Source organism: Cheilinus undulatus, linkage group 2 (genome assembly GCF_018320785.1).
Source record: "Cheilinus undulatus linkage group 2, ASM1832078v1, whole genome shotgun sequence".
NCBI classification, from domain to species: domain Eukaryota; kingdom Metazoa; phylum Chordata; class Actinopteri; order Labriformes; family Labridae; genus Cheilinus; species Cheilinus undulatus.
The window spans coordinates 21,333,001-21,883,830 of record NC_054866.1 but is presented as its reverse complement, the minus strand read 5'-3'; the positions used below and the strand labels follow the sequence as shown (position 1 = coordinate 21,883,830).

Here is a 550,830-nt window from a genome sequence, read left to right as displayed (position 1 = left end):
TCCAGGTTTCAATTGGTGGATTTCAGCTGGTTTACTCACCACTTTAGTCCAAATTGAAATGTCTCAACACCTCCCGATGGACTGAATGGATGTGTTTTTGATCCACAGCAGACTATTTTTTTGCAGTGTCCTTGCAGTGACATTTAGCTTTAGTGAATTATCTCCACTGTTTTTTGAAGACTGATCAAATATGGTTCAGAAATTTATGTAGTATTATCAAGGATTTCCAGGGTTTTTGAGCCTTTACATTAAGTTTGCCAACTAGTTACTTCTAATTTGTTGGGATGGGAAGTTGAGTCCTTATTGATACCTCTGTAGATGTTTTTCCCTAACATGACATGCCAGATGGATTTGTTTCACACACACATTTGTTTCACACATCCATCTGGAAAACCTCTCATACACAGCATTTGGGAAAGGGCAGAGCCTTTGACAGAAAAAAAGCCTGGAGGGTGATAGGATGAACATTCTGTCTGTCACACCTTTACGGTCCAATCAGAGCAACAAAACACATGACGTCATAGTCCCAAACTAAAGTGCGCTGCTACCTAGAGTATAACTCCATGGAGAGCTGCATAATGCGAAACATGGGGACTTTAGACATGTCAGTGTTTTTGAAAAGAAAACAAATCACTGCTGTTCTTTGTTCTTCTTTAAATGAAGAAATGTCATCAAGTTCTGGTAAAAACTGGTGCTTTAGCAGCATCCATGCGAATGTCTCCTGCCATAATTGCGCCGGCCTCTTCTCACTGCTTGCCTATGTCATGACTCTGCTGTGCCCAAAAGTACTTCCCCTTGGCGCTGATTGGTCCTGTCACTTTCTAACCAGGCCCAAATGGTTCAGATGGGAAATTTGCAAGATGGATTTGCCAGTAAGAAACATGGAAACGGGCGGATCCATCTGCTTTGCCAGGTTAGCGTTTCTCTTGATAGGCTAAAGTAAAGTTATTTACTGCCTGTTGATATGCCAGGTCTGATTTTGTATTTTTTTTACACATTTGTCACACTTTATTGTGTGTGACAAAAAGACATACCAGCTCTGTTAAAAATAGAGCTAGTGCATTGCTTATCAAATGTATTCACCCCCTTTAATAAATTTATAAATCAATCAGGGCCAATATAACTTGGCTTTTTTTTTAAGATAAAAAAAAACCTTTTTAATGTTATAGTGAGCACAGATTTCTACAGAGTCATATCAATTAAATAAAACATGTAATGTAAAATAAGTGACTGCATAAATATTCACAACCTTTAAAGTGACTGACATGACTCAACAGGGGTCCAGCCAACTGGTACTAGCAGTACCACAATTAGTGACACCATAAAGACAAGAGAACACTTCAACTTAGAGAAAAGGTTAATGAAAGGTGTGAGTCAGGGAATGGATACTTAAACAAATTTACTGAGCTCCAACATCAAGAAAGGTAAAGAATATGACACGTTGCCCAGGTTCTTCTTCAGTCAAAGCTTTATGGGAGAGTGGCAAAGAGAAAGTCCCTGTTAAAGAAAACTCATATTAAATCAAGAGTTTGTGAAAAGGCATGTGGTAGACTCCATGGTCAGGTAGAAGAATTGACATTACAAATGCTAATGCCATATTGAAAATGTAGAGTTAAACCTACGAATGCCTATGGTATGGTTTTTAAGAGTGACTCTGAATGTGTCTGGCTTTTGTAGTTGCAACAGATGCAAAACAGGACGAGTCCTCTTTGTGTTATTTTGGCTTCATGGTGTAATGGTAGCCAGGAATACTGATGAACCATTAACTAGACCTTCCAGAGACAGGTGTCTTTATACTACAGTCAAATGAAACACATCCACTGCACTCAGGTGATCCCTATTTCACTAATTATGAGACTACCCGCTTTAATTGGTTGGACTTATTTCACATTACATATTTTTATTTAATTGGCTATACCTTGTAGAATCTTTCACTTTGACAATGAAGAGGGTTTCTTTGGTCTTTTTTTCTCAGAAAGATGAAGTACATTGGCCAGTATTCACCAATTATATATTGATGAATACTTGAATGGGCACTGTAATGAACAGTAAGTAAAGGACAGTCCATGGAACACAATGAATCCTATTCCAAAGCCTGCCACGTGTCACTGAACCTCAAATCTTTATTTTCAGTCTTGCACAAACAACCCAGGATTGTGTGTGTGTGTGTGTGTGTGTGTGTGTGTGTGTGGGGGGGGGGTGTGTGGGTGTGTGTGTGTGTGTGTGTGTTGACATTATTAAGTACTCAAAATGTCCTTGAAGGAGATGTTATCCTCCGTCACTGATCAATATTCAATCTCATATTTTGATATGTGCTCTGTATTTTGTCCTTCAGGGACTTCAGGGACCAGAAACTCCTTCATGTTGTTTCATCAGATTTGTTTTCTATGGATCAACAGGACTTAATCAGAAATGTAAACTAGAATACTTAATTCACTTTTTTGGCACATAGGCATGCGTGAGTAACTCTTTCACATCTAAACTTTCCGAATGAATAAAATTCAGTTAAAATGTTTTTGGATTCCAAATGTCTTAAAGATAATTCAAATGAAGTCATCAAGCACTAGGTTCAGATTTGCATCTGTTTTGGTTTCTTCCCTGCTTGATTCTGGTAAACAGTCACTGATCATTGTTGGAGTAAAAATAATGAATCATGACTTTTTGATGCAAACACACTTTAAACTTCCATTTTGGTGGGTGAAAAGTTGTGCATTACTTGAGCTGTTAAAGCATTAAAAACCTCTCACAGGTACCTTTTTCACTCTTCTTCATTACCTGACTTCCAGTTTAATGGAGACCCACGGTAAACTCTGTGGTCATACAGCTCCTCTCAAACATTTTATTTTCTGTTAAATGCGTGGATGCTGGGATGTCGCTCTCATGCAGTTTTTTCTCTTCATGGGTCAAATACATTTGGCTTTTCATGTCCCCCCCCTCACCAGGTGGCGGTCTCACTGACAAGCAAAAAACCAGCGACCTGTGGGGAGGTCACATCCTATGAGGAGCCATTAAGTGAAAGTGAACCCTCCCTGACTGTGGCCATGCTGCAGGGGAGCGTTCACACTCAGAAACTGATGCTGCTCACACTCTTATGTCAAAAGTTTCTGTGCAGCCTCATCACTTTTTGTAGAGAAAGCAGCAGGCACTTCTCATGGGAGTAAATATCCTTTTATACCACATGTTTTAAACAGAGCTGTTTTAATAAGCTGGGATCGTAAGAAATCATCCAACACCCACTCCTCATCACGGGATAATGGAGTAAAATGTATGGATACATGTTCTCTTAAGGCCTCTGTCAGACCTGCCCCTGCCTATGTGCAGACTACACATAGTGTTTAGGGCCTCATAACGGTGGGGGCCTTAATTTGAGTGTTTTTTTTTCTTCTCTCTCTCTACACGTCAGTCCAGAATTTTGATCCTGAATGTTACTGATATTTAGACACTGTACATTAGTTTTAGCAGTTTCCGGTAATTAAAAGCAAGAAATTACTCAGTACCGGGGTTCTTGTTTTATTGCACATTTTATCTGGTTTTAACTAGTGTAAAACATTGGTATTATAGCAGCCTTGTACCTTAAATACTCTCTCCTATCAGGAATGAAATAATAAACACCTCTCCTTAAACAGCATCAGCCTCTTGGTTTAAAATGAGATGATTCCTCTTTTCTCCCTCCTCTTTCTTCTCCATGTTTTCCCAGAAATCCCTGTCTGACTGAGGTGAGATTGCAGATTTCTGTCTGCAACCTTTTTACCTTTTTAATCAAAACTACTCGAGGATGTTCAGTATTCATGAGCTGAACGATGGAAATTGGCCTTTCAGACACTGTAGCTCCTCTCTGTGGGGGAGAGAGGCAGAGAGGGGGACAGGAGAGGAGGGGTGAGGACAGACAGACGGGGATGATGGAGAGAAAGAGAGCACCTTTCCCCAGAGACAGACACCAACAAGCAGACGCAGGGAAAACATGCGATGCCTCACTGTTTCCTCCTCACTCAGAGCTCATTAGCCTTCCAAATCCTGCCGCTCGTCCCTCCCACACATACCCACACACAACCGGGCTCTTCAGCTGACAATTGGTCGTGTTTTTTGGCTAACCCGCAGTCCTTGTCTCTGACCTGGAGTCAAACAGCTGGCAGCTCCTCTGAACTGTCATCTGTTAAAAGGGTGAGACACTTGGAAGAGGTCTCTGCTAAACAAGAACGGGGGGGTCCAAAGCCAAGAGAGATAATCAAAATATTATTCAGTAGCCCAAAACATTGACAACAGAAGGCATGGAAGCACTCTCTGTGACCCCATGGTTTCTAAAGAAGCATCTTGAAGCTGAATGATTGTTGTCATCATATTGGAAATGTTGACTCAATATTTCATGCAAAAAGCAAAAAGCAAAAAAATAGAGCTGACAAAAGATCCCAATCTCCTAGCAAAAAGCTCACACAACTGTCAGTAAACGCAGACACACACCTAATTACAGATAACTATTAGCCTGAGAGGAGCTGGCCCTTCATCTCTGATGGCTTCTCTCACAGACTGTTCATCTGAGACACCATATATCTCTGAGAAGAAAGTCCCATAATGTACTGGTGCAATGTATTTCCTGTTCAAGATTTTTTTTTTTCAAGTCAACTTTATTCATAACTAGAATTTGGCAGTTACATTCACAAAACAACAATATGAACATTACAGACTAAACAGCATTTTATAAATAAAACTGAGAAAATTCGGAAGTCTAATCTGGGATTAAATTGTGCATAGAACCATTTTAGGTGTAGATACAAAAATGGTGACTTGCCTGAGCTTTGTAAGCTAAAGTTAATACAGCTATGCTAGCAATGTAATTTACCACATAAGCTGGTAGAGCTAAGTTAGCTTTAGGAATTTGAGCTTTTGTAAACATAGCTGAGTTGATAATGTACCTACATAGCTTAAATACTGCTTTGTGAGCTTAGCTTTAGCTACGTAGCTTTATTGTCTACTTCCCTTACACAGCTTATGGAGCTATGTAAGCTACACTGGGTGTGTTAGAATGTTCACATGCAGGATGATTTTTTTTCTTTGAAGCAGACTGTTTACTCAACTGTAGTAAACATTTTGTAATCAGGTTTTTGCACATCAGGTTTTTGCCTTTTACTTTGGTATTCTGTTACCTAAGCCCTATCCTTAACCCCAAATGGAAGTCTAATCCGGTTTTATTTTGAAAGTTTAAGTGTGTATATCTGTTCTGAGATATACGGCATCTCAGAAGAACAGTCTGAAAGAGCGGCCGTCAGAAATGAACGGTCTGCAGCCAGACTGTCTTGATTAGCCTCAATCAATCAATATGGATACCTAAAAAAACCCACTGTAAAGTGTAAAAAAAGTGTTTGGATTAAGATGGGTTATTGATTTTAGGATATTTTCCTGTACCAGACTGGTACAGGAAACATGGAAACACTCAAGGAACTTCAACTTTTTTTGCCCGTTCCCAATGGCTTCATTTTCAAACAATGGAGCTCAAATTTCAACTGTTTATATACTACACATACACACACACATATATATGATATTTTTAATGCTAAAATATAATTATTATTGTTATCCATGAATTTTCAAATTTACTGATTTACAAAAAACTGAAAAAATAGTAAAGCACATTATCATTTCTTAATTTAATTAATTAATTGATTAATTAATCAATAACTTGATTAATATGTCAAATTAAAGTGATTTACTTGCATTCCTGAACAGAAAAATTAGTTTTAGTGGTTGAATGTTATGCTTGATTAATATCTGACTTCTCAGAGAAGCCCAGTGAGCCGGCTCAAATTTGGGTATAAAAAGGTGAATTCAGTTTGAAATTCCTCATTCCTGTTCAAAATGGTAAAACGTGGAGAGCTCACTGAAAATGAAAGAGCCGCATTAAAGCTCCTCATGATGCTGGATGGTCTCTGAGACAAATAGAGAAAGACATAAAGTGTTCTCACTGTGTGGTCAAGTATGCTTTGGAGTCAACTGCCGAGACTGGTACTTACAAAATGCGCCAAGGAAGAGGCAGGAAACCAAATTTAACTGAAGCAGATGTCAGACACCTCAAGATGTGAAGTACTAGAGACAGAAGGAAGACCACTGCTGATCTTCAGGCAGAGATGAATGCTTCTAGATCAGAGTCTGAGAAAGTCTCCAGAATGACCATAAGCAGATAACTGACGGAACAAAGCTTAAAGGCAAGAATAGCTGCCAAGAAGCCATTATTGAGGCCTGCAAACATCCAGAAATGCCTCAGATTTGCCAGGGAGCACAAACACTGGACTGTTGATGACTGGAAGAAGGTACTCTGGACAGACGAGTCCAAGTTTGAACTCTTCGGTCAGCATGATCGTGTTTATGTCCGCAGAAAAGGTGGAGAACGTTTTGATGCCAGATGCATTACACCCACAGTGAAACACGGTGGAGATTCCATTATGGTATGGGGTAACATTTGTGGATACGGCGTGGGCAAATGAGTGAAAATGGACGGTATCATGAACAAGAACGTCTACCACAACATCTTAGTGCATCATTGAATCCCTTCTGGACTGAATCTGATTGGTCGTGGGTTCATATACCAACAAGACAATAACCCCAAGCATACTTCAAAGCTGTGCAGAGACTATTTGTGACCGAAGCCAGATAAAGTTCCTGCAAGTCGGCATTCCGCTGGTTGAGAAAAATGGATACAAAGTCGTTTTCTTCAAAATTATCATTTTTCGTTTTTTCTCATTTTATGAAAGTCCGACATTTAAACTACTCATTCGATGAAAAAGGTAACACAAATGTGATATTTAAAAGCGTTAATTTTGTGTTTTAAAATGCCCTATTCTATTCCCAGTTGCTGCAAGGATATTGAGGGGAGGGGAAAGCGAAACTGCAGGGTGATAATTGGCTGCTCAGTCTGCCATTGTTCCCAGTTTCGCCCATTGAGATGGACAATAACAAACACCGCATGGCTCAAACGCCACCCCCCTCGGCACGTATACAGCTGTTTCTAGTTATCACCTTTAACAACAAGCCTCAAGATGAACCCTGCAGCGAAGAAAAGTAGAAGAGACGATGAAGAAGCAGCAAGAATTATCAACAGACTTCGGACAACTTCAACATCACTCGACAGGGCAAGTTTGATGACGGCGGATTTCCTGTGGGAACATTTTGATGAGCGTCACCAGTCCGATTCAGAAGCTTGGTTTGGGTGGACTTTATGTAAATGTGGCCATATTGTTCACGCCCATCACCCGGCCTGCCTGAAGGTAGGAGAAGTCCTGAAACTTTGAGCCTGTTTTTCTCAGAACAAACAGGAACTAGAAGTTAACATTCAAATGAGCATATCTTTGTAAAATATGATCAGATTAAGGTGTATGATACACCATTTGAAAGCTTGGAATCTATGCTTTCATAATGTGTAAAAAACTCAAAAATGGGCTTTGGTCACATTTGACCAGGAAAAAGGAATCTGGAGTACTGGAACTGATGGACTGGCCAAGTCAAAGTTTGGATTTGAATCCTATTGAACAAATTTGGGATTTAGTAGATTCAAAGATTGATGCCACAAAAGTTTCATCTAAAGCAAGTCTGTGGGAACAGCTAGAAACTATTTGGAACTCAATAACAAAAGAGACTGTGGAAAAGTACATAAAAACAATGGCAGCAAGAATGCAAGCTGTTACCAAGGCCAAAGGAGGCCATACAAAATATGAAGTTTTCTGGTGATTATGTGTGAAAAAGGAATGTTTAGTTGTTTCAGTTTGTTATTTGCCAAATAAATTACAATAACATTTTTAGTTTTAAACAGGTTTTTGAAAGATTTCTGAATTATTTATGTTTTCTCGTTTTATGACAGGTGGTCTAATAAATTTGTTAAGCACTGTATACATATATATATATACAGTCATGGACAAAAGTATTGGCACCCCTGGAATTCTTCCAGAAAATACACTATTTCTCCCAGAAACTGTTGCAATTACAAATGTTTTTGTTATACACATGTTTATTTCCTTTATGTGCATTGGAACAACACAAAAAAAACTGAAGAAAAAAGCCATATTTACATAACTTTACACAAAACTCAAAAATGTGCCTTTAGTTTGATTGTTCTGGTCTGAATCGTGGAGTACTGTGTTACCTTGTTACATATTTATTTGAATTCTTGTCTGTATTCTCAGGGATATTTACAATTGGACCAAAATGTCAATGCACAAGAAAAATCTCTGTAACAGTGGTGATGGATGTCAGCTCACATGCACTAAATCACGTAGAGCACAAGACCATTGAGAACAATTTGTGTTTACACTGTATGGTCCGATATTCATGCATGACTTGAGTACTAGAGGCTGAAGTGAAATCTGTTGTCTAGTTTTCATGCTTTAAATAGCTACAAACAGTAACAGAATCACTCTCATCTTCTCACAAATAGCATTGTTAGCAAACACAACAAGCAGCCAAATAATCACAAATATCCTGTCAGTTGGAGGTCTGCATGTAGGCCTATTTCCTCCTTATTTATTGTGCTCTTGCAAAGAGACTGGTTTGATTACTTTAATGCAACTTTTAAAATCCAACTTAAAATTATTAACAGCTTTAAAAAGAAAAACAAAACTACATCTAAAATGCACAGCGTAAGATGTACATTTTAGAGAGTACTTCTTAAATATTGAGACATGTTGACTTCACTAGATTAGCACTAATGACTTTTACAGATGTATGTGGTACCAAAAAAAAATTACTAGATTTCTACGTTTTAAGGAAAATCGAGAAATAGATTTACATGTAGGTTTCTCTTTCTGTGCAAAAGTTATGGTATCTTAAACATTTTTTTCAACATCTGAAACACAAAAATCAAGCAGCCATCAGAAACCTGACATTATATTCAATGTTTGCATGTTTATTGTTCAGTTGTTATCATATAAACCATTTCAGTGCTGCTCTTGGAACTCTGCTCCCCTATCTTTCATGTGTTGATAACCATGTGTTGAGCCGTGTCCTGATGGACCTGCTTTTGCCCCTGGGGCTCAGCTGGAGGTCTGTAGTATGGAGGTCTGGGTCAGCGGCGTACACACATGCTGGACAGGTGAGGAGGAGCCTGCAGGGCTGGTGTAGGCTGACCTCATGTCACGACTCGTCTCTAGGGTTGTGTAGGAGTATTTGGAAAAGGCTTGAGAGCTACAGCTGTGCCCTCTGAAGGTCACTGCACTACATCAGCCCAAGAACGTTTTCACACATGTTAACACACAGCAGTGTGTGTGCATATTTACTGCATATTTACAGCTCTGCCTGCAGCATCCTGACAGGATTTTTAACATGAGATATTAAACCTAGGCTTATCATGTTACTGTTGACTGACTACTGTTGGATCTGATCTAACTATTCATACACAATAGGAGACAATAGTTAATCAAACTCATCAACCAAAGCATGTGTAGATCTACAACTCCTGTGTTAGATTTGGTGTTCAGGTAGGGTGACCTGATCTGAGGCTTGTTGCAACAGGTTATTTGTCCAAATGATCCTTAAGTGTGTGGTGTTAATGTGATTCTTTTACTGCTCCCAATCAAGTCTGAGCCTCATGATCTGGAACTGTTAATATTAAACATGTTAGATGTCTACAATTCCAGGTTTGGCTGCTTATGTTGGAATACCAGCCAATGAGAGTGACGTGACCAGTAAATGTCTCCAAATGGATTTTGCAAAAAAATTTTTTGCAAACTTAAAAACATAAAAAAAAAACTGAGCCGTTATCTATTCTTGTTGAAAATAATTTGAAACTAGGGGTCTAATGGTTCACAGAGGTCCTGATTCAGATTGTCCCTTAGTTTTGGGGTGACAATTTCATACAGGTTCGAGGTTTGGTTCAACTTAAAAAAAGTCAAGGATCCATATTTCCAGGTTTCTCTTATTTTAAAATGACAGTAATGCAAATTACAGTTTGTTTCCTAAGCTGTTAATTAGAACTACTGTGATAGATTTTACAGACTGTATATGTTCAACAAACTGTTTAAGTTTATGTTGCAGTCTATAATCTACCTAAACTTCTTTATTTTCTTTCAAAATAAAAGCAGGTTTTCATCCAAACAGAAAGTCAATTAACCTTGGTTTAAGACAGTACAAAAAACTGATGAAACCGTGTTAAAAGGAACCCTACATGATCAGACAGGTACATCTTGTTGGATAGATATTTCTACAGTATTTGTCATATGTATATTGAACTAAAAAAAACTCACTACATATCTGCATTTTGAGTAATTTGAGTTTATAAACTCACCAGGAGGCCGACATGTTTTGGTCTGCGCTGGCGCTGTGACGTCACAGTGCTGCAGCGCTCCTTGTTGTTCCTGTGCAGTATCCGCTGTTTCAGATCGGCAGCCCATGAGGGCTGCATCTCAGAGATGCTGCACATCTCGAACACAGATGATTTAAAAATGTAAGGTCTCATCTATTTGTTCTTTTCACCATGAGTGGTTATTAGTCAAACTAGAGAGGAAAAGGATAAACACAGAGCCATATTTACCTTGTTGTAGCAAATATTTACATCCACATCGGCAGATTATGTTTTAAATCTGTTTCTTGATGAATCAGATGAACGCCACGAGCTAAAATGCATCTTTTTAATAAAGTTCTTTGCCAAACTTCCACTATTTATGAAGCTTTCTGTTTCCACACTGTGCAAAGTGTAGCAGGTAAAGATAAACGCAGTACGAAAACACTTCCGGTTTGAGCTCTTCAAAGTAAAAGCTCACTGAAGCATTTCTTTGGAGAAACTCCCTTCATATGTACATAATGCTTTTATTCTGAAAAGCCCCCAGCATGCTTCCACTATACACTGAATCCAGTCACTTGTAGGGAGATTTGTTGCGGTAAAACTTAGGACAAATGACAGCTTTGACAGAAAAAAGACAAAGCCAACATGCAGCAAACTCGTGTCTGGTACGAAAGCTGTTATGGCACCAACAGCTGCAAGCAGAAAAAAGGTCTGAAAAACGGTTGCTGCATACGGCACTGTGACGTCACACTACCAGCATGAACCAAAACATGGCGGCCTCCTGGGGAGCTAATGAGTTCAAATGTACTCAAAATGCAGACATCTGGGATATCTAGTGAGTTTTTTGTTCAATACATATGAGAGATACAAATATCTGTCCAAAACAATTAGATTACAATTGAGATTATCATAGCATTATTGAGTGCCACTTTAGGCTCATCTGTTATTGGTCCAACTATCAGTATGTTGGTTTCTCAAGCCAACCTCTTGGGATTGACAAATCCAAGTGATTCTGTGTGATATTGATCAGCATGCATCTGAAGAAAAAAACCACCATGAACGTAAAGTTTCTCAGTAAAACAAACTAAAGATGCTTGTGGACTACTGAAGAAGTTCAGTGTAAGGAAGACTGTTTGATACTCACTCATTAGTCACTACTTGTTTATATCTCTCACTTCAGTACCAAGCTAATCAGATTCTGCATCAACCTCGTTTGGCCAATCATCATGCAGCTGTGGTATTTTAAATATGTCATCCTCTCTTCTGCTAACCTGGCATCCATCTGGTAAACTTCTCATACACAGCATTTGGGGAAGAGCAGAGCCTTTGAAAAAAAAAAAAAAACTCAGAGGATGATTGGATGAATGTTCAGTCTGTCACATCTTTACAGGCCAATCAGAGCAACATAACACGTGACGTAGCCGCTATCGAGGAGTAAACTCCATACAGAACTGCATAACACAAACCATGGCGACTATAGTCATGTCAGTACACGACTTTTGACGTTTTTGAAGAGACAACAACTTAATGCTGTTCTTTGTTCTGCTTTTAATGAAGAAATATCATCAAGTTCTGATAAATCTTGTGCTTTAGCAGCATCCACACTAATGTCTTCCGCCATATCTGCACTGGCCTCTTGTTGCTGCTTGCTTAGGTCACACTCTGCCTCGCCCAAAAGTACTGCCCCTCGGCGCTGATTGGTCCTGTCACTTTCTAACCAGGCCCAAACAGTTCAGACAGAAGCTTTGCAAGATGGATTTACCAGTGAGAAACATGGAAACGGGCGTATCCCTCTGCTTTGCAAGGTTACTCCTCTGCAGTCAGCCTATCATTTCAGTGTGGATGCTGCAACCCTCCTCCACCCCAGCCACCTCAATTCCAGTTCATTAGCATCTAGTCCAGACCCTCACAGGTCTTCTCATGTCATCCTGCATACCTCTGTCTCCTCTGCCAAGCCATCTCATGGATGTCCTGGTCCAGATCCTTAGAAGTCTACTCTTTATCTGATCTTGCATCTGCCATCTACACCACCACGAGTGTCTAGACTCCATGGGGGGATATCCTATCCTGCCGTTGGCCCCTTCAAGAAAAGGAAGTCATCAGGATTGAGTCTAATCACCAAGGACACTGCACATTTCTTTGATCAAAATTTGTAAAATTAAGAATTGTTCACTTGTTTTTAAGTCTCTCCTGATTGAACTACATTTGCCATGCACTTCTTCATGAGTTTTGTTGTGTCTTTTTTCATTTGTTGTTAGCAGACAGCTACAAGCACTACTGCCACCTGGATTAGGGTATGGCTGCTGCCATGTATGACTACTCTTTTCTCCTCTCAGATGTATTCTTACTGTGACTGCATGCATCAAACTGTAATGTCCGAACTATAACGGTTTAAAAAACCTTGTTTAGAGAGCCTTGGTTAATTTGTTTGAGTTCTGCAGCTTCACTGGAGGTGATTTGTGGTCTTGCTGTGTGCAGCTGAGCCGATGATATTTGGTGTAAAGGTTACCACAGATCAGAGGTGTTTGACAGACTTAAAAATGAATTGTCTTTTTTCTTTGTGTCTGAGCTTTACCCCTAAAATTCATAAACTATCAAAGCTCATAATCACATTCTTAAGTTACTTCCATTGTAACCAGCCTTTGTTTTTCAGAGTGCTTTAACTTACAAACAGCTGCAGTACTTCATCAGAGCAGAGTCCCATGACACTCAGGTATGGTTTTAACCTTTTCATACAAACATGGCCTTCTTGTGCTAACACATTTAAGAGTGCTCAGGGAGCTAAGCTAACTGTTGTGCAATGCATCACTGTAAATACACAGTGTGTGTGTTTGTGTGTTTCCCCTCACAGTGACCGCTGACAGCAGCTGTGTCGTCGAACTCCTCTGGGTCAGATTCAGAGAAACCTTCAGGCCACTGCTCGGCCTGTAAATATTCATCGCTGCTTCCACACTGGTTGCATTCTGGGAAAATGTCACTTATGATCTTAGGCTCATGTTTGCCTGAAACCTTCATGACAGCAGTGACAGAGAGAGAAAGGGAGAGGGAGAGATCCTGTAAACTCTGCAGAGTGGAAAACACTTCTGCTGTCATTTTTAGTCTTGCCGTGTTTTTCTTTTCTTTTCCATCATTTCATGGTGACAGCAGCGGTTTCGGAGCCGGGTCTAACTGTTGGTTTCAGCCCTCTGGGACAGACTGGTGCTCCTATTTAGCTCTTCTTTATTCTGTTGTGATATTCCAGACAGAGAATGGCTTGTATTGCAGCTGCAGAAGCTTAAATTTTAGCCTCAGAATGACACAAACTTTATGGAAAATCCATAGATACTGAAAATATTTTTTAAAATAACCACTGTCTTCACTCTGAGGAGGCAGCACGTAACATAAAGATCAACATGAATGTGGCGTACGAAACAACTGATTCTGCAGTGTGATGCTATACTGAGGAATACTTGCCTTGTTATCAATGCTCAAAACAATCTCAATATCAACAAAAAAGAACCGGTGAACAGGAAAAATAATAGAGCAGTTTCATTACATGCACTGAGATCACATACACTCTTACTCACTAGTGTGGTTTTTTACTGAATATTTCAGCATTAACACATCTGCTCACCCTGACTTTGCACAGAAAATGTACTGGGAATGATCTGGGTCTCTAACCTTGCAAAGCAGATGGACGCGCCAGTTTCCGTGTTTCTCACTGGCGAATCCATCTTGCAAAGCTCCTATCTGAACTGTCTGGGCCCAGTTAGAAAGCGACAGGGCCAATCAGCAACCAGGGGCAGTACTTTCCAGCGCAGCGGAGTCGTGATGTAAGCAAGCAGCAACAAGAGGACGGCGCAATTATGGTGGAAGACATTAGCGTGGATGCTGCTAAAGCGCCAATTTTATCAGAACTCGACAACATTTCTTTGTTAAAAGAAGAACAAAGAACAGCAGTGAGTTGTTTTCTTTTCAAAAACGTCAAAAGTCGTGTACTGACATGTCTGCAGTCGCCATGGTTCGTATTATCCAGCTCCAATGGAGTTTACTCATTCAGTAGGGGTGCAGCTCGCTGACTGCTGGTTAGCGGTTCTAATCGTTTGTTGGTGTTTTCTCTGGAGGCGTTATTTGGCGTTTGTATGGTAGTAGCTAACACGCTGTGTTTATGTGTTCAACACAGCAGTGTTTATGTTGTAACAGACTATGTATGTATGAAACAGCTGATCACATTTGTCATGTTTGTTGAACATTGAGATGGATAAAATAATAAATTTTAATAGTCATTTTCATGGTCTGATCATGTGTAATCTGTGTAAACAGGCAGGCTGTAACAGGGAAAGAACAGCTCAGGTTTACTATCAGGCTCAGTTTTTATGGTCTGTGTCTCAGTTAGAAATATGTGAACCATGGGAACAAAAACAACATTGCTCTTCTGCAGCAGAGTAACTTAAGATGTGATTACATTTTAAGCTAATGTTGAGTAGCTTTTAATATACATGTGTTAACGTTAGCACTAAACTAAATGGCTGCCGCTCTTCATGTGGTCTCAGTCTTCCACACTTTCTTATATCTCACATCTCTCTTCTTGAACGTCCCATAAGCTCACCACTTTGGTACACTAGTATCTGCTGAAAGCTTGTCAGGCCTCCTGTGCAAAGTTATGGTTGCTAACCTAGGATTGGACAGTGGCCATTTTAGGGAGGGGCTTAGTAGAGGGTCAGTTAAGGATGTTTTTTTTTTTGCACTTTGAATGCTTGGCATAGTTGCAAACCACTCAAAACATGACTCTTTATTTCAGAAATCACTTCTTGCCCCCCTTCTTGCATCATCTGCAAAGAACCACTACTTCATATGTTTTGTTGCTCTGGTTGGCCTGTAACAAATATGACAGAAAATTTGTATGATCACCCACAGATAGTTTTGAAAGTTTCTGACCTCCCCAAACAGACTATGGGCAGTTACCCACATGAATGTGAAACAGTCATATGGTTATGTAAAACAGCATTTTCCCCAAAGGATTACACTACAGCCAGGTACAGTAAATACAGTTGCAATTAAAACTTTTACCTTTAATTGTTTTGACAAAAAAGAAGAAACTATGCCCTAATTCATAGTGGTTTCATCTCTGCACTTTCAAACCAATAATATTGCACATAGTTATTAACTCCTCCATTATTTATTTTCAATGACTGTTCAATCTGAATCCAAACCAGTCCACATTATTTTCAGTAACACAATGTGCAATACTGACACTAGGGTGTAAAACTCTAAAATATCTCTTCTGTATATAGCTTACTTATCCAATTTCTTCATAATCTGCACTTCCTACACTATTGATATTTATATTTTTATAACTATAGTTGTACTGTGATATTGTGTAAGAGCAACTGTAATGACAAAATTTCATCCAGTGTATTGTTGAATATGAAATATTTCTATAAAATATAGATGCAGCTATAAAGCAGCTTTAATGAGTTGTTTTTTGGTTTGTTTTTTGGCCAGAGCAACTAGCTGGCCTCGTTTTGTTTTGTTTATTATTCCATGACAATCAGATGATCTACTTGATATTTTTTCTAACTGGAATACTTCATCTAGCTGCTGATATATAGTATGAACTTTAGGCTTGCCATAATTATTATAGTATGAAGGGAACAACTTTACACCTCAGAGAGCTCCAGTCAGGTGTCTAATGTTTGTAATGTTTATACAGTATTGTTCCTGTGCAGCTTTCTTTGAAGTTGTGGGGTTATAGATACAAAAATATTTCAGAGAGGTGTTCTATTCATGCACTCAATGATCATTGGCGGCTGAATATTTGCATTTGCATGTTTAATGTTCTTCTAATTCTTGCTATTTGCATAATGGCCCTTTGCTATCCGTCTGAAGCCACTTAGAGGCGAGGGAGCAAATGGCTGGCTGATCTCTGTCGCCTCGCTGCATAATTTTCTCATTCCCCGCTGATGGTCTTGCTCAGTATCTATTGTAATAGGTTGTCTGATTAGTGATTAAAATGTTTACCGGGACACGGAGAAATAGATCCAGGCAATAGGCCGCCTCTGAAGCCAGAGCACGCAGCTGGCCTCACACAGAAACAAACAACTTGCATCTGATGTCTTTTTAACCATGTACTTAGTGGGCAAAATGGGGAATGCTGGGAGATTTAGTGATGCATGAAATCATACAAGCCAATAAGATAATGACTTTTTTTTAATTACCATTTGCCACAGATGGACAGGTTTACAAGTGTACAACAATGCTGGGGTGTCAGAGTTGGTGCTGTGATCATGTACAAGGTAGGATATGTTTGTTTTTGATTCAACCAGACCTCTTTTTCTAGCGGTTGTTTATTCTCTTATTTATTCTTAGGCAAATCTATTGAATGTAAAGCTGAAAATGTTAGGTTAGATATTAAGCAGGGTGAACTGCAAAGATGCTAGGCAGACTAAAAGCTATATTCATGTCATCATATTTACAAAGATTTTAAAGTAATGATAGGAAATACTTTGTATGTCGCATCAAAGCTTTTTAAACTAATTGTTACATTTGAATTGATGTATTTGACAGAAAAATTCGAAATTCCAGGTTCTGCTGGAAAATATGTACCAAGTGGAAACAACGTTAGAAGATGCAAGATGATTGAAATAGTAGAGTATTGTTTGGGTGTGCAGTGCAATTTGTGAATGAAAATATGTTTGGGATGGAACTACAACAATTTTTAAATCCTTTTCAAATTAGATTTGACTTTATTAAAACATTATTTTCTTGCTTTTTACCCTTGTTGGATAGGACAGCTTAAAATTGATAGAAAATATGAGGAGAGGAGGACTGTACAAACAGCACCAGGATCAAAATTCAAACCATGGGCCACTGCAACAAAGACTGTAGCCTCTGTATGTGTGCACCTGCTCTACCAGCTGATTTAATCCAGCAACAATAACTATTTAAGTTTTTAGGATTTATTTAGTTTATTACAAGTTTTCTATGATTTGTGACAAAACAGCATGTCAGGTAACAGAATTTACCTTCAAAATATTAATGCAAAATTAGGAAATGTGAGAGAACCTCTTTCCTGAAAATCTTCATTTTGAAGTAGTGATTTGTCTTTAGTGAAAAAGTAGCTCCTTTAAGAAAACAAGTGAGAAAAACGTTAAATCCAGTTAATATTCAATTCAATTCAAAAAACTTTATTTGTCCCTGGGGGGCAATTAAAGTCACATAGAGCAACAACTAAACAATGTAAACACTGTAACAACTGTAAACAAAGGACAAAAAACAGCACAGAAATTCATCAGTAATTGCACATATAAGGATAATTAAAATGCTAAAATACTACATCCAGGAAAATAGGCAATACTACCAAAAAACAACAATGAAATAAAAAGGAAGGATTAAAAACACTAACTGCTGAAATACTAAATTCTAAAACTTCTGAGTACTGGGGACCAGCATCATGGGTGCAAATTGGCATGAGGAAAGTGCATTATAGATTAAGTGCAAGTAAGCATGAGGTAGGTATATTACCTGTGCAAATGGCATTCAGACATAAAAAGGCATTGCTGAGAGCATTATGAATTTTCTGAATTTAGGAGCAGCACGGCTTTGGGCACAAAGGTGGCCTTTCTACTCTGAGTTCTGCAGGCGGGGCAGCGAAGCCAGTGGCCTGATGGGAGCTACTCAAACTTTGGGAACTGAGTGTGTGAGGGGTCTTGAGTAATGTGGCCTGCTAGCCTGCGTGTGAGATGTTCATACACATATGCACTTTAACATGCCTGTAACAGGTTGGGAAATAGGGCTAGGGAAGCTTCATCACATCATATTGCCAGGAGTAGAAACTACTCTACATTTATTCAAAGTACTATAATTGAGTAGTTTTTTTAAGTTTTTGTACTTATTGGAAATCAGTACTTTTACTTCTACTTAAGTTTTAATCAGATTAACTGTACTTTTACTTCAGCCCAATACTTTTGTTCTTTTTCAACTTCTGTGGAAGACTTCAGCACGTAGCGAGAGCTTCCACACCACATCCCAAAACAGCTGTTGGACATGGCTAAACCGGAGTGTTGATATTTCAGAGTTGATTTAACTCACAAAGTGTAATTCTAACTCCATTCTTAATGAAATAGTCTTCAGTGTTGATGTTATTTGACAGTGTTGATTCACCAGTGTTAGTTCGATCTGTATAATCAATTAATCTACGCACTGCCCACTGTCATTTCAAATCTGGGGGAATGTGTGGGTAGAGTTTCCCATCATGCCTTTGGGCAGAGTGTTAGGATGTATTTACCGTATGTCTTTAGTTGTGTTTGGGTGGTGCCTGTTGAACAGTGATCTCTGCAGGGATTCCTTTGCTCATGTTTCTAGTGGATTGTTGTTTTTGCTGAGACACATTTGCAGCATTAGTGAAGTTATCCACTGAGTTAGAGTTTCCACCTGTGGTTTTAGATGCTCCTAAAGGTGCTGTTCTTCATCTGTATGCATCTCCTTGCTATGAATCTGACTCTCTGCTCTTGCAACAGTAATATTGAGTACAATTGTAGTGCACTTTCTCCATGTCCATTGCATTGCATGGAGCGCCATCATGTTAGTTGTAACGGTAATGAACAGAGACAGTGTTTGGAAAAGATTTATGCAGTGCTCAGAATAGTAGCCTTGTTAGGCAGGAGATGCATCTTTTTGTTTTAATGCCTCTCACCTGTGGAACAAGCTTCCTGAATACTTGAGAGCTGCTACAACCCTGAGCTCATACATTTAATTTTAAAACATTTGTTTATTTTGGCCTTTGAGAAAGTTTGTCGGTAAGTTAGTATAATTCAGTTATCTTGCCTCTTTTATTGTTTTGATGTACTTGCAGATTAGTTTTAACATTAATAACTTGTCACCTTTTTGATTGTATTTTGTTTACTTTTTCTTTCAAATGCTTATTCTATTAACCTCTTAGACTGGTGTTGTCTATAACAAAAAGAGACACGTGTTATTCAAAGGAAAATAACCTTTGAACCATAACAGCTACTTATTTCATTTTCTTCTAAAAGCCCTCTGTTCCACCCTTCTAATGATGCTATCCATGCTTTCGTCACTCCAATTACAGAAGCTTTTCTAGTGAGACTGGAACTTGGGTGACTTACCGGGGGTCTCTCAGTCGCCTAGATATTAGTGTATTAGAGGAATATGGTACATTCACCACTTACTACAAACAGAATATGTATATCAATAAACACACAAATCTTATAGTGTGTGATATTTTTAATAAGTATCTTCATATCAAACATAATATAAAACTATTGTACTTAAGACATTTTAAGACTTCATTTAAAAATAATTATATTTGCACACATACCAATTAAAGGTTAAACATTCATAGATTTGACATCAATTACATTCAGAATTTGTACTATAAGGAGAAATGTGTGGGAGAAGAAATGGCTGACCTCATCAAAATTAATCGAACAGTGGAAGAAGGTTGTCAAGCTTTGAAGTACTTCATTATTTTTTAATATATTACAATATCCATTTTCATGTTATTTTATTATTGTACAAAAAAAAACAGCTTAAAAAGTATCTCTGCAGTCAGAAGTTTAACCAAAAGCTGTCACGAGCGACAGTAAGAGAGCACTATAAAATCTGTGGACAAATACCTTGGTCAAACATATGATTTCAGCAGTGAATAGGAGATAGTCTGCAATTTTTGACAATGAAACACAAGAAATACCAAATATCAGCAGCCCAAGATGTTTTTTTTGTGTCTTTGATGTTCAAAAAGCGTACATTGCTTGATATTCTCTTGAATCATATCAAAGTAAAACAACTGACCATCTTAAAAACCCTACACTTAAAAGAGCTGAAAATTAAAGTTTTTACTGTAATTACACAAGTAGTGGATAAAGTTTGTTCCATGTCAGCACAATGAAAGATTTGGTAAGTTCACTGAGAAAACATCGAATGAAGCAGAAAAAACAAGGTTTGAATTACAATGACAAATCATACTAGTATCAGATTTAAGACTTTTGAAGATCTTCAGATGCCGCAGCATTCATGTCCTGGATCTATAAAGCTGATTTAGTGTTTCCATGGAAGCGCCTGATCCTGAAAGGTGTAAGGTCATACGAGGGCACCTCTCCCTGGCTGAGTTCACTCAGGAGTTTGCCAATAATTGGTCCAAACTTGAAGCCGTGACCTGCAGAGGAGAGGTCAAGATAGTGAGCACAATAGGAACATAGTCATCAGAGAATGTTAGATGCATGTTCTAATGGGAGCCAGTTAATGCTCTGCACCATGTACTGTGTCTATGATTTTAATGAATGGGGTTTTGAAACGTGCAGTATGTCAATCTGCTGCCCTTAAAACAGTAAAAAAAGATACTGTCAAGAGTAGCAGGGAAGCATGAGAGTGATTTTTGCTTTAAAACAATGTAAAGTCAATCAGATCAGACAGTGTAGAGACACTTAGGGGGGAGCTGGCAGTACTGCCCAATCCTGTGCTAAACTGGACTTCACTGTGAAAAGCACATTAGGTGTAATCAAAATGTGGTTGTCTTCCATGTGACTTATTCTACTGATGTGGAAATAGAAAGCTCCAGAGAACAACTTTAATAGACTGATGCATTTCTCCTTGTGGCCTTCGTCAGGGTCAAAAAGAAACACATGGCAAAAACGTTCTACGAATGCAGACATACATTAAATATCTGCTAAAACAAAGTACATACAGGTGCATATCAAAAAATTTGAATATCATGGAAAAGATCAGTATTTTTTGTCATTCTTTTTCTGAAAGTGAAACCCACATATTATATAGACTTGTTACACATAGAGTGAAATATTTCAAGCCTTTATTTCTTGAAATGTTGATGATTATGGCTTACAGAAATGAAAACCCAAAATTCAGTGTCTCAAAAAATTAGAATATTACATAAGATCAATACAAAAAGGATGTTTTAAACAGAAATGTCAGGCTTCTGAAAAGTATGTTGATTTTTATGCACTCATTACTCGGTTGGGCCTCCTTTTGCATGAATTACTATGTCAATGCGGCGTGGCATGGAGGCGATCAGCCTGTGGCACTGCTTAGGTGTAATGGAAGCCCAGGTTGCTTTGATAGCGGCCTTCAGGTCATCTGCATTGTTGGGTCTGGTGTCTCTCATCTTCCTCTTGACAATAACCCATAGATTCTCTTCTAGGTCTCAGAGTCTGGAGGAGGAGGAGTGGAGAGGCACAGAATCCATGTTGCTTGAAGTCCAGTGTGAAGTTTCCACAGTCAGTGATGATTTTGACTGCCATGGCATCTGCTGGTGTTGGTCCACTGTGTTTTCTGAAGTCCACAGTCAACACAGCCATCTACCACTAAATTTTAGAGCACTTCATGCTTCCTTCTGCTGACAAGCTTTATGGAGATGCTGATTTCATTTTCCAGCAGGACTTGGCACCTGCTCAAACTGCCAAAGGTACCAAAAGCTTTCAATGACCATGGTGTTACTGTGCTTGATTGGCCAGCAAATTAGCCTGACCTGAACCCCATAGAGAATCTATGGGGTATTGTCAAGAAAGAGATGACAGACACCAGACCCAACAACGCAGATGACCTGAAGGCTGCTATCAAAGCAACCTGGGCTTCCATTACACCTAAGCAGTGCCACAGGCTGATCGCCTCCATGCCACGCTGCATTGATGCAGTAATTCATGCAAAAGGAGGCCCAACCGAGTACTGAAGGCATGGAAATCAACATACTTTTCAGAAGCCTGACATTTCTGTTTAAAACATCCTTTTTTAACTGATCTTGTAATATTCTAATTTTCTGAGACACTGAATTTTGGGTTTTCATTATCTGTAAGCCATAATCATCAACATTTCAAGAAATAAAGTCTTGAAATATTTCACTCTATGTGTAACAAGTCTATATAATATGTGGGTTTCACTTTCAGAAAAAGAATGACAAAAAATACTGATCTTTTTCATGATATTCAAATTTTTTGATATGCACCTGTATAGTACATGGTATCCCTATATTAAGTAGAGAAAGTTAATAAAGAATTTCATGACTAGTTCACAATACTTATATCCTTGACTGGGGCTTAAGTTTAGTTAAGTAATTTCATTAAAGTAAACCTGTGTATGTTGGGTTCACTTTATAGAATATCCTTTTGGCTAGTTAGCCAATTTACTCAAATTGTGATGCACTGAAATATTTGTGGCACCCCGTGTACAAGGGTCAAGATTGTTGTTGGCTTATAACAGAGTACAGGAGCTGTAGTGATGAGAAAATTGAATGTTTTGAGTTACCTAATTGGTGCAATGCACTGTTGCTTTCCTTACTAACTGGTTATGATCCACAAGCTTTGTAAGCATCTTTAATCTTATATGTTTAAAGATTATAGCCACCTACAACAAAAAGAATCTCATTTACTGAGAAACACTATAATCAGCTACCCTACTGAATTTTCTACTGACCCTGAGTCTGGTATTTTCTGCCTTCAAAAAACAACATGGTGGCAGCAAAGATTTCACACCTGAGTTTTATTTGGGCAGCTAACAAGCCAAACATCATTACTAGAGCCAAGAAAAATTAAGCTCTTGTAAAGATCTCTCATTTTTACTGAACTGGGATCAAATGTTAAATTCTGTGAAATTTGTCCTTTCTGTCTGGCTTCATGTGCTCAGGCCCAGCAGTGACATAAAGCCAGAGTATATTTTTGAATTGCTGCAGGCTTATTGTCCTTGTTGCTGAGGTCTGAGAGGCAAACTCTGAATGTCAACATTGCTGGAGGAATGCAGCACGTTGCCATCTGACAAAGGTCTCGGAGCTCCCGCGGATCCTGCCTGCCTTTGAAGTCATAAAAGATCAGCTGTGACAGTTTGGCCACGTGAATTTTTCCCTCTCACTGGAGATGAAGAATAAAAAACCTCAATAGATGGCCAAACCCACGGGGTGACTTTGTAGCCATAGCAACCTCCACGTACTTGCTTTAAAGCACTTGTGTTGGGCTTTGATGACAAGTGCACGCAGTGAAGGACGGGGAAGGGGGCAACACGATTATTTCCTGTTGTACAAAAGGCCCAGTAAACTTTTTCAACATGGCCCTGAGCTTCAGGTTGTAGATTTTATATATTTTATGATCACAAATATTTTTAAATATTTATTTCTGTGAAGGTTTTTTTTGTTGATTACATTAATGTTTTGACTTAAGTTCTTGGGACTCTTCTCAGTTAAGCCAATACAACATGGGAGGTGACCCTCTTCTGTAAGAAGATAAAAAAGCATGTGAAATGGGAAAAAAGGCCTTTAAATAACACATGTCCTCTTTTAAAAAAGCAAATAAAACTTAATATTTTCTAGCTTTAATAATCAAGACAAGCCATTGGTTACTGATGTTCAACCTGGGGGAAAAATAATGTCAGTCTGAAAAGTGGTCAGATATTTCGATCCAAGCCATACTGATGGTGTTAACTGTTTTCACACCTTATCTGTTTGGTTTGGTTAGAAAGACCTCAAGTCTGTTTTTTTAAATTAGTGTGATTATTTGTGCTTGAAGTCAAAGTAGTCAATAGAGTCATGGTGCAGACCAAACAACCTTAAGAGACCACTTGTAAAAGTGGGTCTCAACATAACATTGTAACATTGAATGTGTGTCAAAGGGATATTCTGGTATTTTTAAATTTGGGTTGTATAGGGTGCTTGACAATAGTACTGGCATTAGCCTCCAGTGATTTCAGTGAGTGTTGCTCCTTTAAGAAGCTTCACTAGTTGTTCTGGCAGGGAAGCGCCACAGATGATAACTCATGCCGAGGCCGGCTAGAAGAAGAGCAAAAACATCTTCCCTGCCAAAAGAACTTTCCAGTGTGACTCTTTGCTTTTGTTTTAATAAAGAAATGTGACCCAGTTCTGTGACTGCTGCTGTACATGGCTACCATGGCATCCATGACTATTGTCAAGTCATGATGAAGCAGGTTGGCAGAAGAGCAGAAACATCTCTTCTGTCATGAGGAGCTTTCAGTGCTGTTCTTTGCTCTTTATTTAACAAATAAATGTGGTCCAGTTCTGATAAAACTACTGCTATTTTATAGCTACGGCCAAGCTAAATGCTACACTGGTGGCAACTATCGCTATCTGCTTCCAGTACAATTAAACCCTGCTTGTAGCTACTGCCTCTTTCTCCTCAAATGACACTGATAGGTCAGGTCCGTTCTCAAAGCTGGCAGAATCATTTCAGATTGGAGATTTGCAAGATGGATTTTCCTGATGACAGGCATGGAATCTAGCCAATCCATCTGCTTTGCAAGATTAAAACATATCTATTAAATAATTAAAAACAGAATATGCATGTCCTAAGATTGTTTAACAGAGCCTTTTGGGCTGAACACAAAAAGTAACCTGTCACAACCATGGCTACACTTAGCATAGAGTTCAAGATGAAGTAAATTGAACACCTGTTTTGATGTATAAGTTGAAATTTTAGAAATTAAAGACATGAAAAGGTATCCTGATAATCTTACATATTGTCCAGAGCTGCAGCATATGGAGAGTATAGCATACCCTTTGAATAATAGTATACCCTCCCAATGGTATCTACAGAGTCTTACAAAAGCACTGAAACCTCCCATGTATTCTAAGGACAAAGATGGTTAACTTTTAATGAGATGTTCATGCTCATTGTAAGGGTGACAGCGTCTCTGCTTTGGGTCTCCACTCGTGTTCTTCTTCTAATTAACATGGCTGAATCTCCCAGAAGGCTGACTGTGCTCCACCTCTCCTCTCCTTCAGTTACCTTCAGTGTCTCCTGGCACTTTTCCATCTCCTCCTGCACTCCTGTCCTTCACCTAATTATATCTGTAATTAATATCCCACTCACAATGCTCTGCCTCCAGTGAAGCTGGCCAGCATAAAGAAACTCAATGTTTAAACACCCACTTTGTTAAAACGTTTTACAAATGAACTGCAAAATAGGTTAGCCTGATGAATACTGAAGCTAAAAATGTTTGTGACCCTGATTTCACACCAAAGGCACAGGTTCAACATTGTGTAACCAAAGCCATGTTTTATAATGGAGGATTCAGCAGATCTGCATGTCTTCAGTGATGCTTGGCTAAGAGAATAATATCAGATTTATGTGTGTACATCCAGTTCAGAGGTCAGGAACTGGTTTTGGTGTATTTCAGTAAAAACATAAAAAAAGGCATGTCTCTACAACTTTCTCACAAGTTAGTCAACAAGTGACTAAAGTGGGCAAACTTCAGATGAAATACAGAGCTCAGCAATGTTAACAGCACTGAGAATGATACATTAGGTACTTAACTGCAGTAATTTTCTACCAGTCAAAACTTTGGCAAATATATAATGTGCATGTGATAATAAAATATGTGAGTTGTTGGAAGATTCATTTTGCAGTTTCTTGCCTGTGGAGTTTTTGTAATTATTTGCCTATTACATCCAATAATGTCTGTTCTGAACATGAAATGAGGCTGAAATATCCTCTAAGGACATGTAATATCTGTCTTGTTGTGTGGCTTATTGTACCAGTAGACCATAGTAGTAAAATGTGTTTGCCATACCAAACTTTTCAGCTTGTTCAAGGTTTGTAATACATTGATTTAGATGGCTGTAGTGCCCCATGCTTTGGAGTCAGGATTGTAAATAATTTGTTGGCTCTCCTACCAAAAATATGGATGAGTAGCAATGAGAAGGTTATATTACACTAACTATATTAAAAGCTTATGTCTGCAAACAATGCAAACAGAGTCTCCAAGAAGCTGTAGTTAAGAGTAGTCAGAAAAAAGACTTACTGTAAAGCAGAAACCATGAAAACCTAGCCATTAATTAACCCTCAGAATCCCCAAAAAGGAAGGAGTATCAAAATCTGGGAAAACCATGTTACTAGGGATGCACGATAATTATCGGCACCAATAAATTATCGGCTGTTAACGCATATATTTTACATATTTTATTTTTGCAAATAATAAAATATTAACCCATAAAATCCACCGATAATAAAGACGTTGGTTTTCTTTCTCACGAGACTACACATTCCGAAACAGTAGGTGGCGCCACAGTACACGACCCACTGTTAACCACCAGAGAAGAAGAGAAACGGCCTCTTTGCTAAGAGCTAACAACACGGCGAAGTTCTTCAGTATTTACTGGAAGATAACATGACAGTGTGTGTGGAATTTGCCCCGCAAAGGTCCTGAAGAGTGGAAAGAAGTCTTCAACTGGTCTTTAAAGTCACTTAAAGTCATCATCCTAACGACATTAAAAAGAAGCGGCAGTAGCCGCTAGCGTTAGCCGTGGGCATTAGGACCTAGACAAAGGTTAAGACGAGGAAGAGTGCTGATTGAGCAGACATTGGAAACTGCAGAAAGTTCGTCAGAGCCAAAAGGCAATGCTAATAATGACAAATCATTCTGACAGTCTCCTGATCCACCGCTGCTTTCATAGACGTATATCTGCCTGCTCTATTTGATGTGCTTTCATTCAGTCTGATCGACGTTAGGAACAGAAGTTACAGACCACGGTGGACTTTACATTCTAAACCTATCTCTGATATGACTTATGTCAGTGTATATTTTAAATCTTTATGTAAAACATCAGCTCTATTTCTGATTTATGCAGCAAAAACAAAAAGACACCTAAAAATCTCCATTTGTCAAGCATGACAGCCTGTTATCATTTGTTTTTGTCTGATTTGACATTAGTCAGCTGAATCCTTGTTTAGTTTATTGAAGTGTCAGATTTGATCACTTGTCAAGAATTTATTCCAAGGGAAAAGAGGATAATGTCGGTTCACATCTTTGTTCACTGCATATTAACCCCTTCTTACCCCCAGATGTGCATAAATACATGGAATGAACTTGTTTTTTTAAAATCACACAATCAAAAAAAATTATCGGTTATCGGCCATCAGGAGTAGGAAATTATCGGTTATCAGTATCAATTCAAAAAAATACTTTTCGTGCATCACTACATGGTACCAGTGCCAACACATCCAATAGCCACTTTACTGAATTACAACACAGATTTTGGTGCTTCATTTCAGTACCTAGCTACCCCACTACTTCAGAGAAAAGGCACGAAGTTATTAAACGTGTTTCTATCATATATGCTCCATTGGCATCTCATTTCTGAATCATTTATGACTCAGAGGCAGCTTTGATTCAGCCACTAACTTTGAAACCTCTTTTTTTCTCTTGAAATTATTGATTCAGGCACTGTTTGGAGACCAGCACCTTTTAAAAAAACATCAATTTAGCACAGAAAACCCACAACAATACCCAACCCTAATCTAAAGTATAACTGTCTTTTCCAAAAATAGGCAATTCTGGCACCAGCAATAAAGCAGCGGCCAAAAATACTTGTTTCATGGATTAAAAAGGGTTTCATTGGGTATACAAAATTTAAAATATGCAGATGATGCTATAATATTTCTTAATAGCTATTTTCACAGAAGCCTCGCTGAAAATTGTGAACCCCCCCCCCCCCCGAAAAAGGAGAAAACTCTGATAACTAGGTGAAATTATACGAGTAATAACATGCAAATTCATGGTTGAAGCCAGATGAAAGAGCAGTGAGGAGGATGTATAAACTAGTTGAAGCATGGACAAAAGAGGAGACTGTGTGGACTTTTTCTGAGCATGTTCAGAAAAATGTTTAATTTTTCTCCAAAGTGGATTAGAATCAGTGAGCTAAGCATTGCCTCGGCTGCCGATTCAGGGTTGGCAAGCCAGTTTTATGTGCCATAGGGGAGTGAGGACCTCTTAGAAATCCTGGAGATGAATGAAAATGAACTTGGTATGAACTTACCATGGCCCAGAGGCGTACAAAAACTGTGGGGTGCCTCTCGCTCCTTTGTCCCAAAAAGGAATGTAGAATAAAGCTGAGGTAAGCAGTTGTTGAACTAGCTGATTCAAGACAATGGAGGAGGTTCAACAGATCTTTAGGTCTGAGGACCTAAATGAACATTGAGAGACTATTATATGAGGATCCAAAGGAGATGTTTATTTCAAAAAGAGGAGTTTGTTGAGCTATTTGGGATTGATGGTGGAAAACTGTATGAAAGTGTATGCACAGAGAACAGAAATTTAGTGTGCTTTGTCAAAAGTCACTTGAGTTTATGCTGTATGCAACTAGAATGCTGAATGAACTCTTTTGCACAAGATTCTGCCTTTTTTTTAAATCTTTTTTTTAAGAATCACACAAGGTGTTTTTAGAAGCTGACTTCTAAACCTTCTAGAAGATCAGATCCTGATTCAAGCCAACACATTTTCATTCTTCACTGACTGGAAAATTTCCAAAGCTGTTATCCACATGCCGTACATTACAGAGTTTTCCCTGTAAGCCAGGAACACACTAAAATATTACTCCATACTCCATGCATGGCCAAAACAATGACAGATTCAACCATTTTATTCTCAGTGTGTGGTGTGCAATAAGATGAACCACACAGCCCACCTCACACTTTTTGTGTGACAACAACAAGACTCTCGATTCTCAGAATTCAAAATGTCACACAGTCAAATGCAAGTTTAGAGTAAACAAACTAAATGTTAGTTGTTATGCACCTGCTACATCCACTCCATGGTAGCAATTTCAGTCTAGGTCCCTCCCTTGTTAGTTTGATTGCGTTATGTTTTAAAGGACAGATTGTATAAATACTTGTGCTGTTGCCACAAATCAACATCTTGATCCTCCATCTCTAGTGTCAGTTTACCTTTATGCTCTTACTATCATTGCCATGGCTGGGTTTGTTGTGCTTCCTCCTTGGGTTAGCTTGCTCCCTGATTGGCTATTGTTCCATTCCATGTAACAACCCTGCTCATACCTGCCTGAAAGTTATCATGATCCCCCCACACATCAGGATTTCAGATCGGAAATAATGAACGTGTTAAATATTTACAATCAAAGTCAGAGCAGATTGATTGTCTTCCGAGTAGATCAGAGAGGGAAAGCTCACTCTCAATACACCACACACCATAGGAAAACCTGAGAAGACAATCTTCAAGACTTTGATCAGAAGAGGTATTCAGGCAGAAAAATTGCATGATTATCCTGTATTGTGTGCCAGGATTAACACAGAGGGGGCGTTGTCTGAGGAGGTGGGACATGACCTAAAAGGAGGATGCAGTGGTAATAGTTGCAAGATATCCAAGACAGTGACACAGCAAAGTTTAATACTGCTGACTGGGCAAAATTAATCATCACCCCTGCCTGCTTACTTGCAGCCAATTCTACTTTTACCTGTGTTTACACATCAGCTCACATTTACTTCTGCTGAAGATATTATGGGGACCTGGTTGGAAGAAATTTGTTGAAAAATCCCTACTTCCATTCAAACATGCAGCTTATCCATATGCTAGGAACACATCTGTCACCTGCCTCCAGACCAGCCAATAGAAAAAATCTGTTGCAGTAGCCAGGTATGAACCTGTAGAGGGCAGTCCCTTTACATTTCTAACACAATATGTTGAATTCCAATTTGATGTCAAGATTTTGGACCTGAATTGATCAACAGCAGTACTTTTCAGTCAAATGATAAAAGCTGTGTCCCGTTCACAATAAGTCTACCTGAAGGCAAACAGCCAAATGAAATTAAAAGTAATCTTGTTTCCAGGTCGTTACAGATTAATTTAAAACATAAGACGATACATTTATAAGTAAGACCTCTCAAATTGAATCCTGTATGCTACCGATGCATACAGCTACTACTCTGTGCTTCTTTTTTTCATCCCTGTCTATAACACAGACTCTTCATATGCTCTGATCTTGCTCTTGTAAGCCACAGTCAACACTTGAGCCCTCAATGTGTGAGCCTCACTTGACTGCTCAGCCCTCTGCTCCTCCTGGTGAGGAGCAAATGAGTGATGCTGATTCATTCAGCTGCTGCTGCTGCTGTTTTGGTGCTGGCTCTCATCAGCACACATCTGTCGTACAAGGTGCCAGATCTACTCCTCTCTGCTCTTTGTCTTCTCGAGCTGTTGGCATTTTCATTTAGACATCAACGTTTTCTACTCTAATGCCTTCAAAACACAGACACTGTGTTTTTTATCTAGACTATCCTGATAGTATTTTACTTTCTAATAAATGATTGTTAGAGAAGAGACACATACGGAACAGGTGCTCTTAGTAGTCCTGGAACTGGCAATACAGAATACCTGCAATACTTGGTTTTTTTTTTTCATTTCACTAAATCTGAGGGTTTCAGGGTCTCAGTTTTTACTGCTTATTTTTAAAGCAATTCTGGTATTTCTAAGACCTCATTTTTTCCACATGCTCTGAGGTCTAAATGACTAATTGGTGCCAAAAGGGTTGCTCCAGCACATTTCTTCAGCTGTCAGCCATGAAGTTGTAATGAATTCAGTATTATCCTGGGGGCAAATAAGCTCATCAAAGTATCCTCTAAAAGGCTCAGATGGTTATACGAAATGCCTGACGACACAACAGAGAGTTTCTCTACAGAGATAGACCTTTTTGTTAAAGAGAAAGGTATTTTTAACTGCAGTCATTACATCACTCTCTACGACAACATGAAACTACGCTGACAAAAAGAGAAATTTAAGATCGCAGAACACAGGAATTCCTTGTTCACAACTTTTTTACTCATCATTGCCTGATTTTGGTGTTTGAAATTATTACAGTATAATATAAATATAATCACAATAGTGTAAAAGCCCTGGTCATTTTTCTATGTTTACTTAGTATATCCAACAGAGTCCACAACTTGTTGTTTCTGTGCAGCTTTGTAGTTTTTTTGTACATCTGTCTACACCAAACATCTCTCAGCCTACAGTGATGTTAATAGTTGTGAAGGACAAACCCACAGCCCGTGGGTCGCTCTGCCCACCAGTCCTGAAGTGAGGAGTCTTTTTGATCAAACATCACTCCACAAAGTTTATTTACTTAACAGTATATTACTATTTTCTTTAAATGCCCTAAAGAGGGAGAAAAGATAGTGACACCACCAACCTGGTCAGCTTCCCTTTGCATCACTGAATGTTTCCCGCAGAAACGCAGCAGCTGGCAATACAAACATATGGAGTACAATTTTTGCCAGCATCATAAAGGTTAAATACAGTGTGTGATGATGGTGGCTACACTTTTGATAATGATGCCACATATCTCAGTGTTTTTTACTGGTATATTTTCACAGTAGTGTACACAGGGTTTCCTCCAGTATTTTATGAAACAGTGGGGAAGCCCCCCCCCCAAAAAAAACATTAGGGTCCATTGAACATAAATAATAATGTTAGAGTCTAAATATATATTTTCTTAAAACTTAAAGAAAGCTACTTTTTTTTTAGTTCTGTTACATTCTATAGCTTGAACATGCAACAGGATAAACATGCACAGATTTTTTTTTTTCCAAAAAATGAAAATTATTTTTTATGCTTTTACTTTGCCTCCCCCCCTACAAACATACATGAACACTTTACCATACTAATAACTACAGCCTGGGGATATGATTTGAATGAAAGACTCTTATAGCGGCATTCTGCTTTTATTGCGTCCTCTTGCAATTACTTAATCCCAGAGGAGGCACAGGTTAGCCTCAGCCTCTTAAAGTTATTAATTTTATAACTTATAAACATTTATCACTCACTTACTTGTGGTTGACCTGTACTCATGGACGGACACACAAACTATCCCTCCTCTTTGTCACACATACACACACACACACACATGCACAACTGCCCCTGCCCCGTGACTGTGAAGCTTGCGCTTTTCCTTCCTCTCTCCATGAGGCAAATATCATGGATTAGATGACGCCTGACAGTCAATTGCTATTGTTTTTGTCCAGTCTTGTAACAGAAATGGTACTAAAGTTCTGCTGGAGTTTTTACGACAACAAGCTATTTTTAGATCGCTAGCGTCTCATCTCCTTAATGAGACACGGTTGATGATGAATGTAACTACTCTGGTTTACTGCTAACCATTGAATTATAATCAGGGAAGTACTAAACTAAGCAAAATTCATACAGTATAATTTACATTTTTAACATCTGATAAAAAAAAGATTATAATTCTGAAGGCATGGTGGCTTTTATTTTGGCGTGGCGGTATGCCATGATCAATTAAATGTAGCGGAAACCCTGGTACAGAACACGGCCAACCATTTAGATCTTACACATCAGGTTTTACAGTAGTCTGAATTCAAAACATCTATACCATTACAATCTAAATGGTTAGGGTAGAAGTAGATCAGCAACTCCTGTTTTTATGTCATTGAAGTCTGGTGGCATTTATACAGCAACCAGGTCAAATATTGTATTTGCTGCTTAATTATATCCAAAAATTAAATGACTGCTGACTTGCAGTTGCTAAACTTCACACTATACAACTTCATAGCATGCAGAATTTGCTGTTCTAAAGCCAGGTGAAAGGCCAAGATGAAAGAAACGCCAATGAGCTTGACCTTGGCTGTTGAGCAACACACTTGTGTCACCATGTGTCAAGCTTGACTGAACGACGAATGGCTACAGATGTCTATAAATATTTTTGTGGATAATAATTTCATTTCTGCAAGTATGTATTGTATTATAAACTGTTTTTGCACCTTAAAATAACTCAAAAACATGAACGAACCTAAAGCACAAAAAATCTTTTAAATGGGGTTCAAATACCAGCCTGTTAAATTCACATTTGAGTATCTTCCATTATGCCTGTTTGATACAAGTGTATGCATCTGCCTCTTAATTATCATTCTCAATATATCTTACAAAGGAGTTTTGATTTCAGATGTGATGAGGTTACTGCTTTTGTCCCATACAACATTAGCTAACTAGTTTTACATCACCCAAAAAGAAGGGAATATAGGAGCTAGCTTTGGTTTGCTGGCAAGTATCAGGTCAGGTTGAGACAAGTCTGGATTCACTTTGTTTATTATGTTATACATTGTTGTTTTGTGTTGTATAAAGTTTTATTACCTGAGAATCCTGCTCCAATAACGATGTTGCTGTAAGCAGGATGTTGGTCCAGCACAAAGTGCCGATCAGGTGTTAGCTGAAAATAAAATTGAATAAAGTTAGAAAAACTTCTAATAATAAACACACTGAAAAATGAAATGCCAGAGGGTAGATTCTTGCTAAAACTGAACTGAAACCAAGCACTGAGTTTCAAACTTTTAAAATAAGCATACATAATTTACTGTTTCATGACAGATCATTTTAAGATTTAATCAACAATGGTAGAAGTAATTAAAGTAATGATCATACTGCTTTATAAAGACTAGTTATACACCACATTCCACATGATTAAGCAAATGACATTTTTCTCATATTTTCCTAAACATTAATGCAAATGACAGAATATTTTTCAAGTCATCAGCCGTTAGAGCATAATTCAAATGATTTTGAACAAAGGAATTTATAGGTTTTAAAGAACTGAAAATGGTTATTCATTGAATTTGCAGCATTAGGAGGTCATATTTACTGAAATCAAAGCTATTTCAATCAAAACATCTTAACAGGCCAAGTTCCATGTTAACATAGGACACATACGTTGATATCACCTTCACTATTCTTGCATCCATTGAACTTGTGAGATTTTGAAAAGTTTCTGTTTGAATTTCTTTGCAAGATGTCAGAATATCCTCCCAGAGCTGCAGTTTTGATGTGAACTGCCTCCCACCCTCATAGATCTTTAGCTTGAAGATGCTCCAAAGGTTCTCAATAGGGTTGAGGTCAGGGGAGGATGGGGGCCACACCATGAGTTTCTCTCCTTTTATGCCCATAGCAGCCAATGACACAGAGGGATTCTTTGCAGCACAAGATGGTGCATTGTCATGCATGAAGATAATTTTGCTACAGAAGGCACTGCTCTTCTTTTTGTACCATGGAAGAAAGTGGTCAGTCAGAAACCCTATATACTTTGCTGAGATCATTTTCACACCTTCAGGGACCCTAAAGGGGCCTACCAGCTCTCTTTTCATGAATCCGGCCCAAAACATGACTCCGCCACATCCTTGCTAATGTGGGACATGGTGGCCATCCACCAACCATCCACTACTCCTCCATCTGGACCATCAAGGGTTGCACGGCACTCATCAGTCAACAAGACTGTTTGAAAATGAGTCTTCATGTATTTCTGGGCCAACCGCAACCGTTCCTGTGTCACCCCTCCGTGAATTAACATTTTCCTGACCCATTTACAAATAAAAACTAAGATTACATTAAAACAACATACAGTGGCTGCTTTACTGCAAAACTGCGTGTCTCAGAAATTAATCATATTCTGGGTTATGTTTATATTTACTCATTTTGGCCGTCTATAACCAAGACTGAAGTAAATCTGTGCTATCAAATTTCATAAGACCAGGCTACTAGTGTAAAGCTACAGGTTTTGGAACTCTGCTTTTGAGCATTGGATAGGGTGGCCGAATAGCCTCTGGAGGGTCCTACACCTTGAGGTTGGTGGGACTCCAGAGGCACCAGCAGCTTCAAATACCCGTTTGCTGCTTTGTAATGGCATTTTAGCAACTGATCTCTTAATCTGATGAATTTGTCCATCAGAAAACTTCCTCATTATGCCTTTATCTGCATGAACCCGTCTGTGCTCTGAATCAGCCACAAATGTCTTCACAGTACAATGATGACGAGTACTTTTTTATGAATTATCAATGTTTTCATTCCTTCTCCAAGGCATTGCACTATTTGAGGCTTTTTGGCAGCGGAGAGATCCTTTTTCTTTCCCATATTGCTTGAAACCTGTGGCCTGCTTAATAAGGTGGAACAGTGCATTTTGAGGTTTTTATTTTTAAAAATAATGGTTATCATGATGAAGTTTGTTCAAAAACATCTGAATTATGCTCTAACAGCTGATGACTTGAAAATATTCTGACTGTCATTTGCATTAATATTCAGGAAAAATAAGAGAAAAATGTAATTTGCTTAATAATGTGGAAAGCGGCGTAATGTTAAGCAAATATATCCATTATCTAATTGTGTTCAGTAGTTATTCTAATTATAGACTTCACTTAAGTGTTGTTTGCATGTATTTAATTGAGTCTTTTCTCTTACACAACTGCCTGGATGAAAGTGTACAAAAGTACAGACAGATTTCTGCATATTTAATGACAGATTAAATAATGCAAAAAACAAATGCATTTTGATGTGTGGGAAATACACTTCCATTCCTTCAAAGCACTTCAAGTCAGCCATACTGAATCAATGTTAAAACGTTGACCATTGAGCTTACAATAAATGCTTCAGCTTCAAGTGCACAGCTGAGCTGTGAATACTGGGCCTGATGCTCCTATTAAAGCACATTTTTGCATAGAGTTGTGTCAGTTTTCTATCTCTCCATCCCTCTGTATAGAGGTATGAATAGAGAACAGAATAACTGCAGATTGTCCTGGGAACATTTGACAAGGTCACACATAAACCCTCCACATGGCATTGTGGCCTCAGAGTGGCTCCACTCAAAGTCTTTGTGTAAAATGTGTTTAAAAATGTGTTTAACTGGATTAAAGAGCCTATCAAGGAGTTACATAATGACCTCAGACAGAAGGCGAATATTTTTACCAAACCACAGAGACGTGTGTAATTTCACTCAGCGTCCTCTTTAAAAGATCTGTGTTAATGGAACAAAACAGACACTGTGATGTGAGAAAAGAGCGTGACTGTCAGGATTTCAGGGGCATTGGACAAGGTCACAGAAATTATGCCTTCCTACAGCCGCAGCGTGTGATGCTGGTAAAAGCTGCTTGCTGTGGTGCTGGAGGGCAGAGTAGTTGCACAACCACACAACACAGAAATAAATAGACACACACAAACACAGCCTAAACACAGTCTAACACCTGAGAGTAAAATCCAGCAGTAAATGAAATACAAACAGCTCAACACCTGCTGGTAATAAACAAATTATCAGCTTCTTTGTGGATGATGTATTGTTTTAACTGGCTAAAGTTAACCCCTTAATGCTACAACTGCAAACAATGATATTCTGTTTTTTTGTAATGTTTTTTCCTCTGTTTTCAGGTTGTCACCATACCAGACTCTTAAAATTAAACATAATTGATGATGCATTTTACTTTCCTCAGCTTGTGTGAAAACATTTGAATCTGATGCAGTTTTGCTGGCTCTCCCACTTCCCAACGCAGCAGTGATTTATAGCTGGAAATAAAACTGAAACTTAAGACTTAACTCCTTATGAAGATTTATAACTGGCCTATAAGAAGCTGTGTTGTGGTTTTCAAAACCATCAGTGTACAAAAACTATTTATTTGCATGATCTGCACAAAGTTTTACATGACGTGTTTTATGTGACGAGGTCAAAAGTTAGCGTCCTTAGTGGGCCGCCAAGTTTCGAACAGGGGAGAGATTCATAACCCAGTCAGTGGAGGAAAAAGAGGCAGACATAGATACTGCTGTTTCAACTGTTACAGCCAACATTGTTTTGCTTTCCATTGTTTTCCTGGGTCATTTACAAGCCTTTTCAACTGACAGGTAAAAGTCAGAATAACGGATTCACAAGTGAACTTAATATCAGAATCTTTTTTACAGAGGGAGGTGGCAATATCTGCAAGGTCCGGACATTGATTGCAATTTTAAAATGTTTGAAACAGCATTATCATTGATATTTATGCTTTTCTACAGCCCACATGTTGCTGCTACATGATTTCAGCCTACACCTCCCTCCTCTCCCTGTCATTGTGAACAGCAGCAGGTGTGTGTGACATAGCCTGTATCACCGCTCCGTGACTTAACGTTTTCCTGACCCATTTATAAAAAAAAAAACTAAGATTACATTCAAACAACATACAATGGCTGCTTTACTGCAAAACTGCGTGTCTCAGAAATTAATCATATTCTGGGTTATGTTTATATTTACTTATTTTGGCAGTCTATAAACAAGTCTGAAGTACATCTGTGCTATCAAATTTCATAAGCCCAGGCTACTAGTGTAAAGCTACAGGTTTTGGAACTCTGTTTATAGTCCACATGCATTAAAACTAAAATCTCAGTGTTAAAATGTGCATTAGAAACACTTTAATAGATTTAAAAAACACAAAAGGGGACACACATATTTTAATTTTTAAGTGGTGCAGAAAATGCAGAAATTGGTTCCATAAAATAGATAAAAATGTAGGCAAATAAACATTTGGTCGTTAAATATTCTGGGAGAAGACCTTCACTCTCCCTTACTTAATGGTGCCATCCATGAAATGGCAAATTTTAAAAATATCTGAGGCACTGACCAACAGGTTGTTGCAGAAAAAAAAAGAAAAAAACCTGACATGTAAACACAGTATATGTGCATTTTAAAAAAATATATGGATATAAGGTTGGTTCTTCTCATCATCAACCTACAAATTTGTCTTAAGAATATGATGAAGACTGTTATCTGGCCATTAAAAAAAACATGCGATATATTTTTCCATGCCCCCCCACCCTATTTGGATAGAAATCATCATTTCCATTGAATAAATGCTTCATAGCCCATTAGTTCTGCTGTTGATTAAAATTCTTTAAAGAAAAAAATCTGTAACATCCGTACTATGCAGACCAAACCAAGTCAGACCAGAAAAGAAAAAGAAATTCAAAAGGATAATGACCCAAGTTATTATTTCTGGCACATCTCTGTTTTTTTTCATTTTATGTAAATAAAAGAAGGATATGCAAACACAAATCTACTGAGGTAAGATCAAGGCATACAGTGTGTTTTAAATAAAGACATCCCAAAGAATATGTAAAAATGAAGAATATGTTATAAATGTGAAAGACCGAAACTCTCAGTTGCAAAAGACTGCATCTGTCTGGGTTGGCCTTTTTATCCAGCTGGAACAAAATATACAGTTGTCAGCAGCACTTAAAACATGATGGCAGGTTAAGGCTTCAACTTTCTTCTGCTGAAGTATTTTGCAATATTAGTTTTTCTTTTAGTTAATTCAAATAAGATTACAGCAAGATTGTTTTGGATGGAACCAGCAGCATAATGATAATTCTCTATAACAGAGGACTTAAATTAATGTAAATGTCACAGCAATTTGCTCATATTATTTGAAAATCCCTTGAGTAAAGTGTGGAAGATTTGCATAACATTTAAATGTCAAGCTCCCTTGAGAAGAGCTAAGAATAATAAGATAAACATGATTTTGATTTCATACTAGAGAGACAAAAGTATAAATCATTGTACCCAACATATCTGTTCAAAAATACTGCTCAACATATTATTTTTACTTTTCCCTCACAGCTTAAAAGGCCATTAGGTCCTGTTTTAATTGTCATGCCTTTTTACAAAAGGGATGCAAGTGTTAATTTTGGCAGCTATTTTGAATGTAGTCTTAGCCTTTAGATTACAATGTATTTTAGTTTTAATCTCATTTTAGTCATTTTCACTATCAAAAGTTTTGAAGTGAGTGGCTGAAGTCATCTCCAGTGCAGTGGCCAGCAACAAGCACATTGACATCCACAGCCAGAGAATAATCTACTTTGAGAGGGCTGGACAGAAGCCACATTCAAAGCCAGCATCATCAGCTAGCCTGCTCACTTCAGCCTCAAATTCCCAGACTACATAACTTCAACTTCCTTGAGGCCACATATGGTGCTAACATCTGCCTCTCCTGAACAGGTTCTCTTAAGCCCGGCTCAGAATACACAAATTCAGCCAGATTAAGCCTGACTGCAACGCCACAGCTCATTGTCAAAAATTGGGCCCGATTTAGAGAGCCGGGAACGACAAAGGGTCTTGTAGTGTGACATTGTTTTGCCTGGATCTGGTGACAAATTATACTTGTTAGACGAAAACTTAATTTCATTTTAGTGTCATTTGTCCTCTTGACTAAAACTAATCTTACTTATCATCAGGATTTTTTGTCAAAGATACATTTTTAGCTAGTCTTGGTAGTGGAAAAAAAAGGTAGTCACCGAACAGTTGTGGTCATACTTTTAGTCAATGAAATTAACACAAGGGGCAAATGACCAATTTTTTTTTAATCATTTGATTGAATAAAGAAAAATATTTTAGAAACATACTCCTTTTTTCCTGAAGCCTAAAACTGAAACTTAGTTGCATTAGTTAACACTAACGGTGACACTGTGATGTGTTAGAACTTACTGTGTACAGGCAGCTCTCCACCACGGCAGGTTTAGGCTCCAGGCCGGGCAAACAACGAGCGACGTAGTGCTGCAGGATGTCAATGTCAGACCTGTCTGTCTGCTGGTCTCTGTTGTCTGGGTCAGCTTCACTGCCCATATGGTAGCAGATCTGCACAAACACACAAAAATGTAATTTTATCTCTGTATGAAACAGTTTTGCCAACCCAGCATCCTTTCCATGAGTGTTTTCTGGTTTTCCTTTTATGTATTACAATAGTCTTGATGTGTAAAGCTGCTGATGCATTCATTCTGCATTTATTCATGTTATGTATGTTATATTTAGTATTCCAGCATATTTGAATAATTTCCACTGTGATGGTTTTTGCCACCCTCTCCATCATTTTAATGAAAATAGCCATAAACAGACCAAGGTGTCCCTGCAGACCGACTCCTGGTGAAAGGAGCAGCTGCACCATAAGCTCTATTTACCTTTCAGCTCCTCCTCTCTGTTAGTCTCAGATTATGTTACAGGGGGGAAAAAAACCCAAATCATTACATGAACAGCAATCTTATAACCTATATTCAAACATTTCTAAAATTTTCTTCTTCTTCTATTAAAATAGGTGATAAGCATCTGGACAGGAAAGCAGACATTGCAGGGCTCTAAATGTACCCATCAGATATTCAGTGCACATATTCACAAACATTATAAGAATCCTCACAGAGTGATTCTAACTTGGCTTAAAAAATCCTAGCAAGGAGTCGAAGAGTGAATTGGGAATATTCTCAGAGCAACTTTCAGCAAGGAAGAGACTTAACTTTTACGTTAGCGAGGAGGTGTGACTGTCCTTGTTGCTATGTATAGCACATTTTTTCATAGGTTGTTGTTGGTTGATCAAAAATAAAGAGAAAAAAGTTCTTTGTAAGTGATAATGGGCATAAGAGGACTGTTAAAAGGAAATCCAAAATGGACTGAAACACATTACACTACATTAATATTTTTGTCTGTTCAGAAAAACATAATTCAACTAGAAAAGCACTCGGAGAGTGCAGACCTACGCTATCAGCCCTATCTCCCAATAGTGAAGAATCCTTGAAAAAATTCCTGGATCTGTCCCCATGTGCCCCCAACCATTGCATTCGCCGATTACTCCCACCCCAGTGGGGTGGAAACATGGTGAGGCAAAGCATTGGCTTCGCTACGGGTGGACTGTCATGGTGGAAGCGCTGCCTGCCGGTGCCAACAGATGCACTGACAGTCTCACCTATGGTCTCACCGGACGACTGGAAGTCATGGTAGAGGGTGAATATTCCTCTACTCCTCCCAGCATTGTGATTATTCTCGCTACAATTCACTGTCTTTCTCTCTGTTACGCTCCGACTCGTCTCCTCAAGTGGGCGTGCGTCTTTCAAACTCTATAAAATCCAAAACTTTGAATAGAAACACACCCAAAATGCTGCTGGGATTGAAGTTACTCATATCTGCCATCTCCTGGTGTAAAGTGGTAACAGCACAGGCCTCCGCCATTCACCCTATCTCCCAATAGTACTGAATCCTTAAAAAAATTCCTGAATCCAGACAGTGATCTGGATCATTCCCAAAATCTGATCAGTTCTTCCTTATAACATTTCTGACATTTCCTGAAAATTTCATCAAAATCCATCCATAACTTTTTGAGTTATGTTCAAACGAGTTATGTTGAGTTATGTTGCTAACAAACAAACAACAAACTAACGAATAAACCCACCCTATCACATAACCTTCTTGGCAGAGGTAATAAGAATACTTGATTTAGTGTCTGAGGACATTTCTCCATATTCTGCTCTACTTGAGAAACTCTTAATCCTCTAAAACAGTGGTTCTCAACTGGTGGGTCGGGACCCAAAAGCAGTTTTCAGTGGGTTGCGACTAATCGGGACTAGGTGTCTGAAAATAAAAATGGTGGCAAAAGTCCTGAAGTCCTTAATGGACATGCATCGATATGTTTCTTTTTAACCCTGTTTTACTGTGAAATTGGGTAAATTTATAACCTGACACACCATTTATGAGTGGAAAACCACTCATAAACAGTGTTTGGGAAGGGGCGGAGCCTTTAAAAAAACCTCTGAGGGTGACTGGATGAACATTCTGTCTGTCACATCTTTACGGGCCAATCAGAGCAACAAAACATGTGACGTAGCCGCTACCGAGCTGCGCCCCTGCCGAAGAAGTAAACTTAGAGTGACTGTAGACATGTCAATACACGACTTTTGTCGTTTTTGAAAAGAAAACAACTCTGCTGTTCTTTGTTCTTCTTTTAATGAAGAAATGTTGTCAAGTTCTACAAAACTGGTGCCTTAGCAGCATCCACACTAATGTCTTCCGCCATAATTGCACCAGCTTCTTGTTGCTGCTTGCTTATGTCACGACTCCGCCGTACCCACTCCACTATTCAACAATATTACACAAAATGCTTTTTACTCATGCCACGCAGGCCAAAGAAAATGAACAGTCAAAAAATATAAAAATCATGATCTTATGACAGGGCTGCACGGCGGCGCAAGAGTTAGTGCTGTTTCTTCATAGCAGCAAGGTGTCTGGTTTGCTCCTTGGTCAGGGCCTTTCTGTGCAAGATATCTGAGCATGAGGACAAAAGTGACAGTCTTTCATCACTTCGTCCTTTGGGTCTTACTATACTCTTGTGAGGCCTCGATGTTGACTGATGGCCAGAGGTGTCGACTGGACTTTTCTTAGGCACATCTTTTGGTATCATTGACAAGACTGTGTGTCTAATGCTGACGTGCTCAGTAGATCCTGGATGGGAAGGGTCAGCTGCCTGATACAGGATCAGCAGCCGTGCTTTTACGGGCACCTGGTACGCTTTTTGGGGCCTTATCCAGCCCACTGCATACTGGGTGCCCAGGACCAAGTGGACTAGTCCAGATGACGAGGGCGAGAATAGTCATCAGCAGGCCAGAGACCAAGGTTGCAAAGTGCCAAACTGGTACATGCTCTTATACCTGACCTGACCTGACCTGAATACTGCTTTTTATTTTTTCTGTATGGATCAATCCAACACTAAAGAGAGAAGAGAGGACAAGTACAAAATGAGACTAACACATATGGTTCACTGGAATTTCAAGCAGTTTCTCAGATTCTGTGAGTGTGAGAGGACAATCCTTGTGTTTTATAGAGAGGAGCAGAAACCACACCTATCTTCCTGTCATGCTTTGGCCTTGACTTAATGAATGATCTGTTCTGTAATCCCTACACAGCCTAAAACAATCCTTGAACTTTGAATGACACACATCAGAGTTGAGGCCCACAAGCGGTTTATCAAAGTTATAATTAAGTACAGCAGTAAGAATGTAAATGTTTAATGGTAATGAGAAGAGAAAACAGATATAACTCAGAGTCATTACAAATGTTGTATATGGCTGATTATTGGTGCTGTTTTAATGGTTCTTGAGTTGGTTGTTTATAATTCATGTTTGCTATATGGTTTTTGGTATATCTCATCCATTCATGGTTTATTTTAGTGATAGCAATTTTGGATCAAACTGGTTCTGAGCTGAGCTGCATGAAGCTGCTGTAAAGATTCATCATCTGATTTTAGACAGAGGAACAAAGACTTAAGAACCTAGTTAACAAGTTACTGAACTGAACCCTATTAATTCAGATAAAGTGACTGCATTTGCATCTTTATCATTCTGTGGAGAAGAAACTGTTTGATAATACTCCAAAGTTCCTGTTTTATCTCTAAGGCCTTTGAAATAAGCCTTGGCATTTGAACTAAAAGTTGATTTAAAAATTAACAAATTGCAATTTAGTTCACACAGGGATCAGATGTTTGGGACATTCCTAGTATTTTGTGTAACCTGACAAAATATTTAACTTCTAGTCATATTGATTAGAGGGGTCTTGCTGCAGACCATACACCTCTGAAGGCCCTTCTTGCTGTAGCGATTAAAAACACGGTATTAGTAGATCCAAAGTAAGGCTTTTAGTTATTGATCAACAAAAATTATCCCCTGTAGTCAGGCCTGCACACATAATTGGCTGAGCCCCTGAAAAACTGAGATAACGGACCCTTGCCAGTTGTGATTTAATGATGATGTCCATGCTTTGTGTTGGATCAGCAGCACTGGTGCTAGCGTCTGTGCTAACAGTTACTTCAATTTGGAGCTCAAAAGTTAGTTAAACTACAACTCGGTTTGGAATTAATTAATTATTATATTATAATTTTGCAACTTTTTGTTGCCACTTTTAAGCCATGTTTGCCACTGTTTTGCCACTTTGTAGCCATTATTACTACTTTTGCCCATTTGTGCCACTTCTTTCTGCTACTTTTAACCCATTTTGGGCCATTCCTGCCCTTTTTTACCACTTCTGCAGCTTTCTGAACATTTTTAACACTTTTTTGCCATTTTAAACCCATTTCCGTAGCTTTTCAACCATTTTTACCTTTTTTTGCCCCTTGAAATCTCTTTAAACAACTTTGTATCCATATTTGCCACTTCTTTATACCTTTACTGCCACTTTGTATCCATTTGTGCCACTTCCTTTAGCCACTGTTTTTGGCCAATTTTCAACCATTTTTTGCAACTTTTTGTCCACATTTACCAATTCTGTTAGCCAGTTTTAACCTATTTTTGCCACTTTTTGCCAGCATTGACCAATTTTTGCTTCTTTTCACAATTATGTAATTGTTTTTCATCAAAGCTGTCTCAGTTTTTTTCTGTTTTATTTCAAGGCATCCTGACATTTGTGCACATCATGGCTTAGCTTTGAAGTCTGGCATTTCTTTCGAAATGTTTTAGCCCAATGTGCCCATCCATACTGATAAAATTACCAGTATTAAAAATGTAATTCTGTTTCAAGAAATGGGGTTTGCATTTTAAAAAAGGCTATACTGTACTACATCATAACTGAATAAATTACATTGATTTAATAAGAGTGGTTATTATTCAGTTTAAAAGAAATATATGGTTATAAAAGCTTAACTTTAAATTAGACCATGACTTTTCTGACCTCCATGGGCCCCCAATTTGGCTAAATGCCATAAAGCTCTCCCCTTTGTTTCAGTTTATGGGCGGCCTTGCCTGTAGTAATACAATGTAGTGATGTGTGAATACAACAATTAAGTGAATTGCTGACCAACTAGAATTCATAAGCAATGGGAATGAAATTCAATTGAAATGCAGCTTCTCTGACTGTCACCCTGCCATAGTAAAACCTCTGAAACTCCGTATTAGCGCCGTTTGTTAGAAATGTTTTCATCTGTGTTGAAACTGGCAGAAAATTATTCCTAATGGGTGAAGGTAAATAAAATGTCCTCATGATGTGGTAGCTTCAAGAAAAGAACATTTTAGATTTGGTGAAAAACTTGAATAAATACAGTTGTCTGGAGGTTAACTTTCTGCCATATAAATTATTTCATTATGTAACTGAGTTAATGTTCTGACTTAATACCTTTCATTTACTTTTTAGCCCACTAAGTAGGGTCAATAGTTTTTTGGCTGTTACTGAATAGTTCATTAATTCACATACATTAACACATAAAATGAATGCATCATTGCATTGTGTATTTTAGTTGCCTTACCGAAGGGTGCTTCTTACATTGCTCCAAGGGAGCTTTTTGTTCTTCTCTGTTAACCCAAGTAAATGCATGCTGTTGACTGAACAAAGATCACTTGTGTGCTCTTTTGATCAGGTTACACTGCCATCTGTAGGATTTCCTGGTACATTACAATGCTATGTAGACTGTCCAACCACTGAACCAGTTGCTGCAACAAAACAAGATATGACCAACATTGGCAGGTGATCAGCAGATCTCAATCACAGATGATTGGTATCTGCAGAAAAGGAAAAGATCAGGGCATTTATATACATGTTCACACATTTCAATAATTGGGCAGATGAAGCTGCGTAACTTTTAAGAGCAATGTCCAATTCTCAACTCTTACTGCAGACTGAACCAGTACCTCTTTTCTGAACTTAATGTTGTTTATCAGGAAATAAGATAAATTTCTGGTAAAGCTACAGAAAAAAGGGAAATTTTTGTAATGTCAGTGTGACTTATTTAGGCTGCAGTTTGAAGGGTAAAGGACTAAAGAAGTGGAGTGACTGTCAAACACACACATTTTACTTCTAAAACTGCTTTTGTGTTGTGCCGTTGTCAGCCACTCTGACACAAACAGACTCACAGCACAGCAAGGCAGCTGACAGATTAAAGCACTGCTCTTTTTATTTTCTTTTGTTAAAATGTGCTACCATAGAAAACTTTCTGACAGGTCCATGCCGTTTCAAATTAAACCAAACAAACAAAAAGAGACTAATTATAATGTTCCTGTTTTAACAGTATTGTTTAATGGTCTTAGTATTCCACATACAGTATCTGTGGTGTCTGAGAAAGAATAATGGGACGTGTCACTGCCATCTGTCCCCCCCTCTCTTCTGTGCATGGGGTCTGCTATTAGGCTGTGAGCTCCTGCTGCTCCACCATAATGCCCAGAATAGAGACGTGCCATCTCATGACATCAAACACTGCACAACTCACACATCCAGCACAGAAGAACTCACACTCTGAATCACATTTAACAGTTAATTTTGAAACAGTGTTTCTATTACCGAGTATCCTGTGGCATTGTGTTTTGTCACCACAGGAAAATACCTCTAATTTGACTTCTTTTACAGTTCATAATCATGGATTACACATGTGGCCTAAACTAAAATAAGCCACATCAGTGTGTAACCAGTAGGGTAGTGTGTTTCTTAATTTGATAAATGCTGCCTGCTCCATTGCTCACACAGCATTAGTTCACAGTCTGATTTTCATTAATGAACCCAATAAAGCATCATTATCAAAGTCTGCTCTGTTCTGTTGTTATGATGTGAGGAATTTGTTCTGGTGTTTCTCCTCTCTGAGTCAAACACTGGGTTGCATCATTACTGACGAGCTGTTTCATCAGCTGAGACAGTCCAAATGGAGGCAGAGGTTACACCTTAAATCCCACACCTAACTCTTAAGTGTTACATTCTCAGTAAATGCAGCTGTCAGGGTGTTTAGTAGTGGTGTCTAGTATCAGTGTTTTTTTTTGTGACAGCTCACATCCCTCAGAAATGTATAAGTTTGTCTTCATCTGCTTAAGTTTTCTATGAGCGGTGATAATTCAATCTGTTCAACAATAGAGAACTGTAAAGTTACCTTATCTTTTTTGGCTCAAGGTAAATACTAGTAAAAGGGTAGTAAAAAACATTCTGAGGGCTGGGCCTGGCTCCTTCTAATTTACATGGCTTAGTGCGGAGATGGCAACCGACATCAAACCTGGTGACAAGCCTGTTTCCAGTGAACTCTACGTCAGAACTTCAGACACTATTCACACAGAGTTAATGCACAGGATGCTGCAGTGATACACACCTTCACCATGCCCGGGTACTCGTTTGAAGGGAGACCGTAGATGTGCTCTTTAGACTCCTCACTCTCAGTCTGAATGAAGCAGGGAAATCTCTTCTTGATGTCGTATGAGCCAGGAACTTTTTCCTTCCAATAGCACACGTTGATCTTTGCTACCTGTAGAAAAAATAGAGAACTAAGAAGATGAAGCAACCAACCTGACATCATCCATTGGTTTACAAATCCAAACAAGAGGAGAGACAAAAATAGCATCCTCTCCCAAAAACAGCCTATTTGCATAATAGCAAAATACTACATGTCCTTTGTGTTGGATATTTGCCTTTTACTGATTTTATTCCTTATTCCAAATAACAAATATGGTAGGTTTAAAGAGGATCTGATTTACTGACAACCTCCCTTTCTGTTACAAACAGCCAGAGTTCCCCAGACATTGCTAGGGTAGTAGGAATAGGGCTTAATCAAGAAAATAATAATTAAAATGAAACAGTCATAATACAAGTAAAATGCAGCCACAATTATCTCATGAAAGAAATATGTTATGAGTTAAAAAAAAAAAGAATTTAATTGTGAATTTAAGAAATCTTTCTGCTTCATGAATAAGAATTTTAATTGTTGTGAACTCATGAGATAGAACAGGAAGTGACCATATTTAGAGAACTGGGGGGATGTACAGTGTTGTATCCTTGGTGGCATGTCACTGGGGACTGTCATTTCCAGGTAGATTGGTCTACTTTTTTAGCACCTTAAAGCAACAGCAGAGTATCTAACAGCATTAGTTTCACTGGATTTTCTTTCTCAGAAAGGATTCTGTAGAAGTACAGTGTTGGCTTTTCTCCTGGTTTGTTAGAGTATCAAATAAACAACAACTGTCTGTTGTTTTTATAATAAAGAATAAAACTACTTTAAACCTTAGGTGTCATCCAAGACTAATAACCTCTATATGAAATATGGCGGTAGAAAGTCCTTCATGCCTGCCAGGTAAGCGTTTCTGTAAGTGTGTGACGACACATTAAAGATATAAACAGTCACTATTGTTCAGATATGTGCTGTAAATGCCTCATGTTACGTAGCATGATTCCATGATCCACTATGGGGTTATCAATGCAATTTTATGAGACAACACATGCTTTATTTATCACATACATCCATAATGTGTAACAGTTGCAGAAGTTGTTTAATGTAAGGATCTACAGATATGACAGGTTTTACTTTTTAACTCCTCACATTTTTACACAACTTATTATCAAGTGTTTGGGCCTATCCCTGACCAGGCTAAGAGTACTACTTTTAACCTGTAATGAAGCAGACACTGACAAAAAGAACTTCAGTAAAATATTACTTTTAATTTGACAAAACTCTTAATTTGGGTTTTATACTGTACAATTAAAGAACATGTCAGGTAAAACTTTGGTTAAGTCTGTTACCTATCTAATGAAGTCTGGTGTTATGTAACAAATAAAATGCTCCCCTTGCTGCTTAACAAAACAAAGTTTGAAAAACGACAAATCCTAAATCTCTTGCATCTGTTTCTGTTTAAATGTTCTTATGCTAATCTTTGCTGATGTTATTTTTTCTTTCCAGGAATAAAACCTACCTAACACCACCTCCTCCATCCTCCTTGTCACTTTTTTTCTGTCTAATAGAAATGCGATTACAAAAGCAGCTCAACGGTGTTGAAATGAGAATGAGGATTTAATGAAATGTACACATGGTTGTAGAAACGACGTCCATCTGAGGGAGCTGATAATAGGGACACATTGTTCAGGAGCTTTCAGTGTAATGAACTAACTGTCCGTGCACTCATTCCCAGGGACCATAAAAATTCAGGCAGAGCACAGAGCCTTGGATTTTCCACTGGTTTACTCAGGCATGGCATTCTTTTAGCCCCCCAGCCTGCTACAACCTGAAAAATGCAACTGTAATATCATCTCCAATCCTCCACGCTAACAGCAGTCTGCTTGTTTCTGCATCACCTTCTCTTTCCAGGCTCTATGGCATATTGTGAGAAGGAAAAGACTGCTTTGCTGACTAAGGCTTTTGAGCCTTTCAGGTATAAAGGAGTGACGCATTTTGGGTCTCTGGCATCTTTGTGTGTAATATTTTAAGCATTCTGCAGGTTTAAATCCCAGTGGTGACCAAAAAGAGGAACTTGATAACAGAGAAAGGAGTTTAAGCTGAAACCAGTTAGTCAAAGCAGAGGCAGACCAGCAACTCCTATGTTTGTGAGGTAAAATCACTATTCTTTGACATGCAGTCAAGCGGTCATAGCTCAGTTAGGCTATTCAACTAGATTTAAACCAGTTTATATCATGGTTCGTGATGAATACTTGATTCTGATTGGCTCTGGAAGTTCCATTGGTGGCCATTAACTTCTGATATATGGACAGAAGGGGGTATTATTCTGTTTATACAAACAGAGCTGGTCTGCTAAAACCAAGCTTTCTATCAGATGACTGTCCATGTTAACGTACAGGTTTATAGTCTGATCACAGATGACTCTCCGTCTCCCTAGTCTTCAGGCCTTTTCATTGATAAATCCGTTAAATAAGTGCGCTGAGCGAACTAGTTTGTTTGTCCTGTTGTGACTTCATGTCTATGGCCTGGCCTACTTACTGGAGTACTGAACAATGTTGACATTCCCAAAGAACGTTATGGGATTGGAATGGCTATTCCAGTTGTTAGTCAAGCCCTCAGGCATTGCTAAGAAAAAGGAATTGTTGCTTTAGTAAAACTTTGTATTTTGACTGCAAAATGTATGAATTGATAAATTAGTAGTTTTATTAATTATTTTCCTTGACAAGTGACCATAGTATGAGCGGGTTAATGACCTTCGAAGTATCCGATTATCAGGGATTAATGGACTTTGTGGAGGCAACTGTCCTCTTGAAAGGTATGCAAGATAAAATTCCCCTTTTCAGCGATTTACCACTGGACCTTCTTCCTACTAACCTTTCTTAGAAATGAACAAAAGGTAAACTGATAAACGTGTTGAACAAAGTCATAGGCTACTTTACATACTCTATGCTTTACTTCAGGTACAAATATGATGCATGTGTCCGGGAGGTCACACTGGGCACTCACTGAGTGTCCAGAGCCTTTTTAAGCACTTCAACTACTTTTCAGTGCGATTCTCTCTGCATTTCAACTTGTCTGAGATTGAACTTTGTAGGTGCCATTGCCCAGCCTTTTTGGTTTCTCTTTAAAAGGAACCTTGCATTTTTTGACAAGTTTGACTTTATCAGATCTACACTGTTTTTTCTATATGTGTGTTGTATAAAGAAACACACTAGGTACCTTTGATTTCAGATTAAAAAAAGATTAGTCTGTAGGCTGCCATTCTTGTGCAATATATCCTAGGTATTGATGCTACCTGGTTGCATTGTTCTTCTTTTCACATCTCTTCAATTGTTATCACCTCAATCCACTGTACGGTTGCCTCTTTGACATCTTCTTTGTTAAAACTGCACTTGGTTTTACATTTATATTTTATTATTGTATGTAGTTCCAGCAGCAGTTCTTGCACTGATTAACATTGTTCTGACTAACTTTGTGAAATTGTGAATCAGAGGCCTGTTGATGACAGTAGCTGGAGGTTATTAGGTGCTAAACTCAAATAGACAAAAGAATGAAGGCTTACCTAGTTCAGGTTCATAGATGATAAAAATAGAACAATAAATTAGTATTTTACACCTGTTTTCAGGCGTTTTCAAACTGGAGACTCCAAAAGGACCCTTGTAACCATGGTAAACATGGTTATATACTTAAATTTTATTTTTATTTATTTTTTTATTTATTTTCGGACATACACAACAACAAAAAATTAAAATAAAATAAAAACAAAAAAGAAAAAACAAAAACAATCGAACGAATCATAGTTGATCATAGTTCATCTCATAAGTCTGAAAAAGGAGTAGGAAGAAGCAGAAGCTTTTCAAGTCCTACCCCCCTTACTCTACCTTAATACTGTCCACATATCAGTCCAATGGAAATGCTGCTGCTACTTCTGAAAGCTTCTACGTACAGACATCATCATGGTCTCTATGAAATGTGACACAAAAGTAATCCCATTCATAGTCTAGAATCAGTGTCAGTATTACTGGTGCAGAAATAAATGAATTATTGTGCATTTTTGCAACTTTTTGCATAAGTATTTATCAAATGTTGTGGTAAAGAAATAGAAAAATTCATTTTAATTCAAATACCACCCTGCTCTCATATTTACATTACTAGAGACATTATTCCAAATTTTACTGTTTACATCTCACTAGCAGCATATGCCAGTCCTTATATGGCTGGGGCTGGTGACAAAACAAGAGAGGCAGCACCATACTTCCTTGGCTATTGTAGGGTCTAGACAGCGTTAGGAAGGTCCCAACTGGTCAAATATAACCTGACACACCAGACAGACTGTATCATATTCCAACTGTATGGATATTTCACATTCATCTGGGAAACCTCCCATAGAAAGCATTTAGGAAAGGCAGGACTTTAAAAAAACTCAGTGATTGATCATGATAAGCTTTAAATTATTATGGTGGTCCAGTTCTGGTATAATTACGCTACACTATAGTAGCCATCCTGCCAATAGCCACCACCTTGTTCTCCTTAAACATTGCTGATTGGTTTGAACCAAACACTGTTTGGCACGTTGTAGATTGGAGCTTTTCGAGATGGATTTGCCTGATTACAGAAATGGAGGCTTGCAAATCCATCTGCTTTCCAAGTTTAGGTCAAATGAGGTGTCAATTAAAAGGTTGAGAGACATTTTTACATGTATCATTGCTAATGATTGCCTTGAAAAAAAAAAACAGTCTTTTAGCAAATACAGGGGACTATTAAGACAACAATGGCAAATTTGAAATTATACAAAACCAGTCCATGGATCATGATGAAAGTATTCTGTTTTTGGATCAAATATCTGACTGGATTGCAATTGTAGGGACTCTTTCTGATGCAGACCCGCTGGCAGGTCAGCAGACTTTTTAGGGGTTTAAACATCTTCACTTTTCTTAGACTTCTCCTCTGCAGCACCATGGTGAAAACAGATGTCCCTCTCTCAGTAATGTCTTTCAATGCTTTACATTTAGATACCATTATATATAAAAAGAATTGAGACTGTATGGTCTAAACTTGTAGAATTAATAAATGTCTGGACTTGTGGAAATTTCTGCAGTACTTTCTTAAAGGAACAGTAGTGCATCTTCACACAGGAACATCAACATCATTGCAGCAATAGTTTGATTACCTCTAGTGGAAGCTCCAAGCCGGTGTAAGCCAGCAGTCTGTTAGCCCAAGGTCCAGCAGTGATCACCAAACTCATGGCTTTATACACTCCTGAAGAGGTTACCACGGTTACCACAGGACCAGGTTTGATGTCTGTCACCATCTCTTTATCTCTTATTACCCCACCCAACTTCTGAAACTGCCCCTGAAAAAGAAAGAGAAAAGAATCCATCAGATATATGAGCATTGTAACAGGACCCAGGACTGACTAACTACAGTACAGTCCCAATGATGAAAGAATGAATCTGAGTCTAAACTCTTCCTTTAATCTACAGAAATAAAACCTATACGACTCTTGAAAACTTAAATGTCAAAAAGATCTATCTATTAAAAAGTTTAAGTCTTCGTTGTTATATAATTTAATTGCCAATATGTTTGCAAGACAATAACACAAAAATAAAGCTATGAATATAAAGTGGGCAATATTTTAAAGATTTTTTTTACCTTAATAAATGGTTTTGATAAATATCAAACAACATAGCTAACAGTTGCCAAAGTTAAAAAAATATGAGTCCTAAAGTTCTGTGTATCATTAAGTGTTTTTCTGAATTTAGAAACACACATATGTAAGTCAATAGTCCAAGACAAAACCCTTTGCTTAGTCTAAAGAGCACTGAGGACACAAAGTGTTGATAACTACAAGGTATAGATCATTGGTCTTCACTATTTAACCTTCATGAAGAGGATTTATATCATTTTAAAGCTGTGCCATTTTCCACGATTGGATCGCTAGGCAGAGTCTGTCATCTATCAAAGGGGAAGATCGAGGGTTCTATCCTAAATCCTGCAGTCATACACTGATGTGTCCATGGGCAAGACAAATGTTTCCTCTGCTGTGTATGGATGCATATGAATGGGATCAGTTGATACTGAAGACTACAATTAGCAGTCTTCATCATCTATGTATTGATTCTGGTCAAAATGAGAGTCAATGAGTAAGAGTCACCTGTGTTGTAAAAAGTGCTCTGAGAAATTAGACAAGGAAAGAGTATACAAGCTCAAGCTCAAGTCCAATTACATAACAATAAGCAGTGGGCACACTAGCAAGGTGCGTGTGATTCTTGTGCAGAAATGGGTCAAATTAAATATCAGAATTAAATACATTATGTGATCTTTCTTTTTCTTTAATATGGGAATAAATAGGCTGAACAAACCACTTTTGTTTACTGTGTAAAAATGACAAATGTTTTTTATGTTCCCATTTTGGATACTCAGTTGAATAATGAAGTTCAAACTATACATATAAGAAACCCAAAGATGGGTAATATATTGTTTTTAATTTCCAAAAACTACAGGCAAACTTGTGCATCCTGCATAGAGATCTTTATAATACCAAGATTCAGAACCAAACTGATGTGATGTTGTGGTTCTGTGAAAGGAATGTTTATGTAACAATCTTGACGGACAAATCAAAGAGTCCAAGTCACATATTATTTTTAAAAGAGATATATAGGCTAGTATGTTGAGAAAGTACAAGTAAACAAGGTATTTTTTTATTTTGGGTTGTGAAGACATGACACTGATTTTGTCATTTGGTTGACATGAATTCTAACTTATGAGCTGATATCTAGAGCTGAATCGCTGTTTGGCCGTCAGCCTACTTATTTGATTCTAAATCTTTTATTATGTATGTATATATGTTGTCCATTAATGTTTAGTGAATAAAGAGCAGATATTATAAGATTATTCTTCCTTCTGCTCCTTTTCATTCAAAGTAGAAGATTTTACATTGGAAAAAAATACACACACACACACACACATATATATATATATATATATATATATATATATATATATATATATATATATAAGTGTGTGTGTACAATGCTTAACAAATTTATTAGACCACCACCCAAATTAAGGTTTATGCCCCAGCTGCCCCAAATTAACAGCATTGGTAATTACCAAAATCATTTTTTATGTTTCTGCATAAAAATGATAAAAAAATATATATTTTTAATGCTAAAATATAATCATTATTGTTATTCATGAATTTTCAAATTTACTGATTTACAAAAAAAACTGAAAAAATAGTAAAGCACATTATTATTTCTTGATTAATATGTCAAATTATAGTTATTTACTTGCATTCCTAAACAGAAAAAAGAGTTTTAGTGGTTGAATGTTATGCTTGATAAATTTCTGACTTCTCAGAGAAGCCCAGCGAGCCGGCTCAAATTTGGGTATAAAAAGGTGAATTCAGTTTGAAATTCCTCATTCCTGTTCAAAATGGTAAAACGTGGAGAGCTCACTGAAAATGAAAGAGTCCACATTAAAGCACTTCATGATGCTGGATGGTCTCTGAGACAAACAGGGAAAGACATAAAGTGTTCTCACTGTGTGGTCAAGTATGCTTTGGAGTCAATTGCTGAGACTGGTACTTACAAAATGCACCAAGGAAGAGGCATGAAACCAAAGTTAACTGAAGCAGATGTCAGACACCTCAAGATTTAAGGTACTAGAGACAGAAGGAAGACCACTGCTGATCTTCAGGCAGAGATGAATGCTTCTAGATCAGGGTCTGAGAAAGTCTCCAGAATGACCATAAGCAGATGACTGACGGAACAAGGCTTACAGGGAAGAATAGCTGCCAAGAAGCCATTATTGAGGCCTGCAAACATCCAGAAATGCCTCAGATTTGCCAGGGAGCACAAACACTGAACTGTTGACGACAGGAAAAAGGTACTCTGGACAGACGAGTCCAAGTTTGAACTCTTCGGTCAGCATCGTCGTGTTTATGTCCGCAGAAAAGCTGGAGAATGTTTTGATGCCAGATGCATTACACCCACAGTGAAACACGGTGGAGATTCCATTATGGTACGGGGTTCCATTTGTGGATATGGTGTGGACAAATGAGTGAAAATGGACGGTATCATGAACAAGAACGTCTACCACAACCAGGCCTGCGCGATAAGGCCTAAAAATCATATCACTGTATTTTTCTTGCCTTTACAAAATTAAAAAGAGAGAATGCTTTTTTAATCCAAATTCAAGTGCAATTAACCCCCTTCTGCCCTTAAAACAAACCTTTGATGGCATACTCAATTTATCTCTAAGTATAGGAAAAAAGAAAACATGTTTTATTTTTTTCAAGTCTCTCCAGTTTAACTTCTGTCTAACTGCACTCCAAGTTTCGCATTTTATCTCTAACCTGATGAGGGGTATTAAGCTGCTAATGACTTGAACACGTTTCCTAGTGAAGGCGTTCACAATAAAAGTGTTTCAGAAAAATAACAGCCGTGGACTTTTATTTTGAAGAGCTTGACGTAAGTATTGTGTTTAGCATTGAGTTAGCTTAGCTTAGGCTGCCATACTGGGGAATACGGCTAGTTTACAGCAGCTTTTCTGACCTCATTTAACATCGAAGCCTGGATCTTTGACTCACTGTGGACTTAGAAAAGAAAGCCATAAGTTAAAATAGGCTTTTAAGCGGTTGTTTATGCCGTTGTAAGAGGAAGAGCTGCAGCGCTGGCCTCTGCGACCAGCCAAAGCAGCACTTAGCTTGTGTTACAACCCCAGGCAGGTTGACAGAGACAGCACACTGACTTAGTTGCGGTACAGCCGTCAGACTCCGAGAGAAAAAAAACTGTGTTTTTGCCTGCTAACTCACACTGAGGCAGATACAATGACATCATTAACAAGCGTTATCGCGATTGGTCGGTAGAGTCCAAATCTCTACCGTAGACCAAATTTATATCATTTATACCGTCTACCGCATATACCACACGCCCCTAACCACAACATCTTAGTGCATCATGGAATCCCTTCTGGACTGAATCTGATTGGCCGTGGGCTCATATACCAACAAGACAATGTCCCCAAGCATACTTCAAAGCTGTGCAGAGAAGATTTGACCAAGAAAAAGGAATCTGGAGTACTGGAACTGATGGACTGGCCAAGTCAAAGTCCGGATTTGAATCCTACTGAAAAAATTTGGGATTTAGTGGATTCAAAGATTGATGCCACAAAAGTTTCACCCAAAGCAAGTCTGTGGAAACAGCTAGAAACTATTTGGAACTCAATAACAAAAGAGACTGTGGAAAAGTACATAAAAACAATGGCAGCAAGAATGCAAGCTGTTATCAAGGCCAAAGGAGGCCATACAAATATTAAGTTTTTTGGTTATTATGTGTGAAAAGGACTATTTAGTTGTTTTAGTTTGTTATTTGCCAAATAAATAACAATAACATTTTTAGTTTCAAACAAGTTTTTGAAGGATTTCTAAAATATTGATGTTTTCTTGTTTTTATGACAGGTGGTCTTACAAATTTGTTAAGCACTGTATATATATATTTTTTCTTTATTATATGAAATAAACGTATAAATAAATAAATTGCACGAAATAATGGTAAATGTTTTTTGTACAATACACACTATATGATTGCCTGTTATTTTTGATCGGCTCATTCTTCCCATACAGACCTTTCTTTATGGAACAGATGTATTCTGATCATTAAGATAAAAAAGCGTGGCATTTTAAAATGTGTGGTACTGGAGAATTTAAGGCAAAACTTTGACAACATTAATCTAAATCTTTGAATGGGTAATTTTTCATTATGGAAATGTGGTTATGGTTATGGTTGTCTGGGGGATGTTGTAGAGGGGAGCAGAAATCCTTGAGATGCTCTTACTGTCTATGTGAAAAAAAAAGAAAAAAAAAGCCATAGTTGAAGAGGTTCCCTTGTATACATGCACACTTTAGGTCTTGGAATATAAATATAAACTCACCTGATCAAAACACCAATATCCAAATGCAACATGTGTTTATAGGAATAACAACAATGATGGATTTTTGAGGCCAAAGAAAATAAGCTGTTTGTTTTCATAGAGGGAAAAATAAGACATTAAGTGCCTTGCCACTCTTGGATAATTCAACGAGACAGATTAATCGCAACACATATTAAGACATAAATTTATAGGCACAAGGCTTTTAAAGAGCTGTGGCATAAAATGCACAAAGCTATAATGTCCCGATCTCTTCTACATCTATCACTTCAAGCTTTAATTTGTAATTGACTGCTGTTTTACAAAGAGGTGGACGAACAATCAGTCCAGTCGATTGAGAATGGCACCACCCTGAAATAACAGAGCGGTGTTTTGTGCTTGACCTGGCAGCCGTGGAGAAGTCTGTTCTCCTCCAGTGCTTCCTCTCACAGCTGACACAGTCTCCTAATGTGAATTTATTGCTCAAAGATATTCCTGGCATGAGCTATTATTAGATTAAAACAATGGGCATGAAATATGTTCAATTATCCACATCTTAGTATTATTCAGGCAAATTCTCCGCCCAGTTTTTGTTCTTGGCATCAGAAAATGTTTTATTTTTTAGCTGGACCAATACCTACAGGCTTGTTTCAAACATAATTTTTAAAATAATACAGATTTATTCAATCAATTATGTCTAAGTAAAATATATATTAAAGACCATACTAGCCACATGGCTATTACTGCACCAAATTGCACATTTTGTACTTAAAGACACCTACTAGCATGTGAGGGATTTCCACACTGGGACTCCATTCATTATAGAAAGGGAGAGATAAACCTTTGACATATTTTTAACATTCGACCATGTTTGGTGAGTTAGCCATTTAGCCCTTGATAAAAGCCCTACTAGGGCCTGAAGCCTTACTTGGTTTGGGAAGCCATCTAGAACCCTAATCTCACCGAGATAGGACCAAGAACTACTCTAACCCTGCCATGGCAATGACCCCTACTAGGGTACACTTGCCGTACAAGGTTCTGAAAACCTTATCTTACACAACCAGGGTTAAGAACTCACCTGTAGAACAAGAACCCTAAACTCACCAAAATAGAGCTGGGAACCCATCTCTAACCCTTCAAGGATACTGAGCCCTCCTAGGGTCAGAAAACCTACTCTTGCCCTAGCAGAGCTGGAAAACCTTATCTTAAACTACTAGGATCAAGAACCATAATCTGCCACTGTAATCTTACTAGTTACTCACTCACTTACTACTCATAACCTACCCTACAAGGGTTGGAAAATCTTTTCTTACCCTACTAGAATAAGAACATGGTTTATTTTTCCCCTGAAGTGTGCTGAATCAGTCCAGTCCTTTATCTGTGTTTACGTGATGTCTCCTTCCTGGAATACTCTTTCGCCACACCCTGCCACAACACTGAAGCTCACACACTTCTGCTATTTTATGGGTGTTTGTGTCTTACCTGTGCGGTCTTTAATGCTCGGTCGGCATACAGAATTCCAGCAGGGACTTCCACCACCGCTCCATGGCCCTCACCCAGCTTGACATGGGGGATGTGCTGGTTGAAGTTGTCCCTGGTCAGGGCCACCATGGGAACCTTGTTCCTTTGTAGGGTGGCCTTCACCATCTCATAGTACTGACTGCCCTCTGGTCCCATCACCAGGAGTCCTGTTTGTCTGAGAGGGGAGAGCTTTGGTTTAAAAATGTAGAAACTTATGCAGGCATCATGGAGTAATTTTCTTTCATTACTGTAAACAGTCCATTTCTCCTCAAGTGAGAGCAAAAAATGACTACAAAAGAACTATGAACAAAAGTCTTGTCAAAACCAATTGGCAACCTCTGCTATTGAAATATGAAGCCTAAGGATTAGTGCAAAACTGCAGTTCTTCAGGTTTCCACTTGAGGCCATGTGCAAACACCCAGAAATCCCCATTAAGTACAATACTAAAATGCAAATTTTCCTGCAGAACTCAGTATTATTTTCAGCCTGGTACAATACAAGTCTTTTGGTCTTATTATTACAGAGGTGTTATTTGTCTAACCTTTTTACATTGAGAGTAACAGTTTTGCATACATTTGCATAATTTGGGGTAAAGCTGAGCTGACTGACAGCTACAGGTGTTGTAGCCATTTTAAGGAGGCTTAGGGCCCATCTCAGATAGTTCAAAAGTTTTCAACATGGTGACCACCATTGCTGGCCATCAGAACACCTCTTTAGAAACCAATGGGGACATCACTGAAACTATATCCATGTTTTATACAGCCACAGTTAAAATAAATCCCTATGAGGAAAGGCAGCCCTGGGTTCAAATGAAAGGGCCAAAGTACTGATAGAGATGATTATCAGATCTATGAAAATCAGAGATAAGTTTGCACATTAGCAGGAATCGCTAAGTCAGATTTAAAAATCTTATTGTAACTTCGCATGTAGCGCTTATGAATGTTTTCAAATAGCTGTTCATTTAAATGCTTTGCTTAACTAATTAACTTATATCTTATTATTTAGTCCTAAGTGATTGAAAAGGTTATGCCAGGTACCATACTGAGTCCTTTATACTTTTTTTCTGTGCATCAACAGCTGTCCCAAAATGCGTAAAACTCAACGGTACGCTGATGACACTGAGCTTTCTTTATAATTAGATCATAATGACATTAAATCTGAGTTTTCTTTAGACTTTGAGCCAGTCATCAAAGGGTATTCAAATGCTAGGAACTATGTAGACTATGGTCTTCATCAGGTTAAAAGTTCATGGTAAGTATGAAAGAAAAACCTTGGGATTTGAATGCAATCACAGGTCTTTAAACTATAATTTTAGAAATTAAACTTTTTCTGTTTCCTGACTACCTTGTTTTTTCCCCTTTAAAATTTTGAAAGACATTTTTCTATCAACCTTATAGTGGGGCCACGGATGATTTTCTCATTACTTTGGCTACAAGGATGTCCCTGCAGCTGCTGAAAACAGAATAAACATGGAGCTGTTGCTTATTTTTACCTTCATGCAGCTGAAGGCTCAGGGTCATCAAAACCAAGACACTTCCTCAAAAACTCCCCATCCCCTTTTTTCCCATGCACCCTTGAAAAAACTATTAAACTTCACAAAGGACAGCTAGCCACCTGTGTAGTGGAGAAAAACAGCTCCTGTCCACAGAGACAGCAGCTCAAATATTCAGGTAGAGTTATGAAGGTTCAAGTTCAAAGTGTGAATCACATACTTCATGTCTTACTGTCACTTTGAAAGTATGGCAGTTTATTTTTTGAGGATATCTCAACTATAATTTTTCATTATGTGTAATTTGGTATTTAATGAGGACTCAACCTGTACATCTGCAGGAAAGGAGGGAAATGTAATGGTATGGTGTATGTTGTAATGGTACTGTTTACAACAAGTATGTCAAAAATCTAATTTTATTAGGAAAAAAATCTCTTTCATGGACTGAAACCTGGAATTTGAACTACTTTCTGTGCCAACAGAATTATGCAGGTCCAAAATTATCGCTATTAGCAGGTTAATGTGATTTTATTGTATAAAGCTACTTTTGCATGAATAATTTTCAGAATTTAAAGCATATTTATAATAAAGGATGTCTTTTCCTTTACCTGAGGTGGTAGAAAGACTGCTAAATTTTCTCACAATCATCAATGTCTGACAAAACACTGATAAATTTAAGAAATTATCTAACTAGCCCCACTTATAATGAATAAAGTTTGATGTGAATGCTCAGTAAGTTATCCTGGTAGATGTAATCAAACAAATCAGAACATTTGTCAGTTTGTGCTATTGTGCAGAGAAAACCTACTTAATAGTTGTATTGCATTGTGTTGTGTCCAGATGCATCACAATGTGATTTGGAATTATTAGAGATGCTCGGATTGATCTGAATGTATACATATTATTTCATGAGTACATCATAACTCATATTTTATGTATATATATATATATATATATATATATATATATATATATATACACACACACACACAGTATATACACTTGTGATGCTATTTCCTGTTGTTTACACTCTACTGACCCTCTCAATATCAATATCTGATCAATATCCACATACCTTTGCTGAATATGGTTAATTATTGTGTTGGTTGAGTAATTATAGGTTTAACCTGACACAGCCTACATTCAACTTAATATCTAATCTCTAGATCAAAACATGGCAACATGACAGTAGGAATTAACTGAAGCTAAAAGGCCTACTAGTGGCAGGTGGCTGCAGTATAGACAGCTTTTGACAAGTATTGCAGGCCTAAATTTCTTTGAAAAATTAATAATTAGTTTAACCTATCAGTGATGCTGGTTCCTACTACTAAGAGATCAAACTTTAAGTCAACTAATTTTGAATATCACATATCTTAATGTATATAAAGATAAAGTTAGTCATCATCTATCCTTTAGATTAATTGGTGCCAATTTGATGGAGAAAAAGTGCTGTTTCTAGTGTGGGAACTGTAGTTTGTTTGACTTACGTTGCAGTGTTGGCTAACTGAAAGAAAACAAAACAAAAAAAATGGCTGCCAAATGTGGTCAAGATGCAGTGCTTCTGTATATTTTCCAATGAAAAAAATCCAGCCACTACCATTTCCACCCACTCCTCTTTACTTTTTTCCCAATTCCATCTCAATCACATGATGGATCTTGGAATGACTCCCATCCTACAGGAATCCTGCAAGAATCCTGTGACCTGTGGGAATTCTGAAGAAATGTCAAAACACGGTGCTAGCATCAGGTTATGGTATGCTGCAAAAGCAACATCAGGCACAATAAAAAACCATGAATGGTTTTAGAAAATGTTTAAACCTATCTTAACTGCCATTTATATGAAATTCAGATAAAGTTATTTGGACCTCGTTATTTTAGGCGCTGATTATTCAATAAAATTTGGTTGAGTGGAACTCGCCATTGATGCGCAACATAGAAATACAAACTATATATCAGTATTTAATATTATAATATTTAATGTTTATCCATATTTTTTAAAATTTTAAACATCCCCAGATCCTCTGATAATAGTTATGGATTATTATTTCTCATACTTCCTCTGAAGGGAAGGGATGGAAGAGGGAGGAAAAGAGAGCACATATGTGCCATTGAAGGAGAGCAAATATAGAGAGAAACTTCATGTAACTCAGCTTTTCTGTGAAGTGTGAAAACAAAGCTTTAACTGTAAATCACCTCCAGCACTTTTGTAAAAATTCCCTTGGTTAGGTTAGATTACGTTTTGAAGCAGAAGCATTTTGTGAAAGGAATAAATGAAGCTGCAACAGAGGTGTGCATTCTGCTCACTTTGCTTGCACATGCACACTGGCAAGCACCTATAAAATGTGGTTTTTAAACACCAGGTGATAACACCGTATACCCCTAAAATTTAGAGAAGGTTTAAGGTTATTTTTAAAAAAACAAAAGTTGCCCATTCCTATCTCAGAATCACTTCATATTCTTATCTCTGTATTGAAAAATCTGATTGTGTATCACACATTTTTCATGTTTCATACAGACTGATAAGATTCAAGCTGACACAGTCTGTACTTCCTGTAAAACTGATTTTAAAGCCTCAGAGCTGCAGCCCAGAGACATAACAGCATCTGTTACAAAGGTTCAGGTGATTTTACACAGAAAGCTTCTCTTGCACCAGTAGAGATAAGGCTGCAATCAGCAAAATTTCCCTTTAATCTAAGAAGTGGTTAAAAAAAAAGATTTGGCCAGACCTCATATGACCAGTGGACAGTAATACATCAGACCACAGCAGCTCCTGTATGAAGTTATGGAGTGTCAGAGTGAGAGGTTGTGAAACACAGGGTCTGAATCAGTAATCTGTCTGATAGATGTTCGACTCGCCCTTTGCCAGCAGTGTTTTCTAAAGGCTGCTCTGACAACTGTCAGCAGCCGTGAGGCACAGACAACCCCAGCTAAAGGCTGTGGCCATTCATCACCACACTTTATGACTGTGTCTGCTGTGAGCTCGACTGTTTACGAGTGTGTGACGCAGGAAGGAAAAACCGTACGGGTGTATGTCGGGTCATAAATATGAAACCTCATCTAGTCATACCTGTCAAAGAGGGTGATTGGTAGCACTAGTTCAGCGGGTGGCTGTGCACACATGTTGACATGTATGTGGGGAAAATAAAAAGGTTTGTGGGCACGTTTTAGTTGCTCATGCCCTTTTTCGATGGCTCCATTAGTCCCAGAAGTAGCGGCAGCAGGAACTGGAGGCTTTGCTCTGGCCTATTTCTCATTAGGATGCAGACATTTTTTTACAGGCCCAAGGGCACAGGTGGCCTTCGACGTGGACACATCCGTCATGAGCTGTGGACAGGTGCAGAGGCGATGGGGAGGTGTGCTGTGTTTCTAGGGGAACATATTGTGGGTGTGGCTTTGTTTCATGAACTATCACCCTGAGATATGATTAATGAAGCCATGCAGGTGAAGTGAGGAAGTGAGAGGGCTCCTTGCCTTGAAATTCTGAGTAGATAAAATTATGTTGCCTGTTTTCTGCTGTATTTATGTGCACTTAAAATGGGGAAAATGTTTCTATTACACAAGAAATACATCATTTAGGAATAAAATGATAAATACATTAATTTAAAAAAAATTACATTCTTTGCTAAAACACTCACTGTTGGGCATGAAGATGATAAAGTACATGCATAAAGATTAATTCAGTCCTGCAGAGGTCATGTGATATAATTGCAGTTTTCCTGACCGCGACAGTTCTCTTTATTTTGGTATTAGTCAGGCTTCTATACACCACTTACAACTTGTCCAAAATACTGCATTCTAAGGAACAATATGGCAGATAGCATAACAATAAATGATCCAAAATGGAATTTAAAAAATAAATAGAAAGAAATTCAACATCCGATCTATCGGTGTAGATTTAAAGTTTAAAGTCCTTGAAAACCCCCCCTTAGTTCCAGGCTCAAGAGAAAAGCTCCCGTATAGGCTACAAAAGCATGGAAAGCAACGATGGAATGGCACAATGGCTAGCTTCAACAAATAAGACGCTTAATTTGTAGTTCAAAAGTTATCTAACTTTTAATAAACAGTTTCATTTCTTTCTGGAAGAGTTTTTAACAAATACATACAGAGAATAATGAATGCATCCAAACTTTTCTGCAGAATTGATTTCCAGTTTATAACACTTAAAAATAGCACAGCTAAATTAAGCAAAATATAGAGTTGAACAAAACTGTATCATATCTGTGCATAAACACATGCACTCACAAATATCAATACCCCCGTTTTCAGCAGTATCAGATGTGTTTCTAATACTGGTATCGGAATCTAAACAACTAATCTGCAGCTAACTTTTTTACTTCTGTATGATGGTGACATCACTACTTCTCATACCCACTTCCCTGCTATTGGCAAATGTGCAGATAGGTGAGCATGAGGGCACATAAGGAACACAAGTGAATCCTGGATAAAATAACATGACAGTGCCCTCAAAGTCATTGCCAGTGCAGTGTGCACTTTTTGTTAACTGACAATACTTTAAAATCACCTCTTTCCAGTTGTTATAGAAAGAGATATGTGAAAAAGTTATGCAAACTTGGCATTTTATACTCAAAACATTGTTTTAACTGTCATAGATATATTTCAGCATCTCAGGTCAACCAATTTTACCTTGTAAGATACAAATGTAAGCTAATGTTTTTGTGCAGAGCCAACTAAAGATAGAATATAAGTATTGCTACTACTACTATCATTAGTACTACTAACAATGATACTAATTATTATACATAATAATAATGATTCTGAAATTAATATCGTTGTTATAAATGAAAACATCTTGGTTATCGCTAGCTATTTTGGCCATGATGCGTGTTGGTGAATGGGTTAAATTAGGGGTCAAATGTTCAGCTTTTTGCTTTTAAACCTGTAGCTCATATCCATTACACTAAGACATTTTTCATGATTTTTATGGGAAACCCCAAATTGTAATCAATATACAATGATGGCAAATAGCTGAAATGAAACATCATAATTTGGACATTTAGCTCCTTAGATCTAGTCTGAATCTGTCCATCAGTTTGGGTTATTTAGATCATATTTAATCGTATCTAACTAAAAGATGGGAACAAATATTATTTGATTTGCATAAAAACAAAATCTGGAATGCTAAATCTGATTCACAGCATAGCATTATTTGTTTCTTTTAGAAAGCACATTTTCAAGATATTAACTAATCTTTTTAGGGCTGAAACATTCATCGAATTATCCTGATAATTCGATTCAAAAAATTCCTCGAGGAAAATTATCTGCCTCGAGGCTTCGCTTAAGTCAGTCCTGTATCCGTATACGGCCATGCTGTAGCCTGGACATCGCGCCGTGTGTTGCGTGGCGTGCTGTGTTTTGCACGGACGGCTATTTGGGTGGCACAATGCCCTTGTTTTCGCTGTTACTGTAACGTAACATGCATGATACAAGGCGTGAAAATTACAAGGGAAGAGAAAGAGATGCAGGGATGTTTACAGGCACTCGTCCTGCGTTATTACGCATCCACTGGCTGCGGCTTCATGGCAGATACGGCACTATGCCTTCATCTGTAAACCTACACAGGTCTCTGAGTTTATGCGCTGACTACTTGACTTGCAGCGCTCATTTTGTGTCTGCAGACTTCAGGGAATTTCATAAACTTCTCTGATTCACCCGACAGTTTTACAGAACACTGTCAGGCTTCACGATTCAGGTCCTGTTTTGGTGCTTCCCCCCTCTCCCTCGCTCGTTCTCTCTCTCTCTCTCTCCGTGTGCACACGTTATACATTGAATTAGAAATTATCTAAAATTCAGCGCACTGACGTCTTGATTGCAGCGTATTTTTCAAAATGTTTAGCATCCTGAATAATTTGAGAAGACTTACATTGATAATGAATTGACACCAATTAAATAGAAACACCTCATTGCCACAGACGTGACAGAGACTGAGTAGGTTAAAGTTCATCATCATACAGTTAGGATTCAACAGGTCACAGAAGCAGCTTTATCCCTTAAAATGTGTTCTCCATGTCAGTGGATGGTCTTAAAATGTAATATTTTTATTCTATGGTGGATGAACTCACAAAAAAATATGTAAAAATTAAAAGTGAACACCCTTTTGAAAAATAGACCAAATTCCTGTAATCTAAAGGTTCACCGTTCAGACATCGTCAGACCTCTGTGTTAATGATGGAGCTGTATTCTTGCTATAATGTGAAATATTACATTCATGCATAAAATAGAGGATTTTTAAATGATTAAGTGCCCCTTTACTTTAATGACAACTTGGAGGATAGAAATAAACTACAATGAAAGAAATAAAGTGTTGGCACCAAACAATTCCTGGTAAAGGATCCCTAAAACCCCAAATATGTCATAATCTAATGTCATTATTTAACTTCCTGTCCGTGTAACTTTAGAAATGTAAACTGTCATCAGAACTTAATTGCTCTTTGTAAAATATATTTTCTTTAGATAATTTGTTACCAATTTTTGATATAAAAATAGCTCATTTAAGGGACCCAGCTTCTTTTCTCATTTGTCTAGTACTACTTCTCTTGAAAAAGCAAAAGTGACAGATTAAAAAAATGCAATAATTCTCATTAGAGTACTTGATTAATCGTCAGAAGAATCGATAGAATACTCGACTACAAAAAGAATCTATTACTGCAGCCCTAAATCTTTTAACTTTTAAATAAACTGGGAAAAACTGGGACATCACAAAAGAAGTAGTCCTCTGCAGGCCCAAAGTAAATTCAGGTGTTTCAGACAGAAATATTTGAATACCAAAAGTGTTCTCTCTGGACATCCTACTGGTGTATGGATGTTGTTGGTGGTATATCCCTTTCTTCCCTCAAGACTCTGTGCCCTTGAAGCTGTGTTCTTCATTTCTCTGCTGCTGAAACAAACAGGGCGTCTCAGACAGAGCAGGAACGTTAAAATGCTGCTGCAAGGTTGCTCGCAGTTTGATGCCGCTGTCATATTTATAAACACACAAATTCCTCCCTACTCTGCGAAGGAAAATCAAAGGTTCAGTGAGATGAAAAAAAGCCCCCCACTCCACATCCAAAGGCACGGGAGGTGTCACCGGGTGATTCAGTGACGCTGGAGGTAATGAGAAAGTCATGCATTTATGGTTCTGCAGATTGAGCCGCTGCTCGTGTGTGCTCGTAGCACCTTGAATGTGACAAATCTGCGTGTTCTGGCTGAGGTTTTGTTATATTCTGTTTAATGGGTTTTCTCTCACTCTCTGTGTGTTTTGTGCTGAGCGTACCTGTAGAGTCTGACACCTGCCTCCTTCTCCAGCTGAGCCCAGAGTTTGTAGCACTCTTCCAACATGATGGCATAGTAGTCCTGGTCATAGGCCTTGCGGATGATTCGGGTCTGGCCATGGGAGCTGCCTCGGGTGTGGGGCAGCACAAACTAAAGAAATAAAAATTATATGACTGAGTTTAAATGAAATCTCCCCCTACGTCTGGGAGGAAAAAGTTTGCCAACAGTTTTATAAAGTTGTCATCATACTGGGATTTTAAACTTTGACATGAGGCCAATAAAAATCTATTTAAATCAATGAAATGTTTGACACCAGCAACAAAAACTGTTCAGTAGGAACACACTCATCATACATTTAACCATTTTATTGCATAACTGGTACATAGCTTTACTTGGAGAAGGATCTGCTCAAAAGATGCTCCCTTGGTTAGTCAAGCAGCATGCTTTGACTTTCCAGAGAGCACATGGCCAGAAACCCCCATATGGACTAATACATTAATGACAATGTGTACTGAATACAGTAAAATTTGCTCAAAAGCAATTAATCCATAGTGCAGAATCTGAATATGAGGGTGCAACAAGCTTTATGCTATCAAGGAGAAGGCTGGGGTGGAGGCTTACTTTCACTTACTTTTCCAACTTCATTCATTGAAACTTCTGCAACTTTCTGTCTGAGTCAATTGCTCCATCGGCATTTGGAGTCTCCAGTAACATGGACCAATTATACAGTTGGAGTCCAGGTCACCTCCATTGTGGCTTTATGTTGTTGTGTTGTGGCTTTTGCAATTTTGTTGTGGCTTAATGTCATTGTGTTGTGGCGTTTGTAATTGTTGTGACCTCTCTTGGTCACTGTAATGAACTAATGCTAGGCTTCATAAGTCTTAGGCACACAGTGTTGGATAATATCTTGATGTCAGTTATCAAAAATTGCAGGCAAACTCCAGCACACCTTCTACATTGCATTAAAAAACTGGCAACATAGCAGTGCTAAAACACTGCCAATACATTTATGTGATTTAGACTGTGTTAGCTGCACTATTAGCTGCTGTCCAAAAAGCACAAATAATTGGCAACTTTACAGTACTGAAAAACTGTCTGTTTTTTGGAACAATTTACAGTGTGTACTAGCTGTTTACCTGTAACTTTTAATGGATCCATCCCTTTCCTATGAATCTGTCTTATTAAAAAAATATATATATATATATGTTTCTTGTACTTTTCAATACTACAACTCATTAATCCTGCTAAAAGTTTCTTAAATACAGACTGTCTATTAGAAAGTGAAAATAGCCTCTGGTTTCCAAAGCCAGCACAAAGGTGTCAGTTTAGTTGTGCTCTTTTCAATGAAATTTCTAATTTTATAATAAATTTACATTTTCATCTTATTATTATTGTACTTTGCAAATAATTGTGGCTGCATTTATCGTCACTATAGTGTCATCCCATTTATCAATTCTTCCATTTCTTAATTACTTAATTACCACGCAAACCTGCCATGTTTGTAGTCTGCAAATAAAAAAAAGGCTGCAAGCAACCCTCTATTGAACAGACCTACAGACATCAGACATCCATGAGCTCATGTGCACTTGGACATCCACAACCTACGGCCTCACTGAACACATTTAAGTGATGATGTACAATTGGTGAGCCTATGGGGCATTGTGCTCCACCCACGTCTATTGGCTGCTAGCTTTTTGAATTAATATGTCTTCTTACTAAAAACTGAACAAAGTGGAGGTACTGAACAATAAACCACCATTTAATTTTCATGGAAGAATCTCACGTTTAAAGAGAGAAAAGCTGTTTTCAAAGTGCCAATGTGTTTCAGCTTGTGCTTTTGGTGGACAGGAGCCAAAAGGGCAGAATACATTAACAATTTTAAATATCTTTTCTCTCTCAATATGATAAATTTATCCATGAAAAATAAAATGTTGGTTTACTGTATGGTTTATACATAGTAGGATACAGGCGTCAAATCACCGCATGGATGAATTCAGTTAGGCAGTAATAAGTGTGCCTGCATTTATGGATGTCTGCAGCCAGGCTCTCTTAAACCATTTTCACCCTCAGTCCCAAAAAGGTCATTTTCCATATTGTGTTAACAACAAAAGGTTTAAAGAACATCACAGAAGACACATTTTTCCTTTTATGTGAGTTTAGGTGCACTTAAAAGGATGATTAAATAAAGAAAATCAGCCAAATGTTTATAGAAGTTTGGAAGAATATTGGTCTTGAACTGACAAGAACTATCTTCTTTTTTTTTCAGCAAATAGAGACAAATTGACAAATCAGAGCAAGCTCAGGTCAATCAGAGGAGGGAAATCTGAAAACATAATCTATATAAGGAAAGAAAGTGAAGAACATTTTAAGTTTTACAGCTACAAAACATTATGTGTTTATTGACTGATTATTTTCAGCTTTAGTAACTGACCGAAAGGATCTAAGCTTGTCTTAGCATCCTTACGTTTAATCTTTCTTCATGTAATCGAGAGAATAAAAAAGTAGTGTGTATATGTGAGTGATACAATCAACTAACAAAAAAAAAAAAAAAAAAAAAAGATTTTTACAAAATTTTAAAGATTCTTCATTTCTGTATTGGAGTTTGACTGCTTAGGTGCAAGTGTCTGAAAAAAAGACATGTTTTTGCAAAGTGATGAAAACAGCAGGGTTTTGGATATCTTTGAACAGCTGGAATGTAGTTGGGACATTTTTAGAGCCACATAACCATGCAGCCACATTTCGTGAAGACTGTAAGTTTGTGAGGTTGACCGCTGCAATGTTGGGAGTAATCACATCCATCTCTCTGAGGTTATGAACCAGGTTGAGTTATGGACACTGAGCTAAATTCAACCATGGAGAACTGATAAATAAACTCCTTTTTATGCACTGACATCTTGAATCAGGAAAGACCACACAGAATCTCTTAAGTATTTCTGCATGTTGCAGCTCAATTTAAACTTAAGCCACTGTCACCCTGCAAATACTGACACAGAACAGAAGTGTAAAAACGGTAAAAACGAAAATGCTCTTACAGTAAATGATTTTTAATTTTCACAAAGCGTTGTGCTATGTAGTTTTCCAGACCTGACTTAACCACAAATCAGGAATCACACCTCTCCTCCGTTTGGCTTCACTACTTAGTGGAGCAATAACTAGGTCAGTAGACCCCCATGCCAAGTTGTGGGGCTTTGGGGGTCAAAACCCTACGATTCTGTGTTTGAGCTGTGTGCATCACACTGATTCAATAAGCTTGAATTAAAAAACAGTTCAAGTAATTGATCTCTCAGTACACTTTTTGCAGTAGGGTGCAAGGACGTTTGCAAGGATGCACACAAATTAAAATTATTAAGAAGATAATAAAGAAGCGCAAACAACTGAACCCCTCATCTTTCTTGTCATGTACCAAAGCTAAGAAGTAAAAATACGTTAGGTAACACAGCAAGGAGCTGCCAAGAAACCAAAGAATGCGAAATTCTGCTGCCTGCAGCGCACAAACTCTTGGGTCTCTTTTTATGTCCCACACGAAACATTTCTTTTAAAAAAGTACCTCTGAGTCTGATAGAGGGCCTAACTTGCAGACCCCTTCCTCAGACAGTGCGTGACACTCACCTGCTCCAGCAGCAGGGTCTTCTTGTTCTTCTTAGCCAAATGATAGGCCGTGAACGAGCCCTGCACTCCAGCCCCAATCACTATACAGTCATACACCAGCTCCTGCGACATTTTCACTATATTTAGCTCCAAGTTCAATGTGCACTTTCATTTCACTACATGCCAATAAGGAAGAAACGCCCACAAGCTGTGCCGGAGCACTGGAGCACTGTGTGCTTTAGTGTCCTGAGTTTTGTCTGTTAGGAGCGCAGAATATGCACCACCATGACTAAAATGTATTACTTTTCAAGATGAATTCAGATTTAAACCAATCTAAAAGCCTTTGTATTATCTAAGTAAGGATTTAAAAAGTTTTACAGATAAATGAAGCATGTGAGGGCATGGCGGGACACTGTGCCTGACAAATTAAATGGAGGGCATAAACCAAAATCATATTCCGCTCACGTCTTGAAAATGGCCTCAAATCATCTAAAAGAAGCTGCTTATTCTAACTTTTATATTTCTTCACATTTTATATGTTTACTTCACTCACAAGTTCTCGCAAAATTAACATAGGAAATAAAATGTGAAACATACAATTTTACGAATTGACTACAGGAAAAGTCAATGAAACTCCAAACAAAAATAGCAGAGTTAAATGAATCAAAACTTTGAAAAAAGTAAAGTAGAATAACTGATAGTCAGGACATTTTTTATTCTTGATATATTATTATATTATTATTATTAATATATATTAATATAATAATATTTAATGACGAATTATTTATTTTAATGCTATTGACAGCACAGAATGGTTACATTATTCAGGAAACTGTAAAAACACATTTGAAAAGTTATTTTGATTTGAGAGAAATGTTATTCTTTCTTCACACCTCCTTATTTCTATAATTTGTTTTATTTACTGTGAATGTAACCAGACCTGCCCACAACACCTGTGTAGAACCAGTAGCATTGGTGCTAGCCTCCTGGCTAGCATTCAACTCTCTTTGGATCTAAAAAGTATGCTAACAAATTATTGTTGGGTCCAATTGTTCCCTCAAAAATCAAGAGTACCAAGACTGCCTTCTTTCCTGGCATCCAGACTTTCCTGTAGTTTATGGCGTAGCTATGAAGTCTTACATTATAAGCAAAATGATTTAGTTTTATATTGCTAGCATCACAAAATAGAAAGTCTTATTCTCTTTTTAGAAAAGGGGGTTTACATTTCAAAAAGGCTGCATGTAACTTAAGTCACCATAAATAAAAGTTACATATTTGTTGCTTTGATAAGGATGGTTGGTATTTAGGTAGTAAGACAGGTTATTATAACTTAAACTCACAATGGGTCATGTTTTTGCTGACCTTTGTGCCCCCATGCAGCTTGGCACAATAAATTTGACCCCTTTCCTGGCCTTTCATGTATATGATAATTCTACAGCTTTCTTCCTTATATCTCAGATTTACTCATGAATGAGTAACAAGGAATTGACAGCTAGTTAGCGCTATCTGCTAGCATCATCTACATGTAAGCCATTAGTTAACATGTATGGTATGTAACTCATTATATTAAGAGGAATGGGGTAAATGGGTTAATGAGAAAACCTCCTCAGTAAATTTAATAAAGAACTTACTTTGTGTCAGTGGCGTTTCCTCCCTAAAGCCAAGGGAAGTCAGGCTTGCCCATTTTTAGGCTGTGAATCTTAACCTTATTTGACAGGTCAAGTGATTTTATTCCCAGCTTTTGCTTTTGTCTTGTGTCTTCCCCTGTTTTTATTTCCCCATACATGTGAAACAGCTGCCCTTTCTTGTACAGTGACCTTTAACTATTTGATTCTTTTCACAACTCCGAGGAAGCCGGTCAAAGTTGGCATTCCTTTGTAGAAAAAAATTCAATGAAAAAAAAGGCAATGAAATGAGACAGGACTCTCTAGTTGTCCGTGGCTTGCCTCTAGCTTCACACCATCAAATAACTGCATGGCCTTCACGTGACTCAAAGGAATAATGGAAGACCAAACTATAGGCCGCTGCTAACAACATAAGCATGGAGGTGGAAGATTTTATTAAAAGTTTTTATTAAAAGAACAGCTTTACTAAATTGCCCTACACCAGCAAAATAAAATTACACATGAAGATGGGATGAATCAAGTATTAGTTCAGGCGGGCCACAGAGTCCAGTGCTGCCATATAATGGAGATCAGCTGATGGGCGGCTCTAAGCTTTTGGCGCTCGTGGAGTCGTATTACTTAAACCTCTCCAGCCTGGCTACACTTCGCTGCACCCTCTCCACCCCAGCTCCTCCTTTATTCCACCGCTGACTTAATCACTGTCATTCTGTTGTCGTTGATGCCTGTTCTGATCTGTTTTTTGTTTTTTCTGCTCCTCTCCCTGCCTCAGAATTTTCTTGTAGGAAAGGCAGCAACATGCTGTTTTTGCTTGATGCTTTCCAGGCAGGCTGTGGTTGTAATTGTTACAGCTCTTTTAAGTCTTGCCATTTTTTAGTGGTAATATTCTGCCTGGTATTGAGTATGGGAAATATTTGAGCATGTTGAGCAGTGCACTGAAACAGTGTTTGTGTAGTTGATTGTTTACATAGAACATGCTGAGAAAGAGAGTGACAGAGTGTTGGCATTTCAGGTGTTATCTAGTGTCTGCAAGATCTGCAAGCATCAAACCCTCCCTACAGAAAGGCACTTAAGCTTGTGCTTCCACAAATATTTTCCAATTGCCACACCACTATTTTCAGCCTATCATTACACTGAGTCACTGTAGCTGAATAATTACTTAATGTTTACCTGTTCAACAGTAACTCATTTTGTGTCCTATATTATGAAGTGAAACATCACATTGGGTATTAACTCAGTATTTAATCATTAATCCTCACCTATAATTATGCTGTTGCTTATGCTAATTCTGCCTTTGATTTGCCTTTATATATGACAACTGACAAACTCATCAGCACTTCTGCTCACTCTCAAACCAAATTAATATACAAGTTTTGTGTCATAAGGGAGAATGCTGACTGTGATTTTATAAAAGAAAGAAAGATACAGTATAAGTCACTTTTTAAGATTGCAACCACATTTTTTCAAGCAGGCATGATGTGGGTCATGCTATATTCAGGTTTGCCTATTGACATTCAGGGTCACCTGTGGTAATGTTGCTTCCAGTTACATCCGGCCTGTTCCAGAAAGTCATCACTGCTTTCTTAAGAGACCAAAGTGCAACTGTTCCACTTATGTAACCGTGACAAGCAGTAAGTTAGGGGTCACTTCTGCGCAGCCTCACCAACCTGCGTGGATATAAATATCAGGTATTAATGTCTCTCTTTAAAGGTTTCCTGCAAACAGATGGTTTGTAAAACTCTATATGACTTCATTATTGACATAAGCTCCCAGTTTAAAACACTGCATATGAACTAAACATGCAAACACCTGGGCCTCCACTGCTCCATTGTGAGCTTTTTCTTTTGATGTGTGGGGGTTGAAAGAAGTTTAACAGGAAACAAAAGGGCTAAATATCCAGGAATTCTATTGAGACCTCCACATTTTTGCACTATAAAGAAGTAAAAACAAGCTTTTTGCAATTTGCTCACTCGTCAGCCAACAGATGGCCTTTTTGTGTAAAAAAAAAAAAAAACTCTTTCTTTCATGCTAATTTAAGCCAAAACTGATTTCTTCCCATCAAGAACAAGACTTTTTCCTTTGATGGGAGCTGAAAGATTCAAGCATTCGTTCATTGATTTTTTTTCTCCTCTCATTCTGTGGACAGCTGGAGCCTCAGTCTGAACAGTTCTCATTTGCAATCGATCAGCGCAGAGATAGCTCATCCCCATCGACCTCTGCAGCACGCCAGCACAGAGGTGAGAATGAATCTCCTCTAAACACACAAGTTGACCCAAACTCTTTCCAACATATGCTCTCCTCTCACTCTGCTCTTTGAGCATATGTAAAACATGCTTTCCTCAGCTTAGTCAGGTTGGATTGAGGACCATTGGTGAACAACCATTATAGGCCTCTCCAGAGATGCTTGATAGGGTTCAAGTCAGGGCTCTGGCTGGGCCTCTCTCAGAGTTGTCCCTAAGCCCACTCATGTGTTGCCTTGGCTGTGTGCTTTACGTCACTGTCATGTTTGAAGGTGTCAGTCTGAGATCCTGAGCACTGCAGAACAAGTTTTCACTGAGGATATCACTGTACTTTGCAGCATTCAGCTTTCCCTCAACCCTGACCAGTCTCCCAGTCCCTGCTGCAGAAAAACACCCCCACAGCATGATGCTGCCACCGCTATGCTTCACTGTTCAGATGGTATTGGGCAAGTGATGAACAGTGCCTGGTTTCCTTCAGGCTTATTTAGAATTGAGGCCAAACAATTCAGTCTTGATTTCATCAAACAAGAGAATCTTTTTTCTTTCGGTATAAGAGTGCTTCAGGTGAATTTTGTAAATTCCAAGTGGGCTTTCATGTGTTTTGCACTGGGGAGAAGCTTCTGTCAAGCTACTCTGCCATAAAAACCCACATCAGTGGAGGGCTGCACTGATGGTTATCCTTCTGGAACTTTTTCCCATCTCCATACAGGATCTCTGGAGCTCAGTCAGTGACCAATGGGTTTTTGGTCACCTCTCTTACTAAGACTCCTCTCTTTGGCCAGAAAACCAGTTCTTGGAAGAGTCCTGATGGTGCCAAACCTGAGAATCATGGAGGCCACTGTGGTCTTGGGAACCTTCAGCGCAGCAGATTTTTTTGTAGTCTTCCCCAGATCTGTGCCTGTCAACAATCCTGTCTCTGATTCTGCAGGCAGTTCCTTTGAGCTCAAGGCTGGGTTTTTGCTCTGATATACATCTTCAGCTGTAAGGCCTTCTATTGAGAGGTGCCTTTCCAAATGATATTTCAAGTTTTTTGTTCCATAAATTTGCAAAAAAAAATCTAAAAATCTGTTTTCACTTTGCCTTTATGGGGTACTGAGTGCAGATTAATGAGAGAAAAAAGTGAATCTAAACAACAGTATTATCAGGCTGCAACATAAGACTGAAAAAGTGAAGAGGGTCCATACTCTCTGACGCACTGCAACTGTGCTAGTGTCATTGTTTACAATGTACAAGGGGAATCAAGACCCTCGCAGATGGAGTTTGAAGTCAGATCTACTATATATTTCAGTTGTCTCATATGCATGGCTCATATAAAAACACACTCATGCTCTCACAACTGCAAGCTAACGAGCAACTAAAACAGTACAAATCTCCTTTGCAGCTGGAGGTTTGCCAGGATTTCCAGCCATTTCTCTTGTTCAGAGGTCTAACAGCCTGTTTCCATGGGTAATTCAGATGCTGTCTGACAGTTTGCTCAGGTGCAATTGGATTAAAAAAAAACACCTTAAATTGGGTAGTTGGCTCAAGACTCTACAGTTGTATTACCAAAAGCTCAAACATGCTGGAAAGTCATCCAACCGGTCAGGAGCAGCTGATCAGACCATGATCATCCGTTGTACCCCGCTTGTACACGGCATGACGAACAGAGCAAGACTGAGCTGAAATTTGGCCCAACTTCAGAATCAGTCATGCACCTCAAATTGTGTCTAAATCCGCATTTAATTTTATAATGTTAAAAGTATTAAATCAAACTTTACAGAGCTGTACCAGAGTTCACTTTTTCCCATTAATGTAATACCTGGAGCATGTCATGTGGAAATGCATTGTGGGTAAACAGCAGGCTCGTGGCAGAGTGGCTCTGCTCCTTCCTTAGGGGTGTGACGAGGACAGCCGGCTAAACAGATGGACGTTGAGGTTGGACAGACCTGCAGAGGGTCAGCTGGTCAAACACCCCACTGTTCCTGCATGTCACACACAGAGTGTGACCTCCAGCCACCGCAACCACACAGCCTCCGTCCTGCTTCATCATGCCACACAACATTAACTTCACACAACATCACCATCCCTCTGTGTGCTGTTCTACCTTATTATCTGTAATGATCACATGTTTCAGCACATTTATTTCAAACTGCAAGCTTCTGAACCAAAAACAGTTTCTAAAACATGCTGCAGTGTTGGGATTCGGTAAAATACCATCCAAACATTAAATCAGATTTATCAGGTTAACACAATTCAAAACAAATTTGTTCAGTATATGTACACCAGTGATTAAATTGTGAATAATTGTGGTGTTAACTTGGATTGGATACGAGCAGTCCCAACTATTGCTGCAATACCAATTATTTGTCATTGTTTTATCTTGATATTTTAAAATTACATTCAAAAAACAAGAAGGAAAAGAAACAAAATAACCAGGTACCCCAGAAATAACATTTTGAATATTTTATTTAAGAAACCATGTAGCTAGCACAGATTTTTTTGATATATGACTAAGATATTAGAAATACTTTTATTCAAACTTTGATGATATTTTCCTGTACAATTCTTTCTGTGACTGAAAATAAAGGTATGCTAAAGGCAACTTTGATGGTTTATTTTAAAAAGTACTGATGATGAATATCTTTATTTATTTTTTAAAATGGCAGCAATATTTGAACTCTTCTGAATGTATAAAAATTTGAATGTATACAATCAGGTCATTGTTTCCATGTATAGATGGTCTCTTTTAGAACAGGTACAGAGATCTGTCACAAAGTAAGGAAGAATGGTTATTTGTAGTATTACCTCTATTATAGAACAAAAAAATCCAAGATGCTCGATACTAACAGTATGATATCATGATATTGGCTTAAAAAGTAAACATATGAAAATTTCTGCAGATATTAAAGACTGATATTTTGGCAGCTGGACCAACAGACCTACATCAGGTCTTTTTTCTTATTCATCAATATTCCTTACACTTTACCATATTTAAAGGACTAAAATGTGTCAATTCATTCATCCTCAGTTTTGACATTATGTGTTTTAAGGTCTGTTTTAAGTTAATCTGAAGTTTTAGGTCTGAACTACGTTTTATTATTGGTGTTGGCTAGGATTAATATGTAAATACTGGCATATCGGATATCAGCAAATATCCAATACATCCATCCTTCTCTTCACTGTACAGTGTCTTTGAGTTTTTATGAAAAGTGCTTTATAAATAAAATGTATTATATTATTATTATTATTATTATTATTATTATCCCTAAAACATATCCAATAACTCAATCTGGTGCATTTTTGCACATACCAAATGTCTGAGTACAACTACCCAGTCATAAAAAAAATTGCATTACAGTTACCTCCAATTTCCGCAATTTTGGCTGCTCTGTAAATCTTACTGCAGAGCAAATCACTCCCTCTCAAGTCAATTGGAACAGTTCCACTGCCCTCCAGTCTGGCACCTGCATGTCCTAGAAGTGCCACTCCACTGCGTTGGATATAGAATGCAGGTCTATTTTCAGTGCTGGCCAGCGCTGCCAAATCATGTCAAACCACGTAGATCAGAATGATCCAAACATCTGGAAAAACGTGCTAAGTATCTGGTCAACCTTAAATACAACACAATATGCACGGACTCCAAATCATGAATCATCCTGCAGAGAGAGCAAAGGTCATTAGGAGATCAGTGGGTCACAGAGCTACAGTGGCACCATTGATGAGGAAATGTTCATTTTTGAGGTAAAAGGCCACAGAAATTTACATGAAACCCCATAAAGTTTTAAGCAAACATAAAACTTTTAACTTTTAACTTTATTTTACCCATGGTGGAAGCAATAAAACAATGGAATCATGTCAGAATGAATGACAAATCAACCCCAAAAAGGCAAATAATCTGCTGTTGACAAATTATTCCTGTCAATTCTCCTGTGATCTCTGCCCTCTTGTCTCAACCTTGCTTCATTGCACAGCACTCTAGGCATGCTTCCAGTCTGCAAGGTTGCTTGCCTTCAGTTGGAGCAAAACCTTGGTGCTGTGAAGCACAGCACAGCAGTTGTAAAGTGGAAATTGCATGTTATAATATGACTCTGCTAGTGTCTACAGCGTTGCTGTTTGCAAACTTTTAGCATGTGGTGTATATGTATGTTTATTCAATGTGCCAGGTCCATAGTTCATGGCAAATGCCTATAGTGAAGAAGGTAATGCACATGCCAGTTCAGATAGGTCTGGGCTGTTCCAAACTTACAAAGCTAGTTTAAAGGTAGTCACAGAATGAGACAATTTTTTGACAGAAGATGTTTTTATTGATTTCATTTGTATGCAAGCCTGAAACATAACTTGGGTTAGATGTCTGCACTCAGTAAAGCTGCTGACCATGAAACAATGATGGCATTGATGACACAGTCTAATATTATGTCACAAACTGTTCTCAATAATATCTGCAGAGATGTAGTCCAGATCAATTGCTGATTCCTATCTGGCTTCTCTAAGTCACCCCCTCTTTTCTTTTAAGGGTCATCTTTCATCATCTCTATCTTAGTCTCAGCCATTGTAACTAACAATTCAAAGCAGGCAAACAGACATCTTTTTAAGGCTGCTATGTGAACTAGTGTCGTAAAGCTGTATGACAACTTCAGTGAGACTTGTACCTGCTGCTAAAGTTATACAGTGCTGAAAGCAGGTGATCGTAGCACATGGAAATGAGGTAGACACTGTTTCCACTGTTGAAGTTAGTATGGGGTGATCAATTTTTAAGGCGCGATTCTTTTATTTTGGTACCTTAAAGTAAAAAAACAAAACAATTGCTTTATTTATGCATGAAAGGCTTCAAAGTTTTACACTTTAAGTGAACTGCCTTAGAAGCTGCTAAGATTTTGAAAACAGTTCACAAGTTCTATGAACAGATCAAGTATTAATCAAATTTCTGTTGACAAAGTATCCTACCTTTTCCTTTTATGATGTTTATGAGCATTGTTTTAAAGCTATGAAAGTATGTGTGTTCAACTCTTTAATCTTTTAAGATTAAAAGGAATTTAATCTGACGTCTATCTGATGCTCATAAACTTTAATGACATTAAAGAGCCTTGTTTTGAAGCTATAAAAGTATGTATGTTCAGCTCTGTAATAGAGATATTATTCATACATGAGTTATTTTTTAGCTATCAGTTTTCTGCTGTGTTTGCATCTTCAAGTGTGAGGGTGTGACTCCCTGCAGTCCACACTGATTTGTCCTGTCTGCTTCCATCAAATCAAAGTTCTCATAAAACAGCACACAGACAAACAAGAGGCTCATTTAAATGGAACTGTCCATCTAACTTTGATCTTTCCTCCCTCAGACTCTTGAAGGGCTCATTAATGTACCCCCAGACAGCAATGTGTGCTCAATCTCCTACACCATTGTGTTTGTTGACTGAGTCAAAGTTTGTGTGTCCTTTAAAGGATTAGCAATGTTCGGATCAAAATACCTAATCCCTAAAGCAACATGCATCTGACAAAGACAAAAACACTTTTCTTACATGCACTTTGTGTGTAATGGGTTAACTAATTCAATACATTAATGGTTCAAACTGATTTTAATGGTTCATTTTTATTTAATTAGTAGAAATGAGTCAGGCCTTTTCAGAGTGTCAACAGAGCTGCACAGAGATAAAATGAGACGTCAGAGTTGTGTTTATGATCTAGGAGTCCTACTGGGACACTGAAATCCCCATCTGCTGGTAGTGAAAGTTTATTCCCTGTGTGCACACGGCACAGGCTGGCTGCTGAGGTTGGCTGCTGAGGCCCCAGCGGCCCCCGTCCCTCAGCTGTGTGTACTATGATGAACGGCAAGCTGCTAAAACACCATTCTGCTCTGCAGCGGGGAAGAAACTGCAGCGTCAGGGCATTTTCACTAAGCACTGCCACTGTCCCTGACATCAGGGATCCTGGAAGCAGTCTGACAAAATTATGTTTCTCCACTAGAAAAATGCCCCCATCACCCTGTGTTAGGCTGACTTTGACAATTTCTAAAACAAGGCCACGTGCACTTTTTCTGTGTTTAAGGCAGATTCTGTGGTTACAGGAGCATGTTGACCTAAAATCTGCAAAATGTTTTCCATTTATTTTCATATATTGACTAAAATCAGAATCGTTACACAGAGTATTGTCCAGTTTTCTCTTCAGTGTGCTCAGTGACTCATAGGTATAAACATTCTTTAAATTGCAGATTGCTTCAGTCTGCAGCTCTTAAATTGGCTGTAAAGGCTGCAACATAATCTTTTAGAGAAAAATTGCATGAACAAAGTATGTCCATTAAATTGTTATTTTCTGCACTGACAGGCTAAAATTGTTATTCTAAGTGTCTGACAACATTATATAAAGGATCCCCACAGAGACAGACCTTTTTGGTTAAGGAGCTAGATTTTATTCCCCTCAAACAGATGCTTTTTCCTACAAAACAACAAGATTTTCATAAAATAACAAACACCAAAATGTCAAAATGAGTCAGTGAGCTAGTTCAGGCAGACAACACTGTGCTGATTTCATGAGAGGGGTCTGGCTGCAGACTGTACATCTCTGACAGCCACTCTCACAGACTGTTCATCTTGGACAGCATATATCTCAGAAAGGAGGTGCTGTAATTTTGTATTTCCAGTTCTATTTTTTATTTTATTTTATTTTTATTTTCTGCAAGCATACGGTCTATAACCTTGCAAAGCAGATGGATATGCCATTTACTTGTTTTTCACTGGCAAATCCATCTTGCAAAGCTCCCATCTGAACCGTTTGGGCCTGGTTAGAAAGTGACAGGACCAATCAGCACTTTCAGGTGCAGCAGAGTCGTGATGTTAACAATCAGCAGCAAGAGCTGGTGCAGTTATGGAGGAAGAGATTAGTGTGGATGCTGCTAAAGTGCCAGTTTTATCAGAACTTGAAAACATTTCTTTGTTAAAAGAAAAACAAAGAACAGCAGTGAGTTGTTTTCTTTTCAAAAATGACAAAAGTTGAGTACTTACATGTCTATAGTCACCATGTTGCGTGTTATTCCTCACTAGCTGCGCACGCGCAGCTCGATAGTGGCTACATCATGTGTTGTGTTTCTCTGATTGGCCCGTAGAGATGTGACAGACAGAACGTTCATCCAATCACACTCCGAGTTTTTTTCAAAGCCTCTGCCTTTTCTCAAACATTTCCTATTGAAGCTTTTCCAGATGGATGTGTGAAACACATCCATCTGGCGTGTCAGGGTAGACTGTCTGCTCAGCTTTATTAAATGGTTTTTGATTAGGTTTTGCAGATCAGGTTTTGGACTTTTATCTTTTCGTATTCAACCTCACCTTAATAATTACACTTACCCTAAATGGAATACAATATAATCAAATTTTATTTCACAAATTTTAGCGTGTATATATCTGTTATGAAAAGTATGGTGTTTCAGATGAACAGTCTAGGATTTCATTCCCAATATGCATTATTATAGCAAATCGACACTTTGCCAAGCCCTGCACCCTTGGTTATTGTTGCTACCCATCATAGAGTTTTTGACTACATCAGTAATGAGTATTACGAAGGACAATATCATATTTCAAGAAAAAAAGATGTCATGAATATCAAAGAGAGGTAGACAGAGCAGCTACACTCTACTTGTGAAAGCTATAGTTAGGATGTCATTTGTTGATGGACTTTACATTAGCCGGTACCTTTCTGTGGTTTACACACACAACACAGCACATGACTAATTAAGATGGCAAATATTTGTAGGATCAAGGCTGAGGACTTCATGCAAAATTAATTTTAGGTGCAGTTTAAAACTACTGAAAACTGCAGGAAAATTGATGGTGTGAAAAATTTTAAATTAATCTTCAATGCATAAAAAAGTCAAGACAGCTTAGCATTGCAAACACAAAGCAGTAGTCGGCTGGGACATGAGCATATGTAGAAAGTTGCAATGGCCTCTGAAGACAGGTATAATGTAATTATCGCCAGTTCTCAGAAGTGGAACCATATTCAACACAGAATCATTTCTCCCTGAAGCTATGTGTACTTGCTCGGTGCTTTATAGCTATTCCAGCACAAAGAAGCAGCCTTAAACAAAACTTCAGCTGTGAGAGGAATCAACGATAAGAGGACAGCGCCAACCAATCCACAGTGGACTTCACTACAGCATAGCAGCTGCAGCTGTACAGCCAGCTAAACTCTTCTTTGCAAAAGATAACTTGAGGTGTAGCTAGCATTATGTTTTTTCATTACTATGGCTCTTAACATCGTCAAATTGACATATGTATCTAAGCATACAAAACAAACTTCAAAATAAAAGACCTCTTTTCAGAATAAAAGTAGACTTTGATAAAGCCAATTAGATGTCACAGACATTTTTCTCTCTGGCTACTCAAAGTAAACTGTGATGGAGGGATTTTAATGTTTTAAATTAACAGTAGTTCCAGCTAAGTTTATTATTTTATAAGGCCTAACACTAGAAGGAGTGAAGGAACTAAAGAAATCATCTTCACTAATGACTTTCCATTTATTGCATTCTCTATCAGATAACGGATTCAAATAATGCATTAAAACCAAACCAAACCATTAAAAACCACTCTGTTTAAAGACCTGTTATGTCTTTGGATTCTTTGACTGCTATAGATCTGTTTCACACTTCATCAACAGTTTTTCACAAATACCTGTATAGGGATGGGTACCAAATTCGGTACTTTTATAGGCATCGACCGAATTCCATTGGTACTACCGAGTACCGATTCATGTAAAATCAAATGGTACCATGTTTCGGTACCTAAATGCATCCTTGGGACTGCAAGAGAGTGGAAGAGTAGTCAATTTTCCATGCTGGACATGAATGCAGCATTGCACGCACTCAAGTAATGACGTCGGTACAGTAGCAGCTAACTGAATCAACAAAACAAGCACGGCTGATCGGCTCCTGCTGTTCCCAGCTTGTTCGCCTCCCTCCCTCTCGCTCTCTCGTAGCGAATCATCACTTTAAACACCGTGATTTGTCCATTTATCATGTGGATATCAACCATGGAAATATACTAAATAAAGGGATATGCTCAGTCACCTAACAGACACTGAATTAAGGCATGGTGTGGATTGCCTAGTGTGACTGTTTCCTAAAAGTTGCTCTTCATCTCTCTAACTTGGCGCAGCTGCTTATTTCAGAATGAATCGCCACACTGTTAACTTTTTATGGTATACAAATATAACGTAATGGTCCCTGTGCGTGACGTTTATGCTTCTGCGTGGACGGTAACATGATTGTTTGATTAGTGAGGAGCAGACTCTGCTCTTACCAGGGAAAGATGACATCTTAGTTTTGTTGGAAAAAACTGCATGAGGAAAGAAGATGTGCAGTACATGTAGTTCACGGAAGAGGAAGTAGTTTGTTTACTTTCATTTGTAATATTTAAATCAGTAAAATTTTATACCTTTTATTTATTTATTTTTTAGTTATTTTGACTCCATACTCTATTGTTCATTTGTTTTAAACTTATTCTCCCTCCATGGACCCATCACACAGTGGGCTGGGTTTTAATTTGTGCAATATAAAGAAAAGAACACTGGGTAGTTACAGTAGTTTAGGTTTTCCATGTTGGAGTAATTTTTTAAAAACACTTTTTTAAACACTTATATTTGATAGTGTTTTGATATTGAAAATTCAGAAGTTTTGAAGTTATATACCATTTATTATTGCATATTATTCACACTCAAAAGTACCGAAAATGCATACCGTCGTGTACTGGTATCAGTTCACAGGTACCAGGAATCGGTACCTGCCGGTTCAAATGCAAAAAGTACCCATCTATGCACCTGTACCTAGTACTTCAACTCTGTGAATAGTTGAATTGTCAGACTGGGTTATGGGGTTTACTGTATTATATTTTAGTGTTAACAAATTTTCTAAAGCTAGGCTTTCAAACATGGTCTGTGCGTTCTGAGCACAACTACTTGTGTGAAATTCTTGTGCCAAGTTGAACTGTGCATGAGCAAATCTCAGCAAAGACAGGAAATGAGTGAGATGGCTGTTTCCATCAGCTATTTTCAGACACACGCTTTTTTTTTTTTTTTTTTTTTTTTTTTAATATCCTGGGTTATGAGTGGTAGTTGGTTTGGGCCTCCAGACGGCTGGATTTTACCCAGGGGCTGTCAACTGAATAGCCAAGGTTCCTTAAATATATCTTTCTAATGTTATTCTATAACTGGGATATGGTAACTGTGCATGAGCAAATCTCAGCAAAGACAGGAAATGAATGAGATGGCTGTTTCCATAAGCTATTTTCATACACACGCTTTTTTTTTTTTTTTTTTTTTTAATATCCTGGGTTATGAGTGGTAGTTGGTTTGGGCCTCCAGACAGCTAGATTTTACCCAGGGGCTGTCAACTGAATAGCCAAGGTTCCTTAAATATATCTTTCTAATATTATCCTATAACTGGGATCATGAGAAATGTACGCAGTCCCCATTCTTTGCAAAAAATATCTAAAAGTCAACGTGAAGCTCCATCAGTCTGAGTTTGACAAATCAAGTGAATGTCTTCCAGAGTTTCTCTTTGTGTTTCTCTCCCTTCACAGCATGGACACCCTGTCTGGAAACTACAAAGAGGGAAATTTACACCATAAAGAGTGTTAACTTATGAAGATCCCCATCTGATTTGTCCAACTTGGACCACTGAAGCCTTTTATAGGCTTCAGATGAACTATTTTAAACTCAGGGAGAGATCTTTGAAACTTTCCCCCCATCTCTTACCTTTGAATAGAATCAGGAAGAAACATTTTCACAGAGGAGAGGAATAATTTTAGCAAGAAATAGGTCTGCTAATGCACTTCTGGGTAAGATGTATTTAAATGTATTCACTCTGGTTTTTCAGCTAAAAATAAAGTGAGTTTTGGATAAAAAATGCTTGCATTAGAAAACAATGAAAATAGTCTTAAGGCAGGAAGCAACACAGTGAAAATGTACTTCTTTGACCTGCCTTAATCTAGGCTAATCACAACACTTCCATCATAAAAGGGTGGAGTGGGAGAAATGTTAGAAAATTCTGGTAAACAACTATTAAAGATTATGAATCTGCAAAACATTCACAGATTTATTTATATAGACCCTTTTGAAAAAATGGTACAACCTAGATGTGTTAAAAGGCAGCAAAGAAGTAGACAACACCTCCTTAACTGTGCTGCAGAGTGGAGGGTGAGGTTTATTGGAGATTCCCACAGGTTGCAGAATTCCCATAAAATCTCAGAAAAAATTGATTGGAGGGGGAATTATTATATGGAGTTTTATCTGCACACAGAGTTGTAATATCAATAAAAGCTACCATTTCTTCCACAGTGGTTTCTGTTTGCTGGTTTTTGCAGGCAGACATACTTCCTGAGGTTCCTCAACCTGGATCCAAGTACACTTGAGCCCAAAGTCAGGTTCATTTATTTTTTTTAATGTGAATGCAAACGTACTGCACTTGGGCGGAGAAGATGTGTTGTGCTTCTCTTGCAGTGACGTGTCCCCTCCTCGCACAAAACTGCACAGAATAAAGGGAGGATATTTCCTCCTCACCATTCTGCCAACATTAGCGCTATTGTTGACTAGACATCTCTGTGTTGTGGCCACAAGTTTCTGTGTAGCCAATCAGATGCGATAAAAGTAAAACAGGAGGGAAGTGGGGATGATGTTGCTCAGGGCTCCGTGTACCTCCGTGTACCATTGTGTACTAATGTAGCTGTATAAAATTAAGTAACCAGTAACAATAACTTCTGTATAAATAAGGATGGTACCACATTGTGTAACATTATGTAAAGTGGAGCCATTCTTTCAGTTTTATGATTTATTTAAAAAAAACGCTTAATTTTTTAAATTTCAAAGCCAAAGTGGGATTAAATGAAGAGCCATTTGGGAGCCAAAAGAGCCGGATGTCCTTGCTGAACTGAACCATATAATCTGCATCTCTAAAAAGAACAGGAATTGGGATCTTTCAATCCTCAACCCACAAAAATAAGGGCCAGCACAATTACACACCTCTATAAAAAGTCAGAATACACGATTTATTCAGGCATTTAACCAGGCATCCTAGATAGATGCGGTCAGCCATATGCTAGGTTTTAACCTAGACTGTGTCCGAAACCACACACTCATTCCCTACTCCCTATCCACTATATAGTGAGCAGCATATAGTGGACTATACAGTGGATGCAACTGCAAAACACAGATATCATTTTGGACACAACTGGATGCAAGAAATGACGTCAGCACTGTCTCACAATTCAAATGTTTAGCAACAACGGCTCGTAGATTTCCACAACAACGGCTGAGGATCGAAATTAACGGTAGAATTTCACTGTAAACTGATACTGAACGTACATATTTTTACAAAAATTAAAATACTAATAGATAAAGTTTTTTGTCTTTTGTGGTAAAATAACAGAGGTGGGAGAAGGTCATTGTTTTGCAAGTCTCAAGTAAGTCTCAAGTCTTTAATCCCAAGTCTCGAATCAAGTCTTAAGTAAAGACGTGCAAGTCCAAGTCAAGTCTCAAGTAAAGACAAGACAAGTCCGAGTCAAGTCCGAAGTCATAGGCTTGAAATTTTTGAGTCCATACAAGTCATAAGCACTGTTTACCAAATAAAATGCCATTTTAACAGTGTAAAAATCTATAAAATTTGACAAATACAATGAATGCATTTTGAATTGTTTTAGTGTTTTACTAAAATAAGACCAGTGTGACAGAACTTAATCACACAGAAAAAGAGTGCTGACATAGCATTCAGGATATAATCAGTGCTAAGCGGTACAACAACAAATGAACTTCTGAAGACCTTGTACAGTCATTTTAACTCATCTAATGTGAGTGTGTGTGTCTGTGTGGTGAGTTGGTGTATATGTATAGGTGTGTGAGTGGATATATAGGGTTTGTGTGTGTTTGTAAGTGAACATGTTTGACTGGTCAGCATTAGGTTTAAGGTGTTATAACCAGTTCTTAACCTCAAGCTATGTGTTATGTGTTAAGTTATAAGACCTCAAGTTATGTGAACACAATGACTGCCTCCTAGTGAACAAACCAGAAAAAAGAGCTGATGAATCATGGGTGTCTGTTTGGGTATTTATATGTAATATTTTGACATTTACTCTATACTTCACTCTATGTGTAACAAGTCTATATAATATATGGATTTCACTTTATGAAAGGAGTGACAAGAAAAATTGAACTTTTTTATGATATTCTAATTTTCTGAGATGCATTAGTAGTGCACTCTATCGTGAATAGAGAGTGATTTCAGACACAGTCCTAGTTTTGTTTAGTTTGTGGTCTGTTTTGATCATGTTGTTCCTCTCCAAACTTTTTGGAAGCAAAACTACAGTATTTATGCCAATATGCGTGGACTTTAATACATTTCCATCAGCTGGTAAGATTTAATCTCTTAGTTTGAGCCATGTTTAGGGTTGATGGCTTGTCACAAATGCATAATGTAATATAAAACATTGGTTATCTGTGAACACAAGGCCGTATTTAAAGTTTTGACATACTTTAATGTCACACTGTGTGACTGCCAGCTCTCTCCCAGCCTGAATAGATTATTTGGCCGAAAATCCAACCCTGTGACATAAGCTTCATTTGAGAAAAGGTCATGCTAAAAAGACAGCTCTCCCAAAGACCCAAGTGCTACTCTGCTGCTGTTTACCTGGCATTTACTGCTGCCAATGTATTCCAAGTCATGTTTAAATATCAAGCACCTCTTGTAAATATTCATGACTATTTCCCGTACCAACAGGACAAGAGTATTCTCAGGAACATCTAATGAATAACTGAGGCCTCATGAATAATGAACAGTGCTTCTTCAGTTTCAGAGACTGCAGGTAGACAGTAGTGTTGTTGCATTGATGATTTGTACCTTTAGATACAAGCACCTCTGACCTGAAGAATAGTCTCCCCTCTTTGCTTCTGTTGTGTTAATGGCTGTTTGACCGCTCGCTCCTGTGCATGAATCGCTGCAGGATTAGCTTCTTCGCTCTCCCTCCGTGGCCCCGATTGCTGCCAATTTTAATGGCTGCTCTTTCCTGGTCAGATGGATGTGAGCTCAGTGAGGGGGAACAGGATTACCTCTGCTTCAGGAGGGTGTTTATGGATAAAAGCTCAGACTGCTCACTTTACTCTCTTTATCTCTGTGTACAGTAGGAACATTCATCAGTCTACTCTCAACAGCTACCTGGCAATCCTTTTTTACGTGTATGCAAACAATCAAATCTGGACTCAAGGCTTGTTAAATATGCTTTTCAACCCACAATAGCCACAAATTCTGAGCCATTTGATCAGTTTTCCTACAAATAAGAAGAAAAGAGTTGCCAGGAAAAGCTCTCTGGATACTGTGGCGTATTTAGACTTTAGTCTCAGTTGGGGGATGGTGAGACAGCTGTCGATATCCCTCCCTATGGAGTGTGCAGACAGGCAGAGTCTCTCTAATGAAAAAGACATGGCTGCTATCCCATCAGCCTGCAAATGGCTGTGTTAGAGACAGATAGTGATATGAACAGCAGCTTTGCACAGTTTGCAAGTCAGAAAATCCACTTTAACTCCTTTAATGACCCAATTTACTTTAAAAGAGATTAAACCTTTATAAATACCTCATAGTAGGTCCTTACTGATCATTATCAAGGTTTTGAGAAAATAGTTTTATGTCAATTTATCAAAGAAAAAAAAAAGATGGATCAGTTCTAAAGTACCGTAACACTGTAGTCCAACAGTGTTAATTTTGTTGACTAATTATTTTTGCTATAGTTTTCGTTAATAGGCTTTTTTCCTCTGATGAAAACTAGCCAATTACTAATAAAAACAAGTGCACATGGACAAAAACTAAAACGAAATTGACATTTTAGTCAACAAATAAAAACAAGACGAAAATGTTTGACAGAGACTATATCCAATCAGACCTAATTTTGTCATGTAGAAAGTAGGGGCAAGTTGGGCATATATCCAATCACAGCTACTTTGGCTGTGTGGAAAGGTGGGATGAGATACGGGGGAGATCCACTCACAACTGCTTTTGCTGCGTGGTGGCGGGATAAGATGGGGAGAGATCCAATCAGTCGACTAAATGTACTTTAAATTTCGTCGACTAAAATGTTGGGAAGTTTCGTCAACTAAAACTAAAACAATTTAGTTGACTAAATTATGACTAAAACTAAAAGATATTTTTGGCAAAAGACTGCAACTTAAACTAAATTAAATTGTGTTGTCAAAATTAACACTGTAGTCCATGAGTCCTGGCTTCTTCACAGACTTCATTAAAAAATGTTCACAGCCTGGCAAAAAAAAAAAAAAAAAAAAAAAAAAGTTTGGTATTTAAAGATCATTTCTCTTCATGACAGCTGTACAAGCTGAATATACTCTCACCATTTTAATTACTTCCTTAGTCCTACAGTTTATGGACAACATTCCTAAATGTTTAATTGCAAAGAATTTAGAGGTTTCACCATCTGCTATCCATAAAATCATTAAAAGATTCAGAGAATCAAAAGAAATTTAATTATACAAATAGGAAAGGCTGAAAGTCTGCATTGTCAGTTAGAACTCTACTATGCAAACAAAAGCCATTTATCAACAGCATACAGGGGTGTGGCAGACTTTTCTAGTGCTGAGCTCATCTGGGATGGACTGACAAAAGTAGAACATAAGCTGTGGTCTTACAAGTCCATATTATGAATTGTTTTTGAAAATAATTGCAGTCAACACCCCTGGGGCTAAAGAAGACAGAGAACCTCCAGATTCCATCATGTGTGAAGGTGTGGAAGTGTTTTACCCATAGTGTGGGTAACTTGCACATCTGTGAAGACACCATTAGTACTGAGAGTTACATGTTTTGGAGCAGCATATCTGTCCATCCAGGTGTAGAGTGGCATCTTAGAGTGACTTGTGGAAGCTGCTAGCTGGCTGGTAAGTCTTTGTTGCCAGTTGACTCTATGCTCAGCCTTGCCCCCTTGGTTATTGTTGCTATGTCTGATAAGCTTTCACACCCACTGTACTGAATAAGGAGTTTTCCACTGCATAAGTCAGGGGCATTCAGAAGAAATACAATCAGTTTGTTCAAAAATATTAAAGGGGTAGACAGAATGTCTACAATATGCTTGTGAAAGCTACATTCACGATATAATTAGCTGACAGAGTAGTGGGAGAAGATATGTTAGCCCTAGGCATGATGTGCAAATATTCATGTAATTAAGACTGAGATGTTTAAAACTACTGAAAACTGCAGGATAATGACTGTATAGAAGGATTTAGAAACCTGAGGAAAGCAGACAGCAACATAAACATGAAGCAGCCATGAGCACAGCTTCAACCACAGCCAATCCATCAACTAGAGGACAGCACCGAACCATCCACAGTGGATGTTTTTCCCTCCCACAACTTCAAATAAACCCCCATGGTTGGATTTGATGGTCTTAAGTGAGCCACCGAGTTGAGTTCATCAGCCTATGAGGAATTATGTCATGCTAAACATGATCAGACTGCTGTTAACTTTTTGTTGTAATGGTTTGTTGGTGTTTTCTGTGAAGGATATTGTTTGGCTGTTTGGTGGTAGCTAATGGGCTTACATATCTTACACACAGATGAAAATAAATGACTTTTCATGCCATTTTCATGGTCCGATTATGTGCAATCTGTATAAACAATCAAGCTGTAATGGGGAAACGACAGCCCAGGTTTACTGTTGGGCTCAGTTTTGTGCTGTCTTGGACTCATTTCCATCACAGCACCACAATACTGACAGCTGCAAGTGATCCTGATAAGATCATTAAGTAATTGACATATCTAATGATGGCTTATTTACACCCACCTGTAATTTGATTATGAAAAATTTCTTACCCAGCAGCATTATTGACCAAAACCCATTGTAAATGCCTTAAACTGTCTGTACTTTAGTAGACCTTTATCCTGGCAGTGGTGTAAGGAGAAGGATTTGTTTACATATTGGTGCCTAAAATCACTGAGGTTAAGTTCTTGCTTGGACTTTTTTTATTTTAAGAGATTTAAGGATCATAATAAGACATTCTGTGATTATAGTTATCTTTTAAGACAATTATGATAAATCCTGGTATCAGGTTTGCTGAAGAACATAAACGTCCTTCAGAGATAGTCAGCAGAATTAATTCACAACAATTTGGACTCAGTTTAACTTCTGATCATTACTGAACTATTAATTACTGTTGGTGTTGTGTCTGTGGCAAATTAACATCCTTTCCTTTTCTGTTGAACCTATGTTTTAACCTTTGTTTCTTCTAATCTTATTCACAATGTACGAGCCACAGTGAGGAGTCATGAAGTGGTGACTAAGTGCAGGGAGACTTAGTCAGGGCAGGGAGATCTGTTCATTTCAACTAAAATGTTGATATTTGGCACCAGTTTGGTAACAGTCTAACAAAAATCAGTACATTTATTGCCTTATTGATGTTTTCCCAACCCCATTCTGTTATTCCTGCATGTTATCAGGAGACAATGGTTGATCCGGCCTTTACAGATAATACAGCACCAGACTTTATAATTCTTGGTCCAGATTTCAGCTTTAAATAATAAAGATATATTTTTATTGCAGCTGAATGCATTTGTAAAGTAGTACATTTTAGTATTCCTCCTTTGCTGTTTTCCCTTTACATCTCTCTGTAATCCTCTCTGTGAGCTCGGCTCAGAGCGAACAGGTGAATTTAGCCCTTCTAACTCTTGATATAGAACTGAAACATGGAGATAAGATTATCTATTGTCAGCTCTGTGCTGCATGACTCTGTGATAAAGTCATTTGACAAATGTAAGGATGATTGTATAATGTATACACTGTGAGTGTGATAACTGCTCCATATCAAAGCACTGGGAGCTATGATATGCATTAAAAATATAAAAGCTTTCTTTTTTTATCCCAGAGTTTATTCCAGTTTATCCTGCTCTGTGTGGATTACTATAAATATTTACAGATCTGTATGGTTCTTAGGTATAAATTCAGATGGATTTGTGGGAGTTCGGGCGTTATGAAGGATGAATTAGGATGCATTTTGGTTTAAACAACATATATTGTCAGGTTTTTCTATTTTGTGTCATCAATTTACGTAGTTTTGTTTGTGATTTAGCCTGAAAAATATATTTTTTGGCACTGATAAAAAAGGCATTGAGAGTTCTGTCTTTTGCTCTTGTGTTGTTAAATTCAGATGCCTTAACGTTGCCCTGGTAGTGCTGTTGGGCATTTTGCTTTCTGTTTCCCTTTTTATTATTGAGTGGGGCTGCTATTCCTGCATTTTTCCTACATTTTTGTAATCACCTTGTCAGGACCTTGTGTTTGATTCCATTTTCGTAGTGCGACTGTGTCTCAAATAAATTCAGTTGCTTAGAAGGAAAATTTGTTTTCTTATCCATTGTAAATGCATAATAGAGATGGAATCATGACCTTTTCAAATTCTTTACGACGTTTCCACTCGGCTTTTACTGTTTAAAATGTATTGTTTTTGATTTCCACCTAATAGGATTGTATTGATGGCGGTATTGATAAGGACTGAGGGCATACTTAAATCAGCTGCCCTGTGCTGTACGGACACACAAATGCCCCCCCTTCCTCATGCCCCACTGGCCTGCACTCACATTGCTCCAGCCCAAATCGAAGCCCATGTCTTCCATCTGTGCCAGAGCCAAGGAAGTGAAGCGTACTTGAGCGCGGTATGGATTGCCTCTAAGTGGCCCCCTCGAATTAAAGGTATCATCATAACCAAAAATTAACCATTCAAACCCTTACTGATGGTTTTTTTTTTCATAATAAACTAGGGCTTTTGTCTCTTTTCTAAATTGCAAATTGTTTTCAGTGAAGAAAGGGATGTTTTGGTCTGTGGCTCTAAAGAAAATATTTTTTCACAGTGGCTCCTGAGTAGGGACAGTTTGACACCCAAATGTCTGATTATATTCTGTATCTATACTTTGATAATTCACTTTATACAAATGCAGATTTTAGTTTGGTGCAGCTGGCAGAACTTCTTGTTGCTGCGTGTTAAAATTAAACATTTTTTCATGATATGGTTATCAAGCACTTAAAGTTATTCACGGTTCCTAGAGTGAACTCTCTGGACTTTGATGACTACAGCCTTACAGTATGTTGGTGTGACCTTTACGCTATCAAAAATTAAAAACCAGTTTGCAACTCATTACACATCAGTGATATTGTCCGACATTACAGAGCCAACTAAATGTCAGCCCACCTTTTCCCATCAGGGGCCACATAAAGAAATATATAAGGATGGTGGGGCCACGTTCATACATCTCACATTGATATTAAGGTAAATAAAACCAATTTAATGTAGGTTATCTAGGTGATGCCTGACAAGGCAAAAGCCAATCAATTTCAAGAATTTTGGGGAGGCCAATCACATATCAGGGGAGCCTGGTGGGCTGTGGATACCACTAGCTCCGCCCCTGGAACATCATTGGTGCTGCTATTTGCTGCTGTAATCCATTAGGTTGTCATTAATCAAGATATCTTTATTCTTTTGGTTTCCAGTGTTTAAAATGTATAGTTTTGTCTCAATTCAATCCTCAAAAACAGCATAAAAACTTGTCAAAATGTTTGTTTACAGTGTTAGTATGGTAGCACTGCCTTGTGCTGAAACTAAGAAGAATAATTAAGTCTAGCACAAGCTTCATGTTCTGTTGAGGGCCATATTTTATTTGATTAGAATAATTTTTTGGGGGCCAATTAAAAATGGGTGGTGGGCCACAAGTGGACCCCGACCCATTATCTGTTACTCTGTTACCTAACAGAATAAAAAACCTGCCAAACATTAGAGCTTGTTAATATGCTCACATGTCCACTGCCAGCCATTTTCAGGTCCCTGCATGTTTGATGGCTGAGCCACTCTAGGAAATACACAGTTATCTCTTAGCCACTCCTAAGTTGTCTTGCGGTGCTTAGGGTCATTGTCATATTGAAAGGTGAACCTTAAGCCCAGTCTGAGGTCCTGAATGCTACAAAACAGGTTTTCATCGAGGATATTTCCGTACTTTTTGTTCGGCTTTCCCTCAAGTCAGCAGCCTCCCAGTCCCTGCTGCAGAAAAACACCCCCACATTATGATGCTGCCACCATTATACTTCTCAGTTGGGATAGTATTGGGCAGGTGATGACCAGTACCTGGTTTCCTCCAGGCTTAAATTTTAGAACTAAGGCCAAACAGTTCAGTCCTGGTTTCATCAGAGCAGAGAATTTTGTTTTTCAGTCTGAGAGTCCTTCAGGTGATTTTATGCAAACTCCAAGTGGGCTTTCATGTTTTGCACCAAGGAGAGGCTTCCATTCAGCCAGGGCTGGACTGATTTGTTGTCCTTTTAGACCTTTGTCCCATCTTCACACAGGTTCTCTGGAGCTAAAGGGTGACCTTTGTCTTTTTTGTCACCTCTCTTACTAAGGCCCTTCTTCCCTGACTGCTCATGACTGAAGACGTCAAATGCAGTTTTTGTAAAATGTGGGAGTTTGGTTTCACTCCCCTCCTACACATCTAACTTTGAAATGATGTGTGAAGTGTTTTTTTTTTAATTTCAAATTCCATGCAAAAATATTTTTGCTTTTGTCTGGTAGTAAAGTGAAACTTGCCATGTTTGTATTAGATGTGAAGCAGCATCTCTTTAACCCCAGCATTATAAATACAGGATTTAGATTTGACTACTTTGGTGCAGAATGTGAATAAATCCCTGCCCTCTTCATGCATCATTATGCAGGTCACACTGATCGCACACATCAGATCTGCTTCACATGGAGGAAAAACAACAGCTTCACTGGGGCATGTTTCTGCACAGGGTGAACACGGCCAGAGAGACACTCGACGATGCAGGTCACACCTGGTCGTGGCTCAGAGAGGAGAATTAGCTGACCTGTCTTTACAGAGCAGCAGCACAAAGCATGAGGATGCATACTGAACAAGTGGTGAATGTTAAAATAACTCTTTGCACCTGCAGGGCTGGGCATAAGAGGATGTCAGTAGGGGAACACTGAGGATGTACATCAATGTGCCATAAACCTGAGTCACTCCTACTTAATATGAAAACATAAAACAGCCTATCAGACAGCAGAAATCAAGAGAACAGCAAAAAAGTGCAGTATGAAAATCGAAAGGACCAAAAATTGTATGGGCTGCTGTTGGAAAAGCTGAAAACAGAGAAGAGCGAGTAGAAAATGAGTGGTTTAAAGATGCTGATAAAAGTATTCCTCCAAAATGAGGAAATAATACATTGGTTTTAGGTCATTGAACACAATGTATATGAAAAAAAGAAATAATTTAAGTGCTGCTATTTTATTGATTTTGACTGGTTTTATTTGGGTGGGGTGCATATTAAAACAACAGAATCACTGAGGAGGCGAAAGATTTCAAAATAGGACAGCAGAAGGAAGATTGGATCAAGAAAGGTTATCAAAAAGGCCATGTTTTGAGGTGTTTACAACTATGCCAAGCATTCAAAGTGTGAAAATATAAACAATCTTAATTCTTAAGCTACTTGGACCTCCTGGATCACGTGATTGTGACCTGTAGTTCTCCTGCAACATTGGAGATTAACCATGTGATTAAAGTAAACCAACTTATTTTACCTCCCTGCAATTATTTTCTGTTAATTTTATGTTGTTTGGAGTTTTTCTCTTTTATATAATCGAAAACAGGCTGTGCTCTGCAAAATGTTTTTTCATGTTGATGTGAAGGGGTCTCTTAATTCAAAATGTTCACTCCACATTTACTTTGATTTATAGCATATAGGTATTTAAAGTAACTTATATAGATATTCAAAATCAAGACACATGAGAGCCTGATTCTGATAAATATGTTTATTTTCCACTGGATATTGCCCAAATACAACATTGAGTTGAGTAAAATTCTGACCAAACAGAGTGTACAACATCAGAATGATGTATTATGGTAAATACTGATTATGATTTTATCCTTTTTTTTTTTTTTTTTTTTTTTTTTTACCATTTTGCCCTAAATGCAACATTTGTATCACTGCTTTAAAATCACTTGGTTAACTGAACATAAAATCTTCCCCTTAAAACTTTGATTACATGTTGATCAATTAAAGCCAAACAGAAAAGAGTTGTGAAGAATTGATATGTATACATGTAAGGATGATCAAATTTTTTTGATAGTGCCTGTTATACGATCATGCAGTCTGTATTATTTCAATGCTTGTTTTATCAAAAAGTAACAACGCTTTAAGAATAAAAAGATCTTCAGTGAGATGTTTTAACACAAATTGGGAGATCACTGTCTGCACACTATCTAAATTGCACAAATAAATTAGCAGTGTTTCAATACCACTGTGTAGACAGTGTGCAGGTGTTTATCTGCTATTTTTGATAAGGAAAAACAGAAGTTTCAAATATTCATCGGTCTTCTACTTTTGTTGCCATGGTATTGAAAAATAGTTCTAAGTTTGTTAGATTTTTTTTTTAGTATTATATTAATTCTGAACCCGACAACCCTATTAACATGTGCTAACTTTAGTTGCAGCCCTCTGTTTCAGAAAATCATCCTCAGTGAGGCAGAACAGAAGTAAACTAGCACTGTGGTTACTATTAATACCCAGAGCATACAGTGAAAAATAAACCTAGATTAGATGTTTTTCCCTAATTCCCCATCCTGCAGACAGGTCTGCACATCCAGAATAACTTGAGGAGGAGCCACCAGGGCAATCTTTCCTCCACTCTGAGGGGAAATACATTCAAGCTGACTGCATGTCTAATAGAAGCAGCCTCCACACTATTTCTTATTAAGACAAATAAGCCCCAGTACCAGAGAAGAGGTGCAGAGGAGCCTTAATGTGATGCTGTTATTAGGAGACTCCTCTCCACACCACATCCAATAAAGCTGCTTCACTCTGATCTGAAGGGAACAGATAGATTTGTTGCGTGCTGCTTGTTCTAAATCCTGCTAATTACTGTGTCACACATTTCTGGCTGCATGGAAACAGGAGGAAACAAAACAACTTTTCTAAAGTGAGGCTGTAGTTTGTCTTCAGTCCTGAGGGTGCTCTGGAGCTGTGCATGCAGTCTTTAAGTTAGTAAAGCAACTACATCTTGACCAACAGTATTACATCTGCAAACTAAGTACCCTCTGCATCAAGTTCTCATATTAATGTCCAGACTGTTGACCCATAAGAAACTATCTGAAAAGCGCTACATTTAGAAGAAGTGGTCTCTCATCATTCCAGCCTCATGGGGAATAGCCAACAACAATACTCAGTCTCATACAGACTCTACAAATAAATAAATGTATGACGAAAACTGAAAGAGCTAACAATGCAGTTATAGTTATCATAGACCCAGGTAGCTGCTGATCAGTGCTACATATACAGAATAAAGTTAAAGTTTGAAAGGTTGTAAAAACTAGAGCTCAGACATTTGATTGTCTGTTAAATGATAAATCACACAGCAAGACTGATTCTTTTTCTGAACTTTTCGTAAAAAGTTTCTTAAAGGCCTGAATTCTACATCACTTTTAGTTGGTAGTTAAAGTACTGCTGTTTGACCTTGTGTTTAGGTACATCCTGGCTGCAGCTTCTTGTAAATATACTTACCTGTCCACGACATGTGCCACTGAGGATACTTCTAGAGGGTACACACGAGAGCTGAGGCTGTATGTCGGTACCTGATGTGTGGGATGTAAACTACAAACACGGTGACACTTGCTAAGGTTACTTTAAAGTAAATTCACATCAGGAGAGACTTAATATAATTTAACAATTTATTCTGAAAGTTTGGAAATGTGAAATGTCTTTGGCAAATAGACACTATCGTGATGTTTCTGTGTACTTGAAGAGAAGCCAGGCTGACAGCAGGCTAGGATTTCCCCTTTATAGAGTTTAGAAACTGATGGTGGTGGTTAAAGGGGTGGGACAAGATAAGGACTGGACTTCTGAGGAGCTTGACCCAGACAATGGTTAGATGACTTGGAGGTGGTGATGAAAGGATGCAAGATGCCATAGAAGCAGGGGTCATCAACTACATGTGTACAAGGGCCAGCGTTTTTCTTAGAAGAAATGCCGAAAGGGCCAGACATCACAAAATCTTGAATTAAATAAGTAAAATAAATTTTGTTTAATTCTTTTTTTCCACTTTCAAAAATGTAAATAACTTTTTGCTTTTGGCAATGAGATCAGTCCGGATCCTTTAAACTGCAACTGCCACTAGGGGGCGACTGAGATGTTATGGCTACATATTTCTGGGGCTGGCATGTTATCCATATCTGGGTTTGATGCTAAAATGCTGTGATGTGATTGGTTGGAACAACGGGCAGGACACTGGTCTATTGTTGTGATTCTCAGGCAGCAAAAATTGAACTGTCAGAGTGTCTGAAGTGGAAAGTTGACAGGGTAAATTTCAGCTCTAATCAAGAAGGGGCTAATGACTGTGTTTATTATGCGTCATATTCACTAATAATGACTGACAGATGGATTTCTGTAAAATGGATCAAACATTAAGCCAGTGTTTAGGAGCTATATGGATTTTTAAAATAACAAACCCAATTTACCGTAACATGGTTTTCTTCAGCACTTCTTCTGATTTTTATTACATCTTATGGGGGCCAGATAGGAAGCTGCAGCGGGCCTGATGTGGCCCCCGGGCCACCAGTTGATGATCACTGCCATAGCGGAACTGGACACCTATATGATGTAGTGGAGGTGGCTGGGGTGGAGGAGAGTTGCAGTGGTCACACTGAAACAACACACCTACTGTAAAGTAGAGGAGAACAGATTTTAAAATATGACAGCTTCAGGATGATTGGATTGAGAGAAGTTGGGGCAGAATAGGATTGGCTCAGAACTTAATTAAGTCAACACCCATACCAGCTGATTACCAGAGCAGGAAAAACAGAGCAGGGACAGAAAGTCACCTGAATGAGTAATTGAAATGAAACAATCTTCCTGCTGGAACTTATGCTTAGCTTCATTAATCAGCAGTACAATCAGACCAGCTCAGACTAATGACCAGTGGTCAGAGCTAGTGCTGCACAAGTAATCTAACTGCAGTCATAAAGTCAGGCTGTGCAATTACAATCATACAGAAGGCTGCAATTATTTTTGTATTAGGTAGTATTTGAAAGGTTTACAGAAATGCCTGCAGCAAGGCCTTTAAGGTCACAATAGTACCACCATTGCACTTTATTATTATCTTCAAAAAAGGAAAAAAAACTTATTGGAAAATATTATTTTGAAAGCAGACTTAGCCACGCAAGTAGACCCATGATACCATTTATGTTTTGTGTTGTGATGGCGATTGCAGATCTTTTTATTGTCCAGTTTAATTGCAATGGCACATCATTACCAAATGGTGCAGCACTAGCCAGAACACAGCTTTTGCAATCTTTTTCTTCATCACTTTCTAGGAGCACTGACAGAATGGTCACAGTGTTTTTGTTTAACAAGCTACCACATTAACTGATGACATTCAGCAGACTGCAGTCATAGCTGTCTTCATCACAGCAGATTTTAAAAATAAAGACTGTTCAAGTGAATACTTAGTGTGCTGTTTCCAGTAGTTTAACTAGTATTTTCTATTTAAAACATGTTTATGACAAGACTAGATCATTTCAGAGAGAAGCACAATCTACTGAGTGGATTCAGGTCTAATAGATCAACATCTCTGGCACTCATTGAATTGATAGAAGAGATTGCGAATTGTACTAACCATATGAAGTTTGACATTGCAGTGATTGTTCTTTAAAAAGCATGTGACACTGTGTATCACAACATAGTACTCAAAAAACTGGAAAAGTATGGTATTAGAATTAGCATACATAGAAAATGTGAGGAATGTGAGTTCCTCAAGGGTCAATATAGGGATCAGAATTGTTCATACTTTACAGAAATGATATTTTTAGGGTATCAAAAATAGTGCAGTTCATTTGGTTTGCAGATGATACAAATTTACTTTGCAGCAGTTTCTGGAATTGATCACAGCAGAAATGACTAAATTAAAGCTGTGGTGAGACCTGAACAAGTTATCATTAAATTGAATAAAAAAAAAAAAAAGGTTATGTTGTTTGGAATACCAAAAACAAACAGACATTCAATAATTGTTGATAAAATTGTAATTAAAAGAGTGAATGAAAATACATTTCTGGGTGTGATATTAGACCACATAATCTGCTGGAAAACCCATGTATGATACATTTGAAGCAAGGTTTTTGGAAACATCGCGGACCACAAAGCTCCACATACCTTGTACTGTTCAATGATTATGCCTTATTTGAATGACTGTGTCAGGTCTGGGGTAACACCTACACCTAAAAGCACCCTACAATAATTGTGCATATTACAAAACGAGTAATAAGCACAGTAAATGATGTTTGATACCTATATCATACCTACCCCTTGTTCTTAAAATTAGGTTTTAAAATTGAACTCATCACAAATTATGTATAATTTAAGAGATGAATTACTTCCAAGCGACATCCAGAAACAGAGCAATTGTTAATTTAGGGGGAAACTTTAACCTAGAGAAACTTTATGCTCAAACAAAATTGAAAAGTGAGTGTTTAACTGTCTGTGGGCTGGATTTGTGGAACACTTTGGAAAATTAACTCAAAGTATAAACTTAATTCAGTGCATGTAGTTGCATAAAAAGATTTTCAGTCTATAAAGGAGAGATCACTGCAATGTGTTACACATACTGTTTTATTTGTGCTCACTTCTCTTTGTCAGTAACAGCCACACAGTATGGTTTTATCAATAACAGCGGAGAACATGAGCTGTGCTATAATACAATTTAAAAAAAAAGTACGAACTGAACACTCACCATGAAAAACTTTCATTTGGCTCTTCTGGTGTTTCAATATAAATGGGGAAATTGTGAAGAAGGATGAATCATCAATGTTCTCAGCAGCAGGAAGCTCTGAATGGTGAGTGCTGCAGACTGCAGGTGTCCGTACTGTAAACCTCAGGGACAAATCATCTGAATAGTTCTCAAGGTTTATAGACATGAGCTCACAGGGCCTCATATTTACAGATATCATCATAAGATTTTTCTTAAATCAGTTCTTAAGAGAAACCTTCATGAGATTCACGACATGCTGTTAAACTGCTGAATTGTTTAGACCTGTGTTCTTCAGTTGATGAACGCCAGGTGCTCTTCAGATCCTAATTAGCAGAGATAAACATCCTTTTTATGCCCATATAAGGACATGTAAGGGCCATTTGCAAAGACAAGGATGGATTCTAGATGAGAAATAATTTGGACATGGGTAGGGTTTGATTAAAACGTACATTTTTACTAAAAGCAGAGGCTTTGAATTGGTGAAAGAACATACAGTATTTTTAACACTTTGAATGCCTGTGTGGTAAGAAGTTTTTGTCGTTAAACTGTCTATACTTTATATATTAAAAAATACAAAACGTGCTAAATTTATGTTCAAAATTTTAAATTTGTAGCTAAAATTTAACACTAGAGATGTAAGACCTGTTTCAAAGGTAAGACGCTAGTCTTACCTGTGACTAGCGTCTTACCTGTTTGTATTTTCAAATAACTCATTCGTTATTTGTTTATTTATCCTCAAAAAACCCGATTAAGTGCTTTCAAATGTTTCTTCTTCGTTGTGTTTGTTACTCTAGGTTGGACTGTTGGCCGCAGCGCTCAACACTGCCCCATGATTGGTGGCAGTGTTACAACATTTGATTCATATCCGCAGGTTGAGGGAACGGACGACAAACGGACAAAATGAACACAGAGTAAGAACTGAAAGGTTTCTGAAACATATGGAGGAGTGACCCCTCCCCCTGAACTATCAACAGTTGGAGATAATGGCTGAAGATGTAATACTTGTCTCTTTCAGAGGAGCATGTTCATCCTTGGTCCAACATCAAGACTCTTTGCCTTTCAAAGGACGAGGAACAACAGCCACATAACGCGCTGCCTACTGTGTCTACCTGAAACGGTGGAAATCTCAAGCTTGAAAAACAGCGCGTCAAATCTAAGAAAGCACGTTATGGTAAGTAAGCTAAACAAGCTAACGACGGCACTGCTAGTTAGCTAAACGTATAAGTTCAAATCTCTGTTTTAACAAACAGACTGCAAAGACACAGTTGTGTCAGTGATAAATGAAGATTAGCAGACACATGAAGATACATCTTACCATACTTGATAGCTAAATGTGATAATAGTATGTAAATGCATTTTAAAATGATGTTAGGCAATGGTAATTTCTTTTATGCAAAAATCAGTCTTTCTATTAGACTAATTTGCAAGTTTTTATTCATGAATACTTTAAGGGTAAAGACGAGGACAGGCTGGCATGGGCACATTTTAAAATACAGCCAAAAGTTAAGTTATTTATTTAGCCTTTGATCTATAGGTTTTATTTTTGAATTATTTCCCATGGACATTAAAGAGTCCTAGAGTTATTTGAACTGCAACCTTTTTGAACCTCTCCCATTCACATCAGTGTCTCTGTCAGTACTGTCAGATATTATGAACTGTTCCTAATACAGAAAGAATGAAATTAAACTTCTGATTAAGTTTAAGATCTACAAAAAGACATTTAATGAACTGATTAAACATTTGACTCTGCTTTTGCTTTGAATGAGACCCCTCATGTGCTAAAGCCTCAATAAACTTTAATAAAAAATGTTATTGTATTTATGTTCCATATCGTTTTATCGTTATATATCATATGAAAATAAGCTCAGTGTCAGTCTTTTTCCTTTCTCTCCAACAGCTATATGAGGGTATATTTCCCTGGGATATGAAGAGCAGCTGTATTAAAGAGCGGAGATAGTAAGTGCCTCTCTGACTGACAGACTCTAGCAGGGAGGAAATGAAGCAGGAGGAAGGGTAGGTGGGTTTAAACTTAGACTCTTTGAAGAAGTGAACCCTGAAGCCCTAGTTACTTTTTCCACTGACCCACACACTGAAAAATGGAAATTTGAGCTCCTGAAACACTAAGTTTGGTTTGCTGGTTAGGAGCTGCCTCTGTGAAATTATATATTAAAGCCTGGGGCTTCTTTTAGATTTTTTGGAGGTCTAAATAACAAACATGTAAAACACGCAGCTGTGAAACAGTCTTTAAAATTATAAGTGTTGCAAATATTTAAAGTCATTTTTGTCACTGACTGACTCAAATTATTATTTTAAGCTTCTAACATCATTACCGAAGGGATACCTAGCATTGTCTGTCTAGAAAAACTGATGAAATCTGAGTGACATCACCTGTTTGGTTATTGAAGTGGACTTTGAAAGCCAGTTAATGGTGGTTCAGGTACAAGAATGCGTAACATTTATTTACCCCAAACTGATATGGACAAAAGTTTTTGTCCACATCTGCCAATTCAGATTTCAATCAGACCCGTTGCCACGGTTGCATGAAATCGACACCTAGCCATGCAGTCTCCATTTGCAAACATTTGTGATACAAAATGTGTCATTCAGGAGAGCTCAGTGACTTCAGGCGTTGTACTGTGATTGGTTACCACCTTTGCATTAGGGTTTTTTGTAAATTTTTATCCCTCCTGGATATTCCACTGTCAACTGTAAGTGATATTATTAGCAAGTGGAACCATTTAGAACAACAGCAAGTTAGTCATGTGTTCATATGATGATATTCTGACCATTTAATCAGTCCATTCCTGTGGGACACATTGGCTTCTTGCAGCTGTATTCACCCAAATTTTTTGGAATACTACATTTGTTATTGAATACACCAAGGAGACAGACCCTTGGATGTAGGGACAACATGTAGCTAAGGGCAATCTAAATGCTTTAGCATACCAAGACATTTTGGACAATGCTTTGCTTCCAACTTTGTGGCAGCAGTTTGGGGAAGGCCCTTTACTATTCCAACATGACAGTACCCCAGTACACAAAGCAAGGACTGTAAAGACATGGTTTGATGAGTTCAGTTTGAAGGGAACTTGACTGGCCCTTACAGAGCCCTGATCTCGACCCTATCAAGCAGCCTGGTGGAAAGACTTCCAAGAAAAGTGATACCTGCAAAAAGGGGGTCAACTCCATATCAAAGTACATGTATTAGGATACAATGTCATTACACTCCCCATTGGTGAAATGGTCAGGCGGCTGAGTGCTTTTGTCCATTTTGTGCATGTATGCATATGTATACATATTTGTATCTTTAGTGAAATAATCAGTGCAGCAGCAGACAAGCAATTTCTGTGCTTGTGGAGCTAAAATTGCTACTTTTTTGAGTCTGGAAATGAGTGTGGTTAAAAGAAGATCTTATTTAAAAAAAAATTCTTTAACCGTCCCCTCAGTAATGTTGTTAGTCACTTAGAATAACAATTTGAACCTGCCAGAGCCAAAAATTAACACTTTTATCACACTCTGTTTATTTTCCCCTAAGGTTTACTATGCAGCCATTACAGTCTGCTTTAGTGCTGCGTGGCTGTAGGACTATAATATGCATTTCAGAAAATGTTTTATTTAAAGCCCAAAAATATGTTAAAATCCTGCCCAAGATTAGGGATTACAAGAATGCCCCTTAAGCAATCAGATGACTCGATGTGACTCAAAGTGCTTTCAGAAAAAATTGGTCTAACAAGATTTTTTAAATATTTGTTGCAATGTTTGAATATTTATAAGTGGCAGTGAATGTATTCAGAGGTTTCAAATATATACAGATTTTATCACCGACAGCAGCTCCCCAGTTTTGTGCACAGACCTCCTCTGAATGTGGTCTAACAGGCTGCAGACTGGGCATCTAATGAGATGAGTAATGCCTCTGCATGACTTGCCTTTTACATACAGAGTGTGGAATCTATGAATAGCTTCTCTGCCGTAAGGCAAAGGTGCGTAAATCACAGCAAATAAGTCGGGGAGATTCAGCACCGTGTTTCTGTGCAGGAGACATTTCTGCATTGATGTACTGAGTCATCTCTCTCTCTGTGAGCCCAGCTGCAGCTGAAGGCTGGACGCACATCGGAGGAAGTGGAGCACCTTGGCTGCAAAAGCTTCAGTACTCAGAGATCAGCCTCCAGAGGCCTTCATGGGGATTTAAGTAGCCAGAGGTGCAGCAGCAGAATGACTCAAAACCAATAGATGTAAAAAGACGGTGCAGATAGAGGGCTGCTGACATATCTCGTATTAAACCCGTGTTATCTGAGTCAAGACATGGAGGAAAAAACAGGAGGTGTAGAGTTCCTAAAGGAAGCTGCAAAGATGAGACACTTAGTTCACATTACCGTCCAGACACATAGCTCAGCAATGCACTTAACACACCCGCATTAATCCTCAAAAGGTTACCGTCTATGCTTTATTATGCAGACTTAGCTTTTTCCAGACAGCAAACATGTTGATGAGTAGGTCATTGTATGGCTAATCTCAGAAAAAGTCTGATTTAAGCACTTCATTTCCATTCTGCTGGCTACAATGTTTCCCAGTTGACAGGAATTCAAGCCAGCACAGAGTGAATATGCAAATGCAGAGATAATATACTAAGTGTGTATGATGTTTTAATGACCTCTTAACAATAAAAATGATTAAATCTAGTTAAAAAAAAATACCCACTGTTGGTCTTAACTTATCAGATTACTCTCTCATTAGAGCCTAAAATACAGCAGTCATCCGATTCAGTAGAATCAGTAATTAACAATTTAATGAAGAAATACAACTTGATTTTAATATAAAAAGATATGTATTTACAACATCTTGCCTGTCAAACCAGTGTTAACGTTTATTAACATCTTCAAATTCACATTGACTACTTAACCTGTCAGTTTCCTGTTTGCCAATTTTAGAAGCAAAACTCTATTAATCAGCGTTTCATTCAGACACGTCATCACAGGTGTAGAAAATCAACCACCTAGTCATGCAGTCTCCATTTACAAACATTTGTGCTAAAAAATGGGTCGCTCTGAAGAGCTCAGCGACTGCAGGCGAAGTACTGTCAACTGTGAGTGATGTTAATAGAAAGTGGAAGAGTTTAGGAACAGCAGCAACTCAGCCATGAAACAGAGGGCCACCTAAAGTGGGGTCAACGACTGCTAAGGTGCAGGGTGCATAAAAGTCACCAACATCTGTTGAGTCCATAACTGAAGAGTTCTGACCTTCCACTGGCATTAAAGTAAACACAAAAACTGTGCATCAGGAACTTCATGAAATCCATGGCTGAGCAGTTGCATGCACATCCTTAGATCACCAAGTCCAATGCCAAGCTTAGGATAGAGCTGTTGGTGTAGTGGTCAGGCCAAATACTTTTGTCCACATAGAATATGTTTTATTCATAGAGTAAAGCTGCAACTGTCAGAGAAGATCAAGATGTCAATTTAGGAGTGTAACAAGTTGAAATTCTTTGACCATCCATCAGAGGTTTTTGTCTTGCAATCAGGCACATTTTAAATTGGCTTTACAGTGTACAGGATTTTCTCCTCACTGTCAACTGTTTAGTTTTCTAAAGCAAAACAATTAAAGACATTTTATGACTCAATTTTCAGACTGATTATAGTGAATCATCTAAAAGGTTTTGAAATTATTTTAAACAATGGTCTAATGCTGTGGGCTATGAGGTGAATGAGATGATCAGCTCATCGCTGATGTAGATCAGACTGACTCTGGGAAGAGAAGGATTTCTCATTCGTTAAGGTGTGCCTCCTTTGTCCTCTTGCACATCCTCCTCCTCACATCTCTCTCAATTCCTTGCTGGGTGGAGCTGAGATGCGAGAAAAGACGGGAACAGAGGAAGGAAGGATATCAAGATAACAAATGAGAAGGACCTAGAGTGCTATGGCAGCCTGCCCTCTGGCCTATATGGGTTTGGTTGGTTTGGTGTCCTGGTTCAGCAGCAAATAGGCAGACTTGGGAAGGACATCAGTGAATTGAGCAGTAAATTAAGCACAACTGAGTTAATCAGCTTCTGAAGTAGCTTCCACTCTAAGGGTACAGCCCCACTGAATCTATCTATGTGACGGGTCGAAGGGGCCTCATGGATGAATTTCATCATTTAAAGGAGAAAATATGTTTTAAAGTGCCTCCGTCTTACGTCCTTGTGTTCCATCGAGTTCCCAAAATGCTTTGCACTGGGCTTCTGTTTGCAGGAAGCTTTATTGGGAATACATAAGCACTTTTAATGCAGTCTTTATCTCTCAATATGTGAAACTGAGCCACAAAAATGAAACTTTGGTTTAGTGTATAGTACCTACACCTTATAGATTACAGTTTTTATTGATAGATCCAATGGGGCTGTACCTTGACACCTCTCTCCTTCTCAGGCTCTACTAGCTGTACCACACACATTCATCATTGCAAACGCCAATGATTTACAGATTACTGTTTCTTTATTTCAGGTTATTTACTGTAAATTTTCAGTACGTTATTGCTTAAATCTCTTAGAAACTGTGTGGTCTTCCTCTTTGTCCAGCTCGCTGAGCCTGGGCAGTGACAGTACCCACAATAGCGTAGTCCTTCATGGTATAGCTACATTTTAAAGTTGACACAGAAGTATAAATCAGGCTTGATGCTATATGGGAGTCTGACAAAGTTTGGGATACCCTTGCTTAAATAACAGGCTTTTGTACTTTGTTGAGGACTTTGGACACCTTCAAAAGATGGCCATGAGAGTGCAGGGTACATACAGTAAGGGTTCACCAAATCAGACAGGTATGATGGTATGATGTTTTCACTATTTTATAAGTTAGCTACAGCAGAAACGTAAAGTGTGCTCCAATCTGCATGGGAACTAAAAGGAATAGAGACCAGCGCTGGACTAATGTGTTCATGTTTACTTGCTCTTGTCAGATCACAAGCTGTTGGACTCTGTACCATCTGCAGGCCTTAAAAAACTCTTTTTGGCAAACCTGAAAGAAGGACATCACAGTAATACAACTTAGATGAGACAAAAGCATGAGTAAAAATTTTGGTGTCCTTATATCGCAGGATGGATTTAATCTTGGCAATATTGTTGAGGGGGAAAGGGCTTTTTTAGTCACCTCTTTTATACCACAGTCAAACGAAGGGTCTGATGTGAAAAACAAAGAGTCTTTAATGATCATCCAAATAAAATGTGCATTAGAATAAAATGTGCTTTAGAATCCCTCTTCCTGACATGGGACAAGTGAGAAGCTTTTTATTGCTTTAAATATTTGTTTGATTTGAAAATGAGGTTTGAAATGTGATAAAATATGTCGCTTTTAGATTAATGTTATCAACTTTTACAAATAATTAATTCTACATATTTGTTTTCCAAATATAAAATCCTTCAAGAATTCATGCTCTTAAATCACTGCATCACAGTGTTTCAGTTGTTTGCTGTATTCCTGAACCGTCTCATACTGGAACACCTAGATTTGGTAATGTGTTATACTGTATGTACATATGGCATGCTGAACCATGTCCCAGAATACCTGGAGGTGTCTATGTATTTTCACCTCATTTATATCAATTAAGGCTGGCTTAATGAGGCTAATTAATAGAAACTCCCTCTCAGTACTGCAGCACAGACTACAGCCTCCTTTAACCAACACATCATCTTTATAGTTCCATTACATGAAATGAGAATCAATAATATACTGTAAAACTTCAGTTAACAGCCCTGTCAATAAAAGACAGGTCTTCAATTAATATTTTTTTTTTGAGATTTATTTTTGGGCATTTTTGTGCCTTTATTAGATGGAAGAGGACAGTGGATAGAGTCAGAAACAGGGTCAAGAGTGGGGGAGAGACATGCGGTAAAGGGCCTCAGGCCGGATTCAAACCCGGGCCATCCACGTACATGGGGAGCGCCTTTAACCACTAGGCCACCTGCTCCCTGTCTTCAGTTAATTTTGATGAAAAGTCTTGCCCAGTAAAAATATAGCAATTTAACACCAGAAAAAAATTAGATATCAGCAAGAAAATGAAATAAAAATCCTCAATTTGATCCTGTTATATAGAAATACCCATCTCTGCCAACCTGCTGCACTGTGGGGGAGATAGAGACCCCTGTCAACATGATCACTAATGAGAGATGTGCAGGTCTGTGGGGCCATGTAAACAAGTCAGAATGTCAGAGTTGTTAAAGCAGATGTTATAATGTTGAAATTTTACATCATCAATGAAAAAATGCTTCATTATATGAAAATGTATCACTGTCACTAACACAAATTTGCGTCCCCAGCTGATCTGTAACCTCCCTAGCATAGGAGCATTAATGTCTTTCTAGGGCAAATGTCGAAGTTGATTTTTTTTATATTTGTGTCTAGCTGCTTTTTTTTTTTTTTTTTTAGATTATTTGTGGGGCATTTTGTCTGCATTACATTGGACAGAATAGGACTGAAAGGAGACAGAAAATATGTGGAGAAGAGTTGGTAAAGACAGTGACCAAACAGTGTTAGGAGCAAGCATGCAACAACACCAGGCTAGTAAAAAGGACTGGGCCTTAAATTCAGATGGGCTTTTATTTAGATCAAGGCACTTGGATCAGGCTCAGCCCTTTGTGTTGGTCAGCATTAATGCCCTTAATGTGGTGGTTTTCTTAGTTCTTGTTTTATTCTGGCATTTCCGGTTCCTGTTTGGTGGTGATTGTGGCTAACTTCACTATGTGTCCTCTGAGGCAGCTCCCTTGCCTCCCTGTGGCGCTGAGGAAGATTGGACACACCTGTCTCTGCCTTGTAATCAAGCGCCCTTGAAGAAGCCTGCAGAGACTCCCCTCAGCGCCAGAGAATTGCCAGCTACTCCTCGTGGTAACATTGGTCCTCGGCTCTCTATACTATCAGTGATCTTCTTGTGTGTAAACATTCTCCAGTGTTTTTGACCTGGCCTATAATCCTGCCTTTCTTCTCTTCCAGTGCCTCACTGGATTGCCTCACCACAGCCCAGCCTCAGCACTCTCACTCTGGAACCCTCACTATTCCCCCCTCACTGGATTCCCCCCTCCTCACTTTTGATAAGATTCTGGTCTACAATAAATCTGTTAAAACTTCGTCAGTCTGGTTCTGCCTTTTGGGTCCTACACTTAAGTCATAATAGCTTCCCATGTTAGCTGATAAGGAGATACACTGGAGGGACAGAAGTGTTTGGTATCCTGACCATTCAACCAACAGAGTCTAACGACACTGTAATATGGAGTTGGTCACCCTTTTGCAGCTATAACAGCCTAAACTCTACTTGGAAGGTTTTCCACAAGATTTTGGAGTGTTTTTGTGGGAATTTGTGCACATTCATTCTGTAGAGCATTTATGAGGTCAGGCACTGTTATTGGATGAGAAGGCCTGTCTCGCCTCAGTTCCAGTTCATTCCGAAGGGGCTTGATGGGGTTGATGTGTTGGTTTCCAGCTTTGTGGCTGAGTTGCTGTTGTTCCTAAATGCTTCCCCTTTCTAATAATATCACTTACAGTCGACTGTGGAATATCCAGCAGGGATGAAATTTCTCCAACTGTCATATTGCAAAGGTGGCATCCATTAGAGAACCACGCTTGAAGTCACTGAGCTCTTACGAATGACTCATTCTGTATCACAGATGTTTGCAAATGGAGACTGCATGACTAGATGTGTCTATACATCATTAGACACCTTTGACAATGGGCCTGATTGAACCACCTTAACTGAATAGTTAATACATGTGGCCAAATACTTTTTTTCAAATTGTGTATTTCATCAGGGAGGAGATGTTCATACCATTACGTCATTCATGAATTAGTCGAGCTTGTTCTATTACATTTCTGAAAAAGTGTATATTTGATCTGTTCTTATGTGCAAATGTTTCCTATTCCAACCTTTAAGTCTGGTTATAATCAAAGATTTACAATACCATGTTGACAGGTACTGGTCTGTCTTCAGAAGGGCTGAGAAATTACATCTAAAAACACATTTTATGTGAGTGGAATCCACTGCAGTCATAGTGACATGAAAGTTTAACAGACAGAACATATATTTACTAAAAATCAATTAATATGAAAAATAAATGAAACTCAAATTAATAGTAAACACTTGGTGAAAAAGGATTAACTAAAGAACGGTTGGATAAATTTGACCTAAAATGCTTAAATCTCTAAATGAATAATAGAAGGGGGTATTATGGATGTGAAGCAATTTGCCTTAGATATTTTAAGGCAGGCTTAGTTGTTGAGCACCCCTCAGAAACAAAGCAATTAAACAACAACAACAACAACAAAAAATGTAAATTGCATTTTGAGGACAAGAAAAATACAGTCAAACCCATACTGTACTTGTATTCATACAGTATTATGACACTTTTTGTTTATAATGATAATTTATCTATTCATCCATTTGTGCATTTATTCATTCAGGGATGTGTTTTCAATCCCGGCTAGACTTTTCTCCTCACATCAGATCTGCTGTGTCAATAATGTGTTAGTTTGAAGTTTGCAATTCACTATTTTTTGTCCATCAGTTTGTTTTTGTGATTAAGACTGCTTTTTGTGTTAATGAGACAGTTTGAATTTAATCAATACTGAATAACCCCTCAAAAATAAAGGATTTTATCTGCCTGAAAATGTAACCATTAATGCTCTGTTGTTCACATTAGACAATGTAAACAATAATTTTGTCCTACAGTTTAGATAATCAGGTGTCAGGCTAGACCAGGATCTGTCCTTTTGATCACTTATTTCATGCTCAGCTGTAAAAATATAATGTCTCAGTGGTTGTCTGATGACGAACAACTCCTACCTAACAGTGGGAGTGGATAAAGATCGACCAAGTAACAATACTGCCAATTTTGGATTTGAGGAGACACTCTTCACACTTTCGACTACTTCTATCACCTGTGTATCACGGTGCTTCTTTGCTTTATGAGAGTTGACAGATTGCAGACTCATCATTGTTACCTGTTCTGCTCTGTAGGCTGGAAGAAACGAAAGCAGCGCAGTACTATGTTTATTTACAGAGCGCTTACTGCTAAACTCCCTCCTTACATAACTTGTCCTTTTCATAAACATTTCAAGCTGTGTAAACCAGATCTCAAAACTGGATCACTTAAATTATACCTAAGTGGGGAAAGACTTCTTTAGTGTTGCTGCCTCCGTTATATGGAACAATTTCAAAACAACAGCTAAGCCAGCCTCTCATGGTGTTTATTTAGAGCTAGTGTCTAAACTGCTAAAGAAACTGAAACTGATTAAAACATGAAAACACTAAAATTGGACAATGATTTAGATTAACTGTAGCTTTTGAGTGTGAATGTAATTATTTTAACTTTTTGTATGTGCTCTGTTGTTACTTGTATTATAGTGGTGCGCTGCTGGGAGGGAGACCTTAGTCTCAGTACGTCCTACCAGCTAAACTAAGCGATCAGTATTTGAAAATGAAGATGTAACTCAACAGAGCCTTTCAGAGAGAAATTAAGTTGTTTGAATCTAAAACATTTTATTCAGCCTTCAGAATTCCATCTTCCATCACTGGAGGAAGAAACAGCATTCAATGATTGAATAAAAAGTCAGAACTAAAAGGGTTTAAGGGATTTTAACCCTTTCACACATACTGGTCTTGACAGAGCACGGCTATTCAAAAGCTGTTTTCAACCAAATAAATGGAGTTTAAGGGAGTACCTACAGTGCTTTTTCATTCTACACTATTAAGTCATATAATCCAACACCCCCTATATTAATAACCTCCTTATTACTGCATATTGATAGATAATAAGGGAGTTTTATCACATCTACTATGATCTTAATATGCTTTGCTTAATATAGCCCTTATAAGGTAGTAATACCACATGAATAGTTCTTCTCCATTAATTACTCTGAATAAATCATAATCAGCGTGAAACATCTTCCTAATTTGCTATTCATATGCAGTAATACTGAGGTTATTCGGGGAAACTCTTAGTTAACGGCCTATTAGCCATCGATTATGATCTTGTAGAATAAGGTATTAAAAAATGTGTAATATTGGCTAAAAAGCAGTTAGTATGCTGTTAACTGGCATACTACTAAGCAGCTAATAAATGGTTAGAACTGTACCCTAAACTAAAGTTTAACTGTGTACATTAAAGGGATATTTCAGGGTTTGGGTTGTATGAGGTACTAGATAGTAGTGGCCGATGCTCATATTATCTTTGTTCTAGCTTGGTGTGGTGTTATTATCCCTGTAGAAGCCCGCGGACCCACACAGCTGATCAGAGGATCAGTGCACTGTGAAAGAGACGTGCGTACAGGTGAGCCAACATTTTATTGGCCCATTTTTATGTAAAACTCGTTAAACTACGCGGATAAAATGTTCCCATCTACAGCCACTATGCCTCAGCTCTCTCTGAGCTTGTAATAACAACTTTCAACTAATAACTTTCACAGAAATCACTGAAGGCTAATGCCACTACTATAGCCAAACACTTCATACAACCCGCCTTAAAAAATCCCAAAATATCCCTTTAACTAACATTCTAATATTCTATTATGTATTCAGTAAATGTTAAAAATGAAATGAGGAGTTTCTCTCCACTGAATGTTCACCCTCATCTGGTGTAAAAGAAAATTTTAGACTAGGGGTGTGTGTGACATGAAATGGACACATGCATGAATAAAAACAAAAATGATAAACAACAAGTTGGATTTTATGCATTAGTGCACCTGTAGGAAACCAGAAAATAAGCATACAATTTCCCATCATGCCAAATATGGGAAAATTGCTAATATTTGGTGATGAAAAGGAAAAACTGCAAATTGGAAGCAATGACCCCAAAATGAAAGCTTAAAATCATAAAATGCTGGGGTTTTTTATACGGTGATGGCTGGAGGTCAAAAATTGTGGTTTTAACCAACACCTGGAGTGTATACAAAAGTGCACCAAGCTTATTGTTGATTGTTACAGGTTCTGGTATTAAAAAATTCAAAATTCTATTGATAAAAATGTACCCTCCAAAATACATGCTGTTAGCATTAACACAGTGAAAATAACCAAAACAGAAAGAAAACAAACAAACAAACAAAAAAAGCCACAAAATGGCTTCAACACCCTTTATTCCCTTCAACCCCAATTGATTTAATGAATGAAAAGGTCAGGGGTCAAGCTCCAGCTCCTACAGTCACATGTTGATTTGTCCTTGGGCAAGACCCCAAACCCCAAACTGCTCCCACTGCTTCATCAGCTGTGTTTGAATGTGTATAGATGTGTATTAGTTAATACTAAAGGCCACTTAACATAGCAGTTTTTACCATCAGTGTGTGAATGTGTCATGACTGGTGAGTGTGACCCTTGGTGAAAGAAGTGCTTTGAGTTATTACCAGATAACTTGAAAAGTGCAATGCAACCCCATTTATTATTTCATGTGGAGGAGTGACTCACATCTACGTGCTGATAATCTTCCTCATTCATTTCTAGAGAGTTACTCATTCAGCTCCTGGTTCAGTTAACTAGCAGCTAGGTACTCATCACTGCCGGCAGGCCATAACCTCCATAACCTCAAAAACATGCCTTTAAGGGAAAAACATGTTTTATTTTTCAAACATTTTAACAATGGATGGTCATAGTGAACATCTCTTTGACAATCTTTTATTGTTTTAGAATTTGTAAAATCCAATTATGGATGTAAAGGGTGGCCAATAGCACTGATTTGTTAAAAAAAACAATTAAAATCATGGAAAATAGAGATACAAGGTTACAGCCTGATGCCATTGCATTCATTTCCCGATTAATTCGCAGTAACTTACTCATTCACCGCTAAACTGTTAGTTACTCCTTTGTTTTCTAGTGACTATCAATTTTTTTATGCACCTAAATGTAAAGTGTTACCTCTGTAGGATCCTTCAAGTTATTATTACTAAAAGAAAGACAAAATTAAATCGCTTTGCATAATCTTAACAGTAAAAACATAGCCTATTAAAAAAAAAAAAAAAAAAAGTCCTCAGCCTCTCCCAAACTTTAATATTCTGCCGCCCATTCTGAGACCTAAAAATCTTGTGGGTTCCACCAGAAACCTTGTGCAACCATAACATGGGACTCAAACATCTGCTTCCATTTTTTTGCATAAACAAAACATGTCAGTGGGAACATGTCACTCATATTTATCTCTGTAATTGTTCTTTGTGGCCTGGCAAACTCTTCCCAAGAACAATGATGTCTCCAAAAGGGCTGAAAAATTCTCAGAAATCAAGATGCAAGTGGCATTAGTGGAATGTCAAACAGGTTAACAGAGTGTCACCAGTTAATCCAGCACCAGTCAAACCAGGACACCGGTTGTATACATCAGACAAGATACATGATCAAACGGTGACATGAGTTTAAACTTTTGACAGTGTCTTGTTTCTCCTGAGACCTAGAACAGTAACATGTTATCGAGCATTTATTCATTTTAAATGTGATTTACATTCTTATTATTTTTTGTTATGGTCCATCCATAGTATTTTGGGCCCTTGCTCACACTTTGGGACGCTGAACCAATATATGGCAGCATTGCTGTAATGCTAGTTTAATCATACTTTTTAAAAGCGCTCTGAATGCTTCGAAGTGTCAAATATAATCAGGCATCATAGTTTTTAGCACTCATGTCCCAAACTTGAAGCGTCGTCGCTCTGTGAGTTCCATTGGCGGACGCTAGGAGCTGTCCGTGGTGCTGAATGATGCACGCGAGCAGAGGAGGCTCCGCGCGCACAGCAGCGCGAGCGGGCAGCAAATCTCCACTCTCCAGCTCTGAGAGAGAGGAGTCAGTACTGTGAGCGGTCTGTGCTCGGGAACTAAAGCCCTCCGTCTCTGTCTAGGAGCGATTCAGACGGACCAACCCGGGCTGAAGTGACGGAGGAGGGTTCAGTGTTTCCACGGAAAAGTGCTGAACCCAAGGACGATCACTACGGAGAGCTCGAGGAGCGCAAAACGGGGACAAAACGTGATGAAGGCGATCACTGATAATTTTGCTCTGCTCCTGGTTCTGGTGGCGGTGGGGACGGACATAAGCGCCAAAGGTAAGAAATGTCACTGAAATTCCCTCGCTGGGTTAAATTCTGTTCTGTTGTGGAGCTCTTCAGCCTCGCTGCTCATGAAAACATGGTTCTGTTGTGGATGTTTGGCTAATTTTCGCCCGGGAAGCTTCCCGTTTTTGACGATTTCTTTTGTCAGTCGCTCCATGTGCTCACACAGCTCTCTGAAATGCACTTCTCTTTGAAATTAACACATAAGGCATGTGGTTTTGGGTTGTATTTCAGGCTCACTCCAGCTGGTCAATGAATGCCAAACGTACATACAAAAGCCAAAACAAATGAATAGAGGAGAAATCACAGTAAAACTTCTTACATGATTCCTCTTTAGTTGTAAAATCCTTGTCTGGAGTTTTCAGTTTTCAAGAGGCAAAAACAGAAAAGTCAAGAAGGCAAACAGGCTGATAAAAATGTAATTTTCCAGCCTTGAACAAAAGCAGAAGTGCTGAAATGAATGCAGCCTATCTCCTGCTGCTCTTGTCACAATAGTGGAATGGCTGATAGTTTTTTTTGCAGCCTCTCTGCATTATTCATCTCCCCTGACTAAACAGAGACGACTTCACAACATGGGTGATGTTAGAGAGAGCTGTCTCCCTGGATGGATTTAATTTTTCTACTTCTTTGCACTTCAAAAAAAGTCAGAGATTTATTTTAGAATCACTTCTTCCTCCATGTAGCCTGCATGTTAGAAAATCTAATCAGAATAATCACACTCGCTCCTCCCTGTGTCAGAGAAATAAAGTTGTCAGTGCGAGGACAAACTGGTGCTCAGTCATCAGTTAATGTGATGTGTTTGTGGAGCTGACTCTGGTGTAATTCAGGTTGTGATGAATGCTTACGCCTGTGTTTGTGTTTGCATAATCACCCTGCCATGCCAACACATCACACAAAGTGTTGACTGGCTTTGTGCAGTCGAGTCTGGCTGCTGACATGTTGTGTGCAAAAAGGCAGAAGATTAATCATCAGCATGGATGGAGCGAGCTGCTGCCTCTTGTTATACTCTTTTTAAATCCAAATACTGAGAGTTTAGGATGGATTTCATCATAGAAGCAGTGGTTTGAATATCAAAAGTGCCTTCTGCACTTCTAATCACAATTTTTCATTCTACAATGAATGATAATAAACATGAGTGATAAACATTTTTATGCATTTGCAAGTAGAATTGTTTAGATCTAGACTACCATCACCTTTTAAGAGGATTTGAGTCTTTAGTAGCTTCTGGTAGCACAGTTAAGTATAGTTAGCGAACAAGGTGTACTCTACTGCAAGTTTTGTCTGCACAGCACTGTTGATGAACATACTTTTAACATTCCACCTTAAAATGTGTTCGAAAAGAACAAATTGAGTTTTCTAAGCCTTAACTTCTCTTTGTGAAGTTCAGTTTCATTTTCTATTAAAAGAAATAGATGTCAACTTTTTGGATGATCCTTCCCATTGAGGTTGGTTGAGCCAAAGATTTTCAAAAGAAAGCAGACTGTGAGTTGTGTGATTTGGATGAATTGGGAACTGAATCATTATTTATTATTGACTTTGACCTGAGAGTTGTTTCATGCAGCAGCTCCAGAACACATGGTTTATTCTGCCCTGATGAGCAAAAGCAGGAATGGCTAGTGGAGTTTGATGTGATGAAATCTGCTGATTTGCTTTCAGTTTCCTCTTCTGTTCCATGATGATGTATAGACGATGTACTCTGATCCTGGAAAGTTTAAATCATGGTCTCGTGCGAGCCCATGCAGGCGAATCAATGTAAGAATGACACAATATTAAAGACCTGCACGCTATAACACCAAGCACTGTGTTTGGATTGCTAGATTTCTTGATTAATCTGCACGGGGAAGTGAAATCATTGTGGTAGCAGTAATGTTAAAATAAGATTAGAAGAAGATCAAGACCAGAATTTGCATACAGCCATAAAAAGTTACTCCAGATAATAGTAGGGTACAGATGATGAAATGGCTTGACATGAGGCATTGTCTTAAGGCATGTTTGAATTAAATTAGCTTTCTTTTTAAACATTTTTTAAATCCCATATTGACACTGTAATGTGATTTGCTTCAGATTATATTGATAAAGGAATCAAATGAATGAAAAAAGATGCATATAATGATCTTCAGTTTTGAATTCTTTCCTTAAAGTCATGCTTGAGTTACAACAGAGGAAAGAGATAGCTTATTTCACTTATTCTGTGAGAGACAGTGTTAAGCCCAAATACTTGTTCAGAAATATGCAGGACAGCATGTACAAAATGACTCACTGAAGTTCAATCGGCGACAGAATTTCCTCTCTGAGTTAAGGTTTAGTTGCTTTCATTGTGTAAGTAACTTGGTTAAGATTAATGCTTTTATTCAGTAATTTATACTCTCTTAAGCTAAGAGAAAAAAATGTCTTTTATTTCATAAGGAATTTATGGTATGTCAATATCACCAACATTAACAACCGAATAAAGAACTTGCTATGGATAAAAGAAAAAAAGTAAATGAAAATATCTAAAAGATATGGTAAAACAATAAAATATATTTTACCACAAAATGCAAATTACTTTTGACTCATCCACTGAGCTATCTGAATTTATAAAACTGAAATGAAACATTCAAAGTAGCAGTGGGGTCCTTCTTTCTGTCACTGTGAGAGCAGGAAGACACAAGTGTTTGGCTGCCACGTTAAAAAAATGTAATGTACTAAGATCTTAATCTTATCATTATAAATGTTTTAAGGCTGATGGCATTTATTCATATTTCTTTTTATTTGTCTATAAATTCAGTCTCTTCAGCTGTGAAATTCCTGCACGAGCTTGAAAGTACCCAAATATTTGACTACACCGATCAGAGGAGGATAAATATGTCCATTCATAAAAGACTCAGAAGGTGTGTGATAATGAAGTGTAAGTGATAATGCTTTGTGATCATTAAACCCTTTATTGTAGATAACTTTAAGGCTGCCTGTGAATAAACCTTCTGACCTATGATTGATTAATAGTTAGACCTGAAGCAATGTGTCTGTTAAAAATGCTAATCAGTCCTCGTATTAAAAGACATTACAATGATCTCTTAAGATATGCAAAGTAAACAAAGAGTTATGAATTTCTGTTCACCTGCCCTGCAGCCATCGGTCAGGTCAGACTCTCATGGAGATTGCTCCCAACACAAAGACATTCACGGCAAACAAAGACATTCACGGCAAACACAAAGACATTCACAGCAAACACAAAGACATTCATGGCAAACACAAAGACATTCATGGCAAACACAAAGACATTCACAGAGAATAGATTTAAGGCAAAATCTGATCAAATTACAGTAGGTTTATTAGATCTGAGCAGTTTCTGTTCATGATAAAAACCCAGAGATCTTATTTCAATCCGTATTTAAGAATTTTCTGTCTTTTCTAACATATTTTGTAAAGTTGATAGGAAGTTTCTGATATGATGAGATACGATACCAGACGATATGCAAAGTCTTACAATATGATATGAAACGATTAAATATGATTGTATTTGATACAGTGAGATAGGATAGGAAATAGGAAATGATACAATGCAATACAATGCAATTTGATATGATAGAATTCAAGATGATATGACGTTATTTGATTCAATACAATACCATAGAAACCATACCATATAATAGGATTCCAGAAGAATAGATAACATATGATTCGATACAAGTTTTGATACAATATGATTCAGTTCAACACAGTACGATATGATACAATATGAAACAATACAATACGATATGACATGAACAGTATCATACAGTACGATGCTACACGATTCAACACAGTATGATATGGTGCTGTATGGAGTAGTACATTCCTATACAATATGATATGGTATGACAAAATATGATACTACACGACACAATACTATACAATATGAGACAATGTGATATGATATATGACACAGAAGATTACAGTTCAGAATGTCACCATATGATACAATTTGATACGATACGTTATGATATAATACAAAATTTTAACATATGATATGATATGTTTAGATTTGATATGATATGTTATGATAAGGTGTGGCATAGTACAGCCCTGTAGGATAAATATGAAACAATATTTAATATGATTTGATGCGATGCAATACCATGTACTTTGCTGTTTTTGGGGGGAATTTTTTGTCTATTTGTACAGTCCATTTAAAACTATAAACACAAAGGTGCCAAACAAGCTCAATATTTAAGATCAAGAAAATACATATCAGTATTAACAATACTGGTCTTTATATGTCCTGCAAATGAGTCGCAACCTGTCTGGTCCTAACTCTGCCACTTGTCTAATGACATCCGGGATCAGATCCAGACCTAGTGACTCCAGGATGAACAGGATAGCTAATGGATGGATTGATACTTATTCACACTAAATCAGTTTTAAAATGGATTGAAACAGGTTTGCGCTAGGCAGATGAGGTCTACAAAAGGGGAAAAAACAAACCAATTTTAATGTCTTTTTAATCAAAAAAGGAATTAATTTGCTTGCACTAAAAATACTTGATGTACAGTAAATCTGCTGCTTTTAGAGGACTGAAGCATTCCCAGTTACAGAGCCAACATTTCCTGGTGTGTCCAAATGGTGGTTCAGATTTTTAACAGTGATTTAACATTTACAGCTGGAAATTAGATTATAGAAAGCATGTTTTTTGAATAACTACTCATCCATTTATTTTATTACATTCTCCATTTTTCATAATTTATTTTCTGTGTTCATTCCTGGGTTTTCCAGTTGTTCCAAGATATCCCATCTTGTTTTTCTCATTATCTCTAGGTAACTGTTTTGCTGGTTTCTTGGAGCAATAATTTTGGTTCAGAAAACAGGCCGGTGTTCTAGGCACTGTAAGAGAACAAGACCATCATGTACCACGCTGCCATTCCCCACACTATTAGATACACAATACCAAAACTGGAAACTTTAGTATGATTCTGGTCTCAATCAGAACATATCATTGTCTGATACCACACAACTCAATGATGGAAACTCCCTTGTTTTCACTGCAAAAATCGCACAAATATGCTAATACCACTTCAGCACTACTGCGATGACTGGTGACCAGTCCAGGGTGTACCCCGCCTCTCGCCCAATGACAGCTGGGATAGGCTCCAGCCCCAAGCCCCCCCTGACCCAGAACGGAATAAGGGGTATAGAAAATGGATGGATGGATGGCACTTGAGCACTAGTCTCATGAAACAGATGCAGATCTCTGACACCTTTAAGATATCAAAGATCTGCATCTGTTTCATGAGACTAGTGTTGAAGTGCCATCCATCCATCCATTTTCTGTTTTTCTGTGCTCTTCTTTCAATTGAAGACAAGTCAGGATCTTTAGAAACCACCCTGAAAGTACCTGTTTCATGAGAGAACTAAGTAAATAATGTCTGGATGCATGTCCACTTAGGGTTTCCACAGCTGAGAAACAGTTTAATCATATCAGTGAAAAATGCACTTCTCCTCCAAGGCTACACACAAGTAAAGCACTTGTAAGGATTGTAAATGTGCTTGCATTGCAGTGGAGAAGTGTCTGGAGTCTGCAGTAAATCACAGAGTCAGGAGTGAGGGGACAATAATGCAGCTTCAGATCCATGAGAGATCAGTCCTGCTTCTCCTTAAAGCTTCACCCTCACTGCTCTGCTCGCTGCTGATTACTGCTCTGTTATTCATCAGCTCTTTCTCTCCCTCTCTCTCTGTTGTGTGGGAGCAGCCGCAGAGCAACACAGCGCGTTATGGCCGACCTGAAATAGGAGCTGTTTTGATGATGTCCCTGAGGTTTTGGGGTCAGCCGTTCTGTCCTTTTTCCTTCAGATTACAGCCCAGATAAATACGTCGACCCTGGCCGACCCTGAGCTGTGATGCCCCTGGAGTCCCGCCCCCCTCCCGGCCTCGCTGCCGTTTTCGCTGGCTGTCATCATTGTCAGCACTCTGCAGGGAGAGACGCCTAAAACTAATGGCTGCTGCAGGGCTGACGGGGCTAAAGGGGCTTTATTTTAAGCCAACAAAAACAACAACAACTCAGCACGATGACACATAGATACACACCACAGTCATCAGATTCTATAGAAACACGCTCCTCTGTGCCAAAATAAGAAATTCAATCCTAAACACCCTAAACAAACACTGAATCATCTCTGTTTAAAACATTTATGGTCATCACAACACAAAGCCTCCTCCAGACTCTAAATTAAAATGTGAGACTTTGTCTCTAAGAAGAAGCAGAGGGGTTCACATATGGGTTTTAAAGCGTGGGAGAAAAGTGTAGTTACACATTTTACTATAACACCTACACCAACACAAGTTTACTCAGCCATTGACAATTCACCATCAGAGGTGTAAAAAGAACAGTCTGAGATACTAAAACTAATAACAGTGGGCTCCTGCTGACCTTTTATTTTGGGCTATGGATTTCAGTAGAGTCTTTGTCACACTCCTATAAAACTCTATCACATAAGAGGGAGTGTTGTTGTACTGAATACTGGCACAAGTGAGATTCTTTTAAGCTGCAAACATGCATTCAGAAGCTGGACCTCAAGCCTGATTTTCATAGCACCATGTAGTAATCAGCAGTAATGGAATATTACTTTCTTAGTCTCTTAGTTTTGGTCATTGCTTCATGAACGACAACCTTTTTACTGAATTTAAACTTTTACTGAATGCTTTAAATGTAATTTGCTGAAATACATCCACCCTCCATCTTTTCAAGTGTTAATGCTAAGCTTAGCTACACATGTTTGACTTTTTTATGTTTGTTAGTTGTGTGTTTGTGGATATTTGTGATATACCCCCTCCCAGCTATAGTGCCTATCATCAACCACCAGAGAAACACTGTCCATATTTTTGGCACACTTTAATCTCTGTGCATGCAGATCCTCTTACTAGTCCATACTGCTGCACTGGTAGTTCTTTTTCATTTAAAAGTATAGTTTGTTTGGTAGTATGGACTGAAGCCCAGCAACTCTGCACTGTTAACCATAAAATGTGTTGTGTGTCATCATTTTACTCATCCTTTTCTAGAATTTAGCCCAGCAAATTATCTGTAAGTATATATATGTTGTTTCTTAAATGTGCAAAACCTTTCAATAATGACCCAAAATCAGATCAGAGCCAACCATGTCTGTTACAGCCTCTTAAATTGACCTTAAACAGCCAAGTCTTGAGCATGAAAGAGACCGGTAACATACAAATAGACACCAACACAAACTTTAAAGTTTCACAGTAACCTAAGCTTTATCAATGCAAATGGAAAATGCAGTCAACTGATTACTGAAACTCAAAGAACCAAAAGGGGGTGTAAGCCACAGTGACCAAAAGGAGAGAGATGGGCGTAGTCAACTTTGAATATGCCGTCAGACTTCCCACTGGCTGCCTGGTCAAAAAGTTAACTTATGAGAAGTGAAAAGAAGCCCTGAAAATAGGACTACTGGCAAACTACAGCCCAAAATAAAATCAAAACCCAGCAATCTAGACATGCATCCTCTATATACCCAACCTCCACTCTGATTACAGAATGAACTTAATTGTGTTACAAGCAGAGGTAGGAGGAGACCATAGAGCCAAAGAGGGAAGAGCTACAGCCCAAATGTCCCATTTTCTCTGCCTATTGCAGATAACCTGACACCACTGCATGTATGTATTTCACAATCATCTGGGAAAACTCCCTTAAGGTGATTGGACTAGGCAAAATGAGGTAGAAGACACAGGCCTGAGCAATACAAGCAAGCGCTTCTGTAGTGTTTGAATGTGGTTGTATCATGTTAAACAAAGTGATCTGTTTTCACACATAAAGGGAGCATGTCTAAGCCTTAAGTCTGTTTGAACACATCACCTGCAAGTCATCATTAGAATATTTTCACCCTATTCTGAATAGTGATCTGAATTATGGCAAAATATACAAGCATTTCTTTCTTGGTGTAGTTGAAATATTTCAACACATCCAAACAGTAAAACTGCTCTTGTGTCAGTCCTGCAAAAGCTGCCAACACTCCACAAATCAGAAATGTTCAGCACCACAGGGCCCATCCCCAGCAAGTTCAACCCTGCGAGAAGGGACTTTGTTGAAAGATAAAACAAGTTTCCAGACTTTATTTAGACCTCAGTCCCTGCTGTGGAAGTTCACTGAGTACCTCCAACAGATTCTAGTCTCTGGGTAAAAGTCCTGCACCACAAAAGTGGAGGCTTTCTGAACATTTATGTTATTATGTGTGCCATGTCATTGGTGTTAGATGATGAATTTTTATAGTCCTACCTTAAAAACATGGCTTTGAAGACTTTTTAGCAATAAGTGAACTCATCACTGTATGTCCTTTTAAATTAACCCTTGATGTGAGCATCTCTATTGCTTCTATTTTGATTAAACATGAAACTTCAGCTCCTATGTGCAGACATTTCTGCATCATCTTCTGATAAAAGTCTCTATTGTGCCTCTTCTGTGATAATCAACACTCTCTCCCTATCACCCCTTCTTTCCCCCAACACACACATACACAGACACACACCCTGTTTCCACCCCCTTCATCATTGCTGCCACGGCAGAAAAGCAATTTGTTCTCGGTGTCAGTGATCTGATGCAATCAGCGCTGCTTCATGCCTTTGAATGAGGGAAAGACAGCGAAAAAGGACACTGTGTTTAATTAAAAGACGCACTTTTGTGAATGTGACGATCATATAATTTGGGGTGGAGGATTGTAAGGTTGTGTGTTCGACACCTGCTCTCCGATTACGGCTGATTAACCTATCCAAACTCGCCCGCCGCTCTCATCAAGGGCTATTCAGGGTGCCGAGGCTGCGCTCTCACTCTAATTGTCTCCGAGCCTTTTCCTCTTTGAAGCGCTCAATTGGAAATGAGTGTTATCAAAATTCAGCGTGCTCCCTCTCACAGGAAACGGGGGCGCTGGGTTCTTTACACACAGCTCCTGACACCTCCTGAGAGGAGCTGAGGGGGTGGAGGGTGGAGCACTCTCATTTTCCCTTTTCTCCCTCTATCCCCCTCTTTGCATAACAGTCCCTATGAAGCGAGCGGCGGGCCTGTGAAGTGTTTACCCTCATCTCTGTCAGTCAAAGCCGGTTTCCTGAAGGCTGCATTCATCTGCTTTACAATATCTCTGTCTCCTCCCTGTTTGAGATCCGTCCTGACAGAGCCTCACAGTTAAATTAGAGACGATGCGAATGGGATGTGATGTGCTTTGAACTGCACCTGCTTTATGTGTCACCGTCACATCCCACATCCTGTCGTCTTTGAACATCATTTCAGCTCTCTGGTGTATTGCTCTTTGAATAACACGCAGTGACGTGAATAGTCTCAGAATGAGCTGAATGTCTCTTATTTTGTTTAAAATCTGACAATAGAACAATCTCTAAATCCATTTCTGCCCACAGATACACTTAATTCCACCTTAATGCTCACAATCATTCCCCGGCTGCTAAGTTAATACTTAGCACGCTCTAATTGATGGCTGTCATGTTGCAGCTGCCACTCAGCATCATGCCTGCAGCACCTGAAGATATTTCTTGCAAATCAATGTCCAATCAGAGCCGTGTTGGGCTGGAGGCCTCGCCTCGGCCTGAGCAATGCTCTGCTCGCTCTCTCTGCTTGTGATTGACACAAACTAGAGAGGATTAGATGCAGGCAGTGGGATTTACAACCAAATAAATGTGCCATGACCTCAGGGGTCCCTGCATAACCAGGCCACCTGTGTTGAAGTTACTTAGTGGTAATTAGATTATAAAAATGTTTGGCTGTTTATGCATTTTGAACACATTTATTCATAGTCCATATCAATGCCAACATCCCCCAGAGTGCAAACACATTTGTATCCATTTAAATAACACTGCTATCATCATGAAAATAAGACTAGTCAAAACGCTGCTGATACACTGCAGTCAGTGTTGAACACGATTATACTTCTAAAAAGCCAGGTCAAGGTTCAGTTCACACAGATGAACTTGTAAATGTTCATAGATCGAAATTTTACATCCTGAGCTTAGTCTACGTTCACGCTCAAGGCCTAAATGCTCAATTCAGATCTGATTTTTTTTTGTTCGTCTTCACACTGTGGTGGAATTTGAAAGATCAGATACACTATATTGCTTAAAGTATTCACTCACCCATCCAAATAATTGAAATCAGGTGTTGCAATCACTTCCATGGCCACAGGTGTATAAAATCAAGCACCTAGGCATGCAGACTGTTTCTACAAACACTGAAACATGGTACTGTGACAGGATGCCACCTGTGCAACAAGTCCAGTCGTGAAGTTTCCTTGCTCCTAAATATTTCACAGTCAACTGTCAGTGGTATTATAACAAAGTGGAAGTGATTTGGAATGACAGCAAATCAGCCACGAAGTGGTAGGCCGCGTAAAATGACAGAGCGGGGTCAGCGGATGCTGCATGTATCACTTATATCCATCTGGTCAGACTTCCATTTTTGGAGACTTCTTTATGTCTGAAGTGAGCCAGATCCCACAAAGTTAGCCTTGGGGTGGTGATATTTATGCTTTCTTTTGAAACTCCAGAAATATTCATTATTAGGTTGGGTTCAATCATTTTATGACAAATACTTGGTAAAGCATCAAAAATGTGTCTTCAAAATGAACAGTTACGTGTGTCTTGCTATGGATAGGTTGGGGTGCCATCAATTGAAAGTAGCATCCATGTATGGGCAAAATTTAAATTTTTATTGAAGTAAATGATGATGCAAGACTTGAAACTGAACCGCTCAGTGTCTAAGAGAGAGGTGATAGATAAACTGACTTCAGCTTAGTTCTCTTACAGACATCTGACAACTCTAAGCACATTTTTCACTCTGGTCACACTTACACATCCACACATACCTACTATGGCCACTTTAGGGGTCATAGACAGAACACCTAACTTTTGGGGTCACCATTTTCTGAATGGCTTAGAGAGAAGCTGCCATCACTTTTAGACATGGGGGGCTTAAGAAAGGTTTCTTTTTTGGAACTGGATCCCAATCCAATTTGTTGTTTATTGCCATAACTAGAATGTATAAATGTAATATATTTTCTCTGTGATGTTTATATTCTGTTGGGATTAAGGCTAGCTCAAACTCCTCCACTGCTTTCTGGTCACTTTGCCGCTAAATGGGACATTAATTTGCCAAAATAATATACCGACAAAGACTCAAAACTAGAGATTAAGACTGAAAACTTGTTGTTTTTGGAAGAAATAAGTTGACTGATGAGCAGGAGCATGTTATCATAAACCTTTAGACAGCTGACTTTTCAGTTGCCCTCTGCTGGTCACTTGAAAGAACGCTGATTTTTGCAAATTAGCACCCTGATGTTTTTGCTGTTCTCCAAATAATGTCTCCTCACTTTTTCATGATATTCATTAATGTGCAAAGATAAAATGGATTGATCTGTTAAGTGATATGATTTTCTTCCTGATAGGACAGAGTCTGCAGCAGCAGCAGGAGAAGCTGCCTCTTTGTGACTCTTATGTTTACCCTTTGTTAGTGATGGAGCGGACTGTCATCTGATTGCCTTTTCACTGTCAAAATGTTGCTGGGGAAACATCAACTCTGCTCTCCCAATTTGACATGTTGCGTTAGTAATCGACATCGCCTGCTCCTCATTTCCTTGACGGTCCCTCATTTCCTCCTCTGTCATCATCTCATCCGTCCTTCTCCGGCTTATTTTCATCCGCCGTTGCCTCTGCCTGCCTCACATCCTCTGAGTCAGACCCCTCAGAGTCCCAGAGCCACATCGATCGAGCAGCGGCAGTGCAGAACGGGTGTTTGTGCAGAGAATAGGGCTGTTCGCTCTCCCCTCATGCTCTGGCAGACTGTATACACCTGTCTAATTGGAGCTGGCGTCTGCTGTGCATACAGAGCCAAGGGCCTCTCCACAACGATTAGGACTCTGACAGGCTTGGCTCTCTTTTAGACCGCTGCTCCACATCCACAGAAGCAGGGGGTGATGGAGGGAGGCGGGGGAAGGGTCGTAGCTCCCCGTCAGTGTCAGGAGCAGAGAGAGTTGCTCATTTTGTGTGTGTCTGTGTTTTTTTAAATGTCCAAAAAGAAAAGAGTTAAACAGCAGTTGTCAGTAGAAGGCTGTGATTTTAATCCTTCTTTCATGTCCCTTTTTTTTGGATCTTTGCTCCAAAGATAAGCAGAGTGGACAGAGCTGTGCTGAAATGTGGCTGCAAAAAGATGGACTCTTATTTTGAGGAGCGAGGGGAAAAGGAGACCAAATGAAAAGAAAAGAAATGGACAGATGAGTGCATCACACAGGGTGATGAAGGTCTGAGTCAACTGCAGGAACAAGGGTGTCAGCAGCATTTTGAGAGTGAGGGGGACATATTTTGGCGGGGGGTCTGGGGGTCCTCCCCCAGAAAATTTTGAAAGAAGGAGATGCAATTTCTGCATTCTGGTGCATTTTGTCATATTTTTAGATGATCTCCCTCCGTCATTGTTTTTTCCTTGGAGCCGGCATGGTCTGCAGTTACTGACTGCTATTATGTTCTGGTGTAATACATAGAGGATTGACACTGACAACTTTTTTGAAACTTTATTCTCTATATATTTGAATTAAATTTTGATTCTATATTTGCATCTGATTTTTAGAAATTAAACTTGTTTCGGGCTATGTAGCAAGCACTAACCTACTCTTTGCAGAAAAAACTGCCTGTCACCTTTCAGCACTCACCTCAGCATCAGAGCTGTCTCCACTGCCCCTGCATGCTGCCCCTGCCTCTGACTCACTCTCAATCTCAACCACCTATATCAGGAGACATGGAGTTGCATTGAGCATTCTTTCATATTGATAATTGAAATAAGCTTAATGTAGATTGTTCATATGAAGATTTCTGTGATGTAGCTCAGTCATGTTATAAGCATATCAAATACACAGGTAGTATAGCAGCCTAATAATTATGTAGGCTACATTAGAAATGGGCCACCTCCCTAAAACATGACTGAGCAGTTTGACTGTTCAGAAATTGTCAAATGTGTGTTCAGACCTGGAGTTTTTTTTTTAATGGACGCTGAAAGAGAGAGAAATAATGTCATGAGAGAGAAAAAAGTGAGTAAAAAAGACCCTAAATATGTTTAGAACTACAAAAGAACTTCCTTCTGTCGATTCTTATTTTTATAACATCACAGTTCCAACCCTCATACTTTATCTGGGCTTAGGACTGGCAAAAATGACTCAAGAGATACTCTGGCAGTTACTTTAAATTGTATTTTTAGTTGTTTTTTAAATTCTATTTTTCACAAGTTTAGTTTTCTTAACTTTTGTTTAGTTTTGAAACATATGGTCCATTTAAGAGCCTACAACAAATCACAGTAAACACGTACGTTTTTAACCATTTGATTCATGATATGTTTTTTTCCTTCTCTCTTTGGTTCTAAATGAATCAAAAAGAGAATAGAAAAAATGTGAATGTGGAGGGTTGAACATCTCCTTCTCTGACTGCAGCTGAGAGGGGCTGCTGTGTGAAGACTTGGCTGCCTGTCTGAGTTCTTTGAGACTGGGAGGGGCTCATGGCAGCAACAATACGTGCTTTCACGTCAGTCTCCTAAAGTTTCCAATAACACCAGAAAAAGTCGATAGAGTTGTCGCTGGTCGCATTTAAAAAAAAAAAAAGGAGTCGCTAGAATGGTCTGAAAACTCACTAAATATAGCAACAAAGTTGCTAGGTTGGCAACACTGCTCCCGCACAAGGTGCCTGATGAGACTGATGTGCCAGCCTGCGGGGGGGGGGGGGGGGGGGTGCTAGCCTGCTAACATTCTTATCATAAAAGCTGGCTGTAGCCATGGAAGAAAGCGATTTAGCTGTTTGGTCACTCAAGGGAAAACTTGGGCAACTCTAACTTACTTTCCTTTTCTTCGAAAAGAAAAAAAAAAAACTCCATCTCTCGTCTGTAGAACAATCAAAGTATTTCACCAAAGCTGGACATTTTGAGATTCGCTGTCGCTGACAATGATCTGACCGTCAGTCTCAATATGCCTGTATGATGTGGCTGTGTGTGACGAAACCAGGAAAACGCGGAGTGGATTTCTACTGATATGGGTACTGCCCCTAATGAAAAAATGGAATGGATTTGATTGTGAAGCAATGGAAAGTACGCTGGAGTAGATCGGTCATGCACAAATATTTTTGATGGCGAATGTGAGGGGGTCCAAACGATTTTTTTTTTTAAGGTGAGGGGGATGTGACCCCACCTAATTGTGTTGTGGCGACGCCCATGTGAGTATACCATGATCTGGCTGTTTTAATTGAAAGTGCACAGCAAACTACTTACAATGCATTCTGGGATTGCTTGCAACATTAACCAGGAAGGCGACTTTCAAACAGCTTTTCTCCCTTATTATGCAGAATTCATCCATGACATGAAAACAGTGGTTCACTGTTTAGTAAATAAACCTAATGGAATGCAGTTCTTTAAAATATATATATATATATATATATATATATATATATATATATATATTGGGATTTTGCCTTTATTGTGATTTGACAGCTGAAGAAAAATAGCCAATAATGGGGGGAAACAGTACAATGACCAGGAACCAATCCTGCAACCAGTGTATTGAGGACTATAGCCTCTGGATATAGGTGCCTGCTCTACTCACTGAGCTACTGCGGCTCCCATGGAGTGTAATTTTTATTGAACTGAGTCCTTATTTGAAAACAAGGAGCAAGCACTGGAGTTTGGGGAGCGTAGCAGTGTGTTGACTTGACTTGGAAATGTCTAGTGGGGCATCATTATGGGGTCCTGAGTGGGTAGATTGTTAGACAGAATGGACAGTCAGTGGCAGAAATTAATCATAGTCCATCATAAGAAGCAGCACAGAATATGACTGAGAAACGGCAACAAAACAACAGCTTCCTGTTGCAGCTCACACCTAATGACAAAAATGTAGTATCTGTCATTGTATGTGCCTTATCTTTGAAAATGCTCTCTTCTTCAGTGACAAATCCACATCATGCTATTTAGTAATAAGCGACCATATTCACCTCAACTGCAAGTTCTTTAAGTGATTTTTCCATTCAACCCAGCCAGGTTATGTGTGGTAAGCCCAAAATGCAATTTTTAATTTTGACAAGATAGATTAAAAAGAAAAGACCTTTATCAGGTTCATATGAAGGGAATTTGATTATGTAGCTGGCTACATTAAAATATGTAGTAAAAAATAGTACCGTATGGAAATGCTTTTTATGTTTCAGTGAGCATTTTAGTTCAGTGCTTTTTTTGCATCAACTATGGTCTGTATTGCCCCGATTTAGCAGTTAGGCCCCAGGAGATTTCTCCTTTGCCCCTTTATGGGCAGCCCTTAACCTTAACCTGACACATCAGACAGACTCTTTCACATGTTTATTGCAATGGGGATGTTTCACAGTTATCCAGTTTTGATAAAAACTTTGACTCCACTATAGCTACATCTAAGTTAATCATTACACTGTTTCCCATTGCTTTCTGGCTTGTAGTATAACTAAATCACCCCTATAGTTCTTGCCATGTACTTCTCAAATGAGCCTGACTGGGTTGTCTCTTCTCCCTGCACACAGTTTGATCAGATTGATGCTCTGAAAGATGGATCTACCTGATGACAGATACGGAATCTGGCCAATCTACCTGCTTTGCAAGGTTAGGAAGCCCTGGTTACAGCTACACAAATTGAGATTTTTTCTGGCTTTGAGGGCTGTTGGAAATATTTGAGGTTAATTAAGGGCTCAGTGGAAAAATATACAGCATATCACATGGAAGTAGTCATTTTTAATGTAAATATATGACCGTTCTAAATTCTTAAATTAATGGCAAATTGAAAATCAGGGCCAACAAAAACATTAATTGGTATCTGAAACTATTTGTGCCATGTTGATGTCCCAACTTGAGTTAGAAAACAAGCTGCTTCTTTGAAGCAATACTTTCCTGCTTCTGTTTCTATAGGTTACGTACTTAAATTTCTTCAGCTGAGAGAAAAATACCATTTACCAGTCTTATCCCATCATTGCATCGTAGCACCATTACTACCTAATCTTGACATTTTTCCTTCGCTGTCCAATCTTACTGCAGTTGTTTTCTCTATGTTTGTTAAGAAGGTGTTAAAGAAGAAGAATCAGACTCTGTTGTGTTGCTCTGTATGGGCAGTTGTGACAAAGCATCAGTTTTAGTTGATCTGGGATAAACACTTTGCGCTAACAGTGTTAGTAATTTGCTGCAGCAGCAGGCAGCTGTTTCCTGTGAAATAACTTTAATAAACTCACTGTCAGCAGCAGACAGGAACTGTTCAAGAGCAGCTTTTATTACAGCAGACAGCTGTGTTAGAAACTCACATCTGTAGGTAGTGCAGGAGATCCTATCGGTACAGTAGGAGACTGGTAGTGAATCTATTTAAAACAGAAGCAGAGTGAGAGAGAGAGAGTGAAGCTGGTGGAGCACTCAGCAGCTAAAGATCCAAAGAGCAGACACTCCATATTGGACTTAGGTTCATCAAATGGAAACAAACACAAATAGATATAGATGTGTAAGTTGTAATGTGTGTCTGCTGGATAAATAGGCACTGCTGGAAAGCATATCCTGTGAAGAATTTACAAATCATTCTTCAACTTTCACTATCAAAAAAAAAAAAGGCTTTTATGCATAGCAAAAACTTCAATATTTTAGAGCGTGTCCATCTAATTTTGATTCAAAAATATCTTGTTACACTTAATAAAAGCCACAACTATCTGGCAATTTAAAAATAAACAAACAAACCCTCAAGATATTAACAAGCAAAATATGAAGCCTGGATTGCTTGTAATTTGTAGAAAAAAAAATCTGCTACAGCAGAAAGAAATATTTGCTTGTTAATTTTCTTGAAATAAGACATCCCAGATGCTTTGTGCAGGAAAACGACTGCTTACGCAATAAATGAGGGCAGATTCTCTAGCACATCAGTTGACTTTCAGTGGGTGTGTCGAGCAAGAACAGTAAGACTTTTCAACAATTATAATCATGTAAATAAAAAAAAAAATCAAGAGTTTAATCTTCATATTTGTGGATGCTTGTATGAATTTCAGATTTAATCCCACATTTGTAAAGAGATTTGCACCATAATCTCTCTGTCATAGTCATAATATAATATCTCTATAGTTTACAGTCATAGTAAGGTCATTTGTTAAATTTCCTTTGGGCTTCTGCCCAGTCTTTACATTGCAATGAGCTAAATTTAAAACAACCAAACTGAGACTTGCATGATTCTTTCTTGTAACAGGTAGCTAGAAAATATTGGGCTTCATTCACCAACTACATGTACTTTTTAGGAGGATCCTGAGATTCACCAAAGTTTTCTGTGATTTGTTCTTTGCTATCTTAATCTAAGAGCATTCTTATCAACATTTGAGTGCTGACATAGCAGGATAAAATGTTTATTCATGCACTCATTAGCACTCAAATGTACTGGCACAAAAGAATATATTACATTAAAGAATACTCTTGTCATATATTTAACCATTTTACTGCAAAATATACAGTTTTACTTGGCAGCTCAAAAGGTGCTCCATGGGTTAGACGGACAGCATGCTGTGACAAACACGCCTGCATGTTTCTGTCCATGTGTAACTTATGTTGCTTTAGATTAAAGCGTCTGCTATATGACACTGTAACATTGGAACAAAAATTGCATAAGCCAGTGTTGTTCTTTAAAAGAGAATCACAGAGAAAAATGACTTAAAACAGCTGGGTTTTTGCAGCTCAGATCAGTACTGGAAATGAGGGAAATACCTCCCATATATCTGGTAGTTACTAAACTCCGCCGACAGTAATGTGTGTGTTTAAGGTGAGTGAGCAGCACTGTGCTGTTGATCACAGCAGAGTGGTGACATCTGTGAGTCCCTGCGGCTCTCTTCTCTCCTGTAATGCTCTCATTAGTACAGTCTGCACTGCAGATGATCACACACACTGTTGCTTGTTAACACTGAGCCGAGCCGTTTGCTTTAAATGGACACTGATATGAAAGCTGAGACTCTCACAAGCTGCTGCTGCTAAAACAAACACATATGCATGTACAACACACACACGTCTCCTGCTTTGTTTCTGCCACTTCAGCTGTTTTTTCTCCTCAGTGATATCAGAATGATTATTCACTCTCTGTACTGATATGAATGTGTTAATGTGTTTTAAATTGCACTGCTCTACAGACATTACAGGAGTTCAGTGTTTTTTAATAAAATGTTAGGCTTTCGTTTTAAAGGACAACTCTTTCTAAATATAATAAAAACACTGTTTAAAGAAAGAGAGGAGAAGTGTGAATAACTCACTTTCATGGATATGAAGCCAGGCGATGTATGTAATGAACTTACCAAGTAAAACACCGCTGACAGAACACCCCAGGCTCCTTTTCTCGCAATAATAAACATAAAACATGCAGAAGCAGGGCAGAGACACAGAAACTGTCAGAAGAAATCAGCTGCATCATTATTTACCTTCAGATTTGTCACGTGAATCGCCGAGCAGCGCCTCAAGCTAAAAGACACAAACGGCTAGGCCAGGACTCCTCATCAGAGATCTGCAGAACAAAGACTCAAATGTGCTACGAGTGCAGACTTTTCCTTATAATCTTCTAACATAACAGACGTATTTAGAGCATTTTTTTCTGCTATGCTCATTCTTTGTGTGTCTTTGACAATCAGCTTTTTCTCTGTTTGTCTGCATCTAGAAGCAGAAAAGCAGAATCAGCTTTTCTGTTTCTGAATAACATTAGCCAACCTCAAACTGTGAGCAGATCACCAGTTTAACCAGCCAGGGAGTAAAAAGGATAGTTTGGGTTTTTAAAGTGTGCCTTTATGAGGTCCTTATCAATAGAAAGTGTATTACCTACAATAGACGGCAGTCAGCACAGTCCAATTTGGAGAAACCATTGAGATATTTCACTCCAGAAGAGAGGACTTTTTATATCACTGCCCTGACCACATTTCTCAGACTAACAACATGTTAACATGACTGCTTCATCCAAGCCATGTGGTGCTCAGGGTGTGATGTGTTTGATAAAAACAGTTATGAGCTTGGCACAGTGACAGAAGACTGACTGGGTATCTTCAACTGAAATCTCAGTGAAATCAGCTGAGTCTCCAAGCAGTTAAATAACAGTTACCACTTCCTGTTTTAATGAGCTGTTTAGTCCATAAATAAAATAACCCATTTTGACAACAACAGTTTATATTGACCTGAGGTTGCTTAGGTGGTTGGGACAAAGCATTGTATACAGAAAAAGAGACGAAATGTTTTAAAAGTGATAATGGAAAAGCAGAACTGACTAATAACTAATAAGAGGGATAGAGGGAGTTTGGTTTGTTTACCAATAAAGTAAAATACTAATGATCATTCATTTGACATGCCTTATATAAAAGAGCTACAATTTGAATGTAATTTTTCATATGAAATCACTGTTAGCCAAGTTCTCTCAACACTGTAACTTAAAAGTCAGTATCTTGATAGTCTTATAATCAAAAAATGATTGTATTTTTAAGCACATTTAAACCAGGAGTGTCTAAACTTTCTCCGCTGTGGGCCAAATACATAAAATTATAAGGATGGCTAGTTAACACCTGACAAGGCAAATAGTCATTTCAAAGATTCTAAGGAGGCCATTAAAGGTTTCAGGATAGCCCTGGTTGGCACTGGCTACCACTAGCTCCACCCTGGTCAGAATGAGAATGATGCCCCATGTGCCAGAGGATTTACAGTGTTGTCTCAGTTTAAGTCATGAAAAAAGCACGTTTATAAATTGTCCTGTCAAGATGTTTAGTAACAGAGTTAGCACAGTAACACTGCCTGGTGCTGAAACTAAAATATACACCAATCCAAAAAAATTCATTAAGTCTTCACAAACAATGTTTTTCTGTGTTTTTTGTTATTGGCATACGGGTAAAGTTTTGTGTTAACTTCCTGGAGCCCCTAAAATAACACAAAACTATACTCATCTGTCAATCAGAAAACACAGATAAAATATACAGTCAAGCACAAGCTTCATATCCTATTGTGGGCCACTTTTCATTTATGTTTTAGAAATTTCTGCTGGCATTTAAAATATGGCCAAAGGCCACTTTTGGCCCCTGAGCCATAGTTGGGACACCCTTATTATAAACATATAAATACTCAAGAGACTCATGTCCATTTAAAAACTATCATTTGATCTTGTGTATAGCATATTTAGCGGTCATATATAATGTTTATCAAACAACTGGACCATTTAAACTGAATTCAACCCCATAAACACTCTGTTAAAACCCCTCTATCAATAATACAAAGGACCTCCTATATGTAGCAGAACTTTAAGGCATGTTTGGGCAAAAGAATTGAGGCTGAAGAAAGGCGTGGATGTGGTGGGTTAGCCCTCCTGATGTCACGATCGGGCAGAAAGTTGGATTTATACAACCTTGGTGATGCTCTGGATGTCCCAGGAACATGTATGTAACATGTTTCACAACATGTTTTACAGTAAAAAAAAAAAAAAAAAAAAAGAGGCAAAAACTGGAGCATTTCTGGTGTCCCTCAAACCACTGGTGCTCACGGATGGGAAAGATTCATGAAAGGAATGGAAAACTGACGATCAAAAACATTAGCAAAAACACTGCAGGTCTGGGCACTCATGACAGTGTGAAAAAAGTAAAAGACATGAATTCATAGAGCCTAGTCAGTCAAGCCAACACGCCTAGGTGTATTTTAAATGTTTCAAGCCCTGTGAAGTTTTGCACCCCTTCCACACCTTTACAGTTTATTTATTTATTTCTATCAAGTAGCATTGGCAGGAAAAGGCAAGCTTTTTCACAATTCTTTCATGGTCTGCCATAGATGATCATAACAAACTACTTCAGAAACAGTATTACCAGTTTAGCACAAGCTTCTACAACATGTACATCTTTCTTACTTGTGTTTTTCATCTACTTCAGATGCAACATTAGCAGTTTAGTGACAGCCTTTCCACAATAATTCATCATGTTTCAAACATTATTTAGGCAATTGAATAAAACACAGCATTAGCAGTAAAGCTTTTTCAGTATGCAGCATTCACAACACAAATTCCTCCAAAAATACATTCTGTAGTTGTATCTTGTGACAAAGATCTTCTACAGTATAAAATTGTTTTAGTTTATTTTTATCTGTCTTACATTCAAACTAAGTAATATTTGCAAATAACTCATGTCTTAAAGGGGTACTTCAACATTTTGGCAAATTCACCCATTGCCATAATTCCTATAGTCTTAGTAATAGGTTTGTTTCCTTTAGTTGTTGGTGCGAGCTGTTTCTAGATCTGGGGGGACGGATATACCAGCTGCACAGCTAACGCTATGGAAGCAGACGGTATTTTTTGCTTTCCCTCATCAAACTCATCAAATACACAATCCAACAACTCCAAAACGCTCTCGTGGACAAGTTGTGACCTGCACATTCACCACGCTATGAAATAATCATGTAACATTATGAGACAGAGATGTTTTAAAGCTAAATGCAAAGCTGAACTAAACTCCAGACATGGCTGCTGCACTGTGTCTCTCTGCCCAGTGGTTCACTCAAGAAATAGTTCCGAGTATTTGCTTCATATGTCGTAATGTTACATAATTACACATTATTATTTCATAGCGTGGTGAATGTGCAGATCACAACTTGTCCACAAGAGCGTTTTGGAGTTGTTGGATTGTGTATTTACCAAGTTTGATGAGGGAAAGCAAAAAATACCGTCTGCTTCCAAAGCGTTTGCTGTGCAGCTGGTATATCCGTCCCCCCAGATCTAAAAACAGCTTGCACTGACAACTAAAGGAAACAAACCTATTTCTAAGAATATAGGAATAATGGCAATGGGTGAATTTGCCAAAATGTTGAAGTATCCCTTTAAGAAAGTGCTTGAGTCCATATTTCAGCACCATGGACAGAGACATTGTGATCAATTACCCCTAACTTTCCTTTGAAAACTCAAAAAAGTAAAGACATGCATCCAGTTGAAATAGAAAAAGCCATAGTTTAAATTATGAAGTCAAGAAACATCTGCACTTGCTATGAAATAATTCTACACAAAGCTGTTAAAAACACATGAATGCATTCACACAAACATGCAAAACCCAGAGGCTATGCACTACAGGGTGATGAGGTGAATGATGTATTTTTCATATCAAATTTTCCTACTAACCTGATTCTTCACCATGGCTTACTCATGCCTCAAACTGTCACTGACTTATGATCAGAATTTGTATTTGCTCCCTGACATCAGCGTGCATTGTTGTGTTGCATTCACAGAGACATTTCTGCACAGCCCAGTGTAAAATTTGGCAGTATTAGTCACAGCTTTTTCTTGAATGAGGCTTAATTACGAGCCGGGGAAATGCTGCAGGCTGCGGGGGGGCTCTGTGTGCTCTGAAAGGCTGGCAGGACTCAGTGAGATTGCTCTGCTCCCCTACAGTAACTGGCACCTGTTTTTCATAAAGGATGCCATTCAAAACTCCCACACTGCAAATAACAGACGGGCACATTCCTCCCGGGAGTGGAGAGAATTACACACTGAGTGAGCGACAGGAAGGAGGACAAAACAGAGATACACAACATGGCTGAAATCAGACTGACTGAAAAGAACATCATGAAAAAATACTTCTTTTGGAGGCAAAAAATATTCTAAATTAGATTTATAGTTATTGGTTATCAGGAACTCAGACATAAAGACAGGCCCAAATAGTAACTGTCGGTCCCCCAGCTGGCTTTTAACCCACTGTTATATTGTGGTGCACTTATATCACAGATTGAATAGAAAAGAAATAAGATGGTAGCTACTGTATGTTAAATTGGCAATCTTAATAATAATTTTATAGTATTTTAATACCTTCAGTTGTGTTAAAACAAATAAGGGATGCAGGTTCAGTTGAGTCATAGCAGGTGACCTATAGAGGCAACAGTCCTCAATGCTTCAGGTTTCATTTACAGCCATGGACCCTTGATTATGTTTAGCCCACTCTCTCCTGTCTCTCTGCAAGTCTCAGATCTATACAGGCATACAAAGAAAATCTTGAACATACAGATATAAACAAAAGGTATATGGACTACATAGTGCTTACACAGCAGGCCACACTTACCCATTCACACACTGATGATAAAAGCAGGTACATAAAGTATCTGTCAGTACTAATGAAGCCCAGCCATGAACAACGGTTCACAAAAATATGAATGAGATAATGAGTTTCACAAGAAATAAAAAAAGCCTTGCTACAGACCTCCAACTGACAGTCTTGATGTGCCGTTCATCAACGAGTTGGGTCTAAAAGCCAGCTTTTTAATGTGAAAGCTGCCATTTCTCTTTCTTTCCTTATTTGTTGTTAGTAAATACATCAGAATAAGAGGATGATCTTTACTCCAAACTGTTTGGCCACATGCAAACCTACTGCTCAGTGGTAAAACATTAAACACCATGCAAAGTCAACATCATAACTATGCCATAATGTGCATTAGTATCAGGGTGCCAGCTACTAAAGTAGAATAAACTAAGCCATTTTTTGTAAAGGACAGAATAAGTTTGAAAAGAGACAAAAATGGGCAAAAAGAGGCAAAAAAAAAAAAAAAAAAAATGGCGAAAGTGGCATTGATTGGTTAAGGTGGTGAAAAAGGGCAAAAAGTGGAAACAAAAGGTGAAAATTGACAAAATGGGCAAAAAGTAGCATGTATGGGAAAATGTGGCAAAAAGAATTTGCAATAAAGAGCAAAAAGAAGCAAAGAATAGAAAAAAATGACAAAAAGTGGCCAAAATGTGATAAAATGGCAGAATTGGGAGAAAAACAGTGAAAACAGTGGCGTAACAAGAAGCATAAATTGGCATTAAGAGGAAAAAGAAGTGTTAGAAGGGCAGAAAAGCTTAAAAAACAGCCATAAATGGCTAAAATTTGTTTTGTTTATACTGTGTATGTACCTTACCTTACCTTTCCATTACTGTACCTCACCTTACTTTACATTAAATGGGCAAAAATTGACCACAAGATTTTGGAGAAATGGCGAAAGTGGCAAAAAATGACAAAAATGGGCAATAAAAGGGCAAAAATGGCTAAAAAGCAGAAACAAATGGAATAACTGAAATGGGAAATAATAGGTTAAAAATATGGCAAAATGGGGCGCACGTGGCAGAATGGATAAGGTGTGTGCCCCATGTGCGGACGGCCTGGGTTCGAATCCGGCCTGAGGCCCTTCACTGCATGTCTCTCCCCAGCTCTCTTCCCTGCTATCCACCATCCTCTCCTCTATCAAATAAAGGCACAAAATGCCCAAAAATAAACCAAAAAAAAAAAAAAAAAAATATGGCAAAACTTGGCAAAAAGAATTTGAAGAAATGTGCAACAAGCAGTGCTGGGCAAGTTACTTAAAAATGGCAACTAATTTTCCATTATTCCTCTAAAGGCAGCAGACTCTACAGCTCATATCAGAAGTATGCTTTTAACAACATACCTTGCTATCAGTCTGTTTCGTCCTTCCTTAGTGACACACTCAGCTGGCGGTGATTTAAAATCCAGCTGTGGTTGTTTGCATGGAGAGGCTCCTCCTTGGTCTGCTTTGCTAACATGGGCTGCACCTGGGTTAGCGGTATTTTTAGCATCCGGCTCTCTGGAAGCTAGTTTAGCAGAAGCGTGTGTTTAACTCCGTACTCCGTGAGGTTGGAATAACTTTTCTTGGTGGACAAGTTTACTTCACGTTTTTTTTTCGTCCTTTATCCCAAGGAGGGAAAAGTAATGCTTGTGTTTCCAAGACAGAGAGCTAACGCTCGAGTGCTCAGCCATGATGCATGTGTGCTTCAGTGCCTGTGTTTGTTTGTGTGTCTATGCAGCTCCTCTATTCTTTCTCCCAGAATGCTGCTGTGCTTACGATTCCATCATGTCATCTGGATGTTTACTAACCTTCTTCAATGAGTTGTCGGCTGTAAAAGTAACGAGAAACGAGTGATTTACACTGTCAGTAATTGTAACGGCTTTAATGATTTTACAAAGAAACACATTACACCACTAGTTACCATAAAAAATAACAGAGGTACTGTAATGCATTACTCCCAACACTGGCAACAAGTGGCAAAAAGCCACAAGAAAGTGAAAAAAAAAAATTGGAGAAGAGGGGGAAAAATAGCAAAGTAATTTAAGGTGGCAAAAAAAGTGGCAAGAAAGGGGAAAAAATTGCAAAGATGGTTGAAAATTTGGGCAACAAAACAGTCAAAAAGTGACAAAAATTGGCAACAAAGGGGCAAAATAAGCACCAGCTGAAAAAAGTGGCAATAAAACAAAAAGAGACTGATTAATATTTCTCTTTATATATGTTGTCAACACAATTAGCAATGATAAAAATCCCATCATGGTTCGTAGTTTTCAGTGAAATCACTTGTACAGCTCTTCGATATTCATTAAACAACTTGCCCCTCACCATGACGACATATTAAATCTACTGATCAATACGTTAACCTTCCTAAGGGTTTGTTATTCGCCATTGCCTTGAGCAGAGGAAAGCAGATATCTATGCTTGATAAAAATAACCAAACAATAAAGCCCAGTTACTCTAAGTTCTCTCTGGAGTGTCATCCTCGACAGCAGCAGAGAAACCATCATTACTCCAAACAATGCAGCGCGGCCAATGGCACGGATCAAAACCAGACAATTCCTTCCAGACAGCTGCTTTGCTTCTGAACACCTATTCAGTGGAGTACAGCCACTGCCCCCGTCATGAGTGATTCTGTCTCATTCTCTCCTCACAGATACCGCCTTTTCATACATTGATTGAAAGCCTCATTCTCAAAGGAGCCGATGCTGAACGGCTGACAACACTAAAGCCAGTAATGGCCTCTGCTCCACAGTGCAGACGGAAGGTGCTTTCAGTGTCATTCTTCTCCACCTTCACTTCTGCAGCACCCCTTACAAATTACACTCAGGATCAGAGCCACGGTCTGCTTTTCATTTCCACATCTACGAGGTCAACCGCTGTGCTGTTTCTCCACAGGCTTCTTTTAAGGTGATCCACTATTCAAGCCTCACATCTTGAATGGAGTACAAGGCCAATCATCACTTCATTTCTGCAAATTCAATGAAAAGATGAATAAAAGTCTCTCTCCTTGCCTGCAAATTCCTAGTTGCTTTTTGTGACAGACGAGGTATGCATGGTGCAGAGAGGTAAACACACTCCCACAGTCACAGCTCTATTTAAATGCATGTCAGCCAGGTGTCTCCTCACACTGCCTTCTTGTGCTTTTCTTTACTTTTCATGGTTGCTGTAGCGGGATAACGGTTACATGGAAAGGTGCGATGAAATATTAAACAGTGTAGACCTGATTCTGTTAGTTTCAAAGTGAATGTAGAGAGTGCTGGAGGGAGAGCAACTCAGGTCCACAGAGTCAACAAACACCAGCTAAGGTTACACTCAGCTCTGCAATACTTAAATATATACGATTTACAGAGAACAGCATATGCTAGAAGACAGCAATAATCTGTGGATAGTAAATAGATCTATTTTAACAAGGCCATTTTAGTTGATGTCAGCAGGTAAAATTTTAGATTAAATGACGTTATTTAACCAGATATATTTAGGTAAAGAATAACTAAAAATGCATGTCTTTTAAAATTTAGAAACGGTCAGTTTTCACTTGTAGAGACTCATTTACTTTCCCTGTGAATATGAGCATGGACTGACTTAGAAGCATACCTCAAATATAAATAAAGGTGTTAGAATATTATCTCATATTAACACTAACCAGCATTACTTTAGCTCAACAACTCTTTGTAGTGTTAGAAATTTGCTCTATCATTGGATCCTTTAACTTCTGAAAGTATTATCCTCATATTAGGACTATAAGGTGTAAATATTTATAGATTTAAGTACTAAAAAGTACTAAAAATATGGCTAAGATAAAATTTAAGCACAACAAAGGGTTATTTCCTTTCCTTTTGGCTGTAAATTTTAAGTTTTTACAAATTTGATCACTAACCCGTTGCAATGCATTTGTCATAAAAAACATACATTTTGAATTTGATACAGTTGGCCAAGCCAGCTGTTTTCTGGTAAGAATGGAGTAAAGACATAAATGCAGAGTTGTGAAATACTAATTTGAAGAGAATCAACAAACCTTACTTTCCTGTGAACCACCACTTGCCCCAGGCGGGAAGACAGTAACTCAGTGGATAACTTCACTCATGGCGCAGAAGTCTCTAACATCAAAAACAATAATAATCCACCAGAAACATGAGCAAAGGAATTACTGTACATCAGGAAACATCTAAACTCATATTTATATATCTGAATTTAAAAAATGCCATAAAATTTGACATAGATTTGTAGATAAAACTGGAAAATAAGATAAGATTTTTACATGTTTCCTTGCCCAGTCATTTCAGGTTACTTTGTCAACCACACTGGCAATTCAGGTTAACCTTGCAAAGCAGATGGACGCCCTTTTCTGTGTTTGTCACTGGTGAATCCATCTTGTAAAGCTCCCATCTGAACCGTTTGGGCCCAGTTAGAAAGTGACAGGACCAATCAGCATTGAGGGGCAGTACTTTCGGGCGCGGCAGAGTCGTGACGTAAACAAGCAGCAACAAGAGGCCGGTGCAGTTATGGCAGAAGAGCTTAGCATGGATGCTGCTAAAGTGCCAGTTTTATCAGAATTTGATGACATTTCTTCGTTAAAAGAAGAACAAAGAACAGCATTGAGTTGTTTTCCTTTCAAAAACAACAAAAGTCATGTACTGACATGTCTACAGTTGCCATGGTGTTTATGCAGTTCTCTATGGAGTTTACTCCTTTGGTAGGGGCGCAGCTTAGTAGAGGCTACGTCACATGTTTTGTTGCTCTGATTGCCCCGTAAAGATATGACAGACAGAACGTTCATCCAGTCACCCTATGAGTTTTTTTTTTTCAAAGGCTCTGCCCTTTCCCAAACGCTCTCTATGAGTGGTTTACCAGATGGATGGAAAATTTGTACACCATTCAACAGTTACTTACAGATTGCTGCAGGGATGACATATATTTGTAGGCCAATCTGAAAGTTAGCGTTCCATTAGCTCCTTGGACCAGGGGGTTCCCAAACTTTTCAACCCATGACCGCCAAAATAACAGGGCCAGAGACCTGGGACCCCCACTGTCCCCAGATGTGATTAAAGCATACAACACTGCACAAAGCATCATGTAAAAGTTGACATTTTAAGGTTACTTTTTGTACACATTACTTAAATTTCAGTCTCACTTAATAACTGTGATTTTATTTAAGTATACCATTTTAATTCATTTGAAATTTCTCTTTTTTTTGGAAAGCCCCCTGTAAACCCCCTCTTAGTGTCTCGCCAGCTGCACTTTTAGGAAGCACTGCCAGGAAAATGTCCCATGGGGATATTTTTTTAGTTGGTCTTGGTGATATTGCTAAAAAAAAAGTAAACAAGTGGTTGAACTAATAAAATATACAAACCAGCAATGTTTAAAGTATCTTCAAATTAACAGAGAACATCTAAGTGCAGCATGCTAGTAATGATCTTAACTGTTACAAAGAGACTCTGACTGTGTGCTGAAGCACCCTTACCTTTACATATTTAACATTTAAAACCCATGAAGAAGAGTGACCTTCAGACTAGAATGCAATTTGAACTCTCCTCATGGTTCTGTCCTCAGGTGTCAACACAACTATAGAGATAACCTTTTTTACTGAAGTCATTAATCTTATTTCTATCATCAGTCTCAGATTGTTATTTTCAGTGTCTGACAACTTTATGGGACAGATTCCTACAGAAGCTGACATTTTGGTTGAGAGAAAGATAATTTTTTAACCACAAACAGCTGTTACTTACTCTCTACAAACACACCAGAGTACAATGAAAAAGTTAAAGCAAACAATACATAACTTTTCCACCTCAGAATAGTGTCAAATTACGACATATTTACTGAACTTATTTACACATCATTCATTTTGATAACATACAGATGTGGGATTATTCATGTCCATCAGCTGTTGCAGACAGTCGGTTAATCTTTACTCTAATAAGGCCATGCTGTTACTGTCCTCATTATTGGGTGATTATTGAAATAAGGCCAGTTTGCATGGAAGTGCAAATAACAGCAATTATACATCTCCTGTGTTGTTTAATATCAGCATGAAGAGGTGCTTTATCATAAAACAGAGCTTACTTTGATCAGGGATCATGGAGCAGGTGCATCATTTCATGTAGGCATGCCAAATGTGTTGGCGTGTTTAAACAAAGTCCTGTTGTTTTTCCACCTCTGTTACTTTTATGAAAATCTCATTCACAGACTGGCACTGCAGTGTTTTTGTTGTAAAAGAACAGCATAAATCCTCTTTCACATCATTTGTTTAGTTCCATCATAGTAAACACTTGCTTTCCCATGCGAATTGATGATCCGAGACCTGCAGCATTTTTTCTGTGGGAGTGTTATGTTAACAGAGAGCTTACTTTGATCAGGGAGAACAGAGCATGTGTTTTGTCTCATCCCAGGTATGTGGCAGATTTGTATCAGAACTTTCTGACATATGTTGCAACATAGAAAGTCCATGCCTTATTCACTGCTGTCTGTTACATTCTCATTTGTAAATGAGAAACCTGTTATTAGATTTGCCTTACTTACACATTTAAATTTTCTTTTGCCAATTTATTCCAGATTTTGAAGGTGTTATTTCCTTAATAAGGCGTGAGCTATGCAGGGCCGTCTGGGTAGTGATTTTTGCCACATGCAGCGATGGTATAACTGTGTATTCCTGTAAGATTTGCATGCAGACCTCTATTTTGAAGCTCAAATTAAAATCTCTGGCTAGATTACTACATATTTTAAATGAAAAACTTTTGAATAGAGCCAAGAAACCTACCTTTAAAGGCAGGTCTAGACCAATGGTCTGCACAGTGAAATTCACGTTTTTATCCAAGCAGTTTAATAGCTTTAAATTGAGCAATTTGAGAGCTATTTCTCAGTTGTGTGCTTCAGGTTGCCATGGCAGAACAAAAAAGAAAAGTGTGATAACAAGACATGATGAATCTCAAAAACAAGTGCAGTTCAAATTAAAAGAAGTTATAATAAGCCTGTATTCGCTGTTAGAGTAAGGTCCAAAATAGAAAATTATATTACCACTTCAGCCAGGAATATGATACATTTTCAATCACTGCATTAAATGGTTGTATTGTTTATTGCCACTAAAGCTTTACACCAAAAGTTATTTATTCTTCAAGTATGAATGTAGTTTACAGGAAGCCCCGCCTCTGTTAACTTCTTTCCTCTTTGATTTGAAAGAACGAGACACAGGTGTTGAAGGGAAGCCTCAGTAGATAATGGTGCAGCCTGCAGAACTCAGTCCACTGTCACATGGGTTATCAGTGGGGTGATGCTCAGCATATTGGACACGTTCAGCGGCCTTACGCACGCTTCTTTGAGACTCCACTTCCTTCAGCGCGACCTTCCCACCTTTCTCAGGTGTCTCGATGGGGGCAAACCTCAGAGGAAAGGCAATTTAGAACAGCATTAACCGCAGCCTGGCCTCTGACCCAACACTGCAGCTTTAAGCTTCTGACAGAACGCGATGCTAACTACAGTTGGATGGCTGGAGTACAGAAAAGCACACCACAGCACCAACAAACACACGTACGCAAGCAGGCACGCACGTGCACACGCCTAGCACACGAAGGACTCCTTCACCTACTGACCCCTTACAGAAAAGGGGATTATCAGAGGCTGTGCTGTGAATGCTAGAAGTCCATGTTGACCTTGCTGCAAAACGGCAAAGTGCTTGAGATATGTTAAAAAAAAACAGGATTCTTGAGCTGCATTTTCTTGGACATAAAAGACTTAGATTTCATTTCTTGTTTTTAAAAGTAACTGAAGAAATAAGAGTAAGTTTATTTTTGAAATCCCATAACTTTGAGTCAAAATCTGTGTCCAAAGTAAAAAAAAATCTCAGATGCTTTTTTAATAGAGGTTTGTGTGTTTTAAATGAAGTAAAGTTTAGGAATTTGCCATCATAAGAAGAGCAGTTAAGCTTGGCAAACTCTGCAATTCACAAACTTTGACTCTAGTCAAAGATGTGGCTGAAGCCATCTTTGTTTTTTGGACTTCTGCAACATTTTGTCATTGATTGATTGGAGTTCTAATTTCAACTCGAATTTCCCTCCTTCAGCATAATGCAAAGAATAGTTTATTAGATTTTTGGACAGATTACCGTCAGCTTTTGCTGTGTCTCAGAGTGATCTGGCCTGCTCAGTAGAACTTAAGGGCCACACAGATTTCATATCATTAACAATAGACATGTTTCATGTTTTTGATCCCATTTCCTGTTGTGTGTGTGGAATACCGAGGACAGTCAGTCATGTACTCTGTGGATTGTCACACAAATTTTATGATAGCCAACTGTAAAAAGAGCCGTCTAAGGATTTTCACTCATCTCCAGCTCAAATTCTCCACTGTTTCATTGATGATTATTCCTTTTTTATCATTTACTGTGTACTGAATGTGCTCAGGTGTATTGGTTGTTAAAACTGTATATTGCTGCCTTTCTTGATCAGATCTCCCTCGATAAAGATATTTGATCTCAATGGGACTAACCTGGAAAAATAAATTAGAATTAAAAATAACTGTCACATTTACAGCCCATGTTCACACTGCCTACATGACTTAATCCATACTTCATTTTTTTCTTTTTTCTACTTCACTTGCCCATTGTCTTTCATGTTTGTTTCCCCATAAGCCACATTTGACAGTGGAGATTTAGTGAGATTTTCAGTTTTTGGAATCAGGACTCTGCCTGTTGGTGAATGAATCTGTTAGTGTATACTGTTTAAGTTATATTGTTGGGCCAATATTAAATCACTGGGTAGAATCAATCATCTCACAACTGGAGGGTCAGTGATTCAGTCCTCTGCAGTCACATGATCATATGTCCTTGGGCAACACATTTAAAGCTAAATTGCTTTGTCTATATCAATTCAACATTCACTACTTCTGTGTTATACATTTGCATTTGTTGAGTTCTTACATTTCCTCAAACATTGTCAACCAGGGATGGACATCATCACCAGCCAACCAGCTAAATGCAGGTGGACTTCAGCCATAACAGGTAGTGCAGAGACTCCCACTAACCACTGGATTTATCAGTGACATGTCCTGCTTAATTGTAACTGAGCTAAAGTGCTGCAGTGGCTGGTGAGCAACAAGTTACATTTTAAGCCCTGTTTCCACAATTTCCAAGACCCAATGAATCTTCATTATTGTAATGGGACTTTACCTGTTATAAGGACTTTTATGAAGAGCAAATGTGATGGACACAATTTGTTAATGGCTGCCATGGAAATGGATGTTACATTTAAGACTGCCGCAAAACAGTGGAAACCATGCTGGAAGCTGCCTTTCTCTTACTCTTATTCATGTTTTGTGCTGCTTATTTGTAATGGACCATGATTATTCTATGCCATCAGTTGTAAATTCAATCGCCCAAGATCGCTCTGAAGCAGAATCCCCCTGTTGTGCCCTACCAGGCATTTCCAGTATAGACTAGGCCTCGTGCTCAGCACGCCTACCTCTGCTGCTTGGTTCTTGTTGTGAATTAAAGACTCTGATCATTAAAAGCAGCACTCCATACCATATATTCACTAAACAGTAAACTGATGTTTTGGTTTCATTTATGAATTTCACATAAGAAGGGAGAAAAGCTGCTAAAAATACCCCTCCCAGGTGCTAGTTTACCTCAGTGGGTAAAGCAGCTGTCTATAGGCAGAAGCCGTAGTCCTCCATGCACTGGTGAGTCTCGCTGCATGTTTGGTGCATGTCTTCCCCCACTCTCTCTCTATGTTTCTCTGTCTTCAGCTGTCCTGTCTAAATAAAAGTGAAATTGACAAGAAAAAATAAATATTTTGGAAGTTCATGCCGCAAGATACTTGCAGAGCAGTCTGGGTCCACTTGCAGTGTGAACTAGAAAGTGCACTTTTAATAGCTTTTCTCCCTTATGAGAAATTCATCCATGAAATTAATTAACAATTTACTGTTTAGTAATTACAACTCATAAATGGCTGTTTTTAATGAACAAAGTCCTCTGTTCAAACCAATAGGAAAGCAGTTCAACCGGCTGTTGAGGTGCCTTTACTTGTCATGCATTGTTATTATTTTAAATGAGAGTCCCTGTCATATTTTGTAATCTACACACTATCGGTTTAACCTGAAATTAATTCCCCTTTTTTGTGAGTGACATGTTATTGTGTATGGATACCTATGAATGGGATTAGTTATTCCTGAAGGACCCTCATAGCAGCCCATGCCATCAGTGTCTGAATGTGGAGTGAATGGGTGTGATTAGATAAGTGTTACCTGCAGTGTAGGATGAGCTTTAAATTGTCAGCTTGCTAGAAAATTGCTATACAAGCTCAAGTCCATGTACTATTTGCTCTTCACAGGGGAAATAATTTTGGTTTGTTATTATTTGCCCTCATGTGTGGGCTCTCTCACATTTTCAATATCTGTTTAGAGCTTAAAAGTCTTCTCCAAGAGGAGGATTTATTACCTGCAGTCAGTCCTTCTTAAGAACTTCTTGGATTAAATTGTGACAAACAGATTGTTTGTAGTATTGCCTTGTCTTTAACAGCCATTAAAACACATTTTTTCATTTGCATATTGCTGTACAAAACATAGTAAACTGTAATCTTTGCATCAGTGAGCACAGCTTGACAGAAACGAGCGTAAAACCTCAACCCCCGAGCAAAACACCTCCCAGAGAGGGTCGGGCAGAACAATAACTGTTTTTATACACAGCCTTTACGAAGCAGCAATTAGCCTGTTTCTCATGCCTCATTGACCTCACACTGAACCCACTGAGGTCTGTCTGCAGAAACCCCCATTAGTTTCCCATTAAAATGTCATTAGAGCCAAGCCACTGATCTGCCTCACCTGGGTCACTATCGCTTATCGTTTGCAGAGGGAAGAATGTGGAAAACAGTGAAATACTGCAGCACTGTACATAATTTTATGGGTTTCTTTGGGCCACTACATAACAGAACAAGATAAGATAAAAAGGTGCCTCACAGGACAACATAGAAAAGCAATTAGAGAACAAAAACATCAAAGGTGATAAATAAAACATGATTAGTGTCATTAATATGCACACAGTAAATTGCTAAGGGCATTTATAAAACTGCAAGTAGATAAAAGTAGAGAAACTTCAGAGCGGTCTCTTAGCTATATACATAATCCTGATGTCCTGAACTGATAAAACAATCTATTAACTCTGAAGTGTTTAGCCTGATAGATTTATCTTGACTGTAGTGCCTCAGGGCAAATATGGGATGATGTAACTAGTTCAACACATACAAGAAAGTAAGCAGCACCCTAGTTATTCATATTGTATAAGGGATCTAAAAGCAGGCAGGTAGGGTTAAGTTTAATATATAAGATTAAACCTTCTTCTGCATTTTTATTCTTTACAAAACTAAATCATTTTTTAGGAACTGTGGTCACATATGATATGAAATGCCTGAAAAGAAATGTGTTGTATTTCAGAATTACCATGCTGTTACATCCTTAAAGTATAGGAAAAGCAAAGGACTGAGAACAGTTCCCTGTGGAATCCTGTAGTAAGTAAATGACAACCTGAATGCACTGAAAAAAGAGGACTGTTGGATAAACTTCAAAACTTACATCAGGTGCTAACAAACAATTCACTTAAGGTTTAACTCAGATAAAGTTGTATTCACATAGTTCCTCTGAGATACATGTATTTGTTTATTTGATTTATTTCGAATTGAAAATGTAACTTAGTTTTATAAAACTCAGCTTAGCCATGTTAAGTTATGTCAAACTGTACATTTATGTTAGGTTATCTTAACGTTTTTGACCTAAACTACACTGTGGAAACTTTCCTTTACTTAAAATTTTCTTCAGATCTAACAGCAGGTTAAATGTGTATGGTAAAGCTGCATTCATTTGTTTGGCACTAACTGAAATGTGCAAATTGGTTCAGGATGTCCTCTTCCAACATGTTCAGTATACCGTGGGGCTTCTCTGACTCAGTCATTAAGTTCACTCATGGTGCAAAAGTGCCGAAAGCTTTCTGGGAAACTCTGCAGCTTAGGGATGACAGTCAAAAAATTTGAGTACAATTACAAAATATACTCAAAGTCATTAAGTACTGTTTATTTAAATCTACAAAGCATGTTCTATTAACTGAAACGGCCATTTGGGATTTTTGAACTAATTTCTTTCAACAACCGTTAACTGTTAAGTCTTACAGTGAAAGACCCAATCTTCTTTATAATGTTTTAGTTGGTCCCCACAGGTGGGACTTCTCTAAGTCAATAACTCTACTCATGTGCAAAAGTGTCAAATGTCCCAAGGCATTCTGGGAAAACACTCAGGCAACCCAGGCCCCTTATTGATACGCTTTACCTAAGCTCATAGTTCTATGTCAAACACACTTTTTAGAGTGTGCATACTTGGAGGATAAACCAATCTGACTTATCTTATTGTGATATTTTCTTGAATAAAAGCAACATACAGAGCCATCTGTGACTGACCTAACGGTCACTGCCAAGGGAATCAAAAGTGTCATGAGCCACCTCTCATAACCTGGCATAACCTGTGAGCTTTACCGGTATAAAATAAGACACTGCTGGACACAGGACCAAATGAAGCTATGTGAGAGAAAAAATAGAGCTTTGAGACAAAGTATGGCTTTTGTTTATCCTAATTTAATTAATTCTCATGTTGTTTGAGTCTTTGGTGTACATATTGTAAATGTATATTCATTGCTTTTATTGGTTTATCGATGCATTCACTGTTAATCCCCCCCCCCATCCATCTGGTCCAGACTTCATACCAAAATGCTTCCATCACTGCTAGTATTATAAACCTCACAAGCCAAAAGTAAGCCAGCCTCTGTAAAACAGATACACCGTGTTTGGAAATAAATTTAAGACAGATTTTTTATGGAATGAGATTTGTTTCAAAAAGATTCAAACAAAACTTCTTCAGTATCAAACAAAAATTAGCATTTAAGAACAAAAAACATGAATTTCCCAAATGTTAGCTGAACAAAAACTTCCGGAGCATCTGGACTGACTGAGCCATCACTAAAAATCTTGTTGGCCAATAGGGATACGCCCCAGAAAAGCCCGCCCACACATGACATTTATGTCAAAACTGAGACCAGAAACTCAAGAAACACAAACAAAGGATGAGGCAGCGTAAACGCAGAACCGCGAAGCGAGAGCCAAAGTCTGATCACTGATAGAGAAAAACAGGAACTCTAAACAAAAAGATAGATGTTCAAAATTCAAAGACTAATAATTTGGTTTCTATTTCAAAATTGTTCTCTTGATGTGAACTTCTTTTTTGCTTGGATCACATTTTTTTGTTCTTAAATGCTAATTTTTGTTTGATACTGAAAAAGTTTTGTTGAATCTTTTTGACACAAATCTCATTCCATAATTTTTCTGTCTTTATGCAAATAGTGACTGGTATTTCACTTATCTTATTCTTTGAATATCCAGAGGCAGTTTTTATGTTCCTTTTTAATACTTTTTCCTGTGCCCATGTTTGTGTCTTTGGTGTAAAATGATTTGTTGTAATGCATTTATAAATGTATTCTAGTGTCTTATATTTGGCTATTTTTGTATTCTGAGGGATCTCTCCTCATGTGAAAATCAATTGTATAGCTTATACAGTATTCATCTTGTGTTTAAGCAATACTTCAGGCAGACATGCAGAGCTATGAGCCTGATACCAGAGCTGACAGATGCTGACTGATGAATTTACTGTATTGTGCATGGTTCATCCATTTACAAGTCACAGTCTTTTGAAATGAGAATATTCTTTATTATTATGGAGCAAATTTTATTTGTTTCTAGTTTTTATCAGTTTTGGTCAAATTTAGTTGAAGTTTTGTGTTTGTTTTTTGCATCATTTAAGGTCACGTCTACTCTTTTGAAGCTATGGTAAAATGACTTTAGAGGTTCTTTAAGAGTAGCAAAAAAGGTTTGGCTTTATACTCAAACAACAAAGAGGATTTGCTCGTTCATGACTCTGAAAATGTCATGGGACACAGCAGCTGAATCTATCCTGCTGAGTATAATTGTTATTTAATGCAGAGTTCTTTCAGTCGTTAGCCAACACCAGGGTTTGTTTATGCAGGAGCGCGGCATGTTAATCAGCACCGTCTTGATTATGATTGGTGGGGCTGCGGGTAATGCTGCTACAATCACCATTAGCCATTTGCTTTATCATTACCAAGAGGCTTCAAATAACTTTACTGCAATGTTTGGGGAAAACATCATCAGCCGTGATGGAGGGCCAGATTTACCTCGCCCCAAAGCAAAAAGCTGCATCGAGATCAACAATTTTATTGCTGCAAAAACACTAATGCTATTGACATTTGGAATATTTTACAGTCAGCACCATCCAGACTTCCATTTCCCTGTAGATTTAAACTGGAGTCCATAATGGCTGCGAGCAGCAGATATAAATTAAACAGAGTCTTCCTGGAGATGTCTGCTTTGCTCATATTAATAGTGAGGAGACCTCTCTTTGCTCCAGGCAGTTATACTCCTGTCTGCCTAACATTCATTTAAAAGCTTCTTTTCTTAGCTCACATTTGCTGTACAGTGCTATTGATTGGATGAGTCAAACATATTAGCACTGATGGATGGCTGTCTTAGTGCTCCACCTGTCACTGAAACGAGCTGGGTGTCAGTAAAAGAGAGGGGAGGGGCTGCAGTATCAGCTGTTTGTGCAGCTCGGTCACCTCCGCTCGACTCTGAATCACCTTCACTGCAGGGATGGACAAGTTTTAGGGAGGGCAGTGAAATTTCTGCTTCAGGTGCACTGAATTCATAAAAAGGTTATAATGTTGTCCTTTAAATGTTAAAAAGTTTCACTATCTGTGCAGCTGCTTATAAACACCATATGAACAAAAGTATTTAGCCACCTGACCATTACACCAACAGGGACTGTAATGACATTGTATTCATGTACTTTAATAATTTTCTTGGGAGGCTTTCCACAATATTTTGGGGTGTTTCTGTGGGAATTTGTGCCCACTCATTATGTAGAGCATTTATTAGATCAGTCACTGATATCGAGAAGGCCTGGCTGGCAATCTCTGTTCCAGCTCATCCCACAGGTTCCCCATGGGGTTGAGGTCAGGGCTCTGGTGCAGGCCAGTCAAGTTCTTCCACACCAAACTCATCACAAATGTCTGCATGGCTAGGTGCTTGCTTTTATACACATGTGGCAAAGGGTCTGATTGAAACGCCTGAATTCATTAATTAACAGGTCTGGCAAAATACTCTTGTCCATATAGTGTAGTTATTTTGTTATGTTTGCAGATACATTTTCAAAGCTCTGGATGTATCAGGACAACGTCTATCAACCATGGACCAAAACCTAGAAAAAAATCATGATGATTTGCAGAACATCTAGTCACTTATGTTTTAATGCTATAATAGTATCTTTGTAAAGCTGACTAATAGCAATTATAGATAACTAAACTTAAACATGAATGCACTGATGTTCCCATAACCATGGAACTCCTTGGCTAACCTGGACCTAAAGTTATAGCTTGTCGAAATGTTTGCCAACTTTTTGAGGCTTCCATTATTATCAGTAAGGGATACTATATACTGTTCATTAAATAAAGGGCCTCATCTCAGGAAATGCCCATGTCTTTCCTTACCATTGTAATGAAAAGGAAAGACAAACTAGATCAGCAGTGGACTATTGGTTACAGCTTCATGCAGGTTTATATTATTATGGACATTAATAAAGTTAATATGTCTTCAGATGACTGCAGAAGAGAATTAATATGCATTCTGATTCTCTCTCTAGCAAGTCTCACTGCAACACTATTAGGCAGTTTTACTCTAACTAACAGAGGCAAAAAAGCTCCAATACCATCAAGATGGAGAACAGGAAATGACATACGAGGGTCAAGGGTCAGAGTCAAACATGGGCTGTCCCGCACAAGGTGCATGCATGTTTATTCAATGCTCCAAGATTCCCAAATATAATTCCAAAATCTGTTAAAGAACAGTACTGCAGACACCTGTCAGTACAAGCCTGGCTAAACACTTTCTGTTTTTGATGTCATTGTGTAATACATTGTGTCACTGTTGAATACTCATTAAAAAAGATAGTTCGGACCTTAAGGCTAAAGTTTAAATGTTTTTTTAGATATTGTGTTGTTGTAATTGATTGTAATTTTTATTTGTTTGAATTTGAAATATGGAATAAAAAATACTTATTTTATCAGTCCTTTTTTATATATCTAAACTTTGATAACAACAATAAAAACAGCTCTGATATTTCCCAATTTTTAGATATTTGAGTTTCTTTTTACAAACAGAAACTACTACTATAAGAAGTTACCATATTATACCTTTGTATAATTACATCTCTGGCTTTTTATCCAACATCTAAAGATTTTTTTTCTTGCAAAACTTAATTTCTGCCCCTCTAGTTGTGAACTCTTTTGACATGTCTTTTGAATGTGCTTCGTATACTTTTTCTACATCCAGACATGCTTTAATATTATCTTAATGCATGTTTTAACATTTATTTTACTTCTTATACCTCTATTTAATAATCTTGTCTAAAATATAATGTATATTTATTATATAAATATACTATATATTTTAAGAAAGATAAAACTAATGAGCTGCAATTATCATTATTATAATTACAATATTTATTATAATTATTATTATCAAGGTTTTTTTAGTTATTATTTTGACCCAATATTTCATTCTGCAGCTGATTAATTGAAACTGATGTACTTCTTGACAGCTCTAATGATTATTTATTTATTATATTCTTTTTTTTTTTCATAGACCGGGGAGGACATGGCCAATGCTTTCTATACTCTCGACCCCCGTAGGATCAGATCTATTATAATATATTACACCACATGTCAATGACCCAACACTGTGTAACTTGTTTATTTATGTAACTGTAAATGTAAGCAAGACAAAACTAAATGAGCCTCAAACTGAATCCTGACTCTTTGAATAAAAAGTCTTGTCTCCCTTTAAACATGCTGCAGTGAAGCCGGAGCACTGACTCTTGAACACGTGCTCACTTTGATGGCAGATGTAGTTGACAGAGAGCCGATAAGGTTTCCTGTATATGGTATCTTGTGTCTTTCTGTTCCATTTTCTACTTTTCTGTAAGTTTAAAAGCTTGTCTGGTGCCCTTCAGACATTGCGTCTGCTCACATTTTCTCTGCTTACGTCTGTTCACCGCAGGGAGAAGCTATCAGCCTCCCTCCTAATGTCTCAGGGTTTTATTAATCCAAATAGGTGGCACCTCGTGCCGAGCCATCACTCAGCCGTCTCTTGGGAAGCTTTCCATTAGAGAGGTGAAATCCCCTCTCGGCCCTCGGCTGACACATTAGTTCAATCTACTCTCTCAAGGTCACAGCATTTCAATCGGCCCCCAGAGGGACCGAGTGACAGCTGCGCTCTCTCCAAGGGCCACACAGACTGACGGAGTGATGCCGAGGCGGGGTGAAGGAGGCAGTGATGTCTGCTGTTTGTCTATCACTCCTACCTTGATGAGATTTTACTGAATAAATTGTCATTTTTGTCTCCGTGAATCATCTCATTCTGCCTCCGTCACAACAAGTGGTGACAGCAGAGCCGCAGCACTGCTGGAGAGAACTGGAACAATTTTTTTCTAGACTGGATTGCTGTCGGATTTTTGACCTTTCCACCCATTTGAACAGATGTTTAGAGATGAAATTTAAAGGTTTGCTCTTTGTTACTGCCACAAGAAAGCACTCCATCTTCCTGAAAAATTAAAAGCAGCATTACCAGCTCTTACATCAGATATCATTCAGTTTCAAGGACTTAAGCTCCATTTTTTTCTTTCTACATGCTGAAGCAAAAATGTGTTTCAAATTTCTCTGTATCATTTTTGCTATACAAACTCTTCAGAGCCTTGGTATGACTGAGCTTGTTGCTTTGACATGGAAAAGAGGGCTTTCAATTATACATTTTTGATATCTCCAATTTAGTTGTGATAAGTAGGACATGATAATCATAATTAGTAAACATTGTAGCTTAACAACAAATAGTTTCAAGAAAATTGATGTCCTTATACGGGGATAGTAGGACTGTTTTTCTATATAACACAGTTGAGACAATTCTACTGAGGCAATTCTATTAAATTAGTACAAAAACAGAGTTGGAAATATCCTGAAAGACAAAAAAACATTTGTTCCTGTGGGGAAATACAAGGTTAAACTCAAATCTTTGATCTGATTTTTAATAGAGCAGTTTTACTTTGTGATTTTTAGTCCTTGTGTAACAGCTGGACTGTGTTGCATTTGTCATAACAATGCAGGACTCGCATGACACACCTGTAAAAACACGTCTCCAGTCTGACAGGTGTTTGTGTTGTCTTGTAGACTCCAGCGGTGCCTTCTTGTTGACCCTCACCGACATTTAACAACAGACAGCAGGAGCATCCTGTAGTCTGTATTTTATTTTGAAGGACGGCAGGTTGTCAGATATGTTTAATATCAGGTCAGACTGTCTTTGACACTTGAAACAAAGCCTCCAGCATCAGGGCAGGTATCATATTACCTCCTGGTAGGAAATAAAAGCAGCTGAGTTAACCTTCGACCTCAGATTGTATCAGCTCTGACAGCAGATATATAGATCACACACAGTAAATACAACAGGACACTGAGCCTCGTATCTGTACTGTTGCATTTACTGCCTTGTTCTTTTAGTGGGAGGACAGAATGTATATTTCTGTTGTTCATGTCCCGCCTACACGGTACATGAAAGAGAATGCAGCAACTTTCTGCTCCTTGGGCACATCATACACTTTATATTTCTGTCAACCCTTATGTCTTTGGGTGCATTCTATAAAGAAACAAAATCAAATTACAAAGTTTTGTTTTTCTAGCACGAAAATGCTTTTTTTCTTTTTTGCAAATCTGTTCTATCTTAATACATTATGTAAAATAACTTGCATTCATTGCCATTATTTCTTAAATTCTGGCTGTTTTTTGCAGCCTGTGGTGATGCTGTCCAGGTACATTACACCACCATGTGTCCAGGTACAATACACCACCATGTGTCAAGGTACAATACACCACCATGTGTCCAGGTACAATACACCACCATGTGTCAAGGTACAATACACCACCATGTGTCCAGGTACAATACACCACCATGTGTCCAGGTACAATACACCACCATGTGTCCAGAAATAACACTGTCAGATAAATATGCTGCATACACCGCCATGTGTCCATGTAGCTTAAACAGCCATGTGTACAGGTAGCATGTGCTGCCCTGTGTCTATAGCATATACTGCCATTAGTCACCCTCTTTAACCAGAGCCACCAGAAATCTGTCTCAGCTTCTTCCAGGGTAAATTTTATGGCTCTCCTCCTTGGCAGTCCACAAATTCCCAAGAGCACCTGTTGACTTGACAAGCCAACAAAGGCCGCTGCAACCCACTTCCAGTGACTCACAGCAGGCATTCTACTGGCTGGATTGGATTATCCCCCTACTATCCTTGAAGACCCCTGGATATGGCCAAATATACTTTCTTACCAAATTTCAGATTTCCTGTTGGGATTTTAGCATGAAGATAAGTAGTTTTTTGTGTTTCATAAGAAGCTGGATATGCTACCCAAATTTCATCTTTGTTCATGACATTACCTCAAGGGGCTGGATTTGTATGCCAGTTTAAAGGGCACTATTGAGCTAATTTCCTCTGACCATATCTGGGGATCAATAAAATATCAACATTTTCACCAGACCTGATGCATGTGCCAAGTTTCAAAAAGTTTTCAAATATCTGAATGCCTCAAAATGAGCAAAAACTTAAAAAATTGAGCATAATGTTAGTTCAGGAATTCCACAGTCAGGTGCAGCCATAATTGAGATCAGCTGATGTCACGCAATCCCTCATCAGCTGACGGCCAGCTGATTTGTTCTAAGCATGCTATTTGCTAATTGCACCCAAGCTGGCATATTTAAACTGCTGGCTACACTCTGCTGCTCTCTCTGCAAGCTGCTGTTGCAACAGCTACTAAAGAAATATGTATGAGGGCCCAAACAATGCTTGACCATCTCATAAATATTTAAGATTGCATATAAGACTATGATAAAAACTCAATATTTATGAAAAAAATATCAATTCTACATGTTCGTAAACTGTGTTGCCCACATAAATTAGTCATTGAATTGAACATCTGTCAGATTTAGATCTGTGACATTATTACTGTTCTTTTTTTAGGTTTCATTGTTCAGTCTTGCAGTGGTAATCATTAGCTGCGTTGATCAGTAGATCCCATAGATCACATATCCCTTAAGTGATTTTTGTGTAAAAGTGAAGTTATCAGGATTGGAGGAGATTTATCAGCATCTTCTTCCAGGTAATCTGTTTAGCATTCATATTTAATCCACAGCTTTGACCATTTAGAAAATGATGAGTCTTACAGTTTTTTTTGTATTTTGGAAAGAAGATGAATTACAGGACTTACAGACTCTTTGCCCCCCTTGTTATAGTGAAAATATGCACAAACTGGCATTAGTTTTGGTTAGCTACATCCTGGCGAGTCGTTCCTTAAACCTCTTCACTCTCACCTTTAAGTCTCCATCACACTGAAAAGCTTCACGCAGGGAGCTCCTTGTGACTTAATGGAGCAAAAATTGGAGTCAGGAGAGGCTCTACCTTTCCCCCAAGACTTCAGGTCCAATATTGCTTCGGGGAATTCTGGTCAGCCCAAATCCCCACGGGTCCCTTGGGGCAGTGCCAGCGAATAGGCCGGGGAAGATTAATGAGCTTTAAAGCGGATCTTTGACTTGTGGCAGTGTTTGACTTTTTGAGCGCGGTGTGACCAGCGGACCCTCCCTCGAGACCTGCAGTCGGCTCAGTGCTCTCTTTAATTAAAGGGAATCATTGCACAGTAGACGGATCCAGAGGGCTTTACTTAATACCTTAAACACAGCTCAATAATACGGGATGGATTTCAAACAGAGCTCCTGATTCGACTTCACAAAGAGGCTCCAGGTGAGACAACCAGAGAAGAGGGGAAGACTTGGCACTCTGAGGCTGTAGTGCATCATTTATGCTACAGATTTGTTGTTATCACTACAGAAGCTACATTTTTGAAACTTTAAAAAAGTCTTAGCACTCAAGATGCATTCAAACAAATTCTCTTACCTACAGAAATACACTGTAGCTATACTGCAATTTCTCTAATTAATGGGCCAGAATTAAGGTATTTTTGCATTGAATAAGTCAATGAGACATAGATAAATGCCTTGTACCCGTGTTAATAGTTTATGATCATGTGTAGGTGAAATCACAAAAAATTTGTTAATTTCTTTCTGAACAGTATTTTAAAATGAGTCTTGTTTCATTTTTCATGTGATGGCTGACTGCTTATGTACAGCCATTAGGAATGAATGGGAACAGAGGAGCTGCACATTAAAGCTCTAAATTGACATGTACCCTAAGATTATCATCAAGAAATCCTCCATACATTGAGTACAATCCCTAGACTTTATAAAAAGCCCCCTAGTGAGCTTCAGGAATCCTGTACTGTGCTAGGAGGCTTGCGGTGCCCCTTTAACATCTAAAGAAATTCTCATTTAATCCTAAACATGCTTATGATTTAACTGTGATATACTATCAACCAAATAAACCTTGTGGGGTGAGTAATGATGTGCTGTTTACAAACGAGCCTCTTCTACAAAACGGCTTTTTAATAACTTTTTTCTTTGTCGTTATTTAATCCACAATTAAAAAGCCAAACTGGTCAAAAACGAAGAGCTGTTTGGGAACCGAACAACCAGCTCTAGCTGACCCAAATGATCTGGATCACTGAAAAGAGACAGATTTCCCATCATTACAGGCAAGACTGGATGGACATCAGCTGACAAAATACATACATCCGAGTTTAATGTACTAAACCACTCATTCCCAAAGTCTGGGTTGGGCTCACAGTTGGGTCTTGGGAGATTTTTTGGGGGGGGTCACCAAATGACTGGTTGGAATAAGAATTTTTTTGTTATGGTATTTAATGTGACATTTATTACTACAGTACACATTATAGCCATCCTCTTTGTAACACTGACCCTCTCCACCATTATAAAACACAACAAGGCTCTAACAGCCACTGGATGGCAAGAGGTCTAAAGTCACAGTTGTGGATGCTTGACTAATACAAAAGACACATATTGTTCCAGATCTAAGCAAAGGAAAACAAAGTTGTAGGACTGTGATAGCTTGTACCTTGAAAAAGTGGGTCACCAGGAAACCCTGTGCTGAACCATGGTAAATCTGGACTGAACCAAAGCAGACCTCTTTGTAAAAATGGACCATACAGAAGCAATGACACAGCTCATCCAGGTGTCTTTTTTAATCCATGCCTGCTGCTGTTCCTCCATAAGCTTTTCAAACTTTTTTTTTCTTTGAATGTTTTGCTACTTTTTGGACACAAAAGTAGCTTAAGAATGGTTTTATTGTCACACTTTTAAAACCTGGCATAGTCCTAAAGAACACAAGACACTGCCTTTTTGGCAACTTTCTCTAAGCAGAAAACACTTCTTGGCCCCAGTCTGCGTGGAATCATCCACAGAGAAACCATAATGGTTTGGCTAATTGCTGATAGTGCTGGGTATTTTAAGAGTATTTTTGGACTTTTTGCCTCTATTTTTGATAGGACAGCTGAAGAGTGACAGTAAATATGGGGATGGATAGGGAACCTATCCCACAGCAAGTGCATTGAGGTCATTAGTCTCTATACAGTGGTAACTGAGCCAAAGCAGTGTCCTGATAATTATTTTTCTATTTCTTCCGTTGGTGTAAAATGTCTACTACGCCAACATTTTCTCTTGAGTTTGACCATACAAACGGATCAGTTTGTCCAGCAGGTCACTGCCTCTGCTCAGTCAAACATCTCTTTTTGATTCAGCAGCTAGATATATCAATTCATATATAAGAACACAAAATTCGATTATTTTTCATTTGTGCATATAATAAAGTTAAAGTTTTCATTGTTCATATAATATTGTTAAATATCTGACATTTTATTCAGCAGCCAAGACGAATAGATCTTTAATCATGTTCAAATTGAAGATTCTTATTGTGAAATTTAAAAACCACAGTCCTCATGGAAGTGACTGTTCTTCTTGTTTTACAGCAGACTGTCTCCAACAAAAAAAAGATTTAATTCCAAAATGACTCACTAAAATCCTTATTGGTCTTACTGTGCTCTGGTGTGTAAACCGATTTAGTGTCACAACAGCCTAACCTCTGCCACATTTCAGTCAAGTGACACTATGATTGCTGCTGCAGAAGCCATTAATTCATTCCCCCCGACATGTGCTGCAGATCCCGCAGTTGACTCAAGGCTTTGCTCACTGACTTGTGACGGGCTGAGGGAGGAGGGAGGTTAGTCTGTTGAAAACTCTGCAGGGTAAGAGTGCCATAACACAGCAGCCCCTCCAGAAGTAGCTAGCTCCGCTAATCCCAGAGCAACAAGGAAATGCCAGCATGCATACTGAGCTTTGATCTAAGCAGCCTGCACCAAAGACAGTCGAGATAAACCTCCATTCTGACATTCTCCAAATCCCTGCAACATTACCTTTTAGCAGCTATAATCCTATATGAGCTCATGAAGAGGAGGGTCCAAAATCTGCAGATAAGACACGTCTGCCTCCATTTTGACTCAAACTTTAACCTCAAACTAAATAATTCAGCACAAAGAACAAAGTCTCCTTTTTTAAAGCCTTGAGTTCAGCATTTTGACCAATGCTGACTTAGTTTACTGGACCCACGAGTCAGTGCCTTAACGATCTGTGGAACTAGTGTAATGCACTGGGGCAGAAGATGGGCCCTTCTCCTGGAGTCTAAGTTATGTAAGGCTTGTAATCTTTTTGCCAGGTTTGATTGGAGCAACATGAATCACAGTGTCAGCTCTCTTTCCTCTAAAGCCTGTTACAATAGCAGGCAGGCGTGTTTCACAGCATTACTATTCTTTAACAGACCAGGCTTCAGCTGGCTCATGTAGTTTCTCTCCTTCCTTTGTGCCACTGAACAAACAGAACACACACAGGCCACATGGATTATTGACACACTCATAGTTATGTTTGAGGATTATTGTTATTCCAGTTCTTTGTTATGTGTAAGAATGAGGGTGTATGAGTCTCTCCTCTCTCATTGGAAAAAAAAAACAAAGTATGCTTCAGAGTCTTTTGGTACTGTTTTGAGCACCACTACTCTGCAGGGGTGAAGCTGTGATGGTATAGGTAGCTGCAAGCATTTCCGCATATTTTAACATCTACACCAAGGCCCATAAGTGTTATTTGTGAGCAGTGTTGGGTGTAACATGGTACAAAGTAATGCATTTTTGTAATCACATTACATTTTTCTGTAACACATTACAGGACAGAAACAACTCTCCACTGCCATGAACTCTGCATCAAATCTTTCCAAACATCTGCGAAGGCAGTGTAATCACGCAAAGCTAGAAGCTATAGAGACCACCAGAGCCTGAGTGAGGCCAAGGATAACTGTGTGATGCTGACAGCTACCAAGTAGCTAAAGTTCTATTTTTTAGCAACAGGTAACCACAAAAGCTGAGATAAATAGGCTTGTAGGAGCATCTATGGTGGAGAAATGTTAGCTGCTGTGGTCTTGTCCTTGACACATTTTTTGTGAGGTGCTGTTTTGCTCTGTTTTTTTTTTTTTTTTTTTTTTTACAACTTTGTGATTGAAACCATTTTTCCCAATTTCTTCAGACTTTTTCCTCACAGTTTTTCTATTGTAATAGTGTTGATTCACTGTTGACCCTTCCAGAACCCACTCCTCCATAATTATACCCTTAATGTTAAAGAAAACAATCAACATGGCTGTCAATTTGGACTTGTTTTGTCATGGTTTCATCATCCATGGTGACAATGGTGTTTTCCATTGACTAACATTTTGTCTCAGGATCATACTGAGATCTAAGTTTCATTGCATATAATCACTTCCTCCAAAAAAATTGGGTTTCCTTCAATTTGTTCCAAAATATCTCCACAAATTTGCTTGTATTTTTTCCTTTGATTAGGAGTCAGACGTTTAGGGACAACTTTGGCACACACTTTTGTCATGTTCACATTTTTATGCAAAATTTGCCAAACTGTCTCTTTATCAAAGAAAACATATTCTGCTATCATTCTTATACTGATGTGTCATTCATTTTTAACAAGTTTTTCACATTATTGACCGTTTTCTGAAGTTTTTGATGTGCATGGGCATCCAGAACATTTATCTTCTTGGACATCCTCTCTGCCTTCACAAAACCTTTTGTACCATTCAAACACGTGCACATAACAGGCAGTGTTCCCTTTACACCTTAGTTAATGTAAGAAAAGATTTGGCTGCTGTTTTGTTTAATTTCACCAAAAAATTCCAAGTTGATGTGTTGCTCAACTTTTAGGCTAATCATTCTCTGATGCCCCAGCAAAAACATGTATACTTCAGTCAGTAGCTACAAGTGAACTAAAGACGTCACTTATTTGAAACTTACAGCAGTGCAAGAATATCCAACCTTTATTATAAGACACTCAGAGTGACTGTGAACCACATGGTTTTATCCTCTTAAGTGCAGTCTCATTATTTAATAGCCATACCTCAGATATAAACGAGTAGCTTGCCCAAGCATATGGACAGAAAGCTACAACAGAACTCAGATGGGAACATCAGTATGATGACAGCAAAGGGGAAGTGTCGGCCTGTGTGAGACCGTGCTAAGTCTTGTGGATGAATTTTTTCAACATCCACACCAACTAAAAGGGCCTTGGGAAATATATGACAGTTCTATTGTTTAAAATGTTCTTCTGTCTTCTAAGGAAGCATAAATGAGCTTTTAAACTGTCTGTGAAAACCTCAGTGGTCAGCTTGTTTTGTTCTGAAATATGCTGTATAAAACAAATTATTCACCTTGATGTAATCCTTGTGGAGCACCTGAGGAGAACATCTTTGCTGACGAATGCTTCAGTATTTCACGAAATCACACTGTGAGCTGGCATAAGGGGGGGAATACAAATGTAAGATCTATAAAATATAACTTTTTCCATGGATTAGCTTTTACTTTCAGTTTTAAGAACGAGTCGGGGCATGATTTCACCTTGAGAAATACTTGGAAGTATGCAGCTGATTGGCCTGTTTGGATAGTTAATAGAAACAGATTAAGGATTTAAACTTTACAGGACGTGTGTGTGTGCAGATTTTAAGGAAACCAGCTGAGCGGTAAATTAGTCTGCCTATCATCTGATAATCCTTCTTCCTGATCCCTCAGACAGACCGATGCATTAACACAGCACAGAGGTTACTGTAAAAATGCAATACTTTAGACTAGAGCTGCACTTTTTATAGAACCGCATTTAATACACGGGCATGTGGGAACATTGTGGAAAGGGTGAAGAGGAGTACTGCAGTGTTTGGCCTCTAAATCAGACTTTATGGATTGAATTGATGCATGTAGTATTCTTTTTGATATGAAAGTGCCTGAGAGGTTGTAGCTTTCAGACGTATACCCAGTACTATAATGAAACTTATTTATCATTATTATTACCATTATTTATCATTTATTAAAATAATAAGTTTATTCTTTGAAAATGAGGTACTACTGGCTGTCATATAGTCATAAATGATATAAAATTCAATGGCGATTGGACAGTTTATGTAAGGGGTGTTACTGACTACTACCAGTAGGTGGCACCATAGCAAAACCATGAAATTAACATTTAAATGTGTAAAGGGGCAGGCCTTGATCATACATGTGAAATTCTAAGCAAATTAGATGTATTATATGAGAGTACGGTAACTTCCTGTGAAATGGCAAGATATCGAAATGCTTGCCATCCAGTCAGTCATCCTCTAAAGAAACATGTCTGTGTTATGAAACGATATTGACACCTTTTTTTTTTATATATATATCTAAGATTTAGAAGTTGAACAGAGTCAGGGAAATGAAGAAATGACCTACTCACTGGTGTCAGATAAAGCTGAAGTACAGTGAGAGCACATGAAGACATTAGCTAATGAGACATGTTTGGAATTTTGAACCAGGCTGTAAGCCAGTTTATTTGTAGTGTAAAAAACAGCTTTTTAACATGTATCGTTAACGGGACTTCTTGTGTTCCTGCAGTCAGCCTCAAAAAGGACGCTTGCAGAATTGCAATTTTTTGCACTTCCACATTGGCTTCATTATTGAGAACCGGAGGTTGCCACTTGGATTACCCCTGGAATTTTGGTGATGTTAGACATAAGAACTGTTAGTTTTATAGAATTATTGTACAGAAAACACTGCAAAAAAGTTTTAAAATAGCTAAAGTTTGGACCCCGGTCCTGGCTCCACCCTATGTTGAAAACTCAAGTTTTTCATAACTGTAAAATTGTCAGCTTGTCTAGAATGAAGAATAAAAATCTGGAGTCAATCAGATAAAATCCATTGGACTAGTTTTGCTAAAATGTGCATCCTATGCATTTGCGAAAACACCAACATTTGAAAGAAAACTGTTCGTAGTGCACTTCCTAGAAGATAGTCCCAAGAGACTTGGGACTATCTTCTAGGAAGTGCAGTCCATCATGATACATATGTGGACCCATTTTTGTGCCTGCAGTTCCTGCCCAGACTGATGCTGGGGAACCTGTGGGGGCTCTGTATAATGGACTTACATAAAACCACAAAACTATATAAATTTTCACTGGGGCTGAATTTTGTTCTTTTGACATAATAATAAGAATAATTCTTCAGTTTTAATAGGGTCCTTCCTAAGTGGTTGATGCTTGGGTGCTTATTACCAGCCAGGCTATATCAGGCTGAAAACAGTGTAGAGTGACAGTCCAGAGGTAGAGAAGGCAGAGTAGAACTCCTTATCAATGGGTGAAAAGACTAAATGTGTTGATCAAGGTAAAGCACTTGAGTAAAATTGCTTGAAACTAAAATTGTATCTTTCATCTTTGACTCAAAAAGCAGCAAAAAAACATCAATCAATGACAAAGCTTATGAAACAGATGAATGAAATTACCACATTGGCTACATAAAAAAAGACCTAGGGGGATATCTGTTGTCCTCAGTCTATAGCTGACATGATTAGAGGTTGTATAGCAGGCATAAGATCAGGGAGTGAAATGACAAGAGACATGAGAGTTTAAATAAAACAAATGCAGTGCTAACCTTCTTGTTAAAAGCAGTAGAATCCCCCAAGTTTGAGCTAAATTTTACTGTTTTCTGTTAAAAGGTTCTTTCTGATATTTCAGTCTGGACCAACCAACATTTTGAGCCATAGCAATGACATAAACACCCACCAAAGGGGTTCATTTTTTCATTTTTTAATGTGTTCAGTCATCTTCTGCAGCTCTGTAAGTCTCAGCTTAGCTAAATACCTTTCCATGTGTTCATCTTCCACAGAGACTTAAACCCTGCAGCAGTGTCTGCATCACGATATTTGCTTTTTGACCAGATCTGCAGAAAAAAGCTTCCAGCCTACCTTTACCTACTCTGTCATTAATATTCTCCACCTGTATGCCTGGCTGTGTGGGAGATTTGCAGTATCTAGCCTTGGAGAATGATGGTGAAATCCCATTAAGCCTCTTGTATTTACTGAGACAAAACAGCGGCCTTACTTAATGCCGCTATGTTTCCTGTACGAGTGTGAAGAGCTACAGAGCTGTTGATTACCTGCGAGCAGCGAGGCCTTCCCACTGCCATGATAGAGAGATCACATCAAATCTTTTCTGTAAAAATGTTTGAAGGAGACTTTCCTCACATGTCTCCTGCATCATGAGAACATTAATAAGAAATGTCTGCTGAAGGTATGATGTACTTGTCATACTCAGACACATCAGCACATTGAGACCTTTCTCTTAATGTAAGTGCCCTTACACTGCATAATAAATAAGGCATCCATAAGGCCTGTTAGCATGGCCACACTTGGTGGTATATTCTACACACATAAAATGCTGGAGCTGCACTTTTCAGCCTGCTTCACCTGCTTGTTCTAAATCCAACATGACTGAAGTGAGCTCAAAAGTCTTAAAATGCATTTTCATGCTGGAACGGGGGAAAAATACAATCCCCAGGAAGAAGATGATTATTTCATACTGTAGGTTTTTTGAAGGGCAGGTACATTTTCTTTCAGTATCAGGTTTGAATTCATTATTTTTGTGCAAACTCATAAGGAAGCCCTTGTGGGACATGCATCAATATATTCAATTTTACTCTGTTTTCCCATGCCCATGAGTAACTTCAGCTTGTTTCCTTGACTCCAGAGAAAGCATGCAAAAATTTACTTGCTTCAAGGGAAAATGAGCCTTGTTATCCTGAGACAATACAATAAGTAATCTGAGATCTGGAGACAGTCTTGTAGTACTTGAGTCTCAGACTAGAGTCCTGATTTGGAGGACTCGTGACTCGATTTGGACACGAGTGCTGATGACTCGGACTTGGACTCTGAGCTTTAACTGCGTCAGGACTCGAGGATGAAGAGGAGGATTTGGACCTTTTTTCCTGAAGACTATTCTATTCTGTAATAATATATATTTTTTTTTTGTGAGAAATCCCCCTCATAACTGATCAGTGGGGGCGGTGTTGCTGTCACTACCCGATACGTAGCTCTCCTGAGACATGAAGAAGAAATAACAACAGTGGAACTTTTTGAGGAAAACTTGTGCGAGTTGGTTAGAAACGCTGCCTCCGTTTTTGTCTTTTATGGAAGAGATACATTATCAGTACCTCCTCCACAGTCGCCATGTTTGCTTTTGAGTTTGTCGTCATCATAAACTTTTGACTCTGGGCTGCCCCCCCTGGTGGATGCATTGGTTAACATCCATGCCACCATAAAGGATGGATGGAAGTATGTGAGCAGTGATGGTAACATCGTTTGAAAAGGACGTATACATTCGTACGTAAAGGGAGTATAAATGGGTCTTAACCTGCTGTCTGTGAAACAACCAGGGGAGAGAGGAGGAGCGAGGGAACCTGGGTGAAATAGAGAGGAGCTGATAGGTTGTTAGGTAGCTTAAACCTGTGGCTCTTCTCTGTAATCTTTACAAGAAATTAAACTAAAATGTAGCCAGCCTACCTTTGAAGCGCGGAAAATCTCCATCAGCTGCTCAGACTCAGAGTGATTAAAACTCTTAAACCTTGTAGTGAGTCCCATTAGTTAATAATATCAATCCAATGTTGAAATCTGCGTTAACATCAGTGAGATAGAGCTGGTTAGAGAGCTAAACGAGGTGACATACGGCAACAACTCAGACTTCAGAGTATCGTGGGGGGGCGAAGTTAAGACCTTTTTATGATGTGTTCAAATATCACACAGAAAAAAATGGAATTTAGTTTTTACTGAGAGATCTGCATAAATCCAGTCATTTTTAAAGGAGGAATATTTAGTATAAGATAGATGTAAAGCATGAGTGCAGTTAAAAACATATGTCTAATTTTTCCACCCTTAATACACAAATGATCTTGTTAATATAACTAATGTTATCCATGAAGAGTGTGATCATTAAGGAGTATTAATAAGAGTATCAATATCAATAAAAATCAGTGATCCTTATCCTGGACTGGAATATTTTTTAGATTCCATTGACTAAAACTAGACTTAAACTAGGTCTCAATTGAGACTGAAAGTATTTTTGTCTAAAGACTAAAACTAAAAATAGTTGCCAAAATTAACCCTGTCTCCCAAGTTTACTCCACCTCTGGCTCATAGATGTTTGGTTTTGTTTGTGCACAACGGCTTTAAACAGCTTCTCTAGTCCTCTAAAACAACAATAAAGCCCACCTGGAAAGCTGGAATGGTTGAAAAATGATTAATAATTTAATTTAATTTGGTTTAGATTTTAGGTAATCTAAACTCGTCTAGGACTCGAACACAGGTAAAGGGGATTCGACTCCAAATTGACTTGGATTTTTCTTTGGTGACTCGGACTCAACTCAGACTTGAACACTAGGGACTCAGGACTTGACTCAGACTCGAGGTTTGGTGACTTTATTACAACACTGTCTGGAGAAAACAACCTGACTATACGTTGTTGTAGTGTGAAAATGGAGAGCATTTCCTCGTAGGGATTTTGCAAATACATGCTTTGCTGTGGATGAACATCTTGTTACAATTTTTTTTATCCTGATCTTGCCATTATGCAGTTTTGCCATTAGGCAAAGGACGGCTTTTGCCTGGGGCCTTGTGCTCCAAGGGGCCTCAGGATACAGTCAGTATGGATGTGCATTAACTATTTGGTATACTTCTAAAATTACTGCCAATGATTAAGATGTAGATTTTGAATGTAAAGAGGGGCCAAGAAATAACAAAACAACATTTTCATATCCTTAAAAAGTTCTTAGAACGACTCCTGGCCCTAACAACAAGGCCAAAGTCATCCAAAAACACCCTAAAATGTCTTTGTATCCAGTAAATCATAGAGGGTATGACTGTGATGTCAGTCAGTGTGAGTCACAGCATTTTGAGTGTGTTAGAAAGCACATGCTGGTGACATGAATCAGTAGGGGGTAAAGCAGCAGTTAATAAGAGGTAAATAGCTTTATTTCAGCTCTGTCTTGATTATAATAACCTCTTGATGATGTTCACCATGTGCATAGAGCCTCAGATGCTGGAAGGTGTTTATAGAAATGTTCAGAGCTGTAATAGTGCATTAATAATGCTACAAGACGAAGCTGTACGTGCACCATGTACTGTACACATAATATCCAAGAGCCAATAAAAATTCAGTTAGAGAATAATATAATCTGAACTCCTCTCCATTCACTCTCCTCCTCTTGTTTTTACCTTAAAGAAAAATTAACACTTTAATTTCAGCAGATCAACCAAATAATATTTAATGACAAAAGGTAATGTTTCTATGGCTGTATGTAATCCTGTGATGTCTGATTAATGCCCATGGTTTCATAGGGAAAGGCAAAAACAAATGTCTGTATTTTCTGTAATAAATATCTGGACTAAAGCAGCCTTTGTAAATTAACATGATCTCTATTAAGTCAAATACTGAAGTTATTCCCATGTATTTTTAATGAAAGTATTAGACCCGGTCACAGTTTATACTAGAATATTAAAGTTGAGAGCTGTACTTTGTGTATTTTTCACATTAGAAGCTAGTTCAACAGGTGTCAAAATCAAGCTAGCAAAAGAAAAAAAAAAGCCTGGGTATGTTAAACTTATTTTAAGATACACCCCACATTTTTATAAACAGATTCAGCAACCACAGAGCCATCTTTTTACAGGCAAGCTAAAGTAGAAAGAAGAAAACTAAGTAACTCAAAACTTTAAACAGTTTTATATCCATCAATGATCGCACCCAGCTGAATTGTGCCTTCAGGCTCTGCTTTGGGTACTTGAAATGTCAGGAAACTCAATTGATGGCCCCATATCAATGTCCATGGTCCGTGGTCCCCTTGTCTAGTCCAAATATCCCAACCATTTTATTGCAAAATAGAGATACAGTATTTACTTGGCCAAGAAGACTCTTCTCAAAAGATGCTCCCAGGGTTAGTCAAGCAGCGTGCTTTGACTTTGCAGGGAGTGCATGGCTAGAAACCTCCATATGGATAGATACATTAATGACAATGCGTACTGAATACAATGAAATCAGCTCAGAAGCAATTAATTCATAGTAGCATGAATCTGAATATGAGGGTGGAAACAAGCTTTATGTTATAAAGGAGGAGGCTGGGGTGGACGTGTAGCTTTGCCAGCAGCAGTAACATGGTGCATCAGCATTAATACAATTAGGTATTAGTGAGAAGGGCATCACATATCTAAATGGCCTGCTGTGTTGAGAGAAAGAGCCGTGATCGACTGTGGGAGCCAAGAGGCGATAACTGGGATCATTTGGCCATCATCTGATCACTGCTAGGCGTATGACTTCTGTATCCTGTATGAACTAATGCTAAGCTTCATTTCTGATACGGGTTTTTTGTGTTCTCTGACTTTGTTACCAAAAGAGCTTCCAAAATATTTGGATTTTAGCTAGAGAGTGAAGGGCATCATATTGGTCTTTGCCTGGTGCCTCCAGATTACTAAATCTAGCACAACTTGCCATAAGGCTACAAGTTTTTAGTGCTGCCAAATGATTAATTTCAAGATCACAATTAATCACTGAATTTCAATGGACAATCAAGATGAATCACATTACACCGCATTATGGTGCACTTAAAAACAAAAAATGTTAAGTCTGACTGAGATTTGTTGATTTCATCCAGTTGGCTGTGGAAGGTTTTTTTTTTTTTTTTGTATTTTTGTATTGTAGTCTGTAAGAAAAAGCCAAGATTGTGTCCACTGCAGTAGAAAAGCATTTAGGCTTCAGTCTGCTTGTGTGTGCTTCCTTCCTGACCAGACCACGAAGCCGCCATGTGAATCTGCCACTCAGATGACTAATGAAGCTCTAGCACAACTCCTGCACTAAACCCTGCTGCATTGAAGGGATGATGTCAGATTATCACGTCCTAAAAAAAGGGCACTAAATTCTATAAATGTATGCATCATATGTGTGCAAACACTTGTGCACAGAGCAGAGTGGTACTTATTTTCTGTTTTCTGTGGCCTGTATGAGCGTTCTTGAGGTGTGATGAGCAAATGGAGATGTCTCAGAGATGGGCAGGTGATGGAGTGGAGGAGCCTGGTGTGGCCCATCACTCACAGTAATGCCTCCATTACCTCAGTGTGAGGGCTGTGTGTGTGAGAGAGTGTGTGGAGCCTTATTTTAAAATAGACATGCTCCACAGAGCTGGGAGGCAGCTCTGCCATCAGACATTTTAACCCCGTTTGCCGCTCTTAAATTTTAACTTTGTTGGTTTAAGTCTTTTAAAAGTCTGCACTCCTGCACTCAAGGGTTTCCCTTTAATGATGTGGAAATCTGTGAGGGATTAAAAGCCTTAAAGAAATTAAATTAGATATTTTCTGCATGTTTAATGGTGAGGTGTAAGGTTTAAAGCCTGCTGAGGTCAATTTGGATGATACAACTGACAGAGGTCCATGAAAAAGCTGTGATGTGGTGTGCTTTTGTATTAAATCTTTTCTTTGTCTTGTTCTCTTCTGAATTTGGTGCTTTATTTGCCATTATTAAGATGCATGCTAGATGCCATTGGTAGGCACTATGTGCCAGATCTGGATATCTAAGAAACTGATGTCCACTCAGCCATGGAATTCATGTTTATATTCATAGTTACTTAAACTGAGAAGGAGAGATGTATTCTTTTTTCTTCTGTTTTTCATTCAAGTGAAAGTTCTGAGTCTTTCCTGATATATCTTTTTAACCAACTAACATTTCTAAGTGATTGTTACTGTTTTATTCTTGCTGTTAGATCCTCATGAATATGGGGAAAAAGCTATAATGATATAGAAAATGCCAATAAAAGAAGTTGGAAATTTAGTGAGGGACTTCAGGTACTTTGAGACCTAACTGCTGCCTTTGATACCGTTGACTCTTACAAGTGGTGTCCCACTAGGCCCTGTGTTGGGCCCTATCCTATTTTTGATGTATATGTTGCCTCTGGGGTCTATTTTCAGGAAATATAATGTCTCCTTCCACTGTTTTGTATATGTCTTCAAGCCAAATCAAGTCCAGTTTCCCTTTTGACAAAGTTTTGGATAACAATTCCGTGTTTTTGATTCTAATTCTTACTTCTGCGGATGGTTAGTCAAATGCAGTACACTGCAGAATTTTAATCTCGGGGTGGCCACAGAGACACCACAAGTTTCTTCTCCATTTTCTAAATGAATGAACCACCTCTCTCAAGGCTGGGCCTTTGAAGATCCAGGGGACCTCCATGCTGATTGGACATGGCAGTGAGAGTGATTCGCTTGTGTTAAATATTTTAACTCTTGCAGGTAAGCAAATCAAGTGAACAACATGTTGGACGTGGTGCAAATTCGCCTTATTCATGTGAATTACTCGTTCAATTTGCGCTGTATATTTGTGGCAATGCATCGCCCTAACTCGCTTCTTTACATTGACTTTACATGTAGCACAAATGATTTTTACTGTTGTCTGGTGAGGAAACAATATTAGAGTGGAGTAAGGGCCGGACATGGGGAGTAAGCACGGTCTAGGGTACCATCCTGGTGGGTAGGGTTGCCTTGAGCTCCTAGTCCTGCTTTGGATGTCCAAAGAACCCCAAAACAACCGGTGGTCACTGGATGTATTACCAGGGGTGAAAAGGCCCAGACAAAAAAGATGCCGTTGAGCTTGACTTTGTCTGCTGAGTCACACACTTGTGGTGACATGTGTCGAGCTTGTCTCTGGCTGCTGCCCTCCCTCTCACCCGGGCTGTGGCACATCAGAGCCTGTGATGAATCCTTGGCGCCCTACATGCCAAAAACTTATGCACAGGAATGCATATGACACCATCAGCCTTATTTCAGATAGTGTTTAAAGGTTAAGATATTACATTCACTTTATCCTGAACAAAGTTCAGCCTCATGTCTAATAAGAGATTTTTAAATGTTCTTTTTATACGGTATTTATTCTCACTACTGTGACTTTATTACTTTCTTAGGAACAAAACAAAAGAGGAAGACAGTTTGTTTACAGTGAAAGAGTCTCCCTCCTCTTATCTCTTCCCACTTTCTTTGCTTGCACTCCTACATACTTTAGACTGAATCAACTGTGCCTAATAATTTACTTTTAAATCAAAACTCAAATCAAACTTCCGCTACACATTAAGATGTTGAAAAGCAGTTTAAACCTGCAGCATTTTTCACAATAATGAAACAAGAACATTCAAAAAACCTAAGTGGGATACAACCACAAATATGATCAGGTCTTCTTAAGCATTGTGCAATGTGATCCAAATCTACAGTGTTGATAAACCATCCTTTCATAGATAGAAGTTTCAAGTATTTCATGTAAGCTGGTCTTCTTAATCTCTAATAGCTGACTTTTAAATTCAGGAGAGGTTCTTCATCATTGTGCTGAGGTTAAACCATCTTTGTTGAGTGTTTAAAACCCCGTCCTGATGTTCATACGTGTCCCACATCTGTGCGGGTCATCTCTCAGTCGAGTTATCTCAGCAGATCAATCAGCTGTTATCAGCTCGCATGTCGTGTGTGTTTGATCTGAAGAGCTCTCCACCTCACAGCACAGACCAATCTACATCGTGCAAACATGCTTCACTGTGTCTCATTTTAAAACAGAAAATATTTTAGTGTGGAATTTTTACTTCCTCTTACTCTTCTCTGACCCTATTTTATCCTTGTGTATGCATATTTATTCCTTCTCTGTAGGTTCTTTTTTTATTTTCCAGGGAGTTAAAAAAGGAAATCTGCTACTTTTTTCCATAAATTGCAGGGACAGAGGTGTGTTTTCCTCACAGGTGTCACCTTGTCTTCTGGGGCTTCATAAAAATCCTCTCTGCTGATGCTGCAATCTGAATTATTTATTCAGCCTGAAACTAATCTACATTTTTCCTCCTCCTCTCACGTAGTGATGTACCTGTGTGTCCTTCTCCTGTGACTGACATTGAAGAGGAGGAGGCCTGTTTGTTTTTTCTCCCTGAGCAGCTCCAACATGAACCCCCTTACCTCTGAGATGAATACCCAGGATGATAGACTGTTTGGCAGCGTTTGATGCCTTTATGGCTTGTTTATGCGATGAAGCTAACTGCATGTCAGCTTTGAGAGGCACGCATGCTTCCACTCAAACAGATCATTATAATAAAAACATTTGGTTTTACCTTCATAAGACAAATCGAGGACAAATGTGGCATTTTGGAGAAGGCTTTGTGAGCGTTCATTTAAACAAGTCCTCATGTGATTTCAATCCAGTAAACCATTATATTGGTACTATAAAATAATACCACGAATTGGCACTGAAGCATGAGGTCAACTTTAGGGAAGATGTTGTGCTTTAGGTCAAAATCAATCAAATACTGACAGATTTTAAGGATTTATGCTTCTGATAATAAAAGAAACCCTTTTAATTATCTTTAGACATTGCAGGTTCTGTATTTTGTGGTGCAGACACATTATTTAAAGGGCAACCAAACCCCCGAGTTTCAGCTAGTACATTTATCCTGAATTAAAAATAAAAATAGCAGAAACCTCTGAGTAAAAACTCTCCTGAAGAAAAGAAAGCATACTTATATTAATTAGACAAGAATTGCTGAAAGCTAAAGAATGATGTCCATGATTAAGACAAAAGACACTCAGAGCTTACACAAGTTTGAAATTCAGAAATACACTATATGGACAAAAGTATTCAGACGCCTGACCATTACACACAGCAAAGTCAGGTCACTGGAATAAACTCTGTGTGAGTTAAAATCAACTCAATCTGAGTGTACATGTGAGACCATCGAATAAACTCTTGAGTCGAGTTAAAGTAACTATTTTCTGGGAGTTGATTTTTAACTCTTATCAGGAGTTAAAATAAACTCTTAACAGGAGTTAAAATACTACTCTCACTAAGAGTAAAATTAACTCCCATCTTGAGTTACATGAACTCTATCTTAGTGTTTGTTGTTAATACTTCACAGTGTTATATATTTTCTTGTACAGAGATCATATTCAGACCACTTTAAACACCAGATGAAAATCTACCATGTCACTAAAACCTACCAATTTTCATAGGTCACTGTGGCTAAGTAGTCATGCTCTCATCAGGATAGAGCAAAGAGACAGACAGCTTATGGTCCTTTTCCAAGAACTAGCCCCTTGCCATGTGTGGGAAGTGTATAACTCAATGGACAGTGTCACTCGTGGTGCAGATGTAACTAACACACAGAAATTCACCAGAAACATGAGCAAATGAAACACAGCAGTATTAACTGAACAACAGGCAACATCTAAACACATCTAAACACATATAAATACATCTAAAAACATCTAAAATACAGTGTATCTAAACACACAATGCATGATGGGAAAACTCTGCTCCCCAGCTTTAAGGTGGCAGTGTAGACGCGGCAAAAAAGCTGTTGGGAAAGAACTCAGGAACAGAGTTGATTCACTACTCTCAGCACCGTGTGGATGAACTACTTTTTCTAACACTGCACAGGAGCATCACTAAAAACTAGCTGGAGTCTAAGTGCGTGAATGTACTCTTAAAATCTAACTCTTTCACTCTTTTTTTTAACTCCCAATTTTTTCACTCTAGGAATTTGCTACGCACCAACATGGACTGTAGTGACATTGTATTCAAATACATGAACTTTAGTATGAAGTTTGCCTCCGTTTTACACCTCTGCTAGACTCCACTTATCTTGAAAGGCTTTCCACAAGATCTTGGAGTGTTTCTGTCAGAATTTGTGCCCATTCATTCTGTAAAGCATTTATAAGGCCAGCCACTGATATTGGACGAGAAAGCCTGGCTCACAATCTCCATTCCCCATCATCCCAAAGGTGCTCTGTGGGGTTGAGGTCAGGGCTCTGTACGGGCCAGTCAAATTCTTCCACACCGAACTCATCAAACTATGCCTTTATAGTCCTTGCTTTGTGCACTGGGGCACAGATATGTTGAGATAGAGAAGTGCATTCCCCAAACTGTTGCCACAAAGTTGGAAGCATAGCATTGTCCAAAATGTCTTGTATGCTGAGGCACTTTGGTTTGCCCTTAAATGGTGAGAAGGGGACTAGCCCAAACCCCAAAAAACAGCCCCATACCCTCCAACAATCTTCATAGTTGGCACAGAGACAACAGAAGCAGAGACTGCTCCACAGTCCAGTGTTAGTGTGCTTGATACCACGCCATGTGACATCTAACAATATCACTTACAGTTGACTGTGGAATATCCAGCAGGGATGGACTTTCAAGAAACCCTGCAAAATGTTTGCAGATGGAGACTGCATGGCTTGATTTTATACACATATGGCAACAGGTCTATTTAAACCACCTGAATTCAATAATAAACAAGTGTGGCCAAATAATTTTGTCCATGTGATGGATACAATTCTTTTTGGGAAGCTTAAAATATGTTAAAGTTACATTGTAACTAATTCATCTCAAAACGTTTGTAGGCAAGACCATCTGGCAATAATGTGTTCTTACTAACTAACAACTAACTACAAGCACTGACAAAACCAACTTCTCCTGATAGCATGCAAATGATGACATGGTACAACATTTTTCTTTGTCAGTTCTTTCCTATTTTACTCCGTGTTGCTCGTGTCTAGATGGGCGAGGAACAAGAAATGAGGCAGATGACAAGGTATCAGGAGTGTCTGATAGCAAAATGTATTTGGTTTCTGTTCACTTTTATCACTCAAAGAAATTGTTCGCTTGTTTTACAAAGATGAGACAGTTGTGCATTAGTAATTTCCACATTGGTGTTGGTCTTTGTAAAGACTGAGACAAAAACATTCATCTCAAAGCTGTCAAAGGTTTGTCAATACAAAGCGCCACACATTCATTTTTCTGCCTTCAAAATAAAAACACTAGATGTCGTACTATTTACATACACGAGGGGCCAGAAATTCACAGGGCAGAGAAATAAATTGCAGTAGGGACAGTGGTCAAGTGTTTCTGTGATTGGACACAATGTTTTCTGTCTACATGCTGTTAGGACACAGTGAAATAGATGCATAAAACATGGTACTGGGGTGAACCAAAACCAACCTACAGTTTGTTATTAATGCTGGACTTTGAAAATAATAATCCAAAAATTCAATTTTATTTGAACCCTCATTTGAACCCTTCCTTATTTACAGTATACATATTGCATATCAAACTGATACCAGCATGTAATTAAAGTTTTACGGTCTCTTCTCCATTAGTCTGGGCTACATACAGTCTTGAGGAGAAAGAGGAACCTGAGTTTTATGGTGGGTGATCCATGTGAGAATGTCCCCCGGCTGCTGATGGATTATGTACCAGATAAATTATTGAATATGACCTCCTCTTTGAAAAAGAAGCTGAGGTCAGAGCAACTGCAAGAAGCATGAATAACCTAGATAAAATTACTCCAAATTTTTAAAAACTTTTCTCAGTATTTTAATTATTGTATCAGAGGAGGCACGAAAAACAGCTGAATGTTTGTGGCATCAGGACGTATGAAAATTTGAACTGCTTTTGCTCCTTAGCTTTAACTTAGTTTTTTTATGTTGGAAATGTGTGACAGGGTCCCTCTCATAAGAGAGACCAAACCAAGTTTGCATAAAATCGTCTTAATTTAAAGGTTTCTCAGCATTGAGACTAAACTGACATCACTGCATACTTTTGCAGCCTTTTGTTCATAACTCCCCGCCTCCATGTGAGCAGCTGTTGTGCAGCGCCGACACACAGCCGGCTCCTGTTGTGTCTCTTCACTTCGTCTCACTGTTGCCCTGCAGGTCAGAAGTCCCGCTGAGGAATCTCCTGCTCCTTCTGACTGCTCGTCTGTCCCTCTGAGTTTGTTTAACCGGCTCTCTTCCTCTCAGTCTGACAGGAAAGGAAGGCAGAGGACCTGCACCTGCACCGCCTTCCAACCGCCAATCAGTCGCCGTGAGCAGCACAAACAAGCTTATTGAATTAATGTTAAAACGCGGAGCGGGGCCCAGCTCGGTAATTATAAATCAAGAGTAATCAGCGGAACATAATTGATTTGGTAATTGTGTTTGCTTTCTTGAGTCAGACCCAAAAGTTTGCAGGCATGAATTAGAGACGATGTCAGTGCAGCTGAAGCACCGGGATGTTGTGTGAATATCAAATATCTGCTGCTGCTGCATTTCAGCTGAGCAGAGAAGTACAACAGATACACAAGCACAACAAAGGTTATGTCAAGGTAATTCAGTTTCAAATCATCCACATGCTCCTGCACAGTCACACCTTAATTAAGAAAAAAATGTTCATGGTTAACTTCAAACAGATAAGGTTGTCATGGAGATGGTGAATAAAATTATCTAAAAACAGCAATGGAAATAACATGCAGTATTTGGGTGTTAACAAAGAAACAAGAAAACACAAAAGTTTTGATAACTGGTTAAGTTAATCTACTGGAGCAATTTAAAAACTCTTGGGAGCTATGATGCATTGTGACCTAAAAATATTTATTTAAAAACAGCAAAAGAACAAATATTTATCAGAAGCACAGGTATAGGGCTCAACTTAGTTGCACATGATTGGCTATTGTAGTTTGTACTATTCTTCATGATAAGGGAATAAATAGGTGAAGGACGTTAAGTCTCATTTCAAGGACCTTTAAACCAATGATGAATGTAAATGTAAATCTTAATAAATCACATGTTAAAATTAATTCACATGAATACGAAAAATTCAAATACAGTGTTTAACACAATTAAGAAATAAGGAGGGGTGCATGTAGAAAATAACTCATGAGTATCTAACATTTCCAGGTGATGTGACAGAATTTGCACTTTTCAGGTATTCCTGTTTAGTTGCTTTAGTTGCTTGTGAGGTGTACTTGGTAGAATTTGGAGTCGTGCAACTCTCAGTCGTATCAGGCGTCGTTTCTCGTCCTGTGTACAGGGGCATACGACAGCAGACCACAGCCTGTTGTACAACCTTACGACCTGTTCCCGATAGGTCGTGAGGTTGTGGCATGATATTTTGATATTTTGATCGTACAACTCCAGACACTTCACAGTGAGAGCAGAAACACGAGCAGAGTAAACAACTTTGGGGGATTGTTTTCCTTTGTAAACTGTCACACAGCGTCCTAAATTACCATGACAACCTGAGACTTTTTAAAAAGGAAACTCTGTCACAGTCCGTCCCGACTTCAGTCGCACAGTGTGAGCACACAACTGATGCACGATGGTCGTGTGTCGTAAACGATTCAGTCACACAGTATGAGATGACATTCTGCCATGACTGTTGTACAACCATTGTACGGTCGGCTTGAAATCGCAGTGTACACCCAGCTTAAGAGGTCTACGGTAGACGGTATCCAGGGACTTCAGGTCCTCACTCAGGAATTCAATCGAGGGTTGTTTGCAGCCTGTTTTGACTTTTAGAAAGCATTCCACTTGGTGAATACAAATGCTCCCTGGAGGATTCTGATACTCTATGGTGTCCCATGTGTGCTGATCCAGCTGATGTCTGCCTTATATTCTGGTATAGTGCTGTGAAGTGTGATGGCTCCACCTCTTACTTCTTTCCAGTTGATTTTGGAGTGAGGCAAAAGTGCGTCTTAGACCCTACACTCTTCAGTACCTGTAAGGACTGGATAATAGGGCTGGTAACAGGCAGCAGACTCTGGAGTGTCATGTGGCGATGTCTTTGCTTATGATTCTACGATCCTTGCAGAGACTGTAGATGTCCTTGTGGAGGCTCTTTACTTGCTGAGTGAAGAGGCTGAAGTGTTAGAAATGCCAAAACAAAGATCCAGGTATTAAATCTTTGTCTGTGAATGGAGATAGCAAGGAAGTTGTGGAGCAGTTCACCTTCTTTGGCAGCGTAATCCTTCGATCCACTGACTGTGAGACTGAGATCAACTGTAGACTTGGACTTGCACACAGGGGTGACGCAGAGCAAGATAATGTGGCGTTCCGGTATCCTGGTAGATGTTGACTGATGGCCAGAGGTGCTGACTGGACTCCTTTGTCTCTAATTCTCTTTGGTGCATATTTGGGTAATGATGGTAAGATTGTTTGTCTAATGTTGACGTGGCCAGGAGAGCAGGGATAAGAAGGGTCAGCTTCCTGGGATGGGAAGGGTAGCTGTGCTCCTATCCAGCTCACTGCATACAGGGTGCCCAGGACCTGGTGGGGTGGGCCAGGGGCGACCATATTTGTCATGAAGGGGGCAGCAGGGAGGATATTTGGAGAGATAGAGCATGGGCCTGGCTCAGTCCTGGAGGATGGCCATCAGAAGGCCAGAGCAGTACAGGACAAAGGTTGACAGGACAAGGTGCCAAACTGGCATATGCTCGCACACCTGACCTGACCTGACTTGACATCCTGTTCAGATTAAAATCGACTTTTATGGGGCGCGCCGGTAGTCGAGTGGTAGTCGAGTGGTTAAGGCGCCCCATGTACGTGGTCCTCCTCTATCTAATAAAGGCACGAAAAGGCCCAAAAAACAAATCTTTAAAAAAAAAAAAAAAAAAAAAATCAACCTTTATTTAAAGAGAATAAGCAACTTTAAGATAAGAAGTTTTATCAAGGAAAAAATGAACTGAGATATTCAGAGAAGCAGCCGTGTCCTCATTTTCCATCACTATAAGGATGGTTTTATTCTTTATAGTAAGTTGAAGTCAAAATCTTGAGATCTTCTTGAGGACTCAGAAGTAAGATAAAATTTCTTTAAAAAATCCATCAGAGGAGAAACATTTTTCCTAGTTTTTAACTTTATTCTCGGCAATTGCAAAAATAGTCTTTTTCAGATTCATTCTGTTTTGCAACATTTTATCTCTTCTCATTCTTGTGCCTGCAGCTCTGATGCTCCCACCCACATACCTGAGACAAATACACTTTTAAATCAGAAACCACAAATTACACTTCAGCAGCAGCTGCCATTGTTCATGTTTTTCAAGTAACAATCTGTGACTTTTCCATCATAAAATAGCAGCTTCAAAGTGATCCAATAGTGCAATAACTCTCAGCTTGGACAATGGCGTCAACGCCTCTCACATACCAGCATTCAGATGCTACATAGTCTGTTAGCCTGCTCTCTACTGTTTGATACCATTTCTTTGGCTAAGAGATGGAAGAGGAGCACAGTGATCATGGATTAAGTGACTTGATTACACATTGGCATGTTTTAGGCGTATAACCAGTCAGGGTGTCAGCAGATGTGTCTGCTGTTGGAACGTTGATATTTACACTGGATTTTTGTTTTTATTCTTAAATAAACGAAACTCTCCGTTTCAAAGTGTCCCTGAACACACAGAGCACACACAACACTGTCTGAAATGAACTATTGGAGGATTTAACTTAATTTTCACTGAAGGACTTCCAAAAAGAAATGTTTGTCTGTGCCGTCATATTCATGTGTTAGGATCATTGTTTATCCTTCTCCCTGTGGCATGAGAGAGCGTGGGTGCGTGTGCTTCTGCGTGTGATTCTGTGTGTGATTCTGTGTGTATTGAAATACATGCTGAAGAAAGCGAGCACAAAAAGAGAGCTTGGAGACAAGCAGAAACAAAATCTTTGTGTTTTCTCATCCTACTGAAAACTTTATTAAGATTTATCAGTGGATGCAGAGATAGAGTGGCTATAAAAAGTTTTGGATGTTTCACCCTATTATTGATTTTATAAATCAGTCATGGTCAATATAATTTGGCTTTTTTTGACAAAAATAAATACAAAAAAACCCCCCTCTTCAATCTCAAAGTGAAAACAGATTTTTACAAAGTAATGCCAGTTAAATAAAAATATATAAGGGAAAATCAATGGTTGCACAGATTCACCTCTTTAAAGTGACTGACCTAATTCAACATAGATCGTACAATTTGGTACTAGTAGTCTAACAATTAGAAAAATAAGAATCACTTGAATGCAGTGAATGTGTCTCATGATTGTGGTGTAAGACACCTGTGTCACTGGTTTATCAGTATTAATGGCTACTATTACACCATGAAGACAAAAGAACACTCCAAGCAACTCAGAAAATGTTAAAAGCCATGTGTATTCTGCCTTGATCAGCCATCCTCACAAAGTGAGTGACTGTGCAAGAAGGAAATTAGTAAGAAAGACTACTCTGAAGGAGTTACAAGCTTCAGCAGCTGAGATTGGAGAGACTCTGCATACAACAACTGTTACCCAGGTTCTTCACCAGTCAAAGCTTTATGGGAGAGATGCAAAGAGAAAGCCAATATACAAGAAAACTTGAGTATTAAATCTCGATTAGAGTTCACCAAAAGCCATGTGGGAGACTTCATGGTCAAGTGGAAAAAAGTACTTTGGTCTGATGAGACCTACATGGTGCTTTCCGGCCATCAGACAACATGTTTGGCGGACACCAACCACTGCTCATTACCACAAACACACCATCCCCACTGTGAAGCATCATGCTGTGGGGATGCTTCTCAGCATCCCTGGAGGGCTTGTTCAGGTAGAGGCTGAAATTAATGTGACAATATATAGGAAAATCCACTCCTGAGAGAAACAAATTCAACACTGTGGCATAAAAACAACAACTGCATCAGGCAGAAAATGGAAAAGGATGAAACACTGTGCTCTGCTCTGTGTGTGTGCAAGGACCCTAGGTGTGTTTTAACACAGTCCAGTTGCACTCACACATCTTCAGCAGGTGCCAAAGCACACCAAACCAAATTCTTGAACTGTTGCTTTAACTTTGAATACTTTTATGGTGTGATGCTTTCAGAGTTGAATTTAACATATGCTCAAGGCTGCAGATTCTCTTGTTCTGCAGACCTTTTCTTTATTTAACACATATTAGTTGTTTTCATGTCTTTTTAATATTGTTTTCTGCATCCTATCCTCTCATGTTGTTTGTTACCAGCTGTTTCTCCTCCTCCACTGAGTAAAGCAGCTCCTATACTGTAGAGAGAAATGTATCCTCACAGGCTGCAGCAGAGTTATCTCCCCCCAGTGTGGCTGCCTGTCGCTGTGAGATGAGGGACTCGAGGGGGGTGAGATTGCCTGCCCATCTGCGATTGAATCAGCTGTCAGTTATCTCCGGCATGTTGGGGAAATCGTCAGGTAGTTCTGCTCTGGCCTGACGCTCCGATAAGACAAAACAGAAAGCAGCACACTTGATCCTGATGTGTTCCTCTTTGACAGAACGCAAACCAAGCCTCCACATTTCCCTTTTTTTCTGGCCTGATATTTCAAAAACAATTTCCACAAGCCTCCCACTCTTTGTGCCTCATTCAAATATTTGGATCATTCTGGTCACTGTGCTAATTTACAGATGGGTTAGTGGGGGAGTATTTTAACCATGCAGGGTGAGATATTCCCCTCTTACTGTAAACAAACTGACTGCTCTACAGTCAGAGCTGATGGTTAAATTCACCCAGAAACATTGCACTGTCGTGTTTGTTTGTGTTTGTCTGAGATGAATCCCTGCGGCCATCCTACTCTCACACTTCACTGATTAAAGATTGCACTCGGGAAATCAAGGATCGCCTCCACTCTGGCTGCTGAAACCAGACCCAAACGTTGTGAGACATTGGCGTATGGGCTTATTTTCCCGCTGAGTTCCCTTGTTGCTGCCAGTGTCCCTTCCTACCGTAAGTTCAGAGGTCTCTACAGCAGCAGTGTTTCATCCTGAACCCCCCCATCCTCCTGCTCTCTGAGTCACTGCCTGTTTGTTGACAGTCCTTTCCGTTCCACTCCACCAGTTTCAGTCAAATTTCACACTTGTCAGGCTGCCTGATTCCTCCAACAGCTACAAGCACATCTGAGGGCAGATCGCCCCCTCCCACCCCTCACTGCCTTCCCACCTTATGTTCTGATGGCTTCAGATTAAAAATCACAACTAGGCCTTTTCCCCTTCCATCCATTTTTAAATGAACAATCTTCTAATTCTAATAGAACGGAAATTCTTCATTAATGCTGCTGAATTAAATGATTGTCATATATTTACTTGTGGGAATCCCCTCAGTTATTTGTTTGAAGAGTCAATCGTTCAGATTTCTACCTCATTCCTACATGCCAGGATTTTCTGGACACAGCACGCTTCTGGGATCCTCTGATAAAGGTTCAAGATTATTGGCAGATTTTAAAAAATGACCAGGACATGAAAAATCTCTATAGCCTATCCAAACAGCATCCCTGACAATTCTGTTGCTGCTCCTGAAGGCAGAGCGGTCTGTTGGTAACCTCATTGCAGTGCAGAGAAAGCAGATTTGTTTCAACAATCTGATCTCAAATGCTGTGACTATATTACACTATGCCCAAGTTAAAAGACGTACTGCTTACTGAGGAGCCTTTGCAATAAAACTCAACTCCATGAAGTTTATTTACTCTACTTTCTTTAAAAGCATGATTATGAGGGAGAAAAGCTGTTAAAAGTGGCATTGTTGTCCTGATTGGCACTGCAAGGTATGCTTGAATTCTTTGCCAGCATGGGACAGCCTGAACCAGTAAGGTGTTGTTAATGAAGATGTTTCATAATATAAACTTACATAATAATACAATTAAGATAAAATTACCACTTAAATGTGTAGTACTTTCTTAGCCCAGTGGTTCACAAAGTGAGGGTCAGGAGCCCAAAGGGGGTCATGAAACAAGGCACAAGGACACAATTTTTCAGATGATTTCAAATGGTATATTTATTCTCAATGTAAACATATAGTGGTGTGAAAAAGTATTTGCCCTCTTTCTGATTCCTGATTTTTTGGAATATTTATCACACTTAAGTGTTTCGGATCATCAAACCAATTTTTATATCTCACAAAGACAACCCAAGTATATAGAAAATGCAGTGTTTGAATGATTATCTAATTTTTTTAAGGGGGAAAAAAATCCAAACCTATCCGGCCCTGTGTGAAAACGTAATTGCACCCTGAACCTAATAACTTGTTGTGCCATCCTTGGCAGCATTAACTGAAATCAAGCGTTTGGGATAACAGGTGGAGTGTTTCTCGTCACTGTGGAGGAATTTTGACCCCCTGTTCTTCACAGAATTGCTTTAACTCAGCCATATTGGAGGTTTTCCAGCATGAACCGCCATTTGAGGTCACACCACAGCATCTTAGTTGGATTTAAGTCTGGACCCTGGCTGGGCCACTCCAAAACCTTAATTTAGTTTTTCTTGAGCCATTGAGAGGTAGACTTGCAGGTGTATTTCGGGTCATTGTCCTGCTGCATAACCCGAGAGCAGTTGAGCTTGAGGGCACATACTGACGGCCGGACGTTCACCTTCAGGGTTTTCTGGTAGAAAGCAGAATTCATTGTTCGATCAATCAACAGAAAGTGGTCCAGGTCCTGAAGCAGCAAAGCAGCCCCAGACCATCACACTGCCACCACCATGTTTGGCTGTTGGCATGATGTTCTTTTTATCAAATGCTCAACTGTTCAACTTTTGTCTCGTCAGTCCACAAAATATTCCTCCAAAAGTCTTGGGGATCATCAAGATGTTTCTTGGAAAATATGAGATAAGCCTTTGTGCTCTTTTTGGTCAGCAGTGGTTTTGGCCTTAGAACTCTCCCATGGGTGCCATTTTTGCCCAGTGTCTTTCTTATGGTTGAGTCATGAAAACTGACCTTAACTGAGGCTAGTGAGGCCTACAGGTCTTCGGATGTCGTTCTAGGTTCTTTTGTGACCTACTGGATGAGTCGTGGTTGCACTGTCAGAGCGATTTTGGTTTGCAGACCACTCCTTGGAAGGTTCACCACTGTTCCTTGTTTTCTCCATTTGTAGATAATGGCTCTTACTGTGGTTTGCTGGAGTCCCGAAGCCTTTGAGATGGCTTTGTTACCTTTTCCAGACTGATAGATTCCAATCACTTTGTTTTTTCATTTATTCTTGGATTTCTTTGGCTCATGGCATGATGCGTTTCTTTCTGAGATCTTTTAGCCTACTTCATTTTGTCTGATAGTTTCTATTTAAGTGATTTTTTGATTCAACAAATCTGGCGGTAATCAGGCTTGGGTGTGGCCAGTGAAATTGAACTCAGCTTTCGAAAAACTGTGGTTAATCACAGTTAACTCATGATTTAACAAGGGGGGGCAATTACTTTTTTCACACAGGGCCAGAGAGGTCTGGTTCCCCACCCCCCTTAAAAAATGTAATAATCTTTCAAACATTGCATTTTCCATTTACTTGGGTTGTCTTTGTGAAATATAAAAATTGGTTTGATGATCCAAAACATTTAAGCATGATAAATCAGCAAAAAAATCAGGAATCAGAAAGGGGGCAAATACTTTTTCACACCACTGTATATACAGTACTGTGTAGAACTTTTAGGCATGTTTGAGCCAAAATTAAAGGCACAATGTGTAAAATTTGGCATTTTAGCGACATCTACCGTTCAGATTTTAGAATGAGCAGATCTGTTACCAAAACGTCACATCACTAAGCGACGAGAGCCTGTGAAGACCAAAAAGTATCGTGAGCGGACATCATTTACAGCAGTGACGAGGTAAGGGGTTTTATCATTCATTTTTGTAACGAAAATTTTTATAGACTATAGGACAGTCTTCTTCTCCACCTGCCTTCCAGGTAGCTTTCAGGACTGGCGGGCAGGTTTGTATTTAAAAATCGCGTTTCGCTCTTTCTGTCCACAAAACGTTGCCGTAGACAACATGGCGGTTCGTTATGTCAGGCTCCGTGAGGGCGACCCACGGTAATGTAAATTTAAAAAGCTTGTTTCTAATTTTGTGAAAAGAAAACGAAAGTTTAAAGGGGATGATTGTGCACTTATTTTAACATACTGCACATAGATATATAAACATTATATCCCATGTACACCGTTTCTGTTCGGCGAAATGCAGACAAATTTTACACATTGTACCTTTAAGGCTGAAGTAATGTGTATAATGGCAAGTAAGCCAAACTTGGGTAGGAGAAAAAAAGGATCAACACAACCCCTGTAGTACTCTGGATGTCCTTGCATTTTACCAGCGGCATGGGGAATAATCTGTTGAAAAAATAACAAAATCCACCTTTAGGGCAAAGTAAGGGGTGGATGGGGCAAACAAGCATGGCCTATGGTACTGACCAGTCGAGTAGTAGAGTTGCCACAAGCCTCTGGTCGTGCTGAGGATGTCCCAAAACCACAGACGGTCTCAGAGTGTATTACCAGGGGTGAAAAGGCCTCGACATTAGAGATGCTGTTGAGCTTGACCTTGGCTTGACTCTGGCCTCCCTCCCCCTTCTCCAGCCCTGGCTCATGGCACAGGGCCCTGCGATGAATCTTTAGCACTCTACATGCCTAAGACTAGCTTTTGAAGACTAGCTTTTGTCTTGACAAAAGCTAATGGGGATCCTAATAAACAAACAAACAAACTGATGCACATGACTGTACATACGTTCATTTAAACTAAAAAATAGTCATAAGTTGGGATCAATGCTTTCTTATAATGTGAGTGTGCACAGTGGTAATGTAGGGATCAACTGCTCTTTAAAGATAGAACCAGCATTGTTATATTGACTATAGCTACTCATTGCTAAAGCCTATGCAGAGATATATGTACCTGTATTCAGCTTCTTTTTTTCTTACATTAGATTCATTCAAAGAATGTTAGGGTGTTTTGGGCTGTGCAGTTCCTTTCTGTTGTTCTTACACAAATGTTTCCCAAAGATTTATTAGTTAAGATTCGTGACAATGAGCAACATTGTATTACCCTCTGACCCTAGTTTTTTTTGTGGTTAGCAGGCTGGAAACTTTGGGAACCTCCATCTTACCCTATACACTGCAGTTCCATCATGCCCACACCTCTGTGGCACTGAACTTCAAACACAATAATTGTTTTCTTTTTGACTCTGAAAAAGCTGTCAAACCTACCCTCATATAAGCCTGCCCGCAGAAATCACTGGTACCCTGATAGGCTCAATTAAAGGGTGGAGCTTTTAATAACAATACACAACTGTCACAATACTTTATATTTCACACTGCAGCCTAAATCTTCATCTCTGATCCACATATGTGTAACCTTAATTCATGCTGCATGTCTGATATGAATTATGAAACATCACTGTTGTATTATTTGATTTGGAGCACTCCACAGCAGATAATGTTGAGCTTACAGCACAGAGCATGCTCCGACATGATAACTGTGTCTCCATCCAAAGCTTTCACACCGTGTTGAACTGGTTGAGATGTTGCCAGTTGCTTTCTAAATCTCCCTATCTGTGCCCCCCCCTCTCCATCACCCTGGCCCCCCTCATCTCCTTCATCCAGCCCTCTGCCTCTCTCTGATGGCTCTCCTCTCGACCTGTTGGAGTGGAGAGGCCCATCTGTGGGCTTATCTTGCTCTGCCGGAGAGCAGTAAACACTCATTTTTGTGGCTGTCAGTTTGGTGAAGGTGGGCAGCCGTGCAGAACATCAGCGGCGTTCTCGGCGGTGGAAATAGAGCTTGCTTCAAGGCTGCAAGAGCCACTCTGTTCCCTTTTTTCTCTCCCCTCTCTGGGAACAATGGATGCACTTTTAAACCTGCCTTGTATTGATTTAGAGGTTATGTTTGCTATTTCTCTCCCTCTTCTCAGAAACATGTCTATAGGTTGTGCTCATATGGAGAAACATGTTACTCTACACCCTTTCCTTTTTGTGACTGCAAATTACACATGTAGAAAATCAGAAAGGATAGGTGCGTACAACCCTGAAGGCATAACAACCAAACCATAATCAACATAGATATGTGTGCATCATGATTTTTAATTGGAACACCAAAATCCATTTTAAGAAAGTTAGACATAAAGAAATGCAATGGAAAATATTTCAGACTAAAGTTACAGAGCTGCTGTTTTGTATATTTTATGACTTAATCTGTTGAAATATCTGTAGCTCTGAGGTATTTACTCTCTCTGTTTGTCTCCAGACTTTTTAATAAATCCATCAGAGGATGCTGTTCTCTGTAAACTCAGCCAAACAGAAAAAAACCTTGCAGTACTAATTTTCATATTTTGAAAAAAATACACAATTTAATCCTGCAAAAGATAGTTCTAAAGCTTATAAATAGGTAATGCAAATGTTAGATAAAGAAAATACATTACATACATAGTGGTGTTTAATTTCAAAGGTAAAACAATAAGATTTTTGAGTAATTACAGTTTCTGTCAAAACTTTTACCTTTTTTTCAACGAGCTTCAGGATAATATTGAAGTAATATTTACTTTGAATTGTATTCTTTGTATTTACCATTTGTTTTTGGTTAAAGTGTTCATCCATGTTTACTGGAGCATCCTTCTAGGTTTGGTCTGAAATACTGCACTCATCTCTTACTCCCCATTCTCTGTATGGCTGACTGTCTATAGTGGAATTAATAATGCACTCATTGGCTCAGAAAAAAACATACTACTTCAGCTGTGGACAATGATGTCACTGTTGTTGCACAATTATATCATGCAGTAACAAAGGCTGGAGATTTAGAATAACTGAAACATTTCAATGGTAAATAATGCCATACTGAATGAATTTCATAAAACAATGTTGATAAACAAAAAGTTCTTTGCAAATAATGATAATTCTTACTCCACATCTCATCAATTTGTGCATACAGTTCCTGTAATAGTTAAAAGGAAAATCATTACTTTATTTCAAATCCTTTGCACTCAATAAAGTAGATAATAAAAGCCTAATTTAAAAAAAAAAGTTTGGGCTGCTGTGTGAAATGTAAACAAAAACAGAATGTCTCAAAAATCTCATAAATCCATGTTTTTTTCACAATAGAGCAAAAACAAATATCAGGTGTTGAAACAGACACTTTTACCATTTCGTGAAAAATATAAGCTCATTTAAATTTGATGCCAGCAACACATCTTAAAAAAAGTAAGGACAAGGCCATGTTTATCAATGTGTAGCATCCCCTCTTCTTTTAATAACAGTCTGTAAATGTCTGGGAGGCCAGGAGACCAGTTTCTGGAGTTTAGGGAGGGGAATGTTGTTTCATTTTTGCCTGATGTAGGATTCTAGTTGATCAACAGTCCTGGATCATCTTTGCAGGATTTTTCATTTTCAGATGTGCCAAATGGTTTCTACTGGTGGAAGGTCTGGACTGCAGGAAGGACTCTTCTACGGCCAAGCCACGCTGTTGTGATGGATGCAGTATGTGGTTTAGCATTGTCTTGCTAAAATACACAAAAATAGAGACATTGTCTGTATTGGAGTATATGTTCTGATATCTGAAACCTCTATATACTTTTCCACAATGATAGTGACTTTCCACACCATAGGCTCATATGCAACCCCATACCATCAGAGATGCAGGCTTTTGAACTGTGCACTACAACAAGCTGGATGGTCCCTCTCCTCTTTAGTCAGCAGGACACGCTGTTTGTGATTTCCAAAAAGAATTTCAAATATTGATCCATCAGGCCACAGAACAGTTTTCCATTTTGCCTCAGTCCGTGTTAAATCAGCTCTGGCCCAAACAGGACGGCGATGTGTCTGGATAATGTTCACATTGTGAACAGTGATTTCCAGTACTTTTGGGCTTGCCCCATGCACACAGAAATTTCTCCAGATTCTCTGAATCTCCTGAGGATTTTGTGTACTGCAGATGGTAAAATATTCAAAGTATTTGCAATTTTGTGTTGAGGAACATCCATCTATCCATTTTCTATACCACTTATCCTGTTGGGGGTCGCGGAGAGTTGGAGTCTATCCCAGCTGTCAGACAGACAACAGCCAACCAGGCATGCTCACATTCACAGTTAAGGCCAATTTAGAGTGATCAATTAACCTAACAAGCATGTCTTTGGTGGTGGGGGGAAACCAGAGTACCTGGAGAGAACCCATGCATGTGCAGGGAGAACATACAAACACTGCACAGAAAGGCCCTGACCAAGAAGCAAACCAGGGACCTTCTTGCTGCGAGGCAACAGCATTCACCCCTGCACCAACATACAGCCATGTTGAGGAACATTTTTTTGAAATTGTACCACAATTTTTAGACACAGTACTTGGCAGATTGGTGAACCTCTGCCCATCTTTACTGCAGAGAGACTCTGCTTCTCTAAAATTCTCCTTTTATACCCAGTCAAGTTATTGACCAGTTGCCACTTAACCTTTTTAGTTGCAAAATGCTCCTCAAGCTGTTTTTTTTTTTTTTTTTTTGTACCACTTACTCCATTTACTTTCATGCCACACATATACTTTTTTGAGAAACTTAAAAATAAGCTGTTACTCTTCATGAAATAGTAAAATGTCTCAGTTTCAACATCTGATTTGTTCTATGGTGAAATATGAGTTTATGAAATTTGAAAATCATTGCATTGTTTTTTTTTTTTTTTACATTTGTCCCAGCTTTTATGGATTTTTAGATTCAGTGCTCCTTTCATCTGCAATCCTTGACTGGCATAAACCACAACCAGCTTTACAGCCCTCAGTGTCTAAGTGTGACACACCTTGTATGTGCTACACTTATTTTGACCAAACTGGTAGAGGATTCTAAATTATGCAAAACCGTTCTTTTATCTTTCTTCATTCATAAAAAGAAGAGCCTGCACTCTAATGTTGGAGGAGGAAACATAATAAGTCCTGCAGTTGGGTTCAAAAGCTTTCACTTCCTGTATTACAGAGATGCAGGAACTATCAGCTCCTTTCTCCGGCTTCAAACCTTCATGTCCACTTTGCACTTTGAGGTTTTCACTGCATTGTGAGCAGAAAACACTCATGCAGGTGAATCTCTCAGTAACATACATGAGCTTTGATGATTTGAGACCCACGAGTCCTCTGGAGGACCCCATTTCAGCCCCTAATGGTTCAGAGAAATGGGTTTCAGGCATACAGATCGTATCTTTGTGTTTTTGTCTAGAGGAGATGAAAGGAGGCCAGACTCCATATATGTGGCTGTGAAGATTGTGACTCGCCGCCTTTCTCATCTTCACCCCATTCTACAGAATTAATGACAGCAGCTCCATCATGCTATGGACCAGAGGGTGGAGGACGGTGGGGGATGTGAATGAAGGGAGGGGGATTACTGTGCTGGAGCTCCAAATGGATTTCTCTGCTCTTTCTCTTTGGAATAACTTGGCAGGGTTTCTCTTTCTGCACACACTCTTGTCCTTTCTTTTATTTTTTCAAACTGTCCTCCAAAATCCTTTTATTTCTTTTTCTTGAGATTGCTTTTTTGAATTATTTTATAATAGACCCTGGAAAAAGCAGGAAAGACATAAGGAGGACGATGAAAAACAGCAAAGTCTCGGTCCAGATTCAGAGACATTAAAACGGGCTGTGAAGTTGTTTGTTCTCCGAGTGTTTTATGCATAAAGTACACCAAAGAAGAGGACTTAAACTGTTTAACTGTGCCATCACTTAAATCAGCAGTGGACAAAATACAACACTTCATTACTTGAGTCAAAGTCCTGGTCAGATATTTCTTCAAATCCACCAAAAGATGCTCAGTCTCACTCTCACTCTTCTTGAACTCTGCAAATGTTCAGCATATTCCTATTCATGGTGCTGCTGTGAAGCTTCCTTTGCTTTCCACTTCTCGGCTGCAGTCCTCATGCATAACATAAAACATATACAAAGACCAGGGCCTCTGTGACAGTTTCTCTATTTATATTCTTATCTTTTTACCTAATGCTGTTATCTGATGACCTATGCGGCCATGTGCTTTATGTGCATGGCAATCAGAGCAACTATAAAAAGATATGAATCGTTCCTCATTTCAAAAACCTCCAACATGAGCTTAAGATACAGCCATCCCTGCTCAGGTGGAGAACTGCCATCTTTGCATTCCCATGGTTATGCAATCACAGATGTGCTGTGACACTCTTGAATTGCGGGCACTGTAGTATTCACTATTATATTTTTATTATCATTATGTTTCTATGCACAAATAGGACTCAATAAGAAAGAAATAAACATTACCAGACTAACAGACACAGCTATCCCACATAAAGAAAAACATCAAAAAACAGCGCATGAACAAAAATGTCAAGATTTTGCAGAGAAAAATACAGCAAAGCTTCAGCCTCATCAGAGCCTATGGCAGAGAGTTTAGGTATCTAATAACTGGGCTCCAGACCTCCTCAAATTTTCCAGAAATGGCTCCAGGCGTATGGCTACGGAAATCTTAACATAAACAAATGCATTAGTTTAAGATTAATGCGGGAACAAAAATGTCATTTCCAGTGGTTTTCAATGGGACATTATTTGTCCTTAGGAACAATGTGTTGGTTTTTGTGTAGCTTAACCATTTTAGGCTAATTTAAGGAACTGAAATAACTATTTTAAAAAAACAATTAAAATGAATATCCTCTGTCACATTTGAGCTATATCCATTCAACTCGGCCAAAATGGCTTGAAAATAAACAGAATGGCACAAACTGTCCCTAAGATCTCATAAGGGTTAAAGAAATATTGAACCTTTTGCAATTTTTAATTGCGGTAGGCCATATTGCAATTTTATCAAAATTTCAATTCATTGCCCAGCCTTACTATCTTAAAACTTTTGTCTTCTACTGGACTACATGCCACATGCCAGTTTCACACTTAGGCAGCTCATGGTTTGTCTAACTTGGATATTTTTTGACATTATGGCAATCAAATCTTCTATGAAGAAAAATTAATGGAATTTTAATTTCAAGAGCTAAACTATTTAGACCTGATGCCCAATTGTTTCTGAGACCCCAAGGACCCACATGAAAAATGGATGCATTATCAAAACAAACTTCAGATTTAAGTTCTTTCATTGCTAAAATCTATCTTGTTCGAAAGGTTGACATTTTAACATAGGGCTGTATTGATATTAACTCACTGCAGGAGATAGCCTCTAGTGGACACATTAAGAACTGCAGCACTTCTCTACTTAAGCTATGGCTTCATATTTTCAATGCTTGAGGTTACCACTTTGGAGAGCCTTGATCAGTCATAACTCATTGATTATTTATTGACTCCTCCTGTTAGTTTGTTCTACAGAACACACAGAGCAACCAGTAGTTCATTGTTTCATCTTCATTTAGTTCTGGTCTTTAAATCTCCATCCACTGAGCTCTGAAGATGGCGTCTGCTTCCTCCATGTTCCAACAGTTTTCATGATGACATAAAAACATATCCTGCAGAGCTGTGATGAGTTAACTCTGTGTATGTGTGTTTGTGTGTGTCTACAGTGTGTCAGGTGATCCATCACGTTAGCCGGCAGTAAGCAGCCGAGGTGGAGAAGTGCTTGATCTTCCCCAAAGCTGCGAGCTGCTGATAGGTCCCTCGTCTCAGAGCAGCAGCCTCATATTTCTTCATCTAATTGGATTGCAGCTTGTCAGCGTCTCATTTGTATACGACCGCCTCCTCCTCCTCCACGTTTACGCCGCTCCGCCGCTGATTACTTAGCTCCGGGCTTCCTGACACAGTCTAAGTAATGACTTTGCTTTCTAATTTCTCTATCCGTTCATATTTGTCTCCTGTCCTTTATCTCAGTCTGACTGAACCTATCTACCTTTCCTCCTCTTCCTCCTACTCACGTCCCCTCAAACCCATATGAAGTCAGGCAGCATCCCTCTCTCCTCCGGCGAGGCTGCACGCTGTGTTTTGTTTCAATTTGTCAGCGGGGAACATCTTGTTCAGTTATGCTGTTGTTTTAGGATTGATGGGGGCAGTAGGTGGACAGATCGTAGGTGACAGATGGACGGTAGCTGCTGGACAGAGTGGAGGTTCAGTCAGTGGTGCTGGAGAACACCAGAGTGAGGGCGTTTTCATGTCAAAACAGCACAAGTTTGATTGAGAGCTGTCAGATTAAGTCAGGATAAAAATGTGTCATTGTTGATGTTTATATACACAGGTACTCGGTAACCACCAGCTGCTGTTTATTACAGCTACAGAGAAAACACATCTGTCCCAGTAACCTACATGGAAATCACAGCAGGCTGCAATGAATAATATACTTATTCTGAAGCATTAAACAACTAATGTGCCAAAGTTTCATTCTGTTTTTGGTGTGCAGCATTCCAAATACCAAAATATGTTTTAGTTTTTAAGAAAGATGACTCTGAAAATAGGAAAAGAAACTAAGAGAAGCTTTTGGTGGGGCGAGACAGTGTATAGAATGATATATGGGCAAAGCACTCAGGTTAGATTTGAACCCAGGTTGACAGAAATTAGATGAAAATATTAATATTTAGGTAAAATTCTGTGATTGCATAAATATTCAACAGAGGTCTAGTCAATTGGTGCTAGAAGTCTCACAATTAGCAAATGGGGATCACCTGAATGCAGTGAATGTGTCTCAAGTGATTGTATTATAAAGACACATATTCCTCGTAGGTCCAGTCACTTGTTAATCAATATTCCTGGCTACCATTACACCATGAAGACATAAGAACACTCCAAGCAACTTAGGGTATAGGTTATTGAAAAGTATGAGTCAGGGGTTAAATAAAAAAAAAATATTCCAAGGCACTGAACATCCCCTGGAGTTCATTTAAATCCATCATCAAGAAATGGAAAGACGTGGCACATATGTAAATCTGCCTAGACCAGGTTGGCCTCACAAACCTTGTAAGAAGGAGACTAGTGAGAGGGGCCACCAAGACACTTGTGACTGCTCTGAATGAGTTACAAGCTTCAGCAGCTGAGATGGGAAAGACTCTGCATACAACTGTTGGCCAGGTTCTTCACCAGTCAAAGCTGTATGGGAGAGCAAAGAGTAAGCCCCTGTTGAAGAAAACCCATATTAATTCTCAACAAGAGTTCACCAAAAGGTATATGATGAAGTGGAAGACAGTTCTTCCCCAATTTAAAGCATGGAGGTGGCAGCATCATGATGTGGGGATACTTCTCACCAGCTGGGCCCGCAAGGCCTGTAAAGGTGGAGGGTAAAATTAATGTGGCAAGATAAAGGAAAATCCTGTCCAGAAGAGAACCACTGCATGGGAGAAGATTTATTTTCCAGCAAGACAATGACCCGAAGAATACAGTGAAAGCTACACAGAAATGATTTCAAAACAAGGTGAATGTTCTGGAGTGGCTGAGTCAAAGCACAGACCTCGGTCCAATAGAGAATTTATGGCTGGATTTGAAAAGGGCTGTTCATGCCCCAATCCCAGTGCAACCTGAGAGAGCATGAGTTGTTTAGCAAAGAAGAATGGAGTAAAATTGCAGTGATTGCAGACAAAGGTGCATCTACTAAATACTGACTTGAAGGGATTATATATGAAGTCACTTATTTCATCTTATATATTTTCTTTTGATTTACATTACTTTGAAGAAATCGGTTAAAAGCCAAATTAAAGAGTTGGGTTTATTTTGTTAAAAAAAGCAAAATTATATTAATCAATAAAAGAGTAAAACATCCAATATGGCCGACTTTTTTATAAACACAGTACATTAATGGAAAAATGTCCAAAGAGCTCCTTTAGAAACAGAGGCAGAGAGGATTGAAAACCTCCATCTAAAGTTTGGAGGAGCAGAATCAGACAAGTCTGCTTTTTTTCCCTTCTTCTTTGTTTTCTGCTGTGTAGCATCTGCTGCAGAGCATCTGATGGTTGAATTTTTCACAATTTTTGAAATAGATGTGTTTTCATGTGTTTGAGTGCTTCTTTAAAAAAAAAAAATAACTATGTAGAAAAATGAATGATATTCCTCTTCTTTCCTGGAGAAAAAAATGGCACTGAACACCCCATGTCATCTTCTTTTTGTTGATCTCCCACCTACCTTTGCTTTCAGCTGCATCCCAGGTCTTCATGAACCGGTAGATTCGATTCATTTTAAGAGGAATGGATGTGCAGCCATTCAAGTGTAAAATATTTATGTAACAGAAGTTATAAAAAATCAAAAGGCAAAACTATATTTCCTGATAACCCTTATTACTACAAGAAAAAGATGAGGGATACTGCTCCTCATGTCAAATACAAATCTGTTTTCAGCTCTCAGAAATGACAAATGGATCAGCTGACAACATCCAGAGAAAGCTAAATTTTTGAAACCAAGGATTTAAAATCTTTAAACCAAGCCAAACAGAGATCTTTCACTTCCATTTGAAGCTGCCAAAGTGCCAATTTAGTTTCAGTAGGACTGTGTTTACCGGCCCTGGTGGTAATTGCTTGTCTTAAAAAACCTTTATAAATCTAACTCCGCTGAGGTCGTTCCAATTTTGTGCCTCTTGTGCTGTTCAGACTTAGAGAAAAGATACAGCTTTCAGTCAGCTAACAGCTTCATCTTGTCAGAAAATTTCTCCTGACACCAGCTGGAGTCCTACTGTACAGTCTGAGAGTCAGAGAGAGGCCAAACGAAGACAAAGAGCAGAGAAGGTCTGAGTGATCCAGTTATTTATTAATCTAATGTTTCTGTTATTGGCTGTATTTGATCAGCCAAATCTAACTTTATTTTTTATGTATGACTGATGTGTGTACGAGTATTTCACTGAGATTATTCATCATGATCAAAATTAACTGAAGCTCCCATACTTACACTGTTTATGTAATGTTTGGTACAAACTTTAATATAAAAGCACTGAGCAGTTGGTGTTCCTGTGGCCATGAAACATCCTTGGACTGTTGGAAACAGTGGATTACTGGAAAACCATATATTGCTGGAAAATGGTGAATGCAGGAGTATGGTGGAGTGCTGGAAAACGGGAGGTTGCTGGAAAATCTTAGATTCCTGGAAAATGGTGAATTGCAGGAGAATGTTGGATTGCAGGAAACGATGGATAGCTGGAAAATGGTAGATTGTTCACTAGGGGAATGAGTCCAAGCCTCAGGTGAAAGAGTTCAAGTATCTCTGGGTCTTGTTCATGGGTGAGGGTAAAATGAAGGTTGATATTGACAAGCACATTGGTAAAGTATTAGCAGTGTTGCAAGTGTTGTACCAGACCGTTGTTTCAGCTTTCAATTCACAGGTTGATCTATGTTCCGACCCTCTCCTATGGTCATGAACTTTAGGTAATGACTGAAAGAATGAGATCGCAGGTACAAGCAGCTGAAATGAGTGTTCTTCAGGGGGTAGCTGGGGCATTTGCGAGGAGGTTGACTACAACAATAACAAAGGCAGATTCCAAAGCTCTGGTTGTGCTGCTCAATCTGTTGACATTTCCTTGAAATATACTTGGTTTTTAGTTAAATGTCACTTGGAGTAGTAACCCCACCTTGTTGTCTGTCCACACAAATATTTGAATTTTTGCACCTCACTGCTCTGTAGATGGAAACATATGTATGCAATATGGACATTTACTTTAGCAATCACTGGTATCAATACTGATATCTAAATGCTGTTTAGACCTTCAACTTTTTTCTTGAAGAACCTCCCTTTGGAGGTCTTCCAGGGACGTCCAGCTGTAAGGAGATCTCTGAGAAGACCCAGAATGCACTGGAGGGAATATATTTCCTGTTCAGTCAAGGAACACCTTGGGATCCCCCAAAAGGAGTTGGAAAGTGTCGCTGGAGAGAGAGAGAGATGCCTGGGTTGACTTGCTGAGCCTGCTGCCACTGTGACCTGGCTCCAGATAAGCAGAAGAAGGATGAATCATGTCTCATTTTTATCAAGTCTGTTCTGCTAAATGCTACTAAGCTATTACATAGTGTACCTATATGGGATACACAGCATTTGAGGTTAGTCCAAAAAATGTATTCAAAGATAGCAATGTGCACACTGTCAGACTAATATCCATAGCAGAAATACATTTGTTAAAACAAATGAGCTTGTACTACATCATAATAATAATCATTGTTTATTCTTTGTTGTAGTAAAAGTGTGTTTTATGGTGATTTAAAGAGTGAAACAATCCTTTAAGATGAAGTTTGTTAGACTTGAAATCCTCCTACTTGTTATCTCCACACACATTCGCTCTGTGGCCACTTGAATTTTACTTCAGTGTTACCATGCGCTTGCGTGCTCGCCTCAACATCCAGTTATCAACCTGTACCTATAGCATTCAATCATTTCCACAGGTCTGAATGAATGTACGCTGGGTCAGACACATGCAGCATAGAGAACACTGCTTCCTGTTGTCTCAGCAAGTACTCTCCCTCTAAATCACAATTCCTGGCATCGCTGTGCCGCTGCACTGCCAAACAATTTCCATTTGCTGTTGTTTGATAGGTGGATCCAGGCTTCTCTCTGGGGCTCTTTTGTTTTTTTTACAATAATTTGTTTGCCATCCGTGGCGGGGAAAGTGACAGCTGCCAGAACCTGAGCGAGTCTGAATCCTCTCTGATTATTGCTACACTTAGAGCAGGAGCCGGGTCCCTGTCTCTCAGCGGTTTTGGCACAAGCAGCGAGCAAAATCAAATGCAATAAAAGCATGTCTGGATTAGAGCTTGTTAAGCGAGAGAAGAGCCTTTAATTGCTCAGGCTTTGTACAGCTTCACAAAGAAGCGGCGTTGCTAATCTGTAGCTCAGGGGTGAATGTTTGTGACGAAACAAGCAGAGATGTAAAGAGAGGTGCAGGGAAGAAAGGCTTTTCAGGAAGGAGGATTTGAACACACACAGTTTCAATTATCTGCTGCTGGATTGTTTTCTTTATTATCATAACATGAGTCTGCCAGTTTTAGTCAGAAAGCTTAGATTTCACTTCACTGAGGTCTGGATTTTCAATGCTTAGCAGAGGCTTAAAATATCAAAATGCTTTTGGTTTGAGTAAAGAAAATGTTTTTAGTGCAACACCAGTTAGTCATGGTAAGACTGTTCTCAAGGAAGCAATAATTGAAGATGGGAAACCTCACTTCACACTGTCCATCACATCCATCCACTTCTCCTTTAACATGACCCTTTGAAACGGTAGTTTCACCTGTAGTCTGTGTCTGGAAAGGGCAGAACCTTTGAAAATAGCCTGGAAGGCTGATTGGATGAATGTTCTGTCTCAAGCCTGTTCTATGCTTGACACATTTGGGGAGTCACGAGTGTCTGTTTGTCAAAGATGATGTAAGAAACTTTACAGATGAACCTTCGGTCCCGTGCAGCAAATTTTCGCCTGGCCTTGCACATGTCCAAAACTTCTACAGATGCAGAGACACTGCCATGTTTTTGAAGACACTGCCATCTAGCTGTTGGGAGAATATCAGTTTACAGCGAGGAGGAAACTGGTGCTAGCTATAAACACACCAGAAGTTTTGGAGTCACACTTACCCATCAGTTTGTGTCTGTGTCAATGCAGGAAGCATAACCAAGCTTCAATTCAATATGGACCAATCAGAGCCACAAAACATAGGACTCAACACAGTTGCCACTATTTTTGCTAACTGTCAATGGAGTCAGTCAGTGATTAAAAACCCATGCTCAATCTTATCTGGAGTAAAGGAAAAACATCTTCACCAAGAAGAACTTTTCTTGCTCCTCTTGTAATAAAGAAATGTTGTCCTATTCTGATAAAATTGCTGATAAAGCTACATCCAACCAATCGCTACACTAGTCGCCATGACAACCCACTTGAAGAACATCTAAACGCTGCTCATAGTGACCTCCTTGCTCTGCTGACTGGTTTTTCCATTCTCAGACAGGGTGTAACCACTTCAGATTGGAGGGGCCAGAGTCAGAGTCAGTGTTGACACACGTTAAAACATACATAGTCTTGCTTGGCAAGGTCAACCTCAATGGCATTTCTTTTTTTCTGGGCCTTTCCACCACTGGTGATAAGCCTGACTGAGATCACCAGTGGTTTTCCAGGGGTTTGTGTCAACCCTACTGCCTGCCCAGACATTACCCTAAGTTGTGCTTACTCCTCATGTCCACCCCATACTGTGCCCTAAAGGTGTGGAATTTGTTATTTTTTTCAACAGATTATTTTCCTTTTGTCAATCCTCCTTTCTGCCCAGTGGTGCCCTCAGGTGGGATTACTCACCATTTAAGACCTTATTTTAGCCTCAATTTTTGGTCAAAACATGCCTAAAAGTTCTGAACAGTACTGTAGATGAATCTAACAGCTAATACTGTATGTGGGTGATGCCAATCTTTACTACGACCACATTGTCAATTTAGCATATACTGCTGACTGTGACAGCAGAACTGATAGTTGAATTGAAATGCCAGACTGCTCTAGCGGTGTTTACGGTAAGTACTAAGTACTCTGATCAGATTGCTTGCTGGAGATCCTGTGGAAGTACTATAGCAAACCATTTTCACATCTTTTGGGATTGCCCCTCTGTGGCTCCATTTTGGAGATGTGTCCATGGCGTCCTAGAGGCAGTTTTTAGCTTTAAAATCTGCTTTAACTTTAAAATCATGTACCTCAAGGACTTAGAAGAACTTAAATGTGCAAAGAGAGACAAATGTTTATTGAGACTATTGTTAGTAGCAAGCAAGAAGGCTCTGACCAGAAAAAGGCTGAAAAGAGACATACCTATTATAAATGACTAGATCGGTGTTGTTTATAGTATATATGTTATGGAGAGAATCACATTTAAAATGAGATGTAAAATTGATATCTTTGCTGAAATCTGGTCAAATGGCTCACCTATGTTTTAACTGTAAGGCCTGATTTTGTGTAGCAACAATATGCCCCCTATGGGGGGCATATCTTCAAATTTTATCGCAAACGAGGGAACTAATATGGTTATATGTGCATTGTCATATGTGTGGTCTAAATGTTACTTGAGAGATGGATCCTCCCCCTGCTGTTTGTTTTATTATAGTTTGTGTTTGTGTTATGTTTTCTCAAAAACAACAATAAAGAGTAAAATTAAAAAAAGAAAGACATGCCGGACTGCTGCTGATAAAGATACCTTAGTTTTAACTTTTGTTAGTTTTTTCATATTGGACATAGTTCACAATGACAACCTGACACAAAAATGAGGAATAAAGAAAAACATTCTGATCCACCGGGTATTTGATGATGAAAGGCTAGTTTATTTTTTTAAAAGTTTTGATGTTTTTGAGCATTCTTGTTTTGGCTAAAGCAACGTCAGAGAATCTGTAATTTTTCTCTTGCCTGACTCCGTTTTGTTTGGAGCACCAGGAGAAAATTGTTGCATCAATCACCCGGTGAGAAACAACTATAGACTATCTACAGGTCACTCTGAGAGGGCAAACATTAAAATCTTGTTCCTTTCCCATCTTCTGAAGAATATCTTAATCCTCTGTGTGGTTTCTGAATCTGTGTGAAGTGTCTGCTCTCCTATAGGAGGACTCCTCATGAAGTAAACGCTTGTGTATGGTCTTGCTCTTTTTAATTTTCATCAAATTTAAGACTGTGCAGCCTTCACATGTTAGATTCAATGTAAGATACTGTAATTCCCATAATGCTTCCAAACACTCACATTAATGCCTGTGCAGTCTCCATAAATGCTTAGCAGTGTTGAGCCTCACTGTCGGCTATAAGAGAGTGTTTGCAGATGTTCAGATGTTGCACAGTTCCTCTCATCTGTTTCTAGAAAAACAGCCAGGGCCGTGTGTTGGCACCGAGCATCGCTCGTCTTCTCTCTTAGCAGCAGATCAATGTGTCCGTACTGATACAGGCCTGAGCCGCTTATTGATCCACCCTGCCTCGTCTTTGTCCTCGGTCATTATGGAGATGAGAGAGCGACCTTTTCTAGAAGTGTCAGGAGTGGAAAGGAGACTGTTTAACAGCTTTCACCAGAATGAGACCCACTGGCATCGAGAGCTGCTTACAGGGATTTCTGATCTCAGCTTGACCACAAAGTATATTTACTGTATTGTACCTCTGCTTCAACATGCTCAATAACCTCCCTGCACATGCACATTTAAAAAAAAAAAAAAAAAAAAAAGTTACCAATCTGCAATCTCATATTTTTTATGTTCAACTTGCTGTGAGTTTTTTTTTTCTTTATCTGTGGAAAGAACTGAGGATAAGTTTGTAATTTTAAAACTTGGGCTGTTTTTACACAGTTTTGCATCTTGATGGCTATATTTCTGAAAAGGTTTTTGAATTGCTCAAGAAGATTGCTTTAGTCTGCAGCAGGATTGATGTTAATGGCTGCATTATAATCATAGTACATCCACCATAAGTTGTTTTTGTCACTGACAAGCACAGATTGTTATTCTATGTGTCTGACAATATTACAGGAAGGATTCCTACAGAGATAGACCTTTTATTATGGAAGCTATCAGACTCTGGCTGAAGAACAATAAGTAGCTGTTGTTGGTCTTTGGCTGCTTTGTTTGGTTAGTTTTTTGATGTTTTGTGTTGCAAAATGTCCAAATAATAAGTCAAAATGTCAAGTCAAACAACAGTACAAAGAAAACTGACAAAAGCAGGTTAAAATGGCTGTTTTTATAAATATGGTATGGTGTGATTGTAGGCAGTACAAGGATTTAGGTTAACAAATACCAGAATTGAAAATAAAAGTGATTGGTTTTTATCACATTGTTAATAATAAGGTAGTAATCCAACTAAAGAGAGCCATTGTAATTTTATGTTATTGTAACAGTGGTGTTAAAGCAGTAGCTGGGGCTTGTTTACCAGCTGGTAGTGTTTGCTTAATTACCCACGCTGATGAAATCGGCAGGGGGTTATGTAAAGGGTTGCGTATCTTTGTTTGTTTGTTTGTTTGAATGTATACAAGATAACTAGAGAATGGAAAGTTGGATCTTCACCAAACTTTCAGGGAATATTGGGATAGTGACAGGGGAGAATCGATTAGATTTTGATCCGCGATGATCCGCGCACCCGTTCATTTTTTTCTCGGACTTCGAAATTTTGAACACCATAGTAATCAATGGGAGCGTGAGTTCCTCAGTGGCGCTGCTTAGGCATGGGTCTGCCGCCTCAGACGGCCATTCTAGTTTAAAAGTTGATTTGAAACAAATCATTTAGTTTGATCAGCATAAAATAATCTTGTTTCTGAAAAACAAGTTATATAAGGTACAGTGGATGATCAAAGAGTTGAAGTTTATCAAAAATGAGTTGTTTTAACTTAAAATTCCAAAATAGCTATTTAAAACCTTTTTCTGAGTTGATAGTTTGAATTTTTAGTTTCAAGTAAACAGTACTCAATCCTTCTAAATAGTTTTTTTCATTGTACTCATTGTTTTCAAAGAATGCCTTTGGGCATCAGACATTTTTGCACCATGAGTGAAGTTGCTGACTCAGTTACAGAAGTCCCGTATGTGGGGAACGACCAGAACAAAAAAATAGATGGTCTACTGAACATGATGGAATAAGACTTCCTGGTTTTGTGTGCATTTTTCAGTGACTGTCACTTTTACACTGAAAAAGAAAGTTGCTAACCTACTGTTAAAAAATACTTTGTTTGTTTAAGCAATTAATTTACATTTATTTAACTCAAATTAACACTTGCATGAAGTTAACTTGAGTTGCAACTTAATAAGTTGAGTTAGATAAACTTAAATTTGTTGTTTGCAACATACTGGAGCAATTTCTTCAGTAGGTCCATTATTTTCCTTTTTCAGTGTAGGCATAAGTTGGCCTCCCTTGAGTGGTATAAATAGTCAAGATTAAAGTACACAAAAGAAATGAGGGACAAATGCAGTGGATGAGTTGTTTTTTTTTTTTTTTTTAGTAGAAGAAAATTTCCATGGAGTAATTTAATGAAAAAAAATCAAGTCAACCTGACATAAATGTTCAATTAAAACTGAGTTGATACAACTAAAATGGCTAAGTGTCTGCTACTAAATTAATGCCATTTTTTAATTACTTAAAAATTTCAAGTGATTAGTTGCCTCTAAAGTTTTTAGTTTTATCAATTCTTGGGGATTACTCAAAAATTGTTTTTCCACTACCTAAAAAAAGTTTCAATAACAATCTTTAGTCTTTATAACTTGTTTGGTTTCACAGTCTGGGTGGAAGTCTTGCCCACAATAAAACTGAGTTCATCCAGCTTATTATATTTTATAACTTTTTAAATTTTAGTTTATTATTTTGCTATGTTTTAAATGAAGATTAATTTGATGAGAGTTGACTGGATTGATAGATTCCAGGTAAAGTGTTTTTCAGCTGTCTTTAATACCCTTTTACACCCTAATATTAGTGCCTCTCCATCCCAAAGCACCACTGACAACATTCACACCAGACTATCACAGTTACTTTGAATAAAATTGACAGTATATCAAGTAAATGTAAAACAAGTTATTCAGAGTTTCCTCAGTTGAAGTAGCTTTTCATACCCCAGGAGCTTAAAATATGAGCTTTCCTTAATGTGCAATAACAAGAAAATATGAATCTCCATCTAGGATGTTTCTAGTAAGGTAGTAAGGTCAAATCCAAAGTTATTTCAGGACGCAATGTGGAATCAAACTGAACACTAGACTTTGAGTGTTGCTTTTACGCTCCATAGACTGGGACCAAACATTGACTAACTCAGAGTTAATATTGACTTTCTAACTTTGGATGATTGATTTTACTGTGTGCTTGTAGTAAAACTACTAAAGTAGTATCTGAAGTACTGAGTTCATATATCTAAAGTTAGTCATTCAGTTTGTGGCAGTTCCAGCAGTATAGAGGAAATAAAGGTTGTGATTGTGTGGGTTTTTTTAATGTTTAACTTAAAATAAAGTCTTTCATTCCTGCTCCCTTCAGTATAGTGTATGATTTAAATGCTTATTGTCCTCTTTACTGTTCACATAAGAACAAAACCACCTGTTCGGTTTCTACTAAAACACATTTGTCATTTCATTTACCTGCTGCATGTTTGTATAAAAGACATTCAGCTGTTCAGAGCAGACGTGTGGGTTTTTGAACACAGAGTTGTTAGTGTTCTTTGGTGTTTCCTGAGCCACTGGGAGGCCGAGCAGCACTCGTGTTTGGATTTAATGGTGGCTCTCGGTACCTGCTATTATTAAGCTTGCATGAATGTGCGAGCGTCCCTGGCTGCGGGTGTGAGGAGCGCGATCAATACTGTGAGGGAAATTTTAAAGTGGGTAACATTTTGCTACAGGCAACACTGGATTAACAGTCTAGTTTGTATTCAGGAGGAGTGAGACGGTGGTCTCGCAATCAATTCTGCCTCATATAAAAATCCCAAACATGCTGCAAATATTCTGTGTTTATACATGCACTGGGCAATGGAAAAGATCCCCCTACTCCCTCCATTCAGTTTTATCTTATCTCATTTTTCTGCCAAGAGGATCATATATATCAAACAGATTTATATCGAAGCAGGTCTTAATTCGTATTCATCAGTGTTTTTATCCACATATTTTATTGATTTTAATAATGTATTAGTAGGCTTGATAACAGCATATGATATGTGCAGGTTCAGCTTTATCCACAGGGTTCATCATCACCATGGAAGTCCTCCCTTCTCCATTTCAGCAGCTCTATAGACTTTAACCTCAATATAAAGTTGACATCTGTTTTCATGTATTGAATTGTTTTTTCGATACTGATTGTATTTAATGCAAACTGTATTTCTACATGTTTATCGTTACCTTGAAAATTCTGTAACTTGTACACTACTTTAGTTTTTATTCCATCCACACAACAAACAGCAAGGATTTGAATTGACTGTTTTTTTCTGTATTTCCTTATTTCATTTTAAAGTTTATGAACTAACCTAAATCTCTCTAATTTGCCTCTTTCTACTATCAAGTTATGCTGTATTATAGAACAGAGAGTACATGATAAAATATTTACATGGCAGGTTTTTTGACTGTTAGAACAAAGGAATAATTTACTTTTGTAGGGAGGGTTAGAGGGGTAAAGGAAATTATTTTCTCTTTCAGCAGACATAAATCAACACATTTTCTTACTTTTATTTTTGAATGTTTTTCCTTAGATCTTGTCTTTTCATGTACTTTGTCAACACATCAATGCTGGTTTTCTTTGTGATGATCAGATAACTTCACAAGATCTCAAGAAAATAACCAAAATATATTTCTTATCCTCATGACAACCTGTTGAAAAAATATGTTTTGTTTCAGGTCAGAATAGTTCAGGTCTGTATAGGAACATGCTGCAGAGGGGAGGGTAATTTTTAGAACTCATTAGTTTAGGTTTAAAAATGATATGAATTATGCCTGATTAGGGTCACTGTGATACAACAAGCCAGCATACTTTAGCTGTTTGCCAAGAGGCTTAAGCATGCTGGCTCAGCTCCACTTCATTGTCTGGTTTTGATGTGACTGAAAATTAGCTTTAGATGGCATTTTTATTGGGAGGACCACAACGGGTTTGTCTCAAAGGACAGCTTCAACTTCATCCAATCAGTGAAAAAAGTGTGTGTGTGTGTGTGTGTGTGTGTGGGGGGCATAATGCAGCAAATACGATACAAAAAAATGTGTGGATTTTTATGGAAGCTTTTCTTTTTTTTTAATTTCAGTAGAAGGTTAAATAAAATGGAGTTAATATCTATTTTAACTTAAGTTTGGGAGCAAGGCCACACCAAAACCACACCCTCAATCACCTGACAAGCCTACTTAAACGTAGCCAACCCACATCATGCCGTCTGTCTGAGAGTCTACAACCCACCCTCCCTCGCTTCTTTAACTCATTAATCTCCTCCTTCATCCATTTGCTTCACCCAAGTCTCATCTAATTCTAGTTACAGTCTGGGTTGAGATCAGCTCGGGCAGAACGACACCTGAGACGCCTCTGTCGAGCCCTCATGCATCTCCCAGACTAGACTAAAACTATACCCACATCCTTCATCTTCATCACAAGAGACAGTAGTCTCGCTACACATTCTTATCAATGTCGATTAAACCTTCAAATGCATTCTGTTGTGGTGTGGTCCTTGCTAGTGAACTCTCAGTTACACAAACGAGAATTATCAGACCTTTATTTTAGGTATCAGGCTTTCAAGGGTTAATACTAACTAAATCCTACCTGCCTACTCCATGGATGTGCTTGGCCATGCCGGCACCTCTTCTCACTCAATATAAGCAGCAAACTTGGGGGAGGAGCCACAGCTGCTGGGGTTTGCCACATTTGGCCATGTCCGTTTTTTAATTTAGCTTTTTAGCCCCACCTCCTCTTTAATGATCCATCTTTTTCCTGTTTGTAATCATCTTGGGCTTCTTGGGGTGGATGGATTAACAGTTTTCAAGGAATTGATTTCAGAACAAAATAAGCTCATGTTTCCAGTCAGACAGACACGGACAGACCTCCCTGACCAAGCGCACTGACTGGCTAACAGACACAGAACATCAGTGTCAGAAACTGCCTTTCATCCTTCAATGAAGGATGAACTTCAGATAGCAGCCTTAAAGTCTTTGGACACAACAGATAAAACTGACAAGTGATATCTGCTCCTAGCTCCTTATTTACAGATGACTGATGTTTGTCAACAGAGCTGATATTCAACTGATGCATCTGTACGTCCTTAATCAGATTCCCTTCAAAGTTTGAGATCTTTTCTTTAAAAAACACCAAATGGACTTTTATGAGCTGCTGAATTCAGAAAGCATTATTTGAAACAATTAAACACTGAAAAAGACCACACATTTCTCATGTTAAATGTGTGGTCTTTTTCAACTTTTACTATCCATTGTCTTTAACACACTTTTTAAATGAGAAGGAGTAAAATCTGAAGAGTTGAGTCTTGATGTATTTAGGACAAACAAACTGATGTATAACAGAAATGATAACGCCATTTTAGCCATCCAGACTGTAAAGGTGCAGGATCGTCACCACTGTGAGATTAGGGTCTGTTGTATTGTACTGTATTGTATTGTGTTGTATTGTATTGTATCCTGTTCTATTCTCTCCTAGTACAGTCTACTCAACATGCTTTAAGAGGACCCATACATTATTTACCCTCTTCATATCTCTCCAAACACAAAGAGCATAAGCAGAAAAACTACACACACAAACAGCATCTTAGTGTGTTAGAGGCGTGTCTGCAGTCTGCTGCTCTCTTTTCAGTGCTTCTCTCACTGCGCTCACATTAAGTGGTCAGCCAATCTATGTGAAGGAGCTGAAATCAAAGAAATGCTATTAAAAGGCACAGAGGGAGTCTGTTTCTATTCTTCCTTTCATGTGTTTTAGGACATCTGCAGAAAAACAATTCAAATGCTCCTCAAGTCACAGAGAGACATTGGTGCTCTGATTTGTTTATTCTGTAGATAAATAAAAAGGAATACAATCATTCCCTTTAGTGTATGGATGGTGCTATTTCAAATCTAGTCATGTGTGCAAGGAGGTTAGGGTTGTTCCAATACTGATACCACCTCAAAATATGGAAACCATTCAGTGAAAAGGTGATCATTTCTCAGTTCTTAATGAGGCAGAAGGTGCTAGCCTTCACAGAACACTGGAGATTTTATGACTGTCACTGATGTCTGCTGTTTGAAAGCAGTGGAAAAAACTGGTTTTAGGTGATTTATCACAAAAAGATAGAAACGGTACACTGCTGTTGAAGAATGTAAAAGTTAGCTGAATTAACCTCAGAGGTCTCCTTCTCTTTGAACAAATCATCTCAATGGTGCAGCAGTGAAAGTCACATTACAACAGTTTGATTATTTTTTTTTAGCCGGGATCAATAAAAGCCACACCTAGCTTAGCTTGGTTGTTGGTCTGGCATTGGCTTATCTGTGAAGTTAATTCCTTTGTCTTTCACTGCTCTTGGCTCTGGTAAAAGTTAAGTTACTTTATGCCTTACTATTACACCAACAGGGACTGTAATGACACTGTATTCAAATACATGTACTTTAATTTTTAGTTGCCCCCCTTTTCCAGTAACAGCCTCCACTCTTTCTAAAAGGATTTCAAAGATGTGTTTTTGTGGAAATTTGTGCCCATTAATTCCGTAGAGCATTTATGAGGTCAGGCACTGATGTTGGGCGAGAAGACCAGGCTCACAATCTCTATCCCAGTTCATCCCAAAGGTGCTCAATGGGGTTGAGGTCAGGGCTCTGTGCAGTCAAGTTCTTCCACATAAACTCATCAAACCATGTCTTTATTGTTTTTGCTTTGTGCACTGGGTCACAGCTGTGTTGAAATAACAAGTTGCCTCCCCAAAACTGATGCCAGAGTTGGAAGCATAGCAAATCCAAACTGTCTTGGTATGCTGAAGCATGAAGATTGGCTCTCACTGGAGATAAAAATGAGGCCCATACCATTACCCCTCCCTTTTTTTGACATTCAGGAGTTTCCATTACCAGTTTTTATAATGCTATTTAGATTCTGTTCATTTCTAAGGGTAATGGAAACGCAGCTACTGACACTTGTCTGTGGAATATCCAGCAAAAATAAAATTCTATAAACTACCTTATTACAAAGGTGGCGTCCATCACAGTACCACGCTTGAAGTCTCAGAGCTCTTCAGAACGACCCATTTTGTATCATAGACGTGCAAATGGATACTGCATTGCTAGATGCTGAATTTTGCACACCTGTGGCAACAGGTCAGATTGAAATACCTAAATTCAAGAACTACAGGTGTGGCCAAATACATTTGTCCATACAGTGTAAGCTTCCAGCTACACTGTCAGGGTCTCTGCTTGTTTTAGTGGTTCCTTTATGGTTGCCTCTCTTGAAAACAAACTGACCTCAGAAAAAAAAATTAAACAAACATAAAGAAAGCAGCAGGTTCATGTTCCCCAAGCACCTGAAGAGTCTTCTATTCATTGACATTGTTCCTTAAACATACTGACCTGGAAATGAGCTCCTGTTAAAATGCACTTAAAGCACAGTTTCATATAAAAATCTGAGTTTTTAAACGTTATTTTAGTGGAGATGAGAGAGGGATTTGTTAAGATTGTCTCCTCTTGTTCATATAGTCTTGTTATATCTAAATGTATATATTCATCTTCTGTCTGTGTTTAGACAGAGTTTCAAACTGGATAACCAATAATTCTCCATAGAGCCTCTCCTTCATGTAATGTTTCATATTGAGAAACGTTTATTCCGGTTTATGCAACAATGCAAGACGTCACAATAAGATATTAATAACTAGTTTTCATTAGCTATCTCTGGTTAGTTCTTGGTATTGGGGGTTTTACAATTTCAAAAAACTCCTGTATATATACAGTACATACATATAAGAGGTCGTCAGGTGAAAACAGCTTTAATATACTGTACTGTTGAGCTGAATGATCCATAGAGAGGCTTTAAAATAATCCAGAGATCAGACTTTGGCAGCAGCTGAAGGATCATATCTTCCTCTCCTTTTGTCTCCAACTGTAACTCCTCTGAACTTTAATGATTAGGATTTGTATTGGACTCATGCTTTATTCAGTGAGAGGCTTAAATTCTGTTGTGGCTCTGTGACAGCCCTGGGGAAAGACATCAAAGTGTCCCTTAAGGTGCTTTGCCCTTTTTCACTTTCTTCCTCCTGCTGCATCACAAAGACAGGAAAAAAGAAACTGCAGCTGAAGAGGAAAAAGAAAAATGTGTTTCTTTTGTGGAGATGAGCGTTACATACAGTCTGACACTGTGTTTATGTTGATTTAACTTATTCAGCTGTCCAGTATTTCAGACCAGCAGGCATGGTCAGCAGCAGCTCAGGGAGGTCCGTTTGATTTTTAATGGTTTTAATGCAGAGGTCTGTGACCCATCTGTTTGATACCCTTATGACTGATTGTAATGAAAATATCAGTTTTCACTTCATTACGTCTCTGCAGAGAAACTGTTCTTCTCTGTAATACAGTCCACCCGACCCTGTCGCTCTTATAATGGGTTTATATTTTATTACTGAATTGTTTCTTCCAAGCACATCATTATGGTGGTAAATATATAATTAAACTGTGTACGGATTATATTCAGAAAAGCCTTTTTATTGCACAGATCCCACTTTATTTTTCTAATGGTGGTTAATATATAATTGAATTTTCAGAGAAGACTTTTTATAGATGCATTACACTTTATTTTGGACGAGATGTAACGGGGGTTTATAAAGTGCAGGACTGAAAGATTTTAGATCTACAACCAGAAAACATTTTGGAATGGAAAGGAAATGCTCTGAAAATAACAGCTTTTATCTGAACTAAATATACAGATTGGAAAATGCCTGTAGTCTTGTGTGCAGTTTGTTACAGCTGCATAAACTCCCACTGGAGTAAATGCACAAAAAACCCAGCTGGATTAGTAAAAATACCAATTTTCTTAACAGGACTGTGCTACATGTTTGTCTTTGTTATACAGAGAGTATGTACATGATGCTGTGGTAGGTATTGTCACTGCAGTTCCAGACGCTGAGTAGTGACATGACTCATTAATATAAAATTATTATTTGATAATGTTCTTTAGGGACAGTACAGATCCTGAGCTGATAATTGATATATTTTTTAGAAACATTTTGATAAACATTATATTCATAAAGCCACAGGTCAAAGCCATGCAATTACAGGAGCATCAGATACATCGTTTCACAGAGCTAATAAGTCATCAGTCATTGATGAGTATAATCTAAACCCATGTCAATTCTTCCTCCTTTTATTTTACCTTAAAGGAAAATTAAAACGTTAACTTTCAGCAGATCAATCATCAAGAATAAAACTATGTTTTTGACTCCAATTCCAATTCCAACACCAGAACCAGAAATTCCCCTGATTCCTGTACTGCTGACAATGCACTGCTGCAGGTATCAGTGAGTACATGTGTTTATGCACTGATACAGTTTTGTTTGAAACCCTTAAAAACCAGTGTTGTCATGAAGGACAAAAAAGGACATTTTACTTTAATTAAAAATTAAATAACTTTTCAACAATGAATCTTAGACACTTTTTCCCACTTGGGGCTAGCTGTTGCACTATTCTTTTGATGCTATCGATGTCTTTGTAGCCCTTCTGGGAGCTTTTCTAGCAAGCCTGGAACCCAGGTGACTTTTCGGGGACTTTAAGGATTAAATCAACACCAGTCAATCCAATATTGGAACGTCTTTTTATCCATTTTTTAAATCAATTTTCAATCATATGTTGCCACTAGCTCAAATGCTCGGCCAAATGGCTGTCAACCAATGGCAGGCTGTTCCGTCATCATGTCATGCTTTATTTAAATATGCAGATCATTATAGAGATGGCTTGAATAGTGCGTAAAGGAGATAAGGAGAGATATCAACAGTGATGTGACCCTCTGTTTATGTTATTTTTATATTTACCTGTAAAACTCACAATAATTAGCTGGAAAAACAATTTTAATTGTGACAGAGAGGCTGTGCATTACCATTCTATGTGTTCTGAGTTCACTCTAGGGCTAAAATAATGCGCTAGCTCAACACAGCACAGTCAGTCTAGAAAGTTCACACCAGTGTTAGATTGGTACTTGGTATCAGTGGATACCCAACACTCTGGTACCGAAATCAGTATTGGGAAGGAAAAAATGGTCATTCACATGCAGCTGCAGTCATAACCATACTCCTGCGTCTGACTGAGTCTTTACTCGTGGTTTGGCTAGACAAACTTTATGTCCTCTTCAGAAATGAGGCGCCTGAGTGGTGTGTAAATGAAGTGAAATCCAAAATCTTTAAAGACAAATTTTTAAGAGTGCAATTGCATATTTATATAAATCTTCAATAAAACGTGTTTACTGAGTCTAAGTTAAAGCTTCGTCCCACATCTTACAAGTACATTTTCACACTGTTCTTAGCACATGTGGGAGAATGATTTTATCCTCTGCTGGCTGATGAGACAAGCTGTTTTGCAGGGCTTCTTGTCTTTGCTGGGATGATAAATTTCTGGATGCTGGCATCCTTACTTGCTTTTTTTTGTTTGTTTTATTCCCCAAACTTGTTACATTAGTAGAAGAGCAGAACTAAGAAGCTACAAAACCTTTGCAGAAGAAAATATGAGCAAAATATATAAAGGCAAGATGAATTCATCCAATTATCTGACCTTCCAACAACAAAATTTTTTCCTTCATGTTTCTGCATAAGATATGCACCACCTTTTCTCCAAATTATCAGGTTGTTTTTTCAACTTGACAAAATTTTGTTGTCACTCAGATTCCACATGACTTTTACAGATATGCTGAAAAACTTTTGAGTTACTGAAGTTTTCTGTATTCAACTTTAACTTCACAGCGGTTTGTATGTCAACCGGAGGTTTTTTTTTTGTTTGGACTGATCAATACAGGACATAGACATTTACTGAGATTGATTTCCTCTCATGCAGGTGGGTGCTGAATATTTGTTCTTCTTCGTTATTGGCTGTAGATTTGGTTGGATGTTCAAAAGCAATCCTTTTTGGCACAGATGAGGTCAGCATTCATCTGTGCTAGATCTTTGATATCAGTGTGATTTGTCTGTAAGAACAGCTCAACTGTGAAAAGAAGCACTTTTGGTTGGAGAGATTTTCTTTATCATCAGTTTGTGGTTATTAATACATTTATCTGCATAGGTTTTAGGCTTACAGGGCACAAAGAATTCAACACAGGGCCTGATGTGCCACAACCTGTGGCTGGAGAGGGAGGGGGCAGAGTCAAGCTTAACACATGTCAACACATGTTGCTTGGCAGCCAAGGTCAAGCTCGATTGCGTGTGTTTTGTCCCGGCCTTTTGGCCCATGATGGTTTTCAGGCCCTTGGGCAGGCTGGTGCACAGAGTTGGCTGGGCCTTGCAAACGCAGAGAATGGGCCCTCCCAAGTTGTGACCTTGATAGCATCATTGGATGTGTGGGATCAGTAACACTGGTGCTAGCATCTTGCTGTTACTTCATTCTGGAGCTGAAAAGTGTGTCAAGCTATCATTGGGTCCTGATGTGGAAATTAGTCATTTGTGACACTTTTTAACCTCTTTTCACAATGTTTCCAATACATTTTTTTTGCCACTTTTAACCCCCTTTAAGCGATTCGTAATATCCCATTTCACTACTTGATACTTACTTCTTCTGCCTAATCATCTTCACCACTTTTCTGCCCATTTTAGCCAGCCTCTGCCTTTTTACCTCTGTTAGCTAATTTTTTTTGCCACTTTTACCCCATTTTGTCTCAGTTAACCAATTTTTGCCACTTTGTGATCCTATTTCAGCACCTTTTCCTGATCACAATTGTCCCTTTTAAGCCATTTTTGCTACTTTTCCCATTTTTTACAACTTCTCATGCCTTTTTCTCTAAATTTTAACTGCATTTCACTATTTGTTACAACCAATTTGTGCCACTTAAACTCATTTTTGTCATGTGTAACCCCTTTTTCACAGCTTTTCCACCTGTTTTTTTTTTTTTACTTCTGCTTACCCATTTAATTTTAAACCCATTTCAAATTTTTTTTTTTTTTTTTTTTAAGAAAAGGGATTTACATTTTGAAGATGGCTATATACTATGGCATTGATAAATAAACTAATTGAATGTTTTTTGCTTTGATTAGACTGGTTCAGGTTAATAAAATATGGTTAACACTTTTTGACTTTACAATGGACCATGATTTTGCTGATCTCCATGGGGTCCCAAACTGGCTGGGCCCCAGAAAGCTCCCCCTTTATCCCTTAATCCAGAGCATGACCATGGGCACATGGAAACCGTACTACCCGGCACCCTAAGCCGTGCTCACTCCCCTCATCCATCCCTTATCTAAAAGTAAGGACGTTAATTTTTTCAACATATTATTTTTCCATGCCCCTGGTAGTTTGCAAAGACATCCAGAGCACAACTGGGGTTGTCAGTCCTCCTTCCTGCCTAATGGTGCCCTCAGGCGGATTTCTTGCTACATCTATGCCTTAATTCAGCCTCAATTTTTTCACCCAAACATGCTGGGTACTTTCTCTTGATGTTTGCACAAGTAATTTTGTAGTATATCATTCTAGACTTCTTTCAGCACTCACCATAGTTCTTCATTAGACCTTGGCAGTTTTTTAATCTCTCTGTCTAGGTGATCCCAGACTACCTCAATTATATTCAGGTGTGGACTCCTCTGAGGTCAGTCCATGACTTTGAGATTGTTATTGTGCTGAAAAATAAAACCATTTTCAATCAGGCATTTTTTTAGAAGGAATGATGTGATGAATTACAATGATATTGCTTATACAACAATTTATACATTATTTTTTGCATTGCACGATAAAATGCCAGCCTGCAGTGAGAAATGACTTACAGAAGACAAAAATGGTTTGTATGCCTGTAAACATGTTTTTATGTCGTAAAGTCATATATCTTAACATGGGGCACTAAGGGGATTGAGTTACTGCAGGATACACCCTCTAGTGGAAACTGCAGGAAGTGCAAGTTTTCCAATTTGTCCCAAAGTTCAGCCCTGGAGCCAGGGCCGGCCCATGTCATATGCAGTATAGGCAAATGCTAGGGGCATCACACACTCTGGGAGGCGCTGGCATGAGCCCCAAATATTTTGAAAGAAGCCCCAAATTTCAAACAACAACCGGACTGTCAACTTCCCTGTCCATCACCATCACAGAAATTCAGATTCAGATATTAATTTTAAAAGAAGACTGAATCAAATTTAAACAATATTTTAAAATATATTGAAAATAATAATTTTCAAATTTTCAGAGGCAACTTTTATGGTAAATCATGTGTTCAAAGTGCATGAAATAGCAAAATATAGGACTTTTTATAGAAAAAAATCCTGAGGGAGAAACCCCAAACCCCTTATAGAGGTTTGTGCTGTGTCTTGATGTAGAAATAATTACCTCCTCTTGTCTTTGCACATTATTGCAGAAAGCTGAAATCATAAAAACTCATTTCTGCTTGACTGCGCAAAATTTGCAAAATGTGCTCTTTTGGAGTGTTGTGTTATATACTAACACTTACATACCAACACTACTTAGACCCTTCCCCCCATGATTGGGGATTGACTGCTTCCTGGCCACTTACTGTTGAGGTCAGGAGGTCAGAACTGCTGTACTTTTCTGAGGTGTATACCATTTGGCAACCTCCGGTCCTAAAAAATGAAGCCAATGCGGAAGTGCAAAAAATTGTTTAACCGCAAGTGTCCACTTGAGGCTGGCTGCAGGAACATCGGAAGTCCCGTCTGGACACCTTTTAAACAGCCGGTTTTGACACTAGAAATAAACTGGTTTACAGCCTGGTTCAAAACACCAAACGTGTCTCATTAGCTAGTGTCTTATTGTACTCCCACTGTACAGGGGGTGAATTTTTTTGTACCATGATCATTTGGATTATATTTAGGATGAAAGCTGATTGGCATGTCTCATTTGATTGACAGATAGCTCGGCGGGTAGAGGCTCCATTTCTGTCAACCAGAATGCTGGCTAGCAGGCTGACAGGAAGTTGCACTTAATGGGCGGGCAGTTAGGTTGATCCGAAGTTCGGTTGAGACCACGATTTCAGTACGGAAGCCCCCACGGATTGGCTTCAAGAGCCGTTTGAGTCCGCCTATTGTAAGCAGACGACTGACATCACACGGGGTTTGTCCAATTCTTTCTACAGTCTATGGTGTATACCTAAAAAACTTCACTTTGCTGTGGCAAATACAAAGATATTAAAATGCAAAGAGATCAGGCAACCATTATTGATTGTGTGTATTAATTGGGTATGAAGTGATTACTCTTGTCGGCAATATACAATCTTTGATTGATTCAGAGGCCGCGGTAGCTAAACTATAATTGATGGTGGAAAAAAAGCTTAGCAACGTAGAGAGCATATCCCCAAAATACAGGCAGTTACAGCTTCTAACATTAGCGAACAGCCAGCATTCAACATGCTGATTTTGCCAGACCTCACAGCTTGTTAATATCTGCCTGTTTCTGTGTCATTTACAGTCACTGACTCACCACTCCCATAAAAAGCTAAAACACCCAAACGCATGTCACATCAGCCACATAGTGTATCTGCTGGATAACTGAGCTAAAGCTGAAGAAATAAACATGCATCCTGCACATTACAGATATTCTTGAAGTTTTCTTATGAGTTCTAAACATTTTTATAACAGGTATTTGCTCCTGTAAAATGTGTGTCTGTTAATTAATGCTGCAGACCATGGGTCATTCACTCAAACAGAGTGCATTGCAGAGATTAATTACAAGTAGTATCACTCCTTTAAAAAAAAAACCTCTTTATCAACAGCAAAAGGTAATTCTTTCATCATTTGGAACAAACATGTGCAGAGACTCTAACATTTGGTTAAGTCTGTGTTTAAAACACTTCAGTCAGACATGAATAATGTAGAAATAAAGGTGATCTTAAAGAGAGGAGATTAAACTTCTGCTTGTTGCTATGTCTCTGTTGATGAGTAAACAGACTGTAGGCTAGAGTAGTTCATGATCTCGTAATCTCCATTTAGAAAACACTAACCTCTTTTAAGAAATACTGTCTTTCAAAGTCTCATTGGATATGGTTTTTAATTTTGATAAGACCTTATACAGAAAAATGTGCGGCTTTTAGACTCTAGAGGGTCTGATTTTGTTTCAGGGTGATTTAGTTTGATCCTACTGACTCCAGTCATTGGGAAACAGTTAACTTGAGTATTTTTCCTAAAAACTCCCAATTAATTGACTTTATTTCAGTCATAAATGAATATACTGTTTTACTTGGTGGAGAAGGCTCTGCTCAAAAGATTCTGTGTGGATTAGTCAAGCAGCATGCTTTGACATTCCAGGGAATGCATCGTGAGGCTCAGGCAATTAATCAACAGCATGAATCTAAATGAGGGTGCAACACGCTTTATGCTATAAAGGAGGAGGCTGGGGTGGAGGAGGTTAAGCTGTGCCAGCAGCAGCATGGTGCATCAGCATTGATGCAAGCAGGTTTAAATGGGCTGCTGTATTATGAGAAAAGGCTTTATCTGTGGGAGCTGGAAGGCTATGTAAGATCAGCTGGCTGTCACCTGATCACAGCTGGGTATATGACTTCCGTGTCCTGCATGAACTAATGTTAAGCTTCATTTGTAGTAGAAAAGGGGGAAAACATACACCACAGTACAAGGAATAAAGATTTTGAAGCTCAAAATTTCCTCGGGGAGGACCCCTAGACCTCCCACAAATTGCTGAATTAAATACTACATGCCTTGAACCAGAAGGTACACACCGGATTTCCTGCTTTATGTGCAGATCTGATGTTTATAACATTATATTTATGAACTCTCTTGTGTTTCCTGTCTCCTGATGACACCAGGCCAATGGATGCTCTTTTTAACTGCATTTTAGATATCAAATCCTGGATGGCAGAAAACTTTCTCCAGCTTAACCAGGACAAAACTGAGGTTTTAGTCATCAGTCTTGAGGCCCAGAGAGAGAAACTTTTACCCAAACTACAAGCACTGTCCTTTAATCCATCATCACAAGTGAAAAACCTGTGTGTAATTTTTGACTCTGAGCTGACTTTTATTCCACACATTAAGAACGTAACAAAAATAGGTTTTTATCATCTAAAGAACATCGCCAGAGTCCGCCCCATTCTCTCTCGGGCCAACACAGAGACGCTGATGCATGCTTTTATCACCAGTTGTATAGACTACTGTAATGCCCTGCTCTCTGGTTTTCCCAAAAAGAATATTTCAGGTCTACAATTACTCCAAAATTCAGCAGCACATGTCCTGACTAAGACCAGAGGGTGGTCCCGCATTACACCGGTTTTAGAATCACTGCATTGGCTCCCTGTGTGTTTTAGGATCGATTTTAAAGTTCTTTTACTGGTTTTTAAATGTCTTAATGGTCTTGGGCCTTCGTATCTTTCAGAACTGCTTTAACCTTATGAACCCTCACGGACCCTGCACTCCTCTGGCACCGGGCTCCTAGTCATTCCCAAAGTCAGGACACACACTCACGGCGAGGCGTCTTTCCAGTACTACGGCCCTCGTCTATGGAACAGCCTGCCAGAGGACCTCAGGGCTGTGGAGAACGTTCATATTTTTAAGAGCAGGCTCAAAACACACCTTTTTAGCTTAGCTTTTGATTGATATTTATTTATTTCATTTATTTTTGTGATATTTATGTATTTTAGGCCTTCAATTTGTATTTATTTATGAATTTTATTCTTCTCCTACCTTAATCTTTTAGTTATATTTTAGTTCTTAGCTTTTATTCATATTTTAGTTTTTACTTATTTTTATCCTTTTATCATTTTAAGATCTCCAGTGTTTCCTCTGGGGGAGCCCTCTGCACTAGGAGTGGTGGTTGGCTGTGGCTGCAGGGGTCTGTCTCATGGGTTACCTGGTGGAGGTTTGGTGTCTCTGCCTCATCTCTCCTCTGGGTCCTGTGTCGGTGTCCTGTAGCTGTAGGTGACTCTCTGCTCCTGGTGTAGACGGCTCCTCCGATGGCGCTTTCTCAACTGGTTCATCTGTACTCAGCCTCTTGTACTCAGCCTAATGTCCACTATTTTAGTGTGTGTGTGTGTGTGTGTGTGTGTGTGTGTACATGTTTGTGAAACAGTGCATGCATGTGTATGAGTGGGTGTACATGTAACTGTTGTCTGTGGGGTGGTTGATAGTGGGATAGGGTGGTTGCGGGTGTGTGGGTGTGAGGGAATGACTTTAATTGTCTATTTTAAGCAAAAGGTGGGGATGGGTGGGTTTGAGGGAATGTTTTTATTTGTCTATGTAAAGCACTTTGAGTTACATGTTATGTATGAAAAGCGCTTTATAAATAAAGTTTGATTGATTGATTGATTTTGATGAAAGAAGATAAGATGCACATATTTACATCAGGGAAATTAAACAATTTTCAGGGCTAGTATGCACAGAAATCTTCCTAGTAAGCTCTGTTTTCAGACCTTGGCATTCTGTTCCTGAGCATCTTCTTACATTTAGACTGCACTAAGATTTTTTTACTAACCAAGAAATGACTTAGCTGGGAACATTCCTCATAAAACTGTTTTGTCATTCCTGAAGTTGATGTGTCTGCTTAAATAAGCCCTGACTTTATTATAGCCTGTCTTCTATCCTGCAGACATGGATATACATCTACAGAGCCGTCTCCTCCAACAGCACCTGTCATGTTCCACATACTCAACTGTGATTTAGTGGATCTGACAGAACACACAGCTCACCCAGACTGTGTACTAGTGTGTACATTACATTTCCCACCTTGTGGCAGCAGAATAACGTCACGCCTCCAGTCAGTCATTTACGATTGTGTCTCAAACCCTTATTTTTCTTGTAGATTTACCTGCCAGTAAGTCGGATTGTGTGTGAGGAGGAGCTCTGTGGATGTGTATGTGGGAAAGTGAGGTGCTGCTGGGTGTGAAGTGGCACAGCTACAATAAAGCCTGATTGTTTGAAGCAGATAGCTATTAGCCAGCAGAGAGAGGGAGCCATTATGGTGGAAATGAAGCATTGTTAAAGAAACATAAGACTTCCCTCAGCGGATGATAGCCTCCTGAAGGGGCTCAGATTAGATCTCACAGGTGCACTTGGGAGGGGAGCGCTGATCATTAGACTGGGAGAATTATAGCGGCTCATCAAATCTCCTCAGGAATGAATATTAAGTCTTATTACGAGGAGGGAAGGAGCCACTGATGTGAGCAATTTGTGGGAATTGTTTGGGTTGTACCGCTTGCCGTTTTACACAAAGTTTTCAGTCTGACTCACAGCAGTTTTGAAAGAAGAAGTGTCGATAGGAAATATGGAAAAACTCTGCTTTGAAAGATGGAGTTTGCTTTAGGGAGCAGAGTGAGTGAGTTTCTGTCTCCATGCAGAAGCAGCAGACAGGTTTCTGTGCCTTCATGTCAGAGTGAAGTACAGCGGAGCAGCGCAGCGAGCAGGGGGAGATAAAGAGGGTGACTGAATTTCAGATTTATTCCCTGGCTATGAAGTTATACTTTCTGCTGTCAAAATCACTGCAGCTTCAAGAACTAAAACATTTCAAGAAGGATAAATCAGTGACAAAAATCTGACAACTGCTGTACTAAATATTATAAAATTTATGGTTTTTACACTTTAAAATGTGCACAGGCCTGTGCTGTAATTGTAATAAACAATGCACAGCAGATGTATCCAACTTAAGCAAAGCTCCAACAAAAATGTCCATCAGTCATATCAGTATTAAAAAAGATTCTGTAAATTGTGTTATTTTCTTTGTACAGTGAAACATTATGCAAATCAGTTTTTGACCGTACTTAAGTGTCTATTTCCCCATTCAGCTAAATGCTCATTTAAAAACTGGTGCTTTAGCAGCATCCACGCTGCCTTCTGCCATAATTGACCTATGGCTAAGCCACGCCCCCTCCACTCACTCGTTCAGTGACAGAAGCTATTGCAGGTATCACAGTAAGAGACAGTTCACAGGAGGTCATTGATGATTTTTGGAGACAGAAAGATCACATATCATCTAGAAGTCACCAAAAGGGTCTAAATTACGCATTGGAGGGATATATTGTTCATTTTGTTGTCGAGAAGATCGATAAAAAGCTTCAGTTACAAGCCAAAATTTACAGGTCCCAGTGCAAACATGATAAACCGCATCTCGTTGGCATCACAATCTCAGACCACAAGATAGAGGATCAGCATCAAAGTGCCACTGAAGTTAAGGTTTTATGCTCAGAATATGAGAAAAATATAACAGCCTTTTTACCATCTTTACCAAGAGTGTCTCTCCGTTAGTTTGGTGCTACAGTATTTACATTGAATCATTCAGCATAAGGTTTGCCAGCTTTTGTTATCTCAGCTATTACAGATAAGTTAACAAAGCTAAGCACCAGAAGTTAACGTTAGTTTAACTAGAGCCCTTTGGACAACAGCTAACAATGATGTATGATCACAAAGTACAAAAACTAGAACAAAATAGGCCAATGAACTCCCAACAAACAACGTGACACAACAAACAACACAGCTAGGAGCTAACCATAGGCTAACTTTAGCTAACGTTTGAGATGTTAAAGATAACTTTATATTTCTTTCCAGCAAAGTAACAATATGTAGCCTCAAGGACGATGTTGGCTTACCTTAGAACAGATGTAGACATCCTTGTTAATTTTATTCACGTTGAGTTGATGTTGTGGTCTACCACACAACTATATCCAAAGAAGACACTTCTCACTTAAGAAAGGGTAAAGAATACGCTCCGTCGCCCAGCCTCTCAGGATACCTTGTGTTGGAGTCACATGTACCCCATGAACACCGTTTGACCATTTTTAAACATAAAATCTAAAAAAAAAAAACAAAAAAAAAAACTCATAAAACCATATGAAAACTGACTTTCTCCTATTCATTCCAATGGACGCCCAGGCAGCCGATGTCCAAGTGTATGGAATGGCTATACGCACTGTGATTGACTCATCGCATTTTAGGGTGGGACTTAGCCATAGGTCAACTGCACTGGCCTGCTTGCTTACGTCATGACTCCACCACGCCCGAAAGTACTGCCCCTCGCCCCTCGAAGCTGATTGGGCCTGTCACTTTCTAACAGGGCCCAAACTGTTCAGACAGGAGCTTTGCAAATAGATTTGGCAGTGAGAAACATGGAAACAGGCATATCCATCTGCTTTGCAGGGTTAGATGTCAAGCCCATGTTTATAAAAAATGATAAAATTATGAGTTTAACCGACTCATAAATCAAGAACCAGCAAATCAAGGATCCCACCCACCAATAAATTTGGGTCATAATTTTTCATTATAAAGAGAGAGTTCGGTCCTGAGACTTGACCAGCTAAGAACCACAGCAGTAGATCTCATCAAAAACTGCCCTGAAATGTCAGCAATGCAGATCATGAAGAAAAAAAAGCCTTATGTATTTAAATCTAACTATAATAGTCAGTTTCCTTAATGTCTTGCAATGATGTTTGACAAATCTGTGGACTCTGTGATTTACAAATGTGATATTCCAAGGGATAACTTGAAAAAGTGAGGTGAAATTATTTCTAGAAGCATCTGTTACCAACAGAGCTCTCTGACTTATCCCGCCCACTATAAATCCATAAACTGAGACTTCCCTCACTTTCTCAAACTTGGATATCTGGTGTTGTAAGTGGGCTGGCATGGTGCAAATTCCCTTTCTTACATGTATATGATTTTATAGAAATGTTTAAAAACATGTATACTCAATTAAAATAAAAATTCACTTACCAACCCAAGAAAACTTACAGACGTATTCATATCATCATTCATGATCCACATATAATTATTTAATGCAGGATGTCTATGCACAAGAAACAAAACAGGAAAAAGGAGCAAATTAAAACAGGCAAGATAAACATACAAATATTGTCAACATGAGCCCAAATGTAGAAAAAAGGTCCCCATTATTCCTCAAATTTAGTTTGCATTTTCTCCATGTGAATGACTAAAACCAGATCATGCATCCAGTAAGTGAAGTTCTGTAAACAGAACAGGAATCAAACTTGCAACCAGTGTTACAAGGACTATAGCCTCCATATGTAGGGAGTCGTTGAGCTTAAATGGCCCCCCCTTCCTAACTTAAAAAAAATAATTATCAAAAACCCCAGAGATCCTGAAGCCATGTAGTTTTTGTTGTTGTTTTTTTTTAAATAAGAAACTTATAAGTTTGACATGTGCACCTTTACATGTAGTCTGCTGTGGTTGACAGTAGCAGCTTCTTTACCTGAATCTCTGCAACAAAGGAAATGTCTGCACTCATTGAAGTTGTGCTTTTATAAGTCTTTCTCCCTGTGGGATTACATGAGATCATAGCAGATCCTTTGAGGTTGTGTTTTCTTCCCTCTGGTACATACAATAATCTTAATCATAGCTTGTAGTGCCTGCATATTTGAGATAAGAGAAGAAAAACCCTGTCATTTTTCTGTGGAGTGTATGTGAATGATGCAACATGATTCTTAACCCGATTAAGAGTTGGTAGTCTGAGCCCAGCCTCAGGAGTAACTAGTGTGGATTCTATGCAGATAGATGATGGTTTTTCTGGGCAATAAAGATCAAACTCCATGCATCATGCTCTGATATTTGACCATCTTTACAAGAACTCGTTCTGTGCATTTAGAAAAAAAAAAGTTACCTTTCCTGTAAAAATTAAACATTTAATATTTAATCAACCTTAATAAAATTGCAAGAAATGAATCCTGTTTTGGAGGAAAGAGGTGTGAAGTCCAAAAGACAACACTTTGACTTTGGCTGGTAATCACAGCTTTTGCACTTATTTTTTTTGGCTTTTAGGTTTGTTGGCCTTGGTTGCTGCAGAGATGTGTTGTTGCACCGGCTGGTTGCCTGCTGTAGCAGCGTTCTCCATCATTAACTATTGTAAATGGGATTGGCAGAGTGTTAAATGTGTGTGGAAGGAGAGATGTGGAGCTGGGAATCTGTGCACCTGCACAGCTAGCTGATTATTGAGTCTGTGGATGAAGCAGACCAACCAACTATGTTATTCTCTTTCATTCTCTACAGCCTCGGAGGATGTTCTCTCCATCACCCCAGGGGTCCCTCAGGAGAGCAGATCTAGCCCGTACCCCACCACCCAAGACTCAGGTGGGAGGCCACCTGTGGTCACAACTGCACCACCCATCAATGTCCCCAACCATCACCCAGTTTACAGGAATCCCCCTGAACACTACCCCCCCCTCGGCCCACGCAGCCAGCCCAACTACTTCCAGGACAGTGGAGGATCTGCCCCCTCTCCTGAGACGTTGCGGGCTGCGGATGAGACTGCTCAGAGCTCTGATGTACAAACAACTGTCGTCATGCACACATCAGCTCCCACTGCTCACTCCAGCAGCCAAGTCCTAGTCACACGTGAGGTTTTAAAAGATCCAGAACATAAGGGAACTTCCCCGACTTCATCTCCAGCTGCAGGGGAGGAAGACAAGGGGAGGAAGGATAAGACTGGACAGCAGCAGGCTGTGAAGCCCAGCAGTGAGCAAGAGGAGACCACCACCACCACCATCACCACCACCACCATTATCACCACCATGCAGAGTCCAGGTGAGAACATAACGATGAAGAATGCTTTTTGTAACTCACTTTTGTTTCAGTTTTAAACATGGATGAATTCATATCTCAAATCTTTAAAAGGGGGCCCAACAAGAACATACATCAATCTCACAATGGCCAACTCTTGTTTGCTGCATATTACAGACACTCCTAAAACTTCTATGACATTTTACGCAACCTGCCCCTAAATTCTTCCTGATTTTCTTGCTGGCATGTGCACCAGACATTGGTGACTTTTCTTCTAAAGCAGGATGGGGATCTCAGGAGGGAACTGGCGGCTAAGAAAAAATACTGTGGGATCAGGATGTAGCCTAGTGGCAGGATGATGGAGTCAATAAAAGATGTGGAAAAGAAGCTCAAACAAGGTCTTTAAAACAGAAAAAGAAAACAAGGCAAGCCTGACAAGTTTTGTTTCTGTAGACAAGCTCCGATGGAACAACAGATTGGCCCATTTTTGTTTTTCGTTTTTGATGTATTCCGTGACATTTTTGTTTCCCCTTTGCTGCCGGAACAACACCCGGTCTGCGTTACGGGCCCTGAAGATTTACAAATTAAGCACTGCCCATGAATCTCTATTAATACCCTATAAAATGACGTATTTTCTCCTGCGAGACAGAAGAAGACACAAAATCAGTGCATCTCTATTATTGTGCAGGCATGAATTCACAGGGTTTTGCGGGTGTGGGCGGGAGTGGACATACACATTGCAGGTGTGAGCGGGGGTGTAACACACACGTTGCAGGTGCGGGTGGTAATGGTCAGAAATTCAGCAGGAGCGGGCGGGAGTGGGATGAAGAAAACAGTCCCGTGCAGGGCTCTAGCGCAGACCTCCGCCATTAGCCCTATCTCCCAATAGTAAAGAATCCTTTGAAAAAATTCCTGGATCCAGACGGTGATCCAGATCACTCCCAAAATTTAATCAGTTCTTCCTTATACAATTTCTGACATTTCCTGAAGATATCATTGAAATCCATCCACAACTTTTTGAGTTATGTTACTAACAAACAAACACACTAACAAACAAACAAACTAACTAACTAACTAACTAATGAACAAACCCACCCGATCACATAATCTCCTTGGTGGAGGTAACAGAAGAGCTTATATATGGTGAACAAAAAAGATAAAGCATTTTCATTTGATTTACAAAGATTGCCAACCTTACAAAGCAGATGATTCCTCGTCTGTCATCAGACGGATCGATCTTGCAAAGCTTTAAGGTGACACGTCGGTCCCTAGTCAGAAGGACTGGACCAATCAGTGTCCTTTGAAGAGGAACAGTCAATAGTTAAAGGTGTGGTTTAGTGAAAGTGACTGCAAGCCTGTATACAACAGCGTCTGTTGAGGATAATAAAGTGGATGCAGTTATAGCACCAGTTTTATCAGAAATGTACAACCTGTTTTTAAAAAAAGAGAAAATAACCAGACTGAGAGCTGTTCTTGGTGGAAAGGTAATTTTCCTCTTCTTCCAACTGTCTTCAGAAAGAGTCTAATTTACCAAATGGCTCCACTGATTGTAAAGAACCGTGTGTTGACACATCATGCCTCTTTATCACGTTTTTTTTTGCTCTGATTGGCCCTTAATGAAGGGGACAGACAGAATGCTCATCCAGTCACCCTCTGAGTTTTGTTTTTGATAGGTTCTCCCCTTTTTAAACATTGTTTAAAGGGTGCTTCGCAAATGAATGTGAAATATACAGTATATCATGGCATAGATATGTCAAACATGCTAACTGGCCTGAGATTGACTGATTGTAGGTGAAAGCCTCATTCTTTGTAGATACCTGTGTAGGTACCATATCTGCTTAGGTGTCAGATCTACTCTTAGTCCTGTATCTATTAAACAGAATGATTGGCTGTGTGTTGGTATGATGATGTGGCCCAATGGGATTGGCAGTATGCTGGAGAGTTTATGGGACCGGTTGTCACTGTGTTTTCTGTGGTTGAATTCGATAACCACTGCTCTGCTGGGTTATCTAAGAATGTACATCTAAATTTACTGGGGGGCTGGAGCCTATCCCAGCTGTCATTAAATCAAATTAGGCCTCTGACCTTTTTCTCTATTTTAACTATGAAATGTTGCTTAGTTTGTAATGGTACGAATGTGGTTATTTAAATGTAACTGCCAGACTTTGTTTATGTGTAAAGCTGAATAAAAAAAAAAGATAAAACTTGAAATAGGTTGTACCAGCAAATTGCGTCACTTCGTTTTGACAGAAGTGATGTCTCACATTAATTGTCTCCAATAAACAGCCAATTGCAATGTGTTATATCATCATACATGATATCAAACCAACCTTCAGTCAATTATATTGTGTAAAGTCACTAGGACTCACAGTGGTTTAGCTCAGTTGGTAGAACGGGCACCCTTATACTGGATTGGTTCTTGGTCCTAATGAATGTCTTCCAGCTCTTTCTCCCCATATTTACTGTCTCTCCTCTGTTGTCCTATTAAATAAAGGCAAAACCCCCAAATATTATCTTTTGCACACTAATTGTTTTTTTCTGTATTTTTAGTAGTTTATTTGTGGTTTTCTTCTTCCTTCTTTCAGATCTTAATGAAAATACTAAACACATTTTAAATTTATAATCCTAAAAAGTAAAAAAATGGTTTAGGAGGTGTCTCTTAGTTTTAAGGAGCAAAAAAGTTGTAACCCTGTGTAATAATTTTGATCTTTTGGCTAAAACCAATGGAATAAAATGTATCTTTTCAAATATTTCTAACCTGTATTCAGATCAGAGTAAACGTGTTTCTGACTTGGCTGGATCCCAGCAGTCCTCTCTCCTGTGTATAGAGGTTGTTTTTCTTCCTTGAGTGCCCCCCTGCTGTCTTCATGCCCTTCACTAATATCTCCTCCATTTGCATCTCTCACGAACACACAGCCATGGGGCTGAGCTAAATTACAGCAGCATCAGTGCATCACTAACCCTTAATCAAGAGGTCCAAACAGTGTCGGCAGCGTAACACCCCGAGACTGTTGCTTCTGAAGAGGGGGGAGGAAAATAAAGATCGGGTGGAGAGTTCATGGTGGTGAAGGCTCTCACTCTTCTTGCAGGTCAGAGAACAGGAGAATTCATTAATCAGATTGTTTTTGTGCCTGGAGATGATGGGCCAGACTGTACAACAAAGACAGTGCTTTCATGGTGTAAAAAGTGGATTTATGTTGTTAGTGTGAACAAAAAAGGACTTTCTTGATTTTTCCCTTCACTCTGAGAGGATAGGACAGTGGATTGTGTAGGATATCAGGTAGTGGGCATGGGGAATGACATGTAGGAAAAGAGCCACAGGTTGGAGTCCAGCATGCACTTCCCTGCTTGAAACAAAAGTTCCCATACTTAAGGTATGACCCAACTGTTAGGTTTTCTGTGCACCAAAAATCTGGACTTTCAAAGACATGAAAACATGCTGTATATTGTGATTGGGAGTCAATTTACCCTTTTATGTATGCACATCAATCAGCCCCCGACTGGCAAAGGGGTGATCATGCTCCGCAGTCCTGACCCTGGGTTTTGATGCAGATGTCAAAGAGTAAGAAGGCATAGAAGAAAAAAACATAATGAACTAGGACTGCAAGCAGCCCTGAAGGGCCTTCACATCCCAGTGTATGTTGGGACCACATAGATTCTCCCAGAACTGTCATTACATAAAAAACAAAACAATGAGAATGTTGGATTTTGTACATGAGGTAGTACTGGCTGTCAACACTTGATGGCAAAATGATACAGCACAATGCTAATATGTTGTTGTGATCTGGGCAGGGCTTAAATTTATCTTATAAAATCAAAATAAGATTAGGCATTCTCTTCTAGAGATGTTACTAGCTTTTTACAGTTGGTGCTGTTACAGCAAAACCATAAAATAAACCTTTGAAAGTGCAGAGGATCAGACCTTGATCATATTTGTGAAATTTGAATGAAATCAGATGTTTCATTGGAGAGTTACGCCAACTTCCTGTGAAATTGGCTAAATATCAAAATGCTTGCCATGGCCAGTCAGGTGTCCCTTAATGAAACATATCAATGTTGAGGACAGTTATTGAGGACTTCAGCCCATAATCTGAGCTATATAAGTCCAGCGCAGTAGGAGGATGAACAGATGACCCATTTATAAGACTTCTTGTTGGTATGGTGAGATGTTTGCATGTGGGCGTATTCAGTGTGTAACTGTTGCCTTGCCAGAAACTGTACAGACAACAAAGTACAGAATAAAGTATGCAAAAGTTACATCAGGTTAAAGGCATTTGGCACCATGAAAACGCCTTATTTTGAAATTGGGATGCTGGTGGACTTCCTGCTGAGATTTGGGCATGAGCCCAGGAGGCTTTTTTTGTCAGTCTGATGATGACCCATATGCAGACCCAAAACCATAAGCCTAGATTGAAAGGTTTGCAGGGGCAGAATGTTTACTGGGAAAAAAAACAAAAAAACAAAAATCAAAGCAGGAAATGTTCAATTGGCAGAAGGGGGTGCTGTGACAAGGTAATGATACTGATTCATGAATGTTTTCAGGATTACTGTGTGATCATCCCTGTTAAGTTTGGTGATGACTGACATCAGCACCATAAGTTAGACAGCATTGCTGGAGTATTTTTACTGCAAAAAATGTGCAAAATAGTTTGAGCCACAATTATGGCCCTATTTATTCCAAATTGCGAGTGATAAAGCATGAACAAGGTTATCTCATGTGGACTATAAAGTTTCCCATCTTTCTGTCTGATGTTCATCCAGTTAGCTGCTTGAAAACTGTTGATTATCATGAAGCTCCAGTAGTGACAAAATGAAAGTGGGCATACTACCAGATTTGCACATAGCCAAGCTGAATCAAGCTATAGTCTCATTTAACTGTGCATATAAATATACTAAGAGACTGGACTGTGAGAAGTGAGAAGAACTGTAACATAAACAGGCGGGACTGTAGCACACTCAGGCTGAATGACAACACAGGAGCGCTGTAATAATTCTGGAGTGGACGCTCCCTGAGGTGGAGAGTGGAGAGGACACAGACACGATGTTCCTCTTCATGAAGAAGCACTTCAGAAAAAGTTAACTTTCCAGCTCAGAGAGGGTAGAAGGTGGAGGTGGGGGTTGGGGGGGGCTTGAAGGTGGTGGAGTAGAAACCCCCTGAAGGCCACTGTGAAATATTCTGTCCTCAGCTGTCCCATCTCAGGGCTGAGCTGCTTAGAAAGGCAGTCAGAGAGGCAGAAAACCTTCAGACTGAGTGAGAGGGAGTGTGAAAGTAACACAGTATAGTCAAGTCTGTACGGCACTGTATGGTTACACTGGTTTTATATAACAATGCTTAAACATGTACACGCTACAGCTAAAATTTTGCTGGTTAGAGATTATCTTTTTTCTAGAGAGCTTTTATCAGTTCCATGAATGAAATAAAAATAAATTCCAACATTAACATTATTATATGACTACTTCTAGCTTATACAAATGTTTGTGAATTAGTATTGCGAACATCAGTGTCCATGTAAGTCTTAACCTGCTGCACCATCTCCATGTTTTTTCTTTTGTTTCACTGCAGTTCCATGCCAGCTGAACCTGACCGGTCCAGAAGGATTCATCGAGGCTCCTCCACAATCCAGCTCTGCTTTTCACTCCACCATGGACTGCAGTTACATCATTACAGTGTATATGGGCTATGGAGTGGAGGTCCAGGTAGGCACATGATGTTCTCTTAATACTCTTCAGCAAGTCTTATATCATGAAAAATTACTGCCTCTTACATTTCCTTCTCTGTAAAAGGATGGTTGCCTAATATATGCATATACCTTTTGAATAGGGAGCATTATTTTATTGTCTCCTAACCGTTCATACAGTTCATACTACTAGCCTTAGACAGTGAGTAGTATATGATGAGAAAAGCCCAATTTTTTTTTTAGATTTCTTTCATCAAGCAGTGTATAACCAGTGGTGGACAAAGTATTCTCCAGTACTTGAGTCAAAGTATTGATACTCGCGGTCAAATCTTACTCAAGTACAAGTAAAAGTTGCTCGGTGAAATTTTACTCACGTCAAAGTACTAAAGTACTTAGTTTTAAAAATACTTAAGTGTTCAAAAGTACAAAGTAGATTTTCTAATATCAGTACATTGCTGTAGTGTTTTCTCAGTGCTTTTACAGAACCTTGTAACTCTGAAACCAACTAATGTTCTACTGACTTACATGTAGAACCACTCTGCTACAAAAAGTCTATAAAAACACCTGTAAAAAATTCACCATAAAATGCAATCAAAAACAATAAGGACAACTTGACAGAAAGACATGTAAAACTCACCCAAACCAAACCAAACCCAAAAGTCTGTCCCCTCTTTCAACAACCATCACCTCTGGTTTGGTCAAAAACAAATCCTTAATTCACCACGTGTAAAGAGTGTAGAGTCTGACTCTGCAGGCTGTTTTCCCCTCAGTAGCCACCAAGCTTAGCGCACTAATGGTCGGCTGCATTTCAATCATCGGTCATCGCATTAAACCGCAACCACTTTAACCTCAGACAACTTCATTTAAAATGTTTATCTGGAGTGAAAAATAACGTCTGTTTACGTACCTCAATGTGCTTTCTCGGGTTGGACGGTGAGTTTTTGAATGCAGAAATGTAGTTTGTTCATGGTGTACACAGAAGACATTTGAAATGATATGAATCATTCCTCATTTCTGAAATCTCAAACATCGAGCTGAGATATGGGTGCGCTGGTTTTTCAGTTTTTTTCAGTTTCTCCTGCCATCTCCATTGCCCAGTTTTGTTTGAATGAAGGCAGGACAGCTTGCTACACAGAGCGAGGATGACATAGCCTATTTCCCAATCATTCCCAGGTGTGAGCGGTGACTGTGATTGGTTCCCTTCTGTGAGGAGCACAACGTGTGGCCAATTGCATTTTAGAAAAAAAAATAAAAAACACCAACATCTGACTACAAAGCTATGCTGAACCTAAAAGGAACAAGTAATGACAAGCTTCCTAGAAATGTAGCGGAGTCGAAAGTACAATATTTGTTTTTGAAATGTAGTGAAGTGAAAGTCATAAGTTTTCAAAAAAAAAAAATACTGAAGTTAAGTACAAATACTGAAAAAATGTACTTAAGTACAGTACTCAAGTAAATGTACTTCGTTACTGTCCACCACTGTGTATAACAAAATATAAAAGTGCTTATTTGTATGCCTGTATGCTAAGTTTCTCTTACTTATGCATCCAGGAATTTTTCTGAAATATTCCCTTTAAAATGTATGGGATACGAATTTCTAACACAAACAAGATAGAGCCAAAAATAAAGCATGCACAAAGTATTTAATACTCTATAGACCACTGAGTTTTTTCATATCATTGCCATTTTTCTTTACTTTTACTTTTTAATGAACAGTGATAAGGCCCAATGCTGTAGCTTGTTAATGTATTTAACTACTTTAATAAGTGTTCTTATTAGCTATTTGGACAGAAAGGGAAAAGCTTTACTTTTAACAGAAACTGTATATTTTTACACTTTACATTTGGGGTACAACAGTTTATAGAGGGTTTGGTTTGTGGGATTGCTGTTTGTTATACATTCATTTCAGCAGGGAAAAAAGCAAGTCCCAAATGCATAAGCACAGGAAACTGTTTATTATATGCAGGAGCATCATACCTGAAACTCCTTTTACCCTTTTCAAGATCAGCTTTGGGAACAGAAAGCAAAAGTAAATTTTGTGACTGAGTCACAGAGAAAAGGCTGTAGCTCCCAGCACTTTTTACATGAATAAAATCACACAAGTATGATGGAAGCAAATTAAGTGGAGCCTGAATAAGGATATGCCAACGATCAAGCCAAGTTAAAAGCCAACCAACTCGATCATGCAGAATACAATGACGAGTTAAGGAATTAAGATTCTTATAAACCTCAGTACCCCATGGTATACAGTATCCAACGATTAAGCCATTAAGAAAATGGGTGGATATATGAAACATCACCATAATCAAAGGCATAAAAATGGTAGCAACAAGTACTTTCTTTGCATTTAAAGAAAAACAGGACTAAGATAAAAACCCTGTTGCAGCTTTAACTTCTTTACAAGTTGCTTAAAGTAAAGCTTAAAATACAGTGACGTATCAATCAAGAATCCAAGATTTTTATAAGATGATTCAGACTCATTCGCATCACTCTTAGACATAGTTATAGAAGCCAGTCATGGCTCCTTCTTATATGAGATTGAAAACATCATGAGTTTGGTTTTGTCAGGCTTGAGAACCAATTTAAATCAAAGTGTCCTGTATGATATCAAAAGCATCTTGTAAGCAACACAGAGCCTGATGTTGCATTGTAGCAGAGCAGTAAATGACAAGGTCATCAGCATATATGAAAATTTGCATCGGGAACATTATGACCAATACTGTTGATATTAACTGTAAAACAGCAGGTCCAAGACTGAGCCTTGAGGCACACCATTTTTCACTCCAAGAAATAAAGGGGACATATTATGCAAAAATCCCTTTCTCAGGCTTTTCTAACAAAAAATGTGCCTCTGGCCTGTCCACAGTTCTCTCAAGAGCCAGAAGCCCCCCCCCCCCCACCTTGTGCTGAAACAAACTGTTCTCAGTTTTACCCCTCATGATGTCATATGAGGAATCCCTGCTTGGAAGAAAATTCTGCCCTCCTCTTCTGTTGTATCCCACATTGCCCATGAATTTTAAGTCCTAGATGACATGGGAGCTCAATTTTCGTACCCAACTATCCGTCAATATATTGCAGCTCTTCAGATATAGAGAGAGGGCCCCACTTCTCCACAGTACTCAGCCTCAACACCGGCCCCCCACAAGGATGTGTACTGAGCCCCCTGCTCTACACTCTCTACACACGTCTGCACCCTCACCCACCCAGACAACTCCATCATGAAGTATGCAGATGACACGACAGTGGTCGGGCTCATCTCAGGGCGAGCTCAATTTCATACAGGGATGAGGTAAAAAAAAACTGTCATCGTGGTGCAGCATCAACAACCTGGTCCTCAACACAACAAAGACTAAAGAAATAATCGTGGACTTCACAAGAAACAGATCTGACCCTCAGCCCATACACATTGACGGGGACTGTGTGGAGAGGGTCTTGGACTTCAAGGTCCTGGGCCTGCACCAGAATGATTACCTGACCTGGAAAACCAACACCACAGCGCTGATCAAAAAGGCACAGCAGCGACTCCACTTCCTGAGGGTCCTGAAGAGCAATGCTCAGGCCAAGGAGCTGCTGGTGTCCTTTTACAGATGCTCCATTAAGAGCACTGCAGGAAGTCCACCACTGCATCCCAGTGTGGTTCTCCAGCTGAACTGCTCAGGAGAAGACAGCTCTCCAGAGGGTCATCAACACAGCACAGAAAATCATAAGCTGTGCTCTCCTCTCCTTAGAGGAGCTGTTCAGGTCCCGCTGCCACAGGAAGGCCCTTGGCATCCAGAAGGACTCATCCCACCCAGCACATCACCTGTTCCAACTGCTACCCTCAGGAAGACGGTTCAAGACAATAAGAACAAAACTAACAGACTCAAAAACAGCACCTATCCCAGAGCAGTTTTAATATTAAATGAGAAACTGCTCGAGCACTGAATGGAACTGCAAAAACAATTTCATTGTACATTATACATTGACAATAAAATGAATGAATGAATGAATGATTGAATATAACCTATGGTGGACCTCGTCAGTCTACAAATAGCACACATACACAATATACACAGTATATCCTGGTAATAGAATAAAAATGTAGAACTGTGAAAGTAATAAACATAATGTCATGTTTTCATTGTGTATTAACCCTGATGGGTGTTCTGGCCTGGGGCCAGCTTATTTTGCCAGCATGTATTGGAAATACATGATTGATGGAGTCATGTCATACAGAGAGAAGGTGCGTTAGAATAATGGCATACTTATGTATGGTTTGAAGGCAGTATGCAGTATGTTCTGTCAGAGTATCTATCAGTAGTGTATCAGTAATGTTTTTGCATTTCAGCTGTTTTCATCTCTGTAAGAGTAATCACATGTCATCATACATGTTGCAACATTTTGTCATAGACTTCTCTACTATCTGACTTATTCATGTGAACAGTTGTATTGTCCCCTGTTGGCCTTTAAAAAAGATTTTTAAGGGTAGGTACTTCTATATTGGCTTTATGTTTCATTCTAAGATATAATGTCAGATTTTTATAGTCAATAGTGAAAAACAAAGTAAAACAGACTTGTAAGCTTTGGCTACTTTTGAGATGATTGATAGATATTCATTTATACATGTAATATACATTAGCAGTACTTGTCATTTTTATATATAAGCACTGCAAGCATAAGGATGTGATTTCCATGATGTCACTGCTATGGACATGTCGTTTAGCCATTTAAATGGATTGCCTTCTATTATGTTCTGACATCATAATCAATAGTGTGACCTGTGCCAGTCTCAGTTTTATTCATACAAACACCATGTTGTTATTCTGGGTTCATGTAATGGCTGTGGACACACTCCCACAATGTCTGTTTGTGTCCAAGTCATTTTCCCTGTTAAAACAGAGAGCATGGTGTGGGCCTTTTGTCAGACGGACGGCTTCAATTAGCATTTAAATTTCTCATCGACAATAGTTGTGCAGCCATCTCTGTGCAGCAGAGCGGAGATATACAGCTTACACAGCAGCTGCTCTGACAGCACAGCAATTCACTGTTCATTTCACAAATGCAGCTCCATTATGTGTGCTCTCCCTCCTACCATATGTTTGGATTTTATAAGAGGATTTCAGCAGAAGTACGTCACAGATATACTGAAAAATGCTTTTAAAGGCCAACCAATTGTGAAACAGCAGCTTACGTTTCCTCCCATGTATGACAAGATGAAAGGCTTTGGATTATGGGGTCACTTAGGACATTTTCCTCATATATAGATTATTTTCATTGTGTCAGAAGATTTTGTTCCATGAGGCTAAGTCAATCTGTTCTTGTCACCGTTCTTACTTTGTGGGTCTAATCTTTGACAGTGGCCTAAGACAGAGGGTCTGCTGTATTTGATTACAATTACAGCTGATTGGATTTTGGTTGTGGGGGCTACATTTGCTGCAATGTGGCATAAAGACCAGGAGGTCAGTGTTCACATGCTTTTAAACTGAGATTTCCTGTGATTGACAGGGACCTCTGGGATCCTTTAGCAGGATCAGAGAGCAATTCTTTAATTAATTTAAATTTGTTTTAACTTTTAACTGAGCATTAAGCCTCATGTGAATTTGTTAAAAGTCAGTTCATTGAACATTGCGACCATCCTGGCCAGATAAAGTCAAAAGAAACAAAGCATTGATGTGTAAAAACATATAATGTATCAGTGAAAACAATATTGTCTTACTTTACACCTAATTGGAAAATATATTAATATATATTTTAAAACGGAATATATCACCCAGCCCAATTATATAGAACTGTCCCATCCCTAACTATTCTATTCTATTCTATTCTTTTCTATTTCTTTTCCCATTCCATTCCGCCCCATCCGGTCCCAACCCTTCTTATCATATCGTATCGTATCGTATCGTATCACATCATGTTCTATCCTGTCTTGTTCCCATCCCATTCCATACTATCCCATCCTAATCAATCCCTTCCAGTCCTATCCTACCCAACACTGCCCTAACTTATTATGAGCTGTTTTACCCTAACCCCCCTATAATATCTTTTTCGAATCCCATCCTACCCTATCCTACCCTGCTCTACCCTATCCTACCCTGCTCTACCCTATCCTACCCTACCCTATCCATGCTACCGTACCCTATCCTACCCTATCCTGTCCTACCCTACCCTACTCTACCCTATCCTACCCTACCCTTTCCTACCCTATCCTACCCTACCTTTTCCTACCCTATCCTACCCTACCCTATTCTACCCTACCCTATCCTACCCTATTCTATCCTACCCTACCCTTTCCTACCCTTTCCTATCCTACCCTACCCTACCCTACCCTTTCCTACCCTACCCTACCCTATCCTTTCCTACCCCTACCCTATCCTATCCTACCCTACCCTTTCCTACCCTAGCCTATCCTATCCTACCCTACCTTACCCTACCCTGCCCCATCCTACCCTACTCTTCCCTACATTATCCTACCCTACCCTATCCTACCCCACCCTTTTCTACCCTATCCTACCCTACCCTTTCCTACCCTATCCTACCCTGCCCTATTATACCCTACCTTACCCTACCCTGCCCTATCCTACCCTACCCTACCCTATCCTATCCTTCCCTACCCTATCCTACCCTGTTCTACCCTACCCTATCCTTCCCTACCCTACCCTTTCTTACCCGTCCCTATTTTACCCTACCCTATTCTGCCTGCCTATTCTATTCCTATCCTGTCCTGCCCTACCTATCTTGCTCTACCTAATATCCTGCCTACCCTACTCTTCCTATTTATTGTCACCATGCCTATCCTGCCCCTATTTCTATCCTACCCTTTCCTACCCTATCCTACTCTACCCTATCCTACCCTATCCTTCCCTACCCTATCCTACCCCACCCTACCCTTTCCTACCCTGTGGCTACCCTACTCTACCCTATCCTACCCTACCCTATCCTACCTTACCCTACCCTGCCCTATCCTACCCTTCCCTACTCTACCTATTGCTCTACCTATCCTGCCTATTCTGCCCTCGCTGCCTTTTCCTGCCTATCCTGCCCTGCCTACTCTTCCCTATCCTGCCTGCCTATCCTGCCACTCCTGCCCTACCTTAACACCTGCCCAAACATCAGGCCTGCCCTGCCTATCCTGCCTATCCTGTCCTGCCTATCCTGCCTATTCTGCCCTGCCTTACCTGCCTGTCCTGCCTGCCTATCACTGCTCTGCCCTACCCTACCTATCCTGCCTGCCTATCCTGCTCTGCCCTGTACCATATCCTACCCTGCCTATCCTTCCTACCTTGCCTACCCTGCTCTATCCTGCCTGCCCTACTCTTCTATATTGTTTCCCAGCCTGCCTATCCTACCCCACCTTTCCTGCCTATCCTGCTCTACACTATCCTACTATCCTTCCCTACCTATCCTGCCCTACCTACCCTTTCCTGCCTGTGGCTGCCCTACCTGCCTATCCTGCCCCATCCTATCCTGCCTATCTATCCTGCCTATCCTGCCTTGCCCTATCCTGCCTTGCCTGCCCTGCTATCCTGCCTACCCTGCTCTGCCTATCCTGTCCTGCCTATCCTGCCCCTGCACTTTCCTGCCTGTTCTGCCCTCGCTGCAGCACCTGCCTATCCTGCCTCTACCTACCTGCCTATCTGCCTGCCCTGCCCTATCTTCCTATCCTGCCTATCCTGCACCCTTTCCTGCCTATCCTGCCTACCCTACCCTACCCTATCCTACCCTGCCCTATCCTACTCTACCCTACCCTACCATATCCTACCCTACCCTATCCTTCCCTACCTTACCCTACCCTGCCCTATCCTACCCTACCCTTCCCTATATCATCCCACCCTACCCTATCCTACCCCACCCTTTCTTACCCTATCCTACTCTACCCTATCCTATTCTACCCTATCCTACCCTACCTTACCCTACCCTGCCCTATCCTACCCTACCCTACTCTTCCCTATATTATCCCACCCTACCCTATCCTACCCCACCCTTTCCTACCCTATTCTTCTCTACCCTATCCTACCCTACCCTATCCTACCCTGTGGCTACCCTACCCTACCCTATCTTACCCTACCTATCCCTAGTCCATCTTATATCATGTTGTATTCTATTGTATCTTATCTCATTGTGTCTAATCTGTCTTTTCTAATATGCATCAGTGTTTTATCTTTGGCTTTTCTGTTTCATTAACAACAGATTATTTTAGATATTTCTTGATTCTAGAAATTATTTGCAAATACAGCACAGATCAGATTCCCAATGATAGCTTTCACAAATTTAAATGCAAAACAGTTTGATGTTTCCCTGCTTGGTCGCAGAATATTTGTTTATAAGCAGCTTTCCACCAGAAATGTCTTTATTTTTACTCTGATTTTACACAAGAAGAAAGTCCATTCTAACAAGAAGAAATTGGATCTTACTGTATTAGCTCAGTAATATGAAAATACCCACTGACATCACAGGCATTCATAACTTTAGTTTTAACAGGGCACTGAAACATCAGTGGGCCACATGAGGAGTGATTTATTGTGTGTTTCTTTCAGTCTAATTGAAAAGACTGCTGTCCTTCATGGTTGTTAAGTTGCCAATAACCACACTGCATAATTTCCCTCCGGACATCAGGTCTGTCACAGTACGGGACTCTGTATTAGAGCTAAGTGGGTACAGTTATTCATGTCTACCTGCTGCTTGCTCCTCTTCCCTTGACACACATCCCTTTCTATGTGAGATTGTTTGTTTTTAAGTATACCTAAAATCCCTGCCCTCCATGTCTGCTGGAAATACATATTTACTTTCTCATTTGTCTCTGTAAACATGTGAAACCTCCAATGTTAATGCTGTTGGGAAAAGGAGTGGATAAACAAACTCAGGTATTTTTATTAAATGCTTGTTTTTATTTTAATTCCAGAGTTAAATTCAGAAGTTGTTTTCCCAGAGTTTAAAAAACGGAAGCTCTTGAGATAAGGAAGTGAAATGTCATAAATCAAAACACAAATCTAAGAACAAAAAAAAAAAATCTTCTCCAGAAAAAAGCCACCTCTTTTGCTCTTAGCACATTTTGACCTGTTTTGGAGAGACTGTCTGGAGATTTTCTCGGGTCATTTATTTATATTATACCAGACCGCTTTTAGCAGGCCAAGAAGTTTAAAAATCTGTGGACATACTTGTAAACTATAGGGAGCACTAAATTTTGCACAAAGCTGTGGGCATGAATTTAGAGCATGTGATTTGTGAAATCATACCCACTGTTTAGATTTATACACTTGCAATCTGTGCAAAAGTAGAACATTTATTGATTATTTTAGGCCTCTTCTTTGACTATCGGTATGCCCTTATGTGCTAATCTTTTCTCAAGATCTCAAAATCAAGTTATCATGAAAAAAAACAACAGCAGTGCCTTCCTGACATAGACAAAAATATAGATTCACTCATTTTCACAGAAAAATGGTGTACAATGTAATGTATGTTTAAGCAATATGTCTGTTTAGATCTTTTATTTCAAACTGTGATGCAGATTTCCTACCCAGAGCCTTCTGAGACCTGCACAATCCCAATGATCACTTAATCCCAGATTTAGTGATCAGGACTTTCAAAGCATTTATCATCTGTGTTTTGTTTTTGTCTGTTTTTTCATTTTTTGATGAACTTTCTTTAATGAATAACCAAAGAGATTAAAAGTAATAGAAGATATGAGTGAAGAAAACATGTCGTAGCATCCTGTCTCCTGAGTATGACCAGTGTTCATGCTGATAAACTCCACATAGACCAGGCTTTAAAAATGTCTGCAGATGTCCAAAGTCACCTCCATAAATGTGTTTGGCCTGCAGACGGTGGCAGGCGCTCCAAATGATTACAGCCATTCTATCCACTCCAGGGCATTCAGCAGCATTTTGAAGCATCTGACCTTTTTGCAGAGGCTTATGTGATGATTTAAGTCACGCCCTTGTCTCTACCTGAAAACCACCTCATCCACATGATTAACTCCAAGAGCTTTGCTTCCTGCTGCTCATAAAATATACAATGGCCATTAAGCCACTGACCTTCCAGATGCTTGGCCTAATATATTTAGGATAAAAAATGGATATGTGGTTGCAAATCATTGCCGATGATGTCTCCCAGCTGCTTCCTGTCTCCGGTTTGGAAAGGAAGGGGAGGAAAGGGGGGAAATGTCAAATAAAAAGAAGCAAATGAAAGAAAAAGAGAGGGGAGGTGTGTGAGGTGAAATAGAAGATTATGAAAAGATAAGAGAGGGGAACATCAAATTAAAGAGAAAGCTACAAAGCTATAGATTTAAAACAGGAATGTGGAGGAAATCAGCTAGGTGTGCTTCAAGGTTATAATAGTGGTTGATTTTTCATTAGCTTTTATTTTTGTTTTATTTTTTATTTCTATGTTGAATTTCAGTTTAGTTTTGATTAGTTTTTACTGTTGGTTTGTTAGTTTAGCTTTTTTTTTTTTTGCAAAAATGCTTGGTTTTAGTTTAGTTTTTTTTGTTGTATTGTTAGTTTTAGTTTTTTTCAGATAAATGTCGGGGCTGAGTAAACATCATACATTTAAACATATTCAAACAGACTACTCTTCACTTATCATTTTATTTATTTAAAGATGATGTTTAAATACAACTCCAGAAACAAAGCCACCACTGTGTGTAGTCATTACCAACCAAATCAGGCAATTTTATACTCCTCAGGCTTGGCTGTAGGTACCAGTCGGTATGGTTGTATCAAAGACTAAAACTAATATTTTGTGTCTATTTTTTATTTTATTTAGTTAGTTTTTCAAGTGCACGATACAGGTTTAGTTAGTTTTAGTTTTTTTTTTTTTTTTTTTTTTTGGTAAAGCTTAGTTTTTAGTTAACTAAAATGATTTTTTTTTTATTTTAGCTGTAGTTATTTAGTCAGTTTTAGTATAATAACTTTGGTGTGATTTGGCGCCCATTGAAGATCTGTAAGTGTAAATGCACTGCGATACAACCCACACACTACAGTACCTCCCTACAACATGAATTTATTGACAATCAGAGGGTGGAGAAGCCAGCACAAACATTGTGAGAAGTCAAAGAACCATGCAAACTGGAAAGGTGCAACAGTATTACTAATATCTGTACAAATATGACTCTGCTAGAGTCTACAGCCTGTTATTTTCATGGTTTGCGCGTGGAGAATCCGTATTCAACTGTTACCATGATGTCTGTAGGCTCTGCATCCAGTTTATCTCACTGTATGTTCACAGATGACATTATTGTTTGATATATGTTAGGGCTGTCACTTTTTGCACATCTAATGTGTTTAAGGTCCATAATCAGTATATTAGCCCAACTGATATAAAAACTAGCGCACCTTAACGTCTCATTCCACTTTAAAAAATGTATAGACAGCTCAGTCAACAAGCCAAAGTAATCTTTTCAAACATGTACCTTTTTTATTTCACCGTTGCCTTATTTTCCTGTTCAGTCCTTGACAAGTTCCTTTTTCTCTGGTTATGTTTATGTCATAATCTAAATACCTGAAGTTTCCTCATTTCTTTCATAATAAAAGCAGGCTTGTATCCAAACCTGCGTCCACCACACCGCCTACTGCTTCTCCTTACCTGTGCCTGATCTTGTTTTTTTCACATCTTTTTTTCTTCTTCCCTCCTCCTCTTCATCTGTCACCATCATCCTCCATCTCTTAGCCTCAACCACTGTATTAAATAGAAAAAAGACAGGCTAACTGGCTTCTTTCTAGCTGAAGGCTGCAGTGTGAAGTACTGCCGTAAAGCTGTATTCACTTCACCAGAGAACCCTGGCCTGTTGCCAAAGTTTCATAACATTCAAAGCCCTGTGTTACGCTTTGTGGAAATATGGTAAGTGCAGTAATTGGACTGAAAACACAGTGATCCTAAAATTAAATACCCCACTGGCTGACAGAGACAGAGTCAAGGTAAGGAGGAAAAGAAGGAAAGGAAAAGGGCAAGAGAGACATGAAAAGCCATCAGAGACAGAGGAGACCATCAAGAAAGATGAAGGAAAAAGACAAACAGGAAGGGTGGCAGATGAAAGAGGAGAGCAAGAAGACACAAGAAGGATGAAGGAGGAAGGAAAAGATAAAGAAGCAGAGATGAGAAGAAGACGACTTTACACCTGAGATAAAATAAATGTAGTCCACTCTCATCCTTGGTTTACTTTGGTTATATAAAACGACTCCAGTGTCCGAATGTTGCCGAGCGGCAGCGGTGGTTAATTAATTGCTCATGGATTATCTGTCCTCTGCTTTTGTTTGTTTACGGACCTCTTTAAAAGTGCCTCTGCTAAAATGTCTTATCAGCTTCTCTTAAGTAAATTGGACTGGCTCCCTCTCCAGATAGACGCACCGAAACAAATGTGGAATTCAAATAATGCTGGACGAGCATCAAAGTTGTCAGGTGGACATGGGAGGTCAATGAAAGCTTTTTATGCACTCAGGGTTTAGCTTCTAATTTGTTTTATCACATAATCATGCTCATTAATCTACCTCAGGGGTCTTTATTAGCCCTGCTGGATCATGGTAGACTAATTTGATTATCTTTTTGTACAAGATAAGACAGATTTTACTCTGATGCTTGACTTTGATTAAAGGGATTATTAGTTGAGTTTGGACCTTTACCAGGTAGGACCCTTTAAAAACAACAACAGAACAAGTAGAGTGTGAAAATTTTATAAAAAATATAACATTTGGTCTCAGTCTGTATATAATAAAATTTAATCTGCTTGTAGTGAGAGTTAGAGTTATTTTAACTCTAAAAATGTTAACTCTAAACAATGATAATGTACTCCATGATGAACAAAAGAAAAAAAAAAAACTCAAGAACTACTCAATACAGAGTAATACAGAACACATACTTTACTTACTACAGAGCTGTTTTTACTCAGTACAGTATTGTATTTAACTGTGGTGTGAACATAGCTAAAGTGACCCAAGTCTGAATTTTTTGCTCACATGTGCCTCATATCTGATTTTTTTCTGACAGTGTGAACAGCGCAACTCACATTGAATCTGACCCTTTCCAATCAGATTCAGGACACTTTCATATGTGGTTCTAAATCAGACATAAATCTGATCTCTTGGAAGTCAACTGCACTGTGAACAGCCAAATGAAAAAAGTCTGATCTGAGAAAAGATCAGAATTAAGCATTAAGGCCTGCAGTGTGAACGTAGCCAAAGTGGCCTGAATCTGATTGGAAAAGGTCAGATTCAGTGACTCGTGCTGTTCACACTGTTGGAAAAAAACTATGAGGCACAGATGAGCAAAAAAATCAGATTTAGGTCACTTTTAACTGCAGTGTTAAAATAGCCTTTGTCTTTCTTAAGCAAGTGAACTTTTTCTAATTTTCAGCATTACAACTAACTTAGGTCTGCTATAATTCAAACACTTTATATGTGCATTATATTATGAACTAAACCAACATTTTATTCCAAATTATATGATGAGAAGTCACTCACCACTTGTTTCTCAGCCAGGTCTTTCCAGTTTTAGAGTCATGTGATGGCGTCTAAACTGAAACTGTAGTTGTGGTTAAAACCTCATACAGAATATCATCTTTGTTTTTGCTGTTACTCTGTCCACAGCTGGTAAAAATTACACGCAGAAAGAAGTAAATTTGACTATATTTGAGAAGAATATTTGTTACTCTGGGAAGATTTTCCAGTGATATAACAGTTGTTGATTGAACTATTTAAGTGTATGAAACTTTCTTATTTCAATGAGCAGAGTGATAACCTTTTTGATGATTTACTGGCAACAGAAATGCCTCTGCTGTAGTTTTTTATTGTTGGGGTGGTATTTTTAGAGTATGTTCCAATACTTACATCCATTGGATGTATCTTTTTCTGAGTTTAAATTTAGATCCTTTGAAACAGGATTGTGCAAATTACAATCTCTTGAAGACAAGTGGCTGACCCCTACTGCATGTGCATCTGTTAGGCAACAATGAACTTTCTTCTTAACAAATCAAGGATCCTTACATTTTTGCTGTGAGAGTATGCTACTGTAGTTTTAAATTTAGACAACAATATGTAACTTTCCTCAAAGTAGTGCACAGTTGGAGAACAGGGTTTATCCCGTTTCCACAGTGTCCCGCACAATGTAACTTTGGCAGCTGTTCTGTCTCAAGTGGACACGGCTGTATGGCACTAACTCACACAGCAGCTTTCGGCTAAAAAACTGCAGTCTGACACAAAGAATGGAGCTAAGATACAAAAGAGACAGTTACAGATGAAGCTAGGACTTGTCTAGACTCATGTCTCCATTTAACTGGCAAAATGACGTTAGACGAGGCCCTCAGGACTTTGTAATGTGTGGTATTGATCTCCTCCATGCCTGGCAAATCTGTTACTGTGGTAAAAATTCCTTTCTTGTAAAAAGTGTAGGGATCATACTCCATTTATGTTGAAATTTTCGAATGAGAAGAACAGCGTTCAGGTCCATTTAGAGCATAAAAGTGCTTTCCTCTGTTCCCATTCATTCCCAATTACTGTCCCCAACTTCCTGACCCTCAATTGACTTTCGGGATCCCATGATTGCAAACAACCTATTCTAGATAATAAAGGTTTATGGGCTGAGTGGATTTTGTACCAGGCTATTGTTTAGTTTATTTAGCACATTTATAAAAGCATTGTCAGACAAAAGAAAGTGAATAAAAGTAAATCACATGTGCAGGTGAGGTAGAAACCCACTATAAGAATGTTTATTTCTTCTTTCTGTTTAACATGGGGCTCTATGGGGGTTGACTCACTGCAGGAGACGACCTCTAGTGGACATTTAAGGAACTTCAGTGTTAGCAGTTCTATGTTGACCTTGTGTTATCAGTCTTGAGTAGGGGTGTAACGGTACAACAAAATTTTGGTTCGGTACGTACCTCAGTTTTGAATTCATGGTTCGGTAAGTTTTCGGTATGGTAATTGAAGCGATTAAATATTTATTTATTCTTTTTAATTAAATTATAACAAAATAAATAGGCTGAATAAATTACATTTAAATTATTAATAATGCTGCAACCTCCTTCCAAAAGTTCTTCAATGATTACAAATATTAATAAATAAATATTTTTTGAATTACTAGGTTTTTTAATTGATAAATTGACATATTTATACCCATTCTTTAAACACTAGAATTTCCCAGCCAATTTGAACGCATCATCATACAACCATACATTAGCATGTCAAGTATGAAAATTAGCGTCTTTCCTGCTGATTTCAACATGAACTTAAGCACTGGATTACTATTTTAACCAGTGGGACCTACGACAAAGTTTGGGAGAACTTTTCCCAGCCCATCAAGGCAGATAAAGAGGTTAGAGCCATGTGAAACCTGAGGATAACTTTACCCATGACACAGCTGCAGACATGAAGGAGTCTCCTCTCCCTCCTCCAAGGCTGACAGTTGAAGGTAAAATTAATTTGATTCACCATAGTTATAATAAAAAAATGATCTTATAGAATAGGAAATTCATAACCGGCTGGTGAGACTTTTTGTTGTTCCTCCTTGTTACAATGACGTTCTTGTTTGAGTGGAACCTTTTCAAATTCTTTGCTTGATCCACTGGACGACGTGCTGTCAGAGACACAGCTGCTGAGTAATGTCAGCGCTACTGTTGTTGTCTTTGTCCACTGTTGTATTTTACTTGGAAATAAAGTTTTCCTAAACAGGACACTTTTATCTGGGAATATTCAGGCTGTTGCTGTCGTTTGCTGTGGTTGTGTGGTTGCCAGGACAGTGTGACAGTCAGTTGCGCTCTGGTTTTCTGTCTGTGTATGAGCTTCGCTCCACATGTATTCGTTTGGTACATGTCTGTACCGTACAGAGAGGCCCGTACTGAATCAATACGATCCGAAGACATGTACCTTTACACCCCTAGTCTTGAGTCATCTCTTAGAGATTGTAAACGTGATATTGTCGAAGCTACTGAGACATGATTTTCTGTGCTCTGTAGTCTACTTAAATAGCCAAACATACAGTGAGCTGTATTCTTGCAGTAATTATGGTGGATATCTGGATGGTGCCATGTTAAGACCCAGTCTGAGAGAGCTCAACAATGTTTGAATTCCTCTAAACAGCAGTGGGAAATCCTGTTGACTCACTTTTTAGCAGGGTAGCAAAGAGGATGAAGGTTTAAATCTGAATCTTTTCTCAAGGGTTCCTTCTTCCTTTCTGTCTGAAGCAATGACTGTTTCTGTGAGTCAGTCCTGTGATAGACTGCAGATCTGTTCAGGCTGAATGGGGAGATGCATCTCTCAGTAAGAATGTGATTTCTTATTCCAGTAAATTCATATACCTCAGTAACTCCTCACCACAGCCCCTCAGGGTCTGAATGCTGAACTCCGGGTGTGTGAACGTGGACGGGGGCTGCACTCAGATTAAGTGAAAAGTGCTTCAGGTAAAGGAAAAAAGAGAGTTCATCACCCCAGCCATGCAGGCAGCCCTCAGGTGAGCTTTGTTCATTCTCCTAAGCCTCACCTGGTCACACTCCCCAGAAACGTGCAGGAGCTCAGAGGTTGCAGTTCTTATCTAAGGACATAATAAGACCTGAGACTAATTCACATCTGATAGACTAGGGCTGTGGGGGGATAGAAGAAAAGACTATTTAAATGGTGTCTGTGTTTCTCTTCACTTACAGATAATAAAACATAGCATGTACAAATAAAGGAGCTTTATTTATGAGGATAAGGATGGTCTGACATTGAATGTTCACTTCCAAAGGTGGTCCGCGCTGGCGTGGTTCGTTTAACATGTGAAAGCAAAGTGGACCAACTAGTGAAACAAAGGCAGGAAGTGGCATAAAGTGAAATGGTTTACAGATATGTGATTTAATACATTCAAATACATGTCAGCACCTCACTCGGCAAGAAATCATAGTCTCTCGCTCTCATTTTGGCTTGCTGCATTCTTCTTTGGCACTGATTCGTTCATCTCATGTAAAGAACAACCTGCTGCACAGCTCTCTGCCTGGCCTGCTGCTAATACTGGATGCATTCTTGTGAAACAACAAAGACTAAGAAACACCTGGGGTTGAGTGAGCAAGAGAGAAGGAAGCAGCAGGCGCAATCTCAATCATCAATCACCCATCTCCCTGACTTGGTATGATGTGAAAATTCGCATAAGATTGAACCTGTAATGAAAAAAAAAAAAAAGACAGATGAGTTAGTGCGCAGACATAATTAGAACATGAGCTCAATTTTCTTTTATAATGTGCACAAAATTTGGCTGAAATAAAGGGACTCGGTTTGCAAAGGCCTTAAATGTGTGATTCCTCTGAGTGCTGATGACAAGCTGACCCACTGTCCAGTGTTGGAATTAACTGTTTTTTTTTTTTTTTTAAGATTTATTTTTGGGCCTTTTCATGCCTTGATTTGATACAGGAAGGACAGTGGATAGACTCAGAAACAGGGAAGAGAGTGAGGAGAGACATGTGGTAAAGGGCCACAGGCCAGATTTGAACCCAGGCCGCCTGCTTATATGGGTAGCGCCTTAAACCACTCAACCATCTGCGCTCCCGGAATTGACTTTTTCACCTACCTATTGCAGTGGCTGGAGCATTTGAAAATGTACTAGCCACCAATTTTTTATTTATTTATTTTACCAGACACTTTATTCTAATAAGCAGCATAAGGTATTAACAAGGCTTATAGTTTATAGACTGATTAATATGATATATTCAACTAGTAAAGAAAATAATGGCATGATTTTTGTCTGGTTCTTTAACTGGAAAAAGTTAGCTTTTTTTAGCAATGTTGCCAACTCCTCTGAAGAAGTTGCTACATGACATCAGCACTTAATTTGCATAATTGCAATTGTAATGGACGCTGTACGAGAAAGGAATAATGTCGTGGGGGACATAGAAAGTGAGTAAAAAACACCCTTAATATGTTTAGAAAGTGACCTTTCGTCTGGCAATTCTTGTTTTTTTAAGTCACACAATTCCAACTAGGGCTGGGCAATTAATTGAAAATTAGATTAATTGGCTGGTGATGGAATTTCCCTTTTCTGATGATGTCATCATGTGTACAGAATGTGATGACATCATAATGGAATCAAATTACTCTTTGATGTCTGTTGCTTGGATGAGACAACCTCTAGGTCTTACACTGTCTCAGAAACACTACAGTGACGGTGCATTTACCAAGACCGGTAACACACAACTTGTAACTTTACAATTTAGTGTAAAGGCTTTGGACATCTAGTTTATTTGTTTACTCAAATACTGAGTCACAATGAATGGACAAGGAGACCATCAAACCCCAGCGGATCTTCGGATATACCTTGTCAGGCTACCAGAATTTATAAATCGTGAGCCACTCGTCGTAAACGTCCGTCCAAGGTTAGATTTGACTCATCAGTGGAATCTCCGGAACCAAAGAATCCAAAATGTGCCACAAGTTTCTGAAGAAGTAGAAATCAGGGAGGAAATTAGTGATGTGGTAACTGAAGAAGAGGAACCCAGGTCTGGTGAAGAATCAGATAGGGAGGAGGACGATAGGAGCCGACTCTGGTGGGACGAGTTCCTGGACAGTGATGCCAGCAGTTACCTGTCGGAGAGCGAATGTAGCAGCGAGGACACCACTGATCAGGAAGAGGAGGAGGACGTAATGCCAGGAGTTAGCGGAAAGAGAAAAAAGAGCAGTTACTCTGACAGCAACTTAGACGGCAGAAAAAGAAGAAGAGCTAATTCAGAGGAAAATATTAGAAAAGACAATATCCGACCTGCTCGATCTCATCCTGTAAGCAAAAAACGAAGAAAAACCATTTAAGAACATACACTGTTGAAAGAATTGGACAAACCCAGTGTGACATCAGCCGTCTGCTTACAATTGGCGCACTCAAACAGCTCATGAAGCCAATCCGCAGAGGCTTCCATATTGAACTCACGGTCTCAACTGAACTTTGGATCAACCTAACGGCCTGCCCTAAGCGCCACTTCCTGTCAGATAGCTAGCTCACAATCTGGTTGACAGAAACGTAGCTTCTGCCTGTTGAGCTATCTGTCAATCAAATGAGACGCGCCAATCAATCTGCAGTGAGGTTTTCCTAAATATAATCTAAACCATTGTGGTACAAAAAAATTCAGCTCCTGTACAGTGAGAGCACATGATGACATTAGCTAATGAGACACAGTTGGTTTTTGAACTAGGCTGTAAACCAGTTTATTTCAAGTGTAAAAACCAGCACACAATTCCAACTAGGGCTGGGCAATTAATTGAAAATAAGATCAATTGGCTGGTGGTGGAATTTCCCTTTTCTGATGATGTCATCATGTGTACAGAATGTGATGACATCATAATGGAATCAAATTACTCTTTGATGTCTGTTGCTTGGATGAGACAACCTCTAGGTCTTACACTGTCTCAGAAACACTACAGTGACGGTGCATTTACCAAGACCGGTAACACACGACTTGTAACTTTACAATTTAGTGTAAAGGCTTTGGACATCTAGTTTATTTGTTTACTCAAATACTGAGTCACAATGAATGGACAAGGAGACCATCAAACCCCAGCGGATCTTCGGATATACCTTGTCAGGCTACCAGAATTTATAAATCGTGAGCCACTCGTCGTAAACATCCGTCCAAGGTTAGATTTGACTCATCAGTGGAATCTCCGGAACCAAAGAATCCAAAATGTGCCACAAGTTTCTGAAGAAGTAGAAATCAGGGAGGAAATTAGTGATGTGGTAACTGAAGAAGAGGAACCCAGGTCTGGTGAAGAATCAGATAGGGAGGAGGACGATAGGAGCCGGCTCTGGTGGGACGAGTTTCTGGACAGTGATGCCAGCAGTTACCTGTCGGAGAGCGAATGTAGCAGCGAGGACACCACTGATCAGGAAGAGGAGGAGGACGTAATGCCAGGAGTTAGCGGAAAGAGAAAAAAGAGCAGTTACTCTGACAGCAACTTAGACGGCAGAAAAAGAAGAAGAGCTAATTCAGAGGAAAATATTAGAAAAGACAATATCCGACCTGCTCGATCTCATCCTGTAAGCAAAAAACGAAGAAAAACCATTTAAGAACATACACTGTTGAAAGAATTGGACAAACCCAGTGTGACATCAGCCGTCTGCTTACAATTGGCGCACTCAAACAGCTCTTGAAGCCAATCCACGTAGGCTTCCATATTGAACTCACGGTCTCAACCAAACTTTGGATCAACCTAACGGCCTGCCCTAAGCGCCACTTCCAGCGCCACACTGTCAGATAGCTAGCTCACAATCTGGTTGACAGAAACGTAGCTTCTGCCTGTTGAGCTATCTGTCAATCAAATGAGACGCGCCAATCAATCTGCAGTGAGGTTTTCCTAAATATAATCTAAACCATTGTGGTACAAAAAAATTCAGCTCCCGTACAGTGAGAGCACATAATGACATTAGCTAATGAGACACAGTTGGTTTTTGAACCAGGCTGTAAACCAGTTTATTTCAAGTGTAAAAACCAGCTGTTTAACAGGCGTCCAGACGGGACTCCCAGTGTTCCTGCAGCCAGCCTCAGATGGACACTTGCGTTAATACAGTTTTTTGCACTTCTGCATTGGCTACATTTTTCAGGACCGGAGGTTGCCGCTTGTTTAAGACATGAAGAGGCTCTGTCCCCCTCCTCAACCCTGTCCTCATCCCTGTAAATTCAACACGTTTTGGTATTTAGAGTACCATTTTTCCTTAAATGGTGCACAGTCCTTGTAGTATTTGAATATTTCCAGACAGTGTTGAATTGCGTTAAGGTCCCTGCACACTGATTCCATTATTTTGGATTTGTTTTTTGGATCCCTAATCTCTAATGTCATGAACTTGAACCTTGCACACTGAGTCTGTTTTGTTTTATTTTAATCCACTGTGAAAATTCCTAGATTGTGGCGAATTGTTAGGATGAGCCTAAAGCTCTGTCACTAGGCAAACATCCCACTGGATCCATCCATCCTGACACAGATCTTTGTACGGCACTAGCTCGTATGTCACAGCACCAAACCTGACTTTAAACACTGTAGTTTGCTGGTGTATTATGAGGAAAACTCCATCTTGGAACAACTGTAACAGACAGATTAGATTTTTTATGTGGATACCATCCATGGAAATATAACCGATAGATCACCCACTCACCCCCACCCAACCCCTCCCTCTTTCACACCAAACCTGACTTTAAACACTGTAGCTTGCCGGTGCATTATGGGGAAATATGGAAATATAACAGATAAAGGTAGAAGTTTGTAGCCTACTCACAGGTCATAACAGAGACTGAATAAGAAGTTGCTCTCCATTTCTCCAACTTTGCTCAGTGCTATGGTGCATGAGCAGTCAGGATGGATCTGCGGGAATTTAAAGGACTGACAGAGCCAAAGGCTCACAGTACGAAACAATTTGCTACATTCTACGAATTTTTGCAGTGAAGGCAAATAAAAACGCACCGGACTCGGTGTGCAAGGTTTGAGTGTGTGATGTTTTTTTGGATTATGGATCCGAAAACCACACGTACGAAAATAACAGACCCAGTGTAAAGACCTTTAGTTCAAGAGAAAAATAAAAAATGATGCAAAACAGTTTAAAATGAAATCCTTGGATCTGTCTTTGAATATGTCAACTCTACTGCCTTTGTACAGCCTAATGTATGGGCCATAACCTGTAACTCAGCAGCCTGATAACACCACTAACATATGTAAATACCTTGACAGCTCTTTAAAATGCTCATAATCTGACAGAAAACTGGGCAGAAATATACTATACAAACGCTGTACACACCTGCATCTGCAACAGGTTTTTCCAATCTTGCTCGCATCCCGTACATATTCTGACAATCCATTTTTTTAAATAGTCACAGTAACAGTCAGTGTGTTTGATTAAAGGAATGGCAATATTAGTGTGTTCACTTGAGCACCACCTTGACGAACTTTCCTCCCTGAATAAAGGAGAGCTTTAAGAAAACATCTACAACACTCACATTCCTGTCATGCGTAAAGATCCCACCCATGGATGAAAGAGCAGCTAGCCACAGACTGATTTAACTCAAGTTATAGATTAGTAATAGCAGTGTTTCCCCTACCATTCTATTGGGAGGGCGCCCCGCCCTCCCAATGGCACCCCCCCCCCCCCGCGAACGTCGAGTCGAGCAGAGAGCCCCGCCCCTCCTCCCTGTGTCAGAGCGACATGTGCGAGGGGATGCTTTGACTCAGTATCATGAGAGAGTTCTCTAATACAACTTAATTTATGCTCTAAAGTTGGGTATGAACCGATGTCCCGCTTGTTTTACACCTGAAAGGCGGGAGATTGCAGCAATTGCGCACAAATTATTAAATTCTCACTACTAGTCTGACACTTGTAATGCAGGAAAATACTGCATACCCCGTATACAACGCTGCAAACTGACAAACCACTGGGAAATGTGGTCAGAATCAGCAACAGTGGGTTCATGTCCGCACCAGCTCCTTCCAGGTCTTCTTACCACGGCAGTCAGAAATACGCACGGGCCCTCACAGGTGTGTGGGGGCAGGTGAGCCGTGAATATCGGAGAGGATCAGTTCCTATACAGACTTTGACTGAGCGGCCCCTCCACGGGTCACCTGATGATCATTTTATCATTTTCAAATTCATTCATCTGGGATCAATAAATTGGTGGTGTGCATGTTGGCGATATTTATGATTATTATTTCTGCTCTTAAATAAACCTCGTCCACATGCAGATTATGACAGAAACTCAACCATAAAGAACGTTTACCAAAATACATAATCTAACCTATTATAAATATGTTACAATAAACAGTTTTCTAAATAATTTCTTTAGGTTGTTTATAAGTTAAATCTTTCAGATGTCAGACTCATTTTCATGTGGGGAGGCCTTTCTGACAGCAGAGGTAAACTTTACACTTAATATTGGTCTGATACAGTCCTAAAGTTACTCCTGATGTGGCAGGAAGACTCTGTCATTCATACATGCATAAATAAATAATGATAGATAGATATATAGATAGATGGATAGATAGATAGGCAGGCAGATAAAATTTTACATTGACAGCTGGATTTTAAAGTAATCACATGAACACCATGATTCTAACTGTTTGTGTTGGTGTCTGGCTGCTTTCCCTTAAAAAAATGGATGATCCTGGACCAGCAGCAATTTTTTTGTCTGCCCGCTCCTGTCCGCACGCAGCAATGTTAAAACTGCCCGCTCCTGCAAAATCTGTGTGTGGTCCTGCTCCTAATGTACTACATACAGTGAGCTGTTTTCCAGCAGTAATTATGGTGGATATCTGGATGGTGTCATGTTATGATCCAGTCTGAAAGAGTTCCACAATGTTTTGAATTCCTCTCAGTTCTTTGATAATTTTCAATTCAATACACTAATCAATATCAGTGTCAGACTTAGCTTTAATGGCCAAGTCTACTCACACAAAAAGGAATTTAACTAAATTGAATATTTAATAAAGTGAAAAAAGATGGTGCTAGTGTGCCTGTGAAATGAAAGTTATATTCTCTGACACTTTGTGACTGTTAAATGGATATCAGAGTGACAGCCAGGGGGAAGAAACCTTTTATATGTTTCTAAATGTACATTATAAGGACAGTGGCTTCTCTATTGATACTGCTGTGAGCTGTGGCACTGTGTTTTGATTACTTTGACAGTCGTCTTGTTTAATGAGAGCCTTTCTGGTGTCTGCTGCCTGAGCACAAATCCCTGCTGACCGTATAAAGATGAGAGCCGAGGCCAAACAGCGATCTCCCCGAAGAGAGCTCGAACAGATACAAACAACAGTCAGCAAAGGTTCGGCCACGAATAGCGCAGGGTATCGACTGACCGATCAATATCCTCAACTGCTTTAGCTGAGCCAGACTCCACCTCAGTTCAATAAGGCACAGTTCTATCTTCAGTCCCTGTCTGAGCTGATGGCAGAGATTGAATAGGAAGCATTCATCAATGCTAAGACAGTTTCCAAGTGGTAACATTAAGGTCCTATGGGAGCAGCTACTCCGTCACTCTCAGGTATTTTCTGCCCATTTACAGCATGCACAGGTTCCTTACAGGTTAACTTTCTCTGCTTTGGTTGTTTGCCTATAATAATGAGCCGTCATTGTGTATTATGAGTGCCTGAGCCTGGATACTGTCGCTGTGAAAGCACTGAACCATGGTTGCACGCAGGGGCCTGTAGGTTTATCGTGTTGTCATCCAGACTAATAATCCAACGCATGCTAAATGACAGAGGAGCAGGAGTGAAAAGACATACTTAGGAAGGATACCTGAAGCAGGGGATAATTAATTCGACCCGAGCTGCACGCCAATGCTACATAATGCATGAGCTTGATTTGCATAAACATGCGTTTCTTTACCCTTTGGCTCCTTCATTACTTTCTGCACTGTCAGAAAAGAAGAGGTCGACTTAGGTTTCCTTCAAACACTTAATTGCTATGGTTACACTTTGAAAAAATAGTTGAGCTCAGAAATACAAGACTGTAGCTGCAGGCCAAACTTTGTGTGCAGCACAGTAAAGGGCACACTTTATTTTCTCATTGGTTCAGCTGTGTGTGTACAGCAGAGCATCCAGTTGTGAAAAGGAAAGCTGTTAAGTCATTGAAAGCTATTACAGGCCTGCCAGCTCCTGTTTCTTTTTTTTCCTTTGCTGTACCTTTGCAATGTCAAAGCAGTTTCCTATAACTACATCCATATGCAGATATTCCACAGATTTACATGAAACAACTCTGCTGGAGTGCAGTGTCATCACTCTGACCTTCATCAAGCAGTGTGAAGTAAGTGGGTGTGTGGCTGTGTTACATTTCAAAGTCAATGTTGACTCCAGCTTTGCTTTTACCATCATATATGCACATACATCTTATATGAAATAATGAAAATAAAAGGTTTTGAAGGTCACCTCTTAAACTTGGGAATCCTTTAGGGCTCTGATGGGTCTTTGTGTAATACTAGTTTCATCCTGTTGTCATGTCATGCATAGGTGGCAAATGAATCTTAGAAAAATTAAAAAGAAAATGTATAGGCCAATTACAAGAAATGCATTATCAAACAGTATACAAAGCTGATGAAAACAGTAACTTTAAGTATTTTTTTGGGGGGGGGGGCAGTATAGATCCTCAGCGGATTAAATATGCTATAGAAATGTTTGGAACCATAATGCCAGAGGTGGAGAAAGTACAGGACAACTGTACTCTGGAAAACATGTACTAAAATAAAAGTAGTGTTACTCTTGTTAAAATTTGCTAAAGTAAAAGTAGTCTTACGCTGGTTAAAATTTATTAAAAGTAAAAGAACAAAGCAGAGAGTCAACCTCACAGAAAGGCAATGCAGACTTCAGAATAAGCACTATGCATTCTTTGGAGCACCTAAAGTCAGGAGAGGACTCCAACTCAGTATATAGCTTTACTCATGGTGCAAATGGTACTCATAACAAAAACAACAATAACCCACCTGAAACATGACCAAAAGAACTCCTGCACTGTCACTGTACAACAGGCAACATTCAAACACAGCTAATCATACAACACATCTAAACACTCTGCCCCTGGGCATGATGGGAAACTCCGCCCACACATCCCCCAGATTTGAAATGGCAGTTGATTCTTCATAGAATTGAACTAACACAGACTGACGGATCAACACTGTCAAATAACGCCAACACTGAAGACAATCAGAATGTTCAGAGCAACTCAGAATGGAGTTAATATCACACTTTGGGAGTTGAAATCATGTCAGAAACGTTTAACACTGAAATATCAACACTCCAATTTGTGTTGTGTGTTTTGAGAAGAAAATAATCTGGGCTCCACTCCATTCATCTCCCTTTGTTTTTACCTTAAAGAAAATTCAAGAACTTCAATTTCAGTATATAGCTGCACATTTTACCTGAAGTCTGACTGACATGGCTGGTCTAGTCCACTGATGTTTTTCATAGGTTAAATTAAGTAACCTTTGTACATTAACATGATTTCTATTTGGTCAGATACTCTAATTTTTCCATGTATTTTTTGATTAAGTGAATGTATTCAACCCTGTAACAAAGTAAAAAGAAGCAAATAGATCAATCTATCAGTCAGTCTTTATTTGTATAGTGCCAATTCATAATACCAATATTCATCACCATTAGCGCAGCACCAAGCAACATTTAGCAAAGTTTCCAAAAACTCCCCTTAATAGACTGAATCAGACTCATGTTGAACAGTCATCTGCCGAAGCTGTGTTCAGGTTTAGCAGAGAGGAGAACTGCTCCTTGGTGGTTGAGCTTTTTGAGCTTTTTCTGAGCAACTGCTAACCCAGCGGCTTTATCCTATATGTGATAGTTGTCATTATCCGCTGAAATCATTCATACATCATCATTATTGGTATTGGCAGCAGAGAAACATTATTTGGACACCCTTAGAGTCATCCTTTAGAGTTAAGAGGTGTTTCATCTGCAGTATGTGTATACTGGCATTTCCTTGATGTCATTGGTTAAATTTTTTTTTTCAGTGTATCATATCCTTACAGTCTTACAGTCTGTTTAAAGGTTTTTAAGTTTGACGTCATGTTCTGGAGATTTTGGTCTTAACAGCCCTAATTTTAGATTGAATGGAGCAGATTAAAGAGTGATCTCTGACAGCCTTATGTAAATAGTCGATTGTCTGCATGATACTGCTGGACACAGCTTATGACTAAAAACCCAGAAAATGTCTGCAGCAACATCCAAATTCAAGTTTGTTTGTTTTTTTAAATCTCGTCAAAAATGTTGATAACAAATCTGAATGAGTTTATCATAGTCAGCCAAATTAATGACAAAGGATGCTTTTGTGAGAAAATATACCCCCTTAGAGTGAGTATGAGAGGTAGATATATGTGCAGGTGTTGCAGTTATCTGCAGGGATCTCATGTGAGCAAGGTCACTACCCCCCATTCTTGTCCTACCATCCAGAGTGCTTCACATCACTCAGAGATGACGAGCTAATGAAAGATCCTCATACAGAGCTCACGGTGCCTTCAAGTGCATTCTGCCAAATAGCTATTAACATGCCCTCCACTCTGTGATTGCCTTTCAGAGAGGAGGAAATTGGAGAAGGCAATAGATTGGGCCGGAGGATTAAAATGGTGGCGGGGTTGATTAGATAGCAGCAGCCTGTCAGGATCTCATTGACCGAAGGAGAGGATGTTCAGCAGCACACAGGCCCGCTCTATAAATGACTACATTTCCCTATTTAATCAGGACTTTGTCTTTCTTTCTGCTGTGGGATAGTTCTTCTCTGATGGCTGCAGGAATTTCCTCACACTTCAACTGTAAAGTTACGTCCATCACGAAGGATTGTTCAGATTTTTTTTTCGTATTTTGTCCACTGCAAATTTCATATCTAAAATAAAACAATATCAGATTATGATTCACAAAGGAACTTTGACCACACTATAAAAAGAAACCTATAAAATCTACTCAATTTAATTGAGGTAACAATTTGCACTCAATAAAATTGTGTTCATCATACCCCTGTATTTTGAGTGAGGATTACCTAATTAAACTAACTGCATTATACTGGAAAAAATTGGGTAGAATGTACTTAAAAATTCTAGATAGATTTTACAATTAATTACGTACTAAAAATGAGTACAATTAACTCTATTCTAGTGTATACAGTGTGTATATAGGGGATTGTTTAATAATTACTAACCAAAATTAAAGAACTTTTATTTCTTCCATCAAGGTGAATTTTAACCAAAAACCTTAGCCATACAAATAAGACATTATTTATCTTGTCAAATATTTTATTTAAGTGCCCTTGATTGCACTTTATGAATCAAATGAACTTGTAAATTTTGAGACTTGAGTTCACATTTTTGAGTTTATGAAATTTTACAATTTTGGAGGTAATCTCAAAATTTAAAGTTTATAAAATATTTGTGATCTAATAAATTTGAAAATTTTGAGTTTATGAAGTTGTAAATTTTTGGGAAAAGATACATAAAGTTCTAAGTTTATAAGCTTATCAAGTAAAAACTTTATCCCTTCATAAAACTGTAAATTTCTGAGAAAAAAAAAACTGAAATTTTGAGCCTATGAAGCTGTGAATGTATGATCTTACAAACAACAAAGTTATTTTTGTCTTGACAATTTTTTCTTTCTTTTGGTTTTGTGTTTTTGCTAAAACCATACTCATGCTGTTGTACAACCCATACACACAAAAACAAACTTGGAAAAATTAAAACCTAGAATCTTTTTTGGTTAATAGCCTATGGAAATGGAAGACTGGCTCTAAATTTTAATTATATTTCAATTTGATTTAAAGACGTTTTCATACTTTTTTCATATAAAGCCTTAATTTTCACCAAACTGATGTATCAATACTTTTTTTAAAGACCCCACAGACACCATACGCTACATGTAGGTAGGTGTACTAGATTGATCCATTTAGTTTTACATAAGCAGGCTGTTAGGTTCAGTAGGCAAACATAAAATCTTGAATGAAAATGAATGAAAATGTTACTCAGGTGCTCTGTCTTATACTATTTGTTAATCTTTATGTAAGTGATCAGTTTCAGTAATTTAATATTTTCATTTACCATTTCTTAATGACATACCTGACAGTCTTGATAGAGCTCCTCCTTCTGTTCTCCAGTGTACTCAGTGAGACAGCTGACAATCCCATCCCTTTTCTTCAATACTCTGGGACTGCAATGACATGCATTCGTGTTACTATGCTCTTGTCTGCAATGTTGTTTTTGCTATTTACATACCAACAAAATTACCTCATCTAAAGAGTTCAGGGGATGATGCATCCTGGTACCAGCGGCTCCTCCTCTAGCACGCATCAGCTGCAGAAGACGTGGTGTGTATCCATCAAGCTTCAGGATAAATGTCTTACAGGGAAACTGAAGTTATATGACAGAACTCTTCCTTGATCTGAGAAATGCATGTAATGCATTCAAATGGATCTTCAGCTGTGTTGATTTTGCTGTAATAAGTAAAGGAAAACATAAATGAGCATCACTGAAAAAAGAACACACACAATGAACATATTATGTACATTCTATCATGCCTGACAGTGGTGGGTCATATTTAAGCATATTAATTAATAATAATAATAACAGTGCATAACTGAAGCCTACTTTTATGCAAAGTTATCCAGCAATTAGTCATTAACACACGGAAACTTTACCTTCTTGAGCGCTGCGGTGTTTTATCAGATGATATATTGAATAAACACCTTATACCTCGCAGCTCCTCTCTACTCAGACCGACAGCACCTGTGTATTTGGCGTATATGTGACCCCCTGTCGTTCCGCGTCTCCAAAACACACTACTAGACCTTCGTCTGAAGGGGTTGTTAATTTTATTCCAACTGTACAGGATGATATCAGCCGTGTGCATCAGCTCTTATGTCCCTCGGAAACGACAAGTTTCGCCAACTCTGACCAACTCGGGGAAGAAGTCCGCCTCATTGAAGCAACGGCAGAGCGCGAGGGAAGAAGACAAAAACAAAAAAAAAGCGCGGAGCATAAAAAGCAATAGCCGACATTAAGCACAGTAGTAACATGTTCATGAGTTAGTGACTAAATGTGGGTTGTTGTTAAATATAACACACACATTAAAAACCAAATTGAGTGAATTAACTACTTTACAGTAGCCAGCGTTCTGAGAACAAACTCTCATGTCGCCTTGCTTGCTCTGAACAAGGCTAGATATTAGCTTGAACTGCAGCTAGCAAGTCCGAGCAACAGTCGAGGGAGCTGCATATGTATATCTCCTTGAAGAACTGCTGCCAGTCAAAAATTGTGATAGCTCTAAGTAATAACTAAGTTAACATCTCACTCACAACCATGGCACACAGTTAGATAATTAATATTCCACCTACCTTCCACTACGACGAAGATGGCACCCCACACCCTCTCTGCCAACACTGGCCTCAGCAGAGAATACGTGATGACGCATGCGCAACTTCAAACGCATACCTATTGTGTTTGGGTAGATTTTATTAAATTATTTTGGGTTGCAGTTGTTACTGGTAAAAAATAAGTAATGCATGTAAAATTTACTCTTTATAATATAGTTCATAGACTTACTGTTTTTCTGTAAGTAAAATTTAATCTATTGGCATGAATATTATTTACTACCCACAAAAATCCTTTTTTATAGTGCAGCTTTTAAATATATTACTGAAATTTTTATGGCAATAGAATTCAACTGTTTTCCTCTCTTGCCAGGGAGATGACTATGGTGCTGTACATTAATTGTAAAAGGCTGCAGAATAGTTACTATGAATATCATTTCAACTATTTTAAAATATTTAATCAAGGTTATAGGGGTGTTGGACAAAATTGATTTGAAAAGTGTTTAGACTCACTGTAGATTCTACACCCGTGTTTGACAGAAAACCTGACTCAACATGTATGCTAAGCATGCTAAACAAAGTAATGTAGCCATCTTCAGGAGCAGTTCACCTGGAGTTCAACTGAGTAGAACATCAGCCAATAACTGCTGACCAGCACTGACTATAAAATGAACAGGATGTTTAATTTTTCATGTCAAAAAGGCTGGTGTTCAGTTTAACAAGTGACCATGTTAATTGGTAAATATATGACTCCTACATGGTTGATCAAATCCCACTCAAATTTGCTCAAACACATTCAAAGACCTTCATTTGGACCATGACAAAGGTCATGGGTTCTCATCCAATGTTGCCACCTTTGGGATTTTGTGTTTGCCATGAAACAAGAAGTGATTTTTGTCAGGGGGTAAAAATGGCAATACAGCCATGAAACCTGGTTAAGAAAATTCACTGATTTTGAAATTTGGTACATATGTTCAGCATGCCAGCACCTACAAAAAAATCCCACTGGATCCCTATTGCAAAAATCAACATGAAGTCCGCCATGTTGAATTCTTGGTCAAGAAATTTGACAACGAATTCAATTCCAAGGATCCTTCTGATGTCCTACAACAGGGTTTTCAGATCCTCTTGAAATTTGGTCTGCTGCTAGAAGACACCATGGTGGAGAAAAAAAAAACTTAACTCATGCACAAAGCTCAAAAGCCGTGGCCATAGCAGGTCCTTAAACTTTGATGTCTCACCACAGTACAGACATTGGTCCTTTCCCAAAAAAATAGGTGTAAGTTCTACCAGGTTGCTAGAATCCCTCCAAAGAACATGTCTAACATCCTGAAATTGTCACCATCATATGATGCAAAGCTTACAGGTCTGACACTAAAGTTACAGCCATGATGATGCATCATATGCCATTTAAAGGAGGTAGTTATTTTGAAGGACTTAAAAACATTTGTTCTGAGCCCAGTTAAGAAACTTCTAGGAGTATTTGAGTTATGTGAGTAGGCATGGCAAAATGGCACTCTGGCTCCCTCTATATTTTTAAAATTTTCATTCTTTAAAATTCAGTCCCCTCTTTGCATTATGCATGTAATTGTGAAAGTTTGCAAGTAAATGTATCATTACAGGGCCTACAAAAATGACTCTTTGATTCATTTTATAAAACCAACAGAAACCATTTTGGATAGTTTTTGAAAGGGTTAAAATTAAACATTTTTAGGCAGGTTACTTAGATTAAATTCTTTTACTAAATTAATCCAGCCCACTTCAAATATCATGTCGGTCTAGAAAGACCTCATAAAGAGCTATTTCTTTAGTTATTGTAAAGAACTTAATGGGCATTGCTGTGATGGTTTGTCAAATTTTTATATCTCGCCATTAGACAGGAAGTGTATGTCACTCAAACATATGGAATCCAAACTGCTTTGAACTGTACTTGTTTGATTACAGACTTCCAACATTAATACTGTTGATCCTCAAAGAAAGACAAGGACCTTTATTTACAAAATTACAGATTTTTTTCATGACAAATGCTAATTTACAGCTCCTTGGTACACAGCAGACTGGATTAGATGCTGAAATAATCACCTCTTTATAAGAAACGATTAAAAAGGACAAGCCTGAATTGATGAACAAGCAATGTAGAGAGAAGCCTGTAGGTTATTTTATAAAGACTGTTAAGCTTTGTAGCTTTTAGCTAATGTTCACTTTTGTTCCATTTTGAATGAATTTACCTCTTGGCATGCTTTATTTATTATTCTGAGGGTAAACAATAAATCTGATAATTTGTATTTGGGAGCTATTCTGTAAGCTAAAGCCAGCTTGTGTGAAAGCTGAAGAAGAGGAGGAAGTCTTTCCAAAAGGCAAAGTGAAAAGTCAAGGGCAGGAAGAAGGAGAGTGTGTGTTAAAGTGCATATACCTGCTTTCCTCTCTGCAAGGTGTAGATGTTTATATGCATGTGTGTGTGTATGTGCTAGTAAGCATAGGTGTGTTTGTGTGTGTCTTTGAGTGGTGAATCAAAGGCCTTGTGTGCAGGGCTGCACAGAGCTGATAGCTGACCCATCAAGCGTGGCCCACCTGAAGCAGAATAAAAAACACCCACATCAGAAAAAGCCCCAGCAGAGAGAATTTCTAAAGTGCAGTGCTGCACTGTGCACATCTAAAAGGCCTACCTCAGCCACAAACACTCGCCTCAAATCCTCCGCCAACAATGAGCGCTTACAAAAGGCAGAGCTGAGGGCAAAGAGACCACAGAGAGAGCGAGAGAGAGAGAGGAACAGACTCGTGTCCTTCACTCTTCAATCTGCAGCCTTTCATGCTCAAGCTGTATACTTCCCGTTGCAACACACTTGTACTGTGTCGCTGCAGAGGAGGCCAAAGTGTGCACTCGTGTGTCTGAGGAGATCACTCAAGTTCTGAGCAGACAGGTTGAGTTTTACAAGAGCTGAGACATGTAAAAGACTTTGACTTGAGCTGAGACATCACAGAAAACAGAAGCTAAGGTTTGACCATAACCTTTATACTTAAATTATCAAATATGTAGATAGCGGAAAAAATTTAGAGTTCAGAAGAGTTCAATTCTTAGTATATATAGAAATAAACCGTAAAATTATTCGTCATTGTAGCTGAGTCACCAAAGCCTGGTCAGAATTATGTTCTGTGTTTAAGATTGAGGCTGCTACCCCAAAAATGTTTAGTTCCCTACTTTGGTACAAATAAATAATTCAAATATATTAAGTGCTTCTAGGCTGAACTTAACAAACACCCATTGCCCAGTTCTTACAAACAAATAAATAAGCTGTAGAGACCAGCACTGTTTTTGTACCAAGCTGTAAACATTTTTATTCCTGCTGAATAAATAGCCCTTTTTGGTAGAACAGGTCCCTATGGAGATCAATGTACTTTTGGAGACAGCCTCAAGTGGACACTTTAGGAGCTGCAGTCTTTTAACACTAGTACATGAGCTTTATTTTTCAACCTGCTTGCAGTTTGGTTTCCACTCAGATAAATGAATTCAGAGGTGTTTAACCCTCTGAGACTGACATTGTCATAAACATAAAGAAGAGGCACAGATTATATAAAGGTAAATAAATTTTGAACCATAAATCATACCCTAGTTTTATATTCCACTGTACATTGTCTCTGGGCTGTGACAACCAATGGCAGGGTGTTCTGTCGTCGCATCATACTTTGTCAAACTGTGTATGTATATCCTAACAAGAAGGTTAGAATAGCTCATAATGGAAAGAAAGAGGGAAAGAAAGCCTGTGATGTGTTCCTGTGTGTCGCTGCAGACAAGAACTGCTTTGAATAATGGCACAAAAAAGTCAACACAAAGCTGCAAAACTGCAAAAAAAAGTTTTTGTAAATACGTGAATATTTTGATGACATTTTGTCACAGAATTTTTTTAAACTTTTTTTTGTCCCCAAGAGACAGGAGAACAAGTTTGTGCAAAAAAGTCTTAGTAATTTTTGTTTACTGATTGTCACACATAAAAATCTTTGACTGACAATCAATCTTTGATTAACAATGTCCCAATAACTACTGTCAAATCAACTCATTTTTTTGGTGTAATTATTGATGAAAACTTATCCTGGAAGCCTCATATCTCACTCATTACATCAAAGATTGCCAAAAATATTGGAATAATTGGAAAAAATTTGTTATCTCCTAAATACAAAAGTCTCACTAAATCTTTATTATTCAGTGATTTATCCTTTTATTAGTTATTCTAATGTTGCCTGGGCCAGTACTCACCAAACTAAACTGGAACCAATTTTTTGCTTGCAAAAAAGAGCAGTGAGAATTATTACCTTCTCAGCTCCAAGAAGTCATTCATTACCCTTGTTCCGAAAACTTGGCATACTTAATATTTATTAAAATAATAAACTCAAAATTGCTCAATTTGTACATGGTTCATTAAATAAAACACTCCCACCATTTTTTAATAATTTCTTTAAAGCCAATAATCAGCTTCATAATTATCCTACCTGAACAGCTCTCCAGCTTCAGCCCCACCAATGATGTACCACTTCATCACAATTTAGTCTAACATCTAGAGGTCCCAGGATATGGAATTCACTTCCTCCTCACTTGGTCAAACTTTCCCCAAGGTCATATAAAAATTCTGCCAAAAACTTACTACTATGTGAATAATCCATCATCTGTTGTTATTTGTATTTTGTTGTTGTTGTTGTTGTTGTTTTTATTTTGTTCCTGTTTTCTTCTTTGCTTCTGTTTTTCTGGTGTCTTGTCGTCCTGTTTTCTGTCTTGATTGTTTTTTCTTTAGTTAAAGTTTAACTGTTATATTGGGGAGCCCTCCTCTTCAAGTCCCTTGAGGGTTTTTTGTTTTTTTTGTTATTGTTGTTGTGTTTCATTGTATTTTAAAATGTGCACAAATAAATGAAAAAAAAAAGTTTTTATTTCCGTTTAGTTTTTTTTTGTCTTTAGAGTCCTGTAATTTTCTAAAAATTCAAGTGGATATACTGCAGCCCACATATTCCTAAAGCCCAGATTGTCCTGAAAAAAGTATATTTGGAGCTTGACTGTGCACCGCAAGGTTTATGTTTAACAAGTGTTAAAGGTAATGGTTAAAGGCATGGAGGTGGTTTCATTGAACCTCCTATCCATAGTTGGTTTCACAGTCTCTAAGAAATGATGTAGCAAACAGCAATAATTATAGTTATCTAAATAAATGGATGCTGAGAATAGAGGTGGGCATTCATGTTTTATGTTGATGAAAATTATAAGTTAGTTGATCCTCAGGGGGGACAGAGAGTGCAACTAAGTGTAACTTGTGTTTTTCTGACTCCGCAGGATTCCTGTAATTATTAAGCCAAAGCATTAAAAGCCTTTTTTCTCAGCAGTATAAAACCATTGTTTACAGCGTTCTCCCAGCGGCTTTTCTAATGTTATTTTAACTGTCATTAAAACAATGAGGAGATAAACAGACTAAGATTTGGCTACAGAACAGTGACACAGCAGGCTTGGTAGGAGGGTATTGCTTTCACAGTCTCCATAAAAATACAACTATGGGTCAATTTCGCATTTTTTTTTATTTATTTGCATGGCATCTTTATAAGTCTGTAAAAACTAAGATGTAAGGTAGGAAGTGTAGGTTGGGCCAAACAATTAATGACTCCAAAACTTCATTAACAATACATCCTTAATCTATCTACGATCCTAATGAAATGAAATCTTTTTATAAGGAGCCTGCTGAAGTCCCATTTTCTCTTATTTGAAAGTTGGCAATACAAAGGCGTGAACAACCCCAATCAGTGTCACTGCATGTTTCTCACACCGTCACCTGGGTCGACAACAACAACAACAATCACAGTTAGATGACACAGTCACGACTCTCCTGCTGCAGAATTAAGTGCAACTCTGTGTTCCTCTGCTCCCCGAGAGTGATGTTAAGTGAGGCTCCAGTTGGAAATCCTATAATTGAACCTCTCTCAGGTTGTTGCTGGTTTTTATAAGGACTGTGCTGCAGAAAAACTGGAGAAGAAAACACTGGTGGAGTGAGAAAACATCCATGACCTCACTTCACCACGTACTGGTTTAGAGTTACTTTATCTTTAAGGTGATTTCCTTTTCTTTATTTTCTGCAATTCATATCAAAAGACAAAAACGGTTTATTAATGGTACTTTTCACCAGCTGTAGAGAGAAACAGGTTCAAAGTAAAAACTGATGTAGCAGACAAAAGAGCAGAGTGAGGTGGTCAGATAAATTGAAGTTTAAAGGAGCCCTTTAATTCATTGTTAATGCAGTCTGATAAAAGACGTGGCAGCCATGATGTGCATAATTTTTATGTGATTTAGACAATATTCATACAATTTTGATGGCTTATGTTTTTTTGTGAGTTTATGGATTACATGTATCACTTTGAAATCTTTTTTTCTCTCCTGGCATTGCTGCATGGTTATAGCTAGATAAGGTCATATAACTGCACTACTGTACTTGTTCCAGTAAACAAACACAGGAGGGGAAATCCATTAGTCAAATTATAGCTGATAACACTGAAATCTGTAAACGCTGATACTACTACTCCATTTTATTTTTGAACAGTATGTAAACTTAATAACTATATTTTTCTAGTCCTGGTTAACAAAATGAAAGCCAGTATGAAGAGGTTTTAATCTGCAGGTACATCTAAAAAAAAAAAACAGTATTTTGGAAAAGTTATTTTCCACACTTTTTTTTTTTAAATTTTGGGTGTTTTTATGCCTTTATTTCTAGAGAAGGAGCATGGATCGAGACAGAAACAGGGAAAAGAAAATGGGGAGTGACATGTGGAAAAGGAGCAGGCCAGAATGGCACCCTGGTTTCATGTGTACATTGGATGTGACCTAACTGCCATCTGTGCCCTTTTTTCTCCATAATATAATTAATAAAAGACGTTTTCATGTATTCTAGATTCATGATGCACAAAGTGAAATTTCTGAAGCATTTTTGTTTTAATCTGGATGCTCAGAAAATAAAAAATTCAGTATCTCTAAATATTAGAATACTAAATGACCCATCAAAAAGATTTATAATGCAAAAATGTTTACTCTCTGACAAGTATTTTCATGTATGCACTCAAGACTCAAGGGCTCCTTTTGCATAAAAAACAGGCAAAGGAAGTCAGTTGCCCCATTTTAGGTGTAATAGATGATGTTCCTACATTTTTACCTCCGCGAAGGAGGTTATATTATCAGGTGGGTTCGTTAGTTAGTTAGTTTGTTTGTTATTTTTTGAAGGATTCTTTACTATTGGGAGATAGGGCTAATGGCGGAGGTCTGCGCTCTCCTGCTTTTCTAGTTTATCTATAAATTGCTCTTATTAGGATTAGTGTCTTGCTAGGGAAACATCGCTTTGACTGAATGCACAGGAAGTCATATCCAGAGCTTGTGCAAAGAATCATGGTGACTGGGAATAAGGTGGATTGTTGGCTCTGGTGTCTCTCATCTCTTGATTATAATCCATTGATTGTGCTGGCCAGTTAAGCACCACAGTCAAACTATTTACTTGTAGTTTTGGCACTGTGGTCAGGTGCCGAATCTTCAGCATCTCCATAAAGTTTGTCAGCAGATGGAAGCATTAAATGCTCTAAAATCTCCTGGTGGATGGCCAGGCTTACTTTGGACTTGATCAAACACAGTGGACCAACACCAACAGATGACATGGCACCACACATCATCACTGAGTGTAGAGAATTCACACTAGACTTCTAGAAACATGGCATGATGTGTACAAAGTCGCTGACTAAGATCAAACAGATCAGTCGATGTCTTACATATTAACAAGCATGAGCGGAATAACTCACTTATGTATTTTTTGAGACACCCAGTGCAGCAACATTGCATAAATGTATTTTTTAAAACCACACATGCACTTGTTACTCTGACCTAATTCCTCCATCTACAGTATAACATTATCTGGGGTTTATTACATCACCAGTTGCTTTAAAGATGCTCAGTGGTTTCCTCGTTGAGGTTTACAAGGCGCTGCAGCAGAACAGCGTATATCTGCTCCTAGAATGCACAGCCCACGCTGAACCAGGCCGATCCCTCTTTAATGTGTGGAAACGCCGGCTCCTCTTCTCCCTCATGACTCTGTGTTTACACTCAGACAGAGAGCAGCTCAATGAACAGCAGTCAAACAGCTTTATAGACAGCAGCATTCAATAAAAAACACCTTTGACTCCTCTGACACGAACCTGGAACAATCTCTCACTCACCTCGTCTTTCACAAACACAAACATTTACTCATTTAACCTGTCAGCTTTTGTGTGTGTGTGTCTCTTTGTTTTCTTTAAAGCCTTTTTTTTGTCAGAGTATTAAACCTCTGGAGACTGTTTTGTCTTGTTGTGGGAAAAAGTATTTATAGCAGAACTTTTAAATGCAAATGATGATGACTGTGATTGTTTCTCTTTATTTATGCTGCATTTGATAATGAAAGGCATGAGATATTGCCTTTATTTTACATTTTACTTTATTAAATAAAGTTAAAATAACAACACTGAAAACCTTTTCATGATATAAAAGTTGTTTTTGCTCTTCTCCTGACCTGCTTCCGCATGGGTTTGTGATAGTTATGGTAGGGGTGTAGCTGCACTGGAAGCTGGTATACAATGGCTGCCACAGGTATAGCGATTAGCTTGGATGTAGCTATACTAAAGTAGCACTTTAATCAGACCTGGACCACATTTTTTTAAATTAAAACAAGAGCAAAGAGCCACACCGATCGCTTCTCTTGGCGGGGAAGATGTTTTTGTATTTTTCCCCACTGGCCCTGGCATGAGTTTTATCCACCAACAAGCCCCACTGTCCATGGCAGCACCTGTCTGTCAAGCTCAGGTTACTAACAGAGCTCTTAATGCTCTGATTGGCCTGTTATGAATGTGAAAGACAGAACGTTCATCCAATTACCAATAGAGAATTTTTTAGAAGTCCTGCCAATCCCAAACACTTTATATTGGAGGTTTGCCACTCTAGCACAGGCACACCATCCACGACGGACTCATGCTTGATGGTGTAACCGTAATATTTTACACATTATCATACAGTAAGCAGTTATTTTACTAAAACTTAAGTATAAGCAAAATGACTGCTCTTTAAATCTACTCAAATAAAAGTAAAAAGTAATTCAGTTCAAGTTTACTCAAAGTACTGAGTAGTTATTTTTGATATCTGAGGGGATGAAAAGTAAAATTTTGGCCTTGTGAAAAAACAGGAAAACATGAATCTCCAAACATGTTGTTTAACTCAAGGCATAGATTTTGAATGCATTTCAGTGCAGCTGCAAAACTTTTGAACTTTGGCTAAGCTCTATTTCCAAATTCAACCCCTATCCTTTGATTTTGAGTGCACATTTCCCTGTCGAATTAGGTTTCAAGGAGTTGTGGTTAATATTCCTCTATGTCAGTGGTCCCCAGTGGGTTTTCCTCCAAGCTCCTGATATGTCACAGATGCTGACAGCATTTCTGTCTTGATTGAAATCAAAAGGACCATAATGCATTGAAACAACATTAAATTATTACATGAGATTGTTGTTTGTAATTTTCCAATCTTGATGATGATTTGCAGGGTAGTGTGGGAGCTTTCCCTTGAACCTCAGTTTGAAGTGTGCCTCTCGAAAATCTCAGTTTAAGGAGCCATGCAGCTCTAGCACTTTACTATGCTCCTCCATACCCACGCCAGTTGGGACACAATGCGAATTTGGGACACTTATTTCTGAATGGGTGAAAAAGAAGGGGCAGGAGATGAAGTGGGATTGAGCCTTTCTCTCACCATGCGCCTAACCTTACAAAGCAGATGGATACGCCTGTTTCCTTGTTTTTCATGGCCGAATTCATCTTGCAAAGCTCCCATCTGAACCGTTTGGGCCGGGTTAGAAAGTGACAGGACCAATCAGCGACGAGGGGCAGTACTTTCAGGCGCAGCAGAGTCGTGACGTTAACAAGCAGCAGCAAGAGCTAGTGCAGTTATGGAGGAAGAGATTAGCATGGATGCTGCTAAAGCGCCAGTTTTATCAGAGCTTGCCAATAGAGCCCTGCGTGGGACTGTTTTCTTCATCCCACTCCTGCCCACTTCGGCTGAATTTCTGACCATTACCGCCCGCACCCACGTATGTCTTACACTCCCGCCCACTCCTGCAAAACCCTGAGAATTCATGCCAGCACAAAAATAGAGATGCATTGATTTTGTGTCTTCTCCCGTCCCGCAGAAGAAAACACGTCATTTTATAGGCTATTTATAGATATTCACGGGCAGTGCAATATGTAAATCTTCAGGTCCCGGATCGCAGACGGGGTGTTGTTCCAGCTGTACAGGAAACAAAAATGTCATGGAATACATCAAAAACGAAAAACAGTGCCTTGTGCAAAAATGGGCCAAGAAGATCATGTGAGTGCAAACAACCTATTAATCTAAATATTTAAAAAAGGATCAGCTGCAAACAAGCACATACAATGGCCCATCGATGGAGAGCGTCTCTCTTACTTACTCTCTCTCTGAGCGGCAGCTGTCAGTCAAATCTGCCGTGTTTCAGCACCAAGGAAAGCTCATTTAACCACTCTCAGCATAAACATCACTTCACTACACAAAAACCCGCTTATTCAGTTGAAATAATCATTTATGAAACTGTACTTGTCATGTCATTTAGTATTCAGTAGATATTATTCCGTTATCCAAGCACAGCTTGTCTGCTAAAACAAAACTTGTCTATCATTTGACTGCCTGAGTAAACTTCCACATCCATGATGATGGGCCAATCATGGATGACCCTCTGTCTCTCATGTTAACGCCTTTTCATTAAAATATCTGTGGACTGCTTCCACAGTTCACAGCACACGTGCCCACGTTAGTAGCTGTGGGACTAACATTAATGAATGAATGATCCACTGACAGCTTGTTTTTATCTCATAATAAAGCTATAAATGCATCCAAAAATAATTACAGGAAGCAAAAATAAAGAGCTCATGTTACCACGGCGGCCGAATTTATAATCAAAACATCGTCTTACCTTAATATTGCAGTATGTGACACTTTGGCATGGATGAACCGCTGTCTATTTCTGTCAGCTCTGTCCCGTGTAGTCCTACTGTGATTCGGGTACCCGGTGATAGCAGCCTACTAGCAAATGTTGCTCACTCTTCATCTCAGCTCCAGATGCCCTTACAGGTGGCCCTAACTCATTGTCAGCAGGTGCATCAGCTGTTGTTCCAGACTGCTGCTGGTGACCTTGTTTGAGCTTCTTTTCTATATCATTTGTTGACTCTATCAGCCTGTCTCTAGGCTATCCCTATCCTGCAGTGTTTTCCCGCCCGCAGCAAAGTTAAAATCACCCGCTCCCGTGAGATTTGCATTGGGTCCCACGGGACCCAATCCCAATGCAGCCCTCTACTTGACAACCTTTTCTTTGTTAAAAGAAGAACAAAGAACAGCAGTGAGTTGTTTTCTTTTCAAAAACGACAAAAGTCGAGTACTTACATGTCTGTAGTCGCCATATTTTGCGTTATTCCTCAGTAGTTGCACACGTGCAGCTTGATAGCGGCTACTTCACGTGTTTTGTTGCTCTGATTGGCCCCTAGAGATGTGACAGACAGAACGTTCACCCAATCACCATCCGAGTTTTTTTCAAAGCCTATACCTTTTATTAAACATACCTTATTGAAGCTTCCCCAGATGGATGTGTGAAATGTGTGTCAGGTTACCATGTGTCTTTAGTCATTCTCTCTCTCTCTGAGTTCCTACTTGATCCACAGTCTTATCTAATAACAGGTTAAAGTCCTAAAATAAATAAAAACATGTTATTAGGTGTTTGGGTGGGCTAATAGCTACTCTGAAAGTCAGCTTGTCTGTTTTCCACTGAACTCAGCAGGGTAATGTCCACTTTCATGAGTACAATTTGGTCTTTTCTTTGGCCGCTCATTGTCTCCTCCTATCCACACTGAAATTTTAACATTAGTAATTTGTTTCCCCCTGGTTTGTTGTGCAGCTACCAAATCATGTAATGTGAATTATTGTGTTCAGTTTTATCTAATGTAATGAAATCATGAGAAATTGAAATGATACTCTTCTGGAGAGAATAGATGCAGGAATTTAATCTGTGTCTGTCTGATAGAGCTGAGCCCACTGGAGACACGCAGTAGAAAGCTATTTAAAAAGACAATTATCAGCGCTCAGCCTGCTTCCTCTAAAGTGCATGATTCCCAGTATCATATTATCTCCATGTTTCTTTTTTCTCCTTCATATTTTCTTCCTTAGGGCCAGTATCTGCAAACAGAAATAGATTTTTCTGCACAAACACTTCCAAAGTACATATTTTATTTCCTCTGCTGCAGTTTATTCTCAGGCCTGCGTATGTAAATTTCATTCATTTTCTGTACATTCATACAGTACACTGCACTGCGCCTGAATCTCCTTTTTTCATTTACACCTTCACCTTACTTATCCTCTCTTTTTCTGTCTTTTTTTCTTGCAGCCTGTGCAGTGTTTTTTTTTCCGCCTCTCATTCAGGCGTGTTGCATAAAACCAATTTTGCGACGGGCGTGTAGGGATTATGGTGATAATGAAACAGCAATAGGCGAGGTGAATGTTAAAACAAGATAAGTGCAGAGCTGCAAAGTGAGTGGATGTTCTACTGCTATCGGGAAAATGAGGATTTTATCCTGCTGGGGTGGAGAGCATGTTCAACTGGACACAGTTTGATACATGGATGATAGCCTTAGGAAAGACTTTTCGGCCCTGCATGGAAACAATGCCTCGCATTTATATTTAAAGACCCGGAGTACATGCAGTTATAAATATTCACACTGGGAGGAGACAGGCTGGGTTTTTAATTTCTAATCATAATTCTGTCTTGAAATCTTTGTGAAAAGATTTTTTTTTAAATCTTTTAATTTGCTTAACCAATACACCAGTTATTACTACATTACATTTGGTGTATCTTGAAAAAATATGTATAAATAATTATAATATTATTAGTTTGCAGTTCCTGTCATGTACACATGTACTGTATACTTATTAACATACAACAAATGATAAAAAAAATACCTGTCCTCATACATTTTTAAGCTTAAATATGCTTGAGATGAACGATTGCTACTATTTATCTCAACACATTTGACGAAAAAAAAAAGAATAAATGAATAAAAACAAAATGTAATAAAAGATACAACCCAATTCCTAACTCCAAAACAGTTGGGGCACTTAATAAAATGTAAATAAAAACAGAATGCAATGATTTGCAAATCTCATACACCCATATTTTATTCAAAATAGAACATAAATAACATATCTGATGTTGAAACTGAGACATTTTACCATGTCATGAAAATATTTTTACTCATTTTTAATTTGATGATAGCAACACATCTCAAAAAAGTAGGGACAGGGCAAAAAAGCTGGAAAAGTAAGAGATACTATTGAAAAACAGCTGGTGAAGTATTATGCAACTAATTATGTTAATTGGCAACAGGTCAGTAACATGACTGGGTGGAAAAGGAGCATTTTAGAGAGGCAGAGTCTCCTAGCAGCAAAGATGGGCAGAGGGTCATCTTTGAAACACTGCCCCTAAAAATGTGTGGAACAATTTCAGAAAAATGTTTCTCAGCATAAAATTGCAACGACTTGGAATATCCCACCATCTACAGTCCACAAAATCATCAAAAGATTCGGAAAGATTCTGTGCACAGGCCAAACACAAATATTGGATGCTTGTGATCCTCGAGCAGCACTGCATTTCCAGAAATAGTTGAAGCTATATATGAACATCATCCAAAATGCCACCATCTCCTCTGGGCCCAAAGCTCATTTATAAATGATTGAGGCACAATGGAAAACTGTTCTGTGGCCAGATGAATCAAAATGTGAAATTCTTTTCTGAAAGTACAGACTCTGTCCTGCAGACTTGAGGAGAGGGACCATTCTGCTTGTTATCAGCGCTCAGTCCAAAAGCTTGCATCTCTGATGGTATGAGGTTGCATTAGTTCCTATGGTGTGGTCAGCTTACACATCTGGAAAGGCACTATTGAGGTTTTAGAGCAACGTATGCTCCCATCCGGACAAAGTCTTTTTCAGGGAAGCCTTCGCATATTTCAGCAAGACAATGCTAAACCACATACTATATCCATCACAACAGCATGGCTTCACAGTGAGGAGTCCAAGTGCTGGATTGGCCTGCCTTAGGTCCAGACCTTTCACAAATACAAAACATTTGGCATCATAAAACAAAATATCTGGCAAAGAAGACCCAGGACTGTTTAGCGGCTAGAATCCTACATAAGACAAGAATGGGACAACATTCCTCTCCCAAAACTCCAGCGACTAGTATCCTCATTTACCAGACATTTACAGACTGCTGTTAAAAGAAAAGGGATGCTACACAATGCTGAACATGGCCCTGCCTGTACTTTTCTGAGATGGGCTGCTGCCATCTAATTCAAAATGAGCTAATTTCAACACCTGACATGTTGTGTATATGTTCTGTTATGAATAAAACGTGGGTTTATGAGATTTGAAAATCTTTTTTTTTTTTTTTTTTTTTTTTTTTTTTTTACACAGTGACCCACTTTTTTAGATTCTGGTTGTAAAACAGAAGCAAAAAACATGAATATACCATTATAAAGTAGAGGTCAAAACACGTGATAGCAGTTAAGAGTGCCATTTTGTTTTTTTCCTTTAAAAACATGCCGATTTCTTCTCCTGTATGAGGTTATCTCAAGTAACTAAAGACCATTTTAAACCTAGAGTTTAGTCAATGGTTCTTCATTTCAAATATTTCCTCAAAAGTTGTTCAAACTTGATCAAACTTCTGTGAAGCTCCTTTTTCTGTTTGAATCTTTAATGAACAATTCTAAATACAATGAAACTCTTTTCCTCTGGTGTCATTCCCACACACTCCATATGTTCAGTTCACATGTTTAAAAGTAAATATAACTATGCTGCCATAATAAGGCGCAGAATGATGAAACAGCAGCTGTTCATGAGTGAATATTTGCATACATTTGAATTAAATGACATGATTATCCTGTACACTGTGGCATCAGCTGTCAAGTTTGACTTTATATATCAAACTAGTCTTGGTAAAAGCATATCTCTTTTCTGGTCTCCCTCCTCGCTCTGGCTTCAGCACACCTGAGTGCAATCTGCAGTCAGTGTGAAGGGAATAGTAGAGGAGCAGAGAGAGAAGAGGGTTGCACACAAACTCTGGAATAGGCCATTAGTTTCTTTTTGGTGTTTTTATTTTTCATTAGACAGTTTTTGGTTGGCAGCTCCAGAGGAAGATGACGGGGATGGTCTACCAGTCCACTGCTGGGATGGTTTTTCAAATCTTCCCTCCTTTTCTTGTTCCTGGCTGGCACCTACGACCCCTTTTAGGTTATTTGAGTTCATTTTTTCATCATTTGTATTTTTGACTGAACATCTTCTTTAATGCACCTTGGACCTTTTCTTTTAACCAATCACTGTACGGCAGCCTTGTGCGGGTCTCTTGTGTTGCTGGGCCACAGTGATTTAACTAAATAGGCTGTTACACATAACTATTCAATAAAGAGACACGGAAAATCATTTAGATGAAAGTTATTGGTGCACTTAACATCATAGCAGACACAGTCACTGTTGGAATTTTGTCCTTTAAATATTTTATGTTTTGTCAGGGTTCATTTATTCATTTGATTTACTGTATGCCAGTTTCACCTCGTATAACACGCTCATCTTTTAATGTCTTTGCCAGGCTTTCAGACATTTTCCTGCTGTGAACTTCTTCACCAAGTTTACAGACATATAACTAATTCACGAGAACTGACTTGAGGAGTCATGAAGTCTTGACCAGTTTAAACAGATTGGACAGGGAATCAAAAGTGTTATATTTCTATTATCATTATTATTATTATTATTATTATTATTATTATTATTATTATTATTGTTATTATTATTATTTAATCAACCATCAACATTTGGAACCAGAGATTTGAGACTTGTATCATATGTGTCAGGATGATGATATACTGCTTAACAATTATTGTCTTAGAAAAGAAACTCATTTTTTATAACCCTGTAAAGCTACATTATGTAATAACGCAGCATTATGTAATAACCCTAACAATAGGACTTAGTGTGGGCTCCAAGGTATGCCCTACCCAACTACCTTGCACTAACTCTAACTGCTTAGTGACTTATGCATAAACCTAACCCCCCTGCAGGGCTCTACACTAAACACCTACAATACTACCTTGCCCTAACTCTAACCGCTTAGTGGCTTAGAAAATGTGCCATTATTACACAATGGACGGAAAATGTATTACATTATTACATAATGATGATTATCCCACAGGGAGAGTGAAGAAATTAAACAATTAATGAGGATTAAAAACTAAGGCTATTGAAATTAATGTATTAACTGCAGTGCAATTAAAGTCCAAAATGAACAAATGAAAGTTTTTTTAAGTATCTGCCATAGGACAACAGGTGAAATTTAGCTATTGTGCTATTTCCAGCATATTTACATTGACATGTATTAATTAGGGCTTTTTAACGTTAACATGTTAAAGAAATAATGATACAATTTAAGTTTGACCACAGCTTCCTCCATAATCCTCCAGCACAGATGTTTCGGTGCCTGAAGGTGAAAGGGTGACAGGCAGGTCAAACGCAGCCAGCAGTGATGAGTGAGAGACAGACTCCTGGCCTGCTTAATGGCAAATTTCTTTTTTAAAAGCTGCAAAATGGAAGTTACGATAAAACCAAAGTTGAGTGATGAACCATCTTTCCACCAAAGCACAAGTCTGAAGTATGACCTTCAGTCAAAGCGCATTTTTGCTAATGTTAGCGTAAATGCTAACATCAATTCAGGATCCACCTGTGGCCATCAAGCTACACCAGCAGAGCTTTATAATTCAGTCGAATAATTAATCTGAAAGTCAAGAACATTAAATACATCTGATTCCCAAACACGCTGTTAAGAACTGCTTCACTCTTAATATGGACTTGAAATTTTTTGTTTTGAAATTTAAAGTAATTTGAGTTTTAAGCATTAAATGATTGACTACCAAAATTCACTATCATAAATGTGAATTGAAATATGAATCATTTAACACCCCTGTTAAAAACAGGTGATAAATTTTGTAGTCAATATAGAGCAAAAGAACAAACACAAACGGAAAAAGGTTCAACATAGAATAAACGTAATAAATTTAATATACAAAAGACTGCTAAACTGTGGTTTAGTATGAACATTTTCAGCATGTCATTTTAACACATTATGTGCCACTTTTATTTTAAAGGTGGCAGACATGTCTATGTTCATAAACTATTGCAAGTGCTGTCTGGAAAAGCCGTGGCATCCTTGGTTGCATTTTGTCTTATGTAGGCTGCAGATAAAGAGTGGTGGTGCTGCTGCAGAATTTTTTTTTGTTGATTCTAATCACTGTGGTGTACAAAAGCAGACTCACAAGTAGTTCACGATTTGAAGAATATCATTGTAATATAAAGACAGCAACAGATGTCTTTCCCAGCAGAGACTAAGTTTACTTCCTTTGTGCAAAAAAGTGAAAAAATAAAACATCCTTTACAGGTCTTGCAGCTGGACACAGTAGAGCCATGTTTAGGTGGTATTTCTGCAAACACTTTCTGTCTCAGGAAATTGAACGTTAAATTGAAGGCAAACTATTTTCCTGTATGTCTGCATTGAGATGTAAACTCCCTCAACTTGTTTCTTTGAGTCGTCACATCCATGCCATATTCCCTTGCTTCTTCTAATCTTTTGTAGATATGCAGACTTTGTTGAGATTTTGGCTTCCCAACTTACATGTATCCAAAGCATTCTCTGAACAAGTTTTAAGAATTTATTTTGCCCTTTTACTCTTTATTTTAAAGCCCAGGCTCATTTCTGAAATAGTTGTTGCTTCTCCTTGTTTGTTTCCTCTTCCCTTTGAAGATGTCCTTCAGTGTTTGTGAAACTCAGCGGGGTTTCTATTGTCTTTGTCAAGCGGACTTTAAAAGCTTTTCAGTCTCCACCTTGAGCTGCTCAGACGACCTTCTGCACATCTGCATTCACACTGTCCATGAAGCGATGATTACCTGGCTGTCCTGAGGGAGAAACGGAATAAAACAGAAAGAAAGAACTCTTCTCGTCTGGTCGCAGCGACACAATGTTCAATTTCCTTTCAAACAGCCAGACTAATCTGCAGCCTCTCTCTTTTGTGTTTGTAGCCGAGGCTCTGGTTTGATAGCAGCAGGGCGACTCAAGGACGAGCTGTGAAAGCACGCTCTAGGTGTTTTTTCCTTTCCTTTTTTTTTTCTTTTATACAGTTTCTCCTTTATCCACAATAAAGAGCGAGCTTGTCTTATGTTGTCTCTACTGTGACTCCATTAGCATGTATGCTAGTGCAAAACTATTTGTTCAGGTGCAAAAACCCACACAGACTGAAGCCTCACCACCATGGTGGTACAGAAACCTGTCAAAGGGGGCCTCCAGAGTACCTTTCTTGTGTGTGCAGGTAGTTTTTTATATGTGCAGTTTTTAAATACAATGCAGTGAATGACAACCACACAGGCACATTTTCAGCAGGTGTTGCTTTGCTTTTTTTCTATGTTGCAGTATCGGCTTTAAAATGTCGTCACAGACTCAAAGTTAAGAAATGTCCTCCTGAAAGACATTTTCATGGCTGTGAGCAGAGCTGACTGGAGCACCCCTCATTAGGAGATCACCGATTTATTTACAGATTACTCTATGAAATGCTGAGTCTTTTCACAGGGGTTGTGATTTTCAGCATGAAATGTTTTCAAGTTTTCTCTGGAGTACAGTTATCGTCTGAGATGTATTTAACAGGAAAACATTTTGAATAGAATTCAGGCTCATCTGTTCCTTGTTATTCTTCAGCAACGTTTGCTGCTTCACTTTCATCGTATTCACTAGACCTCCATTCTCAACCTGGTTTTTTGTCAAGAAACCTGTAAAAAATTAGGAAAATGTCAAGTCACCTTAGTAAGATTGTATGAATTAAAAAATAAACAATCTACTTCCATAGGTCTATACAACTCATGACTGTTACGCACTATTAATGGGAAACCTGAAGCTGGCATGTTGCAAAAAGCCACCCTATCCTGGCAGGGATGGAGAAGATACAGTTTTATCTTAGCCAGTATTTCCCAATCTTTGGCCAGTTTCACAGGCGAATAAGAATACTTGTGAATATTAATGGCAAAAATTTGCGGCTGAAAAATATGCCAATTATCAAACAAGCAGATAGTCAAAAACTATAATACGAAATGTTACCTAAAAGATAGGTTACAAGAATCGTTTAATATAAACTCAAAGTAAGTTTATTATAGCCTACTTCCTGCTTTGTGCTGGGGTTATCTACATAACACAGCACATGGCTAATTAAGGCAGTGAATATCCATGTGATAAATCTGGATGACGTCAAACAAAGCTGAAAACTATGCAGTGAAATCGATTATATGGAAGGATTTTAAATTAGTCATTGTTTAAAGAGGATATATTTTACCCTTTTAAGACAAGTTTATATTGTTCTCAGAGGTCCCCAAAATATTCATGTGAAGTTTGTTGATAAAAAACACTCCAGTTTTTGATTTTTGTATGTCTAAAAAACTCTGTTTCAGCCCTGCTCAGAGCAAGCTGTCTCTGTGTTTGTGGCTTTAAATGTTAATGAGTTGTCTGACTCCACCCCTCTCAGGAAATGGATGTGGCTTAATGGATGTGGCTCTCCTTATCCTCCTCTCAGCTGGCAGCTGATGGATTTTTACTGATTCATGGGGGATTGTTGACAGGCCAGGGGCACATGTTTTTGTTAGAAAAGCCTGAAGAAGTAATTCTTGTATAATATGTCCCCCCTATTAGGAAACAAAAGGGAGCTGCAGATAGCTGAAGGACTTAAACACATGCAGTAGCCCGGGCGGCTTACGGCCTGGCCAACGGAGAGTTGTAGTGGACATCAGTGTGTGGGTAAATCTTCCTTTGACCAAATCTCTGATAAAGAGGAAATGAATTCAACACTGAATCATGTTGTGTAGTAAGGCGTGGATCTTTAGGGCCGATGGTGAGAGCACCATTTCACTTCCCCATAGCTGGGCGTTCATGCTCGGGGCATCCTAGCTAATCAGCAGCAGCAGTGTGGGAAGAGCCATCAATAAGAGGAGGACTGTACTGAAATACCCACAGTGAATGCTCTTGGGGTTTTTTTTGGACTACTTGGACTGCTCCAAATAAATCCTGATGGTAGAATTTACTCTTTTAGTGGAGGTTACAGTTGAGATCATCAGTTTATGAGGGCTATATGGAACAACTGACAGTAAGACTCAATTTTCAGCTGTTATCAGAGTCTAAAAATGGCGTCTAGTTAACGGAGCACTGGTCAGTTATTTGTTGGGATGATTTGTTGGTGTTTTCAGTGGAGGCTGGCATTTTGTCGTTGTAAGATGCTAAATTACAGTTGCAGCTAATGTGCTACTGGGATAACTTAGAGCTAACAATGCTAATGTCTAAAAATGTTTTTTTCATGTGTTAAATGTAGGCATATATTGTGCAACTGATTGCATGTGTCTAAGTAAAAGCTTACAATTTTGATTACATTTGTTTGAACAACTTAAAGGCAAATGATGTATAATAATAATGACAAATTATGTAATGTCTTTTACAAGGTCTGTTAATGTGTAGTATGCAAACAAGCAGGCTGTAGTAACTCTGTAGTTACAATGCTACACACACATAGGCTGAGAGTGGAGAGATGTCAGAGTCATGGCCTTGCTACTCTTGCTGAAGCACTATCAGGAGCTGTTGGAGGTTCAGTGCTTTGCCCAAGGGAACTTTGACAGTCCTTGGGAAGTGAATTGGCAGACTTAGCTATAGCTACTGCTATTTTGTGACAAAATGTGAGAAGTAGAAGTAAAAATAAATCCTCAAGTATACTGAAAAGTACGTTTTTTCATTTGAATCTCTCTTGGCTGATGAAACATCACTGAACTAGTTCCAGGAATTTTATTAACTTGAACAATCTCTCTTGGAATGTACAGATTTGTAACTATATATAACACTTTAAATATTAAAATCTTAAATGAAACATCTAGAGCTTTTGTTACATTAACATTTTCTTCCTCAGAATGATAAATCCATCTTCAAGCAGCAGAGCATATGTGAGTATAAATCTGCAGCCTCTGACTTAATAAGTGCTGTAGCAGAGTGTTTTTACACACGCCTGTTTCATATGTTTACATGCAAACGACACCAGCCTGCTATAAAATAAGCACACATGCTTTTATACACATGCATCGGTCTGTTATGAGTCAGTATATGACTGTTTATGAGGGAGATGTTGAATTACTCAGGCTCATTAAACCTGCCCCTAACTGCCTCCTCCCCAACTCTCTTTAGCAGAAGCGTTGTTTTATGCTTTATTCTTCACATTTATCAGTCTGAGTGCTGCGGTCCTGTCAGTTACAACATAATGTCATCATATACAGAGAGAGCCTCTGCAGACTGAAATAGTGTAGGATTAATTTTCATAGAAATTGTTCTGCTTTTTCTTTTTTTAGCTCTATTGTGCAGCTCAGTGTGCACAGGGTGCAGCCAGCCGGGGTCCCATGTCCTGAGGGGCCCCCTGTGGAGAAGGAACTATTAGGAACTGTTTGTGCATGGATGAGGCCTAAGCACAATGCAGGTTAAAGAAGGGGCATTGATTTGCACCCTGTTTGTCTTGCTTTATTGTGATTGGCCCACCTGACTCAGGACTTTTTGACCATGCTGACCATATACTAGTATTTATAGCAGAACTGTGCATCACTAAATTGTGCACCAAATTCAGACTGTAAATAAGATGTGGGCTGCACATCTAAATCAAGTCTATTTTCAGCTTTTAACAGAATATTAATTTGAACATGAAACAGCAGCAATGATAAAGCCCAGTGTGGTAAATAATAGATAAAGCTGTCAGAAGTTGTGTGCTTTAGACAAAAGAATAATTATGGTGACAGAATAAAAGGCCTACAATTAGACAGAAGTGTGTTTGAGTGTATTTTAAAGTGGATTAGAGGCTGTTAAGTGAATGCTGCATTAATAGTCTTATCTGTGTGCTCATTAAGGCTGCAGAGATACTCACAGGCTCACACTGGCTGTGAGACCATCTTTTAAAAGAGGGAACATTTGTGCAATCTATTGCATCAATCACTCTCGGGAAAATGATGAAAGAATTCCAGCACACTTAATATGCATCTGTGAGTTTATTTATAATTAATAAGTGCTGTACAGTTCACTAATGTAAGCCCCTCACTGGTTGACAGTCGTTTTTTTAAAAGAGCTCCAGGCCGAAAATGACCTGGAAATTATCCATTTATAACCATCTGATATCATAAATATCACGTTTCTGCATGAAGACAAAATGGTTTCAACACTGAGAAGGTCATTTAGTTTAATAAGTTCACTTTTGCTCAGCAACAAACAAGTTTATGTAACGTGTGCCAGATTAGTAAAGTCAGAACCATAGAAAGCAGTCCAAACAGGCAGCAAATCAACTAGAGAGCAAGAACATTAATGTCTTTATTACAGAAACACACATAAATCAAAGTGCGGTTCATATCAGATAGCTTTTATTCTCTTCCCCTTTCTTTTCACAGCAGAGCCCGGTTCATGGCTAAAAATGAAAACTAAAGAAATGTTGGTCTCTAAAGAGAACTGCTCTCCTAAACTGACAGAGAAAAAAAGATGGTTATTTGCAATATTTTTATGGTAAAGTTCAAACTTTAGATGGCAACACGATGAACTTTTTTCAAAAGACAGCATCGTAAGCGATGTGCTGAGAGAAAGGAGATCAGTTTCATCGCAGTCAGCAGAGCCAGATCTAATCCTGTTGTTTCAATTGTTTGAGCCAATGTTATTCTGCCCTCTTTATGTTTGCCAAGCTTGTAACAAGATTCTTAACCTCTTCACATAAGGCTTATCTGCTGTGATAATAATATACATTGTCAGAGCCAGACTTTCTTGACCAGGGTGGCCAAACTGGGGTGATGACCACCAAAGAGGATTAGGACCAGGGGTGAAGGTGAAAATAATGCTGGGCACTTCCAGAATAAAGTCAAGATATCGAGAATAAAGTTAAACCTTATTAGAGTAAAACAAACAGCAGATCTTGACTGTCTCTACTAAATGCCATGTATTGATGAACGTATGAAACTATCCTTCAGAACTGGATTTAACAACAAAGAGAGTCTTTCTCTCTCACTTTATAAACGCTGTGTAATTTTCAGTGTTGTCAGTGTTACGTTGTTAAGGATTAGGCAGCTCCCACTGCTGTTAGTCACTTCTGTAGTGACTAGAAAACACAGAAAGTGTATTTTGATTTTTATTTATCATATCAACTTTATTCACAAAATTGACTTAATTCTCAACAGTTCAGCCCTTTTCTCTAAATATGTTTCAACTTTATTCCCTGAAATCTTGACTTTATTCTCAACATTTTGACTTTTATCTTGACCTTTTGACTTAATATTGAAATTGTATTTCAACTTTCACCATTTCAACTATATTCTTAAGTCCTTTCCCGTAGATGACTCAGGAAGCATTTGCACAAGCATATAAGTATGAAAAGCATTTCTTTTTACACTTACTGATCTCCCTTAATTTGTCTAAACAAACAACTAATTCATAAGTATCAGTATACATTTGTTTTATTCTTGGGTACACACACACACGCCCCCCCCCCCCCCCACACACACACACACACACACATATAGTGCTTAACAAATTTATTACACCACCCTAACCAAAGTAAGGTTGGCCAGCTGCCCTAAATTAACAGCACGGGTAATTACCAAAATCATTTTTTTATGTTTCTGCAATGGTTAATACACCAATATGTAGAAGCTCTTTAACCCAAATGATATTTTTAAAATATAATTATTATTGTTATCCATGAATTTTCAAATTTACTGATTTACAAAAAACTGAAAAAAGTAAAGCACATTATTATTTCTTGATTAATATGTCAAATTATAGTTGCATTGCTGCATTCCTCAACAGAAAAATTAGTATTAGTGGTTGAATTTTATGCCTAATTTTATGATTAATTTCTGACTTCTCAGAGAAGCCCAGTGAGCCGGTTCAAATTTGGGTGAATTCCGTTTGAAATTCCTCATTCCTGTTCAAAATGGTAAAACGTGGAGAGCTCACTGAAAATGAAAGAATCCGCATTAAAGCACTTCATGATGCTAGATGGTCTTTGATACAAATATGACAGGTGGTCTAATAAATTTGTTGAGCACTGTATATATATATATATATATATATGTATAACTTTTATAAAAGAACACAAGAGTATAAACACATACTGTAAGCCCTCCTGGCTTCATTTTAAGGATTTTATAAGAACATTTCAGAATTCACAATTTTAAGCACTAACAAAAGAAAATGTGCCACATTGAAATGCAAGCTTAATAAAAGTCTAAGTCTTGCCTCTGACTGGGCACATAGCCAGTTTTGGATTTGGCTACTGGGTAGCCAATCAGATTTCCAGGGTGGCCACAGCCACTCTTGGTCACCCCTCAGATTGGCCCTTGAGAGGGCAAGTCAGATCCACACTGTGAGTGTAAATAATTAGATAAATTCTATTTGTAATGGAACCATGTACATTTTTAACCCCCTGAGACCGACTTTGTCATGTACGACAGGTTACACAAAGTTAACAACTTTTGAATCATAAATCGTTGCTTTTTTTTTTTTTTTTTTTTTTTAACTTTGGAAGCGCTCCATTTTCTATTCCAGTGATGCTATCCATACCTTATTGAGGCTTTTTCTAGCAAGCCTGAAACTTGGGTGACTTTCTGGGGCATTTAAAGATTACATCCATACCAGTAACTCTGATAGAGCTCCAGGAAATACTATTTAAAAACTTTAAACTCAATTTTTCAATCGTTTCTGTCGGCAGTGGTTATTGCTATCCACTGTATGTTCAGTTTTATATCCCACAATGCATTGTGACTGGGCTGTGACAACCAATGGAGGGCCATTCTGTCATCCCGCCACACTTCATCAAACTGTGCATGTCTTTACACTACAGATCCTGGAGGAGACCGTCTGAATAGCTCATAGTGGAGAGATAAAGAGACAGAGAGCCTGTGATGTGTCCCTCTGTGTCTCTGCAGTGCACTGTTGTTTTGAATAATGGCATGAATAGAGTTAACAGAAATATGAAAATTATTTTTTAAATAAATATATGAAAATAGTTGTTTTTGTCTCTCTAAACTGTTTTTAAGTTGTCAGTTACATGATTGAAATACAGATATCAATTAATCAAAAGTTTTAAGGACTTTTTGTTACAGAATCATTTTTTTTTTCACTTTTTGGTCCCCAAGAGATCGGAGAACAAGTATGTGAAAAAAACAGGTTTACTACAGTCTACTGTGTGTCACAACTTAAAATCTTTGAGATTTATTTTCCATTTAGTTTTTTCTTTAGTCTTTATAGTCCCATAACTTTTCAGAAATAAATTCAAGTGACATTACTGCATCTCATATATTCTTAAAGCCCAGGATGTCCTGAAAACAATGTTTAGAGCTTGACTGTACATCACAGGGTTGCTGTTTTACAAACTTAAAACAAAGAGTCCAGACAAGACAAAATATAAGAGGGCTGAGAGCCCTAAACATAAATGCTGTCATCTGATTGTGCATTGTATCAGATTTAACTTGGCACTAGAACTGCTGGGGAGCTCTGCACACCTAAAATGTTGGGAGGTAAAATTTACATATCATTAGTGTAGACTGATTTTCATAGAGTGCACTGATCAAGAGCAGTTATTTAACCACATAGAATGAACAGCTGATTAACCACAGAAAGAGCTGGGTCACTGTTGGATGATAATCCATCAAACCCAAAATCAAGGACTGGGTACCCGCCACCTGACTCTCCCTCACTCAATACATATCTAGTGACACTTTACATTCATGAATCTCCCTACCTGTGGTATCCCTGTAGGAGCTTAGTCTATGGCTGAGGCAGGACAGCAGTAGACAGAAGGCATTCCCATATGATGTCTATGGTTCATCTACTTACATAAAATTCAACAGTGGAAAAACATAATTACATTTTTTGTTATGGGGTAAATTTTAGCTGCATGGTGATTCACCACATGCTTCACAACACTCTGTCGCAGACTGACTGATTTAAATGTTTTGTTAACACAGAGTCAGACACATTTGAAAAATAGGCTTGAGTTGTGGTCAAAGTGTTACATTTATGTCTTTTATATGTTAAGATTATATTAGCTTCTATTGCCATTCTTAGTCTATAAACAAAACTGTGGTAAACCCTGTTGTAATTATAATAAATAGATACAATTAAGATTAATAATTAATGGGGCACCACCCTGAAGAAAGATGATGTAGAAGGAAGAAAGAAAACTCTTTGAACTCAACCAGCTGATTGCTGACTGCGCTGAAACCTGAGCTAAAGCTGGGAAAACAGAGCAACAGTGAGGGGCAGCTGTTCTGCTGCAGGAGAGTGGGAGTGATAGGGAGACTCCTGAAGAGGAGGAAAAGAGAGCTTTTCTAGTCTTTGACCCCCTGCAGCTTCTCCTCAGGTCTCCTCCAATCAGAGACTCTGAGATTTGGCTTTTCAAGCTGCAAAGCATCCTGGGATGGTGCGTCTTATTTTGCTTGAAAACTATAAAAACATGCTTATGCAAGTCTTGTTCACATGGCCGATCCCCAACATGAGCATAGGCTACTTTTACAAGCTGTAGGAATTCAGCTTGGCTAATACAAAAATGCACAATATTTTAAAAGCCTTATGTTCTAAAATACATGTGTGAAAATGTGCCTAATCAACACTGAAGAAGATATACAAGGAGAGTAAAGTCTAAAGTGGTCCGGAAAATGCATACATTTATATATAAGAACTGATCAGAATTCAGGAAAAATGTTTCTGGGAGACCCCAGCAGAGAGAAAATATTAAGGATTGACCAAGAGTTGGATTCTGAAGTACATGCTAGTTCGCCATGCTATAACATCTTTACCGACTAAGTGGCAGTGTGAATACTCTCCCTCTATAAAGTTATATTCTACCTGTTCTGTTTCTGGCTGTGGTCCTGACAGTTTCGACAGTTAGTGAGCAGGAAAAAAAGAACCAGGATTTTCATCAGCAGCAGCCTCTGCTGACAGGCTCTGCGATGCCTCTGTCTATCTCTGTTCCCCCTCCACTGTGACCCACTTCTCTGCTCAAACAGATGTTCCCCCGACTCCATCATTTACTCACCTCCCTCTTAATTAATGCCGTTAATTAGCACACACCACAAACAAGCATCCACATAGGAACACATGCAGCCTGTATGATATTTGGATCCCATGGCATGGATTACAATATAACTGGCATGTATAAAACACCGCATGATGTATTTAAGGGGCAGGTTCAGCAGTTTATAGAGCTGTAATTATGAAGGATGTGAGGAAATGTGGCGTTTTGAAGATGGCGAGCAATTAGAGGTAAATGGTCCCTTTATTCTCTGCAGGATCTGGATTTATTCTGCAGGATAAAATCAACAAAGGAGAGAGAAAGAAGAATACATACAACATTCGACACGATTTTGCATTACACTGGATCTCCCTCATTTCTCCCGTCTTCTTTGTGTTGCTTTGTTTATTTCCTCTCGTCTCTTCACACGCACGCTCTCGTGCACACATAGACTTTGATCCATTAGTCAACACTATATCCCAGGGTTCCATCTGTCCCTGTTTTGCTCTCATCCTCGGTCCCGTCCCCCAAACTTGCCGGCTTATATTTAATGAGGGAGTGTCAGTTGAATTATTCAGCTGTCATTTGTTGCCTTTATGAAGTAAATGGATGTCAGAGAAGCTTTTCTCTTTACACCACGGTGCTCACTCTTCTCTATTCTCTGCTGCGTCGCTGCGGGAGAAGAGAGTTTTTCATGAGAGTTTAGTTATTCACTGTGTAAATATGTTACATGATGGGAGCAGGAGTAGAGGCGTTTAGGCAGAGTAACTCATGCGGGTGCAGCCAAGTTGGAAGTCCTCATTTGTTACAACCAAGGCTGTCAAGCAAGATTTTAAAATCAGGATTAATACATGAATTTCAGTTACAATTAATGGCATTTGAATAGCATTTTTTGCCACAAAGACTTTATTATCAGCAAAGTCAAAACTGTCATATTGTCTTCATCTGCCTTCTTGGATGACAGCATTACACCACCAGTTCTGGCGAGTCCTTTTAACATTGTGCCATGCTTCCTGAGACTCTTTCTCTCCAGTCAGAGTAGAAATCATCTCGCTGTGAGGGACAAATGTGCATAAGCATCTGAGGAGGATTTCAGGGGCAGCCTGGTCTGACATTTTTTTTAGACAATGTTAGTGGAGAAAAGGGCTTCAGTCGTGTCTTTTTATATTAACTGAGGAATTTTGTACCAAGAAAAGTAAGATATTTGAAGGTACAGTGAGTATTTAGCCTAGGAGCATTTAACAGAACAAACTTGGTCAAAATAAAACATAATAGTAATATAAGACCTATCTAAATGATTGTTAATCACCTAAATGAATAAGAATTAACTTGAAGTCCATGCATACAGAATGTGTTTTTTTTTTTTCAATTTCTTTAGAATACTCTACAAAAAAAAAACAAAACTAGTTCTATGTTTTGTTTATATTTTTTTAAATTAAAAATGAGAATGGCAAAAAAATGATTGTCCCCTTTAATAAAACACTTCATACTGAATATGCGGTGTGAGTCAAAATAAGTTAGATATCACTGTAAATTTTTTTTTTTTTAATTGATATGCCCTGTTTAATCTATCAATAATGTGTTGGTTATGATAAATAATGGATTCTTGCCTGTGTTTGTTAAAAAAGTCCAAAGATGGAGAACCTAAATAATAATCCCACATTAAATTGCAGTTGCAATGTTTGGGGGATGAAAGAAAAAATCGTTCAGCCCTAGTTGGGACCCTCCTGAGGTTCAGGTGACAAAAATTAATAACCTTGATTTGAAATTGCATATTATACACATTGTAAATATATATCCATAACATTTGTGCAGCTTAAATAAACCTTTAGTCATTAGGTGAGATTTATAATGAATTTAAGTAATGTTTAAAAAGAATCCTTAAAATTTAAGTTTGCAAACGCCTGTTCTTAAATGTGCACAGCTATACGCAACCAGCTCCAGAGACAGTGGAGGTCCCCGGGTCTGGCACTGTTATTTTTGGGGTCACAAGCTGAAAAGTTTGGGAACCTCTGGCATACGTAGTAGGACACATAACATTGAGTGAGGAAGGAAACAAAAGAGAGAAAGACATAGAGAAACTCAGATTAACCACAAGTAGCCTTAAAAGTCACCAGCTAAATATTACGAGTTATGTTCTGTAGATAATTTACCATTAAAGCTATTCCAGAGGAATGTGCAGCCATGATTTAACCTTTCACGTTTTGCGCACTTGCACATGAACTTCCAGACGTTCGTGGGTTTGTTTAAAACACTTCCACTGTAAGAACACAAGCACATCAGCTTAGCGTGGCATCATACCAGGGGGCATCTCGCTCTACTGAACAACATGTGCACTTCACACTTGCTCACTCACACATGCTGCTGATAAATGTCCGTATCGTCCGTTATTCACACTCTGAAAATATTCTGCACACTCAAACACAGGGTTGGACTGGGGAGGAAATTCGGCCCTGGCATTTTTGACTCGGACCAGCCCCTCAAAGCTGGTCAGTATATAACATAATGTTACACACATTCTTCTGTCCCCCTTCCTACATATAGCTATGAAAAAACATCAAACTACGACATAGTAGAGAGCAGGGGTTCTCGACGTTGGGGTTGGGACCCCATTGGGGGTCGCGAGAAACTGAGATGGGGTCTCTAGGTGCCTTAAAAAAACCTAAGAATATTTTTTAAATGACACTGTTGCCACTTTACACCAATTTTGCCAAATGTTAACATATTCTTGCCACTTAAAAAACATTTTTTTCCCTCAATTGTTAAACCCTTTCCACCACTTTTTCTGCCTGTTTTTGCCACTTCTAAACCAAATCTTGACACTCTACACCTATTGCTGGCTCTGTTGTCCCATTATTGCCACAATTAACCTCTCTTTACCACTCTCTAAGCCACATTTCACAATTTGATATGCCCATTTTTGCAGTTTTAACCCATTTCTTCCCATTTCTGCCTCAGCTAACCCTTTTTTGCCAGTTAATATCAATTTTTCATCCCATTTTCACCAAACTTCCACCTACTTTTGGCACTTTAATGCCATTTCTGCCACTTTTGATCCCCTTCAACCACTTAATATGCCTTTTTGCCACTTGAAACTATTTTTGCCTTTTTTGGGGGGGGATATTTTGGCCACTTTTATCTCATTTTTGGCACTTCTAACCCATTTCTGTTACTTTTAAAATCCAATTTCACCACCTTTTTCACAAATTTTTTGTTGCCATTATTAAACCATTTTAGATATTTTTAACTTATCTTTTTTACTTTTTAACTTATTGCTCATGATATACCAGTCACACACCTGCCTCTCCTCCTCCATATGTAGCTGCAGCAGCATCAGACTTTATACTGTATGGAGTGCAGAGTCTTCACAAGTTTTGCGCATCTCAACAGTTTTTTGTTCTAATTTGACAATTATTTCAGTATCCAGTCGTAATCCAACTGTTTTCACGATTAGTTTCGTTTTCCTCCAGACACTCTAGTTTCACTTTCTAAGCTGGAGCAGAGTGGGGAGGGGGAGGGCATTAAATGGACCTTCTAGGACTGATAAACCACTGGCATCTTGTGCATGAATATATCAGATTGTAACATAAATAAGTAACTGAAATAAGTAATATAAAAATTTATAGAAAAATAAAATATACTAAGGGGGAGGGGGTGCCTTGAGCCCATTTAGATGCACAGAAGTGTCCATTAACATACTTCACATACCTATGGGTCCCACACATGTTTAATTTGACAGAGTCAGATGCCCTTTTAAGGTCCTCAGCCTTGATAAAGCTGATGTCATCTGGGGAAGTGGAGGTAGCACATGCTGTGTGTATTCTCTGTGCAAACAAATATCTACTGTAAGTCTTCTGGACTTGGAAAACAGTCACTGATGGGGATATCCGCCATCATAGATTGCTCATGGACTTCATCGTGGAATACATGGCTGCTGGCTTCTGCATACCATAAATGGCAGCGGTGCTAACATTAGCAGACTCTGTGCAAATGGTACTTTTCATTTCCCAAAGTTATTTGTGTCTGCATATTTGTATGCATGCCAATTCCGGCTAACTTCATTCTAGCTAACAGTGCAGTTCAGAAATATTCTGATGTAATTCTCAGCCATTATTGCTGACGTACTTGTCGGGCTGCAAGTCAAGGATAGAAAAGAGGAAAGAAATGAAAGGCTAAAATGCAGGATCTGCTATTGTCACACTTTAGTTTTTATGTACATGTGCCAAATGTACATCTGTAAATGAAACAAAAGATTCATGTGTTAATACTCTCTGGTTTAGAAATTTAGAAATGGCTTCACGTCTTTGTACGTTTGCTGCTGGTCTAAAATGAATAACCAGGAGTGGGATAGACAATGTCTGAAGAAGTATTCAGAGCTGTTAAGACTGTCACTTCCCATACAATCACTTGTATAATCATCCTGTGAGCTCAGATAAACAACAGAACAAAAAGGCAGTTGCTCCCACTTCTGCAGCTCTTAACATCCTCACTGTGCTAATGTGCAGCTTTGTCTGTAATTCCTCAAACAGCTGAAGTTCCTTTTCCTGCAGTGAGTGATTCAGATATAAAAGTGATCCATTATGTTGTTAGTAATAACTCCTTCTGCCCTCATGATTATGTTTGTGAGGTACAGTTATACAGAAGCTGGACCGGTGCCAGGCCAAATTGGATTACGTCTCCAATGTTCCCTCAAGTGTTTTATTATCCCTGAGCTGAAGGCATAATGTGATTACTGTGTGATGCCCTTTGTTCAGCGCACTATTATCCTGATGCTGTGTCCATGAGTTCATTAACGGCACATTATGACTTGTTATACACAGCCACGCTGCAGAGGCCGAGCCGCGGCACTGTGACTCACTCATGGTGCGTTCAGGATCCTGCTAAACGTGGGCTGAAAGTAAAGTTTCAGTATAAATGAGTGCACTGTAATTGAATAATGGACTGTGGGAACAACATTATATAAGAAGTATTAAGTGGGTTTAAGTGTTAACCGTCATCAATTCCTCCCTCATTTTACATTTTTAGCCAAGAGGAAAACTTTGAACCTCTGTTCTGAACTGCCTACATGAAGCAAGAGTCGCAAAATGTTCCATTAGGATGAAAACATTTGAATTATGGGACAAATGGTTTTCTAAATGATGCATTAGCTTTTATTCCCTATCAGGTCTGCACTATGGCTTCATCACTAGTTGGAATTTTCTCAGTTTTTATAAAGATAGACTAGTTTTTCTTAAAACCATTCCAGAGATACTCCTTTGATCTCTTACTTCTCCCCCATACAGAGCAATGCATCAGCTTGATTGTCACATAATACAGAGCCAGAAGGGGCAAATATCAGGGGGTTAGCCTTAGCCAGTATGGCCCAGAGCCATACTCCAAGATAGCTTTTGTCTTAAAGGGCAATCATATAAAATATTTTCAAGTCAGGATGTGAAAAATGCCCCAAAGAACAAAATAAACATAACATAAACACAACATAAACAAAATATCAGATATTTAAACTGAGATTTTTATCATTTCATTCAAAATTTTAGCTCATTTTGAATTCTGATGGCAGCAATGCATGTAAAACATGCATGGACAGGGTCATGTTTACCATTGTGCGGCATCCTCTCTCCTTTCAGCGACAATCTGTAAATGTCTGGTATAGGGGTGTTAGAAAATATTGATACACTGATAAATCACAATATTTCACGGCGCAATGCAGTATTGATATTTTTTAATTAATAATTTACCTTGTTGGTGCAGTAGTTTGTGGTGAAATTTCACCCCCTTTGTGCCAATACACACCCCTAGTCTGGTAAATGAGGAGACCATTGGCTTTGGTGAAGGAATGTTGTCTCATTCTTATCTGATGTAGGATTCAACAGTCCTGGGTCTTTGTCAGAATTTTTATTTTATGATACGCCAAATGTTTTGTACTGGTGAAAGCTCTGAACTGCAGGCAGGTCAATTCAGCACCTGGACTCTTAAACTGTGAAGCCATGCTGTTGTGATGGACGTGGTATGTGATTTAGCATTGTCTTGCTGAAATAGTCAAGGCCTTCCCTGAGAGAGACAATGTCTGGATGAAAGTATATGTTGCTCTAAAACCTCTGTATACTTTTCAGCATTGGTAGAGCCAAGCTGCCCGCGTCATAGGCACTTATGCAACCCCATACCATCAGAGATGTAGGCTTTTGAACTTTGTGCTGGTAACCAGCTTGGATGGTTCCTCTGCTCTTTAGTGTGCATGACACAGCATCTGTGTTTTCCAAAAATAATTTCAAATTTAATGCACCTGACCACAGAACAGTTTTCCAATTTGCCTCTGTCCATTTTTAATTAGCTTTGGCCCAGAGAGGACAGCAAGACAGATCATGTTCACATACGGATTCTTCTTTTCATGACAAAGCTTTAACTTGAATATATGGATGACATAATGAACTGTGTTGACAGGCAGTGATTTCTGGAAGTGTTCCTGAACCCATGCAGTGATTTCCTGCTTGTTTTTAATGCCTTTCCACCTGATGGCCAGAAGATCACCAGCATCCAGTACTGACCTTTGTCCTTGTCCCAGAGATTTCTACAGATTCTCTGAATCTTTTGATGATATTTTGTAATGTAGATGGTGGGATATTTAAAGTTTTCGCAGTTTTACATTGAGTAACATTTTTCTGAAATTGTTTCCTACTTTGTAGAGACAGTTTTTTATAGATTGGTGAACCTCTACCCTTCTTTACTTCTGAAAGACTGTGCCTCTCTAAAGTGCTCCTTTTATATCAGTCATTGCTAATTAGGGCTGAACGATTTGGGAAAATAATTGAATTGTGATTTTTTTCCCCAACATTGTGATTGCCATTTGACATGCGATTATTCCTTAAGTTCCTCATCTTAGGTGTTTTCCAACAAACACAAGCAATAAATCCTTATATCTTATAATCAACACAATATTAGATAAAAGTTGGTCTGAACAATTTAGAAAAAGTATCTTAACTGTGATGATTTTGACTCATATTGCAAATCAGATATGAATTATTGTATAGAAGGGAATGATAATTCTTATGTCATCCTCATATTTAATCAGAAAAATGTACAAAAATGAAGAAAGTAAGATTTTTTGTAGAATATTCTAAAAAATGGGTCTTCACTGTTCTATTGTGAATAAAATATGGGTTTATTAGATTTGCTAATCATGGCATTCTGTTCCTATTTAAATTTTACACAGCAACCTAGCTTTTTTGGAATCAGGGTTGTATGTATGTATGTATGTACTGGAGAGTTATTGACAGTGTTTGTATTTGCACCATCTGAAAGACAGATCATCCATCCATTTTCTTTTTTTCATCCGGGGCCAGGTTGCGATGATGGCAGGTTTAGCAAGTCATACTAGACATCGCCCCGCCCAACATTTCCCAGGTTCATCCTGGTCAGGTAAGATATATAATTCCTTCAGGGAGCTCTGTGTCTGCTTGAGGCCTCCAGGTTGGACCAGCCTGGAAGACCTCCGAAGGGGGGAAACCAAGAGGCATCCAGATCCAATGCCCAAACCCCCTCACTCCTGTGGACTCTCTTTGGATTTGAGAGCTCCTAACCCTGTCCTTACGTCTGAGCCCAGCCATCTGCCTGAGGAATATAATTTTGACTGCTTGTATGTCCCATCTCATTCTTTCAGCCAGTGCCTAAAGGTCATGACCCATGATAGTGGGAATGAAGATTGACCAGTAAATTGAAAGTTTTGCCTTCCAGCTCAGTTCCCTCTTTACCATGACGGCCCAGTACAATGTCTGCGGTACTGCTAAGACCGCACCAATCTCCCTGTCAGTCTCATGGTCTACTCTACCCCCACCCGTGAATAAGACCTGAGATTACCAGTAATAGACTGAGATGTAAAGTGTTTGCCTGGCCTTTGAGAGGGTCAGCTTAGATTCTATAGTGGTGTTACCTGATAGAGACTTTAACTAGTCACCTTCTCAGTCGCAGACTTTGTTCATTTTCTGCCTTGTTAAATTTAAAGATAAATCTTACATAAAGCTCAGTCACCAAGACATCTACCTGTACACGCGATGCATTTTCAGACCTGTCAATAGTTTGACATTTCATGTTGTCACCTGTCGTTCATCCTGTCAGAGGATCCACATCCCCACAGCTTCTGTGCCGCTCCTCAGGAGATCTGTGGATTCATCTCCTAGTGAGGAGCGGCAGGAGGTGGTCGATATGATCTGTAAGGGCCACATAGAGACCAGACGCCTCCTTCATTTTAACGCCTGAATAAAGATGGCCCTGCTGTGATAAAAGCTGATAAAAGCCACATTTCTCAGCAGACGAGCTGTCAGCGAAGGAGACAAGCTGACGATTATCTTTCCTATCTGTGTTTAATCATTGAACTATGCACCGTCCTCTTGGCTTTCTCCATTTTTCTCTCTTTTGATTTTAGTCTGAGTGTTCAGCAAAGCTTTAAGTGCAGGTATTTGTAAAGGATAAAAGTGTTAATCACTTTTCCCACCAAAGAAAGCATGTGAAGGTTAAGACAACTTACTGCAGGTCATTACTCTTTACAGATTTTTCCTTTTCATGCAAATTTAAGAGCAAACATGCCCTTGAACTGTACAGGTAATAACCTTTTCATTGCAAAGCGTAAGTGCAAATAATTTCAGATAAAATTAATCTACGACAAGGGCGCCCTGCAGCAGTTTAATAAAAGGAGCATTTTATTATCTGATCTGAATTTGGAGAAGTCTCTCTGCTGAATGCTGCACGCAGTGGCAACAATAATGGCTGCCATTTTAAAAGGAACTCAGTGCGAAGCCTTTATGCCAATTTTGAAATTATACAGAATAATGTGGGGAGCTGCTGCTGCAAAGTGTGAGTGAGTTGGGTGCAATTTTGATGTGAATGGCCGTGACTGCAAATACATATTATGTAAATAGATAAATTTACATCTGATTTCCATATGCATGGAGTGTAAGGCAGACAGAGGCTGTTTGTAACCAGTTTTCTGCTCATACTGTGAGGTTTGTAAACAGCAGGACTTTGTAAAGTGGTTCCTGCTTTCTTCCCTGCATAGTCTTTCAATGAATCTGGATCAAGCTGATACTTCTTTTGGTCAAATATGTGTCAGCAAAAAAGAAACCACATTTAATAACCAAATTACAAAGAATTATCTTGAGATTGTTTGGTCCTTTTCTTGGATCCAGCTGCTCCACATGGCAAGGAAGAAACCAGCTACAGGATCCAGACCATGCTCCAAAACCATCTCTTTTATTAATCACTGCAATAATGAATGAGGACATCAAACTGTATCAATGGAACATGTAGTGATACCAGACTATTACAGACCCAGTGTGTCACCAATATGGCGTTCCTTGAGGATGAGAATTGTTCATCACTCCACAGTCACAGAGCTTAACAATGTCTCCCCTTTTTTTGGTTCATAAAGTTTGCATTCAAATCCCCCATAGACATTAAGTAAAATTAAAATATTGCAGCACTTTATATATTAACTTAATCATAAAAGTCTCAAGAATAACCCAAACAACAGAAATGTTTCATTCAAGGTACATTATTTAGTGCGTGGAGTAATTTGTCTAAACAGCAACTATTTGCCTGTAGTTAGTAGCTGTAATTTGCCTGTGGGAAAATACCTTGTCAGTAACAGTGAAAATGCAGGCCACAAGATGGATTGATTGAAGACATCTTGCTTGTGATGGGTCATGGCTCATGTTAATCCAGAGACGGTATTCCTGTATTAGGAACTAAACGTGTTCAACCGTATTTCTTTCCACACGCTTGTCTTTCCTCCTGGGCAACCCCACAAAGTGAAGCAGCAGTTCCAGATAGCTTAACTGCTAGAAAGCACATCCAGAATGTGGACATGAAGGTGTTTAAATGTAGTAACTCTGACCTAAGATAACTAAAGATCTTAAATATAGCTTTAAATTAAGTGATAAGGTGATAGTATTACGCCCAGCCTCACAAAAAAGTGACCTCTCCTCTCACCCCCAAGATGGCAAGCACAAAGGGACGAGGAAACAAGCTTGCAGTCCATTAAACAAAATTTAATTATTTCTTTTCTGTTATCAATACAGTTATCTCAGGGAGAAATAGCTAACATAACAAACAAAAATACTCGTAGAAATCAAACAACCTACCGATCAAAAAACAAAGAAAATATATCAAATCTAACTGGCCCCCTAAGAAAAAAAATGAGAAAATGCTTATCAAGGCTATCCTCCCCCACTTACCTGGACTGCTTTTACTTCAACTCTTAGTTTAAAGTTTTACGAAAATACAAAAATTATGATTCACAATACAATCCTAATTCGTGAAAGAGCTGTGTGGTGGCGAAGTTGGGAGCAAGGTAGGAGGGTCAGTGCCTCCGCTCTTGCAATCTCTTTTTAAAAGGTCAGCTGTCCGCTCCCAGCCAATCTCCAGCAATCACGCCACAGCTCCTGTCCACTCAGCGGCTGATGCACTCATTCAATTCCCTCCAATCAGGAATCACACCTGCAGCACAGCAGAAGGTAGGGGAGGCACACAGACACAGAGAGGGAGGAGGAAAAACAACACCAGTCCTCTACAACAATAACAAATACACTGACTAAACAATACTATAAATTATGACTCACAGTCATAACAATAGCCAGAACTACTTGCTAGCTAACTTTTAGTGCTGAAGATGCTAGTTTTGCCATTGACTTCATTGCACAGTCCATAATGTCATCACCTCTCCCTGCTTGCTTGGGACTGTCTGAAAAAGCCAGCATAAAGAAAGGGTTGAAAAAAATCAGCCTTATATGTTCACATATGTTCACCCTCAAACTCTGGGAATATTTGTAGATTTTATATTTTTTGGGTTGGTACCACGCTCAATGTAACTGTAATGAGCCCCTATTATTTCTGCACTTGTTTCCCATCAGTGTGTTCACTCAGTGGCAAACAACTGAAACTGAATAATGCATTTGTTTGACCATATTCTTTTCATACGTTTCCCTCTGAGATTGCTGTGCCGAACGCTCTTAGCTTGTGAAGGATGCTGCTGGGCCGGGATAGTCACTGTTTGCCTCTGGCTTAACGTCCTCAGAGACTCAAATCCTGTTTTTTACACACATTAATGGTCTTATCCTTTCTCTGTTTCCAGGTGATGAATGTGAATCTGTCTGAGAGAGACAAAGTGGTGTTTGAAGACCTAGGCCACGGGGAGAACACCATGCTGGCCAATGAGTCCATCCTGATGAGAGGGCTGGTCGTACGAAGCCACAGCAATCAGATCTCCATCCGCTTCCACAGCCCAAGGTCTGAGGTTGGATCGGTCTTGCTCAGATACCAAGGTAATCTCATTCGGACTGTTAGACCAGACTCAAATACGAAGCTTTTAGGTTGAAACTGCAATTTCAAAAAGTAGTGGCTTCAATAACTTTGGCACTCTCTGGATCTTTTTATTTTGTTGGTTGCATAAACCAATTTTTAATCTTCAACAGCATTTTAAAACTTACTCACCTTTAAGTTCATGATTTTTTAAAAGTCTAATATTGTTTTTACTGTCAGTGTGTTATCTAATCAAGGCTTCTCCAGCCTTAAATAATGCCTCCAAGAGATATAACAATGAGCACATTTCCAATTTTTTGTCAGCTCAGTGCTGTTTCTTTTGTGCAGTTGACTTTTGCTCGTCTGGAGGAGTTCTACATGTCAGCAAGTTCATATAGCTCCAAAGACTTAAACTTAGATTTTCTGCTGCCAAAACAAAGGCAGCCCATTTTTAAGTGTGTTACATAAAGAGTGTAAAAGTCTGGTCTGGTTTGGTCTTTTCTGGGTTACATTGGTGAAAAGAGGAGAGATTCTCCATGAAATCTCCACTATATTGCCAAACGTATTCATTCACCCATCCAAGTAATTGAAATCAGGTGTTCCAATCACTTCCATGGCCACGGGTGTATAAAATCAAGCTCCTAGGTGTGCAAACTGTTTCTGGGTCAGTGACAAACAAGGTTTGACAAGATGAAAAAACTAAAATTTCCCAAAAACTAGTTTTTAAAGCATACATTTGGTTTATCAGAATGTAAATTTTGTATTTTGGTTGGTTTCAGGTACTTTAAAATACAGTTTTTACATTTTTTGTCAAAAGTTAGACTAAAATGAGCTGGAAAATGTCAAATGGTATAACCACAAAAAGAATTAAATTATTGCACATTTTGTATACCTGTGGTGTATTTAAAAGTACTCATGTAAACAAGTGACTCATCCTCAAATATTACATGAAAATAGATTTTATCCAAGAACCTTAAATTTGAATTTAATGCTTTTTTGTAATACTGAACAGGGGACATGTGCCTAAAATATTTTCCTTTTCTAAATAACTGGTGGCAAATTTTGCAAAACAAGGTTTAAAACCACTTGATCCCCTTGTGATAGAAGAGTTCTTTCCATGCCATATTCATTTTTCTGTATATTTTAATATTTTGATGAAAAACAGTGGTTACACCAGTTGACAAAGAGCGCTTACACCACCTGACCATATTGTTCTTATATGGTAAAACGCCATGTTTGTTTAAGAATTTGATACTGACATCACACAGTATATTCAAAAAGATCAACTGAACTGATTTTATATATTTGTTTATTCATTTACTTGATTATTGACAAACTTATCTGACAACAAAAATAGTTGGACTGAACTCACATCTTCTGGTGTGATCAGTGAAAATCACACACAGAATCACCAACATGGGACAGTCCTGGCAGGGCCAACATGCACCTGGAACATGTCTAACATTGTACCGAGGATGGAGACAGGCTGTGTCTGAAACCACACACTCATTTACTACTCCCTATCCACTATACAGGGAGCAGCATATAGTGGACTGCAATACACAAAAATGATTTCGGACACTACTCCAGCTGCGGGCGATGACGTCATTGCCATTTCACAATTAGAACATTGAGCAAAAATTTTCATGACAACAGCTGAGGATCGAAATTAAAGATAGAATTTCACTGAAAACTGATGCTAAACGTATTTTCACAAAAATAAAAATACTAATAGTAAAAAAGTTTTGTGACTTTTTTGTGACTTTTGTGTGTATTAGAACTTATTTTCGCATAAAGATCATGGTCTCATGTCTTGTAATCATCATAGGGGAAAAAAGTTACTTCATTTAATATCCTTAACATTTTCGTACAGATTAAAAGCAACAGACAAAAAAGTATAAAAAAGTTTTCACATGTGTTCCCGTGCTCCTCTCATTTGTCCGTCATGTTTAAGAGCAGCAACCACAATACATGATGGTAAATATTTGCTGGGCTAATGACCATCGGCTATTCACTACTTCTCACAATGCATTGCGGGATAGAATGAGTGCACTATATAGTGAATAACAATACTGACTCAGAATGGAAACATGGTGGGGTAAAGCATTGGCTTCGCTACAGATGGACTGTCATGGCAGAAGCATTGCCTGCCAGTGCCAAAAGATGCACTGAGAGTCTCACCCATAGACTGTAAAAAGGATTGGACAAACCCCGTGTGACATCAGTTGTCTGCCTACAATAGGCGGACTCAAACGGCTTTTGAAGCCCATTCGTGGATGCTTCCATATTGAAATTGCGGTCTCAACCAAACTTTAGATCAACCCAACAGCCCGCCCACTAAGCGCGTCTTCCTGTCAGCCTGCTAGCTAGCATTCCGGTTGACAGAGATGGAGCCTCTGCCTGCCGAGCTATCTGTCAATCAAATGAGACTTGCCAATCACCGTGAAGTGAGGTTTATCCTAAATAAATCCAAACGATCGTGGTACAAAAAAATTCACCCCCTGTACAGTGGGAGCACAATAAGACACTAGCTAATGAGACACGTTTGGTGTTTTGAACCAGGATGTAAACCAGTTTATATTTTTGACATGTGTGCAGATGGAACTTCCAGTTTTCCTGCAGCCAGTGGACACTAACGGTATAGCAATTTTTTGCACTTCCGAATTGGCTTCATTTTTTAGGACCGGAGGTTGCCGCTTGGTCTCACCGAACGACTAGAAGTCATGGCAGAGGGTGAATATTCCTCTATTCCTCCCAGCATTGAGTATTCTCGCTACAAATCGCTGTCTTTCTCTCTGTTATGCTCCGACTCGTCTCCTCGAACGGGCGTGCGTCTTTCAAACTCTATAAACTCCAAAACTTTGAATAGAAACACACCAAAAAAGGTTCCTGGGATTGAAGTTACTCATGTCCGCCATCTCCTGGTGTAAAGTGGTAACAGCGCAGAGCTCCGCCATTAGCCCTATCTCCCAATAGTAAAGAGTCCTTTAAAAAAATTCCTGGATCCAGACGGTGATCCGGATCACAACCAAAATCTAATCAATTCTTCCTTATGCCATTTTTGACATTTCCTGAAAATTTCATAAAAATCCGTCTGTAATTTTTTGAGTCATGTTGCTAACAAACAAATAAACTAACAAACAAACTAACAAACTGACTAACAAACCCTGCCGATCACATAACCTCCTTGGCAGAGGTAACAATAACTGTTCAAGATATTTATCTAATATTCAACAGTACTAGTGTAAAATTATGCCGGACTAGTTTATAGAGTGTTTAGTTGGGATTTTCACCTATTTCAAAAAAGTTGAATTTTTTGGTACCATTTTTTTTTGTTACACCACATTAACATTTTTGCCTAAATTGCCCGATTATTCTCTCAAAGTTTATTGAAAGATTAGACTAGGGCAGTAAAAGGGGCATAAGTGAAAGGGATTAGTCTTAATCTTAATAATATTTACCCCTTTCAGATATTATTAAAACTCCTGGCTACTTTAAAACATGTGTCATGTCACTGACCCTTCTACAAACATTTGTGATGGAATGGGTTGCTTTCAGGAGCTCAGTGAATTCCAGCGTGGTACTGTGATAGGATGCCACCTGTGCAACAAGTCCAGTCGTGAAATTTCTTCGCTCCTAAATATTCTACAGTCAACTGTCAGTGGTATTATAACAAAGTGGAAGTGATTAGGAATGACAGCAACTCAGCCAGGAAGTGCTGGAGCAGGGTCAGCAGATGCTGAGGTGCATAGTGTGCAGAGATCGCCAACTTTCTGCAGTCAATCGTTACAGACCTCCAAACTTCATGTGGCCTTCAGATGAGCTCAAGAACAGTGCGTAGAGAGCTTCATGGAATGGGTTTCCATGGCCAAGCAGCTGCGCCAGAGCCATACATCACCAAGTGCAATGCAAAGCGCCGGATTTAGGGGTGTAAAACATGCCGCCACTGGACTCTAAAGCAGTGGAGACGTGTTCTCTGGAGTGACGAATAACACTTCTCCATCTGGCAATCTGATGGATGAGTCTGGGTTTGGCGGTTGCCGGGAGAACAGTACTTGTCTGACTGCACTGTGCCAAGTGTAAAGTTTGGTGGAGGGGGGATTATGGTGTGGGGTTGTTTTTCAGGAGCTGGGCTTGGCCCCTTAGTTCCAGTGAAAGGAACTCTGAATGCTTCAACATACCAAGAGATTTTGGACAATTCCATGCTCCCAACTTTGTGGGAACAGTTTGGGGATGGCCCCTTCCTGTTCCAACATGACTGTGCACCAGTGCAAAAAGCAAGCTCCATAAAGACATGGATGAGAGAGTTTGGTGTGGATGAACTTGACTGGCCTGCACAGAGTCCTGACCTCAACCTGATAGAATGCCTTTGGGATGAATTAGAGCGGAGACTGAGAGCCAGGCCTTCTTGTCCAGCATCAGTGTGTGACCTCACAAATGCGCTTCTGGAGAAATGGTCAAAAATTCCCATAAACTTATTCCTGAACCATGTATAAAGCCTTCCCAGAAGAGTTGAAGCTATTATAGCTGCACAGGGTGGACCGACTTCATATTTAACCCTGTGGATTAAGAATGGGATGTCACTTTAGTTCATATGCAAGTCAAGGCAGGTGAGCGAATACTTTTGGCACTATAGTGTATGTACACATTTCTAAAGGGAAGTTCTGGTCTGGACTTTAGGTTTTTTACTGATTGAAATAGATAGTGCTGTATAAGGGTCATGGACAGGTCCGAAAAGTCCTCTCTTCACAAAGGTCATGTTTTCTTCCAGGGCTAAAGTTTAACATGACAATTGACAAAACTTGAAACTCCACTGGTTTTTCCTGCTGTCTTTTACATCATAGTCAAAAGTAAAGTTATATAGGAAGCGTCGTTAAAAGAAGAAAATGTTAACTACTTCTGTCAGCTTTCGTTCTAACAAGTGAGATGCCACCATAGTATTGGCAGCTTTTTAACTTGAACTTTACCCCAGTTATACGATATACGTGTGTATATCATGTGGGCATCTTGCGTGGGACTTGTCCCCTGGATGTTTTGATTGTTCTGGATATAGAAATGAGTCTGTATTCAAGGCATGTGCAGGTGACGTGAAGTCCTGTGTCGCTCTACTTGTTAACAAAATGTGTTGTTGCTGCCAGACAGAAAATGACTTGTGCTATCAATCAGTTGCATGATTAACTAATAAACTGACTTAAATCACCAATTACTTAGCACAAGAGAGGGGGGCTTTGGAGAGACTTTATCCTGCAGACAGACAGTGACAGAGGAGTTGACTGAAGTTTTTTCTGCAGCTGTGATTCTATGGAGGAGATTTTGTTAAAGCGTGATGAGGTGATGAGCCCAGCTGTGGTCCTGCTGGTCAGATGTCCTCCAAAAAATGGTACTCAGATTCTTCCATGATGATCTCTGATTTCTCTCCTTTTTTTCTTGGTTTTCATTGATGGCACTAATCGCCAACGACTACTACAAACAACTCCTCAGATAAAAAGTGGCATCAACATTATTACCTGCTGCTTAAAAGCAATCTGTGCTGTTTTTCGCTGGCTTTGACTGATGTTGGCTAGAAGAGAATCAGACTGCATAATTCTTTGATAGCTCTGTCTGCTGAGAGTGTTTGTAAAATTAGAAAGCATGGTTTTAACCCACAATGAGAGAAATTATTGATTTAGAAATTATTTTATTGATATATTCTAGTAAAATCGCAACCTGAAGATGATGTGCAGCACTGGAGTCCAAGAAGTGGGGGACGTAACCATGGGGACAGAAAAGTGTATCATATGGTATTGTATAAGTCTTTCAAGGATGTTATTATGTTCTGATATTAACACATATACCAACCCTGCTCCCTTTTTTCATATGCTTGCAATTCTGGCCCATTTTTGCAACTTTTATCTTAATTTATTTCCCCCTTGGATGTATCTGCCACTTCTGAAACGTGTATCTTCAAAATATTCTTAGAGGGTTGATTCTTTACTATGGAGCAGATAGCTGAGCTGTTTAACAAGGCTCTGTGGGATCATTTTTCTGTTTTTGTTCCAAAATCTGGCCATCATTATGGATACTCTATAGAGTGAATTCATAATTAAACGAAGTCCTAAATTGAACCCTTTTCACACATGCAACCCTAAAATTAGCTTGAAAATTTCCCATCTTGCTTGCTCACACTTGTTCCTCACAGCACTTTAGCTGCAGTTTTTCTTGTCGGGAAAGTGAGGCATGTAGGAGTGTGAGGGAGATGAGCAGGGAAAAGTCTGGGTGGGAAATTAAGCTGTTTGCATCTACACATGCAGCTCACCTCATACATTCAGGAAAACTATCTGAGTTTTTATACAAGTGTGAATAGAGCTATCCAGATCAGAGTCATTGCTGATTCTAAAGAGTGTTCACAAATTCAGATAACAATATTTTTGTCTTTGTAAGTGATTTAATAAAAGTGCAGCACCAAAAAAAAATGTAGAGGAGTGTGAATTGTTCAAATCATGTGTAGATTATTTTTGCTCATATGGTTGGTATCGAAGTTGTCATATGATGTGCTATTTAATTAGTGGAGAATGGGGTTGGTTGTCACACTTTTATTCTAGTGTGAATTGCTCATCATCAAAACATCTTTCAATAATCATTCCTTGATTAAATGAAGGCAGGAGGGTAGATCTATATTTGAATATTTAATTGCATTGACAAGTTAAAAAAATAAACAACTTAGTGCATCTTAACACAAGCTGAGCAAGGAACAAGAACAGGGACATCTCTGGGTCAGCCTGTAGGCCTATAACAACATGAAGAATAAAACAAATAAGCCTAACGATAATAGCCTACTCAACTAGGCAACATGCATTCACTATCACGTGACAACCAACCCCAAAGAGGTTGTGACAACCAACCCCAACTGGAATTTCTTGCAAGCATCAAGGCTAACGGCTGTCTAACAAAAGGTTAACAAGCAAAAAGCAATCTAAACTATAGCTTTCCCTTCACACTTTTTAATAGTAACAATTGCTTTGTTATAAACTTGTTGTGTTAATGCCTAGAAAAAAAATAAGAAGGAGCTGAATATTTACAATTTGACTTAAAAAACAGAAAAAGACATCTGTCCTACATCAGAGGAGACTATGTAGGTAAGCTCTGATCCCAGTTCTAAAAAATTCAATACCAAATTTTGGGAGACGGCACCCTCTGGTTGCAAGATATGATATGTGTGACAACCATCCCTTGTGACAATCAACCTGTGACAACCAACCTGTGTTACAATCAACCTTTGTGAAAACCAACCTTTGTGAAACCAACCTGTGTGACAATCAATCCCAATCCCCCCTATTTCATGATAATTAGGTTCAGTTTTTTTTTTCTTTTTTGCATTTTTTTTCTGCCTTCTTGGCTTATTTATCCATCAGAAATGACGTCAGAAGAAAGACAACAGCCAAGCACTGATAACTGCACCCTCAGCAACTGTTCAAAAATGAACACTAGAGCGCTTAACCACTATTCCTCACAAGGAGAATGGTAGCCCTGCTCCAAAGAGATTACAAATCTACACTTTTAAAAGATGAAGCTAAATATGTAGGTATTTAGTAAAATGAATAATGAGCAATATAATGTTGATTAAAACATTCTGTCTGCCTAAAAATAAAGACCAATCCCTTGTTTCTGGTCAGGGCAGAAAACCCGACTCTCTGAGCCTCTTGTGACTCTTATTAGAAGTCCTAAATGCACATTTGTTCCTCCTCAACCCCTTAAGCCCTTAGCTGTTTTTCAATCATTTTGTCTCAACTGGACTTAATGTCTTAAAAAGCTTGTAAAACATCAACCCCATGGTGCACAGTCAAGCCATAGACATCCTTTTTTTTCCAGGACAGCCTGAAAACTCAAATGAAAGAAAAGAATTAAAGATTTGTATGTATTACACACAATAAAACAATAATGATGAAGACTTTTGCACAAACTTTTTCTCCCATGTCATGGTGAACAGAAAGTGAAAAAAATAATCATTCTTTGACAAGTCTTCAAAATGTTCATGTTTACAAAAAGTGACCCAGAGGGCCACATCACAGGCTTTCTTTCTTTCTTTTTCTCCATTATGAGCTGTTAAGGCTGTCTCCTGCATGATCTTTGTCAAAGCATGACATGACGATGGAACAGCCATTGGTCGTTGCAGCCCATCACAAAACATTCTGGCATACAAAAGGGGGGTTAGGATTAGCAGCTGACAGCAGAAACAATTGAAAATGGATCCAAAAATGAATAACAAGACGTTCAATATCTCATTTACTGATGTTGCTTTAATCTTTAAAGACCTCAGGAAGTCACCCAAGTTCCAGGCTTGTGAGTAAAGCTTCTGGAGGGGCTGTGGAGGCGTGGATAGTGTCATAACTGCCAGCTTTAACAGGAAAAATCTAGTGGCTAGGATTTTTGGTTCAAAAAATATTTCCTTTTCAATTAACTCTTATCGTATAAAATAATGTTGTCTCAGAGGATTGACATAAGAGGAAGGAGCTTGGTTGCATGCTGAAAAAGGGCACTTAGAATAAAAGCATTACCCCCCCAAAAGTGGGTGGTGTGGATTCTTTCCAGGTACTCTAGCTTCCTTCCACAGACCAAAAACATGCTGGTTAGTTCAATTTTTGAGTCTAAGCTGCCCATAGGTGTGATTGTGATTTACATGTCAGCCCGGGATGGGCTGTCCAGGATGTACCCTACCTTTCACCCAGTGGCAGCTGGGATTGGCTCCAGCTCCCTGAGACCCAGAATTGGATAAGCGGTGTTGATAATGGATGAATGAATGTTCAGGAAGAAATAGTTTGTTTCCCAAGTTAAAAGTACAGCGCTAATTTTGCTAGCCTGTTATTGTATTTCTCTATTGTGTGTTAGCATCAAGCTTACAAATTAAGATGGTCCATTTGTGAGCAATTGAAACATCCATGGAGAATCATGCACCAGCTGCAAATGTATTACACACAAACAACCTACAAAAAAAAATCAGACATTTATTTCTTCTCTGTTTGTTTGGAAACAGAGTCACTAGTTCAATCCAATCCACTTTATTTATATAGCACATTTTAAAAACATTCAGGTCTACCAAAGTGCTGCACAGTAAAATCAAAGAGAACACAAACACTACAGAGGTAAAAACATGAAGAGGAAAGACATAAAAGCAGACAAGAACACCATAAAAACATTAAAAATGAAATAAAAACTCATAAAAACATGAAACAAATAAAAGCCATAAAAAACACAGGGATTAGGACCATAAACGACATAAAAGGACAGCGATCACACAACTCTCATGCTTAATTGTTTGCTGAATGAGTTTTAAGATGCGATTGAAAAGTCGGTAGGGTGGGGGATGTTTGTATTTCTAGTGGCAATTTGTTCCATTTGGGAGCCACCACAGAGAGGGCTTGATTACCTCTGGTTTTTAATCGGGTTTTTGGGACGACGAGGTGAAGCCGATCAGCACACCTCAAGGACCGTGAGGGGCTTTTAGATGTAATGCTGCAAACTGGCTGATGTGACTTGAGCAAAATTTCTTTCTGTAGATTAACATTAGTTCTTCTCGATTAGATCTAGGTTAATAACATTAAATTGAAGTACCTGTAAATCCACTATTGTCTGTCCTAAGAGTAAGATTACCCTGTGAAGAAGAAGCATAAGAATTGATTTTGCATAAAACCAACCTGAACACACAAACTAGCAACAGTTGACACAAATCAGAAAAGAGCATAATAATACAAGATGGACATAAATGAAATTGTTAAATTTGAACAATAGAGAAAAAAAGTTTTAGTGTAGTCTAACAAACTAAAGCCTTGTAAAACACGACTAAAATTCTACAAGGTTGAAGCTCCACCCCCTGCAGAGCTGTGCAACACAGAAATATCAGACTTAAGAAAGCCAATTAGATTTCATTATTTAACTCTTTTGTGGAACAGATTCAGAGGATTAAAGCAAACATTTCACTTTTCAAAAACATGCAATCATGAAACACAACAAAAAGAAAATGTGCTCAATTGGACAGGACTGAATGAACTCTTGAGAGAAGTGAGACTGTCTTTGACAATAAACTCCTCTCTGTGCAGGTAAATCAACCTTTGTGGAAGCAGCATAGAGAGAGGGGGCCAGGTCACATCTTTAATAAAGACTCAGTTAAATGTGTTGTTCAAACACAGGTAGATACAAAGTGTGTTTCTGCCCTCTGTTTTTGTCTCTGTATTTACAGGAGATTGATTTTAAAAGAGAAAAAAGACCAAACAAGTCAATCCTCCCACCCTCAGTACAGATACCCCAACCTCCTCACCCCACTACACACACCACACCACACACACACATTGCTTTATTAAATTTTGCTCTCTCCTCTGAGACGCTGATCTATTCTCTGCTCGTCCCTGCTAGAAGCTGGATCAGCAAGAAAACCGCATCCTATAGAAAACACTCAAACACACAAAACCATGTTGAATTGATAGAGATGTACAGAATAGCAGTCTATGGTTGCACTGTCCCTGAGAAACAAACAATGAATAAGAAAAAAAAGTGTTCATAATTGATAGCTGAGGTTGTATAAGTCACTATTTTGGAGATTAAATCTACCTGGCTCATGCTAATTTAGCTTGACAATCTATCAGTTTTCACACATTTTTTATATTTTACAAGTAAAAGGAAGAAAAACAGCAATCACTAGATCAGTGGTTCTCAAATGGTGTGGCGAAGGGCAAGTGTTAGTGTGCTATGGGAATTTGTATTTAAAGCCTTCATTTTAGCGTGTTTTTGTATAAAGCAATTGTTCCTAAATGGTGTAGCAAGGCATATCTAGGTCAGCATTTTGAATTTGAATATTGTGAATGTAGCTTTTACATTTGTGAACGTTTCCGTCTCCTTCTCTGATAGTATTTCCTTCAGAATAGCCCCTACTTACACAATGGAAAACTAGGCAACCAGAATGGCAGATGTGAAAGCTTGCCCAGCATAGCAACAGTAACCAAGGGGGTGGGACTTAGCAAAGGGTCAGTTGTGCCAGGTATTAAAATGGACCTGGCCAATCAGTGTCATTTGAGGAGAATAAGGCCGTAGCTTTGATCAGGGTTGAGTTGCAATGGAAATCGATAGCAATGGCTGCCGCCTGTGTAGCAATAAGATCAAATGTAGCTATAGTGGCAGTTTTACCAGAACTGGGCCACATGACTTTATTAAGGCAATTAATGCAAGAGTGAAGAGCAGCGCTGAATGCTTTTCATGATGGAAAAGATATTTGCACTCCTCTGCAAAACTGCTTCAGCATGGGTTAGCGATCGTTACAGGCTGGATTTGTAATGTGAAAGCTTTTGATTAGCTGAGCTTAGGCTACGACCAGAGCTGCGCTCGTCTTCTCCCTTATTTTGTGGTGTTGTGCTGATTTCCTGTAAAGAATGTGACAGAAAGTCCAATTACCTTCCGAGAATTTGTTTTTAAAGGATAAATTTACTGGTAGAGATACTGGCTTGTAAAAATACTACTATAGCTACAAAGCGTAAAGATGAAAAAAGTTCTGAAATCGGTGCTTCATAGCCTGAGATATTCCATTATAATGGTCATTTCAGCCAAAGGATTCAGGTACTTTAACACCCAGAATGCACTGGGCTCATTGCCCTCTAAGGCCGCTCTCATACAGTTTCCTATTGGATAGGCGTGGCCAGGGCTGCAGGTGGTTGGTTTAATGTAAACACAAACATGTGTCCATGTGTTGACTTGTCAAAGAGAGAAAAGATGCCCTGACAAAGTCTGTTTATTCTAACCAGAGACCTGTGACTAATGTAGATCTAATTTAGGCTAAATAGAAGCTACAAGCCTCTGATCTCATACATTTTTCTCATTATGTGTATTTATGTTTCTGAAGCTGATTTAAAATAAATAAATTCATAAAATTCCCAGCACTTATTCTGTCACTGCTGTCAAACAAACCACAGCTCAAATATGATGCAGCAAAGCTACTAACCTTTAAGGCTTTGATATTTATACTTATTTCAGCTGTTGTCAGGAACAGTGCAGACTCACACAGGTCGTCGATAGAGATTGTTAAGGTCCAGCAAAAATTGATAATAGTTTATTTTAATTTATTTTATGTCTCAAACAAACACCAGCCTATAAACAGAAGTGTAATGTATTCTCTAAGACCTAATGTGATAAATCTAAACGATGAAAACGTCAGCTGATAGCAGTGCAACTTTACTGTCAGACTCATCATTTACAGATATCATAGGCTTTATGATACTGTTATAAAACTTTGCCATATGACGGCAACTTGTAGATTTCATTTCCAGATTTGTTTCTGATAATGAAAATATTTCTAAAAGTAGTAAAAAGTTTAAACTAAATCCTGATGTCTAAAGAGACGGAGGGAGAGGAGGAGCTGAATATAAACGTTTCATCGCTTTCATTCAGACACTATTTTTATTTAGATCAATCCATAATATAGACTCAAATATAGCATCCTGAAAGGTTAAACATTAATATGCTACTTTGGATTTTATCTCATTGTCCATTTAAACAGGAGAGGTGGAACAGCAATAAAAAGATGATTTGTGCTATGACAATAAAGCAGACGTAAACATAAGACAGTCAACAGGATGCATCATTCTCAGTACTCTGTAATTTTACTTAATCATTATTTCATGTGAACTTAATCAGAGATTCATTATGGTGCTTCTTAATAGCCCTAAAATAATGAAATGAAATGTGACGGACAGACAGAACGCTGCAGTGTTTGGATGTATTGTTATGCTGGAATCTGTGTAAATATTAAATGATGATATTAACTGCAGTGTAACAGTTAAACTTCACTCTGCATATTTTACCACAGTGGTACATGGAGTATTTCTTCAGCTCAAGTGCCAGGCTTTTTGTTCCCACGCTATTGTCCGTTACTCATTATCGGGGAACGTATCAGCAGATCCCTGTCTGTGTCCAACATTACTATCGCTGTTAAAATCCTTTTAATCCATATCCACCTCGCTTTCTGCTGTGTTTGCGTCCTTGTGGTCGCAGCAGGTGATCTCAACATGTACAGATGTAGCGCCCGCCCTAGACTCAACCCTCCGTGGGCTGGCACCAGGTTGGCACAGAGAAAATGTGAAAGAGCACGTTGTAGTCCAACAGCTGGTTGAAAATTGGTAAACGTGTCCTTTAAAGTCCTGCTCCTCCCAAATGCAATATCATGGATAAAGGAAACAGTCTATCTGGTGTGTCAGGTTACCACATTAATGCGCCGCAGGAACACAAGATCCCACTGTAGCAGGAGCGCCATAGACATGCAGTCACACTCAGCATTGTGTTCTCCCGCTGGTTCTGCTGTGCCAATATCATCTTTATAACAGAGGGAGGATCACTTCACCCCCTCTTCACACCTCTGTGACATCTTTCTAGTAGGCAGAACGTCACCGTGACTTACATGTTACACAATAAAAGGCTTCTGGGATGATGATGATGATGAGGAGGAGTAGCAGGAGAAGGAGGAAGATGGAAGAACAATGAACAAAAACACTTAAAGGCACAGGAGTAATGAGCAAGGCTGGTGAGACAATCATACCATGCATTGAATCAGAATTATTAAGACTAACTTATGTATTTATATTCAAAGTTTAATAGCATAGACGTTAGTAGCCTCCTAATGTGTGGGGTGGTGCTGAAATAGAATGAGTTTACATGTGGTAAAGTTCATTAAATACTTTTCCTTGGGAAAAAATATTTGGCCTCACGTGTAACATAAGGGATTCTCCATGAAAAAGTCCCGGATGAAATTCTGATCCAGCATGTCCTAAACTTGTCATGTTGTCTATTTTGTCTGTCTGCTGTGTGGAGCTAAGTTCACAGGTTGCAGACAGAGAGGGGTGAGTGGGTCCAGCAGGAGAGGGAGCACCTGTCGAAGAGTCTGCATCACCCAGCCTGTGTCACTGAGAGTGACCTTAAAGTCGCATGTAAATCATGTGTTTTTCACTTTTGCCTGCAGTGTGAACATAGCCAAAGAAATAAGAGCAAGCATTGTGTCCGAATCAGTACAAAAAGTTCCTCTCTGGAGTTATAAACTTATTTGAAGAGACAAATAATCATTTTAACAGCTGCAGAAAATGTAGCTCCACACTGAAAAGATGTTTTCTGACTTTGTGGTGGAATGACAAACAAGCACATTCTCCCATAAACAGTAGGGAGTAAATTTCTACAAGTTTGAGCTCCCACACCTTCATTTGAAACTTTCCACACACAAACACCACTGTAATTCTCCATTTTGTCCTCCAGCGTTCACATCCCAGCAGCAGCTCCCTTCCCTCTCCGGCCTTTTGTCTGAAAACCCTGTTGATCAATACAGTCAGTGTTTCTGGATTGCAGCGAAGGAGCGTGTGTGCTGGCTGAGATAGGATTCATCACATCGAAATGCTGTTGCCACTTATTGTTCTCCTGCAGAGAAAGAAGAGAGCCGGGCCGGCAGAATGACAGACAGGCGGACGGCGTGTGTGAGATTGTATTCATGGCCGAACATGCTCTGAACGTGTTCACATCAGTTTGCAGAGTGTCACTTCTGACATGCATTCAATGTCCTGCTGGAAATGCGAACCACATCCCAAAGTCAATATTCAGACTATCTAGCAGCTTCTATACAGCCCACACAAAGAGAAGCTGCATATTAAATGTCATTGTGTTATTTAGTGTGAGGCGGCACACAATTTATGACCTGCAGAGGCAATTTCACATTTCATTTCCACACAAAACACACTTTCACCGGAAAATACTTATGTGTACAATGTAGGTGCTGCAGTTAAAAACATATGAAAAAAAGTCTAGCGGAATAAATTATACCCAATTAGTTGTTTTGTTTGTTTGTTTTGTTTTTCAATTGATTCATACCCTTTCAGCATTAAAATATTCAGCTAAATTCTGAAATGATTGGAATGACTTTTTAAAACGTCTCATTCAAACTTTCAGAGATATTCAGTGACTTCCTAAAATGCTGGGACTATGAATGAATAGATAAAATGTTCAAAACTGGCACTTTCTTACATTTTTTAACCTCATTCAAACCTTATTCATACTTACACCTAGAGACTTCATTCAACCTTCAAAAAAATCTGAAGTTATTAGGCTATTCAGAGACTTCATATCATTCAGCATTTTTTCACAGCGACCTCGATTCACAGTTTTCAGTTCTTCAAACCACTTCCCATTCATTTCAATGTCATAGAACGTTCTGATGCTAGAGTGGGGTGAGGAATCTTTAGAGTGAAGAGGCTGCTGTGAGTTACTAGCAACCTTCTCAAACAAATTACACCTTAATCCACAAATCTAACACTATGTACATGAAAAATACACCAAAATGTTGGTAATCTTGTCCTGCCTGAACATAACCAGGAACTAAAGCACTAGAGTGGCCACTTGGTCAGTAGACAGCCAATTGTCACAAGAAAACCACCATCTCCTCCATATACTCTAATGTGATATTTTGAATGGAATTTCATTGCAACATCAAAAGACGGGACTTATTTAGGTCATTGCCCTGGCCCAATTCTTGCGTTATCAACATAAAATTAAAATGACTTCTTCATCAAAGCAGTGTGATTCCCACAAATAACCACCTCTTTTTAACATATGGAGTGTATTTCAAATTGAGAAATTGAGCATATAGTGTTGGTTGAGCCAGGCCACAGAGTCGAGCGCTGCCATAGTTGACATCAGCTGATCTCACACAGCCCTTATCAGCTGACAGCCATTCAATTTTCTCTGAGCACGCTCTTGCCTAGCTATGCTCTGCTGCTTTCTCTGCTAGCTGCTCTTGCACACAACCCTCCTCCACCCCAGCTCCTCCTTTATTTGTTTCTGACTTAACCGATGTCATTCTGTTGTCACTGCCTGCTCTGCGTTTTGCTGTTTCTCTCACTGCCTCAGGCTTCCCTTATCAGCATAGGAAGAGCAAGATCGAGTGCTGTTCCTGCTTAATGTTTTGCATGTAGGCTCCTGAAAGAGCAGGGGAATCCCAGAATAACAAACCAACATAAATAACAGCTGAAGTGCTAATTAATGACTGCTAATAAAGAAACATATGTGGCCATAAATCATGCATGTTTCTTGCCAAATTGTTCCTGACTGAGTTTGTTCAGATTAAAAAATAAATTTTGAATCAACTCATGATCTCAGAACAAAATAAAATCAAAATTGAATCATAAAATACAGAATGATTCAAACCCCTTCTCATGTTCCTCGTGTCATATTCTTTATCTCAATGAATTCAAGTTTTATTTGTTTGCACCCACTCTTCTGTTAAGCATCTCATCTTCATTGAAATGGAAAAAGAAAACAAAACATTCACAATCCACTTCTTAGATTATTTTGTTTGTTTATGAAGAAAAATGTGAGGGAAAAACTGTTTTTTTAATGCCTGGAAAATATTGAACTCTTTGATATTTTCTTTGTTTTTTCTCTTGCTTCTATTTTCATCCTCCTCTATATTTCAGATGATCTGATTACCACTACACACATAACGACCACTACCTCTGTGATAGCTGCTCCATTTAAAATGATTAGTGTTATTACATCTCAAACTCTATTTCCAACACAACACTTTTCATGCTGATGAAAAGTCAACATTGCCTGATCCTGTCACTTTATATGAAATACTGACTAATCTTTGGACCGACTCTTGCATCAGGAGCTATGCTGGGATACACTGATGTGTGTGATGTGTGATGTGTGCTGAACAGCAGATGGTTCAGCTCATTCTGCTCCTTAGATAATTATAAACCATTGACATGCTGACAAATTAATTTAAAATGAGCATGTGTCTACTATTCTTTTGGTTATGATGGAGATGTAATTGCAATTGGACTCTTTCCCTTACTTAATTATAAGGGGAGGCGGATTGATTTTTTCTTCTATTAAATTACTGCAGTATAAGAAATTAATGTAAATAACAGCCCACAATAATAGGTTTAGCTTTTAGTTGAGTTGCTGAAGCATTACAAAGAAATGAGATAAATATCACCGAGTTCAGATGTAGAGGAGAAAAACACTGTTCAATTCTTAATTTAGGTATCAATTTAACTGTAATAACCCCTTCTGTGATAAGATTCATGTTTACGTATGCACAAGGCAGCCTACAAGGGGGATAAAGGGGAGATCTTTCTGGGGCCCAGCCAAACTTTGGGCCCAAGGAGGTCAGTAAAATCATGGTTTATTATAAAGTTAATCTAAGATAAGATATATATATATATGTGCCATAGTACAAAGTCTTTTTCATAATGCAAAGCCCTTAAAACAGAATTGAAATGGGTTAACAGTTGCAAAGATGGGTTAACAGAGGTAAACATTGGTTAAGAGTGGCTAAATATTGGTGTTGCATCCGGTGAAATGCAGTTAAATTTGACAAAAATAGACATAAGAAGTGGTGAAAATGGGTTATAATGGCAAAAAAAATGGTTTACATGCGCAAAAATGTGGCAAATGGCTTAAAAGTTTCAAAAATGGGCAGAAAATGTGTTGTAATAGGGTTAAAAAGTGGCAAAAAATGGACTACAGGAGACAATACAGTTGTAAAGTGGCAAAAATGGGTTAAAATTGAACAAAAGTGTTAATTTTGGAAAAAAGATTGGCAAACATGGGTCCAATTTAACAAAAAATTGGTTGAATGTGGCAAAATAGTCAGAAAAAGTGGGGAAATAGGATTTCAAAGTGGTAATAATGGGTTAACTGAGTCAACACATAGGCAAAAAGTGGCAAAAAGGGTCAAAAGGAGTTAAAATATGCAGAAAAAATTGTGAAAACTTTAAATAAATTCAAAAAATGTGTTAATAGTGGCAAAAATGGGTTAACTGGAGCAGCAAAATAGGCAGAAGGTGGCAAGAATGAGTCAAAAGTGGCAGAAATGGACAGAAAAATTGGGAAGTGTTTAAGCAGCAATGAAATAAATAAAAAAGGAACTCTATAGGAAACAAAGTTGTTTGAACTCTATTTCAGCTATGATCTCTCAAACCTTCTGTACAGAGACAGACATTTTGATCAAGAACGAAATTTCAGATTTTTTAAACAGTGGTGTATCCCTAGAATATAGATAAAATACGGTATGTATGAAAAATATTACTCTTAGTCTTCCAGATGCTTTCCATGCAGGTCCCCTCTTGAGAGGAATGGCACCAAAAACACAATATCATGTCTAAGATTAGCTTGTTAGAACACATGCTGGAAGAACGTGACAGAAAGAAGAGTTTCTGTGGACATGTGGAGGAAAATGACTGTAATACTGATGTGTTGGACTCAGACATTTAGGGCGACTTACATAAACCATAATACAGAGATAAGGAACTACAATGAAGCAAGAAGCTGCAGTAGCAGAAGATGAAGCAACACCAGAGGAAGAGCCGACTTGAGCCGGAGCTTATGAAGTCGCAGCAGTAATTGTGCACCCATGAGAACTTTGGTAAAGGTTTTATGCTGCAGTGAAATTTAGCGTGTCGTCTTAACAAACATTCACTGTTTAAGCACTTCTTGTTCTCTGACATGTCAATACATATGAATCTAATTTGTATTGTTTATTTAATCACCTACCAGAAGTGCTGATCAAACCTATCCAATAGAGAATGGAGTGGCTTTGGAAGGCAACAAGCCTAGTGCATGTTGGGAGTTGCAGCAATTGAACTCTTTGGACAGAAAAGGAATGACACTGCCTTTTGTCTAGAATTCTTCTGTTGACAAAAATTATTGTGTATATGTAAACGACCACAAACATGATTGAGTCTGTCATCAGCAACTTTTTACACACCATGCATCTTAGTAGTCATTGACTCTGATTTTGCATGGCCTTTCACTTCATGGCTGAGTTGCTGTTGTTCCTAAATGCTTCCACTTTTTAATGATATCACTTACAGCTGACTGTGGAATATTTACTTAATTCATATCCAATGTAAAATCTTTCACTTTGAATGAAAAGGAGCAGAATGAAGAATAATCTTATAGTATCTGCCCCGTTTCCAGCAGGGGTTAAATTTCATAAACCATATTATTACAAAGGTGACATCCATCACAGTATCACGCTTGAAGTCACTGAGCCCTTCAGAAGGATTAATTTTGTATCACAAACGTTTGAAAATGGAGACTGTGTGGTTAGGCGCTTGATTTTATGCACTTGTAGCAACAGGTCTGATTGAAACACCTGAATTCAATAACTATCAGGTGCGGCCAAATACTTTATCCTTATAATGCATGTGTTGTACTTGGGCATATTATAGAATTAGATGTAAACCTTTTCAATGCCAGCAGTCATTATACAATAGCATCAGTGTTATCAAGTATGGCTTTAAAAAAGAAATCTTGTAATTAGAAGAGAACAACGAGACGAGAGGTGACAGCAGCCATGAAACCCCTATTATTTGTAGTCTCGATGTGGGAATGAAGTTTCATTTCCATAGTAACTGAAAGTGAGATGAGATTTAGCTCAGAGATCGATTTTTTCCTCAACAATGAGGCGTTAAGTGGAATTTTCCTGAATGTATACTGGAACCTTGGAGTGCCATGGTATAAATGGTTTAGCATGAATGGCTCAGCTCATAACACAAGCTATGCATGCTTTATTTCTACATAAATCTGATTTTTTTTGGATGATATTCATGGTCATATTTCTTTAGCTGTCTCTCTTTAACATCCATTTACACCCGGATACATAAACATTGCACCAAAATGACGAATCTCTCAGAATAAAGATGCATCTCCTAAAGTATAAATTAATGCCATCACATGTAAGTTGCATGTAGGTGTCCTGCTGTGAGATCTAATTTTGTGCCTCACTCCCTTGTACTCTAAAAACTAACTCCTTCCAGCTTATTGCAGTCCAGAGCTGAGTGCACAGTAAACCCTCCCACATGACGGAGGTTGTGACATTGTGTGAAATTGAATTTCTCCACTGAAGGATATTTCCCACCCACAGTGTCCTGTCCTGCACCCGCCTGTCACGCCCGATTATTCTCAACGAGCCCTGATGAGCGAGGCATAAATGAATCCTCTCTGTCAGCTTCTTTATTGATGTCCAGGCGTGCAGGAAGATGTATCTATTTTTCATCAGTCCATGTAAAATGCAAGACTGCTAATAGACCATTTGTCTCTGTTAGCAAAAGGAAATTTCACTGCGCTATAAATAAAGAACATCTGCGGGGCTGTCAGGACTCCAGACAGTAAACTGAAGGTGGAAAACTTTATTTAAGAGACTGAGGCTGGAAACTAGGGCAATGTCTGCATAACAGCATTTATTTTCATCCTGCATGAAGAACAAAAATACAAGATTTAAACACATTGTGAAGATAAATGTGTATTAGGCAGTTAATTCCTTTATAATCCTTCAAAAACAGGAGTCACATAACACATGGTATGGATGTTTCTGTAAATTAGTGTTTGTCTCAAATTCTGAACCTAGTTTAAAGGATCATTTGTCTTTTTAGCTTTAGGAGGCATTTACATAATATAACCCATGGTGGACAGTCCATCCATCCATCCATGTTCTTCTGGGTAGGGCTGGGTGTCAGCAGGCTAAGCCAGACATCTCTCTCAGCAACAAAGTTTTCCAGCTCCTTCTGGGGGATTCCAAGGCATTCCCAAGCAAGGTATGTAAGCCCTCCAGCAAGTTCCGGGCCTGCCCCGAGGTCTTCTCCCAGTTAGACATGTCGGTAGGCATCCTGATCAGATGCCTGGACCACCTCAACTCAGTGCCTCAGACTCCTAGCCGACCCTGCATGTCTAAACTCCCCACCCTAAGACTGTCTCTAAAGCTGAGCCCAGCAACCCTCCTGAGGAATCTCATTTCAACCACTTGTATCTATGATCTCATTCTTTCAGTCTCTTCCCAAAGCTCATTACAATAGGAAAAGGCTAGAAAGAAGATAAATTGAAAGCTTTACCTTCCAGCTCAGCTCCCTCTCCACCACAAAGGGTTTTGTACATTGTCTGCAAAACTGCTGATGCTGCACAAATGTGCCTGTCAATGGCACGGTCCATTCTGCTCTCACTTGTGACCAAAGCCCCAAGATAAAGGTGGATAATAACAAAGTAAATTTTCTTAAGTACCGTTCTCAAGTACACATTGCAAGTACGTATAGTGAACACGTGACTTTTACTGCAATACACTGGAAAAACAAGTATGATATACTGTATTTGATACTACTGTGTTTCTGTGAGTGTGCTCAATATTTTTGCTCTGAAGTCAGCTGATAAATTTTCATCTTCTTCTGAAATCTTATCCAAAAGCCAATAGGCAGTGTCCTTGTGCTGTACCTGTACATTGCACATCTCCATGTTTGAATGCTGCTTCAAGTAAAATAAGAAGATGAATAGAGATGGAGTCACATTGGTCCTGTTCTTTTTATATGTTAATGTCAGACATGAATAACAGTCTGCTTTAGAGTTCAAGGCCTTGCATCCACTCAAATAGCTTTTTAAAGATATATGAATGTTCTCTGACTTTGGAAAGCCTGGCTAACGTTTCCCTGGTCCAGGGGTGGGAGAAAAAATGGATACAGCATGGTATCGCAATATTTTGTCTGGTGATATATCGCATCGTCTCGTCCACCAAGTATTGATTTTTTAAATTAATTGCTGATATGAACTGAATTCTATGATAATGGAAAAATTAAATCAATTTTTTGGACAACTGTTTGTCCAGTGAGGTCGGCAGAGGTCATAGAGCAGGAGAAGGTTAATACAACAAACATGGCAGCACCAGGGGAAGGACATTAGGAATGCAAGCAGGGCATGAATGAGATTGACATGGCACATGAGGTTTGCAAGAAGTGTCACATGAAAATAAAATACTGTGGAAATACGACAAACATGAGTATAAGGCTAATGCTAAATTGGCTAAAAAGTTGACAAAATGGTATAGACTGCAATACGTCATAATGTATGGTATCACAATAATCACTGTATTGCAAAATGTTTCAAATCGCAATAATATTGAATCGTGATCCAAGTATCGTGGTAATATCATATCGTGGGGCCACAAGTGATTCCCAACCCTACCCTGGTCATCAGGTATTTTTGCTTGTTCCCATTATTTTTCAATACAAATATCTGTACACCCATATTGCCAACAAAGATCATGAGTTCATGATTTGCAAGAAACAAAAAAATAAAAATTTCCAATGAATGTGCTGGATTTTAGCAGAAAATAAAGATGTGGACTAGGGATGGGTACTGAATTTGATACTTTTATAGGCATTGACCGAATTCTGCTGGTACTCTGGTACCTAAACGTATCCTTGTGACTGCAAGAGAGGGGAAGAGTAGTCACTTTTCCATGCCGTATGTGAGCACAGCACCGCACGCACGAGAGTAATGACATTGGTAGCAGCCCACTGAATCAACAGAACAAGCATGGCTGATGGTAGAAGGTGGCGCTCCACTTTTAAAAATACAATGCAGGTTACACTGCAATATTTGTGACATGAAGTTCAGTGTTTACCACGGAAAACCTTCTAATCTGAGGAAGCAGAGATCGGCTCCTGCTGTTTCCTGCTTGTTCGCTCCCCTCTCTCTCTCTCTCTCTCTCTCATACCGATTTGCCCGTTTATCATGTGGATATCAACCATGGAAATATACTATATAAAGGGATACGTTTGTTTGCTCAGTCACCTGACAGACAGTGGATTAAGATATGGTGTGGACTGCCTAGTGTGAGTGCGTCCTAAAAGCTGCTCTCCATCTCTAACTTGGCACAGCTGATGCAGTATGAAGCGCTCTGTCAGGATGGATTCAGAGTGATTTTGAAGGAGTGACAGAGCCACAGATTCTTTCTCACTGTTTATTTTCATCGCAGAATGAAACAATTTGCCACTGTCTATTAATTTTTTGCAGTAAAGACAGATAGAACATAACAGTGTGCACGGTTCGGGTGTGTTACGTATTTTCGTATTAAGGCTCGGTTATGCTTCTGCGTGGACGGCCGCATGATTGATTGAGGAGCAGACGGCTCTTAACAGGGAAAAATGACAAAGAACTTCATGAAGAAAGAAGATGTGCCATACATGTAGTTCATGGTTGAGGAAGTAGTTTGTTTACTTTCATTTGTAATACTTTAATTGGTAGAATTTTATACCTTTATTTATTTAGTTATTTTGACTCCATACTCTATTGTTCATTTGTTTTAAACTTATTCTCCCTCCATGGACCCCACACACATTTTTCCAAGAGGGGAAATTAAAGGAATAGGGGCCAGGGGGCTGGGTTTTAATTTGTGCAATATAAAGAAAACCACTGGGTTGTTACAGTAGCAACACTTGTGATGTTACATTACAAACGGTGTTAGATATTGTTTTGATATATTTCGTATTTGATAATGTCTCGATATTGAGAAATAAATATCTAAAATTCAGAAGTTTTAAGGTTATATAATATGTATTATTGCATATTATTCACACACAAAAGTCAAATGTGAAAGGTACCCATCCCTAATGTGGGCATACAAGACATAAGATAGTTGGAACTCAGTTTTATAACTTAATAAGATTGAGATGATGGGGGCAAGTTCAAATATGGTTTCGACACTTTCCACCAGCTTAAAAGTCATTTAATTCAACAAGGTATCAGTAATGTCCATTATACATTTACCTTTATTTTTAATTGGGTGTAAACTCTTAATGTTTAAACAGTGTGAACATGAGAAAAGTTCTGCATAAATGATGACCCTACAGAGAAACGTCAGCCTAGTCTGTTGCTTTACAACGCTTTTAAGGGCTTTACGGACATTAAGCTTATTATTTATTAGTATAGACATGTTTAGCTTCACTCATAAAGCTCCACTGTGTCATTGTCAGGCAGCTGCTTACAGAAAAATCTCACTGTCCTCTAACTGCTCAGCTCAAAAACCATCACTACGAACTTAAGCAGCAGCACAGGCAGAAAGCATGATGTAAAAAACAACACACCAGTTATTGTACGGTTGGTCTTTTGTCTTCCAGTGCTTTTGAACATCATGTAGAGTGACTTTTCAAGCAGCTTTTAATTTGCTGCAGTTTTCCCTCTCCTGCTGTGTTGAAGTGGCTCTTGTTGTGATACAGTTATTAATGAAATGTTTCTAATAAGAGGGGCCAAAATGGTCTAATCTCTCTCCCTCCCTCTCGACATCCTGTCTCCCTCACAGACACAATTTCCTCTCTATCAGCGGCAATGAATTAGTTTCAGTGGCCATTTGTACAAATTTCATTTCCATTTCTGCATGCCACATTTCCCATTCACAGGAACAAGACAAAATAGGACCTGAAGTAACCGAGAAATATTTAAATTATCAGGCTTGCTCTCCCACTTTTGCTGTACATATGAACCATTACTAAAGCTGTTTTTGATCAGTTTATGAGTTAGGGTTGCAACTGTTTAACTTTTGTTTTTCTCTTGCAAAATTTAGAAAGCTACAACCAAAAAACACTATTCATTCCTGATATGGCTGCTTTATAATCAAACACATCAACAACATATTGACTGGAGACTTTTATTGTGAGAATTTTGCTGACAGCAATGTGTTTTTATAATGGAGCTTTTATAACTGAGCTTTTGCAGAGCTGGAAGTGACAGCAGCTCCTGAATGTACTTTAGGTAAGTCATCTTTGAAATGCACATTCAAGCAGATTGATCTCTTTGAACGGATATGTAAATCTACCCCAGCACCAGCAGTGGTCAAAAATTCATCTTCATCCAGCGTTAAACCTTTAACAAAGATGTTTACTTCAAAGCAGAGATAACCTTAACAGCCAAAATGTCCAGCAGGAAAAATATGCCACTTACCAAATAAGTAAATAGTGAATAATTATATATTATGTATTGTGTTACCTAGAAGATACTCTCAATAGACTCAATACTATTTTACTATGACGCACTTCCGGTTTGGTGCTAGAGGTGTTTATCTGCATAGACAGCACATGGCTGGCCTATCTCTGGAGAATTTTAGAGCTACTGAAAACTATGCAGGGAAATCAACATTATGGAAGGTTTTTGGATTAGTGATCACTGCATATAAAGGGAAATGTAGATAGCAAAGTGGCATAAACACTGATGCAGCGGCCGGGATGAGGATGGGCCCAGACCAAGTACACTGTAAAACAAAATTAGTTGAGCTTACTTAAAAAATATATGGAAACTTGTTGCCTCAAAAATAACAAGTAAACTACACTTGACTTTTGTGAGTTAAAAAACTTGTTTATTTTTAGTGTGCAGTACTTGTTCTGCATGAACTATTTTAGTATTTACTACTAGTTTAAAATCAATTATTTGAATTGCTCAAACTTGAGATTCAAATGTTAATTAAAGTTTGCAGGATTTAGGCTAGTCATCTACTTTGACTGTGCAATACTTAATATTCTTAGTCCACTGTAAACACAGATAAGTTCATAGAGCTCAAAATGTCATAGTCAACTGATTACCTTAACAAGTCAGATAGTACTCTCTGTAAAAGTTTTCAAGTTATCATTTCGCCTAAAGCGGACTAACTTGTGCCACCATTTGCAACAAAGGCTGTTGGTGACCCACTGAACCAGTAGTTGATATTTCATTGATGTCAGTGTGCCATCCAACATTCATAGACAATAACATTAACATCGCCTGCTATGTAATTGAGACAGCAACTTCACTTGTTGCGCTTTTTATTTATGCATTTTATTTAACGGTCATTGAAACCTGGAGAAAACCTCTTTGAGATCAAAAATCTCTTTTTCAAAAGTGTCCTGGCCATGACAGCAGCAGCAAACAGCCCAAAGGCATTCTGGGAAAACTGCAGATTTGTCATAACTCAAATAATTTGAGTAATGAGAAAAAAACTTAAATTAATTGAGTTCTGTTCACTTAAAACTAAAATGAGCTCTATCAGCTCATAACAATCACATAAAAATCAAGTTGAAATCGCTGTTTTGGATTTTTAGGTAAACAGAACTCCATTTTACCCCCTTTTTACTTAATTTGTTTAAACCTAGTAAACTAAAGTAAATCAAGCCCTTTAGCTGTTATGGCCAAGAAGTACAAGTAACTTGTTTTTAATCAGTATTTAGAAAAGGTTCCAAAAAAACTGAGTTAATTCAACTCAATGTTTCTGAGTAAAATTGGTGTTGCATTTTACAGTGGACTTCAATGAGTGGGTAAATCTACCTCTGACCACTTCTCTTACAAAGTAGAACTGTATTCAACACAGGATCATGTCATGTAGAAAGGCATGGGTTGTTTGAGCTGGTGGCGAGAGCACCATCTCACTTCCCCGTAGCTACATGGCAAAAACTTGAGTGTAGAATCCTCAGTGTTAAAGATTTCAGGTACTCCAGCTTCCTCCCACCACCAAAATCATGCTCAATAGGTTAATTTTGAATGTGAGTTTGCCTGGTTGTTTCTCTCTGTGTGTCAACCTTGTGATTGACTGGCCGCCAGCCCAGGGTGTACCTCGCCTCTTCGCAATGACAGATGGGATAGGCTACAGCCCCCCAGTGACCCCCAGCTGGATAAGTGGTATAGAAAATTTACCAGAAACCTATATGTAACTTGTAGTGTACCCCCTCAAAACCTGAACAGTGAGTCTTAACAAGTGGTCAGGTCAGGTATGGAAGCTTATGAGTACAGCACTCAGTGCATCAACCTTGGCCAGGCCTCCTATTACCATGATCCTGTACCAGTCCCATGCCCCATGGTCCTTAGAGTAGCACAGTATTTCCTGCATTTAGAACCATCCTGGTGTCACCAGAAAAAAAAAAAAAAAAAATCACTCTCCTCAGCCTTATCTGATTCAGCAACTGTACATTAAATCTCCCTTGATGTCTGCTGTTTTTTCTTCTTTGCAATAATTGCAGTATAATTAGCTACTGGCTAATATTAATTTTCTCCAACTCTAACATGATATTTTCAGTCTCAGTTGCCATGGTTTTCTGTACACAAATAAGCAGAGAACGTGGTGGGTGGGAAATTTGTGATATAACCAGAATAGAAATTTCACTGCTGACAAGTGTATAGGTGAAGTATTAGGGCGCTATGCAGACATATCCATGCCCAAGCTTGTACTGCTCATGAACACAGCACAGGCCACTGCAGTGCTGATGTGACGCAGAGGTATAAATTAGGTCTTAGTGGACTCAGGCTTAACGATGAACTTCACTGATTGTCACAGAGAGCTGCCTAAACAGAAGCAAACAGTTTGAAACCAAAACATGATAGGCCACATCCATTTGTCCCTAAAAAGTGCTCTAAACCACACAAGCACTGTTTTTGATCCAGGTTTCTGATAAATATGAGTTTGTTTGTTTTTACTCAGGTGTTACTTTTAGTTAGAGATATTGTACACGCCCACTCTACCCTTCACCAGAGACCTCTTTGGACATCAGCATCCTGCATTATAAGACTAGACTTTATGTGTTTGCTGCATTAGCATTAGCTGCTGCTTCTGGTTCACCTCATGAGTTCCTTTATGGTCCCTGTCAATACAACATCCATATGTCCTCTCTCTGCCCCAGAGGAGCAGCTGGCCATCAGAGGACAGGGGCTCTGGCTGCTCGTAGGTGATTTAGCTCTGGGCGGGGGGTCCATTACTCCATCCCATGTTAGGCTAATTGAAAGAGAAACGGCAGGGTGATCTTGCCATAACAACATGTCCACCTCCCGCAGCCACAGGCCCCCACTGCGCTGAGATGCTGCTGCAATAAGGCAGAAATAAAATGGATAGCAGGGGTGGAGGGTAGATGTGGGGGGTGTACAGTGTACAGAAGCCCCCCTCTTGGCTCATTGACTCTCTGGGAGTGGGGGGAATAAAAAGAGAGCTGTGCTTTCACTGCAACACAGATTAGAGACCGCAGTCTGCCAGCAATTTGTTTCTTCCCTCGTTCTTTGCGTTTCGTATTCGTCCTGAATCCTGCATCATCTGTGCTCCTCTGCGTTATGTATGATCTCCATGCGGGCGCTTCTGCGCCTTCATCCTCTCTTTCCTCCTGGCTATTTATCATCGTTGATGGCCTCTTGAGGATGATGAGCAGAGGGGTGCAGCCCCAGTGGATTCGACTGTATTTCTTCTCCATCTTGCTCTTTGTTTTTCTTGGCGTTCCTACTGTCAAGACTGAGACTGTGCTCCCTCTGGATCACGCTGAAATTAGGACAATGCAGAAAGTGTCTGGAACAGAGCTAAAACAGCATACAAGGAGAACATTTTTAGTTTTAAACCATCTCTGATACAGCTGTAGCTCCTCTTTGAAGACATCTTGTTGCTCAATCATAATTGATGCCATTATCTGATAATAGATGTCTGAGATATTTTCACAAAGACGTTCCCGGCATTTTATCTCAATCTGGAATAAATTGTGATTGTAGAACATCATGTCCCACTCCACTTTCATGACCTCCAATTCAAAGTTTTTAATCAATGTTTACGTTATCATGAATAGTGACCTTTATTTATCCTGAAAGCTTTATTAAATTGAGATCTCTTTACTGCAAGAGAATTACTGTAAACAAGGCAGTTTATTACTGCAACCGCAATTCTCAAACATTTTGAAAGAAAAAAGAAATATTTTGGATATTCAAATATCTGCAAATTACTCCAAGTTCAAGTAGAAAACTAACTATAAGTTCTCTATTGTTGTCGAAACTTTTGTAACTTAAGGTGGAAGCAACTTGGATGGAAGTACATCGAAGCTTAAAACTGTACAAGGTTTGTAAACAAAAACATTAACTATGAAGGCCAGCCTTATCGTTCATTACCAACCAGATTAGCGGTGCAAGTTAGTTCTGTTTGAAAGTGCATTAGCATTGAATGGAGACTGCAAGAGACAGAGTGCAAGACAATCTCATTGTCATCTTAAACACTGATAAAGGTACTTTCCAAATTTTTTTCTTGCTAACATATCTAAACATGCTTCATGCCCAAACTCCCACCCCCACTGTCAGCATGCTGAGGATTTATTATGTGCCCAACGTGCCGCAACCTGGGGCTGGAGACGAGGGCAGGGTAGCCAGAGTAAAGCACATTTAGACATGTCTTGCTTGCTAGCCAAGGTCAAGCTCAATGGCATCTTTTTTGTCTGGGCCTTCTCACCCCTGGTTATATACCTGGAGACCACTGGCATTTTTGAGCCCTTTGGACATCCACAGCATGACCAGGCAATCCTACTACCCACCCATAAGGTTCTCTAGTCCAGGGGTTCTCTACTAGTTGGGCATCAGGACCCACCACCATCTCCATATGAGAAATCGCGACCCAAATTCCTGAAAATGTTTATCCACTCAAATGTGTATAATTAAAGTGTTGCAGTTTGGATCTTAAGTGAAACAAAACACAGCTGAATAAAGAGAAAGGATACAACAAACATGTTGTCTTTTGTTAAATATTTTTTCACTAATATGCATTTCAGCGCTTTACCTTTTTGTTTAAACTACAACATGACAGCTTTGTGCGGGAATGTTTGCAGATTTTTATGTAGTCTGTCATTTGCCACTGTGATTTAAAGGCCATATTAGGCTGTATTATTCTGAGGGATGCAGTGTGAGACACACCAAAAATTTCTAGTTTCTTTTGCACACAAGCTCTGTGGCCCAGAGAATCCCAAAGCTGGGGAAAGCGAGCAGCCCGATGCATTAATCTGTGCAGAGTTTGTCAGCTCCTCACAGTAATGCGAGGCCAGTGGTCAGCAGAAATAAATTCTCTGAGGGAGCAAATGAGATTAGAGATGAAGTTTGATCCAAGCCGAGCCATTCCACATCAAAGCCTTTTCACAATACGACCGTGAAGTAAATAAATTCAATTTACATCCTCGAGCTACAGGGGACCATTAAACATCTCAAATTATTGCTCTTCCCCTGTGATCTCCACTGTGGCCATGAGGCCTGATTAGATACAGTCGAGGCCAACGTTTCCTCTCAGCGGTCGTACACAGAGCTGGCCCATGGCCAGTTTGGAGCTCATGTAGCAGCAGAGGAAGTAGTAATGCATCATGCTGTAGAGCAAGCACTGATAACAAGACTAAGTCTCAAATTATAGCAGCGGTAAAATGTCTCAACTAAAAAAATCCTGACAAGAATACTAAGACGTAGAAGTGAGTCAGGATAAAAACAATAAAATAAAACTAAAATCTACACAGGATAGTAAGACTGTTTTATTATGAATTTCTTAATTCATTTTTTGTTATTATCATTTTTAATGATGACTGGGTAAGTTACACTGCAAAAACATCTATTACAAGAGGAAATAAAATACAGATTTAGTGAAACTGTCTTGGAAAAAAACAGTCAATCAGCTAAGGCAAGTTTTGTTTGCCTGACTTCTTGAAAGATAATTATTATTTTTAATTATTAGTTATTAAAACTAGACACAAACTTAAATAATTTGAGCTCATTTAAAGCATCCAAATGTAATTAATGTATGTTACTCAAATGTGGTGTTTGAGTTTTCTTTATTGACTTTTAAGATACCATACCTTAAGATGAGATTAATAATTAGCAAGATAATACATGAAAAGAGTTAGCTTGAACAATGGGAAATTATTTCCTTAAACAGCATAGAAAGAAAACACAAGTGTATTTTTCTGAAACTGTGTCACAGGAAGCATTTTTAAAAATCATTATAATTGAACAAAACCGTTGTTACACCCTGCTTAGGGGTAGCTAGAGTGCAGGAATAAAGTGACCCTTTCCTCCCTCACTCCCACTGATGACCAGAAAACCATCAGAGATAAAAACAGCGTTACAGTTTTAAAGGTAACCATAACAACCCAGAGACAACAGACTGAAAGTGTCCTGATGCCTCTGTGTCTAGCTTTTTTATTAAGTTCACCAAAGTGCTACACAGTAAAAAAAAAGAAAAACAAAACAAACAAAAAAAACCAAAGCAGAAACACAGCGGAAATGAAAACATTAGGAGGAAAGAAATAAAAGCAGAACACCATAAAAACATATAAAATGAAATAAAAAATACATAATTACACATAAAACAAATAAAAGCCATAAAAACACAGGGATTAGAAAATTAAAAGACATAAATGTACAGAGATCACACAACTCTCATGCTGAATTAATAGCCAATGAGTAGAAATGGGTTTTAAGACGCGATTTAAAATGGGGGACATTTTGATTTTAAGTGGCCATTCGTTCCACAATTTAGGAGCCACTGCAGTTTTAAACTGAAAATTTGATCATGCTAAAACTATGACTAAAAATGTTTGTTGACAGCCTTTTTTTTTTCCATTACAAAAACTAGACTAAGACTAGCAAAAGCAGATCTGTGATGACTAAAACTGACAAAAAGTAAGTTTAGTTTTCATCAAGATGACTAAAACTTGACTAAAATGTAATTTAGTTTTCGTCAGACAATCTATGATATTTCTCTACTGGTGGTAAATCTATCAAAATAAAATGCAACTGTAGCTAATCTGCCTCTCAGCCAGAGGTCGCGTTAACTGAATATTCTCCATCATTGACGGATTTTTTTGAAGGATGACAGAAAATTTTGAAGGCTGTCCGTCATTTTGACGGACTGGAATGATGAGGATGAGCCTGCATTTCACTGCACACGCACAGACAGATGCATCTTTTCCATTTAGCACACATGGACTATCAAGGAGGTTATTTAATCTATTAAAAATCTTGTAGCCAGTGGACTCTATCGCTGACCTCGACACCGTAGATTCGTAAAAGCACGCTGGTCTCCGTGCTGACAGCACAGAGAGGCTCCTGCAGGTGTCTCAGTACACAGGTTGGCATGCAGAGTGTTAAGGCCGCTGCACAATGATCCCGTTTCATGTTGTTCTAATCACGTCTGCACACTGATGCCAAAATTGTCGTTTTATTCGTTCCGTTTTTTTTTTTCGGAACAGGTTCGTTTTTATGCCAAATATTGTATCAGTCCAAGGTGACTGATGATTCAAAACAGTTCCCGCTACTTCCACCTCGCTTGCTCACCACCGAAACATCACTTTAAACACCAAAGTTTGCTCATTTATCATGTGAATAGCAACCATGGAAATATAACAGAGATGGGTGAATGATGATTCAGATCAGCGCCTGTTGCTTTATTCTCTCTTGCTCGCTCACCACCGCCCTCCCCTCTCTCTCTCTCTCTCTCACTGAAACTTCATTTTAAACACCGTAGTTTTCCCGTGTATGTGGATATTAGAAATGGGTGGTATCAATGTTTTTTGATTCTATACGATACCGATACTTTTTGATGTAATTTTATTGATACCCAAACCGATACTTTTGAAGAAAGAATAAAATATTGGGCTCTCAAACTTTCAAAAGTTACAGATTTCAGGCAGTTAAGAAAGCGTATGCAGGTCATTCAGAAATTCATTTAGGGGGGAGATTTAATTACAGTCTTCAAATTTCTTCCACACTAAAATGACATGCATAGCACAATTATTCAAACTGATACACAGAGAGCAAAACCTCTTCTCAAGTCTCCAAAACGCTAAACACATTTTTTGTTTTAAACACATTTTGCAATTCAAAATCAAACTTTTTAAATGCACTGAACACAGTTCTCTGCATAAGACACAACAATCTGACATAAAGTCACATGTTTGTCATTTTGAAACACTGCCATTCAAAATGACACTACAAGAGCTAATTGGCCAATATATGTGCCTATTTTTCTTGCCTCTTTTTTTCTAGTTATTTTTTCTGCAATTTTCTTTTTGAGTTTACTGCTTTTTGTGAGCACATTTTTGTTCACTTCAATGTAGATCTATCTGCCATGCATATGTTGCACTGACTTGTTTGGTGAAAAATAGAAAAATAAATGTTTCAACAGCGTGTGTGTATCTGCAAATATTTCTGTGCATGTGAACAATCTGAAGAATTTTCTACAATTTTAACTATTTTTGTACTATGGCAGGGCATACTAAAGATGAGAGTGCTTTTCATTATGCCTAACAGTGTGTAGTTGGTTAGACAAAAATCTGGTGATATGAATGAAGTGTGTGCCATTTGGTGCAAATGTTTGATTTTGATAATGCTATATGTAGTTTTGGTTGCAGTGCTTCATTTTGCAGGATATATGAGGTATTTTACAGTTTATTTTCCAGCTTAGTTTGCAAAATTGTGTTTTAGCAAATGGAAAAAAAAAACCTGTAAATTAAAATGTTTAAGCAGGTAAAATAAATAAATAAATAAACTGTAATCATAGCACAAACTTGTATATAGAATTAAAATATCCACAACATAACCGATTTCTTTTCTCTTTTAAAATTTAGATAGAAGGCTATCTTAGCCATCTATACCCACTAATTTGAAACAAAAATGTAAGAAATACAAGTCTTAAAAGATTTTCATAGAAATATTTATCTTATGTTTCTACAATTTGGTCTTTATACATTTTATGGTGTTGGCATGTGGTCTCAGTATTTTTTTTTATGTTTTCTTACAATTTTGAAATTTCCTTAGAGACCACATTGAGTGAGAAAGACAGCCAGGTTCACATCACAGACCATAAAATGAATTGAATGAATGAGTGAATGGAGTTGCTGAAATCTGTTACTCATTAATGATTGGTCCTCAAAGTCACGTGGTACAGCAGGATCAACACATCTGATTGGTCCCTAAAGCCATGTGACACAGACATACAGGTAAGGCATGTTTGATTGGTCTCCAAATTCACGTGACACGGACTGGCAGTAAAGCCAAAACAGTCTGGAAGAGAGAGGCAGGGAGGAACTCAGTGGAGAAACGGCGGTGAGACATATTTTATAGTACTCATTTGGTATCAATACTTTGCTAAAGGGATCAATACCAAAAGAATACTTGGTAAATGTCGATGTATCAATACTAAAGTATCGATTATCCCACCACTAGTAGATATCAACCATGAAAATCTAACAGAGAAAGGCATATTTTTGTAGCCTACTGACGGGTCATAACAGAGACAGAATTAAAAAGTTGTTCTCCATCTCTCCAGCTTGTCTCTGTGCTATGACGCATGAGCGTGTGCTGTATGAAGCTTTGTGTCAGGATGGATCCAGCTGGATTTTAAAGGAGTGACAGAGACACGGGCTCACAGTACAAAACTATTTGCCACATTCTACAAATTTTCACAGTCAAGGCCAAACGCATCTGACTCAGTGTGCAAGGTCAGAGTGTGTGACGTTTTTTCGTATTAGACACCTGTGGAACAGACAAAAATGCGCACGGCTCCACAGTGCAGCCTTTTAACAACTTGTTACCAGCTATGCTCGTCAAACTACAACAGCTTGACATTAAAAGTATCCTTTAAACTGTACGTGATATCTTAAATGGCCCAGTTCATAGTTGCTTGCTGAAAGACAGGGATTGTTGCTTCACCGTCACTGCGTAAAAATGACGAGGAGTAAATGCTGCTGCTGTCTTCATCTTTCTCTCAGTGCCATTTAAAAATGCAGAACCTCAAAGATTGTTTTTTAAATATAAGTTTAGAAAGGGTGCTTCATTAATTAAACACTAGAAATACAGTCATATTTAATTATATTACAGATATTAAGAGAAAATTATAATGAAGGATTGTTAAACAGAATTTATACGACCCTTTCTGTCAAAATCATGGACAACAATAAAGTCCAGCGCAACCTTTGCTCTCAGCTGTAGACAGCAGGGACTCCAGGTTTAGCAGAGTGCATAAAACACATTACTGTGATTTGGTAACAGATTTAGGTAAGAAAATAAATGCTAGGACTAAAAGTAAAGACTAAAATATGAGGACTTTGAAGGGACTAAGACTAGACTAAAATGTTTTTAGTTTTGTCAACTAAAACTAAAAAGGGTAGAAATGACTCTAAAATGACTAACACTGTTATATTCTAGTATTGCTCTTGGGGTTTTTTTCTGCTTAGTTTTAACTTTTGACCAATAAATATTGCAAACATGGATTCATCGCATGATGCAAAAAAAAAAAAAAAAAACATCAGACAGCACTGCTGAGAAAAGGTATAAGTAACACATCCATAGACAGTGGGTTTATATATATATTTTTTAGATCTGACTGTAAGTGTTATTATCATTTTTTATTTCAGCTTTTTTTCTGTGCCACTCGTCTGTTTTTGAAGACTAGACTTACACTGAATACCTCTGTGGGTCAAGAAGTACCTCCTAGTATAAAAGGGAAAAATAAAAGCAGTGCTTATCAATAACCTTTCATTAAAACCCAAACATGATGAATGACTTTAAGGTGTAAGAAGACAAGACAAAGTGATGTAGCATACAGACGGCATTTTAGCCCTCATGGGCAATTTGTCTCAGTGAAAGCTCCCTGTTAGCAGCGGTGTTATGATGCTACAATACTGCCATGATGGCTCTTTTATCTCTCCTCTGGTCTCCAGTGAGCCTGCGAGTTCCAGACTTTTGGGTTGGCCTGGATATTAATAGTTACGGCTGACCATGGTAATGACTAGCTGAGGGAGTGATAGCACACAGCTCCAGCTCCAGCAGCTAGTTGGGGATGTTGCTCTAATGAGAAATACTTTAAAGACCAGCACTGCTCCTCTTATCTCTATTTCTGTGAGACACTCTGGAGCTGGCAAACATCCCTCAGCACTAACAGAGTGTTGGAAGCGGCCGAGGTCGTAGGTTGTCATTTATTGGCCTGTTTAATCTCCGTACATATTTCCTCGCCTGAGGCACTGCGCTGTCCCCAACAGACAGAATCAATACCAGCTGCACTGCCAAGCCATCCGAGGGCGAACAATAAAACCAGGACAATTACAGCGAGATGGATCAGAGTCTTTAGCAGAAATATATTATTAATATGTTTGGACCAAGTCCAGCAGGCCAAAGGAAGACAAATCAGAGGCTATGAAACAGACGGTTAGTTAACTGGTCACCTGAGAGCCAGCCTGGACATGTTCCTGACACTCTGGCATTGCTGTTGCTTGTGTGTAAGTGTGTGGGAGAGGAAAGACTACCTCACATATCCAGCAGGTGGTAGCCATGGGGGATTCTGATATTAAATGTCACTGTGTTTGCTACTGAGTGTTTTCCAATGGACATTTGCTGTTTCATTTACTTCTGTTTAAGCACAAGGATTAATTAAAAATTCATTTGGTAGTGGCAGTTTGGAAAGCCAAGGCTTTTGGGCTTTCCGTCACATTTACTAAAATAAACTCTGATTAAAACATCATGAGAATTTGTACAACACTGTGGCTAAAGAGTAAAAGTAGATCTTAAGTTATTTTTTCAATTCTCAAAAGAGTGTTATTGTCCTACTGGACGTAAACCACTCAAACTTAAAGCTTTAGAGACAGATCATGTTTACTGTGAGTGTAAGAATACAGAAAATATATTAAAAATTTAAAAAAAGGAAACTTAAAACCTACCGAGCCACTGTTTTTAAAAGGCAGTAGAGAACCTATGAAACATCAAAGGGTAACCGAACTCCAAAGACAGCTTTTTATCTGTAAACATACACTATATGGACATAAGTATTTGGTCACGTCTGTAAATTGTTGAATTCCAGTGTTTTAGTAAGACCTGTTGCCACAGGTGGGGCAGATTCAGTCTCCATTCGCAAACATTTGTGATATGAAATGGGTCGTGCTGAAGAGCTCAGTGACTTCAAGTGTGGTACTGCGATAGATGACCCGTTTGCAATAAGATGGTTGATGAGTTACCATGGCTAAACAACTGCATGCAAGGCTCACATCACCAAGTCCAATGCCAAGTGTCAGATAGAGTGGTGTAAACCACACTGATACTGGGCTGTGGACCAGAGGAAATGTGTTCTGTGGAGTGACACATCAGGCTTCTTTGTTTGGGAGTCAGACGGTCGGGTCTGGGTTTGGTAGATGCCGGGAGAGTGTTACCAGTCTGACTGCATTGTGCCAACTGTGAAGTTAATGGGGCCAATGCTCTGTGGCTGTTTCTCAGGGTTTGGGCTTGGCCCCTTATCTCCAGTGAAGGGCAGCCTTAATGCTTCAGCATACCAAGACTTTTTGGGCAATGCTATACTTCCAACTTTGTGGCAAAAGTTTGAGGATGGCCGTTTTCTATGCCAACATGACTGTGCCCCAGGACACAAAGCAAGGATTATGAATACACGGTTTGATAATTTAAGAGGGAAAAAGCTTGGCTGGCCTGATTATTGCCCTACAAAATGAATAGGCACAGTTTCCATGGAAACACTCCTGTTTGGTGTTCTTAGGGGAGTGAAAGCTGATAAAGCTGCAAAAGGTTGACCAACTCAATACTCAAGTACATGTATTCAGTGCTACCATCACTGGTAGCAGCTATTAGTGGCAAAATTTGAGGGTCAATGTGTGGGTAGTATTGTTGTCATTACTGGGCATCACAGATACACTATGCTTTTTGTAGAAATAAGTTGATAACATACACATTTATGACTTCCACAGCATTGGTCCTCAACCTTTTTTTCTAAGCCCTTCACCCCTAACATGGAAAAAAAGAAATCAACATCAGTTTTGTTTCATTGATGAAACCCTAAAAAACAGATTGACAAATGTTGATACAAAAGATTTTCGTAAAAACGAATGTGTTTAATCATGATTTTAGTTAATATGTGCAGATCTTCTTATCAATGGGATTAGTTAATTCTCATGGTTACTCTACTCCACCTTCAGGATGAATGTGGAGTGAATAGACGAAAATGGGTAAGTTTGACCTGTAGTTTAAAAATGCTTTAGGTTGTCCAACGAGAACAAAAGTGCTATACAAGCACAAGTCTAATCTTTTTATTATCAAATCTGCAGGAGCAGCATTCACAGTATGATATGGACAGTATAAAGAAGCCTTGTCAATTGTATTCTAAAGCCATTCTTTAAAATTCCAGGGTAATTACCACAGTCAAAACTCTGTGTTTAGTTCCTCTTGGTATCTAGTGAATGTGTATGCAGGAAGGCCTGCCTGTAAGCAGTTACAGTGGTCAGTGTGTTATATTTTGAGAGGCTGAACCACAAGTCGAGTTGCATGCTCTGTCAGATAGGGTCGAATACTTCTGATGTCACAGAGGCCAAATCAGCATGACTGAGCAATCAAGGCCACATGAACCCTAAAGGTTAGCTGGTCATCAATCATTACAGATTATTGCATTCTCTAATTTGCTTTGTTTCTGGGCTTAGCTGACCAAATTTAGCTTTACTCTTTGCTTTTGAGTTTAAAAAACATAAAATGTTTCTATGATGTTTAAAAACGTAAAATGTTTCTATAATAACATCCAATGAAGTATATATTTATTCTCCTCATTAAATTCATTAAAGTTATTATAACTGTCTTGTTAAGAGTGTCCTGTGAGTTGTAACAATCTGGGTAGCCTTCTTGGTAAACAGAGCTACTCATTACTGTTTTAACTCATATTCCCACACACAGATACATTGTATTTTTTTAACCTTTACTTAACCAGACGACAACCATAGAGACCGAGATCTCTTTCACTAATGTGACCTGGCCAAGAGGTGGGCAGCACACGTCATCAGTAATAATACAAATTCAAGAGTCAGAACCAAGAGACCTGGAATTTGCAGAATTTATCTTTTATAGCCTGAGCAAGAACATTTTCTCTTAAGATCTTAGTGGTGTCTGTATTTGGTTTGAACTTTTCTTTGTCCGTTTAACTCCTTAAACCACTTCAGCTTAAATGTTACAGATTTTTATCCCTTTCCATCATAATTCTCTGCATTTCCCCGTTCCCGTTATGATGATATACCACCTCCAATGACTCCTTGATTTCCTCTTTTCTCTGTGTCCTCTGCAGCCTTCGTGCTCAGCTGTGTCTTCCCCCAGCGTCCTCTCTATGGTGACGTATCAGTGAGCAGTCTGCACTCGGGAGGAGAGGCCTTTTTCTCCTGTCTGACCGGCTACCAGCTGCAAGGGCCCAGTGTGCTGACCTGCCGCAACGCTAGCACCCCCTACTGGAGTGGCAAGGAACCTCACTGCCTGGGTAAGGTCACTGCACAAAGGTTAACCTCCAAATCGCCAATCTGTGGACAGAGATTATAACAAAGTAATATGAGAGCTGTAAACACTTTAGGCTCTTTTCAGAGTGGTCTGAAAACACTGCTTTTCTCTTGTGCCTTTAACTGTTAAAGACACTGTTTTTTGCATTTTGGATATGTTGTCCTGAAAGAAAGGACAATATAAGCTGTATTATATACGTGTATTCTCTGTGTGTATGCGTGTGTGTGAGTGTGTGTGGGGGGTAACTTTTTAAAACTGCTTTTACGGTTTTTGTGTTTTTTGTTTTTATCTTGTGTAAAGCACATTGAGTCTACATTTGTATGAAATGTGCTATACAAATAAAGTTGAATTGAATTGAATTGAATTGAATGAATACATTAATGTACTAATTACATTAAAGTTATGTCTGTGAGAGTAAAAGCATCAGTCTGGAGCTTGTTCAGTGAAAGTGACTGTTGTTCTTTGATATTTTCTCATTATATCGATGAGATAAATGCATATGTATTCCAGCAGCACAGTGAGAAGTCTGCAGTGCAATACTTTATATTCAGTATGATGCAATGTCATTTTGATACAGTGTCATCAACTAATACATAATGTAGGAGATTAGAATAAACAATGGATGTTTATGAGTGTATTACTTTAATTAACACTTTCTTTTTAACTCATTAATGTCCATATTATTGTTTCTTTACAGCACTTTAGTCCCACCTGAGCTTAAATCAATTCAGTTGGAATTTTTTAAACTGACCCAGCCTTCAAGGTCTGTTTTTCTTTAATGATAGTTTTTGTTTTATAAGGTTGTTGGTTGCCATTTTTTTTTTTTCAGGTTTGCCCTTACCTGATTTTTAGAACTCTCTACGACTCCACACAAGCAGTAAATTGAGGGATTATGGCTTTTTAAACTGCTAGTTAAACTTCAGTGTAAGCTTGAGTGCTTAGGCTTGGTTTTAACCCTACTTCCCACTGATATCGATGCATCTATTTGATGCAATCATTCAAGACCCATTTTTTGAATAGCCTACAAAAAATCCTACTTTTTTCTAGGGGTGGGAATCACTAGTGGCCCCCACGATACTATCACGATACTTACATTGGGATGTATTGCGATCTTTACCATTTTGTCAACTGTTTAGATGATTTAGCATTAGCCTTACCCTGATGTTTGTTGTATTTCCACAGTATTTTATTGTCATGTGGCACTTTTTGCAAACCTCATAAGTCATGTCAATCTCATTTGTGTCCTGCTTGCATTCCTAATGTCCTTCCTCTGGTGCTGCCATGTTCTCCTGCTCTATGACCTCGGCCGACCTCACTGGACAAACACTTGTCCAAACAATTGATTTAATTTTTCCATTATCGTAGAATCCAGTTCATATAAGCAATTAATTTGAAAAATTGATACTTCATGAATGAGATGATACCATATCCACCAGACAAAATATCATAATACTATGCTGTATTGATTTTTTCTCCCACCCCTACTTTCTTCATTGTACATTTTTCAGATTAAATATGAGGATGACAAAAAAATGCATCAGTCCCTTCAATACAATAATTCATATCCAATTTGCAATACGAGTCAAAATCATCACAATTAAATTTTTTTCAAAATTGTTCAGCCCTAGTTTTATCTAATATTGTGTTGGTTGTAGTATATAATGACTTATTGCCTGTGTTTGTTGGAAAATAGATAAGATGAGGAACTTAAGAAATAATTGCATATCAAATTGCAATATTGGGGGGAAAAAATCTAAATTAGATTATTTTCCCAAATCATTCAGCCCTGTACATTACCCTCTCCAGTGTAGACATGATCTGTAGACATCATAGTAACAGCTGCATATGCATACTCAATAGGGTTGTGACGAGACAATTATCTTATGAGACGAGACAAGATTTAGGCCCCCGAGGCACGAGATGAGACGAGACGAGACGAGATGAGATTTTACCCCTTTTTTTATTTTGGAAAAAAAATACATGGGTGGATAGTATATCCTTTATACAAGTGAAATTCATAATTGCAGAGCATTCAGGTCTATTCAGAAATGTTTAAACTAACTCCTGTTGTACTGAATTGGCTACCAGTGCTTGCACACAGTTTATCTTGTCTAACTCAAACTGTACATTTTAATAATAATAATAATAATATCTTTAATTTATATAGCGCTCTTCACATCAAACCTTTCATTTCAATAGCCTACCACATCTTTATTTTACTACACTATGTACTCATCTATACAATTACAATATTATATTTAATATTATATTTTATTATATATAATAAGAGAACTTTGATTATTTTGAAAGTACTTTAAAACAAAAGAGATAAATATTAAGAGCTGTAAAATAGTCAAATCAAACTATTTCTCATCCTCTTTAAGGACATCCATATTTAAAATACTCAAAATAAATATTTCTGTCAATAACACGTTTGCTGTAATGTAGAGAAATAAATTATTTTATCGTTTTGTGGTCTTTTTTCTCATATGAGCTTTGACAGTGTTGGACTGGACGCACAGATGAGTGTGAATGTTAGTCTGTGTGTGTTGGTGAGCGAGTGTGCTGTCAGACAACAAACAGGGCGCATTTAACTGGGTCTAGAGCTTCACTTTTTTGGAGCTAAAGGTGGACTATATGGCGCCCAGAAAGTGTTTTGTTTTGCTAAGTTTACCACTGCAGTATACAACAGCCCATTGTGCTGCACATGTTAAGCTTCTGATTGATGATGGCAAAGCCAACAGCTGATGGATGTGTGACTGACAGACGGTGAGACGGAGGAGACATGGCAAAGCAGTGACTCAATCGAAGTTACAAAGTCACAGATACAGGCACTATGAGCGTGTCTGCGCGCATACACAAATAAACGCTGTACTCTTCTCATGGAGACTGCACAGGTTTCCAGCAGCAGCATTTCATCATTTCGGACCGTTATGATGAACTTATTATGCAAAGGCGGATCATCTGTGGCCCCAAGTAGCGCATGTAGAGGAGGGGGTGGGGGGTTGGAGCAGTGATCTTAATGGGTCACGGATCAACTCCGTTTCTTCATTTACTGTCAAACACCAACAATTTAAAGTGATCAGGGTTATCTTTGTAATCTTTATCTCCGCCAAGGAGGTTAGGTGATCGGCAGGGTTGTTTAGTTAGTTTGTTTGTTAGCAACATAACTCAAAAAATTATGGACGGATTGGGATAAAATTTTCAGGAAATGTCAGAAATGGCATATGGAAGAACTGATTAGATTTTGGGAGTGATCCGAATCACCGTCTGGATCCAGGAATTTTTTAAAGGATTCTTTAGTATTGGGAGATGGGGCTAATGGCGGTCTGTGCTCTCGGAGTGCTTTTCTAGTTTATGATATCCAGTTTGGTATTGTTTTGAGTAAGGAGAGCTGCTGCTCCAAGTGTCTGCGCAATATAGATCTTGCAAGATGAATTTCTCCAAAATCTTGTGGTGTTTTGATCTTGCGAGATCTGGTGGCACGAAATCCGGCACACCCCTAATACTCAACATACAAACGGCAGGCTTTAAATGCTCTCAGAGTCGGATTTGAACAAAATCCAGTAATATTACTGTACCTTGTCTTCTGACTGTCAACAAGTGCATGTTTCATGCAAGCTTGATTATGAAATTATGATTATTTATTTTGACTCTGAAATATATGAATACAAATAAGTCTTAGTGTGGGTTTATGAACATTAGATAGGTTGTTCGTCAGAGCCTCACCCTTTCTCTGCTGGTGCTCACTGGCACTTTTCTCTCAAAAATCACAGATTTCAAGCCCTCTTATTTTTGAAGACTTGCTGCCAACAGTTATCTATTGGACCTTCTGCTCTTTGTGCATGACAGGCACAGCATCAGAAAGACCCGCTCTCCCACAGGACTGTGTGGGTGATGAATGATTTTTTTCTCCTTCTTTGCTCCAATGAGGTTGGCTGATGAATAATAAGTGACCGTTTTACTCCTGACCTCTCTGATCGACTCGGATTCACAGCGCAGGGAACGTTTCTCTGAAAGCAATTTCAAAGGGAGTGTTTGTGCATCTGTATCTCTGCCATCTTGATTGTGTGTGTGTGAGGTGGTGTGTGGGGGTGTGTGTTTGTGTGTGTGTTGGAGCATAAAGCAGGTGTATGGAGGTGTGATTACTGAAGGCTGGGCAGGATGCCACTGGGTTTACTCTTCCTGCTCCGCTTTAATTAAGCTTTGTCTGCATGAGTAACCTTGACCTGATCAGCTGGGAAAACACGCACAAACGCACACTCCTTTCTTGATGGATTTTCTGTATGTGTTGATAAATCTGATCTTATCTCATCCCATGATTTCTTTCTACCCTCATTTCTCAGCCCCCTCCGTGCTCTGGAGTTTAAACTCAAAGTTGATGAAACACTGATAAAACTAGTCAATTTAAAGTGCTGATTAAAAAAAATTCAAAGTATTTCCTTACCTCCTTCATCCAATAAAATCTGGTCTCGTACACTCTGTCAAGTTAAGTTTGGACATGTACTTACACTTGTGAATAAGTCAGCAAAGTAAAGATGCACCTCCTTATTCCTTAGTATAAATTCATGTCATCACATATTAGTTCCGTTCTTCTTTGCACAGCTTCTCAAGCTCTGTCAGGTTGCACAGAGATTTAGCATGAACTGCCCTATCCAAGTCCAGCCAAAAATTCTCTATTGGATTGAGGTCTGGGCTTTGACTCAGCCACTCCAGAGCACTCACCTTGTTGTCTTTAAACCATTTCTGTGGAGCTTTCACTGTTTGCTTCAGGTCACTGACTTGCCGGAACATGAATGTTCTCCCAAGCTTTAGTTCCCTTGCAGATTAAGATTAAGACAATAAGATTGTCCTCCAGGATTTTGCTATATTTTGCCTCATTCATTTTACCCTCTACCTTTACAAGCCTTCCAGGCCTGGCTGCCAAGAAGCATCCCCACAGCATGATGCTGACACCACTGTGCTTCACAGTGGAGATGGTGTGTTTGTGGTGATGTGCAGTGTTTGGTGTCTGCCAAACATCTTGTCTGATGGCCAGAAAGCACCATTTTGGTCTCATCAGACCAAAGAACTTTCTTCCACTTGGCCATGGAGTCTCACCTTGCCTTCTGTTGAACTCTAGTTGAGATTTAATGAGTTTTCTTCCACAGTGGCTTTCTCTTTGCCACTCTCCCATAAAACTTTAACTGGTGAAGACCCCGGGCAACAGTTGATGCAGAGTCTCTCATCTCAGCTGCTGAAGCTTGTTACTCCTTCAGAGTAGTCATAGGTATAGGCAGTAGGCAATATGAGGGGGGATGGTGTCCCCCTTGTTAGCAAAATGACCAAAATGCGTCCCCTTTGTTAACCTGCCATCCCTTTTCTGTCAGGGCAGAGCAGGGATGCTTAGTTGAGCATGTTCTGCCTGACTCATTGATCCTTTACAGGGTTTCCCGTTTATGTGTTAAACTGCAGCAGATCGCCACTGTTTAATTAGCCCCCCTGTTTTCACTTCGGCATTCCCATCCTGCATAACTTATAGTGTCCCATGGATACACAGCCTGTTCAATGTGCTGATGTTGCGCCGTTACCCCACCTCCCTCCCCCTCTCCTCCTGGGTGTACAGTGAAGCTCGGAGTTTGACACTACCTACTCAACCTGCGGCTCTCGAGCCGCATGTGGCTCTTCGGCTCGGAAATCTCTATAAAGGGGAAAACTGTCAACAGTAAAGACTCTTTGCAATAAGTCATATCAATAAATATAAGTCCACACAAAGAAGACAGACTTTAACTGCCAAATTTCAAATGAAAACTTGTATATTATCACCATCTGGTGTGCCCAGGACGGAGGAACGTGCATAAAAGAGTGCAGAGGAAGTCTGCTGGTGGCGTGTCTCTTCAGTAAGTTAATTCATAGAGGTGTGCTGTCTGGTGTTCAAACTGAAGCTTCTAATGTCCTTGTTGTAGCACATTTTTTCAGTCACTCCCTGCTGATGGTCTCCCATAATCTTGTTTGATGATGACTTTTACGATGCGCATCATCATCATCAACGAGCCAAACACACACAGATCACATTTTGAAATAATGTAAAATTGAGTAAAACTTGTCCAAACGCGAGCGTTTTATGTGATCTTAAATGTACTAATAATAAATACAGTCAAAAGGGCAGAAACAGAAAAATGAAGGCAACAAACTGGCAGAACGATTTGTGAGGGGGAGCTGCAGGTGTGAGGCAAGGCCGGTTTTTATTTGGAGGCCCAGGGCAAAGACCAATATGAGGACCCTCCCCCTTTAGCTAAAAGCAATAATAATAAGAGGGAAAAAATAGAAAGCACAACTTTAAGTTAACAGAGTCACAAAACTACAATAAATGTTCTAATATGAAATATAAATACCCAAACAGACACCCATGATTCATCAGCTCTCTGAAAAGCTTTTCTTAGCTCTAAGTCGCCACATTCTGATATAAAAAAAAAAAACTTTAGTCCAGGTGGAACTTACATAAATAAAAACATATGCTTATCATCAGTGAAATATCCTTTCTTCTGATACTGTACAGACATTTTTATGTAGCCTATTTCATCCCATTTAACAACACAATAATCCACTAGTTCACTGTTTCATTTCAACTATGGACAGGTTGATCATCATATGCCTGGTTTTGGATTGTGGCTCTCGCAATAGTATTTTTAAGACATTGTGGCTCTTGGGTAGAATAAGGTTGAGTACTGCTGTTTTAGGCTGTTTTCACATTAATCTGCTTAAAATGGAAAGTTTCTCTGTGCTCATTGAAAGCCAAAATGATTAGTCAATGAATTGATTTTTTTGCCAGCTATCTTGACTACCTGATTTTTGCAGCTTTACATCAGTTTGTTTAATCATTTTTGTATTTGAAGTGACAAAAAATAATTTGTTATTTAATCAACTACATTTCTCATCCTATGTTTTCTGTGTATTTTGTTACATTTCTAGCAAGTATTAGTAACAAGATACTAATATTAAGATTATTATTATTAAGATATTAATTACTTTTAAACACAGTACTTAAATACAAACACAACTTGCTAAGATTTCTAATATATTTTTTTAATACAACATCTAATTATTAAAAATGCTACAGTAAAATAACATGGAAATTTAGAGGGATACCTAGAGACCCCCAGTACAAGAATATGCTGGGATTTTCTGATAACAACTACTGCTAACAATTCGATTTTGTTATTTTATGGAATTTTGAAAACTGGAATATATGGTTGTGCTTTGCTATGTCTGTTATTATTTTAAAAATGCTCCAGTAATAAAAGAACAATAAGGTATGGCAAATGTCTGCATTTCTACAAAGGAAAATAAAAAATATTAATTGTCCTGTCTTAAACAACCTGCCTAACATTCAAGTACTCTAAGATAGATTTCTGACTTGCACTTGAAGGCACCATGACGTCTCACAGGCAAAAGTTGAAAGTCCACCTGGCACAGCACAACTGACCGCAATTGGTGGGGTGGAGGGTAACAAGGTGCATCCCCCTTATTAAAAAAACAAAAAACAAATTGCCTACTAGGTTCATCTCAATAAATTAGAAAATCATCAGAAAGTTGAATTATAACATTAATTCAAATTATAAAGTGAAACTCACATATTCTATAGATTCACTTCACACAGACTGATATATTTCAAGTGTTTGTTTCTTTTAATTATTGATGATTATGGCTTATAGCTAATGAAAACACAAAATTCAGTGTCTCTGAAAATTAAAATATTACTTTAAACCATTAAAAAATATATTTTTAACACAGAAATGTTGCACCAACAAATAGTATGAACATGTACAGTACTCAATACTTGGTCGGGCTCCTTTAAATTGCTGAAGCACTGCGACATTGCATGGAGGTGATCAGTCCATGGCACTGCTGAGGTGTTACAGAAGCCCAGGTTGCTCTGATAGAGGCTTTTAGCTCTTCTGCATTGATGGTCCTCGTGCCTTGCATCTTCCTCTTCACAATAGCCCATAGATCGTCTATTGGGTTTACGACAGGGGAGTTTGCTGGCTAATCAAATACAGGGATACAGTTGTCCTTAATCCAGGTGTTGGTGCTTTTAGCAGTGTGGGCAGGTGCCATGTCCCGCTGGGAAATGAAATCAGCATCTCCATAATGCTGGTCAGCAGAAGGAAGCATAAGGTGCTCTTAAACTTCCTGGTAGATAGCTGCGCTGACCTTGGACCTGATAAAACACAGTGGACCAACACCAGCAGATCACATGGCTCCCCAAACCATCACTGACTGTGGAAACTTTACCCTGGACCTCAAGCAACTTGGAGTCTATGCCTCTCCTCTCTTCCTCCAGATTCTGATACCTTGATTTCCAACTGAAATGCAAACAGTCCAGTCCTGGGTCCATGTCCTGGATATGTCTCTGTGTGGTGGCTCTTTGAAGCACTTACTCCAGCTGCAGTCCACTCTTTGTGAAGCTCCCGAAATTCTTGAATGGGCTTCCTTTCACAATCCTCTCAAAGCTATGGTTATCCCTGTTGCTTGTGCACCTTTTTTTAACCACATTTTTCCCTTCCATTCAACTTTCTTTATGTGTGCTTGGATACAGCACTCTTTGAACAGCCAGCTTCTTTAGCAATGACCTTTTATGTCTTACCCTCCTTGTGGAGGGTGTCAATGATTGTCTTCTGGACATCTGTCAAGTCAGCAGTCTTCCCCATGATTGTGTAGCCTACTGATTCAGAGTGTGACACCATAAGTCTCCAATATTGAACTTTTTCCACAATATTCTATGTTTCTGAGACACTGAATTTTGGGTTGTCGTTAGCTGTAAGCCACAATCATCAAGATAAAAAGAAATAAACTTTTGAAATATATCAGTCTGTGTGTAATGAATCTATGTATATAATACATGAGTCTCACTTTTTAAATTGAATTACAAAAATAATTCAGATTTTTGGGGATTGCCTAATTTATTGAGATGGACCCGTATCTTGGTGGTCTCTCTCACTAGTCTCATTTTTGGATGGTCACTCAGTTTGTGAGGATGGCCTCAATTATTTTGTATCCACCCCCTGACTTATGCTTCAATAACTATTTCTCTGTGTTGCTTAGTGTTCTTTTGTCTTCATGGTGTAATGGTAGTCAGGAATTCTGATTAACCAGTGACTTCCAAGACACAGGTGTCTTTATACTACAATTACTTGGGACACATTCACTGCACTCAGGTGATCCCCATTTCACTAATTGTGACCTCAGTTGAATTAGGCCAGTCACTATAAAGTGGGTGAATATTTATGCAATCACTTATTTAAGATTACATATTTTCATTTGATTGACATTGCTTTATCAAAAAATAAATTTCACTTTAATGTTTTTTTTTTTTTTTGTCAAAAAAGACACATTATATTAACCATTATTGACTTTCAAAATCAATAAAAGGGTAAAACATCCAAGGAGGTGAATACTTTTTATAGGCACTGTAGATATATTAGGATGAATGAAAATATCAGTTCAGGAGATATGTGATAAAGACCAACACTCTGCTCTTCTCTTCTCTCAATCCTCCTTCCTGCTGCAGCTGTGAGTGATTGTGCCCTTGCGTATATGTACGTGCATAAGCAGTCTGTCAGAGCAATGATGAATTACTCCATGGCAGAGATAGTCATCAGATATGTGGCCAAAGTATGGTTGAAGGCACTAACTGTGATATGTTTTTATTTCTTCACCTTGTTTTGTGTTAAATGCTTCCAGCTTCCATATATTTTGTAGTGTTTTCTGTTTTTTTTAGATAGCCAAACATCAAAGAAACCAAAGCAAAAAGAAAAGTCTTTCTCATTCTTGAATTCTTTTTAAGTAGAATGGTTTAAAGCATTAACCTCAATGTGTTTCAGCATCCAGCCTTCTAAAAGAAGTAACAGTATTTTTATTCATAGTAACAGCAATTACCTGAGGAAGACTGGATGCAGAAATTTGTGTATACCCTCCCAGCTCCCACAGCCAATCACAGCTCTTTCTCTCAACACAGCGGTGTATTTGAATATGATGTACTTCTCTCCAATCCCTGCTTGCATTAATGCTTATGCACCATGCTGCTGGCAAAGCTTAACCTCCACCCTAGCCTCCTCCTTATTAGTATAAAGCTTGTTGCACTGTCAGCTGCTATACATTCTATCTACTCTGATCCCTCCTCTCTTTTCTTTTTTTCAGTAACTGCAGTTTGATCATGCTGCTTGATCTACATTTGCTCCAAATTCAACACTATGTGCTTAGTTTCAGTTGCAATGCCCCCCCACGTATCTTTCTCAGAGATGATGTAAACTCTAACACTGACCATATTCTATGTTGTGCTTTCTCTCAGCTGCCTGTGGAGGTCTGATGAAGAACATTACTGTCGGTCGGATTGTCTCTCCAGGTTTTCCCAGCAACTACAGCAACAACCTGACCTGCCACTGGCTGCTGGAAGCCCCCCCAGGCTACAAACTGCACATCCACTTTGAGAAGGTGGCTCTGGCTGAGGATGACGACCGGTGAGCACAATCATTAGCTTTTATATCAGACTGTTAAAATTTTGACCATGAATACACAGTCTGTCTTTGCAGTAAAATAATGTTTATTTTTGAGCGTCCAAGCATCTTCTTAATTGTTACGTGTATTTATTTTAGGGATGGTCTGGTCATTTCAAGCAACGTTATGAATTAAAGTCTCTGACAGATTCTCCAAAAACAGTGATAAAGTTGGTTAACTGCATCTCCACATTCTCACACGTTCTTCGTCGTATAATCACAGAACCTCATTCACCTAAATTAACCTTTAAAACACTAATAATAATAAACACGAATAATAACTTCAACTTGAAGCATATCATGCTGCCACTTCTGTGTTGCTGGATAAAAAACAAAACCACTAGTTTTTTAATTTCTGACTAATTGTCCGTAAAAATCTGTCAAATATCATCATCCCTAGCCAAAGAACTGATTCCTGTGCAGGAGGAGTCAATGACTGTGTTTACATAGACTTGGGTATCCCCGTTTCTGTCAGGTTTTTTGAGTATCCCCTTTTCTGTCTGTGCATTTTTCGAGAAATCTGGTTTTGCAACCTGGAGAACTCTGAAAGAAAACAGGTGCCATGTATACACCATATCCTGTTTGCTGACAGCTGCAGACTACCTGCACAGGTGCAACTTTGATCAAACTGTTCATTTAACTTCAGATACTCTGAGATATGTTCATGTGACAGGAGGTCAGCTGACCCCTCTGCCTGGCAAGAGAGAGTGAGAGCCAGGCTGCTGTGTTTGCCTCAGACCAGTCCATATGAGCTGACTGCAGTGATGTCTCTAAACACACACTTGTATTTGGATAAACAGTGAACTGAACTATTTGACTTTTCAGCCATTAAAAAACCTGTAAGCATACATAATTTAGTGTAGAGACAGAGATAGACTACTCACACTATAAGTTACTTGGAGTTCAGAGCTCTATGAGCCATACTGTTGAGGACAAAAACTACCAGGGTCAAAATTCTTAGCCCCCTTTAGATCTTACCTTTTAGTCGAGCCATAGCAAAAACCAATGTTGGTCCATGACGTGCCCTAACTTTGCTCAGAGCTTGTAAAATCAAGATAAAACCAATGGTTATTTCCTAGTTTACACACAGTATAAAAACCTTTAGAAAGGGTTTGAGCTGTCACTTGAGAAGGCACTATGCCAAAACCAAAAGAAATCAGTTTAGACTTGAGAAAAAGAAATGTTGTTGCTCACAAAGCAGGAGAGGGAGCTACAAAATTATCAAAGCATTTTTTAAGAGTCAAGAACTGGAGTGAGAAGTAAAATCAAGATATTTAGTGAGGGCCACACAGTCCAGACCAACCCTGGCAGAGGTAGGAGGAGAAAGATTTCAAAGACCCTTGAAAGAAAACTAGTGAGAGTTGTGTCTAAAGACCCCAGAACAACTGCCAAGACACTAGAGAATGGCTTAGCTGAGTCAGGAATTGTAGTAAAAGAAGACCATCACTAGACCCTGCACAGAAATTGACTTTGAGGTTACTGACCAAGAAAAACTCCCCTTTGCAGAAGGGACACCTTGGGTTGTTCGGTTGACCCACTCTGGGTCGATGCTTTTTCTTCCAACAAAGTAACGACCCAAAACATACATCACTCCTCGTAAAGAACCATCTTCAGAAAACCAAAGTGAGTGTTACTGAGTGGCTTGCACAAAGCCCTGACTTGAATCCCAGTGAAAATCTGCGGGTTGAACTGAAGACGAAGGTCCATGCCAGAAGGCCATCAAATCTTGAGGAGCTTGAGAGATTGGGCAAAGAAGAATGGACTGGGATTCCTCAGGAGATGGGTCTGAGACTTGTAGAAAACTACAACAAAGGACTGCAGGCTGTTATCCATCAAAAAGTAGACACTATTGAGTATTAGCACCAGGAGGCTAATAATTTTGACCCTGGTAGTTTTTGGTTTTTGTGGAATATTTTCATTTCCTTGTGCAAAGTAAAATAAAGTAAGCATCCAAAATAAAACTAGGATGTTTGGAAAAGCTGTTTTAAAAATTCTTTGCTTTGTTTAACGGCACTTGAGAAATGCATTAAATCAATGAAATCATGATCCTGGGGGGGTAATAATTTTGTCCTTATGTTGATGGATAGAAGGCACTCTGTAAGTATCTTGCTAAGTCTGTCAATATGTTCCAGATCTGAAATGTAGAAAGGATAACCCTCCTGGTTTTAAAGTAAAGCTTGATCTTTAAAGGTCCCACTTTGAGCTACCTGCATTTTCACATAATGCTTCTATAAGTTGTTTCCAAGGCAGTTATTTAGTGGATTAAGGGACTTGCAGGATAGCTCTTTCTTGGCATCTCTGCTAAACTTTCTTCGTGTTAATACTGATAATTATAACCACCTCATATTCATAAGAATTCAGACATAAAGTCATGTCAGGCCTGATGATTTGAGATCTTCCTTTCACTCCTTGCCATCGTCTCAGTCACTTTTCTGTAGCTGTTTTGTTAACTGTGCTTAAGTTAAGCACACATTCTTATTGTAAATAAGATTGTTTTCTAAATGCCAATTTCCATCTAAAAAATGTAATAACCTCTGAACAGGTAAGGCAAACATGCTGAAAATTAAGAGTAATATGTCTATTTCATGAGCTTTCCTTGTAGAAACAGAAAAAGTATTTGGTTTAAATGTTCTTTTTATTGAAAAATCACAATATATACAGCGCTTAACAAATTTATTAGACCACCCTAACCCTAACCAAAGTAAGGTTTATGCCACAGCTGCCCTAAATTAACAGCATTGATAATTACCAAAATCATTTATTATGTTTAGCTGAGATGGTTAATACACCAATATGTAGAAGCTCTTTAACCCAAATGATATTTTTAATGCTAAAATAGAATTATTATTGTTATCCATGGATTTTCAAATTTACTGATTTACAAAAAAACTGAAAAAAGAGTAAAGCACATTGATTGATATGTCAAATTATAGTTATTTACTTGCATTCCTGAACAGAAAAATTAGTTTTAGTGGTTTAATGTTATGCTTGATACATTTCTGACTTCTCAGAGAAGCCCAGTGAGCCAACTCATATTTGGGTGAATTCAGTTTGAAATTCCTCATTCCTGTTCAAAATGGTAAAACGTGGAGAGCTCACTGAAAATGGAAGAGTCCGCATTAAAGCACTTCATGATGCTGGATGGTCTTTGAGACAAATATGACAGGTGGTCTAATAAATTTGTTAAGCACTGTATATCACAGAAAGAAAGAATAATGACATTTTTTTCCAGCCCTAGTGGACTTGAGGCCATAAGTCTCTTAAGTTTAAATGCATCCACCTGTCAATAACTCATCTATGTCAGACCATGTGGTCTAATTACAGGTCAGTGTAAGTGCAGTCTGCTGGTGTTACAGAGATGCATCACCTTCCTCTCCTCTCATGCACGTTCCTTCACTTATATGCAATCATCAGCCTCTCCTTCTTCGTACCCTCTGCTTTGTCCCAGTGAGAGCATTATTTCTGAGGGCTCTGCAGGGTAACAACTGGCTGTCAGAGCACTGACAGTACAGTGTCATTTCAGCAGCATGGGGCTCTCATTACAGAGGGCTGAAAGAAGGAGCCACAGGGGGGAAATTAGCTGAATAATCCATTTTGTATAGCAGCCAATAGCTGCTCTGGGCTGCTCTTACTCTCCTGCTACAAATAAAGAGCTCACAGATATAAAGAGACATCTGGATAGCTCTGAGGAAACTGAGAGATCACAAACAAGAGAGGACTTGCAGAGAATTGGCGCGGGTGTAAAAGGAAGTGGGGGAACAAGAATTTCTTGTAAGCAGCCATCTGCTTTTTTTTTGGTCACTTTATACATTTTGATAACTTTCTGATGTGGTTCCAATGTACGACGAGATAAACATCACCAAAAGACACCTTTGATGGATTTCTGGCTTCACCAAGATGCAAAGTTTGCCACTCAAAAGATATTAGCTGATATTTTATAATGAGTTTCAGATCTGTCTTAAATTTTGCTAAGTGAACAGTTTTGGCAACTATCAAGGGAGACATGATGTAGCTAATGTCCGCCAAAGTTGCTGAATTTCAGTTATTGAATAAAGATTAAATAGCACTCAGCTACACAGATGGCATCAATGTTATCAGTGTATCAAATGATTTATGTTTCACACATACAATTACTTAGAATTTCAGTTTTTTTGGCACTTCATCACTGTGTTGATAAAAAAGGAACTACTAAGAGAGACAGGAAGCCTTAAGAGGACAGCCTCCATGCACTCTGTTTACTCAGTTTCCTGTAATAATCAATACATTTTAGGGTTTTTTTCTTTTGCAAGATCCAGACTTTTTCCTCGTCTTGCTGATTTTCCTATCTTAATAGACAACTTTACAGTTCCTAATGAGGTATTAACCCCCTTGGATATTGAACCCTTTCATTGATTTTATAAACAAATTATGGTCCATATAATTGGACTGAAGTCGTGGCTTTAAGTTTGCCACTTCAGAACATTCACCTTGTTTTGTTTTTAAACCATTTGTGTGGAGCTTTCACTGTTTGCTTTGGGGCATAGACTTGGTAGAAAAGAAGCCTTCTTCCAAACCATGGTTTTCTTACACACTGAGTAAGATTGTTCTCCAGAATTTTCCTATATTTTGCTGCATTCACTATACCCTCTCCCTCTACAAGCCTTCCAGTGCCAGCTGCAAAGAAGCATCCCCACAGCATGATGCTGCCACCACCATGCTTCACAGTGGAGATGGTGTGTTTTTGGTGATGTGTGGAGTTTGGTGTCCGCAAACACTGTTTTGTCTGATGGCCAAAAAACACCATGGAGTCTCCCACATGCATGTTGGCAAACTGTAGTTGAGATTTAGTCAGGGTTTTCTTCCACAGTGGCTTTCTCTTTGCTGCTCTCTCATAAAGCTTTGACTGTTTGACTGTTTTATGCAGAGTCTGCCATCTCAGCCGCTGATATTTGTAAGTCCTTCAGAGTAGTCATAGGTGTCTTGGTGGCCCCTCTCACTAGTCTCCCTCTTATACAGTCAATTAGTTTGTAAGGACGGCAGATGTACACACGTGCCGATATTTTTGTGTGTAATACTTCTCATGTGCAAAACGCTGTTAGTCTCCCTTTGGCATGTTTCAAGGGCAAAGAATGACCAAGCAAAGTTTTTCTTTCTTTCAAACACACGGTTAACTTGAAACGATTATTAAAGCTTTGACTGTTTAAGATACGAAACACATTATGTTTGGCTAAACATCTAAGTTTGGCTGACTTAGATGAATTAAATGAAAAGTTTTAAATCCCAGTATTCTGGTCAGGAGTATTCCATTAAACATCCTGTACACCAACTATATCAGTATTTCTACTATGTCATTTTCTTTCCCAGGAGGCCAAGGCCAACAGGGGTGGAGCCACAGGGCAAAATTTTTGAAATCCCTCTAGTCACTTGATTGGGCAGCCAAATAAATCCTATGACTGGCTGTTTACTTTGGTAGAGGCATAACTTGTATTAAAACCAACTATTTAGGCTTGGCTGCACCATGCTTGCTGTATTTTATTTATTTTATTTGAATTTGAGGAGTGATATGATAACAGCTTAAACCCCTCAGTCAGAGCCAACAGGTGGATGCTGGGGTGGAGGTGGGTCGAGGGTGAGAGCACAGTGTTGATCCAGGCTCAGCGATGCAGCAGAGGAGGAGACTGGAAATCTTGCAGCTTAAATAGCCCACTAATTTAGGAGGACGTGATTCATGTGATTTGATTGAGGTCAGGTGTGAATGATTGCACTTGAGATTATTGACAGAACTAACTCTCAAGCTTTGTTTCATTTTTTTAATATATATTTTGGTAGAACATTAAATTGTAAAAAATCTTATTGTCTTTAAATAATTAAGCTTACAAGATTTAAATGTTGACGTTCTGTTGTACAACTTTCAAAGTTTAAAATATATACAAGGGAAATTACATGTATGCTTTTTAATGTTAGTTGTGTAAGTGGATTAGTGGGGAAAGAAAGGGTTAAAGTGCTTTTCATTCATGTATGTGCACAGAAACTTCATCCCAAACCTGCATGCCAGTGAATTCCAGACTCACCCCTGAGACAGTGTTTAATTTTGTCTATAGTGAGTGCAAACAGGCTCTTAATACCAATGACTTTGTATAAACTGGATTGCCTCTCTTGAAGTAGGTACAGCTGGAAAATGAACACAATTATAAAACTGCAACTTGACTGCATGTTGCATAAATACAGGGGAAAATGTTCTTGTTTTAGTTCATAAGTTCAGTTCAGCTGTTTAACTCCTTTTCACTTTGCAAGAAGTGACAACAAATCTCTGCCCCCATATGGCATGCACCCAATGATCCTGATACTATTTGACCTTGACTGATCGTCTCTTGTCAGAAGTGAATTAGTAGATATGGCAAATTTAAAGGAAGTTTTGTGAAAGTTCAAACCAAATCGTTCCTTTAATTTCAAGTCAAAATGCTATATATTAGAAACTCAAATGCCTTCTTCATTCGTGACCTCATTTGCGTTTTTGTTTTTAGGAGTTTCATAAAATCTTTGTAGTGTTTAAGTTTTCTGGGAGTTTCTCAATGTCATCGTGTTGACTAAAACAGAGACAGTTCTATCTCACATCAGTGAACTTTAAAGGATCACTGAACAAGAATGCAATAAAGTGTTTTCAACTTCTAGATTAATTTTACACTGTTTATATTCATTGCAAAAAAATAATTGAAGTTTCAACTACACAGAAAGAAACAAAGTCTTCTCCACTTCAGAGACAATAAAGCCAAAAGAAGAAAATAAAACACTTTGACCTTCAGCTCAGTTCAGTCAGGGTGAATAGAAGCATAAAGAATAGATGTAAATATAGATTTTATGTTGACATCAAGGCTCTGTTGCGCTCTGTTACACTCTCTCGCCTGCCTGAGCAGAATAATTTCAGTGATCAAAGGCAAAGTGAGCTGGGATCAGCACACACCTCCACAGGGAAACAAGAAGCAGCAGAGCCACAGGTGGAGGAGGCTGCTGTGACATGGAGAGGATCAAGCCTGAGACTGACTGTTTAAAGACACCTTTAAGCTGCAGATAAACATTTATCACTTCATCATGAAGCATCAGAGGAGTCATGTTTGTTTGACATGGAAACTGAAGTCAGCATGTCATGGTAAAGGATATAGTAATTTTTTTACAGCTTTTTCCCCATTATTATAATGAAATGAAATGAAATACCCTAAGAATCACAGGAACTTAACCATAGTTACAAAATAGCTATATTTTTGAATGGAAATTAATTGCATATTTATTATGTATCAATGAAATATTTCAAAGTGTAAGTTCAAACACCTCCTTGAATGCAAGTTAGTTCTTCAGATGGAGTTAATGCTCTGGTGTTGCATCAGCTGATATACTTCCAATGTAGTTCTAAGTTACAAGGTGTAAAGTCCTCTGTAAATGCAGTTGTCATGGTGCCAGACACAGAGGCAGCACAGTGAGATACACTGCTTCAAAATGATTTTCACTGATGGTCAAATGAAATGAAATGTCATATCTGTGACAATGTTATACTTAGTTTGGATATAGTTTGATTATTTTTAAGTTGGGGTTTGTATAAGGTACCTGGTAATAGTAATTACTAGCCACACATTTTTTTGTATGCATCGATTAACTGAAAACCAGAGTTCTTACGTTTTGAAAATATCATTGATACATAATTACAAATAAATAGTGTGATCTACTTGTCATAGTACACAGTTGTCACAATAGGTAGGCCTGTAGGGTTGGCTATTTCAGCTCAGTAATCCATTTTAACAACTAGCACAACTGTTTGTGTTTTTAGAGGGTAAACATTTTGTACTCACAGTGACTTGTCTAATTATTGCCATTAGAAGAATAAAGCGAAAGCCATAATCTTATTTTGATTACTGATTTTCTTTCAGCTTTTCTGGTCAAGGTCATTTTTTTTTCAATTTATCACCAGTGTTCAGTAGGGAACTCTGGCTGGTGAGTGATGCAGGCTGCAAGCATGTGGAGCCACTAACCTCGTTTAGAAAAGAGGACAGTGGCTCTTGGGGTTTGCAGGCATGGGCTCAGAGCTAGCAGATAACTTGGGATCCGTCATTCTCACCAGTCTTCACTGAAGTTCTCCCCTCTCTCTTTTGGCTCACTGACTCTGCATCTGCACAAGTCTCCCTTTGTGTACTCCAGGCTGTTATCAATGGCATGCCATTGTCAACCAAGTCAAAACCACTTAGTTTAGTTTGGTGTTGTCGTCTCTTTTACAGTCAGCAGACCCAACAGTTGAACAACTGAGTCATTACAGCTTGTAGTCTATTCTTGTTGAATTGGAAAATAGTCAAACCCAGAGGCTTTCTGGAGAAAAAATAAAACACTTCCAAGTTTTTCTGAATAGCAACCATTTATGCCATTTCAACCTAAAATCTGCCTAACTTTGCAGGGCAACTGTACCCACCTGTAGCACTTTATATCCCAGATTCCTTGCAGGTCCCATCAACACTTTCTCCTTAAAGGGGCAACACAGACTAAAATCTCTGGAGGCTAATGGAATAATTATTACTCAGTGCTTTCTACTACCCAACTTCAAAAATACTGGAATAGCACTCTTAAGTTCCTCTGGCTAAGCTGATCATCTCTGTGGTAATGGTGGCAAAAGTCCCAGGGCATAAAACCTGTGATTGAAATGATCTGATGGTCTTATAAGGAGTCTGTAAATAACTGTAAATTATTTTACGGCCGAGAGCTAAAACGGTTATTGTAAACAATGTCCCCCCATAAAAGCATGGAGGCTTGAACAATATTACAAAACAATTTAAAAAAAAAACAGTAGTACAAATAGTGATTTTGGAAAACTCAAAAAAAAAAAAAAACAAAAAAAAAAAACATTGGAGGTCCAACCTTTTTTTTTTTTTTGGTGTTTTATGATAAATTTTGCAATATTTTAGTTTGTTTTGTGTTTTACTTGTAACTTTTAAACTGTGTTTGAATATTTTTGGAATTTTTGACAGACTATGAAAGATTTTTTATACAACTGTCACCTGTAAGTCTTTTTTTTTTTATTATTATCTTATACCAAATTGAAGACTTCTAATCAGGGTAGCAGCTGAAGTCTCTGGGTTTGATGTTAGTGATTTATTTCTCTTGTTCTTTTTCTCAGATTGCTGATAAAGAACGGTAACAGCATTGATGCAGCTGCGCTGTATGATTCATACGAGGTCGAGTATCTACCCAACGAAGGCCTGCTCAGCACATCCAGGCATCTTTTCATCGAGCTGACCACAGACGCAGCAGGAACATCCACCGGCATTGCCATCAGGTACCAAGGTAAGCACCAGAGCTACAGATAAATAAGCACCAGAGCTACAGATAAATAAGCACCAGAGCTACAGATAAATAAGGTTAGTGTTCAAGATGCTGGGGTCATGACAGCTTTTACTTCATGTCTCAAAAACTCAGAGAGAGCAGCAAATCCCAAAGGAAGGAAGTTCTTTCAAGAGATGTAAGTTGAGTAATTGGTGGAGGTTGAGGACAGATCTGCATCGGTAAGAAATCTGTGACCTGCTGCAGAACTTCAGTGAATTATCCAATTAAAGGTATGATGAATAAGACCTTCAGTGGCATATCGCCTGAATGCTAACTGCAGAGTGAATGTCTGAATGTAGAATAGAGGTCAGGAGTTCAGCGGTGAAATTCAGGTAGTTGTGGGGTGAAACGATGACTTGGAGTGCAGCAGGTTTGATAAAAGTAGAGAGAGGAGCGAAAAGATTTCAAAAGATGTCGGTGGAAAAGATGTGAAGACTGTGAGGAAGTTTTACAGATTTTGTAGGTTTCCAGAAGGTTGAACAGATGAATAAAAGAAGCTTTTTTTTGCTGGAGTCTCCTCTCTGTGATCAGTCTTAAACTCCAACTCAAAAAACAGTTTTATAGATAATTTAATGATGGCATTTTTAATCATTTCAAAACATCTCGAAAATGTTTAGAAATTGTTCACTAGATGTTAACCTTAAATAAAGATGGAGTGTATTATATGAATATTTAAATCAATTTTAGATCGGTAATATCCTGAATGTGAATTCCTGCTAAATATACTATGTTCAAATATAACAAAAATCTTGCTTTGTCTTGCAGAGAACAATCTACCAAAATAAATTGGATTTAATTAATCCTTTTTTCATTTTTTCCTTTTATTTATTGCAAATTTTGTCATTTTTAATTCTAATTGAAAGAACAAAACCCTGATGGCCTTGATATTAAAGTTTGTATTTTTTTCATTTATTTTTAAAGTCAGCTACCTTTCAAATTAAAATGATGTAAATTTGAATTTTCAGATCACTGCACAATTTGAGACTGTCTTTTCCAAGCAGCTCATGTTAATACAAATTTTCACAGTTTAAAGCAGGGATATAATGATGCTTATTGATTTTTTTTTTAAATTGTGATTAGTTTCTGAATTTCAATTCACTTAGAAAGTTAATCAGAATTTTAATTGCATGTTTAAAATTCAGGTGTCTTGCATGTCAAACAGTTTTTGAGTAAATATTTAAAAAAAAAAACAAATATTATTCAAGTGAAGGCTGCATGGCTACACCAGTGTGATCTAAAACCAGGCCTTAGAAGAAGGAAACAGCCTCAAAGTACTAATTATGCCAAATACGGTATTTAACACTGTTAAACATTAAAAAATATGTAGGAGTGAATGTACAGAAAGACTCATTTATCTAAAGCCCAGTTCAGACCGAAGGTATTAGAATGTTACTGACGACAGTCGCAGCAGTCTGAACTAAGCAATTGTTGCTCAAATCAAGCTGTCTGATGCAGTCACCTGCAACTTAGCTTATCAAATGTGACAAAGGGGAATAGAAATGTTGTTTTGAAAGGCTATAAAAGCCAATTCTGTTTGATAAAGTGATGCTATGAACTTTCCTGTCTCTTTTATTGGCTGCACGTCATGCTTAGATGCAGTGCTGATGGAGGAGTCAGGCTGAAGTTTCTGTGTGAAAACTTAAAAAAAGACAGGTGTTATAATTTCCAAGAGGCAGATAAGGGGAAATAGAGATATCATCATAAAAAGACTCATATTTTCCACATATTGCTTATGTATTAATGTATTATTGTCAGCAGATATCTTTGTTATAACAAGATTTCTAGCAAAGCATTTTTGTGTTTGTATGTGTCGTGCGATTGAACTTCCACCATGATGTTGATGACAAGAAGATTTAGGGTTAATCCTTATTGTGCACCAGCATATGATATAAATGTCATGCATGATCATGCCAACAGAAACACATGGAAAAACAGTGAATGTGCAATACTGTCACTCTTGTAGACAGATTTATCTGCTGGAAGATCAGAAGTCATGACAATAACTTAGCAATAAAAGAGAACTTGTTTCAGATCAAAAAGTAGATGAAAATATTTTAAGCTAGTGATGAAAAATTGACAGTGTTTCCTGCAGGAAATCTGCTAGTTATTTTATTGGCTGGTATGAGGGGATTAAATAACACAAAAGTTAAGAACAGCTAGCTATCTCACTATCAGACAATACACTTACCATGAATATTTGCACAAGTAACATGCATATACATAGAAAAAATGATATCCACCACTGTTGTGTATCAGTACATTTGTGTATTGTTTTGTTTTTAAAGGACTAAGACACTCAAGAATGCAGTTTATATATTTGCTCTTGCACACCTCAGTCTGACCCAAACTGGACAAGGTTATCTGTGCATGCTCCACAGTGACCTTGCCAGACTTTGACCTGGAGATTGAACTTCATCAACAGGAATCATAGCAGAAGCCACTTTATTGTCTGCTTTCAGTTATCACCATGTACTAGAGGGATATCACGCATTGCATTTGTCCCATAAGTAGATTGTATAGTACATTCAAATCCACAGAGCTGTGTATTTGTCTATGTTCTAGTTGTTCAGCATAAAAAAAACAGATTCTGCTTGCTACATAACATAGAAACACGGTTAAATGGAAAAGGTTCAACTGTAGCTGAAGTGAAATAGTTTTTATTGCCACCTACCATTGTGGAGATGAACAGACTTCTACCAATAGATATATATTTTTTCTTTATTTTGGCCTTACTCTCTTGCTTTCTGCATTATGTCTTATTTCTGTCTTTCTTGACTCTGTACTTGTTTTTCTTCCTGTCTTTTTCCTTGCTTTATATTTTTTTGTATTAGCAGCTATTCAGTGGCTGCTCTCATCTCATTCTGTCGGAAAAGCTTCATGCTTTCTTCTTCTTTTTGCTTGAAAATGAAAGCATCAAGGCCAGGTGCACAGCCTCACTTCTACCTTGCTCTGTTCCTGTCTCCTGTATAGTTATATATAAGAGCCTACATACTGTATGATGTATTTTGCCATAAATCAACAGTAATAAAGTTTCAGAGGGCAAGGATTCATCTAATAGCTGGGCTGAGATATCACTTAGCTCTTCTTATCTGCTGTCCTCACATTTGTCTCAGCTCTCTCCTTCAGACGGGCAGCTCGTCTCTGGTCCTTGAGGAGCACGAGGAAACACAATCAATGTAATCTTCTTAGGCCTCCGCTTCATTGTCACAAATGGGATTAAGTCCAAAGGGAGCAGTGGACCTCATTATGGCCATTAACACAATATAACGCTGCTCCGCTGGCTGCCGACAGATGTGATGGTTCCCCTTTTGTGCTGACAGATCATTCCCCACCTCTGAACTTATCCAAGCACCATTTTTAACTGCCATTCTATCTTCAAAAATAGGTCCTTTTGGGACAATTTAAAGGTTTTCACCTTTAAGGTATAATTAATGCCCCTGTTTTACAAGAGTATGTAATTACAGCTAGTGTATTCTGGACACAGTGTCTCTACTGCACAGTATATGTGGTTGATTCTGAGCATGTCTCTGTCCCTCAGCTTTTGCACCGGGTCACTGCTACCAACCCTTCGTAAAGTATGGGAACCTGACGAGCAGCGACAGTACCTGGGCGGTGGGAACTGTGGTAGAGTTCACCTGTGACCCCGGCTACACTCTGGAGCAGGGGTCTGTCACCATCGAGTGTATGGACCCCAACAACCCACAGTGGAACGAGACCGAGCCTGCCTGCAGAGGTCTGTATGAAAGTGGCTCATTTAAATACTACACCCTGTTTCAGTCACTCTTACACTCTTTTAATCACATTTTACCTCCCTTGCTTAGCAAGGATTTTAACTTTATGGTTGATGCCAACAAAGGAGACAGTTTAACACAGCAAGGTCAAACTAAATGAAAGTACAAGTGTTTAGAAGGAGCTGGTGAAAGACATTCATCAAATGCAAGTGTTTTAACTGTAGTCTGTAATCAGGCAGAATTCACCACTTTAAGATTTTATGTAATTCTGACAAACTGTTTAGCAGCCCCCAACAGATGGTTCTGATGCATACATGTATTCATTTTTCCACCAATAAATTAGTCTCTTTTTAGGAATTGTATCTTTAACTACTGCATAGTTGTGTGTTTTTCTTAGTGACGGTAGGGTCAATATGTCACTCATCTTTGCCCTTTAAAGCTACAATATGTGTATTTTTTCACTGAATTGTCTATATCGATTTAAATAAAGACTACTCATGTGATATCTAGTTGAGTTCTTTCATTATCTTAGATATTTCCAACGGTTCTCAAAGCCAGAGAAAACCTTAGTTATCACAATCAGACTAGAATGTGTCTCATTACTGTGGCCGTCATGATGGAGCCTCCTTGACAGAAGCTACTTGTTTAATGTTGCCATGGAAACTTTGGGCCCATCAATCGTGTAAAGTTGGCTATGCAGAGACAGACCCATATTCCAGGACTTCTTCTTTGATTCTAGCATCAACATGTGACACATCACCTGTATTATCTTGTTTAATATGAGCATAAGGAAGTGCTTATTTTTAAGTCATACAGAGCTGAAATTGTTTCTTGTTCTCTGGAAAGTCTGTGCACCCTAAAAACTGCAGCACGGAGAAGTGCTTTAAAGAGAGCTTACTTTAATCGGGGATTGTGGTGGGATCAAGGCATCACTTCTGAACCAGTATACCATAAAGTCTTCTGAGAGGTATCAAGGACAGTGGGGCAATGGTGTGGCCTGCAAATACAGACAGAAAGATGATTATAGCAATGAGATATACTCTGATGGAAAAAAAAAAGTTCAAGTAGATTGTATTTCAGTGAAAGCACAATTATAAGCAAATTTTACTTTGAAGATCAAAAATCACTGCACTTTTGAGGTAATGTATAAGCAGAATATGTTGTAATTGCTAGCTTAAAAGCTATATTATTTAAATATTAGTTGTTTAGATTCCTGTGATGTCCAACAAGAAATTGTTTCATAAAAAAGTGGTTTCACTGATTCATTGATTTTGAATCAATTTGAATGAATTTGTTCATGCTTCAGCCAGAACTTACAGTGCTGTTAAAGGCCTATAAAGAGCAGATTTTAACAAATATTCTTTGGCAGCAGATAATATCTGAAAAACATCTTATCAATTTCATCTTCATATTTCAATATGCAACAAAACCCACACCATTATGTGATTAATTTTAAGCAAAGAAAATCTTGTTTGTAGTTTGCAAAGTCTCTGACGACACAGAAACTTAATCCCTGAGTGGGCAAGGCTGTCTCTCTTCCTCCACATAGCAGTGAGGCTAACGGTTGGTGAGGGATGGAGTCATGTGATCAAAACATGTATGAAACATGCCAAAGCCTCTGGGTGAAACATAAACAAACTGAAGGGAGTGGTTTCCTGTCAATGTGAACGCAAAGCTGTGAACAACAAACCCAGAGTTTGACTTTATCTACAGAAGGCCAGTTTTCCACTATAGCAGCAGTAAATTTGATTATTTTACATTGCATATTATAACTTTAAGTTGAGCCTTAATGGGATTATAAACATGATTGTGTTTGTGTTGCAGCTGTGTGCAGCGGTGAGATCACAGACTCAGCTGGAGTGGTTCTGTCTCCTAACTGGCCTGAAGCATATGACAAAGGACAGGACTGCATCTGGGGAATCCATGTGGAGGAGGACAAACGGATCATGCTGGACATTCAAGTGTAAGAGCCTCCCTCCTTAACCTTTAAGACTAACACATTATTTTGGTGTCTTTGAATCGAATCATCAGATAAAAAACATCTTTGTCACATGCTCTCATTCATTCTCCAGCCCCCCTCCTCCAACAGACTTCAAACAGCGGCACAGAAACAGTTTTCAGATTACAAAATGCTCCCTCACCATGACGGGTAAAACACATTAAAAACACAACGTGCTGCTAATGAAAGAATGCTCAGCTTGTGAATGAGATGCGTAAGTGCCACGCAGACAAAGGTTAATTAGGTGCAGCGGAGAAAACTAATTATATCAGGGAGGGTTTGTTTGGCAGCCCCCCCCCCCCCCAACGTCTGCTGTGTGGAGTCGAGGGTGCGAGTGTACAGGATGTGAATGTGTGTTTCTTCTGATTGTGGTGCCAAGGTGAAGACACAACACTACACACCCCACCATGTCGCAGCCCGATAAGTCAGTCAGCCGCAGAAAATCATTCACCATTTGCAAGCAAATTAAGAAGAGCTCATTAGCATACGTAGCATCTTTAGCTGTTTTCTCTTCCTTTGTCTCAGCGCAGCACCTGAGCTCTTTAAGAAGCACTGATTTATGGCCTCCTCTGGTTTTTCTAAGAAACTGTGTCAACATGACTAATTGCTGCTGTGTTTTAAGTTAGAGCAGGTGCTTTAGTGGAGGTAAAGGTACTCTGTGAAAATATTTAGACAATAAAATGCCTGAACACTAATGGAATTACACATGATCAAGTTAATTTACAGAGTTGATGCTTGAGAGTCTTTAAAGGTTTGCCTGTACAAAACAGACCCTATCATACAACTAAAGAGTCTTGGAGCTTTTTGTGTTTCCACCTCATACTTTTTGTCATTTTCTCACTCACCACCCATGTAGCGGTTGTGTGCTCTCTCTCACAATGTATGATGAACCAGGCATAAACTTTCACTTTTGACTTTATTCTAATAACAACAGAAGCATATTAAGTCTTTCAGAGCTGATCTTGTGGTAATAAGCTCCAAAAATGCTAACACTAGTGATTTGGCTTGTTCCATGATGTCACAAGCCACATCATAGAGATCATTAATGAACTTACAGAAGGATTATTGGTTTTGGACGTTCTCACATTTTCATCATCTGGATGAGTATTAATGTTTTAAGGAAAATTTAAAGGGTGGGCTGTGCCTCACTGAGTCTCATGTTGGCTAGAGGCAGGCCTGCCCAAAGAGTTGGCTGGCCACCTGAAAATCCAGTTAATAGGCCCAATCCAGTTGTGATGCATGTATGTTGGATCAGTAGCATTACTGCTAGCCCTTTACCCATCATTTCCCTAATTCCCTCATTTATGCATCCACAGAAATATTTAGGCCTATTCTTATGATTTATGTATTTCAATTGCCTTTAAAATTTCATGCATTTGACTTACTTAGATTTAACATAAACAGGCCAATAAACTTTATGTGCTGCATATTGAATACATACTCTTGTTCTTAAGTATTTGAAAAAAATTACATTTATCAATAATGAATACATTAATCTGTCATTATTTATTCAAAACACATTGAGTTTATTAGTATTATTACATAAATCTCATTCTTAATTGTTTAATTTACATTTGAGTGACAAATATGCAGCACATAAAGTTTATTGGCCTGTTTATGTTAAATCTAAGTAATTCAAATGGATGGAAATTTTATGTGCAATTGAAATACATAAATCTTAAGAATAGGCCTCATATTTCTGTGAGTGCCACTTTTTTCACTTTTAACAATTTTCTGCCACCTTTTACACATTTTTTCCACTCTTTCACCCCTTTAACTACTTTATCTGGCCATTTTTTGTAACATTTTTGTCACTCTTAACCCATCTTTGACACTTTTTGCCCCTTTTAAACCCCACATTAATGTCAAATTTTGCTGTGTATATTATTTTATTATAGAGCAGTGACTTTGTTGTTCTTGCCAAAAAGAACAGATCAGATTTGACTGCACAACTCCACAGTAGCTACTCAGTACTTAGAGCAAACATAAAATTGAAACCTTTTACTTTCACTTGAGTAGATTTATAGACCAGTAATTTTACATGTACTTAAGGAAAATTTTACCAGATCAACTGTACTTTCATTAGAGTACAATAGTTGTGTACCACCTCAGGAAGTAACCCAATATTGCCACTTTTATCTTCTCTGTGCCTCTTTTAACCCATTTCGTTACTCTTTAACACTTTTACACTGTATCTGGCTACTTTAACATCGTTGCCACTTTGATTCAGTTTTGATACTTTGTGACCTTGTTTGCCTCTTTCAACCGATATTTTTCCAAAAAAATACAAACTTTTATTTGTCAGCTGCTTCTCCGGTCCTGTTTGACACCACAGCCCGCTTTTTTGAATCATTGTAGACCTAAAGCAAGCACGTCATGGGTTAAAACACATTTAAAGTTTGGTTTAAGCCATTGTTACGTGAATTGATGCAGCACTGGGCCCAAGTCAAACTGAGTCGATCCATTGCAGCTCACAGCTTGTGCTAAAGACCCAGACAGGCCAACAGAGATGCTATGCAAAGGAAACACACTCGCTGTATGTTGCTGTTATTATACACATTAAACTTGCAGAGAAAAGGACACACTTTTTCTCCCGTTGTGCTTCATGTGAATTACCCTGACACACACGGGTGATGTTGTTCTTTTTGGCAGCCTTTAGAGACTGCAAGAGTAGGTTTTGACTTTTACCCTTCTTGCTAATGATTAGCATTAGCTGATCGTGTGTAAATGAATAAGGCTCAAAGTAAAGAAGTCAGCACACCATGGTCTGGCTTGACTCTGAGTGTGCTCTCTGTCTGAACACGTGCCTGCAGGTGAGCACCTTTATGAAGCTTATCAATAGCAGCTGTTCTCTAAGAGCCCTGTGGGCACACAGTGTACAGAGATATATGAGGCCTTTAACAAGGTCCCATGGTATCTGTCCCACACACACACTCCTGTACACACCTGCACGTATCTGCTGCTCCATCTGTGTAATGGAAGCAGGGACATTATCAGCGAGTGTATCAAATGACTTTTATGGATGGTCTTCAATGAATGCCGGGGGAATGAGAGGTGTGATTAAAGGTAAAGAGAGGGGAGGGGAAAAGATGAACCCAGAATGAAGTACTAACTATACTGTCTTAAGCTCTGTTTAAATACTATCTTCATATGAACAGAGGTAATCTCAGACTGCATTAATAAAGGGATGATCCACCTCATGTACTTGAACGCAGTTTGTGATGCTGAAGCTCATTTAGTGATTTCTTTACATCATGTCTCATATCCTACATTCCTTCAATTTATATTATTTATTTTTATGTACATGCAACTCATAAAGCAGCTCAAAGTTCTCTACAAAGTTACAAGAGGACATTAAGAAAATGCAAAACTGCAAAATATATTGAAATGTAAGCTTAATGACTTTTGTGGGGTTTTTTTGTTTTTCAAATTGCAAAGAGTTAAAAGCAAAGAATACACCTGCTAAGCCTTTACTATTTTTCTCCTGAGGTTGCTTTCTTTCTCAGACCTTTTAGAAATGCTTTTATCATTAAACTCATCAGTTGTGTGTTGTTTTCCAAGCAACCATTTATTGCTTCTTTATGGACTTGAATATTAGAATATCCACGAAACAAACCTTTAGTTCATACAAATTATTTAGCACTTCAAAAATACCTTCAGTCATTTATTTATTTATTTATTTATTTTTAAGAAAAATAATAACCAATTTTATCATAAGAATTGTAGATTTCCAAAGTCCTTGCATTCTAACGTAGAAGTCTTTGGTTTTCTTTCCACCTTTTTTACTTTTGCTCACATCTGGCGAATGATGAGATCCACCATTGAAGGTTTAAGGTGTAAGGGGACATTTGTGGTGTTTGTCAAACTCTCTTCTTACATTGTATATTCTGACCACTTAAAAAGATCACAGATGAGTTCAACAAGAGTGAACAACAATCTATGAACACATACAGTTGCAATCAAGAAGATTCAAACAACACTGCAAATCAGATTTATTGTGAAAATTTACAGACTTTCTGCTTTTTGCAATGAAAAATCAAACAAAAACAACTGAAATAGCTCAACAAATGCTTCAAGTGGTTTCCACAAATTCAACTGAAAATTGAATTAATTTACTTGAATTGTAGTGAATGGAATAATGGCTCTTAGTAATCAGGATCATTTAGATTAGTGCTGTAATTCACACTGATTCCATTCTTTAAATCCAAAATTGCAACAAATTTAAGAAAAAAAAATACATTGTTATGTTGTACCAATTATTTTCGCACTATGACTACTACAATTATAGTTAGTTTTTTCTTTTTTTTTTAACAGTTTTATTTTTTTTATTTTTTGCATCTGTAAAAGTCATTTAAATGAGTGACTGACCACTCAGAACTGTGACTGCAGCTTCATCACACTCTCTTCATGACACTTTACTTTAAATGGTCTCTGTCAGGATGGATTTACACAGCGTTTTTTTTTTTGTCTTTCTTTTGAAGGAGTGAAAAAACCACATCATTGTCCCTGCTTTTCCCCTACAGTTCAAGATAATTTCTCCTCGTACTGTGCATCTTCAAAATGAATAGAAAAATAAACGCATCACATTCTGTATGAAATGTTTGTGTGTTTGATGTTTTTTGTTTAATTTTAGATCCAGGAAATAGTCAGAAAATAACAGTTTTGGTATACAAAGGCCTTGAGAGCAGCTCTTCATGCTCCCAAATGGCTTAATGTGGTTTATTAAATCAGAATGATAAGCTTTTTTTGAGCTATGATTGATATGTGTGAATATATTTTGGAGAAATACTTTTTTTTTGAAAATCTAAATCTGAGATGAAAATCTCATGTAATTATTTTCTAAAGTGTCCATCTCTTCAAAAAATCTTGTGGCTAAGATGAAACCTGCTCACTAGCTGGGCTAATGACAGCCCTGGTATAACATTACCCCTTTATTCTGTCTATTAACAATGAGGTTTGGGTGCTTTTTGTACTTTACCCGTTACATCCCAGATCACCATTTATTCATAAAGTTTGTTAAACATGCTCTCTTTTTTAGACTTTTGTGGAAACAGCAGATCATGAAATGAATGTTTGGGGGTAAATCGAATTGCCAGCTGTTCCCGGGGGTCCAGGCCGAACCCTGCCCTGATTTTTTTCAAATTGAACTAAATCAAATTATGTTCGTGAAGGAGACTGAGATTGATTTTTTTCTTCACAGATGCTCAGCAGAGCCGCTCAGAGCTATGTTTAGCTTAATCACAACAAATTTGACGCCAGCCGACAATATTCCTCAATCTGCCGCGCTGCGAGCAGGTGAGACGCTTCATCCGTTAGCAATCACATAAACATGCAGCACCAGGTGTGTAGAAGACTCTGTGCTGGTTTCATATATTTGTGAGGATCAGCTGTATTTCTTTAGAAGGACGAGAAGGCTGAGGCTGTTTTCTATGTCTGATACCTGCTGCAAGATATCAGTCTAAGAGGATGTTTAAGCTGATTATGTAGTATTTATTCTGGGAGTACAACTTTGACTTCATTATTTTTACAGAAAAGCATCAACACTCCTAAGTCTTGTTGAGTTAGTAATAATTTTAGTCTCAGACAAAGATATGAATGAGAATTATTTATAACAGAAGAGAGGGGAAATTTTCCTTTGAGAATGAACAAAACTCAAGTGTGGATTTAAAAGATGATGGTAGATGTGTGATGCTGTGAAATCAGCCCACTCTCTTTCTTACTGAGACAACACAGAGAATAAAATATAAGGAAGGAAGATTACTTTGGGGGTTTTATGAACCACTAATCTTAAATATAGCCTCACAAGCTAAAACATGGGGCTCACCATCTTTAAAGGAATTTGAAGAAAAAGATTCTTTCACCCGCTGAAATCAGAGAATGCATTATTTGCTGGTAGATCAATATCTGCCAACAGCATCTAATAATACTAACATCTAGTGGATTTATCCATGCATCCCCTAGCAACAGATTAAAACATACCTGAATAAGATGAGTAAATAGAATAACAAAGATTTTATTAAATGTTAAAATATTTGATCAAAGATCAGGAGAGACATGACCTTGATCTGCATTTCTGTTAAATTATCTTCTAACCTGATGTGCTGGATCGACTGTTTCACACCGCACTGGATATATTTCATAACCAACTGGGGCGACAGCCCATACACAGTGTATATATAGGGAAGGCAGAGCCTTTGAAAAGAATCTTGGAGATTGATTAGACAAAAAGTTCCATCTGTATCATTCATTACATGCTAATCAGAGCGACAAAACATATGCCGTAGAGGGTGTATGGCCTGGGGCATGAACTACTGTATGTAGTCCCAGGTTGACAGGTAGCCAATGTATTTGTTTACTATCACTGGAGCCAGTAGGTCAGTTAAACTCTTTTTGAAGCTGGCCAGGAAAAGAACAAAGACATCTATTCAACCAGATAAAGCTTTCAGTGCAGTTCTAATACAACTGCCATTATAGCTGCATCCATACACCTGTAGCTTACCCTAGTTCTCCTCAAGGTAAGCTGATAGGCCCAGCCATTCCAAGACAGACTGGCTACAGACTGTTCATCTCTGAAGGCCTCTCTCACAGACCATTCATCTGAGATGCCCTGTATCTCAGAATGGGACAGCTGAAATATGCTGGTACAACATATTTCCAGTTTTAGATGTTTTTTTGTAAACTTTATTCATAAACAAAGTCTGAAAATCTGCATTGCAAATAATGCATACTGAGCAGCATTTCATAAATAGAACAGAGAAAGTGGTCTTATCTGTGGCTGAATAATGTATAGACCTGTTTTAGTAGTAGTTACATGAACAGCTCACTTTAGCTGTGTTAGCTTTATCTAAAGCTAACATATGTGCTGGCTCTGTAATTAACCTTACTACATAAGCCATTAGCATTAGCAATGTGAGCTTTACCAAACAGGACTAAAGATAATTTAGCTATGTAGCTTACGTAGCTGTGTTGTGAGATCAGCTTTTGCTAAGTTAGCAGCATTAGCTACGTAGCTCTGCTATCTACATAGCTTATGCAGCTAACAGAGCTAAGTAAGCTGTTTTTGCTTCGTTAGAGTGTTTTCATGGAGGACAAGCTTTTTTTCTGTATGCAGACTGTTTACACTGCTTTATTTAAACGTTTTGCCATCAGGTTTTGCAGGTCAGGTTTTAACTCAACTTTTGGTATCCTTACCATTACCTTAATCCTTACCAAAACCCTAGATGGGAGTTGAATCCTTTTTTTTTTTCTCTCCAAAGTTTCAGCATGTATTTCAGTTCTGTTCTAAACTAAATGGCGTCTTAGATGAGCGGCCGCTGAAAAATGGCCATCAGAGATTTACAGCCTGCTGCCAGACCCCTCTCAGTCATTCACTGACAAGGCACAAACATTTCACACTGATTCTTTGCAAGATGCCTAGAGCACTAAGCCAGTGGAATTATTAAATAATTAATTTGCATTTGAAATACATTACAGTAATTAATTAATTCCTGTGCAATTTCAAAGGTTTAGAACAAGTTAAATAAGAACAAAGTTCATTTAGAAATTTGGCCAAGCAGTCATACAGCTCAAGTTGTCATGCAGGGTGACAAAACACTTGAGTGACCCAACCCCTGACTACCAAATGCAAAAGTGAAATTTTAGTGCCAGTCCAAGCTGAACTGTTGATCTGAGTAGAAGTGAGTGGATTTAAGAAAAAATGGAAGAGAACATCAACACATTACCGCGGGTGCTCTGAGGCCTGGTACCAGTCTGCATGTAAACGTGCTATTCATTGACTTGGTGAGTCAGAGCTCATTTAGCTAATTAGGCTAGTAGATATTACAACCAGCTTTGATGCTTATTTTTCTGTATTAAACCCTGTGAAGTTGCTCTAAACTTATTAGCAAACTAAATGTCTGTTAGCTGTGGTGCTATTTTTAATCTCCATTGACATAAGGCTAAAACAGCTAAGGTAAAAGCATCTAAAAGTCTGCTAGCCATGATGCTAATAGCAACTACATAAAATCCCATTTGATTATGCTAAATGTATTAACATCTTGGAAACTATACCTTGAAAATGATTTGATGAATAATGAGGTTTTAATTTAGCTTGTGCTATTTAATGGGGAAATTTTGATTTATTAAAAAAAAAAAGGATTATCCTGATCCTGGCAGAATGCTGTATTATAAAAAAAATATTTTTTTTCAAAGGATTTGAGGTATGAGGGGTTAAAGAAAGATTTTTCCTTTTGAAATGTTTCACCAAATCACATCTATTCAAACTCTGAATATCTTATTTAAAGCTGCTGTGAGGGTTTTGGTGCTCCTGAGGAGATCCTCTGTGATATGAAGTCCTCATTAAAGCTTGATCTTGGTGATGTGGATCTGACAATCCCTTAAAGCATTGGTTCCCGAACTGGGTTTCAGTGAAACGATTCAAATCTACAGTGCTTAACAAATTTATTAGACCACCTGTCATAAAAACGAGAAAACATAAATATTTTAGGAATCTTTCAAAAACTTGTTTAAAACTAAAAATTGTATTGTTATTTATTTGACAAATAACAAACTTAAACAACTAAACAGTCCTTTTTCACACATAATAACCAGAAAACTTCATATTTTGTATGGCCTCTTATGGCCTTGGTAACAGCTTGCATTCTTGCTGCCATTTTTTTTATGTACTTTCCACAGTCTCTTTTGTTACTGAGTTCCAAATAGTTTCTAGCTGTTCCCACAGACTTGCTTTAGATGAAACTTTTGTGCCATCAATCTTTGAATCTACTAAATCCAAAATTTGTTCAATGGAATTCAAATCCAGACTTTGACTTGGCCAGTCCATCAGTTCCAGTACTCCAGATTCCTTTATTCTTGGTCAAATAGTCTCTGCACAGCTTTGAAGTATGCTTGGGGTCATTGTCTTGTTGGTATATGAACCCACGACCAATCAGATTCAGTCCAGAAGGGATTCCATGATGCACTAAGATGTTGTGGTAGATGTTCTTGTTCATGAATATGTCCATTTTCACTCATTTGCCCACGTCGTATCCACAAATGTTACCCCATACCATAATGGAATCTCCACCGTGTTTCACTGTGGGTGCAATGCAACTGGCATCAAAACGTTCTCCAGCATTTCTGCAGACATAAACACAACCATGCTGACCGAAGAGTTCGAACTCGGACTCGTCCATCCAGAGTACCTTCTTCCAGTCATTAACGGTCCAGTGTTTGTGCTCTCTGGCAAATCTGAGGCGTTTCTGGATGTTTGCAGGCCTCAATAATGGCTTCTTAGCAGCTATTCTTCCCTTTAAGTCTTGTTCTGTCAGTTATCTGCTTATGGTCATTCTGGAGACTTTCTCAGACTCTGATCTAGAAGCATTCATCTCTGCCTGAAGATCAGCAGTGGTCTTCCTTCTGTCTCTAGTACTTCAACTCTTGAGGTGTCTGACATCTGCTTCAGTTAACTTTGGTTTCCTGCCTCTTCCTTGGCGCATTTTGTAAGTACCACTCTCGGCAATTGACTCCCAAAGCATACTTGACCACACTGTGAGAACACTTTATGTCTTTCTCTATTTGTCTCAGAGACCATCCAGCATCATGAAGTCCTTTAATGCGGACTCTTTCATTTTCAGTGAGCTCTCCACATTTTACCATTTTGAACAGGAATTAGGAATTTCAAACTGAATTCACCTTTTTATACCCAAATTTGAACCGGCTCACTGGGCTTCTCTGAGAAGTCAGATATTAATCAAGCATAACATTCAACCACTAAAACTAATTTTTCTGTTCAGGAATGCAAGTAAATAACTATAATTTGACATATTAATCAAGAAATGATAATGTGCTTTACTATCAAGTTTTTTGTAAACAAGTTTGAAAATTCATGGATAACAATAATAATTATATTTTAGCATTAAAAATATCATTTGGGTTAAAGAGCTTCTACATATTGGTGTATTAACCATTGCAGAAACATAAAAAATAATTTTGGTAATTACCAATGCTGTTAATTTAGGGCAGCTGTGGCATAAACCTTACTTTGGGTGGTGGTCTATTAAATTTGTTAAGCACTGTATGTTGAATTTTTTGCAGCAGTGTGTCCCTTTTTCTTCTCCCATGGGTCTTGGGGGTGCTCTGTTTTCTTTGTAGGGGGGCTCCAAGGAAAAATGGTTGGGAAACACTGCCTTAAAGTCTGTATGTGGATCAGTCTGTGTTGATCCAGATGTTCTTTGTGGAATAAAAGGGAGCTTGATAACCTGATGCCGCTGGGGAGAAAACAAGTTGATCCCATATCTGGAACATTTTTATCTGGATCAAACTTTTGAACAACCGGCCCAGGTGACATCAGCTTTAGGGATCATTATGCTTAGTAAAAAATCCTTATGTTTGTGTTACTTTTTAGCAACAGAAGACAAATGTTTCAGCCTGTGGAGAGACATACTCATCTGTTCACAGCCTCCCCTTCCTCTGGTTCTTCCTCTCTTTATTAAGACATAAAAAAACCCTGAACATTTCATCTTCTGTCAGGCCCTGTCGATTGGATCCACGCCTCTTGAACCTTTGATTTTCCAGCGTTGCCGTATAGTGATTAATAGCTCAATCTCAGGCTGGCTAATGAGTTTTATCAGAAGCCGCTGGTGATTAATTAGCAACAGCAAAGAACATGTCACCGCTTTATTCTGGCTAAGCCGTTTCCTCCACGCTCTAAATCTTCTCTCTACAAAGAGATAGCTCGGCCCCAGGTGACACTTTGAAACAGCTCGGAGGTTCGTAAGAGTTTCAGCTCTGCAGGCTGCGGTCACAAACACACAGACGGCCCTTTGACAGCCACACTGTGACTGTGAGTGTATTCAGCCAGCATGACGGAGATTAATTTATTTCAAAGAGGGAAACATCAGCGTGAGTGTGCTCCTCTTTAACAAGAAAAAAAATCTCTGAACATTAAAGTGGAAACCCTATAGGCTATTATTCTCATGTTTTGGTCCATATTGACTGTTGCTCATGATAACTAACGTCTCACTTTCTGACATCCGTGCATTAATAGTGGATGTAAGAGAATTATGATTTGGGGCAAAAAGGATGAGCCTGCAGCAGCTTTCCAGGAAATGTTTATTCCACTGAATTTTTCATAAATTAGAGTTCATCTGACTTCACGCATCAAGATCAATTTGATCAGAGAGAGAGAGAGTCTCTAGCCTGTATAAAAATGTTATGTCTAGCCCCTAGAGAAGCACCGTAGGCGCTATAAGGAGATTATTTTAAGTCTTTTTTTTTCTCAGTTGAGGCTTGAATACTCCTTGGAGAAAAAAAAACTCTCATTATAATCCAAGTTCCAATGTCCATGTTTACAAGATGGAGCAGATGTTAATGTGTATGTTTGTCACTCCTTGCTGTGATCATGTTAGGTAGTCGTTCCACTGCATGGCATTGAACTTGTAGTTGGGTTAAGCTTTTACTGATAATGTTTGAACTTGGGCTTGTATGCTTGACCTGGCCTGCAATCAAAGTTCTTATTAGCCTATTGTGATTTTAAATTTCAGAACCTCATATCTCTAGTTTCATGATTTTTTTAACAGTGTTATTGGTCACCTTTAACATGTGTCAGTGGGTTCTATCTATAAACTCCAAAACTTTGAATAGAAACACACCCAAAAAATGCTGCTGGGATTGAAGTTACTAATGTCCGCCATCTCCTGATGTAAAGTGGTAACAGCGCAGCCCTATCTCCCAATAGTATAGAATCCTTTAAAAAATTCCTGGATTCAGACGGTGATCCAGATCAGTCCCAAAATCTAATCAGTTTTTCCTTATGCCATTCCTGACATTTCCTGAAAATTTCATCAAAATCCGTCCACAACTTTTTGAGTTATGTTGCTAACAAACTAACTTACTAACTAACAAACTAACAAACAAACAAATGAACAAACAAACAAACCCACCTGATCACATAACCTCCTTGGCGGAGGTAAGAAACCCAGCCACACACTTAAACATAATCATGCTGATTTTCAGCCTGATTCCTACCTTCTGACCAAAGAAAGCACAAGCCCAATTATCAGATGGCTCTAGAGATAATCTTTCCAGGTTCTCCTGTGCTGTGTGGTTTATTATGGGTGACGTTTTCCCTCTCCCACCTGCTCAAAGGATGATCAGAGGCACTCCGACTCAAGATCGTAACTATTGACATGTTCAGTGTTTGTGATCAAAACCCCGTAGTGTGGGTTGAACACAGAGAACAGCAAAGCAGACACGAGCAGAATTGTTACGTGGAATGGAGCAGCAGCCAATCAGGAAAGAAAGCTAACTGAAGAAAAAAATGAGGTAACAGCTAGCCCTGTTATCTTGTTTACTCTTGTTTTCAAGACAGTGTCTATTAAAATGCCTGTGACATCAAAACCACCTCTTTTGATGTACTTTGCATCTGAAAATGGATTCACAGGTTTTTGAAATGTCTTTAAAAAATCTTAAATTTTGATTTTTAGTGCCTTAAAAAGAGTTAAGAGACCTTGAATTTTAGAGGGTTTTTTGTTTTTTATTTAGATATCTGAAAACTTTATCCAATCTACACAGTCTGGTAAGCACTGCAGGAATTTCGTATTATTCTCTTATCCGGACTTGCTTGTTCATGTGGCCGTTCATGGCTTTTTTTGCATCACAAACCATGAAAGGAAAATAGGAGAAGATAGGAAATTATAAGCTTAAGGGAATGTGACTTCAAGATAAAATGACTGCAAATGATCAGCACGGAAGTACATAAAACCAATACTTTCTGCTGGAAAGTCAGTCTTCATTTTCTTTGGTTGGTATGAAAGAGTCAAAATAAAGAGTTGGTTGGAGGTTTTTAGCATTTATTCTCAAAGGATATTTTGGAAGGTGTTTGTGTTTAAATGACTTTTACAGCAAAGATGATGGATTAAATGTCATCAGCTACAAATATCAATAAAATTTACAAGGTCACGTGTCAAAACTGGCCTTCCTGACACATTATCATCCTACAGTGATCTCTTCAGCAGCAGGCAGACACAAACTGATCAGCCTCTCATAAATAGTGCTGCATCTGTCAGTAAAACTGACCTTGGTTTGACCTGAAGTCGTTTGATCGTTTATGTGCAATTACTGTCACTTTAAAAATGCAGGAGCTCCCTCTCTGTGGAGTTATATTCAGTCTGACATCTCTCATGGGCGGAAGAGTTATAAATGTTTGTTTGCACTGAGATGTTCAGCCTGCAGGTTGTGACCACATCATTCAACATAACAGAGTAGAGAGCAGAGAGAGATGCTGATAAAAAAAAAGAGTCTATCAAGAGAAACCTGACAGTCACAAAAGCAGTCCCCAAGTTGCTCTTAACTAGAACTGTCACAGGTTATGCTTCTTGAAGGTAAGCAATAGCTGCATGGGGAAGGTAGAGTGGTCGGTAAAGAAGAAAGGCTGAGGTGGTTTCTGTGGAAGTGTAACAATAGAAACACAAGATCCAGTGACCCTGACGTGTGACCGCTAAAGTTCATCCTTTAGGCAGAGACAAGTTTGTGTTCACAAACAACAGGGGAATATGGGTCCAAATATCCTTCATCTTTGACCTTTAAAATCTAATCAGTTCATCCTTGAGGTAGAGTTCACATTTGTGCAAAGTAAGCAGGATATATAGATGCTGTTACCCACTGAGTTAATGTATGCATCCACGCCCCACTGGAGAAAACCTCTGTAAGCAATACCAGAGATCAGGGCTGTAACTACCTGATGTGTGGGATGTAAACTGAAAACAAGGTAACTGTGAATATGGATGTAAATCTGAGCTCAAATCGCTCAGGCAAAACACCATCTACACCATCGGCATGCCATTTCTCTAACATTTTCCTCCATGCACAAGCATACTGTAACAACCCTGGTACTTCACTTTAATTAGCAACCATGCTGACAGGTGACAATACAAAATCCATTAAAAACAGAAAGAGAATGACCCTTTGTTTAGTTTTTATTATAATGTATAGATATGTACGTATTTAATGAAAAACAAACTAATGAAAATGTAGCCATGGAAACACATGGCTGAAAGTCACAAGTTGACATTCCATTTTTTTTTTCAGGAATAAATACCAACTTTAAAAGAGACTTGATCTTCCCCTCGGACTCCACACCACCCTTACCACACATGTGGATACTACATCTCGCGTGTGCATCATCTTAAGTGTTGAGGGCATACATACAGTCATGTTCAGAACTCTTGGGCATGCTAAGATTGAAGTAAGGTGTAGATGTGACAGGTAAGCCTAACAGAGGGCATCATCAGGAAGGAAGGACTGGCACAACCCCAGTTGAGCTCTGGATGTCCTTGCATATTACCAGGGACATGGGAAAATAATCTGTTGAAAAAATAAAAATGTCCACACCTAAGGGGCACAAAAGGGGTGGATGGGGCAAGTAAGCACACACTAGGGTAGCATCCAGACAGGTGGTAGGGTTGGCAGTAGCCTCTGGTTGTGCTAACTGATGGCAGCCATCATGTATTCCCGTAAGCATCGTTAACAGCAGGTATATCTTCAGCCTAGAAGAAAATCCCACAACGCATTCTCAAGACGTTGTATCCAGAAGCAAGGGATGAACAAGACCCAATGACCTTGACCTTTACCTGTGACTTCTAAGATCTTTATCTTTGAGTCTAAATGGACTTTGTGCAAAATTTGAAGAAAATCTCACAAACTGTTCTTGAAATATTACAAGAATGGCAACTCAAAAATAAAATTCCTCGAGCTTTGGCTATCACTGCTACAGGCATAAAAATATAAGTGACAGACCTTAATTCTTCATTTCCTGTTTCAGGTTGAACATCGGGAAGAACGACTTAGTGACTTTTTTCGATGGAGATGACCTCACAGCTAAAGTCCTGGGTCAGTATGGAGGATCCAAGTCCAGGTTTAAGCTCTACACCTCCACTGCAGACGTCACCATCCAGTTCCAGTCAGACCCCGCCACCAACGTATACGGCTACGGCAACGGCTTTGTCGTCCACTTCTTTGGTAAGTCCACCGAAGTAGTTTGAGGCAAATGACAGTACAGTTTTATAAAACTTGATATTTGCTGCTTTTGACATGTTTAGCATACAGCATGCGAGCCCTATGACAACAGAGTTTTAACAGTCTGATGAGCGAGGAGGTGTATGTGTGGTTATCAGTGGCAGCATGGTGTCACACACCATTTAAAGCCTATTTAACAGCTTGATGTGGTGGCACTGCCCTCTGGTGTGCTACTTCTCTCTTTTTTCCCTGGCTCTGGATGATGAGAGGTGCTCCCTGATGATGCTGAGACCTTTTCCATCAATGCAGCACCTCCTGAATAGCCTTCATTTCTATCTGATAAGAGTTAATGAATTCCGAGGAGAGGGAGAGTCTGCAGAATATAGATGATGGACAAACAGGGATAAAAGGAGGGAGAGCTTTTATTACAGTCACTTCATGAATCTCATTGGAGGAGTGTAAACACAGGAGAGCGACGAAGGCAGGTGTCAGAGAAAAGCTGCTTTCCTGGAGTCCAAGAGCAATTACTGAGTAGTGTTTGTCCATATTAGCCTCCTGAGCGGAGGGTCTGAACCTGCTGCTGAGAGACTGAGAGCGAGCAGAGAGGGAGCCAGCAGGCCTGCCAGGTGCCAGTCAGCCCATGGGAGAGAGAGTGAGAGAGAGAGAGAAAGCATTTATAATGATGGCAAAAAAAGAGGGAATTCCCTTTGTTGAAGCTCAATTATCAAATACTTTTATGGATGACTTTTTGCTCTCAGAACAAGCAAATGCATTCATTGTATAAAATTGAATTAAAATTAAATAAATCTTTTTTTTTTTTAAATATGTCAAAGAAAGTTAAAGCTTTGTAAGATTTTTGCTATTTGTAAAGCAGATTTAGTTAACACTGATACCTTTATTTGATCTAAAGAGTATATCACACCATTAAGAGGGGGATTTACTTTACCTACAGTTGAAACCAGAAGTTTACATACACTATATAAAAAGGCACATAAACTTTTTTTCTCACCGTCTAACATTAAATCAGATTAAACTTTTCCTGTTTTTGGTCAATTAGGATTACCAAAATTATTTCTATTTGCTAAAGGCCAGAATAATGAGAAAATGATTTTTTTAGACAATTTTTATTACTTTCTTCAAAGTCAGAAGTTTACATACTCTAAGATTACTATGCCTTTAAACAATTTGGGAAAGCCCAGATGATGATGTCATGTCTTTAGAAGCCTCTGATTGGAACAACATTTGAGTTAATTAGAGGCACACCTGTGGATGTATTTTAAGGCACACCTGAAACACACTGCTTCTTTGTGTAACATCATGGGAAAACAAAAGAAATCAGCCAAGATATCAGGAAGAGAATTGTGGACTTGCACAAGTCTGGTTCATCCTTGGGTGCAATTTCCAGATGACTGAAGGTGCCACGTTCATCAATTCAAACAATTATACGCAAGTATAAACACCATGGGAATGTCCAGCCATCATACCGCTCAGGAAGGAGACGGGTTCTGTGTCCCAGAGATGAACGTGCTTTGGTCCGAAAAGTGCATCTCAACCCAAGAACAAAAGCAAAAGACCTTGTGAAGATGCTGGCTGAAGCTGGTAAGAGTGTGTCATTATCAACAGTCAAATGAGTCCTGTACCGACATGGGCTGAAAGGCCACTCTCCCAGGAAGAAGCCATTACTCCAAAAGAAACATAAAAAAGCCAGATTACAGTTTGCAAATGCACACAGGGACAAAGACCTTAATTTTTGGAGACATGTTCTGTGGTCTGACGAAACTAAAATTGAACTTTTTGGCCATAATGACCATCATTACATTTGGAGAAAAAAGGGGGAAGCTTGCAAGCCTGAGAACACCATCTCAACTGTGAAACATGGGGCTGGCAGCATCATGTTGTGGGGTTGTTTTGCTGCAGGAGGGACTGGTGCACTTCACAAAATAGATGGCATCATGAGGACATAACATTATGTGGAAATACTGAAGCAACATCTCAAGACATCAGCCAGGAAGTTAAAGCTTGGGCGCAAATGGGTTTTCCAAATGGACAATGACCCTAAGCATACTGCCAAACTGGTTACAAAGTGGCTTAAGGATAACAAAGTCAATGTTTTGGAGTGGCCATCACAAAGCCCTGATCTCAATCCCATTGAAAATTTATGGGCAGAGCTGAAAAGGCATGTGCGAGCAAGGTGGCCTTCAAACTTGGCTCAGTTACACCAGCTCTGCCAGGAGGAATGGACCAAAATTCCTGCAAACTATTGTGAGAAGCTTGTGGAAGCATATCCAAAACGTTTGACCCAAGTCATACAGTTTAAAGGCAATGCTACCAAATACTAATGAAATGTATGTACACTTCTGACTCTCAAGAAACTAATAAAAAATTGTCTGACAAATTATCTCTCTCATTATTCTGGCATTTAGCAAATAGAAATAATTTTGGTAATCCTAATTGACCAAAAACAGGAATAGTTTAATCTGATTTAATGTTAGACGGTGAGAAAAAGAAGTTTATGTGCCTTTTTATATAGTGTATGTAAACTTCTGGTTTCAACTGTATATACAGTACAGTATATTTATTTTAAGAGTCTGTTACTTCTGCTACTGGGTGTCAGACGAGGAGATTTACCTGCCAAAAGCAGAAGTCACTCCAGCTGAAGCCCAACATGCCTATGATTTTGAATAAGCTTTTTAAAACTACAGAGAAAGTTGCAATATTTTAGGTGTTTTTGTTTTACAGCATCAAAAGGCTCAAGATTGCAACAATTCTAACTAAATGTGCTTCATTTGCACTAATTTTACTCAGGTTTAATGTGCAGATAGCATTTATTAATGTCAGTAATAATGGCTATCCTGTTCTTGAAGTGGTAATAACTTCATTAATGCCTTTTGTGGGATAGTTGCAGTGATGGAATAGAGTCCCAGGGCCATGTAGAATCTGAAAGATGAATTTGGAAAATTAAGTATGTGTTAAGAGTTGCCAATTCTGCCCGTAAAGGGAGAAAAGGAGAGAGATATTTCAGGCCAAGCATATCAAAATTTTTAGTTCTAGATATTTTTCAATACATGCTTTAAACCAGTGGTTCTCAACTGGTGGGTCGGGACCCAAAAGTGGGTCACAGAGCAGTTTTCAGTTGGTCACGACTAGGTGTCTGAAAAAAAATGTTGGCAAAAGTCCTGAAGTCCTTTAGGAAAATGCTTTGATACCTTTTATTTTACCCTGTTTTACTGTGAAATTGGATAAATTTAAATGTTTGATCAATATTTCAACAAATTTATCTCCTCTTCTTGAAATAAATGGCTACTTTTCCCATGATAATGAAGTAATTTAACAAGTTCTCTGGAAAATTGGCAAAAATTGACATATAATGTTGGGAAAAGAAGTTATAAAATATGTCAATTTTGTCCTGTTTCTTTTTTATATATGGTGTTTTGGTCCAATCATGCTCCAAATCGCAACATATTCAATTAACTAAACATGCGTTGTTAAAATTTTTTTGGAAACTTGGGTCCTGATCTGTCATGTCTCTTTCTAGCCTGTCTGTTCTTTCAAAGCCTCTATTCTCCTTAACGCTTTACTTCACCAGTCAGCAAGTATGTTTTATTAAGTCTTTTTAGCATCAGATAGATATGTAGCATCAATCTTAGAGTCTGTTTCAGACAGATAAAAAACAGAGGAGAGAAACAGCAATGTCTCCTTGTCCCTTAAAGTTTCCCTTTACATTCTGACCTGTGGAGTGATGACAGCCTCACAGCCCCTCACAAATGACCTAAATAAGAAAAAAACCCAACATATTACAGAGAGCAGAATCACTGCATACACAATTCCTTATTAATGATAACTTAGGGGGAAGTATTTTAGGGTTTTTTTTGACTTGTAGGCCCTTAGAAAATCTGATTTATTTTGCCTTTTATCACTGCTTACAAACAGTATGTCAAATGCTGCTATGTGTTTGCTGTTCAGTGAAGTGTTTAGAGGTTTGAAATTAAAAAATGACTAAACTCACCTGTTTTCTTGGTGTCCAGGACATCATTTTTGTTGCTTTGGTGTCGACACAGGTGTTGATATTGTTTGATTTGAACTAGTACTGTATCAAAACTCAAAATTTCTGTTTGTCTTTTATTTTTTATTCGACCTTCATCTAAGAAAAAAAAATATGATTTAAAATCTCTTTTTCAAGACCAGGACAGGCAGCAGCACAATCAAATTATAAAGGACAGACGAACAATGAGCAGCTATACAAATAAATATAAAACACATTAATACACTGAAAGACAAGAAAGAAGTAAGGCGGCAAATATTTGTTAAGGTTAACTACAATCAAACTACATTATTCAACACATCTGCAGTCAGATGTGTCTGCCTTGAGTGATTAAGCTTCCTCTTAAAAAATAGTCCAATGAAACCAGCTCATTAAGTTTTAGATCTTTTTGTAAATCACTCCATAATGTTCTATATGGACTCTTGTGCATTGTAAAGTTAAATGTAATGACCAGATTTAATTTTGAAACTAAATTCTGACTGTTCTTATCAAAGCAACAAAACAAAATTCTTATTTATTGTTGTAGGTAAATGTACACTGAAGTAAACAATGTGATAATAACAACCTCAGAGGTTCATCTTAAGGATGTTAAGACTAAATGCAAAAAACAATTAGCACTGATTTGGCAATGATTACATAGAAAATCAAACCAAAATGACTTTTCTAACTGATAACTTAACTAAAACTGTGTTGCAGGTTCAAGGCTTTGAGATTTTTCTGCAGTTATGCATTGTATCAGAAAGAACCCATTAAAACTCTGTTTAAGAAATAGTCATTTTATAGTTCACCTTGCACAGACCTGACAAAAGGTCAAATGTTGGTGGTTATTTTTGCATTCTTATGTGCAAATAAAAGAAGAGAGCTCAGAGGATTATGAATAATTTTCCACTGGGGGACAGGAATTTTCACAATAATGTTCCCAAAATTTCTGAGGCCAATTGTCTTGACTCCGTGAACCACAGACTGACTTATGACCTTTTATCAAAAACCTCACATTTTTCCTTGCTCTTGATTCATCCCTCTTCTCCCCTCTGCCCTCCTGCAGAGGTGGCTCGTAACGACACGTGCCCCGAGCTCCCAGAGATCTCAAACGGCTGGAAGAGCACATCTCACCCCGAGCTTGTTCAGGGCACGGTGGTGACCTACCAGTGTTACCCTGGTTACCAGGTGATGGGGGCTGAGCTGCTCATGTGCCAGTGGGACCTCACCTGGAGTGGAGACATACCGAGCTGTGAGAGAGGTGAGAACACACAAAAGTCAACATACTACAAACACGTCTTTATCCTGTAAAAGTGGGAGAGATGCTGAAGAGTACCAACAAGAAAAACATGGAGGAGATAACACTTTTAGATCATCCTTCATAAGAGTGCAAGTTTTCATAGATGTAGCTGGGGTGTTCATCTTAGTTGATAGCTTGATGCTAATACATGACGGAAAATCAGCAGCAGTAGGTTTTGTAAAGACATTATCCCTCTTTGAAATGTTTCACTCAATATCCCATTGTCAGACCAGGTGATTTGCATGTGTCAAAGCTTGTTGTTGATGATGTTTTTTACCCCAGTGGTCTTCTTAAACTAAGAGTGCAGAATATTAACAGTGGCTGAAAATATGAAAACGGCAGCATAAGAGGCTTTGGTTTAACATATCAATCACTGCACTTACAGGATCCCCTGTGGGATGGAGATTATACACGGTTTCATATAGCTTGAAAAAACAGCAAATTGATTGCCAAATATACCTGGGCGGCTCACACAAAAGTAGACCACTTAAAGAAAGTGGATGAACGCAAATCCACCTGAATTTGAAAATTTATTTATTTATTTATTTTTGTAAATCAAGCTACTAAAACACACACACACGCACACGCACCCCCCACACACACACACACATACCCAGAGCCATCACTATCTCTATTGGCAGCAGGCGGGAGACTTGATCCAACATGGCCGACTTCCACCCTGATTTTTTGGCTGTTTTGGACACTGCTCCGCTCCAACTGGATGCCTGGACAGACACAGCTCGTTTCTTAATCCCTCCTCTGTGGACTCCGATGTAACTGGGCTCAGACAAACAGAGCTGCAGGGTCTGATATTTTCTTTACAAATAGAAAACCCTGACACTCTGAGCCAAATCTTATGTTTAAAGATCCAAATCAAATTTTTGATTTAACAACATATCTTCTAACTAAATTTACATAATAAGATGTGCTTGTTTTATTTGTGGCCCCTTAAAGCAAATAAGAAACAAAAAACTCCAATATTTTGTGATAGAACTAAAGACTTGAGAATATCAGCATTAGTTTTTCTTCCCTTTTTGGCATCTGTTATGTTCAGACATTTCAGTTAAATATAAAAGACCAAACTAGCATCATAAGGTGAAGTTATATTACTACAAATATCTACTTCTTTTCAATAGGCTCTATCATCTATACAGCTATAAACATTTTCTGAAGTTTATACAGGAAAGCAAAACAAACAATTACCAATATATAATTTTACTTTTATCTCACTTGAAAACAAAAAATATACAGTTGAATCCTGCTAAAATCTTATAGCTTGTTTTACATTGGGACAGTATTCATGTGTAAGTGTAGTGTGTTGTCACATTCCTTCAAGAAGAAAGTACACATCTGGTGGGGCAGGAACCACTGCAGCAACACAAAAGAGCAGTCGAATTATGGTAAAAGTTTAAACTGGGGTTGCCTGACTCATTGATTGCTTTCAGCTGATTTTTATTAAAGATGTGCAGTCTGAAATAATGCATCATATCACCAATCACCAGCACCGCTCACTTGTGGTTGGTACTTTGGTGGACATAGATTATTTGACTTATCATTATTTGTACATTCATGTTGAGTTAACTTGACTCTAGAAGTTAAATTGCAGTGTGGAAACTTTCCTTTGCTTAAGATTCTGATTAGATCCAAATCAAAACAATGTGTTTAAGCACTTTTCATAAAGCTAGATGTTCTTCTTCCACTGTAATGTTCCCTTATTTCTATCACATACTTTAATCTTAAACATTAATGACCCCCAATATAGACCAAATTAAGTGGAAATTAGTGAAAATAAGTGGAAAGTGCACACTGAACCAGGAATAACTCTTCCATTATGTTCAGTACATCATCAACTGTATATTATGGTTATTTCCTACTGGCAGGATTTCTCTCACTGAGTCAGCAACTTCACTCATGGTGCAAAGTGTCTAATGCCCAAAGCATTCTGGGAAAACTCCAGTTCTTTTAACTTAGACTGAGCTGAGACTGGGCTTAGCTATCTTGGATTTTAACTTAACACAACTTGGTTTTTAAACAGCCTTCAACTGTGTGGTCTTAATGTGATAGGCTAAATTGATTTTCAGTCAGTAGATATCAAGCACATTAGCATTTTGACTTAAACTGAAATGCAGCACCTGTTGCAGCAGCCATTGAAATCAACCAAACCTTTTAGTAAGTACCCTTTAATCCAATGTTGGATTGATATTTTTACAACATACTGACTAAGTAAAGGTACTTTTTGGAATTCAACCTTAGAAAAGTAATCTCCCAAAAATTCAATCCAACTGTATTGCACATGTCACTCTTTTAGCCAGAAGGCTCATTTTATCCCAAGTGGATGCACCCTGGCCCCCCCCTCATCCAAACGCTGGGTCAGGGATACGCTATACTACTTGAAGCTAGAAATAATCTGATTTTCACTGCAAGGATCTAAGGACAAGTTTAACCGTGTATGGCGACCTTTCATGTCGTATCTGTTGGAACAACTGTAAAATAATCATATTCCAGGTTTATCTACAAGGGCAGCTTGTTGATGGACTGCACACACTCTTCCATACATTTTTTTAAATTGTGTTTGTTTATCAATTAGTTGATTGATTGATTATTATTTTTATTTTTTTGTTTGTTGATTTTTTTCATTATTTTCTATACCCCTTTTTGTAAAATGTGTTTCTGCTGTAGTATAAATATTATTAGTTTGATTTATTGATTTATTTATTTATTTATTTGTTCTTCCTTTTCTGTTAATCTGTCTGTTTTTTGGGTTTTTTTTTTTGAGCTGGTAGGGGACTGTCAGATGTTAAAACTTTACTTTTGTAGGGAAAAAATCTTTGTCATAATGAAAAGCTATAAAAAAAAGTTGTGAAAAAAAGTCAATCCAATGTTGAAATCTGTGTTGATATAATCAGAATAAATGCTGGTTGGTTAGCTAACTGAATGAGGTTAAATAGGGTTATAAGACAATGGTCACTGGGTTACATAAACCCGCTCAGACTGACGCCTTTTACAACAAGAGGAGATGCAGGTCATTAAAAGTTAAATAACTTTTGAGCCATAAATCGTAGCCATTTTCTTTTTTCCTCTGCAAGCCCTCCATTGTGCTGTTCTAATGATGCTTTTGCAGCCCTTATAGAGGCTTTTCTAGCAAGATTGGGGCTTGGGTGACTTTCCAGGGTCTTCAAAGACTAAATCTACACCAGTAAATAAAGAATGTCATAAAAGCTTACTGTTATAACTGTATTTAATTTGTTTGTCCATTTGAATGTTATAATAACTGATATGCTACTAATGCTATTCAGTTATTCATTCTCTGAGTATTTTTGCTCTTCCTAGCCAACATTTTTGTCTTTCTTAATTAGTCTTGCTCATCTCTCTGCCTCATCATAAAGGCAGGATGCAGGGATGTTGCTGCCAGAGCACGACAAACTTTTTCTCTATCTTCGTTCCATCTCAAAGCATCATATTCATCACTTCTTCTGCTTCAACATTTGGATTTTTTATGCTTGTGACTTTTGTACTTGCAGAGAGTTTTGTGCTCTAATTGTTTAACAGAAAAAGAGAAAAGCAGGGGTTATGTGGCGTCCCAGATGTGGCCATGATTGTTGTTCACTATGACACAATACACTGGAAAAAACAACTTGATTTTCAATAGATAACTTGTAAACTTTGGCACTTTGGGACTAGTGTGAGTGCTGACTAACCTTGTCTTCTCTGTCCTATCAGTGGTATCCTGTGCAGACCCTGGTAAAGTGGAGCACAGCAGGCGGGTGTTGTCCGGTCCACATTTCACCGTGGGTTCCACCATCCAGTACATCTGTAATAAAGGCTTCACTCTGTCAGGAAACAGCCTGTTAACCTGCTTCAATAGAGGATCTGCGGGCCCCAGGTGGAACCAGAAGCTGCCCCGATGCATACGTACGTGCCAGAGTGAATGTTTCTATGGGAAAAAGCAGGGATCACAAAAAGATGAAATGCCTCTGTGTGCTTCAAATACGGTGCTTAACTTCATCATCCAACAGAACCTGAGAGACCATTACTTCATATTTCTAAAGCTCTTATTAGGGTTCTAACCCCGAAGGGGTAGAACCCTATTGTTTTCCTCCCGGTTTATTATTAGGGTTCTAACCCCGAAGGGGTAGAACCCTATTGTTTTCCTGCCGGTTTATTATTATTATTTGTCTCCTGCCGCTTGAGCTAAAATTCCCGTGAGCTGGAATGAGCTAGAAAGCTGAAACTTGGCCAAAACATTGGAAATGATGTGCAGCAACTTTCCATAAATCATGAGCCCGGTCAGCCACATGGTGGCGCTACAATTAAGGCCTAAAATCTTTTTTTTGGGAAGGCCACGCCCCTCACACCGTGAGTCCGATTGACTTGAAAATCGGCCCACAGATGCAGCTCAATGTGCTCTACAAAAAAGCCAATTGGACCCCTAAAGTCCGCCTAATTAGATTTTTTGCTAATTAGCATAATTTGAAAAACAGTCAAATGAATAGAAATCGGGAAATATTTACCCTATCAGCACCAAATTTGGCACATGGCCTCAGGGGACAAAAAGTCAAATTTCTATTATCGATGAGCCTGATCCGTTCAAAAACATGGCCGCTAGACCCCGAAATACCTTTGCTACTGGGCGGAGCCAACAAATGATTGGTCAGAACTCCCACACCTTTTGCCCGATCATCACCAAATTCGGTATGTAGGTTCACAACAGGACTGGGAAGCTGCCTGTCAAAGCGTTTTGAGCTCAACCCATAGGGGGCGCTATAAACACCACATGTCTATATCTCAAAGACCATTGGTTGGAATTTCACCAAATTTGGTGTGCATGTTCTAGGGGCGAGTATTAACTAATGTCTTGAGCAGCATATTTTTTGGTGAAAGTGGGCGTGGCCTATTCATCATTAAGTACCTTTTCTTCATTTGTGGTGAGCTGGAATGACCTAGAGACACCAATCTTTGTACGTCAAGTATAAATGATGTCTAAATGCTGCTCCTAAAATTTGAGCCCAATCGGCCTAAAGGGGGCGCTATAACGTAGAGTGCAAAACTTCAAAAGCCCCGCCCCCACACACAGCAAGTGCTGTTGACTTGAAATTTCTCACACAGCTTCACTTGATAGGTCTCTACAAAAAAGCCTCTTGCACCACTAGCGCCGTTATTACGGATTTTTGGCTAATATGCATAATGCTAAAAACAGTCAAATGAATAGAACTTTTGACAAATTAATGCTATCTACACCAATGTTGGTATGTGGCATCGGGGGACCGAGACGCTCATTTCTATTACAGAAGAGCACAATCGGTTGAAAAACGTAGCCGGGTCAATCCGAGTATTGAGTGCCATTTGAGTCGCCATGCCATAATGTGGTGTATTTTGTGTAAAAGTGGGCTAATATTTATTTTGAAAATATCTTGTTACATGGTTAACTCCCCTCTACCATAAAAGCCAACCATATATACACAGGATCAATTAACCCTTTAAAACCCACCATTATGCCAGTCCGCCAGGACATATTCTTAGATTTTTACATACTGTAGTGGCATTTTTGGGAATATTTTTGTTTGCTTAACATAAAAAAAACCCTTATATCCCAAATTTTAATAATATGTATTGACTTGACCGCTCACGCATTGCGTCTGGGTGGCGTGGAGCCCACGGGCTGATTGAATGTAGGGCTGGTCTTGGCCGTTGGAAGGGGCAGAAAAGGTTAGAACCCGCCAATAGCCGCTTGCGGCTATATTTAGGGTTCTAACCCCGAAGGGGTAGAACCCTATTGTTTTCCTCCCGGTTTATTATTATTATTATTATTAGGGTTCTAACCCCGAAGGGGTAGAACCCTATTGTTTTCCTACCGGTTTATTATTATTATTATTATTTTTCTCCTGCCGGTTGAGCTAAAATTCCCGTGAGCTGGAATGAGCTAGAAAGCTGAAACTTGGCCAAAACATTGGAAATGATGTGCAGCAACTTTCCATAAATCATGAGCCCGGTCAGCCACATGGTGGCGCTACAATTAAGGCCTAAAATCTTTTTTTTGGGAAGGCCACGCCCCTCACACCGTGAGTCCGATTGACTTGAAAATCGGCCCACAGATGCAGCTCAATGTGCTCTACAAAAAAGCCAATTGGACCCCTAAAGTCCGCCTAATTAGATTTTTTGCTAATTAGCATAATTTGAAAAATAGTCAAATGAATAGAAGTCAGGAAATATTTACCCTATCAGCACCAAATTTGGCACATGGCCTCAGGGGACAAAAAGTCAAATTTCTATTATCGATGAGCCTGATCCGTTCAAAAACATGGCCGCTAGACCCCGAAATATCTTTGCTACTGGGCGGAGCCAACAAATGATTGGTAATAACTCCCACATTTTTTGCCCGATCATCACCAAATTTGGTCTGTAGCTTCACAACAGGACTGGGAAGCTGCCTGTCAAAGCGTTTTGAGCTCAACCCATAGGGGGCGCTATAAACACCACATGTCTATAACTCAAAGACCATTGGTTGGAATTTCACCAAATTTGGTGTGCATGTTCTAGGGGCGAGTATTAACTAATGTGTTGAGCAGCATATTTTTTGGTGAAAGTGGGCGTGGCCTATTCATCATTAAGTACCTTTTCTTCATTTGTGGTGAGCTGGAATGACCTAGAGACACCAATCTTTGTACGTCAAGTATGAATGACGTCTAAATGCTGCTCCTAAAATTTGAGCCGAATCGGCCTAAAGGGGGCGCTATAACATAGAGTGCAAAACTTCAAAAGCCCCGCCCCCACACACAGCAAGTGCTGTTGACTTGAAATTTCTCACACAGCTTCACCTGATAGGTCTCTACAAAAAAGCCTCTTGCACCACCAACGCCGTTATTACAGATTTTTGGCTAATATGCATAATGCTAAAAACAGTCAAATGAATAGAACTTTTGAAAAATTGATGCTATCCCCACCAATGTTGGCATGTTGCATCGGGGCACCGAGACGCTCATTTCTATTACAGAAGAGCACAATCGGTTGAAAAACGTAGCCGGGTCAATCCGAGTTTTGAGTGCCATTTGAGTCGCCATGCCATAATGTGGTGTATTTTGTGTAAAAGTGGGCTAATATTTATTTTGAAAATATTTTGTTATATGGTTAACTCCCCTCTACCATAAAACCCAACCATATATACACAGGATCAATTAACCCTTTAAAACCCACCATTATGCCAGTCCGCCAGGACATATTCTTAGATTTTTACATACTGTAGTGGCATTTTTGGGATTATTTTTGTTTGCTTAACATAAAAAAAAAACCCTTTTATCCCAAATTTTAATAATATGTATTGACTTGACCACTCACGCATTGCGTCTGGGTGTCGTGGAGCCCACGGGCTGATTGAATATAGGGCTGGTCTTGGCCGTTGGAGAGGGCGGAAAAGGTTAGAACCCGCCAATAGCCGCTTGCGGCTATATTTATTATTTTTCTCCTGCCGGTTGAGCTAAAATTCCCGTGAGCTGGAATGAGCTAGAAAGCTGAAACTTGGCCAAAACATTGGAAATGATGTGCAGCAACTTTCCATAAATCATGAGCCCGGTCAGCCACATGGTGGCGCTACAATTAAGGCCTAAAATCTTTTTTTTGGGAAGGCCACGCCCCTCACACCGTGAGTCCGATTGACTTGAAAATCGGCCCACAGATGCAGCTCAATGTGCTCTACAAAAAAGCCAATTAGACCCCTAAAGTCCGCCTAATTAGATTTTTTGCTAATTAGCATAATTTGAAAAACAGTCAAATGAATAGAAATCGGGAAATATTTACCCTATCTGCACCAAATTTGGTACATGGCCTCAGGGGACAAAATGTCAAATTTCTATTATCGATGAGCCCGATCCGATCAAAAACATGGCCGCTAGACCCCGAAATATCTTTGCTACTGGGCGGAGCCAACAAATAATTGGTCAGAACTCCCACACCTTTTGCCCGATCATCACCAAATTTGGTCTGTAGCTTCACAACAGGACTGGGAAGCTGCCTGTCAAAGCGTTTTGAGCTCAACCCATAGGGGGCGCTATAAACACCACATGTCTATAACTCAAAGACCATTGGTTGGAATTTCACCAAATTTGGTGTGCATGTTCTAGGGGCGAGTATTAACTAATGTGTTGAGCAGCATATTTATCGGTGAAAGTGGGCGTGGCCTATTCATCATTAAGTACCTTTTCTTCATTTGTGGTGAGCTGGAATGACCTGGAGACACCAATCTTTGTATGTCAAGTATAAATGAGGTCTAAATGCTGCTCCTAAAATTTGAGCCGAATCGGCCTAAAGGGGGCGCTATAACATAGAGTGCAAAACTTCAAAAGCCCCGCCCCCACACACAGAAAGTGCTGTTGACTTGAAATTTCTCACACAGCTTCACCTGATAGGTCTCTACAAAAAAGACTCTTGCACCACCAATGCCGTTATTACGGATTTTTGGCTAATATGCATAATGCTAAAAACAGTCAAATGAATAGAACTTTTGAAAAATTGATGCAATCCACACCAATGTTGGTATGTGGCATCGGGGCACCGAGACGCTCATTTCTATTACAGAAGAGCACAATCGGTTGAAAAACGTAGCCGGGTCAATCCGAGTTTTGAGTGCCATTTGAGTCGCCATGCCATAATGTGGTGTATTTTGTGTAAAAGTGGGCTAATATTTATTTTGAAAATATCTTGTTATATGGTTAACTCCCCTCTACCATAAAACACAACCATATATACACAGGATGAATTAACCCTTTAAAACCCACCATTATGCCAGTCCGCCAGGACATATTCTTAGATTTTTACATACTGTAGTGGCATTTTTGTGAGTATTTTTGTTTGCTTAACATCAAAAAAACCCTGATATCCCAAATTTTAATAATATGTATTGACTTGACCGCTCACGCATTGCGTCTGGGTGGCATGAAGCCCAAGGGCTGATTGAATATAGGGCTGATCTTGGCCGTTGGAAAGGGCGGAAAGGGTTAGAACCCGCCAATAGCCGCTTGCGGCTATATTTAGGGTTCTAACCCCGAAGGGGTAGAACCCTATTGTTTTCCTACCGGTTTATTAGGGTTCTAACCCCGAAGGGGTAGAACCCTATTGTTTTCCTCCCGGTTTATTATTATTATTTGTCTCCTGCCGGTTGAGCTAAAATTCCCGTGAGCTGGAATGAGCTAGAAAGCTGAAACTTGGCCAAAACATTGGAAATGATGTGCAGCAACTTTCCATAAATCATGAGCCCGGTCAGCCACATGGTGGCGCTACAATTAAGGCCTAAAATCTTTTTTTTGGGAAGGCCACGCCCCTCACACCGTGAGTCCGATTGACTTGAAAATCAGCCCACAGATGCAGCTCAATGTGCTCTACAAAAAAGCCAATTGGACCCCTAAAGTCCGCCTAATTAGATTTTTTGCTAATTAGCATAATTTGAAAAACAGTCAAATTAATAGAAGTCGGGAAATATTTACCCTATCAGCACCAAATTTGGCACATGGCCTCAGGGGACAAAAAGTCAAATTTCTATTATCGCTGAGCCTGATCCGTTCAAAAACATGGCTGCTAGACCCCGAAATATCTTTGCTACTGGGCGGAGCCAACAAATGATTGGTCAGAACTCCCACATTTTTTGCCCGATCATCACCAAATTTGGTATGTAGGTTCACAACAGGACTGGGAAGCTGCCTGTCAAAGCGTTTTGAGCTCAACCCATAGGGGGCGCTATAAACACCACATGTCTATAACTCAAAGACCATTGGTTGGAATTTCACCAAATTTGGTGTGCATGTTCTAGGGGCGAGTATTAACTAATGTGTTGAGCAGCATATTTTTTGGTGAAAGTGGGCGTGGCCTATTCATCATTAAGTACCTTTTCTTCATTTGTGGTGAGCTGGAATGACCTAGAGAAACCAATCTTTGTACGTCAAGTATAAATGAGGTCTAAATGCTGCTCCTAAAATTTGAGCCAAATCGGCCCAAAGGGGGCGCTATAACATAGAGTGCAAAACTTCAAAAGCCCCGCCCCCACACACAGCAAGTGCTGTTGACTTGAAATTTCTCACACAGCTTCACCTGATAGGTCTCTACAAAAAAGCCTCTTGCACCACCAACGCCGTTATTACGGATTTTTGGCTAATATGCATAATGCTAAAAACAGTCAAATGAATAGAACTTTTGCAAAATTAATGCTATCCCCACCAATCTTGGTATGTGGCATCGGGGCAACGAGTTGCTCATTTCTATTACAGATGAGCACAATCGGTTGAAAAACGTAGCCGGGTCAATCCGAGTATTGAGTGCCATTTGAGTCGCCATGCCATAATGTGGTGTATTTTGTGTAAAAGTGGGCTAATATTTATCTTGAAAATATCTTGTTACATGGTTAACTCCCCTCTACCATAAAACCCAACCATATATACACAGGATCAATTAACCCTTTAAAACCCCCCATTATGCCAGTCCGCCAGGACATATTCTTAGATTTTTACATACTGTAGTGGCATTTTTGGGAATATTTTTGTTTGCTTAACATAAAAAAAAACCCTTATAGCCAAAAATTTGGATAATATGTATTGACTTGACCGCTCACGCACTGCGTCTGGGTGGCGTGGAGCCCAGGGGCTGATTGACTATAGGGCTGATCTTGGCCGTTGGAAAGGGCGGAAAGGGTTAGAACCCGCCAATAGCCGCTTGCGGCTATATTTATTATTTGTCTCCTGCCGGTTGAGCTAAAATTCCCGTGAGCTGGAATGAGCTAGAAAGCTGAAACTTGGCCAAAACATTGGAAATGATGTGCAGCAACTTTCCATAAATCATGAGCCCGGTCAGCCACATGGTGGCGCTACAATTAAGGCCTAAAATCTTTTTTTTGGGAAGGCCACGCCCCTCACACCGTGAGTCCGATTGACTTGAAAATCGGCCCACAGATGCAGCTCAATGTGCTCTACAAAAAAGCCAATTGGACCCCTAAAGTCCGCCTAATTAGATTTTTTGCTAATTAGCATAATTTGAAAAACAGTCAAATGAATAGAAGTCGGGAAATATTTACCCTATCAGCACCAAATTTGGCACATGGCCTCAGGGGACAAAAAGTCAAATTTCTATTATCGATGAGCCTGATCCGTTCAAAAACATGGCTGCTAGACCCCGAAATATCTTTGCTACTGGGCGGAGCCAACAAATGATTGGTCAGAACTCCCACATTTTTTGCCCGATCATCACCAAATTTGGTATGTAGGTTCACAACAGGACTGGGAAGCTGCCTGTCAAAGCGTTTTGAGCTCAACCCATAGGGGGCGCTATAAACACCACATGTCTATAACTCAAAGACCATTGGTTGGAATTTCACCAAATTTGGTGTGCATGTTCTAGGGGCGAGTATTAACTAATGTGTTGAGCAGCATATTTTTTGGTGAAAGTGGGCGTGGCCTATTCATCATTAAGTACCTTTTCTTCATTTGTGGTGAGCTGGAATGACCTAGAGAAACCAATCTTTGTACGTCAAGTATAAATGAGGTCTAAATGCTGCTCCTAAAATTTGAGCCAAATCGGCCCAAAGGGGGCGCTATAACATAGAGTGCAAAACTTCAAAAGCCCCGCCCCCACACACAGCAAGTGCTGTTGACTTGAAATTTCTCACACAGCTTCACCTGATAGGTCTCTACAAAAAAGCCTCTTGCACCACCAACGCCGTTATTACGGATTTTTGGCTAATATGCATAATGCTAAAAACAGTCAAATGAATAGAACTTTTGCAAAATTAATGCTATCCACACCAATGTTGGTATGTGGCATCGGGGCACCGAGTTGCTCATTTCTATTATAGATGAGCACAATCGGTTGAAAAACGTAGCCGGGTCAATCCGAGTTTTGAGTGCCATTTGAGTCGCCATGCCATAATGTGGTGTATTTTGTGTAAAAGTGGGCTAATATTTATTTTGAAAATATCTTGTTACATGGTTAACTCCCCTCTACCATAAAACCCAACCATATATACACAGGATGACTTAACCCTTTAAAACCCACCATTATGCCAGTCCGCCAGGACATATTCTTAGATTTTTACATACTGTAGTGGCATTTTTGGGAATATTTTTGTTTGCTTAACATAAAAAAAAACCCTTATAGCCAAAAATTTGGATAATATGTATTGACTTGACCGCTCACGCATTGCGTCTGGGTGGCGTGGAGCCCACGGGCTGATTGAATATAGGGCTGGTCTTGGCCGTTGGAAAGGGCGGAAAAGGTTAGAACCCGCCAATAGCCGCTTGCGGCTATATTTAAACTTGTTTTTATGGCTTTAAAAAGAACCAGGATTTACATGCTTATCAGCAATGACAGGGTTTTTTATGCTCAGTTGTGTTTGTTCTTTGTCTATCTATATACCCTGCCTTATAGTCATTTTAACAGCCTGTCTTTCAAAACAACATATGTGAACACCTTGACACCTCTTCATTTAAATTAAAGCCTGCAGACTAAACCATGATAAAAAATGTACAAAATCATCTTGAATTTCCTCTGAACCTTCTTGAATGTACTATATTTAACATGGTATCCTCCAGGGGCCACCAGAGGGGCTTTAGACTTTTATTTTTTTTCTTATGACACAGTTTTCTTTCTTTTAAGAGCTGCTAACATTAGGAGGACTTAATTAACCTGGATTTGAATCAAGGTTTTAGAGTCCCATGATGGCCTAAATCCACTAAAGAGAGTCTTTAAACTGACAAGACTGAATGCATTGTTTTACCACTTAGCTGTCAGCTTTCAAGATTTTTAATATCAGCACGCATAAAGGAGCTATTGTTGATTTGAACAAGTAAACATTTCTTATATAAAATGACTTGTACATTTACCAGAAATGTCTGTGACATGCAGGTGAGGCTTTTTAATTACTTTCTTTGTAATCAGTGGTTGTGATAGAAAGTTTTCAGATTAAACACAATCAACTTCTTTCTCTTTTGTTTCTGATAAGGCCCCAGACGAGCTTAAAGTGCATCACTATGATTAAAATATAATTTCCCCTTCAAACAGCCTTGAATACATTAACCTTTTTTGCATTAAGGCCTCACCCACTTTTCTAGGTGGAGACATATTGTAAGATGACATGACCAACAGTTAATTTAAGCAGACAACGGAAATTACTGTGGAGAAGGCAGGCGGGTCATTGCTATGCATGAGATGGAGATCATGAGAAAAAAGACAGTTATTAGGGAGGTTAAAAAAGGGAACACTGTAATTCCAAAAGATTCTCCTCGGCTTTAAAAGGAAACGACAAAGGAGTTGCAGCCAGAGATGTCAGGATGTGAAGGTGAAAGACATTTTTCCATAAAACTCACTCCTGACAGACTTTGGTACACAAGATATTTCATTTTCTTTCAGGATGATCTCTGTCTAGGTATTTTTCTTTGCCTGGAGGATAACTGGATTAAACCCAATTTCCAAAAATGTCAGAACATTGTGTAAAATGTGAATAAGAACAATACAATGATTTGCAAATTGTTATCGCTGAGGCTGTGATCGCTGTAGCTTCAAAAACGTGGGGTTCATAAAAATATCCCAAAATGTAAAACAACAAAATATGTCATATATGTAGACAAACAGGCAACAGAAATACTGTAGCTTGAAACATGGCACTAAAAACATTAAAATACCAGAACATCAAAATTCAAATACATTATTTTTTCTACATTGCAATTTTCATTTAATGCAATTCCCCATCCCATTTGTGACAAAGCTAATCTTAAGGTACAGTACAGCTGCAGCAGTTAAAAAAATGACTGATTATTATTTCAGAGTCTTACAATCTTACTAAGTCTTATGTGACAGTATTTACCTTTAAAGAAGTGCTGAAGACAGCAACACAGTTTTTGCAAATCTGCACGTGAGGCTATGTTTTGACATTTCTTGCAGACATTTCACTTTAGCTTGAAGCTATGTGAAAAGAGTCTTTCTCATACTCATTCTGTCTGACTTGTCTTGCTGTATAATATAAAGATCTGAATTAAATGGTTGCAGGATTAACAGATTTTTTCAGCAGAGTTGAAGCAGAAAAAGTGAAAGTCATAACTGTGAAAACTCCTTTAAAATGGAGCCAGAAGATGTGCTCATCTATTTTTTTCATCCTGTAACCCTCAAAAATATGGTTAAATATAACCCACAGTGTCTTAATCTGTGCTGGATTAAGGTTCCTGCACAGTGTCGTTAACCTGAACTCTCTCTGTACCTCCAGCGGAGACCTTCGAGCCCTGCAGTCATCCGGGGACCCCCACCTATGGGATCCCGGACTCCACAAAGCTCCACTTCCAGCCTGGAGAGACGCTTCGCTACTCGTGCCTAAGCGGACACCAGCTGCTGGGAGAGCCCGTTCTCCACTGTGTCCCTGGACACCCGTCTCAGTGGAGTGGGCTGCCCCCTGTCTGCAAAGGTGAGGAACTGCAGCTTGATGTCTTCTCTGACTGCCACTTTTAGTTTACATGGTGTTTAATGGAACCTGAAATGATATATGACCTAGTTTAAGACCATTTATAGTTCTTTGTCCCATTTTTTTAAGAATCCCGACATGTGAAAATAATACATTATAATTATAATTATTGATGATAATTAATAAGCATCTTAAAAGCCTGTATAAAAGAAGGCTTTATGACAGGTGTGCATTTAGAAGTAAGATTTAAAGAGATGCTTGAGCCTTTAAGTCTTTCTTACTTTAAAGCTCTGGCCTGAAAACTTTGACAGCCTGCTAGAAGATTTAACAAAACAAACAAACAATAAAAAAACAGCTAAACAAAGAAGACTGAGCATGTTTCAGAAAGGAAGGAAAAGCAAATCCGTCACAGTGAACACTGCAGAGGAAATCTGCTCTTTTCTTCTAAAAAATGCCTCTGGATTTTGTTTTTCTGACACTTTGAAGAAGGTTGTTTTAGTCCAGAGGCTGAAATAACAAAAACTGTGGCCTTTAGTTTGAGCTGCACCCTGATGAAAGCACCTCAGGGAGATGAAGGGGACATATAAAAAACAGACGGAGAGGACAGACCTGTCAGAGCCACAAATGTGTCTGTAACGTGTCTTTAGATTGTTATGTCATGGAGGCATGAAGAGAAGTTTTTGATTTGTGTGGCATAAATTCAAAAGGGATATGTATGAAAACATCATCATACTAAGACACACAATGACATTAAAAAATCTAACTTAGGCAGCATTGCTCTAGATAAATAGAGTCTGGCAACCTTTAAAAAAGGTCTGTCTTTGTAGGGATGTAGGATCCTTTCTGTAGTGTTGTCTGACACATTCAACAATCTGAGCCTGTCTGACACTTTAATCAGCCAAAAAGGCTCCTGATTGAAGGTGTTTGGAACTTTGAGTCACATTTTCATTTCTAGTGTTGTTTTTTAATGTTCAATGTTTTATGTTTAGATTTTGTTAAATGGGGCATATTATGCAAAAATCACTTTTTCAGGCTTTTCTAACACATATATGTGTCCCTGGCCTGTCCACAATCCCCTCAAGTACCAGAAAAATCCATTCCCTCTCCCCCTCTCTTTCTCCACCTCTCAGAAAATGTGTGCTGAAACAAGCTGTTCTCAGATTTTACACCCAGTGACCTCACATGGGGCGTAAGCACCTGCCCCCAGGTTTGGTTGACCACTTGGAGGAAAGATCCGCGCTCCTCTACGGATCATCTCAGCTACCAGCTGATATGCTGGATAGCTCAGTGGGATACCCTGCAGACTATGGTCTGGGAGATTGGTGGTTCAAATCCCAGTCAGGTCCTAAATTTTGGATAAAAGTGTCTGTAACATCAGGAGTGCTGCATCCATTCCATGAAAGGGGCCAGACAGCTAATTACCATTGAAAGCCACAGAGACAGGGCTGAAACAGAGGGTCTTTTAGCATGCAAAAATCCAATACTGGAGTGTTTTCTCAGCAATAAACTTCACAGGCATGTTTTGGGGACCTCTGAGAACAGTATAACTTGTCTTGAAAGGGTAAAACATGTCCCCTTTAAAAAAAATAAATGATGCTGAATGTTGTCTTTTATGGCTGCAGTGTTTCAAATGTTTCACTGTGTGGGACAGTAAAGTTAAAAGTTCAATCCTCTTGACTTCTCTTTTGTTTTCTCCTCAGCCCACACAGCAGACGATGACCACCGATTAGATGGTGAGTTAGTTTTTAACCTACACATCTTCAATCTACATGGATGCAAAAAGATTTTAGGCATAACTATATTTTCTGTGTTGTTGAGAGTTTATCCCTTAAATATGACAAATTAAACCCATTTTACACCTTTTAACAGTGCCCTGTGGTTGAAATGAAGCATTAGCCACTTATTCCCAAAGTCTGGGTTGGGAGCCATGGTTGGGATTTTTTGGGGGATTGCCAAATCTTTGCTACAGTTTTGATGTTTTTGTCTGCAGTACACATTATAGCCACATGGGGCTCTATAATGTGACAGGCTTTTCTAGCAAAAGAGCTTAAGTCACATTAATGGATGTTTGGCTAATAAAGAAGAAACACATTGTTCACAAACAGACAGCTACTGAAGGCCTAAGGCAGGGGTGTCAAACTCAGTCACAGCAGGGGCCGGATCCTGGATTTAGGTCTAACCTGAGGGCTGAACAGGGTCAACATTTAACCATAAACTGTCATTTTCACCAGTAATGAAGTATGACAAAAAAACAGCACTGATTATAAATCATTTGGAAACTCAAAAATTATAAGTTTAAAGGCTCAAATCTGAGAGAAAAATTCCAATTTATTAGTTCAAAAGATCAAAACACGATATTAAAAATAGAAAAAGAATATTTTTAAAGAGCAAATATATGAGGAGAAAGTTGAGATCATAAGTTTTAAAGGTCAAAATATGAGATCAAATTTGAAATCACAAGTTTAAAAGTCAACTGTGTCTTAAAATTTTAAATTGTGAGTCTTATAGTTCAACATGTGGGATTAAAAAGCCAAAATTAGGAGCTGAAAATGTCAAAATATGAGCTAGAATTCAAAATGATGACTTAAAAAGTTAAAAATATAAATTAAATTCAAAATTGGAAGTGTAAAAGGTCAAAATATGATACAAAAAGTAAAATTTATGAATTTAAAATGTCAAAATATGATAAAAAAGTTAACTCATGTTTAAGAGTCAAAGTATGGGATTTAAAAGCCAAATTAAGGAGTTGAAATGGTCAAAATATGACTCAAAAGTTAAAATTTGGAATGTAAAAGATAAAAATGTGACATATAAAGTCTAAATTATGAGTTGAAAAGGTTAAAGCATGAAATGAAAGGTCAAAATCATAAGTTTGAGTTTTAATCTTGAGATGCAACATTGAAAATATGAAATAAAACACAAATTAATTTTTTTCCCCACATTCTTGACTTTTTATCTAATTTTTCTTACTTCTTTTTCTTTCTTCTTTTTCTTTCTTTCTTTTTTTTACTTAATCGTTCCATGGGCCCCTGGGCCTTGAGTTTGACACCTGTGGCCTAAGGGGTCAAGCATACAAAGAAAGCCTATGAGATGAAATGGTTAGACTATGCTAGTTAAACAGAAAACACCAGGTCAAGACCAGAATGAGTCAGGAATTGTTATCCATGCTAGCACCAGCCTTCAGCTCAACCAGCCAGCCCAGGGACAGCGCAGAAGGTAGACTTATGCAGCAATAATGTACAGAAAACAAAGTTGTTGGCTCACAAAGGTTTGTACCCTGTAAAAAGTGGGGCAACAGCAAAAACAGTTTGGGAGGCACTGATCCACGCCATGCTTTGGCAAAATAAGTCATGTCTCAAGTTGGTTTGACCCTGTATAAACCAGCTCTCTGAATTCACTGTTTTGGTGTATGTTTCTTTAAATGCAAATGACTTGCAGGAAGTGCTGGCTTGAGTGTAAAAAACTTTAAGTTTTTAAGTTAGTTGCACAAAGCAGAAATCTCCTGTTTTTCAGATATGGGTGGACCATGAAAAAAAGAATGGGTTAGCTTATCTTTAATTTTGTGAGTTGTTATATTTGCATACCCAGATAAGTGAGTAAAAACCCTGAAATAAAGGTGTGTCCCCTTGAAGACAAGTCAAGCATTTACAAACATTATTTAATATTTACCAGTTTCTGCTATAAAGCATCATAATTACATAAAGTTCAAGAGCTGACATTAGCAGAAGCAATGTTTAATTATAGCTTTCAAAGAACACGGCCTTTAAGTGTCCTTTTCTCTTTGTCCATCAGTGTCCACAGCAGACCTCAGAATGGAGGGAGCTCAGGCAGCGTTTGCTGTTATCATCCCCGTCGTCCTCCTTCTCAGCCTCATTATCGGGATCTACCTCTACTTCTTAAAGTAAGTCTCACTGAATACTGACCAAGGAAAACATGTTGATTTTTTAAAACAATGACAGTCTCAAGCTGTATTTGCTAAATCACTGTTCTATGAAAATACTAAATAAATGATGGTTTTTGCATTTTTCACATTAAAGCTTTGACACTCAGGCAAAACAATGCAGAGAGGCATGCTGAAGGAAGCACTGCATTGTACTGTTTGCAACCAGCAGCATCAAACTGCGGACAGATAAGGCTCTCACCAAGAGGGAAGACACGCAGTTTTAAGATTTTAAGTTTTGCTTCTGCAGTGGTTCCTCTTAAAATGCTAACAAGGTCTGACTAGTCATTAAATCACCACAGCTCTCCTTTTTAGTACTGCTGATGTTTACAAGCAGCACTACAAGCACAGAATCATGATTAAGTCTAATAAATAAAAGATGTCCAAACAACCACAAAATAATTTAAAAATGCTTTTAAATTCTACAGAATGTCCAATTTAATCTGTGTAGGCAAAAGTATGAGACAGGGAACACAATCTGACTGCTGAAATATCTCAAAGAAATAATACAAAACAGCTATAGAAATGCAATATCTCCAGAGAAGCAATCAGGCTTTTCAAGTGTGCAAAAATAGACTTGAATTTTTGCTGAACGTCTCTGGAGACTCCTGCAGTGTGATTCACATCTTTAAATAACAACATGATTGTCTGATCTTTGAGACAAATGAGGGTATTCGGACAGCTTGTGTCTAAAGAGGATAAAGAGAAGCGAGTGCTTTTAGCTAAGAAGATATTATAAGAATAGATTTCAGAGGATTGGGATCAAGGATTTTGACATGCCGTGGCTAAAAATAAAATAATCAAATGAGACTTTATGTCTCAGGAAATTAAAAAAACAAATTCTCAAGTTCTTGTTGCAGCAAGTATTCCAATGTGATGATGGTTTTACTTAGCATGATTATTTTCTTTGTTTTCTTTATTATATTCTGTGTTTTTCTTTGCCAAGGGTCCAGAGAAAGCCTTTCCAGCTCTCAATGGCTTCCAGTTTACCCTATGAAAACATCTCCACAGCATCTACGTTTGAAAACTCAGTTCATGAGACAACGGTGAGTCACTGTGTGTTTCTGTGAAATTATGTCTTCATTTACCTTTTGCAAAACGTCACTGGCATCCTGATCACTGTGACTTCTTTGATAAAAGTACATTTTAAACAATTTTTCTCTGCATAGTAAAGATCTTTTTAGGCTGCTTCCTGTCCCCATAATAGCCGTGGTAATATAAACACATGCGTTTTGGAATATGCCACATGAAAGCATGAAATTAAAGGAATTCTGAGGTAACTCCACGTGGCATAGCTTCTTGCGAGGGGATTTTCTCACCTTTTATCCCAATCCCAACCTGGATAAAGCTGAGGTCATTTGACTGGGCCCAGTCATTTTAGTAGGAGATCAGCTGGTACATCAAATCTAAATCAAATCAAATCCAATTTATAAAGCACATTTAAAAACAGCACGAGCTGACCAAAGTGCTTCAACATAGAGAGGTAGAGAGGCAAGATACAAATAACAGTATATACACAACAGCAAAGAACAATAGACAATAAACACAGAGAGTGAAGAGATGTTAGTACCATGAGTGTTGGTTTAGCAGAAAAGGGATAAGAGGGAGTGGTCTAATTTGAGTCAAAGGCCAAGGAAAAAAGGTGTGTTTTTAGCTGTGATTTAAAGGCCCGCAACTGAAAAGGACCGGTCACCTCTGAGTTTTCTCAGAGTCTGAGGGATGACCAGGAGAGACTGGTCAGAAGAACGGAGTGAACGTGTTGGTGCGTAGGGGGTTAAAAGGTCAGATAAATAGGAAGGAGCTGAGTCATGGAGTGATTTAAAAACAAGCAATAAAATTTTAAAATGGATTCTAAAATGGACATGGAGCCAGTGGAGGGAAGAGAGTACGGGGGAGATGTGTTCACATTTTTTAGTACCTGTTTTTTAGTACATCAGATGCCTCTTCAACAACATCAGGTGCTCCTCTGAGAGCCTTGGTATTGTTTTTAAACTAGTATCTTTACTTTGAAAGTCAAATAACTAAGCTGGTCCAACCCTGCATCTTTCAGTCAAGAAACATTGCTAAAATCAACCATGAACTAACACACCAAACACACTGATTTTTAAAATTCACACCTGGATCTTCTCATGGTTAGAGTTCTGTAACCATCTCTTCACTGGCATCACTCAGTCATCATTGGCATGTCTACGGTTGATAAAAATGCAGCAGCTAGGCAGTTAACAGCAACTTCTTGTTATTTTCATGTCACTTTAGCTCTTGCATCCCTGTTCTGGCTTTCAGATTTGCCCAGGGTTAAATCCCTGCCATTTTATTACTGTAAATAAATAGAATACATGATTAGGATTCATTAATTGTTTAAAGTTCCCAAGAGGCCTTGTGTTAAAGTCTAGTTTAATAAGATTTATATGTAGTTTTTAAAAAGCACAATTTCAATGTTTGCCAGTACTCATATTCTGTTCAATCAAATAATTTTAAACTGGCTGACACAGAGAGATCTAAGGGATACTGAGACTCTGTTTTGTGCTCAATATGGAAGGAGAAAATGGATAAAAGATCCCACCTGCCCTTGGTTAGAACTGGGGTCAAAAAGAGTCCAAAACTTCCCAAGATTTCCTCAGCCATGTTGTATTCCCCTGGTGTGCTGGTTTGATCATTTAGCCTTGATGTTCAGCACAAAGCCAGAGCTGCTGGCAGGGAGCAGTTGTGTAAAATCTCCAAGTTGTTAAAGCTTTTGTTGTGCGAACATTTCCAAATGCGATCCAAAATCCTTGGGAGACGGCGCAAAGAAAAGAGGCAGGGAGGGGGATGAGAGTCAAGTTAATCTCCACAAAAGAGTCATTACAGAAATGAATATGCCTAGCACAGATCTGTGACAATCAAACAGGTTAGTGAAGAAACACTATAACCTACTGTAGATCTTTAGCAGGGATTTACACAGGACTGAAACTCTGGAGATGATTTGTGTAGTGAAAATCTGTATTTTTTTAGACTTGGTCATTTAAGTGACCAGCTCCCTGGGAAAAATGATTTTATTAATGTACAGTGCTTAACAAATTTATTAGACCCCCCTAACCCTAACCAGAGTAAGGTTTATGCCACAGCTGCCCTAAATTAACATCATTGGTAATTACCAAAATCATTTTTTATGTTTCTGCAAGGGTTAATACATGAATATGTAAAAGACCCAAATGATATTTTTAATGCTAAAATAGAATTATTATTGTTATCCATGAATTTTTGAATTTACTGATTTACAAAAAACTGAAAAAATAGTAAAGCACATTACTATTTCTTGATTGATATGTCAAATTATAGTTATTTACTTGCATTCCTGAACAGAAAAATGAGTTTTAGTGGTTGAATGTTATGCTTGACTAATTTCTAACTTCTCAGAGAAGCCCAGTGAGCCGGCTCAAATTTGGGTGAATTCAGTTTGAAATCCCTCATTCCTGTTCAAAATGGTAAAACGTGGAGAGCTCACTGAAAATGAAAGAGTCCACATTAAAGCACTTCATGATGCTGGATGGTCTTTGAGACAAATATGACAGGTGGTCTAATAAATTTGTTAAGCACTGTTCATGTGATTATTTTGTAAATACAAAAATATAGAGTGTATTTTTTTCCCACTGCAAAGCCAAGGAAAATGACGGAAACAGAATCACGTTGATGTGTTTCTATTATAAATGTTATTAGATTAATATTGCTGTGAAGGTTAGTATTTTATTATTGAAAAGGCCAACAAAAAGTGTCATCTACAGTACCGTACAGAGCTTTTATGCATGTCGGGTCCAAAGTTTGAGGCTGAAGTAAGGTGCAGATGTGGTGAGAAGGCTGCCTGAGGGCACTATTGGATTGGAAAGAGGATTGACACAACCCCAGCTGAGCTCTGGATGTCTTTGCATATTGCCAGGAACATGGAAATAATCAGTTAAAAAAAACTCCACACCTTTAGGGCGCAGTAATGGGTGGATGTGGCGAGTAAGCACGGCCTAGGGTACTGTCTGGGGTGGGTAGTAGGGTTGCCACAGACCCTGGTCATGCTGTAGATGTCCCAAGGGCCCAAAAACCGCCGGTGGTCTCCAGGTATTACCAGGGGTGAAAAGTTCCAGACAAAAGAAATGCCACTGAGCTTGACTCTAGCTGCTCTTCCCCCTTTTTCTAGTCCCAGGTTGTGGCACATCCACCCTGTGCTGAATCCTTAGCACCCTATATGCCTAAAACTTATGCCCATGACTGTATGTTCGTGGAATCTATCTCTAGTAGACCAAATGTGCCATTGTATGATAGTAGCATTAAAACAGCAGTAACCAAACTAAACTTCTTCCTTCATGTTGAATAAATCTATTTCTTTTTCTTCTTCCATGCTGCTGTAACTGCAGAACAACGAGGTGAGTTGTTCCAACCCAGAGTGATCAAATGTTATAAAAGGAAAGCTTTCAATGTATGTCATCAGCTGCAAAGCTGAGATTTAAAGTGTCATGGACAAGGTTACTCTGGCAATATTACTTTCTTTTGTTGCCCTTTTCCAACACAAAGCTCTGAACAGACAATCACACCTGTAGCTTTGTTTTCTTTATAATGTTTTTGCTTTAGAAAAGACACGATCAATGTTTAACTCACTGGCCACTGGGTCTGGGCTCCCAGTAACGATTTGACTGTTGTTTAAGCTTTATTGCCATTCATTTTGATGAAACATTTTTACCCAGAAAGGGGTATAATTTGGGTTAAAGTATCCGGATGGATTGCTCTTATCAATTTTATAAGAGCATATTAGTTTACAATGACTGGAACCGTTTTGATTAGTCTATTGGCATGATATTTATGCCCCTGCGTCGCTTTGCCTTCAGTATGAATGTCATGATGGCACCAAGGGAGGAAAAGTGATTCCCCCCTCTGAGCTGGCCTCAAAGGTACTAAAAGAGATCCTAACCAGGGGTGTAAAGTAACAAAGTACATTTACTCAAGTTACTGTAATTGAGTAGTTTTTTTGGGCTTCTTATGCTTTTTTGAGTACATTTTGAAAAACAGTTCTTTAACCTGAGTCAGTTTTAACCCAGGTTTACTTGAGAACAATACTCTTGTACTTTTTCCACTTCTGTAGACTACACAGTAGCACATAGCAAGAGAATGATTCCACACTAGATCCAAAACAGCTGTTGTGAAGATGCAAATTAGATTAAATACTTTTTACTTTTACTTGAGTAGATTATAGCTAGATGGTATAAGCCACACAAGGAAGGGAAGTCCACACAGCAGGTTTTGCAGCGAATATAACATTTATTTCAGAAAGATACTCAGAGCCGACATGATGGGTGTTGGAGGTTCTCAGTCCCAGGGAAGAGAGAGAGAAACAAGATAAGAAACTCTGGCTTTTATGCCTTTCCATACAGGTGTAGCCACTCAGCAATCATCAATGGCTCTGCCTCCAAACCACATGGATAGATAACCCCAAACTGACCACCACCAGATGGAGCTGTTCCCTGAAACAAAAGAAAGGCAGCGGTACCAAACAAACATTGCACATGGCCATCACAATTTACAGACCAGTACTTTTACTTAAGTACATTTTAACCAGAGTAACTGTACTTTTACTTGAGTACAATAGTCGTGCACTTTTTCCACCTCTGGTACTAACAGAGGCGAGATGGGATAGTCAGAGCCAGAGGGGGAGCACTGCTGTGTGCATGTGTAGCTTCTGCTCTGCTCTAGTGTGCTTCTGCACCACTGTAATGCATAGACACACATATCATGCTGATGTGGAATCAATATGAAGGCACAAACACATAACAGTGGCAGAGCCTTGTTATGGCATTGTTGCAGAAACACTCTAAAAACAGCTACAGACAGAATCTGATCAAATATAAATTTATAGTTCTTTCTATCAGAGTTTACACATGGCACACTATAAAGTGTGACTGGGAATAAAGAATTTCCCTCTGCCTCTTTTCTCCTGCTTCTGCTCCCAAAAAGGCTGTTTTCTGGCGTTTATGTAATTCTGGGTTGTAGAATTCTTTTAAAGAACTGTCAGAGTGACCGTTTATCTGTGTTCTGTCCACAGGAAACAAGAGAATACGAGGTTTCGATCTGAGACCTGGTGTGTGTGTTTCAGTATGGACAGATAAGAAGCCCACCGGCCTTTTCAACGTCTGTCACACTCGCACCTTCAGTGACTCCCCCTCCCCTCTGTCTGTTCTCTGAACATGACCCTCCCTTTATTTACCCAACAGAGGACACCGCAGTACCCCTGGAAAGGCTGGACCACCGGATTATTTTTCTAGCTCCTTCACAGTAATGGCCCAGCAACAGCAGTTTGTACAGTTTTTAATCCTGAGCTCGCATCCTGAGGACTTTCAGTACAACGTACCATCATAGAAAGCAGAGGGATTGATGCAGAGCGAGTGCCATTAAGTGCATATAACCACTGAGGATGCATTATGTTATGTACATTACACTATACGTCTCCTGCACCATTTAAAGAGCAGTAATTATTGATTTATGAGAGTCACATCTTTATTATTGAACATCACACAAAACATTAGCTGTTATCAGAGAATGCCCAACAATGTTTCTTTTGGAATTAATGCAACTTTCTAAAAATGGAAACCAGAATGTGTCAGTCCAGCTCTATGTTAAACATATCAGACACCAGTTTTCCATTTCACTTTTAGAAATAATACAGTTATTTCCACTATTTCTGCCACTTTAACTTAAAAAAGATATCCACTGCCAAAGTGGGTTATTTAAGTTTCTATTTATATGTGATGCTTCAATGAGTTCACCTTTAGAGCTAAAGAAAAGCCTGTTTGAATTCTCCTTGATTTTTCAGCATCAGTTTAGCATTATAAATTGAGTTTAAAATTTTTCATTACCATCTCATGCATCATTCTTTTTTTTTCAGTTTTTGGAAGCAAAAGGAAAATGCACATCAAAGGAAGCTGTCGTTCATTTCACCACTTCTGTTTGGAATTTGCATCTAAATTTGGACACGCTGGTCAAACATGCATACAGTATATATTGTCCTCTGATATTATGTATCCATGCAAGCTGGTGTGATGACAATGACAATAATTAACCTATTTTTGATTCATTGTACAATAACTAAGGATTAAGCTACGTCACAAACATCTTCAATAAAAGTTATTGTTCAGAAAAACTATGAGTGTTCTGACTTTGTTTCTCTCTGTTTCATTTCTTTCATGTACCATCATAACTTAAATCTTTGCACATTAACAACTCCTGATATTTTTATGGCCAACTTGAGAATTATGACATGAAGTTCCTGTCGTTATGCGGGAGTGCAAACATAAGGAGTTTCCATAGGTCTGTCAGATATGCTTTTACAAAAGCTGTGATTATTTCATTGAAAATTTGGCATATATAGAAGGCATATATTCAGCAATTTTTACATAAAGCTGTCAATTTGTGATCACATCACTCAGGATATACGCCAACATTAGGAATAAACAGGGTGCTGTAATGTCTTGAAATTGTATTTGAAAGACAAATACTTGTTTCATTTAACTGCAGTGACATTTTCTCTTCTTCAGAGATTCTAACTGGAAAGGCTTGGTTACCTGTGAATATTCCAAGCCAGTAAATGATGCACTAGAAATGTTGAAGTTGTCTATCTCTAGTTTTCAGTGACTTTCTAGACTCCCATTATTTCAACAAGACATAATGTCACCTTCTTAAAATAATGGCCTCAGTCATTTTTAACAATTTTTGTTTTGCCTCAGTCAGCTCTTCATGATGCTGGCCACCTCTGGTAAAATCCCCTCCATCCTCAGTTGAACAGATCATGTGATCCTATGTCAAGAGTGTGACTAGGGCCATTTTATAAACTTTCAAGCTGGCAGCTGCTTCAAAAAAAAATTCTACCTAGCTTGTGAAGTTATTGCCATGGTGCAGGACTCAGTCCCTATGGTTAAGTGGGAAGGTTTACTTTAAAATATGCTAGGCTTTAGTCCTTTAAGTCAGCAGATACAGATTAGCTAGATCTGTAGCAAGCTATCAACAACAAATAAACAAGTGAACCCTCTCCCCCAACTTCCATTTGGCATCAAGGTTGCTTAAGCCAGCTATGCGTATTTGCAGCTAATCAGACAGAGAAAGTGGACCACCCCTCCTGTTAATGTATGAGAAAGGTAGACATGCAATGTTAAATATAAACCTCTCCTGTTCAGTTTTTCTACAGGTGATGCTGTGGATACTATTCTGCACTCTATAAATTTGGGATCATTACACATCCACAACAACCCTCCTATCAGATCAGCTGTTGCAGCCTAACCACCGACTGTTGAGACACATTTCAAATTGTAAATAGTGTTATGCATGAAATGTACAGCTTAATGATCCTGATATAAGATCAGGCTCTTGCGAAGAGATACTATTGGAAGCAGAGTAGGGAATGACAGCAGGGCACATTTGGACAGCAGAGTTTAAGAAAAATAAACAATTTCAGTGGAATAAAAACATTTTTACAAATAAACTGAAATTAACTGAAGATAATATGTGTCAGAACTTTGTTAATAATCATTCACCCAGCCTCTATTATTTTTTTCAATCATAAAACGGAACAGAAAAAACCCCATGGACTATAAAAAACATAAACCCCTAAAATGCTGATTCATTCAGGATAATTACCACCTGTTTACCTCTGTGTGTGCTGATATATAAATATAAATATAATTTTACTCTGCAAATTACAGACATGGTCGATTTCATACAGAATTGAAAAACACAGATGTCCTGTGCAATTATTACAAATTACCAGAGGTCCCAAGGTAATACTAGTCCCGTACAAAAAGGACATAAGACTAGCAACACAAAAGTCATTTGATGACTAACTCTGACTAAAAGTAGGTTTAGTTTCCATCAAGGAGACGTAAACTAAACTAGAAATGTAAATAGACTAAAACGCAATTTAGTTTTTCATTGGACAGTCAAAATCCATGATATTTCTCCTCTGTGTAGACAGCAGGGATCCTATGATGACACAGAGCACAGAGCACACCAGTATGATTTGGCACCAGATACGCCTCGAAGGGTTTAAATGTTTTCCTTGTTGCTGGGAGATGAACTTGACTATTCTGACACTGATCAGGAACCATCCAATGAACATGACAATGAGACAGTCATTGAAGAGATGGAGCAGCAGTCTCTGTCTCCTGAGTCTCTGTGGCTCCACTAGCATTTTCAAATGTTTGTGAATTACCCTTCCCCATGATGTGTCACAGTTCAGTGTTTTACCTGGGTCACTTATTCCTTAAGAAATCTGGCCTATGTCAGGTTCAGAACTGTCTAAGCCACAAAGTCATGTTCATAAATTGTCCTAAGTCATCTAATCCACTTATATTATACAACTGACTGACAGCATTATTTGTAAGTCAGTAGTCATCTATTAAATTGTCATGACCTTGTTCTGTGAAATGGTTAAAAAGTATCATATACCCCATATTTGATTCATTTTTTCATGTCTCTTGAAAAACTTGAAAATATAACTTAGGCCATTATTTTTAAGAGGGTGAGGATTTAATGAAGGAAATCAATAAGTAGGAACCTTTAATTAAACTAATCTATCACTTTAACTTTTGAAAGTTGTGTGTGATTTTCTCTTTTTATCGGGCAAAGTTTCTCTGTGCCTCCAGAGAAGAAATCAGTAACAGCATGCGTTAATGAACGAGTGAAAATAGTCCCATTAAAAGCGATAATTAGCTGCATAATGGAGTCATGGCATGATCAATTGCATTGCATCTGTTCATGATGTAGCGTGCTTGTCAGGGCAGCAGCGTGTTGCTCAGCTGGCTTTAATTTTTTTTTTAAACAGAGGAAGTTTGGGAGTAAATCTGCAACAGGAAAGGCAGCTTTTGTCCATCTGAGGACTGTTCTTTGCAGGCAAACGTCCTCAATCCTTGATACATTCTAAGAACTCTGTTCACTAAATTGCACATTTAAGGTTCACTCACCAAAGATATGATATGTTTGTGATTTTTAATGTGTATCACAGGATAAAGTATATTTTCAAATTAAATGAAAAAAATAGGCACAATGTCACTATGTTCAGTTATATAAAATAAAACAGTTACCGTTTAAGAGGAGCTATAGATTGACGTAAATTCAAATGTAAATTGCACCAGCGTTGGCGCAATAAATAATTATATATTTGGAGCCCTGCGGTGTGCGAGACGTCTTTCTGTTCTCTGTTAGTCTTCTTTTTGGCTCAGCACCTGCCCACCTAGGTTTGGATGTGCGTGTAGACTTTTTCTTATTATTGAAATTGTGGCCAGTTTTTCTTGTATTTTTTTAGGGGCAAACCAGAGCACCCAGAGAAAACCCATGTTGACACAGTGGATCATGTGACATCCTGATAGACAAAAAGCTACTACTCTCTATCAGATGTTCATATGATCTACTGTGATACAGGCCTGTTACAGCCTGTCTCAGTCCAGAGGTGGGGGAACGCTGGACTCACTGCTGCGATCTCTACATGATGGATATCCTCAGGGCTGCTGGCCCCTTGCTTAGAGACCACTATCTCCTCTTTCAGACATTTTCTCCTTTTTTCTAATTTTTAGATCGCTGACTAAGTGTCTCTGACTGGCTCTCTAAACTGTCCAGTGGTTTGATTTAAATCTAGCTTTGATTTTTTGTTGTTTGTTAAATGTTTATAAGGGGGATGTTTAGATCAAACTGGAGGTAAGGCTTCATAATGTATCGTTGAGTAAGGCTGCAACATCAGACAAGCACCAATCCACAGGGTTCTGATGGAAAAAGACGATCCTACATAGCTTCCTGGAGCAACAACCACACAAAAAAATTAGCATGAAGAGAAAGAGGAGAAAAGGTCCAGCTACATATTGATCCTCAGCTTCAGTTTTTTCATGTCTGAGATCTGTAGAGTCTGAAATGATGGTTTGGATTTCAGCTGAGGACACCAGCAGCTTCATTTCTTCTGTAAAGGACAGGGGTGACTGAGCAGTCATTCTTTGTCTACCACATCATTCAGAACAGGGAGTGAGTCATAAAGCCTGTCCTCCATCTGTGCCCTTAGCTCCTGATTAGTCAGCCTGAGATCCTGAATGATGTTAGAGCACTCTTCGACCATTTCTTCAGAGCGCTTTAACTGCGTGCTTGTCTGCTAAATAATCTCATCCCAATGCTGCAGGCCAAACTGAGCATCCTCTAATCTATACTCAAGGTTTTGCAGGGCATCCTTGAACTTGCTTAAGTTGGTCCTGTACTTGTTTCTCTGCTGTTGGAGGATGTTCACCTCTTCAGTTAGTTTCTCTTTTTGTTCCTTCAAAATAGTGTGTTCTTTATCCAAAGCCTGAATCTTTTCTTCACGGCATCTCTTTGAAACATGGTCATTGGGCAGAAGTGACCTGCAAAGCTCTGCTTCAACCTGCTGTGCTAAACTGATCATCTTCTCAAGGGCTTTCACTTGTTGATGAAAGTCAATGTTCTCTAAGCACAGTACTGCCATGTCATCATCTGCATGTTTCCTCCTTTCCCTAAAAAGCTATGTCCATTTTAAAAGTGCGTAGTGAATAATGTTAGAACAGAATAAGAAAATAAATCAAAATTCTGCTTTAACTGAAAAATGTAAGTTTTGAGTGCAGATTTCACTGGTTAATTTAGAAAGACATCAACCAAAACAAACAATTGAATACCAAAATGAGTCCACTAGGTGTTTCATATAACTCAAACATCTGTAAACTATCTGTACATTATGAAGTTTAAACTCGAACATTCAGAGGAAGTCTGACTGTTAACTTCTTGCACACAACAGACTGCTGCCGCCCTCTGCTGGAAAAAACTATAAACTGCATTATCCATAAATAGGATCCAGTCAGTTTTAACAATTAAATATTTTTAATTTGTTTCCATGATTGTCTAGAAATATCTAGCCACCGAAGCTAAACTCAGATTTTTTGTGGGTTATCATGAAGCACTGAGCAAAATTAAAGGGGAGCTTTGTAATCATTGTTAGATGTGTAAGAATACACTGAACTGATGATACAACACAATGCTGGTTTCATAATGTTTAATTGCAGCTTTGTTGCAGATGACCAATTTTTGCAAAAACATGATGTTAAAGTAAATTCATGACTTTTTTAAATTTTTCAATAATCTGACAATAAACTGCAAAATATCCGTTTTCTTATTTTTCTTCATAAACATGAGAAATATTTGATTTGATTTTTTAAGCCTGTGTAGTTAAACAATGAATGTTTTAGCTACACTGACACAAGGGCTGGTTACCAAATTAATTTAAACAAAACATATTTCTTCAGATTTTTTATTGTATTGTGAGATACCGTTACATCCTTCATAAGCCTGGGCATTTTCCAGAGCCTCCCAATAAAATGCATAGTATAGATGATATATCAGGATACAAAGGATATAATAAGATATAAATCACAAAATAGATGATACAATTCAAGTCACATTAAAGATGATTCAATATTATGATTGTCTGGATTAGAGCTGGATATGTTTTTTTTTTTTTGTTACAAAAGAAAACAAAATAACTAGAAGATGTCTAAAGCATATTCCATTTAACTAAGTACAGCTAATATATTTGTACACACATGAAATCAAAGTTCTACTTGGCAAAGTGTTAAAACTTAGTAAAAAAAAACACACACATCCACTTGGTTTAACTACACATTCTAAATAAAAATTAAAATGGCAAAATTAGTTTATTTAACCAGATTTGTCCACAAATTATATTAATTTGTGACATTATTTTGTGTTACAGGCGATTTCATTTAATACTGATCTGTGCAGCACTCACAATACAATACAATACAATGACTTTATTTATCCCCGCAGGGAAATCCAATTGTCTGGAGTCTCCCTCATCTGTTTACGGTAGAATTATAAAGTCTAATTGCTGATGGTATGAAAGATTTTCTATATCTTTCTGTCCTGCAGCACTGGGATAGGAGCCGTCCACCACCGTTGTTTCTTTGGTCATTTAGGGAGATATGAAGTGGATGATCCATGTTCCTCAGGCCTCCACCTTCTTCATTGTGCATCTCTCCACCTCATCCTCCAATGAGTTCAGCTTGATTCCCACCACAGAGCCAGTTTTTTTCACCAGTTTTTTCAGACGCCTTGCATCCTTGTGTTTTACACTGCCTCCCCAGCAGACTGCAGCATAAAACAGAACACTTGCCACCACAGACTGATAAAACATCTGCAGCATCTTATTGTAGATGTCTATTGATCGGAGTCTTCTCAGGCAAAAGAGGCGGCTCTGCCCCTTTTTGTAGATGAAGTCTACGTTTTTAGACCAGTCCAACTTATTATCCAGGTGTACACCTAAATATTTATACGATGTCACTTCCTCGATGTCCACGCCACAAGTGTTCACTGGTTGAAAAGTGGGTTTGGATCTGCGGAAATCTATGATCATTTGCTTTGTCTTTGAGGTGTTGAGTAGGAAGCAGTTTTTGTGACTCCAGTCACTGAAGGCACTTATCAGATCCCTGTATTTGGCTTCTAACTCTAACTCTACACTCTAACTTATTAAAAAAATTCCAAGGCACCTTTACTATCCTGTTTCTGTGCATATGGCACCAGACATCTATCCTTACCCTGACAAATTATTGAATGTTTTCTGTATTAGAAGTGTACTGGACACAAGCGTGACATGCAAATATATGTTTGTTTCTCACTTACAGAATATTGTGTTAATAGAAAAAAGGCTTGTGTACCGAGTTGTACTCTGTTTAACAAAAGTGAGGTATGCTTCTGTGTAGGCATGCCTTTTTGCATGTGATGCAAACACCCCGGCATATCTACAGGTATGCCCTTCTTTGTCATATCATCATCTCTCAATGGGTTTTGATAAATAGTGCACCCATGATTTTGTACAACAGGGCAGGAAATTGGCTCCCGCCACACACCAAATGTGGGTATTTCTGAGCAGTGTTAGGTGAATTTGCTTGACCTAACTGCCACCAGGGAAAGGTAAATAGAAGTAACATAACAGAATGATTTTGTGAGAGTAAGCATGAGCAGAGCCAAACGGACCAACACCCTCAGCAACCAGAAAGTCCTAATCAACATTACTGTGAGAAACTCACATCTTATTTTAATTCTATGTCTATCATTTGAAGCCCTGTAAAGAAAATGGTGCATCTATGCTCTTGCTGAACTTGTCATGTGTGTGTCTAAGAAGCTCTTAAAACATCCTGCTTCTTTAAACATGGGACATGTGGAATTAGCATTATCAGATGTGACAACAAAATACATTTTTCAACACAACCTTTAAGATTGTGATATCTCACCAAATGTAAGGTGCAGACTGATGACATCTATTTGAGAATGATAATACAAGCTAAAACTTTTCAAATAAAATCACATTAAACTGCCGTTTAATGTTAAGGTAATAGTTAGGGCACATAAAGTTAAAAACCTGACCTGCAAAACCTACAAAATGATTAGTAAAGCAGAGTAAACTGTCTGTTTACAGAAATAAAGCTCGTCCTCCATGAAAACATTCTAAAAGAGGAGCTCACGTACCTCTGTTAGCTGTGTAAGCTATGTAGATAAACTGTAGGAGCTTGATAGCTAAAGCTAAGCTCAGAAAGCAACTACGTGAGCTATGAACCTGTTGTCTACGCAGCTCTTATCTTTAACTACGTTTTCATGTTGCTAAAGCTAACTTAGGTAGCCTATAGATAACAACACTATGTAGCCAAAGGTAAATTTACAAAGCAGCTATGTTAGCTACATAGATACGTTAATAGCTACATTAGCATTAGCTACATTTACTAATGCTCACATTACTAAGGCTAACTTGGCTACATTGGCTGATGTAGTAACATAAAATATATAGCTAGCACAGCTAAAGCTAAAGCAAGGCACCGTTCATGAAACTACTTCTAAAACAGCTTGTTACATAATTTAGTCCGAGATTAGACCTCTGACCTTGCTTGTTCTCTATTTTATTAATGAAATGTTATTTATTCTGTAATGATGGCAATTCATTGCAATGGGACATGAAAATAGACAATCCAACCCTATTTTAAGAAACTTAAATAGCTGGATTAGAAATGTTTTAATAAGATATATAAACAGTAACTGTGAGTACAAACAGCAGCAAACAACCAAAGGTTTTTATTTCAGTAAAATATTCACTGAAAGCATAGCTGGCTTCCTTTATTTTCCCTTCTATAAACAGACAAAGGAAAGTGATACTGAGCCTTGTAGCACTCGGATTTGTGTAAAATCAGCAGTAGTATTTAATTCGAAAACATCTTTAAAGCTATTTTGTCTCTGGTAATCCTGCAGGTGACAATGTTGAATATGTGGGTCACTTGATGAAGTTAAGAGCTTAAACTACATGATGTAGCCTTCACCTCACCATCTGAGCAAGATTTGTTGATGATCTAAGGTTTCAGCATGTTAGTTCTACTAAGATTGTTCCCTTTATGTAGTTATTAGTGCTGTAAAGACAAGTATGTGCGATTAAAGTATAAAAATTTAATTCAATACTGCTCGTTAGCATTAGCTATTAATACAAACAGCAGTTAATACCGCGTTCACCGGAAGCAGTATGTAGACACTGGCAGTGTCTGACAGCAGTTCAGATGTTAGAGACAAGTCCAGTAATACATTTTCAAGTAACTCCAGTAAAAATGTAGCGGCAGGGTGAAATTTACACCGTGTTTTCGCTCCTTTTCAGAATGTATCGTCGTAATGAGCTATATCCGTCCCAGTGCGCATGCGCCCCAGTCGGTTCGCGGTTGCGCCAACTGGTAGAGGATGTTGCTAGCAGCCAGGGTAGATGCACAGCCTTTTTCACAACAATAACATCAACCAAATTCGCGTCTCCACGGACCCGCTATAAGGATTATTCTTTCGGAACACTACCGGAAAACGTGCATTGGACCGAAGCACGTCGGATTTGTTTGTGTATTGGTCGGCTTCAGGTTGTGTTGACAATGGGAGCGGAGGGGTTTGCAGATTTACTGGGCTCCTTTCTGCAGGAGCAGAAACAAGAATCATGGCTGGCCAGCTAGGCCGCGGGAGGATTTTGTTGCTAACAGCAGCTGTCTGTTATTAGAGGAAATTGTATGTAGGCTTGACGCCAGTATTTTATGATTGGTGCTAAAAACAAATGTTATAGTTACAGGATTTAAGCGGGGTTTTCTCGTCTTTTTTTGGGCCCGCGACACAAGCTAGTGAGCCCGCTAGCTTCACAACCTTGACTGGCTGACGTCTTGCTTTCGTAGTTAGCTCTGTTAGCCGGCTAACGGGAGCTAGCATCGCTTTACCAGCCATCCACAGCTTAAAAACACTTGGAAAAGGACATTCACTGTGGGATTTACTCTCATCTTTGCGTGCCGGGTGGGCATTTGTATCACAGTTTCTTTTTGCACCGTCTGCTGCTGGATGAATGTGGGACAAAATGGAGACCCCGACGATTGTGTACGATCTGGATACCTCTGGGGGCTTAATGGAGGTGAGGCTGCTCTGCTCTAAGGCCTCAATGATCTGATATATACTCTTATATATACATTTAACATATCCATAATCTTAAATGATTTGCCGTCGTCATCAGCGTTGCTTTTCTCTGATATCAAATTTACCACTTTAGGCTGACGATAGAGGGTAGTTATGGGAATTTGTAGAGATGTACGGTACTGGATTTTGCCGATATTACCGCACTCATTTTAGCTCATACTGACATATAAACACACCGTTTTTAATGTGGAGAACACCAGTTTCCCCCTGTCCTGGAGTCTAGCGGTTATTCTTATTGTGAGGGTTTATCTTGAACAGACGTAAAGCAGGCCAAACAAAATTTGATTGTACAATAGATGATAGGCAAGTTCATTTTTGAATAGGAAAATTAAGTAATAAAAACCTGACAGTTATGTCTAAATTTCACTGTTCACCTAAAGCAGTGTGAAGAAGTTTGTCTGCTTTTTTGATAGATTAATTCATTTCTGATTAATCTGTCATAAGAATAGGATACATGCTGTAGTCCGGGTACTTAATGTTATTGATGAATTAATAAATAGAGATTTTACATCTTTAAATATTTATTGAAAATTTTGACAACCATACTCTCAAATAGAAGCCTCAAATACATTTTAGTTGATGTATACTTTAACTTTGTACGTTTAAGGGGAAGTCATATCCTCAGACTAATCCGGACAACTTTTACAGCAAATCCAAACACTGCTAGCGCCCCCGAAGTCTGAGGATGTGGAGAAGAGGAGTCGGAAGTTAGTGAGGGACGTCCGGAGGAGCGGCAGGGCCACCAACCACGACACCTGTGATAGCTGCCGGGAGGGGGGAGACCTGCTCTGCTGTGACCACTGCCCAGCAGCTTTCCACCTCCAGTGCTGGTAAGCAATAGTTTTTCAAACAAAAGGGAGCACAGTGAAAAGTTTTGCACGCATCAGTGCATGCTAAGTGTAGAGCAAACAATAGACTGCAAGTTTTAGTTTCAGCTGGGTGCATGCACTAGTTAGATGCTGATTGCTAGAATAGAGGTTATTTCTGTGAAGGTTTGTTGCAGTACCCTGATTTGAATTGGCTCAGTTAGGTCACGAAACAAGCCAACTTAATGAAAAGGGGATAGTTTATCAGTCGTTTTGCTGAGCCCATAGCTGCCCCTAAACAGTGCTCATTTTCCTAAGAAGTTTGATGTGACTTCTCCCTCTGGTTGGTCCCAAAAGATCAGAATTTAGTGGCAATAAACTTTGCATAGCGCATAAGCCAAATTCACCAGCGCATAAGCCAAATTCACCAGCTCAGATTGTCTATTTAATTTTTAGGAAAGGGGTTTGGTTAAGTCTTGCTGTTTTGGTGCAGTAGCGATCAGTTTGAATGTTCCCCTGAAAGGGTTGCACTTGACTATTAGAGGGAAATATATTGTCATTATTTTGCACTTGTTTTGCCACCAGAATTGTTTTTATTTAATTGAATTTCCCACTAATTACTTTTTCCTATTTTATTCACACCATTTTTACTTATGCAGCTGAACCAGAGAAGATGGATTTGAGTTGTGTGTGCAATTAACTTTGAATTAAAAAGCCAAATTCACCTGCACACAGTTAGAAATCATAATTTATCTTTAAGTTATACCCAAGAAGTTAATTGGAACTCTAAGGACTAGTTATGCTATTTATATGCACATATGTGTGTCATATTTGTAGTGTCTGCATGCATAAATGTGGATGCAGAATGCCATCTTTTGCAGGATTGCCCCCTGTTAAAGTTGAGCTGTATTTGGTGCAGCGGAGATGAGTTTGTGAGACATTTTTATGCTTGCATAGATTAAATTCCTCCAAGGCTAATCAAGGGAAAATGTTTAAGTTCCTCTTATCAATACTTTGATATACACATTTTCCTCTGAGCTTGTTCCTATTTCACTGGAGCTCCTTAAATACTTTACCCTCTCATAGTCACTAGTTTCACTCGTTCACCTAAACTAAGGAGGGCGGTAGTGAGTCTTGTGCAGCTGTTTTAATTTGTGAAGTTCATCTGCCGAATTGATGAGCACTCAAATACATCAGAAGTCCATTTCCAGTCACCACTGTTTACTTCTTTGCACAGTTTGTTAGAGAAATTTGGTTAAATTTGAGGTTTAATGAATGGATGTCTTCGGGCAGAGGCAGCAGCCGCTAACAAAGTTGCTAACTGTTATGTTTCCTGACTTTCCTGCTAAAAATGAGTCTTCTTGGTGACTTAAGTTCATTTTGACGTTTTAGTGCGTATATTTAGTGTCATTTTTCTGTATTGTAACCGTGTTCAAAGACGTTGAGTCCCGCCGGCTCTTGGAAAGCGTCTGAATGAGGCTGTAGTCGGTCCTCCCCTCCTGCCGCGGCTGCAGCCTAGTGGAGCCACTGCTAAAAATGGAGTCGAGTCTGTCTCTGTTTACAATATGGCGACCTCACTGCTCTCGTTTCTGTTCAACCGCCATCTTACCAACCCTTTAAACAGAGATTTTCCTTGAATAAAGTTGCCGTCTTTTGTGCAGATGAAGGAGCAGTATTATAATATTGTTGTTAGCGGTTATAACGGTGTCTGTATCCCTGCGTGGCTCCATCGCAGTGTTGCATTGCTCCTCCGTTAAATGTGTGCATGCAGGATTGTTTTAACTTTGGCATTTGGAGGACTTGGTTTTAGACTGTCACTTGGAAACGACTAAACAGAGGCGCCTTTTAACCATATATGGTCATGATTGTTTCTACATCTTTACAACATGTGTTAAAAGGAAAGGGGCTGTGACATTATTGCTATAGTATGGTAGGTGAAGCTGTAAGGAGCAACTTTTGATAATGTTAAGATGATGTAAATCAACCGTTACCTCTTTAACCTTTTTTGTTTTAAGTTTTTGCACATTGTACAGAGACATCTTTTTAAGCCCTCTTGAGTATGTGACTGTTTCTTAGATTAATGTACAGTGCAATTTTGTGTTCTCTTACCTGGGAAATGCCTTGCTGTTGTGTTTGAGTAATAAGATCAAGTTTACACTTCAAATCATTTATGTTATTGGACCACCAGCAGTGCTATACTAGTGTAAATATATTAGAAATGAAGATTTATTTGCACACCATTCCTTTTTAATGTAAGGCAACAATTTGTCCACTAGATGGAGTTAGAGAAGTGTAAGGTTTAAATAATTTAGGAGGGATAGCTCCCTGAATTAAGTGTTGCAATAATTTTATACATTGTAAAGTAGAAGGTTTTCTTTCACCATTTATTGATGAGAAAATAACTTGTATAAAACTATTGTGAAATACCTATGTTGTTATCCATAGTTTTCAAATAGTTGACCTCATGGTTGTTGTTAATGCTCTTACCATGCAGTAGAAGTGTAATTAAATTATTCAGTTTAACCATTATTTAGCCTGGCTACAACTCGATTTAAGTGCAACCTGACCAAGAGAAGCAGTGAAACACAGCCTGAACAAAAAAATGTTTACTTTCATTCAGTGCATCTATCAAATTAAATCATTTTTATACAGAAAGACAGAATAAAATACTTTTTTTCCTCAGGATTTGAAACATTCAGGGTTATCATGTATTGGCCACAGACTGTAAATTGAGGCAAGCAAAAGGAGTAGAAAACCTCATCTCTTTCATCAAGATTAAGTATTTTGAAAGGCAGCCCTGAATTTTGCAGAAAAATGAACAGATCAGTATCCAAATGAATAAATCAGAATTTGAGAAAACTTTGTACATCATTGTCAGGCATCTTCTTTAACCACCTGACACCTGCGCTTTTGTTGGAATGCATTTTAGATTCTCCCTCTCTCTCATGGGATCAGTAAGACCAAATAGTTTAAAAGCTTTTCAGATTTTTTTCCAAAACCCTCTCAAATTACCTAAATTTTCAAAAAGTATAACTGAAATTTTCTACACATATCCCAACTTACATAAAAAAGTATCCAACCCTAAGTATCCCAAGTGGCCCACATTTCTTCAAATATTTCCAAATTATTTCAGGGAAACCTTACTATAATGCCTGAAAACTGCAATAAAATTTTTCACAAATTCCATGTCAATTTCAGAAAAAAATTCAAATACAGTTTTCAGAATTTCAAAGTAGGTGTCCCTTAATTTTTCTTATCAATTTACAAAAAAATATATCCCCCAAGATTCAATCAAAATTACAGACAGCTACCCCAAACATCAAGGGCACCATCCCAAAAAATATTCCAATCAAATTGCCAAAAAAAATACAAGTAAAAATACCCAATTTCCATGAAAATACCAAACAATTAAAAGGTAAATTCCACCCAAACGTTCATTCCATAGAATTATAATACCTGAAAATTTCCTGATTCAAGTCCCCAAATGTCAAAAAAACAAATTTCCCTGACCCCCCCCCCCCACACACACACACACACTCACACACAAATACTAAAAAAAAAAAAAAAACAAAGCAGATACAAATTACCTTAAAAATCCTCTGTAGTTCATAGCCAATTATTTCAACATTTCAAGCAAACTGATTAAATTTCAGTGGACATTATGGACTATCAAAAATTCTAATAGCAGAAATTCTTGTTATGTTGTTGGCCAAAATTCAATGTTCTCAGATATACAGCAGGGTCTTGAGCGGTTAATATGAATCAGTCCACTAGATGGAGTCGTCGAAGACATGAGCAGGAAACTATTAACTGTCAGTGTCACGGTGAAATTTGATAACTAGGAGGAGAATACAGCTTTAAACAAAATGAAGGAAGTGTATGCTCTCTACATTTACAGGATAATTCTGCTTTATGAAAGTTACTAAAATAAGACTTTCTTCTAAACATTTTCTCCCTCACTTGAAACAAAAAGCTCTACTTTGACTGCACTTATAGTTTCATGTTTTAAAAATTGACTGTATTAATACTAAGCAGGATCACTGATGTTGGAGTTTTATCTTGTTACAGCAACCCGCCTCTAAGTGAAGAAATGCTTCCTCCAGGGGAATGGATGTGTCATCGCTGTAATGTTAGAAAAAAGGTGAGCTGCAGGTCTTTTCTACCACACAAATAATTCATAGTTAATATGTGAGAGAAGTTTCTGTTTTCTGAATGGACTTACTGATCTTTGTTTGTTTTCTGTTAGAAACGAGAGCAGAAGTTGGAGCAGACAAATGGTTTACCAGAGAGGTCCTCATCTAAGCGCTCTGGATCTCCAGCTGTCGAACTGGAGCTAAACGCCGGCCCTCTGCGGCTTGATGGCCTGCCTCCAGGTGCCGGAGCAGCAGGACCAGGTCTACGAGTGGCTCAGGTTCGCCTCTTGGACCGCAGGACCAGCAGCAGGCCGAGCAGCCGGCCCGGGACGCCCAACTCTAACACGTCGTCCACTCCAACTCCATCAGAGGAGCAGAACGATGGCGAGGATGAGGCTGCAGAGGCTGAGGATGACATTCAGGGTGCTGACCTGGAAGGTGCTACACTATCTGCTCCGACGTCACGCCTCCTCAAGAGACCTTTTCAGTTGCTGATAGCAGCTGCCATGGAGAGAAACCCGACACAGTTTCAGCTGCCCAGCGAGCTCACCTGCACCACTGCACTGCCAGGTCAGTCTAAGCAATCAGGCTTAACTTTAACATACTTTTCATCTATATTTATAGTGAAAAAGGCTCCTCACAATGCAAGAATACAGAAATCCACCGTCTTTTGGGGTCTGTGTGTCTTTACAAACCCAATGTAGAAATGTTGTTTGAATGCAACCTTTTGTTGGATCCAGAGCCTACGGTCAAGAAACTCTTAGTAGTACTTCTAAGTGGAAACCGTAATAAATCTAAAATGATTTCTGCAGATACGTTGAAAACACATCTGCCCTCAGATACATACAGGATTTTGCTCCTGAGGTGGTCTGGGTCTACTAGTTTCTCACACGTACCCGTCTCATCTTGTTCGGATGTGTAGGCAGCAGTAAACGGAGGAGAAAAGATGAGCTGCTGGGGAAGCCGTTCAGGAGACCTCAGCATGAACTGGACTCTAATGGTCTGGTTCCTCTACCTGTCAAAGTGTGCTACACATGTAACAGGTGAGTACTGCCTGGTAACTCTGCATGCAGAGAAATAAGCTGCATACATGAGCATCGACATCCTGAAAAGGACCCTCATATGTCGAGGGGCCAGTACACCAATGTGTGCATAATGAGTGCGTAGGAACATTCCCATAGAGAGCATGGTATTAATCAGCTTTTCCTTTGTATATAAATATAAATAACAGCTTTGGCCATGCTTTGCACATTGAAAATATAAATGGAAATCATGGAATGCCACTGCATAAATTAATCAATTTCAACATCCCTTTATGTTTCTGGTTTTCTCTCATGAAAAATACTCTGTTAGTAATTTTGTCCAGTTTGAAACACAAATGTTGTCTAGTTGGTGTCAAAACCCAAAGGACAGGTGTCACAGACCTGAAACTGCCCAGAAATGTTGAGGAACGCGTATGTGAACGTGGCTGAACACACACAGCCTTGAAATGTGCCCTGTATTAAACTGGTTGTGTTTCCTCTCTCAGGAGTTGCAGGTTGGCTCCGCTGATCCAGTGTGATTATTGTCCCCTCCTCTTCCACATGGACTGTCTGGACCCTCCTCTCACAGCTCTACCTGCCGGAAAATGGATGTGTCCGAACCATGTTGAGCACTTAGTGGTAAGAGGCGGAGTCTTAGCTTTTTAAATACGTTTCAGTGTCAGTGTTGGAAACAAATAAATCCATTTTTTGTATTTGTTTTGTAATTCCAGCTCAATCAAAGGACCCTTAGTCTATCCAGCCGATGTCAGCTCTTCGACCAGTTCCAGGACCGTATGTCCCAGCATGCTGTCAAGTTGGACTTCCTGCGTAGAGTCCATCGACAGAATGCACCGAATCGACGCACAACCCATCAGCACACCAAGAAGAGCATAAAGGTATAGCAGCAAGCTCAGTGTGAGATTTCAGAATGGGTTTAAAAAGGCCAAACGGTCTTTAGTGGAGAGGAAAATAACTAATAAAAAGGATTTAATTCTGTCATATCTTCTAGCGATTCACGGCCATTAATCATGTCTGCTTTATCTTTTAGGGCACATGTGTATTGTGTTCGTTGTTCGTTTGAGTCACTCTGTTTGCCTAAAATGTCATTTTTTTTCATTGAACTAACTTTGACCTTATTATTTAAGTTAACCCTAACAGAAAGGAAAGAAAACAGAAATAAAAACTTGCATTCAGGGCTCTGTTATCAGAGAAATATTGGACCATGGCAGACTTGTTCCTCCTATTTTGCAGTGGTACAAACACCGTTCAAATTTTAACTATCATAACTGTTATACAACTAATCAGAAACACAAAATCAATAGACTATTGAATCTTTTTCACTTGGCTCAACTCAAGAAACCAACATGTTATAAATGTTTATACTCTTTAGTATCACCATTGTTTTAGTTGCTCTGTGATGCTCTTTGCAGCTATTATTTTAACTATCCTAACAAGGCAGTTGCAAAGTAAGCAAATGATGACCATAAGAAGCCTTTAATATTTCCAAACTTTCAATAAATCTTACTTGTATCTACAGTGTTTCAAGATGTCTTGTTGCTAAAGTTTTGAAGTAGGAATGAATACAGATGTTCAACTATCTTTCAAGCTGTGAAGATCATAACACACCTCTGTTTGGACTCAGGTGCCAGATGCCATCAAGTCTCAGTACCAGAATCCTCCTCCGTTACTGCTTCCTGCACGGATGCGTCAGCTGGAGCTGGTTTGTAGCGGCGTTCCTGACCGTCAGTCCTCAAAGCACCTGACCACAGACACTGAACAGCAGGAGGTATGAAGGATAAAGACATAAAAAACAGTCCACCCAATCACTTAAAATCAATTTCTGCACAAGTTCTCCTAAAATTTATTGAGAACACCAAGTGGACTGCCCTAAAATCCACCTGAGTTTGTTGTTCACCTTACAGTGGAAAACTATCACTGTGGGATGGGAGGGCTGGGGCTAAAGCATGAATTGCCCTTACAAAAATAATGCAGAAGTGACGATTAAGAAACAGTCTGCTGTTTAGTGCTCTAATGACAATATCTTCCTTCAGATTAGAGCTGTGTCTTGTTTGACAGATTCACATTATCAACAACAGAGTAAAGAAGAACATAATGGGAAGGGAAACAGAGAAGTGGTTTCATAACATAACATAGATCACATTCAGAGTATGGTTGTGCTCCAGTTTCAGGGAGTAAACATCACCACTCCTGCCTACTTGCTTGTGGTGAATTCAACTGATTATATTCACGTGGAAAGACCAAAAGGGGGCTTGCAGTAGAAATCCTGAATAATTTTAGTGCATTAAAATTGGCACATGCAATTCACACTAAAAACGGCAGTGTTTCAGAAAATTTAAGCAAGTATGAGTGCATTATTTGTTCCTGTATCTAAAGTAAATGATGTAACAACACATGAGATTTTGACCAAATTTCAAGGAAATGTCAGTGGATACATTAGTTGCCTTTTTAAAAAAATCAGTAATCATGTGAGAGGCTGAGGCTAAGGGAGAACTTTGTCATTATTTCTGAAGTTGAATAAATCCACTTTATATTATTGTTTTTGTCATTAACAAGTTCAGATTGTTATCTTAGTGTCTGATAACAATACAGAAAGGATCCCTTAAAAGAAAGTAAGTTTTGTCAATGGAAAAATGACTTTCTTAAACATGAATCAGGTGTTAGATTACTCTCTTTGAACCAGACTCCTTAAACAAAAACGGCAACTTCCCCTGCTGGTTAAATACTGGCTTGAACTGCTCGTGTTTATTCTACTGTTGTGATAAAGCCAAACAGTCTATTAAAACATATCATTTAAACACAGAAGATGAGTAACTTCTGTGCTCTGCAAGGGACAAGATCTGTTCTTGTCAATAGAGTTTGGTTTCTTTGAGTGAACAGTGCAATCATGGAGGTGTTCTTCAATTATGGACATCTGTAGGTTTTGGCAGCAGCTTCTCTCAAACTGGAGAAAAGGGTAGTACAACTTTCTCAGAGTTAATTTCAGTTTTTACAACTTGGTGCTAATTGTATTTGTTGGCAAGTAGCCAAAGCTAGAGCATATACATGTTATTTTTCATTGGCTCTCAAGAGGTAGCAAGAATTTGTATTATTGTCAAATATTGCAACAAAATCAAATATCTTGATATTTTCTGAATATATGTTAAAATATTTTTGTGTTTTGTTGAACAGTGGCTTCAGGATGTCATCGCTCTGCAGTGCAGCATCATGAGACATCTGTCCAGTAAGCAGAGGTCTTCATCCTCCCTGCCATCAGTGACGCCGGCACCAGAATGGAGTTCTGAGCAGAAATCCAGCTCTAAATCTTGTGTTACATCAGAGGATGTGAAAAATAAAGCCCCTATAGGCAGGACTTCCTCCCTTGAGCCCTGCTCTAAACCCTGCAGTACACCTGACGACACCCTGTCGGAGCTGGCTGTTTGTAAATGCAACATGATGCCGTGTCTGAACTGTAGGAAACCTAACGGACCTCTGACAGAGGAGCACCAGCCTTCCAAAGCTAATGGACCTGTAGACTGTAGCCGCTCCTCAGACTCCTGCAGGCAGGGGGATCTGCAGCACAGACTGAAGCCTGTCACTATACCCTCAGACGCCCCAGCCTCCGGGCTACCCAACCATATACGAGCAGAAAATGTTAAAAAGGAGGTAGAGAGCACAACGGAGGCCTGCGCTCAGAAAATCTGCCCCACTGCCCCAACGATATGGCCTCCCAGTGGACAGCAGAACCACAGGAACCAGACAGAGGAGAGCAGTGAGGAAAAACCCTCCATCACCAGCAGTGCCCGCCCAGTTACACCACCTAAAGGAGACAAGGATCACAGCCAGAACAGGCTGGGGGTGACGCCACCCACCCCAGGTAAGACACTCCTTTTTAGTAACAGATCTTGTTGCCTATCTAAGTAATAATCTTACAGATTAGATATATTTGTTCTTAATTAGGTATGCAAAAAGAGAAATTAAGTGAAAATTTATAGATTGGAGTTTCAGGAACCTTATTTGATAATCAGACCAGCTGTTACCTGCTGTTGTGGAGGTTCCTGAACTATCTAATTTAAGGTTTGATTTGTTGGATTTCTTGCAAGAAAAAAATAACAGGAATTGTGTTGCCATGTTCAAAATTCAGGAACTTTGGTTATGAGAAATCAGTCATGTTGTTTTAAGTTAAAACTTGGGTATTGTAAAGTATCTTTACAGTTTGTCAGTGCTTGTTGTTGTTCTTTAGTGTTTCAAACTAAGTTCATTGATCTTTTTTATCAGTTTTTTTTCCTGACAGTTCTTCATAACGCAGTCTATTTTTTTATTTATTTATTTATTTAGGAACATAAACAAGTAATGCTTCTCACTCAGTGTATGCGTTTCACCTGTTGAATTGAGGCGAGGGTATAACAACAATGCTTTGACCTATTTTTTAATAGGGATGGGAGAAAAATTCGATACAGCATAGTATCGTGATTTTTTTGTCTGATGATATATCGTGTCGTCCACCAAGTATCGTTTTTTTTTTTTTTTTTCAAATTAATTGCCAATATAAACTAAAATCTATGATAATGGAAAAATAAAATCATTTATTTGGACAAATTGTTTGTCCACTGAGGTTGGTAGAGGTGACGGTCATAGAGCAGGAGAAAATTAATACATCACACATGGCAGCACCAGGGGAAGGACTTTAGAAATGCAAGCAGGGCACGAATGAGATGGACATGACACACATAGTTTGCAAAAAGTGCTACGTAAAAATAAAATATTGTAGAAATACAACAAACATGAGGGCAAGACTAATGTTAAATCAGCTAAATAGTTGAAAAATGGTATAGATGGTAATATACGGTATTGCAATACTTACTGTATCCCAAAATGTTTAAAATCGCAATAGTATCGAATCGTGAGCCAAGTATCATAATGATATCGTATGGTGGGGCCACTAGTGATTCCCATCCCTATTTTTTACCCGCAGAGGTGAAATCGGCAGGGTTATGTAAAGTAGGGGTGCGCGATAAGACGATCTCAGATCGTGAAGAAATAGAATGTGTTGGCGATCTGCTTAATCTGTTTTATCGTAGGATCGGCTCTACTACTTCTCGCTCTGTGCCCCTCATATTTATATTTTCTTTATTTGGCAGTCTGTAATCGAGGCTGAAGTAAATGTGATGTTAAATTGCATACTGGATGAACAGGCTACTTGTTTAAAGCTTCAGCTGCAGAAATTCTTTTTAAAGACCATATACTTTAAAATGCAAACAAAGTATCAAAATGTGCTTAATGAACAGTAGTAGATTTTAAAACACAGACAAAGATGCACATTATAATTCTGCAGACAATTTAGAAATTGGTTCCAGAAGACAGAATGGATCGGAATGCAGGAAAATAAATGTTTGGAACTTTAATATATTGTGGGATAAGAAAGGGGTAAGTATTGGCAAGAACCTCACGATAAAATACACATCATGATATTTGGGTCACGATACAATAGTATCACGATATATCAGGATATCATGATATTGTGATATATTGCGATACTCTACACAGTTAACTAAGAAAAATATAGAGATGATGTATATGTAAATCACACAATGCGTTGGTGGTGTTCCCGCTATAATTCACGGCAGCAAGACAGAGCTTGCAAACGGCATTTCCTTTCTTTAACTCGCTGTTTGTGCTCACACAAACATGTGAGCAAGTCGTATTTTACTAACTACTCGGCTAAAATATGAATTTTTTTTTTTACCAAAAAAATCGATATTAATAGTTGAAGTATCAATATTGTATTGGATGACAAAGTATCCCGATATATTGCCGTATCAATATTTATTCACAGCTCTAGGATAAGACATATATATATATATACACATACATACATACATACATACATACAATGCATTGGCCAACAGGATGGTGCAGAAAAAATAGAGAAAAAAAACAGAGAAAAGGTTTTTTTTTCTGGTCTCTAACTTGCAAATTTGTCTTAGAAATTTAATGAAAAAAATTGTGATAAAATCGAGATCATCATCTGGCCATAAAAAAATCGTGTTATGATTTTTTTCCATATCGCCCACCCCAAATGTAAAGGGTTTCATATCTTTGTTTCTTTGTTTGTTTGTATGTGTACAAGATAACTCGAGAACGGAAAGTCGGATCTTCACCAAACTTTCAGGGAATATTGGGATAGTGACAAGGAAGAATCGATTAGATTTTGATGATGATCTGCGCACCCGTTCGGTTTTTCTTGGACTTTGAAATTTTGAACACCATAGTAATCAGTGGAAGCCTGAGTTCCTCGGTGGCGCTGCTTAGGCGTGGGTCTGCCGCCTCAGACGGCCATTCTAGTTAATGACATCAGCTGACGCTAAAACGTGGATACCTTTTCAATCTGGAAATTCGTCAGTATATAAACCTGAGAAAGAAATTTGTTGCAATTTACCCTCATCAGTGATTAGGGATAAATTTTGCTGAAATAAAAGCCTCTTGTTGCAGAATTTGTAACAAGTAAACTGTAAGGCTTTGTTGTGCCTGCCTTAAAGAGGAGAAGAAAATGTCCGTTTATTGATGAGGGTTGTTTCAAATATGTTTCAGGTCGTAATTTGGATTTCACTGAACAGCACAAAGCAGATTTACGGTTCTAGTGTAAATGTGTGATCTATTATGGATTGTTAGCTTTGGTTTTTGCAGATATGTGTTTACAGTGAGACATAGGAATACTGTCGATGGGAGGTAATATGTCATTAGCATGAGGTCCCTCCTATTTGTTGTTGTCTAGATGGACTATTTTGCCTGGATAGACATGTATGAAGCCTGCTTTGGCGTGATGGTCAATACAGCTCAGACTACAAATGTACCATAAATGGAAACAAAGACTTCATACACTGATTACTTCTATGTACAGATCCTTCATTTTTATGATGAATCTGTAAACAGAGATTACCCTTAGGTTAATAGGTTCAGATCAAGTGGGGAAAGAACAGCTATTATTTTTAGATTTAAAGGTGCAGTGTGTAATATTTAGCCTAGTAGCATTTAGCTGAACAAACTTGGTAAAATAAAGCAAAACATTTCTAAGATGGTCTATCTCAATAAGTGTTTAGTCATCTAAATTCAAAAATAGCTATTTTGAAAAAAACAACTCAGAATAAACCTTTAATTCATACATAGGAAGGGTCCCTTCATGAATGCCGCCATCATAGATTTTTACATGTTTCCATGGTAACATAGAGGAAAAAAGGATAAATAAAGCTATTGTATTGTATTGTTCTGTATTCACATTACAGATACATATTAAATTCAACTGGTTGCACAGTTTCCAGCAGAGAAATGCAATCTGGAACCCACTTCTAGATGTTAATATTCAGTTTTACACACTGCACCTTTAAGAGGAGCATGTTGCTAAACGGATAAATCAAAAACATGAAGCACAGCAAACGGTTATAGAAATGTGGGTTAAACCTAAAATGCATTCTAAGTTGTTTTGTTTTTTTGTTTTTTTTTTGATGTTGAGATATTAAAATGTCAAACTATTGCAGAGTTTCAGGAAAGGTTCACCACCAAATACTTGAGCAATGTAAAACTGCAAAAATGCAAATATGATGATATGATCAAATCTCAGGTAATTTAGTGCTTGTTAGTGATCAGAGTACCACTTTACACTGCTTACCTTCACTTAGCAGAGCCCAGCATAACAGCTCCCTCTAGTGTTCTCTTGCACTAATTTTCCTGCTGTATGATACAACAAATCTGCAGTGAAAGTAAAAATAAATCAACCAAGATGTTCTCTATATCCAGCAAACATCTTTTATAAATCATGTTTGTCTTGTTATCTGTACAGAGTTAAAAGCTGGTTCTGGGCTGATGGACTCACTGCTGCCTGGGGCTCTGTCCTCCATCGCAAACCTGTCCAGCTGCATGAAGGAGGGGAAGGATGAGGATGGAGGTAGGTGTGGACATTTGAGTTACTTATTGTTTTCAAGATGGAAGCAGTATATAACCCTCCCAATTTTCACGTTTGTGGGTCTACAGCAATCGAGCTGGACAAACTGGATGCAGATATGATCAAACTCCTCGCCTGGCAGAGGATCCAGCAGCTCTTTCCTCCCAAAGTGGCCCCCAGCACTCCTCCTCTCCCAGCTCAAAGCGCTGCCATCAAGACTCCATCACCCCGGCCCGAGAGTACACAACCTCACTTCTTATGCTGTTCTTCAAAAATTAAGATCTAAATGTAGAGATTGTTGAGACAAGATTTCTAGAGTTTTAAAATGCTTTCCTGTTCTCGTCCAGGTCAGAAAAAGGTGCAGGCCAGAGCCGTCTTCTACCCTTTGACAGGAAAAGGAGGAGCGGTCAGCATGTGTTACAGGACGTTATACATAGGATCTGGTAAGACATGATGCAGTTTAGGAAAAGTCGCGTACCACTTTCTGTTTCTGCAGAAAGGAAGCAATCAGTCGTTTCAATCATAGTTCACCCTGAGAAAGACTATGTTCAAACAGTTAGGTGTAAAATGGTTTGCAAGAATGACCCAGTTTTTTGCTGTTGTCGATGAGTCGTTTCCATTAAAAATCAAGTCCTGCCAGTTCACTCTTAGGTACTCTGAGGCTAGATTAAGATGTTAAAACACGTTTGTATTTGCAGCCAACAATAGCACAGCTTCTAAGGTGCGCTCTTGTGTCCATATGAGGTGCTCATAGTTGGGTTGCAGGTCTGAACTGAACCATGTTGATCTCAGGACTTGTTGCACATTTATTTCTGAAGCTACCATCTACTTTCTTAAAGAAAGGCAAAAATGTGCTGTTGCGATGTAATTTCCTATCATGGGCAATAGTATAGCTGTTTGTTGCCAGATAAAACCAGACGTTTTTTGTTAATGATGTGTAATTAGTGGAGGAAGCAAATTATGCGGTTTATTAGTATTATATTTGTCGATTCTGTCTGCATTTCTGGAAAATAAATGATTTAATTTGTGAATGGACTGACAGCTACTTATTTGGGATATACCTATTTTCTGCATTTCACCCCAGCCCGATGTATGAGGTGGGAAAAATTTTACTATGGTGTCATTTTTTTTTATAAGGCAAGTCTGTCTTTCAAGATCATTACCGTTTATGAAACATTTATTTATAATTCATTTTTGTGAAATTCTTTTACAAAGGTGCTGACATGGATGTGTGCCTTACAAACTACGGTCACTGCAACTTCATATCGGGGAAACATGCCTGTATTTTCTATGATGAGGTAACCCTAACCCTAACCTATACCATAACTCCACCCCCTAATTGTTAGTTTGGCTCATTGTCTAAAGAGTTTACATGTTTGTCCTCAGAACACAAAGCATTACGAGTTGCTGAACTACAGCGAGCACGGCACCACCGTGGACAACGTCCTCTACTCGTGTGACTTCTCTGAGAAAGCTTCACCGTCTCCACCCAGCGGACTTGTGGCCAAAGTGCAAGGCATCATACGTAAGTTCACCTCATTCTCACAATCTTTGATTTCCTGCATGTTCATCAAGGATGGGCATCAGTGAGCCAGGTCTGAAGCCATAAGTAGGGATAAATGATAGTAGATTAACCCCATGATTATGCATTCATTTGGCTTGACTTTTGACACTCCAGCCTCACTTTTATTCCATCTAGTTTTGAAGAGAGGGGTTTCATCATCTTAAGTTACACCATTTGGTGTTGCTGTGCCCTTGATGCCCCAACTCTGCAGACTCCACCTTTTTCTTTAGTGCGTTTACTTCACTGCTGTGTCCCTTTGCTGTTATAAAGCTAACGTAGAACAGCCTGTCCAAGACTAAGCACAATACAGAAAGGTGTTGCCACAGGTGTTGCTTTGTTTTCATTTTTATGCAGGTTTCACCAAAAAATAAGATTGGGCCTCTATTTTGAGCATAAGAACAGAAACGCGTGGAGTAGCAAACCTTTAAGATTAATTAACCATGATGTTTAACACCCGTGTTGATAGTCCAACTAGTTAACTGCTTCATCCCCACTCACTAGGTCAAACTTGATTGTCTGAATCCTTGACAAAACTGATCCATTTCTTCACCATTTAATCATTATCGTCAATAATCTAAAGCTATTTTTAGCAAACACCACAGTCTGTAGTTTCGCTGTGAAACTTGAGTTGGTGTTTTCTCTTAGCCTTTTATGCTGTAGAATTCCTACAAAGAATGAGAGTGTCATGTTTTATTTTAGTCCTTTGTCAGTGATGTGGAGAATATTAGTATTTCTGTGCATTCAAACAAGTAGTGTCACGATAATCTAACAAGAAACTTGTCTATTAAATAAGTTCAGTAGCTATGAAGCTATAGGAAAACTAAGCTGACAACCAGGCGATATTTATAATCTTTACAAATTTGTATGAAAGGCTGCACTGACACCTAATATGTAACAATTACAACTATTTTCTGTTCTAATTTGTAAAATCATAAAAATATTTGGAAATGATTTAAAATATCTTCTTAGGTTATCGAGATACCAGAATATGTCTTATTTGACCAATAAAACCTAAGGCACCCTATATTTTTTTAATTTAGAAAAATGCAGCCACCTCCTGCACACTGTGCAAGCAATTTTTCAAATTGCCTACGTTCATCCAAGAGACATAAATGTAGTGTTTGCATTTTTCTGACTGACCAAAATGACTAACTACAGTAGGAGATGGTTGTTTTGGGAGCTGGTGTAACTGGGAGCAGTGGTCACAGTATCATTTCCCAGTTTGGTGCATGTTTTCCCCCTACTTCCCCCTACTCAACATGTTTCCTGCCTATCTTCAGCTGTCCTGTCCAAATAAAGGCATACAGCCCCCAAAATAATCTTTTAAAAAAAGTAGTTAGTTGTTTTATTGTGACGACAAACTGTTTTATAAAGGACAAAATAAAACCTACAGTATTCTGAAAAACAACATTTTAGCAGATGACTTGATTCCTGGTTGTAGAGAAAGTGATTTCTGGTTTGGATGTTCATTGCTCCTTGTTCTTCCCTCAGGTCGCAGTAAGCAACGTGACGATGACGAGGGTCCCAGCTCGGTGGTTGGTTTGCTTCCTGCCGGTGGTGTTATGAGCAGTCATCCTCACGGTGGCGCCGAGTCGTCATGCAGCTGCAAGGCAAGCAGCTCCAGCCTAATTGGAGGCAGCGGAGCAGGATGGGAGGGCACCGCCCTGCTTCACCACGGCAGCTACATCAAACTGGGCTGCCTCCAATTCGTCTTCAGCATCACCGAGTTCGCCAGCAAGCAGCCCAAAGAGGAGCAGAACGCCACGCCTGCCGCCAGTTGCACTAGCACCTCGAATGCCACCAACAACAACACCACCAGCAGCAGCAGCAGCACTACCAGCACCGCTCCCTCCTCCACTCCCACTCCTCCACCCCCCAGTACTGCCACAGTGAGCGGCCCCTCCAGCCAGGGGGAGTCCGACACTGAGACTGTCCCCACCCACCAAGTGCCCGTTCTGCACGCCAATTCTGATCCATAACCTGCACAGGAAGTCCCGCCCTCCCTCCTTTTGTTTTGCACCTTTGGAGTCACGATGAAGGGAAAGCTGCACAGCTGGTTGGTCAACAGGGAAAAGTTTATTTTTTTCATTTTTAATGGTTTATATCTTTGCATGAACTTGAAGTATTATTGACAATCTCTTCTGTTTTTGAACGACTGACAGTAACCTTCTGTTCACTTCAGAGCGAGCGAACATTATTTACCTACGCTCACCTTTCCTTTGCCAGTATATTGTTTATGTATGGTGTAACATTATTTTGTCAGTCAGCTCATTTAGCACAAACTTTTATTTTGTAGTAATGGATTCCATACATTCTAATTTCTTTTGCTGCTTTTGCACCACAGGTAGCTATAAATGTATGAAAACATACATGCTTATACACTATGATATGTATATATAATGTAAATATATATAATTCAGTGCCTCTCAATTGGAGAAACATTGGATTTCATGTAGATTTGCCATTTTTTGGTTTTTAACTGTACAGCTCATGAAATTTGTGATACCATGTAGAGTACCAGGAGTTTTGTGATAAAACACGTTCTTAGTCTGAACTTTCCTCTGTCGTCCATCTGTAAATACCGTCTAGTTTTAGCACTCATTTTAACATCCTGTGCTGCTCTGTATATAAGCACTCTTTGTCTGTACTGCTCGTCTGTTCAAACATGTAAATACAGAAAGATTTTCTAAGAACAAACTCAAAACATCTGTGTCCTCTCTTTGTTTTAGGCTTCTGTTAGGCTGCCTCACAGTCAGGGTCCTTTTAAGATAAGAAGATATTCCTTTATTAGTCCCACAAGGGGAAATTCCAATTTACAGCAGCAAAAAGATCTTAGAGCAGGCCATTGGCGACAGAAAACACAATAGAAATATAGTACAAATAAAAGGTATATTGCAAGAGCACAAATAAATACAAAGATATGGAATATAAAAAACGTCTTACAAAATACAAATAGTATTTACAAACAGTTATGTACAGGTTGGGTATTACAGACTGGGTGTGGTGCTCTGTCCTTTTTTGTGAAGTGCAGTGGTGTTATCAGTCCAGTCCGGTTTATGGTTCAGATGAACATCCAGGTACTTGTAAGATGTCACCATCTCGGTGTCCCTTCCCTGGATGTTCACTGGTGATGGGGGGGAGTTGGGGCACCGCTGAAAGTCTACAACCAGCTCCTTGGTCTTACCAGCATTAATCTGGAGATGGTACCACTGGCACCAGTACATAAAGTCCTGTATGAGTCCTCTGTACGACCGGTCGTCCCCATCTGAGATGAGGCCGACGATGGCACAGTCATCAGAGAACTTCTGCAGGTGGCAGGTGGGTGACAGGTGGGAAAAGTCAGCAGTGTAGAGTGTGAAGAGGAACGGTGCCAGCACCATTCCCTGGGGGGCCCCTACACTGCAGAGGATGGTCTCTGACACACAGTCCCGGGTCCTCATACTGTGGGCGGTTGGTGAGATAGTCCACAATCCAGCATGTGAGGTGTTGGTCCACTCCAGACAGCTCCAGCTTGTCCCTCAGGATGTCTGGCCTGATGGTGTTGAAAGCACTGCTGAGGTCCAGGAAGAGGACCCGAACAGAGCTCCCAGGCGACTCCAGGTGAGACAGAGCTCGATGGAGGAGGAAGATGATGGCGTCGTCCACTCCGATGCCAGGCTGGTACGTGAAATGCATGGTCCATGGACGAGCTCACCAGGGGGTGCAGGTGGTCAAGGACCAGCTGCTCCAGGGCCTTCATGAGGTGGGATGTTAAGGCCACAGGCCAGTAGCAGCTAGGGTCCTTGGGATGCGGGGTCTTTGGCACGGGTACCATGCAGGACGTCTTCCAGAGGCGTGGCATCCTTCCCAGTTTCAGGCTCAGGTTGAACATTTGTCCAATGATCCCACTCAGCTGGTCTGAGCAGGACCTGAGGAGCCTGGAACTGAGGCCGTCCGGTCCTGCAGCCTTCCAGGCTCCTCAGGTCCTGCTCAGACCAGACCTTTAAAGTCTGAAGTTACTGTACAAGCAATAATAGAGGACAGAAAGTGTTCATTTGGGTTTTGCTGGATTGTTATTGGCTCATTCTCTTCACATCAATAGAGGGTGTTGTTGGTATGTACTGGATAAGAAGAATTAACCCTTTCATGTCAGGATTATGCTGCCTGCTATATTCAGTGTATTCAACTGTATTTATCCTTAAATCAATTTTCATATTTTATTGTCCTCAGTAGGGCTTTAAAAGTAAACATAAGTCTAAAAGATAGTATCTAGTAGTAGTAACTATTATTTTTTTTTTTTTTAGCTTTATTCTAAACAATTTTATACATGACATTCAGCATGTGGTATGAGTTTAGATTTGTTTTTTAAAAAAATGTAATAATTGACAGAACAGCTGATACTAATTTAAGTCATTACTGTTGTTGGACACAAAAGGGAAAATTCACAAGGTAAAAAATGAAAATATATTATCTACCATGAGTTTATTATGTTATTCATCTCTAAAACTGCTCGTTAGCCTAAGCAAAATCAACAGAATCCTCAATAAATGAAGAAGGCACAATATTATAAGTATGTCAGATATAAGCCTGAAAAAGTTATTTATTGGCAGATAAAACATTTCTGCACATGTTTACTACTGAAATATCAGATGTAAATATTAGCAGTATGATGGAATACGTTTTTTAAGTTTAGGCAATATTTTTCTAAATTTATTATTACTTAGATTTTGAAATGTTTTAAAAAGAGAAGTTTGTTTTGTTGTTCTGTAAACATTACAGTGTCTTTTTAAAACTAAAGTTTTAAATACAAACATCCAGTACTGTGCAGAACCTGTAGGCATGTTTGAACAAAAAAACTGTAGATGTGGCAAATAAGCCACCCGAGGGCACCATAAGCTGGAAGAAGGATTGATAAAACCCCAGTCATGCTCTGGATGTCCTTGCACATTGCCAGGAACATGGGAGAAAAATCTGTTGAAAAAGTAAGGTCCACACCTTTAGGGCAGAGTAAGGGGTGGATGTCTTGAGTAATCATAGCCTTGAGTACTTTTTGGGTGGGCAATAGGGTTCCCATGAGCCCTTGGTTGTGCCATGGATGTCCCAAGGGCCTGAAAACCACCGATGTCTCCCAAGCCTGTTACCAGGGGTGAAAAGGTCAGAAAAAAAAAAAGATATTGTCAAGGTTGATCTTCGTTGCTGAGCGACACGTGTGTGTGTGGGTCATGGCATGTCTGGACCCATGGTGAATCCTTAGAGCCCTACATACCTAAAACTTAAGCACATGACTGTAAATATCAGTACTGATATTGGTGTTGATATTGGTATTGTCTTAAATTAATCTGGTATTGTCTTAAATTAATCTGTAATATCAACATTGGATATTGGCAAAAATGCAGGCAATATAATTCAACTAACAGGAAAGTCAGGATAAGATCAGACTTTATCCATGTTACATACAAGTAGTATTTCATTAATGTTGAGTACTGTCACTATTTATAAAAGAATAAAATATTACCTTCGAGTGGTTTTCTATTCTAATTTCACATGTTCATCAGGAAAACAGTTGCTGTAATTCTTAAACAGTTAAGTACTCACTTATCAGATGTAGTGGAATAAAAACATAGAGTACCCATTAATTTTAAATAGAGAAATTTAGGCCCATTTAATTTTTGAACATGTTGTGCACCTTTACCGCCACTAGAGAGCAGAATATGAGTGCAGATACTACAATTCTACATGTGTCTACTGCCAGTGGCAGTGGCAATCCTAGTGGTAATGGGATTTTTTTGACAATATGATTTCTCCACAGGTCCCTAGTTAGTATGTTTAATGAAATCCACATTAATATATTGAAGCCTGATACCGTTTGAGAAATAGTTTTATTGAATTAGAATATCAGAATATAAGGTACATTGCATACAATTTGAGTCTGATCCTCTTTAATTGCCCTTAAAGGCGATAACAGATAAAGAATATTTTTTTGCATAACAACAGAATATAGCCATCTTTGTCCTCATCTGCAGCTTTTGTGCTGCATGTGCATGAGCCCCATGCAGGGGGCGCTGTCCTGCTGTTTATGGTCCAGAAGAGGAAGGGAGTGAGGGAAAGGTCTTTTGCTATTTAATGTATTCGAACTCAAACACTTTGTCCCAGTCTTTCCGGTTTTACCAGTCGGTGATAACAGAGCTTTCAGTGGCCTGCCCAGTCTGGAAGATTAACGCATGGATGAGAATAAAAAGTCTAAGAGCTGTGACTCTCTCACAGTATGCTTTGTGCCGCTTAACCGTTCAACATGTGGCTCCTGCTCGTGCTCGGAGTCGTGGTCGGTGTAGCATACATTTACCGGGAGATTGTGGTGAAGGGAAAGAGATGCACGAGCACGGCAAAGCTGCACGGGAAGACGGCGATAGTGACAGGTGAGGAAAGAGAAAACTTTCAGATAGGCTGTGTGCGATATACAGACAGGGAAATGCAGAACCATATCACTTACAGTCTATAGGGGATGCACTATATTGGATTTTTGCTTGGATATCTGCTATGCCGTTATTAAAAAAAATAGTGAATTATTCATTTAGTTTTACAATGAAAGTGAATGTATTGATTTAGTAAAATTTTAATTTTCTCTTTTCATCATTTGCATTGTTTCCATCTTTGTTCTGCAACTGCACAGCCGTGTTTGGATTTCTTACATCCTTGATGTTTTCTTTTCTAATTGTGTAAAAAGTCTTTTCATGAGTGAAAGTATAAAATGCAATCACTGACAGCTTTAGTCTGTGGGGGCCCAATGCAAAATCACAGAGGGCCTCTCCAACCTGTGTTCATCACTATAATGTTATAAATAATCTGAAATCAACAGAATATTTTGTAATAAAATAATTAAATTTCAAAGTTTCAGTGTTATTCTTATAATATAGATATAAAGAAAATTGAAAACATTGCAACCTATCTCTTAACCTTTTAAAACTCATACAACAATCCCTCTTCATTTTCCTTGTGCAACTCTTATTGATGCTCAAAGGAATAATACACGTGATGATCAGCAGAACAAAGTACTAGGGAGGATTAGGGCCACTGAAAAAGTAAACTCTTCTGATGCATTTTTTTTTTAACTTGTAAGAAAAAAGTCAGAATTCTGACTTTAATCTCAGAATTCTTACTTTAAACTCAGAATGCTGTTTTCTGTCAAGTACAAAAAAAATTGCATCTCAAAAAAAGTTTTTTTTAGTTGCCCTAATCCTCTTCAGTAGCAAAGAGAACAAGAGCTGTCAGAAAAATGATGTGTAAGGTAGGCTTATGAAACCAAACAAATTGGCTGAAGGCATACCCTCTAAATCTTTTAAAATAATAAAAGGAGTGCCACAGGGCTCAGTCTTGGGACCACTGTGTTATTAACATATTATAAAAAACGTATCAGCCTTAATGTGCCTAAAAAACAGTTTATATGTGGATGATGTTATTTATTGCTCTCCTCCAACACAGTATCAGAATTTCTGTTTTTGGCACAGTTTTTCATACTATTCAAGACGTCTTCCTTTAGTTTAATTGATTTTAAATCCTCATAAAACAAGGCTCATGATGTTGATGAGCTCAGAGAAAAAGCTTTTGAACTAACCCTCTGTTATTATGTCACAGGGTTATGTGATTGTGTATTAATCTTCTTCTAAAATCCTTGAACTCTTAATTGATTATTCACTGACTTTTATGCTTTATATTTAGCATGTCCTTCACTTTTAATCTTTCTCATAAAAATCAAGCTGTAGCTGGGATTTTATTGCAGAAATCATTTTTTCTTTTGCAGTTAAATTCTTGCTGCCTCTTTGCCACTGGCTGACCACAGTTATGCTTTATATATGCTTGCCAGTGTCCTCAACAGAATGACATTAAGCTTGGGCAGAGGGGGTGGCTGAGGGGGTTACCCTGTCCCAACTAATTTTCTAGGTTTATTTTATAGAATATATGTAGGTGGCCTACCAGAGTATCGTCTGCAGTGTCCCATGGTCTGAAGACTGATGGTAGTCTCAAAGCATATTGCCAGGTTTGAAAAGGCCCAGACGAAAGAGAGCTGTCGAACTTGACCATGGCTGCCAAGTGACATGTGAAGAGCTTGGCCTTGCCCCCTCCAATCCTTAGTGCGCTGGAAGTTAGACCCTATTTTACCATCTGACCTCAGTGCATCCTGAGATGAGAAAAGGGAGTGTCAGATATGCTGCTCCTGCAGCGTGGAATCTGCTGCAGGAGACTGAGGGTGTTGCTTCAAGTTGTAGATTCTTTAACTGGTGACTTCCTGAGTTAGGATTGACCTTTTACCGAAATATCTTTAATAACTTATTTTCCAAAGCAGTTACACAAAGAGAAAATTCAAGCTGTATTTTTAGTTCTTTTAAAAAATATTCATAAAAATCTACCTGGTGCTTCTACCTTAACTTACTGAGAGATCCCTCCTTTTTTGGTGGTATGACTTTTAACACATTATAGGGAGTCACGTTTGAGGTATGAGTGATGTAGTTTTAAACATTTCATGAATCACCTGTGTTTCTTTCTTTCCACCTGTAGGCAGTAACACGGGCATTGGGAAGGAGACGGCCATAGATCTGGCTAAAAGAGGAGCTCGAGTGATTCTGGCCTGTCGCAGCAGACAGAGAGGAGAGGCTGCACTGGAAGATGTTAAGAGAGTGAGTAGAAAGGATTTACAGTCAAATCCCAAACAAGAAAACTGTTTAATTCTTTACTGATGATCCTATGGATACATTGTTTGTGTAAAGGTTTATGCATCTCATGTAGTTATTATCATGAATATAAAGCAGTACTTCTTCTTTGTTGTGATTCAGTCCACGTCTAAATGTAACATGTTTAATATCTGCTGCAGGAGAGTGGCAGTAATCAGGTGGTGTTCATGCAGTTGGATCTCGGGAGTCTTAAGTCTGTTCGCAGTTTTGCTGAAACTTTCATGAAGTCTGAATCCAGACTGGACCTCCTTATTAACAATGCAGGTCAGACTCTTTATTATATACTGTAGATACTATTCAGTGTTTTGTAATGTGATCATATACCCTGTATTTTTTTATTTGTTTGTCATGATATACATACATGCATATACATTTGGGTTGATTTTTTTAATAGTTTTTCCAAAGAAATAAAATAAACTTAAGTGACATCTAAATGGCACTCCACTGCACAGAATCAGAAAGAACTGTTATAATAATTGAATCATTGTGTCTTTTTAGGTGACAGCTCTGCATTTCAACACTCACCTTTTACTTTTGTGAAATGTTCCTTTTTGAAATCTTAGTTTTGTCCTGGAATTTCCTTTGAAAACTTAGAAATTAGTTAGATTTACTTATTTAGATGCAACTGGTGCTGATGTATGAGTGGGAATATAAACAGGCAATATGTTGTTGAGGGAAGGTAAAGATGATAAAGACATGTATTATTTTCTGTTTTTCCTTTAAAGTCAGATTCATTCGGCACTCTTTATCTGGAATAATCTGTGATAAAGATGCTATATTAATCAATTTTTGCCTGATTTAAACTTTCATGTTTTTTCTGTCTCAGGTATTTTCATGCAGGGTCGGACAGAGGATGGATTCGGGATGATGTTTGGTGTTAATCACATTGGCCACTTCCTGTTAACCAACCTGCTGCTGGATCGACTGAAGGCGTCTGGGCCCAGCAGGGTGGTCAGTGTGTCGTCTATGGCTCATAACTTTGGGAAAATCAACTTCGACTGCCTGAACACACACAAAGCTCTGGGACTGGGAACCTCGTTCATGGATGTTCTTCAGGTTTATTCTGACAGCAAGCTGTGCAACGTCCTCTTCACCCATGAGCTCGCCAAGAGGCTGAGAGGGACCCAGGTCACCTGCTACACCCTCCATCCAGGTGAGTGTGTCAGACCAATCAGTTATTAAGAATAATTTGGACTGTGGGAGGCAGCAGCTAATGTGCTGCTTTCCTTGAAGCAAGCAGATGTTCAGATTAGGGATAAATGATCAAATATATTTAAGACATTTTATGTTCAGACCAAGGTAGCTGTAGTAAACTAAAAGCAAATAAATAACTAAAACCACTTAGAAAAGCACTCGGAGAGTGCAGACCTCTGCCATTAGCCCTATCTCCAAATAGTACAGAATCCTTCAAAAAATTCCTGGATCAAGATGGTGATCCAGATCACTCCCAAAATCTAATCAATTCTTCCTTATGCCATTACTGACATTTCCTGAAAATTTCATCAAAATCCATCCAGAACTTTCTGAGTTATGTTGCTAACAAACTAACTAACAATCGAATGAACAAACCCACCCAATCACATAACCTCCCTGGCAGAGGTAAAAATTCAAAAATCATTTTAGTTAGCTGAAACTAGATAAAAACTAAGCTTTACCAAAAAAAATAAAACTAACTAAAACTGTATAGTGTGCTTACAAACCTAAAATAAAATAAAAATGGAGACAAAATATCCTTAGTTTTAGTCTTTGACACAACCATACTGACTGGCATGACACCCAAGGGTGTAAAATTGCCTGATCTGATTGGTTAGGACTTCACAAAGTGGTAGTTTTATGTCTGGAGTTGTATTCAAACATCATCATTAAGTAAATAAAATTATAAGTGAAGAGTAGCCTGTCTTAATATGTTTTCAAAATTGTATGACGCTCACTCAGCCCTGACATCTATCCGTGAAAAACTAAAACTAACACTAAAACTAAAAAAAAATAAACTAAAAAACAAAGCATTTTTGCAAAATAGAAACAAAACTAACAAACCAGCAGTAAAAACTAATAAAAGCTAAATTGAAATCGAACACAGAAAGTGAAAATGAAATGAAAATATAAACAAATGAAAAATCCAAAACTATTATAACCTTGGTTCAGACATGTACTTAAGTTTTTTAGTTTTAGTATCAAACCTTTTTGATGTTAGCAGATATACTGTGTATATTTCCAAAGTAAGTGTGGAAAGTAGAGAAAGCGGGATGCACCATTAGGCTGGAAATTTTTCCTTTAAGGAGCAATAAGAAAAAATTAAAGTTGCCAAACAATTAACTCTTTTAAATCGTCCATCACTCAGTTTTCAGAAGTTTAGCACAACAAAAAGGATTTTTGAGTAGTATGTGTAAAATTAAAATGGACATCATCTTAAAAACATTTTAAATCTTTATAGGGCAATCCTTTGTCACAGGAAAATCCTGGTACAGCCAGGTTCCAGGAAAAAAGAGTAAATTAATATGATAATGTGATATCAGATCATTAACTAATACAGAATTAAGAAAAGATATCACTGCAGCCCCACCCCCATAGTTCCTGGGCCTTTAGAAATCTATTTGAAAATATATTTAGAACCTGGCTGCTGTGGTTAAAAAGTATGGAGTTCCTCCAAAGGTTCCTAGATCTAGGGGAAAGCTTCTGAAGATGAGAAGAAAAATACACCATCAGATACTGTTATACATTCAGACATATGGAGTGCATGTACAAAATGACTCATTAAAAGCTAATGATCCTGGGTCAGTGTGTTAGCATTTACACATTGAAGCAGTTCTAGTTTAGTTGCTTTCTCTGTGTAAGTAACCCAGTCATAGAGAAAACAACTAAACTAGAACTCCTTAAATGTGTAAATGCTGCCACATTGACCCGGGATCATTAGCTGTTAGTGAGTCATTTTGTACATGCACTCCATATGTCATTGTTACACTTTACTTTGTAGTTGTTTTGTCTTAATTTGAGGCTACCTTACTTCTTGTTTGGCTAAATACATTCTTTTATTTGAAAGACCTGTTCTGGGTTGTGGGGGGCTGGAGCGGATCTCAGCTGCCAGTGGCTGAGAAGTGGGGTACATCCTGGACTTGTTGACAGTCAATCACAGGGCTAACATACAGAGACAAACAACCAGCCAAGCTCACACTCACACTTACAGGCAATTTAGAGTCACCAATGAACCTAAGGAGCATGATTTTGGTCTGTGGCAGGAAGAGAACCTATGTAAACTCTGTACAGAAAGGCCCTGTCTGGTACATCTAAAGCAACAATTTAACAACAAAAAGAACTTGCCATGGATAGAAAGGAAAATTAAAATATAAGCATGACAGGCAGCCGATATTGTTAACTATCACTGGAGCCAGTTTGTAAGTAAAAAGGTGCAAAAACTTTCTTTGTGGTTCTTTGCTCTACATTTAATAAAGAAATGTTGTCCAGTTCTGACAAAACTGGAACAATCAGTTTCTTGTGGCAGTAGCAACTCCATTAATGCATTTATGCTAACAGGCCTTGACATTTTGAAGAGGGATGCATCATGATGCTTTGCATTTTCACTAAAAAGAGACCGAATGAGATATACCCAACAATAGCAGAGTTTAATGGGATTTATAAGGCAAGTGAGGTTTGGTTTTTGGTTTCATTATTTGCTGTTGTTTCTGTCAGCCAACTGTTTGTTTTTAAAGGCTGAAAACTGACACATGAATAAAAATACCATAAATGTGAAGTGTTAACTCAGCTTAATTTTGACAGAGTCCTGTATTCTTTTATTTCAAAATATGGGGCTGATTGTGGTGTTGAATGATTGAAATAAATGATTTAAATCATGATGGTGTTACAGACGTGCAGTTTCATAAATACTAAACTGCACCATTTGTTGTGGAATACTAACAGTGAAAAAAGAGAACAAATAATCTGTTCTTGAAGCATTTTATGTGCAAATTTGTTTAAGCAGCTGCTGATCAGTTGACTAAAACACTTTTGTTTTTCAGGAGCCATCAACTCAGAGCTGACAAGGAACACCAGCTCCATTTTGCAGCTCTGTCTGAGGCCCCTGACATTGTACTTCTTCAAGAACACAGTCCAGGGAGCCCAGACCACCCTACACTGTGCTCTGCAGGAGGGACTCGAACCTCTGAGTGGGCGTTACTTCTCCAACTGCACTGTGAGAGAAGTGTACGCTAAAGCCAAGGATGACACTGCAGCCAAGAAGCTGTGGGAGCTCAGCGAGAGGTTTAGTGGGCTTGCTTAAAATGCTTTAAATCCCTGACTTTAACATCATTAATGCCACATATTTAGTGCATAAGAAAGTCCTTGATTTAAAGGGATTGGTTGCTGCATGAGCACAATAAAATCTTTATGAGTATAACTGTTGTTTGTTTGAAAAGATTCTGGTTTTGCTGGTTTAAAGTAGGTGGGGTTTGTTTGAAGAAGGAGTGGTTGATTGTTTCAGATTTAATGCATTTAATGCAACAGTGAAAGAATCTTTAGATAGAAAGGATCACATCTAGACATTCCTGTACCACGTTTGTCTCTAAATAGGCATACATTTTTTTTAACTTAAAAACATTTTTATGCCTATAAAGATAGAAATAATTGAAAATCAATACAACACTAAAGAATACATGTTTCAGGAAACTTGCAGTTTATTAAAATGTTTGTGAACTAATTCAGTAGTTTTACGGTCTGAATAAGTTCAGAAAAAAGAATAAGACTGTGGAGAAATAGTTTACTTTTCAGGCTTGACTTTTTACTCATACTTGTCTTATGTATTAAGATATGGTTGAAAATACAATGTGTTGGCATGTATAAAGAGGGGCAGAAATTTAGGATGTAGGAGGGGGCAAGTTAAAGGAAAAATAAATAACTGAAAATAGATTCATCAAACTTAATATAATAAACCTTGAAAACATAATTACAAAAGTTGTCAGCTCCAAAAATCTGGCTTTCTTAAAAAATATATTTCTGCTAAGATACCTCAAAAATATATACAAACTAAACATACTTTATCAGTAACAGGTGCTCCACTTACCCTCTAGCTCTCTTTTTATTTGACAAATACAATGCAATTGGGTTGCTTAATTAAGCTGAGAGTTATATCTTAACTGTACTTCCATTACATTTTATTTCTGCAAGTGATGTTTGTTACTAAGTCTTTAGCTGATGTATCGCAGATTCAGCATTTATTATCTCTCAGACCTTCAAGGTTTATGGATATATATTTGCACACAATTGTGCACACAAACAGACAAAACCTCTCATGCACCTAACAGTACATCATTCCTCATTCTATTCACTTTTAATGTAAAGGCATATTCCTTCGTCTTGGACCAGTTTGACTTTAATATTATTAATTACCATTGTGCCTCACTACATGCCCAATAACTGCCTGCTTTTCCACCTGCAGCGACTCTTTAAGCAGTTTCTTTATAAATCTGGTTATTTTTATTTCAGGATTCTTTGCTACAGTATACCTGCACACATAATTTTACTTTGATTCATTTTCCAAATAGTCTGCTTGATATTTTTCATCTTCCAAACAAAGAGTAAAATTTATTCAGGGTTGGAATAGAAGTGATAGAAAGATCATCACCCTAATTACAGTTCAATAAAGACAGTGCAATAGTTTCCTATACAACCAGAGCATATACTCTCACCAAAATAGACCAAATTTTGTACAGTGACTTTAAATGTGACTTCAAATTTTTTTCTTGATCTGGTGATATAATGATATAGAAAAAGGGGTCTTCCTTTGATGAAATGAAAATGAATGTCCAACCTGCTTCTCACAGGGAAATAATTATGTTAAAATAATCCAGTTATCATGGCTTTTAGCATTTGTCCTTTTTAATTGAGTCAATCTTTTCCTCTGTGGTAACAGCAAGTACCAAGGAAAGTTTCTCTTTAGGGACCCAAAGATATAATAAGGTGTTCATCAACTGTAACTGTGGAAAAATAATGAAACTCTGTACAGCTAAATACAATTTTATAAAGTTCCTTGTGTATAACGTGTGAAAAGGCAGCATTGTGCTTGTAATACACAAAAAGTAAAGGAGAGGTTGTAGTGGCAGCTTTCTACAATGACCTGAAAATATATGAGCAGATGATATAGAGAAGACAGATATTAAGTGCAGAGAAGCAGCACACACGTGTACACTCTACTAATGTTGACAAAATGTTCAATACTTCATTGTTTTATACCACATGCTTTAAGTGATATGATATCAATAAGTTGTATGTTCAATTGTACTGAAAAAGTAAGAAAGTTGTGAAAAAATAACATGAAACATTATTATTATTATTTTTAACCTAAATCTGCCCTGAGTAAATATAGATAGAGAGGATATGCAGTAAAGGGCGATCAAGTATATAGAGAGCGAGTACTGGTTATAACAAGGCAATGATACAGAGAAATGTCTGTTGTCTGACTGTTTCACAGCAGTTACACCTGTGTGTCTTGTCTCTGCTTCACCCACCATTGAATAAACAGTTCATCAGTTGACCAGTCAGCATATAAGCTGATTGTTAAGTGTCTTTGGTATTTCATTAAAATGCATACAAAGTGTTAGAACCTGCATGAATGTGTGACAGAGGTAGTGATATCATCTAGTCTCAGAATATTTTTGATAACTTCCTGACTTTCCTATTCACACCTCTGCACAAACACTGACTAAGGTCTTGCACAAGATCTCCAAATTTGGCACATAAATGAATTAAAAAAGGGTGAGAGAAAAGTTGAAGAAACCAGCCTTAACTGGTTAGAAGAAGGGCTGGTTGTAAATTACATACAGCGCTTTCACAGGAAAAATGTATCAAGGCTACAGTACAGTTAGTATGCTATGGATGTTTTACCCTTTTTTATCATTTATTTTTATAAATCAATCATGGTCAATATAATTTGGCTTTTTTAACAGAAAACTACCAAAAAAAAATTATCTTTAATGGAAAAGTGGAAACAGATTTCTACAAAGTAATATTAGATAAAGAAAAATATTTGATGTAAAATAAGTAACTGCATAAATGTTCAACCCCTCCAAATCAGTACTTAGTAGATACACCTTTGACTGCAATCACAGCACTGTGTCTGTGTGAGATAGGTTTCAATCAGGCTTTCACATCTAGACACTGAAATTTTTCTCAAAACTGTTTAAGCTCTGTCAGGTTGCTCTGTGTTTGGGTGTTGCAGATTTACACATATGCCATATCCCTGTCATTTCTTGATGATGAATTAAATGAACCCCGGGGATGTTCAGTGTCTTGGAAATGTTTTTGTATCCACCCCGTGACTTACACTTTTCAATAACATTTTATCTGACTGACCTGGGGTGTATTTTGTGTCCATGGTGTAATGGTAGCCAGAAATTCTGATTAACCAGTGACTTGACCACACAGGTGTCTTTACACTACAATCACCTGAGACACACTCATTGTACTGAGGTGATCCAGATTTCACTAATTGTGGGACCACTTAGCTGACGTCTGCGGTCATTTATTTTATTTTACAGATTTTTATTTAATTGACGACTTTGTAGAAATCTGTTTTCATTTTGACATTAAAGAGGTTTTTGTACGTTTTTTTGTCAAGAAAAGTCAATTTTGATTGACTATGATTTATAAAATCAATCAGGGTAAAACATCCAAGGGGGTTTAATACTTGTATAGGCACTGTAAATTCATATGTAGTCGTGTCTTTTAGTTCTTTGGCTTTGTAACCATTAAAAATTTGCTTAAAATATATTTTCTCTGATCTCTATAATTGCTTTAAGCTACATGAAGAAGAGCCTTAAGTTTGGTCTTTGCTTTGGGCCTCCAGATTGCTAAAACCGCCCCTGCTTCCAGTCAGTTTCATTACGATAATGGAGCTCTCGATTACCCGCCCAGCCAGGAGTTTTTATGTTTGTGTGAATATGAGCCTGAGATCTCTGACTCTCTCAGTGTGCTGTGTGACGCTCAGCCTTCAACATGTATCTGCTGCTCGTGCTCGGAGTCGTGATCGGTGTAGGTTATATTTTCCGGGAGATCGTGGTGAAGGGGAAGAGATGCACGAGCACGGTGAAGTTGCACGGGAAGACTGCGATAGTGACAGGTAAGGAGCGAGTCTGATGTACGACATAAAGTAAGCCGTGCTCATTAACAATGGTTCGCTTTTTGTCTTCGGATGTGTGCGACATATTAAACACATTACGTAACAAGAAACTACTCAAGTCATTTATAGTGATACCAGTAAGCTACGTAATCTGTTGCCACTGCTGCTGCGTTTAAACCACGACTTTTTAATTTGTTAATTTGCAGAAGTAGGCCTACTGCTATACATCCAGAGCATTTATATTGACGCATTTTCTTTGCCTTTGTGCACACTTTGAACTTTGTTCAGCAAACTCGTGCACAACAACTGCAATTTGGCTTTATTTTATCCTGCTGTTTTCTTTGTTTAATATCTGTAAAAGACGTCTTTAGAAGAATACAGTTTAGATGTACAGTCACTGCTGATTAAAGTGCCTTTAATACCTGATGCAAAACTTCACTGGGGGCTCCTGTTACCAGTTTTCAGTGCAGTTATGTTAAAATTTTTCTGACGTAAACAACAATGTTAATTGAAAATGTTTATTGCAATTTCCAATCTGTTAGTATTATTTTGAAAATATAAAGAATATATGAAGTATTGTAGTCTCTCTCTTTCTTTCCACTGTCAGACAATAATTCCTCTTTGTTTCGGTACCTTTTATTGGCAAACTTGAGTCTTCACAGAAATAAAGCATACAGTGCTTAGCAGAGCAAAGAGAGTAGGCTAATAGTTGTCACTGACACTTTGCAAACTTTGAACATTTTGAGTCGCCCCTGCTGTTTAAAGTTTATCAGCCTTTGGGGAGGCCCATTGCCTATTGATAAGCAGTACCTCAGAGTGAGTGCATTAATTTTCTAGGTCAGGCTTGCAGTAGAAATCATTTTAACAGTCACATGACTGCCTTCTTTAAAGGTTTGATCATACGCTTGTAGAAGTAACAAAAGTTAAGCCTAGAAAATCTGCTATGCTATTCCATTTCCATTTTTTTTGCACAAATGATCATCCATTAATTCAATCAATTTTTAACATTTTCTATTTAATAAAGATTACCAACACTATTTCTGTTTGCAAAAAAGTATGTCCAGCTGAAATCCTAACTAAAAAACACATCATAATATATGTCTAATTAGCTGTTTTATGGAATTGTTTTTGCTTCTTTCTGCTTTTCTTTGTCTGCACACAAGTCTCTCTTTCCTTCAAGAAATGGAACATAAATGAATATATTATAAAAAGAGAGATAAAATGAATAATAATGAATTTAAGACAGTAATAACATCTTTACACTAAATGAAATGTGCATTTTCTTGAAAAGCAGAGAAGTGCATACGAAAAAAAAGTTGCTTTTACTGGTATAACTTTTCAAACTGTAAAACAAGGAAAACTTCATTCTCAATTGTAATTTAGATCTGGTTCCTTCCACTAATTTTCTTGAAAATCCTAGAGGGACCCAACTGCAGTCAAGATGGCCGACATGGGTGTTGTGATACATCCAATCCATGCCGGAAGTCCCAAGCAGAAGTTTCTTCTTTTTGATAGACTCAGCTGCCAGCCCCTAAGCCTAACCCTTAGTACTGGATCTCAAATATATCATTTTCCCCACTGCTTTACCCTGAACCTAACCACTTGGGTTTTAATGCCTAAGCCTAACCTTGGACGTACGGACTTCCGTATTAGACTTCCGGTAAGGATTGGATGTATGTCAGCCATCTTGCCTGCATCAAGGTACTCTTGGAAAATCCACCCAGTACTGTTTCCTTATTCCCTCTGAGACACAAACAAACCTCCCTTTTGGTGGTATAACCACCTTATATGGAACAAACAGCCCTGTTTGAGGTATGTAGTTTTAAACATTTCATGTATCACCTTCATGCATCTTTTTCTTTCCACCTGTAGGCAGTAACACGGGCATTGGGAAGGAGACGGCCATAGATCTGGCTAAAAGAGGAGCTCGTGTGATTCTGGCCTGTCGCAGCAGACAGAGGGGAGAGGCTGCACTGGAGGATGTTAAGAGGGTGAGCAGAAAGGATTTACAGTCACATCCCAAACAAGACCACTGTTTAATTCTTTACTGATAATCGTATGGATACATTTTTTGTGTTAAAGATTTATGCTTATGCTAAGATGAATGTCAGAAATAAATATAAAACAGGCTTTCTTCTGTTTTCATCTCTAAAATTAACATGTTTGACATCTGCTGCAGGAGAGTGGCAGTAATCAGGTGGTGTTCATGCAGTTGGATCTCGGGAGTCTTAAGTCTGTTCGCAGTTTTGCTGAAACTTTCCTGAAATCTGAATCCAGACTGGACCTCCTTATTAACAATGCAGGTCAGACTCTTTATTACATGGTGATAAACCTATTCAGTGTTCTGTAATGTCATCACTTCCTCTATAGCAGTGATTCTTTCTCAGCTGGCTGAACCTCAGGACCCACCATCAGTTCCTCAGTCAGAAACTGCAACCCAAATTTCTAGTATTTTTCCAACAATCAGATGTATTTGATTAAAAATAGTACAGTTTGGGGCTCAGACAGTGCATAAAGTGAAAAAGCAAGGGACAGATTAAAACAAGCATGTTTTAAAAAAGGTTTATAGATTTTTTCAGGCACATTTAATACATCCTTAATGTACTTTTGGGTCCTGACCCACCAGGTGAGAACTGCTGCTCATCATCATCATCACCTTTTCTTTTGAAACTCCAGGTTTAGTGATCTACAGTTTAAAATATTTGGAAACCACAGGTGTTGTGTATATAGCAGATAAAAAGGCCTGGAAATGTCCTGTATATTATAAAAGACTGATTCCCAGTGGTTTCACGGTGTGCATTGATTGAATCTGAATTATTTCATTTCATTTCATTTCATTTCATTTATTTGTTCTAGTCATGGCAAATCCATATTCACTCACAAAGAGACATTCAACCTCACTCCACTCCATGGCTAGAAAGAAGCAGGGAGAAGAAAAATTCTTATTTTGCCTGCCCCACACTCAAAACACAATGTTCAATAGCTGGTCTGCCAAATTTACAATAACTAAGAGAATATTATTACAACAACATTCAAGAATTAAGATGACAGATAAGATCAAAGTAAAAAAAAAAATCAAATAAAAGCTGAATTCTCTGAGCTTGCTGGAAGTTTAAGGATTAACAGGGGTTTAACATGATAAAAGCTCTTTCATGTCTCTTTTCTCTGTCCCAGGTATTTTCATGCAGGGTAAGACAGAGGATGGATTCGGGATGATGTTTGGTGTCAATCACCTTGGTCACTTCCTGTTAACCAACCTGCTGCTGGATCGTCTGAAGACGTCTCAGCCCAGCAGGGTGGTCAATGTGTCGTCTTTGGCTCATAACTTTGGGAAAATCGACTTCGACTGCCTGAACACGCACAAAGCTCTGGGACAAGGGTCTTCGTTCTCAGATGTTTTTAGGATTTACTCCCATAGCAAGCTGTGCAACGTCCTCTTCACCCACGAACTCGCCAAGAGGCTGAAAGGGACCCAGGTCACCTGCTATGCCCTTCATCCAGGTGAGTGTGTTGGACCTATCAGGCAAAAATGCTTTGGTCTGGGGGAGGCAGGAACCAATTTTGAGCTACTTTCCTTGTAGCAAGCAGAATTTTTGGCATTCAAATGATCAGAATTAAATCTACTTGTTTTTTTTTTGCCAAGTACGTTTACACGTGCAAGAAATTTAATTTGCTGTTTGTGTGCAAAACAGTTGCGACTATTAAAACCACCAGTCCCTCTGCCTAAAGGTACAGTAAATAGAATAAGGTAATATATAAAAGCAATATAAAAAATATTGATCAGAATTGGAATACAACAAAAAATATTCGGTGTTCAGGCATATACATCTTTATATATTCTACTTTTAATACTCAACTATGTTGGTTTAAGGAGACATCGTGGTGATGTTTTCATAGAAAGTATAAAAATAAAAGTGATATTTGATTGTGTACCCTTAGTTTTAGATGAATAAGGGGATGCACATGATACTGAGATTTTCCTTAGAAAAGCAAAAGAGGGGGCACAGATGGCCTAGTGGTTAAGGTGCACCCCATGTACGTCGGAGGCCTGGGTGCAAGTGGCTCCTTTCCTGCATGTCTCACGCCCACTCTCTCATCCATATTTCTGTCTCAATCCACTGTCCTATATAAACAAAGGCATAAAATGAACATAAATGAAGAGAAATAAACAAAAGTAATAGATTGTCAGCCAAGATTCTTAGTTATTATCTCTCTTCTGCTTTTTTTAGATATAGTTTTAACTTTAACTGCAGTTAATGAAATATGAACCACATGAAATGTAATTACTTTCCATTTCCAAATAGTTTTAAGTCCATATCGACAAAATACAACAATTCTTAATGTGTTGGTTTGGTTATGAAATGCATGTAAGAACATATTTTTTTGTCTTGATTTAAGCTTTATTATTAAATTATTTAAAACATATATTTTTTGTCTTGATCTAAGCTTTATTATTAAATTATCTAAAACAGTGCTGCACTGCTCCTCAAGTGTGGTCTGAACCATGACAAATTGGTAGGAGACAGCTTCTATTCTGTCAAATACAGTGTTAAAAACAGTTGTTTATTTAAAAAATATGCAAGAGCGTATACACAAAATGGCTCATTGACACCCAGTGATCCCATGTTAATGGCTTTTGCACGTAGGAGCTTGGTTTTAGTTGCTGTCTGTATTAGAGACCCAGTTAACATTAACAACTGAGCATAGAGATTTTCTCAATAAACACTCCATCTCCATCTTCTTCTGCTTATCCGAGATCGGGTTGAGGGGGTAGCAGCCTAAGCAGGGAGACCCAGATTTCCCTCTCCCCAGCCACTTCGTCCAGCTCTTCCTGGGGGATCCCAAGGCGTTCCCAGGCCAGCTGAGCGACATAGTCTCTCCAGCGTGTCCTAGGTCTTCCCTAGAACACCTCATCTGGGAGGCGTCCAGGAGGCATCCGGACCAGATGCCCGAGCCACCTCATCTGGCTCCTCTCAACGCGGAGGAGCAGCCGCTCTACTCTGAGTCTCTCCCGAATGGCCGAGCTTCTCACCCTATCTCTAAGGGAGAGCCCAGACACCCTGCGAAGGAAACTCATTTCAGCTGCCTGTATCAGTGATCTTGTTCTTTCGGTCATGACCCACAGCTCATGACCATAGGTGAGGGTGGGAACGTAGATCGACCAGTAAATCGAGAGCTTCGCCTTTCGACTCAGCTCTTTCTTCACCACGACGGACCGGTGCAGAAACCACATCACTGCAGACGCCGCGCCGATCCACCTGTCGATCTCTCGCTTCGTTCTTCCCTCACTCGTGAACAAGACCCCGAGATACTTGAACTCCTCCACTTGGGACAGGGTCTCATTCCCAACCCGGAGAGGGCATTCCACCCTTTTCCGACTGAGGACCATGACCTCAGATTTGGAGGTGCTGATTCTCATCCCAGCCACTTCACACTCGGTTGCGAACCGTTCGAGTGAGAGCTGAAGGTCACGGCCTGATGAAGCCAACAGAACCACATCATCTGCAAAAAGCAGAGACCCAATCCTGAGGCCACCAAACCGGACGCCCTCAACGCCCTGGCTGCGCCTAGAAATTCTGTCCATGAAAGTTATGAACAGAACCGGTGATAAAGGGCAGCCCTGGCGGAGTCCAACCCGCACCGGAAACAAGTCCGACTTACTTCCGGCAATGCGGACCAAGCTCTGACACTGGTCGTACAGGGACCGAACTGCCCTTATCAGGGGGTCCGGTACCCCATATTCCCGGACCACCCCCCACAGGATTCCCAGAGGGACATGGTCGAATGCCTTCTCCAGGTCCACAAAACACATGTAGACTGGTTGGGCAAACTCCCAGGCACCCTCTAGGACCCCGCCGAGAGTGTAGAGCTGGTCCACTGTTCCACGACCAGGACGAAAACCACATTGCTCCTCCTGGATCTGAGGATCAACTATCCAATGGACCCTCCTCTCCAGGACCCCTAAATAGACCTTACTGGGGAGGCTGAAAAGTGTGATCCCCCTATAATTGGAACACACCCTCCGGTCTCCCTTCTTAAAGAGGGGGACCACCACCCTAGTCTGCCAGTCCAGGGGCACTGTCCCTGATGTCCACACGATGTTGCAAAGGCGTGTCAACCAAGACAGTCCTACAACATCCAGAGCCTTGAGGAACTCAGGGCGGATCTCATCCACCCCCGGGGCCCTGCCACCGAGGAGCTTTATGACCACCTCGGCGACCTCAGTCCCAGAGATAGAAGAGCCTACACCCGAGTCCCCAGGCTCTGCTTCCCCATTGGAAGGCATGTCGATGGGATTGAGGAGGTCTTCGAAGTATTCCTTCCACTGACCCACCACGTCCCGAGTTGAGGTCAACAGCGCGCCATCTCCACCGTACAAGGTGTTGACAGCGTATGCTTCCCCCTCCTGAGACGCCAGATGGTGGTCCTGAATCTTCTTGAAGCCGTACGGAAGTCGTTCTCCATGTCCTCCCCGAACTCCTCCCATGTCTGGGTTTTTGCCTTGGCAACCTCTGAAGCCGCAAGCCGCTTGGCCTGCTGGTACCAGTCAGCTGCCTCAGGAGTTCCACAGGCCAAAAAGGCCTGATAAGACTCCTTCTTCAGCTTGACGGCATCCCTCACTGCTGGTGTCCACCAGTGGGCTCGGGGGTTACCGCCACGACAGGCACCGACCATCTTACGGCCGTAGCTCCTATCAGCCGCCTCAACAATAGAGGTACGGAACACGGCCCACTCGGACTCAATGTCCCCCGCCTCCCCCCGAAACTTGGTTGAAGCTCTGCCGGAGGTGAGAGTTGAAGCGCCTTCTGATAGGGGACTCTGCCAGATGTTCCCAGCAGACCCTCACTCACCTAGGACCTGTTTGCCTTGGGAGACCCTATCAGGGGCACGAAGCCCCCGACAACATAGATCCTAGGGTCATTGAGACACGCAAACCCCTCCACCACGTTAAGGTGGCAGTTCAGGGAGGGGCTCAATAAACACTTTGCTATGCTTTTACTTTGTTACTTGTCCTGTCTGAATGTAAGAGTGCTTAACTGAAATATTTTGAAAGAAAATAAGGAACATCTGGTATATCAAAAGGTAATTTATCATGTAAAAATCTAAACTACAGACCAAAATAATTTGCCACCGATAGAAAAGTAAACTATCCAAAGAAAATGTGAAATATTTTGGCACCGGTTCGGCTCAGTGGGTAGAGCAGGTGCGCATGTACAGAGGCCATTGACTTCAACGCACTGTTTGCCAGATCAGTTCCTAGTGTCCTACCCATGCTTCCTATCTCTCTTCAGCTGTCCTACCATATCAAATTAAAAAAGCCCAAAAAATCTTTAAAAAAAAGTTTATCATCACAAAATGCAGATTGCTTTTGACTTGTCCACTGAGCTGTCTGGGGGTTTTGTAATTAGACATTCAAAGGAGTGGCACAGCTGTTTGCCATCACTGTGGGAGATGGAAGATACTGCAGCGGGTTAAAGGGACAACTTTATTAATACAATCTAAAAAACTGAATGCATTATTTTCTGATTTTATTTGCAACACAGTTAATTGATTAACACTCAGAGTCATTAGAATTTTGAACAGAGGTGCAATTTATTGTTGTTACTGTTATGTGAGTGTAGGGATAGGACCCAGGATGCGGAGACGGAGAAGCAGTTTTTAACAGTTTTATTGTGCAGGTAAGTGGGAAAGGGAGGGGGGATTCCATGAGTCCGAGAGGGTGAGAGAGTGCTGGAGCTGGCTGCGGTGATCTGGGCAGGAGGCACTGGAAAAGAATGGAGAGGCACGTTAGCAGTGAGCACAGGAGAATATAAGCACTGGAGATTTCTCAAAATAATCATCAAAGAAACACTGGTGAACTTCTCTGGAGGATTCTCGTGAGAGAAGGAGCCTGGAGCTGACGTTTACCGTGAGGTAAGGTTGGCGAGACTCAGGCGCTGTAGAGAGCCGCAGCAGGTCTTAAGTAGTGATCTTAGATGAGTGATTCGCTGCAGGTGTGAACTCTCCACAGCACCGGGGGGGCGGGGTGGAAGCCTCAGGAAGAGCAGAGAAAGTTAGCAGCCAGTCACAGCCTCCGGAAACCGGAAGTTTCACAAAATAAAACGAACTATACAAAGTAAAACACCACAGTTATGATTCCTTAAATGTATCAAAAGAGGGGAGGATAACAAATAATACACCCAACAAGAGCTGGTGTCTGACATTTAATAGATGGGTGGGGTTTGATTTGTAGATGAATTACTGCATGTTGTTAATGTGTGCATCATATGCAGACTTTTTTTTTCAAGTATGAGCTAATGATGGTGATGAATGTTTAGTATGAAAAATTCAAATCATGGTCATGTAACAGATTTGAGCTTGGAAAGTGTTTTTTTTTTTCAAACAGTTATTTAAAAATACCAAAATATGCATCATCAATACTGCCAAGGAAACAAAAATTCACATCTGGATGCATTTTATGTGCAAATTGGATTGAAGCAGCTGCAGATCAGGCGACTAAAACTTTTTGTTGTTTTTCAGGAGCCATCAACTCAGAGTTGGCAAGGAACACTAGCTCCATTTTTCAGCTTTGTCTGAGGCCCTTCACTGCATACTTCTTCAAGAACACGGTCCAGGGAGCCCAGACCACCCTGCACTGTGCTCTGCAGGAGGGACTCGAACCTCTGAGTGGACGCTACTTCTCCAACTGCACCGTGAGAAATGTGTACGCTAAAGCCAAGGATGACGCTGCAGCCAAGAAGCTGTGGGAGCTCAGCGAGAGGTTTTGTGGGCTTGCTTAAAAAGCCCTAAATCCCTGACTTTAACACCATTAATGCAACACATTAACAATTTCAAAAAGTTTTTTGAAGCTCCCAAGTATTCGTGAACAGGTGAGATTAGGTGAGGCAAAGTTTTGCCAGTCCTTCACTGCCGCTCCTCTTTGCTAACAGAACAAAGGAAGAAGTCAGACCAATCATTCAGCTAATAGAACGCAGTCTGTTTTTATGGCACAAATAATATAATGACCATATTTGTAGCATTTTATAAGAGCTGTTGTAAATGTAAAACATTACCAGATAAGGCCCAGCTTTTTCAATGCATTTTTTATCTCTAGTTATTCATGACAAATCAATAAAAGAATCAATTTACTCTAGTGCATGATTTGTTTGTATTTCAGAGGATTGTGTGCTGCATTTAAACAATAAAACCTTTATTAATAAACTGGATGACATGAATAAAATTCTAGTCTCAGTGTTTACAAGTGTGGTTTGTGGTTTGTTTGAAGAAGGAGTGGCTAATGATTGCAGAAATTGAATCAATCAAAGTTTAACAGTAAAGGAATGAGAATCCCAAAACAGACAGGCTCTTATCCAAACAGTCCTGAAGAACATTTTTGAGTCTAAATATGTGCTAATTTATGACTAAAAACACAAATATTTGTACATTAAGACAGAAATAATTACAGTTTAACAGAAACACAAAAGAAAGTGTATTTTAGGATATCTACAAACATACTATGTAATGTATTTAGGGAGCTTGTTAAAGCAGTTCTAAAGCCCTGTGGTCAACCTGAAATACAAAAAGAAAAAATCAAATGAGAAATCAAAAGTTAATTTGTTGCTTAGCATCCTCAAAAATCTGAGTGAAAAACATCCTATTAGAAAACCAATTTGGAAACCAGCTTATTTTGCTGATTGAGACCATTTCTCAGGACTATGAAGGCATAGTAAGTCAAATTTGATCCAGAGGTGGCCATGGAGTGATCCTATGACCAACATTTAAAGTAAATTTCCTGTAGAATATGCTGCACATTGGATTACTTGGATTTTGGGATGTGCTGCCTTTTTTTGAAGATTTTTGAGCTTAGGCAAGGCACTCCATTGATTATTTTTTTCATATGAAATGCAACCTACCCCTCCCACCAACTGTAGCTTTTAGAGTAACACCAGCAGTCATTTACCCCAAGGAGCACTGCCACCTTCATCAGACCCAGTCTCTGTACATGCAAGCTCCAGATAGTGACACTGCAGATACTACCCACCCTCGCACGACTCTGTTTGCCACCACAAAAAGACAACTATTTGTGGTGTTGACATTGCACTTTTCTGTCTTTGACACTTAAGCAGGGGATGAGACACATTAAACTTTCTACAAAGTAAAGAAATATCTACAGAGTGAGATCCGTTACAGCCTACATCTGCTCCAGACTTATATTGAAAGAGTTTCTGATCATGAGCGGGAGCTGAGAGAGAAATATTCATATCAAACTATCAGCAGAGACAAGAATCTGCCTGACATTAACAGCTCTCTCTGGAGGGCATTTTTAGGGAACGTGGCTCACTGAAACTCAAGGCTAATGACATTAAAGGTAGTTGTGCAATCAAAGTTATTTTCAAAGGTGAAGCTTTAAAACTACAAGTATCAGGCCTTATATGCAAAAAAAAGAGTATGACCTGTGCGTTGGAGGACAGAACATGAACCATGTATGATCTGTCAGGAGTTTTGCAGGGTTATAAAGAATAATGGGACCATTCAGAGGCCACGCAGAGCATGTTTAACCTGCTCTGGTGTGTCTGTTATTGTTTTATAATCTATGGGTGTGTTTCACATTATTCAGTAGACACTTAATCCTGGTGTATAGAACTGGATTACTGATTGGGCATATAACAACCCTGCCAGAAGATCAGTGTTTTCATTTTGGAGGAGTGTCATGTCAGTTTAAAGAGAATTATTTTTTTCTAAACCTGCTTCCTGCTTTTTCTCTTTATGTTTTAGGAACATATTTTTTCCAAATTACTGTCAGATGGTTTTATATCAAAGCTGAAAACATCACAGAAAGGATTTTTACTTAGTTAGACCTTTTAGTTAAAGAAGCAGATTTTTGATTACCACATACAGCAGTGACCGCCACTATGTGGACAAAAGTATTTGGCTGTCTGACCATTGCACCAACAAGGACTGTAATGACACTGTAATCAAATACATGCACTTTAATATGGAGTTGGCCTCCTGTTGCAGCTAAAGCAGCCTCCACTCTACTTGGAAGGGCTCCCACAAGATTTGTTTTTTTGTGGGAATTTGTGCCCATTCATTCTGTAGAGCATTTATGAGGTCAGGCACTGATGTTTGATGAGAAGGTCTGGCTCACAATCTCTGTTCTCTGTTCTCTTCATCCCAAAGGTGCTTGATGGGGTTGAGGTCAGGGCTTTGTGTGGGCCAGTAAAGTTCTTCAACAACTCATCAAACCATGTCTTTATAGTCCTTGCTTTGAGCACTAGAGCCCAGTCATGTTGGGATGCCAAACTGATGCCACAAAGTTGGAAGCATAGCGTGTCCAAAATATCTTTGTATGCTGAAGCATTAAGATTGTCCTTCACTGGAAATAATATCGTCAACAAGAAAAACACTAAGAAATATATTAAAAAGTCCTTTATAGTGTGCACCTGTTTTTGGTTTGTGAGAAACAGACAGACCATGATCAGGCCATGACGAAACTCCCACATTACAATAATGCAAGCTGCTGATAGAAGTAAGATGCATGAAATTCAAAATGCCTTGACCCAAATGTCTTGAGGGACTATAAAATTGGTCAAACAGGCCCCATGTTTAAAAGTTAATGTGTTTTAATTCCATAGCAGCACATGACAATGATGTAATACTTATAACTTGCCCCACTGGAGGCTAGTGGACAGGGGTTTGACAAATTCTAAACACAAAGAGCTAACTGTATGCAGGCCTGTCCACAGGGTTGGCTTGGCCCCTGAAAAATCCAGAGAATGGGCACTCCCCACTTGTGATCTAGAAATGATGTCAATGCTTGGCCAGCATTGGCACATCTTGGCTAACAGTTATCTCATTTTAAAACTGAAAACAGTGCCAATCTATCATTGGGTTCTGGTGTTAAAATTAAGAGTTCTTGCTTCTTTTGAAACCATTTCACCACTTTTCCACCCATTTTTACCACTTGCCACTTTTAACTTTTTTTTTTACTAGTTTGCCCTTTTTTGCAACTTATCCCATTTTGCTTTTTTTTTTTTTTTTACTAGTTTGTACCTTGTTGCCCATTTTTGCCACTTCTTTTTGACATTTTAACCCATATTCTCCACTTTTGCTGCTTTTTTCCACTTTATAGCCACTTTTAACCCACTTTTGCCACTCTTTGCTAATTTTTGCCTTATTCTGCCACTTTATATCCTGCGTTGCCTCTCTTTTTGCCACTTGTCACCCTTTGTTACAACTTCCTTTTTTCACTTGTAAAGCATTTTGCTGCTTTTTGCATTTTTGGTTTCTATTTTTGCCTCTTTTTAAATAACACTTTATGCCCTTTTTTGCCTCTTTAATGTTTTGACACTGTTGTCCATTTTCACCTTTTTAATATCCATTTCGCCCTTTTTTCCCTTCTTTTTGCCACTTTTAAACCATTGTTGCCACTTTTTGCCCTTTGTATCCATTTTAACCAATTTTTGCCACTTTCTTTGAATTTCTGCCATTTCTAACCAATCTTTTGCCACTTTATGCCCTTCTTTGCCACTCTTTTTGCCACTTGTCACCCTTTGTTGCTGCTTCTTTTAGGCACTTGGCAACCATTTTACTGTTTTTTTTGACATTTTTTTTGCCCTTTTTACCTCTTTACTACATCTTTTGCCACTTCTTTTAGCCCCTTTAACCCATTATTGCAGCTTTATACCATTTTTGCCTCTTTTCACAGTTATTCAATTATTTCCAATTTAAGTTCTCTCAGTTTTTTCTACTTAATTGTCTAGCATCCCGATGTTTATGCAAATTATGGCCTAGCCATAAAGCCTGACATTTCTTCCCTTCTTCTTTAGTGAAATGTGCCCATCTACATTGTTAGCATTGTTCATCCTGTTTTAAGGAAAGGGGTTTACATTTTGAAAGAGATTACATGGTACTACAGCATAAAATAATAAAATTCTGTTTTTGTTGCTCTGATAAGAGTGGTTATTATTCTGGTTGAAAATAACAAATATCATTATCAGAGCTTAACTTTACAATAAACTATGATTTTGCTGACCTCTATGGACCCCAGGTTAGCTGGGCCCCAGAAAGCTCTCTTCTTTAACCCCTCTTATAGGCTTCCTTGACTGAATATGATGAAGCTGTTTCAGCTCTTTTTTTGTAATCGATAAAGAGTCTTTTTAAAGAGACATTTAGAACAGATATAGAACAACAGCAGCAGGGAGGTTTCTTATTTTATAGAACATCAGGTTGTGTTTTTAAAAATGCTATGAAACTCAAACTTGTGACCAGCATGACTCAGAAAATCTGTGGTCAGTGACCACAGAGATTAAGATGCTGCTCACTTGCATGAGTGTTAATAAGTCAGTCACACTGCCAAAATGTCAACACCAAGGAGAGAACATGTAACACTGAAAAAGACATGACTCCCTGCTATCTGGGCTCATTTCCAAAAGTAACCCATTAATACTTAGAAATATAGCAGGAAGAAGAGGAATCCTGTCTAAAGCAAACAGAAAAACTTGTTAATGCTTTTATTTTTAGCTCGCTAAGTTTGTTAAAAATCCCTTTCTTGGTTTTTAAAGTGGTTGAGAAAAAATACTTATTAGATCTTCCAGTCCCCTGAGGCATCCTGAACCAAGCAGGGTGAGGCAGATTTTAGTTTCTGTGCTCCTCACCTGTTGGACAAACAACCAGAGAACCTCAGGCTTTCTACAGATTAGTGCTGTAAAAACAGGTTTTCTCACTGCTGCCTTCATGAGTAACGTTTCTATGTGCACTTTTACTTGATTCTTTAGTTCCAGTCAATTCTTGGTTAAAGCATAGAGTTGCTTTGGAAACTACCACTGTAGTTGTTTTGACTTTTCTTGGTCCCCATTTTAAGCAGATCCGGATTAGCTTCTTGCTTTTCAAATCTTAATATCTCTCAGAGTTTCACATTTTGGAGCAAAAAGAAATACTTTTTTTATAGGTGTGCTAGAACAGTTTATATGGCTGATGGTGTTTTTCCTGTGCATCATCTAAACCCTGGGAGTCACGCCCACTTTAGCTGGTATGTTGTGGCCTGATAAACACCCACAGAGATAAAGTTGCCATGTCATCTATCAGAATAATCAGAAAGTCTTTCTACAGGGCTCTTGTTTAGACAGGCCAGACCACCCAACACTACATGATTCTTTGAAATGAAACTCTATTATTGTCTCTGTTAAAAAGAGATGTACAGGAATTTTATCAAGAAAAGAGCTTTAAAGCTGATTTGTACCGTGGCTGGCATCTTTTATAGTCAACAGAAAGCGTTGTTTTTCTCCCGTGGGGGTGATAATGAACAGTTTTTGGGCAGGTTTCTTAAAACTTTGCCTTGTTAGCCCATTCTTTATAACTGGAAAAAGTTTGACTGCAACAAATGAGAAAGAATATTAGTTTGGTAAATGGAGGTAATAAATGTTAATATAGTTTTATTTTATTGTTTTTACCTTTTATGGCCCTTCTTTGTCAGTGTAAACTTGACGACCCAAGCAAGGTGCTGGTTTCTTGCTACTCATCGGTCTGTATGGCTGACTTGTGGAGGCAAATAATAATGGATTAGCAATTTCTTCACTGAGCGCTGATCTTCTTTGTAGGGCACAAGTATCTTGTGTTTTTTGGATCACATAAAAGTAAACAAGAATTTACTAGAATTTCAGGATTTGCTCAGGTTTGGGCATTTATTTGGATGGGCATTCAGTGAAGGTTTGCTTATTTCACTGTATTTTTGTAAGAATAAACACCTCGCTATCACTATCATATTTTCAGTAAAATCTACGGTATGTAACTTTCCACCTTAAAAGTAGTTTAAAAGTCAGACTGATGATACAGTGTTTTTTGACAAAGACATTGATCCCATTTCACTGAGCATCTTGGTGGCCTGCTTTAAGCACTACGCAACTGTGGCGGTAGGCTTTGGCCTCTTTTTGGTCACTTTTCCCATCCAGTCAACTTTCCATGAATATGCTTCGATACAGCCTCTGAGAACAGCCTGCCATTTTAGCAGTGAGCTTCTCTTGATTACCCTCCTTGTAAAGGGTCAGTGGTTGTCTTCTGGACAAAAGTCTAGTCAGCACTCTTCCCCATGATTGCAGTTGTGTGTCCTGAACAGAGGAAGAGAGTAAAGGCTCAGTAAAACCTTTCCAAATATTTTGATGTTTCAGATAACAAAAAAAATCTTGAATTATTTTACTTTGTATAAGATGAATTTAGAATTTTAGGCAACTTACCTTCTGAAGTAAATCAATGGGGTTATTTTTTGAGATGCACCTGTACATACACACACTCTACATGCAAACAACAGACTTTAAACTACTCACATCTTCACCAACCTGTCTGTCGACAAATGTCCATTATCTATGCAGCACTAGTGTTACACAGTTACACTCACAGATCTTTAGTAGGCACCAAAACACCAAACTAAATCCTTATTTATTGTTAATTAAGCATTTAACACAGTCAGTAATCTAAACTACCAACAGAGACCACGGTGGCTCAGTGGTTGCCAGTTGTCTTTCGCCTTAAAGGGGGGCAGTTCAGTCTCAGCTCAACTGTACAAATGGGATTAGTTTATTATGATGGTCACTGTATGCAGCATCATCTGGTGCAGGTGAGACATGTCGTGACATCAGTGATGTCATTACATTTTCCTTTACATCCTGAACCCCTACAGTGTTAGAGAGTAGAAGCAAGACAGAATTAGTTTATTATGTGAGTGAGACAAAAATTGAGAATAAGATTTATTTGAGGTAGGAGGTGTATTCTTCAGAAAAATGTCCTCCACTGATGTAGACGTTTTTCTCTGATTGGATGAAAAACTTGGGTTGCATGCTTTAAAAGAAGAGCCTTTATTTATAGCACATCTTATGAGCAAAGCCTGAGAGAAAAAAAAGTCTAAGACAGAGCTGCTGAAGGGACATGACATTTCTTATGAAGTGAAATGTTGGGCCACTGTAACTGTGTTTCTTGTGTCTTGTAAAGCCATGAGGGTTGGGCACTCTGTGTATATGACACAGAAATCAATCAAACAATCACTGTGGTGTGAAAGTGCCGTGAGGGGTTGGAAGCCGAGAAAAGCATTATTAGAGTAGAAGTTTAAGTCCATTGCAATAAAATCAAGTTCCCTGTAGTGAAATGATTACAGTTATTTCCTCCTTTCACTGGCGCTGCACTCTTCACCCACTGAGATATAGACCAGTCAGACCTGATAGTCATCATGACTCAGCACATTTCTTTTGTGTCGTTTGTGTGTATAAGGTGCATCCAGCAATGACAAGATTACTCCACACATCATCAAAACATCTTTTCTCTTTGTTTCTGCATAGCTCAGATTCATCCTTTAAACACAGTGCTTAACAAATGTATTAGACCACCACCCAAAGTAAGGTTTATGCCACAGCTGCCCTAAATGAACAGCATTGGTAATTACCAAAATCATTTTTATGTTTCTGCAATGGTTAATACACCAATATGAAGAAGCTCTTTGACCGAAATGATATTTTTTTTAATGCTAAAATAGAATTATTGTTGTTATCCATGAATTTTCAAATTTACTGATTTACAAAAAAAAATGACAAAATAGTAAAGCCCATTATTATTTCTTGATTAATATGTCAAATTATAGTTATTTACTTGCATTCCTGAACAGAAAAATTCATTTTAGTGGTTGAATGTTATGCTTGATTAATTTCTGACGTCTCAGAGAAGCCCAGTGAGCCGGCTCAAATTTGGGTATAAAAAGGTAAATTTAGTTTGAAATTCCTCATTCCTGTTCAAAATGGTAAAACGTGGAGAGCTCACTGAAAATGAAAGAGTCCGCATTAAAGCACTTCATGATGCAGGATGGTCTTTGAGACAAATATGACAGGTGGTCTAATAAATTTGTTATGCTATATACATCTTCTTTGGATATAAGTTAGATGTTATATCAAACTACTGAAAACCAGCTTATTAGCAAGGGCTATGTGGTAGATATGAAAAATATCAGAATGTACATCTCAGTTACTATACATTTTATATCACTCTGAATATTTGCAGTTGGTCATAATATATACATCTGGTCAGTTATAAATACCTTCTTGCCCCTCTCTGTATTACAGGTGGTCTGGAGCTACTCTCACCTGTCACTGAGCTACAGCAGTGGTCTTCAGTAAGTGTGGCGGGGCACACCGGTGTGCCTTGAGGTAAGATTAGGTAAACTGTGAAAAAACTGTAACACTGTGTCAGTACTGCAACTATTCAATAACTTAGCATATAAGCATAATATCAACAGATACTGGTTAAATAGATCAATTTTTGGTAAAAGCAGATATTAATTTTTTCTGCTGATATTTACCAACATTGACCTATATCAGCTAAAAATAGGCCTATATCGGCTGTAGATATTGGCCTATATAGACCATAAAGATTGGTCTATATGAGCTGTAAATATTAGATTATTTCAGGTGCAAGTATTGCCCAGTATCTGCTGTAGATACCGGCCTATTTTGGCTGTTAATATTTGCCTGCATTAGTTATAAATATCAGCCATAATCGTTATAAATATCCGCCAAAACGGCTATAAAAATCACCCTATTGGTTGTAAATCGACCTATATTGGCTGTAAATATCGGGCCATATCAGCTGCAACTATCAGCCTATATCAGGTGTACGTATTGGCCAGTAGCAGATGTAGATATTGGCCTGTATCACCTTATTAGTCTATTTTGGCTAAAAACATCAACATATATCAGGTGTCAGTATTTGCCTCTTTTGGCTGTGAGCATCAGCCTATATCGGCATCAGGTATTGGCCTACATTGGCGGTAAACATCAGCCAATAATGGCTGTAAATATCGGCCTGTATTGGCTGTAATTATTGGTCTAAAAGGGTTGTAAATATTGCCTCTCTATCCAAATATGTTAGTGGAGGCAAGACCAACAAACCTATGTCAGCTGAAGCCTTTTTCTTTGTCCATCCTTATTCCTTAAACTTCAAGTGTGTTATAAGGACTGAAGTTTTAGGTGCAAACTACATATTTAAATATCGGTATCAACTAAAATGAATCTGCAACATATTGGCAAATGGGATATTGGCAAAAATTCAATATTGTGCATCCTAACTAAGGATACACACAAGTTAAAGATACTTTTTACATGCATATAAATATGGTTTGCCTTGAGATTCTGGCTTGATCTTAGGTGTGCCTTGGACAAAGAAGTTTGAAACTGACAGGGCTTGAGGACACTCTTGACTTGCTGCCATGCAATCACAAGACTGATACGTAGAGAAAGACAAACTTTCATGCTGACTTTCACACCTACGGGTGATTTAGCGTCACTAATTAATCTAATGAGCATTGCTTCAGTTGGAGTAAGCTGCAGAGGATGGATGCACGAACGGGGAGAACACACAGTCTCCACAGAGAAAGGCCCCATATGACAGGGATTTAAAATAGGAACCTGCTTGCTATGAGGTGATGTTGCTCTAGCACCAGAGCCAGTCAGACATTAATATGAGTCCCAGTATATTTGTTGGCAGTATTTGTGTTAGTGGAAATGATTTAGAAGAATTGAAATAAACATGTTTATTTAAAATCACCTCTTGGAGGGATGAAACTGCATGTTAGGGTGTTGTTGCCTGTTATGAACTTAAAGCTCAGCCAAATGAGTTACATGTTGTGTAAAGATGATTAAAAATTAAGATGATATTTTAATCAAACAACTCTAACCAGGATTTTAGAGCAAGCAGCTGTCAAAACCTCAAATAAAACTGATATTACATAAATGTGTATATATTTTAACAACAAAATGTGGGTTTGCTTTAACCCTTCTCTACCCTTTGACATACTTGGATCACTGTACAGTATGCATTAGTATTTGTCTTATCTTTATTTAATTGTGTGCAATCCATTGCTACTAATGCCCTTTGTACACAGGACACCCACACTTTTTTGACAGATGTGAATAAGGGTCAAAGTTCATCAAATTCGCTCTACTTAAGCTCCATCAAAGTGATAAAACATATACCCATGAGCTAATCATTTAATTTTAAATGACTGTTGCTCTGATCTTGGAGACAACCATAGCACAACCAGCCTGACTCTTCACCTCATTTCTCCCCTTAAGATGGATGACTGCAAAACAGACTTCAGGATCTAAGATCTCAATTGCATTCCTTAATGCCATCACACATGCCGCACCTCCTCACACACCCACTCACTTGAGGACATACACTCAACTTAAACAGAGAAACTCTGCTGGTAAACTACCAATTGCTCATTCGTGTTAAAATGAATGCTTTAATCTGATCATATCACCGTCCGTGCACTAGCAACCTCTGTAAACTAAATACATTACTTTCCTTCTGTCTGCTTTAGGAAGCAGTTCTGAGTAACAAAAATCAAGCCGTAGCCACGTTGTTAATGTTTCTAATCTTATTATCAGAGTTTATAAGGTTTATAAGGTGTGCCATGATCTGTTTCCTTTGGCACATTTACAATACCAACACCACTGGAGCTGCCTGTGACTAAATCACGTGTCTAGGAGTTAGAAAGTACATGAACTGGAGCATTGCTTGTGGATGTGTATTATGTTGTTACATTCTTTCAAACCACAGCTTCAAAGCTGCAGTATTTGGTTTTAGTGTCGTATGCCCAGCCAGTGAGGAGGCTAGTACTCGCGGGGGGGTGGGGGCGGGACAATAGAGTATGTTCGTGGTAGTCAAAAAGAGATGCTACAAGTGAAAGACCAGAAATGTCAGGAGACAATAAGATCAGGAAAGTGAGAGAGAGCAAAGAATTTGTCGTGTTGTATAAAGTAAAAGCCCAAAGAGAGGGAGAGAGAGGATTTAGGGCTCTAAATCCTTTAAAAGTGACTTCAGCTTTGGAAAGAAGGATAGGTAAAGAATACCAGGCTAAAATATTTTCCAATGGTTTTCTCAGAGTGTGTTGCAAAGCAACAAAGCAGTTTGAAAGCTCGAAGGAAGTTGGAAAGCTGGTAGTCAAAGTGGTGTGTATTGTTCCTGGAAATAAAAAGAAAATAAGGGGAGTGATTTATGGAGTCTTTGGTGTTTTGACTGAGCAAGAAATTCTGGATAATGTAAAAAGAGGAAACGTGGTGGAGGTAAAGAGGTTAAAGCCAAAGAATGGAGGAAATGTGGATTTTACCTGTGTTGTTGGTTTTTGATAGTGAAACACTGCCCTCTAATGTTTTCTTGGGAAGTATGGCTTTTCAGGTGAAAGAATACTGCAGACTGCTACGTTGTTACAAATGCCAGAGCTTCGGACATGTGGCAGATTTGTGTAAAGGAAAACGTAAATGTGTGAAGTGTGGAGATGATCATGATGTGAACTCATGTAATGCACAGGCTTTAAAGTGTGTTAACTGCGGCGGCGATCATGCCACCGTTTATCGTGGTTGTGTGTGTATTATAGTGAGGCTGTGTAAAGTCACTGCCTTACTGTGGACACTTGAGGGGGATGGAGGTCCTGCATTTACCTGTAGCTGATGAACTAATGGGCTAATGACACTCAGCTATGGGACGATGTGGAAAACACGGCATGGCTAATAAGAGGGGGTTTTGAATGGGCACGCGGGAGCGAGACAGGACGAGTGCTGTCGTCTGTGGCCGTGGCCGGGGGACAGAGACATGAACATTGACAAAGTGTGCTGTCCGTGACTTTTAGTCTTACCGACAGTGAAGATAGTTGGATAGGGGAGCGGTTCCTGCGTTAGGAGGGGAGGCTTGTTGTCTCCTGTAGGTAGAGAGTGGGGGGTTAGTAAGTCCCTGAGCTGAATCCACGGAGCTGCACGCCTCACTGCACCTGTGTGCTTCTTCTCCGCACCTACGCACCGTTCCTGCACGCCGGCTGACACGCAGTCGGTCTCCCCTGCTGCTGCCGCGGACACATAGGGAGCTGCGGGAGTCCATGTTCAGATCCCACGGGGGCGGGTCTCGTCGCCAGCTGGGCGAGACAAGATTATCCATTGTTTGATGAATTGTTAATTATTAACAACTAATCAATGTTTGTTACTTTTATAGTGTGTATAGTTTTTTAGGCCTATTTTATTATTCTGTATCACTCTGTCCGGGTTCATCGAGGGGTGGCGCTATGTTTTAGGGTAGCTACCACCCCCTGGTGTTTGTAGTGGTCCTGACCTGCTTAGCGTGTAGTGGTCCTTCGTGAATGAGATGCATGTAGTTCACTGACTTTTATTATTGTGCTGTGCACTGATTGCTGTGTATTAGTGTGCAGTGCATCCTGTGTGGGGTGTTTTCACTTATATTGTGCCCGGGGGCGCGGGCTATCCCTTTTGCAAGTGCGCTGATGCTCAGTGGGATCTGATGCAGAGTCTTTTGCATATTTTTAATGAATTTGTGATCTCAATAAAGTTGGTATTGTTATAACTTTTAATTAAGTCTCAGTGCAAATTTCTCTTGCTTCTGACACCAGACCAGACCGGATAAACAAAGGTGGTGGCAGCATAGACCTTCAAAATAAAATAAAAATATACTTCTCTTACTGTATTTTTGTTAAAGCTAAAAAGGTCCAAAATGTCAGAGTTCAGGAGCATGTTTCATATCCGGAGGCTCTGAAACGCGTAGAAAGAAATAACAGAGTTACTGTCAAGATTGCAAACGGAGATCTGAGGGGTTAATCCTCTCTGCGCACAGTGCTGATGATGACCCGCCACCCCGATATGCTGATTATGACTCGGGAATCCTTTTTGTCATTTGTGGTTGACGTGTTTGTCGGAGGTAAAAGTGTTACCCGAAGATCAGATGTGATTAAAACTGTGGTTGGTGCTGCGGAGAGATTCCTTGGCATAAAAGAGTTATTGCCAGAGCAGCTACATGAGTACATGACAGAAAAGCAGTCCAGGACCTGTTCAGTGACGAAACTCGACAGAATGGAGGAGTCGTCTCTGGAGGTTGATGATAATTAACATACTAATGTTTTACATCCTACAATGAAACGCAAGCAGTTTAATTGCAAATGGCCAGGAGTTTAAGAGATTTGTTGGTGCTTTAAAGATATACCAGAATTGCTTTGCATTCAGGAGACTTGGTTGAAGCCTTGCTTAGACTTCATTGTATCAGGATATGTCGGTCTAAGATATGATAGGCCAGATAGGCCTGGTGGTGGATGTGCAATATTTGTTAAATCGGGACTTCAGTACAGAAGAATACATGCTGAATCAGAATCTGAATATGTAGCTGTGGAGACTTGGACATCACAGGGTCAAATAACAGTGATTAATTTTTACAATCCTTGCAATCGTTTATTGATGCCTGACTTGGAGGAATTTCTGGAAAAATTCAAACCTCCAATAATATGAGTTGGAGATTTTAATGCTCACAGTCCTTTGTGGGGAAGTAACTCTAAAGATAGTAATGGGGTGGTAATGGAGGAATTGGATAAATTTGATTTGGTAGTGACTAATGATGGAAGGCCTACAAGATATAATATATTGAAAAACACTTGTAGTCATATAGATTTGTCAATTGCCTTATCAAACCTAGCCAGAGTAGGAGAATGGGATGTGCTGGACTGTTATACCATTGGAATTGACCATTTTCCTGCTTTATGCAGATTTGGAAGAGACCTGAGAATAGAAGCAGAGGAGAGACCAAACAAGTATAACTTCTCCAAGGCAAGGTGGGATGAGTTCCAGGAGAAGGCTTCATGTTTATGTGAAGCTGACAGTGAGGGTTCTGTAGATAATTGGAATAAGTCTCTTCAGTTATTCACAAAGCAGCTTAGTCAACAGTGCCATTAAAGAAAAACCCCAGACCTCGAGTTCTTGTTCCCTGGTGGAACAAAGAGTGTGATGTTGCTGTAAGGAATAGAAATAAAGCATATAGGAAGTTAAGAAAGTGTCCAATGTTGTGCTATGCAATACAATATAACAAATTAAGAGCAATAGCAAGGAAAGTGATTAAAGATGCAAAGAAAAATAGTTGGAGAAATTTTTGCGTGACTTGGGTCCTGAGACCCCAGTTAAATGTGTGTGGTCAACTATTCACAGTATGTCAGGGGTGTATAAGAAGATCTCTGTTCTTGTTTTAAAAGAAAGCCATGTAGAAGCTGTTACTAGTGAAGACAAAGCTGATATGTTAGTGGATTTTTTTTAAAACGGTACACAGCTCTGCTAATCTGGGAGCAGAAAGAGAAAAAAAAGAGAAATGAGTTTATGCTTAAAGAACAATGGAAGTTAGAAATTAATACAGATAACCGCAGTCCAATAAATTTGTTCTTTAGTCTTAAAGAGGTCAAGGACGCGATACTCTCAGGAGCAAAAACTAGTCCTGGGAGAGATGGAATAACATAGGAACTTGTGAAACATTTAGATGATGTGGTTTTAGAGGAGATTGTCTCTTTGTTTAATTCTGTATGGGAAGATGGAAATCTGCCTCTAGAATGGAAACATGCAGTTATAATACCAATTTTGAAACCTGGTAAAAAATGTTTGAGCCCAAGTTCCTACAGACCGATGACACTGACTTCAGTTCTCTGTAAAGTTATGGAGAGGATAGTTACGAACAGGCTTGTTTACTTTATGGAAAGTAGGTTGGCTTTTTGTTGATTATCAAAGTGGATTTAGGCTTGGTAGATCAACAATGGAATCTATTGTAGTATTGGATCATGATATTAAAAAAGCATTTATGAATAAGGAAATAGTGGTAAGTGTATTTTTGGACATTGAAAAAGCCCATGACTCCTTATGGAGAGAAGGGCTATTAATCAAATTGTATGACTTGGGCATTAGAGGAAGAATGTTTAATTGGATAAAGAACGTTTTGCTAAAGCAAACCACTGAAGTAAGAGTGGGTGGAAAGTGTTCTCAAACTATAGAAATAGATATAGAAACTCCTCATGGAAGTGCAATAAGTCCAGTGCTGTTTAACATTATGATCAATGACATTTTTTGTAATGTTATGATCAATGATCAATTACATTTTTTGTAATGTTGGAAGGGGGTTTGGACTGTCTCTTTTCGCTGACAATGGAGCAATATGGAAGAGAGGGAGAAATGTCCAGTACACAATCAGTCAGATCCAAAAGGCTCTGAACTCAGTGGAGGAGTGGGTGGATAAGTGGGGCTTCAAGATTTCTGCCTCCAAATCCAAATATATTAGAAATAAGAATGTGTCACAGAGTTAGTAATGGTATGTCTGCATTTACAACTGAATTGTTGACTATTCTCTGGGCATTACACTGGATAGAGGAAGTCAAGCCAGGAAAGGTTCTGTATGGGAAAAAAGAATACAGAAGTAAAGTCAAAGAAGAGCTTGAGCAGGAGTGGCAAGAAACTTGGGAAAATGAAAAAAGAGGGAGGCACTATTTAAATAACAACCTTCAATTAGGAAATTGTTCTGTTTCTCTGGAAACCAAAATGATGTTGTGAAATTAACAAGATTAAGGCTGAGATACTGTGGGTTAAATAAGTATTTACACACAATTGGGAAACACCCGTGGACTACGTGCCTGTTGGAGTCCAGAAACAGTCATACACACCTTAATTCATTGTAGGAACTACACAAAAGAGATGAGCACCTTGTTTAAAAAAAAGTAAGAAATGGATATGTCTTGCTTTTCAGTTAAGGTTTTGCTTGGCCAATATGAGAACCACCAACTGATTGCAAAAGCACTTGTTCAATTTTTACATGCCACAGGATTATACTCAAGAATATCAGGAACTGTGTTTTTTATTACGCACAACAGAGTTTTAAAACATTTTATAGGTTGTAAAGAACTGAAAATGGTCATTTTTTGAATTTGCAGCATCTCCACAATTTTTGCATCCATTGAACTTGTGTGTTTTTGAAGAGTTTCTGCATACATTTCTTTGCAGGATGTCAGAATATCATCCCAGAGATGCTGTTTTGATGTGAACTGCCTCCCACCCTCATAGATCTTTAGCTTGAAGATGCTCCAAAGATTCTCAACAGGGTTGAGGTCAGGGGAGGATGGGGGCCACACCATGAGTTTCTCTCCTTTTATGCCCATAGCAGCCAATGACACAGAGGTATTCTTTGCAGCATGAGATGGAGTATTGTCATGCTTGAAGAAAATTTTGCTACAGAAGGCACGGTTCTTCTTTATGTACCATGGCAGAAAGTGGTCAGTCAGAAACTATTATACTTTGCCGAGGTCATTTTCACACCTTCAGGGACCCTAAAGGGGCCTACCAGCTCTCTCCTCATGAATCCGACCCAGAACATGACTCCGCCCCCTCCTTGCTGACATCACAGCCTTGTTGGTACATGGTGGCCATCCACCAACCATGCACTACTCCTCCATCTGGACCATCCAGGGTTGCACTACACTCACCAGTCAACAAGACTGTTTTAAAATGAGTCCTCATGTATTTCTGGGCCCACTGCAACCGTTTCTGCTTGTGAGCATTGAATAGTAGGTTTATGCACAACTGCAAGCCTCTGGAGGATCCTACACCTTGAGGTTGGTGGGACTCCAGAGGCACCAGCAGCTTGATTCAAATACCTGTTTGCTGCTTTGTAATGGCATTTTAGAATCTGCTCTCTTAATCTGATTAATTTGTATGGCAGAAACCTTCCTCATTATGCCTTTATCTGCACAAACCTGTCTGTGCTCTGAATCAGCCACAAATTTCTTCATAGTAAGATGATCATGCTTCAGTTTTCATGAAATATCTCATGTTTTCATTCTTTGTCCAAGGCACTACACTATTTGATACTTTTCAGCAGCAGAGATCGTTTTTCTTTCCCATATTGCTGAAACCTGTGGCCTGCTTAATAATGTGGAAAAGGCATTTTGAGGTTTTATTAAAAAAAATAAAAAAATTAATGGTTATCATTATGAAGTTTGTTCAAAAACATCTGAATTATGCTCTAACGGCTGATAATTTGAAAAATATTCTGTCATTTGCATTAATATTTAGAAAAATAAGAGAAAAAAGTCATTTGCACAGTAATGTGGAAAGCAGTGTACAGTGCCACACAGTTCCAATGAATTTATTCTTTATTGGAATCAAAAGAATTGTTATGAACCACAAAACCACCAACACTTGGCAAAACGATATGAGAAAGGTGAAATATGCAATTACTTGAGGGAAACTGTACTTATTTTTTGCATAAATATGCTTGTAACCAATTGCTTTAATATATTATTCTCTTGTAATCACTTATCTATCATGCAAATATGCTAATTAGAATATTACATGGCCAAAACATGTATCAGGCGCCAGTATTCCTGGTTTAGGAGGAATACAAAGGAGTAATGGTCATTTTAAGGACCTGACGGCTGCCATCTTGAAAATTACACCTTTCTAGTGGTCAAACTTTGGTAAACTTATGTTTTTAAGTACATCTTATACTACTGTAAACCACTGAGAAATGTTTTGTTAGACTTTTTTTGGGGTCAAACCATATATGCAGCTGCCTAATATGAGTGTGATCTCACTCTGTAGATATTTCTTTACTTTGTAGAAAGTTTAATGCGTCTCATCCCCTGCTTAAGTGTCAAAGACAGAAAAGTGCAATGTCAACACCACAAATAGTTGTCAGTTTGTGGTGGCAAACAGAGTTGTGCGAGGGTGGGTAGTATCTGCAGTGTCACTATCTGGAGCTTGCATGTACATAGACCGTGTCTGATGAAGGTGGCAGTGCTCCTTGGGGTAAATGATTGCTGGTGTTACTCTAAAAGCTACAGCTGGAGGGAGGGGCAGGTCGCATTTCATATGAATAAACATAATCAGTGGAGTGCCTTGCCTAAGTTTAAAAATCTTAGAAAAAAAGGCAGCACATCCCAAAATCCAAGTAATCAAAGAAATATTAGGGTTTTTCCACCATAACTTGGATTTTAAGATGTGCAGCATATTCTACAGGAAATTTACTTTAAATGTTGGTCATAAGATCACTCCATGGCCAACTCTGGATCAAACGTTGAGTCGCTATGCCTTCATAGTCTGGAAAAATGGTCTCAATCAGCAAAATAAGCTGGTTTCCAAAATGGTTTTAAATAGGATGTTTTTCACTCAGATTTTTGAGGATGCTAAGCAAAAAATTAACTTTTGATTTCACATTTGATTTTTTTGTATTTCAGGTTGACCACAGGGCTTTAGAACTGCTTTAATGAGCTCCCTAAATACATTACATAGTATGTTTGTAGATATCCTAAAATACACTTTTGTGTTTCTGTTAAACTGTAATTATTTCTGTCTTAATGTACAAATATTTGTGTTTTTAGTCATAAATTAGCACATATTAAGACTCAGAAATGTTCTTCAGGACTGTTTGGATAAGAGCCTGTCTGTTTTGGGATTCTCATTCCTTAACTGTTAAACTTTGATTGATTCAATTTCTGTACTCATTAGCAACTCCTTCCTCAAACAAACCACAAACCACACTTGTAAACACTGAGACTAGAATTTTATTCATGTCATCCAGTTTATTAATAAAGGTTTTATTGTTTAAATGCAGCAAACAATCCTTTGAAATAAAAACAAATCATGCACTAGAGTAAATTGATTCTTTTGTTGATTTGTCATGAATAACTAGAGACAAAAAATGCATTGAAAAAGCTGGGCCTTATCTGGTAATGTTTTACATTTACAACAGCTCTTATAAAATGCTACAAATATGGTCATTATATTATTTGTGCCATAAAAACAGACTGCGTTCTATTAGCTGAATGATTGGTCTGACTTCTTCCTCTGTTCTGTTAGCAAAGAGGAGCGGCAGTGAAGGACTGGCAAAACTTTGCCTCACCTAATCTCACCTGTTCATGAATGCCTTGGGAGCTTCAAAAAACTTCTTGAAATAGTTAATGTGTGGCATTAATGGTGTTATAGTCAGGGATTTTGGGCTTTTCAAGCAAGCCCACAAAACCTCTCGCTGAGCTCCCACAGCTTCTTGGCTGCAGCGTCATCCTTGGCTTTAGCGTACACATTTCTCAAGGTGCAGTTGGAGAAGTAGCGTCCACTCAGAGGTTCGAGTCCCTCCTGCAGAGCACAGTGCAGGGTGGTCTGGGCTCCCTGGACAGTGTTCTTGAAGAAGTATGCAGTGAAGGGCCTCAGACAAAGCTGAAAAATGGAGCTAGTGTTCCTTGCCAACTCTGAGTTGATGGCTCCTGAAAAACAACAAAAAGTTTTAGATGCCTGATCTGCAGCTGCTTCAATCCAATTTGCACATAAAATGCATCCAGATGTGAATTTTTGTTTCCTTGGCAATATTGATGATGCATATTTTGGTATTTTTAAATAACTGTTTGAAAAAAAAAAACACTTTCCAAGCTCAAATCTGTTACATGACCATGATTTGAATTTTTCATACTAAACATTCATCACCATCATTAGCTCATACTTGGAAAAAAAAAAAGTCTGCATATGATGCACACATTAACAACATGCAGTAATTCATCTACAAATCAAACCTCACCAATCTATTAAATGTCAGACTCCAGCTCTTGTTGGGTGTATTATTAGTTATCCTCCCTCTTTTGATACATTTAATGAATCTTAACAACAATAAATTGCACCTCTGTTCAAAATTCTAATGACTCTGAGTGTTAATCAATTAACTGTGTTGCAAATAAAATCAGAAAATAATGCATTCAGTTCTTTAGATTGTATTAATAAAGTTGTCCCTTTAACCAGCTGCAGTATCTTCCATCTCCCACAGTGATGGCAAACAGCTGTGCCACTCCTTTGAATGTCTAATTACAAAACCCCCAGACAGCTCAGTGGACAAGTTAAAAGCAATCTGCATTTTGTGATGATAAACTTTTTTTAAAGATTTTCTGGGCTTTTTTTAATTTGATATGGTAGGACAGCTGAAGAGAGATAGGAAGCATGGGTAGGACACTAGGAACTGATCTGGCAAACAGTGCGTTAAAGTCAATGGCCTCTGTACATGCGCACCTGCTCTACCCACTGAGCCAAACTGGTGCCAAAATATTTCACATTTTCTTTGGATGGTTTACTTTTCTATTGGTGCCAAATTATTTTGGTCTGTAGTTTAGATTTTTACATGATGAATTACCTTTTGACATACCAGATGTTCCTTATTTTCTTTCAAAATATTTCAGTTAAGCACTCTTACATTTAGACAGGACAAGTAACAAAGTAAAAGCATAGCAAAGTGTTTATTGAGAAAATCTCTATGCTCATTTGTTAATGTTAACTGGGTCTCTAACACAGACAGCAACTAAAACCAAGCTCCTAAGTGCAAAAGCCTTTAACATGGGATCACTGGGTGTCAATGAGCCATTTTGTGTATACGCTCTTGCATATTTTTTTTAAATAAACAACTGTTTTTAACACTGTATTTGACAGAATAGAAGCGGTCTCCTACCAATTTGTCATGGTTCAGACCACACTTGAGGAGCAGTGCAGCACTGTTTTAGATAATTTAATAATAAAGCTTAAATCAAGACAAAAAATATATGTTGTAAATAATTTAATAATAAAGCTTAAATCAAGACAAAAAATATATGTTCTTGCATGCATTTCATAACCACACCAACACATAAAGAATTGTTGTATTCTGTCAATACGGACTTAAAACTATTTGGAAATGGAAAGTAATTACATTTCATGTGATTCATATTTCATTAACTGCAGTTAAAGTTAAAAACTATATCTAAAAAAAGCAGAAGAGAGGTAATTAAGAATCTCAGCTGACAATTACTTTTGTTTATTTCTATTCATTTATGTTCATTTTATGCCTTTGTTTATATACAGTAGATTGAGTCAGAAATATGGATGAGAGAGTGGACGTGAGACATGCAGGAAAGGAGCCACTTGCACCCAGGCCTCCGACGTACACCTTAACCACTAGGCCATCTGTGCCCCCTCTTTTGCTTTTCTAAGGAAAATCTCAGTATCATGTGCATCCCCTTATTCATCTAAAACTAAGGGTACACAATCAAATATCACTTTTATTTTTATACTCTCTATGAAAACATCAACACGATGTCTCCTAAAGCTAACATAGTTGAGTATTAAAAGTAGAATACATAAAGATGTATATGCCTGAACACTGAATATTTTTTGTTTTATTCCAATTCTGATCAATATTTTTTATATTGCTTTTATACATTACCTTATTCCATTTACTGTACCTTTAGGCATAGGGACTGACGGTTTTAATAGTCACAACTGTTTTGCACAAAAAACAGCAAATTAAATTTCTTGCACGTGTAAACGTACTTGGCAAAAAAAAAAAAGGTAGATTTAATTCTGATCATTTGAATGCCAAAAATTCTGCCTGCTACAAGGAAAGTAGCTCAAAACTGGTTCCTGCCTCCCACAGACCAAAGCATTTTTGCCTGATAGGTCCAACACACTCACCTGGATGAAGGGTGTAGCAGGTGACCTGGGTCCCTTTCAGCCTCTTGGCGAGTTCGTGGGTGAAGAGGACGTTGCACAGCTTGCTATGGGAGTAAATCCTAAAAACATCTGAGAACAAAGACCCTTGTCCCAGAGCTTTGTGCGTGTTCAGGCAGTCAAAGTCGATTTTCCCAAAGTTATGAGCCAAAGACGACACATTGACCACCCTGCTGGGCTGAGACGTCTTCAGACGATCCAGCAGCAGGTTGGTTAACAGGAAGTGACCAAGGTGATTGACACCAAACATCATCCCAAATCCATCCTCTGTCTTACCCTGCATGAAAATTCCTGGGACAGAGAAAAGAGACATGAAGGAGCTTTTATAATGTTAAACCCCTGTTAATCCTTAAGCTTCCAGCAAGCTCAGAGAATTCAGCTTTTATTTCATTTTTTTTACTCTGATCTTATCTGTCATCTTAATTCAGATTCAATCAGTGCACACTGTGCAGCCACTGGGAATCAGTCTTTCATTATATACAGTTCATTTCCCAGCCTTTTTATCTGCTATATACACAACACTTGTGGTTTCCAAATATTTTAAACTGTAGATCACTAAACCTGGAGTTTCAAAAGAAAAGGTTTTGAAGAACCCGCTTGTAAAACACTTGACAACCGTACTATTTTTTCTGTGCTTAACTGTAACTGTCATCATCATACCTGTGGTGATTGCACATTTCTCATGTTATTTTGAAAAGTTCCTGGGAGCCACTTCCTGCCGCGAGTTTTCTTTGGTTCTCTTTACAGAGGTTGGGCGCACCTGCGCTGATCAGCACTGACACCTCTGCACCTGCACGTCATCACCGCAATCACCACACTCACTCTTAAGCTCCACTCTGAGAAGATGCAGGCGCCAGATGATTCCCTCTCTCTAGTGGTATCAAGGCCTTCTCAAGACTCTCACACGACATCAAAGATTTATCTTTGCAAGTTTTTTCATGTTTGATTGTGTTGTACCCTCATTCAATTCATGAATGAAATGAGACGTGTTTCCAGGAATATGCACTTTAGTGCGTGCTGCTGCATATCATTTGTCTTTATTTAATTTCAGGTTGACCTCTCTTGTTTTGTCAAGTACTTGTCTCAGTCTTTTGTCATGTTCTTCTCTAGTAGACCCCAAACAATGATATCATCCATCATGGTGTCAACTCCTGGTATGTGCTTAAAAATCATGTGAATGGTCTTGTGGTAGACCTCAGGTGCCGACAAGATGCCATATGGCAGACAAAGAAAGCAGTACTTGTCCTCGGGCGTGTTGAAGGTACAAAGCTTCAAACTCTCCTCATCTAGTTTTAGCTGCCAGAAACCAGATGACGCGTCCAGTTTACTGAACCATTTTGCACCAGCAAACTGTGCCATGATTTCTTCTCTGGTTGGTAGTTTGAAATGCTCTCTCTTAATTGCCTTATTAAGGTCTTTTGGATCAAGGCATGTTCTTAACGCACCTGTCTTCTTTTGCACCAGTACTAGTGAGCTGACCCATTCTGTAGGCTCATCAATCTTCTTTATGACCTCCATTCTTTCCATGGGTGCCAATTCCTCTTTCAGCTTTGCCCTGAGGTTGAACGGAATTTTCCTGCAGGGGTGCACAACTAGAGGCACGCTTTCATCCACGTGTCTTTTGTGTTCATTGGGTAGACGTCCAAGTCCTTCAAAACAGTCTCTGTACTCCTCCATGAGCAAGTTGTGATCATTTGAGGTCTCTGACAATGTCACTACAAACACTTTCTTGACCAGACTAAGCTTTTCACATGCACTGAGTCCGAGGATGGGTTGAACCCTTTTGTCCACGTTCAGTAGCTGTGCTTTGATCTTTCTTCCCTTGCTTTTGAAGGTTGCTATGCAGCCCCCTTTTACTGGTACCGGTTCTCCAGTGTATCCTGTCACTTTGCTGTTCACAGGATAGATCTTGCTCTTGACGGTCGGCGTTTTGTAGTCCTCCATAGATAGAAGGTTGGCCTGGGCCCCTGTATCAAGTTTGAATGGTATTATTGTTTCATTTACCTCTACTGGCACAATCCATTCAGCTTTGTCAGTGCTGCTAGTCTGTACACTGTCAACTACAAAGTCCTCCTCCTCTTCTTCAACTGCATGGACTTTCTTTCTTGTCGAAGCCAAATTACAGCATTTGGAGAAGTGGTTGCTCTTTCTGCAGTTATTACATGACTTGCCATAAGCCAGACACAATTTGGGCTTGTGACTGCCTCCACATCTACCACACTTAAACTCAGCTGATTTCTCTCTAGCATCCTTTTGTTTGGCAGATGGTTTCCTATTCTGTTCCTTTTTCACTGCATGTACTGTAGTTTCACCTCTGCGCAGCTCCCTGGCCTGTGCACTGGTTGTTTCTGCAGCTCTACATATGGAGACACATTTCTCTAGCGTCAGTCCTGTCTCACGGAGCAGTCTTTCTCTGAGTGCATTATCCACAGTTCCACAGACTATCCTGTCTCTGACAAGTGAGTCTCTTAGGGCTCCAAATTCACATGGTTTGCTCAGTGTGTGAAGCTCGGCTAGATACTGGTCAAAAGGTACTCCTTGTTTCTGGTCATGGGTAAAAAAAACTTACACTGCTCATACTTAACATTCTCGCTAGGCACAAAATATTCTTCAAACTTGGCCATTAGTGCAGTCAATGTTAAGGTATCTTCATCTAGTTGAAAGCTATTATATATGTCCAAAGCATCTTCTCCTATTACATGCAGAAATATGGACGCTTTCAATTTTTCGTTGTCACCCCCTGCTCCACTCGCTGCTAAATAGATGTTGAATCTTTGCTTAAAGTGCTTCCAATTATCGGCAAGGTTACTAGTTAACTGCATGCATGAGGGTGGACTTAGCTTATCCATGACGACAACAGGTCTGAGTATTGGCACTTCCACGGATTGAATTTCTTCTAGTTGGTTGTGTTCGGGAACTATATTAGCATCCATTCGTGGTGATTAGTCCTCTTCTTCTCCCACAACACCGGCCCATTCATTTTCATCTCAGTCAAGGTAACGTAGCTAGCTCCTCTTGCTATACAGTGCTACTCACTTGACCGGTGACTTTTTTTCCTCAGTAAAGCTCCACTCGCGGTCCTCGTTGCCAGTCACAGATTTTCTCTTTCTCTGTCATCACTTGCAAACGACCACTTCTGACACCATGTTGTACCTTCATTCAATACATGAATGAAATTAGATGTGTTTCCAGGAATATGCACCTTATTGCGTGCTGCTGCATATCAGGACATTTCCGTCAACTGCCTGTCGCTATGTATATCTGGGCATGCGTAACTCTACCGAGCATGCTGGGAACTGGAGTTCTAACGTTACTAACACATAACATCGCAGATTGTGCTTCGACTAATTCGCCTTCTCCTCGTCTTTTCCAGTGCCTCCACGTGCCCTCAGTGCTTCGCTCACCTCTGCCACGACTGCCACACTCTCGCACCGATCTCGAACACAAGACTCACTCACTCTCCTCACTCCTCCTGCCTCTCGTCTCCCTGGAAACTTCACCCACTCCTTGGACCTGGATTCCCCCCTCCCTCACTCCCGTGTTTCCCTCAACAAACTTTTTAAAACTGCTTCATCTGCCTCCGGCTCTGCTCCTGGGTCCACATACAAACCTTTGATATTACAAATCACTACAATACCATTATCATGGTTTTAGATAATGAGCAGCAGTTCTCACCTGGTGGGTCAGGACCCAAAAGTACATTAAGGATGTATTAAATGTGCCTGAAAAAATCTATACAACTTTTTAAAAACATGCTTGTTTTAGTCTGTCCCTTTTTTGCACCATCTGAGCCCCAAACTGTACTATTTTTAATCAAATACATCTGATTGTTGGAAAAATATTAGAAATTTGGGTTGCAATTTCTCACTGAGGAATTGATGGTGGGTCCTGAGGCTCGGCCAGCTGAGAGAGAGGAAGTGATGACATTACAGAACACCGAATAGTTTTATCACCATATAATAAAGAGTCTGACCTGCATTGTTAATAAGGAGGTCCAGTCTAGATTCAGACTCCAGGAAAGTTTCAGCAAAACTGCGAACAGACTTCAGACTCCTGAGATCCAACTGCATGAGCACCACCTGATTACTGCCACTCTCCTGCAGCAGATGTCAAACATTAATTTGATTTAATTTTAGAGATGAAAACAGAAGAAAGCCTGCTTTATATTTATTTCTGACATTCATCTTTTATGATAATAACTATATGAGAAGCATAAACCTTTAACACAAAAAATGTATCCATATGATCATCAGTAAAGAATTAAACAGTGGTCTTGTTTGGGATGTGACTGTAAATCCTTTCTGCTCACCCTCTTAACATCCTCCAGTGCAGCCTCTCCTCTCTGTCTGCTGCGACAGGCCAGAATCACACGAGCTCCTCTTTTAGCCAGATCTATGGCCGTCTCCTTCCCAATGCCCGTGTTACTGCCTACAGGTGGAAAGAAAAAGATGCATGAAGGTGATACATGAAATGTTTAAAACTACATACCTCAAACAGGGCTGTTTGTTCCATATAAGGTGGTTATACCACCAAAAGGGAGGTTTGTTTGTGTCTCAGTGGGAATAAGGAAACAGTACTGGGCGGATTTTCAAGAAAATTGGTGGAAGGAACCAGATCTAAATTACAATTGAGAATGAAGTTTTCCTTGTTTTACAGTTTGAAAAGTTATACCAGTAAAAGCAATTTTTTTTTCGTATGCACTTCTCTGCTTTTCAAGAAAATGCACATTTCATTTAGTGTAAAGATGTTATTGCTGTCTTGAATTCATTATTATTCATTTTATCTCTCTTTTTATAATATATTCATTTATGTTCCATTTCTTGAAGGAAAGAGAGACTTGTGTGAAGACAAAGAAAAGCAGAAAGAAGCAAAAACAATTCCATAAAACAGCTAATTAGACATATATTATGATATTGTTGTTTTTAGTTAGGATTTCAGCTGGACATTCATTTTTTGCAAATAGAAATAGTGTTGGTAATCTTTTTTAAAAAGAAAATGTTAAAAAATTGATTGAATTAATGGATGATCATTTGCAAAAAAAAAAAGAAAAAAAGATTGGAAATGTAGTAGCACACCAGATTTTGTAGGCTTAACTTTTGTTACTTGTACAAGCGTATGATCAAACCTTTAAAGAAGGCAGTCATGTGACTGTTAAAATGATTTCTACTGCAAGCCTGACCTGGAAAATTAATGCACTCACTCTGAGGTACTGCTTATCAATAGGCAATGGGCCTCCCCAAAGGCTGATAAACTTTAAAAAATGTTCAGTTTGCAAAGTGTCAATGACAACTATTAGCCTACTCTCTTTGCTCTGCTAAGCACTGTATGCTTTATTCCTGTGAAGACTTAGGTTTGCCAATAAAAGGTACCGAAACAAAAAGGAATTATTGTCTGACAGTGGAAAGAAAGAGACTACAATACTTCATATATTCTTTATATTTTCAAAATAATACAAACAGATAGGAAATTGCAATAAATCTTTTCAATTAACATTGTTGTTTATGTCAGAAAAATTTTAACATAACTGCACTGAAAACTGGTAACAGGAGCCCCCAGTGAAGTTTTGCATCAGGCATTAAAAGGCACTGTAATCAGCAGTGACTGTACATCTAAACTGTATTCTTCTACAGACGTCTTTTACAGATATTAAACAAAGAAAACAGCAGAATAAAAAAAGCCAAATTGCAGCTGTTGTGAACGAGTTTGCTGAACAAAGTTGAAAGCGTGCACAAAGGCAAAGAAAATGCGTCAATATAAATGCTCTGGATGTATAGCAGTAGGCCTACTTCTGCAAATTAACAAATTAAAAAGTCGTGGTTTAAACTCAGCAGCAGTGGCAACAGATTACGTAGCTTACTGGTATCACTAATAATGACTTGAGTAGTTTCTTGTTACGTAATGTGTTTAATATGTCGCACACATCCGAAGACAAAAAGCGAACCATTGTTAATGAGCACGGCTTACTTTATGTCGTACATCAGACTCGCTCCTTACCTGTCACTATCGCAGTCTTCCCGTGCAACTTCACCGTGCTCGTGCATCTCTTCCCCTTCACCACGATCTCCCGGAAAATATAACCTACACCGATCACGACTCCGAGCACGAGCAGCAGATACATGTTGAAGGCTGAGCGTCACACAGCACACTGAGAGAGTCAGAGATCTCAGGCTCATATTCACACAAACATAAAAACTCCTGGCTGGGTGGGTCATCGAGAGCTCCATTATCGGAATAAAACTGACTGGAAGCAGGGGCGGTTTTAGCAATCTGGAGGCCCAAAGCAAAGACCAAACTTAAGGCTCTTCTTCATGTAGCTTAAAGCAATTATAGAGATCAGAGAAAAAATATTTTATGCAAATTTTTAATGATTACAAAGTGTGACCGTGCTCCAGGTTAGGCCAAATTACCTTACTTATGTTTTGGAAACTAACATTTAAATTTACCCCTAACACACAATTTTACCTTAAAAACTTATAAGACAGCAAATTGGAGGCAAGCAAATCAGAGTCAGAGACAGGATTGAAGCTCAACCAATGTTGTTTATTAAAACAAATTTTAAATTGAGCGACAAGTCAATATGCCTATTAAGTTGTAGAAAAAGATAAGATTTATTATTGACTCTCTTTAAAATATGCAAATGTTAAAACACCACAAAATTGTCTTAATTAGATAAAGATTTAAACCGAACAAATTACTTAAGGTAATTATTGCAGATAAAGGGTGTTCAAGACTCGCAAGTGTGATGGGGGTGCAGACTACTTACACACGCTGGTGCCCACAAGCTGCATGTGGCTCTTTAGTGACCAGTTGCAGCACTTTTAAGGCTTACTTGAAAAAAAAAAAACCTTTAACTAAAAACATTTATGAAGGTAAACACTGTCATCAGTAAAGATTCATGGTCGCATCAATAAATCTGCTTCCCACATGAAGAAGACAGGCTTTAACTTCCACATTTAAATGATTGTTATTTTAAATCCATACATCATTATTGTTGGATGCGCTGGACAGAGGAGCGTGTGTAAGAGAAGGGCGCAGAGGAAATCCGCAGGTGGTGCGTCTTCAGTAAGTGCATTCATTGAGGCAGAGGTCGCGTTAACCGAATATTCTCCATCACTGAGGATGACGGAGGATTTTGAAGGCTGTCCGTCATTTTGACGGACTGGAATGATGAGGATGAGCCTGCATTTCAGCGCACACACTCAGACAGATGCACCTTTTCCATTTTGCACACATGGACTATCAAGGAGGTTATTTAATCTATTAAAAATCTTGTAGCCAGTGGGCTCTATCGCTGACCTCAACATCGTAGATCAATGAAAGTGCGTCGGTCTGCAGGTGTCTCAGTACACAGGTTGGCATGCAGAGTGTTAAAGCCTTTTCACAATGAGTCTTCATGTTGTTCTACTCATGTCTGCACATTGATGCCGAAATTGTCGTTTTATTTCCCATTTTTTTTCATAACAGGTTTAATATTTCGCGAAATTTCCTGTGTCCAAGGTGAATGATGATTGAACACAGTTCCTGCTGCTTCCACCTTGCTTGCTCACCACCGAAACCTCACTTTAAACACCAAATTTTTCTCTTTAATCATGTGGATATCAACCATGGAAATATTGCAGAGAGGTGAGTGAATGACGATTCAGATCAGCGCCTGTTGCTTTATTCTCTCTTGCTCGCTCACCCCTACCTTCTCTCTTTCTCTCTCTCTCTGAACCTCACTTTAACACCATAGTTTCCATGATATCAGTCATGGAAATCTAACAGATAAAGGCATACATCTGTGACCTACTCACAGGTCATAACAGAGACAGAATTAAAAAGTTGTTCTCCATCTCTCCAGCTTGTCTCTGCGCTATGACACATGAGCGTGTGCGGTATGAAGCTCTGTGTCAGGATGGATCCAGTGGGATTTTAAAGGAGTGATGGACAACAAAAAAGTCCAGTGCAACCTCTGCATTGAGGTCTGCTGTCTTATGTTCAGATTGAAGCTTCCCATTTCCTCGTTTTAACTTTTTCTTCAGAAACGCCTGCCAATGCTCTCTCACACTCAGATCTTATAACAATTACGCCGATGTGCGTCATCAACAAGCATAACTCACACAGATCACATGTGAAGATGATGTCATATCTAATATCTAGTGAAATTTGTCCAAACTCGGGTGTTTTATTTGATCTTTAATGCAGTAATGATCATAAATATTGTCAAAAGAGCAGAAATATAAAACCAAAGCTCCAAAATGAGGCAGGTTGAAACAATGTGTCTGGAGAGCTGCAGGTGTGCGGAATGCAAAAGGGTTTTCAACACACTAACTATTATTTTTTTGCAAAGTTAAGGTAAAATATAGGGCTTCAAAAGATCCTAAATAAAGAGCCATTCGGGAGACGAAAGAGCCAGCTCTTCTTTGGGAGCCAAGCCAAAAGAGCCAGCTCTCTGAAAGAGCCAAACTTCCCATCACTGATATAGTAAAATACCTGCTTGTAAATTGAGGAAGTGGGAGGTGCCGTCAAAACAAAGACTGTACCGCGTGACCTAGATCACGGGAGCTGAGTAGGGACAAAAAGGCTGCCGGCTACAAAAGCCAAAGAGCTAATAGACACGACTACGTATGAATTACAGTGCCTGTACAAGTATTAAACCCCCTCGGATGTTTTACCCTTTATTGATTTTATAAATCATGGTCAATATAATTAGACTTTTCTTGTCAAAAAAAGTACAAAAACCTATTTAATGTCAAAATGAAAACAGATTTCTACAAAGTCATGTCAATTAAATAAAAATATGTAAAGTAAAATAAATGACCGCAGACGTCAGCTAAGTGGTCCCACAATTAGTGAAATCTGGATCACCTCAGTACAATGAGTGTATAAAGACACCTGTGTGGTCAAGTCACTGGTTAATCAGAATTTCTGGCTACCATTACACCATGGACACAAAAGTACACCCCAAGTAAGTCAGCTAAAATGTTATTGAAAAGTGTAAGTCAGGGGGTGGATACAAAAACATTTCCAAGACACTGAACATCCCCGGGGTTCATTTAATTCATCATCAAGAAATGACAGGAATATGGCATATGTGTAAATCTGCAACACCCAAACACAGAGCAACCTGACAGAGCTTAAACAGTTTTGAGAAAAATTTCAGTGTCTAGATGTGAAAGCCTGATTGAAACCTATCTCACACAGACACAGTGCTGTGATCGCAGTTAAAGGTGTATCTACTAAGTGTAATAGTGTGTTTTGGTATGCCAGCTAACTTTAAGCCCCTGTTCAATAATTGAGTCTGTATGTTCCACTTGCTGACAGTGAGGGGAGAGAGTAAACAGACTTATCATACTTTTATAATTTTATGTAATACTCAATGATTATCAATCATAACATTGTTGTGAGACTGTTTCCAGTATCAGCAAAGGAGTAATATTTTAAGTGCCTTTATTTTCCTGAGAACATGTTGAGTATTTTGGTCAGTGAACACCTCCTGCTGTGTTGTGGTACATGTGGTACACCTGGACTATTCAAAAAGGACCGTTTACATCCCAATTTCTCTGGATCCCGCCTTCTTTCACACAACATAGAACTCACACTGGAATCTGCATGACAATATAGCCAATACACCTCCCCCTCATCATCCACTGATGTTCCAATATACTCAAATAACTCCTGTTCATTCCACATTCCAGTAATCATCAGCAGAGAGCGGCCTATCTGTAAAACCTCCCACAAATCTTCCATTAACTTCAATAATCTCAGATCTGTCCCTAAAACTCACTTACCAAAAAATCCTACAGTTAATCAGCCCCCCCTTACCATAAACATGGCCCTCTTAAATGTCCGCTCTCTGCTGAACAAGACTTTTATTATAAATGACCTGATTTTAGAGCACAAAGTTGACTGCTTATTTTTAACTGAAACATGGCTGGGTGCAGATGCACCAGTTGTTCTCACTGAGGCCTCCCCACCTGATTTTAACTTTGCATTTTCAACTAGGAGTGGTAAAAGGGGAGGTGGTACTGCTTCTATTAGTACAAACACTTTGCCAACCAAACCTATTTTATTTGAACATTACACAAGTTTTGAATACCACTCTATTGTTTTTAACAACCCTACAATTTTATGCGTGACAGTGTACAGACCACCAAAAAGGTGCAGTCTTTTTATCCCACAATTTTCAGAGTTTTTATCAATTTTACACAATTCTTACAATATGATTATTTTAATCGGTGATTTTAACCTGCACATAGATAACATTTTAGACCCTGTTGCAAGTGAATTTTTAAATATTCTTAACTATATGGATTTTACTCAGCACGTCATGCAGCCAACTCACAACAGAGGACACACTCTGGACCTGGTCATCACCTATGGCCTGTCCACCAGTGTGTCCTCTGTTGTTGACTTGGCTGTCTCTGACCACTACTGTGTGTTTTTTAATATCACCATTTTTATCCAGCGGGAGACCTCTGTGAGAACTGTGAGGAAGCGTCATCTGACCCCTGAAGTGGCTGCAAATTTTATTCAAGTTTTAGAAAAATATCCTCCAGTTGTTTTACCTGCCCCCTGTGATTTTATCGTTGATAATTTTACCAGTAGACTTCAATACGCACTTAATTCAGTTGCTCCACTTAAATTGAAAAAGGCTTGCCCTAAGCCTATAGCCCCATGGAGAAATGAAGTCAAAAAACTGAAAAGAAACTGCAGAGCGGCAGAAAGAAAATGGAGGAAAAGTAAAATAACAGTAAATTTTCAAATATACAATGAACATCTAAAAGCCTACAATTATGCAGTCAGAAATGCCAGAAATTCATACTTTGCTAAAATAATCACAAACCATAAAAATAACCCAAAAGTTCCCTTCTCCACCATTGACCATCTTTTTAACCCTGATTTTATTCAACTTCAAATAACTCCCACAAACACTCTCTGTGAGGAGTTTGCAGCCCACTTCGGGGGAAAGATTGACACTATCAGATGTGATATTTTATCCAGCCGAACCTCTGCTTTTAACACGTCTGAGTGTTTATCTTTACCAGAGGAAACACTGGACAGTTTTGTCCTGGTTAATGCTGAGATGCTTGATGAAGTTTTCTCCTCAGTGAAGCCCACCACATGTCTTTTAGATCCAATTCCAACCTCATTTTTTAAGTCATTTTATGGATCTTTTAGAGATGAGCTTTTAAACATGATGAACTGTTCACTTCAGACGGGGGTCTTTCCCGCTGCCTTTAAAGCGGCAGTGGTGAGGCCCCTGTTGAAGAAGAGCAATTTAGATTTTAATGACTTTAACAATTACAGACCAGTGTCTAACTTACCATATCTAAGTAAAATTTTAGAGAAACTTGTTTTTATTCAGCTGAATTATTTTTTAGACACACATGGTATTCATGAAGAATGTCAGTCTGGTTTTAGGGTAAACCACAGTACAGAGACTGCCTTGACAAAGATTTTAAATGATTTTAGATTAAATTATGATTCACAAAAGGTGACGGTGTTGGTTCTGCTGGATCTAAGTGCTGCCTTCAATACAGTAGACCACACTATTCTTTTAAATAGACTCAAACATCTGGTCGGCCTCTCTGGTACTGTACACAAATGGTTTACTTCCTACCTCACAGACGGAACATTCATGGTAAGTGTAGACACATGCTCCTCCAAAGTCCATAAAATCACATGTGGTGTGCCCCAGGGTTCGATTTTAGGTCCTGTGCTTTTTAACCTGTACATGCTCCCTCTTGGCGGTGTCATCAGGAGACATGGAATCAACTTCCACAGTTATGCTGATGATACACAGCTTTACATCTCCATGTCTCCTGATGACACCAGGCCAATGGATGCTCTTTTTAACTGCATTTCAGATATCAAATCCTGGATGGCAGAAAACTTTCTCCAGCTTAACCAGGACAAAACTGAGGTTTTAGTCATCGGCCCTGAGGCCTTGAGAGAGAAAATTTTACCCAAACTACAAGCACTGTCTTTTAATCCATCATCACAAGTGAAAAACCTGGGCGTAATTTTTGACTCTGAGCTGACTTTTATTCCACACATTAAGAATGTAACAAAAATAGGTTTTTATCATCTAAAGAACATCGCCAGAGTCCGCCCCATTCTCTCTCAAGCCAACATGGAGACGCTGATGCATGCTTTTATCACCAGTTGTATAGACTACTGTAATGCCCCACTCTCTGGTTTTCCCAAAAAGAATATTTCAGGTCTACAGTTACTCCAAAATTCAGCAGCACGTGTCCTGACTAAGACCAGAAGGCGGGCCCACATTACACCGGTTTTAGAATCACTGCATTGGCTCCCCGTGTGTTTTAGGATCAATTTTAAAGTTCTTTTACTGGTTTTTAAATGTCTTAATGGTCTTGGGCCTTCTTATCTTTCAGAACTGCTTTTACCTTATGAACCCTCGCGGACCCTGCACTCCTCTGGCAGCGGGCTCTTAGTCATTCCCAAAGTCAGGACACACACTCATGGCGAGGCGTCTTTCCAGCACTACGGCCCTCGTCTATGGAACAGCCTGCCAGAGGACCTCAGGGCTGCAGAGAACGTTCATGTTTTTAAGAGCAGGCTCAAGACACACCTTTTTAGCTTAGCTTTTGATTAATATTTATCTATTTTATTTATGATATTTATTTATTTTAGGCCTTCAATCTGTATTTATTTATGAATTTTATTCTTTTCCTACCTTAATTTTTTAGTTATGCTATTTTATATTTTAGTTCTTAGGTTTTATTTGTACTGAGGTTTTACTTATTTTTATCCTTTTATCATTTTTAGGATCTCCAGTGTTTCCTCTGGGGGAGCCCTCTGCACCGGGAGCGGTGGTCGGCTATGGCTGCAGGGGTCTGTCTCGTGGGTTCCTGGTGGAGGTTTGGTGTCTCTGCCTCATCTCTCCTCTGGGTCCTGTGTTGGTGTCCTGTAGCTGTGGGTGACTCGCTGCTCCTGGTGCAGACGGCCCCTCTGATGGCGCTTTCTCAACTGGTTCATCTGTACTCAGCCTCTTGTACTCAGCCTAATGTCCACTATTTTAGTGTGTGTGTGTGTGTGTGTGTGTGTTTGTGAAACAGTGTGTGTGAGTGGGTGTGAGTGGGTGCACATGTAACTGTTGTCTGTAGGGTGGTTGATAGTGGGATAGGGTGGTTGCGGGTGTGTGGGTGTGAGGGAATGACTCTAATTGTCTATATTACGCAAAAGGTGGGGGTGGGTGGGTTTGAGGGAATGTTTTTAATTTGTCTATGTACAGCACTTTGAGTTACATGTCATGTATGAAAAGCGCTTTATAAATTAAGTTTGATTGATTGATTGATGCGCATTAGAGGTTCTCTTTCAGTCTGCATTTGCAGCCGAGAGAGACAGTTATGTTGACTGAGTAAACTAGCTTCTAAAAGTTGTCCCAGCATTTAAAACGCAGCGTTGTGATGATATTTTGAAGAGTTATGTAAAATGCATAAAAGCGCAAGTCTGTACTGTAAAGCGTTTTGACATTACCTCAGAAGTTAGCGTTGCATTGTTTTCAACTGTGTTCCTTCGTAGTGCCACCCCTCGCGTCAAGTCGCGCTGGGCAACGGCAAGGCATTATGGGAAATGCAATTTTTCTTTGTGATTTGTATAAAATGAATGTAAAGTGTATTTTCACTTGTCTAATGTTGTGTATGTGTGTGTGAGAGTGCACAAAAGGTTAATGCGTTTACTCTGTAATGAATTAGACATGTTAGACAGGGCTTATTTATTTTATTTTTGTCATTTGTTCTACTTTGTTATTTTATGCATCCTTTACAGTATTCTGAGATGAGAGAAGGATGTGAACTGATTCTTTTAGTAAAAGAGATCCAAAGAGAGCTGTGGTGTCGTGGTGATTTTGTGATGTATTCCAAACGTGCTACATAAGTACTGATTTGGAGGGGTTGAACATTTATGCAGTCTCTTATTTTACATCAAATATTTTTCTTTATTTAATATTACTTTGTAGAAATCTGTTTCCACTCTTCCATTAAAGATATATTTTTTTGGAATTTTCTGATAAAAAGCCAATTATATTTACCATGATTGGTTTATAAAAATAAATAATAAAAAAGGGTAAAAGATCCATAGCATACTAACTGTGCTGTAGCCTTGACACATTTTTCCTGTGAAAGCGCTGTATGTAATTTACAACCAGCCCTTCTTCTCACCAGTTAAGGCTGGTTTCTACAACTTTTCTCTCACCCTTTTTTAAAATGTATTTATGTGCTGAAATTGGAGATCTTTTGCAAGACCTCAGTCAGTGTTTGTGCAGAGGTGTGAACAGGAAAGTCAAGAAGTTATCAAAAATATTCTGAGACTAGATGATATCACTACCTCTGTCACACATTCATGCAGGTTCTAACACTTTGTATGCGTTTTAATGAAATACCAAAGACACTTAACAATCAGCTTATATGCTGACTGGTCGACTGATGAACTGTTTATTCAATGGTGGGTGAAGCAGAGACAAGACACACAGGTGTAACTGCTGTGAAACAGTCAGACAACAGACATTTCTCTGTATCATTGCCTTGTTATAACCAGTACTCGCTCTCTTTATACTTGATTGCCCTTTGCTGCATATCCTCTCTATCTATATTTACTCAGGGCAGATTTAGGTTAAAAATAAGACTGGAGGTCATTATAGAAAGCAGCTGCCACTACAACCTCTCCTCTACTTTTTATGTATTATAAGCACAATGCTGCCAATTCACACTTTATACACAAGGAACTCTATAAAATTGTATTTAGCTGTACAGAATTTCATTATTTTTACAAAGTTACAGTTGATGAACACCTTATTATATCTTTGGGTTCCTGAAGAGAAACTTTCCTTGGTACTTTCTGTTTCCACAGAGGAAAGGATTGACTGAATTAAAAAGGACAAATGCTAAAAGCCATGATAACTGGATTATTTTAACATAATTATTTCCCTGTGAGAAGCAGGTTGGAAATCTATTTTCATTTCATCAAAGGAAGACCCCTATTTCTATATCATCATGTCATCAGATCAAGGAAAAAAATTTGAAGTCACATTTAATCACACATTTTGATTAAAGCATCATTTTCAAAGTTAGTCTGTCAAAGTAAGTATAAAGTACTGACCTGATTCTTTGGATCTCCTCTAAAAACAATGACTGTGGGAACAGTGAAACTGTAAAATAAACACTGTATCCTGTTTGGGCTTTTCTTCCTGTTTGCATGATTTCAGGCAAAAACAATTTACACCACAATGCAGGGCACGGCAGATTTCAAAGAGAGAAAATTATATATAACTCAAAATGGGTTGATCTATTTTAATTTGTACTGCTACTACTACCACTGCTATTACTAATATTAATGATAAGGATAAAGATGAGCCAACAATAACAACAACAACAATAGGTCTAATAATTATAATATGATAATGACAACAACAACAACAGCAACAGGAACAGCAACAACAACAACAACAATAACAATAATAATAATAATAATGATGATGTTAAGCAATCTAAAAAATCATGTCAAAATAATAAATAACTGAGGGAGTAAACTGGGAAAATCAAATGAATTAAAGAGATTCTTCAACAGGCTATGCGTTTAGTTTTTATTACTTTGAATCCAAAACATGAAAAAGAAGGGTTTGAGCCAAAAAAAAAAGAACCCTTCATATAAAATATGACTGTTTAATACAGCAATAAAGGAAGTTCCTCGTTTTAACGATAAAAATAAGAATCTTTAGCCGTTTAAAAAGTTAGATTTATGCCTATTTAAAAAAAATACATGTCCGAGCATACTTTTTAATTCTGATGAATGATTTATCTGCATTTCCTCTAAAATAGATAAGTAAATGAATGAAAACAAAAATCCGAGTCATAAACGCCGATAATGGAAATAAACGGATAGATTTTGTTTAACAACTAAAAAAAAATCATCCTCAGTGTTTGGCGACATCTTTTGGATTAGTTAAAGCTTAACAAGGAAGCACAACCGGAAGTTTGTGTAAGTCATGGAATAGACCGTCCTTCAAAAGAAAGTATCTTTTTTTTCAAATGCAAACGACTATCTAAGTAATGAATAGTATGATTATGACAAAATAATGGCTCAGATTATTAATTTATTTACATACGTATTTGGTCTCCATGCGTAACAATCTGCGAAAAAAAAACACCTTTTGTCAAACTATAAAGACTATATTTTGAAATTCTAGACCGGAATAGTTTACTAACTCTGTCCAGCGCTGATTCTTGAATTTATCACTGTGGTGTTATGAGCTTTAGAGATGTCGGTGCTGCAGTGTGTGCTAGCGGGAGCAGTTTTCTTTTACGTGATAATTTACTACGGTGTGTTCAGAGGAGCGAGATGCGCCAGTTCAGTGAAACTTAGCGGGAAGACGGCCATTGTCACAGGTAACAGAGTCGCCTGTTAGCTTGACATGTTAGCGTCTGTCAGACTGTCAGCTTATGTTTATATAAACACGAGGAAGCCTAACACTGACCTGAATGCTGGTAATTGCTTTACTAGTTGGTAACTAAAGTTGAACTCCACCAACTCTCACCAAGTTAAGTTACTGCAAACTGAATAACTAAATAGTAAACATAAAGTTACAGTCGAACTGAATAGAAAAACAGCTATTTGGCATCTCAGCTATATCTTTAGATCTGAGTTAGTATATCTGAGACATTGTTCTTTGGACCTCTACATTCTCAGTGAGACTGTTATTCGCAATGTGCAGTTATTTTTTACCAGGGTGGATGCAGCCTCTCAATGGGACAGAAAAATAGTGTGATGTCCAACAGTGACACAAATGTGATTTTTAATTCTGATGAATGTACATTAAGAAAAATGACTACTTCAGTTGGATTACTTACTGCATTGAAAATAAAAAAACTATTTACATGAAGATACAATCAATGATTTATTCATAAAATACTCAGTTTGATTTACAGTCATGGACGAAAGTGCTGGCACCCCTGCAATTTTTCCAGAAATTACACCATTTCTCCCAGAAATTGTTGCAATTCCAAATGTTTTTGGTATACACATGTTTATTGCCCTTATGTGCAGTGGAACAACACAAAAAAATCTGAAGAAAAAAGACAAAATTGGCATAATTTTACGCAAAACTCAAAAAATGGGCCGGACAAAATTGCAACAATTTCTGCGAGAAATGGTGTATTTTCTGGAAAAATTCCAGGGGTGCCAATACTTTTGTTCATGATTATATGTGAATGAATATCCACACAGGAAGTAACACTGGCATTGGGAAGGCTACGGCTCTGGATCTGGCAAAAAGAGGAGCACGAGTGATTCTGGCTTGTTGGAACAAGGAAAAGGCTGAAACAGCTGCTTATGACATCCGCAGAGTAAGAACTGTGTTAGATAAAGAGGCTGTTGTGTTTTGCTGGTACTGACAATGAGTTAAATAACAGGAATTGATGAAGCATTTTCATTGTGATGTTAGTGGAATGAACATTTCTATGAAAATGATCTTCATTTTGAACAGAGGTGGAAAAAGTACACAACTGCTGTACTAAAAAAGTACTGTTACTCTGGTTAATGTTTATTTTAGTAAAAGTACTGGTCTATAAATCTTCTCAAGTAAAAGCAAAATGTAGGTAATTAGATTTTACTTTAAGTACTGGGTACAGAGTAGGAACTAAGGAGTTGTACAGTAAAATGTGATTGTTCCTCATGGCAAGAACAACAAGACAGTAGATCTCCAACCAGGTTGTTACAATAAAGTAAAATACACAGCAAAATTGATACTGTTATTCTAACTCATATTAAATAATTCCACACTACACATACTGTTGTTGAACTACACTTTTGAAAGTGTTAAAGATTTTTCAGTATGACAGGGCTGCAGTACTTTAAAAAATCTGTGGCAAAGTTGGTCTCCGCTGGCAAGAACAAAGCAGAGAGTCAGCCTCATGCCTCTTCAGGGATACTGATGAACAATATGCACTATGTGTCCTTAGAGGCACCTAAAGTCAAAGGCTTGAACTCTAACTCAGTGGATAACTTCCCCCATGGTGCAAAATTGGGGTGTTTTTGATTGTAATGTGGAGTTATTCTCTTTATGTGCTACTGTGAATTCAACAGAGGTGGAAAAAGTACTAAAGTATTGTACTCAAGTAAAAGTACTGTTTCCTTGGTTAAAACTTATTTAGATAGAAGTAAAAGTACTGATTTCAAAATGTACTCAAAAAAGTACATGTAACAAAAAAACATCTAAATTACAGTAATCTGAGTAGATGTAATTAGTTACTTTCCATCGGTTAAAGAGGCTGCTGTGTTGTGCTGTTACCGGCAATCAGCTAAGCAGCAGGGATTTATGTCGTTTTATTTGTGATGTTAATGGGATTTTTAATTGAGTTTAATTTAGTCTCATGTTTGTTTAAACAAAAGTAGCTTTGAACTTTCTTTAAGGAAAGAGTAGGACTGCAAAACTTGTTCATTTCACTGAAATGACAACTAAGGAACAATGTTAGAACTGATGCTCAGTATTGTGCTTTTCATGTAATTCGATGAAATAGTTAAGAGTGTTTTGAAACAGATAAACAAAATCAATGAATTAGTTGTTTTTACACAGTGCCAAATAATAGGGCTGGTATACAGCATGTTGTCCTGCTGGATATGTTTGTGCTGTACAGTCAGACTGACCAAGCTCAGTATCTTTCAGGAGAGTGGGAACAACCAGGTGGTGTTCATGCCATTGGATCTAGCGAGTTTCAAGTCAATTCGAAACTTTGCTGAAACCTTCCTGAAGACTGAACCCAGACTGGATCTTCTTATCAACAACGCAGGTAAGGGAGTGAAAGTAGAAAGTTTTCATGTCTCATGAGTTTTAAAAACAGAGTTATGAAAAAAGCCAGTTTAATATTTTAATTCCCTGCTCTGTGTTTCAGGTTTGATGGGTGCAGGACAGACTGAAGATGGTTTTGGCTTGGCGTTTGGCGTGAACCACCTGGGTCACTTCCTGCTCACTAACCTCCTCCTGGAGCGTCTGCAAAAGAATGGTCCCAGCCGGGTGGTCAATGTTTCTGCTCTTCTGCATCGTCTCGGTAGCATTGACTTCCCCCTGCTGGACTCTAAAAAGGATTTAGTCTCTGGTCAGTCCACCTGGCACAACTTTCAGGCCTACTGCAACAGCAAGCTGTGTAATGTGCTCTTCACCAGGGAGCTGGCCAACAGGCTGGAGGGCACCAGTGTCACCTGCTACAGTCTACACCCAGGTATGTGTTTACTGCACAGCTTATACAGAGAGTGTGTGTTACTGCAACAGCTACTTTGGAGGTCAGGACCAGGCATGAAAGCATTTCTATATTCACTCACCTCTTCTGACCAACCACATCAAGCGTTGATATGGAGGCTGTCGTTGAATACCCTTTTTCCCACATGTCAACCCCTCCCTCAGACCCCTGTTTCTGACTCTGTCTGCTATCTGTTCTTCTTATGCAGACAAGAAAAAGACAAAAAAAACATCTAGTTCAAAAACAAGTGTGCATGTGTGTTATGCATTATTTAATTTTGAAACAGGCAGATGTGTAGAAATGCCTTAATATCGACACCATTCATACACATTTTGTGAATATCAGGAGAGTAATTTTTTGCTGTAATTCAGAAAAAAAGATAGATTATTATTGTAGATACTTTCTAACAAAAAAGAAAATTGTGGTTATATTGTGGTAACACTTCATAAAACGTAGGTATTAATCATCCAGAGTAGTTAAAACATCCTATGGCACTCTACAGCCTCTGCACTTGAACCTAACTTAGGCTGACTGATAAACATTGCATTAAAAAAATGTGGCTGTAGTTCAAAGTATGATGCCTTTGCAGTCTGGTCTGACTCATTCGCCAAATAATTTTCTAACTTTGGAGTTTGTTCTAAGGTTTTGGGCCAAACAAAAATGCATACTTCTGTTTCTGAGTCAGTAAGTTCCTGTCCAGCGCATGGATTTTATATTTTGATTACATAAAGGATTTGAAACGGTCAAAAATGGAAATTTTAAAATGCTTTAAGTTGAGGACAGTTAACCAAGTGTAAACATTCAAAGGATTAAACTGATTTAAAACAAAAGTCTAATTTGACCTTAAATGATAAAGACATGAATATTAACATTGATTGTAGTTTGAGCTCTCCATCTTTTCTTGGTGCTTTTCAATCAGAAAGCAATATAATCAAACAGATGTTAGAACCTTGTCTTGTTTTTTATAATATCTGACCAACAGCCTTAAATATAACAGTAGGATGTGATCACTAGGGATGTACAGTATTGTATTTTTGCCTAATAGCTGATATTTCCAAACTCATTTTAGCAGACATTTATGTATACTTTTTTCTTGTTAATTGTTTTTAAACATCCAGTGTCTTCTGTATTAGAACTGAGCTGTCCTTTTATGGTCACTGTTTTATTTACACTGACATAAAACAAGAAAAACAATAAATGCTATATATTCTTTTTCAAAAAAGACATTCAGCAATGAAAAAATTGAATCATTTTTTTGGATTACATGTGCATTCAATGTAAAATGTGTTCAACAGTTACAGTAAAACCAAGCTCTATTTGCCTTCTGGGAGCCCCAAACAGCTCTGTAACAACCTGCTGACAGATAGCTCTGTAGAGCGCTAAATAAAAATGTGCCCCTTTTAAGGTGCTTGTACTCTCAAATTAAGATTTATTCTCATGCTGATTTGTGCAGCCAAAATATCGTCTGTAAATTGGTGTAATTTTTAAAAAATATCTGTGGATACTGATGATAGGCCTGTTAAGCTGTTATCTGCAAATACCAAAAATTATACATGTTATATTGTGCATCCCTAATGATAATGGTTAAGTTTCCACTAGCATTACATTTTTGGAACATGGACAATATGCTCTATTAAAAGTAGGAGTTGGCTGACATTGATTTTTCGGGGCCAGTACCGATTATTAGCAGTTTGTGAGATTGATGTTTGACCTGATATGTATTTATTATGACATACAAAATTAACTTAATGTAGCAAAAGAAAAATTGCATGATCAAAAAATGAAAGAAATAAACAAATGACGATGAGCATGAGAAATGACATCGAACAACGCAGTAGCAGCAGGACAACAGGAAGTGATGCCATAAGCTCACTGTGTCAGTGGCATCCAGGCTTAAGTATTGATTGACGAGTACTCATGTGACCAACATGGTACCGGTACCAACACATCTGATACCTACTAGACCATATTACAACACTGATATCGATACTTCAGTTTGATACCCTGCTACTCTATGGAAGGCAGGGAATATGTTATGGAATTTTGTGATTCATGTGTTCAGTAAAGCCGGTTTCCTTTTCTTATCCAATGTTTGACTGGCACCTTATTAGGTTATTTCTGCAGATCATTTATGATACCCATATAGCTTTTTTTTTTTCTCCTGCTGACTTTGAACACATATTTTCCCCCCCTCAAAAGTATTGATTCAGGCACCGTTTAGGCACTGGCACCGTATGAAAAGTATCAATTTAGCACTGGTATCAGAAATAACCCAAATGATACCCAACAGTCAGATTGTGTTGTATGCAGCACATTTGGTGAGATCATGGAGATTGAAAATAAAACCAGGGTGGAAGACACACCTTGTAGGGGAGCCAAAGAAGCACACTTTTTGATGAATTAATTTTGGCATAATGATAAAATAAAATGCAGATACAGATAATTGCCAAATATTGTTCCCACTTATCAGTTGGACTCATAATCAGTCGACCTCTAATTACAAGTCTGTTAACCTGTACCACAGAGACAGTTACACAAGGCGATCTCTCTTACAGGGATAGGTTGTCAAACAATGGTCTAAAGTCAAAGAACCCTCTAAGTCTGTAGGGTTCCTGGCTGAGAATTTTACATTTTAATCTTATTTTCCTTTTGATCTACTCCTGTTTTGTCTTCGTGTCAAAGTGGTGTCTTTGTACTTTGTGTGAAATAAGAAAGCTTTAGTCCTAGCTTTGTCTTCTGTAAATTTTAATAAAATTTAATGTGTGTTTGGATCATTTTTTCCTCCAGGTGTCATCTACACAGAGCTCTGCCGTAGTTTGAGCCTGTGGCAGCAACTCCTCTTGATTCCCTTTGCCAAGCTCTTCTTCCTGGACCCTGAAGGGGGGTCCCAGACCACCCTGCACTGTGCCCTGCAGGAGGGTATCGAACCTCTCAGCGGGCGCTACTTCTCGAACTGTGCTCTGCAACAAGTGGGAGCCCGGGGGCGAGATGATGCTCTGGCTAAGAAGCTGTGGGAAGTGAGTGAGAGGTTAACAGGCTTATCATGAGAGACTGAGTCTAAATCCTGGACCTCAGAGGACTCTTTGAACTCTGTGGCCTTTATCAGAGACCACTCAGGCCTCCAGTGTAAAAGTCTTATTTCTTTTTGTCCTATATGAAAGCAGGAGAACCTTTGACTGATAAGTGTGTGATGCTTTCATATTTCTGCCACCTGTTTGAATGTTTTATGTTTTTGCTGTTTATCAGATAACAGTGAGATGTCACTGCTGCACTTCCGGTTAAACTGCTTTTTCTTGCTGGGAGAGTTCTTTACCTCAAACGTCAGCTTGTCAGAATGTTTTCATGCTTACAACAGCCCAGGTATGATTCAATGATTACCTTTAGCAGGTATCAATAATGTCCAAATGAAGGAAAATGCAAAGTACTAACCAGCCACTAAAGCAGCGTCTTTAACTCAACGCAGTACACATGTATCAGCCAGTCTCTCTCCTGTGTGATCGGGGAAAAAAAGTAATACTTTCAAATACACACTAATTTTTCATGGCTTTTTGAATATGAAAATATCCAATATTTGACTAATTTCTACAGGCATCAGCACATTAAATAAAAGTTTAATATTTCTTAAAGATATCTTGTTTTCATTCACCAATAGCATCACTGGCAGAAGAGGCAAGTGCTGCCTCTTCTACCAGTGATGGCTATTTATCAGAATCTCTAAATTGCGGACTTTGTAGAGTCTTCCTTTTTTAGAGATGATGCACAAACTACTGATAGGAGAAGCAAAAAGACAGGAATGGGAGAGAATAGGAGCAAGGATGAAACCCAGCTGTATCCCAACTCTGCTAGGTGCTATTTAGTTGTATTTCTGGATAAAAATATTTTAATCTATCAAAAACCATGACAACTGACACACTTTTTAGGATGAAAATAGATAAATCTTATTTTTTGTGTTAAAATGTTAAGGGTGTTAAGTTTTCATAACCTACATAAATACAACTACTATATTTCAGTATCCTGCTTTGTTAAATACTTGGGTTCAGATTTGCCACTTTCATTTCACATTCTCTGCTTTATTCATGGTCTTGTTCTCCTCTGTTGATGTTCCACTTATATATAACAATCAGGGTTCCTCAAGATCCTTAAAAAGTCTTGAATTGGATTTTTATAAATTTAAGGCTATAAAAAGTATTGAAAATTCTTATTTTTACTAGCGAGTGGTCTTAAATTTCAGAAGACACTCTGACATAGACGTGTCTTTATCCAATGTATCTTTTCTACCTGCATTCATTCGATTTTAATCCATCTTTTTTAATGTACGCTTGTTGTGTATATTATGATAAATATCATTTTTCCATATGTTGATAAAAAAAGAGGCATTTAATTAGACAAAAATCATCAAATTTGGGTGTTTATGACCAAAATGTGTCTGTTTTCTATATTATTTTATTTACAGCAAAATAAACCAGATAATTCAGCTCTGTCCGGTGTACTGAGAAATCTCATAGGCTTTCATTTTTGACCATATGTAGCACAAAATAAGATATTCATTTTCTCTGCTCAGGTCTTAAAAAGTCTTCATTTTGATTCTTAAAAGTACATAGGAACTCTGAACAGCGTGCTGATTATCCATTATGTACCATGTCTTATACTTAATTTTTTAATAATTTTTTTTTACAACTGTCCAAGAATCCGTTGCATGATGATCCGAATATTTTTCCAAAACAGTTGTACCTTTTGTGCATCTCCAGAAAATATGCCAATCTGCCTCATCACATCCACAATCTCTAACATTTGCATGTCTTGGATCTGCGATATTTCTGTAATTTAAGAGTAATAAATTAGTGAACATGGTCTTTACAACCAAACTCACACCAGTACATAGAACAGGAGGTCGGGAATATAGTTTCACACATATTTTCCCGCTGTTGACTTGTAATTGATTCATATGATTCCTTCTTCCATTTTGATATAATTGTGGTATTTCCTCTACCGTTTATGACCACATTATGTACTGTCATATAAATTCTGATTGTTTTGAACATTGAACTTAGGGGAACTTAAATGATATGGAAATAGCAATCTTCTGCTGCGTTGAGCTGTCCATCTTAGTGTACATGAAAAGCAGTGGTAGTCACTGCATGCAATTTAATTTTCAACCCTATACTGCCACCTTCTGGACGTTTTTTTTATTCTACATGAACTTAAACTGATTTCTTCAGTTTGATAAATTTGATGATTGAGGGGCTAGTGAATAATGAAGCTTTAAAAGTTTCAGATCTTCTTTGTATTTCTAACGTAAAGCAGGAAGAGAGAGCAGTGACTAAGTTGCACAAATATGTTGGCAACATTTCTGCACTGAAGCGTGCATCAGTTTGACTGCATGTTTGGAAATCCAAAACAAGAAATGAACTAATAATTGGTACCTAGGACTTTCATTTTAGTTGTGATGGTATTGAAATAAGTATCTGATGTTTTTTACATGAATCATGTCACTGTTTAATAACCTCATATTATTATGACCCTTTAGAAGTGTGATGGCTAAACAGATGCATTCATCAGAGCAGTCATTCTGTCATACTGTCACTCTGATTCCTGATGGGCTTTAGACAAATCAACCACAAATACACAAAAGACAGAAAAAGGAAGTAAACAAATACAGATAGATTTATAAGTGAAATGATCTGAATTGACTGGAGGCTGTCTGTACCCAGAGTGTCCACAGGGGGGCAGTGTTGCTGCACAGCTCACTCGAAGCCCAGCATCCTGCAGCGTGCTGTTTCTTGGCCGTTGTTGCTTGGAGCAAGGTTGTAGAGGACCTTAACCCAGCGGACCTATGGATTCTGTTCATTATGAGCTCTGATTATTAACACGCGTACGCCTCAAAGCCGGGTCAGTGTGTGTGTTAAGAGAGGAGCTCTTGTAATTACTCAGTAGGACATTCTTCTGCACAGGCCTCTCCTTTAACCTCAGTGTTGGTGGGGAGGAACACACTTTCACAATCGATTCCTATCTCCTCCTGTCTCCCTCCTTCTCGCTGCCTCAGCTGCATGCTGAAAGGACCTGTGCTAAACTTCAATCCTCCTTGAGAAGCAGCTGTAATGACAACCTTTTCTTCTTCTTCCAGTTATAGTTCAGGACTTGGTTTCAGTGTGAAGCAAGAGGCCATAAAGTTCAACATCAACAAAAACAAGAATACAAGGTCTGACACCTTAACATGTTACAGTGTAAACTCTTGACTTTAAGATTTGAAGATTACCCTGATAACAGATAAGGATGAATGTGTTATTTTACAGTATAAATAAATGCTCCTCTTCTCTTTAGGCTGTTTCAATCAAAGCAGAGATGCTGAGGGAGACAATGCAAGAAAATGCTATTACAGGTTATTTACTTTAATAAGATAAATGTATACTTCATGAGGTCTGGGCTCTGAATCAGCCACTCCAGAAGATTCACCTCGTTGTCTTTAAACCATTTTCTGTGTAGCTTTTGCTGTATGCTTCAGGTCTTTGTCTTGCTGTTAAAAACCATTATCTCTCAAGCCATAGTTCTCTTGCAGACTGAATGAAATTGTCCTCCAGGATTTACCTATATTTTACCGTATTCATTTTACGCTCTACCTTTACAAGCTTCCAGGGCCGGCTGCTGCACGATGCTGCCACCAAGATGCTTTACAGCGGTAATGTTGTGTTTGTGGTGATGACCAAACAGCGTCAGGTTTGATGGCTAAGAAGTACCATTTTGGTCTCATAAGACCAAAGAACTTTCTCCCTCTTGACCATTGCCTTGACATTCCTTTTGGCAAACTCTAGTTGAGATTTAACATGAGTTTTCTTAGACAGTGTCTTCCTCTTTGTCACTCTCGCATAAAGCTTTGAGTGATGAGGAAGGAACCCGGGCAACAGCTGTATACAAAGTCCCTCTCATCTCAGCTCCTTTAGAGTAGTCATAGGTGTCTTGGAGGTCTCTCTCACTAGTCTCCTACACATGTGCACTGTTCCTTCCATTTCTTGATGATGGATTTAACTGAACTCCAGGGGATGTTCAGTTTTTTTGTATTCATCCCCTGAATTATTATTTCAATAATCTCTGAGTTGCTTGGAGAGTTCTTCTGGTGTAATGGTAGCCAGGAATACTGATTAACCAGTGACTGGTCCTTCCAGACACTGTTGTCTTTATACTACAGTCACTTAAGACACATTCACTGCACACAGGTGGTCCTGATTTCACTAATTGTGAGACCATTAGCACTGATTGGCTGGACCTCTGTTGAATTAGGTCAGTCACTTTGAAGGGGGGTGAATATTTATGCCGTCACTTATTTTACATTACATATTTTTATTTGATTGTCATTAATTTACCTTTTTCACTTTGACATTAAAGAGGCTTTTTTTTGTAATTTTTCTTCATAAAAAAAAAATCAAAATTATATCGACCATGATTAATATATAAAATCAATAAAAGGTAAAAAAAAATTGAATTTTATAGGTACTGTATATATAATCTTTTTTTAATATAGAAATATAATTTTAACCTTTCCCCAAAAACCGACAGGCAGAATTTCTTTAGTGACACCATTTTTATTTTTTCTCTTTCCAACAAAATCAAAAGCAGGGAATGAAGGACACACTGAATAAAACCTGCACTGGAAAAACTACAGGAACAGAGTAGTTATTATCAGTTTTTATTGTATAACTCCTTCAGTTTCTTGTTAATGGTTGATTGTGTTGGAAGAGATTTCAACAAGCCTGTGAAGAGGGAACTCTCACACCGTGTATTTTAGCTTCATTTTGTAGTAAACTTTTTAAAAGTACAACTTTTTGAGGTATTTTTGGAGGTGCAAGTTTCCTGCAAAATAATAGAAATCAGGCTAAAACAACACTATGTGAATCATTTTTAAACGATACAATTTAAACTCAAATAATTTCACCCAGTACTTGTAATGCTGTTAAAAAAAGCTCAATTTACCGTAGCATGACATGAAGTCTTTTCAGAGATCCTACAGCAAGACAAAGTCATTAATTTATTAGGAATTTAACCTGTTCATGTAACTTTTATCTTATGTTCAAAACTTGCTTTTTTTTTTTTTTTACTAAATTATGGTTGTATTAGGATATTATGTGGCTGTAGCTAAGCTGAAAGCTATGTACTAACCGTGATCAAATAAAAGAGGAAAGCATACAATGCAGCAGTGGTGTCAATGTCTTTAATGTCTCTGAAAATCCCAAATTTCTCAAAATCCAGGGGATATGATGCCAGCATGAGGTTAAGTGATGCCAACACACTAAAGAAATGTACCGTTCAGTCAAATTAGCAAGATTAACTTACAGTGCAATAAACAATATTAAAGTGTGACAGTCGTTCCTGCTGGATGCTCATTGGACAGGAGCGTTGTTGTTTCAGGTTAAAGGTGTTGAGCTCAGGACGCTGCATTTCTCCTCCTTGATCTATACTTCATAGACGTTCTGTCAGTCCTGCTGTTCTCTGCTGTTTGAGAAGCAGCTCATTGATGACTCCTGTGTGAGTGTGCTGTTTGCTTTGGGCAGACTCCACAGCGCTGCAGTACTTAGTGACTGGATTAGTGCATCAATTAGGAGCTATTGGATTCATAGAGCCATGCTGATTGATTCAAATGCTGAGGGAGCAGCGCGCAAGTTGTTTGTCTGAGGACAATATGAAGACATCACAATGGAAGGAAATCTGATATACTTAACCTGTATGACGATTTTTATGTTAGATAGACACTTCCGTGGTTTTCTAAATGAAGCGAAAGTAAATTTGAAAAAAATATTGTGAGCTTATGTCATACATCTTAGTGTCAAGTTATGAACTTTTCTATGATATACCAAGGGCAAAATGCCAGAAGCTAAACTTTCAGAAAGTATCAAATTAATTTAAAGTAACATTATGGAGGAATTTGGTGCAGTACGCAGAACACCAAAGCAGGACAAACTGTTTGCATTTGGAGTATGTGCCTAATTCTCATTCATTCAGCAGGATCATAGCCAGCTTGGTGTCAGACTTACAGCCCACTGTTTCACAAAGTTCTTACCATGTGCTCACCCAGCATATAATCTAGTCAGGCTTCCTCCTCCATCACTCTCTCTTTTCTTTTTTATTTATGTTGTTCTCTTCTTAGCTTCACCCATTCTTGTCCTTTTTTGGTCGGTTACCCTCAGCTACTGCATCAAACAGTGCTGAGATAGACTGAATGGATTCTTTACACTTTGCTACACTCTGCCGTCCAGAGAGCTGCAACCTGTTACCAAAGATACATAGTACTGAAAGTAGGCAACTGGGGCACTCTGTGGAAATGTGGCAGACATCATTCTCCATGCTGAAAGTTACATATTGTTGCTTTTTCATATTTAATTTCATGTAAATTGACTCAGAGAAACATGAGGTATTGAAAAGGCACAAAGACAGACACAGTGTGAACCCTGAGACACCAAAACATATAAAGAACAATGGGCATTATTGTACAAATAGTGAAAGCATCTTGGGCTACATTGCAGATGTCTTTACCATTTTCCCCGAGACACAGACGTCAGCATTTAAACTGGTTTAAATGGCAAATGAAGTTGTGCTCCTGCTAGTGATCCATGGATCTGTTTTTCCTGAAACGAGGTGTGGCCAGTTGTGTACTTCTACTACTCTGACTAAATCAGTCACTTTACTCTTTCTTAAGTATACTTTTGGGAAAGTATTGTACTTTGCTACACTTTAAAAAGCATCAATTACTGAAAAAGACCTTCAATTACCATTTATAAACTATACATTATTGTGGCAATGTATTAGGAACACTCTAGAAAAAAAAAATAAAGAGGATCAAGTGATTTTCAAGAGGAAAAACCTCAAAATTCTCAAATTTAAAAAGTCTTTAATTTAAGATTTTAAAAAAGTTTGTTTTTCTTTACTGTAAAGTTGAAAATGTACCTGAACCAAAATAGAGAATTTTTCAGACTAGTAAGTCGAAAATCCAGCCACTGTTTCCAGTTCGGTTGCTTGCTCATTTTTTTCACTTGACACTGTTGTAAATTTACAATTTTAGGATCCTGACATTTTTTAATTTCTAGTGTCAAAACTTAAAACTTTTAGAACTGGGAAATTTCAAGTTTTTCTTTGTAAAGTTACAACCTTTAAAACTCTGAAATTCTGAGTTTGATTTCTTCTAAATATATAATTGTACAATCTAAAAAATATATATACTTTTAATTTTATTTTTTTGCACAAAAATTTAAAGATTATCTTAATTTTTTTATTTTTTAGGTTGGCCCTAATACATTGAGTTTTTAATCAGGGTTTTAGAAAAAATACAATCTTTTTTTAGCAACATAAGCGGCAATATGTCCTGCACCGTAAACACACAACATTGAAAATAAAGTTACTTGTGAATGAAAAAAGCAGCACATTTAACAGATACACAAAAATATCTCGATATAGAATTAGAAAATGTATTTTTATGTTATAAAAGTTTCCTATATTTCATTTTTCTGGGATAGCTGCAGAGAGCCTCCTGTGAGGGGCAAAAGAGATACCTGCGGTTCCTAAGCTGCAGGTTTCCAACATAGACAAACCACCTGAACAGAGTTTATCGTCTCACTAATCAGACTGTAGAAAAAAAGTCATCAGCTGACTGCAGAGAAAAGTAGTGAGTAACAAGAGGATTTAGAAATGTAGTGGAGTAAAAAGTAAAAGTTCTTCCCAAAAAATAAAACTCAAGTAAGTACAAATACTCAAAAACTGTACTTAAGTAAAGCAATTAAGTAAATTTACTTCATTACTGTCCACAACTGATTGTGAACCCAGTATTTTGACACAAATTTAATTGTGAGGTTGGGATTTCATGACATACCTGACAAGTTTTTATACAGCTTAATTTAATGGGTGGGATACTTAAAAGAAAGCACACAAAGTAGTTCAGATTATTTAGATAAAGACGAGTCAGTGAATATTTTTTTCACCTATCAGAGTTTCAGTTGAACCCCAGATGTGTTCAGTGACAGAGATGACGGTGACTGACAGACAAACAAAGAAAACTGTTAGTGAGCTCATATTCAACATGAAATCCCCTCTCATCACCTCCTCCCTCCAGACACTCCTCAATTTGCAGGGTGAACATACTCACACACATGCACACACACCTCGTCCAGCTCTTATCAGTAACAGTGGGGGTGTCGATAAATAGAAGCATCCTCTGGGTCTTGTTATTTCCTCCTCTGCAATTAACGTTCCCATCTGCTAACCTGTGATTAACGGTGTTTACCGATATGCTGCGGCGTGTTCGACTGCTCCACACACAGCACACACCTTCCTCTTTCTTCCCATACACACCTTAATCCTCCTCCTCCTCCCATCTGCAGCTCAGACTGTCACCAGTAAGTTTATCTAAACTGCTCTCCCATGATTCCTTGTTACTTAACCAGTTATGAAAAGTTGGTATCACAGATAATCCAGACTGAGTGATCATTAAGTAAATATATGGCTTATTAACATACAAACTCAATTCCAAAAAAGTTGGGACACTGTGTAAAATGTAAATAAAACAATGCAATGATTTGCAAATTTAATAAAAACATTTTATTGAAAATAAAACATGAACAACATATTAGATGATAAAGGGACAGTTTACCATTTCATGTAAAATATTACATAATTTCCAAATTGATGACACATCTCAAAAAAGTAGGGACAGGGCAACCCACAGCTGGAAAAGTAAGAGGTACTAATCATGAAACAACTTTAGGAGAATTTTGCTACCAATTTTTAATTGTTAACAGGTCAGTAACATGATGGGCAGAGTTTCATCAATCTGTGAAAAACTGTGTCTAAAAACTGTGGAGCAATTTCAGAAAAATGTTCCTCAAGATAAATTTGTGAAGAAATCTCTGTGCCCAAGGTTAGTATTGGATACTTGTGCTCTTCGGGCCCTCAGGTTAAAGAAATGGCATGATCATGTACTGGAAATCACTGCATGGGCTCAGGAACACAGATATTGTCTGTCAACATAGTTCACAGCGCCATCTACAAATACAGGTTAAAGCTGTATCATGTGAAGAAGAAGCCATATGTGAACATGATCCAGACCGTCTTCTCTGGGCCAAAGCTCATTTAAAATGGACTGAAGATAACTGGAAAACTGTTCTGTGGTCAGATGAATGAAATTTCAAAATTATTTTTGAAAACCACAGATGTGTCCTGTGGAGTAAAGAGGAGAGGGACCATCCAGCTTGTTATCAATGACAGCTCTGAAGCCTACATCTCTGATGGTGGGGGGTTGCATTAGTGTATATGCTGCAGGCAGATTACACATCTGAAAAGGTACTATCAATGATGATGAGAAGTGGGCTAATATTTTTAATGAAATGGTAAAATATCTTAGTTTCAACATCTGATATGTTGCTTTTGTTCTGTTGTGAATAAAATCTGGGTTTATGCAAATCATTGCAATCTGTATTAATCTATATTTTACACAGTGCCCCAACTTTCTGGAGTTTGGTTGCATAATCAAAATAAAACAAAAGAAAACTTTCTTCTCCAATATTGTCAGTACAACAAAACAAAAAGTATCTGTTGTGAGGTATTACCCTGGTTTCATGCAATGGTTTTCTATGGAAATAGCTCAAGTTAAATTCAAATCCATGCTCTCATATAGATAGAGCAAACATACTGTTATCAGCCTCCAGAAAAACATGGGGTGCTATGTTTGACCGATTCTGTCAATCGTCTTTTTGTTAGTGATGTGGTTGAGAGCCCCCTGGTGGCTGAATTTTACCTACTGAATGTTTAAAACAATTGCAGAGTGTTAGGGCTACACAGTGTTACACAAAATGAGTAAAAATGCAACCTGTCTTCATTGACTATTTGTATTGTGAATTGTATGTTTTATATTAGGATGCAATGGCCTAACCATGCTCAGCCCTGGTGGAGCTTGGAGCCCTGTGAGTGCAGACCAGCTGGGGACTGGTAAGCGGGGACAAGCTCTGGACTGGAGAATGCAAAGAGCACTAAAATTGTATTAAGGTGAGTGTGGAAACAATGTGATCTTATGTCACATCTTAATACTGTCAGAGAGTGAGATCTTAACCCTTTAAACAGAAACAAAATAAGAATGTTTGTAATGTTTGCTGCTTGTTGATGCTTTTTGACAACAGCCCAGCTTTCTCAAGGCTGCACGTTTTCTCTGCTTTTCATTGAAAATTGATTGAAAAATTCCACAAGAGCTCAACTATCGATTTCCATCTTATTGTAGGTGGGCGAGAAAAGCCAAACATCACGAGCAAGGAGTTGTGGATCGAAGTCAGCTGTGTGCACAATTAAAAGCGGGCTGTATTCACAAAGGCCTGCATGATAAGTGTTCCTTTGTGTGGGTGCTGTTATTTTCCTGTGAGTGTAGTGCAGGAATGTGTGTCTCTTTGTGATGCTGGGCTTGTTTACTCTGCTCTCAGCCCGTCTTTCTTTGACTGAAGACTTCTGAAATGAGGTCAGGGTGAGAGATTAGACAAATATTTATGATGAAGACGCAGGGTCAGCTAAGAAGAGACACTTTAAGAAGTTTGTTTCCATTTGGTCTAGGACAGAAACTTCAACACACTGGGGATGCACAGACATCCAAACACACAAACAAGAAATCTAACAGTGTGTGAATAAGGTGAGGTGCATGTTTTCTATTCAAAATTTAAGGAGATTTAATATAACATCTCTTAAAGAAACAGAAACAATTAATACATAGGCAAATAAATCAAATTATCAATGAGTAAATCCAAATATGGTTATATAAATGGAATCACAAACAAATCTTCCACTTATCCAGGGTTAGGTTGCAGTGTAAGAAGACTGAGCAAATCAACCCAGTCATCCCTCTCCCCAGCTACACTTCCTAACTCCTTCCAGGGGATCAAGAGACATACCAGACCAGACAGGATGTATAATCCCTCCAGCATATTCTGGGTCTTCCCCGAGATCTCCCCCCAGCTGGATGTGCCTGGAAGACCTCAAGAGGGAGGCACCCAGAAGGCGACACCTCAACAGTCTAAGCCCAGCCACCCTCCAGAGAAACCTTATTTCAACTGCTTGTATTTGCAATCTCATTCTGTTGGTCATTACCCAGAGTTCATGGTCATAGATGAGGTTTGGAGGTAAACTGACTGGTAAATTGAAGTTTTTGCACTCCAGCTCAGCTCCTTCTTCACCACAACGCCTGCAGTACTGGCGATGCTGCACCAATCCACCTGTCAATCTAAATCTCCCTTTTACCCTTACGTATGAACAAGACCCCAACCCAAGAACCTGAACTCCTTCACCTGAGGCAGAGACTCACTCTCCACCTGGAGGTAGCAGTCCACCGTTTTTTCAGATTTCGGTTCTTCAGACTGTCTCCTCCTCAGAGGAGGTGTTGGCTAGATTAAGGAGTTTCTCTAAAGTGTTGCTTCCACCGTTCAACAACATTCCCACTTAAGGTCAGCAGTTCCCAATGACTGCTGGGAACATCCTGAGAAGAGCCCTGATTTCCCCTCCTGAGCTGCCTTATGGCTTGCCAGAACATCAACCAAAAGTCCATCTCCATATCCTCCCTGAACTCCTCCTACACCTGAATTGTTGCATCTGCAACTGCCAAAGCAGCAGCCCTCTGACGACTGGTGGACATGAGCGGGGAAGAAGGAGGCCTTTTGGGCATGGTTTGCCAGGGACTAGTATCCAACGGTCACCAACTTGATTAAAGAAAAGCACGATAGCAACACACCTAGTTTATCTATATTTTTAATAAAACAGTGCAAAGATGAGAGAGTGATTGGGTCGACCCTCTTGAAATTTACTCAGACAGTGATGATGGAAAGATTTTGTTTTAACAGGCAAGCCCTGTGAGTTAACATAAAAGCTCTGATAAGTGTCAGACAGAAATGCGGTGCTATCCATTGCCCTGCGGTGCTGATTGACGTCAGATTTTATGCAGATGGAGACATGATAAATGTTCATCAGATGACGGCATGTTGGAACTCTTTTGAATTCAGCCCAGCTGACCATCATAGGATGCATTGATGGAACTTGAGTGCATTCAATTAAGAAATGTATTAAAGCAGTCTTTTCATTCGGCTCACATTAGTTTGAACAAGCTCTTCATTTTCTGTATCCATCTTCAACCTCCCATCTTATCTGTTGTAACTCCTCCAGCTGTTGTTGCATTTAAAGTTGAATAATTCAGAAATGTTGGCCTCTTCAGAACTCTTTATTTAGTGAACCCATCACTGGATGTATGCAGCTTTTGATTATGGAGAGATTCAGAGGAGGAAGGTGAAAGCAAATTACACCTGAGCTTCAGGATGAGAGCCCCCTCAGCCCAGACCCCATTTGGTTTTTTACTCTGAGACCTCCTTGTTGATATTTGAGGAGTTTTAGATCAGATGGCTGCTTTAGATTGGCTTTGAAGCAACCACCTGGTGCACCTGAGCTCTTTAACATTTACCGGCCCATGTTTCTCTCACAAGCATGTCAGTAAAAATAGTTAACCTGACTAGATAAATACACATTTTGGCTCCAGGTGAAAATCACTACTGACAAAACTGAGGAACAATTCATTGTATAATCCATTAACACAAAGAAAGTTGACTGCAACATAACTTATTACTGTGTATGCTAATACGTACTTACTCAAGCCCCTAAAATGATTTTCTTTCCTAACATATACTTGTGTTTCAGTGCCTTAAAAAAACAAATCTGACTTGGAATTACAGCATGAACCACCTATTTAATATGTTGCAAGTCAAAATTTAACAAAATGTGATTTTTTTCTCAGCAGACTTCATCTTAATCATCTTTGTTAGTGAAAACCTCCAGGTAGAATCATTTAAATAAGAGATAGTGTTTAGAGGGCCACATAGATTATTGTTTAGTGAAGCACTGGACTGCACACCAAGCTTCTGTATTTGATAAGGGGGGTGTGAGAGCATGCTACTGTGTGCATCTTCAATACTCTGACTCTTCAATAGTTTATGGTTCTTGTGTTACTCAGCGTGTAACAGATCAACCAACAGAAGTATTCCATTGGTATAAGTGGGTCCAGCCTGTAGAGGGCAGTCTCTGTTCAAATTTCTAACACAAAATGTACAATTTAAAGACACAAACTTAACTACTGAGGTTTAGATCCTAACTGACCAACAGCACTTATAAATACACAATATCTGCAGGAGAAAGGAGTGAAGGAAAAGCTCCCCACAGTCTAAGCGTGGGTTTGGTGAAACATGCAAATGACAACCTTGCAAGATCACAGCAGCACAATAAAGCACAAGCACTGGCCATGCAAGCAGCACCAACACAAACCCTGTGTGTGTTTGTGTAAGGAGAACTATCCACCACAAGCTGGGAAGGAACAGCAGATTAGGAGATGTCATTAATATCAATTGCTAGGCATTGATGAGCTCATTGATTGTAATGGGCATTGTACAGAATAGCTGGGGGCTGGGTGGGGCTTGTAGGTTCAGGGTCACAGGCCAGCTCAGTGATATAGAGAGAAATAAGAACTATGAACTGAGTCTTATTTTTGGTTATATGTTAGATTTAACCCTGCAGTCTGCACCTGCAGCCAATAGGACTCACTGTTACTACAGAGGGTTAGTGTGAGACAGGCAGTATGTGATGTACCAGAAGATACCTGACCATGAGAGCCACTAAGAATTGACATGTCATTTTCTACAGTATTTGGCTGCAGTTATTTATTCATGGAGTCTATGTGGAAGAAGTACCTGAGAAGCATATCCTATGGGAGTGTCATGTACCTGTCTTTTGGTGATTACCACTTATAACATGAATGTAGTCTCAGTCTGTCTTACATGCACGGTAAAGTCAAACTGTTATAGCTAGATTAGCCTGTTTAATTGGAATACTCTCTATCCAAGTATCCAAGCATTGAGGGAGAATCTATTTTAATAAATAAAGTCAGACCCTTATAGAGTAGGGGTTGATATGCTCCCTTTCAGATAGTTATGAATGGACATTCTAGTGGCTGACTTTGCTATCAAGCTATGACATCAGATCGGTAGATTTGTACATACTCTACACTTTACTTTTGGCAATCCCTTTAGCTCATGGTGAGATTTGAAAGCAGATGGCAATGTAAGTTCTGCTTTGCTAAGCATTTATGTTTGTTGATATCAAGGTCAAAGCCTGGTGTTGAGATTGTGGGGCATACTCAGAATGCATCGGCCAGTTTATGTCTGATTGAGGTGAATGCATGAATAACCTCCAATTTTAACATCCTACGTCTGTGCTGTGATCTGCTGCGCAGCAGTTCTGCTCCAACTGAAGGCGAGCAACCTTGCAAACTGGAACAAAAATGTAACTCGAGCCTGTCGAGCTATCTGTCAATCAATTAAGACATGCCAATCAGTCCACAGTGAGGTTTTTCTAAATATAATTTAAACGATTGTGGTACAAAAAAATTCACCCCCCGTACAGTGAGAGCACATAAAGATATTAGCTAATGAGTCATGTTTGGTTTTTTGAACCAGGCTGTAAACCAGTTTATTTCTAGTGTAAAAACCGACTGTTTAACAGGTGTCCGGACGGGGCTTCCAGTGTTCTTGCAGCCAGCCTCAAGTGGACACTCGCTGTATTGCAATTTTTTGCACTTCTGCATTGGCCTCATTTTCAGGACTGGAGGTTGCAGCTTGATTCTAATGCAGCAAGTGTAGCTTATGTAACTCTGTTAGCTGCTACATAGAAAATGTGGCTTCATAGCTAACATAAACAAAGCTAAGCTCACAAAGCAATTACATAAGCTACATAGCTACCTATTTTTGGGATTGATTTGTCTTTCATTTCGCCATGATTCCATTATTTTTGGCTCTTCCATGGGTTATTACATAGTTAAAAGGAAGTTAAAAGGTTTATGATTTCTACAAAGGATGTGTGGTTTCATGAAAAATTCTCAAAAGTAGTTCTGTGTCCCATGTAACTGACCTCCCAGTGACCTGTTGCCTGTACCACAGGATAAAACATGATGTTGAAGTGAAGATTACGATAGTGAGTTTTGCAGGTTCTTCCGGCTGTTTGGATCTGCTCTACGTGCATTGATGTGGCAGACCTGGCACATATCTCCAGTGAAGTGGAGCGCAGTGATGCTTCTGGGATGTGCCAGAGATGGACCGGAGCTCAGCCAGTGCAGCAGGAGGATGTGGAAATTGGAGGTTGCTCAATTTCACAACCGTGTTATCCAAGGGTTTTAGTCTGACACTGAGAAACTCGACTTAGTAAGATTTCAGTCAGACTAACATGTTTGCATATTTTAAAAGTCCAGTTTTTGTCAGACTAGCAAAAAATCCACTTTTTCCAACTGCATGTAAACATACTGATGAACATCGCCCATTAGAATATGAAGAGGAGAGGAGTTATGAGACCCAATGGCAGGGGTCAGCATTTGGTATCTTGATCTAACTTTAAATGAATCTTTAAACGGATAAGAAGTGGAGCTGAGGCTGGGATGAAGCTGCCAGGCAAACAGCAACAATGTTCCCACCTGTCACATTGTTTAAGGACTATAATTTAATGAACAATCTTGTCCATCCACTAGATGTTAAGAAATTCTACTGGCTTGTTTAAAAAGGTAGCATTTCATTTAATCTCATAGTAATTTAGAGCAGTGCAGACAAATGTAGTTTGAACTAGAACTAGAACCTAGGCACAACTGTATAAAAGAAGTTTTAAAAAGGCAGTCTACTGACTCCCTCTGTTGCCTTTTTCATCAAAAACTCTGCAAGAAGAAAAGCGCTAATTCATCAGCTTCCTGCTCGGGGCCCTCAGAGCTTGGTGAAAACATGGCGAGGTCGAATGTCTGACTTGTAAACTCAAAGGCTTTTGATTTTGTTGATCCAAGCACGAGTTGTAACAGTAGAGCTGTAAGAATCTGGAGCTCTCGGCCGTGTTTCTCAAGACAAGCAATTACGCTCAAACACCTCGCTGGCTCTCCACACAACATTGTTGGCCCCTCAAGAACTTCACTTTGTGCACACACACTCAGAAACACACCTGTGTACAGGCAGTCCTGTTCTGAAACACTGCATCTTTCTCCTTTAAATCCTTGAACTGTCCTGTCTGAGGACGCTAAGCTACTTGTTTTTCATTTAGCCCTGCTCCTGTGGGACCGCACCACCCAGAGGACTGTCAGCGGGTCGAATGTAGGCCGCTCAAACTGGGCTTCAGTGGGACTAAAGGTTTGTGGGTCATGTTAGCGATCAATTTTTCAATAACTGCGGAGCTCCATAGAGGCTCATATGACATCACTTAGTACAGATACGCATGCAGACATGACTTGTCAACCATACGGGACCACTTTCTCACTTCTTTACTAATTCATTTACATTAATAACCTATGAATTAAAACTAAATCAACCAGTTACAGCCATTTAAGAGCCACTCCACTTCTCTTACACATAAATATGGGCTAATTTTGAGCTTCAGAGTTTAAAACTCACCTCAATATCTGAACTTATTAAATTAAAATGATCCAATTCAAATTGAATTATAATGGACAAAGGTGTTCTAACAGCACAAACAATCAGGATGTTAGACAAAATAAAATAAGACGATAAATCCCAAAAGAAAGTCTTGTCTTTAACTTTTCTGACAAGCCTTAAAAACTTTGATTAGACAGATGCTTACCAACATTATCAGCAAAATGTAGATAAATGGACAGGGACATTACGTTGTTGCTTAGTCAACATGAATGGTCTCAGGCATAGAGTGAAGCTTTATTACAATGTGTCCTAAAGTGATAAAATCAGCTTGAATACATTGATGCCTACTGTAGAATCCTGACAACTTGCAAGTGATGCAGTGAGATGTGATGTGGTGCAATGCAGCTTTTTGCACCCTCCTCTTGTTTTCCTCTCTGTTGTGCGTTGAGGAACAAAGAAAGAGGTAGATGACAAGGCATCAGCTTTACAATGCAACGATAGTTGAGAATTGATAATATCCATATCTGGGTTTGAAACATTATGCTCTGACTGATTTGTCAGCATTCAGAATAAAAGAACTACTGTTGATGTGACACTGTTTAAAAGGGGAGGCTGATATTCACAGGGCAAAGTATAAAAACTTCAATGGATGTGTGTGGACAGTAAGTGTGTGATGTTTATAATGTCGGACATTCACAAGCTGCACTGTAGAAAATCCAGCTTGATTAAAGTTGAGTGAACAAATGATGAATTATGCCAAGCACTTTCGATAACTGAACTAGTTGATGCAACACATTTGACTGAGTTTCTTAAATTATGTTAGATATCAACTGAACATATAGATTTAAGTTGAGCCAACATTTTCTGGGGGCTAAACTTAAAAAAGATTAGTCTACTAATACATTCATTTTTTTTTTTTAACTGGAAAAATGTTCTGCTATCTCAACATTTTCAGCTATAAGCATGTCAACATAGTGGCAACAAACTGTATAAAGTTGGACCTCTCTTGGGCCCCTGTATTAGTTATTACAGTGTTTTGGGACGCAATGTTGCAACACAGAGTCAAAAGGCTTATGAATATTTTGCAATATTTTGATATGAAAACTGGCTTTTTTAAAATATGAGACAACAACACAGGATGACAGGATGATTCATTTCAATGTACTAATAAATTTATAACTGATCTGGCAACACTTCATATCAGCTAATAAATCAAAAGAAAAATGCTGTATTTTATATCAAAGTATTCTGAGCTGTTAAATATATGACCTGACGTAACTTTGTTAGCTAGTTAGCAGCTTCACAAACACTAAGCTAACATGCAGCCATACGGTCTCGCCAAAATCCCCTGAAAAATGTATTTTTTTGTCTTTAACATACACACAGGACATTTCGGGTGACAATATTACAGAGGGGAGGACTTTCATAAGCACATTGGATATCACGAAGATTCTCACAGGAGTGAATAGACTTTTGGCTGATTTGCTTCTGTGACCTAAGAGTAAATAAGGGGATATAGACTATTTTCATTTTTTTTGTTGTTTTACCACAGTCATATCTGTGCTAAAGCAGTGTATAATCTGTTTAGAAATGGTCTACTTTACTCACTCACGTTGGTCACTCGAGAAGTTTGGCCATCTCCGCGTCCCCTCTGCAGCCTGCCACTTTTGTACCAAGTAAATAGAAAAGCTCCAGACTGTCCGGGGATCATCATGGACAGTGTGTTTCCTTCAAAACACACACATACAAACACACACCCTATTTCACCCCTCTGCAGCTGTGTGAGCTGTCCTGCTTCCCCCTGCCAACAGTCAGTGTCACAGAGCGGCGGCGGCGGTTGTGGCGGTTTTTGAATTAAAACTATGGCCTGGGGCACTTAGTTAACTTATTATGGAAAACTGACACACATACACACACACGCACACACACACACTGACTCCTGTCTTTGATAAGGCTTGTACCCTTGTCAACAAGCACACAGTTTAATTAGTGTTGATTGTTGTTGGCGTGTTCAATAGTTATTAATTAGAGCAGGGAGGGGTCTCGGGCTTGATTGCACGCCCGGAGCTGTGACGCATTGTGTTGTCTCACACTCAGGATAACAGAGATGCTGTGAAAAATCAAAGAGTGGTGAGGGTCGACGGGGTTGGGGGTTCTAACCCCTCAGATGGCGACTTTTTAACTAAGAACTTATTATACAGCAAAAATTATTCATTTATATTCAAACAAAAATGTAAAAGTACATTCAAGTATTTACTTACCCATTCACTTATGGTGAGAAAAACAACAAAAACAAAGAATTAACTACAAAATACAAACAAGAAAGACTCTAATCTTTTTAAGTGTTTACAATTAAAAAATTAGACAACAAGAAATTTCAATATAAAAAATTGAGTTCCAACTGAAATAAGGGAAACTAATTAAATAGGATAAAAAGATGACTACTGCATAAAATATTCTTACCAAGGCTGAAATAATTGTTACAAAATATCTATAACAAGTGGAATGAAGATCTCAATATTGTAGATGCAAAAGCCAAAATGGACAGATTGTGTAAAGCATACTCAAAACATTTTCACCAGTGAAAATCAGTGTCTAATTCAGTTTAAAAGAATAAAATACTATAGAAAAGACAAAATACATCAGTTCGACTTGTTCCTCAGTTAAATGTTTGAACCCTGAGTGACTCCCTCATGCAAACCTTTAAGTACTGTGCCAAAACAAGGAAAATTTGGGATAATATTGAAAAATGGATCCAGAAACCTGAAATTTTTAATCTGAATTCTCACCACTTTCTCTTTCAAAATTGTAGCGTACTAACAAAACAAAATGTGAAAAACAAGCAAGCACCCAAACTTCAAAAATAACAGTGAAGAAATAGTTTTGAATATCTAAAGGACAATATTGGAAGACAGCAAAAAAGGACAGTTGAAAAACACATATCAAATGTGATTTATGAGGCTAAATGGAGCTGCAAACCATCCAACTGCCACCCAACTACCCTACATTTTCACATTTTTAACTCCTAACTTTTAATTAATACCAAATATTAACCTTTTCAATTTCAAATCTAAAATTTGTATCTCATCTTTGGACCTTTAAGATTCAGAATTTAAATTTTATCTCATATTTTGACATTTAAAAACCCATGTTTTAGAATTTATCTTATATTTCGACCTCTAAAACACTTGATTTGGAATTTTATCTCATATTTTATAGACCAAAATAGACAGGAAAATGATAAATGGAGGGCCATATTTACCTTTGTATGGCATATTCTAAAGCCCACATCTGTAGAACATGTGTACAATGGGTTTCTGGATGACTTAAATGAAGGCCACAAGCTGTTCAATTAAGTTTTTCTGTACTATTACTAACTACTCTTTTTTACTCTACTAACTCCAGTGAAGCTTTCTGTTTCTACACTGGTGAAATGGAAAAATAAACACAGTATGAGCATACTTCTAGTTTGTACTTTTCAAATTAAAAACCTAGTTTAGCATTTACCTTCATTTGTACATAATGCTTGTAGTTTGAATAGCTGAACGAAGTCACCTGTAAGGGGGTCTTGTTGAGGTATGAAGAATGACAGGGCTTTGACAGTAGGGGCGAGTATTGGCAAGAACCTCACAATACGGCACGCATCACAATACTTGGGTCACAATACGATAGTATCACGAATATCAGGATATCACGATATTGTGATATATTGCGATATTCTACACAGTTAACTAGGAAAAATATAGAGATGATGTATATGTAAATCACACAATGCGTTGGTGGTGTTCCCGCTATATTTCACGGCAGCAAGACAGAGCTTGCAAACGGCATTTCCTTTCTTTAACTCGCTGTTTGTGCTCAGACAAATGTGTGAGCAAGTTGTATTTTACTAACAACTCAGGTAAAATATGAATTTTTATTTTTTACCAAAAAATCGACATTAAGAGTTGAAGTATCGATATTGTATCGGATGTCAAAGTATTGCGATATATTGCCATATTAATATTTTTTCACAGCTCTTTTTGACAGCATGGAGACATGGCTGACGTGTAATAAACTCACGCCTAGTGTGAAACTGCACAGACTGCTTGCTCGTGGTGGAATTTCCTGGATATTTCTGTCATGTTCTAAAGTCAGCTCATCCCACCTTCATTTGCAAAATTTTCCAGGAGAGCGGCAGGAAAATGTGAAAGAGTAGGCTGTTTGCATTCACACATTCAGCTCATTCAGAAACTTCAGGAAGTTTTGTGCAGGTGTGAATATGGCTGTTTATCTTTCCTGTTTATCTAGTTATGTATTTAATGTTTTCTCTGGTGTCTGGGCAGCAGGTAACCTTGCAAAGCAGATGGATACGCCCGTTTCCTTGTTTCTCACTGGCGAGTCCATCTTGCAAAGCTCCCATCTGAACTGTTTGGGCCCGGTTAGAAAGTGACAGGACCAATCAGCGATGAGGGGCAGCACTTTCAGGCGTAGCAGAGTCATGTCGTAAACAAGCAGCAGTAAGAGCTGGTGCAGTTATAGAGGAAGAGATTAGCGCCAGTTTTATCAGAGCTTGATGACATTTCTTCATTAAAAGAAGAACAAAGAACAGCAGTGAGTTGTTTTCTTTTCAAAAATGACAAAAGTCGAGTACTTACATGTCTATAGTTGCCATGTTTCGCGTTATTCCTCAGTAGCTGCGCACACGCAGCTCGATTGCAGCTACATCACGTGTTTTGTTGCTCTTATTGGCCCGTAGAGATGTGACGGACAGAACACTCACCCAATCATACTCCGAGTTTTTTTCAAAGCCTCTGCCTTTCTCAAATGTTTCCAATGGGTTCTATGCATGAACTGCTTCCGCATTTGGCATTAGACTGCTCCCACACTTCAAGTCGGGAGAAGAGAAAGGCGTATGATGGCAAATTCGTGGCGGTTTACTTGCTGTTTGCATGAGTTACCTGAGCTGACTGTCAATGACGAGTTAAATTTAGCTGAAGATGTACATTGCAGCACGCAGCAACAATGTCCAGAAGTGCTTTTAAACTGTTTTTGAAACATCATTTTAGCATGTTTGGATGCCAAGCTATGATGATAGAGTAAACACAAACAACAATCGAAACAGAAAAACCAACAAAACAGACAAATTAAGGCAGTATAGGAGGGTTTAGATTCTGTTTTGGCTTAGCACGTATCGTTGGGCGGAAGTTATGAACCGGTCTTATTTTCCACCGGAAATACGCCACCCCCTGCCGTGCATAGAGCCCATTAAAGCTTTCCCAGATGGATGTGTGAAACAAATCCATCTGGCATGTCACGTAAGGCAGCAGGTGCCTCAGGAAATTGTGATTGAGAGAGCTGAACCTGTCATCAGTGCTTAGAATTTTTGACCCAACAATAAATGATGCATGATATAAGTCAAGCACTCAGCACCTTGTGTACTGTATAAAAGACAAGAAAACTATGGTACACAATCTATAAATGCTGATATCTTGCTAGTGAAAGTCTGCTCTGACTTCCTCTCTGCAGCATGTCTCCTGCAGAGCTGCACTCGTATTGACCTCCCTCTCTGTGCTGCGGGGCTGACACTTCATCAAGAGGCCTTGTGACAGAGCAGGAGTGACGAGGACCATCCTCCCCCCACCGCCTCTTCCTCTCTGTCCTGCTCTTGATGTGCCTTTTGTTTGGTGCCTAATGACAGCTGTGATGGAACCGTCATGCTCTGTGATCACACCGGCCCGCTGCCCGGCCTTTTCTCTGCTGCCGCCGCTCTGTTCGCTCTCTGTCTCTATCCTCCCCCAGCAGCAGCAAACAGAGCACTCTGCAGGCCAAACACAGCCCTGCATCCCCACCTTATCACCCCTCATCTAAGGTGGCACCACATCAAATCTCATTTCTTGTTTGTTTTTTAAAACATGCATCAGTGTCCACACATGTTTATGTATATTCTGCAGACTGGGAGGCCCAGTGGCTAAAAATATCATTTTCTCCGGCCCAGGAATCGTCTGGAGGGTTCATTGGAAACTTGTGCAGCTGGGTGCGTTTCCTGCTGTTCGCCTGAACACATACCCTCATTCAGAGACGGTGAGCAGCTCTGCCTATTAAAATGTAAATTCCCTCTCGGTGCAGCGGCAGCAGCAGCAGTGCCGGCGCCGGGCGAGCCCAGACGGAGATGCAGCGGGTAGGGAAAGGGAGGCTGGTGGGGGTGAGAGGTGTATGTGCTATAGGCAGGATCTGTCTTTCAGCATGCAGATAGGCAGCGTGTGGCGATGTGATACGCTCTGCTGTCGGGCCCTTCAGCGGATTTCAGGACCCGGGATGGAAACAAAAGGTGACGGGGCCATTCCTCTGATGCAAGCTGACTGTAATAGACTTTATTTTGATTTTACTGACTTTGTGCAGACTCTTTGCTCATGTTTGTTTCTTTATTTATAGTTCTAAAGCTTTCAATCAAACACTTTCACAATGCTTAAGGCCTAAATAATCATTTATGTCCAGTACACGTTATTGAATAATAAACTGTATTTTCATGGCACCTTTATACTAGAAATACAGCTCTGAGTGTTCCAGATTACAGGAAATAAATACACATAAATACATGGTTGGAATCAAGGATTTATTCTGAAATCATTAAAACAAGTAATTCCTTGTAATATTGTGGCAATTAGGTGGTATTCTACTTTAGCTCTGACCCTATACAACTACAGTGTTGTCGGGACCCTAACTCTAAAAATTTATTGAAAATGATTCTGGAAGGGTTCACTCTGATTTAGTGGGACAAAATAAAGAACTTAGAGAGAATTATCAAGCAGTATAGAAAATCATCTTATTTGTAAGAAATTACTTTGTAACATACAACTTATTAACAGAACTACCACAATATCACAAGTGTCAGGGTAAGGGTAAAGGTCAGGGTTAGGTAAGGGAAACAGTAACCATTGTCTGATCTTCAGGGTCAGGAAAATGTTTTAAAGGTAAGTGCTAGAATGAGGCGACCATAACCTACTCTCTCATTGCTTAGGACGAGCCTTTCTATTGGTCCAAGTCTCATTCCTCTATGATGTCAGGAAGTGGGCATAACTGGCAACAAAAAACCCTTTCAGTAATTTGTACCATGGGAATGGAAGATGTGGACCAAGGCTGGCGTGTTCAGCGCCCCAATTTAGGTCTGACACCATCCACTCCCAAATCTCTACGACCAACGATTCCAGACTTAGGAGCAAAAATAGGTCCCCATTAAAAAAAGAATGGGTCAGGCAAAAACTTCAAAATACTTGTCATCAAAATCTTGTCTACAGAACATGTTCAAGAAATCTTTCAGGTCATTTGGAGTTGGTTGATACCTAGGGTTAGGGTTAAGGTGGGTTAGGGAGTAGGGTAGGGTTAGGTTAGGAGGTTAGGGCTATAGGGTAAAATACCATCTAATTACCAGAGAATGGTGACAGGGAAATAATTCATGAATAATTAATTATTACTAGGTAAATAGTTCCTTAATATATCATACATCTGAGTTATTACTTGGTAAAATAACAACTGCTAGGTAATTGGTGTCCACTGAAATAAAGTACCACTAAATAATGTAGGGTTTATTGTCTGTACCACAGAGTGATGACCAGAGCTGAGTCTTTGCCCATAGCATTGTTCTGCTTAGGGCTTCAATGAAAAAGGGATGTATTTTATTTTAGAATATGTTTTAAGTAAAGGAAAGTTTAGAAGTGTCAAAAGGGGTATGCCCCCCCCTGAAAAAAAAAACCCAACCCAAACAAACAAAAAATAATAATAAAAACAACAAAACAACACAGGTTTCTGTGACGATTTTCAAACCTTATCTGTTTGGGTTGGTTAAAATAAGCTTAAGTCTATTTGCCAAGTAAGTGTGGTTCATTAGTGCTGGTGTGAAGGCTGTCAGTTGAACCCTGGTGTGCAGTGAACACCAGTACCAAGATCACCTGAAAAGGTGGGTTTCAGTCCAGTTTTTTTCTACCCTCTGCTGCAGATCATTAGTGGTTAGGGCATTTTCGTCATCATAACTGAACATGTGTCAGTTAACCAACAGGCATAACCAACAGATCTTCAGGAACACTCTAGGTGGACGAGCAGGTCATGGTTCAGGTGGATCTAACCAATTAGAGAGCTTTTTTACTTGGGGTGTTAGTCACCAGTTTCATCACGATACGATACAATACAATATCCATTCTCAAAACAAGGATTCGATATTTGCCGATATCACAGTCTGCCATAATTTGATTTCGATTCGATTCGATTTAGAGGCCTGCGATTGACATCAGACTATTTAGTGAACCCACTTCCCATGATCTGTTACTTTTCACATAAAGGAAAAAGACACAATATTGATACTCTCTCGGCTGCTAGCCATTACTTGCTATGCTAGCGGTGTTGTGACTCGTGGATGGGTGGAAACCGTCATAACCAAGCACGTGGGGGGACTTTCAAATTAAAAGCATAAGGTAAAAACGGCGATCAACATCGATGTTTATACTTTCAATCGATTTGACTGAATCATTACTCAAACAATCGATATATCGATCCAGATCGATGAATTGTTACACCCCTATTTTTAACACCCATCATGGACCAGACTTCAGACAACTATGCAACAATATAACAGACTTATCCTTGGTTTAGACAAGAGAAAATAGGTGAGACCAAATTTCCTTAAAATTGATCATTTGGGAGAAACATTTTACTGAAGGTGTTAGGTTGAAGATAAATTCATAACTGAACAACAAATTGGAAGATTTGGTGAACATTTATTTCATACATTTAGCATTTTAAGATCTTTGTATGAGGAACCTGAGCAGACAAGTGGAGGCCATCCATTATACTATGTCGTACGAAGGCCAACATGTAATGTCTTTAAAAGTTTTTTCCTGCTTAGTGCCATGTCCTCTGTTGCTCATGACAGAAATATTTTGTTTCCATGAATCGCTGCGACGGTGCAGGAATTAACATAAATGTGCATTAATGTGAACACAAGAGTGAATTTCCTCACTTTCTGATGTGTGAAAAGTTTCATCATCAGCACCTTAGATAAAAATCCACAAAACCATCATAAAAAAGGAAGACTGAGATTTTATGGATTTTATTTGAAACTGAAAGGATTTGAAAAAAACCTGTAAGAAACTCAGTCTGATGTCAGATAAAATATATTTCATTGTTGTAGTAAAGCAGATAAACAGTGTCCTTCAATCTTAACCTTCAATAAACAGACTTTTGTCATATAATAAATGTCATCAAAACTTACACTTTCTGGAGAAAATTCAAGTTTAGGAGAGAAATAAAACATCTTGCGAGTCACAAACAGTTTTATATCTGTGACCATTTACACTTCTTCAGTTCCATTTTCCCATTTTTTTTGCAGTTTTGTTCGTTTTCTTCTTTGAGGTATTTGTCCTCCTGTTGTGAAAGTTTCTAAAACTTTGTATCTAACTGTGTTGCAGCGGTGATAACAACACAAATCAATAAATTGTCTTACTCAATAATCTAAAACTGATAGAAACATCTACACATGCTCCACTGTGCTTCAGTTTTTTTTTATTTGTGACTATTGTCTGTCCTCAGCTTGGATTAGTCTTCAGTGACCCGAATGCCGAGAAAAATGACACACTTTAATGAATGATGAGATTTGTGACAGTGTTTTGGCATGTGTGAGCTCTCTGTTTTCACCACTAGATGGCGCTGCTATCATACTACAGACAGCTCACACAGCGACACGGTGCAGTGACCGCTTTCACCACCTCCATCTTTGTGAACATCACATAGAGAACAGTGGAAACAGCTGGCTGATGCTCCTGTTCTAAAAAAACACTGCTTGTATCATATGTTTTTGAAGCAAATATTTAGAATGAGGGAATAAAAAGCCACTGATTCTATGTGCAATTAAGAGACCTTAGCTTTGACACCTCAGAGCAAAAGTCAGGACTGGTGGGGTTGCTGATTCTTGCAGCAGAAGCTCATTATTCCCAGAAAGACAAAAAACTGTGAGGGAATTCACCTGCTGCTGTCCACCGTGTGACAACAAGCTGCATTGATTTAACACTTGTGGGCTGATTTATGTGCGACTAAATGACAGTCTAATGTCTGCTGCCCTTTCTCTGCCTTTAAAGAGAATCAAACATGGGGATTTCTGTTAAATAATCAAGCCTTCTCGCTTAGTACAAGCTGCAGCGAGACAAGAGCATGGTGCAGATTTAGTTCAATTCACAAGCTTTACACTGGTCTGCTCATTTCTTCATTCTAACAGAAAACCAGCAGAGATGCATCTTTCTAAAAGTGTATCCTGCTTTTAAAAGCATATTGACCTGGAGCTTCTCCAAAATCTCTGAGGAAATGTGAAATTTTGTCGCAAGAATTCTCAATTTGAGATCAAGAGATTGAATTAATTCTTCAGGAAGTGTCATTTTGCTAAGTGAAAGGCTTTAAAAATGTAGATTTTCAGTGAGCACACCTACAAAAATAGAAACCACTCAGTAAAAAAAGAAAAGTCAAGTTATTCTCTGGACCACAGAAGCCAAGTTCCCCAAGTAGGATGTCCATGAATCTTAATACTTGGGAGTTACCCTTTTTTTTTTTTTTTTTTTGTGTTTGTTTTTTAATTTTTATTGAGCTTTAGCAAACACTAAGGACCAGGGTGCTTCCAACATGGTATTAAAATGTAGTCATCCTACTTTTGATAAAAGTGCACAATTTCTTCTTTGCAAATAATGCTTAGAAATAAAAAAAAGTGTTTTCTTTCCAAGAGGTTGTCCTGTATTAGTTGCAGATTTTTGTACATGACCATTTATGCCTCAGGCTGCCTGTGAATATTACAAAAATAATTTTCCCACCTGTCATTACACAGTAAAGTTGGGTATTAAAAAGTGCATGCATAAAAAACTCAATTCACTCCAATGCAACTTTATTCATACACTTTCAAAATGCTTCACATATTAAGAGAAAGAAAAGTGACAGAAAACAACAATGAACAGAAAAATCATGCAGATAAAATATATAATCAAGGAAAAAAACAAAACAAAACAGAACACTCTAAAACAGCCGGGCTAAAATCTATTATAATGAAAAGTTTTTGATCAATGATAGAACAAAATTGTTATACTGTTGACCTCTGGAAGGCATTTCAGGAAAAAAAAAGCCTTGACAAATAGAATGAAAGACCATTTTTATTCAGATCCATAACTGCAACAAACACAAACATCTGAGTAAGATTACTTTACTCTCTGTACTGTAAGATATTGTTCCTGTGCAATAAACTTGGAGTATGTGCACTATACAATAGTGTGCAATGTGTAAAATTGTGTTCTTTTTTAATGATTTTAGTAGTTTGTTTAAAATGTCTTTATCCATATTTCTCTTTTTATTTTGCCATCTTCCTCTTAAAGGTCAGCATCAAATGTTATACTGGACTAGTGTGCTGATATAGATCTTTTCCTACAGTTCTATGTTTGATAATTACAGATATGATACAAAACACCTAAATGAATAAAATATAGTAACTTTGATTTTGAACCTATTCATTTAATCCTGACGTAAAACTTAGCAGATTTATTTTTCTGCACACAATGTCAAAAGCTGTGCGGCTCCTTCTTTAAGCTCTACTTTTATTAAAAATCGTGGACAGTGTTGAACAGTATAGCAAAGGAGCAGACAATGACAAAAGAACTGAATGTCAGGTGGAGGTCTGAGTGACACTGCACTCTCTTGTGGATGATTTTATTTTGTCTACCTTGATGAAAAAGGCTGTGTGAATGCGTTGCTATGGTTTCATCATTTAAAACATATGCATCTATTTACATACATTTAGGGACCAAAAATAAGTTGGCAGGGCGGGGGAGTAAATGAATGAATGAATGAAACCTTTATTGCCCTGGAGGGAATTTGTCTTGCACAGAGAGCATCTAAAAACACAAACTACAAAAGACATCAGCAACCACACAGGACAACATATAATAACATGAACAGCAAGTCATAATAAAAATAAAAATACTTGTAATAAATAATGATGTAAAATACAGCATTAAGCATTGTATGATATTATATGAGCCAGATCAAATGTCAGGTCTTTAAAGTGCAGAGTGTCAAGTTCATATTGTGTGCTCAGAGTTTATTCAACAGCTGGATTGAAATGGGATTGACTACCAAGTTTCCAGACAGGAGAAGAGGCACTTGTTTTTTTTTTTTTTTTTTTTTAAATGCCTTCATTTTTAGAGGAGGATGGTTGATAGAGGTGGAAACAGGGATGAGAGAGTGGGGGAAAGACACGGAAAAAGCTGCTAGGCCATCTGCTCTCCAAAATTTTGCAATATCTTGTTTGGATTAATGAGGTAAAACTGCAAGGATAAGATTATTTACTTTAAATTTAATTAAAAAAAAAAAAATTCAAAGTCTTTTAAGGCAGGGGTTCCAAAACTTTTCAGCCCGTGGACCTCAAAATAACAGCGTCAGAGATTGGGGACCCCCACCTTTCCTTGAGGGGGATAAAGTGCACGATGTTGCATCAAAGCATCATGTATAAAACTTGCATTTTGGGTCAATTTTTAACTTTTACTTACATTTACGCACAAATATTACTTGCTAGCATTTTTTAAAATCTAAAAGTGAACTATTTTTAACAATATATTTTTACAACAATACATAAAATGTATCAGTATAAATCATATTATATTTCTCTTTGTTTTTTGGAATGCATCCTGTGCCCCCCCTTCATTGTCTTGCAACTCCCCTTGGGGGTCCCGACCCCCACTTTGGGAAACACTGCTTTAAGGTGCCTAAAAAGGATTTCGACAACAAAACTATATTAATTAAAAAGTGTAGTTGTTGTTATTAATTTAAACTGCAATAGAGTTGGAAAGGTTGTAACGTAATCTTAGACATTTAAAGTAGTCAGAATAACAGAATTTCAAATGGCAACACAGTATTAATAGAAATTAGAACATATCAGTTACTGTTTGACACCATGGCAACAAAAATAAAGACTGAGGCATACAATATTTGCTAATTCCTTTAATTCCTTTTCTGTTATTACAAAAAAAAGAAAAAAATCAAAGCCAAACTCCTGCAAACTGTCTAAATTGCACAAATACATATATTGGTGGAGGGGCCCAATTTAATATCTTTCCATGGGGCTCAGAAACCCTGAGGACGCCCCTGCACTGGAAATTGTCTCAACTTTCAACTCAGTATGATAAATTTTCTTCTCACTCATGGATAGTACATGTTTTTCTGTCTTGCTGTGACATCACTGCAGCTGTTTTGATGAACAAGATCAGAGTTGTTTTACCTTGATCAAGCTTTCTTTGCTTCAAAGTAAATTTTCAATCCCCAGGTAGGAAAAAGCCCCACCCGATGTATTCATTATGTAAGGCCTACAAAATGAAAGTGAAGAACTTCAGTAGTGGACTAATGATTCAAATGCCCAAGTTCACATTATCCACAACCTGGAGCATCACAGACCAATGACAGTTTCAGGATAAGGAATGTGCTCGTAGAAGAGAATTTGTCAGTACGTTTACATGCAGCCAAAAAGGTAAAATCCATGTATTAACATGTCAGGATGTTACTCTGGATAAAATCTTACTTAATTCAAATTTCAAACTCAGAATACCACACCTAGATAGTACGACTGTAGATCAATTTTTCTTGTAGTACGTACCTCCATCAAACCAGACAGGACTACTTGTTCTGTATACACTTCCCCGCTCTCTAGCTGAGCTTTGACCTGACATAAATGTAAAGCGTATCTGTGTGATAAAAACAAGAAGAAAAGGACAGAGCTGTAAATTTGTCCATGTCATGAGTGGTCAGCTGCTTGCAAAATAATTGGCAAGGTCAGCAGGAAGAAGGTCCGTACTGTCTCACTGAAACAGGACATATTTTTACCTATTGTGGCCGAAGCACCAACGATTCTGTGCATTAACTGATCATACAGTCAATCTTTATTTGTAAAGCACCAAATGATAACTAATATCTCAACACACTTTACAAAGAGGGTAGATCAACACTGTACTCTTTGTTATCCACCATCAGCTCAGCACTAAGCAACATTTATCACTTCCTTTTACCAGACAGATACCCTGAACAGAACCAGACTCATGCTGAACAGTTGTGTTGGGGTTGAAGGGGTTAGAGGGAAATGTAGAGAAAGAAGAGGGAGGTGCATCACAAAAAAGGATGGAAATGTAGAAAATGTTTACTGGGACAAGGACAGAAGTCCAGTTTAGTTGTCTGATTGGACAAACAGACTTAGTAAGGTTAGCCATGATTAGCTTGTTTGCATTATTTATGATAAAGCTTATGCGCTATGTAAATCCATTTAGCTTCTTGTGGATTTGTTCAGCTGCATATAGGTAGGGTCAATACTTTTATTTAGTGCTTCTGAGAGGATCTTTTTAACACCATTTTTTGTTTTCACAGTGTAATTCAGTACGAGTGAAAACGTGCACATTGACCAGGCTGCACCTGCCTTGATGTACTGTACCACCATCACAGAGCCTCTGTTGCTGGATCTTGAAGAACTCATCTGTACTAATGTGTCAAACAATTCAGTCCACAAAATGGTCCTCTTCCTCCTCACACTGAAATGGTTTATTCTCTCCAAAGAGATGTAAGAGTTGAAAATTGTCCACCTGTCTATTTCAGTGAAAATGAATTCCAGGTCTAACCAATTGTCGGGCCATGTGTAATTTAAAAGACTGCTCCAAATATCTTTAAGTAATGAGAAGTCATTGTGGTGCCTGTTGTCGGAGCGTATCGCACAAAGGCTTCCATTCTGTCTGAAATGTTACATTCAGCCCACAATGAGGAGAGAAAAGGGAAAGCCAACGTCTGAATGACTTGACGGCCTTTTGAACCTAAAGTCAAATATCATTGTGTGAGCTCTTCTGCCCAGCGCTCGTCACCAAATACCGCTGTTAGTGCTGATTGAAAATCCATGAGGACCTTGGTGAAAGCTGCACAGTGCCCTTGAAAAATGAAACAAAAAATGTCTCTGTCCTTCCTATCAAAATGTTGTGTCTGAGGTCTGCAGCACCTCCACTCCCAGCTCAATTATTTCAGCCAAATAAAAAAAGAGAGTTCAGAGACAATTTCAGTTTATTTGAAATGACTGTGACCAGCAGTTACAGCAGACTTTAGAGGCCATCACTGCTGCTTTTGTACCAATCAACTTCGGACAATTCTCTTTCTGATTGGTCACACTTTTGTTGTTTGTTTGTTTAGAGGCACACAAACGGTTACACTGGATTGGTTTGTACTGGCCGTAGTCATTATTTTCTCCCATGTCAAAGTTACTTTACAAGTATTTGGCTTTTGGAGCCATTTCAAGCTCTTTTATAAACAAAGTTGGACCAAAAAAAGTTTTTTTTAGTGTATTAATGCAAAAAAAAAAAAAGTGTCAGAATGATTTTATAAATCAAGTTAAAACTTAAACAAATATATATATCAAGTTTTTAGGACCTTCAATAATTTTAAATCATTTCTCCAGAAAAAAAAAAAATCATATTTTAAAAGTTTATTTCTTTGTTGCTTCTTTTTCTTGCCTTATATATTTATGACCTGACATTTTCTGCCTCTGTAGAATATTATATAAGTTTGAAAAGTATTCTAAAGCTTACTGTTTTATTATGGAGACATTAAAGGCATTTCTTATGAATATCAGTTGAAGACTGGCAACGTACATCTTTACTTTGTGAAGAGAAATTAGTTCTTTTCTTTCCTACAAAACAAAAAGTACAATTATTACCTTGAATTTCCTTCAACCTGTCTAGAATTTTTATGCTTCCATGCCGGTGAAAGCCAGGGTCAGGGCGGTATGGTTTTGGGTTGTCTGTGCATTTGTACAGTTCATTCAAAAAGCATCAAGACCCCCTTCATGGTCATCAATTTCGTTACGTTGTAGCCTGATGTTACAGTCCAAAAAAAACCCCAAAAAAAACAAAAAACATTTAATCCACCCTCAGTACTCTATCATGACAAAGTGAAAACAGAATTGTAGAAATTTTTGCAACTATTGCAATAAAAATAAAAAGCTGAAATATCACATTGTCATACTGTAAGTATTCAGACCTCCCATTTCTCTGGATCTTTGCTGAGATGTTTCTACACCTTCGCTGGAGTCCACCTGTGGTGAATTAAATTGATTGGCCATAATTTGGAAAGGCACACATCTCTCTATAGAAGCCTTACAGCTGACAATGTGTATCAGAGCAAAAACCAAGCCATGAGGTCAAAGGAACTGCCAGCAGAGCTCAGAGACAGGATTGTTGCAAGTCACAGATCTACAAAAAACTTCTGCTGCACTGAAGGTTCTCAAGATTACAATGGCCTCCATAATTCTCAAATGGAAGAAGTTTGGCACAACTAGGACTCTTCCGAGAGCTGGTTGCCCGGCCAAATGGAGCAGTTGGGGGAGAAAGGTCTAAGTGAGAGAGATGACCAAGAACCTGATGGTCCACCTGACTGATCTCTAGAGATCCTGTGTAGAGATGGGACAAAGTTCCAGAAGGACGACCATCACTGCAGCTCTCCACTGATGTGGGCTTATAGCAGTGAGGCTAGACAGATGTCTCTCCTCAGTGTAAAATACATGAAGGCCCACTTGGTTTTCACATTGAGTTTTGTTACAGACTCCTGCTGAAACTTTGTCTCTTTGTCTCTGAAATGTATTGTCAGATGTGAGGCCTTTCCAAATCACATCCAGTCAGTTTAACATACCACAGGAGGACTCCAATTAAGGTGTAGAAACATCTCAGCGATGATCCAGAGAAATGGGAGGAACCTGAGCTAAATTTCAAGGGCTATTGCAAAGTTGCTGAATACATATGTCAATGTGATATTTCACTTTCTATTTTTAATAACTTTAACAGAAAAAAAAACTGTTTTCACTTTGTCGTGATGGGCTATAACTTTGCAAAGCAGATAGATTTGTCCGTTTCCGTGTTTCTCACTGGCGAATCCATCTTGTAAAGCTCCCGTCTGAACCGTTTGGGCCCAGTTAGGAAGGGACAGGACCAATCAGCTATGAGGGGCAGTACCTTCGGGCATGGCAGAGTCGTGATGTAAGCAAGCAGCGAGAAGGGGCCAGTGCAATTATGGCTGAAGATATTAGCGTGAATGCTGCTAAAGCACCAGTTTTATCAGAACTTGACAACATTTCTTCGTTTAAAGAAGAACAAAGATCAGCAGTGAGTTGTTTTCTTTTCAAAAACGACAAGTCGTGTACTGACATGTCTACAGTCACCATGGTTCACGTTATGCAGTTCTCTATGGAGTTTACTCATGGGTAGCGGCTACGTCACGTTATTTTGCTGTGATTGGTCCGTAAAGATGTGACAGACAGGACGTTCATCCAATCACCCTCTGAGTTTTTTTTCAAAGGCTCTGCCCTTTCCCAAACGCTGTCTATGGAATGTTTACCAGATGGATGTGTGAAACAAATCCATCCCTCGTGTCAGGTTAGATGGGCTACTGATTGTAGTGATTGTCGACTGTAACTTCAGGCTGAAACATGACAAAACTGAAAAAAGTTAAGGGGGTCCGAATACTTTTTGAATGCACTGTAACAGCCAGTTTTGTGCAGTATTTGTGTAGTCGACGTTCAAAACTCCATCATCTGAAATAACTGATAACTAATAAATAACTCAGTGCAACTCATTTCAGGTCCAAACATTTAATGTAGACATTCAGTAAACATGTGTTCATTTCTTTTTTCATTTTATTACAGTTTTTTCTTTGCATTAATCCTTGACTTCAAGTTAATGAAACGTGCTCTGACAATACACCTAAATTGATTTGTGATAGTTATTAGAGCCATGGACATTTTTGCAAGTTATGCATGGAAGTTTAAATGTTGACATACTGCTGACGGTGTGTGTTAAAAACTAAATTTTCACATTGTTGTGGAAACATGGTTATATATAACTTATTGTCTTCTAAGTTGATTTTTTTGTCCTAGTAATATGAAACCAAGTCCTTCTCTTACTTTGCAGCATCACTGTTTATAAAAGCGGCCTTCCTCTTTGTGCTTTATTCAACAGAAACCAGCAACAAAAACTTGGCGTTGTCGGCAGGATTGCTTGAAATGTGTCTAGGTTTGAACTCCTCATCAAACCAGGGAGGAGAACTAACCAGGGGTGAAGCACCTGAAGATCAGGACTTCCTCATTGCTGTGGCTGAAAAAAGGGTGCTGTCTTCAGGTAAGATAGAATAAGATGAAGAGAATAGAGGATTCTCATTAACCATGGCTGAACAGGATGAAATTGTGCCAAAAGCAACTTTCAACCATTGTAAGTAATTTGTGCTAAATTAAGAGGTCCATAGGCTTGTAAAGCATGATTTTTACATGTCTGATATACTGTACATTTTGGTGTCCTTGTGCAAACTGAGGGTGAAGCAGCTCAGTTGTACCTGTAGCAATGCACTGTGCTGTACTGGAAAATAATTGTATCTCATAGAGAAGAATAAGCCCTCCTCCTCCTCCCTCGTCTTTGCTGCTGATGCATGCATGTGAATCTGCCATTAGCCCCCTCGCCCCCCCTTGCACACACTGTGACACCCCTTCATTTGCCTCCCATCTCTTTCCCTCTTGTTTCTTCTCGACAAGGCGAGTCACCACATGCATCGCGTTCTTAAACACCTTGTGATTTATGGAAGTTTAATTTGGTCGAGGCCCATCCATTGTTTTGTGGCTTGTGGTGCGGCAGGCTGTCCCGCTGACACTAATTTCCCGACGGTTGGGGAGGATTGTGTATCATGAGCTAATGGCATCTTCTTGTCCCCCACCCTTAGTAGAGGAAGGAGGTGTTTGGGGGGGTTGAAAAGAGACCCCACCAAGAATTTAGAATCAAGTAAGATAGTAGTGAGAGGGGAAAAACTAGATTCTACTTGATGGTGCATGGTGGAATTCACATGTGCACAAAACTCCTGAAAATGTCCCAAAATCTTCATGGAGAACATTTTGGGACATGCAAGAATGCAAGAAGTCGTCCTTTTCACCTTGACTTTGCCCAGATGTTTTCCTGACAGCTGCCACTAAATTTTCAGCATGAGATGGTGTGGCCATGCAACAGGGAAGTTTCTGAAAAAATCACTGTGAGCAGGTCATGAAGTTTTATGGTGGTCTTTAGGTTTGTGAAAGATTAAATATGTATGTTCTATTCCTAAATTTGACAGTCATTAAAGAAACCTTGAAGTAGCAACCTTACCTGTTTTTCTTTCCTTTCTGCAATTTTCTATTTCTGTCTGAGTTTACATCTGTGCAGAAAGTAGCGAGTGTATTTGAACATGACCTTTTATCAGGTGCACAGGTAGCACGGTGCGGTGGAGTTGAGTGAAATTATGACTTCCTTGATGGTTGGTGAGTCGGTCCACTTCCATATCTTTCACCTCGGGGGAGCTGAGCTCTGGATGTCTGTGGTGTCGTATTACATCATAAAAAGCACTCATTATTAACAGCTTTAGAACAACATTCAAGGGCAAACGACTTTGAAATGGGAAACTTGATGTTTTTTTTTTCTCCTCTGCTCACACCACGTATTTGATTTAGCTAACCTCTCAATAGTAATTCACTTTGATATGGTTCTTCACATAAACAAAGCTATGTGGCTGGGAGCAAGCCGCTGGCCGATGGAGTGTGTCGGCCATAAGAATCCATATCGCCACGGCTGCAGAGCACTGTCTCCACGGAAATGGAAACGGTGTCATCAGCATTAAGGGAAGGGGAATGCCCATGCTGATTGCTCTCAGTGTGTGTGTGTCGGTGTGTGAGAGTAAGCGATGGGGGAGGGAATGATTGTCTGTGTTTATTGAACTGTGTGTTTGTGTGACTGTGAGTGTGCATCACACTGACTGGGCTCATGATAGCTTGGCTGTGTGCTGTAGACTGGTGCTCAAAGTGCACTCCACTAGATGGGTACAAAGTGTGTGTTGGAAATATTTTAGCCTCAGGATGCTGCAACACTGTAAGTGTGTGTGTTTGTGTGTGTGATTTGATCTTTTAGAGACACAAATCAAATCAAAAACCAGCAGTTTTTCCTAAAAATTCTCAAAGCAAATAACCTCAAGCTCCTGTAAACTACATGATTCGTATACTCATATCTTAAGTGACTAAACTTATGGTAAGAAAAAACGTGCACATAACTCATGGCATACAAACTTTAAATCTCCAAAAGTCTTAACTATTAGAAACCACAAGTGAGAAAAGAAACCAACATTAAATTGCCAAAACTGCAGTTCCTCTTTTGCCCACTAGAGGATGTCTCATGCAGTGAGCCATCAACCATAGAGCCCCATGTTAAAATGTCCAACTTTACAGTAGAAATAAACATGTTTACAGCCTGGTATATAAACATTTTATAGCTTATTTCTCTTCTTTACCGTCTTAATACAAGCTGAATTTGTGTAGAACTCACCTGTTTAAATGATACTTATTTGGGGCAGTTGGTAAAGGCTTGCTGTCTGTCTGTGAGTCAGTTAACTCAACTCTGTGCCCAGTTTATGCTGTTGGAGCCATAAAGAGATTTTTCCATGTAAATTTCACACAAAGGACATTATAATTTGCATGTTCACAGAACTGCGGGATTGTCAGATAAAACGGAATATACCCCTAAAATCAAAATATCATGGATATTGACTTATTTGACTGAGCTGCTGTGTTCATGAGAAAGAGGAACATATCTGAGGAGAATATCCTGGGGGGATCACTAATGCATCACTTCACAAACACTCACCCACCCCCTTCCCAAACAATACCAGCCTAAAACAGTGGCAAAACCCTCAATACAACGCTGTACATTGTGACAGAATTAGGGTTGCCACCCGTCCCTTAAAATAAGGAATCGTCCTTCGTCCCCAACCAACAGTGTCACAGTTTTTATACCCCAATCATCTCCTGGAGTTGATATGGTAAGGGACATCATGATACGATCAGTTAGATTTCCTACAGTATATGGTTGTGTATTTACCAGAAGATGCTTATAATCATGCTGATGTGGCCATAGACCCTACAGAATTTTAGTAGACTCAATAAATGCCTGTTGTTTATTATTTTTTTAATGCTTTTAAGTATTTAATAAACATGTATTTAATATATGTAATCAGTTAATGGCCTTTGCCTATCTGAAGAAAAACTCACTCAGAACTCTATGTTAACAGTACTAAATAAATAAATAAATACATGCATACACACATAAATAAGTTAATGAACAAATTGTGTTAAAAGAAGGTTTAGATTTAAATAAAAATATTTGTGGAGATTTTCTTTGTACAGTATTCAATTGTTTATGTTTTTGCAGAATACACTATTGCATACTGGTCATTACATTTTTTTTTTATTAGTGTGGTTTCACTGTTTAAAACAATATGACCTCTTTCAGACAGAACCTGTGATCATACAACAATACAAAATTCATAATGTTCAATTTCATTTAGAATTTGTCATCTCACTCCTCCCTTTAGGTTACTGCAGCTGAGTTGACACAGGTGTACCACACAGTTAAACACAACCTCAGCTACAACAGTGCTGACTGTGCACACAAACTCAATCAAAAGATGCTACCTGATTCCAAAATTGTGAAGAAAATTACTTTAGGGAGGACAAAGGCAGAGGCACTAGTCAAAGACGTCCTTGCTCCAAAGGGAGTGGGTGATGTTCTCAAGACCTTAACATCAGAGAAACCCCTCCCATTCTCCATACAGACGGATGCATCAAATAAGGGAAATAGGAAGATGTTTCCCTTTGCTGTCCAATTCTTCAGTCTAGAATGTGGGGTCACTAACAACATGCTTGACTCATAGAGAATGCAGATGAGTCAGCCGCCAGGATTGTAGATCTCATAGAGCAATCCCTCAATAAATCTGGCTTACCATTAGATCAAGTGACAGAATTAAGTGCAGACAATACAAATGTAAATTATGGAATCCACAACTCTGTTTTCACCCACCTGAAGAAGAAACAAAAAAATCTGCTGCAAGGAACTGCCATGCTCACATTATGCACAACACAGCAAAGCATGCTGTTGACAAGCTCAATGTAGATGTGGAAAATGTTGTGCTGAAGGTCTATGGGTTTTTCTCCACATCTGCCAAACGAAGAAAGAAAGAATTTTGCGAATTCTGTGATGTTGAGTTTAAGGAGATTCTATGACATGTCACAACAAGGTGCCTCTCCCTTAATCCAGCCATCACCCGGCTAATGCGGACCTGGACTGCACTAAAATCTTACTTCATCAGCTTGGGGGATGAGTGTCCCAGCTTAGATCTTCGTTGAAGCTCACTGAAGACTCTACTGAAGAAGATGGAGACACTTTGGAGGTGTACCTCCTCTTCTGTAACATTATCCTCTCCCTTTTTGAGGAAGTTGTAAAGATGCATGAGAGTGACACAACCACCTGTGTCGAGTTATAATTCATCATACATGACTTCAGGCAAAAACTAACACAGACAAGATGACCAGTTCTATAGCTATTTAACTAGAGTGAAGCTGCAGCACCTTCTTCCTCATGACGCAAACATAGCAAGGGCAGATTTCCCGGCATTTCTTAACGCAGCAATTTCATATGTTGAGAAATGGTTCAACTTCTCAGAGGACAATTGGCTGTTCTTACTGCAACATCTCTCTCTGAACCATCATGGCACAATGATGTTTGGTGATATTGAGAGGGCCATTGGCAAGCTCAACCTCATCCATAAAATCAACATGGATGAACTTAATGATGAATGCACCAAAGCAAACACCATTCTGAAAGGGCTCAGAGAAGGTGCAGAAGATGGATGGAAGTCCAAAGGTGTGGCTGTTAGGTAGGTGACTGTCTTTCAAGTAGCTGACCTGCCTAACATGCTCGCCATCATCATATCCATCCACTGGATATGTGGAAAGGATCTTCTCCAGAATAGCCAACAAATGGAGTGACAGCAGGACCAGGTGCTCTGTGGAGCTCATGAGAAGTGAGCTCCTGATCACTCTGAACTTTCAACAGTCCTGTTCAGACTTTTACAACTGTGCCTTGAAAGATGAAAAGCTACTCAGTGCTGCAAGGAGTAACAAGAAGTACACTTGGAAAAAGAAGTAGGTGAGGAAGAGAGGGAAGGCTGTTGACTGTTAACCCCGGTCTACAGCTCCACACAAAACATTTTTTTCACTCTATTTTTATTTTGTTGAATATTTTCACTTGGAGCTCACGAATAAGGACCCAACAAGTTCAGCACTTTAAAGATCATGGTGACTTTTCATTGGTCTGTTTTCCTTAATATTTATGTTCATTATTGCACGCTGCAGTGACTGCACAGTTTATTATTAACAGTTCCTTGTTAATGAAGCATTTAAAGCTTTAAGTATGACTAAATGCTTTTTTCAAAATTAAATATACCACCTTGGGTGGTTGTGGCCCCGAGGAACCATGGTGGGTGTCCTTTATTTTCATTTCTGAAAGGTGGCACCCTAGACAGAATATCAAACGTACTACAAGAATACTAGTCTATGCTCTGATTTACTTTACCGCATTGCACCAGAGAGTCATGGAAAGAGTGTGTGCTGACACTTTAGGCTTAACTTATAGTCCTCCTCGCCCCTCAAAGACTTCAGACTTGAGTCACACTTGAGATTTTTATGAAGGCCTAAGGGCTATACAATGTTACATACAAGTACCAGTTCGCGTAATTCTCCGTTCTCTGCTTCACTTCTCCTTCTCTCTATTTCTCTCTATGGACTGTCACGTGTAACCACCAGTAAAACGACTGAATGCTCAGCCTCTGCACCAGGGCCGTTTCTTGCTATACCTGGACTATGCAAATGCAATTGGCAAGCTAGCGGCCCCCACACAGCATTTTGCATAGGGCTAGAAACGGCCCTGCTGTGCACTAACTTCTAGTTACAAATTCATTTATGTCCCTTCATTGATACTGTAGGTCCTGTCGTTTGGTTAAACCAGCCAATACATGTCTGCATTTAACATACAGAGCTGATATGAGGCAGACAGACAGAGAGCGAGGATATGGAGAGATGAGGAGGAGACAGTTGGGAGTTAAACGATGCAGCATCACACTGCACTGTGATGAGAACAGACAAGCATAGGTAACAGGATTACTTTGTAGCATTTAATAGTACCTTATTGAGTTACTATCACTGTATTTGAAAGAATAGAGGGATTTCTTCATTCTTACATCATTAACATCAGTCAGGACCCATTGTGACATAATGGATGTACTCAAACTCGTACAATTTTAAATGAGTGTTTTATAATGTCAGAAATATTTTCCTGTTAGCTGACAGCCATTAGTTGATATCAGGGGTATGCAAACTACAGCTTGCTGTCTAACTGCAGCATGCTAATAAATTTATGATTGTTATTATTTAAGTGAACATTTTATTCAAATGAAAAACAGAACACTCTCTGATGGTAAAATTAGTGCAAAGGTAAAAAAAAGGGTATTCTAAAAAATTAGAACAGGATAAACAGTTTGGGAAAAATGACATGTATTTCATTGAAGTAACTTGCCTTACTGTGTGATTTACTATACTAGAAGACTGTAGACCATGTAGACACTGCTTGGTCCGTTATGAGTCTGAGCGTTGTTCAGCAGTAGAGTATGAGTTATACAGCAACATCACTCAGTCTCACTTAAGTGGAATCAGCCTGTTAAAAAAATCCCTACATCCACCTACATCCATTATCTACGGGGACGATGGAAAATGACTTTTAGATTATGTTGTGCTATGTCTTGAGAGATGACACATTCAGATAGTCCAAGAAATGACATCACAGAAAGAAAGAAATAAAAAAGTCCTCAGAGTTTGACTCCTTCCTGTTGAAGACTTCAACCCTTTTTACTGACCTACATGCTTATTAGTTTTTAACTGACCCTTAACTAGTCCAGAGAGGGGAATTGTTCCTCTGAGAAGTCCTCAGTATGTGCTAACACCCAGGAAAGGTCTGTCTCTGAAGCCGCCTGCTTCACTCTTGTCTTCATGCAGTTAACAGACCCAGTAAAAGAGGTGCAGCACCAAGAGAAAAACCTCCTTACAGCTGTACTCCATCCTATCTCCCCCACCCAAATCCTGCCTTCACTGTATTTGAAGGTGATATACACTAGCATAGCACAGTTCACAGCCAACAAGGCGATAAAACTCTTTACATTTGGGAACCTTGGTGGAAGCTCTGGTTTTGGGGAGTGCCGAAAAAGCCTTAATTCCCTTATCACTTTTTACATGTATGCTATTATGTCTTATAACACCATTTTAAGTTGCATTAGCGAAGCGGGCACCCCCTTCAGCCCCACAAAAAGGCAAAGCTTCAATGGAAAGGCCCGTCCCACAGTTTATAAAAGCGTCCCCACTTTTTAAAGCGTGCCACCTCCGAGGAAGCTGTAAGCACTGATCCCAGCTGTGTGTATTTGCGAGGCCTCCAGAATTAATCCCCAGCAATTTTTCTGCACCACTTGTGCCTGTGATAAAGGAAGCCGGAGCATTCAAATGGGCTGGGTCCCTGGTGGCATTAAGTTCTTACCATATTGGGCTGCAGTCAGGCCTGCAGTGTGAAGAGGGGACTCTGGCGAACCACTGAGCCCTGCCCAGCTTAAACCTCTACACCTCCTTATTTCTACCTCCCTCTCTCTTTTTTCAGACAATCTTCCTATCACACTGATCATGAAACAAACACAGAGAGGAAGGAAGTCAGTGTTTCCTCTCCTGTGATCGATAGAGCTGTAAAATGTGCTCAGTTATTGTCTGCTTCACAAGCATTTACCTCCATACCTGCACTAAACTAATTAAAGGCAAGTTAATTCAAGTGGTCATAATCTTCTGAGGCCTTTTAAGGCTTTTTGTAACTTAGTTGCCCTTTTTCAATTTCACAGCTTGCCTTGTCAGTTTGAAGCTACTTAATGCATTAAACATGGCTGTATTTTTAATCACCCCTTCAGCCCCACTGACCTACTGACTGGGACACGCATTAAAAAACAAAGTGCACTGCTAAACTTTGGTCAGAACAGCACAACTACATTTAAAATCTTTACAAGTATCCTGATGTTTTTGTGGATTCACATATATGACTAAATCTGGATTACTGACAGAGGAAACACTGAAGTTATGTCTTGATCCTTAAAGATGGATTACATGTACTAGTGTTTATTTCATTTTAAAATAAGCCCCCTAATAAAGACTAACAGAAATGGTTATGCACAAAAAACCCTAAAATGTTAATATAAGCATAAATGAAAGTTTATGTCAGAATAAAAAGAAGCTGCTATTGTGCTTTTAATACCTAAAAAATCCTTGATGGCAGTTTATTAATGTTATTTAGACATCTCTTGGCTTTAAAAGCTGCATGTGTGAAGAAAAGTGTCAAAATGAATGAGTGTTAGTCTTAATAAAACAGATAAAGCTTCGTAGGTAAACTGTTGAAACTCAGCAGATGCGGCTGTAGCACTGGTAATGGTTTTATTTACAATCACTTGCTAAACCATTTTAATGTCAAAGTGAAAACACATTTCAACAAAGTAATCTGGGCACTGCAAATTTACCCAGTTTTTCATTGCAAGAATGCTCAAGCTCTGTCAGGTTGCATGGGGATTGGATTGAACAGTCCTTTTCAAGCCTAGCCACAAATTCGCAAATAGGTTGAGGTCTGGGCTTTGACTCAGCCACTCTAAGAACATTCACGCTGTTGTCTTTAAACCATAACTGTGTAGCTTTCACTGTATGGCCATTGTTCCATTTATTTGCTAATGACCTGCAAATTTATCTGCCCATGACACCTAAAAAAAATTCTCTAACACTTTCTATGATCAACCAATTATAATACATTATAACAACATAATGCATAATGCATTATAACAGCTGTTGTAAGTCATTATATGCAGCCATAAAAACTTATAACAGTGTTTATAAGCACTGATTATAAGCTGTTCTAAAGGAATAATTTATAATGCATATCACTTAATGTGTAATAAAGGAGAGCGTCTTATATATTCTTGGTTTCATAATACATTATAACTCCCCCAACTCTGTCCAGTCATAAATGTTCATAGAAAACTGATTCAGTGCATTATAAGAGATTGCGATTTCCATGATTCTCAAATTGAATAAGGAGTCATTAATACTTGTTACATGCTATAACATGACTTTGGGGGCTGTAAGTAAAGTGACAGCACTAAATGAGGTTATTAGTAATTTTAAGAGTCAGGTGTCCGGTCCTCTCTGTATACAGTGTGGCTGACTAGCTCCACTGCTAGGTCCGGAATGTTTTCGTGCCGCCAGGTCTCTGTTGTTATCAAGACACAGTCGTCCAAGTGGTGGTTAAAAATCTGCATCCTTATGTCGTCCATCTTGTTGGCGAGAGAGTGGGCATTTGCAAGAAAGACGTTTGGTACTGCAGGTTTGTGTGGCTGCTCTTAAGGCTCAGTAATGCTTTCCGTGCGGACGGCAGCACTGACAAAAACTGCTGTGGAATTATGATGCAGAAACGCCTGGTGCATTTATACCTCGCACCAACTTCCTCTTCGCCTCAAGCTGATATTCTCCCAAAAGCCAGGGGGCAGTGTCTTCAAGAATCACATCTGTATCATGTTTAATGCCATTTTGACATCTGCCGCGTCCATGTCTGTAAAAATTTTGGGGATGTGCGCAGCCAGACAATAATTGGCCGCACGGGACCCCACGAAGGGGCGTGTCATAATATTTTGACGCGCGGACACTCACGACCTCATGGATGCGTCAAGCATGAAACAGGCTTTAGCTTAGCCTGTAGCCCGGTTCATTTTCCCCGCTTCCACCTCCTCCCTACCTGGCTGTGGGTATTGTGCTGCCTCTGCGTCACTAATGCCGGCCTTACAACAGAGGACTTAGCTTAAACTCTTAAAAGACTCTATAAAGACTGACACCTGTGACCCTCTCACATCTAAAGACATCAAAGAAAATTTGTCAGCAAGCTGTTGAGTTTTTAGTCTCAGACTAACATTTTGCAAAGACTGGTGGTCACTAACTACAAGACTGGAATACGATTCCTTTGAGATTGTTCCCAAAACAATAGACAAACACAGTCTGCTTAAACTAATACTGCACAAAAAATGATGTTTTCATGTTTTTATTGACGAAACACGTCAACATTCACAGTGCAGTCATCTTTACAGGACGACCACACCTAGTGAGAGTAGCAACAGTGCTGAACTTTCTCCATTTGTAGACAGTCTGTCTTACCGTGGACACATGATCATCGAGGCTTCTAGAGATACTTTTTTAACCCTTTCCAGCTTCATGCAAGTCAACAATTCTTGATCGTAGGTCTTCTGAATGCTCTTTTGTGCGTGGAATGGTTCACATCAGGCAATGCTTCTTGAGAACAGCACACTCAAAACTGGTGTGTGTTTTTTATAGGGCAGGGCAGCTTTAACCAACACATCCAATCTCATCACATTGATTGGACTCCAGGTTGGCGGACTCCTGGCTCCAATTAGCTCTTGGAGAAGTCGTTAGCCTAGGGGTTCACATACTTTTTCCACCCTACACTGTGAATGTTTACATATTTTGTTCAATAAAAACATGAAAACATATCATTTCTTGTGCGGTATTAGTTTAAGCAGACTGTGTTTGTCTATTGTTGTGACTTAGATGAAGATCAGAACACATTTTATGAGCAATTTATGCAGAAATCCAAGAAATCCCAAAGGGTTCACATACTTTTTCTTGCAACTGTATGTGACTGGTATGTCCATATGATACTGAATTAGTGTCGGAGAATCTTTGAAGACAGGGCGATTGAAGGGTGAGGCAGCAAGATCCATCCCCCTATGGAGTCCAGACACTGGTGGTGAGGATG

The 550,830-nt window shown here is 38.7% G+C and overlaps 7 protein-coding genes across 9 annotated transcripts; 5 read left to right on the top strand and 2 right to left on the bottom strand.

The window, feature by feature from the left end:
• Positions 1–19,481: 19,481 nt before the first annotated feature.
• On the bottom strand, positions 19,482–70,697 carry pipox (pipecolic acid oxidase). Of its 2 annotated transcripts, XM_041797818.1 has the most exons (9): positions 70,529–70,697; positions 66,921–67,069; positions 58,123–58,336; positions 51,899–52,081; positions 46,657–46,809; positions 39,276–39,425; positions 33,146–33,221; positions 31,188–31,238; positions 20,302–20,417 (listed from the first exon to the last, which is right to left on the bottom strand). In XM_041797818.1, the coding sequence occupies exons 1-8, from the start codon at positions 70,637–70,639 to the stop codon at positions 31,192–31,194; spliced, it is 1,083 nt and encodes a 360-aa protein (XP_041653752.1). In that variant the 5' UTR covers positions 70,640–70,697; the 3' UTR covers positions 20,302–20,417; positions 31,188–31,191. The 2 variants fall into 2 exon arrangements, with proteins under 2 accessions (XP_041653744.1, XP_041653752.1); XM_041797810.1 differs by lacking the exon at positions 31,188–31,238 and having other exon boundaries at positions 19,482–20,417.
• Positions 70,698–115,937: 45,240 nt separating this feature from the next.
• Positions 115,938–411,342, top strand: sez6b (seizure related 6 homolog b). 2 transcript variants are annotated; one of them, XM_041814101.1, is made up of 18 exons: positions 115,938–116,163; positions 226,606–227,139; positions 232,679–232,812; positions 300,886–301,075; positions 339,715–339,900; positions 350,248–350,416; positions 359,586–359,752; positions 363,330–363,524; positions 365,347–365,485; positions 380,322–380,518; positions 385,603–385,797; positions 389,557–389,748; positions 400,067–400,261; positions 401,959–401,991; positions 404,051–404,159; positions 405,145–405,244; positions 408,581–408,589; positions 410,260–411,342. In XM_041814101.1, exons 1-18 carry the CDS (start codon positions 116,091–116,093, stop codon positions 410,287–410,289), a joined length of 2,847 nt encoding a protein of 948 aa, XP_041670035.1. In that variant the 5' UTR covers positions 115,938–116,090; the 3' UTR covers positions 410,290–411,342. The 2 variants fall into 2 exon arrangements, with proteins under 2 accessions (XP_041670035.1, XP_041670042.1); XM_041814108.1 differs by lacking the exon at positions 408,581–408,589.
• Positions 411,343–419,968: 8,626 nt separating this feature from the next.
• phf12b (PHD finger protein 12b) lies at positions 419,969–438,892 on the top strand. The gene is made up of 15 exons (XM_041808840.1): positions 419,969–420,678; positions 421,389–421,570; positions 425,615–425,687; positions 425,793–426,249; positions 426,602–426,722; positions 427,208–427,340; positions 427,433–427,597; positions 428,344–428,487; positions 429,891–430,575; positions 434,536–434,640; positions 434,727–434,876; positions 434,985–435,080; positions 435,853–435,935; positions 436,024–436,162; positions 437,693–438,892. The coding sequence occupies exons 1-15, from the start codon at positions 420,613–420,615 to the stop codon at positions 438,178–438,180; spliced, it is 3,087 nt and encodes a 1,028-aa protein (XP_041664774.1). The 5' UTR covers positions 419,969–420,612; the 3' UTR covers positions 438,181–438,892.
• A 3,428-nt stretch (positions 438,893–442,320) lies between these two features.
• Positions 442,321–452,492, top strand: LOC121527337 (dehydrogenase/reductase SDR family member 13-like). The gene is made up of 5 exons (XM_041814273.1): positions 442,321–442,596; positions 444,734–444,852; positions 445,047–445,170; positions 445,733–446,059; positions 448,920–452,492. The coding sequence occupies exons 1-5, from the start codon at positions 442,473–442,475 to the stop codon at positions 449,177–449,179; spliced, it is 954 nt and encodes a 317-aa protein (XP_041670207.1). The 5' UTR covers positions 442,321–442,472; the 3' UTR covers positions 449,180–452,492.
• A 318-nt stretch (positions 452,493–452,810) lies between these two features.
• Positions 452,811–462,227, top strand: LOC121525049 (dehydrogenase/reductase SDR family member 13-like). The gene is made up of 5 exons (XM_041810775.1): positions 452,811–453,013; positions 454,886–455,004; positions 455,193–455,316; positions 456,188–456,514; positions 461,534–462,227. The coding sequence occupies exons 1-5, from the start codon at positions 452,890–452,892 to the stop codon at positions 461,791–461,793; spliced, it is 954 nt and encodes a 317-aa protein (XP_041666709.1). The 5' UTR covers positions 452,811–452,889; the 3' UTR covers positions 461,794–462,227.
• Positions 462,228–480,411: 18,184 nt separating this feature from the next.
• Positions 480,412–489,532, bottom strand: LOC121515829 (dehydrogenase/reductase SDR family member 13-like). The gene is made up of 5 exons (XM_041796782.1): positions 489,340–489,532; positions 487,655–487,773; positions 487,319–487,442; positions 483,310–483,636; positions 480,412–481,088 (listed from the first exon to the last, which is right to left on the bottom strand). The coding sequence occupies exons 1-5, from the start codon at positions 489,461–489,463 to the stop codon at positions 480,829–480,831; spliced, it is 954 nt and encodes a 317-aa protein (XP_041652716.1). The 5' UTR covers positions 489,464–489,532; the 3' UTR covers positions 480,412–480,828.
• A 10,040-nt stretch (positions 489,533–499,572) lies between these two features.
• On the top strand, positions 499,573–507,029 carry LOC121515311 (dehydrogenase/reductase SDR family member 13-like). The gene is made up of 5 exons (XM_041796011.1): positions 499,573–499,736; positions 500,575–500,693; positions 502,013–502,136; positions 502,239–502,565; positions 505,371–507,029. Exons 1-5 carry the CDS (start codon positions 499,610–499,612, stop codon positions 505,628–505,630), a joined length of 957 nt encoding a protein of 318 aa, XP_041651945.1. The 5' UTR covers positions 499,573–499,609; the 3' UTR covers positions 505,631–507,029.
• Positions 507,030–550,830: the final 43,801 nt, after the last annotated feature.

What these genes read in the sequence shown, in the direction of transcription:
- pipox (XM_041797810.1), bottom strand. Translation starts at nt 70,639, where the DNA reads ATGTCGCAGGAGCTGGTGTATGACTGTATAGTGATTGGGGCTGGAGTG. An exon ending in GCAGGTGTCAGACTCTACAG is followed by an intron (nt 58,337 to 66,920) that starts GTACGCTCAGCA and finishes CTCCCCTCTCAG; the next exon opens with ACAAACAGGACTCCTGGTGA. An exon ending in AGTACCCGGGCATGGTGAAG is followed by an intron (nt 39,426 to 46,656) that starts GTGTGTATCACT and finishes GTGTTTGTGCAG; the next exon opens with ATCTGCTACCATATGGGCAG.
- LOC121527337 (XM_041814273.1), top strand. Translation starts at nt 442,473, where the DNA reads ATGTGGCTCCTGCTCGTGCTCGGAGTCGTGGTCGGTGTAGCATACATT. An exon ending in CCTCCTTATTAACAATGCAG is followed by an intron (nt 445,171 to 445,732) that starts GTCAGACTCTTT and finishes TTTCTGTCTCAG; the next exon opens with GTATTTTCATGCAGGGTCGG. An exon ending in CTGCTACACCCTCCATCCAG is followed by an intron (nt 446,060 to 448,919) that starts GTGAGTGTGTCA and finishes TTTGTTTTTCAG; the next exon opens with GAGCCATCAACTCAGAGCTG.
- sez6b (XM_041814101.1), top strand. Translation starts at nt 116,091, where the DNA reads ATGAAGGCGATCACTGATAATTTTGCTCTGCTCCTGGTTCTGGTGGCG. An exon ending in GGTCTTGCTCAGATACCAAG is followed by an intron (nt 301,076 to 339,714) that starts GTAATCTCATTC and finishes TGTCCTCTGCAG; the next exon opens with CCTTCGTGCTCAGCTGTGTC. An exon ending in GAAGCTGCCCCGATGCATAC is followed by an intron (nt 389,749 to 400,066) that starts GTACGTGCCAGA and finishes CTGTACCTCCAG; the next exon opens with CGGAGACCTTCGAGCCCTGC.
- phf12b (XM_041808840.1), top strand. Translation starts at nt 420,613, where the DNA reads ATGTGGGACAAAATGGAGACCCCGACGATTGTGTACGATCTGGATACC. An exon ending in GCTGTAATGTTAGAAAAAAG is followed by an intron (nt 425,688 to 425,792) that starts GTGAGCTGCAGG and finishes GTTTTCTGTTAG; the next exon opens with AAACGAGAGCAGAAGTTGGA. An exon ending in CAAAGTGCAAGGCATCATAC is followed by an intron (nt 436,163 to 437,692) that starts GTAAGTTCACCT and finishes TTCTTCCCTCAG; the next exon opens with GTCGCAGTAAGCAACGTGAC.
- LOC121515311 (XM_041796011.1), top strand. Translation starts at nt 499,610, where the DNA reads ATGTCGGTGCTGCAGTGTGTGCTAGCGGGAGCAGTTTTCTTTTACGTG. An exon ending in CTGCTTATGACATCCGCAGA is followed by an intron (nt 500,694 to 502,012) that starts GTAAGAACTGTG and finishes AGTATCTTTCAG; the next exon opens with GAGAGTGGGAACAACCAGGT. An exon ending in TCTTCTTATCAACAACGCAG is followed by an intron (nt 502,137 to 502,238) that starts GTAAGGGAGTGA and finishes TCTGTGTTTCAG; the next exon opens with GTTTGATGGGTGCAGGACAG.
- LOC121515829 (XM_041796782.1), bottom strand. Translation starts at nt 489,463, where the DNA reads ATGTATCTGCTGCTCGTGCTCGGAGTCGTGATCGGTGTAGGTTATATT. An exon ending in CCTCCTTATTAACAATGCAG is followed by an intron (nt 483,637 to 487,318) that starts GTCAGACTCTTT and finishes TCTCTGTCCCAG; the next exon opens with GAATTTTCATGCAGGGTAAG. An exon ending in CTGCTACACCCTTCATCCAG is followed by an intron (nt 481,089 to 483,309) that starts GTGAGTGTGTTG and finishes GTTGTTTTTCAG; the next exon opens with GAGCCATCAACTCAGAGTTG.
- LOC121525049 (XM_041810775.1), top strand. Translation starts at nt 452,890, where the DNA reads ATGTATCTGCTGCTCGTGCTCGGAGTCGTGATCGGTGTAGGTTATATT. An exon ending in CACTGGAGGATGTTAAGAGG is followed by an intron (nt 455,005 to 455,192) that starts GTGAGCAGAAAG and finishes CATCTGCTGCAG; the next exon opens with GAGAGTGGCAGTAATCAGGT. An exon ending in CCTCCTTATTAACAATGCAG is followed by an intron (nt 455,317 to 456,187) that starts GTCAGACTCTTT and finishes TCTCTGTCCCAG; the next exon opens with GTATTTTCATGCAGGGTAAG.